Below are 576716 nucleotides of genomic sequence, written 5' to 3' on the forward strand. Positions count from 1 at the left end.
ATAATAACTTTGCTCCTGATATAATAACTCTGTGCTGTGAGATAATATCTGTCCTCCTAATATAATAAGTCTGTGCTGTGAGATAATAACTCTGCTCCGGATATAATAACTCTGTGCTGTGAGATAATAACTCTGCTCTGGATATAATAACTCTGTGCTGTGATAATAACTTTGCTCCTGATATAATAACTCTGCGCTGTGAGATAATATCTGTGCTCCTAATATAATAACTCTGTGCTGTGAGATAATAACTTTGCTCCTGATATAATAACTTTGTGCTGTGAGACAATAACTGTGCTCCTGATATAATAACCCTGTGCTGTGAGACAATAACTGTGCTCCTGACATAATAACCCTGTGCTGTGAGATAATAACTGTGCTCCTGATAGAATAACTCTGTGCTGTGAGACAATAACTCTGCTCCGGATATAATAACTCTGTGCTGTGAGATAATAACTCTGTGCTGTGAGATAATAACTCTGCTCTGGATATAATAACTCTGTGCTGTGAGATAATAACTCTGCTCTGGATATAATAACTCTGTGCTCTGAGATAATAACTCTGCTCCGGATATAATAACTCTGTGCTGTGAGATAATAACTCTGCTGTGGATATAATAACTCTGTGCTGTGAGATAATAACTCTGCTCCGGATATAATAACTCTGTGCTGTGAGATAATAACTGTTTTCCGGATATAATAACTCTGCTCTGAAAGATAATAGCCGTGAGATGATAACTCTGCACCGAGATCTAATAATAACTCATACAGAGTTAGTAGTATTGGATTGGTCGTGAAATACATAAAAGGGGTTTGATGTCGCGGCGGGTGCTGGGCTCATTGATGCGGCCTCGTGCTCAGTGACCTCCCCTTTAATAACTGAGTGAGACATTGTCACATCAATCACAAGCTGCTACTTACAGGTGGTCTCCAGACTGATACATTGTAACAAGCTATCAGGACAGGAGATTCTGCTGCTGCTGAGGTTACATCACCAAGGACCATACAGACCGGATACAAGTGTAACAAACCCTCAGCAGTTAGAGGTCAGCAGGGTTAAGCAGCCAGTATTCTGTGGACCTGCCGGATGTGCGGTGTTACATTTGTATCCTGCCGTGTTTGACACTAGATCTGCAGACTCAGCGCCGCCGCCTCACACTTCGCAGCTGGCGACATTATTCCGTGCTCCGCATTTGCGCCATTTGTCTGAGTGGCGCTGACAGCTGGGGATGATTACACATACAAGGTGTCTGCACTCATAAAACCCGGAAAGTGCGGAAAGAGCCGACGCGTCTACTGACGTAAATTATCCTCAAGCGCTCACCGCGGTTTTTTTTTTATTGTTTACCATTAAATTTAAGATCAAATGCGCCATTAAATTTAATGGAGTCGAGCGAGTAAAATCCGGACGGAATTATCAACGCAATTTAGTTTTGTGATCCTCGTAATGACAAACCCTCAAAAAGTGTGGACGAATATTTAACTGTTCATGTGCTGGACGGATCTAAGATGTGAGCGGTAATGTGCATGAGATCCCCACCAAAAAAATAGACGTTGTCACAGCCCCACCCCCTGCTACTGACATCCTGTCTGTATATTGTGTGTGGAAGGTTGTCAGCCCCGCCCCTTGGTGATGACATCACTGATTTAATGACAACAGGCCACACCCCTTATAATACAGCACCAGCTCCTCATCTATTACTGCTGACAACCCGCCTTTATATCCTGTGTGAGAGGTTGTCTCAGTCGTATAACGTGGGGGTAAGGAGATGTTTGGTTTCCCCAGGTACCAAATTTGAAGGGGCCCCGGCCTCCACTGCCACGTCTGGGAACAGTGCAGGGGTGCAGTGGGTGGCTGTTCAGGTTACTGTGCAGATCGCAGCAGACAAGAGGAGGTTGTCCTCTCCAGGAGCGCAGCAGACAAGAGGAGGTTGTCATCTCCAGAAGCGCAGCAGACGAGAGGAGGTTGTCATTTCCAGGATTGCAGCAGACAAGAGGAGGTTGTCATCTCCAGGAGTGCAGCAGACAGAAGGAGGTTGTCATCTCCAGGAGCACAGCAGACAAGATGAGGTTGTCCTCTCCAGAAGCGCAGCAGACAAGAGGAGGTTTTCCTCTCCAGGGGCGCAGCAGACAAGAGGAGGTTGTCCTCTCCAGGAGCGCAGCAGATGAAAGGAGGTTGTCATCTCCAGGAGCGCAGCAGGCAAGAGGAGGTTGTCCTCTCCAGGAGTGCAGCAGACGAAAGAAGGTTGTCATCTCCAGGAGTGCAGCAGACAAGAGGAGGTTGTCCTCTCCAGAAGCGCAGCAGACAAGAGGAGGTTGTCATCGCCAGGAGCGCAGCAGACAAGAGGAGGTTGTCATCTCCAGAAGCGTAGCAGACGAGAGGAGGTTGTCATTTCCAGGATTGCAGCAGACAAGAGGAGGTTGCCATCTCCAGGAGTGCAGCAGACAGAAGGAGGTTGTCATCTCCAGGAGCACAGCAGACAAGATGAGGTTGTCCTCTCCAAAAGCGCAGCAGACAAGAGGAGGTTGTCATCTCCAGGAGCGCAGCAGACAGAAGGAGTTTGTCATCTCCAGGAGCACAGCAGACAAGATGAGGTTGTCCTCTCTAGGAGCGCAGCAGACAAGAGGAGGTTGTCCTCTCTAGGAGCGCAGCAGACAAGAGGAGGTTGTCCTCTCTAGGAGCGCAGCAGACAAGAGGAGGTTGTCCTCTCTAGGAGCGCAGCAGACAAGAGGAGGTTGTCCTCTCCAGGAGCGCAGCAGACAAGAGGAGGTTGTCCTCTCTAGGAGCGCAGCAGACAAGAGGAGGTTGTCCTCTCTAGGAGCGCAGCAGACAAGAGGAGGTTGTCCTCTCCAGGAGCGCAGCAGACAAGAGGAGGTTGTCCTCTCCAGGAGCGCAGCAGACAAGAGGAGGTTGTCCTCTCCAGGAGCGCAGCAGACAAGAGGAGGTTGTCATTTCCAGGATTGCAGCAGACAAGAGGAGGTTGTCATCTCCAGGAGTGCAGCAGACAGAAGGAGGTTGTCATCTCCAGGAGCACAGCAGACAGAAGGAGTTTGTCATCTCCAGGAGCACAGCAGACAAGATGAGGTTGTCCTCTCCAAAAGCGCAGCAGACAAGAGGAGGTTGTCATCTCCAGGAGCGCAGCAGACAGAAGGAGTTTGTCATCTCCAGGAGCACAGCAGACAAGATGAGGTTGTCCTCTCCAAAAGCGCAGCAGACAAGAGGAGGTTGTCCTCTCTAGGAGCGCAGCAGACAAGAGGAGGTTGTCCTCTCTAGGAGCGCAGCAGACAAGAGGAGGTTGTCCTCTCCAGGAGCGCAGCAGACAAGAGGAGGTTGTCCTCTCCAGGAGCGCAGCAGACAAGAGGAGGTTGTCCTCTCCAGGAGCGCAGCAGACAAGAGGAGGTTGTCATTTCCAGGAGCGCAGCAGACAAGAGGAGGTTGTCATTTCCAGGATTGCAGCAGACAAGAGGAGGTTGTCATCTCCAGGAGTGCAGCAGACAGAAGGAGGTTGTCATCTCCAGGAGCACAGCAGACAAGATGAGGTTGTCCTCTCCAAAAGCGCAGCAGACAAGAGGAGGTTGTCATCTCCAGGAGCGCAGCAGACAGAAGGAGTTTGTCATCTCCAGGAGCACAGCAGACAAGATGAGGTTGTCCTCTCTAGGAGTGCAGCAGACAAGAGGAGGTTGTCCTCTCTAGGAGCGCAGCAGACAAGAGGAGGTTGTCCTCTCTAGGAGCGCAGCAGACAAGAGGAGGTTGTCCTCTCCAAAAGCGCAGCAGACAAGAGGAGGTTGTCATCTCCAGGAGCGCCGCAGACAGAAGGAGTTTGTCATCTCCAGGAGCACAGCAGACAAGATGAGGTTGTCCTCTCTAGGAGCGCAGCAGACAAGAGGAGGTTGTCCTCTCTAGAAGCGCAGCAGACAAGAGGAGGTTGTCCTCTCTAGGAGCGCAGCAGACAAGAGGAGGTTGTCCTCTCCAGGAGCGCAGCAGACAAGATGAGGTTGTCCTCTCCAAAAGCGCAGCAGACAAGAGGAGGTTGTCATCTCCAGTAGTGCAGCAGACAAGAGGAGGTTGTCCTCTCCAGGAGCGCAGCAGACAAGAGGAGGTTGTCCTCTCCAGGAGCGCAGCAGACAAGAGGAGGTTGTCCTCTCTAAGAGGGCAGCAGACAAGAGGAGGTTGTCCTTTCTAGGAGTGCAGCAGACAAGAGGAGGTTGTCCTCTCTAGGAGCGCAGCAGACAAGAGGAGGTTTTCCTCTCCAGGAGAGCAGCAGACAAGAGCAGGTTGTCCTCTTCAGGAGCGCAGCAGACAAGAGGAGGTTGCCCTCTCCAAGAGCAGCAAACAAGAGGAGGTTGTCCTCTCCAGGAGCGCAGCAGACAAGAGGAGGCTGTCCTCTCCAGGAGCGCAGCAGACAAGAGGAGGTTGTCCTCTCCAGGAGCGCAGCAGACAAGACGAGGATGCCCTCTCCAAGAGCAGCAAACAAGAGGAGGTTGTCCTCTCCAGGAGCGCAGCAGACAAGAGGAGGTTGTCCTCTCCAGGAGCGCAGCAGACAAGAGGAGGTTGTCATTTCCAGGATTGCAGCAGACAAGAGGAGGTTGTCATCTCCAGGAGTGCAGCAGACAGAAGGAGGTTGTCATCTCCAGGAGCACAGCAGACAAGATGAGGTTGTCCTTTCCAGGAGCGCAGCAGACAAGAGGAGGTTGTCCTCTCCAGGAGCGCAGCAGACAAGACGAGGTTGTCCTCTCAAGGAGCGCAGCAGACAAGAGGAGGTTGTCCTCTCTAAGAGGGCAGCAGACAAGAGGAGGTTGTCCTCTCTAAGAGGGCAGCAGACAAGAGGAGGTTGTCCTTTCTAGGAGTGCAGCAGACAAGAGGAGGTTGTCCTCTCTAGGAGCGCAGCAGACAAGAGGAGGTTGTCCTCTCCAGGAGCGCAGCAGACAAGAGGAGGTTGTCCTCTCCAAGAGCAGTAAACAAGAGGAGGTTGTCCTCTCCAGGAGCGCAGCAGACAAGAGGAGGTTGTCCTCTCCAGGAGTGCAGCAGACAAGAGGAGGTTGTCCTCTCCAGGAGTGCAGCAGACAAGAGGAGGTTGTCCTCTCCAGGAGTGCAGCAGACAAGAGGAGGTTGTCCTCTCCAGGAGCGCAGCAGACAAGAGAAGGTTGTCCTCTCCAGGGGCGCAGCAGACAAGAGGAGGTTGTCATCTCCAGGGGCGCAGCAGACAAGAGGAGGTTGTCATCTCCAGGAGCGCAGTAAACAAGAGGAGGTTGTCCTCTCTAGGAGCGCAGTAGACAAGAGGAGGTTGTCCTCTCCAGGGGCGCAGTAGACAAGAGGAGGTTGTCATCTCCAGGAGCGCAGTAAACAAGAGGAGGTTGTCCTCTCTAGGAGCGCAGTAGACAAGAGGAGGTTGTCCTCTCCAGGGGCGCAGTAGACAAGAGGAGGTTGTCATCTCCAGGAGCGCAGTAAACAAGAGGAGGTTGTCCTCTCCAGGGGTGCAGCAGACAAGAGGAGGTTGTCCTCTCCAGGGGCACATCAGTCAAGGACAAAGGCTGCACTGCGTTCTCCCACAATTCTCTGCTCTCCTCTCCTAAATGTAAAAAAGGTATCACCCGTAAAAAAAAAAAAAAACACTAGGTTTCTAATAAACTTTACTTTTTTACGTTTTCTAACCCTAACCAGGACGAGGACTAGGGTTAGGGCTAGAGAAAAAAAATTACATAAAATAAACAGAACAAGCTCCACTGTCCCATTGTGACCCCGTTACTGATGTAATGTGTGAACCTGTCTGATACTTTCCTCTCGGACGGTTTTCTCCTCCGTTTCGCGCTCCATCGTTTTTGCTCCTCTATGGGTAACATAATCCTCTGTGTTCCCGGAGGCCGCGGCGCTCGAGTCCTTGAATCTAAATGAAGTTCAGGAGAAGCTAATGTTTCTTTATATCTTAATTTAAAAGTCGCTGTTCGTTTGCGCAGCGCCGGGTCCCCGGTCTCAACGTCTCCGGTGAATAATTTCCTTGTTTCCGGTGGTTAATATTCGCGGCTGTCGCTGACCCTTCTTGTCAGGAAATCGTAAAAGAGCCGCAAACACTTTCAACTCCGACAAAAAGCTGTTCTGGGAATATTCGGAGCTGGCTGACGGCTGCCGGGCTCGCTGTCGCCCCGGGGCGGTCGCTGCACCATCCCTGTAATTACTTACCATAAGGCAATCATTTTTCCAGTAGGGCCCATAGGTGCATACAAATCGCTCGCTAGAACCGAGCGCGGCGAGGGTCCGGGACGTCAGAACGCGAAATAACACAGACGGCTGGGTAAGGAGGACTGTAGAAATGTGTCCTATTTGCTTCCAGGAAAGCTGGGTGACAACCTGCATTCCCTCAATATATCTGCTCATGGGAAAGACTGGTGACATAGTGCATCTCATCATTATATCTGCTCCCGGGAAAGTTGGGTGACAACCTGCATCTCATCATTATATCTGCTCATGGGAAAGATGGCTGACAACCTGCATCTCGTCATTATGTCTGTTCCTGGGAAAGCTGGGTGACAGCCTGCATCCAGTCATTATATCTGCTCCTGGGAAAGCTGGGTGACAGCCTGCATCTCGTCATTATATCTGCTCATGGGAAAACTGGGAGACAACCTGCATCCGGTCATTATATCTGCTCCTGGGAAAGTTGGGTGACAACCTGCATGCCGTCATTATATCTGCTCACATGAAAGACTGGTGACCATAGTGCATCTCGTCATTATATCTGCTCATGGGAAAGCTGGGTCACAATCTGCATCTCGTCATTATATCTGCTCCTGGGAAAGCCGAGTGACAACCTGCATCTCGTCATTATATCTGCTCCTGGGAAAGCCGAGTGACAACCTGCATCTCATTATATCTGCTCCTGGGAAAGCCGAGTGACAACCTGCATCTCGTCATTATATCTGTTCCTGGGAAAGTTGGGTGACAGCCTGCATCCTGTCATATCTGCTCCCTGGAAAAGCTGGGTGTCATTAATACCCATACAATATATGGAATATATTGGGAGTTTGCCATTCAGAGTCTAGGTAAGCTGGGTGTCAGCCTGCGTGAAAACTGCAGCAGCAGCCATGTTGTCAAGTCAGCTTTTCTGGACCCCAAAGAGCAGAAGGACGAGAGTGATGGCTGCTAATGATCCCATTTTCTGGAGCAGGGAGTAGCTGTCTGGCCGCTGCCATCATGTCAGACACATGATCTCTCATGGACCCTCTGTTAGTTCTCCCTGGCAGCCAATCACAGAGCGGCCCTCCATCCTGTGCCCTGAGAAGTGCAGATGATTGAGGGAAGGAAGTAGCTAACTTCTCCTCACAATCCACAGAAATCTCTAGAACCGTCGCCTGGGACACAATGGAAGAATTATGACCCAAGCAGCAGTTTTATCACCCGTCTCATCCTCCCGCCCAGCGGAGACATTTTTCCTTCATTCCGCAGCGCAGGTTTTATCCTATAAATGTGATCGCTCCCCGGCGTCAGATACGACATAACGAAGCGTCCTCCTCGCTGCCATAAATTTACATAATTAATCAGCCGCGAGCAGCGCAGAAAACCGTCCTGAAAAAACATTGCACCCAGCAGAGCGACGGCTGGTACACGGACCGGGGCAGCGGCACCGGGGCACCGAGCTTTCCCAGACCCCGGAATGGCGAATCAGCTGTGAAATGTGGCGTCCTGTAATCAGGAGCGCTGCAGTCCGAGGGGACAAGCTGCGACCACAACCGGGGGGGGGAGAGCGGCCACGCTGGCCATAGTGGTTGTCACCGCAGCCTGCAGGCGGCTGACGGAAGGATTTCTACATTTATTTCTCGTCCCGTCGCTCATTTTCTCCGGATTCTCCGCATCCCGTTATAATCAGGTGATTACGTTTCCGTCTAACGAGACGTTTGAAGTTTCCATCTTTGCTATTTCTCAGTTCGGATTAAGGAGTCTTTGATGTGCTTGAGCGTCCGACTCCTCGAAAAATGGATTCCTCCGCTCGACGCACAACGGCGCGGATTATAAAGTGTTTGCCTGTCCGCGGTTATAATCTCCGGTGCCGACACTCCCATGGCGGCAGCACTGAACCGTAATCACATCATCTATGTATCTGATCACATCGCTCGGACTGTAGAGACTCCGCACCGCGTATGTGAGGTTGTCAGCCCCGCCCCCTAGTGATGACATCACTGATATGATGACATATGATCAGACATGAGACCTTATACTACGGCACCAGCTCCTCATCTATTACTGCTGACCACCCGCCTGTATATCGTGTTGTCAGATACACATGTAAGGATAACTTTCCCCGGAAGGTAACACTGTATGTATAAATATTGTATGTAGCTCTGTATATAATGTATATATCTCCGCGTAGACATCGTATATATCTATGTATACACAGTGTATGTCTCTACAGTGGCTTGCGAAAGTATTCACCCCCCTTGGCTTTTTCCCTATTTAGTTACATTACAACCTGTGTGTAAATATTTTTGTAATCCGCCGTGTGTGATGCATCAGCGCTGAATAGTCTAAGTTGGTGAAGTGAGAAAAATCTAGGAATAAATTAAATTTATGGGATCAAATAGTTAAAAATTGTCATGTGCATATGTATTCACCCCTTTTGCTATGAAGCCCCTAAAAATTTCTGGTGCAATCTATTCCCTTCATAAGTTCCATGCTTAGTGACAGGACGTCCCCCTGTGTGCAATCTGTCGGTCAGTATATACACTTTACCTTTTCTGAAAGGCTACCGAGGCTGCAACACCATTAACAAGAGGCGCCCACAAAACACCATGAAGACCAAGGAGATCTCCAAACAACACCATGAAGACTAAGGAGATCTCCAAACAACACCATGAAGACCAAGGAGCTCTCCAAACACCACGAAGACCAAGGAGATCTCCAAACACCACGAAGACCAAGGAGATCTCCAAACACCACGAAGACCAAGGAAATCTCCAAACACCACAAAGACCAAGGAGATCTCCAAACACCACAAAGACCAAGGAGATCTCCAAAAACACCCTGAAGACCAAGGATATCTCCAAACAACACCCTGAAGACCAAGGAGATCTCCAAATAACACCAAGAAGACCAAGGAGATCTCCAAATAACACCATGAAGACCAAGAAGATCTCCAAACAACACCATGAAGACCAAGGAGATCTCCAAACAACACCAAAAAGACAAAGGAGATCTCCAAACAACACCATGAAGACCAAGGAGATCTCCAAACAACACCATGAAGACCAAGGAGATCTCCAAACAACACCATGAAGACCAAGGAGATCTCCAAACACCTTGAAGACCAAGGAGATCTCCAAACACCTTGAAGACCAAGGAGATCTCCAAACACCTTGAAGACCAAGGAGATCTCCAAACACCTTGAAGACCAAGGAGATCTCCAAACACCTTGAAGACCAAGGAGATCTCCAAACACCTTGAAGACCAAGGAGATCTCCAAACAACACCCTGAAGACCAAGGAGATCTCCAAATACCACAAAGACCAAGGAGATCTCCAAACTACACCATGAAGACCAAGGAGATCTCCAAACAACACCCTGAAGACCAAGGAGATCTCCAAACACCACAAAGACCAAGGAGATCTCCAAACTACACCATGAAGACCAAGGAGATCTCCAAACAACACCATGAAGACCAAGGAGATCTCCAAGCTACACCATGAAGACCAAGGAGATCTCCAAACTACACCATGAAGACCAAGGAGATCTCCAAACAACATCATGAAGACCAAGGAGATCTCCAAACAACACCATGAAGACCAATGAGATCTCCAAACAACAACATGAAGACCAAGGAGATCTCCAAACAACACCCTGAAGACCATGAAGATCTACAAACACCACAAAGACCAAGGAGATCTCCAAACACCAAAAAGAGCAAGGAGATCTCCAAACTACACCATGAAGACCAAGGAGATCTCCAAACAACACCATAAAGACCAAGGAGATCTCCAAACTACACCATGAAGACCAAGGAGATCTCCAAACTACACCATGAAGACCAAGGAGATCTCCAAACAACATCATGAAGACCAAGGAGATCTCCAAACAACATCATGAAGACCAAGGACATCTCCAAACAACATCATGAAGACCAAGGACATCTCCAAACAACACCATGCAGACCAAGGAGATCTCCAAACAACATCATGAAGACCAAGGACATCTCCAAACAACACCATGCAGACCAAGAAGATCTCAAAACAACAACATGAAGACCAAGGAGATCTCCAAACAAGTCAGGGAGAAAGTTGTTGAGGAGTACAAGTCAGGGTTGGGTTATAAAAAAAATCTCCCAATCTTTGATGATACCCAGAGCACCATCAAATCCATTATCATCAAATGGAAAGAACATGGTAACACAAGAAATCTGCCATGAGAGGGCGCCCACCAAAAACTTTCAGCCCGGTCAAGGAGGGCATTAATTAGAGAGGCAGCACAAAAACTAAAGGTAACCCTGAAAGAGATGCAGAGTTCCCAAGCGGAGACTGGAGTATCTGTCCATATGACCACAGTAAGCCGTACACTCCATAGAGGTGGTCTTTATGGAAGAGTGGGCAGAAAAAAAGCCTTCACTTACACACAAAAATTGTAAGGCTCGTTTGAGATTGCCAAAACACATGTGGGAGACTCCACAAATGTATGGAGGAAGGTTCTGCAATCAAATGAGACCAAAATTTAACTTTTTGGCAACCAAGGTAAATGCTATGTCTGGTTCAAAACCAACATAGCTCATCACCTGAAAAACACCATCCCCACAGTGAAACATGGTGATGGCAACATCATGCTGTGGGGATGTTTTTTCGGCAGCTGGGGCAGGGAAAATGGTCTGAGTCGAGGGGAAGATGGATGGTGTGAAATGCAGGGATATTCTTGAGCAAATCCTGTTTGTTAGTGATTTGAGGCTGGGACGGAGGTTTACCTTCCAACGTTCCCTCCTGTTGGCAGCTCCTGGTGATGGTAAGATGCAAATAGCATCCTGTTCTGTGAGAGAGTGACTTGGGCATGCCACCCTGTGGGCTGCAGGGTATGTGACCATGGGGAGCCGCAAGGTATATGACCATGGGTGGGCCACAGGGTATGTGACCATGGGGGGCTGCAAGGTATATGACCGTGGGGGGGCCACAGGGTATGTGACCATGGGGGGCTGCAAGGTATGTGACCATGGGGGGCAGCAGGGTTTGTGACCATGGGGGCGGCCACAGGGTATGTGACCATGGGGGGGGCTGCAGGGTATGTGACCATGGGAGGCTGAAAGGTATGTGACCATGGGGCAGCAGGGTATGTGACCATGGGAGCGGCCACAGGGTATGTGACCATGGGGGGGGGCTGCAGGGTATGTGACCAAGGGGGGTCCACAGGGTATGTGATCATGGAGGGCCGCAGGGTATGTGACCATGGAGGGCCGCAGGGTATGTGATCAAAGGGGGGCCGCAGGGTATGTGACCAAGGGGGGGCCGCAGGGTATGTGACCATGGGGGGGCCGCAGGGTATGTGACCATGGGGGGGCCGCAGGGTATGTGACCATGGAGGACTGCAGGGTATGTGACCATGGGGGGGCCACAGGGTATGTGACCATGGAGGGCTGCAGGGTATGTGACCATGGAGAGCTGCAGGGTATGTGACCATGGAGGACTGCAGGGTATGTGACCATGGGGGGGTCGCAGGGTATGTGACCATGGGGGACCGCAGGGTATGTTGCTAGTGGCTGCATAGTATATTATCTTGGGGACTACAGATTAATGTTATCCTGTAGGTTTGGGGGCTGCAAGGAGCTATGTGGGGGCTTATACTATATATTGTGAGCTACAGTTGTGCTCAAAAGTTTACATACCCTGGCAGAATATTTCCTTTCTTGGCCTTGTTTCAGAGAATATGAATGATAACAAAAACACTTTTCCTCCACTCATGGTTATTGGTTGGGTGAAGCCATTTATTGTCAATCTACTGTGTTTTCTTTTTTTTAAATCTTAATGACAACCAAAAACATCCAAATGACCTGATCAAAAGTTCACATACCCTGGTGATTTTGGCCTGATAACATGCACAGAATTTGACACAAATGGGTTTGAATGGCTACTAAAGGTAACATCCTCACCTGTGACCTGTTTGCTTGTAATCAGTGTGTGTGCATAAAAGCTGAGTGAGTTTCTGGGATCCAGACAGACTCTTGCATCTTTTATCTGACGTTTTTGGATCGTGAGTCATGAGGAAAGCAAAAGAATTGACAACGGATCTACGGGAAAAGGTAGTTGAATTGTATAACGCAGGAAAGGGATCCAAAAAAATATCCAAGGAATTGATAATGCCAGTCAGCAGCGTTCAAACTGTGATTAACAAATGGAAAATCAGGGGCTCTGTAAAAACCAAACCACAGTCAGGTAGACCAACAAGATACCCGGATAACACCCGAGCTTGCTGGGATAACAAATTAGCACGTTCGCTCATCACTAATGTCTTTATGTGTTGAGTTTTTAAAATAAAGAGAGAATTTTTTTTTTTTATGGTTTACATGTATGAAGGCCCAATAGGTTGATTGCTTTGGTTGTTGATTGAGGGGGCTATGTGTGGGCTCGTACTGTATATAGGGTATGTCAGCATATTAATTCTGCTCAATATTAAGTGATACAAATAATATAAAAAATAATTATAATTAATATGTTAACCACTTTACAGCCCAGGGCGTATTAATACATACCTGCGCCCTGGGCTTTAAGAGCCAGGTACGTATTAATACGCCCTGGCGATTGTGCCCGCACACAAGCTGTCTCACAGCTGAAACCCGATACTATGTGCTGGGAGCAGTGCCGCATCGCTCCAGGCACATTAACCCCCGCAATGCTGCAATCGAAGTCGATCGCAGCATTCCGGAGGTAAGCGCCGATACTCACCTCTTCCCCGGCGTCCCATGCTGTCTAAGGCCGGGTCCCATGGTTGTCATGGTGACCCGGATGTCGTCATAACAACATCCGGGTCACCAGACAGCAGGAAGATACTTTGATCATGCGCAGTGCACGATCAAAGTATCTTCTGCCTCTGCAGAGCTGACTGCCTGTATAGCACAGTGATGGTGCTCCATCCCTATGCTATACAGGCGATCAGAATAAAAAAAAGTGAAAGTCCCATAGTGGGACAAAGTATAAAAGTAAAAAAAGTGTTAGAAAAGGAAAAAAATAAATAAAAAATTGTAAAATTATTAAAAAAATAATCCCCCAAAAATAAAAATATAATGTACCCATCAATAAATATTATTATGAAAAAACAAACAAAAAAACAATAAAAGTACACATATTTGGTATCGCCGCGTCCGGAACGACCTGATCTACAAAACTGTCCCACTAGTTAACCCTTTAGTGAACACAGTAAAAAAATAAAATAAACAGCGAAGCAAAAAACGATGCTTTATCATCATACTGCCAAACAACAAATGGAATAAAATGCGATCAAATGGACGAATATAAATAAAAATGGTACCGCTGAAAACGTCATCTTGTCCCGCAAAAAACAAGCCATCATACAGCTCCATCAGCTGAAGAATAAAAAAGTTACAGCTCTCAGAATAAAGCGATGTAAAAAATATATATTTTTTCTATAAAATAGCTTTTATTGTGTAAATGCGCCAAAAAATAGAAAAACGATATAAATGCGGTACCGCTGTAAACGTACTGACCCGAAGAATAAAGCTACTTTATCAATTTTGCCACACGCGGAACGGCATAAAAAAAAATAAAAAAAAACAATTCCTGAATTGTTGGTTTTTGTTTATTCTTCCTTTATTCTGAAAATGGTACTAATAAAAAACGTCAACTTGTCCCGCAAAAAAACAAGCCGTGACATGACTGTCGGCCGAAATATGGAAAAATTATACCTCTCAAAATATGGTGATGCAAAAACTAGTCTTTGCAAAAAAAGCGTCTTTTAGTGTGTGACAGCTGTCAATCATAAAAACCCGATATGAATCTGGTATCTCTGTAATCGCACCGACCCGAAGAATAAGGTCGTCTAATCACTTATACCGCACGAGGAACGGCATAAAAAATAAACGCTAGGGTTAGGGTTGTGCTAGGGTTAGGGTGGTAACATAGTAACATAGTTTTTAAGGTTGAAGGAAGACTAAGTCCATCTAGTTCAACCCATAGCCTAACATGTTGATCCAGAGGAAGGCAAAAAAAAACCATGTGGCAAACACTAAGCTCCACATTGGGGAAAAAAATTCCTTCCCGACTCCATACGACAATCAGACTAGTTCCCTGGATCAACGCCCTATCAAGGAATCCAGTATATATAACCTGTAATATTATACTTTCCAAGAAAGGCGTCCAGGCCCTTCTTAAATGTTAGTAGTGAATCCCTCATTACAACATCATGCGGCAGAGAGCTCCATAGTCTCACTGCTCTTACAGTAAAGAATCCGCGTCTGTGATTATGATTAAACCTTCTTTCCTCCAGACGTAGAAGATGCCCCCTTGTCCCCGTCTCAGGCCTCAGAGTAAAAAGATCAGTAGAAAGGTCTTTGTACTGTCCCCTCATATACTTGTACATAGTAATAAGATCCCCCCTAAGCCTTCGTTTTTCCACAGTTAATAACCCCAAGTGTAATTGACGCGCCCCTGGGCCTGTGTCGCGCTGCGTTGCGCACGCGGGAGCTTACCCGGAGCCGGATCTCTTGAGGGTTGTAGTCTCGTGGCGGTGACCCGGTCCGTGCCCAGGGAGTCAAACTGGACGGCAGTAGATGTAGTACGACTACGCCACCCGTTGAATGCAGCTTATGGAGCTGCCGCTGCAGGACAGTCCGCTGAGGCCGGTGGATGGATGGTGCAGCGGGGATGGTATAACCCCCAACGGGAGGGGTATGGCCTCAGGGCAGCCGACGTGGATGATGGGGGTAGCAGGAACCACTCAGAGACGGTGCGGTGTAATTCAGGGTCTTTACTGGTAACAACGATAGACCCTCCCGGAGTACTTGCTAGCGAACGGGGCCTGGTCAGTCCTTGAGCAGATGGGATCTCCCCTGGCCAGGCGGAGTTGTAGGCCTCCCAAACTGACTGTACTCTTCTGGCTACCTTGCTAGAAGCGGATATAAGTAGCCCACGTCCCTGAGTGTACCGTGTGGTGCTCACCCGTATGGCCGGTGACTCGGGGCCTTCTAATGGCTTCCGCTCCACGATGGCGGTGCTGGTCCCACGCGTGTGACCGTGCCTTCGGGCTTCTGGGCCAGGGGACCTGAAATCCCCTGCCTGACGGATTCTGCTGCTGGGTAGAAGTTAGTCCCCACAGCCTCGGACTCCGGGTCCGGTAAAGAATCTTCTTAGTCAGGGCGAACTCTTTAGCTGCCAGCCCCTGACTCCTTGTGACTCTGCTGCTTCCTATGCTGCTCTTGTCTCTACTCTTCCTGGACTCCAGGCTCAGGCCCCTGGACAGGGCCTGCCTGTGGAGCAGAGCCCATAGAGCAGCTCTGCTCCCTGTCTTCTCCTCTCAGAACTCCCTACCCTGCCTCAGCCCCAGGTTTATATAGGGGAAGTCCTTCCCCTCCCAAGACTGGGCAGGAGGTGTGGCATGCACAGGATCCCTGACCAAAGGACCTCCCACCTGCTCTCAGACGTAATATCTCTATCACTGTGACAACCAGACCCCTGAGGTGTCACACTCCCCCCCTAGTGAAATTTAGTACTCCGGGACTAAACACTTTTTAGAAAAATATAACAAGGCAAAAACATTAATAATACAATAAGAAAACATATAAAGATGGTTACGGCGTGTCCGCAACCGGGTGCAGTCTCTGAAGGAAGCAAGGTGTCCATTTCACCAACACAGGGAGACGTAACCAGGTAGGGGTCTGTCCTACCCCGAGTCCTTAACAGTCTCTTAGTCCATCCTGGGTTACGCTCCACTAACTGTACAAAGGATTCCCGGTAAATCCACCAAGGACTCCTATAAATAACTGGAAACACATAATATTTACAAGATATGGCCGCTCTCAGTCCTTGGCCAGTGGGGATAAGGATTGGCTGCTCACAGTCCTCAGCCTGTGGGGAGATGGGATGGCTGCTCACAGTCCTCAGCCTGGTTAAGGATAGGGGACACACGGGAACAGTTCACACTTGTCCCAACGGGGACCATATTTTAATTAGCAACACAAGTACCCCTACGGGTAACTATGTACAGTTCCACTTTACCGTACTTCAGTAACGGCATCCTCCTGCTCCTTCTTGTGTGTAGGCTTCAGACCCGTCCGGGTCCTCTTGGCTTTCCTCATATTGGTAGTACTGCAGCTCCTCCTTGGTTAACGTGGAGGGCGTACAGTCCTTTTGCACCTGGGGAGTTCAGGCCTTGCGACCAGGCGTGGAGAGGGTCGCCGTTGATGACGCCCGGGGTCAGAGGGTGCAACTTTGGGCCTGGGCGCGGGCTGGTGGTGGTAGTGCCCAGGGCTGGAGGGCTTGGCCGCAGGGCTTGTTGCGGGGGCTGGAGCAGGTCGGTGTCTGCAGCGCCCGGAATCGGCGGCTCCACCAGGGGGCCCGGGAGCAGGCTGACGCTGGCAGCGTCCGGGACAGGGAGACTCCTCTTACCTGCTCCCGCGACCGCTCCTGCGTCACGCGTCTTCTCCCGGCGCTGGTCGGGGCCGGCGACGACTGGGGCACTGCCGATGCTGGGCAGCTTAGTCTGCTGCCGGTCCGCCATCTTGCTGTCCGTTCCTGGTGTCCTCCTCCCCCCTAGTGGACCGTGGCCTACCTTCCGGAGATCCTCTTCCGTAGGCCGCGGCTCCGCAGTCAATCGTCGGGGTAGAGGACCTGGCATCGCGCTCCTGTGACGTCGGCGTCTGCTGGGCTCCTTCCAGGACCTTACGCAACGTCCGGACGTGAGGCGGGGCTTCAGTTCTCGCGCGCTTTCGGAGTCCACGCCCCTCTTCTTCCCGCGCGGCGTCTCCAAGATGGCGCCGGATGGCGGGAAAACTCCTCGGATGGCGGGAAGAAGGCAGAAGATGGCGCCGGATGGCGGGAAAACTCCTCGGATGGCGGGAAGAAGGCAGAAGATGGCGCCGGATGGCGGGAAAACTCCACGGATGGCGGGAATCTTCACAGATGGCGGGAATCTTCACCACTGGTAAGTTTGAAAAGTCTCTTTTTCAGGCACGCAGTACCCGGTGGTTGCGGGCACGTGATCCTGCCGACTACGCCAAAGTTGACGCGCCCCTGGGCCTGTGTCGCGCTGCGTTGCGCACGCGGGAGCTTACCCGGAGCCGGATCTCTTGAGGGTTGTAGTCTCGTGGCGGTGACCCGGTCCGTGCCCAGGGAGTCAAACTGGACGGCAGTAGATGTAGTACGACTACGCCACCCGTTGAATGCAGCTTATGGAGCTGCCGCTGCAGGACAGTCCGCTGAGGCCGGTGGATGGATGGTGCAGCGGGGATGGTATAACCCCCAACGGGAGGGGTATGGCCTCAGGGCAGCCGACGTGGATGATGGGGGTAGCAGGAACCACTCAGAGACGGTGCGGTGTAATTCAGGGTCTTTACTGGTAACAACGATAGACCCTCCCGGAGTACTTGCTAGCGAACGGGGCCTGGTCAGTCCTTGAGCAGATGGGATCTCCCCTGGCCAGGCGGAGTTGTAGGCCTCCCAAACTGACTGTACTCTTCTGGCTACCTTGCTAGAAGCGGATATAAGTAGCCCACGTCCCTGAGTGTACCGTGTGGTGCTCACCCGTATGGCCGGTGACTCGGGGCCTTCTAATGGCTTCCGCTCCACGATGGCGGTGCTGGTCCCACGCGTGTGACCGTGCCTTCGGGCTTCTGGGCCAGGGGACCTGAAATCCCCTGCCTGACGGATTCTGCTGCTGGGTAGAAGTTAGTCCCCACAGCCTCGGACTCCGGGTCCGGTAAAGAATCTTCTTAGTCAGGGCGAACTCTTTAGCTGCCAGCCCCTGACTCCTTGTGACTCTGCTGCTTCCTATGCTGCTCTTGTCTCTACTCTTCCTGGACTCCAGGCTCAGGCCCCTGGACAGGGCCTGCCTGTGGAGCAGAGCCCATAGAGCAGCTCTGCTCCCTGTCTTCTCCTCTCAGAACTCCCTACCCTGCCTCAGCCCCAGGTTTATATAGGGGAAGTCCTTCCCCTCCCAAGACTGGGCAGGAGGTGTGGCATGCACAGGATCCCTGACCAAAGGACCTCCCACCTGCTCTCAGACGTAATATCTCTATCACTGTGACAACCAGACCCCTGGGGTGTCACATAATAACCTGTCTTGGTATTGCAGACCCCCCAGTCCTCTAATAACCTGTCTTGGCATTGCAGACCCCCCAGTCCTCTAATAACCTGTCTTGGTATTGCAGACCCCCCAGTCCTCTAATAACCTGTCTTGGTATTGCAGACCCCCCAGTCCTCTAATAACCTGTCTTGGTATTGCAGACCCCCCAGTCCTCTAATAACCTGTCTTGGTATTGCAGACCCCCCAGTCCTCTAATAACCTGTCTTGGTATTGCAGACCCCACAGTCCTCTAATAACCTGTCTTGGTATTGCAGACCCCCCAGTCCTCTAATAACCTGTCTTGGTATTGCAGACCCCCCAGTCCTCTAATAACCTGTCTTGGTATTGCAGACCCCCCAGTCCTCTAATAACCTTGGTCGCTCTTCTCTGCACCCGCTCTAGTTCAGCTATGTCTTTCTTATACACCGGAGACCAGAACTGTACACAGTATTCTAAGTGTGGTCGCACTAGTGACTTGTATAGAGGTAAAATTATCTTCTCCTCATCAGCATCTATGCCTCTTTTAATGCATCCCATTATTTTATTTGCCTTTGCAGCAGCTGCCTGACACTGGCCACTAAACGTGAGCTTGTCGTCCACCAATACACCCAGGTCTTTTTCAGTGACAGTTTTGCCCATTGTTTTACAATTAAGCATATAATTATACATTTTATTTCTTCTGCCCAAGTGCATTACCTTACATTTATCCCCATTAAAGCTCATTTGACATTTATCAGCCCAAGCTTCTAGTTTACATAGATCCTCCTGTAATATAAAATTGTCCTCCTCTGTATTGATTACCCTGCAGAGTTTAGTGTCATCTGCAAATATTGAAATATTACTCTGTATGCCCCCTACAAGGTCATTAATAAATATGTTAAAAAGAAGTGGGCCCAATACTGACCCCTGTGGTACCCAGGGCCGGCACCAGCACCCGGCGCACCTGGGCAAGAGCCGGGGCCCTGAGCAGGCGGAGGGGCCCACTCACTGTCTGGGACCCCTGCTCGCTATGACACCCCTGAGCGGTGCAGTGCCAGCGCCCGCTCCCCCCCCCCGCTTGCTCAGGGCCCCGGCACAATACTACAATACTTACCTCTCCCCGTGCCTCCGCAGCAGGTCCTCTCTCTTCCGCGGCTGCTGCACTGTGACGTCTCAGGTCACGGGGGGCGGTGACGCCTTTATACCACGCTCTCTCCTGAGCAGTCACAGCGCGGAGCGGGAAGACGTCGGCAACGCTGGAGTCCGGAGCAGCGGCAGCAGGTGAGAAACGAGGTGAGTATTTGTTTTTTTGTATTTTAATATATGGAGGCGTGGGGCATTATAAGGGGGGGGGGATGACATCCTGCATGGGGCATTATAAGTGGGGGTGACATCCTGCATGGGGCATTATAAGAGGGGGTGATATCCTGCATGGGGCATTATAAGAGGGGGTGACATCCTCCATGGGGTATTATAAGAGGGGGTGACATCCTGCATGGGGCATTATATGGGGGGAGGTGACATCCTGCATGGGGCATTATAAGAGGGGGTGACATCCTGCATGGGGCATTATAAGAGGGGGTGACATCCTCCATGGGGTATTATAAGAGGGGGTGACATCCTGCATGGGGCATTATAAGAGGGGGTGACATCCTCCATGGGGTATTATAAGAGGGGGTGACATCCTGCATGGGGCATTATATGGGGGGGAGGTGACATCCTGCATGGGGCATTATAAGAGGGGGTGACATCCTGCATGGGGCATTATAAGAGGGGGTGACATCCTGCATGGGGCATTATATAGGGGGAGAGGTGACATCCTGGATGGGGCATTATATAGGGGGAGAGGTGACATCCTGCATGGGGCATTATATGAGGGGTGACATCCTGCATGGGGCATTATATGGGGGGTGACATCCTGCATGGGGTATTATAAGAGGGGGTGACATCCTGCATGGGGCAATATAAGAGGGGGTGACATCCTGCATGGGAAATTATAAGGGGGGGTGACATCCTGCAAGGGGCATTATGTGGGGGGGAACAGCCTGCATGGGGCATTATAAGGGGAGGGGGTGACATTCTGCATGGGGCATTATAAGGGGGTGACATCCTGCATGGGGCATTATAAGGGAGGGGAGAGGTGACATCCTGCATGGGGCATTATGTGGGGGGGAACAGCCTGCATGGGGCATTATGTGGGGGAACAGACTGCATTGAGCATTATGTGGGGGGAACAGCCTGCATGGGGCATTATGTGGGAGAACAGACTGCATGGAGCATTATGTGGGGGAACAGCCTGCATGGGGCATTATTTTGGGGCCAGTATCCTGTGCATAGCATAATATGGGGGCCAGTATCCTGCATGGAGAATTATTTGGGGGCCAGTATTCTGTATAGAACATTATAAGGGGGCCAGTATCCTGTACAGAGCATCATATGGGGGCCAGTATCCTGCATGGAGAATTATTTTGGGGCCAGTATTCTGTATGGAGCATTATAAGGGGGCCAGTGTCCTGTACAGAGCGTAATATGGGGGCCAGTATCCTGCATGGGGCATTATTTTGGGGCCAGTATTCTGTATGGAGCATTATAAGGGGGCCAGTATCCTGTACTGAGCGTAATATGGGGGCCAGTATCCTGCATGGAGAATTATTTGGGGGTCAGTTTTCTGTATGGAGCATTATAAGGGGGGCGGTGTTCTGTAAAGAGCGTAATATGGGGGTCAGTATCCTGCATGGAGCATTATTTGGGGGCCAGTATTCTGTATGGAGCATTATAAGGGGGCAAGTATCCTGTACAGAGCGTAATATGGGAGCCAGTGTCCTGTATAGAGCATTTTATGGGGGCCATTATTCTGTATGGAGCGATTCACCGGTTTCTGAGCTGTTGTGGAATTTACAATAGATATCGGTCATATAATGTAAGAAGTGAAATCTTCGGCATTGTACTATATATATTTTTCTCTGCTGTATCTGTGCATCATGAATCGTGGTATGTGTTAAAGGGGCCACTGAGACTCTTTCGCCCGGGGCCCACAAAAGCCTGGAGCCAGCCCTGGTGGTACCCCACTGTTAACTGAGACCCAGTCTGAGTGTTTTCCATTAATAACCACCCTTTGTTTCCTATCACTGAGCCAATTCTTAACCCACATACATATATTTTCCCCTATCCCCATTGTTCTCATTTTATGTATCAACCTCTTGTGTGGAACCGGATCAAAAGCTTTTGAAAAGTCCATATACACAACATCCACTGCATTTCCTTGGTCCAGTCCAGAACTTGCCTCCTCATAAAAACTGATCAGATTAGTCTGACAGGAACAGTCCCTCGTAAACCCATGTTGATATTGGGTCATGAGGTTCTTCTTCTTCAGATACTCTAGTATAGCATCTCTTAGGAAACCCTCCAGGATTTTACCCACAGTAGAGGTTAAGCTTACCGGCCTATAATTTCCAAGTTCGGTTTTTGTCCCCTTTTTGAATATTGGCACCACATTTGCTATACGCCAGTCCTGTGGTACAGACCCTGTTATTATGGAATCTTTAAAGATTAATAACAATGGTCTATCTATGACGTTACTTAATTCCTGCAGTACTCGCGGGTGTATCCCATCCGGGCTCGGGGATTTGTCAACTTTAGTGATTTTTAGACGCCGCCGTACTTCCTGCTGGGTTAAGCAAGTGACATTTAATGGAGAATTTTTGTCATGTTTTCTGTCATGAAATTTTATTGTATAAATACTGTTGAAAAAAAAATCATTTAGCATATTAGCTTTTTCCTCATCCTTATCCACCCAGACTATTTTTAAGGGGCCAACACTATCATTTTTTATTTTTTTACTATTTACGTAGTTAAAGAATATTTTGGGGTTATTTTTACTTTCTCTGGCAATGAGTCTCTCTGCCTCAATCTTTGCTCCCTTGATTTGGTTTTTACAGAATTTATGTAATTTTCTATATTTATTTAATGCCTCATCACTACCTACTTGCTTTAGTTCTCTAAATGCTTTGTGTCACTTATTGCGCCCCTTACAGCTCTATTTGGCCATAGTTGTTTCCTCCTATTTCTAGCATGTTTATTCCCATAGGGTATATATTGTGCACAGGTCCTATTCAGGATGCTAATAAATGTCTCCCATTTGCTTTGTGTAGCTTTATGTCTCAGGATATCGTCCCAGTTTATTGCACTAAGATCATCTCTCAACCGTTGGAAATTTGTCTTCCTAAAGTCTAGTGTCCTTGTAACTCCTCTACTACACATCTTATTAAAGGATACATGAAAACTTATTATTTTGTGATCACTATTACCCAAGTGACCCCCAACTCGTATATTTGATATGCGGTCTGGCCTATTGGTTAATATTAGGTATAGCAGTGCCCCCCTTCTTGTTGGGTCCTGAACCAGTTGTGAAAGGTAATTGTCTCTCATAGTTGTCAAAAACCTATTACCTTTGCTTGAACTGCAGGGTTAGGGTAGGGTTAGGGTTATGCTAGGGTTAGGGTTGTGTTAGGGTTGGAGTTGTGCTAGGGTTGGGGTTGTGCTAGGGTTGGGGTTGCGCTAGGGTTGGGGTTGCGCTAGGGTTGGGGTTGCGCTAGGGTTGGGGTTGCGCTAGGGTTGGGGTTGCTCTAGGGTTGGGGTTGCGCTAGGGTTGGGATTGCGCTAGGGTTAGGGTTGCGTTAGGGTTAGGGTTGCGTTAGGGTTGGAGTTGCGCTAGGGTTGGAGTTGCGCTAGGGTTATGGTTGTGTTAGGGTTGGAGTTGTGCTAGGGTTGGGGTTGTGATGAGGTTGGGATTTTTTCAAAAGCAAAGAAAAAAAAATGATGACGATATGACGACTAGTGTTGAGCACAAGTGCTCGCTACTTGAGTTTGGATCGGGTGCTTGGGTATGCACCGAGTATCCCGGGTGCTGGAGTGACATGCTCGAGTCTCCGCCCCATATGCTTCGCGGCCAAAAAAACCTTGCGGGGATTGCCTGCCATGCACGAGCGATCCCCGCATGTTTTTTTTGGGTGTCTAACAACCGTGAAACATGTGGGCGGGGACTCGAGCATGTCACTTGAGCACCCAAGATACATGGTGCAAACCCGAGTACCCGATGCAAACTCAAGTAGCGAGCACTTGCGCTCAAGACTAATGACAACTTATTCAATATGATGACCTAATGTCATCAAATTCTGTGTCGTACCTCTGGGTTCAAAATGTTCACTATACTACCCCTTGATAAAATCCTTGAGGGGTGTAGTTTCCAAAACGGGGTCACTTGTGGGGGGTTTCCACTATTTAGGTGCATCAGGGGCTCTCCAAAGGCGACATGGCGTCCGCTCTCAATTCCAGCCAATTTTGCGTTCAAAAAATCACACAGTGCTCCTTCCCTTCTGAACCCTGCTGTGCGCGGAACAGTGTATTTTCCTCACATATGGGGTATCGGCATACTCAGGAGAAATTGCACAAAAGTTTTTGGGGTCCATTTTCTCCTTTTACCGTTTGGGCTAAAACATAATTTTTGTGTAAAAAGTTAGATTTTTTTATTTTCACGGCTCCAGGTTATAAACTTCTGTGAAGCACCTGGGGGTTCAGGGTGCTCACCACACATCTAGATAAGTTCCCTGAGGGGTCTAGTTTCCAAAATGGTGTCACTTGTGGGGGGTTTCCACTATTTAGGAACATCAGGGGCTCTCCAAACGCAACATGGCGTCAGATAATTATTCAAGCAAATTTTACATTCAAAAAGTCAAATGGCGCTCCTTCCCTTCCGAACCCTGCTGTGCGCCCAAACAGTGGTTTTCCCCCACATATGGGGTATCTGCAAATTGCCCAACAAATTTTGGGGTTAATTTTTTAATGATACTCTTGCAAAAATATAAAAATTGGGGTCTAAAGTAACATTTTTGTGAAAAAAAATAAATGTTAATTTTTTTTCTTCCACATTCCAAAAATTCCTGTGAAGCACCTGAAGGGTTAATAAAGTTCTTGAATGTGGTTTTGAGCACCTTGAGGGGTGCAGTTTTTAGAATGGTGTCACTTTTGGGTATTTTCTGTCATATAGACCCCTCAAAGTGACTTCAAATGTGATGTGGTCCCTAAAAAAAATGGTTTTGTAAATTTTGTTGTAAAAATGAGAAATCGCTGGTCAACTTTTAACCCTTATAGCTCCCTAACAAAAAAAAATGTTAGTTCCAAAATTGTGCTGATGTAAAGTAGACATGTGGGAAATGTTATTTATTAACTCTTTTGTGTGACATATCACTCTGATTTAAGGGCATGGAAATTCAAAGTTTGAAAATTGGTAAATTTGCTAAATTTTTGCCAAATTTCCATTTTTTCACAAATAAATGCAAGTGATATCGAACAAATTTTACCACTATGATGAAGTACAATATGTCACGAAAAAACAGTCTCAGAATCAGGGGGATCCGTTGAAGCGTTCCAGAGTAATTACCTGATAAAGTGACAGTGGTGAGAACTGTAAAAATTGACCGGGTCATTAACGTGCAAACCACCCTCGGGGATAAAGGGGTTAATATGGAGCAGAATTAATTTCAGCCTATTGTTCGGCCTCCACAACAGTCACGGTCTCTCATGTGGCCCCTTCTGAAAATTAATCTCCCACCCCTGCCCTATTATGTATGGCGCTATGTTATATATACCGTACTGTAGTTCGGTACATAAGGGAAATATGTGCGCGCCGCGATACGCTCACCGCTATTCTGTCAGCAGGGGGGTGGGGGGCCGCACCTTCTAAACTGCCCGGGGCCCTGGCTACTCTTAATCTACACATGGCATGTATGTGTATATGAATCTCTGTATATACGCAATGCACTATCTCTGTGTATACGCGGTGTATGTATCTCTGTATATGGTGCATGCATCTCTGTGTTAGGTGTACAGTGGCTATGGAAAGTATTCAGACCCTTTTACATTTTTCACTCTTTGTTTCATTGCAGCCATTTGGTAAATTCTAAAAAGTTCATTTTTTTCTCATTAAAGTCCACTCTGCACCCCATCTGGACTGAAAAAAAAAACAGAAATGTAGAAATTTTTGCAAATATTTCAGACCCTTTGCTCAGACACTCATATTTAAGTCACTTGCTGTCCATTTCCTTGTGATCCTCCTTCAGATGGTTCTACTCCTTCATTGGAGTCCAGCTGTGTTTAATTAAACTGATAGGACTTGATTTGTAAAGGCACACACCTGTCTATATAAGACCTCACAGCTCACAGAGCATGTCAGACCAAATGAGAATCATGAGCTCAAAGGAACTGCCCAAGGAGCTCAGAGACAGAATTGTGGCAAGGCACAGATCTGGCCAAGGTTACAAAAGAATTTCTGCTTTACTCAAGGTTCCTAAGAGCACAGTGGCCTCCATAATCCTTAACTGGAAGAAGTTTGGGACCACCAGAAGTCTTCCTAGACCTGGCCGTCCAGCCAAACTGAGCAATCGTGGGAGAAGAGCCTTGGTGAGGGAGGTAAAGAAGAACCCCAAGATCACTGTGGCTGAGCTCCAGAGATGCAGTAGGGAGATGGGAGAAAGTTCCACAAAGTCAACTATCACTGCAGCACTCCACCAGTCGGGCCATTATGGCAGAGTGACCCGACGGAAGCCTCTCCTCAGTGCAAGACATATGAAAACCCGCAAATGTGACACCCCAGGGGTCTGGTTGCCACAGTGATAGAGATATTACGTCTGAGAGCAGGTGGGAGGTCCTTTGGTCAGGGATCCTGTGCATGCCACACCTCCTGCCCAGTCTTGGGAGGGGAAGGACTTCCCCTATATAAACCCGGGGCTGAAGCAGGGTTAGGAGTCAAGGAGAGTAGAGACAAGAGACAGTCATAGGAAGAAACAGCTGGAGCTCAGTGGGAGCAATACTACTACGAGTCAGGGGCTGGCAGCTGCAGAGCTCGCCCTGACTGAGAAGCTTTCTTACCGGACCCGGCGTCCGAGGCTGTGGGGACTAACTCTTACCCAGCAGCAGAAGCCGACCGGCAGGGGATTTCAGGTCCTCAGGCCCAGAAACCCGAAGGCACGGTCACACGCGTGGGACCAGCACCGCCATCGTGGAGCGGAAGCCAATAGAAGGCCCCGAGTCACCGGCCATACGGGTGAGCACCACACGGTACACTCAGGGACGTGGGCTACTTATATCCGCTTCTAGCAAGGTAGCCAGAAGAGTACAGTCAGTTTGGGAGGCCTACAACTCCGCCTGGCCAGGGGAGATCCCATCTGCTCAAGGACTGACCAGGCCCCGTTCGCTAGCAAGTACTCCGGGAGGGTCTATCGTTGTTACCAGTAAAGACCCTGAATTACACCGCACCGTCTCTGAGTGGTTCCTGCTACCCCCATCTTCCACGTCGGCTGCCCTGAGGCCATACCCCTCCCGTTGGGGGTTATACTATCACGCTGCACAATTCTACACCGGCCTCAGCGGTCTGCCCTGCAGCGGCAGCTCCATAGCTGCAAATCAACGGGTGGCGTAGTCGACACTCAAATAACATCTATCAAGACTGCCACACACTGAGTCTGACCCCCTGGGCACGGACCGGGTCCCCGCCACTCGGAGACTACAACCCTCATCTGATCCGGTTCCGGGTAAGCCCCCGTGCGCGAGACGCTGCGCGACACAGCAGGCCCAGGGGCGCGTCACATAGAGTTTGTTCAAAAACACATGAAGGACTCACAGACTATGAGAAATAAGATCCTCTTGTCGGATGAGATGAAGATAGTACTTTTTGGTGATAATTCTAAGCGGTATGTGTGGAGAAAACCAGGCACTGCTCATCACTTGCCCAATACAATCCCAACAGTGAAACATGGTGGTGGCAGCATCATGCTATGGGGGTGTTTTTCAGCTGCAGGGACAGGACGACTGGTTGTAATTGAAGGAAACAGGAATGCGGCCAAGTACAGAGATATCCTGGATGAAAACCTCTTCCAGAGTGCTCGGGACCTCAGACTTGGCTGAAGGTTCACCTTCCAACAAGACAATGACCCTAAGCACACAGCTAAAATAACAAAGGAGTGGCTTCAGAACAACTCTGTGACCATTCTTGACTGGCCCAGCCAGAGCCCTGACCTCAACCCAATTGAGCATCTCTGGAGAGACCTGAAAATGGCTGTCCACCAACGTTCACCATCCAACCTGACGGAACTGGAGAGGATCTGCCAGGAAGAATGGCAGAGGACCCCCAAATCCAGGTGTGAAAAACTTGTTGCATCATTCCCATGAAGACTCATGGCTGTACTAGCTCAAAAGGGTGCTTCTACTCAATACTGAGCAAAGGGTCTGAATACTTATGACCATGTGATATTTCAGTTTTTCTTTTTTAATAAATTTGCAAAAATTTCTACATTTCTGTTTTTTTTCAGTCCAGATGGGGTGCGGAGTGCACTTTAATGAGAAAAAAAATTAACTTTTTAGAATTTACCAAATGGCTGCAATGAAACAAAGAGTGAAAAATTTAAAGGGGTCTGAATACTTTCCGCACCCACTGTATATATCTCTATATGCGGTGCATGTATCTCTGTATATATCTTGGTGCATGTATCTCTGTATACGGTGTATATATATCTCTGTATACACGGTGTATGTATCTGTATACAGTGCATGCATGTCTCTGTATACACTGTGTAAATATCTCTGTATACACGGTGTATGTATCTGTATACAGTGCATGCATGTCTCTGTATACGCGGTGTATATATCTCTGTATACATGGTGTATGTCTCTGTATACAGTGCATGCATGTCTCTGTATACGCGTGTATATATCTCTGTATAAACGGTGTATGTCTCTGTATACAGTGCATGCATGTCTCTGTATACGCGGTGTATATATCTCTGTATACGCGGTGTATGTCTCTGTATACGCGGTGTATATATCTCTGTATACGCGGTGTATGTATCTGTATACAGTGCATGCATGTCTCTGTATACGCGGTGTATATATCTCTGTATACACGGTGTATATATCTCTGTATAAACGGTGTATGTATCTGTATACAGTGCATGCATGTCTCTGTAAAAGCGGTGTATATATCTCTGTATACACGGTGTATGTATCTGTATACAGTGCATGCATGTCTCTGTATACGCGGTGTATATATCTCTGTATACATGGTGTATGTATCTGTATACAGTGCATGCATGTCTCTGTATACGCGGTGTATATATCTCTGTGTACACGGTGTATGTATCTGTATACAGTGCATGCATGTCTCTGTATACGCGGTGTATATATCTCTGTATACACGGTGTATGTATCTGTATACAGTGCATGCATGTCTCTGTATACGCGGTGTATATATCTCTGTACACGCGGTGTATATATCTCTGTATACACGGTGTATGTATCTGTATACAGTGCATGCATGTCTCTGTATACGCGGTGTATATATCTCTGTATACACGGTGTATGTATCTGTATACAGTGCATGCATGTCTCTGTATACGCGGTGTATATATCTCTGTATACACGGTGTATGTATCTGTATACAGTGCATGTATGTCTCTGTATACGCGGTGTATATATCTCTGTATACACGGTGTATATATCTGTATACAGTGCATGTATGTCTCTGTATACGCGGTGTATATATCTGTATACAGTGCATGTATGTCTCTGTATACGCGGTGTATATATCTCTGTATACACGGTGTATGTGTCTGTATACAGTGCATGCGTGTCTCTGTATACACGGTGTATGTATCTGTATACAGTGCATGCATGTCTCTGTATACGCGGTGTATATATCTCTGTATAAACGGTGTATGTATCTGTATACAGTGCATGCGTGTCTCTGTATACACGGTGTATGTATCTGTATACACGGTGTATGTCTCTGTATACAGTGCATGCATGTCTCTGTATACGCGGTGTATATATCTCTGTATACACGGTGTATGTATCTGTATACAGTGCATGCATGTCTCTGTATACGCGGTGTATATATCTCTGTGTACACGGTGTATGTATCTGTATACAGTGCATGCATGTCTCTGTATACGCGGTGTATATATCTCTGTACACGCGGTGTATATATCTCTGTATACACGGTGTATGTATCTGTATACAGTGCATGCATGTCTCTGTATACGCGGTGTATATATCTCTGTATACATGGTGTATGTATCTGTATACAGTGCATGCATGTCTCTGTATACGCGGTGTATATATCTCTGTGTACACGGTGTATGTATCTGTATACAGTGCATGCATGTCTCTGTATACGCGGTGTATATATCTCTGTATACAGTGCATGCATGTCTCTGTATACGCGGTGTATATATCTCTGTATACACGGTGTATGTATCTGTATACAGTGCATGCATGTCTCTGTATACGCGGTGTATATATCTCTGTATACACGGTGTATGTATCTGTATACAGTGCATGCATGTCTCTGTATGCGCGGTGTATATATCTCTGTATACATGGTGTATGTATCTGTATACAGTGCATGCATGTCTCTGTATACGCGGTGTATATATCTCTGTGTACACGGTGTATGTATCTGTATACAGTGCATGTATGTCTCTGTATACGCGGTGTATATATCTCTGTATACAGTGCATGCATGTCTCTGTATACGCGGTGTATATATCTCTGTATACACGGTGTATGTATCTGTATACAGTGCATGCATGTCTCTGTATACGCGGTGTATATATCTCTGTATACACGGTGTATGTATCTGTATACAGTGCATGCATGTCTCTGTATACGCGGTGTATATATCTCTGTATACACGGTGTATGTATCTGTATACAGTGCATGTATGTCTCTGTATACGCGGTGTATATATCTGTATACAGTGCATGTATGTCTCTGTATACGCGGTGTATATATCTCTGTATACACGGTGTATGTGTCTGTATACAGTGCATGTATGTCTCTGTATACACGGTGTATATATCTCTGTATAAACGGTGTATGTATCTGTATACAGTGCATGCGTGTCTCTGTATACACGGTGTATGTATCTGTATACACGGTGTATGTCTCTGTATACAGTGCATGCATGTCTCTGTATACGCGGTGTATATATCTCTGTATACACGGTGTATGTATCTGTATACAGTGCATGCATGTCTCTGTATACGCGGTGTATATATCTCTGTATACACGGTGTATGTATCTGTATACAGTGCATGCGTGTCTCTGTATACACGGTGTATATATCTCTGTATACACGGTGTATGTATCTGTATACAGTGCATGCATGTCTCTGTATACGCGGTGTATATATCTCTGTATACACGGTGTATGTATCTGTATACAGTGCATGCATGTCTCTGTACACGCGGTATATATATCTCTGTATACACGGTGTATGTATCTGTATACAGTGCATGCATGTCTCTGTATACGCGGTGTATATATCTCTGTATACACGGTGTATGTATCTGTATACAGTGCATGCATGTCTCTGTATACGCGGTGTATATATCTCTGTGTACACGGTGTATGTATCTGTATACAGTGCATGCATGTCTCTGTATACGCGGTGTATATATCTCTGTGTACACGGTGTATGTATCTGTATACAGTGCATGCATGTCTCTGTACACGCGGTGTATATATCTCTGTATACACGGTGTATGTATCTGTATACAGTGCATGCATGTCTCTGTATACGCGGTGTATATATCTCTGTATACACGGTGTATGTATCTGTATACAGTGCATGCATGTCTCTGTATACGCGGTGTATATATCTCTGTATACACGGTGTATGTATCTGTATACAGTGCATGCATGTCTCTGTATACGCGGTGTATATATCTCTGTATACACGGTGTATGTATCTGTATACAGTGCATGCATGTCTCTGTATACGCTGTATATATCTCTGTGTACACGGTGTATGTATCTGTATACAGTGCATGCATGTCTCTGTATACGCGGTGTATATATCTCTGTATACATGGTGTATGTATCTGTATACAGTGCATGCATGTCTCTGTATATGCGGTGTATATATCTCTGTATACACGGTGTATGTATATGTATACAGTGCATGCATGTCTCTGTATACGCGGTGTATATATCTCTGTATACACGGTGTATGTATCTGTATACAGTGCATGCATGTCTCTGTATACGCGGTGTATATATCTCTGTATACACGGTGTATGTATCTGTATACAGTGCATGCATGTCTCTGTATACGCGATGTATATATCTCTGTATACACGGTGTATATATCTCTGTATACACGGTGTATGTATCTGTATACAGTGCATGTATGTCTCTGTATACGCGGTGTATATATCTCTGTATATGCGGTGTATATATCTCTGTATACATGGTGTATGTATCTGTATACAGTGCATGTATGTCTCTGTATACGCGGTGTATATATCTCTGTATACACGGTGTATATATCTGTATACAGTGCATGTATGTCTCTGTATACGCGGTGTATATATCTCTGTATACACGGTGTATATATCTGTATACAGTGCATGTATGTCTCTGTATTCGCGGTGTATATATCTCTGTATACACGGTGTATATATCTGTATACAGTGCATGCATGTCTCTGTATACGCGGTGTATATATCTCTGTATACACGGTGTATGTATCTGTATACAGTGCATGCGTGTCTCTGTATACGCGGTGTATATATCTCTGTATACACGGTGTATGTATCTGTATACAGTGCATGCATGTCTCTGTATACGCAGTGTATATATCTCTGTACGCACGGTGTATGTATCTGTATACAGTGCATGCATGTCTCTGTACACGCGGTGTATATATCTCTGTATACATGGTGTATGTATCTGTATACAGTGCATGCATGTCTCTGTACACGCGGTGTATATATCTCTGTATACATGGTGTATGTATCTGTATACAGTGCATGCATGTCTCTGTATACGCAGTGTATATATCTCTGTATACACGGTGTATGTATCTGTATACAGTGCATGCGTGTCTCTGTATACGCGGTGTATATATCTCTGTATACACGGTGTATGTATCTGTATACAGTGCATGCATGTCTCTGTATACGTGGTGTATATATCTCTGTATACATGGTGTATGTATCTGTATACAGTGCATGCATGTCTCTGTATACGCAGTGTATATATCTCTGTATACACGGTGTATGTATCTGTATACAGTGCATGCGTGTCTCTGTATACGCGGTGTATATATCTCTGTATACACGGTGTATGTATCTGTATACAGTGCATGCATGTCTCTGTATACGCAGTGTATATATCTCTGTATGCACGGTGTATGTATCTGTATACAGTGCATGCATGTCTCTGTATACGCGGTGTATATATCTCTGTATACACGGTGTATGTATCTGTATACAGTGCATGCATGTCTCTGTATACGCGGTGTATATATCTCTGTATACGCGGTGTATATATCTCTGTATACACGGTGTATGTATCTGTATACAATGCATGCATGTCTCTGTATACGTGGTGTATATATCTCTGTATACATGGTGTATGTATCTGTATACAGTGCATGTATGTCTCTGTATACGCGGTGTATATATCTCTGTATACACGGTGTATATATCTGTATACAGTGCATGTATGTCTCTGTATACGCGGTGTATATATCTCTGTATACACGGTGTATATATCTGTATACAGTGCATGTATGTCTCTGTATACGCGGTGTATATATCTCTGTATACACGGTGTATATATCTGTATACAGTGCATGTATGTCTCTGTATACGCGGTGTATATATCTCTGTATACACGGTGTATGTATCTGTATACAGTGCATGCGTGTCTCTGTATACGCGGTGTATATATCTCTGTATACACGGTGTATGTATCTGTATACAGTGCATGCATGTCTCTGTATACGCGGTGTATATATCTCTGTGTACACGGTGTATGTATCTCTGTATACACGGTGTATGTATCTGTATACAGTGCATGCGTGTCTCTGTATACGCGGTGTATATATCTCTGTATACACGGTGTATGTATCTGTATACAGTGCATGCATGTCTCTGTACACGCGGTGTATATATCTCTGTATACACGGTGTATATATCTCTGTATACACGGTGTATGTATCTGTATACAGTGCATGCATGTCTCTGTATACGCGGTGTATATATCTCTGTATACACGGTGTATGTATCTGTATACAGTGCATGCATGTCTCTGTATACGCGGTGTATATATCTCTGTATACACGGTGTATGTATCTGTATACAGTGCATGCATGTCTCTGTACACGCGGTGTATATATCTCTGTATACACGGTGTATGTATCTGTATACAGTGCATGCATGTCTCTGTATACGCGGTGTATATATCTCTGTATACACGGTGTATGTATCTGTATACAGTGCATGCATGTCTCTGTACACGCGGTGTATATATCTCTGTATACACGGTGTATGTATCTGTATACAGTGCATGCATGTCTCTGTATACGCGGTGTATATATCTCTGTATACACGGTGTATGTATCTGTATACAGTGCATGCATGTCTCTGTATACGCGGTGTATATATCTCTGTATACACGGTGTATATATCTCTGTATACACGGTGTATGTATCTGTATACAGTGCATGCATGTCTCTGTATACGTGGTGTATATATCTCTGTATACGCGGTGTATGTATCTGTATACAGTGCATGCGTGTCTCTGTATATGCGGTGTATATATCTCTGTATACGCGGTGTATATATCTCTGTATACACGGTGTATGTATCTGTATACAGTGCATGCATGTCTCTGTATACGCGGTGTATGTATCTCTGTATACACGGTGTATGTATCTTTATACAGTGCATGCATGTCTCTGTATACGCGGTGTATATATCTCTGTATACACGGTGTATGTATCTGTATACAGTGCATGCATGTCTCTGTACACGCGGTGTATATATCTCTGTATACACGGTGTATGTATCTGTATACAGTGCATGCATGTCTCTGTATACGCGGTGTATATATCTCTGTATACACGGTGTATGTATCTGTATACAGTGCATGCATGTCTCTGTATACGCGGTGTATATATCTCTGTATACGCGGTGTATATATCTCTGTATACACGGTATATGTATCTGTATACAGTGCATGCATGTCTCTGTACACGCGGTGTATATATCTCTGTATACACGGTGTATGTATCTGTATACAGTGCATGCATGTCTCTGTATACGCGGTGTATATATCTCTGTATACACGGTATATGTATCTGTATACAGTGCATGCATGTCTCTGTATACGCGGTGTATATATCTCTGTATACACGGTGTATGTATCTGTATACAGTGCATGCATGTCTCTGTACACGCGGTGTATATATCTCTGTATACATGGTGTATGTATCTGTATACAGTGCATGCATGTCTCTGTACACGCGGTGTATATATCTCTGTATACACGTTGTATGTATCTGTATTCAGTGCATGCATGTCTCTGTATACGCGGTGTATATATCTCTGTATACACGGTGTATGTATCTGTATACAGTGCATGTATGTCTCTGTATACGCGGTGTATATATCTCTGTATACACGGTGTATGTATCTGTATACAGTGCATGCTTGTCTCTGTATACGCGGTGTATATATCTCTGTATACACGGTGTATGTATCTGTATACAGTGCATGTATGTCTCTGTATACGCGGTGTATATATCTCTGTATACACGGTGTATGTATCTGTATACAGTGCATGCATGTCTCTGTATACGCGGTGTATATATCTCTGTATACACGGTGTATGTATCTGTATACAGTGCATGCATGTCTCTGTATACACTGTGTATATATCTCTGTATACACGGTGTATGTATCTGTATACAGTGCATGTATGTCTCTGTATACGCGGTGTATATATCTCTGTATACACGGTGTATGTATCTGTATACAGTGCATGTATGTCTCTGTATACGCGGTGTATATATCTCTGTATACACGGTGTATGTATCTGTATACAGTGCATGCATGTCTCTGTATACGCGGTGTATATATCTCTGTATACATGGTGTATGTATCTGTATACACGGTGTATGTCTCTGTATATGCGGTGTATATATCTCTGTATACACGGTGTATGTATTTGTATACAGTGCATGCATGTCTCTGTATACGCGGTGTATATATCTCTGTATACACGGTGTATGTATCTGTATACAGTGCATGCATGTCTCTGTATACGCGGTGTATATATCTCTGTATACATGGTGTATGTATCTGTATACACGGTGTATGTCTCTGTATATGCGGTGTATATATCTCTGTATACACGGTGTATGTATCTGTATACAGTGCATGCATGTCTCTGTATACGCGGTGTATATATCTCTGTATACACGGTGTATGTATCTGTATACAGTGCATGTATGTCTCTGTATACGCGGTGTATATATCTCTGTATACACGGTGTATGTATCTGTATACAGTGCATGCATGTCTCTGTATACGCGGTGTATATATCTCTGTATACACGGTGTATGTATCTGTATACAGTGCATGCATGTCTCTGTATACGCGGTGTATATATCTCTGTATACACGGTGTATGTATCTGTATACAGTGCATGCATGTCTCTGTATACGCGGTGTATATATCTCTGTATACACGGTGTATGTATCTGTATACAGTGCATGCATGTCTCTGTACACGCGGTGTATATATCTCTGTATACACGGTGTATGTATCTGTATACAGTGCATGCATGTCTCTGTATACGCGGTGTATATATCTCTGTATACGCGGTGTATGTATCTGTATACAGTGCATGCATGTCTCTGTATACGCGGTGTATATATCTCTGTATACGCGGTGTATATATCTCTGTATACGCGGTGTATGTATCTGTATACAGTGCATGCATGTCTCTGTATACGCGGTGTATATATCTCTGTATACACGGTGTATGTATCTGTATACAGTGCATGCATGTCTCTGTACACGCGGTGTATATATCTCTGTATACACGGTGTATGTATCTGTATACAGTGCATGCATGTCTCTGTACACGCGGTGTATATATCTCTGTATACACGGTGTATGTATCTGTATACAGTGCATGCATGTCTCTGTATACGCGGTGTATATATCTCTGTATACACGGTGTATGTATCTGTATACAGTGCATGCTTGTCTCTGTATACGCGGTGTATATATCTCTGTATACACGGTGTATGTATCTGTATACAGTGCATGCGTGTCTCTGTATACGCGGTGTATATATCTCTGTATACACGGTGTATGTATCTGTATACAGTGCATGTATGTCTCTGTATACGCGGTGTATATATCTCTGTATACACGGTGTATGTATCTGTATACAGTGCATGCATGTCTCTGTATACGCGGTGTATATATCTCTGTATACACGGTGTATGTATCTGTATACAGTGCATGTATGTCTCTGTATACGCGGTGTATATATCTCTGTATACACGGTGTATGTATCTGTATACAGTGCATGCATGTCTCTGTATACACGGTGGATGTATCTGTATACAGTGCATGCATGTCTCTGTATACACGGTGGATGTATCTGTATACAGTGCATGCATGTCTCTGTATACGCGGTGTATATATCTCTGTATACACGGTGTATGTATCTGTATACAGTGCATGCATGTCTCTGTATACGCGGTGTATATATCTCTGTATACACGGTGTATGTATCTGTATACAGTGCATGCATGTCTCTGTATACGCGGTGTATATATCTCTGTATACACGGTGTATGTATCTGTATACAGTGCATGTATGTCTCTGTATACGCGGTGTATATATCTCTGTATACACGGTGTATGTATCTGTATACAGTGCATGCATGTCTCTGTACACGCGGTGTATATATCTCTGTATACACGGTGTATGTATCTGTATACAGTGCATGCATGTCTCTGTATACGCGGTGTATATATCTCTGTATACATGGTGTATGTATCTGTATACACGGTGTATGTCTCTGTATATGCGGTGTATATATCTCTGTATACACGGTGTATGTATCTGTATACAGTGCATGCATGTCTCTGTATACGCGGTGTATATATCTCTGTATACACGGTGTATGTATCTGTATACAGTGCATGCATGTCTCTGTATACGCGGTGTATATATCTCTGTATACACGGTGTATGTATCTGTATACAGTGCATGCATGTCTCTGTATACACTGTGTATATATCTCTGTATACACGGTGTATGTATCTGTATACAGTGCATGCATGTCTCTGTATACGCGGTGTATATATCTCTGTATACACGGTGTATGTATCTGTATACAGTGCATGCATGTCTCTGTATATGCGGTGTATATATCTCTGTATACACGGTGTATGTATATGTATACAGTGCATGCATGTCTCTGTATACGCGGTGTATATATCTCTGTATACACGGTGTATGTATCTGTATACAGTGCATGCATGTCTCTGTATACGCGGTGTATATATCTCTGTATACACGGTGTATGTATCTGTATACAATGCATGCATGTCTCTGTATACGCGGTGTATATATCTCTGTATACACGGTGTATGTATCTGTATACAGTGCATGCATGTCTCTGTATACGCGGTGTATATATCTCTGTATACATGGTGTATGTATCTGTATACATTGCATGCATGTCTCTGTATACGCGGTGTATGTATCTGTATACAGTGCATGCATATCTTTGTATACGCGGTGTATATATCTCTGTATACGCGGTGTATATATCTCTGTATACACGGTGTATGTATCTGTATACAGTGCATGCATGTCTCTGTATACGCGGTGTATATATCTCTGTATACGCGGTGTATGTATCTGTATACAGTGCATGCATATCTCTGTATACGCGGTGTATATATCTCTGTATACGCGGTGTATATATCTCTGTATACATGGTGTATGTATCTGTATACAGTGCATGCATGTCTCTGTATACGCGGTGTATATATCTCTGTATACGCGGTGTATGTATCTGTATACAGTGCATGCATATCTCTGTATACGCGGTGTATATATCTCTGTATACACGGTGTATATATCTCTGTATACGCGGTGTATGTATCTGTATACAGTGCATGCATGTCTCTGTATACGCGGTGTATATATCTCTGTATACGCGGTGTATGTATCTGTATACAGTGCATGCATATCTCTCTATACGCGGTGTATATATCTCTGTATACACGGTGTATGTATCTGTATACAGTGCATGCATATCTCTGTATACGCGGTGTATATATCTCTGTATACGCGGTGTATGTATCTGTATACAGTGCATGCATATCTCTCTATACGCGGTGTATATATCTCTGTATACACGGTGTATGTATCTGTATACAGTGCATGCATATCTCTGTATACGCGGTGTATATATCTCTGTATACGCGGTGTATATATCTCTGTATACGCGGTGTATGTATCTGTATACAGTGCATGCATGTCTCTGTACACGCGGTGTATATATCTCTGTATACATGGTGTATGTATCTGTATACAGTGCATGCATGTCTCTGTATACGCGGTGTATATATCTCTGTATACGCGGTGTATGTATCTGTATACAGTGCATGCATGTCTCTGTACACGCGGTGTATATATCTCTGTATACATGGTGTATGTATCTGTATACAGTGCATGCATGTCTCTGTATACGCGGTGTATATATCTCTGTATACGCGGTGTATGTATCTGTATACAGTGCATGCATGTCTCTGTACACGCGGTGTATATATCTCTGTATACACGGTGTATGTATCTGTATACAGTGCATGCATGTCTCTGTATACGCGGTGTATATATCTCTGTATACACGGTGTATATATCTGTATACAGTGCATGCATGTCTCTGTACACGCGGTGTATATATCTCTGTATACACGGTGTATGTATCTGTATACAGTGCATGCATATCTCTGTATACGCGGTGTATATATCTCTGTATACACGGTGTATATATCTCTGCATACGGGGTGTATGTATCTGTATACAGTGCATGCATATCTCTGTATACGCGGTGTATATATCTCTGTATACGCGGTGTATATATCTCTGTATACGCGGTGTATGTATCTGTATACAGTGCATGCATGTCTCTGTACACGCGGTGTATATATCTCTGTATACACGGTGTATGTATCTGTATACAGTGCATGCATGTCTCTGTACACGCGGTGTATATATCTCTGTATACGCGGTGTATGTATCTGTATACAGTGCATGCATGTCTCTGTATATGCGGTGTATATATCTCTGTATACACGGTGTATGTATCTGTATACAGTGCATGCATGTCTCTGTATACGCGGTGTATATATCTCTGTATACGCGGTGTATGTATCTGTATACAGTGCATGCATGTCTCTGTATACGCGGTGTATATATCTCTGTATACGCGGTGTATGTATCTGTATACAGTGCATGCATGTCTCTGTATACGCGGTGTATATATCTCTGTATACACGGTGTATGTATCTGTATACAGTGCATGCATGTCTCTGTATACGCGGTGTATATATCTCTGTATACACGGTGTATGTATCTGTATACAGTGCATGCATGTCTCTGTATACGCGGTGTATATATCTCTGTATACATGGTGTATGTATCTGTATACAGTGCATGCATGTCTCTGTACACGCGGTGTATATATCTCTGTATACGCGGTGTATGTATCTGTATACAGTGCATGCATGTCTCTGTATACGCGGTGTATATATCTCTGTATACGCGGTGTATATATCTCTGTATACGCGGTGTATATATCTCTGTATACACGGTGTATGTATCTGTATACAGTGCATGCATGTCTCTGTATACACTGTGTATATATCTCTGTATACGCGGTGTATATATCTCTGTATACACGGTGTATGTATCTGTATACAGTGCATGCATGTCTCTGTATACGCGGTGTATATATCTCTGTATACACGGTGTATATATCTGTATACAGTGCATGCATGTCTCTGTATACGCGGTGTATATATCTCTGTATACGCGGTGTATATATCTCTGTATACACGGTATATGTATCTGTATACAGTGCATGCATGTCTCTGTACACGCGGTGTACATATCTCTGTATACACGGTGTATGTATCTGTATACAGTGCATGCGTGTCTCTGTATACGCGGTGTATATATCTCTGTATACACGGTGTATGTATCTGTATACAGTGCATGCATGTCTCTGTATACGCGGTGTATATATCTCTGTATACACGGTGTATGTATCTGTATACAGTGCATGCATGTCTCTGTATACGCGGTGTATATATCTCTGTATACACGGTGTATGTATCTGTATACAGTGCATGCATGTCTCTGTATACGCGGTGTATATATCTCTGTATAAACGGTGTATGTATCTGTATACAGTGCATGCATGTCTCTGTACACGCGGTGTATATATCTCTGTATACACGGTGTATGTATCTGTATACAGTGCATGTATATCTCTGTATACACGGTGTATGTATCTGTATACAGTGCATGCATGTCTCTGTATACGCGGTGTATATATCTCTGTATACACGGTGTATGTATCTGTATACAGTGCATGCATGTCTCTGTATACGCGGTGTATATATCTCTGTATACACGGTGTATGTATCTGTATACAGTGCATGCATGTCTCTGTATACGCGGTGTATATATCTCTGTATACACGGTGTATGTATCTGTATACAGTGCATGCATGTCTCTGTATACGCGGTGTATATATCTCTGTATACACGGTGTATGTATCTGTATACAGTGCATGCATGTCTCTGTATACGCGGTGTATATATCTCTGTATACACGGTGTATGTATCTGTATACAGTGCATGTATATCTCTGTATACACGGTGTATGTATCTGTATACAGTGCATGCATGTCTCTGTATACGCGGTGTATATATCTCTGTATACACGGTGTATGTATCTGTATACAGTGCATGTATGTCTCTGTATACGCGGTGTATATATCTCTGTATACACGGTGTATATATCTGTATACAGTGCATGTATGTCTCTGTATACGCGGTGTATATATCTCTGTATACACGGTGTATGTATCTGTATACAGTACATGCATGTCTCTGTATACGCGGTGTATATATCTCTGTATACACGGTGTATGTATCTGTATACAGTGCATGCATGTCTCTGTATACGCGGTGTATATATCTCTGTATACACGGTGTATGTATCTGTATACAGTGCATGCATGTCTCTGTATACGCGGTGTATATATCTCTGTATACACGGTGTATGTATCTGTATACAGTGCATGCATGTCTCTGTATATATCTTGGTGTATATATCTCTGTATACACGGTGTATATATCTCTGTATACAGTGCATGCATGTCTCTGTATGCGCGGTGTATATATCTCTGTATACGCGGTGTATATATCTCTGTATACACGGTGTATGTATCTGTATACAGTGCATGCATGTCTCTGTATACGCGGTGTATATATCTCTGTATACACGGTGTATGTATCTGTATACAGTGCATGCGTGTCTCTGTATACGCGGTGTATATATCTCTGTATACACGGTGTATGTATCTGTATACAGTGCATGCGTGTCTCTGTATACGCGGTGGATATATCTCTGTATACATGGTGTATGTATCTGTATACAGTGCATGTATGTCTCTGTATACGCGGTGTATATATCTCTGTATACACGGTGTATGTATCTGTATACAGTGCATGCATGTCTCTGTATACGCGGTGTATATATCTCTGTATACACGGTGTATATATCTGTATACAGTGCATGTATGTCTCTGTATACGCGGTGTATATATCTCTGTATACACGGTGTATATATCTGTATACAGTGCATGCATGTCTCTGTATACGCGGTGTATATATCTCTGTATACACGGTGTATGTATCTGTATACAGTGCATGCATGTCTCTGTATACGCGGTGTATATATCTCTGTATACACGGTGTATGTATCTGTATACAGTGCATGCATGTCTCTGTATACGCGGTGTATATATCTCTGTATACACGGTGTATGTATCTGTATACAGTGCATGCGTGTCTCTGTATACGCGGTGTATATATCTCTGTATACACGGTGTATATATCTGTATACAGTGCATGCATGTCTCTGTATACGCGGTGTATATATCTCTGTATACACGGTGTATGTATCTGTATACAGTGCATGCATGTCTCTGTATACGCGGTGTATATATCTCTGTGTACACGGTGTATGTATCTGTATACAGTGCATGCATGTCTCTGTATGCGCGGTGTATATATCTCTGTATACATGTTGTATGTATCTGTATACAGTGCATGTATGTCTCTGTATACGCGGTGTATATATCTCTGTATACACGGTGTATGTATCTGTATACAGTGCATGCATGTCTCTGTATGCGCGGTGTATATATCTCTGTATACATGTTGTATGTATCTGTATACAGTGCATGTATGTCTCTGTATACGTGGTGTATATATCTCTGTATACACGGTGTATGTATCTGTATACAGTGCATGCATGTCTCTGTATACGCGGTGTATATATCTCTGTATACACGGTGTATGTATATGTATACAGTGCATGCGTGTCTCTGTATACGCGGTGTATATATCTCTGTGTACACGGTGTATGTATATGTATACAGTGCATGCATGTCTCTGTATACGCGGTGTATATATCTCTGTATACACGGTGTATGTATCTGTATACAGTGCATGCATGTCTCTGTATACGCGGTGTATATATCTCTGTGTACACGGTGTATGTATCTGTATACAGTGCATGTATGTCTCTGTATACGCGATGTATATATCTCTGTATACACGGTGTATGTATCTGTATACAGTGCATGCATGTCTCTGTATACGCGGTGTATATATCTCTGTATACACGGTGTATGTATCTGTATACAGTGCATGCATGTCTCTGTACACGCGGTGTATATATCTCTGTATACATGGTGTATGTATCTGTATACAGTGCATGCATGTCTCTGTATACGCTGTATATATCTCTGTATACGCGGTGTATATATCTCTGTATACACGGTGTATGTATCTGTATACAGTGCATGTATGTCTCTGTATACGCGGTGTATATATCTCTGTATACACGGTGTATGTATCTGTATACAGTGCATGCATGTCTCTGTACACGCGGTGTATATATCTCTGTATACACGGTGTATGTATCTGTATACAGTGCATGCGTGTCTCTGTACACGCGGTGTATATATCTCTGTATACACGGTGTATGTATCTGTATACAGTGCATGCATGTCTCTGTATACGCGGTGTATATATCTCTGTTTACACGGTGTATGTATCTGTATACAGTGCATGCATGTCTCTGTACACGCGGTGTATATATCTCTGTATACACGGTGTATGTATCTGTATACAGTGCATGCATATCTCTGTATACGCGGTGTATATATCTCTGTGTACACGGTGTATGTATCTGTATACAGTGCATGCGTGTCTCTGTACACGCGGTGTATATATCTCTGTATACACGGTGTATATATCTCTGTATACACGGTGTATGTATCTGTATACAGTGCATGCGTGTCTCTGTACACGCGGTGTATATATCTCTGTATACGCGGTGTATATATCTCTGTGTACACGGTGTATGTATCTGTATACAGTGCATGCATGTCTCTGTACACGCGGTGTATATATCTCTGTATACACGGTGTATATATCTCTGTATACACGGTGTATGTATCTGTATACAGTGCATGCGTGTCTCTGTACACGCGGTGTATATATCTCTGTATACACGGTGTATGTATCTGTATACAGTGCATGCGTGTCTCTGTACACGCGGTGTATATATCTCTGTATACACGGTGTATGTATCTGTATACAGTGCATGCATGTCTCTGTATACGCGGTGTATATATCTCTGTTTACACGGTGTATGTATCTGTATACAGTGCATGCGTGTCTCTGTATACGCGGTGTATATATCTCTGTATACACGGTGTATGTATCTGTATACAGTGCATGCATATCTCTGTATTCGCGGTGTATATATCTCTGTGTACACGGTGTATGTATCTGTATACAGTGCATGCATGTCTCTGTACACGCGGTGTATATATCTCTGTATACACGGTGTATGTATCTGTATACAGTGCATGCATGTCTCTGTACACGCGGTGTATATATCTCTGTATACACGGTGTATGTATCTGTATACAGTGCATGCATGTCTCTGTATACGCGGTGTATATATCTCTGTGTACACGGTGTATGTATCTGTATACAGTGCATGCATGTCTCTGTATACGCGGTGTATATATCTCTGTGTACACGGTGTATGTATCTGTATACAGTGCATGCGTGTCTCTGTACACGCGGTGTATATATCTCTGTATACACGGTGTATATATCTCTGTATACACGGTGTATATATCTCTGTATACACGGTGTATGTATCTGTATACAGTGCATGCGTGTCTCTGTATACGCGGTGTATATATCTCTGTATACACGGTGTATGTATCTGTATACAGTGCATGCGTGTCTCTGTACACGCGGTGTATATATCTCTGTATACACGGTGTATGTATCTGTATACAGTGCATGCATGTCTCTGTATACGCGGTGTATATATCTCTGTTTACACGGTGTATGTATCTGTATACAGTGCATGCGTGTCTCTGTATACGCGGTGTATATATCTCTGTTTACACGGTGTATGTATCTGTATACAGTGCATGCATATCTCTGTATACGCGGTGTATATATCTCTGTGTACACGGTGTATGTATCTGTATACAGTGCATGCGTGTCTCTGTACACGCGGTGTATATATCTCTGTATACACGGTGTATATATCTCTGTATACACGGTGTATGTATCTGTATACAGTGCATGCGTGTCTCTGTATACGCGGTGTATATATCTCTGTATACACGGTGTATGTATCTGTATACAGTGCATGCGTGTCTCTGTACACGCGGTGTATATATCTCTGTATACACGGTGTATGTATCTGTATACAGTGCATGCATGTCTCTGTATACGCGGTGTATATATCTCTGTTTACACGGTGTATGTATCTGTATACAGTGCATGCGTGTCTCTGTATACGCGGTGTATATATCTCTGTATACACGGTGTATGTATCTGTATACAGTGCATGCATATCTCTGTATACGCGGTGTATATATCTCTGTGTACACGGTGTATGTATCTGTATACAGTGCATGCATGTCTCTGTACACGCGGTGTATATATCTCTGTATACACGGTGTATGTATCTGTATACAGTGCATGCATGTCTCTGTACACGCGGTGTATATATCTCTGTATACACGGTGTATGTATCTGTATACAGTGCATGCATGTCTCTGTATACGCGGTGTATATATCTCTGTGTACACGGTGTATGTATCTGTATACAGTGCATGCATGTCTCTGTATACGCGGTGTATATATCTCTGTATACGCGGTGTATATATCTCTGTATACACGGTGTATGTATCTGTATACAGTGCATGCATGTCTCTGTACACGCGGTGTATATATCTCTGTATACACGGTGTATGTATCTGTATACAGTGCATGTATGTCTCTGTATACGCGGTGTATATATCTCTGTATACGCGGTGTATATATCTCTGTATACACGGTGTATGTATCTGTATACAGTGCATGCATGTCTCTGTATACGCGGTGTATATATCTCTGTATACGCGGTGTATATATCTCTGTATACACGGTGTATGTATCTGTATACAGTGCATGCATGTCTCTGTATACGTGGTGTATATATCTCTGTATACACGGTGTATGTATCTGTATACAGTGCATGCATGTCTCTGTATACGCGGTGTATATATCTCTGTATACACGGTGTATGTATCTGTATACAGTGCATGTATGTCTCTGTACACGCGGTGTATATATCTCTGTATACACGGTGTATGTATCTGTATACAGTGCATGTATGTCTCTGTACACGCGGTGTATATATCTCTGTATACACGGTGTATGTATCTGTATACAGTGCATGCATGTCTCTGTACACGCGGTGTATATATCTCTGTATACACAGTGTATGTATCTGTATACAGTGCATGCATGTCTCTGTACACGCGGTGTATATATCTCTGTATACACGGTGTATGTATATGTATACAGTGCATGCTTGTCTCTGTATACGCGGTGTATATATCTCTGTATACACGGTGTATGTATCTGTATACAGTGCATGTATATCTCTGTACACGCGGTGTATATATCTCTGTATACACGGTGTATGTATATGTATACAGTGCATGCATGTCTCTGTATACGCGGTGTATATATCTCTGTATACACGGTGTATGTATCTGTATACAGTGCATGCATGTCTCTGTATACACTGTGTATATATCTCTGTATACACGGTGTATGTATCTGTATACAGTGCATGCATGTCTCTGTACACGCGGTGTATATATCTCTGTATACACGGTGTATGTATCTGTATACAGTGCATGCTTGTCTCTGTATACGCGGTGTATATATCTCTGTATACACGGTGTATATATATCTCTGTACACGCGGTGTATATATCTCTGTATACACGGTGTATGTATATGTATACAGTGCATGCTTGTCTCTGTATACGCGGTGTATATATCTCTGTATACGCCGTGTATATATCTCTGTATACGCGGTGTATATATCTCTGTATACACGGTGTATGTATCTGTATACAGTGCATGTATATCTCTGTATACACTGTGTATATATCTCTGTATACACGGTGTATGTATCTGTATACAGTGCATGCATGTCTCTGTATACGCGGTGTATATATCTCTGTATACACGGTGTATGTATCTGTATACAGTGCATGTATGTCTCGTATACGCGGTGTATGTATCTGTATACAGTGCATGCATGTCTCTGTATACGTGGTGTATGTATCTGTATACAGTGCATGCATGTCTCTGTATACGCGGAGTATATATCTCTGTATACATGGTGTATGTATCTGTATACACGGTGTATGTCTCTGTATATGCGGTGTATATATCTCTGTATACACGGTGTATGTATCTGTATACAGTGCATGCATGTCTCTGTATACGCGGTGTATATATCTCTGTATACACGGTGTATGTATCTGTATACAGTGCATGCATGTCTCTGTATATGCGGTGTATATATCTCTGTATACACGGTGTATGTATATGTATACAGTGCATGCATGTCTCTGTATACGCGGTGTATATATCTCTGTATACATGGTGTATGTATCTGTATACAGTGCATGCATGTCTCTGTATATGCGGTGTATATATCTCTGTATACACGGTGTATGTATATGTATACAGTGCATGCATGTCTCTGTATACGCGGTGTATATATCTCTGTATACACGGTGTATGTATCTGTATACAGTGCATGCATGTCTCTGTATATGCGGTGTATATATCTCTGTATACACGGTGTATGTATATGTATACAGTGCATGCATGTCTCTGTATACGCGGTATATATATCTCTGTATACACGGTGTATGTATATGTATACAGTGCATGCATGTCACTGTATACGCGGTGTATATATTTCTGTATACACGGTGTATGTATCTGTATACAGTGCATGCGTGTCTCTGTATACGCGGTATATATATCTCTGTATACACGGTGTATGTATATGTATACAGTGCATGCATGTCTCTGTATACGCGGTATATATATCTCTGTATACACGGTGTATGTATATGTATACAGTGCATGCATGTCTCTGTATACGCGGTGTATATATCTCTGTATACACGGTGTATGTATATGTATACAGTGCATGCATGTCTCTGTATACGCGGTATATATATCTCTGTATACACGGTGTATGTATCTGTATACAGTGCATGCATGTCTCTGTATACGCGGTATATATATCTCTGTATACACGGTGTATGTATCTGTATACAGTGCATGCATGTCTCTGTATACGCGGTATATATATATCTCTGTATACACGGTGTATGTATCTGTATACAGTGCATGCATGTCTCTGTATACGCGGTGTATATATCTCTGTATACACGGTGTATGTATCTGTATACAGTGCATGCATGTCTCTGTATACGCGGTGTATATATCTCTGTATACACGGTGTATGTATCTGTATACAGTGCATGTATGTCTCTGTATACGCGGTGTATATATCTCTGTATACACGGTGTATGTATATGTATACAGTGCATGCATGTCTCTGTATACGCGGTGTATATATCTCTGTATACACGGTGTATGTATCTGTATACAGTGCATGCATGTCTCTGTACACGCGGTGTATATATCTCTGTATACACGGTGTATGTATATGTATACAGTGCATGCATGTCTCTGTATACGCGGTGTATATATCTCTGTATACACGGTGTATGTATCTGTATACAGTGCATGCATGTCTCTGTATACGCGGTGTATATATCTCTGTATACACGGTGTATGTATCTGTATACAGTGCATGCATGTCTCTGTATACGCGGTGTATATATCTCTGTATACATGGTGTATGTATCTGTATACAGTGCATGCATGTCTCTGTATACGCGGTGTATATATCTCTGTATACACGGTGTATGTATCTGTATACAGTGCATGCATGTCTCTGTATACGCGGTGTATATATCTCTGTATACACGGTGTATGTATCTGTATACAGTGCATGCATGTCTCTGTATACGCGGTGTATATATCTCTGTATACACGGTGTATGTATCTGTATACAGTGCATGCATGTCTCTGTATACGCGGTATATATATCTCTGTATACACGGTGTATGTATCTGTACACAATGCATGCATGTCTCTGTATACGCGGTATATATATCTCTGTATACACGGTGTATGTATCTGTATACAGTGCATGCATGTCTCTGTATACGCGGTGTATATATCTCTGTATACACGGTGTATGTATCTGTATACAGTGCATGCATGTCTCTGTATACGCGGTGTATATATCTCTGTATACACGGTGTATGTATCTGTATACAGTGCATGCATGTCTCTGTATACGCGGTGTATATATCTCTGTATACACGGTGTATGTATCTGTATACAGTGCATGCATGTCTCTGTATACGCGGTGTATATATCTCTGTATACACGGTGTATGTATCTGTATACAGTGCATGCGTGTCTCTGTATACGCGGTATATATATCTCTGTATACACGGTGTATGTATCTGTATACAGTGCATGCGTGTCTCTGTATACGCGGTGTATATATCTCTGTATACACGGTGTATGTATCTGTATACAGTGCATGCATGTCTCTGTAGACGCGGTGTATATATCTCTGTATACACGGTGTATGTATCTGTATACAGTGCATGTATGTCTCTGTATACGCGGTGTATATATCTCTGTATACGCGGTGTATGTATCTGTATACAGTGCATGTATGTCTCTGTATACGCGGTGTATATATCTCTGTATACGCGGTGTATGTATCTGTATACAGTGCATGCATGTCTCTGTATACGCGGTGTATATATCTCTGTATACACGGTGTATGTATCTGTATACAGTGCATGCATGTCTCTGTATACGCGGTGTATATATCTCTGTATACACGGTGTATGTATCTGTATACAGTGCATGCATGTCTCTGTATACACTGTGTATATATCTCTGTATACACGGTGTATGTATCTGTATACAGTGCATGTATGTTTCTGTATACGCGGTGTATATATCTCTGTATACACGGTGTATGTATCTGTATACAGTGCATGCATGTCTCTGTATACGCGGTGTATATATCTCTGTATACACGGTGTATGTATCTGTATACAGTGCATGCATGTCTCTGTATATGCGGTGTATATATCTCTGTATACATGGTGTATGTATATGTATACAGTGCATGCATGTCTCTGTATACGCGGTGTATATATCTCTGTATACACGGTGTATGTATCTGTATACAGTGCATGCATGTCTCTGTATACGCGGTGTATATATCTCTGTATACACGGTGTATGTATCTGTATACAGTGCATGCATGTCTCTGTATACGCGGTGTATATATCTCTGTATACACGGTGTATGTATCTGTATACAGTGCATGCATGTCTCTGTATACGCGGTGTATATATCTGTATACAGTGCATGCATGTCTCTGTATACGCGGTGTATATATCTCTGTATACACGGTGTATGTATCTGTATACAGTGCATGCATGTCTCTGTACACGCGGTGTATATATCTCTGTATACATGGTGTATGTATCTGTATACAGTGCATGCATGTCTCTGTATACACTGTGTATATATCTCTGTATATACGGTGTATGTATCTGTATACAGTGCATGTATGTATCTGTATACGCGGTGTATATATCTCTGTATACACGGTGTATGTATCTGTATACAGTGCATGCATGTCTCTGTACACGCGGTGTATATATCTCTGTATACATGGTGTATGTATCTGTATACAGTGCATGCATGTCTCTGTATACACTGTGTATATATCTCTGTATATACGGTGTATGTATCTGTATACAGTGCATGCATGTCTCTGTATACGCGGTGTATATATCTCTGTATACAGTGCATGCATGTCTCTGTACACGCGGTGTATATATCTCTGTATACACGGTGTATGTATCTGTATACAGTGCATGCATGTCTCTGTACACGCGGTGTATATATCTCTGTATACACGGTGTATGTATCTGTATACAGTGCATGCATGTCTCTGTACACGCGGTGTATATATCTCTGTATACACGGTGTATGTATCTGTATACAGTGCATGCATGTCTCTGTATACGCTGTGTATATATCTCTGTATACATGGTGTATGTATCTGTATACAGTGCATGCATGTCTCTGTATACGCGGTGTATATATCTCTGTATACACGGTGTATGTATCTGTATACAGTGCATGCATGTCTCTGTATACGCTGTGTATATATCTCTGTATACATGGTGTATGTATCTGTATACAGTGCATGCATGTCTCTGTATACGCGGTGTATATATCTCTGTATACACGGTGTATGTCTCTGTATACGCGGTGTATATATCTCTGTATACACGGTGTATGTATCTGTATACAGTGCATGCGTGTCTCTGTATACGCGGTGTATATATCTCTGTATACACGGTGTATGTATCTGTATACAGTGCATGCATGTCTCTGTATACGCGGTGTATATATCTCTGTATACACGGTGTATATATCTCTGTATACAGTGCATGCATGTCTCTGTATACGCGGTGTATATATCTCTGTATACGCGGTGTATATATCTCTGTATACACGGTGTATGTATCTGTATACAGTGCATGTATGTCTCTGTATACACTGTGTATATATCTCTGTATATACGGTGTATGTATCTGTATACAGTGCATGCATGTCTCAGTATACGCTGTGTATATATCTCTGTATACATGGTGTATGTATCTGTATACAGTGCATGCATGTCTTTGTATACGCGGTGTATATATCTCTGTATACACGGTGTATGTCTCTGTATACGCGGTGTATATATCTCTGTATACACGGTGTATGTATCTGTATACAGTGCATGCATGTCTCTGTATACACGGTGTATATATCTCTGTATACACGGTGTATGTATCTGTATACAGTGCATGCATGTCTCTGTATACACGGTGTATATATCTCTGTATACACGGTGTATGTATCTGTATACAGTGCATGCATGTCTCTGTATACACTGTGTATATATCTCTGTATACACGGTGTATGTATCTGTATACAGTGCATGCATGTCTCTGTATACGCGGTGTATATATCTCTGTATACACGGTGTATGTATCTGTATACAGTGCATGAATGTCTCTGTATACGCGGTGTATATATCTCTGTATACACGGTGTATGTATCTGTATACAGTGCATGCATGTCTCTGTATACGCGGTGTATATATCTCTGTATACACGGTGTATGTATCTGTATACAGTGCATGAATGTCTCTGTATACGCGGTGTATATATCTCTGTACACGCGGTGTATATATCTCTGTATACACGGTGTATGTATCTGTATACAGTGCATGTATGTCTCTGTATACGCGGTGTATATATCTCTGTATACACGGTGTATGTATCTGTATACAGTGCATGCATGTCTCTGTATACGCGGTGTATATATCTCTGTATACACGGTGTATGTATCTGTATACAGTGCATGCATGTCTCTGTATATGCGGTGTATATATCTCTGTATACATGGTGTATGTATATGTATACAGTGCATGCATGTCTCTGTATACGCGGTGTATATATCTCTGTATACACGGTGTATGTATCTGTATACAGTGCATGCATGTCTCTGTATACGCGGTGTATATATCTCTGTATACACGGTGTATGTATCTGTATACAGTGCATGCATGTCTCTGTATACGCGGTGTATATATCTCTGTATACACGGTGTATGTATCTGTATACAGTGCATGCATGTCTCTGTATACGCGGTGTATATATCTCTGTATACACGGTGTATGTATCTGTATACAGTGCATGCATGTCTCTGTATACGCGGTGTATATATCTCTGTATACATGGTGTATGTATCTGTATACAGTGCATGCATGTCTCTGTATACGCGGTGTATATATCTCTGTATACACGGTGTATGTATCTGTATACAGTGCATGCATGTCTCTGTATACACTGTGTATATATCTCTGTATACACGGTGTATGTATCTGTATACAGTGCATGCATGTCTCTGTATACACTGTGTATATATCTCTGTATATACGGTGTATGTATCTGTATACAGTGCATGCATGTCTCTGTACACGCGGTGTATATATCTCTGTATACACGGTGTATGTATCTGTATACAGTGCATGCGTGTCTCTGTATACGCGGTGTATATATCTCTGTATACACGGTGTATGTCTCTGTATACGCGGTGTATATATCTCTGTATACATGGTGTATGTATCTGTATACAGTGCATGCATGTCTCTGTATACGCGGTGTATATATCTCTGTATACACGGTGTATGTCTCTGTATACGCGGTGTATATATCTCTGTATACACGGTGTATGTATCTGTATACAGTGCATGCATGTCTCTGTACACGCGGTGTATATATCTCTGTATACATGGTGTATGTATCTGTATACAGTGCATGTATGTCTCTGTATACACTGTGTATATATCTCTGTATATACGGTGTATGTATCTGTATACAGTGCATGCATGTCTCTGTATACGCGGTGTATATATCTCTGTATACACAGTGTATGTATCTGTATACAGTGCATGCATGTCTCTGTATACGCGGTGTATATATCTCTGTATACACGGTGTATGTATCTGTATACAGTGCATGCATGTCTCTGTATACACTGTGTATATATCTCTGTATATACGGTGTATGTATCTGTATACAGTGCATGCATGTCTCTGTATACGCGGTGTATATATCTCTGTATACATGGTGTATGTATTTGTATACACTGCATGCATGTCTCTGTACACGCGGTGTATATATCTCTGTATACACGGTGTATGTATCTGTATACAGTGCATGCATGTCTCTGTATACGCTGTGTATATATCTCTGTATACATGGTGTATGTATCTGTATACAGTGCATGCATGTCTTTGTATACGCGGTGTATATATCTCTGTATACACGGTGTATGTCTCTGTATACGCGGTGTATATATCTCTGTATACACGGTGTATGTATCTGTATACAGTGCATGCATGTCTCTGTATACACGGTGTATGTCTCTGTATACGCGGTGTATATATCTCTGTATACACGGTGTATGTATCTGTATACAGTGCATGCATGTCTCTGTATACGCGGTGTATATATCTCTGTATACACGGTGTATGTATCTGTATACAGTGCATGCATGTCTCTGTATACGCGGTGTATATATCTCTGTATACACGGTGTATGTATCTGTATACAGTGCATGCATGTCTCTGTATACGCGGTGTATATATCTCTGTGTACACGGTGTATGTATCTGTATACAGTGCATGCATGTCTCTGTATACGCGGTGTATATATCTCTGTATACACGGTGTATGTATCTGTATACAGTGCATGCAAGTCTCTGTATACGCGGTGTATATATCTCTGTATACACGGTGTATGTATCTGTATACAGTGCATGCATGTCTCTGTATACGCGGTGTATATATCTCTGTGTACACGGTGTATGTATCTGTATACAGTGCATGCATGTCTCTGTATACGCGGTGTATATATCTCTGTATACACGGTGTATGTATCTGTATACAGTGCATGCATGTCTCTGTATACGCGGTGTATATATCTCTGTATATACGGTGTATGTATCTGTATACAGTGCATGCATGTCTCTGTATACGCGGTGTATATATCTCTGTATACACGGTGTATGTATCTTTATACAGTGCATGCAAGTCTCTGTATACGCGGTGTATATATCTCTGTATACACGGTGTATGTATCTGTATACAGTGCATGCATGTCTCTGTATACGCGGTGTATATATCTCTGTATACACGGTGTATGTATCTGTATACAGTGCATGCATGTCTCTGTATACGCGGTGTATATATCTCTGTATATACGGTGTATGTATCTGTATACAGTGCATGCATGTCTCTGTATACGCGGTGTATATATCTCTGTATACACGGTGTATGTATCTTTATACAGTGCATGCAAGTCTCTGTATACGCGGTGTATATATCTCTGTATACACGGTGTATATCTGTATACAGTGCATGCATGTCTCTGTATACGCGGTGTATATATCTCTGTATACACGGTGTATGTATCTGTATACAATGCATGCATGTCTCTGTATACGCGGTGTATATATCTCTGTATACGCGGTGTATGTATCTGTATACAGTGCATGCATATCTCTGTATACGCGGTGTATATATCTGTATACACGGTGTATGTCTCTGTCTACGCGGTGTATATATCTCTGTATACATGGTGTATGTATCTGTATACAGTGCATGCATGTCTCTGTATACGCGGTGTATATATCTCTGTATACATGGTGTATGTATCTGTATACAGTGCATGCATGTCTCTGTATACGCGGTGTATATATCTCTGTATACACGGTGTATGTCTCTGTATACAGTGCATGCATGTCTCTGTATACGCGGTGTATATATCTCTGTATACACGGTGTATGTCTCTGTATACAGTGCATGCATGTCTCTGTATACGCGGTGTATATATCTCTGTATACATGGTGTATGTATATGTATACAGTGCATGCATGTCTCTGTATACGCGGTGTATATATCTCTGTATACACGGTGTATGTATCTGTATACAGTGCATGCATGTCTCTGTATACGCGGTGTATATATCTCTGTATACACGGTGTATGTATCTGTATACAGTGCATGCATGTCTCTGTATACGCGGTGTATATATCTCTGTATACACGGTGTATGTATCTGTATACAGTGCATGCATGTCTCTGTATACGCGGTGTATATATCTCTATATACACGGTGTATGTATCTGTATACAGTGCATGCATGTCTCTGTATACGCGGTGTATATATCTCTGTATACGCGGTGTATGTATCTGTATACAGTGCATGCATGTCTCTGTACACGAGGTGTATATATCTCTGTATACATGGTGTATGTATCTGTATACAGTGCATGCATGTCTCTGTATACACTGTGTATATATCTCTGTATATACGGTGTATGTATCTGTATACAGTGCATGCATGTCTCTGTACACGCGGTGTATATATCTCTGTATACACGGTGTATGTATCTGTATACAGTGCATGCATGTCTCTGTACACGCGGTGTATATATCTCTGTATACACGGTGTATGTATCTGTATACAGTGCATGCGTGTCTCTGTATACGCGGTGTATATATCTCTGTATACACGGTGTATGTCTCTGTATACGCGGTGTATATATCTCTGTATACATGGTGTATGTATCTGTATACAGTGCATGCATGTCTCTGTATACGCGGTGTATATATCTCTGTATACACGGTGTATGTATCTGTATACAGTGCATGCATGTCTCTGTACACGCGGTGTATATATCTCTGTATACATGGTGTATGTATCTGTATACAGTGCATGTATGTCTCTGTATACACTGTGTATATATCTCTGTATATACGGTGTATGTATCTGTATACAGTGCATGCATGTCTCTGTATACGCGGTGTATATATCTCTGTATACACAGTGTATGTATCTGTATACAGTGCATGCATGTCTCTGTATACGCGGTGTATATATCTCTGTATACACGGTGTATGTATCTGTATACAGTGCATGCATGTCTCTGTATACACTGTGTATATATCTCTGTATACACGGTGTATATCTGTATACAGTGCATGCATGTCTCTGTATACGCGGTGTATATATCTCTGTATACATGGTGTATGTATTTGTATACACTGCATGCATGTCTCTGTACACGCGGTGTATATATCTCTGTATACACGGTGTATGTATCTGTATACAGTGCATGCATGTCTCTGTATACGCTGTGTATATATCTCTGTATACATGGTGTATGTATCTGTATACAGTGCATGCATGTCTTTGTATACGCGGTGTATATATCTCTGTATACACGGTGTATGTCTCTGTATACGCGGTGTATATATCTCTGTATACACGGTGTATGTATCTGTATACAGTGCATGCATGTCTCTGTATACACGGTGTATGTCTCTGTATACGCGGTGTATATATCTCTGTATACACGGTGTATGTATCTGTATACAGTGCATGCATGTCTCTGTATACGCGGTGTATATATCTCTGTATACACGGTGTATGTATCTGTATACAGTGCATGCATGTCTCTGTATACGCGGTGTATATATCTCTGTATACACGGTGTATGTATCTGTATACAGTGCATGCATGTCTCTGTATACGCGGTGTATATATCTCTGTGTACACGGTGTATGTATCTGTATACAGTGCATGCATGTCTCTGTATACGCGGTGTATATATCTCTGTATACACGGTGTATGTATCTGTATACAGTGCATGCAAGTCTCTGTATACGCGGTGTATATATCTCTGTATACACGGTGTATGTATCTGTATACAGTGCATGCATGTCTCTGTATACGCGGTGTATATATCTCTGTGTACACGGTGTATGTATCTGTATACAGTGCATGCATGTCTCTGTATACGCGGTGTATATATCTCTGTATACACGGTGTATGTATCTGTATACAGTGCATGCATGTCTCTGTATACACGGTGTATATATCTCTGTGTACGCGGTGTATATATCTCTGTATACACGGTGTATGTATCTGTATACAATGCATGCATGTCTCTGTATACGCAGTGTATATATCTCTGTATACACGGTGTATATATCTCTGTATACATGGTGTATGTATCTGTATACAGTGCATGCATGTCTCTGTATACGCGGTGTATATATCTCTGTATACACGGTGTATGTATCTGTATACAGTGCATGCAAGTCTCTGTATACGCGGTGTATATATCTCTGTATACACGGTGTATGTATCTGTATACAGTGCATGCGTGTCCCTGTATACACGGTGTATATATCTCTGTATACACGGTGTATGTATCTGTATACAGTGCATGCATGTCTCTGTATACGCGGTGTATATATCTCTGTATACACGGTGTATGTATCTGTATACAGTGCATGCATGTCTCTGTATACGCGGTGTATATATCTCTGTATATACGGTGTATGTATCTGTATACAGTGCATGCATGTCTCTGTATACGCGGTGTATATATCTCTGTATACACGGTGTATGTATCTTTATACAGTGCATGCAAGTCTCTGTATACGCGGTGTATATATCTCTGTATACACGGTGTATATCTGTATACAGTGCATGCATGTCTCTGTATACGCGGTGTATATATCTCTGTATACACGGTGTATGTATCTGTATACAAGGCATGCATGTCTCTGTATACGCGGTGTATATATCTCTGTATACGCGGTGTATGTATCTGTATACAGTGCATGCATATCTCTGTATACGCGGTGTATATATCTGTATACACGGTGTATGTCTCTGTCTACGCGGTGTATATATCTCTGTATACATGGTGTATGTATCTGTATACAGTGCATGCATGTCTCTGTATACGCGGTGTATATATCTCTGTATACATGGTGTATGTATCTGTATACAGTGCATGCATGTCTCTGTATACGCGGTGTATATATCTCTGTATACACGGTGTATGTCTCTGTATACAGTGCATGCATGTCTCTGTATACGCGGTGTATATATCTCTGTATACACGGTGTATGTCTCTGTATACAGTGCATGCATGTCTCTGTATACGCGGTGTATATATCTCTGTATACACGGTGTATGTATCTGTATGCAGTGCATGTATGTCTCTGTATACGCGGTGTATGTCTCTGTATACACGGTGTATGTATCTGTATACAGTGCATGCATGTCTCTGTATACGCGGTGTATATATCTCTGTATACATGGTGTATGTATCTGTATACAGTGCATGCATGTCTCTGTATACGCGGTGTATATATCTCTGTATACACGGTGTATGTATCTGTATACAGTGCATGCATGTCTCTGTATACGCGGTGTATATATCTCTGTATACACGGTGTATGTATCTGTATACAGTGCATGCATGTCTCTGTATACGCGGTGTATATATCTCTGTATACACGGTGTATGTATCTGTATAAAGTGCATGCGTGTCTCTGTATACGCGGTGTATATATCTCTGTATACGCGGTGTATATATCTCTGTATACGCGGTGTATATATCTCTGTATACACGGTGTATGTATCTGTATACACGGTGTATGTCTCTGTATACGCGGTGTATATATCTCTGTATACACGGTGTATGTATCTGTATACAGTGCATGCATGTCTCTGTATACGCGGTGTATATATCTCTGTATACACGGTGTATATATCTGTATAAAGTGCATGCGTGTCTCTGTATACGCGGTGTATATATCTCTGTATACGCGGTGTATATATCTGTATACACGGTGTATGTCTCTGTATACGCGGTGTATATATCTCTGTATACACGGTGTATGTATCTGTATAAAGTGCATGCGTGTCTCTGTATACGCGGTGTATATATCTCTGTATACGCGGTGTATATATCTGTATACACGGTGTATGTCTCTGTATACGCGGTGTATATATCTCTGTATACACGGTGTATGTATCTGTATACAGTGCATGCATGTCTCTGTATACGCGGTGTATATATCTCTGTATACACGGTGTATATATCTGTATAAAGTGCATGCGTGTCTCTGTATACGCGGTGTATATATCTCTGTATACGCGGTGTATATATCTCTGTATACGCGGTGTATATATCTGTATACACGGTGTATGTCTCTGTATACGCGGTGTATATATCTCTGTATACACGGTGTATGTATCTGTATACAGTGCATGCATGTCTCTGTATACGCGGTGTATATATCTCTGTATACACGGTGTATATATCTGTATAAAGTGCATGCGTGTCTCTGTATACGCGGTGTATATATCTCTGTATACGCGGTGTATATATCTGTATACACGGTGTATGTCTCTGTATACGCGGTGTATATATCTCTGTATACACGGTGTATGTATCTGTATAAAGTGCATGCGTGTCTCTGTATACGCGGTGTATATATCTCTGTATACGCGGTGTATATATCTGTATACACGGTGTATGTCTCTGTATACGCGGTGTATATATCTCTGTATACACGGTGTATGTATCTGTATACAGTGCATGCATGTCTCTGTATACGCGGTGTATATATCTCTGTATACACGGTGTATGTATCTGTATAAAGTGCATGCGTGTCTCTGTATACGCGGTGTATATATCTCTGTATACGCGGTGTATATATCTGTATACGCGGTGTATATATCTGTATACACGGTGTATGTCTCTGTATACGCGGTGTATGTATCTGTATACAGTGCATGCATGTCTCTGTATACGCGGTGTATATATCTCTGTATACGCGGTGTATATATCTCTGTATACATGGTGTATGTATCTGTATACAGTGCATGCATGTCTCTGTATACGCGGTGTATATATCTCTGTATACGCGGTGTATATATCTCTGTATACATGGTGTATGTATCTGTATACAGTGCATGCATGTCTCTGTATACGCGGTGTATATATCTCTGTATACACGGTGTATGTATCTGTATACAGTGCATGCATGTCTCTGTATACGCGGTGTATATATCTCTGTATACACGGTGTATGTATCTGTATAAAGTGCATGCGTGTCTCTGTATACGCGGTGTATATATCTCTGTATACGCGGTGTATATATCTGTATACGCGGTGTATATATCTGTATACACGGTGTATGTCTCTGTATACGCGGTGTATGTATCTGTATACAGTGCATGCATGTCTCTGTATACGCGGTGTATATATCTCTGTATACACGGTGTATGTCTCTGTATACGCGGTGTATGTATCTGTATACAGTGCATGCATGTCTCTGTATACGCGGTGTATATATCTCTGTATACATGGTGTATGTATCTGTATACAGTGCATGCATGTTTCTGTATACGCGGTGTATATATCTCTGTATACATGGTGTATGTATCTGTATACAGTGCATGCATGTCTCTGTATACGCGGTGTATATATCTCTGTATACACGGTGTATGTATCTGTATACAGTGCATGCATGTCTCTGTATACGCGGTGTATATATCTCTGTATACGCGGTGTATGTATCTGTATACAGTGCATGCATATCTCTGTATACGCGGTGTATATATCTGTATACATGGTGTATGTCTCTGTATACGCGGTGTATATATCTCTGTATACACGGTGTATGTATCTGTATACAGTGCATGCATGTCTCTGTATATGCGGTGTATATATCTCTGTATACGCGGTGTATGTATCTGTATACAGTGCATGCATATCTCTGTATACGCGGTGTATATATCTGTATACATGGTGTATGTCTCTGTATACGCGGTGTATATATCTCTGTATACACGGTGTATGTATCTGTATACAGTGCATGCATGTCTCTGTATATGCGGTGTATATATCTCTGTATACACGGTGTATGTATCTGTATACAGTGCATGCATGTCTCTGTATACGCGGTGTATATATCTCTGTGTACACGGTGTATGTATCTGTATACAGTGCATGCATGTCTCTGTATACGCGGTGTATATATCTCTGTATACACGGTGTATGTATCTGTATACAGTGCATGCATGTCTCTGTATACGCGGTGTATATATCTCTGTATACGCGGTGTATATATCTCTGTATAAACGGTGTATGTATCTGTATACAGTGCATGCATGTCTCTGTATACGCGGTGTATATATCTCTGTATACACGGTGTATGTATCTGTATACAGTGCATGCATGTCTCTGTATACGCGGTGTATATATCTCTGTATACACGGTGTATGTATCTGTATACAGTGCATGCATGTCTCTGTATACGCGGTGTATATATCTCTGTATACACGGTGTATGTATCTGTATACAGTGCATGCATGTCTCTGTATACGCGGTGTATATATCTCTGTATACACGGTGTATGTATCTGTATACAGTGCATGCATGTCTCTGTATACGCGGTGTATATATCTCTGTATACACGGTGCATGTATCTGTATACAGTGCATGCATGTCTCTGTATACGCGGTGTATATATCTCTGTATACACGGTGTATGTATCTGTATACAGTGCATGCATGTCTCTGTATACGCGGTGTATATATCTCTGTATACACGGTGTATGTATCTGTATACAGTGCATGCATGTCTCTGTATACGCGGTGTATATATCTCTGTGTACACGGTGTATGTATCTGTATACAGTGCATGCATGTCTCTGTATACGCGGTGTATATATCTCTGTATACACGGTGTATGTATCTGTATACAGTGCATGCATGTCTCTGTATACGCGGTGTATATATCTCTGTATACACGGTGTATGTATCTGTATACAGTGCATGCATGTCTCTGTATACGCGGTGTATATATCTCTGTATACACTGTGTATGTCTCTGTATACGCGGTGTATATATCTGTATACAGTGCATGCATGTCTCTGTATACGCGGTGTATATATCTCTGTATACACGGTGTATGTATCTGTATACAGTGCATGCATGTCTCTGTATACGCGGTGTATATATCTCTGTGTACACGGTGTATGTATCTGTATACAGTGCATGCATGTCTCTGTATACGCGGTGTATATATCTCTGTATACACGGTGTATGTATCTGTATACAGTGCATGCATGTCTCTGTATACGCGGTGTATATATCTCTGTATACCCGGTGTATGTATCTGTATACAGTGCATGCATGTCTCTGTATACGCGGTGTATATATCTCTGTATACACGGTGTATGTATCTGTATACAGTGCATGCATGTCTCTGTATACGCGGTGTATATATCTCTGTATACGCGGTGTATATATCTCTGTATACGCGGTGTATATATCTCTGTATACGCGGTGTATATATCTCTGTATACACGGTGTATGTATCTGTATACAGTGCATGCATGTTTCTGTATACGCGGTGTATATATCTCTGTATACACGGTGTATGTATCTGTATACAGTGCATGCATGTCTCTGTATACGCGGTGTATATATCTCTGTATACACGGTGTATGTATCTGTATACAGTGCATGCATGTCTCTGTATACGCGGTGTATATATCTCTGTATACGCGGTGTATATATCTCTGTATACGCGGTGTATATATCTCTGTATACACGGTGTATGTATCTGTATACAGTGCATGCATGTCTCTGTATACGCGGTGTATATATCTCTGTATACGCGGTGTATATATCTCTGTATACGCGGTGTATATATCTCTGTATACACGGTGTATGTATCTGTATACAGTGCATGCATGTCTCTGTATACGCGGTGCATATATCTCTGTGTACACGGTGTATGTATCTGTATACAGTGCATGCGTGTCTCTGTATACGTGGTGTATATATCTCTGTATACACGGTGTATGTATCTGTATACAGTGCATGCATGTCTCTGTATACGCGGTGTATATATCTCTGTATACACGGTGTATGTATCTGTATACAGTGCATGCATGTCTCTGTATACGTGGTGTATTTATCTCTGTATACACGGTGTATGTATCTGTATACAGTGCATGCATGTCTCTGTATACGCGGTGTATATATCTCTGTATACATGGTGTATGTATCTGTATACAGTGCATGCATGTCTCTGTATACGCGGTGTATATATCTCTGTATATACGGTGTATGTATCTGTATACAGTGCATGCATGTCTCTGTGTACGCGGTGTATATATCTCTGTATACACGGTGTATGTATCTGTATACAGTGCATGCATGTCTCTGTATACGCGGTGTATATATCTCTGTATACGCGGTGTATATATCTCTGTATACGCGGTGTATATATCTCTGTATACACGGTGTATGTATCTGTATACAGTGCATGCATGTCTCTGTATACGCGGTGTATATATCTCTGTATACACGGTGTATGTATCTGTATACAGTGCATGCATGTCTCTGTATACGCGGTGTATATATCTCTGTATACACGGTGTATGTATCTGTATACAGTGCATGCATGTCTCTGTATACGCGGTGTATATATCTCTGTATACGCGGTGTATGTATCTGTATACAGTGCATGCATGTCTCTGTATACGCGGTGTATATATCTCTGTGTACACGGTGTATGTATCTGTATACAGTGCATGCATGTCTCTGTATACGCGGTGTATATATCTCTGTATACACGGTGTATGTATCTGTATACAGTGCATGCATGTCTCTGTATACGCGGTGTATATATCTCTGTATACACGGTGTATGTCTCTGTATACGCGGTGTATATATCTCTGTATACACGGTGTATGTATCTGTATACAGTGCATGCATGTCTCTGTATACGCGGTGTATATATCTCTGTATACGCGGTGTATGTATCTGTATACAGTGCATGCATATCTCTGTATACGCGGTGTATATATCTCTGTATACATGGTGTATGTATCTGTATACAGTGCATGCATGTCTCTGTATACGCGGTGTATATATCTCTGTGTATACGGTGTATGTATCTGTATACAGTGCATGCATGTCTCTGTATACGTGGTGTATATATATCTCTGTATACACGGTGTATGTATCTGTATACAGTGCATGCATGTCTCTGTATACGCGGTGTATATATCTCTGTATATACGGTGTATGTATCTGTATACAGTGCATGCATATCTCTGTATACGCTGTATATATCTCTGTGTACACGGTGTATGTATCTGTATACAGTGCATGCATGTCTCTGTATATGCGGTGTATATATCTCTGTATACGCGGTGTATATATCTCTGTATACACGGTGTATGTATCTGTATACAGTGCATGCATGTCTCTGTATACGCGGTGTATATATCTCTGTATACATGGTGTATGTATCTGTATACAGTGCATGCATGTCTCTGTATACGCGGTGTATATATCTCTGTATACACGGTGTATGTATCTGTATACAGTGCATGCATGTCTCTGTATACGCGGTGTATATATCTCTGTATACGTGGTGTATATATCTCTGTATACACGGTGTATGTATCTGTATACAGTGCATGCATGTCTCTGTATACGCGGTGTATATATCTCTGTATACACGGTGTATGTATCTGTATACAGTGCATGCATGTCTCTGTATATGCGGTGTATATATCTCTGTATACGCGGTGTATATATCTCTGTATACACGGTGTATGTATCTGTATACAGTGCATGCATGTCTCTGTATACGCTGTGTATATATCTCTGTATACATGGTGTATGTATCTGTATACAGTGCATGCATGTCTCTGTATACGCGGTGTATATATCTCTGTATACACGGTGTATGTATCTGTATACAGTGCATGCATGTCTCTGTACACGCGGTGTATATATCTCTGTATACACGGTGTACGTATCTGTATACAGTGCATGCATGTCTCTGTATATGCGGTGTATATATCTCTGTATACACGGTGTATGTATCTGTATACAGTGCATGCATGTCTCTGTATACGCGGTGTATATATCTCTGTATACACGGTGTATGTATCTGTATACAGTGCATGCATATCTCTGTATACGCTGTATATATCTCTGTGTACACGGTGTATGTATCTGTATACAGTGCATGCATGTCTCTGTATACGCGGTGTATATATCTCTGTATACACGGTGTATGTATCTGTATACAGTGCATGCATGTCTCTGTATACACTGTGTATATATCTCTGTATACACGGTGTATGTATCTGTATACAGTGCATGCATGTCTCTGTATACGCGGTGTATATATCTCTGTATACACGGTGTATGTATCTGTATACAATGCATGCATGTCTCTGTATACGCGGTGTATATATCTCTGTATACATGGTGTATGTATTTGTATACAGTGCATGCATGTCTCTGTACACGCGGTGTATATATCTCTGTATACACGGTGTATGTATCTGTATACAGTGAATGCATGTCTCAGTATACGCTGTGTATATATCTCTGTATACATGGTGTATGTATCTGTATACAGTGCATGCATGTCTTTGTATACGCGGTGTATATATCTCTGTATACACGGTGTATGTCTCTGTATACGCGGTGTATATATCTCTGTATACACGGTGTATGTATCTGTATACAGTGCATGCATGTCTCTGTATACACGGTGTATGTCTCTGTATACGCGGTGTATATATCTCTGTATACACGGTGTATGTATCTGTATACAGTGCTTGCATGTCTCTGTATACACTGTGTATATATCTCTGTATACACGGTGTATGTATCTGTATACAGTGCATGCATGTCTCTGTATACGCGGTGTATATATCTCTGTATACACGGTGTATGTATCTGTATACAGTGCATGTATGTCTCTGTATACGCGGTGTATATATCTCTGTATACACGGTGTATGTATCTGTATACAGTGCATGCATGTCTCTGTATACGCGGTGTATATATCTCTGTATACACGGTGTATGTATCTGTATACAGTGCATGCATGTCTCTGTATACGCGGTGTATATATCTCTGTATACACGGTGTATGTATCTGTATACAGTGCATGCATGTCTCTGTATATGCGGTGTATATATCTCTGTATACATGGTGTATGTATATGTATACAGTGCATGCATGTCTCTGTATACGCGGTGTATATATCTCTGTATACACGGTGTATGTATCTGTATACAGTGCATGCATGTCTCTGTATACGCGGTGTATATATCTCTGTATACACGGTGTATGTATCTGTATACAGTGCATGCATGTCTCTGTATACGCGGTGTATATATCTCTGTATACACGGTGTATGTATCTGTATACAGTGCATGCATGTCTCTGTATACGCGGTGTATATATCTCTGTATACGCGGTGTATGTATCTGTATACAGTGCATGCATGTCTCTGTACACGCGGTGTATATATCTCTGTATACATGGTGTATGTATCTGTATACAGTGCATGCATGTCTCTGTATACACTGTGTATATATCTCTGTATATACGGTGTATGTATCTGTATACAGTGCATGCATGTCTCTGTACACGCGGTGTATATATCTCTGTATACACTGTGTATGTATCTGTATACAGTGCATGCATGTCTCTGTACACGCGGTGTATATATCTCTGTATACACGGTGTATGTCTCTGTATACGCGGTGTATATATCTCTGTATACATGGTGTATGTATCTGTATACAGTGCATGCATGTCTCTGTATACGCGGTGTATATATCTCTGTATACGCGGTGTATGTATCTGTATACAGTGCATGCATGTCTCTGTACACGCGGTGTATATATCTCTGTATACATGGTGTATGTATCTGTATACAGTGCATGTATGTCTCTGTATACACTGTGTATATATCTCTGTATATACGGTGTATGTATCTGTATACAGTGCATGCATGTCTCTGTACACGCGGTGTATATATCTCTGTATACATGGTGTATGTATCTGTATACAGTGCATGTATGTCTCTGTATGCACTGTGTATATATCTCTGTATATACGGTGTATGTATCTGTATACAGTGCATGCATGTCTCTGTATACACTGTGTATATATCTCTGTATATACGGTGTATGTATCTGTATACAGTGCATGCATGTCTCTGTATACGCGGTGTATATATCTCTGTATACACGGTGTATGTATCTGTATACAGTGCATGCATGTCTCTGTATACACTGTGTATATATCTCTGTATATACGGTGTATGTATCTGTATACAGTGCATGTATGTCTCTGTATACGCGGTGTATATATCTCTGTATACACGGTGTATGTATCTGTATACAGTGCATGCATGTCTCTGTATACACTGTGTATATATCTCTGTATATACGGTGTATGTATCTGTATACAGTGCATGCATGTCTCTGTATACGCGGTGTATATATCTCTGTATATACGGTGTATGTATCTGTATACAGTGCATGTATGTCTCTGTATACGCGGTGTATATATCTCTGTATACACGGTGTATGTATCTGTATACAGTGCATGCATGTCTCTGTATACACTGTGTATATATCTCTGTATATACGGTGTATGTATCTGTATACAGTGCATGCATGTCTCTGTATACGCGGTGTATATATCTCTGTATATACGGTGTATGTATCTGTATACAGTGCATGTATGTCTCTGTATACGCGGTGTATATATCTCTGTATATACGGTGTATGTATCTGTATACAGTGCATGCATGTCTCTGTATACACTGTGTATATATCTCTGTATATACGGTGTATGTATCTGTATACAGTGCATGTATGTCTCTGTATACGCGGTGTATATATCTCTGTATACACGGTGTATGTATCTGTATACAGTGCATGCATGTCTCTGTATACACTGTGTATATATCTCTGTATATACGGTGTATGTATCTGTATACAGTGCATGCGTGTCTCTGTATACTCGGTGTATATATCTCTGTATACGCGGTGTATATATCTCTGTGTACACGGTGTATGTATCTGTATACAGTGCATGCATGTCTCTGTATACGCGGTGTATATATCTCTGTATACATGGTGTATGTATTTGTATACAGTGCATGCATGTCTCTGTACACGCGGTGTATATATCTCTGTATACACGGTGTATGTATCTGTATACAGTGCATGCATGTCTCTGTATACGCTGTGTATATATCTCTGTATACACGGTGTATGTCTCTGTATACGCGGTGTATATATCTCTGTATACACGGTGTATATATCTGTATACAGTGCATGCATGTCTCTGTATACACGGTGTATGTCTCTGTATACGCGGTGTATATATCTCTGTATACACGGTGTATGTATCTGTATACAGTGCATGCATGTCTCTGTATACGCGGTGTATATATCTCTGTATACACGGTGTATGTATCTGTATACAGTGCATGCATGTCTCTGTATACGCGGTGTATATATCTCTGTATACACGGTGTATGTATCTGTATACAGTGCATGCATGTCTCTGTATACGCGGTGTATATATCTCTGTATATACGGTGTATGTATCTGTATACAGTGCATGCATGTCTCTGTATACGCGGTGTATATATCTCTGTATACACGGTGTATGTATCTTTATACAGTGCATGCAAGTCTCTGTATACGCGGTGTATATATCTCTGTATACACGGTGTATGTATCTGTATACAGTGCATGCATGTCTCTGTATACGCGGTGTATATATCTCTGTATACACGGTGTATGTATCTGTATACAGTGCATGCATGTCTCTGTATACGCGGTGTATATATCTCTGTATATACGGTGTATGTATCTGTATACAGTGCATGCATGTCTCTGTATACGCGGTGTATATATCTCTGTATACACGGTGTATGTATCTTTATACAGTGCATGCAAGTCTCTGTATACGCGGTGTATATATCTCTGTATACACGGTGTATGTATCTGTATACAGTGCATGCATATCTCTGTATACGCGGTGTATATATCTGTATACACGGTGTATGTCTCTGTCTACGCGGTGTATATATCTCTGTATACATGGTGTATGTATCTGTATACAGTGCATGCATGTCTCTGTATACGCGGTGTATATATCTCTGTATACATGGTGTATGTATCTGTATACAGTGCATGCATGTCTCTGTATACGCGGTGTATATATCTCTGTATACACGGTGTATGTCTCTGTATACAGTGCATGAATGTCTCTGTATACGCGGTGTATATATCTCTGTATACACGGTGTATGTCTCTGTATACAGTGCATGCATGTCTCTGTATACGCGGTGTATATATCTCTGTATACACGGTGTATGTATCTGTATACAGTGCATGTATGTCTCTGTATACGCGGTGTATATATCTCTGTATACATGGTGTATGTATCTGTATACAGTTCATGCATGTCTCTGTATACGCGGTGTATATATCTCTGTATACACGGTGTATGTATCTGTATACAGTGCATGCATGTCTCTGTATACGCGGTGTATATATCTCTGTATACACGGTGTATGTATCTGTATACAGTGCATGCATGTCTCTGTATACGCGGTGTATATATCTCTGTATACACGGTGTATGTATCTGTATAAAGTGCATGCGTGTCTCTGTATACGCGGTGTATATATCTCTGTATACGCGGTGTATATATCTCTGTATACGCGGTGTATATATCTCTGTATACACGGTGTATGTATCTGTATAAAGTGCATGCGTGTCTCTGTATACGCGGTGTATATATCTCTGTATACGCGGTGTATATATCTGTATACACGGTGTATGTCTCTGTATACGCGGTGTATATATCTCTGTATACACGGTGTATGTATCTGTATACAGTGCATGCATGTCTCTGTATACGCGGTGTATATATCTCTGTATACACGGTGTATATATCTGTATAAAGTGCATGCGTGTCTCTGTATACGCGGTGTATATATCTCTGTATACGCGGTGTATATATCTGTATACACGGTGTATGTCTCTGTATACGCGGTGTATATATCTCTGTATACACGGTGTATGTATCTGTATACAGTGCATGCATGTCTCTGTATACGCGGTGTATATATCTCTGTATACACGGTGTATGTATCTGTATAAAGTGCATGCGTGTCTCTGTATACGCGGTGTATATATCTCTGTATACGCGGTGTATATATCTGTATACGCGGTGTATATATCTGTATACACGGTGTATGTCTCTGTATACGCGGTGTATGTATCTGTATACAGTGCATGCATGTCTCTGTATACGCGGTGTATATATCTCTGTATACATGGTGTATGTATCTGTATACAGTGCATGCATGTCTCTGTATACGCGGTGTATATATATCTGTATACACGGTGTATGTATCTGTATACAGTGCATGCATGTCTCTGTATACGCGGTGTATATATCTCTGTATACGCGGTGTATGTATCTGTATACAGTGCATGCATATCTCTGTATACGCGGTGTATATATCTGTATACACGGTGTATGTCTCTGTATACGCGGTGTATATATCTGTATACACGGTGTATGTCTCTGTCTACGCGGTGTATATATCTCTGTATACATGGTGTATGTATCTGTATACAGTGCATGCATGTCTCTGTATACGCGGTGTATATATCTCTGTATACATGGTGTATGTATCTGTATACAGTGCATGCATGTCTCTGTATACGCGGTGTATATATCTCTGTATACACGGTGTATGTCTCTGTATACAGTGCATGCATGTCTCTGTATACGCGGTGTATATATCTCTGTATACACGGTGTATGTATCTGTATACAGTGCATGCATGTCTCTGTATACGCGGTGTATATATATCTGTATACACGGTGTATGTATCTGTATACAGTGCATGCATGTCTCTGTATACGCGGTGTATATATCTCTGTATACGCGGTGTATGTATCTGTATACAGTGCATGCATATCTCTGTATACGCGGTGTATATATCTGTATACACGGTGTATGTCTCTGTATACGCGGTGTATATATCTGTATACACGGTGTATGTCTCTGTCTACGCGGTGTATATATCTCTGTATACACGGTGTATGTATCTGTATACAGTGCATGCATGTCTCTGTATACGCGGTGTATATATCTCTGTATACATGGTGTATGTATCTGTATACAGTGCATGCATGTCTCTGTATACGCGGTGTATATATCTCTGTATACACGGTGTATGTCTCTGTATACAGTGCATGCATGTCTCTGTATACGCGGTGTATATATCTCTGTATACACGGTGTATGTCTCTGTATACAGTGCATGCATGTCTCTGTATACGCGGTGTATATATCTCTGTATACACGGTGTATGTATCTGTATACAGTGCATGTATGTCTCTGTATACGCGGTGTATATATCTCTGTATACATGGTGTATGTATCTGTATACAGTGCATGCGTGTCTCTGTATACGCGGTGTATATATCTCTGTATACACGGTGTATGTATCTGTATACAGTGCATGCATGTCTCTGTATACGCGGTGTATATATCTCTGTATACACGGTGTATGTATCTGTATACAGTGCATGCATGTCTCTGTATACGCGGTGTATATATCTCTGTATACACGGTGTATGTATCTGTATAAAGTGCATGCGTGTCTCTGTATACGCGGTGTATATATCTCTGTATACGCGGTGTATATATCTCTGTATACGCGGTGTATATATCTCTGTATACGCGGTGTATGTATCTGTATAAAGTGCATGCGTGTCTCTGTATACGCGGTGTATATATCTCTGTATACGCGGTGTATATATCTGTATACACGGTGTATGTCTCTGTATACGCGGTGTATATATCTCTGTATACACGGTGTATGTATCTGTATACAGTGCATGCATGTCTCTGTATACGCGGTGTATATATCTCTGTATATGCGGTGTATATATCTCTGTATACGCGGTGTATATATCTCTGTATACGCGGTGTATGTATCTGTATAAAGTGCATGCGTGTCTCTGTATACGCGGTGTATATATCTCTGTATACGCGGTGTATATATCTCTGTATACACGGTGTATGTATCTGTATACAGTGCATGCATGTCTCTGTATACGCGGTGTATATATCTCTGTATATGCGGTGTATATATCTCTGTATACGCGGTGTATATATCTCTGTATACGCGGTGTATGTATCTGTATAAAGTGCATGCGTGTCTCTGTATATGCGGTGTATATATCTCTGTATACGCGGTGTATATATCTCTGTATACACGGTGTATGTATCTGTATACAGTGCATGCATGTCTCTGTATACGCGGTGTATATATCTCTGTATATGCGGTGTATATATCTCTGTATACGGGGTGTATATATCTCTGTATACGCGGTGTATGTATCTGTATAAAGTGCATGCGTGTCTCTGTATACGCGGTGTATATATCTCTGTATACGCGGTGTATATATCTGTATACACGGTGTATGTCTCTGTATACGCGGTGTATATATCTCTGTATACACGGTGTATGTATCTGTATACAGTGCATGCATGTCTCTGTATACGCGGTGTATATATCTCTGTATACACGGTGTATATATCTGTATAAAGTGCATGCGTGTCTCTGTATACGCGGTGTATATATCTCTGTATACGCGGTGTATATATCTGTATACACGGTGTATGTCTCTGTATACGCGGTGTATATATCTCTGTATACACGGTGTATGTATCTGTATACAGTGCATGCGTGTCTCTGTATACGCGGTGTATATATCTGTATACACGGTGTATGTCTCTGTATACGCGGTGTATGTATCTGTATACAGTGCATGCATGTCTCTGTATACGCGGTGTATATATCTCTGTATACACGGTGTATGTATCTGTATAAAGTGCATGCGTGTCTCTGTATACGCGGTGTATATATCTGTATACACGGTGTATGTCTCTGTATACGCGGTGTATGTATCTGTATACAGTGCATGCATGTCTCTGTATACGCGGTGTATATATATCTGTATACACGGTGTATGTATCTGTATACAGTGCATGCATGTCTCTGTATACGCGGTGTATATATCTCTGTATACGCGGTGTATGTATCTGTATACAGTGCATGCATATCTCTGTATACGCGGTGTATATATCTGTATACACGGTGTATGTCTCTGTATACGCGGTGTATATATCTCTGTATACACGGTGTATGTATCTGTATACAGTGCATGCATGGCTCTGTATACGCGGTGTATATATCTCTGTATACACGGTGTATGTATCTGTATACAGTGCATGCATGTCTCTGTATATGCGGTGTATATATCTCTGTATACACGGTGTATGTATCTGTATACAGTGCATGCATGTCTCTGTATACGCGGTGTATATATCTCTGTATACACGGTGTATGTATCTGTATACAGTGCATGCATGTCTCTGTATACGCGGTGTATATATCTCTGTATACGCGGTGTATATATCTCTGTATACACGGTGTATGTATCTGTATACAGTGCATGCATGTCTCTGTATACGCGGTGTATATATATCTGTATACACGGTGTATGTATCTGTATACAGTGCATGCATGTCTCTGTATACGCGGTGTATATATCTCTGTATACACGGTGTATGTATCTGTATACAGTGCATGCATGTCTCTGTATACGCGGTGTATATATCTCTGTATACACGGTGTATGTATCTGTATACAGTGCATGCATGTCTCTGTATACGCGGTGTATATATCTCTGTATACACGGTGTATGTATCTGTATACAGTGCATGCATGTCTCTGTATACGCGGTGTATATATCTCTGTATACACGGTGTATGTATCTGTATACAGTGCATGCATGTCTCTGTATACGCGGTGTATATATCTCTGTGTACACGGTGTATGTATCTGTATACAGTGCATGCATGTCTCTGTATACGCGGTGTATATATCTCTGTATACACGGTGTATGTCTCTGTATACGCGGTGTATATATCTGTATACAGTGCATGCATGTCTCTGTATACGCGGTGTATATATCTCTGTATACACGGTGTATGTATCTGTATACAGTGCATGCATGTCTCTGTATACGCGGTGTATATATCTCGGTATACACGGTGTATATATCTCTGTATACACGGTGTATGTATCTGTATACAGTGCATGCATGTCTCTGTATACGCGGTGTATATATCTCTGTATACACGGTGTATGTATCTGTATACAGTGCATGCATGTCTCTGTATACGCGGTGTATATATCTCTGTATACACGGTGTATGTATCTGTATACAGTGCATGCATGTCTCTGTATACGCGGTGTATATATCTCTGTATACGCGGTGTATATATCTCTGTATACACGGTGTATGTATCTGTATACAGTGCATGCATGTCTCTGTATACGCGGTGTATATATCTCTGTATACACGGTGTATGTATCTGTATACAGTGCATGCATGTCTCTGTATACGCGGTGTATATATCTCTGTATACACGGTGTATGTATCTGTATACAGTGCATGCATGTCTCTGTATACGCGGTGTATATATCTCTGTATACACGGTGTATGTATCTGTATACAGTGCATGCATGTCTCTGTATACGCGGTGTATATATCTCTGTATACACGGTGTATGTATCTGTATACAGTGCATGCATGTCTCTGTATACGCGGTGTATATATCTCTGTATACACGGTGTATGTATCTGTATACAGTGCATGCATGTCTCTGTATACGCGGTGTATATATCTCTGTGTACACGGTGTATGTATCTGTATACAGTGCATGCATGTCTCTGTACACGCGGTGTATATATCTCTGTATACACGGTGTATGTATCTGTATACAGTGCATGCATGTCTCTGTATACGCGGTGTATATATCTCTGTATACACGGTGTATGTATCTGTATACAGTGCATGCATGTCTCTGTATACGCGGTGTATATATCTCTGTATACACGGTGTATGTATCTGTATACAGTGCATGCATGTCTCTGTATACGCGGTGTATATATCTCTGTGTACACGGTGTATGTATCTGTATACAGTGCATGCATGTCTCTGTATACGCGGTGTATATATCTCTGTATACACGGTGTATGTCTCTGTATACGCGGTGTATATATCTGTATACAGTGCATGCATGTCTCTGTATACGCGGTGTATATATCTCTGTATACACGGTGTATGTATCTGTATACAGTGCATGCATGTCTCTGTATACGCGGTGTATATATCTCTGTATACACGGTGTATGTATCTGTATACAGTGCATGCATGTCTCTGTATACGCGGTGTATATATCTCTGTGTACACGGTGTATGTATCTGTATACAGTGCATGCATGTCTCTGTATACGCGGTGTATATATCTCTGTATACACGGTGTATGTATCTGTATACAGTGCATGCATGTCTCTGTATACGCGGTGTATATATCTCTGTATACACGGTGTATGTATCTGTATACAGTGCATGCATGTCTCTGTATACGCGGTGTATATATCTCTGTATACACGGTGTATGTATCTGTATACAGTGCATGCATGTCTCTGTATACGCGGTGTATATATCTCTGTATACGCGGTGTATATATCTCTGTATACACGGTGTATGTATCTGTATACAGTGCATGCATGTCTCTGTATACGCGGTGTATATATCTCTGTATACACGGTGTATGTATCTGTATACAGTGCATGCATGTCTCTGTATACGCGGTGTATATATCTCTGTATACACGGTGTATGTATCTGTATACAGTGCATGCATGTCTCTGTATACGCGGTGCATATATCTCTGTGTACACGGTGTATGTATCTGTATACAGTGCATGCGTGTCTCTGTATACGTGGTGTATATATCTCTGTATACACGGTGTATGTATCTGTGTACAGTGCATGCATGTCTCTGTATACGCGGTGTATATATCTCTGTATACACGGTGTATGTATCTGTATACAGTGCATGCATGTCTCTGTATACGCGGTGTATATATCTCTGTATACACGGTGTATGTATCTGTATACAGTGCATGCATGTCTCTGTATACGTGGTGTATATATCTCTGTATACACGGTGTATGTATCTGTATACAGTGCATGCATGTCTCTGTATACGCGGTGTATATATCTCTATATACACGGTGTATGTATCTGTATACAGTGCATGCATGTCTCTGTATACGCGGTGTATATATCTCTGTATACACGGTGTATGTATCTGTATACAGTGCATGCATGTCTCTGTATACGCGGTGTATATATCTCTATATACACGGTGTATGTATCTGTATACAGTGCATGCATGTCTCTGTATACGCGGTGTATATATCTCTGTATACACGGTGTATGTATCTGTATACAGTGCATGCATGTCTCTGTATACGCGGTGTATATATCTCTATATACACGGTGTATGTATCTGTATACAGTGCATGCATGTCTCTGTATACGCGGTGTATATATCTCTGTATACACGGTGTATGTATCTGCATACAGTGCATGCATGTCTCTGTATACGCAGTGTATATATCTCTGTATACGCAGTGTATATATCTCTGTATACGCAGTGTATATATCTCTGTATACACGGTGTATGTATCTGTATACAGTGCATGCATGTCTCTGTATACGCGGTGTATATATCTCTGTATATACGGTGTATGTATCTGTATACAGTGCATGCATGTCTCTGTGTACGCGGTGTATATATCTCTGTATACACGGTGTATGTATCTGTATACAGTGCATGCATGTCTCTGTATACGCGGTGTATATATCTCTGTATACGCGGTGTATATATCTCTGTATACGCGGTGTATATATCTCTGTATACACGGTGTATGTATCTGTATACAGTGCATGCATGTCTCTGTATACGCGGTGTATATATCTCTGTATACACGGTGTATGTATCTGTATACAGTGCATGCATGTCTCTGTATACGCGGTGTATATATCTCTGTATACACGGTGTATGTATCTGTATACAGTGCATGCATGTCTCTGTATACGCGGTGTATATATCTCTGTATACACGGTGTATGTATCTGTATACAGTGCATGCATGTCTCTGTATACGCGGTGTATATATCTCTGTATACACGGTGTATGTATCTGTATACAGTGCATGCATGTCTCTGTATACGCGGTGTATATATCTCTGTATACGCGGTGTATGTATCTGTATACAGTGCATGCATGTCTCTGTATACGCGGTGTATATATCTCTGTGTACACGGTGTATGTATCTGTATACAGTGCATGCATGTCTCTGTATACGCGGTGTATATATCTCTGTATACACGGTGTATGTATCTGTATACAGTGCATGCATGTCTCTGTATACGCGGTGTATATATCTCTGTATACACGGTGTATGTCTCTGTATACGCGGTGTATATATCTCTGTATACACGGTGTATGTATCTGTATACAGTGCATGCATGTCTCTGTATACGCGGTGTATATATCTCTGTATACGCGGTGTATGTATCTGTATACAGTGCATGCATATCTCTGTATACGCGGTGTATATATCTCTGTATACATGGTGTATGTATCTGTATACAGTGCATGCATGTCTCTGTATACGCGGTGTATATATCTCTGTGTATACGGTGTATGTATCTGTATACAGTGCATGCATGTCTCTGTATACGTGGTGTATATATATCTCTGTATACACGGTGTATGTATCTGTATACAGTGCATGCATGTCTCTGTATACGCGGTGTATATATCTCTGTATATACGGTGTATGTATCTGTATACAGTGCATGCATATCTCTGTATACGCTGTATATATCTCTGTGTACACGGTGTATGTATCTGTATACAGTGCATGCATGTCTCTGTACACGCGGTGTATATATCTCTGTATACACGGTGTATGTATCTGTATACAGTGCCTGCATGTCTCTGTATACGCGGTGTATATATCTCTGTATACGTGGTGTATATATCTCTGTATACACGGTGTATGTATCTGTATACAGTGCATGCATGTCTCTGTATACGCGGTGTATATATCTCTATATACACGGTGTATGTATCTGTATACAGTGCATGCATGTCTCTGTATATGCGGTGTATATATCTCTGTATACGCGGTGTATATATCTCTGTATACACGGTGTATGTATCTGTATACAGTGCATGCATGTCTCTGTATATGCGGTGTATATATCTCTGTATACACGGTGTATGTATCTGTATACAGTGCATGTATGTCTCTGTATACGCGGTGTATATATCTCTGTATGCACGGTGTATGTATCTGTATACAGTGCTTGCATGTCTCTGTATACGCGGTGTATATATCTCTGTATACACGGTGTATGTATCTGTATACAGTGCATGCATGTCTCTGTATACGCGGTGTATATATCTCTGTATACACGGTGTATGTATCTGTATACAGTGCATGCATGTCTCTGTATACGCGGTGTATATATCTCTGTATACACGGTGTATGTATCTGTATACAGTGCATGCATGTCTCTGTATACGCGGTGTATATATCTCTGTATACACGGTGTATGTATCTGTATACAGTGCATGCATGTCTCTGTGTACGCGGTGTATATATCTCTGTATACACGGTGTATGTATCTGTATACAGTGCATGCATGTCTCTGTATACGCGGTGTATATATCTCTGTATACACGGTGTATGTATCTGTATACAGTGCATGCATGTCTCTGTGTACGCGGTGTATATATCTCTGTATACACGGTGTATGTATCTGTATACAGTGCATGCAAGTCTCTGTATACGCGGTGTATATATCTCTGTATACACGGTGTATGTATCTGTATACAGTGCATGCATGTCTCTGTATACGCGGTGTATATATCTCTGTATACACGGTGTATGTATCTGTATACAGTGCATGCATGTCTCTGTACACGCGGTGTATATATGTCTGTATACACGGTGTATGTATCTGTATACAGTGCATGCATGTCTCTGTATACGCGGTGTATATATCTCTGTATACACGGTGTATGTATCTGTATACAGTGCATGTATGTCTCTGTATACGCGGTGTATATATCTCTGTATACACGGTGTATGTATCTGTATACAGTGCATGCATGTCTCTGTATACGCGGTGTATATATCTCTGTATACACGGTGTATGTATCTGTATACAGTGCATGCATGTCTCTGTACACGCGGTGTATATATCTCTGTATACATGGTGTATGTATCTGTATACAGTGCATGCATGTCTCTGTATACGCGGTGTATATATCTCTGTATACACGGTGTATGTATCTGTATACAGTGCATGCATGTCTCTGTATACGCGGTGTATATATCTCTGTATACACGGTGTATGTATCTGTATACAGTGCATGCATGTCTCTGTATACGCGGTGTATATATCTCTGTATACACGGTGTATGTATCTGTATACAGTGCATGCATGTCTCTGTGTACGCGGTGTATATATCTCTGTATACACGGTGTATGTATCTGTATACAGTGCATGCATATCTCTGTATACGCGGTGTATATATCTCTGTATACGCGGTGTATGTATCTGTATACAGTGCATGCATATCTCTGTATACGCGGTGTATATATCTGTATACACGGTGTATGTCTCTGTATACGCGGTGTATATATCTCTGTATACACGGTGTATGTATCTGTATACAGTGCATGCATGGCTCTGTATACGCGGTGTATATATCTCTGTATACACGGTGTATGTATCTGTATACAGTGCATGCATGTCTCTGTATATGCGGTGTATATATCTCTGTATACACGGTGTATGTATCTGTATACAGTGCATGCATGTCTCTGTATACGCGGTGTATATATCTCTGTATACACGGTGTATGTATCTGTATACAGTGCATGCATGTCTCTGTATACGCGGTGTATATATCTCTGTATACGCGGTGTATATATCTCTGTATACGCGGTGTATATATCTCTGTGTACACGGTGTATGTATCTGTATACAGTGCATGCATGTCTCTGTATACGCGGTGTATATATCTCTGTATACACGGTGTATGTATCTGTATACAGTGCATGCATGTCTCTGTATACGCGGTGTATATATCTCTGTATACACGGTGTATGTATCTGTATACAGTGCATGCATGTCTCTGTATACGCGGTGTATATATCTCTGTATACACGGTGTATGTATCTGTATACAGTGCATGCATGTCTCTGTATACGCGGTGTATATATCTCTGTATACACGGTGTATGTATCTGTATACAGTGCATGCATGTCTCTGTATACGCGGTGTATATATCTCTGTATACACGGTGTATGTATCTGTATACAGTGCATGCATGTCTCTGTATACGCGGTGTATATATCTCTGTATACACGGTGTATGTCTCTGTATACGCGGTGTATATATCTGTATACAGTGCATGCATGTCTCTGTATACGCGGTGTATATATCTTTGTATACACGGTGTATGTATCTGTATACAGTGCATGCATGTCTCTGTATACGCGGTGTATATATCTCTGTATACACGGTGTATGTATCTGTATACAGTGCATGCATGTCTCTGTATACGCGGTGTATATATCTCTGTATACACGGTGTATGTATCTGTATACAGTGCATGCATGTCTCTGTATACGCGGTGTATATATCTCTGTGTACACGGTGTATGTATCTGTATACAGTGCATGCATGTCTCTGTATACGCGGTGTATATATCTCTGTATACACGGTGTATGTATCTGTATACAGTGCATGCATGTCTCTGTATACGCGGTGTATATATCTCTGTGTACACGGTGTATGTATCTGTATACAGTGCATGCATGTCTCTGTATACGCGGTGTATATATCTCTGTATACACGGTGTATGTCTCTGTATACGCGGTGTATATATCTGTATACAGTGCATGCATGTCTCTGTATACGCGGTGTATATATCTCTGTATATACGGTGTATGTATCTGTATACAGTGCATGCATGTCTCTGTATACGCGGTGTATATATCTCTGTGTACACGGTGTATGTATCTGTATACAGTGCATGCATGTCTCTGTATACGCGGTGTATATATCTCTGTATACACGGTGTATGTATCTGTATACAGTGCATGCATGTCTCTGTATACGCGGTGCATATATCTCTGTGTACACGGTGTATGTATCTGTATACAGTGCATGCGTGTCTCTGTATACGTGGTGTATATATCTCTGTATACACGGTGTATGTATCTGTATACAGTGCATGCATGTCTCTGTATACGCGGTGTATATATCTCTGTATACACGGTGTATGTATCTGTATACAGTGCATGCATGTCTCTGTATACGCGGTGTATATATCTCTGTATACACGGTGTATGTATCTGTATACAGTGCATGCATGTCTCTGTATACGTGGTGTATATATCTCTGTATACACGGTGTATGTATCTGTATACAGTGCATGCATGTCTCTGTATACGCGGTGTATATATCTCTGTATACACGGTGTATGTATCTGTATACAGTGCATGCATGTCTCTGTATACGCGGTGTATATATCTCTGTATACGCGGTGTATGTATCTGTATACAGTGAATGCATGTCTCTGTATACGCGGTGTATATATCTCTATATACACGGTGTATGTATCTGTATACAGTGCATGCATGTCTCTGTATACGCGGTGTATATATCTCTGTATACACGGTGTATGTATCTGTATACAGTGCATGCATGTCTCTGTATACACGGTGCATGTCTCTGTATACGCGGTGTATATATCTCTGTATATACGGTGTATGTATCTGTATACAGTGCATGCATGTCTCTGTGTACGCGGTGTATATATCTCTGTATACGCGGTGTATATATCTCTGTATACGCGGTGTATATATCTCTGTATACGCGGTGTATATATCTCTGTATACACGGTGTATGTATCTGTATACAGTGCATGCATGTCTCTGTATACGCGGTGTATATATCTCTGTATACACGGTGTATGTATCTGTATACAGTGCATGCATGTCTCTGTATACGCGGTGTATATATCTCTGTATACACGGTGTATGTATCTGTATACAGTGCATGCATGTCTCTGTATACGCGGTGTATATATCTCTGTATACACGGTGTATGTATCTGTATACAGTGCATGCATGTCTCTGTATACGCGGTGTATATATCTCTGTATACACGGTGTATGTATCTGTATACAGTGCATGCATGTCTCTGTATACGCGGTGTATATATCTCTGTGTACACGGTGTATGTATCTGTATACAGTGCATGCATGTCTCTGTATACGCGGTGTATATATCTCTGTATACACGGTGTATGTATCTGTATACAGTGCATGCATGTCTCTGTATACGCGGTGTATATATCTCTGTATACACGGTGTATGTATCTGTATACAGTGCATGCATGTCTCTGTATACGCGGTGTATATATCTCTGTATACACGGTGTATGTCTCTGTATACGCGGTGTATATATCTCTGTATACACGGTGTATGTATCTGTATACAGTGCATGCATGTCTCTGTATACGCGGTGTATATATCTCTGTATACACGGTGTATGTCTCTGTATACGCGGTGTATATATCTCTGTATACGCGGTGTATGTATCTGTATACAGTGCATGCATATCTCTGTATACGCGGTGTATATATCTCTGTATACATGGTGTATGTATCTGTATACAGTGCATGCATGTCTCTGTATACGCGGTGTATATATCTCTGTGTATACGGTGTATGTATCTGTATACAGTGCATGCATGTCTCTGTATACGTGGTGTATATATATCTCTGTATACACGGTGTATGTATCTGTATACAGTGCATGCATGTCTCTGTATACGCGGTGTATATATCTCTGTATATACGGTGTATGTATCTGTATACAGTGCATGCATATCTCTGTATACGCTGTATATATCTCTGTGTACACGGTGTATGTATCTGTATACAGTGCATGCATGTCTCTGTATACGCGGTGTATATATCTCTGTATACGTGGTGTATATATCTCTGTATACACGGTGTATGTATCTGTATACAGTGCATCCATGTCTCTGTATACGCGGTGTATATATCTCTATATACACGGTGTATGTATCTGTATACAGTGCATGCATGTCTCTGTATATGCGGTGTATATATCTCTGTATACGCGGTGTATATATCTCTGTATACACGGTGTATGTATCTGTATACAGTGCATGCATGTCTCTGTACACGCGGTGTATATATCTCTGTATACGCTGTATATATCTCTGTGTACACGGTGTATGTATCTGTATACAGTGCATGCATGTCTCTGTATACGCGGTGTATATATCTCTGTATACGTGGTGTATATATCTCTGTATACACGGTGTATGTATCTGTATACAGTGCATGCATGTCTCTGTATACGCGGTGTATAGATCTCTATATACACGGTGTATGTATCTGTATACAGTGCATGCATGTCTCTGTATATGCGGTGTATATATCTCTGTATACGCGGTGTATATATCTCTGTATACACGGTGTATGTATCTGTATACAGTGCATGTATGTCTCTGTACACGCGGTGTATATATCTCTGTATACACGGTGTATGTATCTGTATACAGTGCATGCATGTCTCTGTATACGCGGTGTATATATCTCTGTATACACGGTGTATGTATCTGTATACAGTGCATGCATGTCTCTGTATACGCGGTGCATATATCTCTGTGTACACGGTGTATGTATCTGTATACAGTGCATGCGTGTCTCTGTATACGTGGTGTATATATCTCTGTATACACGGTGTATGTATCTGTATACAGTGCATGCATGTCTCTGTATACGCGGTGTATATATCTCTGTGTACACGGTGTATGTATCTGTATACAGTGCATGCATGTCTCTGTATACGCGGTGTATATATCTCTGTATACACGGTGTATGTATCTGTATACAGTGCATGCATGTCTCTGTATACGCGGTGTATATATCTCTGTATACACGGTGTATGTATCTGTATACAGTGCATGCATGTCTCTGTATACGTGGTGTATATATCTCTGTATACACGGTGTATGTATCTGTATACAGTGCATGCATGTCTCTGTATACGCGGTGTATATATCTCTGTATACACGGTGTATGTATCTGTATACAGTGCATGCATGTCTCTGTATACGCGGTGTATATATCTCTGTATACGCGGTGTATGTATCTGTATACAGTGAATGCATGTCTCTGTATACGCGGTGTATATATCTCTATATACACGGTGTATGTATCTGTATACAGTGCATGCATGTCTCTGTATACGCAGTGTATATATCTCTGTATACACGGTGTATGTATCTGCATACAGTGCATGCATGTCTCTGTATACGCAGTGTATATATCTCTGTATACGCAGTGTATATATCTCTGTATACGCAGTGTATATATCTCTGTATACACGGTGTATGTATCTGTATACAGTGCATGCATGTCTCTGTATACACGGTGCATGTCTCTGTATACGCGGTGTATATATCTCTGTATATACGGTGTATGTATCTGTATACAGTGCATGCATGTCTCTGTGTACGCGGTGTATATATCTCTGTATACGCGGTGTATATATCTCTGTATACGCGGTGTATATATCTCTGTATACGCGGTGTATATATCTCTGTATACACGGTGTATGTATCTGTATACAGTGCATGCATGTCTCTGTATACGCGGTGTATATATCTCTGTATACACGGTGTATGTATCTGTATACAGTGCATGCATGTCTCTGTATACGCGGTGTATATATCTCTGTATACACGGTGTATGTATCTGTATACAGTGCATGCATGTCTCTGTATACGCGGTGTATATATCTCTGTATACACGGTGTATGTATCTGTATACAGTGCATGCATGTCTCTGTATACGCGGTGTATATATCTCTGTATACGCGGTGTATGTATCTGTATACAGTGCATGCATGTCTCTGTATACGCGGTGTATATATCTCTGTGTACACGGTGTATGTATCTGTATACAGTGCATGCATGTCTCTGTATACGCGGTGTATATATCTCTGTATACACGGTGTATGTATCTGTATACAGTGCATGCATGTCTCTGTATACGCGGTGTATATATCTCTGTATACACGGTGTATGTATCTGTATACAGTGCATGCATGTCTCTGTATACGCGGTGTATATATCTCTGTATACACGGTGTATGTCTCTGTATACGCGGTGTATATATCTCTGTATACACGGTGTATGTCTCTGTATACGCGGTGTATATATCTCTGTATACACGGTGTATGTATCTGTATACAGTGCATGCATATCTCTGTATATGCGGTGTATATATCTCTGTATACATGGTGTATGTATCTGTATACAGTGCATGCATGTCTCTGTATACGCGGTGTATATATCTCTGTGTATACGGTGTATGTATCTGTATACAGTGCATGCATGTCTCTGTATACGTGGTGTATATATATCTCTGTATACACGGTGTATGTATCTGTATACAGTGCATGCATGTCTCTGTATACGCGGTGTATATATCTCTGTATATACGGTGTATGTATCTGTATACAGTGCATGTATGTCTCTGTATACGCGGTGTATATATCTCTGTATACGTGGTGTATATATCTCTGTGTACACGGTGTATGTATCTGTATACAGTGCATGCATGTCTCTGTATACGCGGTGTATATATCTCTGTATACGTGGTGTATATATCTCTGTATACACGGTGTATGTATCTGTATACAGTGCATCCATGTCTCTGTATACGCGGTGTATATATCTCTATATACACGGTGTATGTATCTGTATACAGTGCATGCATGTCTCTGTATATGCGGTGTATATATCTCTGTATACGCGGTGTATATATCTCTGTATACACGGTGTATGTATCTGTATACAGTGCATGCATGTCTCTGTACACGCGGTGTATATATCTCTGTATACGCTGTATATATCTCTGTGTACACGGTGTATGTATCTGTATACAGTGCATGCATGTCTCTGTATACGCGGTGTATATATCTCTGTATACGTGGTGTATATATCTCTGTATACACGGTGTATGTATCTGTATACAGTGCATGCATGTCTCTGTATACGCGGTGTATATATCTCTATATACACGGTGTATGTATCTGTATACAGTGCATGCATGTCTCTGTATATGCGGTGTATATATCTCTGTATACGCGGTGTATATATCTCTGTATACACGGTGTATGTATCTGTATACAGTGCATGTATGTCTCTGTACACGCGGTGTATATATCTCTGTATACACGGTGTATGTATCTGTATACAGTGCATGCATGTCTCTGTATACGCGGTGTATATATCTCTGTATACGTGGTGTATATATCTCTGTATACACGGTGTATGTATCTGTATACAGTGCATGCATGTCTCTGTATACGCGGTGTATATATCTCTATATACACGGTGTATGTATCTGTATACAGTGCATGCATGTCTCTGTATATGCGGTGTATATATCTCTGTATACGCGGTGTATATATCTCTGTATACACGGTGTATGTATCTGTATACAGTGCATGCATGTCTCTGTATATGCGGTGTATATATCTCTGTATACACGGTGTATGTATCTGTATACAGTGCATGCATGTCTCTGTATACGCGGTGTATATATCTCTGTATGCACGGTGTATGTATCTGTATACAGTGCATGCATGTCTCTGTATACGCGGTGTATATATCTCTGTATACACGGTGTATGTATCTGTATACAGTGCATGCATGTCTCTGTATACGCGGTGTATATATCTCTGTATGCACGGTGTATGTATCTGTATACAGTGCATGCATGTCTCTGTATACGCGGTGTATATATCTCTGTATACACGGTGTATGTATCTGTATACAGTGCATGCATGTCTCTGTATACGCGGTATATATATCTCTGTATACACGGTGTATGTATCTGTATACAGTGCATGCATGTCTCTGTATACGCGGTGTATATATCTCTGTATACACGGTGTATGTATCTGTATACAGTGCATGCATGTCTCTGTATACGCGGTGTATATATCTCTGTATACACGGTGTATGTATCTGTATACAGTGCATGCATGTCTCTGTGTACGCGGTGTATATATCTCTGTATACACGGTGTATGTATCTGTATACAGTGCATGCATGTCTCTGTATACGCGGTGTATATATCTCTGTATACACGGTGTATGTATCTGTATACAGTGCATGCATGTCTCTGTGTACGCGGTGTATATATCTCTGTATACACGGTGTATGTATCTGTATACAGTGCATGCATGTCTCTGTATACGCGGTGTATATATCTCTGTATACACGGTGTATGTATCTGTATACAGTGCATGCATGTCTCTGTATACGCGGTGTATATATCTCTGTATACACGGTGTATGTATCTGTATACAGTGCATGCATGTCTCTGTACACGCGGTGTATATATGTCTGTATACACGGTGTATGTATCTGTATACAGTGCATGCATGTCTCTGTATACGCGGTGTATATATCTCTGTATACACGGTGTATGTATCTGTATACAGTGCATGTATGTCTCTGTATACGCGGTGTATATATCTCTGTATACACAGTGTATGTATCTGTATACAGTGCATGCATGTCTCTGTATACGCGGTGTATATATCTCTGTATACACGGTGTATGTATCTGTATACAGTGCATGCATGTCTCTGTACACGCGGTGTATATATCTCTGTATACATGGTGTATGTATCTGTATACAGTGCATGCATGTCTCTGTATACGCGGTGTATATATCTCTGTATACACGGTGTATGTATCTGTATACAGTGCATGCATGTCTCTGTATACGCGGTGTATATATCTCTGTATACACGGTGTATGTATCTGTATACAGTGCATGCATGTCTCTGTATACGCGGTGTATATATCTCTGTATACGCGGTGTATGTATCTGTATACAGTGCATGCATGTCTCTGTACACGCGGTGTATATATCTCTGTATACATGGTGTATGTATCTGTATACAGTGCATGCATGTCTCTGTATACACTGTGTATATATCTCTGTATATACGGTGTATGTATCTGTATACAGTGCATGCATATCTCTGTATACGCGGTGTATATATCTCTGTATACAGTGCATGCATGTCTCTGTACACGCGGTGTATATATCTCTGTATACACGGTGTATGTATCTGTATACAGTGCATGCATGTCTCTGTACACGCGGTGTATATATCTCTGTATACACGGTGTATGTATCTGTATACAGTGCATGCATGTCTCTGTATACGCGGTGTATATATCTCTGTATACACGGTGTATGTATCTGTATACAGTGCATGCATGTCTCTGTATACGCTGTGTATATATCTCTGTATACATGGTGTATGTATCTGTATACAGTGCATGCATGTCTCTGTATACGCGGTGTATATATCTCTGTATACGCGGTGTATATATCTCTGTATACGCGGTGTATATATCTCTGTATACGCGGTGTATATATCTCTGTATACACGGTGTATGTATCTGTATACAGTGCATGCATGTCTCTGTATACGCGGTGTATATATCTCTGTATACACGGTGTATGTATCTGTATACAGTGCATGCATGTCTCTGTATACGCGGTGTATATATCTCTGTATACACGGTGTATGTATCTGTATACAGTGCATGCATGTCTCTGTATACGCGGTGTATATATCTCTGTATACACGGTGTATGTATCTGTATACAGTGCATGCATGTCTCTGTATACGCGGTGCATATATCTCTGTGTACACGGTGTATGTATCTGTATACAGTGCATGCGTGTCTCTGTATACGTGGTGTATATATCTCTGTATACACGGTGTATGTATCTGTATACAGTGCATGCATGTCTCTGTATACGCGGTGTATATATCTCTGTATACACGGTGTATGTATCTGTATACAGTGCATGCATGTCTCTGTATACGCGGTGTATATATCTCTGTATACACGGTGTATGTATCTGTATACAGTGCATGCATGTCTCTGTATACGTGGTGTATATATCTCTGTATACACGGTGTATGTATCTGTATACAGTGCATGCATGTCTCTGTATACGCGGTGTATATATCTCTGTATACACGGTGTATGTATCTGTATACAGTGCATGCATGTCTCTGTATACGCGGTGTATATATCTCTATATACACGGTGTATGTATCTGTATACAGTGCATGCATGTCTCTGTATACGCGGTGTATATATCTCTGTATACACGGTGTATGTATCTGCATACAGTGCATGCATGTCTCTGTATACGCAGTGTATATATCTCTGTATACGCAGTGTATATATCTCTGTATACGCAGTGTATATATCTCTGTATACACGGTGTATGTATCTGTATACAGTGCATGCATGTCTCTGTATACACGGTGCATGTCTCTGTATACGCGGTGTATATATCTCTGTATATACGGTGTATGTATCTGTATACAGTGCATGCATGTCTCTGTGTACGCGGTGTATATATCTCTGTATACGCGGTGTATATATCTCTGTATACGCGGTGTATATATCTCTGTATACGCGGTGTATATATCTCTGTATACACGGTGTATGTATCTGTATACAGTGCATGCATGTCTCTGTATACGCGGTGTATATATCTCTGTATACACGGTGTATGTATCTGTATACAGTGCATGCATGTCTCTGTATACGCGGTGTATATATCTCTGTATACACGGTGTATGTATCTGTATACAGTGCATGCATGTCTCTGTATACGCGGTGTATATATCTCTGTATACACGGTGTATGTATCTGTATACAGTGCATGCATGTCTCTGTATACGCGGTGTATATATCTCTGTATACACGGTGTATGTATCTGTATACAGTGCATGCATGTCTCTGTATACGCGGTGTATATATCTCTGTATACGCGGTGTATGTATCTGTATACAGTGCATGCATGTCTCTGTATACGCGGTGTATATATCTCTGTGTACACGGTGTATGTATCTGTATACAGTGCATGCATGTCTCTGTATACGCGGTGTATATATCTCTGTATACACGGTGTATGTATCTGTATACAGTGCATGCATGTCTCTGTATACGCGGTGTATATATCTCTGTATACACGGTGTATGTCTCTGTATACGCGGTGTATATATCTCTGTATACACGGTGTATGTATCTGTATACAGTGCATGCATGTCTCTGTATACGCGGTGTATATATCTCTGTATACGCGGTGTATATATCTCTGTATACGCGGTGTATATATCTCTGTATACATGGTGTATGTATCTGTATACAGTGCATGCATGTCTCTGTATACGCGGTGTATATATCTCTGTATACGCGGTGTATGTATCTGTATACAGTGCATGCATATCTCTGTATACGCGGTGTATATATCTCTGTATACATGGTGTATGTATCTGTATACAGTGCATGCATGTCTCTGTATACGCGGTGTATATATCTCTGTGTATACGGTGTATGTATCTGTATACAGTGCATGCATGTCTCTGTATACGTGGTGTATATATATCTCTGTATACACGGTGTATGTATCTGTATACAGTGCATGCATGTCTCTGTATACGCGGTGTATATATCTCTGTATATACGGTGTATGTATCTGTATACAGTGCATGCATATCTCTGTATACGCTGTATATATCTCTGTGTACACGGTGTATGTATCTGTATACAGTGCATGCATGTCTCTGTATACGCGGTGTATATATCTCTGTATACGTGGTGTATATATCTCTGTATACACGGTGTATGTATCTGTATACAGTGCATGCATGTCTCTGTATACGCGGTGTATATATCTCTATATACACGGTGTATGTATCTGTATACAGTGCATGCATGTCTCTGTATACGCGGTGTATATATCTCTGTATACGTGGTGTATATATCTCTGTATACACGGTGTATGTATCTGTATACAGTGCATGCATGTCTCTGTATACGCGGTGTATATATCTCTATATACACGGTGTATGTATCTGTATACAGTGCATGCATGTCTCTGTATATGCGGTGTATATATCTCTGTATACGCGGTGTATATATCTCTGTATACACGGTGTATGTATCTGTATACAGTGCATGCATGTCTCTGTACACGCGGTGTATATATCTCTGTATACGCTGTATATATCTCTGTGTACACGGTGTATGTATCTGTATACAGTGCATGCATGTCTCTGTATATGCGGTGTATATATCTCTGTATACGTGGTGTATATATCTCTGTATACACGGTGTATGTATCTGTATACAGTGCATGCATGTCTCTGTATACGCGGTGTATATATCTCTATATACACGGTGTATGTATCTGTATACAGTGCATGCATGTCTCTGTATATGCGGTGTATATATCTCTGTATACGCGGTGTATATATCTCTGTATACACGGTGTATGTATCTGTATACAGTGCATGTATGTCTCTGTACACGCGGTGTATATATCTCTGTATACACGGTGTATGTATCTGTATACAGTGCATGCATGTCTCTGTATACGCGGTGTATATATCTCTGTATACGTGGTGTATATATCTCTGTATACACGGTGTATGTATCTGTATACAGTGCATGCATGTCTCTGTATACGCGGTGTATATATCTCTATATACACGGTGTATGTATCTGTATACAGTGCATGCATGTCTCTGTATATGCGGTGTATATATCTCTGTATACGCGGTGTATATATCTCTGTATACACGGTGTATGTATCTGTATACAGTGCATGCATGTCTCTGTATATGCGGTGTATATATCTCTGTATACACGGTGTATGTATCTGTATACAGTGCATGCATGTCTCTGTATACGCGGTGTATATATCTCTGTATGCACGGTGTATGTATCTGTATACAGTGCATGCATGTCTCTGTATACGCGGTGTATATATCTCTGTATACACGGTGTATGTATCTGTATACAGTGCATGCATGTCTCTGTATACGCGGTGTATATATCTCTGTATACACGGTGTATGTATCTGTATACAGTGCATGCATGTCTCTGTATACGCGGTGTATATATCTCTGTATACACGGTGTATGTATCTGTATACAGTGCATGCATGTCTCTGTATACGCGGTGTATATATCTCTGTATACACGGTGTATGTATCTGTATACAGTGCATGCATGTCTCTGTGTACGCGGTGTATATATCTCTGTATACACGGTGTATGTATCTGTATACAGTGCATGCATGTCTCTGTATACGCGGTGTATATATCTCTGTATACACGGTGTATGTATCTGTATACAGTGCATGCATGTCTCTGTGTACGCGGTGTATATATCTCTGTATACACGGTGTATGTATCTGTATACAGTGCATGCATGTCTCTGTATACGCGGTGTATATATCTCTGTATACACGGTGTATGTATCTGTATACAGTGCATGCATGTCTCTGTATACGCGGTGTATATATCTCTGTATACACGGTGTATGTATCTGTATACAGTGCATGCATGTCTCTGTACACGCGGTGTATATATGTCTGTATACACGGTGTATGTATCTGTATACAGTGCATGCATGTCTCTGTATACGCGGTGTATATATCTCTGTATACACGGTGTATGTATCTGTATACAGTGCATGTATGTCTCTGTATACGCGGTGTATATATCTCTGTATACACAGTGTATGTATCTGTATACAGTGCATGCATGTCTCTGTATACGCGGTGTATATATCTCTGTATACACGGTGTATGTATCTGTATACAGTGCATGCATGTCTCTGTATACGCGGTGTATATATCTCTGTGTACACGGTGTATGTATCTGTATACAGTGCATGCATGTCTCTGTACACGCGGTGTATATATCTCTGTATACATGGTGTATGTATCTGTATACAGTGCATGCATGTCTCTGTATACGGGGTGTATATATCTCTGTATACACGGTGTATGTATCTGTATACAGTGCATGCATGTCTCTGTATACGCGGTGTATATATCTCTGTATACACGGTGTATGTATCTGTATACAGTGCATGCATGTCTCTGTATACGCGGTGTATATATCTCTGTATACACGGTGTATGTATCTGTATACAGTGCATGCATGTCTCTGTATACGCGGTGTATATATCTCTGTATACGCGGTGTATGTATCTGTATACAGTGCATGCATGTCTCTGTACACGCGGTGTATATATCTCTGTATACATGGTGTATGTATCTGTATACAGTGCATGCATGTCTCTGTATACACTGTGTATATATCTCTGTATATACGGTGTATGTATCTGTATACAGTGCATGCATGTCTCTGTATACGCGGTGTATATATCTCTGTATACAGTGCATGCATGTCTCTGTACACGCGGTGTATATATCTCTGTATACACGGTGTATGTATCTGTATACAGTGCATGCATGTCTCTGTATACGCGGTGTATATATCTCTGTATACACGGTGTATGTATCTGTATACAGTGCATGCATGTCTCTGTATACGCTGTGTATATATCTCTGTATACATGGTGTATGTATCTGTATACAGTGCATGCATGTCTCTGTATACGCGGTGTATATATCTCTGTATACACGGTGTATGTATCTGTATACAGTGCATGCATGTCTCTGTACACGCGGTGTATATATCTCTGTATACACGGTGTATGTATCTGTATACAGTGCATGCGTGTCTCTGTATACGCGGTGTATATATCTCTGTATACACGGTGTATGTCTCTGTATACGCGGTGTATATATCTCTGTATACACGGTGTATGTATCTGTATACAGTGCATGCATGTCTCTGTATACGCGGTGTATATATCTCTGTATACACGGTGTATGTATCTGTATACAGTGCATGCATGTCTCTGTATACGCGGTGTATATATCTCTGTATACATGGTGTATGTATCTGTATACAGTGCATGCATGTCTCTGTATACGCGGTGTATATATCTCTGTATACACAGTGTATGTATCTGTATACAGTGCATGCATGTCTCTGTATACGCGGTGTATATATCTCTGTATACACGGTGTATGTATCTGTATACAGTGCATGCATGTCTCTGTATACGCGGTGTATATATCTCTGTATACACGGTGTATGTATCTGTATACAGTGCATGCATGTCTCTGTATACGCGGTGTATATATCTCTGTATACACGGTGTATGTATCTGTATACAGTGCATGCATGTCTCTGTATACGCGGTGTATATATCTCTGTATACATGGTGTATGTATCTGTATACAGTGCATGCATGTCTCTGTATACGCGGTGTATATATCTCTGTATACACGGTGTATGTATCTGTATACAGTGCATGCATGTCTCTGTATACGCGGTGTATATATCTCTGTATACACGGTGTATGTATCTGTATACAGTGCATGCATGTCTCTGTATACGCGGTGTATATATCTCTGTATACAAGGTGTATGTATCTGTATACAGTGCATGCATGTCTCTGTATACGCGGTGTATATATCTCTGTATACATGGTGTATGTATCTGTATACAGTGCATGTATGTCTCTGTATACACTGTGTATATATCTCTGTATACACGGTGTATGTATCTGTATACAGTGCATGCATGTCTCTGTACACGCGGTGTATATATCTCTGTATACACGGTGTATGTATCTGTATACAGTGCATGCATGTCTCTGTATACGCGGTGTATATATCTCTGTATACACGGTGTATGTATCTGTATACAGTGCATGCATGTCTCTGTATACGCGGTGTATATATCTCTGTATACACGGTGTATGTATCTGTATACAGTGCATGCATGTCTCTGTATACGCGGTGTATATATCTCTGTATACATGGTGTATGTATTTGTATACAGTGCATGCATGTCTCTGTACACGCGGTGTATATATCTCTGTATACACGGTGTATGTATCTGTATACAGTGCATGCATGTCTCTGTATACGCGGTGTATATATCTCTGTATACACGGTGTATGTATCTGTATACAGTGCATGCATGTCTCTGTATACACTGTGTATATATCTCTGTATATACGGTGTATGTATCTGTATACAGTGCATGCATGTCTCTGTATACGCGGTGTATATATCTCTGTATATACGGTGTATGTATCTGTATACAGTGCATGCATGTCTCTGTACACGCGGTGTATATATCTCTGTATACACGGTGTATGTATCTGTATACAGTGCATGCATGTCTCTGTATACGCTGTGTATATATCTCTGTATACATGGTGTATGTATCTGTATACAGTGCATGCATGTCTTTGTATACACGGTGTATGTCTCTGTATACGCGGTGTATATATCTCTGTATACACGGTGTATGTATCTGTATACAGTGCATGCATGTCTCTGTATACGCGGTGTATGTCTCTGTATACGCGGTGTATATATCTCTGTATACACGGTGTATGTCTCTGTATACGCGGTGTATATATCTCTGTATACACGGTGTATGTATCTGTATACAGTGCATGCATGTCTCTGTATACACGGTGTATGTCTCTGTATACGCGGTGTATATATCTCTGTATACACGGTGTATGTATCTGTATACAGTGCATGCATGTCTCTGTATACGCGGTGTATATATCTCTGTATACACGGTGTATGTATCTGTATACAGTGCATGCATGTCTCTGTATACGCGGTGTATATATCTCTGTATACACGGTGTATGTATCTGTATACAGTGCATGCATGTCTCTGTATACGCGGTGTATATATCTCTGTGTACACGGTGTATGTATCTGTATACAGTGCATGCATGTCTCTGTATACGCGGTGTATATATCTCTGTATACACGGTGTATGTATCTGTATACAGTGCATGCATGTCTCTGTATACGCGGTGTATATATCTCTGTATACACGGTGTATGTATCTGTATACAGTGCATGCATGTCTCTGTATACGCGGTGTATATATCTCTGTATATACGGTGTATGTATCTGTATACAGTGCATGCGTGTCTCTGTATACGCGGTGTATATATCTCTGTATACACGGTGTATGTATCTGTATACAGTGCATGCATGTCTCTGTATACGCGGTGTATATATCTCTGTATACACGGTGTATGTATCTGTATACAGTGCATGCATGTCTCTGTATACGCGGTGTATATATCTCTGTATACACGGTGTATGTATCTTTATACAGTGCATGCAAGTCTCTGTATACGCGGTGTATATATCTCTGTATACACGGTGTATGTATCTGTATACAGTGCATGCATGTCTCTGTATACGCGGTGTATATATCTCTGTATACGCGGTGTATATATCTCTGTATATACGGTGTATGTATCTGTATACAGTGCATGCATGTCTCTGTATACACGGTGTATATATCTCTGTATACACGGTGTATGTATCTGTATACAGTGCATGCATGTCTCTGTATACGCGGTGTATATATCTCTGTATACACGGTGTATGTATCTGTATACAGTGCATGCATGTCTCTGTATACGCGGTGTATATATCTCTGTATACACGGTGTATGTATCTGTATACAGTGCATGCATGTCTCTGTATACGCGGTGTATATATCTCTGTATACACGGTGTATGTATCTGTATACAGTGCATGCATGTCTCTGTATACGCGGTGTATATATCTCTATATACACGGTGTATGTATCTGTATACAGTGCATGCATGTCTCTGTATATGCGGTGTATATATCTCTGTATACGCGGTGTATATATCTCTGTATACACGGTGTATGTATCTGTATACAGTGCATGCATGTCTCTGTATATGCGGTGTATATATCTCTGTATACACGGTGTATGTATCTGTATACAGTGCATGCATGTCTCTGTATACGCGGTGTATATATCTCTGTATGCACGGTGTATGTATCTGTATACAGTGCATGCATGTCTCTGTATACGCGGTGTATATATCTCTGTATACACGGTGTATGTATCTGTATACAGTGCATGCATGTCTCTGTATACGCGGTGTATATATCTCTGTATACACGGTGTATGTATCTGTATACAGTGCATGCATGTCTCTGTATACGCGGTGTATATATCTCTGTATACACGGTGTATGTATCTGTATACAGTGCATGCATGTCTCTGTATACGCGGTGTATATATCTCTGTATACACGGTGTATGTATCTGTATACAGTGCATGCATGTCTCTGTGTACGCGGTGTATATATCTCTGTATACACGGTGTATGTATCTGTATACAGTGCATGCATGTCTCTGTATACGCGGTGTATATATCTCTGTATACACGGTGTATGTATCTGTATACAGTGCATGCATGTCTCTGTGTACGCGGTGTATATATCTCTGTATACACGGTGTATGTATCTGTATACAGTGCATGCATGTCTCTGTATACGCGGTGTATATATCTCTGTATACACGGTGTATGTATCTGTATACAGTGCATGCATGTCTCTGTATACGCGGTGTATATATCTCTGTATACACGGTGTATGTATCTGTATACAGTGCATGCATGTCTCTGTACACGCGGTGTATATATGTCTGTATACACGGTGTATGTATCTGTATACAGTGCATGCATGTCTCTGTATACGCGGTGTATATATCTCTGTATACACGGTGTATGTATCTGTATACAGTGCATGTATGTCTCTGTATACGCGGTGTATATATCTCTGTATACACAGTGTATGTATCTGTATACAGTGCATGCATGTCTCTGTATACGCGGTGTATATATCTCTGTATACACGGTGTATGTATCTGTATACAGTGCATGCATGTCTCTGTACACGCGGTGTATATATCTCTGTATACATGGTGTATGTATCTGTATACAGTGCATGCATGTCTCTGTATACGGGGTGTATATATCTCTGTATACACGGTGTATGTATCTGTATACAGTGCATGCATGTCTCTGTATACGCGGTGTATATATCTCTGTATACACGGTGTATGTATCTGTATACAGTGCATGCATGTCTCTGTATACGCGGTGTATATATCTCTGTATACACGGTGTATGTATCTGTATACAGTGCATGCATGTCTCTGTATACGCGGTGTATATATCTCTGTATACGCGGTGTATGTATCTGTATACAGTGCATGCATGTCTCTGTACACGCGGTGTATATATCTCTGTATACATGGTGTATGTATCTGTATACAGTGCATGCATGTCTCTGTATACACTGTGTATATATCTCTGTATATACGGTGTATGTATCTGTATACAGTGCATGCATGTCTCTGTATACGCGGTGTATATATCTCTGTATACAGTGCATGCATGTCTCTGTACACGCGGTGTATATATCTCTGTATACACGGTGTATGTATCTGTATACAGTGCATGCATGTCTCTGTATACGCGGTGTATATATCTCTGTATACACGGTGTATGTATCTGTATACAGTGCATGCATGTCTCTGTATACGCTGTGTATATATCTCTGTATACATGGTGTATGTATCTGTATACAGTGCATGCATGTCTCTGTATACGCGGTGTATATATCTCTGTATACACGGTGTATGTATCTGTATACAGTGCATGCATGTCTCTGTACACGCGGTGTATATATCTCTGTATACACGGTGTATGTATCTGTATACAGTGCATGCGTGTCTCTGTATACGCGGTGTATATATCTCTGTATACACGGTGTATGTCTCTGTATACGCGGTGTATATATCTCTGTATACACGGTGTATGTATCTGTATACAGTGCATGCATGTCTCTGTATACGCGGTGTATATATCTCTGTATACACGGTGTATGTATCTGTATACAGTGCATGCATGTCTCTGTATACGCGGTGTATATATCTCTGTATACATGGTGTATGTATCTGTATACAGTGCATGCATGTCTCTGTATACGCGGTGTATATATCTCTGTATACACAGTGTATGTATCTGTATACAGTGCATGCATGTCTCTGTATACGCGGTGTATATATCTCTGTATACACGGTGTATGTATCTGTATACAGTGCATGCATGTCTCTGTATACGCGGTGTATATATCTCTGTATACACGGTGTATGTATCTGTATACAGTGCATGCATGTCTCTGTATACGCGGTGTATATATCTCTGTATACACGGTGTATGTATCTGTATACAGTGCATGCATGTCTCTGTATACGCGGTGTATATATCTCTGTATACATGGTGTATGTATCTGTATACAGTGCATGCATGTCTCTGTATACGCGGTGTATATATCTCTGTATACACGGTGTATGTATCTGTATACAGTGCATGCATGTCTCTGTATACGCGGTGTATATATCTCTGTATACAAGGTGTATGTATCTGTATACAGTGCATGCATGTCTCTGTATACGCGGTGTATATATCTCTGTATACATGGTGTATGTATCTGTATACAGTGCATGTATGTCTCTGTATACACTGTGTATATATCTCTGTATACACGGTGTATGTATCTGTATACAGTGCATGCATGTCTCTGTACACGCGGTGTATATATCTCTGTATACACGGTGTATGTATCTGTATACAGTGCATGCATGTCTCTGTATACGCGGTGTATATATCTCTGTATACACGGTGTATGTATCTGTATACAGTGCATGCATGACTCTGTATACGCGGTGTATATATCTCTGTATACACGGTGTATGTATCTGTATACAGTGCATGCATGTCTCTGTATACGCGGTGTATATATCTCTGTATACACGGTGTATGTATCTGTATACAGTGCATGCATGTCTCTGTACACGCGGTGTATATATCTCTGTATACACGGTGTATGTATCTGTATACAGTGCATGCATGTCTCTGTATACGCGGTGTATATATCTCTGTATACACGGTGTATGTATCTGTATACAGTGCATGCATGTCTCTGTATACGCGGTGTATATATCTCTGTATACACGGTGTATGTATCTGTATACAGTGCATGCATGTCTCTGTATACGCGGTGTATATATCTCTGTATACATGGTGTATGTATTTGTATACAGTGCATGCATGTCTCTGTACACGCGGTGTATATATCTCTGTATACACGGTGTATGTATCTGTATACAGTGCATGCATGTCTCTGTATACGCGGTGTATATATCTCTGTATACACGGTGTATGTATCTGTATACAGTGCATGCATGTCTCTGTATACACTGTGTATATATCTCTGTATATACGGTGTATGTATCTGTATACAGTGCATGCATGTCTCTGTATACGCGGTGTATATATCTCTGTATATACGGTGTATGTATCTGTATACAGTGCATGCATGTCTCTGTACACGCGGTGTATATATCTCTGTATACACGGTGTATGTATCTGTATACAGTGCATGCATGTCTCTGTATACGCTGTGTATATATCTCTGTATACATGGTGTATGTATCTGTATACAGTGCATGCATGTCTTTGTATACACGGTGTATGTCTCTGTATACGCGGTGTATATATCTCTGTATACACGGTGTATGTATCTGTATACAGTGCATGCATGTCTCTGTATACGCGGTGTATGTCTCTGTATACGCGGTGTATATATCTCTGTATACACGGTGTATGTCTCTGTATACGCGGTGTATATATCTCTGTATACACGGTGTATGTATCTGTATACAGTGCATGCATGTCTCTGTATACACGGTGTATGTCTCTGTATACGCGGTGTATATATCTCTGTATACACGGTGTATGTATCTGTATACAGTGCATGCATGTCTCTGTATACGCGGTGTATATATCTCTGTATACACGGTGTATGTATCTGTATACAGTGCATGCATGTCTCTGTATACGCGGTGTATATATCTCTGTATACACGGTGTATGTATCTGTATACAGTGCATGCATGTCTCTGTATACGCGGTGTATATATCTCTGTGTACACGGTGTATGTATCTGTATACAGTGCATGCATGTCTCTGTATACGCGGTGTATATATATCTGTATACACGGTGTATGTATCTGTATACAGTGCATGCATGTCTCTGTATACGCGGTGTATATATCTCTGTATACACGGTGTATGTATCTGTATACAGTGCATGCATGTCTCTGTATACGCGGTGTATATATCTCTGTATATACGGTGTATGTATCTGTATACAGTGCATGCGTGTCTCTGTATACGCGGTGTATATATCTCTGTATACACGGTGTATGTATCTGTATACAGTGCATGCATGTCTCTGTATACGCGGTGTATATATCTCTGTATACACGGTGTATGTATCTGTATACAGTGCATGCATGTCTCTGTATACGCGGTGTATATATCTCTGTATACACGGTGTATGTATCTGTATACAGTGCATGCATGTCTCTGTATACGCGGTGTATATATCTCTGTATACACGGTGTATGTATCTTTATACAGTGCATGCAAGTCTCTGTATACGCGGTGTATATATCTCTGTATACACGGTGTATGTATCTGTATACAGTGCATGCATGTCTCTGTATACGCGGTGTATATATCTCTGTATACGCGGTGTATATATCTCTGTATATACGGTGTATGTATCTGTATACAGTGCATGCATGTCTCTGTATACACGGTGTATATATCTCTGTATACACGGTGTATGTATCTGTATACAGTGCATGCATGTCTCTGTATACGCGGTGTATATATCTCTGTATACACGGTGTATGTATCTGTATACAGTGCATGCATGTCTCTGTATACGCGGTGTATATATCTCTGTATACACGGTGTATGTATCTGTATACAGTGCATGCATGTCTCTGTATACGCGGTGTATATATCTCTGTATACACGGTGTATGTATCTGTATACAGTGCATGCATGTCTCTGTATACGCGGTGTATATATCTCTGTATACACGGTGTATGTATCTTTATACAGTGCATGCAAGTCTCTGTATACGCGGTGTATATATCTCTGTATACACGGTGTATGTATCTGTATACAGTGCATGCATGTCTCTGTATACGCGGTGTATATATCTCTGTATACGCGGTGTATATATCTCTGTATATACGGTGTATGTATCTGTATACAGTGCATGCATGTCTCTGTATACGCGGTGTATATATCTCTGTATACACGGTGTATGTATCTTTATACAGTGCATGCATGTCTCTGTATACGCGGTGTATATATCTCTGTATACACGGTGTATGTATCTGTATACAGTGCATGCATGTCTCTGTATACGCGGTGTATATATCTCTGTATACACGGTGTATGTATCTGTATACAGTGCATGCATGTCTCTGTATACGCGGTGTATATATCTCTGTATACGCGGTGTATGTATCTGTATACAGTGCATGCATATCTCTGTATACGCGGTGTATATATCTGTATACACGGTGTATGTCTCTGTATACGCGGTGTATATATCTCTGTATACATGGTGTATGTATCTGTATACAGTGCATGCATGTCTCTGTATACGCGGTGTATATATCTCTGTATACATGGTGTATGTCTCTGTATACAGTGCATGCATGTCTCTGTATACGCGGTGTATATATCTCTGTATACACGGTGTATGTCTCTGTATACAGTGCATGCATGTCTCTGTATACGCGGTGTATATATCTCTGTATACGCGGTGTATATATCTCTGTATACACGGTGTATGTATCTGTATACAGTGCATGCATGTCTCTGTATACGCGGTGTATATATCTCTGTATACACGGTGTATGTATCTGTATACAGTGCATGCATGTCTCTGTATACGCGGTGTATATACCTCTGTATACACTGTGTATGTATCTGTATACAGTGCATGCATGTCTCTGTATACGCGGTGTATATATCTCTGTATACACGGTGTATGTATCTGTATACAGTGCATGCATGTCTCTGTATACGCGGTGTATATATCTCTGTATACACGGTGTATGTATCTGTATACAGTGCATGCATGTCTCTGTATACGCGGTGTATATATCTCTGTATACACGGTGCATGTATCTGTATACAGTGCATGCATGTCTCTGTATACGCGGTGTATATATCTCTGTATACACGGTGTATGTATCTGTATACAGTGCATGCATGTCTCTGTATACGCGGTGTATATATCTCTGTATACACGGTGTATGTATCTGTATACAGTGCATGCATGTCTCTGTATACGTGGTGTATATATCTCTGTGTACACGGTGTATGTATCTGTATACAGTGCATGCATGTCTCTGTATACGCGGTGTATATATCTGTATACAGTGCATGCATGTCTCTGTATACGCGGTGTATATATCTCTGTATACATGGTGTATGTATTTGTATACAGTGCATGCATGTCTCTGTACACGCGGTGTATATATCTCTGTATACACGGTGTATGTATCTGTATACAGTGCATGCATGTCTCTGTATACGCGGTGTATATATCTCTGTATACACGGTGTATGTATCTGTATACAGTGCATGCATGTCTCTGTATACACTGTGTATATATCTCTGTATATACGGTGTATGTATCTGTATACAGTGCATGCATGTCTCTGTATACGCGGTGTATATATCTCTGTATATACGGTGTATGTATCTGTATACAGTGCATGCATGTCTCTGTACACGCGGTGTATATATCTCTGTATACACGGTGTATGTATCTGTATACAGTGCATGCATGTCTCTGTATACGCTGTGTATATATCTCTGTATACATGGTGTATGTATCTGTATACAGTGCATGCATGTCTTTGTATACACGGTGTATGTCTCTGTATACGCGGTGTATATATCTCTGTATACACGGTGTATGTATCTGTATACAGTGCATGCATGTCTCTGTATACGCGGTGTATGTCTCTGTATACGCGGTGTATATATCTCTGTATACACGGTGTATGTCTCTGTATACGCGGTGTATATATCTCTGTATACACGGTGTATGTATCTGTATACAGTGCATGCATGTCTCTGTATACACGGTGTATGTCTCTGTATACGCGGTGTATATATCTCTGTATACACGGTGTATGTATCTGTATACAGTGCATGCATGTCTCTGTATACGCGGTGTATATATCTCTGTATACACGGTGTATGTATCTGTATACAGTGCATGCATGTCTCTGTATACGCGGTGTATATATCTCTGTATACACGGTGTATGTATCTGTATACAGTGCATGCATGTCTCTGTATACGCGGTGTATATATCTCTGTGTACACGGTGTATGTATCTGTATACAGTGCATGCATGTCTCTGTATACGCGGTGTATATATCTCTGTATACACGGTGTATGTATCTGTATACAGTGCATGCATGTCTCTGTATACGCGGTGTATATATCTCTGTATACACGGTGTATGTATCTGTATACAGTGCATGCATGTCTCTGTATACGCGGTGTATATATCTCTGTATATACGGTGTATGTATCTGTATACAGTGCATGCGTGTCTCTGTATACGCGGTGTATATATCTCTGTATACACGGTGTATGTATCTGTATACAGTGCATGCATGTCTCTGTATACGCGGTGTATATATCTCTGTATACACGGTGTATGTATCTGTATACAGTGCATGCATGTCTCTGTATACGCGGTGTATATATCTCTGTATACACGGTGTATGTATCTGTATACAGTGCATGCATGTCTCTGTATACGCGGTGTATATATCTCTGTATACACGGTGTATGTATCTTTATACAGTGCATGCAAGTCTCTGTATACGCGGTGTATATATCTCTGTATACACGGTGTATGTATCTGTATACAGTGCATGCATGTCTCTGTATACGCGGTGTATATATCTCTGTATACGCGGTGTATATATCTCTGTATATACGGTGTATGTATCTGTATACAGTGCATGCATGTCTCTGTATACACGGTGTATATATCTCTGTATACACGGTGTATGTATCTGTATACAGTGCATGCATGTCTCTGTATACGCGGTGTATATATCTCTGTATACACGGTGTATGTATCTGTATACAGTGCATGCATGTCTCTGTATACGCGGTGTATATATCTCTGTATACACGGTGTATGTATCTGTATACAGTGCATGCATGTCTCTGTATACGCGGTGTATATATCTCTGTATACACGGTGTATGTATCTGTATACAGTGCATGCATGTCTCTGTATACGCGGTGTATATATCTCTGTATACACGGTGTATGTATCTTTATACAGTGCATGCAAGTCTCTGTATACGCGGTGTATATATCTCTGTATACACGGTGTATGTATCTGTATACAGTGCATGCATGTCTCTGTATACGCGGTGTATATATCTCTGTATACGCGGTGTATATATCTCTGTATATACGGTGTATGTATCTGTATACAGTGCATGCATGTCTCTGTATACGCGGTGTATATATCTCTGTATACACGGTGTATGTATCTTTATACAGTGCATGCATGTCTCTGTATACGCGGTGTATATATCTCTGTATACACGGTGTATGTATCTTTATACAGTGCATGCATGTCTCTGTATACGCGGTGTATATATCTCTGTATACACGGTGTATGTATCTGTATACAGTGCATGCATGTCTCTGTATACGCGGTGTATATATCTCTGTATACACGGTGTATGTATCTGTATACAATGCATGCATGTCTCTGTATACGCGGTGTATATATCTCTGTATACGCGGTGTATGTATCTGTATACAGTGCATGCATATCTCTGTATACGCGGTGTATATATCTGTATACACGGTGTATGTCTCTGTATACGCGGTGTATATATCTCTGTATACATGGTGTATGTATCTGTATACAGTGCATGCATGTCTCTGTATACGCGGTGTATATATCTCTGTATACATGGTGTATGTCTCTGTATACAGTGCATGCATGTCTCTGTATACGCGGTGTATATATCTCTGTATACACGGTGTATGTCTCTGTATACAGTGCATGCATGTCTCTGTATACGCGGTGTATATATCTCTGTATACACGGTGTATATATCTCTGTATACACGGTGTATATATCTCTGTATACACGGTGTATGTATCTGTATACAGTGCATGCATGTCTCTGTATACGCGGTGTATATATCTCTGTATACACGGTGTATGTATCTGTATACAGTGCATGCATGTCTCTGTATACGCGGTGTATATACCTCTGTATACACTGTGTATGTATCTGTATACAGTGCATGCATGTCTCTGTATACGCGGTGTATATATCTCTGTATACACGGTGTATGTATCTGTATACAGTGCATGCATGTCTCTGTATACGCGGTGTATATATCTCTGTATACACGGTGTATGTATCTGTATACAGTGCATGCATGTCTCTGTATACGCGGTGTATATATCTCTGTATACACGGTGCATGTATCTGTATACAGTGCATGCATGTCTCTGTATACGCGGTGTATATATCTCTGTATACACGGTGTATGTATCTGTATACAGTGCATGCATGTCTCTGTATACGCGGTGTATATATCTCTGTATACACGGTGTATGTATCTGTATACAGTGCATGCATGTCTCTGTATACGTGGTGTATATATCTCTGTGTACACGGTGTATGTATCTGTATACAGTGCATGCATGTCTCTGTATACGCGGTGTATATATCTGTATACAGTGCATGCATGTCTCTGTATACGCGGTGTATATATCTCTGTATACACGGTGTATGTCTCTGTATACGCGGTGTATATATCTGTATACAGTGCATGCATGTCTCTGTATACGCGGTGTATATATCTCTGTATACACGGTGTATGTATCTGTATACAGTGCATGCATGTCTCTGTATACGCGGTGTATATATCTGTATACAGTGCATGCATGTCTCTGTATACGCGGTGTATATATCTCTGTATACACGGTGTATGTATCTGTATACAGTGCATGCATGTCTCTGTATACGCGGTGTATATATCTCTGTATACACGGTGTATGTATCTGTATACAGTGCATGCATGTCTCTGTATACGCGGTGTATATATCTCTGTATACACGGTGTATATATCTCTGTATATACGGTGTATGTATCTGTATACAGTGCATGCATGTCTCTGTATACGCGGGGTATATATCTCTGTATACGCGGTGTATATATCTCTGTATATACGGTGTATGTATCTGTATACAGTGCATGCATGTCTCTGTATACGCGGTGTATATATCTCTGTATACCCGGTGTATGTATCTGTATACAGTGCATGCATGACTCTGTATACGCGGTGTATATATCTCTGTATACACGGTGTATGTATCTGTATACAGTGCATGCATGTCTCTGTATACGCGGTGTATATATCTCTGTATACGCGGTGTATATATCTCTGTATACGCGGTGTATATATCTCTGTATACGCGGTGTATATATCTCTGTATACACGGTGTATGTATCTGTATACAGTGCATGCATGTCTCTGTATACGCGGTGTATATATCTCTGTATACACGGTGTATGTATCTGTATACAGTGCATGCATGTCTCTGTATACGCGGTGTATATATCTCTGTATACACGGTGTATGTATCTGTATACAGTGCATGCATGTCTCTGTATACGCGGTGCATATATCTCTGTGTACACGGTGTATGTATCTGTATACAGTGCATGCGTGTCTCTGTATACGTGGTGTATATATCTCTGTATACACGGTGTATGTATCTGTATACAGTGCATGCATGTCTCTGTATACGCGGTGTATATATCTCTGTATACACGGTGTATGTATCTGTATACAGTGCATGCATGTCTCTGTATACGCGGTGTATATATCTCTGTATACACGGTGTATGTATCTGTATACAGTGCATGCATGTCTCTGTATACGTGGTGTATATATCTCTGTATACACGGTGTATGTATCTGTATACAGTGCATGCATGTCTCTGTATACGCGGTGTATATATCTCTGTATACACGGTGTATGTATCTGTATACAGTGCATGCATGTCTCTGTATACGCGGTGTATATATCTCTGTATACACGGTGTATGTATCTGTATACAGTGCATGCATGTCTCTGTATACGCGGTGTATATATCTCTGTATACACGGTGTATGTATCTGTATACAGTGCATGCATGTCTCTGTATACGCAGTGTATATATCTCTGTATACGCAGTGTATATATCTCTGTGTACACGGTGTATATATCTCTGTATACGCAGTGTATATATCTCTGTATACACGGTGTATGTATCTGTATACAGTGCATGCATGTATCTGTATACACGGTGCATGTCTCTGTATACGCGGTGTATATATCTCTGTATACACGGTGTATGTATCTGTATACAGTGCATGCATGTCTCTGTATACGCGGTGTATATATCTCTGTATATACGGTGTATGTATCTGTATACAGTGCATGCATGTCTCTGTGTACGCGGTGTATATATCTCTGTATACACGGTGTATGTATCTGTATACAGTGCATGCATGTCTCTGTATACGCGGTGTATATATCTCTGTATACGCGGTGTATATATCTCTGTATACGCGGTGTATATATCTCTGTATACACGGTGTACGTATCTGTATACAGTGCATGCATGTCTCTGTATACGCGGTGTATATATCTCTGTATACACGGTGTATGTATCTGTATACAGTGCATGGATGTCTCTGTATACGCGGTGTATATATCTCTGTATACACGGTGTATGTATCTGTATACAGTGCATGCATGTCTCTGTATACGCGGTGTATATATCTCTGTATACACGGTGTATGTATCTGTATACAGTGCATGCGTGTCTCTGTATACGCGGTGTATATATCTCTGTATACACGGTGTATGTATCTGTATACAGTGCATGCATGTCTCTGTATACGCGGTGTATATATCTCTGTATACGCGGTGTATGTATCTGTATACAGTGCATGCATGTCTCTGTATACGCGGTGTATATATCTCTGTGTACACGGTGTATGTATCTGTATACAGTGCATGCATGTCTCTGTATACGCGGTGTATATATCTCTGTATACACGGTGTATGTATCTGTATACAGTGCATGCATGTCTCTGTATACGCGGTGTATATATCTCTGTATACGCGGTGTATGTATCTGTATACAGTGCATGCATATCTCTGTATACGCGGTGTATATATCTCTGTGTATACGGTGTATGTATCTGTATACAGTGCATGCATGTCTCTGTATACGTGGTGTATATATATCTCTGTATACACGGTGTATGTATCTGTATACAGTGCATGCATGTCTCTGTATACGCGGTGTATATATCTCTGTATATACGGTGTATGTATCTGTATACAGTGCATGCATATCTCTGTATACGCTGTATATATCTCTGTATACATGGTGTATGTATCTGTATACAGTGCATGCATGTCTCTGTATACGCGGTGTATATATCTCTGTGTATACGGTGTATGTATCTGTATACAGTGCATGCATGTCTCTGTATACGTGGTGTATATATATCTCTGTATACACGGTGTATGTATCTGTATACAGTGCATGCATGTCTCTGTATACGCGGTGTATATATCTCTGTATATACGGTGTATGTATCTGTATACAGTGCATGCATATCTCTGTATACGCGGTGTATATATCTCTGTATACATGGTGTATGTATCTGTATACAGTGCATGCATGTCTCTGTATACGCGGTGTATATATCTCTGTGTATACGGTGTATGTATCTGTATACAGTGCATGCATGTCTCTGTATACGTGGTGTATATATATCTCTGTATACACGGTGTATGTATCTGTATACAGTGCATGCATGTCTCTGTATACGCGGTGTATATATCTCTGTATATACGGTGTATGTATCTGTATACAGTGCATGCATATCTCTGTATACGCTGTATATATCTCTGTGTACACGGTGTATGTATCTGTATACAGTGCATGCATGTCTCTGTATACGCGGTGTATATATCTCTGTATACGTGGTGTATATATCTCTGTATACGCGGTGTATATATCTCTGTATACACGGTGTATGTATCTGTATACAGTGCATGCATGTCTCTGTATACGCGGTGTATATATCTCTGTATACACGGTGTATGTATCTGTATACAGTGCATGCATGTCTCTGTATACGCGGTGTATATATCTCTGTATACACGGTGTATGTATCTGTATACAGTGCATGCATGTCTCTGTATTCGCGGTGTATATATCTCTGTATACACGGTGTATGTATCTGTATACAGTGCATGCATGTCTCTGTATACGCGGTGTATATATCTCTGTATACACGGTGTATGTATCTGTATACAGTGCATGCATGTCTCTGTATACGCGGTGTATATATCTCTGTATACACGGTGTATGTATCTGTATACAGTGCATGCATGTCTCTGTATACGCGGTGTATATATCTCTGTATACACGGTGTATGTATCTGTATACAGTGCATGCATGTCTCTGTATACGCGGTGTATATATCTCTGTATACACGGTGTATGTATCTGTATACAGTGCATGTATGTCTCTGTATACGCGGTGTATATATCTCTGTATACGCGGTGTATATATCTGTATACATGGTGTATGTATCTGTATACAGTGCATGCATGTCTCTGTATACGCGGTGTATATATCTCTGTATACACGGTGTATGTATCTGTATACAGTGCATGCATGTCTCTGTATATGCGGTGTATATATCTCTGTATACACGGTGTATGTATCTGTATACAGTGCATGCATGTCTCTGTATACGCGGTGTATATATCTCTGTATACACGGTGTATGTATCTGTATACAGTGCATGCATGTCTCTGTATACGCGGTGTATATATCTCTGTATACACGGTGTATGTATCTGTATACAGTGCATGCATGTCTCTGTATACGCGGTGTATATATCTCTGTATACATGGTGTATGTATCTGTATACAGTGCATGCATGTCTCTGTATACGCGGTGTATATATCTCTGTATACACGTTGTATGTATCTGTATACAGTGCATGCATGTCTCTGTATACGCGGTGTATATATCTCTGTATACACGGTGTATGTATCTGTATACAGTGCATGCATGTCTCTGTATACGCGGTGTATATATCTCTGTATACACGGTGTATGTATCTGTATACAGTGCATGCATGTCTCTGTGTACGCGGTGTATATATCTCTGTATACACGGTGTATGTATCTGTATACAGTGCATGCATGTCTCTGTATACGCGGTGTATATATCTCTGTATACACGGTGTATGTATCTGTATACAGTGCATGCATGTCTCTGTATACGCGGTGTATATATCTCTGTATACACGGTGTATGTATCTGTATACAGTGCATGCATGTCTCTGTACACGCGGTGTATATATGTCTGTATACACGGTGTATGTATCTGTATACAGTGCATGCATGTCTCTGTATACGCGGTGTATATATCTCTGTATACACGGTGTATGTATCTGTATACAGTGCATGTATGTCTCTGTATACACTGTGTATATATCTCTGTATACACAGTGTATGTATCTGTATACAGTGCATGCATGTCTCTGTATACGCGGTGTATATATCTCTGTATACACGGTGTATGTATCTGTATACAGTGCATGCATGTCTCTGTGTACGCGGTGTATATATCTCTGTATACACGGTGTATGTATCTGTATACAGTGCATGCATGTCTCTGTATACGCGGTGTATATATCTCTGTATACACGGTGTATGTATCTGTATACAGTGCATGCATGTCTCTGTATACGCGGTGTATATATCTCTGTATACACGGTGTATGTATCTGTATACAGTGCATGCATGTCTCTGTACACGCGGTGTATATATGTCTGTATACACGGTGTATGTATCTGTATACAGTGCATGCATGTCTCTGTATACGCGGTGTATATATCTCTGTATACACGGTGTATGTATCTGTATACAGTGCATGTATGTCTCTGTATACGCGGTGTATATATCTCTGTATACACGGTGTATGTATCTGTATACAGTGCATGTATGTCTCTGTACACGCGGTGTATATATCTCTGTATACACGGTGTATGTATCTGTATACAGTGCATGTATGTCTCTGTATACGCGGTGTATATATCTCTGTATACACAGTGTATGTATCTGTATACAGTGCATGCATGTCTCTGTACACGCGGTGTATATATCTCTGTATACACGGTGTATGTATCTGTATACAGTGCATGTATGTCTCTGTATACGCGGTGTATATATCTCTGTATACACAGTGTATGTATCTGTATACAGTGCATGCATGTCTCTGTATACGCGGTGTATATATCTCTGTATACACGGTGTATGTATCTGTATACAGTGCATGCATGTCTCTGTACACGCGGTGTATATATCTCTGTATACACGGTGTATGTATCTGTATACAGTGCATGCATGTCTCTGTATATGCGGTGTATATATCTCTGTATACATGGTGTATGTATCTGTATACAGTGCATGCATGTCTCTGTATACGCGGTGTATATATCTCTGTATACACGGTGTATGTATCTGTATACAGTGCATGCATGTCTCTGTATACGCGGTGTATATATCTCTGTATACACGGTGTATGTATCTGTATACAGTGCATGCATGTCTCTGTATACGCGGTGTATATATCTCTGTATACACGGTGTATGTATCTGTATACAGTGCATGCATGTCTCTGTACACGCGGTGTATATATCTCTGTATACACGGTGTATGTATCTGTATACAGTGCATGCATGTCTCTGTATACACTGTGTATATATCTCTGTATATACGGTGTATGTATCTGTATACAGTGCATGCATGTCTCTGTATACGCGGTGTATATATCTCTGTATACAGTGCATGCATGTCTCTGTACACGCGGTGTATATATCTCTGTATACACGGTGTATGTATCTGTATACAGTGCATGCATGTCTCTGTACACGCGGTGTATATATCTCTGTATACACGGTGTATGTATCTGTATACAGTGCATGCATGTCTCTGTATACGCGGTGTATATATCTCTGTATACACGGTGTATGTATCTGTATACAGTGCATGCATGTCTCTGTACACGCGGTGTATATATCTCTGTATACACGGTGTATGTATCTGTATACAGTGCATGCGTGTCTCTGTATACGCGGTGTATATATCTCTGTATACACGGTGTATGTCTCTGTATACGCGGTGTATATATCTCTGTATACACGGTGTATGTCTCTGTATACGCGGTGTATATATCTCTGTATACACGGTGTATGTATCTGTATACAGTGCATGCATGTCTCTGTATACACGGTGTATATATCTCTGTATACACGGTGTATGTATCTGTATACAGTGCATGCATGTCTCTGTATACGCGGTGTATATATCTCTGTATACACGGTGTATGTCTCTGTATACGCGGTGTATATATCTCTGTATACACGGTGTATGTCTCTGTATACGCGGTGTATATATCTCTGTATACACGGTGTATGTATCTGTATACAGTGCATGCATGTCTCTGTATACACGGTGTATATATCTCTGTATACACGGTGTATGTATCTGTATACAGTGCATGCATGTCTCTGTATACGCGGTGCATATATCTCTGTATACACGGTGTATGTATCTGTATACAGTGCATGCATGTCTCTGTATACGCGGTGTATATATCTCTGTATACGCGGTGTATGTATCTGTATACAGTGCATGCATGTCTCTGTACACGCGGTGTATATATCTCTGTATACATGGTGTATGTATCTATATACAGTGCATGCATGTCTCTGTATACACTGTGTATATATCTCTGTATATACGGTGTATGTATCTGTATACAGTGCATGCATGTCTCTGTATACGCGGTGTATATATCTCTGTATACACGGTGTATGTCTCTGTATACGCGGTGTATATATCTCTGTATACACGGTGTATGTCTCTGTATACGCGGTGTATATATCTCTGTATACACGGTGTATGTATCTGTATACAGTGCATGCATGTCTCTGTATACGCGGTGTATATATCTCTGTATACACGGTGTATGTCTCTGTATACGCGGTGTATATATCTCTGTATACACGGTGTATGTCTCTGTATACGCGGTGTATATATCTCTGTATACACGGTGTATGTATCTGTATACAGTGCATGCATGTCTCTGTATACACGGTGTATATATCTCTGTATACACGGTGTATGTATCTGTATACAGTGCATGCATGTCTCTGTATACGCGGTGTATATATCTCTGTATACACGGTGTATGTATCTGTATACAGTGCATGCATGTCTCTGTATACGCGGTGTATATATCTCTGTATACGCGGTGTATGTATCTGTATACAGTGCATGCATGTCTCTGTACACGCGGTGTATATATCTCTGTATACATGGTGTATGTATCTATATACAGTGCATGCATGTCTCTGTATACACTGTGTATATATCTCTGTATATACGGTGTATGTCTCTGTATACGCGGTGTATATATCTCTGTATACAGTGCATGCATGTCTCTGTACACGCGGTGTATATATCTCTGTATACACGGTGTATGTATCTGTATACAGTGCATGCATGTCTCTGTACACGCGGTGTATATATCTCTGTATACACGGTGTATGTATCTGTATACAGTGCATGCATGTCTCTGTATACGCGGTGTATATATCTCTGTATACACGGTGTATGTATCTGTATACAGTGCATGCATGTCTCTGTACACGCTGTGTATATATCTCTGCATACATGGTGTATGTATCTGTATACAGTGCATGCATGTCTCTGTATACGCGGTGTATATATCTCTGTATACACGGTGTATGTATCTGTATACAGTGCATGCGTGTCTCTGTATACGCGGTGTATATATCTCTGTATACACGGTGTATGTCTCTGTATACGCGGTGTATATATCTCTGTATACACGGTGTATGTATCTGTATACAGTGCATGCATGTCTCTGTATACGCGGTATATATATCTCTGTATACACGGTGTATGTATCTGTATACAGTGCATGCATGTCTCTGTACACGCGGTGTATATATCTCTGTATACATGGTGTATGTATCTGTATACAGTGCATGTATGTCTCTGTATACACTGTGTATATATCTCTGTATATACGGTGTATGTATCTGTATACAGTGCATGCATGTCTCTGTATACGCGGTGTATATATCTCTGTATACACGGTGTATGTATCTGTATACAGTGCATGCATGTCTCTGTATACGCGGTGTATATATCTCTGTATACGCGGTGTATATATCTGTATACAGTGCATGCATGTCTCTGTATACGCGGTGTATATATCTCTGTATACGCGGTGTATATATCTGTATACAGTGCATGCATGTCTCTGTACACGCGGTGTATATATCTCTGTATACACGGTGTATGTATCTGTATACAGTGCATGTATGTCTCTGTATACACTGTGTATATATCTCTGTATACACGGTGTATGTATCTGTATACAGTGCATGCATGTCTCTGTATACGCGGTGTATATATCTCTGTATACACGGTGTATGTATCTGTATACAGTGCATGCATGTCTCTGTATACACTGTGTATATATCTCTGTATATACGGTGTATGTATCTGTATACAGTGCATGCATGTCTCTGTATACGCGGTGTATATATCTCTGTATACACGGTGTATGTATCTGTATACAGTGCATGTATGTCTCTGTATACACTGTGTATATATCTCTGTATATACGGTGTATGTATCTGTATACAGTGCATGCATGTCTCTGTATACGTGGTGTATATATCTCTGTATATACGGTGTATGTATCTGTATACAGTGCATGCATGTCTCTGTATACGTGGTGTATATATCTCTGTATACATGGTGTATGTATTTGTATACAGTGCATGCATGTCTCTGTACACGCGGTGTATATATCTCTGTATACACGGTGTATGTATCTGTATACAGTGCATGCATGTCTCTGTATACGCTGTGTATATATCTCTGTATACATGGTGTATGTATCTGTATACAGTGCATGCATGTCTTTGTATACGCGGTGTATATATCTCTGTATACACGGTGTATGTCTCTGTATACAGTGCATGCATGTCTTTGTATACGCGGTGTATATATCTCTGTATACGCCGTGTATATATCTCTGTATACGCGGTGTATATATCTCTGTATACATGGTGTATGTATCTGTATACAGTGCATGCATGTCTTTGTATACGCGGTGTATATATCTCTGTATACGCCGTGTATATATCTCTGTATACGCGGTGTATATATCTCTGTATACACGGTGTATGTATCTGTATACAGTGCATGCATGTCTCTGTATACACGGTGTATGTCTCTGTATACGCGGTGTATATATCTCTGTATACACGGTGTATGTATCTGTATACAGTGCATGCATGTCTCTGTATACGCGGTGTATATATCTCTGTATACACGGTGTATGTATCTGTATACAGTGCATGCATGTCTCTGTATACGCGGTGTATATATCTCTGTATACACGGTGTATGTATCTGTATACAGTGCATGCATGTCTCTGTATACGCGGTGTATATATCTCTGTGTACACGGTGTATGTATCTGTATACAGTGCATGCATGTCTCTGTATACGCGGTGTATATATCTCTGTATACACGGTGTATGTATCTGTATACAGTGCATGCAAGTCTCTGTATACGCGGTGTATATATCTCTGTATACACGGTGTATGTATCTGTATACAGTGCATGCATGTCTCTGTATACGCGGTGTATATATCTCTGTGTACACGGTGTATGTATCTGTATACAGTGCATGCATGTCTCTGTATACGCGGTGTATATATCTCTGTGTACACGGTGTATATCTGTATACAGTGCATGCATGTCTCTGTATACGCGGTGTATATATCTCTGTATACACGGTGTATGTATCTGTATACAGTGCATGCATGTCTCTGTATACGCGGTGTATATATCTCTGTGTACACGGTGTATGTATCTGTATACAGTGCATGCATGTCTCTGTATACGCGGTGTATATATCTCTGTATACACGGTGTATGTATCTGTATACAGTGCATGCATGTCTCTGTATACGCGGTGTATATATCTCTGTGTACACGGTGTATGTATCTGTATACAGTGCATGCATGTCTCTGTATACGCGGTGTATATATCTCTGTATACACGGTGTATGTATCTGTATACAGTGCATGCATGTCTCTGTATACGCGGTGTATATATCTCTGTATACACGGTGTATGTATCTGTATACAGTGCATGCATGTCTCTGTATACGCGGTGTATATATCTCTGTATACACGGTGTATGTATCTGTATACAGTGCATGCATGTCTCTGTATACGCGGTGTATATATCTCTGTATACACGGTGTATGTATCTGTATACAGTGCATGCATGTCTCTGTATACGCGGTGTATATATCTCTGTATACACGGTGTATGTATCTGTATACAGTGCATGCATGTCTCTGTATACGCGGTGTATATATCTCTGTATACACGGTGTATGTATCTGTATACAGTGCATGCATGTCTCTGTATACGCGGTGTATATATCTCTGTATACACGGTGTATGTATCTGTATACAGTGCATGCATGTCTCTGTATACGCGGTGTATATATCTCTGTATACATGGTGTATGTATCTGTATACAGTGCATGCATATCTCTGTATACGCGGTGTATATATCTCTGTATACATGGTGTATGTATCTGTATACAGTGCATGCATGTCTCTGTATACGCGGTGTATATATCTCTGTATACACGGTGTATGTATCTGTATACAGTGCATGCATGTCTCTGTATACGCGGTGTATATATCTCTGTATACACGGTGTATGTATCTGTATAAAGTGCATGCGTGTCTCTGTATATGCGGTGTATATATCTCTGTATACGCGGTGTATATATCTCTGTATACGCGGTGTATATATCTCTGTATACACGGTGTATGTATCTGTATAAAGTACATGCATGTCTCTGTACACGCGGTGTATATATCTCTGTATACACGGTGTATGTATCTGTATAAAGTGCATGCGTGTCTCTGTATACGCGGTGTATATATCTCTGTATACGCGGTGTATATATCTCTGTATACGCGGTGTATATATCTCTGTATACACGGTGTATGTATCTGTATAAAGTACATGCATGTCTCTGTACACGCGGTGTATATATCTCTGTATACGCGGTGTATGTATCTGTATACAGTGCATGCATGTATCTGTATACGCGGTGTATATATCTCTGTATACACGGTGTATGTATCTGTATACAGTGCATGCATGTCTCTGTATACGTGGTGTATATATATCTCTGTATACACGGTGTATGTATCTGTATACAGTGCATGCATGTCTCTGTATACGCGGTGTATATATCTCTGTATACACGGTGTATGTATCTGTATACAGTGCATGCATGTCTCTGTATACGCGGTGTATATATCTCTGTATACACGGTGTATGTCTCTGTATACGCGGTGTATATATCTCTGTATACACGGTGTATGTATCTGTATACAGTGCATGCATGTCTCTGTATACGCGGTGTATATATCTCTGTATACGCGGTGTATGTATCTGTATACAGTGCATGCATATCTCTGTATACGCGGTGTATATATCTCTGTATACATGGTGTATGTATCTGTATACAGTGCATGCATGTCTCTGTATACGCGGTGTATATATCTCTGTGTATACGGTGTATGTATCTGTATACAGTGCATGCATGTCTCTGTATACGTGGTGTATATATATCTCTGTATACACGGTGTATGTATCTGTATACAGTGCATGCATGTCTCTGTATACGCGGTGTATATATCTCTGTATATACGGTGTATGTATCTGTATACAGTGCATGCATGTCTCTGTATACGCGGTGTATATATCTCTGTATACACGGTGTATGTATCTGTATACAGTGCATGCATATCTCTGTATACGCTGTATATATCTCTGTGTACACGGTGTATGTATCTGTATACAGTGCATGCATGTCTCTGTATACGCGGTGTATATATCTCTGTATACGTGGTGTATATATCTCTGTATACACGGTGTATGTATCTGTATACAGTGCATGCATGTCTCTGTATACGCGGTGTATATATCTCTGTATACACGGTGTATGTATCTGTATACAGTGCATGCATGTCTCTGTATACGCGGTGTATATATCTCTGTATACACGGTGTATGTATCTGTATACAGTGCATGCATGTCTCTGTATACGCGGTGTATATATCTCTGTATACACGGTGTATGTATCTGTATACAGTGCATGCATGTCTCTGTATACGCGGTGTATATATCTCTGTATACACGGTGTATGTATCTGTATACAGTGCATGCATGTCTCTGTATACGCGGTGTATATATCTCTGTATACACGGTGTATGTATCTGTATACAGTGCATGCATGTCTCTGTATACGCGGTGTATATATCTCTGTATACACGGTGTATGTATCTGTATACAGTGCATGCATGTCTCTGTATACGCGGTGTATATATCTCTGTATACACGGTGTATGTATCTGTATACAGTGCATGCATGTCTCTGTATACGCGGTGTATATATCTCTGTATACACGGTGTATGTATCTGTATACAGTGCATGCATGTCTCTGTATACGCGGTGTATATATCTCTGTATACACGGTGTATGTATCTGTATACAGTGCATGCATGTCTCTGTATACGCGGTGTATATATCTCTGTATACACGGTGTATGTATCTGTATACAGTGCATGCATGTCTCTGTATACGCGGTGTATATATCTCTGTATACACGGTGTATGTATCTGTATACAGTGCATGCATGTCTCTGTATACGCGGTGTATATATCTCTGTATACACGGTGTATGTATCTGTATACAGTGCATGCATGTCTCTGTATACGCGGTGTATATATCTCTGTATACACGGTGTATGTATCTGTATATGTAGCACCCTGAGGATTCGGCTGCTACAGGGGTATTGCACCTCAACCCAGAGGTGTGATATTCCACTCCCGGGTAAGGATGGAGTGTGGATCTGAGCTCGGTAGGCTGCATGCACTACACACATCCCATTTCAGAGGAGCAGGCCGACGGTACTCCCACTTAGAAATGTGCAGGTACAACCGAGCCTGTTCCTGGCTGGAGTGGGAGGGGGGTGGTACATCCCATGTAGTGTAGGGGCAGATAGGGGGAGCAGCCTGGGTAAAGATAGGAGCTCATTGGGTGCTGGTCACCTGAGCTCACACATAGAGGGATATATAAGGTGGGCACCAACAAAGATCAGGGTCAGTCTGTCAGAATCAGGAAGAGGAGCAGAGCAGAGCCCTAGAGAGAGAGAGATTGTAGCAGAGAAAGAGAGACCCAGAGGGGGAAGCAGAAGAGAGGACTCCAAGATCCCAAATTAAAACAACGGGTGAAGAGCCGGCATCAGGGTACCGGAACCCAAGCTGGTGGGGGCAGAAACACACCCCAGCCAGAGACCGGAGGCCGTGGGCAGCGTCTGCCACGGCCACCCACCACATCCACCCCGAAGGCATACCACGTGGAGGGTCAGGGAACCCAAGGCCAAGGGTCACCCAACAGAAGGCCCGAGGGAGCTGGACCTGGGTGGATCACTAGTGGGGACGGCCAGAGAAAGGACAGAAGGAGAGCTCAGGGTCACGCTCTGGACTCGCTTGGGGGTTGGCTGGATCCAGGACCTGGTGGACGCAGCACGGCTCGGGTGGTCACTTGAAGCTGGAGTGACCGGAACATCAGCAGTGAGTAAATACCCTAAACTGCACAACCCGACTCTGTCTTCCTTTAACATCTATGCTGCACCACCACAACCCCCATCCTCTGCACCTGACCCCCTGAGGCTATACCCCACCCGTTGGGGGTTATACCATCAAAAGCTGCACCTACACCATCAGCCTCAGCGGACCCTGCTGCAGCGGCGGCCATAGTGACCGCAATACAACGGGTGGCGTAGTCGACACAAAAGAACTTTAGTAACATCTGTAGAACTGCCACATCACACTGAGCTTGACGCCCTGGGCACGGGACCGGGTCACAGCCGCTCGGAGACTACAACCCCCCATCTGATCCGGTGCCGGGTATTCCCCTCAAAAAGGAATATGTCCCAGGGGGCGCGTCAACTTTGGCGTAGTCGGCAGGATTACGTGCCCGCAACACCCGGGTACTGCGTGCCTGAAGAAAAGTGCAAGTTTACCTCAGAAAGAAGTCTCCCGCCGGTTCCGGAGGGTCCACACCATCGGACCCCATCACAGGTCGTGTCCCGCCGATTGTCCGCCATTTCCAGCTTGTTCCCGCCATCTGCAGAGTTTCCCGCCACTGGGCGACGCTTCCCGCCAAATCCGAAGATTTCCCGCCTTGGAAGAGCAGCGGACGCCATTATGGGCGTGCCAAAGGAGGGCAAGAGGCTGCCTCCCATCGTGGGCCGGGACAGAAAATGGCGCCAAAAGTGGAAACCGCCCCCACCAACAGAGACTGTGATGCTGGAGGTGTCTGTCAGCGTGAAAGAACTACCCCTGGAGCTGACAGTCACCGAGTTGCCCCGGGACCGCCCTCGAAGTGGGAGGAGACGAAAGGAGAGAACAAAGATGGGTGCCGCCTGGAGCAGTCTAGAGCGAGCGCACCCGGAGGCAAGAAGCCTGGAGAAGAGTATCGGAGGAGCTTACCCGGAGATGGCGAGAAAGCAGAGCAGCACCGGCCCGCTGGCCAGGAGCCTGCTGGAGACGACTGTAGGAGAGCAGAGCAGCACCGACCCGTTGGTCAGGAGCCTGCTAGAAACCACGACCCCACTAGGCCTAGTGGAGGTCCTTGCACAGCTCCCCCGAGACCGGGAGTGTGCACAGACTGCCCTGGAGGGCCTCGCACGGAGGATGGCCCGGGTACAGCGCGAGATATTGGCGGAATGGAGCCGTGAGATGGCCCAGCAGACCGAGACCTGTCAGCGGAGCACGCCACCCGAGACGAGGAGACAGACCGCCTCTGAGGATGGCGCGGGAGGACCAAAGGCCGGAGACGGCGCCGAGAAGGGAGCCGGACGCAAGGAGGCAGGTAAAGGGGACGCCTATACCCCAAGCCGGGAAACCGCCCACCTGCCCCCGCTCCCCGTCGCAGAGCCCGAAAGTCCCCCTGCTGTGCCCGTAGCCGCCATGTCACCGCTATGGACTAGGCCCCGACCGGAAGCCGCCGCAGCGACCCCTGTGACGTCACGCGCCTCGACCCGGAGCGTGACAAAGCAGGAAATACCACCAGCCTGGTCGCAAGGCCTAGTACCCCCGGGCGCCGCAATACCAACAGCGCCCCCTACCTCCGCGGAGCCCCCGGCCTGGCCGCAAGGCCAGGTAGCCCAGGGCGCCGCCGTCCTAACGGTGCCCTTCACCTTCCAGGTGCCCCAGGCCTGGCCGCAAGGCCTGGGCAACCCGGGCGCCACCACCACCGCGCCCGCGCCCGTAAAACCAAGGGTGCCACACCTGGGGGAGAACTTGTTCAGCCAGCTCACATGGCCGGACGGGCGGCCCTTCATCTGGCCCGAAGAATACCATGAGCTGGAACGGCAGCAGAGACTAAGACCCCTGGATGAACCCCTGATTCCGGCTCCGAAGCCCGTGGCACGGATCTCGCCCCCGCTAGCGGAAGCACAGTTTGAGTGGGACCCCACCGGAGAAGATCTAATGGGGTTCACTCAGGAAACCAGGGCAGCTGCAGCAGAGCGCGCTGAGTGTTGCCGACAGCAGCTCGAAGAGTTTGCTAGGGAGCGGAGAGAGAGGCGGGTCCGGGAACAGCAGGCCCAAGTACGGAGTGCCGAGCAGAAGAGCCGGACCAGGAGGGACCCCCGTGCAGCGCATTGTCCCCGCACCATCGGGACAGTGATCAAGTTCAACCAGCAGCATGGGTGGGGCTTCATTAGAGACAACAACACCCCCGGCGACGTCTTTGTCACGCGCAGAGACGTGGAGTCCCATCTGCCGGAGGGGCACAGAGGTCGTGACCTCTACATCGGAGACGAGGTCACCTTTACCCGGCACAAGTGTGCCAAAGGACCTTACGCCCTCCACGTACACCGCCTGACGGAGGAGGAGTTGCGGTGCGAGGAGGAGGAGCAAGAGGACCCGGACGGGTCTGAAGTTACAACCAGCTATAAGCAAAGAGCAGGAGGAAGACGCCGTTGAGTGCGGCAGAGCAGTGGATGTAAATAGTTACCCGACCGGGGTATAAAGAAACTGTTGCTAAATATATATAGTCCCCGTTGGGACCAGTATGAGTGAACTTTTTACCCGTTATTCCGTATCCATACCAGGCTGAGGACTGTGAGCAGCCATTCCCTTCCCTTTACCTGGCCGAGGACTGAGAGCGGCCAACTTCCCCTGTATATAGTTGCGCTTCCTAAAGCGTCCCCTACTGGTTTTATAGGAAAAACCATTTTTCCAGAGAGACTGTCGCACTTTACCCGGTCACACGTTGCACAGTGACCGGAGGAGGAGCCAGAGGCGACGAGAATGTTTTATTTGCTAATATATGTTGTTTTATATGTTCATGAAAAAAAAAAAATGTATGTTTTTGGTGTTATTTATGTCTTACAGCCCGAGGACGTGCTGTGATTTATCAGGGGGGAATGTAGCACCCTGAGGATTCGGCTGCTACAGGGGTATTGCACCTCAACCCAGAGGTGTGATATTCCACTCCCGGGCAAGGATGGAGAGTGGATCTGAGCTCGGTAGGCTGCATGCACTACATACATCCCATTTCCGAGGAACAGGCCGACGGTACTCCCACTTAGAAATGTGCAGGTACGACCGAGTCTGTTCCTGGCTGGAGTGGGAGGGGGGTGGAACATCCCATGTAGTGTAGGGGCAGATAGGGGGAGCAGCCTGGGTAAAGATAGGAGCTCATTGGGTGCTGGTCACCTGAGCTCACACATAGAGGGTGTATATAAGGTGGGCACCAACAAAGATCAGGGTCAGTCTGTCAGAATCAGGAAGAGGAGCAGAGCAGAGCCCTAGAGAGAGAGAGAGAGTGGAGCAGAGAAAGAGAGACCCAGAGGGGGAAGCAGAAGAGAGGACTCCAAGATCCCAAATTAAAACAACGGGTGAAGAGCCGGCATCAGGGTACCGGAACCCAAGCTGGTGGGGGCAGAAACACACCCCAGCCAGAGACCGGAGGCCGTGGGCAGCGTCTGCCACGGCCACCCACCACATCCACCCCGAAGGCATACCACGCGGAGGGTCAGGGAACCCAAGGCCAAGGGTCACCCAACAGAAGGCCCGAGGGAGCTGGACCTGGGTGGATCACTAGTGGGGACGGCCAGAGAAAGGACAGAAGGAGAGCTCAGGGTCACGCTCCGGACTCGCTTGGGGGTTGGCTGGATCCAGGACCTGGTGGACGCAGCACGGCTCGGGTGGTCACTAGCAGCTGGAGTGACCGGAACATCAGCAGTGAGTAAATACCCTTAACTGCATAACCCGACTCTGTCTTCCTTTAACATCTATGCTGCACCACCACAACCCCCATCCTCTGCACTTGACCCCCTGAGGCTATTCCCCACCCGTTGGGGGTTATACCATCAAAAGCTGCACCTACACCATCAGCCTCAGCGGACCCTGCTGCAGCGGCGGCCATAGTGACCGCAATACAACGGGTGGCGTAGTCGACACAAAAGAACTTTAGTAACATCTGTAGAACTGCCACATCACACTGAGCTTGACGCCCTGGGCACGGGACCGGGTCACAGCCGCTCGGAGACTACAACCCCCCATCTGTGCCGGGTATTCCCCTCAAAAAGGAATATGTCCCAGGGGGCGCGTCATATACAGTGCATGCATGTCTCTGTATACGCGGTGTATATATCTCTGTATACACGGTGTATGTATCTGTATACAGTGCATGTATGTCTCTGTATACGCGGTGTATATATCTCTGTATACACGGTGTATATATCTCTGTATACATGGTGTATGTATCTGTATACAGTGCATGCATGTCTCTGTATACGCGGTGTATATATCTCTGTATACACGGTGTATGTATCTGTATACAGTGCATGCATGTCTCTGTATACGCGGTGTATATATCTCTGTATACACGGTGTATGTATCTGTATACAGTGCATGCATGTCTCTGTATACGCGGTGTATATATCTCTGTATACACGGTGTATGTATCTGTATACAGTGCATGTATGTCTCTGTATGCGCGGTGTATATATCTCTGTATACGCGATGTATATATCTCTGTATACACGGTGTATGTATCTGTATACAGTGCATGCATGTCTCTGTACACGCGGTGTATATATCTCTGTATACACGGTGTATGTATCTGTATACAGTGCATGCATGTCTCTGTATACGCGGTGTATATATCTCTGTATACACGATGTATATATCTCTGTATACACGGTGTATGTATCTGTATACAGTGCATGCATGTCTCTGTACACGCGGTGTATATATCTCTGTATACACGGTGTATGTATCTGTATACAGTGCATGCATGTCTCTGTATACGCGGTGTATATATCTCTGTATACACGGTGTATGTATCTGTATACAGTGCATGCATGTCTCTGTATACGCTGTGTATATATCTCTGTATACACGGTGTATGTATCTGTATACAGTGCATGTATGTCTCTGTATACGCGGTGTATATATCTCTCTATACGCGGTGTATATATCTCTGTATACACGGTGTATGTATCTGTATACAGTGCATGTATGTCTCTGTATACGCGGTGTATATATCTCTGTATACACGGTGTATGTATCTGTATACAGTGCATGCATGTCTCTGTATACGCGGTGTATATATCTCTGTATACGCGGTGTATATATCTCTGTATACACGGTGTATGTATCTGTATACGCGGTGTATATATCTCTGTATACACGGTGTATGTCTCTGTATACGCGGTGTATATATCTGTATACAGTGCATGCATGTCTCTGTATACGCGGTGTATATATCTCTGTATACACGGTGTATGTATCTGTATACGCGGTGTATGTATCTCTGTATACACGGTGTATGTCTCTGTATACGCGGTGTATATATCTGTATACAGTGCATGCATGTCTCTGTATACGCGGTGTATATATCTCTGTATACACGGTGTATGTATCTGTATACAGTGCATGCATGTCTCTGTATACGCGGTGTATATATCTCTGTATACACGGTGTATGTATCTGTATACAGTGCATGCATGTCTCTGTATACGCGGTGTATATATCTCTGTATACACGGTGTATGTATCTGTATACAGTGCATGCATGTCTCTGTATACGCGGTGTATATATCTCTGTATACACGGTGTATGTATCTGTATACAGTGCATGCATGTCTCTGTATACGCGGTGTATATATCTCTGTATACACGGTGTATATATCTGTATACAGTGCATGTATGTCTCTGTATACGCGGTGTATATATCTCTGTATACACGGTGTATGTATTTGTATACAGTGCATGTATGTCTCTGTATACGCGGTGTATATATCTCTGTATACACGGTGTATATATCTGTATACAGTGCATGTATGTCTCTGTATACGCGGTGTATATATCTCTGTATACACGGTGTATATATCTGTATACAGTGCATGCATGTCTCTGTATACGCGGTGTATATATCTCTGTATACGCGGTGTATATATCTGTATACAGTGCATGCATGTCTCTGTACACGCGGTGTATATATCTCTGTATACGCGGTGTATATATCTCTGTATACACGGTGTATATATCTGTATACAGTGCATGCATGTCTCTGTATACGCGGTGTATATATCTCTGTATACGCGGTGTATATATCTCTGTATACACGGTGTATATATCTGTATACAGTGCATGCGTGTCTCTGTATACGCGGTGTATATATCTCTGTATACACGGTGTATGTCTCTGTATACGCGGTGTATATATCTCTGTATACACGGTGTATGTATCTGTATACAGTGCATGCAAGTCTCTGTATACGCGGTGTATATATCTCTGTATACACGGTGTATGTATCTGTATACAGTGCATGCATGTCTCTGTATACGCGGTGTATATATCTCTGTATACACGGTGTATGTATCTGTATACAGTGCATGCATGTCTCTGTATACGCGGTGTATAAATCTCTGTATACACGGTGTATGTATCTGTATACAGTGCATGCATGTCTCTGTATACGCGGTGTATATATCTCTGTATACGCGGTGTATATATCTCTGTGTACACGGTGTATGTATCTGTATACAGTGCATGTATGTCTCTGTATACGCGGTGTATATATCTCTGTACACGCGGTGTATATATCTCTGTGTACACGGTGTATGTATCTGTATACAGTGCATGCATGTCTCTGTACACGCGGTGTATATATCTCTGTATACACGGTGTATGTATCTGTATACAGTGCATGCATGTCTCTGTATACGCGGTGTATATATCTCTGTATACACGGTGTATGTATCTGTATACAGTGCATGCATGTCTCTGTATACGCGGTGTATATATCTCTGTATACACGGTGTATGTATCTGTATACAGTGCATGCATGTCTCTGTATACGCGGTGTATAAATCTCTGTATACACGGTGTATGTATCTGTATACAGTGCATGCATGTCTCTGTATACGCGGTGTATATATCTCTGTATACACGGTGTATGTATCTGTATACAGTGCATGCATGTCTCTGTATACGCGGTGTATATATCTCTGTATACACGGTGTATGTATCTGTATACAGTGCATGCATGTCTCTGTATACGCGGTGTATATATCTCTGTATACACGGTGTATGTATCTGTATACAGTGCATGCATGTCTCTGTATACGCGGTGTATAAATCTCTGTATACACGGTGTATGTATCTGTATACAGTGCATGTATGTCTCTGTATACGCGGTGTATATATCTCTGTATACGCGGTGTATATATCTCTGTGTACACGGTGTATGTATCTGTATACAGTGCATGTATGTCTCTGTATACACGGTGTATATATCTCTGTATACGCGGTGTATATATCTCTGTGTACACGGTGTATGTATCTGTATACAGTGCATGTATGTCTCTGTATACGCGGTGTATATATCTCTGTATACGCGGTGTATATATCTCTGTGTACACGGTGTATGTATCTGTATACAGTGCATGTATGTCTCTGTATACGCGGTGTATATATCTCTGTATACACGGTGTATGTATCTGTATACAGTGCATGCATGTCTCTGTATACGCGGTGTATATATCTCTGTATACACGGTGTATGTATCTGTATACAGTGCATGCATGTCTCTGTATACGCGGTGTATATATCTCTGTATACACGGTGTATATATCTGTATACAGTGCATGTATGTCTCTGTATACGCGGTGTATATATCTCTGTATACACGGTGTATGTATCTGTATACAGTGCATGTATGTCTCTGTATACGCGGTGTATATATCTCTGTATACACGGTGTATATATCTGTATACAGTGCATGTATGTCTCTGTATACGCGGTGTATATATCTCTGTATACACGGTGTATATATCTGTATACAGTGCATGCATGTCTCTGTATACGCGGTGTATATATCTCTGTATACGCGGTGTATATATCTCTGTATACACGGTGTATGTATCTGTATACAGTGCATGCATGTCTCTGTATACGCGGTGTATATATCTCTGTATACACGGTGTATATATCTGTATACAGTGCATGCATGTCTCTGTATACGCGGTGTATATATCTCTGTATACGCGGTGTATATATCTCTGTATACACGGTGTATGTATCTGTATACAGTGCATGTATGTCTCTGTATACGCGGTGTATATATCTCTGTATACACGGTGTATATATCTGTATACAGTGCATGCATGTCTCTGTACACGCGGTGTATATATCTCTGTATACGCGGTGTATATATCTCTGTATACACGGTGTATATATCTGTATACAGTGCATGCATGTCTCTGTATACGCGGTGTATATATCTCTGTATACGCGGTGTATATATCTCTGTATACACGGTGTATATATCTGTATACAGTGCATGCGTGTCTCTGTATACGCGGTGTATATATCTCTGTATACACGGTGTATGTCTCTGTATACGCGGTGTATATATCTCTGTATACACGGTGTATGTATCTGTATACAGTGCATGCAAGTCTCTGTATACGCGGTGTATATATCTCTGTATACACGGTGTATGTATCTGTATACAGTGCATGCATGTCTCTGTATACGCGGTGTATATATCTCTGTATACACGGTGTATGTATCTGTATACAGTGCATGCATGTCTCTGTATACGCGGTGTATAAATCTCTGTATACACGGTGTATGTATCTGTATACAGTGCATGCATGTCTCTGTATACGCGGTGTATATATCTCTGTATACGCGGTGTATATATCTCTGTGTACACGGTGTATGTATCTGTATGCAGTGCATGTATGTCTCTGTATACGCGGTGTATATATCTCTGTACACGCGGTGTATATATCTCTGTGTACACGGTGTATGTATCTGTATACAGTGCATGCATGTCTCTGTACACGCGGTGTATATATCTCTGTATACACGGTGTATGTATCTGTATACAGTGCATGCATGTCTCTGTATACGCGGTGTATATATCTCTGTATACACGGTGTATGTATCTGTATACAGTGCATGCATGTCTCTGTATACGCGGTGTATATATCTCTGTATACACGGTGTATGTATCTGTATACAGTGCATGCATGTCTCTGTATACGCGGTGTATAAATCTCTGTATACACGGTGTATGTATCTGTATACAGTGCATGCATGTCTCTGTATACGCGGTGTATATATCTCTGTATACACGGTGTATGTATCTGTATACAGTGCATGCATGTCTCTGTATACGCGGTGTATATATCTCTGTATACACGGTGTATGTATCTGTATACAGTGCATGCATGTCTCTGTATACGCGGTGTATATATCTCTGTATACGTGGTGTATATATCTCTGTATACACGGTGTATGTATCTGTATACAGTGCATGCATGTCTCTGTATACGCGGTGTATATATCTCTGTATACACGGTGTATGTATCTGTATACAGTGCATGCATGTCTCTGTATACGCGGTGTATATATCTCTGTATACACGGTGTATGTATCTGTATACAGTGCATGCATGTCTCTGTATACGCGGTGTATAAATCTCTGTATACACGGTGTATGTATCTGTATTCAGTGCATGTATGTCTCTGTATACGCGGTGTATATATCTCTGTATACGCGGTGTATATATCTCTGTGTACACGGTGTATGTATCTGTATACAGTGCATGTATGTCTCTGTATACACGGTGTATATATCTCTGTATACGCGGTGTATATATCTCTGTGTACACGGTGTATGTATCTGTATACAGTGCATGTATGTCTCTGTATACGCGGTGTATATATCTCTGTATACGCGGTGTATATATCTCTGTGTACACGGTGTATGTATCTGTATACAGTGCATGTATGTCTCTGTATACGCGGTGTATATATCTCTGTATACACGGTGTATGTATCTGTATACAGTGCATGCATGTCTCTGTATACGCGGTGTATATATCTCTGTATACGCGGTGTATATATCTCTGTGTACACGGTGTATGTATCTGTATACAGTGCATGTATGTCTCTGTATACACGGTGTATATATCTCTGTATACACGGTGTATATATCTCTGTATACACGGTGTATGTATCTGTATACAGTGCATGTATGTCTCTGTATACACGGTGTATATATCTCTGTATACGCGGTGTATATATCTCTGTATACACGGTGTATGTATCTGTATACAGTGCATGCATGTCTCTGTATACGCGGTGTATATATCTCTGTATACGCGGTGTATATATCTCTGTGTACACGGTGTATGTATCTATATACAGTGCATGCATGTCTCTGTATACACGGTGTATATATCTCTGTATACACGGTGTATGTATCTGTATACAGTGCATGTATGTCTCTGTATACACGGTGTATATATCTCTGTATACGCGGTGTATATATCTCTGTATAAATGGTGTATGTATCTGTATACAGTGCATGCATGTCTCTGTATACACGGTGTATATATCTCTGTATACACGGTGTATGTATCTGTATACAGTGCATGCATGTCTCTGTATACGCGGTGTATATATATCTCTGTATACACGGTGTATGTATCTGTATACAGTGCATGCATGTCTCTGTATACGCGGTGTATATATCTCTGTATACACGGTGTATGTATCTGTATACAGTGCATGCGTGTCTCTGTATACGCGGTGTATATATCTCTGTATACACGGTGTATATATCTCTGTATACACGGTGTATGTATCTGTATACAGTGCATGCATGTCTCTGTATACGCGGTGTATATATATCTCTGTATACATGGTGTATGTATCTGTATACAGTGCATGCATGTCTCTGTATACGCGGTGTATATATATCTCTGTATACACGGTGTATGTATCTGTATACAGTGCATGTATGTCTCTGTATACGCGGTGTATATATCTCTGTATACACGGTGTATGTATCTGTATACAGTGCATGCGTGTCTCTGTATACGCGGTGTATATATCTCTGTATACACGGTGTATGTATCTGTATCCAGTGCATGCATGTCTCTGTATACGCGGTGTATATATCTCTGTATACACGGTGTATGTATCTGTATCCAGTGCATGCATGTCTCTGTATACACGGTGTATGTATCTGTATACAGTGCATGCATGTCTCTGTATACGCGGTGTATATATCTCTGTATACACGGTGTATGTATCTGTATACAGTGCATGCATGTCTCTGTATACGCGGTGTATATATCTCTGTATACACGGTGTATGTATCTGTATCCAGTGCATGCATGTCTCTGTATACGCGGTGTATATATCTCTGTATACACGGTGTATGTATCTGTATCCAGTGCATGCATGTCTCTGTATACGCGGTGTATATATCTCTGTATACACGGTGTATGTATCTGTATACAGTGCATGCATGTCTCTGTATACGCGGTGTATATATCTCTGTATACACGGTGTATGTATCTGTATCCAGTGCATGCATGTCTCTGTATACGCGGTGTATATATCTCTGTATACACGGTGTATGTATCTGTATCCAGTGCATGCATGTCTCTGTATACACGGTGTATGTATCTGTATACAGTGCATGCATGTCTCTGTATACGCGGTGTATATATATCTCTGTATACGCGGTGTATATATCTCTGTATACACGGTGTATGTATCTGTCTACAGTGCATGTATGTCTCTGTATACGCGGTGTATATATCTCTGTATACACGGTGTATGTATCTGTCTACAGTGCATGCATGTCTCTGTACACGCGGTGTATATATCTCTGTATACACGGTGTATGTATCTGTCTACAGTGCATGTATGTCTCTGTATACGCGGTGTATATATCTCTGTATACACGGTGTATGTATCTGTATACAGTGCATGCGTGTCTCTGTATACACGGTGTATATATCTCTGTATACACGGTGTATGTATCTGTATACAGTGCATGCGTGTCTCTGTATACGCGGTGTATATATCTCTGTATACACGGTGTATGTATCTGTATACAGTGCATGTATGTCTCTGTATACGCGGTGTATATATCTCTGTGTACATGGTGTATGTATCTGTATACAGTGCATGCATGTCTCTGTATACGGTGTATATATCTCTGTATACACGGTGTATATATCTCTGTATACACGGTGTATGTATCTGTATACAGTGCATGCATGTCTCTGTATACGCGGTGTATATATCTCTGTATACACGGTGTATGTATCTGTATACAGTGCATGTATGTCTCTGTATACGCGGTGTATATATATCTCTGTATACACGGTGTATGTATCTGTATACAGTGCATGTATGTCTCTGTATACGCGGTGTATATATATCTCTGTATACACGGTGTATATATCTCTGTATACATGGTGTATGTATCTGTATACAGTGCATGCATGTCTCTGTATACGCGGTGTATATATATCTCTGTATACACGGTGTATGTATCTGTATACAGTGCATGTATGTCTCTGTATACGCGGTGTATGTATCTGTATACAGTGCATGCATGTCTCTGTATACGCGGTGTATATATCTCTGTATACACGGTGTATGTATCTGTATACAGTGCATGCATGTCTCTGTATACGCGGTGTATATATATCTCTGTATACACGGTGTATGTATCTGTATACAGTGCATGTATGTCTCTGTATACGCGGTGTATATATATCTCTGTATACACGGTGTATGTATCTGTATACAGTGCATGCATGTCTCTGTATACGCGGTGTATATATCTCTGTATACACGGTGTATGTATCTGTATACAGTGCATGCATGTCTCTGTATACGCGGTGTATATATCTCTGTATATACGGTGTATGTATCTGTATACAGTGCATGCATGTCTCTGTATACGCGGTGTATATATCTCTGTATACACGGTGTACGTATCTGTATACAGTGCATGCATGTCTCTGTATACGCGGTGTATATATATCTCTGTATACATGGTGTATGTATCTGTATACAGTGCATGCATGTCTCTGTATACGCGGTGTATATATATCTCTGTATACACGGTGTATGTATCTGTATACAGTGCATGTATGTCTCTGTATACGCGGTGTATATATCTCTGTATACACGGTGTATGTATCTGTATACAGTGCATGCATGTCTCTGTATACGCGGTGTATACATCTCTGTATACACGGTGTATGTATCTGTATATGACGCGCCCCTGGGCCTGTGTCGCGCTGCGGTGCGCACGCGGGAGCTTACCCGGAGCCGGATCCGTGGAGGGTTGTAGTCTCGTGGCGGTGACCCGGTCCGTGCCCAGGGAGTCAAACTGGACGGCAGTCTACTAGTAGTAAATAGTTGATGACTACGCCACCCGTTGAGTGCAGCCAGGGAGCTGCTGCTGCGGGGCAGACCGCTGAGGCCGATGGTAGGATTATGCAGCGTGATAGTATAACCCCCAACGGGAGGGGTATGGTCTCAGGGCAGCCGACGTGGATGATGGGGGTAGCAGGGACCACTCAGAGACGGTACGGTGTAGTTCAGGGTCTTTACTGGTGACAATGATAGACCCTCCCGGAGTACTTGCTAGCGAACGGGGCCTGGTCAGTCCTTGAGCAGATGGGATCTCCCCTGGCCAGGCGTAGTTGTAGGCCTCCCAAACTGACTGTACTCTTCTGGCTACCTTGCTAGAAGCTGATGTAAGTAGCCCACGTCCCTGAGTGTACCGTGTGGTGCTCACCCGTATGGCCGGTGACTCGGGGCCTTCTAATGGCTTCCGCTCCACGATGGCGGTGCTGGTCCCACGCGTGTGACCGTGCCTTCGGGCTTCTGGGCCAGAGGACCTGAAATCCCCTGCCTGACGGATTCTGCTGCTGGGTAGGAGTTAGTCCCCACAGCCTCGGACTCCGGGTCCGGAAAGAAGTCTTCTTAGTCAGGGCGAGCTCTGCGGCTGCCAGCCCCTGACTCCTTGTAACTCTGCTGTTTCCTATGCTGCTTCTTGTCTCTACTCCACTTGTCTCACTCACCCTGCCTCAGCCCCGGGTTTATACAGGGGAAGTTCTTCCCCTCCCAAGACTGGGCAGGAGGTGTGGCATGCACAGGATCCCTGACCAAAGGACCTCCCACCTGCTCTCAGACATAACATTACATTACTGTGGAAAACCAGACCCCTGGGGTGCCACATTCCCCCCTAGTGAAATTTAGTACTCCGGGACTAAACACATTTAGAAAAACATAACAAGGCAAAAACATTAATAATACCATAAGAAAACATATAAAGATGGTTACGGCGTGTCCGCAACCGGGTGCAGTCTCTGAAGAGAGCAAGGTGTCCATTTCACCAACACAGGGAGACGTAACCAGGTAGGGGTCTGTCCTACCCCGAGTCCTTAACAGTCTCTAGTCCATCCTGGGTTACGCTCCAACTATGTACAACGATTCCCGGTAAATCCACCAAGGATTCCTAAAAATAACTAGAAACACAAAATTATACACAAGCAACAAGACACAGAAAAACATAAATAAAACAATTTATACACTTTAAATTCTCCAGCGTGCGGGTAACTGGCCTCTAGTGGCCCGAGTGGACCTACGGAGCTGACTGTCTGGCCCTGAACTACAGGGTGTAGGAGCTGTCAAGGGTAAACTGGGCAGCTGTCTACCGGCTCTTTGTCTCACTAGGGGTACGGCAGGCTCACTATAAGCAGAGGGTTGATTCTCCTGTTCTGCTTGTGTGGAGTCTTCTGCCTCCTGGACCGGCTGTTCTTCCAGCTCTACCCGTTGCTCCGTAGGTTCTTGGGATGATGGTTGGAGGAAGGTGAGTACGGGTACCACAACTGCACCATTGACTTGAGTCCAAGACTGAGGGAAGTCCCCGAGCACGGTACTAACCATATCTTCCCTTTCTTCCACGGGTCGATGGTCTTCTTGTTCCTCTTCAGGGTTCCTCAGTTGTTCGGGACACTTCTTCAGGTGGTCCCGGGATACAATGGCTGTGGTTTCCCCTCCGTCTTTACTGATGGTACAGACCTTCGGGTTCTCGTGGCTTGAGGGCAGTACGGTGTACGGGTCCTTCTCCCACTGGTCGTCCAACTTGTGGAGCCGTCTCTTCCTCTTCAAGACCTGCTCTCCGGGTACCAGGGGAACAGCGGGAGCATACTGGTTGTAAGTTTTCTCTTGTCTTTCCCTAGCCTGACAGAGACTTCGCTCCACGCTCTCCTGTACTCTCCGGTACTGCTGCTGCCTCTCTGTGTCCCAGTCTGTTTCTGGTGAAGTGTCCTCGGGGGTCAGGACTCCCATTTCCAGGTCAACAGGTAACTTACCAGGTCTTGCCCTCATTAGGTAAGCCGGGGTACAGTTGGTGGAACCTACCGGGATGTGGTTGTATAGGTCCACCAGATCGGGCAACTTTTCAGGCCACAGACTGCGTTCTTCCAGGGGCAACGTTTTTAGAAGATCCATTACCACCTGGTTCATTTTTTCACAAAGTCCATTAGTCTGCGGATGGTAGGGTGTCGTCCTTATCTTCCGGCAGCCATACAGATTGCAGAATTCCTGAAAGACCTCCGCTTCAAAGGCAGGTCCCTGGTCCGTCAGCACTTGGTCCGGGTACCCGTGTGGACGGCAGAAGTGCTGCTGGAAGGCTCTAGCTGCTGTTTGAGCCGTTAAGTCCTTGACGGGGACGACAACTAAGAACCGGGAGTAATGATCCACGATGGTTAACGCGTAGACGTAGCCACTTCTGCTTGGGGTCAGTTTTACATGATCCAAGGCTACCAGTTCCAACGGTTGCCGGGTGACGATGGACTGCAGGGGAGTCTTCTGGCTGGCTCGGTCCTTCCTTCTCAGGTTGCACGGGCCACAATCTCTGCACCACTTCTCGATGGTTCCCCTCATGCCTACCCAGTGGAACCGCTCGCGCAGCAGGAACTCCAGCTTTTTCCACCCAAAGTGTCCAGCTCCATCGTGGTATGCCTCCATCACCATGGCTGCGTCTCTTCGTGGCACCACTACTTGCCAGAGTAATTCATGCGTCCGGGAGTTAACCATTCTGCGGCACAACTTCCCTTTGTAAAGGAACAGTCGACTCTTCTCTGCCCATAGTTGTTTGGCTTCCTCCGGAGCGTCTGGTTCAAGGCGAGCCTCCGGCCGAGTCAGCATCTCCTTCACCAGTCGGACGGCAGGGTCGCTGTCTTGCGTTTCCGCCCAGTTGTAGTGGGGTAAGGGGTTCAACGTAGCAGCCTGCTTACTCCTTACCCGGTGGGAATACTGAATAGTCCCATGACGGTGGAACGCAGGGAGTTCAACTTCTTCCAGTCCCTCCGGATCTTCTCCTCCGTCCGGCAGGTTGGGCATCCTGGACAGGGCGTCCGCGTTGGTATTGGAGCGTCCTGCCCGGTATTTAATTGTGAACTCGTAGTTGGACAGACGGGCCATCCACCTCTGCTCCAGGGCACCGAGTCTTGCCGTGTCCAGGTGTGTCAGCGGGTTGTTATCCGTGTACACGGTGAACCGGGAAGAAGCGAGGTAATGCTTAAAGCGCTCAGTGATTGCCCATACTACGGCCAGGAACTCTAACTTAAATGAGCTGTAATTCTCGGGGTTCCTTTCGGTGGGTCGCAGTTTTCGGCTGGCGTAGGCGATTACTCGTTCCTTCCCCTGCTGGATCTGGGACAGTACGGCTCCTAGCCCGATGTTACTGGCGTCGGTGTAGAGGATAAAGGGCTGGCTATAATCCGGGTACGCCAGGATTTCGTCCCCCGTGAGGGCCATCTTCAGCTGGCGGAAGGACTCTTCTTCCAGCTCTTCCCATTTGAAGGGCGGCTTCTGGTTCTTGGCCTTCCGGGACTGGCCTATCAGGAGGTCCTGCATAGGTGCTGCCTTTTTGGTGAAACCGGGAATAAACCTTCGGTAGTAGCCTACCAACCTGAGGAACTGCCGCACTTCTTTTACGCTGGAGGGGCTTGGCCATTCCTTAATTGCGGTGATTTTATCAGGGTCGGGAGCCACTCCGTCAGCGCTCACTACGTGTCCCAGGTACTGCACCTTTGGTTTCAGGAGGTGACACTTGGAGGGTTTCACCTTTAGGCCGTAACTCGCCAGAGCCTCGAACACTTCCGCCAGGTGTTTCAGGTGGTCCTCATACGTCTTGGAATATACGATGACATCGTCCAGGTACAACAGGACCGTCTCGAAGTTTCTGTGGCCCAGACAACACTCCATTAGGCGTTGGAAGGTTCCTGGTGCGTTGCAGAGTCCGAACGGCATGCAGGTGAACTCGCTAAGTCCCATCGGGGTGGTGAATGCGGTCTTCTCCCGGTCCGCCTCTGCTACAGGAACCTGCCAGTACCCGCTAGTGAGATCCAAGGTAGAGAAGAAGTTAGCAGATCTTAAAGCAGCCAATGACTCCTCTATCCTTGGTAAGGGGTACGCATCCTTGTGTGTGATACGGTTGATTTTCCGGTAATCTACACACATCCTCATGGTGTTGTCTTTCTTTTTGACTAAAACTAATGGGGCTGCCCAGGGGCTACAACTATCCCGGATTACCCCAGCCTCCTTCATGTCTCTAAGCATCCCCTTGGCGTGTTGGTAATGTGCAGGGGGTACGGGTCGATACCTCTCTTTTATGGGAGGATGATCTCCCGTGGGGATGCGATGTTCTACCCCCTTGACTCGCCCGAAGTCTAACGGGTGTTTACTAAACACTCTCTCATACTCTTGAACCACCCGATAGACTCCTTGTTTCTGATGTGAGGGAGTGGAGTCAGTACCCAGATGTAGTTGCTGACACCAGTCCTCCATGTCTTTCTTAGAGCCGTTACCTTCCTCCGGGTGAGATGGAGGCAAGGGTTCCACAGATTGTATAGAATTTTGATTAGTGATATATAATTTGGCTAGCGTGGCATACCGGGGCAGGTACACTTCCCTCTCCCCGATATTTATTATGCGAACGGGCACCCTCCCATGGCGTACATTGACGACCCCCCGTGCTGTCAAAATGGTGGGCCTACTGTCTGAGTAAACTGGTTCTACCATTGCCTGGTAATCTCTACCTCTCAGACCAATAGCTGCCCGGCACCAAATCATCATTTCACTTTTTGGGGGCATGGCAATAGGAAAAGGGTCACACATTCTTACGCTACCAATCTCACCGCCGGAGAGTTCCACTTGTTGCCGTTGCATCAGTGCCCGGATCTCTTTCTGGAGCACCCGCTGCTCGCCGGAGCTGGCATTCTTGGCAACCTGCTGTAAAAGGAAAATCACCTCTGCAAGACAATTTTCAATTACATTAGTTCCTAGAGTTATTTTTGGGTGACTCTCATGTTTATCAATATCTACAATGATCAGTCCCTGTGCGGCCAGTTCGACTCTACCAATTTTGATGGTCACCTCTTTAAATCCGATCTGTGGCACGGGCTGGCCATTGCTGGCGATGATACTCAAGTCGTCGTCGGGGTAGCGGGTAATATCCGAGTCATTCCAGTACTGCTTGAAGAGCACGTACGGGATGGTGGTGACCTGTGACCCGGTGTCCAGTAGGGCACTCATGGGAATGCCATCCAGTACCACAGGCAAGACTGGACGTCCTCCCACATATCTGTCGCGCCAGTTCGATGGGCCTGGTGATCTTTTTCCTGGGGGTTGGCCCTCTACCCCAGGTTGTGCCCGTTTAAAGAACAGTACCTTGCCATATGTCCGGGTTGATTGCAGCGGCGGCAGATGGGTCGTCCGTCCTCACTGTATCGGTCACTGGGTCTTCCTCTGGCCGGTGGGGTCCTCCTTGGTCGACGCCACGGGATGTCCTCCGGTCCGGATGCCAGCTGGATCTTCCCTGGGGTGGAAACCTGTAAAGACTGCACAGTTCGGGTTAGCGCAGCAACGCTCTTAGCTAGCTCTTGGACCTGATGGTGTAGGTCTGGAGCCGGGTCATTGTCCAAAGCCTGCGCATCAGCTCCCACAGGCCCTGCTGACAAGGGCGCCGCCTCCTGGTAGTAAGTGGTAGTGGGGCGTCTGTGGGTCACAACGCCACCTGGTGCCGGTTCTCGGAGCACCCGGATGGCTCTGTCCTTGAACTGTGCAAAGTCCAGATGGGGATCCTGTAAGGCCATTGCCCGCAACTGGGTTCGGTGGGCATTGCAATATAAACCCTCTATAAATTGTTCAGTCAACAGCCTGTCCTCGTTTCCCACCCCATCAGGGTCTTTCTGCTTTATGGCCCTCAGGGCCTCTTGTAGGTTTAGTGCATAGTCCCTTATACTCTCATGCGCTCGCTGCTTGCACCCGTAGAATCTAAGCTTAATCTCGGCTGAGGTGCGGGTATCAAAGGTGTCCTTCAGCCGGGTTAGTATCCCTGCGACAGTCTTCCTCCCAGGTGGCCAGGATTTTACTTCCCTTTTGGCTGCCCCTGTTAGTTGGGCCACCAGGATGCTCACTTTTTGCTCTTCTGTGAGGGGGTACACCTGGAAGAGGCTATCCAGCTTTTCTCTAAAGTCATGCAGGGTATGTGACTCCCCTGAGTACTGGGGTAGCCAAGCTGCTCCCGGGATATAGGGCATGGTGAAGGGCATAACTGCAGCAGCGGTAGCGCTGGCGGGGGTTGAGGCAGTGAAGCTCTCCTCCGTATCCGACATCTTCCTCCCCCCTAGTGGACCGTGGCCTACCTTGCGATGATCCTCTTCCGTAGGCCGCGGCTCCGCAGTGGATCGTCAGGGTTGAGGACCTTCCGTCGCGCTCCTGTGACGTCGGCGTCTGCTGGGCTCCTTCCAGGACCTTACGCAACGTCCGGACGTGAGGCGGGGCTTCAGTTCTCGCGCGCTTTCGGAGTCCACGCCCCTCTTCTTCCCGCGCGGCGTCCTCAAGATGGCGTCCAATGGCGGGAAAACTCCACGGATGGCGGGAAGAAGGTCGAAGATGGCGCCGGATGGCGGGAAAACTTCGCGGATGGCGGGAAGAAGGTAGAAGATGGCGCCGGATGGCGGGAAACCTCCACGGATAGCGGGAATCTTCACCACTGGTAAGTTTGAACAGTCTTTGCTTTTCAGGCACGCAGTACCCGGTGGTTGCGGGCACGAAATCCTGCCGACTACGCCAAAGTTGACGCGCCCCTGGGCCTGTGTCGCGCTGCGGTGCGCACGCGGGAGCTTACCCGGAGCCGGATCCGTGGAGGGTTGTAGTCTCGTGGCGGTGACCCGGTCCGTGCCCAGGGAGTCAAACTGGACGGCAGTCTACTAGTAGTAAATAGTTGATGACTACGCCACCCGTTGAGTGCAGCCAGGGAGCTGCTGCTGCGGGGCAGACCGCTGAGGCCGATGGTAGGATTATGCAGCGTGATAGTATAACCCCCAACGGGAGGGGTATGGTCTCAGGGCAGCCGACGTGGATGATGGGGGTAGCAGGGACCACTCAGAGACGGTACGGTGTAGTTCAGGGTCTTTACTGGTGACAATGATAGACCCTCCCGGAGTACTTGCTAGCGAACGGGGCCTGGTCAGTCCTTGAGCAGATGGGATCTCCCCTGGCCAGGCGTAGTTGTAGGCCTCCCAAACTGACTGTACTCTTCTGGCTACCTTGCTAGAAGCTGATGTAAGTAGCCCACGTCCCTGAGTGTACCGTGTGGTGCTCACCCGTATGGCCGGTGACTCGGGGCCTTCTAATGGCTTCCGCTCCACGATGGCGGTGCTGGTCCCACGCGTGTGACCGTGCCTTCGGGCTTCTGGGCCAGAGGACCTGAAATCCCCTGCCTGACGGATTCTGCTGCTGGGTAGGAGTTAGTCCCCACAGCCTCGGACTCCGGGTCCGGAAAGAAGTCTTCTTAGTCAGGGCGAGCTCTGCGGCTGCCAGCCCCTGACTCCTTGTAACTCTGCTGTTTCCTATGCTGCTTCTTGTCTCTACTCCACTTGTCTCACTCACCCTGCCTCAGCCCCGGGTTTATACAGGGGAAGTTCTTCCCCTCCCAAGACTGGGCAGGAGGTGTGGCATGCACAGGATCCCTGACCAAAGGACCTCCCACCTGCTCTCAGACGTAATATCTCTATCACTGTGACAACCAGACCCCTGGGGTGCCACATATACAGTGCATGCATGTCTCTGTATACGCGGTGTATATATCTCTGTATACACGGTGTATGTATCTGTATACAGTGCATGCATGTCTCTGTATACGCAGTGTATATATCTCTGTATACACGGTGTACGTATCTGTATACAGTGCATGCATGTCTCTGTATACGCGGTGTATATATCTCTGTATACACGGTTTATGTATCTGTATACAGTGCATGCATGTCTCTGTATACGCGGTGTATATATCTCTGTATACACGGTGTATGTATCTGTATACAGTGCATGCATGTCTCTGTATACGCGGTGTATATATCTCTGTATACATGGTGTATGTATCTGTATACAGTGCATGCGTGTCTCTGTATACACGGTGTATATATCTCTGTATACACGATGTATGTATCTGTATACAGTGCATGCATGTCTCTGTATACGCGGTGTATATATCTCTGTATACACGGTGTATGTATCTGTATACAGTGCATGCATGTCTCTGTATACGCGGTGTATGTATCTCTGTATACACGGTGTATGTATCTGTATACAGTGCATGCGTGTCTCTGTATACGCGGTGTATATATCTCTGTATACACGGTGTATGTATCTGTATACAGTGCATGTATGTCTCTGTATACGCGGTGTATATATCTCTGTGTACACGGTGTATGTATCTGTATACAGTGCATGCATGTCTCTGTATACGCGGTGTATATATATCTCTGTATACATGGTGTATGTATCTGTATACAGTGCATGCATGTCTCTGTATACGCAGTGTATATATATCTCTGTATACACGGTGTATGTATCTGTATACAGTGCATGTATGTCTCTGTATACGGTGTATATATCTCTGTATACACGGTGTATATATCTCTGTATACACGGTGTATGTATCTCTATACAGTGCATGCATGTCTCTGTATACGCGGTGTATATATATCTCTGTATACATGGTGTATGTATCTGTATACAGTGCATGCATGTCTCTGTATACGCAGTGTATATATATCTCTGTATACACGGTGTATGTATCTGTATACAGTGCATGTATGTCTCTGTATACGCGGTGTATATATATCTCTGTATACACGGTGTATGTATCTGTATACAGTGCATGCGTGTCTCTGTATACGCGGTGTATATATCTCTGTATACACGGTGTATGTATCTGTATACAGTGCATGCATGTCTCTGTATACGCGGTGTATATATCTCTGTATACACGGTGTATGTATCTGTATACAGTGCATGCATGTCTCTGTATACGCGGTGTATATATCTCTGTATACACGGTGTATGTATCTGTATACAGTGCATGCATGTCTCTGTATACGCGGTGTATATATATCTCTGTATACATGGTGTATGTATCTGTATACAGTGCATGCATGTCTCTGTATACGCGGTGTATATATATCTCTGTATACACGGTGTATGTATCTGTATACAGTGCATGTATGTCTCTGTATACGCGGTGTATATATCTCTGTATACACGGTGTATGTATCTGTATACAGTGCATGCATGTCTCTGTATACGCGGTGTATATATCTCTGTATACACGGTGTATGTATCTGTATACAGTGCATGCATGTCTCTGTATACGCGGTGTATATATCTCTGTATACACGGTGTATGTATCTGTATACAGTGCATGCATGTCTCTGTATACGCGGTGTATATATCTCTGTATACACGGTGTACGTATCTGTATACAGTGCATGCATGTCTCTGTATACGCGGTGTATATATATCTCTGTATACATGGTGTATGTATCTGTATACAGTGCATGCATGTCTCTGTATACGCGGTGTATATATATCTCTGTATACACGGTGTATGTATCTGTATACAGTGCATGCATGTCTCTGTACACGCGGTGTATATATCTCTGTATACACGGTGTATGTATCTGTATACAGTGCATGCATGTCTCTGTACACGCGGTGTATATATCTCTGTATACACGGTGTATGTATCTGTATACAGTGCATGCATGTCTCTGTATACGCGGTGTATATATCTCTGTATACACGGTGTATGTATCTGTATACAGTGCATGTATGTCTCTGTATACGCGGTGTATATATCTCTGTATACGCGGTGTATATATCTCTGTATACACGGTGTATGTATCTGTATACAGTGCATGCATGTCTCTGTATACGCGGTGTATATATCTCTGTGTACACGGTGTATGTATCTGTATACAGTGCATGCATGTCTCTGTACACGCGGTGTATATATCTCTGTATACACGGTGTATGTATCTGTATACAGTGCATGCATGTCTCTGTATACGCTGTATATATCTCTGTATACACGGTGTATGTATCTGTATACAGTGCATGCGTGTCTCTGTATACGCGGTGTATATATCTCTGTATACACGGTGTATGTCTCTGTATTCAGTGCATGCATGTCTCTGTATACGCGGTGTATATATCTCTGTATACGCGGTGTATGTATCTGTATACAGTGCATGCATGTCTCTGTATACACGGTGTATATATCTCTGTATACGCGGTGTATATATCTCTGTATACGCGGTGTATATATCTCTGTATACACGGTGTATGTATCTGTATACAGTGCATGCATGTCTCTGTATACGCGGTGTATATATCTCTGTATACGCGGTGTATGTATCTGTATACAGTGCATGCATGTCTCTGTATACGCGGTGTATATATCTCTGTATACGCGGTGTATGTATCTGTATACAGTGCATGCATGTCTCTGTATACACGGTGTATATATCTCTGTATACGCGGTGTATATATCTCTGTATACGCGGTGTATATATCTCTGTATACACGGTGTATGTATCTGTATACAGTGCATGCATGTCTCTGTATACGCGGTGTATATATCTCTGTATACACGGTGTATGTATCTGTATACAGTGCATGCATGTCTCTGTATACACTGTGTATATATCTCTGTGTACATGGTGTATGTATCTGTATACAGTGCATGCGTGTCTCTGTATACACTGTGTATATATCTCTGTATACATGGTGTATGTATCTGTATACAGTGCATGTATGTCTCTGTATACACTGTGTATATATCTCTGTATACACGGTGTATGTATCTGTATACAGTGCATGCATGTCTCTGTATACACTGTGTATATATCTCTGTATACACGGTGTATGTATCTGTATACAGTGCATGCATGTCTCTGTATACACTGTGTATATATCTCTGTGTACACGGTGTATGTATATGTATACAGTGCATGCATGTCTCTGTATACGCGGTGTATATATCTCTGTATACACGGTGTATGTATCTGTATACAGTGCTTGCATGTCTCTGTACACGCGGTGTATATATCTCTGTATACACGGTGTATGTATCTGTATACAGTGCATGCATGTCTCTGTATACACTGTGTATATATCTCTGTATACACGGTGTATGTATCTGTATACAGTGCATGCGTGTCTCTGTATACGCGGTGTATATATCTCTGTATACGCGGTGTATATATATCTGTATAAATGGTGTATGTATCTGTATACAGTGCATGCATGTCTCTGTATACACTGTGTATATATCTCTGTATACGCGGTGTATATATCTCTGTATACGCGGTGTATATATCTCTGTATACACGGTGTATGTATCTGTATACAGTGCATGCATGTCTCTGTATACACTGTGTATATATCTCTGTATACATGGTGTATGTATCTGTATACAGTGCATGTATGTCTCTGTATACACTGTGTATATATCTCTGTATACACGGTGTATGTATCTGTATACAGTGCATGCGTGTCTCTGTATACTCGGTGTATATATCTCTGTATACGCGGTGTATGTATCTGTATACAGTGCATGCGTGTCTCTGTATACGCGGTGTATATATCTCTGTATACGCGGTGTATATATCTCTGTATACGCCGTGTATATATCTCTGTATACGCGGTGTATATATCTCTGTGTACACGGTGTATGTATCTGTATACAGTGCATGCATGTCCCTGTATACGCGGTGTATATATCTCTGTATACATGGTGTATGTATCTGTATACAGTGCATGCATGTCTCTGTATACGCGGTGTATATATCTCTGTATACACGGTGTATGTATCTGTATACAGTGCATGCATGTCTCTGTATACGCGGTGTATATATCTCTGTATACACGGTGTATGTATCTGTATACAGTGCATGCGTGTCTCTGTATACGCGGTGTATATATCTCTGTATACGCGGTGTATATATCTCTGTATACGCCGTGTATATATCTCTGTATACGCGGTGTATATATCTCTGTGTACACGGTGTATGTATCTGTATACAGTGCATGCATGTCTCTGTATACGCGGTGTATATATCTCTGTATACATGGTGTATGTATCTGTATACAGTGCATGCATGTCTCTGTATACGCGGTGTATATATCTCTGTATACACGGTGTATGTATCTCTGTATACACGGTGTATGTATCTGTATACAGTGCATGCATGTCTCTGTATACGCGGTGTATATATCTCTGTATACACGGTGTATGTATCTGTATACAGTGCATGCATGTCTCTGTATACGCGGTGTATATATCTCTGTATAAATGGTGTATGTATCTGTATACAGTGCATGCATGTATCTGTATACACTGTGTATATATCTCTGTGTACACGGTGTTTGTATCTGTATACAGTGCATGCATGTCTCTGTATACACTGTGTATATATCTCTGTATACACGGTGTATGTATCTGTATACAGTGCATGCATGTCTCTGTATACGCGGTGTATATATCTCTGTATACACGGTGTATGTATCTGTATACAGTGCATGCATGTCTCTGTATACGCGGTGTATATATCTCTGTATACACGGTGTATGTATCTGTATACAGTGCATGCATGTCTCTGTATACGCGGTGTATATATCTCTGTATACGCGGTGTATGTATCTGTATACAGTGCATGCATGTCTCTGTATACGCGGTGTATATATCTCTGTATACACGGTGTATGTATCTGTATACAGTGCATGCATGTCTCTGTATACGCGGTGTATATATCTCTGTATAAATGGTGTATGTATCTGTATACAGTGCATGCATGTCTCTGTATACACGGTGTATATATCTCTGTATACATGGTGTATGTATCTGTATATAGTGCATGCATGTCTCTGTATACGCGGTGTATATATCTCTGTATACACGGTGTATGTATCTGTATACAGTGCATGCATGTCTCTGTATACGCGGTGTATATATCTCTGTATAAATGGTGTATGTATCTGTATACAGTGCATGCATGTCTCTGTATACACTGTGTATATATCTCTGTGTACACGGTGTATGTATCTGTATACAGTGCATGCATGTCTCTGTATACACTGTGTATATATCTCTGTATACACGGTGTATGTATCTGTATACAGTGCATGCATGTCTCTGTATACACTGTGTATATATCTCTGTATACACGGTGTATGTATCTGTATACAGTGCATGCATGTCTCTGTACACGCGGTGTATATATCTCTGTATACACGGTGTATGTATCTGTATACAGTGCATGCATGTCTCTGTATACGCGGTGTATATATCTCTGTATACACGGTGTATATCTCTGTATACGCGGTGTATATATCTCTGTATACACGGTGTATGTATCTGTATACAGTGCATGCATGTCTCTGTATACGCGGTGTATATATCTCTGTATACGCGGTGTATGTATCTGTATACAGTGCATGCATATCTCTGTATACGCGGTGTATATATCTCTGTATACACGGTGTATGTATCTGTATACAGTGCATGCATGTCTCTGTATACGCGGTGTATATATCTCTGTGTATACGGTGTATGTATCTGTATACAGTGCATGCATGTCTCTGTATACGTGGTGTATATATATCTCTGTATACACGGTGTATGTATCTGTATACAGTGCATGCATGTCTCTGTATACGCGGTGTATATATCTCTGTATATACGGTGTATGTATCTGTATACAGTGCATGCATGTCTCTGTATACGCGGTGTATATATCTCTGTATACACGGTGTATGTATCTGTATACAGTGCATGCATATCTCTGTATACGCTGTATATATCTCTGTGTACACGGTGTATGTATCTGTATACAGTGCATGCATGTCTCTGTATACGCGGTGTATATATCTCTGTATACGTGGTGTATATATCTCTGTATACACGGTGTATGTATCTGTATACAGTGCATGCATGTCTCTGTATACGCGGTGTATATATCTCTGTATACACGGTGTATGTATCTGTATACAGTGCATGCATGTCTCTGTATACGCGGTGTATATATCTCTGTATACACGGTGTATGTATCTGTATACAGTGCATGCATGTCTCTGTATACGCGGTGTATATATCTCTGTATACACGGTGTATGTATCTGTATACAGTGCATGCATGTCTCTGTATACGCGGTGTATATATCTCTGTATACACGGTGTATGTATCTGTATACAGTGCATGCATGTCTCTGTATACGCGGTGTATATATCTCTGTATACACGGTGTATGTATCTGTATACAGTGCATGCATGTCTCTGTATACGCGGTGTATATATCTCTGTATACACGGTGTATGTATCTGTATATGTAGCACCCTGAGGATTCGGCTGCTACAGGGGTATTGCACCTCAACCCAGAGGTGTGATATTCCACTCCCGGGTAAGGATGGAGTGTGGATCTGAGCTCGGTAGGCTGCATGCACTACACACATCCCATTTCCGAGGAACAGGCCGACGGTACTCCCACTTAGAAATGTGCAGGTACGACCGAGTCTGTTCCTGGCTGGAGTGGGAGGGGGGTGGTACATCCCATGTAGTGTAGGGGCAGATAGGGGGAGCAGCCTGGGTAAAGATAGGAGCTCATTGGGTGCTGGTCACCTGAGCTCACACATAGAGGGATATATAAGGTGGGCACCAACAAAGATCAGGGTCAGTCTGTCAGAATCAGGAAGAGGAGCAGAGCAGAGCCCTAGAGAGAGAGAGATTGTAGCAGAGAAAGAGAGACCCAGAGGGGGAAGCAGAAGAGAGGACTCCAAGATCCCAAATTAAAACAACGGGTGAAGAGCCGGCATCAGGGTACCGGAACCCAAGCTGGTGGGGGCAGAAACACACCCCAGCCAGAGACCGGAGGCCGTGGGCAGCGTCTGCCACGGCCACCCACCACATCCACCCCGAAGGCATACCACGTGGAGGGTCAGGGAACCCAAGGCCAAGGGTCACCCAACAGAAGGCCCGAGGGAGCTGGACCTGGGTGGATCACTAGTGGGGACGGCCAGAGAAAGGACAGAAGGAGAGCTCAGGGTCACGCTCCGGACTCGCTTGGGGGTTGGCTGGATCCAGGACCTGGTGGACGCAGCACGGCTCGGGTGGTCACTAGCAGCTGGAGTGACCGGAACATCAGCAGTGAGTAAATACCCTAAACTGCACAACCCGACTCTGTCTTCCTTTAACATCTATGCTGCACCACCACAACCCCCATCCTCTGCACCTGACCCCCTGAGGCTATACCCCACCCGTTGGGGGTTATACCATCAAAAGCTGCACCTACACCATCAGCCTCAGCGGACCCTGCTGCAGCGGCGGCCATAGTGACCGCAATACAACGGGTGGCGTAGTCGACACAAAAGAACTTTAGTAACATCTGTAGAACTGCCACATCACACTGAGCTTGACGCCCTGGGCACGGGCCGGGTCACAGCCGCTCGGAGACTACAACCCCCCATCTGATCCGGTGCCGGGTATTCCCCTCAAAAAGGAATATGTCCCAGGGGGCGCGTCAACTTTGGCGTAGTCGGCAGGATTACGTGCCCGCAACACCCGGGTACTGCGTGCCTGAAGAAAAGTGCAAGTTTACCTCAGAAAGAAGTCTCCCGCCGGTTCCGGAGGGTCCACACCATCGGACCCCATCACAGGTCGTGTCCCGCCGATTGTCCGCCATTTCCAGCTTGTTCCCGCCATCTGCAGAGTTTCCCGCCACTGGGCGACGCTTCCCGCCAAATCCGAAGATTTCCCGCCTTGGAAGAGCAGCGGACGCCATTATGGGCGTGCCAAAGGAGGGCAAGAGGCTGCCTCCCATCGTGGGCCGGGACAGAAAATGGCGCCAAAAGTGGAAACCGCCCCCACCAACAGAGACTGTGATGCTGGAGGTGTCTGTCAGCGTGAAAGAACTACCCCTGGAGCTGACAGTCACCGAGTTGCCCCGGGACCGCCCTCGAAGTGGGAGGAGACGAAAGGAGAGAACAAAGATGGGTGCCGCCTGGAGCAGTCTAGAGCGAGCGCACCCGGAGGCAAGAAGCCTGGAGAAGAGTATCGGAGGAGCTTACCCGGAGATGGCGAGAAAGCAGAGCAGCACCGGCCCGCTGGCCAGGAGCCTGCTGGAGACGACTGTAGGAGAGCAGAGCAGCACCGACCCGTTGGTCAGGAGCCTGCTAGAAACCACGACCCCACTAGGCCTAGTGGAGGTCCTTGCACAGCTCCCCCGAGACCGGGAGTGTGCACAGACTGCCCTGGAGGGCCTCGCACGGAGGATGGCCCGGGTACAGCGCGAGATATTGGCGGAATGGAGCCGTGAGATGGCCCAGCAGACCGAGACCTGTCAGCGGAGCACGCCACCCGAGACGAGGAGACAGACCGCCTCTGAGGATGGCGCGGGAGGACCAAAGGCCGGAGACGGCGCCGAGAAGGGAGCCGGACGCAAGGAGGCAGGTAAAGGGGACGCCTATACCCCAAGCCGGGAAACCGCCCACCTGCCCCCGCTCCCCGTCGCAGAGCCCGAAAGTCCCCCTGCTGTGCCCGTAGCCGCCATGTCACCGCTATGGACTAGGCCCCGACCGGAAGCCGCCGCAGCGACCCCTGTGACGTCACGCGCCTCGACCCGGAGCGTGACAAAGCAGGAAATACCACCAGCCTGGTCGCAAGGCCTAGTACCCCCGGGCGCCGCAATACCAACAGCGCCCCCTACCTCCGCGGAGCCCCCGGCCTGGCCGCAAGGCCAGGTAGCCCAGGGCGCCGCCGTCCTAACGGTGCCCTTCACCTTCCAGGTGCCCCAGGCCTGGCCGCAAGGCCTGGGCAACCCGGGCGCCACCACCACCGCGCCCGCGCCCGTAATACCAAGAGTGCCGCATCTGGGAGGAGTCAGAGGACCCGGACGGGTCTGAAGAAACATCATATCAAGAAAGAGCAGGAGGAAGACGCCGTTGAGTGCGGCAGAGCAGGAGCTGTAAATAGTTACCCAATCGGGGTATATAGAAACTGAAACTGTTGCTGCTAAAATAGTCCCCGTTGGGACCAGGGAACTGTTTACCCGTTAACCCCTTCATCCTACAGGCTGAGGACTGTGAGCAGCCATTCCCTACCCTCTACCTGGCCGAGGACGGAGAGCGGCCAACTTCCAACTTTCCCTGTATATAGTTGCGCTTCTTAAAGCGCCCCCTACCGGTTTTATAGAAAACCAGTTTTTCTAAGAGACTGTCGCACTTTTCCCGGACACACGTTGCACAGTGTCCGGAGGAGGAACCAGAGACAAGAGAAGTCTACGAGAATGTTTATATAAAAAAGTTTTATATATATATAATGTTTATATGTTTTATATGTTCATATAAAAATTTTGTATGTTTTGGTGTTTTATGTCTTACAGCCCGAGGACGTGCTGTGATTTACCAGGGGGGAATGTAGCACCCTGAGGATTCGGCTGCTACAGGGGTATTGCACCTCAACCCAGAGGTGTGATATTCCACTCCCGGGTAAGGAAGGAGTGTGGAACTGAGCTCAGATAGACTGCATGCACTACATACATCCCATTCCAGAGGAGCAGGCCGACGGTACTCCCACTTAGAAATGTGCAGGTACAACCGAGCCTGTTCCTGGCTGGAGTGGGAGGGGGGTGGTACATCCCATGTAGTGTAGGGGCAGATAGGGGGAGCAGTCTGGGTAGTGATAGGAGCTCATTGGGTGCTGGTCACCTGAGCTCACACATAGAGGGATATATAAGGAGGGCATCAACTTAGATCAGGGTCAGACGCTGAGAACAAGTCAGTTGGAGAGGAGAGAGAAGGAAACAGCAGCCCTGGAGAGAGAGAGAGTGGAGCAGAGAAAGACCCAGAGGGGGAAGACTGAAGGGACCCAAGAACCCAAATTAGAGCACCGGGTGAGGAGTCAGCAAGAGGGTACCGGAACCCAAGCTGGTGGGGGCAAAGACATTCCCCAGCCAGAGACCGGAGACCGTGGGCAGTGTCTGTCACGGTCACCCACCACATTCACCCCGAAGGCACACCACATGAAGGGTCAGGGAACCCAGGGCCAAGGGTGTCCCAAAAGAAGGCCCGAGGGAGCTGGACCTAGGTGAATCACTGGTGGGGACGGCTGAAGAAAGGACAGAGGGAGAGCTCAGGGCCACGCTCTGGACTTGTTTGGGGGTTGACCGGATCCAGGACCTGGTGGACGCAGCACGGCTCGGGTGGTCACTAGCAGCTGGAGTGACCAGTACAACATCAGCAGTAAGTAAACACCCTTAACTGCACAACCCGAGTCTGTCTTCATTGCCGGCTGCATCGCACCACCACAACCCCCATCCTCTGCGCCTGTCCCCTCTGAGGCTATACCCCTCCCGTTGGGGGTTATCTCACCAAGCTGCGCACCCACCATCAGCCTCAGCGGACCCTGCAGCAGCGGCGGCCACAGTGACCGCATCACAACGGGTGGCGTAGTCGACACAAAAGAACTTTAGTAACATCTGTAAAGCTGCCACATAACACTTAGCTTGACGCCCTGGGCACGGGACCGGGTCACAGCCGCTCGGAGACTACAACCCCCCATCTGATCCGGTGCCGGGTATTCCCCTCAAAAAGGAATATGTCCCAGGGGGCGCGTCAACTTTGGCGTAGTCGGCAGGATTACGTGCCCGCAACACCCGGGTACTGCGTGCCTGAAGAAAAGTGCAAGATTACCTCAGAAAGAAGTCTCCCGCCGGTTCCGGGGGGTCCACGCCATCGGACTCCATCACCAGTCGTTTCCCGCCGATTGTCCGCCATTTCCAACTTGTTCCCGCCATCTGCAGAGTTTCCCGCCACTGGGCGACGCTTCCCGCCAAAACCGCAGATTTCCCGCCTTGGAAGAGCAGCGGACGCCATTATGGGCGTGCCAAAGGAGAGCAAGAGGCCACCTCCCATCGTGGGCCAGGACAGAAAATGGCGCCAAAAGTGGAAACCGCCCCCACCAACAGAGACTGTGATGCTGGAGGTGTCTGTCAGCGTGAAAGAACTCCCCCTGGAGCTGACAGTCACCGAGTTGCCCCGGGACCGCCCTCGAAGTGGGAGGAGACGAAAGAGAAGAGAAAAGATGGGTGTCGCTTGGAGCAGTCTGGAGCGAGCGCACCCGGAGGCAAGAGGTCTAACAAGGAGTAGCGGAGAAGCTCACCCGGAGATGGAAAGAAAGCAGAACAGCACCGGCCCGCTGGCCAGGAGTCTGCTAGAGACCGAGGAAGGAGGGCAGAGCAGCACCGGCCCGCTGGCCAGGAGCCTGCCGGAAGCCGAGCAGAGCAGCACCGACCCGATGGTCAGGAGCCTGCTAGAGTCCACAACCCCGCTAGGTCTAGCGGAGATCCTAGCGCAGCTCCCCCGAGACCGGGAGTGTGCACAAACTGCCCTGGAGGGCCTCGCAAGGAGAATGGCCCGGGTACAGCGCGAGATACTGGCGGAGTGGGGCCGGGAGATGACCCAGCAAGCAGAGACCAGTCAACGGAGCACGCTACCCTGGAAGAGGAAGCAGACCGCCTCTGAGGATGGCGCAGGAGGACCCAAGGCCGGAGACGGCGCCGAGGAGGGAGCCGAACGCATGGAGGCAGGTAAAGGGGACGCCTATACCCCAAGCCGTGACACCGCTTACCTGCCCCAGCTCCCCGTCGCAGAGCCCGAAAGTCCCCCTGCTGTGCCCGTAGCCGCCAGGTCACCGCCATGGACTAGGCCCCGACCGGAAGCCGCCGCAGCGACCCCTGTGACGTCACGCGCCCCGACCCGGAGCGTGACAAAGCAGGAATTACCACCAGCCTGGTCGCAAGGCCTAGTACCCCCGGGCGCCGCATCACCAACAGCGCCCCCTACCTCCGCGGAGCCTCTGGCCTGGCCGCAAGGCCAGGTAGCCCAGGGCGCCGCCGTATTAACGGTGCCCTTCACCTTCCAGGTGCCCCAGGCCTGGCCGCAAGGCCTGGGCAACCCGGGCGCCACCACCACCGCGCCCGCGCCCGTAATACCAAGAGTGCCGCATCTGGGAGGAGTCAGAGGACCCGGACGGGTCTGAAGAAACATCATATCAAGAAAGAGCAGGAGGAAGACGCCGTTGAGTGCGGCAGAGCAGGAGCTGTAAATAGTTACCCAATCGGGGTATATAGAAACTGAAACTGTTGCTGCTAAAATAGTCCCCGTTGGGACCAGGGAACTGTTTACCCGTTAACCCCTTCATCCTACAGGCTGAGGACTGTGAGCAGCCATTCCCTACCCTCTACCTGGCCGAGGACGGAGAGCGGCCAACTTCCAACTTTCCCTGTATATAGTTGCGCTTCTTAAAGCGCCCCCTACCGGTTTTATAGAAAACCAGTTTTTCTAAGAGACTGTCGCACTTTTCCCGGACACACGTTGCACAGTGTCCGGAGGAGGAACCAGAGACAAGAGAAGTCTACGAGAATGTTTATATAAAAAAGTTTTATATATATATAATGTTTATATGTTTTATATGTTCATATAAAAATTTTGTATGTTTTGGTGTTTTATGTCTTACAGCCCGAGGACGTGCTGTGATTTACCAGGGGGGAATGTAGCACCCTGAGGATTCGGCTGCTACAGGGGTATTGCACCTCAACCCAGAGGTGTGATATTCCACTCCCGGGTAAGGAAGGAGTGTGGAACTGAGCTCAGATAGACTGCATGCACTACATACATCCCATTCCAGAGGAGCAGGCCGACGGTACTCCCACTTAGAAATGTGCAGGTACAACCGAGCCTGTTCCTGGCTGGAGTGGGAGGGGGGTGGTACATCCCATGTAGTGTAGGGGCAGATAGGGGGAGCAGTCTGGGTAGTGATAGGAGCTCATTGGGTGCTGGTCACCTGAGCTCACACATAGAGGGATATATAAGGAGGGCATCAACTTAGATCAGGGTCAGACGCTGAGAACAAGTCAGTTGGAGAGGAGAGAGAAGGAAACAGCAGCCCTGGAGAGAGAGAGAGTGGAGCAGAGAAAGACCCAGAGGGGGAAGACTGAAGGGACCCAAGAACCCAAATTAGAGCACCGGGTGAGGAGTCAGCAAGAGGGTACCGGAACCCAAGCTGGTGGGGGCAAAGACATTCCCCAGCCAGAGACCGGAGACCGTGGGCAGTGTCTGTCACGGTCACCCACCACATTCACCCCGAAGGCACACCACATGAAGGGTCAGGGAACCCAGGGCCAAGGGTGTCCCAACAGAAGGCCCGAGGGAGCTGGACCTAGGTGAATCACTGGTGGGGACGGCTGAAGAAAGGACAGAGGGAGAGCTCAGGGCCACGCTCTGGACTTGTTTGGGGGTTGACCGGATCCAGGACCTGGTGGACGCAGCACGGCTCGGGTGGTCACTAGCAGCTGGAGTGACCAGTACAACATCAGCAGTAAGTAAACACCCTTAACTGCACAACCCGAGTCTGTCTTCATTGCCGGCTGCATCGCACCACCACAACCCCCATCCTCTGCGCCTGTCCCCTCTGAGGCTATACCCCTCCCGTTGGGGGTTATCTCACCAAGCTGCGCACCCACCATCAGCCTCAGCGGACCCTGCAGCAGCGGCGGCCACATTGACCGCATCACAACGGGTGGCGTAGTCGACACAAAAGAACTTTAGTAACATCTGTAAAGCTGCCACATAACACTTAGCTTGACGCCCTGGGCACGGGACCGGGTCACAGCCGCTCGGAGACTACAACCCCCCATCTGATCCGGTGCCGGGTATTCCCCTCAAAAAGGAATATGTCCCAGGGGGCGCGTCACATGTATGTCTCTGTATACACTGTGTATATATCTCTGTATACACGGTGTATGTATCTGTATACAGTGCATGCGTGTCTCTGTATACGCGGTGTATATATCTCTGTATACGCGGTGTATATATCTCTGTATACGCCGTGTATATATCTCTGTATACGCGGTGTATATATCTCTGTATACACGGTGTATGTATCTGTATACAGTGCATGCGTGTCTCTGTATACGCGGTATATATATCTCTGTATACACGGTGTATGTCTCTGTATACAGTGCATGCGTGTCTCTGTATACGTGGTGTATATATCTCTGTATACGCGGTGTATATATCTCTGTATACGCCGTGTATATATCTCTGTATACGCGGTGTATATATCTCTGTGTACACGGTGTATGTATCTGTATACAGTGCATGCATGTCTCTGTATACGCGGTGTATATATCTCTGTATACACGGTGTATGTATCTGTATACAGTGCATGCGTGTCTCTGTATACGCGGTGTATATATCTCTGTATACGCGGTGTATATATCTCTGTATACGCCGTGTATATATCTCTGTATACGCGGTGTATATATCTCTGTGTACACGGTGTATGTATCTGTATACAGTGCATGCATGTCTCTGTATACGCGGTGTATATATCTCTGTATACATGGTGTATGTATCTGTATACAGTGCATGCATGTCTCTGTATACGCGGTGTATATATCTCTGTATACACGGTGTATGTATCTGTATAGAGTGCATGCATGTCTCTGTATACGCGGTGTATATATCTCTGTATACATGGTGTATGTATCTGTATACAGTGCATGCATGTCTCTGTATACGCGGTGCATATATCTCTGTATACACGGTGTATGTATCTGTATACAGTGCATGCATGTCTCTGTATACGCGGTGTATATATCTCTGTGTACACGGTGTATGTATCTCTGTATACACGGTGTATGTATCTGTATACAGTGCATGCGTGTCTCTGTATACGCGGTGTATATATCTCTGTATACACGGTGTATGTATCTCTGTATACACGGTGTATGTATCTGTATACAGTGCATGCGTGTCTCTGTATACGCGGTGTATATATCTCTGTATACACGGTGTATGTATCTCTGTATACACGGTGTATGTATCTGTATACAGTGCATGCATGTCTCTGTATACGCGGTGTATATATCTCTGTGTACACGGTGTATGTATCTGTATACAGTGCATGCATGTCTCTGTATACGGTGTATATATCTCTGTATACACGGTGTATGTATCTGTATACAGTGCATGCGTGTCTCTGTATACGCGGTGTATATATCTCTGTATACACGGTGTATATATCTCTGTATACACGGTGTATGTATCTGTCTACAGTGCATGTATGTCTCTGTATACGCGGTGTATATATCTCTGTATACACGGTGTATGTATCTGTATACAGTGCATGCATGTCTCTGTACACGCGGTGTATATATCTCTGTATACACGGTGTATGTATCTGTATACAGTGCATGCGTGTCTCTGTATACGCGGTGTATATATCTCTGTATACACGGTGTATGTATCTGTATACAGTGCATGTATGTCTCTGTATACGCGGTGTATATATCTCTGTATACATGGTGTATGTATCTGTATACAGTGCATGCATGTCTCTGTATACGCGGTGTATATATCTCTGTATACATGGTGTATGTATCTGTATACAGTGCATGCATGTCTCTGTATACACTGTGTATATATCTCTGTATACGCGGTGTATATATCTCTGTATACGCGGTGTATATATCTCTGTATACACGGTGTATGTATCTGTATACAGTGCATGCATGTCTCTGTATACACTGTGTATATATCTCTGTATACATGGTGTATGTATCTGTATACAGTGCATGTATGTCTCTGTATACACTGTGTATATATCTCTGTATACACGGTGTATGTATCTGTATACAGTGCATGCGTGTCTCTGTATACTCGGTGTATATATCTCTGTATACACGGTGTATGTATCTGTATACAGTGCATGCATGTCTCTGTATACGCGGTGTATATATCTCTGTATACACGGTGTATGTATCTGTATACAGTGCATGCGTGTCTCTGTATACGCGGTGTATATATCTCTGTATACGCCGTGTATATATCTCTGTATACGCGGTGTATATATCTCTGTATACACGGTGTATGTATCTGTATACAGTGCATGCGTGTCTCTGTATACGCGGTATATATATCTCTGTATACACGGTGTATGTCTCTGTATACAGTGCATGCGTGTCTCTGTATACGCGGTGTATATATCTCTGTATACGCGGTGTATATATCTCTGTATACGCCGTGTATATATCTCTGTATACGCGGTGTATATATCTCTGTGTACACGGTGTATGTATCTGTATACAGTGCATGCATGTCTCTGTATACGCGGTGTATATATCTCTGTATACATGGTGTATGTATCTGTATACAGTGCATGCATGTCTCTGTATACGCGGTGTATATATCTCTGTATACACGGTGTATGTATCTCTGTATACACGGTGTATGTATCTGTATACAGTGCATGCATGTCTCTGTATACGCGGTGTATATATCTCTGTATACACGGTGTATGTATCTGTATACAGTGCATGCATGTCTCTGTATACGCGGTGTATATATCTCTGTATAAATGGTGTATGTATCTGTATACAGTGCATGCATGTATCTGTATACACTGTGTATATATCTCTGTGTACACGGTGTATGTATCTGTATACAGTGCATCCATGTCTCTGTATACGCGGTGTATATATCTCTGTATACGCGGTGTATGTATCTGTATACAGTGCATGCATGTCTCTGTATACGCGGTGTATATATCTCTGTATACACGGTGTATGTATCTGTATACGCGGTGTATGTATCTGTATACAGTGCATGCATGTCTCTGTATACGCGGTGTATATATCTCTGTATACGCGGTGTATGTATCTGTATACAGTGCATGCATGTCTCTGTATACGCGGTGTATATATCTCTGTATACACGGTGTATGTATATGTATACAGTGCATGCATGTCTCTGTATACGCGGTGTATATATCTCTGTATAAATGGTGTATGTATCTGTATACAGTGCATGCATGTCTCTGTATACGCGGTGTATATATCTCTGTATACACGGTGTATGTATCTGTATACAGTGCATGCATGTCTCTGTATACGCGGTGTATATATCTCTGTATACGCGGTGTATATATCTCTGTATACACGGTGTATGTATCTGTATACAGTGCATGCATGTCTCTGTATACGCGGTGTATATATCTCTGTATACGCGGTGTATATATCTCTGTATACACGGTGTATGTATCTGTATACAGTGCATGCATGTCTCTGTATACGCGGTGTATATATCTCTGTATACACGGTGTATGTATCTGTATACAGTGCATGCATGTCTCTGTATACGCGGTGTATATATCTCTGTGTACACGGTGTATGTATCTGTATACAGTGCATGCATGTCTCTGTATACACGGTGTATATATCTCTGTATACATGGTGTATGTATCTGTATATAGTGCATGCATGTCTCTGTATACGCGGTGTATATATCTCTGTATAAATGGTGTATGTATCTGTATACAGTGCATGCATGTCTCTGTATACACTGTGTATATATCTCTGTGTACACGGTGTATGTATCTGTATACAGTGCATGCATGTCTCTGTATACACTGTGTATATATCTCTGTATACACGGTGTATGTATCTGTATACAGTGCATGCATGTCTCTGTATACACTGTGTATATATCTCTGTATACACGGTGTATGTATCTGTATACAGTGCATGCATGTCTCTGTACACGCGGTGTATATATCTCTGTATACACGGTGTATGTATCTGTATACAGTGCATGCATGTCTCTGTATACACTGTGTATATATCTCTGTATACATGGTGTATGTATCTGTATACAGTGCATGTATGTCTCTGTATACACTGTGTATATATCTCTGTATACACGGTGTATGTATCTGTATACAGTGCATGCATGTCTCTGTATACGCGGTGTATATATCTCTGTATACGCGGTGTATATATCTCTGTATACGCCGTGTATATATCTCTGTATACGCGGTGTATATATCTCTGTATACACGGTGTATGTATCTGTATACAGTGCATGCGTGTCTCTGTATACGCGGTATATATATCTCTGTATACACGGTGTATGTCTCTGTATACAGTGCATGCGTGTCTCTGTATACGCGGTGTATATATCTCTGTATACGCGGTGTATATATCTCTGTATACGCCGTGTATATATCTCTGTATACGCGGTGTATATATCTCTGTGTACACGGTGTATGTATCTGTATACAGTGCATGCATGTCTCTGTATACGCGGTGTATATATCTCTGTATACACGGTGTATGTATCTGTATACAGTGCATGCGTGTCTCTGTATACGCGGTGTATATATCTCTGTATACGCGGTGTATATATCTCTGTATACGCCCTGTATATATCTCTGTATACGCGGTGTATATATCTCTGTGTACACGGTGTATGTATCTGTATACAGTGCATGCATGTCTCTGTATACGCGGTGTATATATCTCTGTATACATGGTGTATGTATCTGTATACAGTGCATGCATGTCTCTGTATACGCGGTGTATATATCTCTGTATACACGGTGTATGTATCTGTATACAGTGCATGCATGTCTCTGTATACGCGGTGTATATATCTCTGTATACATGGTGTATGTATCTGTATACAGTGCATGCATGTCTCTGTATACGCGGTGTATATATCTCTGTGTACACGGTGTATGTATCTCTGTATACACGGTGTATGTATCTGTATACAGTGCATGCATGTCTCTGTATACGCGGTGTATATATCTCTGTATACACGGTGTATGTATCTCTGTATACACGGTGTATGTATCTGTATACAGTGCATGCATGTCTCTGTATACGCGGTGTATATATCTCTGTATACACGGTGTATGTATCTGTATACAGTGCATGCATGTCTCTGTATACGCGGTGTATATATCTCTGTATACACGGTGTATGTATCTGTATACAGTGCATGCATGTCTCTGTACACGCGGTGTATATATCTCTGTATACACGGTGTATGTATCTGTATACAGTGCATGCGTGTCTCTGTATACGCGGTGTATATATATCTCTGTATACATGGTGTATGTATCTGTATACAGTGCATGCATGTCTCTGTATACGCGGTGTATATATATCTCTGTATACACGGTGTATGTATATGTATACAGTGCATGTATGTCTCTGTATACGCGGTGTATATATATCTCTGTATACACGGTGTATGTATCTGTATACAGTGCATGCATGTCTCTGTATACACGGTGTATATATCTCTGTATACACGGTGTATGTATCTGTATACAGTGCATGCATGTCTCTGTATACGCGGTGTATATATATCTCTGTATACATGGTGTATGTATCTGTATACAGTGCATGCGTGTCTCTGTATACACTGTATATATATCTCTGTATACACGGTGTATGTATCTGTATACAGTGCATGCATGTCTCTGTATACGCGGTGTATATATCTCTGTATACACGGTGTATGTATCTGTATACAGTGCATGCATGTCTCTGTATACGCGGTGTATATATCTCTGTGTACACGGTGTATGTATCTGTACACAGTGCATGCATGTCTCTGTATACGCGGTGTATATATCTCTGTATACGCGGTGTATGTATCTGTATACAGTGCATGCATGTCTCTGTATACACGGTGTATATATCTCTGTATACACGGTGTATGTATCTGTATACAGTGCATGCATGTCTCTGTATACGCGGTGTATATATCTCTGTATACACGGTGTATGTATCTGTATACAGTGCATGCATGTCTCTGTATACGCGGTGTATATATCTCTGTATACACGGTGTATGTATCTGTATACAGTGCATGCATGTCTCTGTATACACTGTGTATATATGTCTGTATACATGGTGTATGTATCTGTATACAGTGCATGCATGTCTCTGTATACGCGGTGTATATATCTCTGTATACACGGTGTATGTATCTGTATACAGTGCATGCATGTCTCTGTATACGCGGTGTATATCTCTGTATACACGGTGTATGTATCTGTATACAGTGCATGCATGTCTCTGTATACACTGTGTATATATGTCTGTATACATGGTGTATGTATCTGTATACAGTGCATGCATGTCTCTGTATACGCGGTGTATATATCTCTGTATACGCGGTGTATGTATCTGTATACAGTGCATGCATGTCTCTGTATACACGGTGTATATATCTCTGTATACACGGTGTATGTATCTGTATACAGTGCATGCATGTCTCTGTATACGCGGTGTATATATCTCTGTATACACGGTGTATGTATCTGTATACAGTGCATGCATGTCTCTGTATACGCGGTGTATATATCTCTGTATACACGGTGTATGTATCTGTATACAGTGCATGCATGTCTCTGTATACACTGTGTATATATGTCTGTATACATGGTGTATGTATCTGTATACAGTGCATGCATGTCTCTGTATACGCGGTGTATATATGTCTGTATACATGGTGTATGTATCTGTATACAGTGCATGCATGTCTCTGTATACGCTGTATATATCTCTGTATACACGGTGTATGTATATGTATACAGTGCATGCATGTCTCTGTATACGCGGTGTATATATCTCTGTATAAATGGTGTATGTATCTGTATACAGTGCATGCATGTCTCTGTATACACTGTGTATATATCTCTGTGTACACGGTGTATGTATCTGTATACAGTGCATGTATGTCTCTGTATACACTGTGTATATATCTCTGTATACATGGTGTATGTATCTGTATACAGTGCATGTATGTCTCTGTATACACTGTGTATATGTCTCTGTATACACTGTGTATATATCTCTGTATACATGGTGTATGTATCTGTATACAGTGCATGCGTGTGTCTGTATACGCGGTGTATATATCTCTGTATACGCCGTGTATATATCTCTGTATACGCGGTGTATATATCTCTGTATACACGGTGTATGTATCTGTATACAGTGCATGCGTGTCTCTGTATACGCGGTGTATATATCTCTGTATACACGGTGTATGTATCTGTATACAGTGCATGCATGTCTCTGTATACGCGGTGTATATATCTCTGTATACACGGTGTATGTATCTGTATACAGTGCATGCATGTCTCTGTATACGCGGTATATATATCTCTGTATACACGGTGTATATATCTCTGTATACAAGGTGTATGTATCTGTATACAGTGCATGCATGTCTCTGTATACGCGGTGTATATATCTCTGTATACACGGTGTATGTATCTGTATACAGTGCATGCATGTCTCTGTATACGCGGTGTATATATCTCTGTATACGCGGTGTATATATCTCTGTATACATGGTGTATGTATCTGTATACAGTGCATGCATGTCTCTGTATACGCGGTGTATATATCTCTGTATACACGGTGTATGTATCTGTATACAGTGCATGCATGTCTCTGTATACGCGGTGTATATATCTCTGTATACAAGGTGTATGTATCTGTATACAGTGCATGCATGTCTCTGTATACGCGGTGTATATATCTCTGTATACACGGTGTATGTATCTGTATACAGTGCATGCATGTCTCTGTATACACGGTGTATATATCTCTGTATACATGGTGTATGTATCTGTATACAGTGCATGTATGTCTCTGTATACGCGGTGTATATATCTCTGTATACACGGTGTATGTATCTGTATACAGTGCATGCATGTCTCTGTATACGCGGTGTATATATCTCTGTATACACGGTGTATGTCTCTGTATACAGTGCATGCATGTCTCTGTATACGCGGTGTATATATCTCTGTATACACGGTGTATGTATCTGTATACAGTGCATGCATGTCTCTGTACGCGGTGTATATATCTCTGTATACACGGTGTATATATCTGTATACAGTGCATGTAGGTCTCTGTACACGCGGTGTATATATCTCTGTATACACGGTGTATGTATCTGTATACAGTGCATGTATGTCTCTGTATACGCGGTGTATATATCTCTGTATACACGGTGTATGTATCTGTATACAGTGCATGTATGTCTCTGTATACGCGGTGTATATATCTCTGTATACACGGTGTATGTATCTGTATACAGTGCATGCGTGTCTCTGTATGCGCGGTGTATATATCTCTGTATACGCGGTGTATATATCTCTGTATACGCGGTGTATATGTGGCACCCCAGGGGTCTGGTTTCCACAGTAACAGCAATGTTATGTCTGAGAGCAGGTGGGAGGTCTCCTGGGCAGGAATCCTATGCATGCCACACCTCCTGCCCAGTCCTGGGAGGGGAAGAACTTCCCCTACATAAACTGGGGCTGAGACAGGGTTAGGAGAGAGGAGTTCCAGACAGAGACGGAGTCTGGTCTGGACATGCAGAAACAGGGACAGATAGACATCAGGAGCTCTGTAGGAGCCAAGGAGAAGCGCCAGGGGCTGGAGCTGTGCAGAGCTCGCCCTGGGAGAAGGTACAAAAACCGGACACAGGAGTCCGAGGCTGTGGGGACTAAGATATACCCAGCAGCAGAATCCATCCGGCAGGGGATTCCAGGTCCTCTGGCCATAAAAGCCCGGAGGCTCAGTCACAACGAAGGGACCAGCACCGCCATCCCGGAGCGGAGGCTAACAGGAGGCCCCAGGTCACCAGCCATACGGGTGAGCACCACACGGTATACCCAGGGACATGGGCTACTTGTAACCGCCGAAAGCAGGGTAGCCAGGAAGGGTACAGACTAACGGGAAGGCCTACAACTCCACCTGGCCAGGGGAACTCCGGCTTACTCGCAGACTAACCAGGCCCCAACTACTAGCCAGTACTCCCGGGGGAATTTGCCTTGTACCATCAGTAAAGACCCTGAACTGTACCCTCGCGTTTCCGTGCTTCCTTGTCGCACCGTTAGTGCTGGGACATCCACACCATCACTCCCAACATCATCCACATCCGCTGCCCTGAGGCCATACCTCTCCCGTTGGGGGTTATATCAACATTGCTGCACACCTATACCACCGGCCTCAGCGGTCTGCCCTGCAGCGGCGGTTTCATAACCGCATTCAACGGGTGGCGTAGTCGGACACTAACACCATCATACCAATAACCGCCACTTAGTTTGACCACCCTGGGCGCGGACCGGGTCACCGCCACACGAAGACTACTACCCCCATCGGATCCGGCTCCGGGTATCCCCCACGCGCACGCGCGCCGCACTACAGCACTGGCCCAGGGGGTGAGTCAATTTTGGCGTAGTCGGCAGGATTACGTGCCTGCAACCACCGGGTACTGCGTGCCTGAAAAAAGAGACTTTTATACTTACCTGTGGTGAAGTTTCCCGCCGTCCGGAGTCGTTTCCCGCCATCTGGAGCCGATTCCCGCCATCCGACGCCATCTTCTGCCTTCTTCCCGCCATCCGTGGAGTTTTCCCGCCATTGGACGCCATCTTGAGGGCGCCGCGCGGGAAGAAGAGGGGCGTGGACTCCGAAAGCCCGCGAGAACTGAAGCCCCGCCTCACGTCCGGACGTTGCTTAAGGTCCTGGAAGGAGCCCAGCAGACGCCGACGTCACAGGAGCGCGACGGAAGGTCCTCAACCCTGACGATCCACTGCGGAGCCGCGGCCTACGGAAGAGGATCATCGCAAGGTAGGCCACGGTCCACTAGGGGGGAGGAGGATGTCGGATACGGAGGAGAGCTTCACCACCACAGCTGCTGCGGTCATGCCTTTCACCATGCCCTATATCCCGGGAGCAGCCTGGCTACCCCAGTACTCAGGGGAGTCACATACCCTAAATGACTTCAGAGAAAGGCTGGATAGCCTCTTCCAGGTGTATCCCCTCACGGAGGCGCAAAAAGTGAGCATCCTGGTGGCCCAATTAATCGGGGCAGCCCAAAGGGAGGTAAAGTCCTGGCCACCTGGGAGGAAGAGGACTGTCAGAGACATACTAACCCGGCTGAAAGACACATTTGACACCCGCACCTCAGCCGAAATAAAACTAAGATTTTATGGGTGCAAACAACGGGCACATGAGAGTATAAGAGACTATGCTCTAAACCTACAAGAGGCCCTGAGAGCCATTAAGCAGGCAGACCCTGACAGCGTGGGAAATGAAGATAAGCTGTTGACTGAACAATTCATTGAGGGTCTACTGTGCAATGCCCACCGGACCCAGTTGCGGGCAATGGCCTTACAGGACCCTGACCTGGACTTTGCACAGTTCAAGGACAGAGCCATCCGGGTGCTCCGAGAACCGGCACCAGGTGGCGCTGTGACCCACAGGCGCCCTGCTATCACTTATCACCAGGAGACGGCGCCCTTGTCTGCAGGGCCTGTGGGAGCTGATGCGCAGGCTTTAAACAGTGACCCGGCTACAGACCTGCACCATCAGGTCCAAGAGCTAACTAAAAGCGTTGCCGCGCTAACCCGAACTGTGCAGTCTTTACAGGTTTCTACTGCAGGGAAGATCGAGCTGGCATCCGGACCGGAGGACATCCCGTGGCGCCGACCAAGGAGGACCCCACCGGCCAGAGGAAGACCCAGCGATCGATACAACGAGGACGGACGACCTATTTGCCGCCGCTGCAATCAACCCGGACATGTGGCAAGGTACTGTCATTTAAACGGGCACAACCTGGGGTAGAGGGCCAACCCCCAGGCATAAGACCATCAGGCCCATCAAACTGGCGTGATAAATACGTAGGGGGACGTCCAATCTTGCCTGTGGTACTGGATGGCATTCCTATGAGTGCCCTACTAGACACTGGGTCACAGGTCACCACCATCCCGTACGTGCTCTTCAAGCAGTACTGGAATGATTCGGACATAACCCGCTACCCAGACGACGACCTGAGTATCATTGCCAGCAATGGTCAGCCCGTGCCGCAGGTGGGATTCAAGGAGGTGACCATTAAAATCGGTAAAGTCAAACTGGCGGCACAAGGACTGATTATAGTGGACATAGACCGTCATGAGAGTCACCCTAGAATCACCCTGGGAACCAATGTAATTGAAAATTGTCTTGCAGAGGTGATTCTCATTTTACAGCAGGTTGCCAAGAACGCCAGTTCCGGCCAGCAGCGAGTGCTCCAGAAAGAGATCCGGGCACTGATGAAGCGGCAACAGGTGGAACTATCTGGTGATGAGATAGGTAGCGTGAGAATGTGTGACCCGTTCCCTATTGCCATGCCCCCAAAAAGTGAGATGATGATTTGGTGCCGGGCAGCTATTGGTCTAAGAGGTAGAGATTACCAAGCAATGGTAGAACCCGTCTACTCAGACAGTAGGCCCACCATTTTGACAGCACGGGGGGTGGTCGATGTACGCCATGGGAGGGTGCCCGTTCGCATCATAAATATCGGTGAGAGAGAAGTACACCTGCCCCGGTATGCCACGCTAGCTAAATTGTTCACCATAAACCAGAATTCTGTACAGGCCGTGGAACCCTTGCCTCCATCTCAACCAGAGGAAGGTAACGGCTCTAAGAAACCAGTGGGGGACTGGTGTCAGTAACTACATCTGGGTACCGACTCCACTCCCTCACACCAGAAACAAGGAGTCTATCGGGTGGTTCAAGAGTACGAGAGAGTGTTTAGTAAACACCCGTTAGACTTCGGGCGAGTAAAGGGGGTAGAACACCACATCCCCACGGGAGACCATCCTCCCATAAAGGAGAGATACCGACCCGTACCCCCTGCACACTACCAACACGCCAAGGGGATGCTTAGAGACATGAAGGAGGCTGGGGTAATCAGAGACAGCTGTAGCCCCTGGGCAGCTCCACTAGTCTTAGTGAAAAAGAAGGACAACACCATGAGAATGTGTGTAGACTACAGGAAGGTCAACCGTATCACACACAAAGATGCGTACCCGTTACCAAGGATAGAAGAGTCCTTAGCTGCATTAAAATCTGCTAACTTCTTCTCTACTTTGGATCTCACTAGCGGGTACTGGCAGGTTCCTGTAGCAGAGGCAGAACGGGAGAAGACCGCATTCACCACCCCGATGGGTCTCAGCGAATTTAACTGCATGCCGTTCGGGCTCTGCAACGCACCAGGAACCTTCCAACGGCTGATGGAATGCTGTCTGGGACACCGGAACTTCGAGACAGTCCTGTTATACCTGGACGATGTCATCGTCTATTCCAAGACCTACGAGGACCACCTGAAACACCTGGCAGAAGTGTTCGAAGCTCTGGCAAACTACGGCCTAAAGGTGAAACCCTCCAAGTGTCATCTCCTGAAACCAAAGGTGCAATACCTGGGATACGTGGTGAGTGCTGACGGAGTGGCTCCTGACCCTGATAAGATCACCGTGATTAAGGACTGGCCAAGACCCTCCAGCATAAAGGAAGTGCGGCAGTTCCTCGGGTTGGTAGGCTACTACCGAAGATTCATTCCCGGTTTCACCAAAATGGCAGCCCCTATGCAGGACTTCCTGATAGGTCAATCTCGGAAAGCCAAAAACCAGAAGCCGCCCTTCAGGTGGGAAAAGCTGGAAGAGGAGTCCTTCTGCCAGCTGAAGATGGCCCTCACGGGGGATGAAATCCTGGCATATCCAGACTACAGCCAGCCCTTTATCCTCCACACGGACGCAAGCAACATCGGGCTAGGAGCCGTACTGTCCCAGATCCAGCAGGGGAAAGAACGGGTAATCGCTTACGCCAGCCGAAAGCTACGGCCCACGGAGAGGAACCCTGAGAATTATAGCTCATTTAAGCTGGAGTTCCTGGTAGTAGTGTGGGCAGTGACCGAACGTTTCAAGCATTACCTTGCCTCCTCCAAATTCACTGTGTACACGGATAACAACCCGTTGACACACCTGGACACTGCAAGGCTCGGTGCCCTGGAACAGAGATGGATGGCCCGCCTGTCCAACTTTGAATTCACCATCAAATACCGGGCAGGACGCTCAAATGCCAACGCGGATGCCCTGTCTAGAATGCCGAACTTACCAGATGTAGGGGAAGATCCAGAAGATCTGGAAGAAGTTGAGCTCCCTGCGTTCCACAGTCATGGGATTACCCTGTATTCCAGCCGTGTGAAGGACAGGCGCTCCGCGACGTTCAATCCCTTGCCCCACTACAACTGGGCGGAGACGCAAGACAGTGATCCTGCAGTCCGCCTGGTGAAGGAAATGCTGACCCAAGCCGATGCCAGTCTGGACCCAGACGCCCCAGAGGAGACTAAGCAACTGTGGAAGGAGAAAAGTAGGCTGTTCCTCTACAGGGAGAAGTTGTGCCGGAGAATGGTTAACTCTCGAACGCATGAGTTGACCTGGCAGGTAGTGGTCCCCAGATGAGACGTGGCTATGATTCTGGAGGCGTACCACAACGGAGCAGGACATTTCGGGTGGAAGAAGCTGGAGTTCTTATTGCGTGAACGGTTCTACTGGGTAGGCATGAGAGGAGCCATAGAGAGGTGGTGCAGAGACTGTGGACCGTGCCACCTAAGAAGGAAGGACCGTGCCAGCCAGAAGACTCCCTTGCAGCCCATCATCACCCGACAGCCACTGGAACTGGTAGCCCTGGACCAAGTGAAACTGGCTCCAAGCAGATCTGGGTATGTCTACGCCCTCACAATCGTAGATCATTACTCCCGGTTCCTGGTGGTGGTCCCGGTCAAGGACTTAACGGCTCAAACAGCAGCTAGAGCCTTCCAGCAGCACTTCTGCCGTCCACACGGGTACCCGGACCAAGTGCTGACAGACCAAGGTCCAGCCTTCGAAGCGGAAGTCTTCCAGGAGTTCTGCAACCTGTATGGCTGCACGAAGATAAGAACAACGCCCTATCACCCTCAAACCAATGGACTCTGTGAGAAGATGAACCAGGTGGTGATAGACCTCCTGAAAACATTGCCCCTGGAAGAACGCAGTATGTGGCCTGAGAAGCTGCCTGATCTGGTGGACCTATACAACCACATCCCTGTAGGTTCTACCAACTGTACCCCGGCTTACCTAATGAGAGCGAGACCTGGTAAGCTGCCTATCGACCTGGATATGGGAGTCCTGACGCCCGAGGACACCTCGCCAGAGGCAGATTGGGATACAGGGCGGCGGCAGCAGTATCGGAAAGTGCAGGAGAGCGTGGAGCGAAGTCTGTCTCAAGCTAGAGAAAGGCAAGAGAGGGCTTATAATCAGTATGCTCCCACTGTTCCCCTGGTACCTGGAGAGCAGGTCTTGAAGAGGAAAAGACGGCTCCACAAGTTGGACGACCAGTGGGAGAAGGACCCGTACACAGTACTGCCATCAAGCCATGAGAGCCCAAAGATTTGCGTGATCAGTAAGGATGGAGGAGAAACCACAGCCGTTGTCTCCAGAGACCACCTGAAGAAGTGTCCCGAGCAGCTGCAAAGCCCTGAAGAAGAAGATCAAGAAAACCCTTGACCCGCAGAGGAAAGGGAAGAAATGATCAGGACTGTACTCGGAGACTTCCCCCGGTCTTGGACACAAGTAAACGGTGCTGTCATGGTACCCGTCCTCACCTTTCTCCAGCCAGCCCCGCAAGTGCCTACAGAAGAACCAGTAGAGCTGGAAGAGCAGCCGGCCCAAGAGGCAGAAGAGTCCACACCAGCAGTACAGGAGGATCAACCCTCTGCTAGTAGTGAGCCTGCCGTGCCCCTAGTGAGCCAAAGAGTGCGCAGAAAGCTGCCCAGCCTGCCCATAACACCTCCTACACCCTGTAGTGCAGGACCAGTTAGTGAGCTCCGTAGGTCCACTAGGGTTACCAGAGGCCAGATGCCCGTACGTTGGAGAATCTAAGTTGGCTAGTTGCTTTAACTATTTTATGTTTACCTGTTTTGTTGTAGCCGTTGCTAATTATGTTTTTCAGTTACAGGTTTCTTTATATGGACTGACAGGTTATGGACAGTGAGTAACCGGAACTCTGTTGTAAATATGTTTGGAGCGTAACCCAGGAATGGACTACAGACTGTTAAAGACTCGGGGCAGGACAGACCCCTACCTGGTTACGGCTCCCTGTTCTTTGGTGAAATGGACACCCTTTTTGCTTCCCGGTTACGGACACGCAGTGACCATCTCATGTATTTAATTGTTATTGTTTATACCCTGTTATGTTTAGTTCGGGAGTACTAAATTTCACTAGGGGGGAATGTGGCACCCCAGGGGTCTGGTTTCCACAGTAATAGCAGTATTACATCTGTGAGCAGGTGGGAGGTCTCCTGGGCAGGAATCCTAAGCATGCCACACCTCCTGCCCAGTCCTGGGAGGGGAAGAACTTCCCCTATATAAACTGAGGCTGAGGCAGGGTTAGAGAGAGGAGTTCCAGACAGAGACGGAGTCTGGTCTGGACACGCAGAAACAGGGACAGATAGACCTCAGGAGCTCTGTAGGAGCCAAGGAGAAGCGCCAGGGGCTGGAGCTGTGCAGAGCTCGCCCTGGAAGAAGGTACTAAAACCGGACACAGGAGTCCGAGGCTGTGGGGACTAAGATATACCCAGCAGCAGAATCCATCCGGCAGGGGATTCCAGGTCCTCTGGCCATAAAAGCCCGGAGGCTCAGTCACAACGAAGGGACCAGCACCACCATCCCGGAGCGGAGGCTAACAGGAGGCCCCAGGTCACCAGCCATACGGGTGAGCACCACACGATATACCCAGGGACGTGGGCTACTTGTAACCGCCGAAAGCAGGGTAGCCAGGAAGGGTACAGACTAACGGCAAGGCCTACAACTCCACCTGGCCAGGGGAACTCCGGCTTACTCGCAGACTAACCAGGCCCCAACTACTAGCCAGTACTCCCGGGGGAATTTGCCTTGTACCATCAGTAAAGACCCTGAACTGTACCCTCGCGTTTCCTTGCTTCCTTGTCGCACCGTTAGTGCTGGGACATCCACACCATCACTCCCAACATCATCCACATCCGCTGCCCTGAGGCCATACCTCTCCCGTTGGGGGTTATATCAACATTGCTGCACACCTATACCACCGGCCTCAGCGGTCTGCCCTGCAGCGGCGGTTTCATAACCGCATTCAACGGGTGGCGTAGTCGGACACTAACACCATCATACCAATAACCGCCACTTAGTTTGACCACCCTGGGCGCGGACCGGGTCACCGCCACACGAAGACTACTACCCCCATCGGATCCGGCTCCGGGTATCCCCCGCGCGCACGCGCGCCGCACTACAGCACTGGCCCAGGGGGTGAGTCATATATATCTCTGTATACACGGTGTATGTATATGTATACAGTGCATGCATGTCTCTGTATACGCGGTGTATATATCTCTGTATATACGGTGTATGTATCTGTATACAGTGCATGCATGTCTCTGTATACGCGGTGTATATATCTCTGTATACACGGTGTATGTATCTGTATACAGTGCATGTATGTCTCTGTATGCGCGGTGTATATATCTCTGTATACGGAGTGTATATATCTCTGTATACGCGGTGTATGTATCTGTATACAGTGCATGCATGTCTCTGTATACGCGGTGTATATATCTCTGTATACACGGTGTATGTCTCTGTACAGTCATGGCCAAAAGTTTTGAGAATGACACCAAAATTATATTTTCACATGATCTGCTGGCCTCTGGTTTTTATTAGTGTTTGTCTGATGTTTATATCACATACAGAAATATAATTGCAATCATATTATGAGGACCAATAGGTTATATTGACAGTTAGAATGAGTTAATGCAGCAAGTCAATATTTGCAGTGTTGCCCCTTCTTCTTCAAGACCTCTGTAATTCTCCCTGGCTGCTCTCAATCAACTTTTGGACCAAATCCTGACTGATAGCAGTCCATTCTTGCATAATCAAAGCTTGCATTTTGCCAGAATTTGTCGGTTTTTGTTTGTCCACCCGTCTCTTGATGATTGACCACAAGTTCTCAATGGGATTAAGATCTGGGGAGTTTCCAGGCCATGGACCCAAAATCTATGTTTTGTTCCATGAGGCATTTAGTTATCACCTTTGCTTTATGGCAAGGTGCTCCATCATGCTGGAAAAGGCATTGTTGGGCGCCAAACTGCTCTTGGACGGTTGGGAGAAGTTGCTCTTGGAGGACATTCTGGTACCATTCTTTATTCATGGCTGTGTTTTTAGGTAAGACTGTGAGTGAGCCGATTCCCTTGGCTGAGAAGCAACCCCACACATGAATGGTTTCAGGATGCTTTACAGTTGGCATGAGACAAGACTGGTGGTAGCGCTCACCTCTTCTTCTCCGAATAAGCTGTTTTCCAGATGTCCCAAACAATCGAAAAGGGGATTCATCAGAGAAAATGACTTTGCCCCAGTCCTCAGCAGTCCACTCCCTGTACCTTTTGCAGAATATCAGTCGGTCCCTGATGTTTTTTCTGGAGAGAAGTGGCTTCTTTGCTGCCCTCCTTGAAACCAGCCCTTGCTCTAAGAGTCTCTGCCTCACAGTGCGTGCAGAAGCACTCACACCAGCCTGCTGCCATTCCTGAGCAAGCTCGGCACTGCTGGTAGTCCGATCCCGCAGCTGAAACAGTTTTAAGATACGGTCCTGGCGCTTGCTGGTCTTTCTTGGGCGCCCTGGAGCCTTTTTGACAACAATGGAAGCTCTCTCCTTGAAGTTCTTGATGATGCGATAGATTGTTGACTGAGGTGCAATCTTTGTAGCTGCGATACTCTTCCCTGTTAGGCCATTTTTGTGCAGTGCAATGATGGCTGCACGTGTTTCTTTAGAGATAACCATGGTTAACTGAAGAGAAACAATAATACCAAGAACCAGCCTCCTTTTAAAGTGTCCAGTGATGTCATTCTTACTTAATTATGACTGATTGATCGCCAGCCCTGTCCTCCTCAACACCCACACCTGTGTTAATGGATCAATCACTAAAACGATGTTAGCTGCTCCTTTTAAGGCAGGACTGCAATGATGTTGAAATGTGTTTTGGGGGTTAAAGTTCATTTTCTTTGCAAGTACAGTAATTGCTGTTAAGCTGATCACTCAAAGACATTCAGGAGTATATGCAAAATTGCCATTACAAAAAATGAAGCAGTAAACTTTGGAAAAATTACTATTTGTCTCATTCTCAATACTTTTGGCCATGACTGTATACAGTGCATGCATGTCTCTGTATACGCGGTGTATATATCTCTGTATACACGGTGTATATATCTCTGTATACACGGTGTATATATCTCTGTATACACGGTGTATATATCTCTGTATACACGGTGTATGTATCTGTATACAGTGCATGCATGTCTCTGTATACGCGGTGTATATATCTCTGTATACGCGGTGTATATATCTCTGTATACGCGGTGTATATATCTCTGTATACACGGTGTATATATCTGTATACAGTGCATGTATGTCTCTGTATATGTGGTGTATATATCTCTGTATACACGGTGTATGTATCTGTATACAGTGCATGTATGTCTCTGTATACGCGGTGTATATATCTCTGTATACGCGGTGTATGTATCTGTATACAGTGCATGCATGTCTCTGTATACGCGGTGTATATATCTCTGTATACACGGTGTATGTATCTGTATACAGTGCATGCATGTCTCTGTATACGCGGTGTATATATCTCTGTATACACGGTGTATGTATCTGTATACAGTGCATGCGTGTCTCTGTATGCGCGGTGTATAGATCTCTGTATACGCGGTGTATGTATCTCTGTATACGCAGTGTATATATCTCTGTATACGCGGTGTATATATCTCTGTATACACGGTGTATGTATCTGTATACAGTGCATGCATGTCTCTGTATACGCGGTGTATAGATCTCTGTATACGCGGTGTATGTATCTCTGTATACGCAGTGTATATATCTCTGTATACGCGGTGTATATATCTCTGTATACACGGTGTATGTATCTGTATACAGTGCATGCATGTCTCTGTATACGCGGTGTATATATCTCTGTATACGCGGTGTATATATCTCTGTATACACGGTGTATATATCTGTATACAGTGCATGTATGTCTCTGTATACGTGGTGTATATATCTCTGTATACGTGGTGTATATATCTCTGTATACGCGGTGTATGTATCTGTATACAGTGCATGCATGTCTCTGTATGCGCGGTGTATATATCTCTGTGTACACGGTGTATGTATCTCTGTATACACGGTGTATGTATCTGTATACAGTGCATGCATGTCTCTGTATGCGCGGTGTATATATCTCTGTATGCGCGGTGTATATATCTCTGTATACGCGGTGTATATATCTCTGTATGCGCGGTGTATATATCTCTGTATACGCGGTGTATATATCTCTGTATACGCGGTGTATATATCTCTGTATACACGGTGTATGTATCTGTATACAGTGCATGCATGTCTCTGTATGCGCGGTGTATATATCTCTGTATACACGGTGTATGTATCTGTATACAGTGCATGCGTGTCTCTGTATACGCGGTGTATATATCTCTGTATACACGGTGTATGTATCTGTATACAGTGCATGCATGTCTCTGTATACGCGGTGTATATATCTCTGTATACACGGTGTATGTATCTGTATACAGTGCATGCATGTCTCTGTATACGCGGTGTATATATCTCTGTATACACGGTGTATATATCTCTGTATACACGGTGTATGTATCTGTATACAGTGCATGCGTGTCTCTGTATACGCGGTATATATATCTCTGTATACACGGTGTATGTATCTGTATACAGTGCATGCATGTCTCTGTATGCGCGGTGTATATATCTCTGTATACACGGTGTATGTATCTGTATACAGTGCATGCATGTCTCTGTATGCGCGGTGTATATATCTCTGTATACACGGTGTATGTATCTGTATACAGTGCATGCATGTCTCTGTATACGCGGTGTATATATCTCTGTATACACGGTGTATGTATCTGTATACAGTGCATGCATGTCTCTGTATGCGCGGTGTATATATCTCTGTATACGCGGTGTATATATCTCTGTATGCGCGGTGTATATATCTCTGTATACGCGGTGTATATATCTCTGTATACGCGGTGTATATATCTCTGTATACACGGTGTATGTATCTGTATACAGTGCATGCATGTCTCTGTATGCGCGGTGTATATATCTCTGTATACACGGTGTATGTATCTGTATACAGTGCATGCGTGTCTCTGTATACGCGGTGTATATATCTCTGTATACACGGTGTATGTATCTGTATACAGTGCATGCATGTCTCTGTATGCGCGGTGTATATATCTCTGTATACACGGTGTATGTATCTGTATACAGTGCATGCGTGTCTCTGTATGCGCGGTGTATATATCTCTGTATACACGGTGTATGTATCTGTATACAGTGCATGCATGTCTCTGTATACGCGGTGTATATATCTCTGTATACACGGTGTATATATCTCTGTATACACGGTGTATGTATCTGTATACAGTGCATGCATGTCTCTGTATACGCGGTGTATATATCTCTGTATACACTGTGTATGTATCTGTATACAGTGCATGCATGTCTCTGTATACGCGGTGTATATATCTCTGTATACACTGTGTATGTATCTGTATACAGTGCATGCGTGTCTCTGTATACGCGGTGTATATATCTCTGTATACACTGTGTATGTATCTGTATACAGTGCATGCGTGTCTCTGTATACGCGGTGTATATATCTCTGTATACACGGTGTATGTATCTGTATACAGTGCATGCATGTCTCTGTATACGCGGTGTATATATATCTCTGTATACACGGTGTATGTATCTGTATACAGTGCATGCGTGTCTCTGTATACGCGGTGTATATATCTCTGTATACGCGGTGTATGTATCTGTATACAGTGCATGTATGTCTCTGTATACGCGGTGTATATATCTCTGTATACGCGGTGTATATATCTCTGTATACACGGTGTATGTATCTGTATACAGTGCATGCATGTCTCTGTATACGCGGTGTATATATCTCTGTATACACGGTGTATGTATCTGTATACAGTGCATGCGTGTCTCTGTATACGCGGTGTATATATCTCTGTATACATGATGTATGTCTCTGTATACGCGGTGTATATATCTCTGTATACACGGTGTATGTATCTGTATACAGTGCATGTGTGTCTCTGTATACGCGGTGTATATATTTCTGTATACATGGTGTATGTATCTGTATACAGTGCATGCATGTCTCTGTATACGCGGTGTATATATTTCTGTATACATGGTGTATGTATCTGTATACAGTGCATGCATGTCTCTGTATACGCGGTGTATATATCTCTGTGTACACGGTGTATGTATCTGTATACAGTGCATGCGTGTCTCTGTATACGCGGTGTATATATCTCTGTATACACGATGTATGTCTCTGTATACGCGGTGTATATATCTCTGTATACACGGTGTATGTATCTGTATACAGTGCATGTGTGTCTCTGTATACGCGGTGTATATATCTCTGTATACACGGTGTATGTATCTGTATACAGTGCATGCATGTCTCTGTATACGCGGTGTATATATCTCTGTGTACACGGTGTATGTATCTGTATACAGTGCATGCATGTCTCTGTATACGCTGTATATATCTCTGTATACACGGTGTATGTATCTGTATACAGTGCATGCGTGTCTCTGTATACGCGGTGTATATATCTCTGTATACGCGGTGTATATATCTCTGTATACGCGGTGTATATATCTCTGTGTACACGGTGTATGTATCTGTATACAGTGCATGCATGTCTCTGTATACGCGGTGTATATATCTCTGTATACGCTGTATATATCTCTGTATACACGGTGTATGTATCTGTATACAGTGCATGCATGTCTCTGTATACGCGGTGTATATATCTCTGTATACACGGTGTATGTATCTGTATACAGTGCATGCATGTCTCTGTATACGCGGTGTATATATCTCTGTATACACGGTGTATTTATCTGTATACAGTGCATGCATGTCTCTGTATACGCGGTGTATATGTCTCTGTATACACGGTGTATGTATCTGTATACAGTGCATGCATGTCTCTGTATACGCGGTGTATTGATATGTATACAGTGCATGTATGTCTCTGTATACGCGGTGTATATATCTCTGTATACACGGTGTATGTATCTGTATACAGTGCATGCATGTCTCTGTATACGCGGTGTATATATCTCTGTATACACGGTGTATGTATCTGTATACAGTGCATGCATGTCTCTGTATACGCGGTGTATATATCTCTGTATACAAGGTGTATGTATCTGTATACAGTGCATGCATGTCTCTGTATACGCGGTGTATATATCTCTGTATACGCGGTGTATGTCTCCGTATACGCGGTGTATATATCTCTGTATACACGGTGTATGTATCTGTATACAGTGCATGCATGTCTCTGTATACGCGGTGTATATATCTCTGTATACACGGTGTATGTATCTGTATACAATGCATGCATGTCTCTGTATACGCGGTGTATATATCTCTGTATACACGGTGTATGTATCTGTATACAGTGCATGCATGTCTCTGTATACGCGGTGTATATATCTCTGTATACACGGTGTATGTATCTGTATACAGTGCATGCGTGTCTCTGTATGCGCGGTGTATATATCTCTGTATACACGGTGTATGTATCTGTATACAGTGCATGCATGTCTCTGTATACGCGGTGTATATATCTCTGTATACACTGTGTATGTATCTGTATACAGTGCATGCGTGTCTCTGTATACGCGGTGTATATATATCTGTATACACTGTGTATGTATCTGTATACAGTGCATGCGTGTCTCTGTATACGCGGTGTATATATCTCTGTATACACGGTGTATGTATCTGTATACGGTGCATGCGTGTCTCTGTATACGCGGTGTATATATATCTCTGTATACACGGTGTATGTATCTCTGTATACACGGTGTATGTATCTGTATACAGTGCATGCGTGTCTCTGTATACGCGGTGTATATATCTCTGTATACGCGGTGTATGTATCTGTATACAGTGCATGCGTGTCTCTGTATACGCGGTGTATATATCTCTGTATACATGGTGTATGTATCTGTATACAGTGCATGTATGTCTCTGTATACGCGGTGTATATATCTCTGTATACGCGGTGTATATATCTCTGTATACACGGTGTATGTATCTGTATACAGTGCATGTATGTCTCTGTATACGCGGTGTATATATCTCTGTATACACGGTGTATGTATCTGTATACAGTGCATGCATGTCTCTGTATACGCGGTGTATATATCTCTGTATACACGGTGTATGTATCTGTATACAGTGCATGCATCTGTATACAGTGCATGCATGTCTCTGTATACGCGGTGTATATATCTCTGTATACACGGTGTATGTATCTGTATACAGTGCATGCATGTCTCTGTATACGCGGTGTATATATCTCTGTATACATGGTGTATGTATCTGTATACTGTGTATGTATGTCTCTGTATACGCGGTATATATATCTCTGTATACACGGTGTATGTATCTGTATACAGTGCATGCATGTCTCTGTATACGCGGTGTATATATCTCTGTATACACGGTGTATGTATCTGTATACAGTGCATGCGTGTCTCTGTATACGCGGTGTATATATCTCTGTATACATGATGTATGTCTCTGTATACGCGGTGTATATATCTCTGTATACACGGTGTATGTATCTGTATACAGTGCATGCGTGTCTCTGTATACGCGGTGTATATATCTCTGTATACATGATGTATGTCTCTGTATACGCGGTGTATATATCTCTGTATACACGGTGTATGTATCTGTATACAGTGCATGCATGTCTCTGTATACGCGGTGTATATATTTCTGTATACACGGTGTATGTATCTGTATACAGTGCATGCATGTCTCTGTACACGCGGTGTATATATCTCTGTATACACGGTGTATGTATCTGTATACAGTGCATGCATGTCTCTGTACACGCGGTGTATATATCTCTGTATACATGGTGTATGTATCTGTATACAGTGCATGCATGTCTCTGTACACGCGGTGTATATATCTCTGTATACACGGTGTATGTATCTGTATACAGTGCATGCATGTCTCTGTACACGCGGTGTATATATCTCTGTATACACGGTGTATGTATCTGTATACAGTGCATGCATGTCTCTGTACACGCGGTGTATATATCTCTGTATACATGGTGTATGTATCTGTATACAGTGCATGTATGTCTCTGTATACACTGTGTATATATCTCTGTATATACGGTGTATGTATCTGTATACAGTGCATGCATGTCTCTGTATACGCTGTATATATCTCTGTATACACGGTGTATGTATCTGTATACAGTGCATGCGTGTCTCTGTATACGCGGTGTATATATCTCTGTATACATGATGTATGTCTCTGTATACGCGGTGTATATATCTCTGTATACACGGTGTATGTATCTGTATACAGTGCATGTGTGTCTCTGTATACGCGGTGTATATATTTCTGTATACATGGTGTATGTATCTGTATACAGTGCATGCATGTCTCTGTATACGCGGTGTATATATTTCTGTATACACGGTGTATGTATCTGTATACAGTGCATGCATGTCTCTGTACACGCGGTGTATATATCTCTGTATACACGGTGTATGTATCTGTATACAGTGCATGCATGTCTCTGTATACGCTGTATATATCTCTGTATATACGGTGTATGTCTCTGTACACGCGGTGTATATATCTCTGTATACATGGTGTATGTATCTGTATACAGTGCATGTATGTCTCTGTATACACTGTGTATATATCTCTGTATATACGGTGTATGTATCTGTATACAGTGCATGCATGTCTCTGTACACGCGGTGTATATATCTCTGTATACATGGTGTATGTATCTGTATACAGTGCATGCATGTCTCTGTACACGCGGTGTATATATCTCTGTATACATGGTGTATGTATCTGTATACAGTGCATGTATGTCTCTGTATACACTGTGTATATATCTCTGTATATACGGTGTATGTATCTGTATACAGTGCATGCATGTCTCTGTATACGCTGTATATATCTCTGTATATACGGTGTATGTATCTGTATACAGTGCATGCATGTCTCTGTACACGCGGTGTATATATCTCTGTATACATGGTGTATGTATCTGTATACAGTGCATGTATGTCTCTGTATACACTGTGTATATATCTCTGTATACACGGTGTATGTATCTGTATACAGTGCATGCATGTCTCTGTACACGCGGTGTATATATCTCTGTATACGCGGTGTATATATCTCTGTATACACGGTGTATTTATCTGTATACAGTGCATGCATGTCTCTGTATACGCGGTGTATATATCTCTGTATACACGGTGTATGTATCTGTATATAGTGCATGCATGTCTCTGTATACGCGGTGTATTGATCTGTATACAGTGCATGTATGTCTCTGTATACGCGGTGTATATATCTCTGTATACACGGTGTATGTATCTGTATACAGTGCATGCATGTCTCTGTATACGCGGTGTATATATCTCTGTATACACGGTGTATGTATCTGTATACAGTGCATGCATGTCTCTGTATACGCGGTGTATATATCTCTGTATACGCGGTGTATGTCTCTGTATACGCGGTGTATATATCTCTGTATACACGGTGTATGTATCTGTATACAATGCATGCATGTCTCTGTATACGCGGTGTATATTTCTCTGTATACACGGTGTATGTATCTGTATACGCGGTGTATATATCTCTGTATACACGGTGTATGTATCTGTATACGCGGTGTATATATCTCTGTATACACGGTGTATGTATCTGAATACAGTGCATGCATGTCTCTGTATACGCGGTGTATATATCTCTGTATACACGGTGTATGTATCTGTATACAGTGCATGTGTGTCTCTGTATACGCGGTGTATATATCTCTGTATACACGGTGTATGTATCTGTATACAGTGCATGCATGGCTCTGTATACGCGGTGTATATATCTCTGTATACACGGTGTATGTATCTGTATACAATGCATGCATGTCTCTGTATACGCGGTGTATATATCTCTGTATACGCGGTGTATATATCTCTGTATACAGTGCATGCATGTCTCTGTATACGCGGTGTATATATCTCTGTATACACGGTGTATATATCTCTGTATACACTGTGTATGTATCTGTATACAGTGCATGCGTGTCTCTGTATACGCGGTGTATATATCTCTGTATATACGGTGTATATATCTCTGTATACACTGTGTATGTATCTGTATACAGTGCATGCGTGTCTCTGTATACGCGGTGTATATATCTCTGTATACACTGTGTATGTATCTGTATACAGTGCATGCGTGTCTCTGTATACGCGGTGTATATATCTCTGTATACATGGTGTATGTATCTGTATACAGTGCATGTATGTCTCTGTATACACTGTGTATATATCTCTGTATACATGGTGTATGTATCTGTATACAGTGCATGCATGTCTCTGTATACGCGGTGTATATATATCTCTGTATACATGGTGTATGTATCTGTATACAGTGCATGTATGTCTCTGTATACACTGTGTATATATCTCTGTATACATGGTGTATGTATCTGTATACAGTGCATGCATGTCTCTGTATACGCGGTGTATATATATCTCTGTATACACGGTGTATGTATCTGTATACAGTGCATGCGTGTCTCTGTATACGCGGTGTATATATCTCTGTATACACGGTGTATGTATCTGTATACAGTGCATGCATGTCTCTGTATACGCGGTGTATATATCTCTGTATACACGGTGTATGTATCTGTATACAGTGCATGCATGTCTCTGTATACGCGGTGTATATATCTCTGTATACACGGTGTATGTATCTGTATACAGTGCATGCGTGTCTCTGTATACGCGGTGTATATATCTCTGTATACACTGTGTATGTATCTGTATACAGTGCATGCATGTCTCTGTATACGCGGTGTATATATCTCTGTATACACGGTGTATGTATCTGTATACAGTGCATGCATGTCTCTGTACACGCGGTGTATATATCTCTGTATACATGGTGTATGTATCTGTATACAGTGCATGTATGTCTCTGTATACGCGGTGTATATATCTCTGTATACGCGGTGTATATATCTCTGTATACATGGTGTATGTATCTGTATACAGTGCATGCATGTCTCTGTATACGCGGTGTATATATCTCTGTATACATGGTGTATGTATCTGTATACTGTGCATGTATGTCTCTGTATACGCGGTATATATATCTCTGTATACACGGTGTATGTATCTGTATACAGTGCATGCATGTCTCTGTATACGCGGTGTATATATCTCTGTATACACGGTGTATGTATCTGTATACAGTGCATGCGTGTCTCTGTATACGCGGTGTATATATCTCTGTATACATGATGTATGTCTCTGTATACGCGGTGTATATATCTCTGTATACACGGTGTATGTATCTGTATACAGTGCATGTGTGTCTCTGTATACGCGGTGTATATATTTCTGTATACATGGTGTATGTATCTGTATACAGTGCATGCATGTCTCTGTATACGCTGTATATATCTCTGTATACACGGTGTATGTATCTGTATACAGTGCATGCGTGTCTCTGTATACGCGGTGTATATATCTCTGTATACGCGGTGTATATATCTCTGTATACACGGTGTATATATCTCTGTGTACACGGTGTATGTATCTGTATACAGTGCATGCATGTCTCTGTATACGCGGTGTATATATCTCTGTATACGCTGTATATATCTCTGTATACACGGTGTATGTATCTGTATACAGTGCATGCATGTCTCTGTATACGCGGTGTATATATCTCTGTATACACGGTGTATGTATCTGTATACAGTGCATGCATGTCTCTGTATACGCGGTGTATATATCTCTGTATACACGGTGTATTTATCTGTATACAGTGCATGCATGTCTCTGTATACGCGGTGTATATATCTCTGTATACACGGTGTATGTATCTGTATACAGTGCATGCATGTCTCTGTATACGCGGTGTATATATCTCTGTATACACGGTGTATGTATCTGTATACAGTGCATGCATGTCTCTGTATACGCGGTGTATATATCTCTGTATACAAGGTGTATGTATCTGTATACAGTGCATGCATGTCTCTGTATACGCGGTGTATATATCTCTGTATACACGGTGTATGTATCTGTATACAGTGCATGCATGTCTCTGTATACGCGGTGTATTGATCTGTATACAGTGCATGTATGTCTCTGTATACGCGGTGTATATATCTCTGTATACACGGTGTATGTATCTGTATACAGTGCATGCATGTCTCTGTATACGCGGTGTATATATCTCTGTATACACGGTGTATGTATCTGTATACAGTGCATGCATGTCTCTGTATACGCGGTGTATATATCTCTGTATACACGGTGTATGTATCTGTATACAGTGCATGCATGTCTCTGTATACGCGGTGTATATATCTCTGTATACAAGGTGTATGTATCTGTATACAGTGCATGCATGTCTCTGTATACGCGGTGTATATATCTCTGTATACGCGGTGTATGTCTCCGTATACGCGGTGTATATATCTCTGTATACACGGTGTATGTATCTGTATACAGTGCATGCATGTCTCTGTATACGCGGTGTATATATCTCTGTATACACGGTGTATGTATCTGTATACAATGCATGCATGTCTCTGTATACGCGGTGTATATATCTCTGTATACACGGTGTATGTATCTGTATACAGTGCATGCATGTCTCTGTATACGCGGTGTATATATCTCTGTATACACGGTGTATGTATCTGTATACAGTGCATGCGTGTCTCTGTATACGCGGTGTATATATCTCTGTATACACGGTGTATGTATCTGTATACAGTGCATGCGTGTCTCTGTATACGCGGTGTATATATCTCTGTATACACGGTGTATGTATCTGTATACAGTGCATGCATGTCTCTGTATACGCGGTGTATATATCTCTGTATACACGGTGTATGTATCTGTATACAGTGCATGCGTGTCTCTGTATACGCGGTGTATATATCTCTGTATACACGGTGTATGTATCTGTATACAGTGCATGCGTGTCTCTGTATGCGCGGTGTATATATCTCTGTATACACGGTGTATGTATCTGTATACAGTGCATGCGTGTCTCTGTATACGCGGTGTATATATCTCTGTATACACGATGTATATATCTCTGTATACACGGTGTATGTATCTGTATACAGTGCATGCATGTCTCTGTACACGCGGTGTATATATCTCTGTATACACGGTGTATGTATCTGTATACAGTGCATGCATGTCTCTGTATACGCGGTGTATATATCTCTGTATACACGGTGTATGTATCTGTATACAGTGCATGCGTGTCTCTGTATACGCGGTGTATATATCTCTGTATACACGGTGTATGTATCTGTATACAGTGCATGCGTGTCTCTGTATGCGCGGTGTATATATCTCTGTATACACGGTGTATGTATCTGTATACAGTGCATGCATGTCTCTGTATACGCGGTGTATATATCTCTGTATACACGGTGTATGTATCTGTATACAGTGCATGCGTGTCTCTGTATGCGCGGTGTATATATCTCTGTATACACGGTGTATGTATCTGTATACAGTGCATGCATGTCTCTGTATACGCGGTGTATATATCTCTGTATACATGGTGTATGTATCTGTATACAGTGCATGTATGTCTCTGTATACGCGGTGTATATATCTCTGTATACGCGGTGTATATATCTCTGTATACACGGTGTATGTATCTGTATACAGTGCATGCATGTCTCTGTATACGCGGTGTATATATCTCTGTATACACGGTGTATGTATCTGTATACAGTGCATGCATGTCTCTGTATACGCGGTGTATATATCTCTGTATACACTGTGTATGTATCTGTATACAGTGCATGCATGTCTCTGTATACGCGGTGTATATATCTCTGTATACACTGTGTATGTATCTGTATACAGTGCATGCGTGTCTCTGTATACGCGGTGTATATATCTCTGTATACACGGTGTATGTATCTGTATACAGTGCATGCATGTCTCTGTATACGCGGTGTATATATCTCTGTATACACGGTGTATGTATCTGTATACAGTGCATGCGTGTCTCTGTATACGCGGTGTATATATCTCTGTATACACGATGTATATATCTCTGTATACCCGGTGTATGTATCTGTATACAGTGCATGCATGTCTCCGTACACGCGGTGTATATATCTCTGTATACACGGTGTACGTATCTGTATACAGTGCATGCATGTCTCTGTATACGCGGTGTATATATCTCTGTATACACGATGTATATATCTCTGTATACACGGTGTATGTATCTGTATACAGTGCATGCATGTCTCTGTATACGCGGTGTATATATCTCTGTATACACGGTGTATGTATCTGTATACAGTGCATGCGTGTCTCTGTATACGCGGTGTATATATCTCTGTATACACTGTGTATGTATCTGTATACAGTGCATGCGTGTCTCTGTATACGCGGTGTATATATCTCTGTATACACTGTGTATGTATCTGTATACAGTGCATGCGTGTCTCTGTATACGCGGTGTATATATCTCTGTATACACGGTGTATGTATCTGTATACAGTGCATGCATGTCTCTGTATACGCGGTGTATATATCTCTGTATACACTGTGTATGTATCTGTATACAGTGCATGCGTGTCTCTGTATACGCGGTGTATATATCTCTGTATACACGGTGTATGTATCTGTATACGGTGCATGCGTGTCTCTGTATACGCGGTGTATATATATCTCTGTATACACGGTGTATGTATCTCTGTATACACTGTGTATGTATCTGTATACAGTGCATGCGTGTCTCTGTATACGCGGTGTATATATCTCTGTATACACGGTGTATGTATCTGTATACGGTGCATGCGTGTCTCTGTATACGCGGTGTATATATATCTCTGTATACACGGTGTATGTATCTCTGTATACACGGTGTATGTATCTGTATACAGTGCATGCGTGTCTCTGTATACGCGGTGTATATATCTCTGTATACGCGGTGTATGTATCTGTATACAGTGCATGCGTGTCTCTGTATACGCGGTGTATATATCTCTGTATACATGGTGTATGTATCTGTATACAGTGCATGTATGTCTCTGTATACGCGGTGTATATATCTCTGTATACGCGGTGTATATATCTCTGTATACACGGTGTATGTATCTGTATACAGTGCATGCATGTCTCTGTATACGCGGTGTATATATCTCTGTATACACGGTGTATGTATCTGTATACAGTGCATGCATCTGTATACAGTGCATGCATGTCTCTGTATACGCGGTGTATATATCTCTGTATACACGGTGTATGTATCTGTATACAGTGCATGCATGTCTCTGTATACGCGGTGTATATATCTCTGTATACACGGTGTATGTATCTGTATACAGTGCATGCATCTGTATACAGTGCATGCATGTCTCTGTATACGCGGTGTATATATCTCTGTATACACGGTGTATGTATCTGTATACAGTGCATGCATGTCTCTGTATACGCGGTGTATATATCTCTGTATACACGGTGTATGTATCTGTATACAGTGCATGCGTGTCTCTGTATACGCGGTGTATATATCTCTGTATACATGATGTATGTCTCTGTATACACGGTGTATATATCTCTGTATACACGGTGTATGTATCTGTATACAGTGCATGTGTGTCTCTGTATACGCGGTGTATATATTTCTGTATACATGGTGTATGTATCTGTATACAGTGCATGCATGTCTCTGTATACGCGGTGTATATATTTCTGTATACATGGTGTATGTATCTGTATACAGTGCATGCATGTCTCTGTATACGCGGTGTATATATCTCTGTGTACACGGTGTATGTATCTGTATACAGTGCATGCATGTCTCTGTATACGCTGTATATATCTCTGTATACACGGTGTATGTATCTGTATACAGTGCATGCGTGTCTCTGTATACGCGGTGTATATATCTCTGTATACGCGGTGTATATATCTCTGTGTACACGGTGTATGTATCTGTATACAGTGCATGCATGTCTCTGTATACGCGGTGTATATATCTCTGTATACGCTGTATATATCTCTGTATACACGGTGTATGTATCTGTATACAGTGCATGCATGTCTCTGTATACGCGGTGTATATATCTCTGTATACACGGTGTATGTATCTGTATACAGTGCATGCATGTCTCTGTATACGCGGTGTATATATCTCTGTATACGCGGTGTATATATCTCTGTATACACGGTGTATTTATCTGTATACAGTGCATGCATGTCTCTGTATACGCGGTGTATATATCTCTGTATACACGGTGTATGTATCTGTATACAGTGCATGCATGTCTCTGTATACGCGGTGTATTGATCTGTATACAGTGCATGTATGTCTCTGTATACGCGGTGTATATATCTCTGTATACACGGTGTATGTATCTGTATACAGTGCATGCATGTCTCTGTATACGCGGTGTATATATCTCTGTATACACGGTGTATGTATCTGTATACAGTGCATGCATGTCTCTGTATACGCGGTGTATATATCTCTGTATACACGGTGTATGTATCTGTATACAGTGCATGCGTGTCTCTGTATACGCGGTGTATATATCTCTGTATACACGGTGTATGTATCTGTATACAGTGCATGCATGTCTCTGTATACGCGGTGTATTGATCTGTATACAGTGCATGTATGTCTCTGTATACGCGGTGTATATATCTCTGTATACACGGTGTATGTATCTGTATACAGTGCATGCATGTCTCTGTATACGCGGTGTATATATCTCTGTATACACGGTGTATGTATCTGTATACAGTGCATGCATGTCTCTGTATACGCGGTGTATTGATCTGTATACAGTGCATGTATGTCTCTGTATACGCGGTGTATATATCTCTGTATACACGGTGTATGTATCTGTATACAGTGCATGCATGTCTCTGTATACGCGGTGTATATATCTCTGTATACACGGTGTATGTATCTGTATACAGTGCATGCATGTCTCTGTATACGCGGTGTATATATCTCTGTATACACGGTGTATGTATCTGTATACAGTGCATGCGTGTCTCTGTATACGCGGTGTATATATCTCTGTATAAACGGTGTATGTATCTGTATAAAGTGCATGCATGTCTCTGTATACGCGGTGTATATATCTCTGTATACACGGTGTATGTATCTGTATACAGTGCATGCATGTCTCTGTATACGCGGTGTATATATCTCTGTATACGCGGTGTATGTCTCTGTATACACGGTGTATATATCTCTGTATACACGGTGTATGTATCTGTATACAGTGCATGCATGTCTCTGTATACGCGGTGTATATATCTCTGTATACACGGTGTATGTATCTGTATACAATGCATGCATGTCTCTGTATACGCGGTGTATATATCTCTGTATACACGGTGTATGTATCTGTATACGCGGTGTATATATCTCTGTATACGCGGTGTATGTATCTGTATACGCGGTGTATATATCTCTGTATACACGGTGTATGTATCTGTATACAGTGCATGCGTGTCTCTGTATACGCGGTGTATATATCTCTGTATACACGGTGTATGTATCTGTATACGCGGTGTATATATCTCTGTATACACGGTGTATGTATCTGAATACAGTGCATGCATGTCTCTGTATACGCTGTATATATCTCTGTATACACGGTGTATGTATCTGTATACAGTGCATGCGTGTCTCTGTATACGCGGTGTATATATCTCTGTATACGCGGTGTATATATCTCTGTGTACACGGTGTATGTATCTGTATACAGTGCATGCATGTCTCTGTATACGCGGTGTATATATCTCTGTATACGCTGTATATATCTCTGTATACACGGTGTATGTATCTGTATACAGTGCATGCATGTCTCTGTATACGCGGTGTATATATCTCTGTATACACGGTGTATGTATCTGTATACAGTGCATGCATGTCTCTGTATACGCGGTGTATATATCTCTGTATACGCGGTGTATATATCTCTGTATACACGGTGTATTTATCTGTATACAGTGCATGCATGTCTCTGTATAGGCGGTGTATATATCTCTGTATACACGGTGTATGTATCTGTATACAGTGCATGCATGTCTCTGTATACGCGGTGTATATATCTCTGTATACACGGTGTATGTATCTGTATACAGTGCATGCATGTCTCTGTATACGCGGTGTATATATCTCTGTATACACGGTGTATGTATCTGTATACAGTGCATGCATGTCTCTGTATACGCGGTGTATATATCTCTGTATACAGTGCATGCATGTCTCTGTATACGCGGTGTATATATCTCTGTATACACGGTGTATGTATCTGTATACGCGGTGTATATATCTCTGTATACACGGTGTATGTATCTGTATACAGTGCATGCGTGTCTCTGTATACGCGGTGTATATATCTCTGTATAAACGGTGTATGTATCTGTATACAGTGCATGCATGTCTCTGTATACGCGGTGTATATATCTCTGTATACACGGTGTATGTATCTGTATACAGTGCATGCATGTCTCTGTATACGCGGTGTATATATCTCTGTATACGCGGTGTATGTCTCTGTATACGCGGTGTATATATCTCTGTATACACGGTGTATGTATCTGTATACAGTGCATGCATGTCTCTGTATACGCGGTGTATATATCTCTGTATACACGGTGTATGTATCTGTATACAATGCATGCATGTCTCTGTATACGCGGTGTATATATCTCTGTATACACGGTGTATGTATCTGTATACGCGGTGTATATATCTCTGTATACGCGGTGTATGTATCTGTATACGCGGTGTATATATCTCTGTATACACGGTGTATGTATCTGTATACAGTGCATGCGTGTCTCTGTATACGCGGTGTATATATCTCTGTATACACGGTGTATGTATCTGTATACGCGGTGTATATATCTCTGTATACACGGTGTATGTATCTGAATACAGTGCATGCATGTCTCTGTATACGCGGTGTATATATCTCTGTATACACGGTGTATGTATCTGTATACAGTGCATGCATGTCTCTGTATACGCGGTGTATATATCTCTGTGTACACGGTGTATGTATCTGTATACAGTGCATGTGTGTCTCTGTGTACGCGGTGTATATATCTCTGTATACACGGTGTATGTATCTGTATACAGTGCATGCATGGCTCTGTATACGCGGTGTATATATCTCTGTATACACGGTGTATGTATCTGTATACAATGCATGCATGTCTCTGTATACGCGGTGTATATATCTCTGTGTACACGGTGTATGTATCTGTATACAGTGCATGCATGTCTCTGTATACGCGGTGTATATATCTCTGTGTACACGGTGTATGTATCTGTATACAGTGCATGCATGTCTCTGTATACGCTGTATATATCTCTGTATACACGGTGTATGTATCTGTATACAGTGCATGCGTGTCCCTGTATACGCGGTGTATATATCTCTGTATACATGGTGTATGTATCTGTATACAGTGCATGCATGTCTCTGTATACGCGGTGTATATCTCTGTATACACAGTGTATGTATCTGTATACAGTGCATGCATGTCTCTGTATACGCGGTGTATATATCTCTGTATACATGATGTATGTCTCTGTATACGCGGTGTATATATCTCTGTATACACGGTGTATGTATCTGTATACAGTGCATGCGTGTCTCTGTATACGCGGTGTATATATCTCTGTATACATGATGTATGTCTCTGTATACGCGGTGTATATATCTCTGTATACACGGTGTATGTATCTGTATACAGTGCATGCATGTCTCTGTACACACGGTGTATATATCTCTGTATACACGGTGTATGTATCTGTATACAGTGCATGCGTGTCTCTGTATACGCGGTGTATATATCTCTGTATACACGGTGTATGTATCTGTATACAGTGCATGCGTGTCTCTGTATACGCGGTGTATATATCTCTGTATACACGGTGTATGTATCTGTATACAGTGCATGCATGTCTCTGTATACGCGGTGTATATATCTCTGTATACACGGTGTATGTATCTGTATACAGTGCATGCGTGTCTCTGTATACGCGGTGTATATATCTCTGTATACACGGTGTATGTATATGTATACAGTGCATGCGTGTCTCTGTATATGCGGTGTATATATCTCTGTATACGCGGTGTATATATCTCTGTATACAGTGCATGCATGTCTCTGTATACGCGGTGTATATATCTCTGTATACACGGTGTATGTATCTGTATACAGTGCATGCATGTCTCTGTATACGCGGTGTATATATCTCTGTGTACACGGTGTATGTATCTGTATACAGTGCATGCATGTCTCTGTATACGCGGTGTATATATCTCTGTGTACACGGTGTATGTATCTGTATACAGTGCATGCATGTCTCTGTATACGCGGTGTATATATCTCTGTGTACACGGTGTATGTATCTGTATACAGTGCATGCATGTCTCTGTACACGCGGTGTATATATCTCTGTATACACGGTGTATGTATCTGTATACAGTGCATGCATGTCTCTGTACACGCGGTGTATATATCTCTGTATACACGGTGTATATATCTGTATACAGTGCATGCGTGTCTCTGTACACGCGGTGTATATATCTCTGTATACACGGTGTATGTATCTGTATACAGTGCATGCATGTCTCTGTATACGCGGTGTATATATCTCTGTATACACGGTGTATGTATCTGTATACAGTGCATGCGTGTCTCTGTATACGCGGTGTATATATCTCTGTATACACGGTGTATGTATCTGTATACAGTGCATGCATGTCTCTGTATACGCGGTGTATATATCTCTGTATACACGGTGTATGTATCTGTATACAGTGCATGCATGTCTCTGTATACGCGGTGTATATATCTCTGTATACACGGTGTATGTATCTGTATACAGTGCATGCATGTCTCTGTATACGCGGTGTATATATCTCTGTATACACGGTGTATGTATCTGTATACAGTGCATGCATGTCTCTGTACACGCGGTGTATATATCTCTGTATACACGGTGTATGTATCTGTATACAGTGCATGCATGTGTCTGTACACGCGGTGTATATATCTCTGTATACACGGTGTATGTATCTGTATACAGTGCATGCGTGTCTCTGTATACGCGGTGTATATATCTCTGTATACACGGTGTATGTATCTGTATACGCGGTGTATATATCTCTGTATACGCGGTGTATATATCTCTGTATACACGGTGTATGTATCTGCATACACGGTGTATGTATCTGTATACAGTGCATGCGTGTCTCTGTATACGCGGTGTATATATCTCTGTATACGCGGTGTATATATCTCTGTATACACGGTGTATGTATCTGTATACAGTGCATGCGTGTCTCTGTATACGCGGTGTATATATCTCTGTATACGCGGTGTATATATCTCTGTATACGCGGTGTATATATCTCTGTATACGCGGTGTATATATCTCTGTATACGCGGTGTATATATCTCTGTATACACGGTGTATGTATCTGTATACAGTGCATGCGTGTCTCTGTATACGCGGTGTATATATCTCTGTATACACGGTGTATGTATCTGTATACAGTGCATGCGTGTCTCTGTATACGCGGTGTATATATCTCTGTATACACGGTGTATGTATCTGTATACAGTGCATGCATATCTCTGTATACGCTGTATATATCTCTGTATACCCGGTGTATGTATCTGTATACAGTGCATGCATGTCTCTGTATACGCGGTGTATATATCTCTGTATACACGGTGTATGTCTCTGTATACAGTGCATGCGTGTCTCTGTATACGCGGTGTATATATCTCTGTATACACGGTGTATGTCTCTGTATACAGTGCATGCGTGTCCCTGTATACGCGGTGTATATATCTCTGTATACACGGTGTATGTATATGTATACAGTGCATGCGTGTCTCTGTATACGCGGTGTATATATCTCTGTATACACGGTGTATGTATCTGTATACAGTGCATGCGTGTCTCTGTATACGCGGTGTATATATCTCTGTATACACGGTGTATGTATCTGTATACAGTGCATGCGTGTCTCTGTATACGCGGTGTATATATCTCTGTATACACGGTGTATGTATCTGTATACAGTGCATGCGTGTCCCTGTATACGCGGTGTATATATCTCTGTATACATGGTGTATGTATCTGTATACAGTGCATGCATGTCTCTGTATACGCGGTGTATATATCTCTGTATACACGGTGTATATATCTCTGTATACAGTGCATGCATGTCTCTGTATACGCGGTGTATATATCTCTGTATACACGGTGTATGTATCTGTATACAGTGCATGCAAGTCTCTGTATACGCGGTGTATATATCTCTGTATACACGGTGTATGTATCTGTATACAGTGCATGCGTGTCTCTGTATACGCGGTGTATATATCTCTGTATACACGGTGTATGTATCTGTATACGCGGTGTATATATCTCTGTATACACGGTGTATGTATCTGTATACGCGGTGTATATATCTCTGTATACGCGGTGTATATATCTCTGTATACACGGTGTATGTATCTGCATACACGGTGTATGTATCTGTATACAGTGCATGCGTGTCTCTGTATACGCGGTGTATATATCTCTGTATACGCGGTGTATATATCTCTGTATACACGGTGTATGTATCTGTATACAGTGCATGCGTGTCTCTGTATACGCGGTGTATATATCTCTGTATACGCTGTGTATATATCTCTGTATACGCGGTGTATATATCTCTGTATACGCGGTGTATATATCTCTGTATACGCGGTGTATATATCTCTGTATACATGGTGTATGTATCTGTATACAGTGCATGCGTGTCTCTGTATACGCGGTGTATATATCTCTGTATACACGGTGTATGTATCTGTATACAGTGCATGCGTGTCTCTGTATACGCGGTGTATATATCTCTGTATACACGGTGTATGTATCTGTATACAGTGCATGCATATCTCTGTATACGCTGTATATATCTCTGTATACCCGGTGTATGTATCTGTATACAGTGCATGCGTGTCTCTGTATACGCGGTGTATATATCTCTGTATACACGGTGTATGTATCTGTATACAGTGCATGCATGTCTCTGTATACGCTGTGTATATATCTCTGTATACATGGTGTATGTATCTGTATACAGTGCATGCATGTCTCTGTATACGCGGTGTATATATCTCTGTATACACGGTGTATATATCTCTGTATACAGTGCATGCATGTCTCTGTATACGCGGTGTATATATCTCTGTATACGCGGTGTATATATCTCTGTATACACGGTGTATGTATCTGTATACAGTGCATGCAAGTCTCTGTATACGCGGTGTATATATCTCTGTATACACGGTGTATGTATCTGTATACAGTGCATGCATATCTCTGTATACGCTGTATATATCTCTGTATACACGGTGTATGTATCTGTATACAGTGCATGCATGTCTCTGTATACGCGGTGTATATATCTCTGTATACACGGTGTATGTATCTGTATACAGTGCATGCATGTCTCTGTATACGCGGTGTATATATCTCTGTATACACGGTGTATGTATCTGTATACAGTGCATGCGTGTCTCTGTATACGCGGTGTATATATCTCTGTATACACGGTGTATGTATCTGTATACAGTGCATGCATGTCTCTGTATACGCGGTGTATATATCTCTGTATACGCGGTGTATATATCTCTGTATACACGGTGTATGTATCTGTATACAGTGCATGCAAGTCTCTGTATACGCGGTGTATATATCTCTGTATACACGGTGTATGTATCTGTATACAGTGCATGCAAGTCTCTGTATACGCGGTGTATATATCTCTGTATACACGGGGTATGTATCTGTATACAGTGCATGCATGTCTCTGTATACGCAGTGTATATATCTCTGTATACACGGTGTATGTATATGTATACAGTGCATGCGTGTCTCTGTATACGCGGTGTATATATCTCTGTATACACGGTGTATGTATCTGTATACAGTGCATGTATGTCTCTGTATACGCGGTGTATATATCTCTGTATACACGGTGTATGTATCTGTATACAGTGCATGCATGTCTCTGTATACGCGGTGTATATATCTCTGTATACGCGGTGTATGTATCTGTATACAGTGCATGCATGTCTCTGTATACGCGGTGTATATATCTCTGTATACACGGTGTATGTATCTGTATACACGGTGTATGTATCTGTATACAGTGCATGTATGTCTCTGTATACACGGTGTATATATCTCTGTATACACGGTGTATGTATCTGTATACAGTGCATGCATGTCTCTGTATACACGGTGTATATATCTCTGTATACGCGGTGTATGTATCTGTATACAGTGCATGCATGTCTCTGTATACGCGGTGTATATATCTCTGTATATGCGGTGTATGTCTCTGTATACAGTGCATGTATGTCTCTGTATACACGGTGTATATATCTCTGTATACACGGTGTATGTATCTGTATACAGTGCATGCATGTCTCTGTATACGCGGTGTATATATCTCTGTATACGCGGTGTATGTCTCTGTATACAGTGCATGCGTGTCTCTGTATACGCGGTGTATATATCTCTGTATACGCGATGTATATATCTCTGTATACACGGTGTATGTATCTGTATACAGTGCATGTATGTCTCTGTATACGCGGTGTATATATCTCTGTATACGCGGTGTATATATCTCTGTATACGCGGTGTATGTCTGTATACAGTGCATGCATGTCTCTGTATACGCGGTGTATATATCTCTGTATACGCGGTGTATATATCTCTGTATACACGGTGTATGTATCTGTATACAGTGCATGTATGTCTCTGTATACGCGGTGTATATATCTCTGTATACGCGGTGTATATATCTCTGTATACACGGTGTATGTATCTGTATACAGTGCATGTATGTCTCTGTATACGCGGTGTATATATCTCTGTATACGCGGTGTATGTCTCTGTATACGCGGTGTATATATCTCTGTATACACGGTGTATGTATCTGTATACAGTGCATGCATGTCTCTGTATACGCGGTGTATATATCTCTGTGTACACGGTGTATGTATCTGTATACAGTGCATGCGTGTCTCTGTATACGCGGTGTATATATCTCTGTATACACGGTGTATGTCTCTGTATACGCGGTGTATATATCTCTGTATACACGGTGTATGTATCTGTATACGCGGTGTATATATCTCTGTGTACACGGTGTATGTATCTGTATACAATGCATGCATGTCTCTGTATACGCGGTGTATATATCTCTGTATACACGGTGTATGTATCTGTATACAGTGCATGCATGTCTCTGTATACGCGGTGTATATATCTCTGTGTACACGGTGTATGTATCTGTATACAGTGCATGCGTGTCTCTGTATACGCGGTGTATATATCTCTGTATACACGGTGTATGTCTCTGTATACGCGGTGTATATATCTCTGTATACACGGTGTATGTATCTGTATACGCGGTGTATATATCTCTGTATACGAGGTGTATATATCTCTGTGTACACGGTGTATGTATCTGTATACAGTGCATGCGTGTCTCTGTATACGCGGTGTATATATCTCTGTATACACGGTGTATGTATCTGTATACGCGGTGTATGTATCTGTATACGCGGTGTATATATCTCTGTATACACGGTGTATGTATCTGTATACGTGGTGTATATATCTCTGTATACGCGGTGTATATATCTCTGTATACACGGTGTATGTATCTGTATACGCGGTGTATATATCTCTGTATACGCGGTGTATATATCTCTGTATACACGGTGTATGTATCTGTATACAGTGCATGCGTGTCTCTGTATACGCGGTGTATATATCTCTGTATACACGGTGTATGTATCTGTATACAGTGCATGCGTGTCTCTGTATACGCGGTGTATATATCTCTGTATACACGGTGTATGTATCTGTATACGCGGTGTATATATCTCTGTATACGCGGTGTATATATCTCTGTATACACGGTGTATGTATCTGTATACGCGGTGTATATATCTCTGTATACGCGGTGTATATATCTCTGTATACACGGTGTATGTATCTGTATACGCGGTGTATATATCTCTGTATACGCGGTGTATATATCTCTGTATACACGGTGTATGTATCTGTATACAGTGCATGAATGTCTCTGTACACGCGGTGTATATATCTCTGTATACACGGTGTATGTATCTGTATACGCGGTGTATATATCTCTGTATACGCGGTGTATATATCTCTGTATACACGGTGTATGTATCTGTATACGCGGTGTATATATCTCTGTATACGCGGTGTATATATCTCTGTATACACGGTGTATGTATCTGTATACGCGGTGTATATATCTCTGTATACGCGGTGTATATATCTCTGTATACACGGTGTATGTATCTGTATACATCTCTGTATACGCGGTGTATATATCTCTGTATACACGGTGTATGTATCTGTATACGCGGTGTATATATCTCTGTATACACGGTATATGTATCTGTATACGCGGTGTATATATCTCTGTATACACGGTATATGTATCTGTATACGCGGTGTATATATCTCTGTATACGCGGTGTATATATCTCTGTATACACGGTGTATGTATCTGTATACGCGGTGTATATATCTCTGTATACGCGGTGTATATATCTCTGTATACACGGTGTATGTATCTGTATACAGTGCATGCATGTCTCTGTATACACTGTGTATATATCTCTGTATACATGGTGTATGTATCTGTATACAGTGCATGCATGTCTCTGTATACACTGTGTATATATCTCTGTATATACGGTGTATGTATCTGTATACAGTGCATGCATGTCTCTGTATACGCGGTGTATATATCTCTGTATACACGGTGTATGTCTCTGTATACAGTGCATGCATGTCCCTGTATACGCGGTGTATATATCTCTGTATACGCGGTATATGTATCTGTATACAGTGCATGCATGTCTCTGTATACGCGGTGTATATATCTCTGTATACACGGTGTATGTATCTGTATACAGTGCATGCGTGTCTCTGTATACGCGGTGTATATATCTCTGTATACACGGTGTATGTATCTGTATACAGTGCATGCATGTCCCTGTATACGCGGTGTATATATCTCTGTATACGCGGTATATGTATCTGTATACAGTGCATGCATGTCCCTGTATACGCGGTGTATATATCTCTGTATACGCGGTATATGTATCTGTATACAGTGCATGCATGTCTCTGTATACGCGGTGTATATATCTCTGTATACACGGTGTATGTATCTGTATACAGTGCATGCATGTCTCTGTATACGCGGTGTATATATCTCTGTATACACGGTGTATGTCTCTGTATACAGTGCATGCATGTCCCTGTATACGCGGTGTATATATCTCTGTATACGCGGTATATGTATCTGTATACAGTGCATGCATGTCTCTGTATACGCGGTGTATATATCTCTGTATACACGGTGTATGTATCTGTATACAGTGCATGCGTGTCTCTGTATACGCGGTGTATATATCTCTGTATACACGGTGTATGTATCTGTATACAGTGCATGCATGTCTCTGTATACGCGGTGTATATATCTCTGTATACGCGGTGTATGTATCTGTATACAGTGCATGCATGTCTCTGTATACGCGGTGTATATATATCTCTGTATACACGGTGTATGTATCTGTATACAGTGCATGCATGTCTCTGTATACGCGGTGTATATATCTCTGTATATACGGTGTATGTATCTGTATACAGTGCATGCGTGTCTCTGTATACGCGGTGTATATATCTCTGTATACACGGTGTATGTATCTGTATACAGTGCATGCATGTCTCTGTATACGCGGTGTATATATATCTCTGTATACACGGTGTATGTATCTGTATACAGTGCATGCATGTCTCTGTATACGCGGTGTATATATCTCTGTATACACGGTATATGTATCTGTATACAGTGCATGTATGTCTCTGTATACGCGGTGTATATATCTCTGTATACACGGTGTATGTATCTGTATACAGTGCATGCATGTCTCTGTATACGCGGTGTATATATCTCTGTGTACACGGTGTATGTATCTGTATACAGTGCATGCATGTCTCTGTATACGCGCTGTATATATCTCTGTATACACGGTGTATTTATCTGTATACGCGGTGTATATATCTCTGTATACACGGTGTATGTATCTGTATACAGTGCATGCATGTCTCTGTATACGCGGTGTATATATCTCTGTGTACACGGTGTATGTATCTGTATACAGTGCATGCGTGTCTCTGTATACGCGGTGTATATATCTCTGTATACACGGTGTATGTATCTGTATACAGTGCATGCATATCTCTGTATACGCTGTATATATCTCTGTATACACGGTGTATGTATCTGTATACAGTGCATGCGTGTCTCTGTATACACGGTGTATGTATCTGTATACAGTGCATGCATGTCTCTGTATACGCGGTGTATATATCTCTGTATACACGGTGTATGTATCTGTATACAGTGCATGCATGTCTCTGTATACGCGGTGTATATCTCTGTATACACGGTGTATGTATCTGTATACAGTGCATGCATGTCTCTGTATACGCGGTGTATATATCTCTGTATACACGGTGTATGTATCTGTATACAGTGCATGCATGTCTCTGTATACGCGGTGTATATATCTCTGTATACATGGTGTATGTATCTGTATACAGTGCATGCATGTCTCTGTATACGCGGTGTATATATCTCTGTATACACGGTGTATGTATCTGTATACAGTGCATGCATGTCTCTGTATACGCGGTGTATATATCTCTGTATACATGGTGTATGTATCTGTATACAGTGCATGCATGTCTCTGTATACGCGGTGTATATCTCTGTATACACGGTGTATGTATCTGTATACAGTGCATGCATGTCTCTGTATACGCGGTGTATATATCTCTGTATACACGGTGTATGTATCTGTATACAGTACATGCGTGTCTCTGTATACGCGGTGTATATATCTCTGTATACACGGTGTATGTATCTGTATACAGTGCATGCGTGTCTCTGTATACGCGGTGTATATATCTCTGTATACACGGTGTATGTATCTGTATACAGTGCATGCGTGTCTCTGTATACGCGGTGTATATATCTCTGTATACACGGTGTATGTATCTGTATACAGTGCATGCATGTCTCTGTATACGCGGTGTATATATCTCTGTATACACGGTGTATGTATCTGTATACAGTGCATGCATGTCTCTGTATACGCGGTGTATATATCTCTGTATACACGGTGTATGTATCTGTATACAGTGCATGCGTGTCTCTGTATACGCGGTGTATATATCTCTGTATACACGGTGTATGTATCTGTATACAGTGCATGCGTGTCTCTGTATACGCGGTGTATATATCTCTGTATACACGGTGTATGTATCTGTATACAGTGCATGCGTGTCTCTGTATACGCGGTGTATATATCTCTGTATACACGGTGTATGTATCTGTATACAGTGCATGCGTGTCTCTGTATACGCGGTGTATATATCTCTGTATACACGGTGTATGTATCTGTATACAGTGCATGTATGTCTCTGTATACGCGGTGTATATATCTCTGTATACACGGTGTATGTATCTGTATACAGTGCATGCATGTCTCTGTATACGCGGTGTATATATCTCTGTATACACGGTGTATGTATCTGTATACAGTGCATGCATGTCTCTGTATACGCGGTGTATATATCTCTGTATACACGGTGTATGTATCTGTATACAGTGCATGCATGTCTCTGTATACGCGGTGTATATATCTCTGTATACACGGTGTATGTATCTGTATACAGTGCATGCATGTCTCTGTATACGCGGTGTATATATCTCTGTATACACGGTGTATGTATCTGTATACAGTGCATGCATGTCTCTGTATACGCGGTGTATATATCTCTGTATACACGGTGTATGTATCTGTATACAGTGCATGCATGTCTCTGTATACGCGGTGTATATATCTCTGTATACACGGTGTATGTAGCTGTATACAGTGCATGCGTGTCTCTGTATACGCGGTGTATATATCTCTGTATATACGGTGTATGTATCTGTATACAGTGCATGCATGTCTCTGTATACGCGGTGTATGTATCTGTATACAGTGCATGCGTGTCTCTGTATACGCGGTGTATATATCTCTGTATACACGGTGTATGTATCTGTATACAGTGCATGTATGTCTCTGTATACGCGGTGTATATATCTCTGTATACACGGTGTATGTATCTGTATACAGTGCATGCATGTCTCTGTATACACGGTGTATATATCTCTGTATACGCGGTGTATGTATCTGTATACAGTGCATGCATGTCTCTGTACACGCGGTGTATATATCTCTGTATAAACGGTGTATGTATCTGTATACGCGGTGTATATATCTCTGTATACGCGGTGTATGTCTCTGTATACGCGGTGTATATATCTCTGTATAAACGGTGTATGTATCTGTATACGCGGTGTATATATCTCTGTATACGCGGTGTATGTCTCTGTATACGCGGTGTATATATCTCTGTATACACGGTGTATGTATCTGTATACAGTGCATGCGTGTCTCTGTATACGCGGTGTATATATCTCTGTATACGCGGTGTATATATCTCTGTATACACGGTGTATGTATCTGTATACGCGGTGTATATATCTCTGTATACGCGGTGTATGTCTCTGTATACGCGGTGTATATATCTCTGTGTACACGGTGTATGTATCTGTATACAGTGCATGCGTGTCTCTGTATACGCGGTGTATATATCTCTGTATACGCGGTGTATATATCTCTGTATACACGGTGTATGTATCTGTATACAGTGCATGCGTGTCTCTGTATACGCGGTGTATATATCTCTGTATACACGGTGTATGTATCTGTATACAGTGCATGCATGTCTCTGTATACGCGGTGTATATATCTCTGTATACACGGTGTATGTATATGTATACAGTGCATGCGTGTCTCTGTATACACGGTGTATATATCTCTGTATACACGGTGTATATATCTCTGTATACACGGTGTATGTATCTGTATACAGTGCATGCGTGTCTCTGTATACGCGGTGTATATATCTCTGTATACACGGTGTATGTATCTGTATACAGTGCATGCATGTCTCTGTATACGCGGTGTATATATCTCTGTATACACGGTGTATGTATCTGTATACAGTGCATGCATGTCTCTGTATACGCGGTGTATATATCTCTATATACACGGTGTATGTATCTGTATACAGTGCATGCATGTCTCTGTATACGCGGTGTATATATCTCTGTATACACGGTGTATGTATCTGTATACAGTGCATGCGTGTCTCTGTACACGCGGTGTATATATCTCTGTATACACGGTGTATGTCTCTGTATACACGGTGTATGTATCTGTATACAGTGCATGCATGTCTCTGTACACGCGGTGTATATATCTCTGTATACACGGTGTATGTATCTGTATACAGTGCATGCGTGTCTCTGTACACGCGGTGTATATATCTCTGTATACACGGTGTATGTATCTGTATACAGTGCATGCATGTCTCTGTATACGCGGTGTATTTATCTCTGTATACACGGTGTATGTCTCTGTATACAGTGCATGCGTGTCTCTGTCTACGCGGTGTATATATCTCTGTATACACGGTGTATGTATCTGTATACAGTGCATGCGTGTCTCTGTCTACGCGGTGTATATATCTCTGTATACACGGTGTATGTATCTGTATACAGTGCATGCATGTCTCTGTATACGCGGTGTATATATCTCTGTATACACGGTGTATGTATCTGTATACAGTGCATGCGTGTCTCTGTATACGCGGTTTATATATCTCTGTATATACGGTGTATGTCTCTGTATACAGTGCATGCGTGTCTCTGTATACGCGGTGTATGTCTCTGTATACGCGGTGTATATATCTCTGTATACAGTGCATGCATGTCTCTGTATATACGGTGTATGTCTCTGTATACAGTGCATGCGTGTCTCTGTATATACGGTGTATGTCTCTGTATACAGTGCATGCGTGTCTCTGTATACGCGGTGTATATATCTCTGTATACAGTGCATGCATGTCTCTGTATATACGGTGTATGTCTCTGTATACAGTGCATGCGTGTCTCTGTATATACGGTGTATGTCTCTGTATACAGTGCATGCATGTCTCTGTATACGCGGTGTATATATCTCTGTATACACGGTGTATGTATCTGTATACAGTGCATGCATGTCTCTGTATACGCGGTGTATGTCTCTGTATACGCGGTGTATATATCTCTGTATACACGGTGTATGTCTCTGTATACAGTGCATGCGTGTCTCTGTATACGCGGTGTATATATCTCTGTATACACGGTGTATGTCTCTGTATACAGTGCATGCATATCTCTGTATACGCGGTGTATATATCTCTGTATACACGGTGTATGTATCTGTATACAGTGCATGCATGTCTCTGTATACGCGGTGTATATATCTCTGTATACACGGTGTATGTCTCTGTATACAGTGCATGCATGTCTCTGTATACGCGGTGTATATATCTCTGTATACACAGTGTATGTATCTGTATACAGTGCATGCGTGTCTCTGTATACGCGGTGTATATATCTCTGTATACACGGTGTATGTATCTGTATACAGTGCATGCATGTCTCTGTATACGCGGTGTATATATCTCTGTATACACGGTGTATGTATCTGTATACAGTGCATGCATGTCTCTGTATACGCGGTGTATATATCTCTGTATACACGGTGTATGTATCTGTATACAGTGCATGCGTGTCTCTGTATACGCGGTGTATATATCTCTGTATACGCGGTGTATATATCTCTATATACACGGTGTATGTATCTGTATACAGTGCATGCGTGTCTCTGTATACGCGGTGTATATATCTCTATATACACGGTGTATGCATCTGTATACAGTGCATGCGTGTCTCTGTATACGCGGTGTATATATCTCTGTATACACGGTGTATGTATATGTATACAGTGCATGCGTGTCTCTGTATACGCGGTGTATATATCTCTGTATACACGGTGTATGTATCTGTATACAGTGCATGCATGTCTCTGTATACGCGGTGTATATATCTCTGTATACACGGTGTATGTATCTGTATACAGTGCATGCGTGTCTCTGTATACGCGGTGTATATATCTCTGTATACACGGTGTATGTATCTGTATACAGTGCATGCATGTCTCTGTATACGCGGTGTATATATCTCTGTATACACGGTGTATGTATCTGTATACAGTGCATGCATGTCTCTGTATACGCGGTGTATATATATCTCTGTATACAGTGCATGCATGTCTCTGTATACGCGGTGTATATATCTCTGTATACACGGTGTATGTATCTGTATACAGTGCATGCGTGTCTCTGTATACGCGGTGTATATATCTCTGTATACACGGTGTATGTATATGTATACAGTGCATGCGTGTCTCTGTATACGTGGTGTATATATCTCTATATACACGGTGTATGTATCTGTATACAGTGCATGCGTGTCTCTGTATACGCGGTGTATATATCTCTGTATACACGGTGTATGTATCTGTATACAGTGCATGCGTGTCTGTATACGCGGTGTATATATCTCTGTATACACGGTGTATGTATATGTATACAGTGCATGCGTGTCTCTGTATACGCGGTGTATATATCTCTGTATACACGGTGTATGTATCTGTATACAGTGCATGCATGTCTCTGTATACGCGGTGTATATATCTCTGTATACACGGTGTATGTATCTGTATACAGTGCATGCATGTCTCTGTATACGCGGTGTATATATCTCTGTATATACGGTGTATGTATCTGTATACAGTGCATGCGTGTCTCTGTATACGCGGTGTATATATCTCTATATACACGGTGTATGTATCTGTATACAGTGCATGCGTGTCTCTGTATACGCGGTGTATATATCTCTGTATACACGGTGTATGTATCTGTATACAGTGCATGCATGTCTCTGTATACGCGGTGTATATATCTCTGTGTACAGTGCATGCATGTCTCTGTATACGCGGTGTATATATCTCTGTATGCACGGTGTATGTCTCTGTATACAGTGCATGCATGTCTCTGTATACGCGGTGTATATATCTCTGTGTACACGGTGTATGTATCTGTATACAGTGCATGCATGTCTCTGTATACGCGGTGTATATATCTCTGTATACACGGTGTATGTCTCTGTATACAGTGCATGCATGTCTCTGTACACGCGGTGTATATATATCTCTGTATACATGGTGTATGTATCTGTATACAGTGCATGCATGTCTCTGTATACGCGGTGTATATATCTCTGTATACATGGTGTATGTATCTGTATACAGTGCATGCATGTCTCTGTATACACTGTGTATATATCTCTGTATACACGGTGTATGTCTCTGTATACGCGGTGTATATATCTCTGTATACACGGTGTATGTATCTGTATACAGTGCATGCATGTCTCTGTATACACTGTGTATATATCTCTGTATACACGGTGTATGTCTCTGTATACGCGGTGTATAAATCTCTGTATACACGGTGTATGTATCTGTATACAGTGCATGCATGTCTCTGTATACACTGTGTATATATCTCTGTATACACGGTGTATGTCTCTGTATACGCGGTGTATATATCTCTGTATACACGGTGTATGTATCTGTATACAGTGCATGCATGTCTCTGTATACGCGGTGTATATATCTCTGTATACACGGTGTATGTATCTGTATACAGTGCATGCGTGTCTCTGTATACGCGGTGTATATATCTCTGTATACGCGGTGTATATATCTCTATATACACGGTGTATGTATCTGTATACAGTGCATGCATGTCTCTGTATACGCGGTGTATATATCTCTGTATACACGGTGTATGTATCTGTATACAGTGCATGCATGTCTCTGTATACGCGGTGTATATATATCTCTGTATACAGTGCATGCATGTCTCTGTATACGCGGTGTATATATCTCTGTATACACGGTGTATGTATCTGTATACAGTGCATGCGTGTCTCTGTATACGCGGTGTATATATCTCTGTATACACGGTGTATGTATATGTATACAGTGCATGCGTGTCTCTGTATACGCGGTGTATATATCTCTGTATACACGGTGTATGTATCTGTATACAGTGCATGCATGTCTCTGTATACGCGGTGTATATATCTCTGTATACACGGTGTATGTATCTGTATACAGTGCATGCATGTCTCTGTATACGCGGTGTATATATCTCTGTATACACGGTGTATGTATCTGTATACAGTGCATGCGTGTCTCTGTATACGCGGTGTATATATCTCTGTATACACGGTGTATGTATCTGTATACAGTGCATGCATGTCTCTGTATACGCGGTGTATATATCTGTATACAGTGCATGCATGTCTCTGTATACGCGGTGTATATATCTCTGTATACACGGTGTATGTATCTGTATACAGTGCATGCATGTCTCTGTATACGCGGTGTATATATATCTCTGTATACAGTGCATGCATGTCTCTGTATACGCGGTGTATATATCTCTGTATACACGGTGTATGTATCTGTATACAGTGCATGCGTGTCTCTGTATACGCGGTGTATATATCTCTGTATACACGGTGTATGTATATGTATACAGTGCATGCGTGTCTCTGTATACGTGGTGTATATATCTCTATATACACGGTGTATGTATCTGTATACAGTGCATGCGTGTCTCTGTATACGCGGTGTATATATCTCTGTATACACGGTGTATGTATCTGTATACAGTGCATGCGTGTCTCTGTATACGCGGTGTATATATCTCTGTATACACGGTGTATGTATATGTATACAGTGCATGCGTGTCTCTGTATACGCGGTGTATATATCTCTGTATACACGGTGTATGTATCTGTATACAGTGCATGCATGTCTCTGTATACGCGGTGTATATATCTCTGTATACACGGTGTATGTATCTGTATACAGTGCATGCATGTCTCTGTATACGCGGTGTATATATCTCTGTATACACGGTGTATGTATCTGTATACAGTGCATGCGTGTCTCTGTATACGCGGTGTATATATCTCTATATACACGGTGTATGTATCTGTATACAGTGCATGCGTGTCTCTGTATACGCGGTGTATATATCTCTGTATACACGGTGTATGTATCTGTATACAGTGCATGCATGTCTCTGTATACGCGGTGTATATATCTCTGTATACACGGTGTATGTATCTGTATACAGTGCATGCATGTCTCTGTATACGCGGTGTATATATATCTCTGTATACAGTGCATGCATGTCTCTGTATACGCGGTGTATATATCTCTGTATACACGGTGTATGTCTCTGTATACAGTGCATGCATGTCTCTGTATACGCGGTGTATATATCTCTGTGTACACGGTGTATGTATCTGTATACAGTGCATGCATGTCTCTGTATACGCGGTGTATATATCTCTGTATACACGGTGTATGTCTCTGTATACAGTGCATGCATGTCTCTGTACACGCGGTGTATATATATCTCTGTATACATGGTGTATGTATCTGTATACAGTGCATGCATGTCTCTGTATACGCGGTGTATATATCTCTGTATACATGGTGTATGTATCTGTATACAGTGCATGCATGTCTCTGTATACACTGTGTATATATCTCTGTATACACGGTGTATGTCTCTGTATACGCGGTGTATATATCTCTGTATACACGGTGTATGTATCTGTATACAGTGCATGCATGTCTCTGTATACACTGTGTATATATCTCTGTATACACGGTGTATGTCTCTGTATACGCGGTGTATAAATCTCTGTATACACGGTGTATGTATCTGTATACAGTGCATGCATGTCTCTGTATACACTGTGTATATATCTCTGTATACACGGTGTATGTCTCTGTATACGCGGTGTATATATCTCTGTATACACGGTGTATGTATCTGTATACAGTGCATGCATGTCTCTGTATACGCGGTGTATATATCTCTGTATACACGGTGTATGTATCTGTATACAGTGCATGCATGTCTCTGTATACGCGGTGTATATATCTCTGTATACACGGTGTATATATCTCTGTATACAGTGCATGCATGTCTCTGTATACGCGGTGTATATATCTCTGTATATATCTTGGTGCATGTCTCTGTATACGCGGTGTATATATCTCTGTATACACCGTGTATCCTTCGTGCTGTGACAGTTGCGGAGTTATACGACATATTAATCTCGTTCTCTCCGTATTTCGCTGCATAAATAGATTTGTATAAATGTGAAATCTGTGAATATGGAAATTGCATTTAGTTTATGAATAAATATTTATCTCGGCGACGTGAAGTGACACCGATTACATTCCATTATGCAGATAGGACAGGAGTGATTGTCACACGGCGCGATCTCCGAATCCATTCTATATCACAGCTGACGCCTGGTGCATGCGGGACTATGACAACTCTGATGTACGTGACGCCGAACAGCGATGTCAGGGTCATACACAGGCGTCACAGCTCTAACACTATATATTGTCTATTAGAAGACATGGGGGGTGGACGACACTTGCATGATCCCGTAAGTCCACGCTGTAGACTCATCACACTGTGCGAATCACAAGCCAGTAACGATGTGGGATCATGTGACAGATGTATGAATCACACGAGATGACGAACGATTATGTATGAAACACCTCAGACATCGTATAATATTATAGAAGCCATTGGATTATGAATGAGAGATCTATAATGTACAAGTATCCTACAAGGTGCAGTAAAATGACTATAAGAAGACACGGGCTAATGTACGACCTCCATACACTCACAGTACGCTGCACCTACGGCGAGGTATGATTAACACTAGAAGTTGTGCAATGGCTACTAGAATATATGAGATGACGCACGACGGCATATGATAATGTATGAATCGCATAAAACACTGTATACATCCTAAGACATTGGATGACGTATGAATCCCGTATACCGCCCGTTACAAGACATGGGGCGAAGTGTGATGATGTATGAATCCCGTATACCGCCCGTTACAAGACATGGGACAAGGAATGATGATGTATGAATACCGTATACCGCCCGTTACAAGACATGGGGCGAGGAATGATGATGTATGAATCTCATATACCGCCCGTTACAAGACATGGGGCGAGGAATGATGATGTATGAATCCCGTATACCGCCCGTTACAAGATATGGAGTGAGGTATGAATCCCGTATGCCGCTCGTTACAAGACATGGGGCGAGGTATGATGATGTATGAATCCCGTATACCGCCCGTTACAAGACATGGGGCGAGGAATGATGATGTATGAATCTCATATACCGCCCGTTACAAGACATGGGGCGAGGTATGATGATGTATGAATCCCGTATACCGCCCGTTACAAGACATGGGGCGAGGTAGGATGATGTATAAATCCTGTTCGTTACAAGATATGGGGCGATGCATGATGATGCATGAATCCCGTATAAGGCCCATTACAAGCCATGGGGCGAGGTATGAATTCCGTATACTGCCCGTTACAAGACATGGGGCGAGGTATGATGATGTATGAATCCCGTATGCTGCCCGTTACAAGACATGGGGCGAGGTATGATGATGTGTGAATCCCGTATACCGCCCGATACTAGACATGGGGTGAGGTATGATGATGTATGAATCCAGTATACTGCCAGTTACAAGACATGGGGTGAGGTATGATGATGTATGAATCCAAAATACCGCCCATTACAAGACATGGGGTGAGGTATGAGGATGTATGAATCCTGTATACCGCCCGGTACAAGACATGGGACAGTGTGATAATGTATGAATCCCATATACCGCCTGTTACAAGACATGGGGCAAGGTGTGATAATGTATGAATCCCGTATACCGCCCGTTACGAGACATGGGGCGAGGTATGATGTATGAATCCCGTATACCACCCGTTACGAGACATGGGGCGAGGTATGATGTATGAATCCAGTATACAGCCCGTTACAAGACATGGGGCGAGGTATGATGATGTATGAATCACGTATACCGCCCGTTACAAGACATGGGGTGAGGTATGATGATATATGAATCCCGTATACTCCCCGTTACAAGACATGGGGTGAGGTGTGATGATGTATGAATCTCGTATACCGCCCGTTACAAGACATGGGGCGAGGTATGATGATGTATTAATCCCGTATACCGCCTGTTACAAGACATGGGGTGAGGTATTATGATATATGAATCCCGTACACTCCCCGTTACAAGACATGGGGCGAGGTGTGATGATGTATGAATCCCGTATACCGCCCGATACAGGACATGGGGCGAGGTATGATGATGTATGAATCCCGTATACCGCCCGATACAGAACATGGGGCGAGGTATGATGATGTATGAATCCCAAATACCGCCCGTTACAAGACATGGGGTGAGGTATGATGATGTATGAATCCCGTATACCGCCCGTTAGAAGACATGGGGCGAGGTATGATGTATGAATCCCGTATACCGCCCGTTACAAGACATGGAGCAAGGTATGATGTACGAATCCCGTATACCGCCCGCTACAAGACGTGGGGTGAGGTATGATGATGTATGAATCCCGTATACCGCCCAAGACATGGGGCGAGGTGTGATGATGTATGAATCCCGTATACCGCCCGTTACAAGACATGGGGCGAGGTGTGATGATGTATGAATCCCGTATGCCGCCCGTTACAAGACATGGGGTGAGGTATGATTATGTATGAATCCCGTATACCGCCCGTTACAAGACGTGGTGAGGTATGATGATGTATGAATTCCGTATACTGCCTGTTACAAGACATGGGGCGAGGTATGATGATGTATGAATCCCAAATACCGCCCGTTACAAGACATGGGGCGAGGTGTGATAATGTATGAATCCCACATACCGCCTGTTACAAGACATGGGGCAAGGTGTGATAACGTATGAATCCCGTATACCGCCCGTTACAAGACATGGGGCGAGGTATGATGTATGAATCCCGTATACCGCCCGTTACAAGACATGGGGTGAGGTATGATGATGTATGAATCCCGTATACCACCCGTTACAAGACATGGGGCGAAGTATAATGTATGAATTCCGTATACCGCCCGTTACAAGACATGGGGCGAGGTGTGATGATGTATGAATCCCGTATACCACCCGTTACAAGACATGGGGCGAGGTGTGATGATGTATGAATCCCATATGCCGCCCATTACAAGACATGTGGTGAGGTATGATGATGTATGAATCCTGTATACCGCCCGTTACAAGACATGGGGCGAGGTGTGATGATGTATGAATCCCGTATACCGCCCGTTACAAGACACGGGGCGAGGTATGACGATGTATGAATCCCGTATGCCGCCCGTTACAAGACATGTGCTGAGGTGTGATGATGTATGAATCCCGTATACCGCCCATTACAAGACATGGGGCGAGGTATGATGTATGAATCCCGTATGCCGCCCGTTACAAGACATGGGGTGAGGTATGATGATGTATGAATCCCGTATACCGCCCATTACAAGACATGGGGCGAGGTATGTATGAATCCCGTATGCCGCCCGTTACAAGACATGGGGTGAGGTATGATGATGTATGAATCCCGTATACCGCCCATTACAAGACATGGGGCGAGGTATGATGTATGAATCCCGTATGCCGCCCGTTACAAGACATGGGGTGAGGTATGATGATGTATGAATCCCGTATACCGCCCGTTACAAGACATGGGGTGAGGTGTGATGATGTATGAATCCCAAGTACCGCCCGTTACAAGACATGGGGCGAGGTATGATGTATGAATCCCGTATGCCGCCCGTTACAAGACATGAGGTGAGGTATGATGATGTATGAATCCCGTATACCGCCCGTTACAAGACATGGGGCGAGGTATGATGATGTATGAATCCCGTATACCGCCCGTTACAAGACATGGGGTGAGGTGTGATGATGTATGAATCCCAAGTACCGCCCGTTACAAGACATGGGGCGAGGTATGATGTATGAATCCCGTATGCCGCCCGTTACAAGACATGAGGTGAGGTATGATGATGTATGAATCCCGTATACCGCCCGTTACAAGACATGGGGCGAGGTATGATGATGTATGAATCCCGTATACCACCCGGTACAAGACATGGGGTGATGTATGAATCCAGTATACCGCCCATTACAAGACATGGGGCGAAGTATGATGATGCATGAATCCCGTATACTGCCCGTTACAAGAGATGGGGCGAGGTATAATGATGTATGAATCCCATATACCGCACGGTACAAGACATGGGGGGAGGTATGAATCCCGTATACCGCCCGTTACAAGACATGGGGCGAGGCATGAAGATGTATGAATCCCAAATACCGCCCGTTACAAGACATGGGGCGAGGTATGATGATGTATGAATCCCGTATACAGTCCTGTACAAGACATGGGGTGATGTATGAATCCAGTATACCGCCCGTTACAAGACATGGGGCGAGGTATGATGATGTATGAATCCCAAGTACCGCCCGTTACAAGACACGGGGCGAGGTATGATGTTGTATGAATCCCGTATACCACCCGGTACAAGACATGGGGTGATGTATGAATCCAGTATACCGCCCATTACAAGACATGGGGCGAAGTATGATGATGCATGAGTCCCGTATACTGCCCGTTACAAGACATGGGGCGAGGTATGATGATGTATGAATCCCATATACCGCCTGTTACAAGACATGGGGCGAGGTATGATGATGTATGAATCCCGTATACCGCCCGATACAGGACATGGGGCGAGGTATGATGATGTATGAATCCCAAATACCGCCCGTTACAAGACATGGGGTGAGGTATGATGATGTATGAATCCCAAATACCGCCCGTTACAAGACATGGGGTGAGAAATGATGATGTATGAATCCCATATACCGCCCGTTACAAGACATGGGGCGAGGTATGAATCCCGTATACCGCCCGTTACAAGACATGTGGTGAGGTGTGATGATGTATGAATCCCGTATACTGCCCGTTACAAGACATGTGGTGAGGTATGAATCCCGTATACCGCCCGTTACAAGACATGTGGTGAGGTGTGATGATGCATGAGTCCCGTATACTGCCCATTACAAGACATGGGGCGAGGTATGATGATGTATGAATCCCATATACTGCCTGTTACAAGACATGGGGCGAGGTATGATGATGTATGAATCCCGTATACCGCCCGATACAGGACATGGGGCGAGGTATGATGATGTATGAATCCCAAATACCGCCCGTTACAAGACATGGGATGAGGTATGATGATGTATGAATCCCAAATACCGCCCGTTACAAGACATGGGATGAGGTATGATGTATGAATCCCATATACCGCCCGTTACAAGACATGGGGCGAGGTATGAATCCCGTATACTGCCCGTTACAAGACATGTGGTGAGGTATGAATCCCGTATACCGCCCGTTACAAGACATGTGGTGAGGTATGATGATGTATGAATCCCGTATACTGCCTGTTATAAGACATGGGGCGAGGTGTGATGACGTATGAATCCCGTATACCGCCCGTTACAAGACATGGGGCGAGGTATGATGATGTATGAATCCCGTATACTGCCAGTTACAAGACATGGGGTGATGTATGAATCCCATATACCGCCCGTTACAAGATATGGGGCGAGGTATGATGATGTATGAATCCCGTATACCGCCCGTTACTAGACATGGAGTGAGGTGTGATGATGTATGAATCCCGTATACAGCCCATTACAAGACATGGGGCGAGGTATGATGATGTATGAATCCCGTATACCGCCCGTTACAAGACATGGGGTGAGGTGTGATGATGTATGAATCCCGTATACTGCCCGTTACAAGACATGGGGAGAGGTGTGATGATGTATGAATCCCGTATACCGCCCGTTACAAGACATGGGGCGAGGTGTGATGATGTATGAATGCCGTATACCGCCCGTTACAAGACATGGGGCGAGGTATGATGATGTATGAATCCCGTATACCGCCCGTTACTAGACATGGGGTGAGGTGTGATGATGTATGAATCCCGTATACAGCCCATTACAAGACATGGGGCGAGGTATGATGATGTATGAATCCCGTATACCGCCCGTTACTAGACATGGGGTGAGGTGTGATGATGTATGAATCCCGTATACAGCCCATTACAAGACATGGGGCGAGGTATGATGATGTATGAATCCCGTATACAGCCCATTACAAGACATGGGGCGAGGTATGATGATGTATGAATCCCGTATACTGCCCGTTACAAGACATGGGGTGAGGTATGATGTATGAATCCCGTATACCGCCCGTTACAAGACATGGGGCGAGGTGTGATGATGTATGAATCCCGTATACCGCCCGTTACAAGACATGGGGTGAGGTATGATGATGTATGAATCCCGTATACCGCCCGTTACTAGACATGGGGTGAGGTGTGATGATGTATGAATCCCGTATACCGCCCGTTACTAGACATGGGGTGAGGTGTGATGATGTATGAATCCCGTATACCGCCCGTTACTAGACATGGGGCGAGGTGTGATGATGTATGAATCCCGTATACCGCCCGTTACTAGACATGGGGCGAGGTGTGATGATGTATGAATCCCGTATACCGCCCGTTACTAGACATGGGGTGAGGTGTGATGATGTATGAATCCCGTATACCGTCTGTTACAAGACATGGGGTGAGGTGTGATGATGTATGAATCCCGTATACCGCCCGTTACAAGACATGGGGTGAGGTATGATGATGTATGAATCCCGTATACCGCCCGTTACTAGACATGGGGTGAGGTGTGATGATGTATGAATCCCGTATACCGCCCGTTACTAGACATGGGGTGAGGTGTGATGATGTATGAATCCCGTACACTCCCCGTTACAAGACATGGGGCGAGGTGTGATGATGTATGAATCCCGTATACCGCCCGATACAGGACATGGGGCGAGGTATGATGATGTATGAATCCCGTATACCGCCCGATACAGAACATGGGGCGAGGTATGATGATGTATGAATCCCAAATACCGCCCGTTACAAGACATGGGGTGAGGTATGATGATGTATGAATCCCGTATACCGCCCGTTAGAAGACATGGGGCGAGGTATGATGTATGAATCCCGTATACCGCCCGTTACAAGACATGGAGCAAGGTATGATGTACGAATCCCGTATACCGCCCGCTACAAGACGTGGGGTGAGGTATGATGATGTATGAATCCCGTATACCGCCCAAGACATGGGGCGAGGTGTGATGATGTATGAATCCCGTATACCGCCCGTTACTAGACATGGGGCGAGGTGTGATGATGTATGAATCCCGTATACTTCTAGTAGCAGGCGCAGGACTCTGCGGGGATGTCGTTCTGGGCTCGGCTCACTCCTGGCTTATAATTGATGTCTGGGCTGATGAGCGGTGACCGGGGCGGCTCGTTGTCAGGACAATTGATTGCAGCAGGGAAGTGAATGGCGGCTCTCACTCATCATCCCGCTGTAGCAATCACACAGGGCACAGACGGTGCTGGACCCTCAGCTGTCAATCACACACCCGACACCCCCTGTGCAGCCGCCCGCAGCAGTGACGGCCAAGATGAAGTGTCTTCTTCTCGGGGGTATCTGGGGTCAGTGAGCTGGTCCACACCTCACAGTATGAGGCTGGACCTGCGGTCAATGTGGGGCACCTGCCATTAGGTTGGGTAGATGGAGGTGTGAAGTGCCCCCCCGAGAGAGGACCAGGTTGGGGGCACTTGCACTTCATTCCCAGCGATCTACTTAAGAAATGTGGCTGTGAGCTCTGGGGGAAGCATGGAAGGAGACCCCAGAGGACAGAGGGTCTCGCCCTGATCTTTGTGAGGCCGCTCGCCCCCGACTTCCAGGACCGCGACTGTGGAAAGGGCTGGGGGCGCCGAAACTTTAAAGAGGTGATGGGAGGGATCGCTTCCTTAGGATTTATATAAATCAAAGTGCTGGGGGTCTCCACTGTGAATAATCTGCAGCTACTCACCACCTGGGGCAATGTTCATCCTGAGCATTCTGGTACACGAATAGAAGGACAGAGCTATAATCACACTGTACAAGTGCAGAAAAAGGAGAGAAGAGGCTAAGGAAATGGAGAGATCGAGGGAGGAAGAGAAAAGAAAGGGAAAGACATGAGAGGAAGAAGCAGAGGAATGGGGGAACGAGGAAGAGCAAAAAAGTGGAAAGAAGCAGTGAGAAGAACGAGGAAGGACAAAGGCAGAAGCAAAGGAATGAAAGTATGAAGAGGAGGAGAGGAAAGAAAGGGGAAAACAAGCGAGGAAGAAGCAGAGGAATGGGGGAACGAGGCAGAGGAAAAAAATGGGAAAAAATCAAGTGAGGAAGAAGACAAAGGAAGCAGAGAGCAGAACGAGGAAGGATGAAGGCAGAAGCGAACGAACAAAGAGGAATAAGGAACAAGGAAAAAGAGGAGAGATCAATTGAGGAAGGGGAAAGAAATGAAAGACGTGAAGAATAAACAGAAGTATGAAAACGAGGAAAGATTAAGTGAGGAAGACGAGCAAAGCTAGAAGTGGAGAACCGAAAGGAGGAACGAGGAAGAAAGGAAAGAGATGCGAGGAAGAAGTGGAGAAAAGAAAGGGGAAAGGAGCAAGAGGGAAGAAAGGGAAAGACATGCGAGGAAGAAGTGGAGAAAAGAAAGGGGAAAGGAGGAGAGGGAAGAAAGGGAAAGACATGCGAGGAAGAAGTGGAGAAAAGAAAGGGGAAAGGAGAAGAGGGAAGAAAGGGAAAGACATGCGAGGAAGAAGCGGAGAAAAGAAAGGGGAAGAAAGGGAAAGAAATGCGAGGAAGAAGCAGAGAAAAGAAAGGGGAGAGGAGGAACGAGGAAGAAAGGGAAAGAGATGTGAGGAAGAAGTGGAGAAAAGAAAGGGAAAGAAAGGGAAAGAAATGCGAGGAAGAAGCAGAGAAAAGAAAGGGGAAAGGGAAAGACATGCGAGGAACAAGCAGAGAAAAGGGGAAAGGAGGAACGAGGAAGAAAGGGAAAGATGTGAGGAGGAAGCGGAGAAAAGAAAGGGGAAAGGGAAAGAGATGTGAGGAAGAAGCCGAGAAAAGAAAGGGGAAAGGAGGAACGAGGAAGAAAGGGAATGTGATACAAGGAAGAAGCGGAGAAAAGAAAGGGGAAAGGAGGAAGAGGGAAGAAAGGGAAAGACATGCGAGGAACAAGCGGAGAAAAGAAAGAGGGGAAAGGAGGAAGAGGGAAAAATCAAGTGAGGATGACAGAAGAAGCGGGAAGGATGTAACAGGTATTAGTAATGGCTGCCATTAGTGCTCCTCTCCCGCTGCTGAGAACATTGACTCCCCGTGGATGGACGGCTCCGGGGCCGAGGTTAGGGAAGCCGCCCCTACTGCTGTCCCTCGCCCCATCTCCACGAGGACCAGGAGACGAGATGTATAAAGTCTTCTTTATAATGTAACATCAGGTTCACAATATAACTTACATCATTTACAACCGCAATATAACACAAAGGAAAACATCTGCTATACAAGGCCAATTATATACAAAGAGGACCCAAAGTGGGCACCTAACTGACGCCCAGGGCCCCTGTGGGCGAACCATTTGCAGCAGAACAGCTGCTTGTACTTATACTCTGCTCATCCTGAGCCTCCTGCTTCATGGATGGATTGCCAGGCTCATCCCCACATATATTTGCACTGTACCATTCTCCTTTTTGAGAGGTTTTTTCATTGTGAGGTTCATAACCCCAGTGATACCCTTCTTCTGTGCAGTGCTGCACGCCTCTATTCTGGAGGAACATGGAGCACTGCTCATCCTGATCTCCCGGGTTCATGAAGAGTATTCCAGGCCTGCCCTGTTTTGCTGCAGATCTGCTCATCCTGAGCCTCCTGGTTCATAAACAGCATGACCCTGCTCATACATTGCCCCAATCAATAGACATCCCATAGGATTAGAGACAGGTGGTGACACTCAGGAGTCTGGGAAAGCGGGATGATCACCTATGTAAGGGTCACCCGGCTGTCCCACATACAGACATCGGTAAAAGGGCTGAATCTGTAACCGTTTACCATATGACTACATCTGTTAGTGGGTTTCTTTACGTTGTAGTATACCGGACCACTAAGAAGACGCGGTCGTACGCCGGTCCGGCTCTGCTGTGCAGCAATTTAAGGTTTAGTGCAATAAACAGCCCTCGTCGTTCCGTCCATCGACCTCCAATCTGTGTCCAAGGTCGGCCTGCGCCTCTGCAGTGTGTATCCAGGATGGCGGTCACGATGGTAGCGCGCGCGAACACACACGCATCGGCAGGCAGCGCGCGAACACACACATGCACCGGCAGGCAGCAGCGCACACACACGCCGGCAGGCAGCAGCGCACACACACGCCGGCAGGCAGCAGAACACACACACGCCGGCAGGCAGCAGCGCACACACACACGCCGGCAGGCAGCAGCGCACACACACACGCCGGCAGGCAGCAGCGCACACACACACGCCGGCAGGCAGCAGCGCACACACACACGCCGGCAGGCAGCAGCGCACACACACACGCCGGCAGGCAGCAGCGCACACACACACGCCGGCAGGCAGCAGCGCACACACACGCCGGCAGGCAGCAGCGCACACACACGCCGGCAGGCAGCAGCGCACACACACGCCGGCAGAGCGCCAGTCGCGGCCCTGCACCTTCCCGTCTCCAGCAGGTTTAGCTCCTTTCCGCCGCTTGCATTAAGTGCAGGCTTCTGCTCCGGCCCGTTAGCCGCTATTTTTATCTCTGTCCTCGCGGTGGGTGGTTTGTGTTCGGAGGCTTCTGTACACGGCGGTGCATGCGACGCACGTCAGGCTGGTAAAACAATCTGTGCAATAACTGGCGAGCGAGAGGAGTCGCTGCGGAGAGTCTGACGACTTATGTGACACCGGGGGGAAAAAAAAAATAAATAAAAAATCAATAAAGAGGAAAATCCAACTTCACGAGGCCAGAAGCTAATACAGATCTCAATTAGCGGCGGTCCGCGGTGGCGGCAGCACTGAAATCTGGTCAATTAGGGGCTGACGTTCCTATGGACACAGTGCGATGGGGGAACGCGCGCTAATAAGGGGCTTGATGAAGATTGAACAGCAATTTTCTCTCCCGGGAGCCAAACAGATTCATCGGAGGTCGGCGGTGTCCTCGAGAATACAGAGGAGGGTGAGAACGAGGTTACAAACGTGACACCGCCATAAGTCCGGCCACCGTGGGCTCAGGGGGGCTTGGCTGCGACCGATGCCGCCATATATCCGGCCACCGTGGGCTCAGGGGGCTTGGCTGCGACCGCTCAGACCGGCCCCCGAGAGCAGCGAGTTGGCGCTGGATGCCCGCAGCATTATCGAGACCGTCTGATCACTCGATGAGCCCTCCTCGCTACTCTCCTCCTTGTGGCTGATGGTCGGCGCCGGACACTCGAAATGTACGCAGTGGAAAACCTGGAAACAGAAGCAAAAGAAAGGGGTTAAAGGGGCCGGAAGGAGTCTGATCCCGTTAAAGACAAGAGCCAACCAACAAAACTACCATTAGAAAGACCCCAGAGACTGGGGGAGGAGTGATAGATCGCGGACCCCTGCCTCCGCAACGCAAATTATGGCCGTTCTGACCGCGCCACTGCGTGATCGCACCCACCGTTATTTTCATCTTCGCCATCCGCTGCGTCACCCGTCGGAAATAACAGTCTTGTGTGAACGAGACCATGCAACATTCCTAAACTCCAGGACTGCTCCTTACACAGGCATGTCAAGGATTAACGGGTTTTATCCCATCCCCCCTTTTGATACGAGCAAGGCTGCTATAATGAAAAGCGAACGTCAGGGGCAGACGGACACGGTCCCACCACCCCCAAAGACAGCATAAGCCATGAAATGCTACAAGTAGGAGACGATGTGACGGATCCTGCAGTGGACGCTCGGCCGCGGATCGCACGGGTAATAACGGTCTGAAAATGTGTTTTGTCTGCGGCTTTAATAAAAGCAGAACCGTAAGGAAAACCAGGAAAATGAAACATTAATGAGCGTCTGATACATTCACGTTACCGTGCCTTTAAATACGGCACCGCCGTCTGGAGCGCGGACTGGTAATTACTCGGCGTCGCACATCTGGATATTATCATACAGATTGCAGTCATTATGGCGACCAATCTCCCGACCGCTCAGAGAATAATCACACGGCTGGTGGTGAAAGAGACCCGTCGTTCCTCCGGTATCAGGAACGTGAGACACCTGTAACCAGTGGTGACCGCCGGGTACGTGCCCCTATCATCAGTGCTGCATCACAGGAACGTGAGACACCTGTAACCAGTGGTGACCGCCAGGGTACGTGCCCCTATTATCAGTGCTGCATCACAGGAACGTAAGGCACCTGTAACCAGTGGTGACCGCCAGGGTACGTGCCCCTATCATCAGTGCTGCATCACAGGAACGTGAGACACCTGTAACCAGTGGTGACCGCAGCGCGGGTGACCGTACACAGATGACACGCAGCACGGCTGCCACAGATAAGACCACGGCGCGTCCTGCACACCACCGGCAGTCTGAGGAGCATTTGTGCCTTTCTCCTGTTCTACTCCAGTCACATCTAGAGCTGCAGAACAATTCCAGTGTACACCTGCTGGTGCAGCGTCTGTGCTCTGCATACTGGGAGTTGTAGTGTTCAGGCCTGCGACCATATACACGAGTCACACACAGTATCTACAACTCCCCTAATGCAATGCAACAAGAATACAGGAGCTTAGATATTGCAATGCAAAAAGCATTGTGCACGCAGCTCTGGATGTGACTGGAGCACCAGAAAAGCTATGAGTGCAACTCTGGAGGTGGCTGGAGCACCAAACAAGCTATGAGTGCAGCTCTGGATGTGACTAGAGCAGCAGAAAAGCTATGAGTGCAGCTCTGGATGTGACTAGAGCAGCGGAAAAGCTATGAGTGCAGCTCTGGATGTGACTAGAGCAGCAGACAAGCTATGAGTGTAGCTCTGGATGTGACTAGAGCAGCAGACAAGCTATGAGTGCAGCTCTGGATGTGACTAGAGCAGGAGAAAAGCTATGAGTGCAGCTCTGGATGTGACTAGAGCAGCGGAAAAGCTATGAGTGCAACTCTGGATGTGACTGGAGCACCAGACAAGCTATGAGTGTAGCTCTGGATGTGACTAGAGCAGCAGACAAGCTATGAGTGCAGCTCTGGATGTGCCTAGAGCAGCAGAAAAGCTATGAGTGCAGCTCTGGATGTGACTAGAGCAGCAGACAAGCTATGAGTGCAGCTCTGGAGGTGGCAGGAGCGACAGACAAGCTATGAGAGCAGCTCTGGAGGTGGCTGGAGCAGCAGACAAGCTATGAGTGCAGCTCTGGATGTGACTAGAGCAGGAGAAAAGCTATGAGTGCAGCTCTGGATGTGACTAGAGCAGCGGAAAAGCTATGAGTGCAACTCTGGATGTGACTGGAGCACCAGACAAGCTATGAGTGTAGCTCTGGATGTGACTAGAGCAGCAGACAAGCTATGAGTGCAGCTCTGGATGTGCCTAGAGCAGCAGAAAAGCTATGAGTGCAGCTCTGGATGTGACTAGAGCAGCAGACAAGCTATGAGTGCAGCTCTGGAGGTGGCAGGAGCGATAGACAAGCTATGAGAGCAGCTCTGGAGGTGGCTGGAGCACCAGCCATGATATGAGTGCAGCTCTGGAGGTGGCAGGAGCACCAGACAAGATATGAGTGCAGCTCTGGAGGTGGCTGGAGCACCAGACAAGATATGAGTGCAGCTCTGGAGGTGGCTGGAGCACCAGACAAGATATGAGTGCAGCTCTGGAGGTGGCTGGAGCACCAGATAAGATATGAGTGCAGCTCTGGAGGTGACTGTAGAAGCAGATGAGCTATGAGTACAGCTCTGAGTCTAACTATATACAATAGCTCTTATTCTCCCCATGAGGGGCTACGATGGGGTCTGAAGGTCTCACCTCGTTTGCAGTGTTGTGGGTCCCTACGATCCTGATGAAACATGTCGGCTGTCTGTCAAATGTGATGTTCTGCCACGACCTGAAAGACAAAGCAGCAAATTAGGAGATAATGCTGCTCTACAGTTTATACAGTGCGGCTACATCCAATGTGGAGATCATACATTATTTCACAAGAATTTAAGTTATCTCCTTCGGAGCAGCGCTCACAATTCTGCTTCCTCTGTCAATGCTGACCTCTGCTGGATGGGTGCTTGACGGCACAACAGCATCAGTATGAAGAATAACTTCCACCCACAGTGCAATTAATCACAGGCCAAACCAGATAAGTGATCGCAGATCATTAAAGATTTCTGCAGCGTTAGATGTAACTGGAGGATGAGACAAATCATCCAGCTTTATACACAAACTTAAACTATGGGACTGTACAACAAACCCTGAAAGGCAAAGAAAGTAAGAAAGTTCCCATCCACTGACAGCAAGCACAGATCTGCAATAACTTCAGCAACAAGTGAAAGTGGTGGATGAGGCGAAAGTTATTACAGAAAGAATATTGGGATCCACAAAACCCCGAGATCGACACCAATAAGAAACTCACAGGACAAGTGAGATCACCGCAGTCTCCTCAGTCCTCCCCCGACAATGTAATACCGCCAGACTGTGACCGGCAAAGAATACGGAGGAGTGAGGAGCATCTGATGGCACAAATAACTGAGGAAGAGTCTCCTCACTAATAGTCGTCACAATGTATCAAAAGGAAGAAGAGAAACAAACGAGACAGAAATGTCACAGATGAACAGTGTCACCATCCTGTACCCCAAGTGTCAGTATTATAGTAGTTACTAGATGGTGGCCCGATTCTAACGCATCGGGTATTCTAGAATAGGTATGCGGCCGACCGGGCGCAATCAGCAGAGCGGCGTTTAAATTTTGCGCCAAAATCGCTGATTGGTCGAGGCCGGCAACCGCGACCAATTAGCAAAGCCGTGTTTAAATTTGGCGCCTAAATCGCAGATTGGTCACGGCCGGCGGTCGCGACTAATCAGCAGAGCGGGGTTTAAATTTGGCGTCAATAATGCTGATTGGTCACGTTCGCTGGCCGCGACCAATCAACAGAGCGGTGTTTAAATTTGGCGCCAATTTCTCTGCTTGGTCGCGGCCGGCCACTGCGACCAATCAGCGAAGCGGTGTTTAAATTTGGCGCCAATATGGCAGATTGGTAACGGCCGGTGGTTGCGACTAATTAGCAGAGTGAGATTTAAATTTGGCGCCAATGCTGCTTGTTGGTCGCGGCCGGCGACCGCGACGAATCAGCAGAGCGGGGTTTACATTTGGCGCCAAAATTGCTGATTGGCGCGTCCGCCAGGTGCGAACAATTAGCAGAGCGGGGTTTCAATACTGCTGATTTGTCGCGGCCGGCGACCGCGACCAATCAGCAGAGCGTTGTTTAAATTTGACACAAAAAACGCATATTGGTCGCGGCCGGTGGTTGCGACCAATCAGCAGAGTGAGGTTTAAATTTGGCGCCAATACTGCTGATTGGTCACGGCCGACAACCGCGACCAATCAGCAGAGCGGTGTTGAAATTTTGCGCCAATACTGCTGATTGATCTCGGCCAGCAACCGCGATCAGTCAGCAGAGCGGTGTTTAAATTTGGCGGCAAAATCGCTGATTGGTCGCAGCCGGCGGCCTCAACCAATCAGCAGAGCGTTATTTAAATTTGACGCCAATCTCGCTGATTGGTTGAGGCCGCCAGCCGCGACCAATCAGCAGAGCGTTATTTAAATTTGACGCCAATCTCGCTGATTGGTCGAGGCCGCCAGCCGCGAACAATCAGCAGAGCGTTATTTAAATTTAGCGCCAATCTCGCTGATTGGACACGTCTGGCGTCCTCGACCAATGAGCAGAGCGTTGGTTAAATTTGGCGCCAAGCTCGCTGATTGGTCGCGGCTGGCGTCCGCGACCAATTAGCACAGCAGTGTTTAAATGTGGCGGCAAGATCGGTGATTGGTCGCGGCCGCTATTTAAATGTGGCGCCCAAATCGGTGATTGGTCGCAGCCGTTGCCCGCGACCAATCAGCAGAGCGGTGTTTAACTTTAGCGCCAAGATCACTGATTGGTCGCGTGCGGAGAACGCGACCAATCAGCGAATCGTATTGGTGAGGAGCGGGGAGCGGAATCGTATTAGTGAGGACCGGGGAGCGCCGCTGCCTGTGCGGGTACTTCCGCTGCGAGAAGCCGGGACCTGAGCGACTGCTCGCAGCAGAAGTATCCCGACCCGCAGCGCCGCTCCCCGGTCCTCCCTTCCCACCCTAGCCGCTGATGTCCCCACAGTATCCGCATGGTGTTACAAAGGGCCGGACATTTGTGTCAAAAATCGCTGATTGGTCGCTGGCGCTGCGGGCGACCAATTACCGATTTGGGCGCCAAATTTAAATATCGGCCGCGACCAATCACCGATCTTGGCTCCACATTTAAACACCGCTGTGCTGATTGGTCGCCGACGCAGGCCGCGACCAATCACCGATTTTGGCGCCACATTTAAATAGCGTCCGCGACCAATCCGCACAGCGGTGTTTAAATGTGGAGCCAAGATCGGTGATTGGTCGCGGCCGATATTTGAATGTGGCGCCCAAATCGGTGATTGGTCGCGGGCAGCGTCCACGACCAATCAGCACCGTAGTGTTTAACTTTTGCAGCAAGATCCGTGATTGGTCGTGGGCCAAGATTGCGACCAATCACCGATTTGTGCGGCACTTTTAAATAGAATCCGCGACCAATTGGGTGTCAGCGGCGCTGCCTGTGCGGATACTTCCGCTGCAAGAACCAGGGACATGAGCGGGCGCTCGCAGCAGAAGTATCCCGACCCGCAGCGCCGCTCCCCAGTCCTCCCTTCACACCCTAGCCGCTGATGTCCCCACAGTATCCGCATGGTGTTACAAAGATCCGGACATTTGTGTTAAAAATCGCTGATTGGTCGCTGGCGCTGCCCGCGACCAATCACCGATTTGGGCGCCAAATTTAAATATCGGCCGCGACCAATTACAGATTGGGGCGCCAAATTTAAATATCGGCCGCGACCAATCACCGATCTTGGCTTCACATTTAAACACCGCTGTGGTGATTGGTCGCAGCCGATATTTAAATTTGGCGCCCAAATCGGTGATTGGTCGCGGGCAGCGTCGGCGACCAATCAGCACAGCGGTGTTTAAGTTTTGCGCTAAGATCAGTGATTGGTCGCGGTCTTCGGACCCGACCAATCATTGAATCGTCTTGGTGAGGACCGGGGAGCGGCGCTGCCTGTGCGGCTACTTAAGCTGCGAGAACCCGGGACATGAGCGGGCTCTCGCAGGAGAAGTATCCCGACCTGCAGCGCCGCTCCCCGGTCCTCCCTTCCGCATGGAGGTCAGCGGCGCCGGCGGTCCTTCCGCTGATACCTGCCGGGAGATGAGCGCCTCGCGCCGCTCATCTCCCGGCTGCATCTCCGTCCCGCAGCTGGGTCCGGCGGTCGGGTTCCTTCTGCTGTTGCCGGCCGGGAGATGAGCGCCTCGCGCAGGTCATCTCCCGGCTGCATCGCCGCTGAGCTACGTCCCGCAGATGAGCCGATAACGGCCGCCATCTTTTTTTAGAAATCCCCCGGCGCTGATTGGCCGCTGCCGGACCAATGAGCGATGCAGGATTTCCTGGACAGACAGACAGACGGTATAAGACGATTATATATATAGATATTCTTGTACATAGGAGCAGTATTATAGTAGTTATATTCTTGTACATAGGGAGCAGTATTATAGTAGTTATATTCTTGTACATAGAGGGCAGTATTATAGTAGTTATATTCTTGTACATAGGGGCAGTATTATAGTAGTTATATTCTTGTACATAGGAGCAGTATTATATTAGTTATTCTTTTACATAGGGGGCAGTATTATAGTAGTTATATTCATGTACATAGGAGCAGTATTATAGTAGTTATATTCTTGTACATAAGAGCAGTATTATAGTAGTTATATTCTTGTACATAAGAGCAGTATTATAGTAGTTATATTCTTGTACATAGGAGCAGTATTATAGTAGTTATATTCTTGTACATAGGAGCAGTATTATAGTAGTTATATTCTTGTACATAGGGGCCGTATTATAGTAGTTATATTCTTGTACATAGGGGGCAGTATTATAGTAGTTATATTCTTGTACATAGGAGGCAGTATTACAGTAGTTATATTCTTGTACATAGGGGGCAGCATTATAGTAGTTATATTCTTGTACATAGGAGGCAGTATTATAGTAGTTATATTCTTGTACATAGGGGGCAGCATTATAGTAGTTATATTCTTGTACATAGGGGGCAGCATTATAGTAGTTATATTCTTGTACATAGGGGCAGTATTATAGTAGTTATATTCTTGTACATAGGGGCATTATTATAGTAGTTATATTCTTGTACATAGGAGGCAGTATTATAGTAGTTATATTCTTCTACATAGGAGCAGTATTATAGTAGTTATATTCTTGTACATAGGAGCAGTATTATAGTAGTTATATTCTTGTACATAGGGGGCAGTATTATAGTAGTTATATTCTTGTACATAGGGGGCAGTATTATAGTAGTTATATTCTTCTACATAGGAGCAGTATTATAGTAGTTATATTCTTGTACATAGGAGGCAGTATTATAGTAGTTATATTCTTCTACATAGGAGCAGTATTATAGTAGTTATATTCTTGTACATAGGAGCAGTATTATAGTAGTTATATTCTTGTACATAGGGGGCAGCATTATAGTAGTTATATTCTTGTACATAGGGGCAGTATTATAGTAGTTATATTCTTGTACATAGGGGCATTATTATAGTAGTTATATTCTTGTACATAGGAGGCAGTATTATAGTAGTTATATTCTTCTACATAGGAGCAGTATTATAGTAGTTATATTCTTGTACATAGGAGCAGTATTATAGTAGTTATATTCTTGTACATAGGGGGCAGTATTATAGTAGTTATATTCTTCTACATAGGGGCAGTATTATAGTAGTTATATTCTTGTACATAGGGGCATTATTATAGTAGTTATATTCTTGTACATAGGAGGCAGTATTATAGTAGTTATATTCTTCTACATAGGAGCAGTATTATAGTAGTTATATTCTTGTACATAGGAGCAGTATTATAGTAGTTATATTCTTGTACATAGGGGCAGTATTATAGTAGTTATATTCTTGTACATAGGGGCATTATTATAGTAGTTATATTCTTGTACATAGGGGGCAGTATTATAGTAGTTATATTCTTCTACATAGGAGCAGTATTATAGTAGTTATATTCTTGTACATAGGAGCAGTATTATAGTAGTTATATTCTTGTACATAGGGGGCAGTATTATAGTAGTTATATTCTTGTACATAGGGGACAGTATTATAGTAGTTATATTCTTGTACATAGGAGGCAGTATTATAGTAGTTATATTCTTGTACATAGGGGGCAGCATTATAGTAGTTATATTCTTGTACATAGGGGGCAGCATTATAGTAGTTATATTCTTGTACATAGGGGCAGTATTATAGTAGTTATATTCTTGTACATAGGGGCATTATTATAGTAGTTATATTCTTGTACATAGGAGGCAGTATTATAGTAGTTATATTCTTGTACATAGGGGGCAGCATTATAGTAGTTATATTCTTGTACATAGGGGGCAGCATTATAGTAGTTATATTCTTGTACATAGGGGCAGTATTATAGTAGTTATATTCTTGTACATAGGGGCAGTATTATAGTAGTTATATTCTTGTACATAGGGGGCAATAATATAGTAGGTCTGAATACGCCGGTAGTATAATATATGTTGTAATTGAGAATCAGCAGAAGATGAGTGTTTATAATTCAAGGTTCCCCTTTAAGACGCAGATACAAGTCTCAGGTAAACCAATTCCCTGGAGGAAAAATATTCCATTAAATGTGATAATTCTTCTCCAATACAACAGAAACCAACTGCCAAGTGCCGACTTTGTAACAGCGACCAAAGAAAGTGCGTCCTCATTACCGCATAATACCGGGGAGCGGAGAGGATTCTAAGACTCTGTCAGAATATTTCAGCAGCACTCGAGGATATTTGTGATAGGAGAGAGAACAATGGTAATGGAGATTGACTATGAGAAGCCGGCGGCGGTGGGTGAGAGGGGCGCGCTGTGCAATAGACGCTCGCTGCTCTTCTATTCCATCCAGTAAAAAGATTCGCAGACAATGAGCCGCGAACAGACACCAATATGCAAACAATCTCAGATCCAATATACAGCGGAGAACACAGGCTCAATATCCGGCGCGCCATTGTACTGTCACCCATGACACATTCACAGTTCTTAGCTGACACTCACAAAGACGAAAGAACACAAAACACTGTCATGAAAGAGAAGCAACGCACAATGGGCCCCGCTCCCCCAACAATAAAGGGACACACTGTGCCAGCACGAAAGCCACAGTATCCACTGCATTATGTACCCGCTTATTACTAAATGTACTGAGCACAGGAGTAATCCAGAGAAAAGCCAGAGCGAGCCGGAAAAAGAATAGAGAACGAATACAAGGGGATATCCATTCATAAATAAGACAAATCCGGCGGATCAAAAATACACTGCCCCCTACTATAATACTGCCCCTATGAACAAGAATATTACTACTATAATACTGCCCCCTATGTACAAGAATATAACTACTATAATACTGCCCCTATGTACAAGAATATAACTACTATAATACGGCCCCTATGTACAAGAATATATCTACTGTAATACTGCCCATATATACAAGAATATAACTACTATAATACTGCCCCTATGTACAAGAATACAACTACTATAATACTGCCCCTATGTACAAGAATACAACTACTATAATACTGCCCCTATGTACAAGAATATAACTACTATAATACTGTACCTATGTACAAGAATATAACTACTATAATACTGCCCCTATGTACAAGAATATAACTACTATAATACTGCTCCTATGTACAAGAATATAACTACTATAATACTGCCCCTATATACAAGAATATAACTACTATAATACTGCCCCTATGTACAAGAATACAACTACTATAATACTGCCCCTATGTACAAGAATACAACTACTATAATACTGCCCCTATGTACAAGAATATATCTACTATAATACTGCCCCCTATGTACAAGAATATAACTACTATAATACTGCCCCTATGTACAAGAATATAACTACTATATTACTGCTCCTATGTACAAGAATATAACTACTATAATACTGCCCCTATGTACAAGAATATAACTACTATAATACTGCCCCTATGTACAAGAATATAACTACTATAATACTGCACCTATGTACAAGAATATAACTACTATAATACTGCCCCTATGTACAAGAATATAACTACTATTATACTGCCCCTATGTACAAGAATATAACTACTATAATACTGCTCCTATGTACAAGAATATAACTACTATAATACTGCCCCTATGTACAAGAATATAACTACTATAATACTGCCCCTATGTACAAGAATATATCTACTATAATACTGCCCCTATGTACAAGAATATAACTACTATAATACTGCCCCTATGTACAAGAATATAACTAATATAATACTGCCCCCTATGTACAAGAATATATCTACTATAATACTGCTCCTATGTACAAGAATATAACTACTATAATACTGCCCCCTATGTACAAGAATATAACTACTATAATACTGCCCCCTATGTACAAGAATATAACTACTATAATACTGCCCCTATGTACAAGAATATAACTACTATAATACTGCCCCCTATGTACAAGAATATAACTACTATAATACTGCCCCTATGTACAAGAATATAACTACTATAATACGGCCCCTATGTACAAGAATATATCTACTGTAATACTGCCCCTATATACAAGAATATAACTACTATAATACTGCCCCTATGTACAAGAATACAACTACTATAATACTGCCCCTATGTACAAGAATATAACTACTATAATACTGCTCCCTATATACAAGAATATAACTACTATAATACTGCTCCTATGTACAAGAATATATCTACTGTAATACTGCCCCTATATACAAGAATATAACTACTATAACACTGCCCCTATGAACAAGAATATAACTACTATAATACTGCCCCCTATGTACAAGAATATAACTACTATAATACTGCTCCTATGTACAAGAATATAACTACTATAATACTGCTCATATGTACAAGAATATAACTACTATAATACTGCTCCTGTGTACAAGAATATAACTACTATAATACTGCTCCTATGTACAAGAATATAACTACTATAATACTGCTCATATGTACAAGAATATAACTACTATAATACTGCCCCCTATGTACAAGAATATAACTACTATAATACTGCCCCTATGTACAAGAATATAACTACTATAATACTGCCCCTATGTACAAGAATATATCTACTGTAATACTGCCCCTATATACAAGAATATAACTACTATAATACTGCCCCTATGTACAAGACTATAACTACTATAATACTGCCCCCTATGTACAAGAATATAACTACTATAATACTGATCCTGTGTACAAGAATATAACTACTATAATACTGCCACCTATGTACAAGAATATAACTACTATAATACTGCTCCTATGTACAAGAATATAACTGCTATAATACTGCCCCCTATGTACAAGCATATAACTACTATAATACTGTTCCTATGTATCAGAATATAACTACTATAATACTGCCCCTATGTACAAGAATATAACTACTATAATACTGCCCCTATGTACAAGAATATAACTACTATAATACTGCCCCCTATGTACAAGAATATAACTGCTATAATACTGCCCCTATGTACAAGAATATAACTGCTATAATACTGCTCCTATGTATCAGAATATAACTACTATAATACTTCCCCCTATGTACAAGAATATAACTACTATAATACTGCTCCTATGTACAAGAATATATCTACTATAATACTGCTCCAATGTACAAAAATATATCTACTATAATACTGCCCCTATGAACAAGAATATAACTACTATAATACTGCCCCCTATGTACAAGAATATAACTACTATAATACTGCTCCTATGTATCAGAATATAACTACTATAATACTGCCCCTATGTACAAGACTATAACTACTATAATACTGCCCCTATGTACAATATAACTACTATAATACTGCTGCTATGTACAAGAATATAACTACTATAATACTGCCCCTATGTACAAGAATATAACTACTATAATACTGCTCCCTATGTACAAGAATATAACTACTATAATACTGCCCCTATGTACAAGAATATAACTACTATAATACTGCCCCCTATGTACAAGAATATAACTACTATAATACTGCCCCTATGTACAAGAATAGAACTGCTATAATACTGCTCCTAAGTATCAGAATATAACTACTATAATACTGCCCCCTATGTACAAGAATATAACTACTATAATACTGCCCCTATGTACAAGACTATAACTACTATAATACTGCCCCTATGTACAAGAATATAACTACTATAATACTGCTCCTATGTACAAGAATATAACTACTATAATACTGCCCCTATGTACAAGAATATAACTACTATAATACTGCCCCTATGTACAAGAATATATCTACTATAATACTGCCCCTATGTACAAGAATATAACTACTATAATACTGCCCCTATGTACAAGAATATAACTACTATAATACTGCCCCCTATGTACAAGAATATAACTACTATAATACTGCCCCTATGTACAAGAATAGAACTGCTATAATACTGCTCCTATGTATCAGAATATAACTACTATAATACTGCCCCCTATGTACAAGAATATAACTACTATAATACTGCCCCTATGTACAAGACTATAACTACTATAATACTGCCCCTATGTACAAGAATATAACTACTATAATACTGCTCCTATGTACAAGAATATAACTACTATAATACTGCCCCTATGTACAAGAATATAACTACTATAATACTGCCCCTATGTACAAGAATATATCTACTATAATACTGCCCCTATGTACAAGAATATAACTACTATAATACTGCCCCCTATGTACAAGAATATATCTACTATAATACTGCTCCCTATGTACAAGAATATAACTACTATAATACTGCCCCTATGTACAAGAATATAACTACTATATTACTGCTCCTATGTACAAGAATATAACTACTATAATACTGCCCCCTATGTACAAGAATATAACTACTATAATACTGCCCCTATGTACAAGAATATAACTACTATAATACTGCCCCCTATGTACAAGAATATAACTACTATTATACTGCCCCTATGTACAAGAATATAACTACTATAATACTGCTCCTATGTACAAGAATATAACTACTATAATACTGCCCCTATGTACAAGAATATAACTACTATAATACTGCCCCTATGTACAAGAATATATCTACTATAATACTGCCCCTATGTACAAGAATATAACTACTATAATACTGCCCCTATGTACAAGAATATAACTAATATAATACTGCCCCCTATGTACAAGAATATATCTACTATAATACTGCTCCTATGTACAAGAATATAACTACTATAATACTGCCCCTATGTACAAGAATATAACTACTATAATACTGCCCCCTATGTACAAGAATATAACTACTATAATACTGCCCCTATGTACAAGAATATAACTACTATAATACTGCCCCCTATGTACAAGAATATAACTACTATAATACTGCCCCTATGTACAAGAATATAACTACTATAATACGGCCCCTATGTACAAGAATATATCTACTGTAATACTGCCCCTATATACAAGAATATAACTACTATAATACTGCCCCTATGTACAAGAATACAACTACTATAATACTGCCCCTATGTACAAGAATATAACTACTATAATACTGCTCCCTATATACAAGAATATAACTACTATAATACTGCTCCTATGTACAAGAATATATCTACTGTAATACTGCCCCTATATACAAGAATATAACTACTATAATACTGCCACTATGAACAAGAATATAACTACTATAATACTGCCCCTATGTACAAGAATATAACTACTATAATACTGCTCCTATGTACAAGAATATAACTACTATAATACTGCTCATATGTACAAGAATATAACTACTATAATACTGCTCCTGTGTACAAGAATATAACTACTATAATACTGCTCCTATGTACAAGAATATAACTACTATAATACTGCTCATATGTACAAGAATATAACTACTATAATACTGCCCCCTATGTACAAGAATATAACTACTATAATACTGCCCCTATGTACAAGAATATAACTACTATAATACTGCCCCTATGTACAAGAATATATCTACTGTAATACTGCCCCTATATACAAGAATATAACTACTATAATACTGCCCCTATGTACAAGACTATAACTACTATAATACTGCCCCCTATGTACAAGAATATAACTACTATAATACTGCTCCTGTGTACAAGAATATAACTACTATAATACTGCCACCTATGTACAAGAATATAACTACTATAATACTGCTCCTATGTACAAGAATATAACTGCTATAATACTGCCCCCTATGTACAAGAATATAACTACTATAATACTGCTCCCTATGTACAAGAATATAACTACTATAATACTGCCCCTATGTACAAGAATATAACTACTATAATACTGCCCTCTATGTACAAGAATATAACTGCTATAATACTGCCCCTATGTACAAGAATATAACTGCTATAATACTGCTCCTATGTATCAGAATATAACTACTATAATACTGCCCCCTATGTACAAGAATATAACTACTATAATACTGCTCCTATGTACAAGAATATATCTACTATAATACTGCTCCAATGTACAAAAATATATCTACTATAATACTGCCCCTATGAACAAGAATATAACTACTATAATACTGCCCCCTATGTACAAGAATATAACTACTATAATACTGCTCCTATGTATCAGAATATAACTACTATAATACTGCCCCTATGTACAAGACTATAACTACTATAATACTGCCCCTATGTACAATATAACTACTATAATACTGCTGCTATGTACAAGAATATAACTACTATAATACTGCCCCTATGTACAAGAATATAACTACTATAATACTGCTCCCTATGTACAAGAATATAACTACTATAATATTGCCCCTATGTACAAGAATATAACTACTATAATACTGCCCCCTATGTACAAGAATATAACTACTATAATACTGCCCCTATGTACAAGAATAGAACTGCTATAATACTGCTCCTATGTATCAGAATATAACTACTATAATACTGCCCCCTATGTACAAGAATATAACTACTATAATACTGCTCCTATGTACAAGAATATATCTACTATAATACTGCTCCAATGTACAAAAATATATCTACTATAATACTGCCCCTATGTACAAGACTATAACTACTATAATACTGCCCCTATGTACAAGAATATAACTACTATAATACTGCTCCTATGTACAAGAATATAACTACTATAATACTGCCCCTATGTACAAGAATATAACTACTATAATACTGCCCCTATGTACAAGAATATATCTACTATAATACTGCCCCTATGTACAAGAATATAACTACTATAATACTGCCCCCTATGTACAAGAATATATCTACTATAATACTGCCCCCTATGTACAAGAATATAACTACTATAATACTGCCCCTATGTACAAGAATATAACTACTATATTACTGCTCCTATGTACAAGAATATAACTACTATAATACTGCCCCTATGTACAAGAATATAACTACTATAATACTGCCCCTATGTACAAGAATATAACTACTATAATACTGCTCCTATGTACAAGAATATAACTACTATAATACTGCCCCTATGCACAAGAATATAACTACTATTATACTGCCCCTATGTACAAGAATATAACTACTATAATACTGCCCCTATGTACAAGAATATATCTACTATAATACTGCCCCTATGTACAAGAATATAACTACTATAATACTGCCCCTATGTACAAGAATATAACGAATATAATACTGCCCCCTATGTACAAGAATATAACTACTATAATACTGCCCCCTATGTACAAGAATATAACTACTATAATACTGCCCCTATGTACAAGAATATAACTACTATAATACTGCCCCTATGTACAAGAATATAACTACTATAATACTGCTCCTATGTACAAGAATATAACTACTATAATACTGCCCCTATGTACAAGAATATAACTACTATTATACTGCCCCTATGTACAAGAATATAACTACTATAATACTGCCCCTATGTACAAGAATATATCTACTATAATACTGCCCCTATGTAGAAGAATATAACTACTATAATACTGCCCCTATGTACAAGAATATAACTAATATAATACTGCCCCCTATGTACAAGAATATAACTACTATAATACTGCCCCCTATGTACAAGAATATAACTACTATAATACTGCCCCCTATGTACAAGAATATAACTACTATAATATTGCTCCCTATGTAGTGTACAATGTTATATTCTTGTACATAGGAGCAGTATTATAGTAGTAATAATCTTGTATATAAGGGGCAGTATTATAGTAGTTATATTGTTGTACATAGGGGGCAGTATTATAGTAGTTATATTCTTGTACATAGGGGGCAGTATTATAGTAGTTATATTCTTGTACATAGGAGAAGTATTATAGTAGTTATATTCTTGTACATAGGGGCAGCATTATAGTAGTTATATTGTTGTACATAGTAGCAGTATTACAGTAATTATATTCTTGTACATAGGGGGCAGTATTATAGCAGTTATATTCTTGTACATAGGAGCAGTATTATAGTAATTATATTCTTGTACATAGGGAGCAGTATTATAGCAGTTAAATTCTTGTACATAGGAGCAGTATTATAGTAGTTATATTCTTGTACATAGGAGCAGTATTACAGTAGTTATATTCTTGTACATAGGAGCAGTATTATAGTAGATATATTCTTGTACATAGGGGCAGTATTATAGTAGTTATATTCTTGTACATAGGAGCAGCATTATAGTAGTTATATTCTTGTACATAGGGGGTCAGTATTATAGTAGTTATATTCTTGTACATAGGAGCAGTATTATAGTAGTTATATTCTTGTACATAGGAGCAGTATTATAGTAGTTATATTCTTGTACATAGGAGCAGTATTATAGTAGTTATATTCTTGTACATAGGGGCAGTATTATAGCAGTTATATTCTTGTACATAGGGGGCAGTATTATATTAGTTATATTCTTGTACATAGTAGCAGTATTATAGTAGTTATATTCTTGTACATAGGGGGCAGTATTATAGTAGTTATATTCTTGTACATAGGGGGCAGTATTATAGTAGTTATATTCTTGTACATAGGAGCAGTATTATAGTAGTTATATTCTTGTACATAGGGGGCAGTATTATAGTAGTTATATTCTTGTACATAGGGGGCAGTATTATAGTAGTTATATTCTTGTACATAAGGGGCAGTATTATAGTAGTTATAATCTTGTACATAGGGGGCAGTATTATAGTAGTTATATTCTTGTACATAGGAGCAGTATTATAGTAGTTATATTCTTGTACATAGGAGCAGTATTATAGTAGTTATATTCTTGTACATAGGGGGCAGTATTATAGTAGTTATATTCTTGTACATAGTAGCAGTATTATAGTAGTTATATTCTTGTACATAGGGGGCAGTATTATAGTAGTTATATTTTTGTACATAGGAGCAGTATTATAGTAGTTATATTCTTGTACATAGGGGCAGCATTATAGTAGCTATATTCTTGTACATAAGAGCAGCATTATAGTAGTTATATTCTTGTACATAAGAGCAGCATTATGGTAGTTATATTCTTGTACATAGGAGCAGTATTATAGTAGTTATATTCTTGTACATAGGAGCAGTATTATAGTAGTTATATTCTTGTACATAGGAGCAGTATTATAGTAGTTATACTCTTGTACATAGGAGCAGTATTATAGTAGTTATATTCTTGTACATAGGAGCAGTATTATAGTAGTTATATTCTTGCACATAGGGAGCAGTATTATAGCAGTTATATTCTTGTACATAGGAGCAGTATTATAGTAGTTATATTCTTGTGCATAGGGGCAGTATTATAGTTATATTCTTGTACATAGTGAGCAGTATTATAGTAGTTATATTCTTGTACATAGTAGCAGTATTACAGTAGCTATATTCTTGTACATAGGGGGCAGTATTATATTAGTTATATTCTTGTACATAGGGGGCAGTATTATAGTAGTTATATTCTTGTACATAGGGTGCAGTATTATAGTAGTTATATTCTTGTACATAGGGGGCAGTATTATAGTAGTTATATTCTTGTACATAGGAGCAGCATTATAGTAGCTATATTCTTGTACATAAGAGCAGTATTATAGTAGTTATATTCTTGTCCATAGGGGCAGTATTATAGTAGTTATATTCTTGTATATAGGGGACAGTATTATAGTAGTTATATTCTTGTACATAGGGGGCAGTATTATAGTAGTTATATTCTTTTACATAGGGGGCAGTATTATAGTAGTTATACTCTTGTACATAGGGGACAGTATTATAGTAGTTATATTCTTGTACATAGGGGGCCGTATTATCGTAGTCATTCTTGTATATAGGAGCAGTATTATCGTAGTCATATTCTTGTACATAGTGGCAGTATTATAGTAGTTATATTCTTGTACATAGAGGGCAGTATTATAGTAGTTATATTCTTGTACATAGTAGCAGTATTACAGTAGTTATATTCTTGTACATAGGGGGCAGTATTATAGTAGTTATATTCTTGTACATAGTAGCAGTATTACAGTAGTTATATTCTTGTACATAGGGGGCAGTATTATCGTAGTTATATTCTTGTACATAGTAGCAGTATTATAGTAGTTATATTCTTGTACATAGGGGGCAGTATTATAGTAGTTATATTCTTGTACATAGGGGGCAGTATTATAGTAGTTATATTCTTGTACATAGGGGGCAGTATTACAGTAGTTATATTCTTGTACATAGGGGGCAGTATTATAGCAGTTATATTCTTGTACATAGGGGGCAGTATTATAGTAGTTATATTCTTGTACATAGGGGCAGTATTATAGTAGTTATATTCTTGTACATAGGAGCAGTATTATAGTAGTTATATTCTTGTACATAGGGGCAGTATTATAGTAGTTATATTCTTGTACATAGGGGCAGTATTATAGTAGTTATATTTTTGTACATAGGAGCAGTATTATATTAGTTATATTCTTGTACATAGTAGCAGTATTATAGTAGTTATATTCTTGTACATAGGAGCAGTATTATAGCAGTTATATTCTTGTACATAGGGGGCAGTATTACAGTAGTTATATTCTTGTACATAGTAGCAGTATTATAGTAGTTAAATTCTTGTACATAGGGGGCAGTATTATAGTAGTTATATTCTTGTACATAGGGGGCAGTATTATAGTAGTTATATTCTTGCACATAGGGAGCAGTATTATAGCAGTTATATTCTTGTACATAAGAGCAGTATTATAGTAGTTATATTCTTGTGCATAGGGGCAGTATTATAGTTATATTCTTGTACATAGTGAGCAGTATTATAGTAGTTATATTCTTGTACATAGTAGCAGTATTACAGTAGCTATATTCTTGTACATAGGGGGCAGTATTATATTAGTTATATTCTTGTACATAGGGGGCAGTATTATAGTAGTTATATTCTTGTACATAGGGGGCAGTATTATAGTAGTTATATTCTTGTACATAGGGGGCAGTATTATAGTAGTTATATTCTTGTACATAGGAGCAGCATTATAGTAGCTATATTCTTGTACATAAGAGCAGTATTATAGTAGTTATATTCTTGTACATAGGAGCAGTATTATAGTAGTTATATTCTTGTATATAGGGGACAGTATTATAGTAGTTATATTCTTGTACATAGGGGGCAGTATTATAGTAGTTATATTCTTTTACATAGGGGGCAGTATTATAGTAGTTATACTCTTGTACATAGGGGACAGTATTATAGTAGTTATATTCTTGTACATAGGGGGCCGTATTATCGTAGTCATTCTTGTACATAGGAGCAGTATTATCGTAGTCATATTCTTGTACATAGTGGCAGTATTATTGTAGTCATATTCTTGTACATAGGGGGCAGTATTATAGTAGTTATATTCTTGTACATAGGGGGCAGAATTATAGTAGTTATATTCTTGTACATAGGGGGCAGTATTATAGTAGTTATATTCCTGCACATAGGAGCAGTATTATAGTAGTTATATTCTTGCACATAGGAGCAGTATTATAGTAGTTATATTCTTGTACATAGGGGGCAGTATTATAGTAGTTATATTCTTGTACATAGTAGCAGTATTACAGTAGTTATATTCTTGTACATAGGGGGCAGTATTATAGTAGTTATATTCTTGTACATAGGAGCAGTATTATAGTAGTTATATTCTTGTACATAGGGGGCAGTATTATAGTAGTTATATTCTTGTACATAGGAGCAGCATTATAGTAGCTATATTCTTGTACATAAGAGCAGTATTATAGTAGTTATATTCTTGTACATAGGGGCAGTATTATAGTAGTTATATTCTTGTATATAGGGGACAGTATTATAGTAGTTATATTCTTGTACATAGGGGGCAGTATTATAGTAGTTATATTCTTTTACATAGGGGGCAGTATTATAGTAGTTATACTCTTGTACATAGGGGACAGTATTATAGTAGTTATATTCTTGTACATAGGGGGCCGTATTATCGTAGTCATTCTTGTACATAGGAGCAGTATTATCGTAGTCATATTCTTGTACATAGTGGCAGTATTATTGTAGTCATATTCTTGTACATAGGGGGCAGTATTATAGTAGTTATATTCTTGTACATAGGGGGCAGAATTATAGTAGTTATATTCTTGTACATAGAGGGCAGTATTATAGTTATATTCTTGCACATAGGAGCAGTATTATAGTAGTTATATTCTTGCACATAGGAGCAGTATTATAGTAGTTATATTCTTGTACATAGGGGGCAGTATTATAGTAGTTATATTCTTGTACATAGTAGCAGTATTACAGTAGTTATATTCTTGTACATAGGGGGCAGTATTATAGTAGTTATATTCTTGTACATAGGAGCAGTATTATAGTAGTTATATTCTTGTACATAGGGGGCAGTATTACAGTAGTTATATTCTTGTACATAGTAGCAGTATTATAGTAGTTATATTCTTGTACATAGGGGGCAGTATTATAGCAGTTATATTCTTGTACATAGGGGGCAGTATTATAGTAGTTATATTCTTGTACATAGGGGCAGTATTATAGTAGTTATATACTTGTACATAGGAGCAGTATTATAGTAGTTATATTCTTGTACATAGGGGCAGTATTATAGTAGTTATATTTTTGTACATAGGAGCAGTATTATAGTAGTTATATTCTTGTACATAGGGGGCAGTATTACAGTAGTTATATTCTTGTACATAGCAGTATTATAGTAGTTAAATTCTTGTACATAGGGGGCAGTATTATAGTAGTTATATTCTTGTACATAGGGGGCAGTATTATAGTAGTTATATTCTTGCACATAGGGAGCAGTATTATAGCAGTTATATTCTTGTACATAGGAGCAGTATTATAGTAGTTATATTCTTGTGCATAGGGGCAGTATTATAGTTATATTCTTGTACATAGTGAGCAGTATTATAGTAGTTATATTCTTGTACATAGTAGCAGTATTACAGTAGCTATATTCTTGTACATAGGGGGCAGTATTATATTAGTTATATTCTTGTACATAGGGGGCAGTATTATAGTAGTTATATTCTTGTACATAGGGGGCAGTATTATAGTAGTTATATTCTTGTACATAGGGGGCAGTATTATAGTAGTTATATTCTTGTACATAGGAGCAGCATTATAGTAGCTATATTCTTGTACATAAGAGCAGTATTATAGTAGTTATATTCTTGTACATAGGAGCAGTATTATAGTAGTTATATTCTTGTATATAGGGGACAGTATTATAGTAGTTATATTCTTGTACATAGGGGGCAGTATTATAGTAGTTATATTCTTTTACATAGGGGGCAGTATTATAGTAGTTATACTCTTGTACATAGGGGACAGTATTATAGTAGTTATATTCTTGTACATAGGGGGCCGTATTATCGTAGTCATTCTTGTACATAGGAGCAGTATTATCGTAGTCATATTCTTGTACATAGTGGCAGTATTACAGTAGTTATATTCTTGTACATAGGGGGCAGTATTATAGTAGTTATATTCTTGTACATAGGAGCAGTATTATAGTAGTTATATTCTTGTACATAGGGGGCAGTATTATAGTAGTTATATTCTTGTACATAGGGGGCAGTATTATAGTAGTTATATTCTTGTACATAGTAGCAGTATTATAGTAGTTATATTCTTGTACATAGGGGGCAGTATTACAGTAGTTATATTCTTGTACATAGTAGCAGTATTATAGTAGTTATATTCTTGTACATAGGGGGCAGTATTATAGCAGTTATATTCTTGTACATAGGGGGCAGAATTATAGTAGTTATATTCTTGTACATAGGGGCAGTATTATAGTAGTTATATTCTTGTACATAGGAGCAGTATTATAGTAGTTATATTCTTGTACATAGGGGCAGTATTATAGTAGTTATATTTTTGTACATAAGAGCAGTATTATATTAGTTATATTCTTGTACATAGTAGCAGTATTATAGTAGTTATATTCTTGTACATAGGAGCAGTATTATAGTAGTTATATTCTTGTACATAGGGGGCAGTATTATATTAGTTATATTCTTGTACATAGTAGCAGTATTATAGTAGTTATATTCTTGTACGTACATAGGGGGCAGTATTATAGTAGTTATATTCTTGTACATAGGGGGCAGTATTATAGTAGTTATATTCTTGTACATAGGAGCAGTATTATAGTAGGTATATTCTTGTACATAGGAGCAGTATTATAGTAGTTATATTCTTGTACATAGGAGCAGTATTATAGTAGTTATATTCTTGTACATAGGGGGCAGTATTATAGTAGTTATATTTTTGTACATAGTAGCAGTATTATAGTAGTTATATTCTTGTACATAGGAGCAGTATTATAGTAGTTATATTCTTGTACATAGGGGGCAGTATTACAGTAGTTATATTCTTGTACATAGTAGCAGTATTATAGTAGTTATATTCTTGTACATAGGGGGCAGTATTATAGTAGTTATATTCTTGTACATAGGGGGCAGTATTATAGTAGTTATATTCTTGTACATAGGGGGCAGTATTATAGTAGTTATATTCTTGTACATAGGAGCAGCATTATAGTAGCTATATTCTTGTACATAAGAGCAGTATTATAGTAGTTATATTCTTGTACATAGGAGCAGTATTATAGTAGTTATATTCTTGTATATAGGGGACAGTATTATAGTAGTTATATTCTTGTACATAGGGGGCAGTATTATAGTAGTTATATTCTTTTACATAGGGGGCAGTATTATAGTAGTTATACTCTTGTACATAGGGGACAGTATTATAGTAGTTATATTCTTATACATAGGGGGCCGTATTATCGTAGTCATTCTTGTACATAGGAGCAGTATTATCGTAGTCATATTCTTGTACATAGTGGCAGTATTACAGTAGTTATATTCTTGTACATAGGGGGCAGTATTATAGTAGTTATATTCTTGTACATAGGAGCAGTATTATAGTAGTTATATTCTTGTACATAGGGGGCAGTATTATAGTAGTTATATTCTTGTACATAGGGGGCAGTATTATAGTAGTTATATTCTTGTACATAGTAGCAGTATTATAGTAGTTATATTCTTGTACATAGGGGGCAGTATTACAGTAGTTATATTCTTGTACATAGTAGCAGTATTATAGTAGTTATATTCTTGTACATAGGGGGCAGTATTATAGCAGTTATATTCTTGTACATAGGGGGCAGAATTATAGTAGCTATATTCTTGTACATAGGGGCAGTATTATAGTAGTTATATTCTTGTACATAGGAGCAGTATTATAGTAGTTATATTCTTGTACATAGGGGCAGTATTATAGTAGTTATATTTTTGTACATAGGAGCAGTATTATATTAGTTATATTCTTGTACATAGTAGCAGTATTATAGTAGTTATATTCTTGTACATAGGAGCAGTATTATAGTAGTTATATTCTTGTACATAGGGGGCAGTATTATATTAGTTATATTCTTGTACATAGTAGCAGTATTATAGTAGTTATATTCTTGTACGTACATAGGGGGCAGTATTATAGTAGTTATATTCTTGTACATAGGGGGCAGTATTATAGTAGTTATATTCTTGTACATAGGAGCAGTATTATAGTAGGTATATTCTTGTACATAGGAGCAGTATTATAGTAGTTATATTCTTGTACATAGGAGCAGTATTATAGTAGTTATATTCTTGTACATAGGGGGCAGTATTATAGTAGTTATATTTTTGTACATAGTAGCAGTATTATAGTAGTTATATTCTTGTACATAGGAGCAGTATTATAGTAGTTATATTCTTGTACATAGGGGGCAGTATTACAGTAGTTATATTCTTGTACATAGTAGCAGTATTATAGTAGTTATATTCTTGTACATAGGGGGCAGTATTATAGTAGTTATATTCTTGTACATAGGGGCAGCATTATAGTAGCTATATTCTTGTACATAAGAGCAGTATTATAGTAGTTATATTCTTGTACATAAGAGCAGTATTATAGTAGTTATATTCTTGTACATAAGAGCAGCATTATGGTAGTTATATTCTTGTACATAAGAGCAGTATTATAGTAGTTATATTCTTGTACATAGGAGCAGTATTATAGTAGTTATATTCTTGTACATAGGAGCAGTATTATAGTAGTTATATTCTTGTACATAGGAGCAGTATTATAGTAGTTATATTCTTGCACATAGGGAGCAGTATTATAGCAGTTATATTCTTGTACATAGGAGCAGTATTATAGTAGTTATATTCTTGTGCATAGGGGCAGTATTATAGTTATATTCTTGTACATAGTGAGCAGTATTATAGTAGTTATATTCTTGTACATAGTAGCAGTATTACAGTAGCTATATTCTTGTACATAGGGTGCACTATTATAGTAGTTATATTCTTGTACATAGGGGGCAGTATTATAGTAGTTATATTCTTGTACATAGGGTGCACTATTATAGTAGCTATATTCTTGTACATAAGAGCAGTATTATAGTAGTTATATTCTTGTACATAGGGGCAGTATTATAGTAGTTATATTCTTGTACATAGGGGACAGTATTATAGTAGCTGTATTCTTGTACATAGGGGGCAGTATTATAGTAGTTATATTCCTGTACATAGGGGGCAGTATTATAGTAGTTATACTCTTGTACATAGGGGACAGTATTATAGTAGTTATATTCTTGTACATAGGGGGCAGTATTATCGTAGTCATATTCTTGTACATAGTGGCAGTATTATTGTAGTCATATTCTTGTACATGAAGGCAGTATTATAGTAGTTATATTCTTGTACATAGGGGGCAGTATTATAGTAGTTATATTCTTGTACATAGGGGGCAGTATTATAGTAGTTATATTCTTGTACATAGGAGCAGTACTATAGTAGTTATATTCTTGCACATAGGAGCAGTATTATAGTAGTTATATTCTTGTACATAGGGGGCAGTATTATAGTAGTTATATTCTTGTACATAGTAGCAGTATTACAGTAGTTATATTCTTGTACATAGGGGGCAGTATTATAGTAGTTATATTCTTGCACATAGGAGCAGTATTATAGTAGTTATATTCTTGTACATAGGGGGCAGTATTATAGTAGTTATATTCCTGTACATAGGGGGCAGTATTATAGTAGTTATATTCTTGTACATAGTAGCAGTATTATAGTAGTTATATTCTTGTACATAGGGGGCAATATTACAGTAGTTATATTCTTGTACATAGTAGCAGTATTATAGTAGTTATATTCTTGTACATAGGGGGCAGTATTATAGTAGTTATATTCTTGTACATAGTAGCAGTATTATAGTAGTTATATTCTTGTACATAGGGGGCAGTATTATAGTAGTTATATTCTTGTACATAGGGGGCAGTATTATCGTAGTTATATTCTTGTACATAGGGGGCAGTATTATAGTAGTTATATTCTTGTACATAGGGGGCAGTATTATAGTAGTTATATTCTTGTACATAGGGGCAGTATTATAGTAGTTATATTCTTGTACATAGGAGCAGTATTAAAGTAGTTATATTCTTGTACATAGGGGCAGTATTATAGTAGTTATATTCTTGTACATAGGAGCAGTATTATATTAGTTATATTCTTGTACATAGTAGCAGTATTATAGTAGTTATATTCTTGTACATAGGGGGCAGTATTATAGTAGTTATATTCTTGTACATAGGGGGCAGTATTATAGTAGTTATATTCTTGTACATAGGAGCAGTATTATAGTAGTTATATTCTTGTACATAGGGGGCAGTATTATAGTAGTTATATTCTTGTACATAGTAGCAGTATTACAGTAGTTATATTCTTGTACATAGGGGGCAGTATTATAGTAGTTATATTCTTGTACATAGGAGCAGTATTATAGTAGTTATATTCTTGTACATAGGGGGCAGTATTATAGTAGTTATATTCTTGTACATAGGGGGCAGTATTATAGTAGTATTCTTGTACATAGTAGCAGTATTATAGTAGTTATATTCTTGTACATAGGGGGCAGTACTACAGTAGTTATATTCTTGTACATAGTAGCAGTATTATAGTAGTTATATTCTTGTACATAGGGGGCAGTATTATAGTAGTTATATTCTTGTACATAGGGGGCAGTATTATAGTAGTTATATTCTTGTACATAGGGGGCAGTATTATAGTAGTTATATTCTTGTACATAGGGGCAGTATTATAGTAGTTATATTCTTGTACATAGGGGCAGTATTATAGTAGTTATATTCTTGTACATAGGAGCAGTATTATAGTAGTTATATTCTTGTACATAGGGGCAGTATTATAGTAGTTATATTCTTGTACATAGGAGCAGTATTATAGTAGTTATATTCTTGTACATAGGGGGCAGTATTATATTAGTTATATTCTTGTACATAGGGGGCAGTATTATAGTAGTTATATTCTTGTACATAGGGGGCAGTATTATAGTAGTTATATTCTTGTACATAGGGGGCAGTATTATAGTAGTTATATTCTTGTACATAGGAGCAGTATTATAGTAGTTATATTCTTGTACATAGGGGGCAGTATTATAGTAGTTATATTCTTGTACATAGGAGCAGTATTATAGTAGTTATATTCTTGTACATAGGGGGCAGTATTATAGTAGTTATATTCTTGTACATAGGGGGCAGTATTATAGTAGTTATATTCTTGTACATAGGGGGCAGTATTATAGTAGTTATATTCTTGTACATAGGGGGCAGTATTACAGTAGTTATATTCTTGTACATAGTAGCAGTATTATAGTAGTTATATTCTTGTACATAGGGGGCAGTATTATAGTAGTTATATTCTTGTACATAGGGAGCAGTATTATAGTAGTTATATTCTTGTACATAGGGGCAGTATTATAGTAGTTATATTCTTGTACATAGTAGCAGTATTATAGTAGTTATATTCTTGTACATAGGGGGCAGTATTATATTAGTTATATTCTTGTACATAGGGGGCAGTATTATAGTAGTTATATTCTTGTACATAGGGGGCAGTATTATAGTAGTTATATTCTTGTACATAGGGGGCAGTATTATAGTAGTTATATTCTTGTACATAGGAGCAGTATTATAGTAGTTATATTCTTGTACATAGGGGGCAGTATTATAGTAGTTATATTCTTGTACATAGTAGCAGTATTATAGTAGTTATATTCTTGTACATAGGGGCAGTATTATAGTAGTTATATTCTTGTACATAGGGGCAGCATTATAGTAGTTATATTCTAGTACATAGGAGCAGTATTATAGTAGTTATATTCTTGTACATAGGGGCAGTATTATAGTAGTTATATTCTTGCACATAGGAGCAGTATTATAGTAGTTATATTCTTGTACATAGGGGGCAGTATTATAGTAAGTATATTCTTGTACATAGTAGCAGTATTATAGTAGTTATATTCTTGTACATAGGGGGGCAGTATTATAGTAGTTATATTCTTGTACATAGGGGGCAGTATTATAGTAGTTATATTCTTGTACATAGGGGGCAGTATTATAGTAGTTATATTCTTGTACATAGTAGCAGTATTACAGTAGTTATATTCTTGTACATAGTAGCAGTATTATAGTAGTTATATTCTTGTACATAGGGGGCAGTATTATAGTAGTTATATTCTTGTACATAGGGGGCAGTATTATAGTAGTTATATTCTTGTACATAGGAGCAGTATTATAGTAGTTATATTCTTGTACATAGGGGGCAGTATTATAGTAGTTATATTGTACATAGGGGGCAGTATTATAGTAGTTATATTCTTGTACATAGTAGCAGTATTATAGTAGTTATATTCTTGTACATAGGGGGCAGTATTACAGTAGTTATATTCTTGTACATAGTAGCAGTATTATAGTAGTTATATTCTTGTACATAGGGGGCAGTATTATAGTAGTTATATTCTTGTACATAGGGGGCAGTATTATAGTAGTTATATTCTTGTACATAGGGGGCAGTATTATAGTAGTTATATTCTTGTACATAGGGGCAGTATTATAGTAGTTATATTCTTGTACATAGGAGCAGTATTATAGTAGTTATATTCTTGTACATAGGGGGCAGTATTATAGTAGTTATATTCTTGTACATAGGGGCAGTATTATAGTAGTTATATTCTTGTACATAGGGGGCAGTATTATAGTAGTTATATTCTTGTACATAGGGGGCAGTATTACAGTAGTTATATTCTTGTACATAGTAGCAGTATTATAGTAGTTATATTCTTGTACATAGGGGGCAGTATTATAGTAGTTATATTCTTGTACATAGGGGGCAGTATTATAGTAGTTATATTCTTGTACATAGGAGCAGTATTATAGTAGTTATATTCTTGTACATAGGGGGCAGTATTATAGTAGTTATATTGTACATAGGGGGCAGTATTATAGTAGTTATATTCTTGTACATAGTAGCAGTATTATAGTAGTTATATTCTTGTACATAGGGGGCAGTATTACAGTAGTTATATTCTTGTACATAGTAGCAGTATTATAGTAGTTATATTCTTGTACATAGGGGGCAGTATTATAGTAGTTATATTCTTGTACATAGGGGCAGTATTATAGTAGTTATATTCTTGTACATAGGAGCAGTATTATAGTAGTTATATTCTTGTACATAGGGGGCAGTATTATATTAGTTATATTCTTGTACATAGGGGGCAGTATTATAGTAGTTATATTCTTGTACATAGGGGGCAGTATTATAGTAGTTATATTCTTGTACATAGGGGGCAGTATTATAGTAGTTATATTCTTGTACATAGGGGGCAGTATTATAGTAGTTATATTCTTGTACATAGGAGCAGTATTATAGTAGTTATATTCTTGTACATAGGGGGCAGTATTATAGTAGTTATATTCTTGTACATAGGGGGCAGTATTATAGTAGTTATATTCTTGTACATAGGGGGCAGTATTACAGTAGTTATATTCTTGTACATAGTAGCAGTATTATAGTAGTTATATTCTTGTACATAGGGGGCAGTATTATAGTAGTTATATTCTTGTACATAGGGAGCAGTATTATAGTAGTTATATTCTTGTACATAGGGGCAGTATTATAGTAGTTATATTCTTGTACATAGTAGCAGTATTATAGTAGTTATATTCTTGTACATAGGGGGCAGTATTATATTAGTTATATTCTTGTACATAGGGGGCAGTATTATAGTAGTTATATTCTTGTACATAGGGGGCAGTATTATAGTAGTTATATTCTTGTACATAGGGGGCAGTATTATAGTAGTTATATTCTTGTACATAGGAGCAGTATTATAGTAGTTATATTCTTGTACATAGGGGGCAGTATTATAGTAGTTATATTCTTGTACATAGTAGCAGTATTATAGTAGTTATATTCTTGTACATAGGGGCAGTATTATAGTAGTTATATTCTTGTACATAGGGGCAGCATTATAGTAGTTATATTCTAGTACATAGGAGCAGTATTATAGTAGTTATATTCTTGTACATAGGGGCAGTATTATAGTAGTTATATTCTTGCACATAGGAGCAGTATTATAGTAGTTATATTCTTGTACATAGGGGGCAGTATTATAGTAAGTATATTCTTGTACATAGTAGCAGTATTATAGTAGTTATATTCTTGTACATAGGGGGGCAGTATTATAGTAGTTATATTCTTGTACATAGGGGGCAGTATTATAGTAGTTATATTCTTGTACATAGGGGGCAGTATTATAGTAGTTATATTCTTGTACATAGTAGCAGTATTACAGTAGTTATATTCTTGTACATAGTAGCAGTATTATAGTAGTTATATTCTTGTACATAGGGGGCAGTATTATAGTAGTTATATTCTTGTACATAGGGGGCAGTATTATAGTAGTTATATTCTTGTACATAGGAGCAGTATTATAGTAGTTATATTCTTGTACATAGGGGGCAGTATTATAGTAGTTATATTGTACATAGGGGGCAGTATTATAGTAGTTATATTCTTGTACATAGTAGCAGTATTATAGTAGTTATATTCTTGTACATAGGGGGCAGTATTACAGTAGTTATATTCTTGTACATAGTAGCAGTATTATAGTAGTTATATTCTTGTACATAGGGGGCAGTATTATAGTAGTTATATTCTTGTACATAGGGGGCAGTATTATAGTAGTTATATTCTTGTACATAGGGGGCAGTATTATAGTAGTTATATTCTTGTACATAGGGGCAGTATTATAGTAGTTATATTCTTGTACATAGGAGCAGTATTATAGTAGTTATATTCTTGTACATAGGGGGCAGTATTATAGTAGTTATATTCTTGTACATAGGGGCAGTATTATAGTAGTTATATTCTTGTACATAGGGGGCAGTATTATAGTAGTTATATTCTTGTACATAGGGGGCAGTATTACAGTAGTTATATTCTTGTACATAGTAGCAGTATTATAGTAGTTATATTCTTGTACATAGGGGGCAGTATTATAGTAGTTATATTCTTGTACATAGGGGGCAGTATTATAGTAGTTATATTCTTGTACATAGGAGCAGTATTATAGTAGTTATATTCTTGTACATAGGGGGCAGTATTATAGTAGTTATATTGTACATAGGGGGCAGTATTATAGTAGTTATATTCTTGTACATAGTAGCAGTATTATAGTAGTTATATTCTTGTACATAGGGGGCAGTATTACAGTAGTTATATTCTTGTACATAGTAGCAGTATTATAGTAGTTATATTCTTGTACATAGGGGGCAGTATTATAGTAGTTATATTCTTGTACATAGGGGGCAGTATTATAGTAGTTATATTCTTGTACATAGGGGGCAGTATTATAGTAGTTATATTCTTGTACATAGGGGCAGTATTATAGTAGTTATATTCTTGTACATAGGAGCAGTATTATAGTAGTTATATTCTTGTACATAGGGGCAGTATTATAGTAGTTATATTCTTGTACATAGTAGCAGTATTATAGTAGTTATATTCTTGTACATAGGGGGCAGTATTATATTAGTTATATTCTTGTACATAGGGGGCAGTATTATAGTAGTTATATTCTTGTACATAGGGGGCAGTATTATAGTAGTTATATTCTTGTACATAGGGGGCAGTATTATAGTAGTTATATTCTTGTACATAGGGGGCAGTATTATAGTAGTTATATTCTTGTACATAGGGGGCAGTATTACAGTAGTTATATTCTTGTACATAGTAGCAGTATTATAGTAGTTATATTCTTGTACATAGGGGGCAGTATTATAGTAGTTATATTCTTGTACATAGTAGCAGTATTATAGTAGTTATATTCTTGTACATAGGGGGCAGTATTATAGTAGTTATATTCTTGTACATAGGGGGCAGTATTATAGTAGTTATATTCTTGTACATAGGAGCAGTATTATAGTAGTTATATTCTTGTACATAGGGGGCAGTATTATAGTAGTTATATTGTACATAGGGGGCAGTATTATAGTAGTTATATTCTTGTACATAGTAGCAGTATTATAGTAGTTATATTCTTGTACATAGGGGGCAGTATTACAGTAGTTATATTCTTGTACATAGTAGCAGTATTACAGTAGTTATATTCTTGTACATAGGGGGCAGTATTATAGTAGTTATATTCTTGTACATAGGGGGCAGTATTATATTAGTTATATTCTTGTACATAGGGGGCAGTATTATAGTAGTTATATTCTTGTACATAGGGGGCAGTATTATAGTAGTTATATTCTTGTACATAGGGGGCAGTATTATAGTAGTTATATTCTTGTACATAGGGGGCAGTATTATAGTAGTTATATTCTTGTACATAGGGGGCAGTATTACAGTAGTTATATTCTTGTACATAGTAGCAGTATTATAGTAGTTATATTCTTGTACATAGGGGGCAGTATTATAGTAGTTATATTCTTGTACATAGTAGCAGTATTATAGTAGTTATATTCTTGTACATAGGGGGCAGTATTATAGTAGTTATATTCTTGTACATAGGGGGCAGTATTATAGTAGTTATATTCTTGTACATAGGAGCAGTATTATAGTAGTTATATTCTTGTACATAGGGGGCAGTATTATAGTAGTTATATTGTACATAGGGGGCAGTATTATAGTAGTTATATTCTTGTACATAGTAGCAGTATTATAGTAGTTATATTCTTGTACATAGGGGGCAGTATTACAGTAGTTATATTCTTGTACATAGTAGCAGTATTACAGTAGTTATATTCTTGTACATAGGGGGCAGTATTATAGTAGTTATATTCTTGTACATAGGGGGCAGTATTATAGTAGTTATATTCTTGTACATAGGGGGCAGTATTATAGTAGTTATATTCTTGTACATAGGGGGCAGTATTATAGTAGTTATATTCTTGTACATAGGGGCAGTATTATAGTAGTTATATTCTTGTACATAGGAGCAGTATTATAGTAGTTATATTCTTGTACATAGGGGCAGTATTATAGTAGTTATATTCTTGTACATAGGAGCAGTATTATAGTAGTTATATTCTTGTACATAGGGGGCAGTATTATATTAGTTATATTCTTGTACATAGGGGGCAGTATTATAGTAGTTATATTCTTGTACATAGGGGGCAGTATTATAGTAGTTATATTCTTGTACATAGGGGGCAGTATTATAGTAGTTATATTCTTGTACATAGGAGCAGTATTATAGTAGTTATATTCTTGTACATAGGGGGCAGTATTATAGTAGTTATATTCTTGTACATAGTAGCAGTATTACAGTAGTTATATTCTTGTACATAGGGGGCAGTATTATAGTAGTTATATTCTTGTACATAGGAGCAGTATTATAGTAGTTATATTCTTGTACATAGGGGGCAGTATTATAGTAGTTATATTCTTGTACATAGGGGGCAGTATTATAGTAGTTATATTCTTGTACATAGGGGGCAGTATTATAGTAGTTATATTCTTGTACATAGGGGGCAGTATTACAGTAGTTATATTCTTGTACATAGTAGCAGTATTATAGTAGTTATATTCTTGTACATAGGGGGCAGTATTATAGTAGTTATATTCTTGTACATAGGGGGCAGTATTATAGTAGTTATATTCTTGTACATAGGAGCAGTATTATAGTAGTTATATTCTTGTACATAGGGGGCAGTATTATAGTAGTTATATTGTACATAGGGGGCAGTATTATAGTAGTTATATTCTTGTACATAGTAGCAGTATTATAGTAGTTATATTCTTGTACATAGGGGCAGTATTATAGTAGTTATATTCTTGTACATAGGGGGCAGTATTATATTAGTTATATGCTTGTACATAGTAGCAGTATTATAGTAGTTATATTCTTGTACATAGGAGCAGTATTATAGTAGTTATATTCTTGTACATAGGGGGCAGTATTACAGTAGTTATATTCTTGTACATAGTAGCAGTATTATAGTAGTTATATTCTTGTACATAGGGGGCAGTATTATAGTAGTTATATTCTTGTACATAGGGGGCAGTATTATAGTAGTTATATTCTTGTACATAGGGGCAGTATTATAGTAGTTATATTCTTGTACATAGGGGCAGTATTATAGTAGTTATATTCTTGTACATAGGAGCAGTATTATAGTAGTTATATTCTTGTACATAGGGGGCAGTATTATATTAGTTATATTCTTGTACATAGGGGGCAGTATTATAGTAGTTATATTCTTGTACATAGGGGGCAGTATTATAGTAGTTATATTCTTGTACATAGGGGGCAATTTTATAGTAGTTATATTCTTGTACATAGGAGCAGTATTATAGTAGTTATATTCTTGTACATAGGAGCAGTATTATAGTAGTTATATTCTTGTACATAGGAGCAGTATTATAGTAGTTATATTCTTGCACATAGGAGTAGTATTATAGTAGTTATATTCTTGCACATAGGAGTAGTATTATAGTAGTTATATTCTTGTACATAGGGGGCAGTATTATAGTAGTTATATTCTTGTACATAGTAGCAGTATTATAGTAGTTATATTCTTGTACATAGGGGGCAGTATTATAGTAGTTATATTCTTGTACATAGGGGGCAGTATTATAGTAGTTATATTCTTGTACATAGGGGGCAGTATTATAGTAGTTATATTCTTGTACATAGGGGGCAGTATTACAGTAGTTATATTCTTGTACATAGTAGCAGTATTATAGTAGTTATATTCTTGTACATAGGGGGCAGTATTATAGTAGTTATATTCTTGTACATAGGAGCAGTATTATAGTAGTTATATTCTTGTACATAGGGGGCAGTATTATAGTAGTTATATTGTACATAGGGGGCAGTATTATAGTAGTTATATTCTTGTACATAGTAGCAGTATTATAGTAGTTATATTCTTGTACATAGGGGGCAGTATTATAGTAGTTATATTCTTGTACATAGGGGCAGTATTATAGTAGTTATATTCTTGTACATAGGGGGCAGTATTATAGTAGTTATATTCTTGTACATAGGGGGCAGTATTATAGTATATTCTTGTACATAGGGGGCAGTATTATAGTAGTTATATTCTTGTACATAGGAGCAGTATTATAGTAGTTATATTCTTGTACATAGGGGGCAGTATTACAGTAGTTATATTCTTGTACATAGGGGGCAGTATTACAGTAGTTATATTCTTGTACATAGGAGCAGTATTACAGTAGTTATATTCTTGTACATAGGGGCAGTATTGTAGTTGTTATATTCTTGTACATAGGAGCAGTATTATAGTAGTTATATTCTTGTACATAGGAGCAGTATTACAGTAGTTATATTCTTGTACATAGGAGCAGTATTACAGTAGTTATATTCTTGTACATAGGGGCAGTATTGTAGTTGTTATATTCTTGTACATAGGAGCAGTATTATAGTAGTTATATTCTTGTACATAGTAGCAGTATTATAGTAGTTATATTCTTGTACATAGGGGCAGTATTATAGTAGTTATATTCTTGTACATAGGAGCAGTATTATAGTAGTTATATTCTTGTACATAGGGGCAGTATTATAGTAGCTATATTCTTGCACATAGGAGCAGTATTACAGTAGTTATATTCTTGTACATAGGGGGCAGTATTATAGTAGTTATATTCTTGTACATAGTAGCAGTATTACAGTAGTTATATTCTTGTACATAGGGGGCAGTATTATAGTAGTTATATTCTTGTACATAGGAGCAGTATTATAGTAGTTATATTCTTGTACATAGGGGGCAGTATTATAGTAGTTATATTCTTGTACATAGGGGGCAGTATTATATTAGCTATATTCTTGTACATAGGAGGCAGTATTATAGTAGTTATATTCTTGTACATAGGGGGCAGTATTATAGTAGTTATATTCTTGTACATAGGGGGCAGTATTATAGTAGTTATATTCTTGTACATAGAAGCAGTATTATAGTAGTTATATTCTTGTACATAGGGGGCAGTATTATAGTAGTTATATTCTTGTACATAGGGGACAGTATTATAGTAGTTATATTCTTGTACATAGGGGGCAGTATTATAGTAGTTATATTCTTGTACATAGGGGGCAGTATTATAGTAGTTATACTCTTGTACATAGGGGACAGTATTATAGTAGTTATATTCTTGTACATAGGGGGCAGTATTATAGTAGTTATATTCTTGTACATAGGGGGCAGTATTATAGTAGTTATATTCTTTTACATAGGAGCAGTATTATAGTAGTTATATTCTTGTACATAGGGGGCAGTATTATAGTAGTTATATTCTTGTACATAGTAGCAGTATTACAGTAGTTATATTCTTGTACATAGGGGGCAGTATTATTGTAGTTATATTCTTGTACATAGGAGCAGTATTATAGTAGTTATATTCTTGTACATAGGAGCAGTATTATAGTAGTTATATTCTTGTACATAGGGGCCTTATTATAGTAGTCATATTCTTGTACATAGGGGCAGTATTATAGTAGTTATATTCTTGTACATAGGGGCAGTATTATAGTAGTTATACTGTTGTACATAGGAGCAGTATTATCGTAGTCATATTCTTGTACATAGGGGGCAGTATTATCGTAGTCATATTCTTGTACATAGGTGGTAGTATTATCGTAGTCAGATTCTAGGATAATTATGATATATGACACTATTGGGTGCAGTGGGAAACTTTCATATTCGTTCTCTCTGCAGCTGCACATAGTGAATGTAATTACTCTTACTCTTATTCTGTATATGGCCGCTGGCTCCTGGCGTCGTCGTTGGCTCAGTATCGGTGTCTCTCGCCATCTCTGGTGCACTCAGGCACCATTGGTTATCGGATGTTATCACCGATTACAGCATTTTCCATGTCACAAGGATTGGTCTCGTCTCCCCTCAGTCCGGGCTCGGAGGTGTCACCTTTAAGGACCCCCATACTCGCTGTTAGTGGACTACAATAACTTCTCCTTCCTCTTCTCAGAGCTGATGGTTTGTTACAATTGAATCCGCTATTCTGTAAACGGTCTTGGTACAAGGAGAGAGATACAATGTTGCGGTGTGTCCACAATGTGGCGGATGTCCCGCCACTCGCGCCCCTTTCTGTAAGCGGCAGGGGAGCTGCGTACCTCCAGCGCTCGCCCTGCAGACGTGTATCCGCCAGCTCTCCGGGGTGATGCCTTACAATGGAGGCTGTTATTTGCTACAAGGTAAAGGTTATCGGTCCGAGCGGTCGGTGTAATTACCGCCGGCCTCTCGCCATTTACAGCTCAGACGCTTCATTTTAATAACGGATATTAGTGCGATACGGGCGGCGACGGCGCCAAAGGGAAGAAAACATATCCGCATTTGCCCTTTAAGAAGAAGAAAAGGAAAAGACGTCTTCTGAACTGTCATCGCAGGTGAAGGCGAGGAATAAATCTCCGCTCCGCATTTACAGGGATGACAGCGACATCGGCGCCGGTCGCTAATTGGCTTCTATTGAGGAGCTAGAGAGCCGGTAATGAACGGCGTGACGGCTTCTGCAGCCGACGTAGGACGGGCTGTCCGGGAGAGACGGGCGCTGGTTACAGTACAGGAAGACAGCGATCCGAATAACAAGTCTCCGCGTCCACCCGCGGCTTGACGAGCGGCTTTACTGTCATGGCGGCGTCAGCCGGAATCCATCACATCCGGTGTAACCTTTATCAGCCGATGCCTGGAATTAGACGCCGTCTAATAGGCGCTAAGTTCGGCCAGGGCACCAACTACGAGCGGTGAGAGGTACATGACACCTGCGAAAAGGCCGACCGTGTCACCCGACAGCGCGAGGGCCAACGGGAAAGGCTGCGAAATGCTAAAAATCATCATCAAATGGTACAGAGGCGATGTTACTGCGAGAAATGGGGGTCACCGAACCCCAGGACTCCCGAGGGGTCGCATCCCCAACACGGAGCCCTACCAATTGGCCATTAGGTGGGTGCGCCCCTTTAATTCATGGCTGTATATAAAAGCACCACAACACTGTCACCTGCAGTCTCATGGGGGGTACTGCACCCACAAAAGTATTCAGAACATAACATATAATAAAGTGAAGAGTAATTAATAATGACACAAAGATTAACCCCTTCACACACCAACCGCTATGGTGCCAGGACTGACCGCGCATCTCCCGTCCTGTGCCTCCAGCAGTACCGGCACATATAAGGCTGGAAATTCAGGTCTGGAGCCCTGGGGTCCGTTCTTATACAGACCACAAAATATTCCTTGTCTGAACCCGGCCTTATACAGTACCGACCGGAGCCAAGATTACAAGTTTAACTCCAAAGGGGAATAAAAAAAAAATAATGTTTTTAAAAATAATAAAATTTGGACCCGTTCCCTATTCGCTGCTTACTAATAAAAAGGAAAATGACCATAATACGGAAACGATAATGGGAAAATAAAGTTACGTTTCTTGGAAGAAAGAAAGATAAAAAAAAAAAAAGAGGAAAACTGCACAGTAACCAGCAATCCTGTAGGAGGCAATGATAGCGATACCAATAATCCGGCGTACTTGGCGAATTACCTGCAGGGAACCTTCGTGCGGTCCGCCACCATCGTCCACTGCTGTTGGTTTGTCGACACCTCGATGTAGTAGCTGTAACTTCGGTCGTCACAATCCCACAGTAACAATCTATGAAATAAAGATGGCAGCTGATTAGTCAGTGAGCGGTCGGGAGCCTGGAGACGTCGGCGTGGTTTATTGTATGACATGAGATGGCGGTATTACATTGCGTTCTATTATATGACACGATCACATTATCTTAGATTCTCTCCTGTCCGTGGAGGGGAGACCGGAGCTGTGTCTATTGCTGCAGTTGTGGCTAATGGCGTTATCACTACAAGACCAGGATCCGGCAGTAGCAGTAGTGGACGCCGGTGATTTCTGGAGCGCTCGGTAGAAGGGATCCAATACAGCAAACAGTTATCATAAATCGATAAGACATCAGCCAATCTGCTTGTATACATCGCGGGATCTTCAGACAAATTCCCATGGATAAAGTATATGGTGCCTGACACTTTCAGACTATGGACTCCAGTACGTGCCCTTCGCTGTACCCTATTCCTAGCAGATCGGCATGTATGGCAGCGGATGGCCAGACACCAGGACTAACTGCCCCGGCTTTACCAGGACAAGAGGGTTGTTTCCAGGCTGTGAGCTCCGCTAATGTCCATGTACAGCCCTGCCAGGACCTTACTGCTCAGAGGCACAGGTATAGCACACATCAGTCGCCTGCAGACAGCGCACAGATGTTCACAACAGCACGTCACTCTTAGTTACCATATTCCTGGGTAGTTTCCACCAACACACACATTACCTGTAGTAGCAGCACCCCCCCCCATTACAACCCCTGATATGACGGAAACCAGTGATGCAACCAGTGGTACAACTGGAAACCAGTGATGCAAGAGGCTCCACATTCAGCAGCTGCACCAGTTACAACCAGCGACCGCTGATACAACCGGCACTACCTGCTAACACTACCCCTTCCTAAAGTAACTGGCACCTACTGTTACAACCGACAACCCCTGAAAATAACACCACTACCTCCTGTAACAACGTCACCTTTTAAAGCCCTCTTACAAGTGGCGGCTCCTGGTGCACCGATGCCGTCTATTGCACCATAATCTCGCATACACCATAATCTCGCAACACCACCGCTGCCGCCTGCAATGCTGCTGTCACATACAACACCGCTGCCGCCTACATAACGCCGCTGCCGCCTGCAACAATGCCGCTGTCGACTGCAGCACCGCCGCTGCCGCCTACAGCAATGCCGCTGCCGCCTACAGCAACGCCGATGCCGCCTACAGCAACGCCGATGCCGCCTACAACAACGCCGATGCCGCCTACAACAACGCCATTGTCGCCTACAACGCCGCTGCCGCCTACAACAACGCCATCGTCGCATACAACGCCGCCGTCGCATACAACACCGCTGTCGCATACAACACCGCCGTCGCATACAACAACACCGCCGACTGCAACACCGCTGCCGCCTACAACAACACCGCTGCCGCCTGCAACAACACCGCTGCCGCCTGCAAATACACCGCTGCCGCCTGCAACACCGCTGTCGCATGCATCAACACCGCTGCCGCCTACAACAACACCGCTGCCGCATACAACAACGCTGTCGCATGCAACAACACAGCTACCGCCGACAAAGCCGCTGCCGCCGACAACGCCGCTGCCGCCTACAAAGCCGCCATCTAATAAGGTATGTACAGGGAATATCTTAGATATTAATACATTGTTAGTGAATCTGTCATCTTTCCCTGGTCCACCACTGCCGTCTCCGGTAATACTGGGACTCTACTTCGGACCACCTCATTATATTCTTACCCCCTCGATGGTGCCTGTATCCAGGCGGACAGGTCCCATCGGTGTACACACGTATTAGGCAGTGACCCCGCAGTTCTCGGTGATGACCCCCTCCACTGATATCGGCGCTATGTGACGTCTCCCACCTGCCATCATGTCCCCGTCGATCCCATCAATCACATCCATCAGCCGTTTCCTGACTCCTTCCATAATCTGAGCCGGTAACGAGGCATAAAGACGAGGACGGGATAATATGTAAATGACGTTGCGGCTAAATACTCTTGTTGATGAGATTCCTTTGATCATCGGATCAACTGTACGGCGTCAGACTCCGGTCTTAAAAGGAAAAAATGGGGGGAAAGTAAAGCAGCAGATGCACAATGCGCCGGTCGGGGCTTCAGATGTGGCGAGGACGCAGCTTCACGTCGTATGATTAGAAGGAAAACGCTCGTCGGACCGCACTGACGAGATCGCTGCCAAAGTAGCATTAAAGCCGCTTTGTAAATCGTTCAGTCCGGGCTCTGATCTCACATTAAAGGCAGCAGCTTGTCTCACCAGCACGGGGCCGCGACAACAACGGAGGCTATTGAGCCGCCCGAGGAGCCGCAGGAACGCAGAAACTAACACTCCGTATGTATCTTCAATATTAATCTGGAAACTCTAGGGGGGGCTACAAAACACGTGAAGGAAGCTTCATAGACAGCCGTGAAGTTCCTCACTTCATGAGACGGTAAATATGGCACAAATCCTGCCCAATTTAATCACTGGTGTCTGTGGAAACTCTGAATGTGGGGGGAACCAGCGTCACATCACTGTGGGCCAGGTTTTTAGAGCAGAAAATTAATTTAGAGCACAAAAATTACTGACTCTTCTCTCCAAGTGACAGGTTTAAAATGTGCAGTGTAGCTGTGTATCCAGCTCTGGGGTGAAATAAAACACTTACTACAAAAAAAGCAACAGCAAGGAATACATTATTCAGCAGTGCTTAGCAGTGTGGCTGTGAATCTAAGGTGAGATAAAATACGGTAAAGAAGCTTAAACAGCATGAACAATATTACACAGCAGTACTGCTGAACAGTGTAGCTGTGAATCTAGCTCTGGGGTGAAATAAAACACTTACTACAAAAAAAAAGCAACAGCAAGGAATACATTATTCAGCAGTGTGGCTGTGTATCTAAGGTGAGATAAAATACGATAAAGAAGCTTAAACAGCATGAACAATATTAGACAGCAGTTCTGCTGAACAGTGTAGCTGTGAATCTAGCTCTGGGGTGAAATAAAACACTTACTACAAAAAAAGCAACAGCAAGGAATACATTATTCAGCAATGCTGAGCAGTGTGGCTGTTAATCTAAGGTGAGAAAACACTATAAAGAAGCAGCAGCAGCATGAACAATATTACACAGCAGTACTGCTGAACAGTGTAGCTGTGAATCTAGCTCTGGGGTGAAATAAAACACTTACTACAAAAAAAGCAACAGCAAGGAATACATTATTCAGCAATGCTGAGCAGTGTGGCTGTTAATCTAAGGTGAGAAAACACTATAAAGAAGCAGCAGCAGCATGAACAATATTACACAGCAGTACTGCTGAACAGTGTAGCTGTGATTCCAGCTCCGATACAAGGATAGAACACTGAAAAGCAGAAGCAGCATGGGGGACATTTTGCAGCAGTATGGCTGTGAATATGGGGTGAGATAAAACACTTACTAGAAAGCAGCAGTGTGGAGGCTAGACCTTAGCCATACTGAGCAATGTAGCTGTGAATCCAGCTCTGATGTTTAAGAATACTAGAAAGGAGCAGCAACATAAAAGACGTTAAACAGCAGTATTAAGCAGTGTAGCTGTGAATCCAGCTCCATGACCTGCCTCATTGTATGTTTCACCGACTCTCCCTCCTACTCCAGAGGCTTCAATAGGCAGCAAGATTTACATCTCTTTCAGCTGGGGGAAGTAGAAGTGGTTCATAAGTAGAGCAAGAGAAATTTCTCTGGTAAGATATATTACACATATTCACTTGTATTACGGATTTATTTTTAAGTTTGTTGCGATCATTTAAGAGCGCTACATAGTCTTCTACGTACAGTGACAGACCAGAGAAGAAGCTCACTGACTGATCACTGGTAACTCTGTCGTCTTCTACGTACAGTGCGGAGAAGAAGCTCACTGACCGATCACTGGTAACTCTGTCGTCTTCTACGTACAGTGACAGACCAGAGAAGAAGCTCACTGACTGATCACTGGTAACTCTGTCGTCTTCCATGTACAGTGCGGAAAAGAAGCTCACTGACTGATCACTGGTAACTCTGTTGTCTTCTATGTACAGTGCGGAGAAGAAGCTCACTGACTGATCACTAGTAATTCTGTCGTCTTCTACGTACAGTGACAGACCAGAGAAGAAGCTCACTGACTGATCACTGGTAACTCTGTCGTCTTCTACGTACAGTGACAGACCAGAGAAGAAGCTCACTGACTGATCACTGGTAACTCTGTCGTCTTCTACGTACAGTGCGGAGAAGAAGCTCACTGACTGATCACTGGTAACTCTGTCGTCTTCCATGTACAGTGCGGAGAAGAAGCTCACTGACTGATCACTGGTAACTCTGTCGTCTTCCATGTACAGTGACAGAGCAGAGAAGAAGCTCACTGACTGATCACTGGTAACTCTGTCGTCTTCTATGTACAGTGCGGAGAAGAAGCTCACTGACTGATCACTGGTAACTCTGTCGTCTTCTATGTACAGTGCGGAGAAGAAGCTCACTGACCGATCACTGGTAACTCTGTCGTCTTCTACGTACAGTGACAGAGCAGAGAAGAAGCTCACTGACTGATCACTGGTAACTCTGTCGTCTTCTACGTACAGTGACAGAGCAGAGAAGAAGCTCACTGACTGATCACTGGTAACTCTGTCGTCTTCTACGTACAGTGACAGAGCAGAGAAGAAGCTCACTGACTGATCACTGGTAACTCTGTCGTCTTCTACGTACAGTGACAGAGCAGAGAAGAAGCTCACTGACCGATCACTGGTAACTCAGTCGTCTTCTATGTACAGTGCAGAGAAGAAGCTCACTGACTGATCACTGGTAACTCTGTCGTCTTCTATGTACAGTGCGGAGAAGAAGCTCACTGACTGATCACTGGTAACTCTGTCGTCTTCCATGTACAGTGCGGAGAAGAAGCTCACTGACTGATCACTGGTAACTCTGTCGTCTTCCATGTACAGTGTGGAGAAGAAGCTCACTGACTGATCACTGGTAACTCTGTAGTCTTCTATGTACAGTACAGACCAGAGAAGAAGCTCACTGACTGATCACTGGTAACTCTGTCGTCTTTCCCGAGCCTAACACTCAACACAAAGCAACGCGCGTCGGGTGCAGGAGGTTTCCTCTCTGTAAACTTTAGTGTAAAACTTTGTGTTTTTGCTGTTTTAGTCCGTATGAGGCGAAATATGAAGGTCTGAGGGGAGAGACATGTTTAACTGCCGAGCGAATTTATTCCGCGTAAGCTTCACCCCGGCCAAGATTCTGCCAGTTATCTCCATGAATATTCAGAAACTCACATTAGACAGAAGGGCCAAGTGCTGCGGTGCGATCTCTAATCCTTCACAATATATTCAGAACAAGCGCAAGACTGGAGGGAATTGATGAGCAACTTCACTTACAAATAAAGCGCCCATCGGAAGATGCATATATTGGTGTGTGGGGGACCCAGAGCCCAGAACCAGTGTCTGCCTCCATATTTATTACATATACAGTGATATAAGACGTTGTCACAGAACCACCCATGTTACTAAAGTTACTTAGTAAAGGTGGAGGAGTTGTTAAAGTTCCCACTATGTAATTAATGACAAGGCTTCACAACTCCACCAATGAGACTAAAACTCCAACCATGTTGTTGGGGTCAATAATTAGGAATACAAAAAGTTGTTCGTTTTCCACCCACATCATTAAAGTTACTGGGTAGAGATACTGAGTAGTAATCAGTAATGAGTAATATGAGAGGCAGTCACTGCTCCACCCATGTTATTAAAGTTACTTAGTACAGGATAAAGAGTTATCAAACCCTTGCCCATGTAATTAAATGTAATACTGAGTAATATGAAAGGTTTTCACAGCCCCACCAATGTCAATAAGTAATGGAACTAAAGCTTTGCCCATTTTGCTAGCGTTAATAATTAGGAATACTGAGATGTTGTTACTTTTGCACCCACATTACTAAAGTTACTGGGTAGAGATTCTAAATAGTCAAAGCCCTAACCATGTAATCAATAATGAGTAGTATGAGAGGCTATCACAGCCCCACCCATATTATTAAAATTACTTAGTAGAGGTTAAAGAGTTATCAAACCCTTGCCCATGCAATTAAATTTAATACCAAGTAATATGAAAGGTTTTCACAGACCCACCCATGTTACTAAGGTTATTTAGTAGAGATGGAAGAGGCGTCAAAGCCACAGTCCCATACATGCTTCGAAGGTTACTCAGTAAAGATGCAACAGCTGCCATACACACTAGGTTCTATAAGTCGTGATATGATAGGTTACTACAATCCCACCTACAATATGTTCTCAAAGTCACTGAGCAGAGGTGAGATGAGCCCTTCTTATGTAATTAGTCAATAGTGAACAATATGAGAGGTTGTCACAGTCCAACTCGGGATACTAAAGTTATTGAGTAAAGATACTGAGTTCTCAAAGTACTGCCTGTGGTATGAGGTTCACTTATACTGTTATAAAAGGGTATCACAGTCCCTCTTAGGTTTGTAAAATCACCGAGTAGAGATAAGAAAGCCATGGCAAAGAATGTAGGATCAACCATGAATAAAAGAAATAGGTTGTCACAGCTCCACCCAATTTATTAAAGTTACTTAGTAGGGGTTTAAGAGTTATCAAAGCCTTGTGCATGTAATTAGATTTAATACTAAATTATATGAAAGGTTTTCACAACCCCACCAATGTTACTAAAGCCCCAATCTTGCTACTAGGGTCAATAAGTAATAGTATGTTGTCACAGCCCCACCTATTTTATTTAAGTTACTTAGTAGAGTTGTAAAAATTGTCAAAGCCCTGACCTTTCATTAGGTGCAAAACAATAGTAACATGACAGGTAGTTACATTTACTTGTATGTTATTGAAGTCACTGACAAGAGAGTGTCCATGTAATTCCAGTCAATATTGAACAACATGACCAGATGTCGCACCCATTATACTCAGGTTACTAAGTACTGATTCAAAAGTTTTTGTGATTAGGAGCAGTTCTTACAGCCCGGCTATTGTTACTAGGAGCAATGGGTAGCCATGTGAGCTTGTTATAGCCCCCCCATGTTATTAGCATTACTGGGTGGTCATTAGAGGTGAGGGGGGGGATGGTAGTCACAACTTCAACCATATTAGAAAAAAATCTGAAAACTCACTACGTCTGACAATCTGGCACTTTTTCAGTATGGATCTATTATTGATACCAGATAGGGTAAAAGGTAATTTACTGCATAAAAATAATGAGAATAAAAATACAACAGAAAAGAACACAAACAATAAAATAAAATGAGATAAATGATGATTGATTTCTGCATCTTGTCGGACTGCGGTCTCCAGAGACATCATTTTATACAATCCGCTCCACGTCTCCAGGGCGGGCAGGGGGCGTCTATACAATTATGTAACGAGCCGGGAGGTACTGGAGCAGAACCTTTCCATATGCATCAGGATGGAGCAGAGCCGAGCGCCCCCGCACACCCTGATGTTTACACCGTGACACCGTCTCTGGCCTGGCTAATGAGACCGCCAATTACAATGACAGTGGCCACAGAGAACAGGGGCCTATCGGGGGATGCGAGGAGGGGAGCGCCGTACACCCGAGTAACAACAGGACAAACCCCACACTCGCGGAATAAAGTCAGCAAGATAACGTTACTGATCCGAGATACAAACACCACGACTCCAGACACTAATCACCACACTCTACTTAGCTCTAAAAGTGTAGTAGATGTCACCTGCAGTCCTATGTAACACCACAGATAACGGAGCGACAACTCCCTGAGTACAGATAATGTAGTAGATGTCACCTGCAGTCCTATGTAACACCACAGATAACAGTGATAACTCTCTGAGTACAGATAATGTAGTAGATGTCACCTGCAGTCCTATGTAACACCACAGATAACACAGTGATAACTCTCTGAGCACAGATAATGTAGTAGATGTCACCTGCAGTCCTATGTAACACCACAGATAACACAATGATAACTCTCTGAGTACAGATAATGTAGTAGATGTCACCTGCAGTCCTATGTAACACCACAGATAACACAGTGATAACTCTCTGAGTACAGATAATGTAGTAGATGTCACCTGCAGTCCTATGTAACACCACAGATAACACAGTGATAACTCTCTGAGTACAGATAATGTAGTAGATGTCACCTGCAGTCCTATGTAACACCACAGATAACACAGTGATAACTCTCTGAGCACAGATAATGTAGTAGATGTCACCTGCAGTCCTATGTAACACCACAGATAACACAATAACTCTCTGAGTACAGATAATGTAGTAGATGCCACCTGCAGTCCTATGTAACACCACAGATAACACAGTGATATGTCTGAGTACAGATAATGTAGTAGATGACACCTGCAGTCCTATGTAACACCACAGATAACACAGTGATAACTCCCTGAGTACAGATAATGTAGTAGATGACACCTGCAGTCCTATGTAACACCACAGATAACACAGTGATAACTCTCTGAGTACAGATAATGTAGTAGATGTCACCTGCAGTCCTATGTAACACCACAGATAACACAGTGATATGTCTGAGTACAGATAATGTAGTAGATGACACCTGCAGTCCTATGTAACACCACAGATAACACAGTGATAACTCTCTGAGTGCAGATAATGTAGTAGATGTCACCTGCAGTCCTATGTAACACCCCAGATAACACAGTGATAACTCTCTGAGTACAGATAATGTAGTAGATGTCACCTGCAGTCCTATGTAACACCACAGATAACAGTGATAACTCTCTGACTACAGATAATGTAGTAGATGTCACCTGCAGTCCTATGTAACACCACAGATAACTGAGAGAACTCCCTGAGTACAGATAATGTAGCAGATGTCACCTGCAGTCCTATGTAACACCACAGATAACGGAGAGATAACTCCCTGAGTACAGATAATGTAGTAGATGTCACCTGCAGTCCTATGTAACACCACAGATAACGGAGAGATAACTCCCTGAGTACAGATAATGTAGTAGATGTCACCTGCAGTCCTATGTAACAACACAGATAACGGAGAGATAACTCCCTGAGTACAGATAATGTAGTAGATGTCACCTGCAGTCCTATGTAAGACCACCGATAACACAGTGATATCTCTCTGAGTACAGATAATGGAGTAGATTTTACCTGCAGTCCTATGTAACACCACAGATAACACAGTGATAACTCTCTGAGTACAGATAATGTAGTAGATGTCACCTGCAGTCCTATGTAACACCACAGATAACACAGTGATATGTCTGAGTACAGATAATGTAGTAGATGTCACCTGCAGTCCTATGTAACACCACAGATATCACAGTGATATGTCTGAGTACAGGTACTGTGGAGGTTAATGACACACTCAGCTCTGCACCATCCTTGTGGTGTCCGGCGGTTGGTGTAGCTCTCCGCCATTATCTGCAGGAAGCTGGAACGTTCCACAACGTTGAGCTATAAAGTGCCGGTCCGATATAAATCCCGCTATTTACATTCATTACTATCGCACTTTTATCTCTGGGACTCGCGGAGTCGGAGCAGCGTTTTATGCGGCCACTTATCCCGGGGAGAAGCTTTCTCTGAGTGTTTGATGTCCGCCGGCCGCTGAGCTGCGGATAATGGACACGTCCGGCACTAAATCTCCGGCAAAAGGGGAGTTTAGAAATGCGGTAACCTCACCTGGCGTGGCAGCGGCGGTTGTACGCGGCGGCCTGAAGTCACATGACCAGCGGCCATTATTATTACAGGCCGGGGATTAGGAGGTTATTATAACATGATTATGGTATATGGGGCGCACGTCACTATATTATAATTACCGGTTAGTGATTATAGATGAACTGTATATTATATCATCACCATACGGTGCATTAACCCTTTCCTGCCGCAGACAATTGGCATTTTTGTGACTCTTGTATTTTTCCTCTTCTATTTCCAGGAGCCAGAACTGCTTATGTTTTCCGTAGACCCCCACGTGCACGTTTGGGGTACACATATGGCACTTTGATCACTTTTTAGAGCATTTTCTTGCGGAATTGCAGCAATTCTGGAGATTCAATATTTTTTTTATACTGAAGTCGTTTACCGGCCCGGGTAATATTTTACCTTATGTTTATTTTGTTTATGTCAATTATTAATGGGGGGGGGGGGGGGGGCGATGATTAATTTTTTTATATATAATATATATATACTTTTTTAATGAGGTTTTTCTTTTACTATTTGGATACATGTTGTTTCAGTCCCGTAGAACCTGTGATCGTCTGATCCTCAGTTCTGCAGTAAGTGGCTCACATGACCGGGGGGTAATCACGGGAGTACCAACACTGCAGCCAATCGGCTGCCAGCGATCGCATCGTGGGGCATGAGGAAGTGGTTACCCAACCCCCATCACCTTATATCAGACCCCACAGCAGGCTTTATACACGTTATGGCGGCGGTGAGATGCTCTGCAGTCCCATGGCTACAGCAGCAGATGGCGGTGAGATTGCTCTGCAGTCCCATGGCTACAGCAGCAGATGGCGGTGAGATGCTCTGCAGTCCCATGGCTACAGCAGCAGATGGCAGTGAAATGCTCTGCAGTCCCATGGCTACAGCAGCAGATGGCGGTGAGATGCTCTGCAGCCCCATGGCTACAGCAGCAGATGGCGGTGAGATGCTCTGCAGTCCCATGGCTACAGCAGCAGATGGCGGTGAGATTGCTCTGCAGTCCCATGGCTACAGCAGCAGATGGCGGTGAGATGCTCTGCAGTCCCATGGCTACAGCAGCAGATGGCGGTGAGATGCTCTGCAGCCCCATGGCTACATCAGCAGATGGCGGTGAGATGCTCTGCAGTCCCATGGCTACAGCAGCAGATGGCGGTGAGATTGCGCTGCAGTCCCATGGCTACAGCGGCAGATGGCGGTGAGATTGCTCTGCAGTCCCATGGCTACAGCAGCAGATGGCGGTGAGATGCTCTGCAGTCCCATGGCTACAGCGGCAGATGGCGGTGAGATGCTCTGCAGCCCCATGGCTACAGCAGCAGATGGCGGTGAGATTGCTCTGCAGTCCCATGGCTACAGCAGCAGATGGCGGTGAGATGCTCTGCAGTCCCATGGCTACAGCAGCAGATGGCGGTGAGATTGCTCTGCAGTCCCATGGCTACAGCAGCAGATGGCGGTGAGATTGCTCTGCAGTCCCATGGCTACAGCAGCAGACGGCAGTGATGTTCTGCAGTCCTGTTACTATAGTAGAAGGTGGTGGTGAGATGCTCTGCAGTCCTATTACTATAGCAGCAGATAGCTGTAAGATGCTCTGCAGTCCTGTGACTATAGCGACAGGCGATGGCGAGATGCTCTGCAGTCCTGTTTCTATAACACCAGATGGTGTGATGTTCTGCAGGAATTTACCTGATGGAGCCGATCATGTAGGGCTGCGCCAGCTGCACGACGATGGCGCCGCTACCCAGCTGGTGGCAGGTGTACCCCGAGTCCCAGTCGTAATTCTTTGTATCACCGTTCAGCAGAGCATTGCGGCTGCGGCTCACGCCCTCGATGACGCTGGCACATTCTGAGATGGTGGCGACGTTCTCAGCGGGGACTAGAAGACACAGAAGAAGTAATGCATTATATAGGACAGGCACACACCGCCATGACTGCGCCCCCTGTGGTCACTGCTACACCTTGCATTCTACATTGTAGCAACTGGTGCTCATCTCCATGACAACCATTGAACACATCCATCACATCCACTTATCCAGAGCTCTGCTCCATTACCGCAGTGATGATCAATGACTCCAACTTTGCTGCACTGTCTATTGGAGTCTGATGTAGTCAGAAATCCGCCCCCTGCTTCATCACACGCTGCATCACAAGACGCTGCATCACACGACGCTGCTGCTTCATCACATGACGCTGCTTCATCACACGCTGCATCACACGACGCTGCTGCTTCATCACATGACGCTGCTTCATCACACGCTGCTGCCGCTTCATCACACGCTGCATCACAAGAAGCTGCATCACACGACGCTGCTGCTTCATCACATGACGCTGCATCACACACTGCATCACAAGACGCTGCATCACACGACGCTGCTGCTTCATCACATGACGCTGCTTCATCACACGCTGCTGCCGCTTCATCACACGCTGCATCACAAGACGCTGCATCACACGACGCTGCTGCTTCATCACATGACGCTGCATCACACACTGCATCACAAGAAGCTGCATCACACGACGCTGCTGCTTCATCACATGACGCTGCTGCTTCATCACAAGACGCTGCATCATCACATGACGCTGCTGCTTCATCACACGCTGCATCACAAGACGCTGCATCACAAGACGCTGCTGCTTCATCACATGACGCTGCTTCATCACACGCTGCTGCCGCTTCATCACACGCTGCATCACAAGAAGCTGCATCACACGACGCTGCTGCTTCATCACACGACGCTGCATCACACACTGCCGCTGCATCACAAGACGCTGCTGCTTCATCACACGACGCTGCATCACACACTGCATCACAAGAAGCTGCATCACACGACGCTGCATCACACACTGCATCACAAGAAGCTGCATCACACGACGCTGCTGCTTCATCACATGACGCTGCTGCTTCATCACACGCTGCATCACAAGAAGCTGCATCATCACATGACGCTGCTGCTTCATCACACGCTGCATCACAAGACGCTGCATCACAAGACGCTGCTGCTTCATCACATGACGCCGCTTCATCACACGCTGCTGCCGCTTCATCACACGCTGCATCACAAGAAGCTGCATCACACGACGCTGCTGCTTCATCACACGACGCTGCTGCTTCATCACAAGACGCTGCATCACACACTGCCGCTGCATCACAAGACGCTGCTGCTTCATCACACGACGCTGCTGCTTCATCACACGACGCTGCATCACACACTGCCGCTGCATCACACGCTGCATCACACGACGCTGCTTCATCACACGCTGCTGCCGCTTCATCACACGCTGCATCACAAGAAGCTGCATCACACGACGCTGCATCACATGCTGCATCACATGACGCTGCTTCATCACACGCTGCTGCCGCTTCATCACACGCTGCATCACAAGAAGCTGCATCACACGACGCTGCTGCTTCATCACACGCTGCATCACAAGACGCTGCATCACACGACGCTGCTGCTTCATCACATGACGCTGCTTCATCACACGACGCTGCTGCTTCATCACACGACGCTGCATCACAAGACGCTGCTTCATCACACGACGCTGCTTCATCACAAGCTATCGCTTCATCACATGACGCTGCATCACAAGACGCTGCATCACACGACGCTGCTTCATCACACGACGCTGCATCACACACTGCCGCTGCATCACACGACGCTGCTTCATCACACGCTTCATCACACGACGCTGCATCACACACTGCCGCTGCATCACACGACGCTGCTTCATCACACACTGCATCACACGACGCTGCTTCATCACACGCTGCATCACACGACGCTGCTTCATCACACGCTGCATCACACGACGCTGCATCACACGACGCTGCCGCTTCATCACACGACGCTGTATCACACGACGCTGCCGCTTCATCACACGACGCTGTATCACACGACGCTGCCGCTTCATCACACGACGCTGTATCATCAGACGCTGCATCACACACTGCATCACACGACGCTGCCGCTTCATCACACGACGCTGCCGCTTCATCACACGACGCTGCATCATCAGACGCTGCATCACACACTGCATCACACGACGCTGCCGCTTCATCACACGACGCTGCCGCTTCATCACACGACGCTGCCGCTTCATCACACGACGCTGCAGCTTCATCACACGACGCTGCCGCTTCATCACATGACGCTGCATCAGACAACGCTGCCGCTTCATCACACGACGCTGTATCACACACTGCATCACAAGACGCTGCCGCTTCATCACACGACGCTGCCGCTTCATCACACGACGCTGTATCATCAGACGCTGCCGCTTCATCAGACGACGCTGCCGCTTCATCACACGACGCTGCATCACACACTGCATCACACGACGCTGCATCATCAGACGCTGCGGCTTCATCACACGACGCTGCATCATCAGACGACGCTGCCGCTTCATCACACGACGCTGCATCACAAGACGCTGCCGCTTCATCACACGACGCTGCATCACAAGACGCTGCCGCTTCATCACACGACGCTGCCGCTTCATCACACGACGCTGCCGCTTCATCACACGACGCTGCATCATCAGACGACGCTGCATCACAAGACGCTGCCGCTTCATCAGACGACGCTGCCGCTTCATCACACGACACTGCATCACAAGACGCTGCCGCTTCATCAGACGCTGCCGCTTCATCAGACGACGCTGCCGCTTCATCAGACGACGCTGCATCACAAGACGCTGCCGCTTCATCACATGACGCTGCTTCATCACACGACGCTGCATCATCAGACGACGCTGCCGCTTCATCACACGACGCTTATCATCAGACGACGCTGCCGCTTCATCACACGCTGCATCACAAGAAGCTGCCACTTCATCACATGACGCCGCTTCATCAGAAGACGCTGCCACTTCATCACACGACGCTGTATCATCAGACGACGCTGCCGCTTCATCACACGACGCTGCATCACAAGACGCTGCCGCTTCATCACACGACGCTGCATCACACGACACTGCTGCTTCATCACATGACGCTGCTTCATCACACGACGCTGCATCACACACTGCATCACAAGAAGCTGCATCACACGACGCTGCTGCTTCATCACACGACGCTGCATCACACACTGCATCACAAGAAGCTGCATCACACGACGCTGCTTCATCACACGCTGCTGCCGCTTCATCACACACTGCATCACAAGAAGCTGCATCACACGACGCTGCTGCTTCATCACATGACGCTGCTTCATCACACGCTGCATCACAAGAAGCTGCATCATCACATGACGCTGCTGCTTCATCACACGCTGCATCACAAGACGCTGCTGCTTCATCACATGACGCTGCTTCATCACACGCTGCTGCCGCTTCATCACACGCTGCATCACAAGAAGCTGCATCACACGACGCTGCTGCTTCATCACAAGACGCTGCATCACACACTGCCGCTGCATCACAAGACGCTGCTTCATCACACGACGCTGCATCACACACTGCCGCTGCATCACATGCTGCATCACACGACGCTGCTTCATCACACGCTGCTGCCGCTTCATCACACGCTGCTGCCGCTTCATCACACGCTGCATCACAAGAAGCTGCATCACACGACGCTGCATCACACACTGCCGCTGCATCACATGACGCTGCTTCATCACACGCTGCTGCCGCTTCATCACACGCTGCATCACAAGAAGCTGCATCACACGACGCTGCTGCTTCACCACACGCTGCATCACAAGACGCTGCATCACATGACGCTGCTTCATCACACGACGCTGCTGCTTCATCACACGACGCTGCATCACACACTGCCGCTGCATCACACACTGCCGCTGCATCACAAGACGCTGCTTCATCACACGACGCTGCTTCATCACAAGCTATCGCTTCATCACATGACGCTGCATCACACGATGCTGCTTCATCACACGCTTCATCACACGACGCTGCATCACACACTGCCGCTGCATCACACGACGCTGCTTCATCACACACTGCATCACACGACGCTGCATCACACGACGCTACCGCTTCATCACACGACGCTGCCGCTTCATCACACGACGCTGTATCATCAGACGCTGCATCACACACTGCATCACACGACGCTGCCGCTTCATCACACGACGCTGCATCACACACTGCATCACACGACGCTGCCGCTTCATCACACGACGCTGCAACTTCATCACACGACGCTGCCGCTTCATCACATGACGCTGCATCATCAGACGACGCTGCCGCTTCATCACACGACGCTGTATCACACACTGCATCACAAGACGCTGCCGCTTCATCACACGACGCTGCCGCTTCATCACACGACGCTGCCGCTTCATCACACGACGCTGCATCATCAGACGACGCTGCCGCTTCATCATACGACGCTGCCGCTTCATCACACGACAATGCCGCTTCATCAGACGACGCTGCAGCTTCATCACACGACGCTGCCGCTTCATCATCACATGACGCTGCTTCATCATACGACGCTGCCGCTTCATCAGACGCTGCATCACAAGACGCTGCCGCTTCATCACACGACGCTGCCGCTTCATCACAAGACGCTGCCGCTTCATCACACGACGCTGCCGCTTCATCATACGACGCTGCCGCTTCATCACACGACGCTGCCGCTTCATCACACGACGCTGCATCATCAGACGACGCTGCCGCTTCATCAGACGACGCTGCCGCTTCATCACACGACGCTGCATCATCAGACGACGCTGCCGCTTCATCATACGACGCTGCCGCTTCATCACACGACAATGCCGCTTCATCAGACGACGCTGCAGCTTCATCACACGACGCTGCCGCTTCATCATCACATGACGCTGCTTCATCATACGACGCTGCCGCTTCATCAGACGCTGCATCACAAGACGCTGCCGCTTCATCACACGACGCTGCCGCTTCATCACAAGACGCTGCCGCTTCATCACACGACAATGCCGCTTCATCAGACGACGCTGCCGCTTCATCACACGACGCTGCCGCTTCATCACACGACAATGCCGCTTCATCAGACGATGCTGCATCATCAGACGACGCTGCCGCTTCATCACACGACGCTGCATCACAAGACGCTGCCGCTTCATCACACGACGCTGCATCATCAGACAACGCTGCCGCTTCATCACACGACGCTGCATCACAAGACGCTGCCGCTTCATCACACGACGCTGCATCATCAGACGACGCTGCCGCTTCATCACACGACGCTGCATCATCAGACGACGCTGCCGCTTCATCACACGACGCTGTATCATCAGACGCTGCCGCTTCATCAGACGACGCTGCATCAGACGACGCTGCCGCTGTATCATCAGACGACGCTGCCGCTTCATCACACGACGCTGCATCATCAGACGACGCTGCCGCTTCATCAGACGACGCTGCATCTTCATCAGACGACGCTGCCGCTTCATCACACGACGCTGCATCACAAGACGCTGCCGCTTCATCAGACGACGCTGCATCATCAGACAACGCTGCCGCTTCATCACACGACGCTGCATCACAAGACGCTGCCGCTTCATCACACGACGCTGCATCATCAGACAACGCTGCCGCTTCATCACACGACGCTGCATCACAAGACGCTGCCGCTTCATCACACGACGCTGCATCACAAGACGCTGCCGCTTCATCAGACGACGCTGCCGCTTCATCACACGACGCTGCATCACACACTGCATCACACGACGCTGCCGCTTCATCACACGACGCTGTATCATCAGACGACGCTGCCGCTTCATCACACGACGCTGCATCATCAGACGACGCTGCCGCTTCATCACACGACGCTGCATCACACGACGCTGCTGCGTCTTCACACGACGCTGCATCACAAGACGCTGCCGCTTCATCAGACGACGCTGCATCACAAGACGCTGCCGCTTCATCACATGACGCTGCATCACAAGACGCTGCCGCTTCATCACATGACGCTGCCGCTTCATCACATGACGCTGCATCACAAGACGCTGCCGCTTCATCACATGACGCTGCATCACAAGACGCTGCCGCTTCATCAGACGACGCTGCCGCTTCATCACACGCTGCATCACAAGAAGCTGCCACTTCATCACATGACGCCGCTTCATCACACGACGCTGCATCACAAGACGCTGCCACTTCATCACACGACGCTGTATCATCAGACGACGCTCCCGCTTAATCACACGACGCTGCATCAGAAGACGCTGCCGCTTCATCACACGACGCTGCATCACAAGACGCTGCCGCTTCATCAGACGACGCTGCCGCTTCATCAGACGACGCTGCATCACAAGACGCTGCCGCTTCATCACACGACGCTGCATCATCAGACGACGCTGCCGCTTCATCACACGACGCTTATCATCAGACGACGCTGCCGCTTCATCACACGCTGCATCACAAGAAGCTGCCACTTCATCACATGACGCCGCTTCATCAAACGACGCTGCATCACAAGACGCTGCCGCTTCATCACACGACGCTGCATCACAAGACGCTGCCGCTTCATCACACGACGCTGCATCATCAGACGACGCTGCCGCTTCATCACACGACGCTGCATCACAAGACGCTGCCGCTTCATCACACGACGCTGCATCAGACGACGCTGCCGCTTCATCAGACGACGTTGCCGCTTCATCACACGATGCTGCCGCTTCATCACACGACGCTGCCGCTTCATCACACGACGCTGCAGCTTCATCACACGACAATGCCGCTTCATCAGACGACGCTGCCGCTTCATCACACGACGCTGCCGCTTCATCACACGACAATGCCGCTTCATCAGACGACGCTGCCGCTTCATCACACGACGCTGCCGCTTCATCACACGACAATGCCGCTTCATCAGACGACGCTGCAGCTTCATCACACGACGCTGCCGCTTCATCATCACATGACGCTGCTTCATCATACGACGCTGCATCATCAGATGCTGCATCACAAGACGCTGCCGCTTCATCACACGACGCTGCATCACAAGACGCTGCCGCTTCATCACACGACGCTGCATCAGACGACGCTGCCGCTTCATCAGACGACGTTGCCGCTTCATCACACGATGCTGCCGCTTCATCACACGACGCTGCCGCTTCATCACACGACGCTGCCGCTTCATCACACGACAATGCCGCTTCATCAGACGACGCTGCCGCTTCATCACACGACGCTGCCGCTTCATCACACGACAATGCCGCTTCATCAGACGACGCTGCCGCTTCATCACACGACGCTGCCGCTTCATCACACAACAATGCCGCTTCATCAGACGACGCTGCAGCTTCATCACACGACGCTGCCGCTTCATCATCACATGACGCTGCTTCATCATACGACGCTGCTTCATCAGACGCTGCATCACAAGACGCTGCCGCTTCATCACACGACGCTGCCGCTTCATCACAAGACGCTGCCGCTTCATCACACGACGCTGCCGCTTCATCATACGACGCTGCCGCTTCATCACACGACGCTGCCGCTTCATCACACGACGCTGCATCATCAGACGACGCTGCCGCTTCATCAGACGACGCTGCCGCTTCATCACACGACGCTGCATCATCAGACGACGCTGCCGCTTCATCATACGACGCTGCCGCTTCATCACACGACAATGCCGCTTCATCAGACGACGCTGCAGCTTCATCACACGACGCTGCCGCTTCATCATCACATGACGCTGCTTCATCATACGACGCTGCCGCTTCATCAGACGCTGCATCACAAGACGCTGCCGCTTCATCACACGACGCTGCCGCTTCATCACAAGACGCTGCCGCTTCATCACACGACGCTGCCACTTCATCACACGACGCTGCCGCTTCATCACACGACGCTGCCGCTTCATCACACGACGCTGCATCATCAGACGACGCTGCCGCTTCATCAGACGACGCTGCCGCTTCATCAGACGACGCTGCTGCTTCATCAGACGACGCTGCCGCTTCATCAGACGACGCTGCATCATCAGACGACGCTGCCGCTTCATCAGACGACGCTGCATCACAAGACGCTGCCGCTTCATCACACGACGCTGCATCATCAGACAACGCTGACGCTGCATCACAAGACGCTGCCGCTTCATCACATGACGCTGCATCATCAGACGACGCTGCCGCTTCATCACACGACGCTGTATCATCAGACGCTGCCGCTTCATCACACGACGCTGCATCATCAGACAACGCTGCCGCTTCATCACACGACGCTGCATCACAAGACGCTGCCGCTTCATCAGACGACGCTGCATCATCAGACGACGCTGCCGCTTCATCACACGACGCTGCATCATCAGACGACGCTGCCGCTTCATCACACGACGCTGCATCACAAGACGCTGCCGCTTCATCACACGACGTTGCATCATCAGACGACGCTGCCGCTTCATCACACGACGCTGCATCACAAGACGCTGCCGCTTTATCACACGACGCTGCATCATCAGACGACGCTGCCGCTTCATCACACGACGCTGCATCACAAGACGCTGCCGCTTCATCACATGACGCTGCATCATCAGACGACGCTCCCGCTTCATCACTCCAATGCTTTAGTCTGTGGGGCATGGAGTGACCAAACCCCGGATTTATATATAATACAGACCCTATATGCATATAGGAGACCCCGATTATTTCTTACCCATCAGACCCCGCTCAAGAATGAAGCTCTTGTGGGTGAACATGCACTCGAAGGCCACCAGATGGAACACTTTATTGACGGTGTTGTGGGTGCCCACGATCCGGATGTATCTGAAAGACATGGGGGGGACGGGACATTAGAGAGGGCTGACAATGGCGCTCGTATTAACCCTTATACCACATTGTGACCTCTATATCTGCCAAAATAAGTGAGATGGAACAGGAAGGGATAAACGTCAGTAACCATCACATTTCTAAATGCAGCTCCGGATGTGACTCGAGAACAGTGAAATGACGATATTTATCAATATTTATAATGAAGTGAAATGATGAAATCCAACAGCTCCGGAGCAAAAATCTCCCAGCACCCCCTGCTTGTTCAGTGTTTGTACACAGCTTGCTTTGGTGATTTGCATTCTGTGAAGTGTCATATTTACATCTGGCTCTATGTGGGAAAAACTAAGTGCCCCTGTATTACAGGAGCAATCAGGTTGGATGAGGGCTGACAACAATCCTGCAGCACAAGATGAGTGAGGGGTCACCTTGGCCGCCCTATGATGAAAGGCAGAGCATCACTCTGCTGTCCCAATCTCTGCTCCACCTGCGCACGTCTCCTCTAATAAACCCAAGACTAAGCTTTAAATTAATCCGGGACGCAGAGACAAGACGAAGGAGAGCAATTGACCTGACTGCGCCTCAATATGTGACACCGGAGAGGAAGGTGACCCCCAGGACGGAGATCTCAATGAGGTGCAGATGGAAAGTGACAAGCCAAGGCATCGCTCCCTCACCGCCGCTTTCCTCCTCTCTGCCCCTCTCCATCCCCTCCCTCTCACCGCCCCTCTCCATCCCCTCCCTCTCACCGCCCCTCTCCATCCCCTCCCTCTCCACCCCCCCTCCTCAACGCCCCTCTCCACCCCAACCTCCACCCCCCCTCCTCACCGCCCCTCTCCACCCCAACCTCCACCCCCCCTCCTCACCGCCCCTCTCCACCTCTCTGACCCTCTCCATCCCCTCTCCTCTCTGACCCTCTCCTCTCTGACCCTCTCCATCCCTCTCCACCCCCCCTCCTCACCGCCCCACTTCACCCCCCCTCCTCACCGCCCCTCTCCATCCCCTCCTCTGTCCCTCCTCTCACCACCCCTCTCCATCCCCTCCTCTCACCACCCCTCTCCATCCCCTCCTCTCACCACCCCTCTCCATCCCCTCCTCTGACCCTCTCCATCCCCTCCTCTCACCACCCCTCTCCATCCCCTCCTCTCACCACCCCTCTCCATCCCCTCCTTTCACCACCCCTCTCCATCCCCTCCTCTCTGACCCTCTCCATCCCCTCCTCTCTGACCCTCTCCATCCCCTCCTCTCACCACCCCTCTCCATCCCCTCCTCTCACCACCCCTCTCCATCCCCTCCTCTCACCACCCCTCCTCTCTGACCCTCTCCATCCCCTCCGCTCTGACCCTCTACATCCCCTCCTCTCACCACCCCTCTCCATCCCCTCCTCTCACCACCCCTCTCCATCCCCTCCTCTCACCACCCCTCTCCATCCCCTCCTCTCACCACCCCTCTCCATTCCCTCCTCTCACCACCCCTCTCCATCCCCTCCTCTCCATCCCCTCCTCATACCACCCCTCTCCATCCCCTCCTCTCTGACCCCCTCCATCCCCTCCGCTCTGACCCTCTCCATCTCCTCCTCTCACCACCCCTCTCCATCCCCTCCTCTCACCACCCCTCTCCATTCCCTCCTCTCACCACCCCTCTCCATCCCCTCCTCTCACCACCCCTCTCCATCCCCTCCTCTGACCCTCTCCATCCCCTCCTCTCACCACCCCTCTCCATCCCCTCCTCTCACCACCCCTCTCCATCCCCTCCTCTCACCACCCCTCTCCATCCCCTCCTCTCACCACCCCTCTCCATCCCCTCCTTTCACCACCCCTCTCCATCCCCTCCTCTCTGACCCTCTCCATCCCCTCCTCTCTGACCCTCTCCATCCCCTCCTCTCTGACCCTCTCCATCCCCTCCTCTCACCACCCCTCTCCATCCCCTCCTCTCACCACCCCTCTCCATCCCCTCCTCATCCCCTCCTCTCACCACCCCTCCTCTCTGACCCTCTCCATCCCCTCCGCTCTGACCCTCTACATCCCCTCCTTTCACCACCCCTCTCCATCCCCTCCTCTCTGACCCTCTCCATCCCCTCCTCTCTGACCCTCTCCATCCCCTCCTCTCACCACCCCTCTCCATCCCCTCCTCTCACCACCCCTCTCCATCCCCTCCTCATCCCCTCCTCTCACCACCCCTCCTCTCTGACCCTCTCCATCCCCTCCGCTCTGACCCTCTACATCCCCTCCTCTCACCACCCCTCTCCATCCCCTCCTCTCACCACCCCTCTCCATTCCCTCCTCTCACCACCCCTCTCCATCCCCTCCTCTCCATCCCCTCCTCATCCCCTCCTCTCACCACCCCTCTCCATCCCCTCCGCTCTGACCCTCTCCATCCCCTCCTCTCTGACCCTCTCCATCTCCTCCTCTCACCACCCCTCTCCATCTCCTCCTCTCACCACCCCTCTCCATCTCCTCCTCTCACCACCCCTCTCCATCCCCTCCTCTCACCACCCCTCTCCATCCCCTCCTCTCACCACCCCTCTCCATCCCCTCCTCTCACCACCCCTCTCCATCCCCTCCTCTCACCACCCCTCTCCATCCCCTCCTCTCACCACCCCTCTCCATCCCCTCCTCTCACCACCCCTCTCCATCCCCTCCTCTCACCACCCCTCTCCATCCCTTCCTCTCACCACCCCTCTCCATCCCTTCCTCTCACCACCCCTCTCCACTCTCCCTCCATTCTCCTCTCCACCCTTCTCTCCCCCGATCACACTCTCCTATTCTAATCCCCCGTGAGGCGGAGGGTCCAGACACCGCGTCCGCTCTCACTCAAGTCCCACGGGTCATTTTGCAACATTTTCCGTGGCGTTATCTCGGGTCTTTTACGGCACTTCTTGGGTGCAGACTTTAATATCCATAGTAAAATACTGAAGTCTTCAAGGAGTTTTGTATTGATTTTTTTCGCCATTGCTGAATGCGCGGAGCATTGTGGGGGGTTTTTATCTGGCATTTTTTCCATAGTCACCTACGTGGGACAACAAAAAACAATGCCCCAAAAAATGCACCGATATGAATATTATAAATTAAAAATCAGCATAAAAAATGGCTGAAACACAAAATAAAAATAAGAAAAGAGACTGGAAAACTAGGTGCAGTCGGAGGTCGTATCAGCTGTGCGATAATTTACAGGGGCTGCCGTCAGATGGCAGCGATTCCTGAGGACACGGACATATCTCATCCGCCGCGGACCTTCACCTCCGCTATATATCACCGCGCCGGAAACCTTGAACGAGAGACCGGACGGCAGCGAGATGATTGGACAACGAGGGAGGAACATAAACAGCGGAGGAGAACGGCTTCATCATCGCTGACCTGTAAGAGCCACGCCAAACAGGACACAGGCCCGGAGGATCAAATGTCACCCCCGGAAATATCGCTCCTCCTGTCACTGTCTGTGCGGCCTATTCTTCATTGTATCTGTTCCTGGGAAAGCTGGGTGACAAGCCGCAGAGTCCACAAGTGGTGTGTAGGGGCTGCCCCGCGTCTGCTGGCGGTCGTCACCCCGTGCTCAGTGATACATCGGCACTCACGCAGTGATACATCGGCACTCACGCAGTGATACATCGGCACTCACGCAGTGATACATTGTTACCACTAATGCAGAGATAAGTCAATTTACCATTCAGGAGTCTGGAAAAGCTGAGGCGCTGAGATGAGCCAGGACTTCTCTTACGGGGGGCTTTGTCGCTTGTCATCAATATATAATGGGGCAGAAGTGGAATTATGGGGCGAGAACCCGACAGGGGCTGTAATACTGGTCCGAGCAGCCGCTCTGTGCTTTCCCAAACTCCTGACTGTCCGTGTTCTTTACTTTCCCATCACTAGGCAGACTAATCATTCCGGAGCCCAGGAAAGCTGTGTACTGTCACTCTTCCACCCAGCTTTCCCAGGAGCAGACGAGGATGACTCAAGGACTTGTAGCTTCTGAGGATTTCTCAAGACTCATCCGAGCAGCTCCAGACTGCGCAGGTGACAGAGAATTACAGGTGAAAATGAGAACTAATACGGCGGAGCGTCTGTCTGCGCCTCCATTATAATAAATGAATCTTCCGCCGCCGTACAATAATATTCACAGATTCCACCGAGGAAAAAGACAAAACACCGGAGAATTATCCCACTCGCTGCGCCGGAGCAACAGTGCCCCCAAGTGGAGGCAGCAGGGCATGACGAGTGTCAGCTCCGCCATCAATAATTCAGCGCAGGGAATGCAGGCCGCGTCCTCGGATGGGATGTGTTTTAGCACTTCACCAGGCAGCGGTGTAACATTTATTATTGAACAGTGCAGAATGTTCCAGTAGAATCCCCCCGCGACGCGGAATATGACCCTGCTCCGGCCCCCCCATAGTGACGGCAACATACGAGTCATCCGCTGTCACTCTAACATGATAATTACAGAGCAGATGCGGACCCCTGATCATTCCAGCCCGAGACCCTAAATAAAGACCCTAGGCCCCCAAATATAAATCACAGAGACCACTAAATAAAATCACAGAGGAGACCCCCCAAACACAAATCACAGACGAGACCCCCAAACACAGATCATAGACGAGACCACCAAACACAGATCACAGAGACCACCAAACAGATCACAGAGGAGACCCCCCAAACAGAGATCGCAGAGGAGAGCCCCCAAACAGAGATCGCAGAGGAGAGCCCCCAAACAGAGATCGCAGAGGAGAGCCCCCAAACACAGATCAAAGAGGGGACCCCCAAATACAGATCACAGAGGAGACCCCAAATGCAGACCCTAGACATGCACCCCTATATACACACCCCAGACCAGAAACTCTATATGTAGACCCCAGACCAGACTCAAGCAAACAGACTATAGACTCCGGAAAAAAAAAAACAGACCCCAAACCAGAACCCCTAAACACAAACCAAAGATAAGAACCCGGAGGAAATACAGACCCCCCATCAGAACAACTTTAAACAAGCACCAGACCAAATCCTCAAGAACAGAGCTGAGGCAAGAACCCCTGTATGCAGCTCTCCGACCATAAACCCCTAAAAAAAAAAAAGACCCTAAAGCAGATCCTCTAAATAAAAATTTAAGTTTCAAAATTCTAAAACAGACTACAGACCAGACCACCGAAATACAGACCCCAAGCTAAACCCCTAAACATAGATCCAGAACCATCCCCCCTAAATACAGACTAAGCCCCCCATCCAGAGACCATCCTGCAGTTATATTTAGGTTGTCCCAGTGATGGATTCACATTTCACAGCTACTTTGCTCAGAGCGGCTTTATAAAACCATCCCTGGTTTTTTCACCCCAGACCTGGATTCACAGCTACAATGCTCAGTATTGATGAAAAATGTCCTACATTCTGTCTTCACTTTCTAGTCTCACACTCCTGACCTGGGTTCACAGCTACACTGCTGAGTGCTGCTGCTTCTAATTATCACCCCAGAGCTGAATTCACAGCTACACTGCTGAGTGCTGTTGCTTCTAATTATCACCCCAGAGCTGAATTCACAGCTACACTGCTTCTGTGACTACTCTAATAACAGAACTGTTGCGATTAAAGTACGAGCGGAGGAGGTCGGCTGTGACTACTGGAGTAACAGGGGGGGCTTCTGTGACTAACAAAGATGTAGGACGGCTGAGGAGAAGGATGAACCACCAACAATAGGCTCTTGATTGTAACGATTAGGGCGTAAAGCCTCCAATATTGCGTACAGTCCAGCCGCGATGGGTCGGGTGCGCTGCGCTTCTCCATACAGTACTGCAATCTGCCGGATTCTGGGATGATATCTCCTTACTTCATCATGGCGACTGCCGGACATGTGGCGGGGGTCCCTGCCCCTCCCCCAGCCCAGTAATTACTGTAATCACAGCCGCATTGTCCGGGAAACAGATCACTTGTGAGATAAATAAGATGCGTTGCGATGAGTCGGGTTTGCGGCGCTCCATCCTCTGCGTGGTGTGCGTCCGAGCCTATTACACTTTATCCCGCACGTCGCATCCTTCCAGCGATGGCAGAAGCTGCAGGACACAAGATGACAGAACGGTCGGCCATCGGCTCCACAAAGAAGTCCAGCCGGATAATGAAGGCTTCAAGGGCCGGCGCCGACCAATGGCGGGAGCGCAACGTGCTGCCACGTAATGGAAACAGACGTGTCCTTCACTGAAGACGCCACCAGCAGCGAATCCCCAAACACTGCGCTCCGCGAGAGCAGCACACCTCAAAGGCAACCGAATCCGCTCAGTATTCCTGACAGCTCCAAACACAGCACAAGCTGCAGCGAGCACATCGCCTGTGGTACCGCGGCGCAGGAATAAGAGTGCAGTGCACGAAGTATAGTGTACAGTCCATACAGGAGACCAGCTAAAGGCCGAGAAGGTTCTCCACGAGCAAAGACAGGATCCAGCTGTGCTGCGAAAACAGCGACCGGACACAGCGCCAATGTATATCCTAGAGAGAAATGTATAGAGCAGTATATACTCAGAGCAGCACAATACAGAGCGTAGACCGAGACACACAGCACAACAACCCACCAAGTGCACACACTGACCCCGAGCTACATCCTGCATTATACTCCAGAGCTGCACTCACTATGCTCCAGAGCTGCACTCACTATTCTCACTATACTCCAGAGCTGCACTCACTATTCTGCTGGTGCAGTCACTGTGTACATACATTACATTACTGATCCTGAGTTACATCCTGTATTATACTCCAGAGCTGCGCTCACTATTCTGCTGGTGCAGTCACTGTGTACATACATTACATTACTGATCCTGAGTTACCTCCTGAATTATACTCCAGAGCTGCACTCACTATTCTGCTGGTGCAGTCACTGTGTACATACATTACATTACTGATCCTGAGTTACATCCTGTATTATACTCCAGAGCTGAACTCACTATTCTGCTGGTGCAGTCACTGTGTACATACATTACATTACTGATCCTGAGTTATCTCCTGTATTATACTCCAGAGCTGCACTCCCTATTCTGCTGGTGCAGTCACTGTGTACATACATTACATTACTGATCCTGAGTTACATCCTGTATTATACCCCAGAGCTGCACTCACTATTCTGCTGGTGCAGTCACTGTGTACATACATTACAGTACTGATCCTGAGTTACATCCTGTATTATACCCCAGAGCTGCGCTCACTATTCTGCTGGGGAAGTCACTGTGTACATACAGTATAGACCAAAAGTTTGGACACACCTTCTCATTTAAAGATTTTTCTGTATTTTCATGACTATGAAAATTGTACATTCACACTGAAGGCATCAAAACTATGAATTACCACATGTGGAATTATATACTTAACAAAAAAGTGTGAAACAACTGAAAATATGTCTTATATTCTAGATTCTTCAAAGTAGCCACCTTTTGCTTTGATGACTGCTTTGCACACTCTTGGCATTCTCTTGATGAGCTTCAAGAGGTAGTCACCGGAAATGGTCTTCACTTCACAGGTGTGCCCTGTCAGGTTTAATAAGTGGGATTTCTTGCCTTATAAATGGGGTTGGGACCATCAGTTGTGTTGTGCAGAAATCTGGTGGATACACAGCTGATAGTCCTACTGAATAGACTGTTAGAATTTGTATTATGGCAAGAAAAAAGCAGCTAAATAAAGAAAAGCGAGTGGCCATCATTACTTTAAGAAATGAAGGTCAGACAGTGCGAAAAATTGGGAAAACTTTGAAAGTGTCCCCAAGTGCAGTTGCAAAAACCATCAAGCGCTACAAAGAAACTGGCTCACATGAGGACCGCACCAGGAAAGGAAGACCAAGAGTCACCTCTGCTTCTGAGGATAAGTTTATCCGAGTCACCAGCCTCAGAAATCGCAGGTTATCAGCAGCTCAGATTAGAGACCAGGTCAATGCCACACAGAGTTCTAGCAGCAGACACATCTCTACAACAACTGTTAAGAGGAGACTTTGTGCGGCAGGCCTTCATGGTAAAATAGCTGATAGGAAACCACTGCTAAGGACAGGCAACAAGCAGAAGAGACTTGTTTGGGCTAAAGAACACAAGGAATGGACATTAGACCAGTGGAAATCTGTGCTTTGGTCTGATGAGTCCAAATTTGAGATCTTTGGTTCCAACCACCGTGTCTTTGTGCGACGCAGAAAAGGTGAACGGATGGACTCTACATGCCTGGTTCCCACCGTGAAGCATGGAGGAGGAGGTGTGATGGTGTGGGGGGGCTTTACTGGTGACACTGTTGGGGATTTATTCAAAATTGAAGGCATACTGAACCAGCATGGCTACCACAGCATCTTGCAGCGGCATGCTATTCCATCCGGTTTGCGTTTAGTTGGACCATCATTTATTTTTCAACAGGACAATGACCCCAAACACCTCCAGGCTGTGTAAGGGCTATTTGACCAAGAAGGAGAGTGATGGGGGGCTACGCCAGATGACCTGGCCTCCACAGACACCAGACCTGAACCCAATCGAGATGGTTTGGGGTGAGCTGGACCGCAGAGTGAAGGCAAAAGGGCCAACAAGTGCTAAGCATCTCTGGGAACTCCTTCAAGATTGTTGGAAGACCATTTCCGGTGACTACCTCTTGAAGCTCATCAAGAGAATGCCAAGAGTGTGCAAAGCCGTCATCAAAGCAAAAGGTGGCTACTGTGAAGAACCTAGAATATAAGACATATTTTCAGTTGTTTCACACTTTTTTGTTAAGTATATAATTCCACATGTGTTAATTCATAGTTTTGATGCCTTCAGTGTGAATGTACAATTTTCATAGTCATGAAAATACAGAAAAATCTTTAAATGAGAAGGTGTGTCCAAACTTTTGGTCTGTACTGTACATTACATTACTGATCCTGAGTTACCTCCTGAATTATACTCCAGAGCTGCACTCACTATTCTGCTGGTGCAGTCACTGTGTACATACATTACATTACTGATCCTGAGTTACATCCTGTATTATACTCCAGAGCTGCACTCACTATTCTGCTGGGGAAGTCACTGTGTACATACATTACATTACTGATCCTGAGTTACATCCTGTATTATACTCCAGAGCTGCACTCACTATTCTGCTGGTGCAGTCACTGTGTACATACATTACATTATTGATCCTGAGTTACATCCTGTATTATACTCCAGAGCTGCACTCACTATTCTGCTGGTGCAGTCACTGTGTACATACATTACATTACTGATCCTGAGTTACATCTTGTATTATACTCCAGAGCTGCACTCACTATTCTGCTGGTGCAGTCACTGTGTACATACATTACATTACTGATCCTGAGTTACATCCTGTTTTATACTCCAGAGCTGCACTCACTATTCTGCTGGGGAAGTCACTGTGTACATACATTACATTACTGATCCTGAGTTACATCCTGTATTATACTCCAGAGCTGCACTCACTATTCTGCTGGTGCAGTCACTGTGTACATACATTACATTATTGATCCTGAGTTACATCCTGTATTATACTCCAGAGCTGCACTCACTATTCTGCTGGTGCAGTCACTGTGTACATACATTACATTACTGATCCTGAGTTACATCTTGTATTATACTCCAGAGCTGCACTCACTATTCTGCTGGTGCAGTCACTGTGTACATACATTACATTACTGATCCTGAGTTACATCCTGCATTATCCTCCAGAGCTGCACTCACTATTCTGCTGGTGCAGTCACTGTGTACATACATTACATTACTGATCCTGAGTTACATCCTGCATTATTCTCCAGAGCTGCACTCACTATTCTGCTGGTGCAGTCACTGTGTACATACATTACTAATCCTGAGTTACATCCTGTATTATACTCCAGAGCTGCACTCACTATTCTGCTGGTGCAGTCACTGTGTACATACATTACTAATCCTGAGTTACATCTTGTATTATACTCCAGAGCTGCACTCACTATTCTGCTGGTGCAGTCACTGTGTACATACATTACATTACTGATCCTGAGTTACATCCTGTATTATACTCCAGAGCTGCACTCACTATTCTGCTGGTGCAGTCACTGTGTACATACATTACATTACTGATCCTGAGTTACATCCTGCATTATCCTCCAGAGCTGAACGCACCATTCTGCTGGTGCAGTCACTGTGTACATACATTACATTACTGATCCTGAGTTACATCCTGTATTATACTTCAGAGCTGCACTCACTATTCTGCTGGTGCAGTCACTGTGTACATACATTACATTACTGATCCTGAGTTACATCCTGTATTATACTCCAGAGCTGCACTCACTATTCTGCTGGTGCAGTCACTATGTACATACATTACATTACTGATCCTGAGTTACATCCTGTATTATCCTCCAGAGCTGCACTCACTATTCTGCTGGTGCAGTCACTGTGTACATACATTACATTACTGATCCTTGGTTACATCCTGTATTATACTCCAGAGCTGCACTCACTGTTCTGCTGGTGCAGTCACTATGTACATACATTACATTACTGATCCTGAGTTACATCCTGTATTATACTCCAGAGCTGCACTCACTATTCTGCTGGTGGAGTCACTGTGTACATACATTACATTACTGATCCTGAGTTACATCCTGTATTATACTCCAGAGCTGCACTCACTATTCTGCTGGTGCAGTCACTGTGTACATACATTACATTACTGATCCTGAGTTACATCCTGTATTATACTCCAGAGCTGCACTCACTATTCTGCTGGTGCAGTCACTGTGTACATACATTACATTACTGATCCGGAGTTACATCCTGTATTATACTCCAGAGCTGCACTCACTATTCTGCTGGTGCAGTCACTGTGTACATACATTACATTACTGATCCTGAGTTACATCCTGTATTATACTTCAGAGTTGCACTCACTGTTCTGCTGGTACAGTCACTGTGTACATACATTACATTACTGATCCTGAGTTACATCCTGTATTATACTTCAGAGCTGCACTCACTATTCTGCTGGTGCAGTCACTGTGTACATACATTACATTAGTGATCCCGAGTTACCTCCTGTATTATACTCCAGAGCTGCACTCACTATTCTGCTGGTGCAGTCACTGTGTACATACATTACATTACTGATCCTGAGTTACATCCTGTATTATACCCCAGAGCTGCACGCACTATTCTGCTGGTGCAGTCACTGTGTACATACATTACATTACTGATCCTGAGTTCCATCCTGTATTATTCTCCAGAGCTGCACTCACTATTCTGCTGGTGCACTCACTGTGTACATACATTACATTACTGATCCTGGGTTACATCATGTATTATACTCCAGAGCTGCACTCACTATTCTGCTGCTGGTGCAGTCACTGTGTACATACATTACATTACTGATCCTGAGTTACCTCCTGTATTATACTCCAGAGCTGCACTCACTATTCTGCTGGTGCAGTCACTGTGTACATACATTACATTAGTGATCCTGAGTTACCTCCTGTATTATACTCCAGAGCTGCACTCACTATTCTGCTGGTGCAGTCACTGTGTACATACATTACATTACTGATCCTGAGTTACATCCTGTATTATACTCCAGAGCTGCACTCACTATTCTGCTGGTGCAGTCACTGTGTACATACATTACATTACTGATCCTGAGTTACCTCCTGTATTATACTCCAGAGCTGCACTCACTATTCTGCTGGTGCAGTCGCTGTGTACATACATTACATTACTGATCCTGAGTTACCTCCTGTACTATACTCCAGAGCTGCACTCACTATTCTGCTGGGGAAGTCACTGTGTACATACATTACATTACTGATCCTGAGTTACATCCTGTATTTTACTCCAGAGCTGCACTCACTATTCTGCTGGTGCAGTCACTGTGTACATACATTACATTACTGATCCTGAGTTACATCCTGTATTATACCCCAGAGCTGCACTCACTGTTCTGCTGGTGCAGTCACTGTGTACATACATTATATTACTGATCCTGAGTTACATCCTGTATTATACTCCAGAGCTGCACTCACTGTTCTGCTGGTGCAGTCACTGTGTACATACATTACATTACTGATCCTGAGTTACATCCTGTATTATACTCCAGAGCTGCACTCACTATTCTGCTGGTGCAGTCACTGTGTACATACATTACATTACTGATCCTGAGTTACATCCTGTATTATACTCCAGAGCTGCTCTCACTATTCTACTGGTGCAGTCACTGTGTACATACATTACATTACTGATCCTGAGTTACATCCTGTATTATACTCCAGAGCTGCACTCACTATTCTGCTGGTGTAGTCACTGTGTACATACATTAGATTACTGATCCTGAGTTACATCCTGTATTATACTCCAGAGCTGCACTCACTATTCTGCTGGTGCAGTCACTGTGTACATACATTACATTACTGATCCTGAGTTACATCCTGTATTATACTCCAGAGCTGCACTCACTATTCTGCTGGTGCAGTCACTGTGTACATACATTACTGATCCTGAGTTACATCCTGTATTATACTCCAGAGCTGCACTCACTATTCCGCTGGTGCAGTCACTGTGTACATACATTACATTACTGATCCTGAGTTACATCCTGTATTATACTCCAGAGCTGCACTCACTATTCTGCTGGTGCAGTCACTGTGTACATTATATCAGGGCTCTTCCTGGCGATGTGTCGGGGTGATGCTATGTAATTCTTCCCTGCAGTGAGGATTGAGGACTGCAGCTCTTGGCGCGGAGACTCTTTACATATAATGGATGTAATCCATCGGAGCCGGGGCCGCTGTTTAGCGACATGTGCGTGTGCGGCCGTCGCCCGTCAATCTCGGGGGTTTATGGCGCTCAGTAAATGTTATGTGAGCCGGAGATCTTCTCTCACCGTCCGTCCATCCATCGCAGATCAGCCGGTGATGGTGCAGAGCGCCGCGGTCTCCCTGATCTGCTGATGATGGATATCGGGGGAGCGCAGGCCGCGGATCAGGAAGAAATACAGCGCGCCGCCCGCTGCTTTATGTCCGTCACCTGTGAACAACGAGCCGCCGCAGCGCATAGATTATCATAACGGCCGCGACGCTGAGGAAGCCTGACACCAGAATGGATGAGGGTCTATTAGGAGACAGGAGAGGACTGGAGAGACGCCTAAACTGCAGCGCTCCCCGCGCCACCGTCAGGTCACACAGGAGCCTTAAAGGGGAACTCCAGCCAACTCAGCGGCCATAGTACTGACTGCTACATTGTAACGGATTGTGGCAGCCTGACAACCGTCTTCCCACATCAGCAATTAAATGTCAGACCCCACCATTTCCCAGACTATGGCAGGCATAAAGTCATGTGATCATTACACTCCGCCTCAATCACCCCACTCACCCACCCTGTACCTGGACCAGGATGGAAGACCATGAAGCCGCCCCTTTAAGGATCTACCGCAAAACAACAGAATTCCAAGTGCAAATGGTAACTAGGAGCAGAATGTGGCTGCCAGAGCTGCACTCACTATTCTGCTGTTTTCCTGTTACCTCTCAGGACCGTACACGTATCTGTGCAAAGCATTAATGTGCAGTAGTGCATTATAGGAGCCGGGACACTGCAGCGCCACACACTGCATATTGGCTGTTCTTCGGTACTGCAGCCCAGCTACTATATTAGTCAGAGGAAACTGAGCTGCAGCAACCAAGACCGGCACTAAATTTAGGGAGTGGTGCGGCTCTGAGCGCTGGGTACACCGGGCAGGGGCCGAGCGGACAAGTCAGTGGTGTGGTGTCAGACCCCAACTGCTTATACTGAGGACCTAACCAGAGGCCATCAATGGGCCTGCACTTCGCCTTTATATGAGACACAGGACGCAACAGACACTATTCATCACAGAGAGAGCATCCACGTCACCTCCACAACACCTCTACAATCGGCACAGAGCGCCTCCAGAGTCGACATATAAAGCCTCCACGTCGCCTCCACAGACGGCACAAAGTGTTCTCGTTTCCTTCCAAGTCAGTGCCGTCCAGCTGCCTGCAAGTTTCCTCCACAGTCGGCGCCGTCCACAGCCGCCTCGTTTCCTCCACAGTCGGCGCCGTCCACAGCCGCCTCGTTTCCTCCACAGTCGGCGCCGTCCACAGCCGCCTCGTTTCCTCCACAGTCGGCGCCGTCCACAGCCGCCTCGTTTCCTCCACAGTCGGCGCCGTCCACAGCCGCCTCGTTTCCTCCACAGTCGGCGCCGTCCACAGCCGCCTCGTTTCCTCCACAGTCGGCGCCGTCCACAGCCGCCTCGTTTCCTCCACAGTGGGCGCCGTCCACAGCCGCCTCGTTTCCTCCACAGTCGGCGCCGTCCACAGCCGCCTCGTTTCCTCCACAGTCGGCGCCGTCCACAGCCGCCTCGTTTCCTCCACAGTCGGCGCCGTCCACAGCCGCCTCGTTTCCTCCACAGTCGGCGCCGTCCACAGCCGCCTCGTTTCCTCCACAGTCGGCGCCGTCCACAGCCGCCTCGTTTCCTCCACAGCCTGTGCCGTCCACAGGAGCCTCGTTTCCTCCACAGCCGGCGCCGTCCACAGCCGCCTCGTTTCCTCCACAGTCGGTGTTGTCCACAGCCGCCTCGTTTCCTCCACAGTCAGTGTTGTCCATAGCCGCCTCGTTTCCTCCACAGCCGGCGCCGTCCACAGCAGCCTCGTTTCCTCCACAGCCGGCGCCGTCCACAGGAGCCTCGTTTCCTCCACAGTCGGTGTCGTCCACAGCAGCCTCGTTTCCTCCACAGCCGGCGCCGTCCACAGCCGCCTCGTTTCCTCCACAGTCGGCGTCGTCCACAGCCGCCTCGTTTCCTCCACAGTCGGCGTCGTCCACAGCCGCCTCGTTTCCTCCACAGTCGGTGTCGTCCACAGCCGCCTCGTTTCCTCCACAGTCGGTGTCGTCCACAGCCGCCTCGTTTCCTCCACAGTCGGTGTCGTCCACAGCCGCCTCGTTTCCTCCACAGTCGGTGTCGTCCACAGCAGCCTCGTTTCCTCCACAGTCGGTGTCGTCCACAGCCGCCTCGTTTCCTCCACAGTCGGTGTCGTCCACAGCCGCCTCGTTTCCTCCACAGTCGGTGTCGTCCACAGCCGCCTCGTTTCCTCCACAGTCGGTGTCGTCCATAGCCGCCTCGTTTCCTCCACAGTCGGTGTCGTCCACAGCCGCCTCGTTTCCTCCACAGTCGGTGTCGTCCACAGCCGCCTCGTTTCCTCCACAGTCTGTGTCGTCCACAGCAGCCTCGTTTCCTCCACAGTCGGTGTCGTCCACAGCCGCCTCGTTTCCTCCACAGTCTGTGTCGTCCACAGCAGCCTCGTTTCCTCCACAGTCGGTGTCGTCCACAGCCGCCTCGTTTCCTCCACAGTCGGTGTCGTCCATAGCCGCCTCGTTTCCTCCACAGTCGCCTTGTTTCCTCCACAGCCGGCGCCATCTACCATCGCACCGTTATTTACTTCTGTGCGTCCGATATTAAAGTCATTTTTAACCCCCGGTGGCAATTATAAACTTTCCGTTTGTTTATTCGCTGACGCGGCGGCGTTTCTTCGCAGACATTTCCCAATACAAACTGTTCTGTCTCCTACAGGAATAATTGGGACTTAATTGCTGCGGCAAACGGCTTTGATGGAGAGAGCAGAGCGCAGATCAGTCTCACTCTGTTCTCCGGCTCAGGATCACCGGAGGGACGGAAAACCAGGTTTGAAATCTAGAGAAGCGATTAGACGAGGAGGAAATGTGGTTACAGTCCGATCTCCCCCGACCGGCGAGCAGGGGAGGTGCTCATATCAGACAGATATTACACTCAGCTCAAAGAGGGGGATAAAGTAAAAGTCTTAAATATAAAGTGTGAGGGTCATCTGCTAAGACTGGAGAGGTTAGCACCGGAGTCCCTGCTGGTTAGCACCCGCGTCCCTGCCGGTTAGCACCGGAGTCCCTGCTGGTTAGCACCCGCGTCCCTGCTGGTTAGCACCCGCGTCCCTGCTGGTTAGCACCCGCGTCCCTGCTGGTTAGCACCCGCGTCCCTGCTGGTTAGCACCCGCGTCCCTGCTGGTTAGCACCCGCGTCCCTGCTGGTTAGCACCCGCGTCCCTGCTGGTTAGCACCCGCGTCCCTGCTGGTTAGCACCCGCGTCCCTGCTGGTTAGCACCCGCGTCCCTGCTGGTTAGCACCCGCGTCCCTGGGCTGCCTGCTGTAGTTTCAATAAAATCAGTGTTTTATCATCAGGAGATCATCACTACAGGACTAGGTGTCACCTGCTATGTAGTCCCCCTTCTGTGTAGCCACTCCCCCACCTCTGATTGGCAGCTTTCTGCCAGTGTGCACAGAAAGCAGCCAATCAGTGCTTTGGGCGGAGCTATTCAGAGCTCAGCATTCTGAGCATTGGGAGATCGGCAGCAGAGAAAACTGAAAACTGTGATTGTATCAAAATTCCAGCAGCAGCCCAGTAAGTGACATCACTGGAATCTGGAATCAGGGTCTCAGCCCCTACATCATGCTGCTCTCAGATTACATAGCAAATCCTTCTGACGTATTCCCTTTAGGTGATTTAAAGCACTGTATACCATAGACCACCATGGATGCAGGCATTAGCACAATAATATTAACCACTGAATGCCTGGTGGTCTAGGGTACTGAGTGACTTAAAGGGGTATTCCTATCTCAAAGACCCTATCCCAATACTTAGTAGGTGTAATAATAATAATAATAATAATATTAGCAAATATCTCCAATTAGAAATGTAGTATAGTATTTTTGATTCGCTATGTCTCTTTCCTCATGTGCAGGCATTGCAGGACCTTAGGTATCCATGGTTCCGTGCGTATGCTCATCCTCCCTATTCAGTACAAAGCACGTGCGTATGCTCATCCTCTCTATTCAGTACAAAGCACATGCGTATGTTCATCCTCTATTCAGTACAAAGCACGTGCGTATGCTCCTCTCTATTCAGTACAAAGCACGTGCGTATGCTCATCCTCCATATTCAGTACAAAACATGTGCGTACGCTAACCCTCCCTATTCAGTACAAAGCACGTGCGTATGTTCAGCCTCCCTCAGTACAAAGCAAGTGCTTATGCTCACCCTCCATATTCAGTACAAAGTACATGCGTATGCTCATCCTCCCCATTCAGTACAATGCACGTGCGTATGCTCAATTGTCTAATTCTGTATCATCCGCATAGAAAGATTGCACCAAATCTTCTCATCCTATAAGAGACGACTACAGAACAGAACCCGGTGGCAGCAATTCTCCTTCTGAACAAAACCCATTTGAGGATACATGTAAATTACTAATTATCGTTCCTAATTTGGGGCACAAATGTCATTATGGGAATACTCCTACAGTGTTGGGGCTAATTTGTTCCCTGGTGGTCTAGGGGAATGAGGGTAAGGCTGTGCCCACACGATTATCATGGCTTTCATTTATAACTTTCCTGGTCGTGCTCTGTTCTCTGCTCCAAACCAAACGCTTGAGCCGTCATTCACATGCAGTCACCTCCCCACAATCGGAGGCGATCGCTCTGCCAGACAAAAGCAATCAATGGTCTTAGAAAGCCGCCTGGGCAGAGGGTCCTGATAACGCCTGGGGAGAGCGCCCTAATAAAGCCTGGGGAGAGCGCCCTAAAAAGGCCTGGGGAGAGCGCCCTAAAAAGGCCTGGGGATAGCGCCCTAAAAAGGCCTGGGGAGAGCGCCCGAAAAAAGCCTGGGGAGAGCCCCCTAATAAAGCCTGGGGAGAGCGCCCTGATATAGCCTGGGGAGAGCGCCCTAATATAGCCTGGGGAGAGCGCCCTAATATAGCCCGGGGAGAGCGCCCTAATATAGCCCGGGGAGAGCGCCCTAATAAAGCCCGGGGAGAGCGCCCTAATAAAGCCCGGGGAGAGCGCCCTAATAAAGCCCGGGGAGAGCGCCCTAATATAGCCCGGGGAGAGCGCCCTAATATAGCCCGGGGAGAGCGCCCTAATAAAGCCCGGGGAGAGCGCCCTAATAAAGCCCGGGGAGAGCGCCCTAATAAAGCCCGGGGAGAGCGCCCTAATAAAGCCTGGGGAGAGCGCCGTACTCGGCAATTTCTAACATTTGCATAATGAAGCAGGGGAGGATAGAGGATGTGAGACCGCGCCCAGGAGGAAGAATTCACTACCGGGTCTTGGAGCATGAAGGGGGAAAATAACAAATCACAGGTTCTCAAAACACAAATACAAAATCCGATTTGTGGGAAATATCACGGCTCGGACTGATCCTAATCAGCGAGCGCTGTCTGCCGTTATTACAGTCGGTGTCGGGAGTCGCGATGCCTCCCCTCCCCCGCCATCACTGGCAGCCACGTCTGGAAGCTTTATCTTCATATCCAGATAGGAGGTGATAAAACGCCGGCTCCTCGTCCGCGCCGCCCGCTGCTTTTAAGAGTCTTTTGAGCTCCACGGACGGAGAGTTTAATCGAAAACTGCAAAGCTAACGAAAACAAGCGTGCAATATTTCTCTGCTGAGTTGTCGGCGGCGAATCTGTCCCCCGTGCGCGGTGCCTGATTACTCATCCAGAAGGAGCAGTAAGGCACAAGCAAGAGAAAAAAAACAAAAATAACAAAAAAAAAAACCAACCAAAATATGTCGTTCCGACTATTTATAGTGAGTGACAAATCCAGGCGTCACCGGAGAACTGATTAGCATCGCCCGAAGCCGGAGTTACCATAAAGCACCAGCGCACGTGGCAATAAAAAAAGAATAAAGTGTCAACTATTAAAAATAAAAAGCGCTGAAAAATTGCTTTCTAAATCATGCCCATGTTGTTAAGATTCACGTACAGGATCGGAGGAAGGATCTGCTGGATTTCTGCGACGTCGCTTTACAAAGTTATTGTTTTGCAAAGGTCGGCGTGACTGATTACAGAAGAGGGGGGGGCGCTGTTGTATTGGTGTCTATGGAAAGTAGGTTTCAAAAGCGGTGGTAAAAGAGTGGTACTGCAGGTGAGAGATGTAAAATAGGACTCTAAGCTCCAATAATGAGCGTGAATACCGTTCAAATGAGTTTTATAGCACTGTATATTTATATTATATAGATTTTCATAAGACAGGGCATAACCCCCTTTAAATCATTTTATTTTCCTCAAAAATGTTATTATTGGATTCATAAAGGACCGTGATGTGGCTGAATGAGACAGAAGCTATTATTACAGTCAGGGGGCGCTGTGGTGCTGGTGTGTTTGGGAAATAACTGCCCCAAGTGGTGAAAATTGGTATCGCAAGTAAATCTAATAATGTCAGTCCCCTCGGGATATTGTCTGAAGGGGTGACTTATCCTCCGCAAATATTAAAAAAAAAGAGCCTATAAATATCATTAAATATAGATTTATCTCTCTTAAAGCAAATCTTAGCAGTTCAAAGATTATGTTTTAACTATATAAAATTAAGAGGGCGCTGTTGCATTGATTTCTGGGGAAAAATCGTCTCAAGCAGTGGTGAAAAAGTGGTACTGCAAGTCAAAGAAAAAAAAGTTATAATAAATTGCTACAAAATTTAAATTCACAGAAATGCAAGACCAGTAAGAGGAGGTCTGCAACATCACAGAAACCAGTAAGAGGAGGTCTGCAACATCACAGAAACCAGTAAGAGGAGGTGTGCAACATCACAGAAACCAGTAAGAGGAGGTCTGCAACATCACAGAAACCAGTAAGAGGGGGTCTGCAACATCACAGAAACCAGTAAGAGGAGGTGTGCAACATCACAGAAACCAGTAAGAGGAGGTCTGCAACATCACAGAAACCAGTAAGAGGGGGTCTGCAACATCACAGAAACCAGTAAGAGGAGGTCTGCAACATCACAGAAACCAGTAAGAGGAGGTCTGCAACATCACAGAAACCAGTAAGAGGGGGTCTGCAACATCACAGAAACCAGTAAGAGGAGGTCTGCAACATCACAGAAACCAGTAAGAGGAGGTGTGCAACATCACAGAAACCAGTAAGAGGAGGTGTGCAACATCACAGAAACCAGTAAGAGGAGGTGTGCAACATCACAGAAACCAGTAAGAGGAGGTCTGCAACATCACAGAAACCAGTAAGAGGAGGTGTGCAACATCACAGAAACCAGTAAGAGGAGGTGTGCAACATCACAGAAACCAGTAAGAGGTGGTGTGCAACATCACAGAAACCAGTAAGAGGAGGTCTGCAACATCACAGAAACCAGTAAGAGGAGGTTTGCAACATCACAGAAACCAGTAAGAGGAGGTCTGCAACATCACAGAAACCAGTAAGAGGAGGTGTGCAACATCACAGAAACCAGTAAGAGGAGGTGTGCAACATCACAGAAACCAGTAAGAGGAGGTGTGCAACATCACAGAAACCAGTAAGAGGAGGTGTGCAACATCACAGAAACCAGTAAGAGGAGGTGTGCAACATCACAGAAACCAGTAAGAGGAGGTCTGCAACATCACAGAAACCAGTAAGAGGAGGTCTGCAACATCACAGAAACCAGTAAGAGGGGGTCTGCAACATCACAGAAACCAGTAAGAGGAGGTCTGCAACATCACAGAAACCAGTAAGAGGAGGTCTGCAACATCACAGAAACCAGTAAGAGGAGGTTTGCAACATCACAGAAACCAGTAAGAGGAGGTGTACAACATCACAGAAACCAGTAAGAGGAGGTCAGCAACAACATAGAAACCAGTAAGAGGAGGTCTGCAACATCACAGAAACCAGTAAGAGGAGGTGTGCAACATCACAGAAACCAGTAAGAGGAGGTGTGCAACATCACAGAAACCAGTAAGAGGAGGTGTGCAACATCACAGAAACCAGTAAGAGGAGGTGTGCAACATCACAGAAACCAGTAAGAGGAGGTGTGCAACATCACAGAAACCAGTAAGAGGAGGTGTGCAACATCACAGAAACCAGTAAGAGGAGGTGTGCAACATCACAGAAACCAGTAAGAGGAGGTGTGCAACATCACAGAAACCAGTAAGAGGAGGTCTGCAACATCACAGAAACCAGTAAGAGGAGGTCTGCAACATCACAGAAACCAGTAAGAGGAGGTCTGCAACATCACAGAAACCAGTAAGAGGAGGAGTGCAACATCACAGAAACCAGTAAGAGGAGGTGTGCAACATCACAGAAACCAGTAAGAGGAGGTGTGCAACATCACAGAAACCAGTAAGAGGAGGTGTGCAACATCACAGAAACCAGTAAGAGGAGGTGTGCAACATCACAGAAACCAGTAAGAGGAGGTCTGCAACATCACAGAAACCAGTAAGAGGAGGTCTGCAACATCACAGAAACCAGTAAGAGGAGGAGTGCAACATCACAGAAACCAGTAAGAGGAGGAGTGCAACATCACAGAAACCAGTAAGAGGAGGTCTGCAACATCACAGAAACCAGTAAGAGGAGGTGTGCAACATCACAGAAACCAGTAAGAGGAGGAGTGCAACATGACAGAAACCAGTAAGAGGAGGTCTGCAACATCACAGAAACCAGTAAGAGGAGGTCTACAACATCACAGAATTTAATCTGGAAACTTTGCCAAAAAGTCGTCATACTCTCTAAAAATATCACATCATTGGGTGATTAGATATTCGCTTCCTGCATGAAAGGGAAGATCAAGTTTTAATAAGTTCAGTTCCATGAGGCTGCGAGCAGTGGTAACTGTCTGACACTTATCTCTGCTGCTGATCCCGGTTATTTCCTCGCCGGCCCGCGCCGCTCCGTGCTCTTCGCTGATATGTCCATCACTCAGCGTTCTGATTCCGCCATTAATTATTGAAAACATGGCAGCAAATGATTCTATTAGAAGCCGCAGAAATAACTGCGATAGTTCAAGAGCAGATTTAATGGACTTGTCTATCTACCCGGGGAGAAGCCGCATTAATTAGTTTGCAATCAGAGCGATGTAAGTAATTGAGCTCCGAGCTCGACGTCATCATTGTGAGATGGGAAATATGATGTGAAGGGTGTTTTGGATTCACGGACCGCAGCAGAGATGAGGAGAATGGCGAGGAAAGGGTCAAAAAGTTCTATTAAAGTTTATAAAGAGAGTGGATGTCGCTGGAGGTTCCGGTGGTGGACGGGGCAGATCGGTCATGGCGGCAGGTACGCAGCCATTAGGTAGTCAGATACGAGTCTCATCGCTTTTATTGATTCTTCCACCTCCGGGACTATTGTTCCACATCATTTTCTATAGAATATTCCAGTCCACACTTCTGGAGTCACGGTAGGCTGAGCGGAGCGCGTTGAGTGCCGCAGTGCTCCAGCCTCGTGCAGTTCTTTTCCCTCGCAGGGATGGATTGAAGTTGTAATCTATATTCAATTCTCAAAAATCACCAAGGGTGTAAATGCAAGAAATTGAAAAAGAAGTGACCGGGGGCAAAACATACAGATATAAACTAGGGTGGAGCATGCAGATCCCTAACCCTAGAATGAGAGGTTTGCCATTGGTAGGAAGAGCAGGGAAATGAAGTGGTCAGTCTTAATGGGATAGTCTCATGTTTACAAATCATCACCAATCTATAGAATAGGTAATCAAGTGATCGGTGGTGGTCCTACCTGTCAGAAGACCAGGGACCAGCAAATTATCACCTAACCTATGGACTGGAAACTAGTAAACATGGGCATAGCCCTTTAAATTAGGTGGAAACCTTTTGAAATTAACATTTTCTTGATTGTTCATTTGCTTTCTAAATCCCAAAATATGCAGCACTAATTAAGAGTCTTCATAAATGTCCTCCATTCTGCTACAATATAGACTAACTCCTGCACACAGCTGTCTTTTACTGTAGGGTTTATAATTGATGAACAAAGCTGGCTGTGGTGTTGTAGAATCTGTATAACTCCTGCACATAGCTGGCTGTGCCGCTATGGAGTCTGTGTAATTTATGCACATAGTTGGCTGTTCTGCTACAGAATCGGTATATCTTGCATATACCAACTGTGCTGCTGTAGAGTCTGTATATCTTGTACATGGTTGGCTGTGCTGCTGTAGAATCTGTATAACTCCTGCACATAGCTGGCTGTGCTGCTATGGAGTGTGTAATTTATGCACATAGTTGGCTGTTCTGCTACAGAATTGGTATATCTTGCATATAGCCAACTGTGCTGCTGTTGAGTCTGTATATCTACATGGTTGGCTGTGCTGCTGTAGAATCTGTATAACTCCTGCACATAGCTGGCTGTGATGCTATGGAGACTGTGTAATTTATGCACATAGTTGGCTGTTCTGCTACAGAATTGGTATATCCTGCATAAAGCCAACTGTGCTGCTGTAGAGTCTGTATATCTTGTACATGGTTGGCTGTGCTGCTGTAGAATCTGTATAACTCCTGCACATAGTTGGCTGTGCTGATGTAGAGTCTGTAAATCCTGTACATAACTGGCAATGCTGCTGTAGGTTCTGAGTAATTCATGCACATAGCTGGCTGTACTGATGTAGAGTCTAATTAATTCATGCACATAGCCGGCTGTGCTGTTGTAGAATCTGTATAACTCCTATACATGACTGACTGCACTGCTGTAGTCTGCTTACTTCATGCACTTAGCTGTTGTAGAATCTGTATAACTTCTGTACATAGCAGGCTGTGCTGCTCTAGAGTGTGTAATTCATGCACATATGTGGCTGTACTTCTGTAAAGTTTGCATAAATCATGCACATAGCTGGCTGTACTGCTGTAGAGTCTGCTTAATTCATGCACTTAGTTGCAGTAGAATCTGTTTAACTCCTGTACATAGACGGCTGTGCTGATGTTGGGTCTGGGTAATTCATGCACACAGCTGACTGTGCTTCCCCCTATTAGTCATGTAATGCTTCATTCACAGTTGGCATTGGCTTCTCCAATATTAGCTGATCCCAGGGATGTCAAAGAACTCTGATAGCAATCTCCTCTTTAAATAAATATGCAGTTCCCCTTTAAGTGAATCTTCCACAAAAATTTTCCATTAAACAATAGTAAAAGAAGAGTTTTGCTGCAGTTTTCTGAAATTTTGGTAAATCGATGCAAAAAAACCTCAATTGTGAGCCTTCGCAGAGTAGCTGTTACATGACGTAATGCATCCGTCACTAAACCTTACAAGAAATGAGGCCACCAGGAGCTTAGGAGTTAACTCTGCACTGGCAACAGCCAGGTCACACAACACACTGCCCTCCACCTGCGCCAATATGGCCGCTAATGAGAGGCATCTCATTGCTGAGCTGCACTTCTCCCCACGGGCTGCGGAGCTGCCGAGCTTCCCGCTAATTAATGATGAAAACTTTCAAGGTGGACGAGGCACTAAAATACGTCTCCGGCTATTCTGCAGCCATGTTTGGGAGGCCATTAATAAAGCCGCGGCGGTGGCCGGCACCTGACTCATCTAATTGGTTTCAGCTGGCGCAGCATTTTCCCGGGGACGGAGGACAGTATCTCTGGTTGAGGTGACAGCGGCAGAGACCTGCAGACGTGACCCCCGCATGTGTGACCGCTGCTCATGTGTGACATGTCCCAGAGAAGCTGCGAGTGCGAGGCCGGCGGCATCACCGCCACATCACTCAGCATGTCCAGATACAGTCTGCACATGACCCAATGTCTTACATCATGTCTTACTCCAGTCACATCCAGAGCTGCATCAAGAATCCTGATGGTTTCCAGTTATTTCCCGGAGCTGAAGAACATTGGACCTCACTGCTGCCCCCTGCAGCATTATAACAAACAGTCACATCCAGAGCTGCATCAAGAATCCTGATGGTTTCCAGTTAGTTCCCGGAGCTGAAGAACATTGGACCTCACTGCTGCCCCCTGCAGCATAGTACTGGCGGCGGGCGACTCCGGCAGCACCGGCGGCGGGCGACTCCGGCAGCACCGGCGGCGGGCGACTCCGGCAGCACCGGCGGCGGGCGACTCCGGCAGCACCGGCGGCGGGCGACTCCGGCAGCACCGGCGGCGGGCGACTCCGGCAGCACCGGCGGCGGGCGACTCCGGCAGCACCGGCGGCGGGCGACTCCGGCAGCACCGGCGGCGGGCGACTCCGGCAGCACCGGCGGCGGGCGACTCCGGCAGCACCGGCGGCGGGCGACTCCGGCAGCACCGGCGGCGGGCGACTCCGGCAGCACCGGCGGCGGGCGACTCCGGCAGCACCGGCGGCGGGCGACTCCGGCAGCACCGGCGGCGGGCGACTCCGGCAGCACCGGCGGCGGGCGACTCCGGCAGCACCGGCGGCGGGCGACTCCGGCAGCACCGGCGGCGGGCGACTCCGGCAGCACCGGCGGCGGGCGACTCCGGCAGCACCGGCGGCGGGCGACTCCGGCAGCACCGGCGGCGGGCGACTCCGGCAGCACCGGCGGCGGGCGACTCCGGCAGCACCGGCGGCGGGCGACTCCGGCAGCACCGGCGGCGGGCGACTCCGGCAGCACCGGCGGCGGGCGACTCCGGCAGCAATAAGTGTCCTCTACACAGCTAATTACTCATCAGGAGGAAAGTTACAGATTATTGTTTGTTTCACTGATAAAATGAAGTCCGGGGTCCGGGGAGGGGCGGCGGCGCCCGGCGGGGTCTTCAAAAAGAATACTCAGAATGCAACAGGAGGCGACGCATTAATTATTCAGAAGTGCAGAAAATTAGAATAATGAATATTAATACAGTAATATATAACCCGGAGGTTACTAACAATTACATGTACCATTGTGCCTCACACTCCAGTCACATCCAGAGCAGCAATTACTAGTCTTATGCTCCAGTCACATTGGGATCTGCAATCACAAGTCCTATACTCCAGTCACAACCAGGGCTGCAATCACTAGTCTTATACTCCACTCAGATCCAGAGCTGCAATCACTAGTCTTATACACCACTCAGATACAGAGCTGCAATCACTAGTCTTATACACCACTCAGATACAGAGCTGCAATCACTAGTCTTATACTCCGCTCAGATGCAGAGCTGCAATCACTAGTCTTGTACTCCACTCAGATGCAGAGCTGCAATCACTAGTCTTATACTCCACTCAGATGCAGAGCTGCAATCACTAGTCTTATACTCCACTCAGATGCAGAGCTGCAATCACTAGTCTTATACTCCACTCAGATGCAGGGCTGCAATCACTAGTCTTATACTCCACTCAGATGCAGAGCTGCAATCACTAGTCTTGTACTCCACTCAGATCCAGAGCTGCAATCACTAGTCTTATACTCCACTCAGATGCAGAGCTGCAATCACTAGTCTTGTACTCCACTCAGATGCAGAGCTGCAATCACTAGTCTTATTCTCCAGTCACATCCAGAGCTGCAATCACTAGTCTTATTCTCCAGTCACATCTAGAGCTGCAATCACTAGTCTTATACTCCTCAGATCCAGAGCTGCAATCACTAGTCTTGTACTCCACTCAGATCCAGAACTACAATCACTAGTCATTCTCCAGTCACATCTAGAGCTGCAATCACTAGTCTTATACTCTACTCACATCCAGGGCTGCAATCGCAAGTCCTATACTCCAGTTACAACCAGAGCTGCATTCACAATTCCGTGGTTACTGCTCATGTGCTGTCACTCTTATGCGCTCTGCTGTATTGCATTCTGGGGCATCTGACGATATGCCGTCAGACTACGGAGTGCAGTATGTGGTGTGAACAGTGCATCTGCCATGATGCTATACAGCACAACATACTCTATACAGAAACCGACCCAGAAAGGACCAGTGGGAGATGTGCAGTGCGATACTTCACTGGAGACGGCAGCTCTGGTTGTGACTAGAGTCTAACACTGCAATTCAAGATAAAAAGACAAATGGAAAATGTTTAGAAAGTTGCATCTCCCACAATGCAGTGAATGCAGCTCTGGCTGTCACTGGAGTATAGGAATAGCGCATGCAGCTCTGGATGTGACACGAGTATAGAACTGGTGAATTCAGCTCTGGATGTGACATGAGTAAAAAAAAAAGTGAATGCAGCTTTGGATGCGACTCAGCCTAAAAATAGTAAATGCAGCTCTGGATTTGATTGGAGAATACAAATATTTAATGCAGCAGTAGATGTTACTGGTTGAATAAAAAACAGTGACTGCAGCTCTGGATGTGTCTGGAGCATAAAAACAGTGACTGCAGCTCTAGATGTGTCTGGAGCATAAAAACGGTGACTGCAGCGCTGGATGCTACTGGAGTAGTAAAAAAGTGACTGCAGCTCTGGATGCTACTGGAGTAGTAAAAAAGTGACTGCAGCTCTGGATGAATTATAGGTCATGAAATGCTCCAAGACCGTTATAAAGTGACCTGAAGAAAACCCACAGCGGGTCCATCTCACCGGGGGCTTCGCTCCGATGGTCGCAGCGCAGAGCAGTTTAGCTTCTGTTCGGACTGTGATCCCACCACCTGCGCCAGCACAGACCCCCCAGCACAGACCCCACTATGCACATCTATAACAGGAGTCCTAAAGGCATCTGCACCCTGGACTTTTTTTCCTGAAGAGTCTAATGATTCTTAAAATGACCGATACCGCAGAGTAATTGGTGTAATAAAGCCGCGTCTGTGTGCCGCCAACCCGCGGCATCATTGCCTTCTGCTATCTCTGCGCCCAGCGCCGTCCTGCAGGTTGAGGTAGATTAGCTCCGGCGTGGAGGGAAGCGACAGATTTCCCATCATTTTTGCACAATTGAAAAGTCAACGACAATCAGTGTCCCCGTGTAATAGCAGAGCGGGGTTAGTGGGTATACAGCGCCCCCGTGTAATAGCAGAGCGGGGTTAGTGGGTATACAGCGCCCCCGTGTAATAGCAGAGAGGGGTTAGTGGGTATACAGCGCCCCCGTGTAATAGCAGAGCGGGGTTAGTGGGTATACAGGGTCCCCGTGTAATAGCAGAGCGGGGTTAGTGGGTATACAGCGCCCCCGTGTAATAGCAGAGAGGGGTTAGTGGGTATACAGCGCCCCCGTGTAATAGCAGAGAGGGGTTAGTGGGTATACAGCGCCCCCGTGTAATAGCAGAGCGGGGTTAGTGGGTATACAGGGTCCCCGTGTAATAGCAGAGCGGGGTTAGTGGGTATACAGGGTCCCCGTGTAATAGCAGAGCGGGGTTAGTGGGTATACAGCGCCCCCGTGTGATAGCAGAGCGGGGTTAGTAGGTATACAGCGCCCCCGTGTAATAGCAGAGAGGGGTTAGTGGGTATACAGCGCCCCCGTGTAATAGCAGAGCGGGGTTAGTGGGTATACAGCGCCCCCATGTAATAGCAGAGCGGGGTTAGTGGGTATACAGCGTCCCCATGTAATAGCAGAGCGGGGTTAGTGGGTATACAGCGTCCCCGTGTAATAGCAGAGCGGGGTTAGTGGGTATACAGCGCCCCCGTGTAATAGCAGAGCGGGATTAGTGGGTATACAGCGTCCCCGTGTAATAGCAGAGTGGGGTTAGTGGGTATACAGGGTCCCCGTGTAATAGCAGAGCGGGGTTAGTGGGTATACAGGGTCCCCGTGTAATAGCAGAGCGGGGTTAGTGGGTATACAGCGCCCCCGTGTGATAGCAGAGCGGGGTTAGTAGGTATACAGCGCCCCCGTGTAATAGCAGAGAGGGGTTAGTGGGTATACAGCGCCCCCGTGTAATAGCAGAGCGGGGTTAGTGGGTATACAGCGTCCCCATGTAATAGCAGAGCGGGGTTAGTGGGTATACAGCGCCCCCGTGTAATAGCAGAGCGGGATTAGTGGGTATACAGCGTCCCCGTGTAATAGCAGAGTGGGGTTAGTGGGTATACAGGGTCCCCGTGTAATAGCAGAGCGGGGTTAGTGGGTATACAGGGTCCCCGTGTAATAGCAGAGCGGGGTTAGTGGGTATACAGCGCCCCCGTGTGATAGCAGAGCGGGGTTAGTAGGTATACAGCGCCCCCGTGTAATAGCAGAGAGGGGTTAGTGGGTATACAGCGCCCCCGTGTAATAGCAGAGCGGGGTTAGTGGGTATACAGCGCCCCCATGTAATAGCAGAGCGGGGTTAGTGGGTATACAGCGTCCCCATGTAATAGCAGAGCGGGGTTAGTGGGTATACAGCGTCCCCGTGTAATAGCAGAGCGGGGTTAGTGGGTATACAGCGCCCCCGTGTAATAGCAGAGCGGGGTTAGTGGGTATACAGCATCCCCGTGTAATAGCAGAATGGGGTTAGTCGGTATACAGCGTCCTCGTGTAATAGCAGAGCGGGGTTAGTGGGTATACAGCGTCCCCGTGTAATAGCAGAGCGGGGTTAGCGGGTATACAGCGTCCCCGTGTAATAGCAGTGCGGGGTTAGCGGGTATACAGCGTCCCCGTGTAATAGCAGAGCAGGGTTAGTGGGTATACAGCGTCCCCGTGTAATAGCAGAGAGGGGTTAGTGGGTATACAGCGCCCCCGTGTAATAGCAGAGAGGGGTTAGTGGGTATACAGCGCCCCCGTGTAATAGCAGAGAGGGGTTAGTGGGTATACAGCGCCCCCGTGTAATAGCAGAGAGGGGTTAGTGGGTATACAGCGCCCCCGTGTAATAGCAGAGAGGGGTTAGTGGGTATACAGCGTCCCCGTGTAATAGCAGAGCGGGGTTAGTGGGTATACAGCGTCCCCGTGTAATAGCAGAGCGGGGTTAGTGGGTATACAGCGCCCCCGTGTAATAGCAGAGCGGGGTTAGTGGGTATACAGCATCCCCGTGTAATAGCAGAGCGGGGTTAGTGGGTATACAGCGCCCCCGTGTAATAGCAGAATGGGGTTAGTCGGTATACAGCGTCCTCGTGTAATAGCAGAGCGGGGTTAGTGGGTATACAGCGTCCCCGTGTAATAGCAGAGCGGGGTTAGTGGGTATACAGGGTCCCCGTGTAATAGCAGAGCGGGGTTAGTGGGTATACAGCGTCCCCGTGTAATAGCAGAGCGGGGTTAGTGGGTATACAGCGTCCCCGTGTAATAGCAGAGCGGGGTTAGTGGGTATACAGGGTCCCCGTGTAATAGCAGAGTGGGGATAGTGGGTATACAGCGCCCCCGTGTAATAGCAGAGCGGGGTTAGTGGGTATACAGCGCCCCCGTGTAATAGCAGAGAGGGGTTAGCGGGTATACAGCGCCCCGTGTGATAGCAGAGCGGGGTTAGTGGGTATACAGCGCCCCCGTGCAATAGCAGAGCGGGGTTAGTGGGTATACAGCACCCCCGTGCAATAGCAGAGCGGGGTTAGTGGGTATACAGCGCCCCGTGTAATAGCAGAGAGGGGTTAGTGGGTATACAGGGTCCCCGTGTAATAGCAGAGCGGGGTTAGTGGGTATACAGCGCCCCGTGTATTAGCAGAGAGGGGTTAGTGGGTATACAGGGTCCCCGTGTAATAGCAGAGAGGGGTTAGTGGGTATACAGGGTCCCCGTGTAATAGCAGAGCGGGGTTAGTGGGTATACAGCGCCCCGTGTAATAGCAGAGCGGGGTTAGTGGGTATACAGCGCCCCGTGTAATAGCAGAGCGGGGTTAGTGGGTATACAGCGCCCCGTGTAATAGCAGAGCGGGGTTAGTGGGTATACAGCGCCCCGTGTAATAGCAGAGAGGGGTTAGTGGGTATACAGCGTCCCCGTGTAATAGCAGAGCGGGGTTAGTGGGTATACAGCGCCCCGTGTAATAGCAGAGCGGGGTTAGTGGGTATACAGCGCCCCGTGTAATAGCAGAGCGGGGTTAGTGGGTATACAGCGCCCCGTGTGATAGCAGAGCGGGGTTAGTGGGTATACAGCGTCCCCGTGTAATAGCAGAGCGGGGTTAGTGGGTATACAGCGCCCCGTGTAATAGCAGAGAGGGGTTAGTGGGTATACAGCGCCCCGTGTAATAGCAGAGCGGGGTTAGTGGGTATACAGCGCCCCCGTGTGCTAGCAGAGCGGGGTTAGTGGGTATACAGCGCCCCGTGTAATAGCAGAGCGGTGTTAGTGGGTATACAGCGTCCCGTGTAATAGCAGAGCGGTGTTAGTGGGTATACAGCGCCCCGTGTGATAGCAGAGCGGGGTTAGTGGGTATACAGCGCCCCCGTGTAATAGCAGAGCAGGGTTAGTGGGTATACAGCGCCCCAGTGTAATAGCAGAGCAGGGTTAGCGGGTATACAGCGCCCCGTGTGATAGCAGAGAGGGGTTAGTGGGTATACAGCGCCCCCGTGTAATAGCAGAGCAGGGTTAGTGGGTATACAGCGCCCCAGTGTAATAGCAGAGCGGGGTTAGTGGGTATACAGCGCCCCGTGTGATAGCAGAGAGGGGTTAGTGGGTATACAGCGCCCCGTGTAATAGCAGAGCGGGGTTAGTGGGTATACAGCGCCCCCGTGTAATAGCAGAGCGGTGTTAGTGGGTATACAGCGCCCCCGTGTGATAGCAGAGAGGGGTTAGTGGGTATACAGCGCCCCCGTGTAATAGCAGAGCAGGGTTAGTGGGTATACAGCGCCCCAGTGTAATAGCAGAGCGGGGTTAGTGGGTATACAGCGCCCCGTGTAATAGCAGAGCGGGGTTAGTGGGTATACAGCGCCCCGTGTGCTAGCAGAGCGGGGTTAGTGGGTATACAGCGCCCCCGTGTAATAGCAGAGCAGGGTTAGTGGGTATACAGCGCCCCAGTGTAATAGCAGAGCGGTGTTAGTGGGTATACAGCGTCCCGTGTAATAGCAGAGCGGTGTTAGTGGGTATACAGCGCCCCGTGTGATAGCAGAGCGGGGTTAGTGGGTATACAGCGCCCCCGTGTAATAGCAGAGCAGGGTTAGTGGGTATACAGCGCCCCAGTGTAATAGCAGAGCAGGGTTAGCGGGTATACAGCGCCCCGTGTGATAGCAGAGCGGGGTTAGTGGGTAGCGGCACACTGTGCGGTTGTTTGTGCTGCTCGGTGATGTCGGTTATTGCAGCGGTCAGGTCGGGTTTTGTTTGTGCACCGTGGAGTAATACATCACTTACTGCCACCACGCCGACTCCACTCTGCTCAACCGTGAAAATCCACTGCCGTCCTCCGCCTGAAAAATTGCTGAATATTTCCAGTGTGAAATCTCCGGATAATTCTGCAGTCAGGTGAAAGCAGATGATGGCGGATCATGCATTATCTGACAACTGCACAGTAATGATGGGGGTGATGATAGCGGAGAAGGAAAGCCGAGACCCCGGGCTCCAGGGACCTGTGCACCGTCTGGTGTCTTATCAGACATCCAGGAACAAGGAGGGCGGCGAGTGGTCGGCCCCTAAGGGTCTCCACTTCCTGTGTGATGTGGCTGGGAAAGTAGACTCTCAGTGCAACCAGCGTCCAAAGACGCAGAGGGGGGCACCACCGGGGGGCCAAAAGACGCAGACGGGGGCCACCACCGGGGGGGCCAAAATACGCAGACGGGGGCACGAGCGGGAGCCCAAAAGACGCAGACGGGGGCCACCACCGGGGGCCCAAAAGACGCAGACGGGGGCACGAGCGGGGGCCCAAAAGACGCAGACGGGGGCACGAGCGGGGGCCCAAAAGACGCAGACGGGGGCACGAGCGGGGGCCCAAAAGACGCAGACGGGGGCACGAGCGGGGGCCCAAAAGACGCAGACGGGGGCACGAGCGGGGGCCCAAAAGACGCAGACGGGGGCACGAGCGGGGGGCCCAAAAGACGCAGACGGGGGCACGAGCGGGGGGCCAAAAGACGCAGACGGGGCACGAGCGGGGGGCCAAAAGACGCAGACGGGGCACCACCGGGGGGGCCAAAAGACGCAGACGGGGCACGAGCGGGGGGCCAAAAGACGCAGACGGGGCACGAGCGGGGGGCCAAAAGACGCAGACGGGGCACGAGCGGGGGGCCAAAAGACGCAGACGAGGCACGAGCGAGGGGCCAAAAGACGCAGGCGGGGGCACCACCAAGGAGGGGCCAAAAGACGCAGGCGGGGGCACCACCAAGGAGGGGCCAAAAGACGCAGACGGGGGCACCACCAAAGGGGGGCCAAAAGACGCAGACGGGGGCACCACCAAGGAGGGGCCAAAAGACGCAGACGGGGGCACCACCAAGGAGGGGCCAAAAGACGCAGGCGGGGGCACCACCAAGGAGGGGCCAAAAGACGCAGGCGGGGGCACCACCAAGGAGGGGCCAAAAGACGCAGACGGGGGCACCACCAAGGAGGGGCCAAAAGACGTAGACGGGGGCACCACCAAGGAGGGGCCAAAAGACGCAGAGGGGGGCACCACCGGGGGGGCCAAAAGACGCAGGCGGGGGCACCACCAAGGAGGGGCCAAAAGACACAGGCGGGGGCACCACCGGGGGGCCAAAAGACGCAGGCGCGGGCACCACCGGGGGGCCAAAAGACGCAGGCGCGGGCACCACCGGGGGGCCAAAAGACGCAGGCGGGGGCACCACCGGGGGGCCAAAAGACGCAGGCGGGGGCACCACCAAGGAGGGGCCAAAAGACGCAGACGGGGGCACCACCAAGGAGGGGCCAAAAGACGCAGACGGGGGCACCACCAAGGAGGGGCCAAAAGACGCAGACGGGGGCACCACCAAGGAGGGGCCAAAAGACGCAGGCGGGGGCACCACCAAGGAGGGGCCAAAAGACGCAGACGGGGGCACCACCAAGGAGGGGCCAAAAGACGCAGACGGGGGCACCACCAAGGAGGGGCCAAAAGACGCAGACGGGGGCACCACCAAGGAGGGGCCAAAAGACGCAGACGGGGGCACCACCAAGGAGGGGCCAAAAGACGCAGACGGGGGCACCACCAAGGAGGGGCCAAAAGACGCAGACGGGGGCACCACCAAGGAGGGGCCAAAAGACGCAGACGGGGGCACCACCAAGGAGGGGCCAAAAGACGCAGACGGGGGCACCACCGGGGGACCAAAAGACGCAGGCGCGGGCACCACCGGGGGGCCAAAAGACGCAGGCGCGGGCACCACCGGGGGGCCAAAAGACGCAGGCGGGGGCACCACCAAGGAGGGGCCAAAAGACGCAGACGGGGGCACCACCAAGGAGGGGCCAAAAGACGCAGACGGGGGCACCACCAAGGAGGGGCCAAAAGACGCAGAGGGGGGCACCACCGGGGGGGCCAAAAGACGCAGGCGGGGGCACCACCAAGGAGGGGCCAAAAGACGCAGGCGGGGGCACCACCAAGGAGGGGCCAAAAGACGCAGGCGGGGGCACCACCGGGGGGCCAAAAGACGCAGGCGGGGGCACCACCAAGGAGGGGCCAAAAGACGCAGACGGGGGCACCACCAAGGAGGGGCCAAAAGACGCAGACGGGGGCACCACCAAGGAGGGGCCAAAAGACGCAGACGGGGGCACCACCAAGGAGGGGCCAAAAGACGCAGGCGGGGGCACCACCAAGGAGGGGCCAAAAGACGCAGGCGGGGGCACCACCAAGGAGGGGCCAAAAGACGCAGACGGGGGCACCACCAAGGAGGGGCCAAAAGACGCAGACGGGGGCACCACCAAGGAGGGGCCAAAAGACGCAGACGGGGGCACCACCAAGGAGGGGCCAAAAGACGCAGACGGGGGCACCACCAAGGAGGGGCCAAAAGACGCAGACGGGGGCACCACCGGGGGACCAAAAGACGCAGGCGCGGGCACCACCGGGGGGGCCAAAAGACGCAGGCGGGGGCACCACCAAGGAGGGGCCAAAAGACGCAGGCGGGGGCACCACCAAGGAGGGGCCAAAAGACGCAGGCGGGGGCACCACCAAGGAGGGGCCAAAAGACGCAGGCGGGGGCACCACCGGGGGGCCAAAAGACGCAGGCGGGGGCACCACCGGGGGGCCAAAAGACGCAGGCGGGGGCACCACCGGGGGGCCAAAAGACACAGGCGGGGGCACCACCAAGGAGGGGCCAAAAGACGCAGGCGGGGGCACCACCAAGGAGGGGCCAAAAGACGCAGACGGGGGCACCACCAAGGAGGGGCCAAAAGACGCAGACGGGGGCACCACCAAGGAGGGGCCAAAAGACGCAGACGGGGGCACCACCAAGGAGGACCAAAAGACGCAGACGGGGGCACCACCAAGGAGGGGCCAAAAGACGCAGACGGGGGCACCACCAAGGAGGGGCCAAAAGACGCAGAGGGGGGCACCACCAAGGAGGGGCCAAAAGACGCAGAGGGGGGCACCACCGGGGGGCCAAAAGACTCAGACGGGGGCACCACCGGGGGGCCAAAAGACGCAGACGGGGGCACCACCGGGGGGCCAAAAGACGCAGACGGGGGCACCACCGGGGGCCAAAAGACGCAGACGGGGGCACCACCGGGGGGCCAAAAGACGCAGACGGGGGCACCACCGGGAGGCCAAAAGACGCAGACGGGGGCACCACCGGGGGGCCAAAAGACGCAGACGGGGGCATCACCGGGAGGCCAAAAGACGCAGACGGGGGCACCACCGGGGGGCCAAAAGACGCAGACGGAGGCACCACCGGGGGGCCAAAAGACGCAGATGGGGGCACCACCGGGGGGCCAAAAGACGCAGACGGGGGCATCACCGGGAGGCCAAAAGACGCAGACGGGGGCACCACCGGGGGGCCAAAAGACGCAGACGGGGGCATCACCGGGAGGCCAAAAGACGCAGACGGGGGCACCACCGGGGGGCCAAAAGACGCAGACGGGGGCACCACCGGGGGGCCAAAAGACGCAGCCGGGGGCACCACCAAGGAGGGGCCAAAAGAAGCAGAGGGGGGCACCACCAAGGAGGGGCCAAAAGACGCAGACGGGGGCACCACCAAGGAGGGGCCAAAAGACGCAGAGGGGGGCACCACCGGGGGGGCCAAAAGAGGCAGAGGGGGGCACCACCGGGGGGCCAAAAGACGCAGGCGGGGGCACCACCGGGGGGGCCAAAAGAGGCAGAAAATACACATTATACACCCAATAAAGACACAGAGTACAACTATCAGAAGATAAACAGGTGTTCCAGCAGCAGAAGATACACGGCACAACCGGCGGCAAAGAATACACAGCACATCATACGTCTTCGGTCCAAGCCGCGGCCTCGCACTTTGCAGACGTCTCACACTTCTCCCTCTGTAAGAACCTTCTTACATCAGTTTCCTTATTTCCAGCCTCAGAGCTGTTTTCCAATTATCCTGTATATCAGGGACGGTGTCACATTGTCACGTTGGTTGTTGATTCAATTCTGTGCAGTTTTGTAAGATGGGGAAACTTGATGAATCTGTAGGCGCAGGAGGCACAAACTGGAAGGAGCGCGGGGGGCGCCGGGCAGACGGAATTACAGCCGGTTATGTCTGGTGAATGTGCCGGGAAGAACAGAACTGGCAAGGCTCATCATACCCCGCCGCGTATTGTAAGAGGCACGTTTCGCCTTGCGGAGAGTGACATGTTGAGCATGTCAAGGTGTGGAGAATTTTAAAGCTGCAATGCTCCTCTGGGAAATATGTAAATTGTCTTCAGAAAGGAAGAGAACTAGAACTCTAGTGCCACCTATAGGAAGTAGCAATCCTAAAAGTCAATATCGACCCTTTAAGGAGCTTAAAATGAGGGGCAGTACCCCGAAACACGGTGTCTGCAAATTGAGTTTCTGGTTCTGGCTTTTTATCCTAAGTCATGTGACAAGGCTCGTTAAAGGGTCGATATTGACTTTTAGGATTGCTATTCATTTTCTATTCTGAACATATGCTTGAGAAGCTTTCCGTCCTTTTGCCCTGGGTGGGATGTAATTAAACAAGTCTGTGCACCATGGAAAAGCAGCCTGCTGTGCAACATATAATACAAGTATATGCACCATAGAAAGGTAGCCTGCTGTGCAGCATATAATACAAGTCTGTGCACCATAGAAAGGTAGCCTGCTGTGCAGCATATAATACAAGTCTGTGCACCATAGAAAGGCAGCCTGCTGTGCAGCATATAACACAAGTCTGTGCACCATAGAAAGGCAGCCTGCTGTGCAGCATATAATACAAGTCTGTGCACCATAGAGAGGCAGCCTGCTGTGCAGCATATAATACAAGTATGTGCACCATAGAGAGGCAGCCTGCTGTGCAACATATAATACAAGTATATGCACCATAGGGAGGCAGCCTGCTGTGCAGCATATAGTACAAGTCTGTGCACCATAGAGAGGCAGCCTGCTGTGCAGAATATAATACAAGCATGTGCACCATAGAGAGGCAGCCTGCTGTGCAGCATATAACACAAGTCTGTGCACCATAGAAAGGCAGCCTGCTGTGCAGCATATAATACAAGTCTGTGCACCATAGAGAGGCAGCCTGCTGTGCAGCATATAATACAAGTATGTGCACCATAGAGAGGCAGCCTGCTGTGCAACATATAATACAAGTATATGCACCATAGGGAGGCAGCCTGCTGTGCAGCATATAGTACAAGTCTGTGCACCATAGAGAGGCAGCCTGCTGTGCAGCATATAATACAAGTATGTGCACCATAGAGAGGCAGCCTGCTGTGCAGCATATAACACAAGTCTGTGCACCATAGAAAGGCAGCCTGCTGTGCAGCATATAATACAAGTCTGTGCACCACAGAGAGGCAGCCTGCTGTGCAGCATATAATACAAGTCTGTGCACCATAGAGAGGCAGCCTGCTGTGCAACATATAATACAAGTATATGCACCATAGGGAGGCAGCCTGCTGTGCAGCATATAGTACAAGTCTGTGCACCATAGAGAGGCAGCCTGCTGTGCAGCATATAATACAAGTATGTGCACCATAGAGAGGCAGCCTGCTGTGCAGCATATAATACAAGTCTGTGCACCACAGGGAGGCAGCCTGCTGTGCAGCATATAATACAAGTCTGTGCACCATAGAGAGGCAGCCTGCTGTGCAGCATATAATACAAGTCTGTGCACCATAGAGAGGCAGCCTGCTGTGCAGAATATAATACAATTCTGTGCACCATGGGGAGGCAGCCTGCTGTGCAGCATATAATACAAGTCTGTGCACCATAGAGAGGCAGCCTGCTGTGCAGAATATAATACAAGCATGTGCACCATAGAGAGGCAGTCTGCTGTGCAGCATATAATACAAGTCTGTGCACCATAGAGAGGCAGCCTGCTGTGCGGCATATAATACAAGTCTGTGCACCATAGAGAGGCAGCCTGCTGTGCAGCATATAATACATAGTTACATAGTTTATAAGGCCGAAAAAAGACAAGCGTCCATCCAGTTCAGCCTATTTCTTGTGCACTGCAGCTATTCCACAGCGTTGATCCAGGGGAAGGCAAAAAAAAAACATGCGGTATAGGCCAATTTACATCACTGAGGAAAAATTCACTTCCCGACACCAATCTGGATTAATTAACTATCACTAAGCATAAGATGTAATTTTATTGTGCTCAAGAAAGGCGTCCAGGCCTCTCTTGAACTCGTTAAGTGAGTTGGACATCACCACTTCCTCTCCCAGAGAGTTCCAGAGTCTCACGGCTCTGACCGTAAAGAATCCCCTTCTATGCTGGTGCAGGAACCTCCTTTCCTCCAGACGCATAGTGTGCCCCCTCGTCTTTGTCACCATCCTTGGTATAAACAGGTCATGGGAGAGATCTCTGTACTGCCCCCTGATGTATTTATACATGTTTATGAGGTCTCCCCTAAGCCTTCTCTTTTCCAATGTAAATAGGCCTAATTTTGACAACCTCTCTGGGTATTCTAGTCCCTCCATTCCCTTTATTACCTTAGTCGCCCTCCTTTGTACCCTCTCTAGCTCCAATATGTCTTTCCTGAGCACCGGAGCCCAGAACTGTGCACAATATTCTAAGTGCGGCCTTACCAGCGCTTTATACAGAGGAAGAACAATGTTCTCATCATATGCCCCTATTCCTCTTCTGATGCATGCCATGACTCTATTTGCCTTCGCAGCTGCTGCCTGACACTGGGCACTCCAATTTAATTTGCTATTAACCAAGACGCCCAGGTCCTTCTCCATGTCAGATTTCCCCAACGGTTTCCCATTTAATATGTATGGGTGACTGCTGTTTTTCTTTCCCATGTGCATGACCTTACATTTATCGGCATTGAACCCCATTTGCCATTTTTTGGCCCAACTCCCCAATTTATCTAAATCCTCCTGTAGCTGTGCCCTATCCTCATCTGTATTAACTACTTTACAAAGTTTAGTATCATCTGCAAATATTGCTATTTTACTATGCAACCCTTCCACTAGATCATTAATAAATATATTAAATAATATAGGGCCCAAGACAGACCCTTGAGGCCCCCCGCTAGTAACCCTGACACCCCCTGAGCTTACTCCATTGATAACCACCCTCTGCTTTCTATCACTCAGTCAGCTATTCACCCACTTGCACACATTATCCCCCAGACCAAGCATTCTCATTTTATAGACCAACCCCCCGTGTGGCGCGGTATCAAACGCTTTGGAGAAGTCAAGGTCTACAACCTCCACTGCCTCTCCCCGGTCCAGCTGTGAGCTCACCTCCTCGTAGAAGGCCATCAGGAGCGATCCCTCATGAATCCATGTTGATATGGAGTTAGATAGTTATTATCATTAAGATATTCTACAATAGCATCTCTAAGAAATCCTTCAAACAATTTACCCACAACAGACGTTAAGCTGACTGCTCTATAGTTCCCAGGGTCACTTTTAGACCCCTTTTTGAATATTGGTACCACATTTGCTTGGCGCCAGTCTAGTGGGACAGTCCCTGTCCATAAAGAGTGCTTGAATATAAGATACAGCGGTCTGTCTATCACATTACTTAATTCTTTTAGTACCCGGGGGTGTATGTCATCTGGGCCTGGTGACTTGTCTATTTTGATATTATTTAGGCGTTTCTGCACTTCCTCCTGGGTTAGGTGGGTGATATTTAGCGGAGGGTTTACTTTATCACTCTGCATTTCCTCCGATAAATTGTTTTCTTTTGTGAAACCAGTGGAGAAGAAGCTATTGAGTAGGTTCGCTTTACCCTCATCGCCCTCTAGGATTTTACCCAGGTTATTTTTCAATGGACCAACTCCATCAGTTTTACTCCTTTTACTGTTTATAGAGTTAAAGAACAGTTTGGGATTGGTTTTACTTTCCTTGGCGATTAGTCTCTCTGTCTCCTCTTTTGCTATTCTTATTTGTTTCTTACAGATTTTGTTTTTTTCCCTATAAGATATTAGCGCTTCCTCGCTGCCTTCTTGTTTAAGTTTACAGAAAGCCCTTTTTTTGCTTTTCATTGCCCTCTTGACCTCCTTATTTAGCCACATTGGCTTCCTCCTATTCCTCGCCCTTTTATTCCCATAAGGTATGGACCTTCTACAGTGACTATGTAGGACTGTTTTGAAAATTTCCCATTTTCTATCCGTGCTCCTATTACTGAAGATACTATCCCAGTCTATAAGGTGAAGGGCATCTCTTAGCTGAAGTTCAGTGTTTTTGTGACCTCCTTGCTGGGCACCTACTGAAGCACATATGGAATTGTATAATGTTGGGGTCACTAATTCCCAGGTGCCCCCCGACCTGCACCTCAGTTATTCTGTCTGGCCTGTTAGTTAATATTAAGTCTAAAAGGGCCGTCCCTCTAGTTGGTTCCTGCACAAGTTGTGACAAATAATTGTCTTTGATAATTGACAGAATACAAGTCTGTGCACCATAGAGAGGCAGCCTGCTGTGCAGCATATAATACAAGCATGTGCACCATAGAGAGGCAGCCTGCTGTGCAGCATATAATACAAGCATGTGCACCATAGAGAGGCAGCCTGCTGTGCAGAATATAATACAAGTATGTGCACCATAGAGAGGCAGCCTGCTGTGCAGCATATAATACAAGCATGTGCACCATAGAGAGGCAGCCTGCTGTGCAGCATATAATACAAGCATGTGCACCATAGAGAGGCAGCCTGCTGTGCAGAATATAATACAAGCATGTGCACCATAGAGCGGCAGCCTGCTGTGCAGAATATAATACAAGCATGTGCACCATAGAGAGGCAGCCTGCTGTGCAGCATATAATACAAGCATGTGCACCATAGAGAGGCAGCCTGCTGTGCAGCATATAATACAAGTATGTGCACCATAGAGAGGCAGCCTGCTGTGCAGCATATAATACAAGTATGTGCACCATAGAGAGGCAGCCTGCTGTGCAGAATATAATACAAGTATGTGCACCATAGAGAGGCAGCCTGCTGTGCAGCATATAATACAAGCATGTGCACCATAGAGAGGCAGCCTGCTGCGCAGCATATAATACAAGTCTGTGCACCATAGAGAGGCAGCCTGCTGCGCAGAATATAATACAAGCATGTGCACCATAGAGAGGCAGCCTGCTGTGCAGCATATAATACAAGCATGTGCACCATAGAGAGGCAGCCTGCTGTGCAGAATATAATACAAGCATGTGCACCATAGAGAGGCAGCCTGCTGTGCAGAATATAATACAAGCATGTGCACCATAGAGAGGCAGCCTGCTGTGCAGCATATAATACAAGCATGTGCACCATAGAGAGGCAGCCTGCTGTGCAGCATATAATACAAGTCTGTGCACCATAGAGAGGCAGCCTGCTGTGCAGAATATAATACAAGTCTGTGCACCATAGAGAGGCAGCCTGCTGTGCAGCATATAATACAAGCATGTGCACCATAGAGAGGCAGCCTGCTGTGCAGAATATAATACAAGCATGGTGCACCATAGAGAGGCAGCCTGCTGTGCAGCATATAATACAAGCATGTGCACCATAGAGAGGCAGCCTGCTGTGCAGCATATAATACAAGCATGTGCACCATAGAGAGGCAGCCTGCTGTGCAGCATATAATACAAGCATGTGCACCATAGAGAGGCAGCCTGCTGTGCAGCATATAATACAAGTCTGTGCACCATAGAGAGGCAGCCTGCTGTGCAGCATATAATACAAGCATGTGCACCATAGAGAGGCAGCCTGCTGTGCAGCATATAATACAAGTCTGTGCACCATAGAGAGGCAGCCTGCTGTGCAGCATATAATACAAGCATGTGCACCATAGAGAGGCAGCGTGCTGTGCAGAATATAATACAAGTCTGTGCACCATAGAGAGGCAGCCTGCTGTGCAGCATATAATACAAGCTGTGCACCATAGAGAGGCAGCCTGCTGTGCAGCATATAATACAAGTCTGTGCACCATAGAGAGGCAGCCTGGCTGTGCAGCATATAATACAAGTCATGTGCACCATAGAGAGGCAGCCTGCTGTGCAGCATATAATACAAGTCATGTGCACCATAGAGAGGCAGCCTGCTGTGCAGCATATAATACAAGTCATGTGCACCATAGAGAGGCAGCCTGCTGTGCAGCATATAATACAAGTCTGTGCACCATAGAGAGGCAGCCTGCTGTGCAGCATATAATACAAGCATGTGCACCATAGGGAGGCAGTCTGCTGTGCAGCATATAATACAAGTATGTGCACCATAGAGAGCTGCTGTGCAGCATATAATACAAGCTGTGCACCATAGAGAGGCAGCCTGCTGTGCAGCATATAATAACAAGTCTGTGCACCATAGAGAGGCAGCCTGCTGTGCAGCATATAATACAAGTCTGTGCACCATAGAGAGGGCAGCCTGACTGTGCTGCATATAATACAAGTCTGTGCACCATAGAGAGGCCAGCCTGCTGTGCAGCATATAATATCCCCCCCCCCTATAGAGAGGCCAGCCTGCTGTGCAGCATATAATACAAGTCTGTGCACCACAGGGAGGCAGCCTGCTGTGCAGCATATAATCCAAGTCTGTGCACCATAGAGAGACAGCCTGCTGTGCAGCATATAATACAAGTCTGTGCACCATAGAGAGGCAGCCTGCTGTGCAGCATATAATACAAGTCTGTGCACCATGGAGAGGCAGCCTGCTGTGCAGCATATAATACAAGTCTGTGCACCATAGAGAGGCAGCCTGCTGTGCAGCATATAATACAAGTCTGTGCACCATAGAGAGGCAGCCTGCTGTGCAGCATATAATACAAGTATGTGCACCATAGAGAGGCAGCCTGCTGTGCAGCATATAATACAAGTCTGTGCACCATGGGGAGGTAGTGCTCAGTACAGGACACAGAGCTTCCAGAGACCTCAGCGGAGCATGTTACTACTCACACATGAAGTAATAGATACAATAGAGTATGGGAACGTGCAGACCCCAGAGATGGCGGCAGGTAGCAGTGCCCCCCCCCCCCCCCCCCCCGTGTCTGGGGTAGCAGTGCCCCCCATGTGTCTGCTCTAGGGGTGGCCGGTCCCCCTTTGATTGAGGCTTTTACAATGCTGTACAGCGTCTAATGTAATAACAGCGGATGACAATAAGGATCCTGCTCCGTCCACGCCACAGACTATTACTCCCAGCGTCAGGGAGAACGGTGGGGGAGGGGACCTCGGATTCTGTGTCAATGTCATTTTTATTGAAAATTGGTGCTGAATAAAGAAACAAGCAGCGAGAATATAAAGCCCTACACGTTGTCTAATCCCGGGCACCACGGGGGGCAGCGCACAAGCAATCTGAGCTTCACGCCTCAATAATGGGGTAGGAAACAAGCTGCATGGGGGAGGGGCAGCGGTAAAGCATGGACAGCGCCGAGCACCAGCACAAGGACATGTGCGACGGCGGATGATCAGGAACCGCTCATAGGAACCATTATTTCCCCATAATCGTAGGCTGAACCAACAATCACCAAACTAATTAGCAAAACGCTCGTTAGTCAGGTGAAATACTTTGTACAGCTGTTTATATCATCGTCAGCAGCACATCGTCCTGTGCAACCAGAATGTGCTGCCGAGAACATCCTAGAAGTATCCAACTTTATGTGCACAGAGCGATCTATTACTGATCACTCTCAACACAGAAGTACGGGCCGAACCCTGGACAGGATATTAAATGATTGCCGACCGACATTCAGAGACAATACACGAGCATTTACCAGGCACAGCCGGCGAGGCCAAGTGCAGCGCCACTCTCCACGCAGCGCCACTCTCCACGCAGCTGCAGCTCTGTCATTAATAGTTTCATTACTTGAGCTTGCTTTACATAATTTTCATTTATTTCTAGAGCTGCATTCACAGTTCTTCATAAAATAGAGGAGTCCGGAGGAGGGACAGAAAGGGAGGGAAAAGGGACAGAGGAGCCCAGAAAGGGAGGGAAAAGGGACAGAGGAGCCCCGAGAGGGAGGGAGGGAAGAGGGACAGAGGAGCCCCGAGAGGGAGGGAAGGAGAGAAGGAAGAGGGACGGAGGAGCCTCGAGAGGGAGGGAGAGAAGGAAGAGGGAGAGAAGGAAGAGGGACAGAGGAGCCTCGAGAGGGAGGGAGGGAGAGAAGGAAGAGGGACAGAGGAGCCTCGAGAGGGAGGGAGAGAAGGAAGAGGGACAGAGGAGCCTCGAGAGGGAGGGAGGGAGGGAGAGAAGGAAGAGGGACAGAGGAGCCCCGAGAAGGAGGGAGGGAGAGAAGGAAGAGGGACAGAGGAGCCCCGAGAAGGAGGGAGGGAGAGAAGGAAGAGGGACAGAGGAGCCCCGAGAAGGAGGGAGGGAGAGAAGGAAGAGGGACAGAGGAGCCCCGAAAGGGAGGGAGGGAGAGAAGGAAGAGGGACAGAGGAGCCTCGAGAAGGAGGAAGGGAGAGAAGGAAGAGGGACAGAGGAGCCTCAAGAAGGAGGGAGGGAGAGAAGGAAGAGGGACAGAGGAGCCTCGAGAAGGAGGGAGGGAGAGAAGGAAGAGGGACAGAGGAGCCCCGAGAAGGAGGGAGGGAGAGAAGGAAGAGGGACAGAGGAGCCTCGAGAGGGAGGGAGAGAAGGAAGAGGGACAGAGGAGCCTTGAGAGGGAGGGAGGGAGGGAGAGAAGGAAGAGGGACAGAGGAGCCCCGAGAAGGAGGGAGGGAGAGAAGGAAGAGGGACAGAGGAGCCCCGAGAAGGAGGGAGGGAGAGAAGGAAGAGGGACAGAGGAGCCCCGAGAAGGAGGGAGGGAGAGAAGGAAGAGGGACAGAGGAGCCCCGAAAGGGAGGGAGGGAGAGAAGGAAGAGGGACAGAGGAGCCTCGAGAAGGAGGAAGGGAGAGAAGGAAGAGGGACAGAGGAGCCTCAAGAAGGAGGGAGGGAGAGAAGGAAGAGGGACAGAGGAGCCTCGAGAAGGAGGGAGGGAGAGAAGGAAGAGGGACAGAGGAGCCTCGAGAAGGAGGGAGGGAGAGAAGGAAGAGGGACAGAGGAGCCTCGAGAAGGAGGGAGGGAGAGAAGGAAGAGGGACAGAGGAGCCCCGAGAAGGAGGGAGGGAGAGAAGGAAGAGGGACAGAGGAGCCCCAGAAGGAGGGAGGGAGAGAAGGAAGAGGGACAGAGGAGCCCCGAGAAGGAGGGAGGGAGAGAAGGAAGAGGGACAGAGGAGCCCCGAGAAGGAGGGAGGGAGAGAAGGAAAAGGGACAGAGGAGCCCCGAGAAGGAGGGAGGGAGAGAAGGAAGAGGGACAGAGGAGCCTCGAGAGGGAGGGAGGGAGAGAAGGAAGAGGGACAGAGGAGCCTCGAGAGGGAGGGAGGGAGAGAAGGAAGAGGGACAGAGGTGCCTCGAGAGGGAGGGAGGGAGAGAAGGAAGAGGGACAGAGGTGCCTCGAGAGGGAGGGAGGGAGAGAAGGAAGAGGGACAGAGGAGCCCCGAGAAGGAGGGAGGGAGAGAAGGGAGAGGGACAGAGAAGCCTCGAGAGGGAGGGAGGGAGAGAAGGGAGAGGGACAGAGAAGCCTCGAGAGGGAGGGAGAGAGAGAAGGAAGAGGGATAGAGGAGCCCCGAGAGGGAGGGAGGCAAGAGGGACAGAGGAGCCCGAGAGGGAGGGAGGCAAGAGGGACAGAGGAGCCCCGAGAGGGAGGCAAGAGGGACAGAGGAGCCCCGAGAGGGAGGCAAGAGGGACAGAGGAGCCCCGAGAGGGAGGCAAGAGGGGCAGAGGAGCCCCGAGAGGGAGGCAAGAGGGGCAGAGGAGCCCCGAGAGGGAGGCAAGAGGGGCAGAGGAGCCCCGAGAGGGAGGCAAGAGGGGCAGAGGAGCCCCGAGAGGGAGGCAAGAGGGGCAGAGGAGCCCCGAGAGGGAGGCAAGAGGGGCAGAGGAGCCCCGAGAGGGAGGCAAGAGGGGCAGAGGAGCCCCGAGAGGGAGGCAAGAGGGGCAGAGGAGCCCCGAGAGGGAGGCAAGAGGGACAGAGGAGCCCCGAGAGGGAGGCAAGAGGGACAGAGGAGCCCCGAGAAGGAGGCAAGAGGGACAGAGGAGCCCCGAGAGGGAGGCAAGAGGGACAGAGGAGCCCCGAGAGGGAGGCAAGAGGGACAGAGGAGCCCCGAGAGGGAGGCAAGAGGGACAGAGGAGCCCCGAGAGGGAGGCAAGAGGGACAGAGGAGCCCCGAGAGGGGGGCAACAGGGACAGAGGAGCCCCGAGAGGGGGGCGAGAGGGACAGAGGAGCCCCGAGAGGGAAGCAAGAGGGACAGAAGAGCCCGGAGGAGCGTGATGGGTGAGGGGCAAAGAGGTCCGGAGGAGAGGGGGAAACAGAAAAGCCTGGAGGAGCAGGGGGAAGGGGGGGCAGAGGAATCTGGCAGTGGCTTAGTTTCTACATTTAGCAGCACCCAGAGTACATTTATATGGGGGAGTCAGAAGAAACGGTTAGGTCCAGAAATATTTGGACAGTGACAACTTTTGGCACTTTCACTGTTTACCAAGACTTATTGAAGATCCAGATCTATACTCAATCTGGGCTTAAAGTGTCGACTCTCAGCTTTAGGCCACGGCCCCACTATCAGTATTTGGTCAGTATTCAGTCAGTATTTTTTCTCAGGAGTGGGAGCCAAAACCAGGAGTGGGTGATAAATGCAGAATTGGTGACGTGTTTCTATTATACCTTTTCTCTGATTGTTGCTCACCTGGTTTTGGCTCCCACTCCTGAGAAAAAATACTGACCGAATACTGATAGTGGGGCCGTGGCCTTACTCTGAGGGGATTTATATCCTGATTGAGAAAAAGGTTTAGGAATTACAGCTCTTTAATATGGAGCTGTCTCTTTTTCAAGAGACCAAAAGTAATTAGACAATTATCTCAAAAGCTCTTTAATGCGCTGCATTGGTTTTTCCCTCATTAATCCATCATCAATTAAGCTGTTAAAGGGTCTGGAGCTGATTCCAGGTGCGGCATTTGGATTTGAAAGCTGCTGCTGTGAACCCACAACATGCGATCAAAGCAGCTCTCAGTGGAAGAGAAACAGAGCATCATTAGGCTGAAAAAAAAAAAAGAAATCCATCAGGGAGCAGAAATGTTAAAAGTCAAATCAACAGTTTGGTACATTCTGCAAAAGAAAGAGCGAGTGGTGAGCTGTGAACTCAAAAAGGCCTGGACGTCCCTGGGAGATACCAGTGGTGGATGACTGCAGAATCCTTTCCATGGTGAAGAAAATCCCCTCACAACATTCCCCCAAGTGAAGACTCTCCAGGAGGGCGGGATCTCATTATCTAAGTCCACCATAAAGAGAAGACGTCATGAGAGCAAATACCGAAGGACCACCACAAGTGCAAACAATTAATCAGCCGGAAAATAGAAAGGCCGGATTAGACTTTACCAAAAAAAACATCTGAAGAAGCCGCCAGTGCTGGAAAAGCAAAACTAAGATCAACCTGCCCCAGAATGATGGGAGAAGAAAGTCTGGAGAAGGCTTGCAGCAGCTCCTGATCCTCGGCACATCCTCTGTAACACATGGTGAAGGCGGTGTGATGGTCGGGCATGCATCGCTTCCAATGGCACCAGGTCACTGGTGGTTATGGATTATGTGACTGAAGACAGAAGCAGCCGGGTGAATCCTGTGTGTACAGGGCGATACTTTCTGCTCAGATTCACCCAAATGCAGAAAGGATGATAGGACGGCGCTTCACAGGACAGACGGACAATGACCCAAAACATCCTGCGAAAGCAAAGAAGAGGAATATTCTGCAATGGCCGAGTCCTCACCAGATCTCAGCCCATCGAGCCACATTTCACAGGCTGAAGACAAAAGGCAGAAAGAGCCACAAACAAGAAACACTGAAGTCACTGCAGTAAAGACGGCAAAGCCTCACACCGGAGGAGACCAGTGATGGTGACCTCAATGGCCTCCAGACTTCAGGCCGTCCCTACTGCAAAGCCTCACACCGGAGGAGACCAGTGATGGTGACCTCAATGGCCTCCAGACTTCAGACAGTCACTACTGCAAAGCCTCACACCGGAGGAGACCAGTGATGGTGACGGCCATGGCCTCCAGACTTCAGACAGTCACTACTGCAAAGCCTCACACCGGAGGAGACCAGTGATGGTGACGGCCATGGCCTCCAGACTTCAGGCAGTCACTACTGCAAAGCCTCACACCGGAGGAGACCAGTGATGGTGACGGCCATGGCCTCCAGACTTCAGGCAGTCACTACTGCAAAGCCTCACACCGGAGGAGACCAGTGATGGTGACGGCCATGGCCTCCAGACTTCAGACAGTCACTACTGCAAAGCCTCACACCGGAGGAGACCAGTGATGGTGACGGCCATGGCCTCCAGACTTCAGGCAATCACTGCTGCAAAGCCTCACACCGGAGGAGACCAGTGATGGTGACGGCCATGGCCTCCAGACTTCAGGCTGTCATTGCTGCAAAGCATCACACTGGAGGAGACCAGTGATGGTGACAGCCATGGCCTCCAGACTTCAGACTGTCATTGCTGCAAAGCATCACACTGGAGGAGACCAGTGATGGTGACGGCCATGGCCTCCAGACTTCAGACTGTCATTGCTGCAAAGCATCACACTGGAGGAGACCAGTGATGGTGACAGCCATGGCCTCCAGACTTCAGACTGTCATTGCTGCAAAGCATCACACTGGAGGAGACCAGTGATGGTGACGGCCATGGCCTCCAGACTAAAGCCCGTCATTGCTGCAAAGCCTCACACTGGAGGAGACCAGTGATGGTGACAGCCATGGCCTCCAGACTTCAGACAGTCACTACTGCAAAGCCTCACACCTGAGTATACCAGTGATGGTGACGGCCATGGCCTCCAGACTTCAGGCAGTCACTACTGCAAAGCCTCACACCGGAGGAGACCAGTGATGGTGACGGCCATGGCCTCCAGACTTCAGGCAGTCACTACTGCAAAGCCTCACACCGGAGGAGACCAGTGATGGTGACGGCCATGGCCTCCAGACTTCAGGCAGTCACTACTGCAAAGCCTCACACCGGAGGAGACCAGTGATGGTGACGGCCATGGCCTCCAGACTTCAGGCAATCACTGCTGCAAAGCCTCACACCGGAGGAGACCAGTGATGGTGACGGCCATGGCCTCCAGACTTCAGGCAGTCACTACTGCAAAGCCTCACACCGGAGGAGACCAGTGATGGTGACGGCCATGGCCTCCAGACTTCAGGCAGTCACTACTGCAAAGCCTCACACCGGAGGACACCAGTGATGGTGACGGCCATGGCCTCCAGACTTCAGACAGTCACTACTGCAAAGCCTCACACCGGAGGAGACCAGTGATGGTGACGGCCATGGCCTCCAGACTTCAGACTGTCATTGCTGCAAAGCATCACACTGGAGGAGACCAGTGATGGTGACAGCCATGGCCTCCAGACTTCAGACTGTCATTGCTGCAAAGCATCACACTGGAGGAGACCAGTGATGGTGACGGCCATGGCCTCCAGACTAAAGCCCGTCATTGCTGCAAAGCCTCACACTGGAGGAGACCAGTGATGGTGACAGCCATGGCCTCCAGACTTCAGACAGTCACTACTGCAAAGCCTCACACCGAAGGAGACCAGTGATGGTGACAGCCATGGCCTCCAGACTTCAGACAGTCACTACTGCAAAGCCTCACACCTGAGTATACCAGTGATGGTGACGGCCATGGCCTCCAGACTTCAGGCAAAGGATTCTCTACATAGTGTTAAACATGGACATTTTATTCATGGGAAAGTGAATTTGTCCAATTACTTCTGAGCCCCTGAAACGAGGAGGATTTGTAGGAAAATGGCTGCAATTCCTAAACATTTCTGTTCAACTCCTTTAATTAAACCTGAAACTCTCTATTTCAATTGCAAGAAAACAAAATAGCGGACCTGCAGAGCTGAAATCACGAGGATTCGTCACTGGCCAAAGATTTCTGGACCTCACTGTATATGGGTCATACACTGTATATACCATGTACCGACCACCGTTTCTGCTGACTGAAGTTCATGGATCGCAGCCTCGCACCTGTCGCCAGTTTACAATTCCCCAGTTACAGTCTGTTGAGACTCCCGTTATCCGGCATTATAAGTGACGATCTATTTAACGCCAGACTAATGCATCTCGCAGCTTCCCGCTTTTATTGCAGATCCTCCCGCCATAGTGATCGGCACCGGGAGCTGCGCGCTCAGTCCTGGTCACACGCTGCCACCAAGTGGTCAATGGCTGCAAACACCATAGAAATCACTTTAAAAAGAAACATTTATCCCAAAATGCAAAAAAAATAAAAAAATAAATAAATCATAAAATCCTAAAATATTCCATGATACTAAAGCAGCAGTTATCAGTCATTACAGAGTGAACAGGACCCGGCTGCTTACCCTCGATCTGACCGGGATATCTGTTGAGAGGGCAAGCACCCGAGGTAGCATTCAGAGGGCAAGCACCCGAGGCAGCATTCAGAGGGCAAGCACCCGAGGCAGCATTCAGAGGGCAAGCACCCGAGGCAGCATTCAGAGGGCAAGCACCCGAGGCAGCATTCAGAGGGCAAGCACCCGAGGCAGCATTCAGAGGGCAAGCACCCGAGGCAGCATTCAGAGGGCAAGCACCCGAGGCGGCATTCAGAGGGCAAGCAGCGGAGGTAGCAGGAGTCTGGGAGCTCCTGTCCATCAGTGAAATCATGGAGACCCCATATTTCATGCAGCTCTGGATGTGACCAGAGGATACATTAATGAATTTTCCACAATCCTTCTCTAGGCCTCAGGCTTCCATCACTGACAGGCAGAGGGTCCGGTGAGCAGGATAATTCCACGTATAATGAAATACCGCGAGCCGCACATATCTCACTATGGTTAATTAAAAATAATATCTACCGCGCGGCCGCTAATTAAAGAGCCGTCTCTCATGGACGCCACTGATAAAGAGAAAGCCGAGGAGAAGAGCGAGGAGCGCACCAATACAGAGGATAGGGGATCAGGGGGCAACAGAGCAGAGCCGGGGGGAGGGAGACACTACCGGGGGTGAGATAACAAACACAACCACCAGGGGGAGTAGGCGAGCGCCAGTGGGGCAACTACCAACACCACTGGGGGAGGAAGGGAAACAAACACAAACACCACTGGGGAAGGGGAGGAAAGGAAACAAACACAAACACCACCGGGGGAGGGGAAGGCTGGACAACAAACACCACTGATGGGAGGTGGAGGAGTGAAACAAACACCACCAGGGGAGGGGAGAGGGAGGGACAACAAGCACCACTGGAGGCGGCAAGGTACATGGGGGGGGGGGGGTTTGAGGGGGAAATAACTTCTGCATTATCTGTACTCAGAGTTATCACTATGTTATCGGTGGTCTTACATAGGACTGCAGGTGACATCTACTACATTATCTGTACTCAGAGTTATCACTGTGTTATCTGTGGTGTTACATAGGACTGCAGGTGACATCTACTACATTATCTGTACTCAGAGAGATATCACTGTGTTATCTGTGGTGTTACATAGGACTGCAGGTGACGTCTACTACATTATCTGTACTCAGAGAGTTATCACTGTGTTATCTGTGGTGTTACATAGGACTGCAGGTGACATCTACTACATTATCTGTACTCAGAGAGTTATCACTGAGTTATCTGTGGTGTTACATAGAACTGCAGGTGACATCTACTACATTATCTGTACTCAGAGTTATCACTGTGTTATCTGTGGTGTTACATAGGACTGCAGGTGACATCTACTACATTATCTGTACTCAGAGAGTTATCACTGTGTTATCTGTGGTGTTACATAGGACTGCAGGTGACATCTACTACATTATCTGTACTCAGGGAGTTATCACTGTGTTATCTGTGGTGTTACATAGGACTGCAGGTGACATCTACTACATTATCTGTACTCAGAGAGTTATCACTGTGTTATCTGTGGTGTTACATAGGACTGCAGGTGACATCTACTACATTATCTGTACTCAGGGAGTTATCACTGTGTTATCTGTGGTGTTACATAGGACTGCAGGTGACATCTACTACATTATCTGTACTCAGAGAGTTATCACTGAGTTATCTGTGGTGTTACATAGGACTGCAGGTGACATCTACTACATTATCTGTACTCAGGGAGTTATCACTGTGTTATCTGTGGTGTTACATAGGACTGCAGGTGACATCTACTACATTATCTGTACTCAGAGAGTTATCACTGAGTTATCTGTGGTGTTACATAGGACTGCAGGTGACATCTACTACATTATCTGTACTCAGGGAGTTATCACTGTGTTATCTGTGGTGTTACATAGGACTGCAGGTGACATCTACTACATTATCTGCACTCAGAGAGTTATCACTGTGTTATCTGTGGTGTTACATAGGACTGCAGGTGGCATCTACTACATTATCTGCACTCAGAGAGTTATCACTGTGTTATCTGTGGTGTTACATAGAACTGCAGGTGACATCTACTACATTATCTGCACTCAGAGAGTTATCACTGTGTTATCTGTGGTGTTACATAGGACTGCAGGTGGCATCTACTACATTATCTGCACTCAGAGAGTTATCACTGTGTTATCTGTGGTGTTACATAGGACTGCAGGTGACATCTACTACATTATCTGTACTCAGGGAGTTATCACTGTGTTATCTGTAGTGTTACATAGGACTGCAGGTCACATCTACTACATTATCTTTACTCAGAGAGATATCACTGTGTTATCTGTGGTGTTACATAGGACTGCAGGTGACATCTACTACATTATCTGTACTCAGAGAGTTATCACTGTGTTATCTGTGGTGTTACATAGGACTGCAGGTGACTACTACATTATCTGTACTCAGGGAGTTATCACTGTGTTATCCGTGGTGTTACATAGGACTGCAGGTGACATCTACTACATTATCTGTACTCAGAGAGTTATCACTGTGTTATCTGTGGTGTTACATAGGACTGCAGGTGACATCTACTACATTATCTGTACTCAGGGAGTTATCACTGTGTTATCTGTGGTGTTACATAGGACTGCGGGTGACGTCTACTACATTATCTGTACTCAGAGAGTTATCACTGTGTTATCTGTGGTGTTACATAGGACTGCAGGTGATATATGTTTTTTGTAATGATGGGTCAGGTTTACATTATATATCTTAGTACTGAAGGGTTAATGCCGCCCGTCCTGGGGGTAGAGGTTGGTCCCCACTACAGGCCACCGGGTTGTGCTCAGCACATTGGGACGGGTCCAGGCTTTACGGCGCGCACATGGTGAACACTCCACCTGGCCCCGGTCCAGCCGCTGAGCTCAGAGGAGAGGTAACCTCCTCCTCCCGGAGCAGCGCTCCAAGCTGCTGCCGTGAATCATCTTGTTTTGCTTTTTAAGCTCTTTTCATTTAGTTTGAAATGTTTCCAAGTGAAGCAGATCAGGAGAGTTTATCGCTGTCATGGCGCCCCCACAAGGCGAGGTCGGGCGGCACTACTACAATGAGCTGATGGAGCCGACAACAGAATTTATTACATAAAGTGACGGCGGCAGATTTATTATCACCTCCGAAACAGCGCGATACGGGGAGCTGCGCGATAGGATGAAGACGGAGCGCAGCGGACCCCGACATGAGGACCCCAATATATGTGCAGCTGCGGGATTAATGGAGAGACTGGGTGAGAATCCCACACCTGCTCTTTTATGGCCCAAGTCATCATTTGGGGTTTTTAAGTCACTTCTCGTTATGCCTCGCCGTATTCTTTCACATTTTTTTTGCACCAAACATTTTAAGATGGCGCACAGGGCTCACGAATAAAGCACCAAGGAAAAATGCTTCTTTTTTATTTTTGTCTTTAACCTTTTTTTGCAACAAAAGACGTATGTTACATCCAGAGCTGCACTCACTATTCCGCTGTTACATCACGTCTTATCCTCCAGAGCTGCACTCACTATTCCGCTGTTACATCACGTCTTATCCTCCAGAGCTGCACTCACTATTCCGTTGTTACATCACGTCTTATCCTCCAGAGCTGCACTCACTATTCCGTTGTTACATCACGTCTTATCCTCCAGAGCTGCACTCACTATTCCATTGTTACATCACGTCTTATCCTCCAGAGCTGCACTCACTATTCCGTTGTTACATCACGTCTTATCCTCCAGAGCTGCACTCACTATTCCGTTGTTACATCACGTCTTATCCTCCAGAGCTGCAGTCACTATTCTGCTGTTACATCATGTCTTACCCTCCACTCACCTCAAGAGCTGCAGTCACTATTCGGCTGTTACATCGTGTCTTATTCTCCAGTCACCTCCAGAGCTGCAGTCACTATTCTGATGTTACATCGTGTCTTATCCTCCAGTCACCTGCAGAGCTGAAGCACTATTCTGCTATTACACTGTCTTATCCTCCAGTCACTTCCAGAGCTGCAGTCACTATTCTGCTGTTACATCATGTCTTACCCTCCACTCACCTCAAGAGCTGCAGTCACTATTCTGCTGTAACATCGTGTCTTATCCTCCAGTCACTTCCAGAGCTGCAGTCACTATTCTGCTGTTACATCATGTCTTACCCTCCACTCACCTCAAGAGCTGCAGTCACTATTCTGCTGTAACATCGTGTCTTATCCTCCAGTCACTTCCAGAGCTGCAGTCACTATTCTGCTGTTACATCATGTCTTACCCTCCACTCACCTCAAGAGCTGCAGTCACTATTCGGCTGTTACATCGTGTCTTATCCTCCAGTCACCTCCAGAGCTGCAGTCACTATTCTGCTATTACACTCTTATCCTCCAGTCACCTCCAGAGCAGCAGTCACTATTCTGCTCTTACATCGTGTCTTATCCTCCAGTCACCTCCAGAGCTGCAGTCACTATTCTGCTATTACACTGTCTTATGATCCAGTCACCTCCAGAGCTGCAGTGGCTATTCTGCTCTTACATTGTCTTCTACTCCGGTCACCTCCAGAGCTGCAGTCACTATTCTGCTATTACACTCTTATCCTCCAGTCACCTCCAGAGCTGCAGTCACTATTCTGCTGTTACACTGTGTCTTATCCTCCAGTCACCTCCAGAGCTGCAGTGGCTATTCTGCTCTTACATTGTCTTCTACTCCGGTCACCTCCAGAGCTGCGGTCACAATGCTGTTAGCTGTAGATTATAATCTGTCAGCATTAGTAGATTTTGAATGCGCACTCCAAGCTAGGATTCAGCAGTCTGCAGTGCATTCTGGGGTTTTCTTCACCACCAGCGATACATGACCCCATAATGCAGAGGACGGGCACCATGCTGCCGCTTCATACACCCACCAGGTGGGGGCAATAACATGTGACGGAGAGGAGAAAGAAAACCAACAATATTGTGAATGCAGCTCTGGATGTGACCAGAGGATAATACAAGCCTAGTCACTGCCAGGTCCAGGAATGAGGTGAGATCTGGGCAGAGGGTCAGATCTGCAGATTTCTCAATGATCAGTGCTGGGACGTCCTCTTGTTCTGTCGCTGTGAGCTATTGCCTTCTGATGTCAGCCAGTAACGTCCGGCTGTTGCCTTCGTCAGTCGTGGACTGGTCACTGAGTCGCCCAGTCTTCATACAGCCCCTGCTGGCTCCGCCCCTTCCCTCTGTGGCTCCTCCCATTATTTAACAGTGCCTGTATTATAATATTCCGGTATGTTACAGTCAATGGTGACGACCCCAATAATCTGTCAGGCTGGCGACCCTGCAGAGACCCTGATATATCATGTTATAGAAGTGCAGGAAAGGCGGAGCTGGGGGGCCCAAGCTCCGCCTCCCTAATGACCCGAAGACCACCGTACCAAGCCTCACTCTGGCCTTAAAGGGATTGTCCAGTCCTCCACTGGCTTTTAGTCAACGTTACGCCTGAACTCGTCACCATTTATGCTGTCGGTGAGGTTTAATGCGTCTCACATCGGTGAATGGCCGGGATCAGAGGACGGAGCCCCCCGGTCTACATCGGTCCATTCACTGACAGCAGAGATGAAAATGGCGAACGGCTACAACATAACGGGAATTTGTGAAATTTTTGTATTTAACTTGAGGTCTAAGGTTTCTCCTTGTGGAGAGTGATATATCGGCCAGGCAGGACAGTGTGAGGAGGCTTATCTGCCATGCAGCCCAGGGCCGCCCCACCCCCGGGTCGCTCGTCTCCAAATCGCCCAATTCCATGGGCTGCTCATCTCCATGCACCTCCATCCCCGGGCCGCTCATCTCCAGGTCGCCCCATCCCACGGGCCGCTCGTCTCCAGGTCGCCCCATCCCAGGGGCCGCTCGTCTCCAGGTCGCCCCATCCCACGGGCCGCTCGTCTCCAGGTCGCCCCATCCCACGGGCCGCTCGTCTCCAGGTCGCCCCATCCCACGGGCCGCTCGTCTCCAGGTCGCCCCATCCCACGGGCCGCTCGTCTCCAGGTCGCCCCATCCCACGGGCCGCTCGTCTCCAGGTCGCCCCATCCCACGGGCCGCTCGTCTCAAGGTCGCCCGATCCCCGGGCCGCTCGTCTCCAGGTCGCCCCATCCCACGGGCCGCTCGTCTCCAGGTCGCCCCATCCCACGGGCCGCTCGTCTCCAGATGCTTCACCTGAGACATCAGTGGCACTTCTTTGCTGCAGACAATAATCTATGGAAATAACAGTGTGACTGCTGGGACTTGTAGTCCTTCAGTATGAGGATGGTAAAAGCAGAATGTGCTGGATGCCAGCGTCCGCCCTGCGACCAGGCGAGGCTGCCATATCCGCAGATCACTGCAGCAGAAGCGTCTCAGGTTAATACTCTCACAGAGAAGTGAAGAGAAAAGAGGCTTAAGTGCACGACGGCCGCTAACAGCGAGGTCAGAGGATTAAATCCCACCGGGAAGGGGTACACCACAGGAATGAAGGGTCCGCACCTACAATATGAGAGCTCTCGGCATTAGTTCTGCCCCGGGGGAGGGCGGACAGGACTAGAATGCTCGTGGCCTCAACACAAGCTTCACAGGGTCACTGTCACTTTAAAATCAACAAACTGTTACATTGTAGCAAGCGGCGAGATTTAAAGGAGAAGAATAAAAAAAAAACAACTCTGGTCAAATGTGAAAATGCTACAGATTCCACCAAACATCCATTACACTCCAGTCACATCCAAAGCTGCTGGCTTACAGTCAACAGATCTAACTGGCTGTCCATCAGACACAGCACCAGTCACCTCCAGAGCTGCGTTCACACATGGTTGGGTCCTGGACTGTTTCTTCCGCTTCCTGCAGCACATTGCACCGCGGGGGAGTCAAGTAGAAGCTGCCACTTCATGGTAGAAAGAAGAACTGCAGCTTTAGATGTGACTAGTGGCCTCAGAACTACTTCCCCTAGCTCCCGACGTCCGTCCCGCAGGCTGCTGTACTGTACCAGAGGTGAAGAGTTTCCTCCATGACAGTGTCAGGTACAAGGACTACAACTCCCACCATCCAACAGAGCAGAGCGAAACCAGCAAAGACGGAAAGCGAAATATGAACCCAGCAGTATGCAGCTCTGGATGTGAGTGTAGAACAAAGACGAAACCAACAGTTGACAGCAGAGATCATCATACAACACGAACGGGAATTATGGATGCAGCTTGGGATGTGACTGGAGTACAAAGGAGATGGGATACACCACAGCAATAAGAATAGTGGCTGCAGCTCTGGCAGGGACTGGAGCATAGCAGGCTGCAGGTGGAGGTTTACACTGTGGCGGTGCGCTATCTGCTGACAGCGGCTATGAGCGGTGCGGTCCGGGGAGCGGCGGCGGCGGCTGCATTACACCGCGCTTAATGTGACAACGCAAACAACCTGAATTCAGCAGAAAATACCCAACAATCTGACGGCCCCTAATGAGGTCCCCGGAGCCCCCGATAACAAACTGGACAGAAATAAAGAGACGTAAAGAGAAGCGCTCCAAACCTCACACAGAATTACCTGAACCGACCCAAGAAAAGCTGGAAACCAGCCGCCCCTCCCCCGCCACAAAGAGAGAAAACGTATATGGCGGCAAGTAACCCCGGATCTCAGAACCGCTGGCGGAGCGTCTGCAGCACAAGTCCCAGCGCGGCCCTAACCCAAGGAAGAAGCCGGAGGAGCCACAACGACCTGCTCCAAACTACAAGTCATAGGAAAGGACGCATCCGCAACAATCAACTGACCTCCACCAGCAGAATAGTGAGCGCAGCTCTGGAGGATAATACAGGATGTAACTCAGGATCAGTAATGTAATGTATGTACACAGTGACTGCACCAGCAGAATAGTGAGTGCAGCTCTGGAGTATAATACAGGAGGTAACTCAGGATCAGTAATGTAATGTATGTACACAGTGACTGCACCAGCAGAATAGTGAGTGCAGCTCTGGAGTATAATACAGGAGGTAACTCAGGATCAGTAATGTATGTATGTACACAGTGACTGCACCAGCAGAATAGTGAGTGCAGCTCTGGAGTATAATACAGGATGTAACTCAGGATCAGTAATGTAATGTATGTACACAGTGACTGCACCAGCAGAATAGTGAGTGCAGCTCTGGAGTATAATACAGGAGGTAACTCAGGATCAGTAATGTAATGTATGTACACAGTGACTGCACCAGCAGAATAGTGAGTGCAGCTCTGGAGTATAATACAGGATGTAACTCAGGATCAGTAATGTAATGTATGTACACAGTGACTGCACCAGCAGAATAGTGAGTGCAGCTCTGGAGTATAATACAGGAGGTAACTCAAGATCAGTAATGTAATGTATGTACACAGTGACTGCACCAGCAGAATAGTGAGTGCAGCTCTGGAGTATAATACAGGATGTAACTCAGGATCAGTAATGTAATCTATGTACACAGTGACTGCACCAGCAGAATAGTGAGTGCAGCTCTGGAGTATAATACAGGATGTAACTCAGGATCAGTGATGTAATGTATGTACACACTGACTGCACCAGCAGAATAGTGAGTGCAGCTCTGGAGTATAATACAGGAGGTAACTCAAGATCAGTAATGTAATGTATGTACACAGTGACTGCACCAGCAGAATAGTGAGTGCAGCTCTGGAGTATAATACAGGATGTAACTCAGGATCAGTAATGTAATGTATGTACACAGTGACTGCACCAGCAGAATAGTGAGTGCAGCTCTGGAGTATAATACAGGATGTAACTCAAGATCAGTAATGTAATGTATGTACACAGTGACTGCACCAGCAGAATAGTGAGTGCAGCTCTGGAGTATAATACAGGATGTAACTCAGGATCAGTGATGTAATGTATGTGCACAGTGACTGCACCAGCAGAATAGTGAGCGCAGCTCTGGAGTATAATACAGGATGTAACTCAGGATCAGTAATGTAATGTATGTACACAGTGACTGCACCAGCAGAATAGTGAGTGCAGCTCTGGAGTAGAATACAGGATATAACTCAGGATCAGTAATGTAATGTATGTGCACAGTGACTGCACCAGCAGAATAGTGAGTGCAGCTCTGGAGTATAATACAGGATGTAACTCAGGATCAGTAATGTAATGTATGTACACAGTGACTGCAGCAGCAGAATAGTGAGTGCAGCTCTGGGGTATAATACAGGATGTAACTCAGGATCAGTAATGTAATGTATGTGCACAGTGACTCCACCAGCAGAATAGTGAGTGCAGCTCTGGGGTATAATACAGGATGTAACTCAGGATCAGTAATGTAATGTATGTGCACAGTGACTGCACAAGCAGAATAGTGAGGGCAGCTCTGGAGTATAATACAGCTATATATAGCTACACTCATCAGATAATACTCTGGTGAGGGTACTGTTATGAGCTGCATATATCAGGTCAGTGTCTTGCTGGGATCCTCTCACCAGGTTTTCCCTATAAAATATATATCTACCACCTTTACGTCGTCTTATTCCGTCCTCCACCAGCCTGTTTATAAGCCCCGGCTCATCAGCAAATCTAAGAAAACACCTTCTATAATCCTCCAGCACGTATACTAATCAGCATGGGCGGTAAGACGGGTGTAGCTGCTCGCCCCCTCCTCTCCCCACCTTCGCCTCCTCCCGTCACCCCCACCTTCGCCGGCTCCCGTCCCCCCCACCTTCGCCTCCTCCCGTCCCCCCCACCTTCGCCTCCTCCCCTTGCCCCCTCCCATCCCCCCCACCTTCGCCTCCTCCCGTCCCCCCCACCTTCACCTCCTCCAGTCCCCCCCACCTTCGCCTGCTCCCGTCCCCCCCACCTTCGCCTCCTCCAGTCCCCCCACCTTTGCCTCCCCCCCACCTTCGCCTCCTCCCCACCTTCGCCTGCTCCCGTCCCCCCAACCTTCACCCCCTCCCGTCCCCCCCCCTTCGCCTCCTCCCGTCCCCCCCCACCTTAGCCTCCTACCGTCCCCCCCCACCTTAGCCTCCTACCGTCCCCCCCCCACCTTAGCCTCCTCCCGTCCTCCTCCACATTCGCCTCCTACCGTCCCCCCCACCTTCGCCTCCTACCGTCCCCCCCACCTTCGCCTCCTCCCGTCCCCCCCCACCTTCGCCTCCTCCCGTCCCCCCCCACCTTCGCCTCCTCCCGTCCCCCCCCACCTTCGCCTCCTCCCGTCCCCCCCCACCTTCGCCTGCTCCCGTCCCCCCCCACCTTCGCCTGCTCCCGTCCCCCCCCACCTTCGCCTGCTCCCGTCCCCCCCCACCTTCGCCTCCTTCTTGACTTGATGTCCTCGTCCACAGATTCGGTTGAGTCCGCGCAGCTTCTGTTTTTTCTGTGCAGAATCGAGTTTTACAGACAGTGGAGACATCGGAGGCCACGACAATCCCGGCAGGAGGACGGCAATGATGGGGACAGAGCAGGCGCCGAGCACAGACCAGCGACATCGGGCCGCGCTGCGCTGATTACCGTCCGGCGCATGAGAATTATAGAAAGTATATTCTTTTCTATGCAGATAGCGGGCGCCGAGTATCAGGCTGGTGGAGGGCGGAACAGGACGACTCAAGGGTAGTAGATCGTATAAGGAAACCTGGTGACAGGATCCCTTTAAGTCACCAGCCAGAGATAAAATGAGAGTATCCTGGCTGACAGATCAGCGATGACAGATAAGCGGTGACAGATCAGCGGCTGTCGGCTCCTCCATCTATTCTACTCCTTTATCTATAAAAAACAGAAACAAGAAAGCAAATATCAGAGAGCGGCACGACAGGGCCGACACTGCCCCCAAGTGGACGCTCTGCAGACTGCAGCTGTGTTATTAGCTGCTACATCCCAATTAGCGGAGACAGTTTACAGCACAAGAAGCTTCTTATAATGAAGTGAAAGGCCGGCGTGTGAAAATCACATCATGTAACCGTGCAAACAAGAGATCGGATTACCAGATCCTCCAGTGAAAACAGGAGGCGGACGGCGAGAGCAGAAACCCGGACCGAGGAGCAAAGACACAGACGACGCGCGCAGAAACCCGGACCGAGGAGCAAAAACACAGACGACGCGCACAGAAACCCGGACCGAGGAGCAAAGACACAGACGACGCGCACAGAAACCCGGACCTATGAGCAAAAACACAGACGACGCACACAGAAAACCGGACCTAGGAGCAAAAACACAGACGACGAGCGCAGAAAACCGGACCTAGGAGCAAAAACACAGACGACGAGCGCAGAAAACCAGACCTAGGAGCAAAAACACAGACGACGAGCGCAGAAACCCGGACCGAGGAGCAAAGACACAGACGACGCGCGCAGAAACCCGGACCGAGGAACAAAAACACAGACGACAAGCACAGAAACCCGGACCTAGGAGCAAAAACACAGACGACGAGCGCAGAAAACCAGACCTAGGAGCAAAAACACAGACGACGAGCGCAGAAAACCGGACCTAGGAGCAAAAACACAGACGACGAGCGCAGAAAACCAGACCTAGGAGCAAAAACACAGACGACGAGCGCAGAAACCCGGACCGAGGAGCAAAGACACAGACGACGCGCGCAGAAACCCGGACCGAGGAGCAAAAACACAGACGACAAGCACAGAAACCCGGACCTAGGAGCAAAAACACAGACGACGCGCACAGAAACCCGGACCTAGGAGCAAAAACACAGACGACGCGCACAGAAAACCGGACCGAGGAGCAAAAACACAGACGACGAGCGCAGAAAACCGGACCTAGGAGCAAAAACACAGACGACGAGCGCAGAAAACCGGACCGAGGAGCAAAAACACAGACGACGCGCACAGAAAACCGGACCGAGGAGCAAAGACACAGACGACGCGCGCAGAAACCCGGACCGAGGAGCAAAAACACAGACGACGCGCACAGAAACCCGGACCTAGGAGCAAAAACACAGACGACGAGCGCAGAAAACCGGACCGAGGAGCAAAAACACAGACGACGCGCGCAGAAACCCGGACCGGGGAGCAAAAACACAGACGACGAGCGCAGAAAACCGGACCGAGGAGCAAAAACACAGACGACGCGCGCAGAAACCCGGACCGAGGAGCAAAGACACAGACGACGAGCGCAGAAACCCGTACCGAGGAGCAAAGACACAGACGACGACCGCAGAAACCCGGACCGGGGAGCAAAAACACAGACGACGCACGCAGAAACCCGGACCGAGGAGCAAAAACAAAGACGACGAGCGCAGAAAACCGGACCGAGGAGCAAAAACACAGACGACGAGCGCAGAAAACCGGACCGAGGAGCAAAAACACAGACGACGCGCGCAGAAAACCGGACCGAGGAGCAAAAACACAGACGACGCGCACAGAAACCCGGACCGAGGAGCAAAAACACAGACGACGAGCGCAGAAAACCGGACCGAGGAGCAAAAACACAGACGACGCGCGCAGAAACCGGGACCGGGGAGCAAAAACACAGACGACGCGCACAGAAACCCGGACCGAGGAGCAAAAACACAGACGACGCGCGCAGAAACCCGGACCGAGGAGCAAAGACACAGACGACGCGCGCAGAAACCCGGACCAGGGAGCAAAAACACAGACGACGCGCGCAGAAACCCGGACCGAGGAGCAAAAACACAGACGACGCGCGCAGAAACCCGGACCGAGGAGCAAAAACACAGACGACGCGCACAGAAACCCGGACCGAGGAGTAAAGACACAGACGACGAGCGCAGAAACCCGGACCGAGGAGTAAAGACACAGACGACGAGCGCAGAAACCCGGACAGAGGAGCAAAGACACAGACGACGCATGCAGAAACCCGGACCGAGTAGCAAAAACACAGACGACGCGCGCAGAAACCCTGACCGAGGAGCAAAAACACAGACGACGAGCGCAGAAACCCGGACCGAGGAGCAAAGACACAGACGACGCACGGGCAGAAACCCGGACCGAGGAGCAAAGACACAGACGACGTGCGGGCAGAAGAAAATACTATATATAATCCGAAACATCGGGAAACATTCAGCTCACACCATCCCCATAAAGAGAGTGCAGCAGAATAGTGAGTGCAGCTCTGGAGTACAATACAGGAGGTAACTCAGGATCAGTAATGTAATGTATGTACACAGTGACTGCACCAGCAGAATAGTGAGTGCAGCTCTGGAGTATATTACAGGATGTAATTCAGGATCAGTAATGTAATGTATATACACAGTGACTGCACCAGCAGAATAGTGAGTGCAGCTCTGGAGTATAATACAGGATGTAACTCAGGATCAGTAATGTAATGTATGTACACAGTGACTGCACCAGCAGAATAGTGAGTGCAGCTCTGGAGTATAATACAGGATGTAACTCAGGATCAGTAATGTAATGTATGTACACAGTGACTGCACCAGCAGAATAGTGAGTGCAGCTCTGGAGTATAATACAGGATGTAACTCAGGATCAGCAATGTAATGTATGTACACAGTGACTGCACCAGCAGAATAGTGAGTGCAGCTCTGGGGTATAATACAGGATGTAACTCAGGATCAGTAATGTAATGTATGTACACAGTGACTGCACCAGCAGAATAGTGAGTGCAGCTCTGGAGTATAATACAGGATGTAACACAGGATCAGTAATGTATGTACACAGTGACTGCACCAGCAGAATAGTGAGTGCAGCTCTGGAGTATAATACAGGATGTAACTCATGATCAGTAATGTAATGTATGTACACAGTGACTGCACCAGCAGAATAGTGAGTGCAGCTCTGGAGTATAATACAGGAGGTAACTCAGGATCAGTAATGTAATGTATGTACACAGTGACTGCACCAGCAGAATAGTGAGTACAGCTCTGGAGTATAATACAGGAGGTAATTCAGGATCAGTAATGTAATGTATGTACACAGTGACTGCACCAGCAGAATAGTGAGTGCATCTCTGGAGTATAGGACAGGATAAGTAATATAATGTATGTACTCAGTAACTCAGTGTATGAAGATTATGGCTACGATTAATTAAGAATGGCATTGTACACCCCAGTTTTAACCCCTTCACGACCTTGCGATTTTTTATTTTTTCCTCCCCTTCTTCCAAGAGCCATAACTTATTTTTTCCTGCATATAGCCATGTGAGGGCTTGTTTTTAGTTGTACTTTTGATTGTCACCTTTCCTTCTACCACATAGTGTACCGGCGATACGATTCTCCAGATCACTACGATTACTCAGATATGAAACATGTATAGTTTTAGGATTTTTTTTTTTTTTTAAACTGGGGAAATTTTTAAGTAAAAAAAGTTTCAGTTGTGTCGCCATTTTTTTCAGAGACCAGTAACGTTTTCATTTTTCGGGATAAGGGGCTGGGTGACGGCTTATTTTAGCATTTGTATTGATACCATGTTGGGGTAGATATGATTCTTTTTTGATCGCCTCTTATTACGTTGCTTAAAAAATCCCCATAATTCCGGTGTTTTGATCTTTTTTTCTCATTATGTCACTTACCGATCAGATTAATTTACTATATATTTTGATATTTTGTGTGCCTTTTATTTATTTTTAATGAGGCAAAAGGGGGGGGGGAGTGATTTGAACTTTTGTTTTTATTTTTTCTATGTTTTTAAAAACTTTTTATGTACTTTTCGCTGTATTCAGTAGTCCCCCTTATGGTCCGATCGCCTGTGTTTACATATCGGCGCTATGGCACTGCAACGTATAGAGAAAATCACCATTTTCTATGAACGCCGGCCAGGGGCTAAGCGTCACGTGAGCGCCGATGGGAGCGTGGAATGATGCGCCCCCTGCTGGCCAGAAATATTACTCCATTTTGGCGCTGGTGGACGGAATTGGTGCAGAAATTCCAGAAGTTGCTATTTTTTTTTTTTTTGCAGACTTTTCTATATGTTTTATGCCAGAATGAAAACTTTCTGATGCATCGGTCCCGTGTGTGAACGCTGGTTACATGCACAGGCCCAGGAGAGCCGGACAGACCTGCACACCCGAGCCGGGAAGTAGAGCTTCTGCCAGGAGCGACAGTAGAACTGCGAATGATCGGTGACGCGGATCCAGTCCAGCTCATCCATGGAGACCTCAATGTAGTAGGAGTACGACCTGCGGACAACACACGGCGGGATTACAGCTCTGCCATCACGGCATTTATCTGCGCTCCACTACACAGCTCGCTGATCAGCTTCGTCTACTCTCCTCCTTGTGTGTCAGTCTTTACTGAATGTCTGGCATTGCATTTATGGACCATAAAGCCACAAAGAGCAACTGTTATCGGAGTCAATCCACGTCTAGGATAAGCAATAACAATGCAATATTAAGGAATTGCACAGCAAGCGATTGTCTAATATTCAGCAGGTCTACGGCCCCCACCCCGAGATTAGTGACGGCACCGATGGGCAGAGGGGGTCCCCTTGTAACGGACGTACCTGCTGTCCCGATCCCAGAGGAGGAGGCGGATGTGGTTGATGATGGACGGCTGCCCCAGCTTCACCTGCAGACCGGAGCGACAGTCGTCCTCGATCGGGTGCCGAGAGAAGCCGTGATCCAAGTCATAGTTCTGAGTGTCGCCGTCCAGCAGGGCCGACTTCAGCTCCCCCTTCACCACCTGCGCTCCGTACTTCATGGTGGCGATGTTCTCCTCCGGGACTGGGGGAGGGGAGAAAAGGTGTCAGAAAAGGCGAAGAATACGCGACAAGTCAGGGGGACGGCGGAAAATGTGCTGCCCTGTTATACCTGCAGGGGGCTCCCTGTATATCTGGACCACCATTCTCTGCTAGCACCCTCTGCACATATCCTATTTATACTCCGGTCACCCCCAGAGCGGAGCTCACACCTCGGACGCTATCCTTACTTGCACTCGTCATTGGTTCAGGTCATATGCTGCAGTGCATCGTGGCTTAACACAAAGCTGAATTATAAATGCAGCTCCGGATGTAACAATTCTAGATGTGTGATTGGAGTATTACATGTGTGAATGCAGCTCTGAGGCTTTGGCCTATGCTTATATTGTGAAGTAAGATTGTAGATGCAGCTCTGGATGTGGCCGGAGCATTGCAGCATGTCTGCAGCTCTGGATGTGGCCGGAGCATTGCAGCATGTCTGCAGCTCTGGATGTAACAATTCTAGATGATTGGAGTATTACATGTGTGAATGCAGCTCTGACGCTTTGGCGTATGCTTATATTGTGAAGTAAGATTGTAGATGCAGCTCTGGATGTGGCCGGAGCATTGCAGCATGTCTGCAGCTCTGGATGTGGCCGGAGCATTGCAACATGTCTGCAGCTCTGGATGTGACCGGCAGCCTCCCACCCGCAGCCTCCCACCGCCAGCCTCCCACCGCCAGCCTCGTACTTAGCATCCCGCGGTAGTTCAGGTCCATGTCGCGGCTCTCCGATCGCACTTTTATGGCGTCCAGGATGGCGTCGGGGGTGAGCAGCGCGGACGGCCGCACCACGTTCAGCAGCTCGGTGAGGCTCATGAGTGGGAGGCGCACGGCGGCCATGATCTCCGAGTGATTCTCCTTCGTGTTGTGTCGGCACCAGCGCATCAGAGACTGGAAAACCTCCTTCTCCGGAGCCGCGAATGAGTCTCTGCGCACAATGTCCAGGAGCGCGGCCTGTGAACAGAGCGGCAGAGTGACCACAGGAGGCGCACAAGGGGCTCATCATACTGCACCTGCGTACAGAGAGACTACAGGGGGCGCACAAGGGGTTCATCATACCGCACCTGTGTACAGAGAGACTACAGGGGGCGCACAAGGGGTTCATCATACCGCACCTGTGTACAGAGCAACTACAGGGGGCGCACAAGGGGCTCATCATACCGCACCTGTGTACAGAGCAACTACAGGGGGTGCACAAGGGGCTCATCATACCGCACCTGTGTACAGAGCAACTACAGGGGGCGCACAAGGGGCTCATCATACCGCACCTGTGTACAGAGCAACTACAGGGGGTGCACAAGGGGTTCATCATACCGCACCTGTGTACAGAGCAACTACAGGGGGCGCACAAGGGGCTCATCATACCGCACCTGTGTACAGAGCAACTACAGGGGGCGCACAAGGGGCTCATCATACCGCACCTGTGTACAGAGCAACTACAGGGGGCGCACAAGGGGCTCATCATACTGCACCTGTGTACAGAGCGACTACAGGGGGCACACAAGGGGCTCATCATACCGCACCTGTGTACAGAGCGACTACAGGGGGCACACAAGGGGCTCATAATACCGCACCTGTGTACACAGCGACTACAGGGGGCGCACAAGGGGCTCATCATACCGCACCTGTGTACAGAGCAACTACAGGGGGCGCACAAGGGGCTCATCATACCGCACCTGTGTACAGAGCAACTACAGGGGGCGCACAAGGGGCTCATCATACCGCACCTGTGTACAGAGGGACTACAGGGGGCGCACAAGGGGCTCATCATACCGCACCTGTGTACAGAGGGACTACAGGGGTCGCACAAGGGGCTCATCATACCGCACCTGTGTACAGAGCAACTACAGGGGGCGCACAAGGGGCTCATCATACCGCACCTGTGTACACAGCGACTACAGGGGGCGCACAAGGGGCTCATCATACCGCACCTGTGTATAGAGCGACTACAGGGGGCGCACAAGGGGCTCATCATACCGCACCTGTGTACAGAGGGACTACAGGGGTCGCACAAGGGGCTCATCATACCGCACCTGTGTACAGAGCAACTACAGGGGGCGCACAAGGGGCTCATCATACCGCACCTGTGTACAGAGCGACTACAAGGGGCTCATCATACCGCATCTGTGTACAGAGCAACTACAGAGGGCGCACAAGGGGCTCATCATACCGCACCTGTGTACACAGCGACTACAGGGGGCGCACAAGGGGCTCATCATACCGCACCTGTGTATAGAGCGACTACAGGGGGCGCACAAGGGGCTCATCATACCGCACCTGTGTACAGAGGGACTACAGGGGTCGCACAAGGGGCTCATCATACCGCACCTGTGTACAGAGCAACTACAGGGGGCGCACAAGGGGCTCATCATACCGCACCTGTGTACAGAGCGACTACAAGGGGCTCATCATACCGCATCTGTGTACAGAGCAACTACAGGGGGCGCACAAGGGGCTCATCATACCGCACCTGTGTACACAGCGACTACAGGGGGCGCACAAGAGGCTCATCATACCGCACCTGTGTACACAGCGACTACAGGGGGCGCACAAGGGGCTCATCATACCGCACCTGTGTATAGAGCGACTACAGGGGGCGCACAAGAGGCTCATCATACCGCACCTGTGTACACAGCGACTACAGGGGGCGCACAAGGGGCTCATCATACCGCACCTGTGTATAGAGCGACTACAGGGGGCGCACAAGGGGCTCATCATACCGCACCTGTGTATAGAGCGACTACAGGGGGCGCACAAGGGGCTCATCATACCGCACCTGTGTACAGAGGGACTATAGGGGGCGCACAAGGGGCTCATCATACCGCACCTGTGTACAGAGCGACTACAGGGGGCGCACAAGGGGCTCATCATACCGCACCTGTGTACTGACGGACTACAGGGGTCGCACAAGGGGCTCATCATACCGCACCTGTGTACAGAGCGACTACAGGGGGCGCACAAGGGGCTCATCATACCGCATCTGTGTACAGAGCAACTACAGGGGGCGCACAAGGGGCTCATCATACCGCACCTGTGTACAGAGGGACTACAGGGGGCGCACAAGGGGCTCATCATACAGCACCTGTGTACAGAGGGACTACAGGGGGCGCACAAGAGGCTCATCATACCGCATCTGTGTACAGAGGGACTACAGGGGGCGCACAAGAGGCTCATCATACCGCACCTGTGTACAGAGGGACTACAGGGGGCGCACAAGAGGCTCATCATACCGCACCTGTGTACAGAGCAACTACAGGGGGCGCACAAGGGGCTCATCATACCGCACCTGTGTACAAAGGGACTACAGGGGGCGCACAAGGGGCTCATCATACCGCACCTGTGTACAGAGCAACTACAGGGGGCGCACAAGGGGCTCATCATACCGCACCTGTGTACAGAGCGACTACAGGGGGCGCACAAGGGGCTCATCATACCGCACCTGTGTACAGAGCAACTACAGGGGGCACACAAGGGGCTCATCATACCGCACCTGTGTACAGAGCGACTACAGGGGGCGCACAAGAGGCTCATCATACCGACCTGTGTACAGAGGGACTACAGGGGGCGCACAAGGGGCTCATCATACAGCACCTGTGTACAGAGCGACTACAGGGGGCGCACAAGGGGCTCATCATACCGCACCTGTGTACAGAGCGACTACAGGGGGCGCACAAGGGGCTCATCATACCGCACCTGTGTACAGAGCGACTACAGGGGGCGCACAAGAGGCTCATAATACTGCACCTGCGTACAGAACTACAGGGGGCGCACAAGGGGCTCATCATACCGCACCTGTGTACAGAGCAACTACAGGGGGCGCACAAGAGGCTCATCATACCGCACCTGTGTACAGAGGGACTACAGGGGGCGCACAAGGGGCTCATCATACCGCACCTGTGTACAGAGGGACTACAGGGGGCTCACAAGGGGCTCATCATACCGCACCTGTGTACAGAGCAACTACAGGGGGAACAAAAGAGGCTCATCATACCGCACCTGTGTACAGAGCGACTACAGGGGGCGCACAAGGGGCTCATCATACCGCACCTGTGTACAGAGCGACTACAGGGGGCGCACAAGGGGCTCATCATACCGCACTGTAGCACCCTGAGGAATCGGCTGCTACAGGGGTATTGCACCTCAACCCAGAGGTGTGATATTCCACTCCCGGGTAAGGAAGGAGTGTGGAACTGAGCTCAGATAGACTGCATGCACTACACACATCCCATTCCAGAGGAGCAGGCCGACGGTACTCCCACTTAGAAATGTGCAGGTACAACCGAGCCTGTTCCTGGCTGGAGTGGGAGGGGGGTGGTACATCCCATGTAGTGTAGGGGCAGATAGGGGGAGCAGTCTGGGTAGTGATAGGAGCTCATTGGGTGCTGGTCACCTGAGCTCACACATAGAGGGATATATAAGGAGGGCACCAACTTAGATCAGGGTCAGACGCTGAGAACAAGTCAGTTGGAGAGAGAGAAGGAAACAGCAGCCCTGGAGAGAGAGAGAGGAGAAAGAAAGAGAAAGACCCAGAGGGGGAAGACTGAAGGGACCCAAGAACCCAAATTAGAGCACCGGGTGAGGAGTCAGCAAGAGGGTACCGGAACCCAAGCTGGTGGGGGCAAAGACATTCCCCAGCCAGAGACCGGAGACCGTGGGCAGTGTCTGTCACGGTCACCCACCACATTCACCCCGAAGGCACACCACGTGAAGGGTCAGGGAACCCAGGGCCAAGGGTGTCCCAAAAGAAGGCCCGAGGGAGCTGGACCTAGGTGAATCCCTGGTGGGGACGGCTGAAGAAAGGACAGAGGGAGAGCTCAGGGCCACGCTCCGGACTTGTTTGGGGGTTGGCTGGATCCAGGACCTGGTGGACGCAGCACGGCTCGGGTGGTCACTAGCAGCTGGAGTGACCGAAACATCAGCAGTAAGTAAACTCCCTTAACTGCACAACCCGAGTCTGTCTTCATTGCCGGCTGCACCACACCACCACAACCCCCATCCTCTGCGCCTGTCCCCTCTGAGGCTATACCCCTCCCGTTGGGGGTTATCTCACCAAGCTGCGCACCCACCATCAGCCTCAGCGGACCCTGCTGCAGCGGCGGCCACAGTGACCGCATCACAACGGGTGGCGTAGTCGACACAAAAGAACTTTAGTAACATCTGTAAAGCTGCCACATAACACTGAGCTTGACGCCCTGGGCACGGGGCCGGGTCACAGCCGCTCGGAGACTACAACCCCCCATCTGATCCGGTGCCGGGTATTCCCCTCAAAAAGGAATATGTCCCAGGGGGCGCGTCAACTTTGGCGTAGTCGGCAGGATTACGTGCCCGCAACACCCGGGTACTGCGTGCCTGAAGAAAAGTGCAAGTTTACCTCAGAAAGAAGTCTCCCGCCGGTTCCGGAGGGTCCACGCCATCGGACTCCATCACCAGTCGTTTCCCGCCGATTGTCCGCCATTTCCAGCTTGTTCCCGCCATCTGCAGAGTTTCCCGCCACTGGGAAGCGATTCCCGCCAAAACCGCAGATTTCCCGCCTTGGAAGAGCAGCGGACGCCATTATGGGCGTGCCAAAGGAGGGCAGGAGGCCACCTCCCATCGTGGGCCAGGACAGAAAATGGCGCCAAAAGTGGAAACCGCCCCCACCAACAGAGACTGTGATGCTGGAGGTGTCTGTCAGCGTGAAAGAACTCCCCCTGGAGCTGACAGTCACCGAGTTGCCCCGGGACCGCCCTCGAAGTGGGAGGAGACGAAAGAAAAGAGAAAAGATGGGTGTCGCTTGGAGCAGTCTGGAGCGAGCGCACCCGGAGGCAGGAAGCCTGGAAAGGAGCAGCAGAAAAGCTCACCCGGAGATGGAAAGAGAGCAGAACAGCACCGGCCCGCTGGCCAGGAGTCTGCTAGAGACCGAGGAAGGAGGGCAGAGCAGCACCGGCCCGCTGGCCAGGAGCCTGCCGGAAGCAGAGCAGAGCAGCACCGACCCGATGGTCAGGAGCCTGCTAGAGTCCACAACCCCGCTAGGTCTAGCGGAGATCCTAGCGCAGCTCCCCCGAGACCGGGAGTGTGCACAAACAGCCCTGGAGGGCCTCGCACGGAGGATGGCCCGGGTACAGCGGGAGATACTGGCGGAGTGGAGCCGGGAGATGGCCCAGCAACCAGAGACTAGTCAACGGAGCACGCTACCCTGGAAGAGGAAGCAGACCGCCTCTGAGGATGGCGCGGGAGGACCTAAGGCCGGAGACGGCGCCGAGGAGGGAGCCGAACGCATGGAGGCAGGTAAAGGGGACGCCTATACCCCAAGCCGTGACACCGCTTACCTGCCCCAGCTCCCCGTCGCAGAGCCCGAAAGTCCCCCTGCTGTGCCCGTAGCCGCCAGGTCACCGCCATGGACTAGGCCCCGACCGGAAGCCGCCGCCGCGACCCCTGTGACGTCACACGCACCGACCCGGAGCGTGACAAAGCAGGAAGTACCACCAGCCTGGTCGCAAGGCCTAGTACCTCCGGGCGCCGCACCACCAACAGCGCCCCCTACCTCCGCGGAGCCTCCGGCCTGGCCGCAAGGCCAGGTAGCCCAGGGCGCCGCCGTCCTAACGGTGCCCTTCACCTTCCAGGTGCCCCAGGCCTGGCCGCAAGGCCTGGGCAACCCGGGCGCCACCACCACTGCGCCCGCGCCCGCAATACCTAGGGTGCCACACCTGGGGGAGGACCTTTTCGGCCAGCTCACATGGCCGGACGGGCGGCCCTTCATCTGGCCCGAAGGGTACCCTGAGCTGGAGCGGCAGCAAAGACTAGGGCCCTTGTGTGAGCCCCTAATCCCGGCTCCGAAGCCCGTGGCTCGGGTCTCGCCTCCTCTAGCAGAAGCCCAATTCGTGTGGGACCCCACGGGAGAAGATTTGATGGGGTTCACCGGAGAAACTCGGGCAGCCGCAGCTGAACGTACAGAGTGTTGCCGTCAACAGCTGGCAGAGTTTAAGAGAGAACGGGAGGAGAGGCGGGTCAGAGAACAACAGGCCCAAATCCAGAGCGCGGAGCAGAAGAGCCGGACTAGGAGGAACCCCCGTGCAGCGCATTGTCCCCGCACCATCGGGACAGTGATAAAGTTCAACCCGCAGCATGGGTGGGGCTTTATTCGGGACCGTAACAACCGCGGTGACGTTTTTGTGACTCGCAGAGACGTCGAGTCCCACCTGCCGGAAGGTCACAAAGGCCGTGACCTCTACGTCGGAGACGAGGTCACTTTCACCCGGCACAAGTGTGCCAAAGGACCTTACGCCCTCCACGTACACCGCCTGACGGAGGAGGAGTTGCGGTGCGAGGAGGAGGAGCAAGAGGACCCGGACGGGTCTGAAGTAACAACCAGCTATAAGCAAAGAGCAGGAGGAAGACGCCGTTGAGTGCGGCAGAGCAGGTGTTGTAAATAGTTACCCAATCAGGGTATAAAGGAACTGGAACTGTTGTTGCTGCTAAAATAGTCCCCGTTGGGACCAGTGAACTGTTACCCGTTAACCCCTTCATCCTACAGGCTGAGGACTGTGAGCAGCCATTCCCTTTCCCTCCTTACCTGGCCGAGGACTGAGAGCGGCCAACTTCCAACTTCCCCTGTATATAGTTGCGCGTCCTAAAGCGCCCCCTACCGGTTTTATAAGAAAACCAGATTTTTCTAAGAGACTGTCGCACTTTTCCCGGACACACGTTGCACAGTGTCCGGAGGAGGAACCAGAGACAAGAGAAGTCTACGAGAAAGTTTTATCTGATAAGATATGTTATATATATAATGTCTTATATGTTTTATATGTTCATATAAAAATTTTGTATGTTTTGGTGTTTTATGTCTTACAGCCCGAGGACGTGCTGTGATTTACCAGGGGGGAATGTAGCACCCTGAGGATTCGGCTGCTACAGGGGTATTGCACCTCAACCCAGAGGTGTGATATTCCACTCCCGGGTAAGGAAGGAGTGTGGAACTGAGCTCAGATAGACTGCATGCACTACATACATCCCATTCCAGAGGAGCAGGCCGACGGTACTCCCACTTAGAAATGTGCAGGTACAACCGAGCCTGTTCCTGGCTGGAGTGGGAGGGGGGTGGTACATCCCATGTAGTGTAGGGGCAGATAGGGGGAGCAGTCTGGGTAGTGATAGGAGCTCATTGGGTGCTGGTCACCTGAGCTCACACATAGAGGGATATATAAGGAGGGCACCAACTTAGATCAGGGTCAGACGCTGAGAACAAGTCAGTTGGAGAGAGAGAAGGAAACAGCAGCCCTGGAGAGAGAGAGAGGAGAAAGAAAGAGAAAGACCCAGAGGGGGAAGACTGAAGGGACCCAAGAACCCAAATTAGAGCACCGGGTGAGGAGTCAGCAAGAGGGTACCGGAACCCAAGCTGGTGGGGGTAAAGACATTCCCCAGCCAGAGACCGGAGACCGTGGGCAGTGTCTGTCACGGTCACCCACCACATTCACCCCGAAGGCACACCACGTGAAGGGTCAGGGAACCCAGGGCCAAGGGTGTCCCAAAAGAAGGCCCGAGGGAGCTGGACCTAGGTGAATCCCTGGTGGGGACGGCTGAAGAAAGGACAGAGGGAGAGCTCAGGGCCACGCTCCGGACTTGTTTGGGGGTTGGCTGGATCCAGGACCTGGTGGACGCAGCACGGCTCGGGTGGTCACTAGCAGCTGGAGTGACCGAAACATCAGCAGTAAGTAAACTCCCTTAACTGCACAACCCGAGTCTGTCTTCATTGCCGGCTGCACCACACCACCACAACCCCCATCCTCTGCGCCTGTCCCCTCTGAGGCTATACCCCTCCCGTTGGGGGTTATCCCACCAAGCTGCGCATCCACCATCAGCCTCAGCGGACCCTGCTGCAGCGGCGGCCACAGTGACCGCATCACAACGGGTGGCGTAGTCGACACAAAAGAACTTTAGTAACATCTGTAAAGCTGCCACATAACACTGAGCTTGACGCCCTGGGCACGGGGCCGGGTCACAGCCGCTCGGAGACTACAACCCCCCATCTGATCCGGTGCCGGGTATTCCCCTCAAAAAGGAATATGTCCCAGGGGGCGCGTCAGCACCTGTGTACAGAGCGACTACAGGGGGCGCACAAGAGGCTCATCATACCGCACCTGTGTACAGAGCAACTACAGGGGGCGCACAAGGGGCTCATCATACCGCACCTGTGTACACAGCGACTACAGGGGGCGCACAAGAGGCTCATCATACCGCACCTGTGTACAGAGCAACTACAGGGGCCGCACAAGGGGCTCATCATATTGCACCTGTGTACAGAGGGACTACAGGGGGCGCACAAGGGGCTCATAATACAGCACCTGTGTAAAGAGCGACTACAGGGGGCGCACAAGAGGCTCATCATACCGCACCTGTGTACAGAGGGACTACAGGGGGCGCACAAGAGGCTCATCATACCGCACCTGTGTACAGAGGGACTACAGGGGGCGCACAAGAGGCTCATCATACCGCACCTGTGTACAGAGCAACTACAGGGGGAGCACAAGGGGCTCATCATACCGCACCTGTGTACAGAGGGACTACAGGGGGCGCACAAGGGGCTCATCATACCGCACCTGTGTACAGAGCAACTACAGGGGGCGCACAAGGGGCTCATCATACCGCACCTGTGTACAGAGCGACTACAGGGGGCGCACAAGGGGCTCATCATACCGCACCTGTGTACAGAGCAACTACAGGGGGCGCACAAGAGGCTCATCATACCGCACCTGTGTACAGAGCGACTACAGGGGGCGCACAAGAGGCTCATCATACCGCACCTGTGTACAGAGGGACTACAGGGGGCGCACAAGGGGCTCATCATACAGCACCTGTGTACAGAGCGACTACAGGGGGCGCACAAGGGGCTCATCATACCGCACCTGTGTACAGAGCGACTACAGGGGGCGCACAAGGGGCTCATCATACCGCATCTGTGTACAGAGCGACTACAGGGGGCGCACAAGAGGCTCATAATACTGCACCTGCGTACAGAACTACAGGGGGCGCACACGGGGCTCATCATACCGCACCTGTGTACAGAGCAACTACAGGGGGCGCACAAGAGGCTCATCATACCGCACCTGTGTATAGAGTGACTACAGGGGGAACAAAAGGGGCTCATCATACCGCACCTGTGTATAGAGTGACTACAGGGGGCGCACAAGGGGCTCATCATACCGCACCTGTGTACAGAGCAACTACAGGGGGAACAAAAGGGGCTCATCATACCGCACATGTGTACAGAGAGACTACAGGGGGCGCACAAGGGGCTCATCATACCGCACCTGTGTACAGAGGGACTACAGGGGGCACACAAGGGGCTCATCATACCGCACCTGTGTATAGAGCGACTACAGGGGGCGCACAAGGGGCTCATCATACCGCACCTGTGTACAGAGGGACTACAGGGGGCGCACAAGGGGCTCATCATACCGCACCTGTGTACAGAGGGACTACAGGGGGCGCACAAGGGGCTCATCATACCGCACCTGTGTACAGAGCAACTACAGGGGGAACAAAAGAGGCTCATCATACCGCACCTGTGTACAGAGCAACTACAGGGGGCGCACAAGGGGCTCATCATACCGCACCTGTGTACAGAGCAACTACAGGGGGCGCACAAGGGGCTCATCATACCGCACCTGTGTACAGAGCAACTACAGGGGGAACAAAAGAGGCTCATCATACCGCACCTGTGTACACAGCGACTACAAGGGGCGCACAAGGGGCTCATCATACCGCACCTGTGTACAGAGCGACTACAGGGGGCGCACAAGGGGCTCATCATACCGCACCTGTGTACAGAGCGACTACAGGGGGCGCACAAGGGGCTCATCATACCGCACCTGTGTACAGAGCGACTACAGGGGGCGCACAAGAGGCTCATCATACTGCACCTGCGTACAGAACTACAGGGGGCGCACAAGGGGCTCATCATACCGCACCTGTGTACAGAGCAACTACAGGGGGCGCACAAGGGGCTCATCATACCGCACCTGTGTACAGAGCGACTACAGGGGGCGCACAAGGGGCTCATCATACCGCACCTGTGTACAGAGCAACTACAGGGGGCGCACAAGGGGCTCATCATACCGCACCTGTGTACAGAGCAACTACAGGGGGCGCAGAAGGGGCTCATCATACCGCACCTGTGTACACAGCGACTACAGGGGGCGCACAAGAGGCTCATCATACCGCACCTGTGTACAGAGCGACTACAGGGGGCGCACAAGGGGCTCATCATACCGCACCTGTGTACAGAGCGACTACATGGGGCGCACAAGGGGCTCATCATACCGCACCTGTGTACAGAGGGACTACAGGGGGCGCACAAGGGGCTCATCATACAGCACCTGTGTATAGAGCGACTACAGGGGGCGCACAAGGGGCTCATCATACCGCACCTGTGTACAGAGGGACTACAGGGGGCGCACAAGGGGCTCATCATACCGCACCTGTGTACACAGCGACTACAGGGGGCGCACAAGGGGCTCATCATACCGCACCTGTGTACAGAGGGACTACAGGGGGCGCACAAGGGGCTCATCATACCGCACCTGTGTACAGAGGGACTACAGGGGGCGCACAAGGGGCTCATCATACCGCACCTGTGTACAGAGGGACTACAGGGGGCGCACAAGGGGCTCATCATACCGCACCTGTGTACACAGCGACTACAGGGGGCGCACAAGGGGCTCATCATACTGCACCTGTGTACAGAGGAGGCAGAGCGACCACAGGGGGCGCACAAGGGGCTCATCATACCGCACCTGTGTACACAGCGACTACAGGGGGCGCACAAGGGGCTCATCATACCGCACCTGTGTACACAGCGACTACAGGGGGCGCACAAGGGGCTCATCATACCGCACCTGTGTACAGAGGGACTACAGGGGGAACAAAAGGGGCTCATCATACCGCACCTGTGTACAGAGGGACTACAGGGGGCACACAAGAGGCTCATCATACCGAACCTGTGTACAGAGCGACTACAGGGGGCTCACAAGAGGCTCATCAAACCGCACCTGTGTACAGAGCAACTACAGGGGGCGCACAAGGGGCTCATCATACTGCACCTGTGTACAGAGGGACTACAGGGGGAACAAAAGGGGCTCATCATACCGCACCTGTGTACAGAGGGACTACAGGGGGCACACAAGGGGCTCATCATACCGCACCTGTGTACAGAGGGACTACAGGGGGCTCACAAGAGGCTCATCAAACCGCACCTGTGTACAGAGCAACTACAGGGGGCGCACAAGGGGCTCATCATACCGCACCTGTGTACAGAGCGACTACAGGGGGCGCACAAGGGGCTCATCATACCGCACCTGTGTACAGAGGGACTACAGGGGGCGCACAAGGGGCTCATCATACCGCACCTGTGTACAGAGGGACTACAGGGGGCGCACAAGAGGCTCATCATACTGCACCTCTGTACACAGCGACTACAGGGGGCGCACAAGGAGCTCATCATACCGCACCTGTGTACAGAGGGACTACAGGGGGAACAAAAGGGGCTCATCATACCGCACCTGTGTACAGAGGGACTACAGGGGGCGCACAAGGGGCTCATCATACTGCACCTGTGTACAGAGGAGGCAGAGCGACCACAGGGGGCGCACAAGGGGCTCATCATACCGCACCTGTGTACACAGCGACTACAGGGGGCGCACAAGGGGCTCATCATACCGCACCTGTGTACACAGCGACTACAGGGGGCGCACAAGGGGCTCATCATACAGCACCTGTGTACAGAGGGACTACAGGGGGAACAAAAGGGGCTCATCATACCGCACCTGTGTACAGAGGGACTACAGGGGGCACACAAGAGGCTCATCATACCGCACCTGTGTACAGAGCAACTACAGGGGGCGCACAAGGGGCTCATCAAACCGCACCTGTGTACAGAGCAACTACAGGGGGCGCACAAGGGGCTCATCATACCGCACCTGTGTACAGAGCGACTACAGGGGGCGCACAAGGGGCTCATCATACCGCACCTGTGTACAGAGGGACTACAGGGGGCGCACAAGGGGCTCATCATACCGCACCTGTGTACAGAGGGACTACAGGGGGCGCACAAGAGGCTCATCATACTGCACCTGTGTACACAGCGACTACAGGGGGCGCACAAGGGGCTCATCATACCGCACCTGTGTACAGAGGGACTACAGGGGGAACAAAAGGGGCTCATCATACCGCACCTGTGTACAGAGGGACTACAGGGGGCGCACAAGGGGCTCATCATACTGCACCTGTGTACAGAGGGACTACAGGGGGCGCACAAGGGGCTCATCATACTGCACCTGCGTACAGAGACTACAGGGGGCGCACAAGGGGCTCATCATACAGCACCTGCGTACAGAGACTACAGGGGGCTCACAAGAGGCTCATCATACCGCACCTGTGTACAGAGCGACTACAGGGGGGGCGCACAAGGGGCTCATCATACCGCACCTGTGTACAGAGTGACTACAGGGGGCGCACAAGGGGCTCATCATACCGCACCTGTGTACAGAGGGACTACAGGGGGCGCACAAGGGGCTCATCATACCGCACCTGTGTACAGAGGGACTACAGGGGGCGCACAAGGGGCTCATCATACCGCACCTGTGTACAGAGGGACTACAGGGGGCGCACAAGGGGCTCATCATACCGCACCTGTGTACACAGCGACTACAGGGGGCGCACAAGGGGCTCATCATACCGCACCTGTGTACAGAGCAACTACAGGGGGCGCACAAGGGGCTCATCATACCGCACCTGTGTACAGAGGGACTACAGGGGGCGCACAAGGGGCTCATCATAACGCACCTGTGTACAGAGGGACTACAGGGGGCGCACAAGGGGCTCATCATACTGCACCTGTGTACAGAGGAGGCAGAGCGACCACAGGGGGCGCACAAGGGGCTCATCATACCGCACCTGTGTACACAGCGACTACAGGGGGCGCACAAGGGGCTCATCATACCGCACCTGTGTACACAGCGACTACAGGGGGCGCACAAGGGGCTCATCATACTGCACCTGTGTACAGAGGGACTACAGGGGGAACAAAAGGGGCTCATCATACCGCACCTGTGTACAGAGGGACTACAGGGGGCACACAAGAGGCTCATCATACTGCACCTGTGTACAGAGGGACTACAGGGGGAACAAAAGGGGCTCATCATACCGCACCTGTGTACAGAGGGACTACAGGGGGAACAAAAGGGGCTCATCATACTGCACCTGTGTACAGAGGGACTACAGGGGGAACAAAAGGGGCTCATCATACCGCACCTGTGTACAGAGGGACTACAGGGGGCTCACAAGAGGCTCATCAAACCGCACCTGTGTACAGAGCAACTACAGGGGGCGCACAAGGGGCTCATCATACCGCACCTGTGTACAGAGCGACTACAGGGGGCGCACAAGGGGATCATCATACCGCACCTGTGTACAGAGGGACTACAGGGGGCGCACAAGGGGCTCATCATATCGCACCTGTGTACAGAGGGACTACAGGGGGCGCACAAGAGGCTCATCATACAGCACCTGTGTACACAGCGACTACAGGGGGCGCACAAGGGGCTCATCATACCGCACCTGTGTACAGAGGGACTACAGGGGGAACAAAAGGGGCTCATCATACCGCACCTGTGTACAGAGGGACTACAGGGGGCGCACAAGGGGCTCATCATACTGCACCTGTGTACAGAGGGACTACAGGGGGCGCACAAGGGGCTCATCATACTGCACCTGCGTACAGAGACTACAGGGGGCACACAAGGGGCTCATCATACAGCACCTGCGTACAGAGACTACAGGGGGCGCACAAGAGGCTCATCATACCGCACCTGTGTACAGAGCGACTACAGGGGGGGCGCACAAGGGGCTCATCATACCGCACCTGTGTACAGAGCGACTACAGGGGGCGCACAAGGGGCTCATCATACCGCACCTGTGTACAGAGCAAATACAGGGGGCGCACAAGGGGCTCATCATACCGCATCTGTGTATAGAGTGACTACAGGGGGCGCACAAGAGGCTCATCATACCGCACCTGTGTACAGAGCAACTACAGGGGGCGCACAAGGGACTCATCATACATCACCTGTGTACAGAGCGACTACAGGGGGCGCACAAGGGGCTCATCATACCGCACCTGTGTACAGAGCAACTACAGGGGGCGCACAAGGGGCTCATCATACCGCGCCTGTGTACAGAGCGACTACAGGGGGCGCACAAGAGGCTCATCATACCGCACCTGTGTACAGAGGGACTACAGGGGGCGCACAAGGGGCTCATCATACCGCACCTGTGTACAGAGCGACTACAGGGGGAACAAAAGGGGCTCATCATACCGCACCTGTGTACAGAGCAACTACAGGGGGCGCACAAGGGGCTCGTCATACCGCACCTGTGTACAGAGCAACTACAGGGGGCGCACAAGGGGCTCATCATACCGCACCTGTGTACAGAGCAAATACAGGGGGCGCACAAGGGGCTCGTCATACCGCACCTGTGTACAGAGCAACTACAGGGGGCGCACAAGGGGCTCATCATACCGCACCTGTGTACAGAGCAACTACAGGGGGCGCACAAGGGGCTCATCATACCGCACCTGTGTACAGAGCAAATACAGGGGGCGCACAAGGGGCTCGTCATACCGCACCTGTGTACAGAGCAACTACAGGGGGCGCACAAGGGGCTCATCATACCGCACCTGTGTACAGAGCAAATACAGGGGGCGCACAAGGGGCTCGTCATACCGCACCTGTGTACAGAGCAAATACAGGGGGCGCACAAGGGACTCATCATACCGCACCTGTGTACAGAGCAACTACAGGGGGAACAAAAGGGGCTCATCATACCGCACCTGTGTACACAGCGACTACTGGGGGCGCACAAGGGGCTCATCATAGCGCACCTGTGTACAGAGGGACTACAGGGGGCGCACAAGGGGCTCATCATACCGCACCTGTGTACAGAGGGACTACAGGGGGCGTACAAGAGGCTCATCATACCGCACCTGTGTACAGAGCGACTACAGGGGGCGCACAAGAGGCTCATCATACCGCACCTGTGTACAGAGCAACTACAGGGGGCGCACAAGGGGCTCATCATACCGCACCTGTGTACAGAGCAACTACAGGGGGCGCACAAGGGGCTCATCATACCGCACCTGTGTACAGAGCAAATACAGGGGGCGCACAAGGGGCTCATCATACCGCACCTGTGTACAGAGGGACTACAGGGGGCGCACAAGAGGCTAACATACCGCACCTGTGTACAGAGGGACTACAGGGGGCGCACAAGAGGCTAACATACCGCACCTGTGTACAGAGGGACTACAGGGGGCGCACAAGGGGCTCATCATACCGCACCTGTGTACAGAGCGACTACAGGGGGCGCACAAGAGGCTCATCATACCGCACCTGTGTACAGAGTAACTACAGGGGGCGCACAAGAGGCTCATCATACCGCACCTGTGTACAGAGGGACTACAGGGGGCGCACAAGAGGCTCCTCATACCGCACCTGTGTACAGAGAGACTACAGGGGGCACACAAGTGGCTCATCATACAGCACCTGTGTACAGAGCAACTACAGGGGGCGCACAAGGGGCTCATCATACCGCACCTGTGTACAGAGCGACTACAGGGGGCGCACAAGGGGCTCATCATACCGCACCTGTGTACAGAGCGACTACATGGGGCGCACAAGGGGCTCATCATACCGCACCTGTGTACAGAGGGAATACAGGGGGCTCACAAGAGTCTCATCATACCGCACCTGTGTACAGAGGGACTACAGGGGGCGCACAAGGGGCTCATCATACCGCACCTGTGTACAGAGGGACTACAGGGGGCGCACAAGGGGCTCATCATACCGCACCTGTGTACACAGCGACTACAGGGGGCGCACAAGGGGCTCATCATACCGCACCTGTGTACAGAGTGACTACAGGGGGCGCACAAGGGGCTCATCATACCGCACCTGTGTACAGAGGGACTACAGGGGGCGCACAAGGGGCTCATCATACCGCACCTGTGTACAGAGGGACTACAGGGGGCGCACAAGGGGCTCATCATACCGCACCTGTGTACAGAGGGACTACAGGGGGCGCACAAGGGGCTCATCATACCGCACCTGTGTACACAGCGACTACAGGGGGCGCACAAGGGGCTCATCATACTGCACCTGTGTACAGAGGAGGCAGAGCGACCACAGGGGGCGCACAAGGGGCTCATCATACCGCACCTGTGTACACAGCGACTACAGGGGGCGCACAAGGGGCTCATCATACCGCACCTGTGTACACAGCGACTACAGGGGGCGCACAAGGGGCTCATCATACCGCACCTGTGTACAGAGGGACTACAGGGGGCACACAAGAGGCTCATCATACCGAACCTGTGTACAGAGGGACTACAGGGGGCTCACAAGAGGCTCATCAAACCGCACCTGTGTACAGAGCAACTACAGGGGGCGCACAAGGGGCTCATCATACCGCACCTGTGTACAGAGCGACTACAGGGGGCGCACAAGGGGCTCATCATACCGCACCTGTGTACAGAGGGACTACAGGGGGCGCACAAGGGGCTCATCATACCGCACCTGTGTACAGAGGGACTACAGGGGGCGCACAAGAGGCTCATCATACTGCACCTGTGTACACAGCGACTACAGGGGGCGCACAAGGGGCTCATCATACAGCACCTGTGTACAGAGGGACTACAGGGGGAACAAAAGGGGCTCATCATACCGCACCTGTGTACAGAGGGACTACAGGGGGCGCACAAGGGGCTCATCATACCGCACCTGTGTACAGAGGGACTACAGGGATCGCACAAGGGGCTCATCATACAGCACCTGCGTACAGAGACTACAGGGGGCGCACAAGAGGCTCATCATACCGCACCTGTGTACAGAGCGACTACAGGGGGGGCGCACAAGGGGCTCATCATACCGCACCTGTGTACAGAGCAAATACAGGGGGCGCACAAAGGGCTCATCATACCGCATCTGTGTATAGAGTGACTACAGGGGGCGCACAAGAGGCTCATCATACCGCACCTGTGTACAGAGCAACTACAGGGGGCGCACAAGGGACTCATCATACCGCACCTGTGTACAGAGCGACTACAGGGGGCGCACAAGGGGCTCATCATACCGCACCTGTGTACAGAGCAACTACAGGGGGCGCACAAGGGGCTCATCATACCGCACCTGTGTACAGAGCAACTACAGGGGGCGCACAAGAGGCTCATCATACCGCACCTGTGTACAGAGGGACTACAGGGGGCGCACAAGGGGCTCATCATACAGCACCTGTGTACAGAGCGACTACAGGGGGAACAAAAGGGGCTCATCATACCGCACCTGTGTACAGAGCAACTACAGGGGGCGCACAAGGGGCTCGTCATACCGCACCTGTGTACAGAGCGACTACAGGGGGAACAAAAGGGGCTCATCATACCGCACCTGTGTACAGAGCGACTACTGGGGGCGCACAAGGGGCTCATCATAGCGCACCTGTGTACAGAGGGACTACAGGGGGCGCACAAGGGGCTCATCATACAGTACCTGTGTACAGAGGGACTACAGGGGGCGCACAAGAGGCTCATCATACCGCACCTGTGTACAGAGCGACTACAGGGGGCGCACAAGAGGCTCATCATACCGCACCTGTGTACAGAGCGACTACAGGGGGCGCACAAGGGGCTCATCATACCGCACCTGTGTACAGAGCAACTACAGGGGGCGCACAAGGGGCTCATCATACCGCACCTGTGTACAGAGCAAATACAGGGGGCGCACAAGGGGCTCATCATACCGCACCTGTGTACAGAGGGACTACAGGGGGCGCACAAGAGGCTCATCATACCGCACCTGTGTACAGAGCGACTACAGGGGGCGCACAAGAGGCTCATCATACCGCACCTGTGTACAGAGCGACTACAGGGGGCGCACAAGAGGCTCATCATACCGCACCTGTGTACAGAGCGACTACAGGGGGCGCACAAGGGGCTCATCATACCGCACCTGTGTACAGAGCAACTACAGGGGGCGCACAAGGGGCTCATCATACCGCACCTGTGTACAGAGCAAATACAGGGGGCGCACAAGGGGCTCATCATAACGCACCTGTGTACAGAGGGACTACAGGGGGCGCACAAGGGGCTCATCATACCGCACCTGTGTACAGAGCGACTACAGGGGGCGCACAAGAGGCTCATCATACCGCACCTGTGTACAGAGTAACTACAGGGGGCGCACAAGAGGCTCATCATACCGCACCTGTGTACAGAGGGACTACAGGGGGCGCACAAGAGGCTCCTCATACCGCACCTGTGTACAGAGAGACTACAGGGGGCGCACAAGTGGCTCATCGTACAGCACCTGTGTACAGAGCAACTACAGGGGGCGCACAAGGGGCTCATCATACCGCACCTGCGTACAGAGCAACTACAGGGGGCGCACAAGGGGCTCATCATACCGCACCTGCGTACAGAGCAACTCCTGGGGGCGCACAAGGGGCTCATCATACAGCACCTGTGTACAGAGGGACTACAGGGGGCTCACAAGAGGCTCATCATACCGCACCTGTGTACAGAGAAACTACAGGGGGCGCACAAGGGGCTCATCAAACAGCAACTGTGTACAGAGGGACTACAGGGGGCGCACAAGAGGCTCATCATACCGCACCTGTGTACAGAGCGACTACAGGGGGCGCACAAGGGGCTCATCATACCGCACCTGTGTACAGAGCGACTACAGGGGGCGCACAAGGGGCTCATCATACCGCACCTGTGTACAGAGCGACTACAGGGGGCGCACAAGAGGCTCATCATACCGCACCTGTGTACAGAGCGACTACAGGGGGCGCACAAGAGGCTCATCATACCGCACCTGTGTACAGAGCGACTACAGGGGTCGCACAAGGGGCTCATCATACCGCACCTGTGTACAGAGCGACTACAGGGGGCGCACAAGAGGCTCATCATACCGCACCTGTGTACAGAGGGACTACAGGGGGCGCACAAGAGGCTCATCATACCGCACCTGTGTACAGAGCGACTACAGGGGGCGCACAAGGGGCTCATCATACCGCACCTGTGTACAGAGCAACTACAGGGGGCGCACAAGAGGCTCATCATACCGCACCTGTGTACAGAGCAACTACAGGGGGCGCACAAGGGGCTCATCATACTGCACCTGTGTACAGAGCAACTACAGGGGGCGCACAAGGGGCTCATCATACCGCACCTGTGTACAGAGGGACTACAGGGGGCGCACAAGGGGCTCATCATACCGCACCTGTGTACAGAGGGACTACAGGGGGCGCACAAGAGGCTCATCATACTGCACCTGTGTACACAGCGACTACAGGGGGCGCACAAGGGGCTCATCATACCGCACCTGTGTACAGAGGGACTACAGGGGGAACAAAAGGGGCTCATCATACCGCACCTGTGTACAGAGGGACTACAGGGGGCGCACAAGGGGCTCATCATACTGCACCTGCGTACAGAGACTACAGGGATCGCACAAGGGGCTCATCATACCGCACCTGCGTACAGAGACTACAGGGGGCGCACAAGAGGCTCATCATACTGCACCTGCGTACAGAGACTACAGGGATCGCACAAGGGGCTCATCATACAGCACCTGCGTACAGAGACTACAGGGGGCGCACAAGAGGCTCATCATACCGCACCTGTGTACAGAGCGACTACAGGGGGGGCGCACAAGGGGCTCATCATACCGCACCTGTGTACAGAGCAAATACAGGGGGCGCACAAGGGACTCATCATACCGCACCTGTGTACAGAGCGACTACAGGGGGCGCACAAGGGGCTCATCATACCGCACCTGTGTACAGAGCAACTACAGGGGGCGCACAAGGGGCTCATCATACCGCACCTGTGTACAGAGCGACTACAGGGGGCGCACAAGAGGCTCATCATACCGCACCTGTGTACAGAGGGACTACAGGGGGCGCACAAGGGGCTCATCATACAGCACCTGTGTACAGAGCGACTACAGGGGGAACAAAAGGGGCTCATCATACCGCACCTGTGTACAGAGCAACTACAGGGGGCGCACAAGGGGCTCGTCATACCGCACCTGTGTACAGAGCAACTACAGGGGGCGCACAAGGGGCTCATCATACCGCACCTGTGTACAGAGGGACTACAGGGGGCGCACAAGGGGCTCATCATACAGTACCTGTGTACAGAGGGACTACAGGGGGCGCACAAGGGGCTCATCATACCGCACCTGTGTACAGAGGGACTACAGGGGGCGCACAAGGGGCTCATCATACAGTACCTGTGTACAGAGCGACTACAGGGGGAACAAAAGGGGCACATCATACCGCACCTGTGTACAGAGCGACTACTGGGGGCGCACAAGGGGCTCATCATAGCGCACCTGTGTACAGAGGGACTACAGGGGGCGCACAAGGGGCTCATCATACAGTACCTGTGTACAGAGGGACTACAGGGGGCGCACAAGAGGCTCATCATACCGCACCTGTGTACAGAGCGACTACAGGGGGCGCACAAGAGGCTCATCATACCGCACCTGTGTACAGAGCGACTACAGGGGGCGCACAAGGGGCTCATCATACCGCACCTGTGTACAGAGCAACTACAGGGGGCGCACAAGGGGCTCATCATACCGCACCTGTGTACAGAGCAAATACAGGGGGCGCACAAGGGGCTCATCATACCGCACCTGTGTACAGAGGGACTACAGGGGGCGCACAAGAGGCTAACATACCGCACCTGTGTACAGAGGGACTACAGGGGGCGCACAAGGGGCTCATCATACCGCACCTGTGTACAGAGCGACTACAGGGGGCGCACAAGAGGCTCATCATACCGCACCTGTGTACAGAGTAACTACAGGGGGCGCACAAGAGGCTCATCATACCGCACCTGTGTACAGAGCAACTACAGGGGGCGCACAAGGGGCTCATCATACCGCACCTGTGTACAGAGCAACTACAGGGGGCGCACAAGTGGCTCATCATACCGCACCTGTGTACAGAGAGACTACAGGGGGCGCACAAGTGGCTCATCATACAGCACATGTGTACAGAGCAACTACAGGGGGCGCACAAGGGGCTCATCATACCGCACCTGTGTACAGAGAGACTACAGGGGGCGCACAAGTGGCTCATCATACAGCACCTGTGTACAGAGCAACTACAGGGGGCGCACAAGGGGCTCATCATACCGCACCTGTGTACAGAGCAACTACAGGGGGCGCACAAGGGGCTCATCATACCGCACCTGCGTACAGAGCAACTCCTGGGGGCGCACAAGGGGCTCATCATACAGCACCTGTGTACAGAGGGACTACAGGGGGCTCACAAGAGGCTCATCATACCGCACCTGTGTACAGAGAAACTACAGGGGGCGCACAAGGGGCTCATCATACAGCAACTGTGTACAGAGCAACTACAGGGGGCGCACAAGGGGCTCATCATACTGCACCTGTGTACAGAGGGACTACAGGGGGCGCACAAGAGGCTCATCATACCGCACCTGTGTACAGAGCGACTACAGGGGGCGCACAAGGGGCTCATCATACCGCACCTGTGTACAGAGCGACTACAGGGGGCGCACAAGGGGCTCATCATACCGCACCTGTGTACAGAGCGACTACAGGGGGCGCACAAGAGGCTCATCATACCGCACCTGTGTACAGAGCGACTACAGGGGGCGCACAAGAGGCTCATCATACCGCACCTGTGTACAGAGCGACTACAGGGGTCGCACAAGGGGCTCATCATACCGCACCTGTGTACAGAGCGACTACAGGGGGCGCACAAGAGGCTCATCATACCGCACCTGTGTACAGAGCGACTACAGGGGGCGCACAAGAGGCTCATCATACCGCACCTGTGTACAGAGCGACTACAGGGGGCGCACAAGGGGCTCATCATACCGCACCTGTGTACAGAGGGACTATAGGGGGCGCACAAGGGGCTCATCATACCGCACCTGTGTACAGAGGGACTACAGGGGGCGCACAAGGGGCTCATCATACCGCACCTGTGTACTGACGGACTACAGGGGTCGCACAAGGGGCTCATCATACCGCACCTGTGTACAGAGCGACTACAGGGGGCGCACAAGGGGCTCATCATACCGCATCTGTGTACAGAGCAACTACAGGGGGCGCACAAGGGGCTCATCATACCGCACCTGTGTATAGAGGGACTACAGGGGGCGCACAAGGGGCTCATAATACAGCACCTGTGTACAGAGCGACTACAGGGGGCGCACAAGAGGCTCATCATACCGCACCTGTGTACAGAGGGACTACAGGGGGCGCACAAGAGGCTCATCATACCGCACCTGTGTACAGAGCGACTACAGGGGGCGCACAAGGGGCTCATCATACCGCACCTGTGTACAGAGCAACTACAGGGGGCGCACAAGAGGCTCATCATACCGCACCTGTGTACAGAGCAACTACAGGGGGCGCACAAGGGGCTCATCATACAGCACCTGTGTACAGAGCAACTACAGGGGGCGCACAAGGGGCTCATCATACCGCACCTGTGTACAGAGGGACTACAGGGGGCTCACAAGAGTCTCATCATACCGCACCTGTGTACAGAGCGACTACAGGGGGCGCACAAGGGGCTCATCATACCGCACCTGTGTACAGAGAGACTACAGGGGGCACACAAGGGGCTCATCATACTGCACCTGTGTACAGAGGGACTACAGGGGGCTCACAAGAGTCTCATCATACCGCACCTGTGTACAGAGCGACTACAGGGGGCGCACAAGAGGCTCATCATACCGCACCTGTGTACAGAGGGACTACAGGGGGCTCACAAGAGGCTCATCATACCGCACCTGTGTACAGAGCAACTACAGGGGGCGCACAAGGGGCTCATCATACAGCAACTGTGTACAGAGCAACTACAGGGGGCGCACAAGGGGCTCATCATACCGCACCTGTGTACAGAGGGACTACAGGGGGCGCACAAGAGGCTCATCATACCGCACCTGTGTACAGAGAGACTACAGGGGGCGCACAAGAGGCTAACATACCGCACCTGTGTACAGAGGGACTACAGGGGGCTCACAAGAGGCTCATCATACCGCACCTGTGTACAGAGCAACTACAGGGGGAGCACAAGGGGCTCATCATACCGCACCTGTGTACAGAGCAACTACAGGGGGCGCACAAGGGGCTCATCATACCGCACCTGTGTACAGAGCAACTACAGGAGGCGCACAAGGGGCTCATCATACCGCACTTGTGTACAGAGGAGGCAGAGCGACTATAGGGGGCGCACAAGGGGCTCATCATACAGCACATGTGTACAGAGGGACTACAGGGGGCGCACAAGGGGCTCATCATACCGCACCTGTGTACAGAGGGACTACAGGAGGCGCACAAGGGGCTCATCATACCGCACCTGTGTACAGAGGAGGCAGAGCGACTATAGGGGGCGCACAAGGGGCTCATCATACCGCACCTGTGTACAGAGCGACTACAGGGGGAACAAAAGGGGCTCATCATACTGCACCTGCGCACAGAGAGACTACAGGGGGCGCACAAGGGGCTCATCATACCGCATCTGTGTATAGAGTGACTACAGGGGGCGCACAAGGGGCTCATCATACCGCACCTGTGTACAGAGCAACTACAGGAGGCGCACAAGGGGCTCATCATACCGCACTTGTGTACAGAGGAGGCAGAGCGACTATAGGGGGCGCACAAGGGGCTCATCATACAGCACATGTGTACAGAGCGACTACAGGGGGAACAAAAGGGGCTCATCATACCGCACCTGTGTACAGAGGGACTACAGGGGGCGCACAAGGGGCTCATCATACCGCACCTGTGTACAGAGGGACTACAGGAGGCGCACAAGGGGCTCATCATACCGCACCTGTGTACAGAGGAGGCAGAGCGACTATAGGGGGCGCACAAGGGGCTCATCATACCGCACCTGTGTACAGAGCGACTACAGGGGGAACAAAAGGGGCTCATCATACTGCACCTGCGCACAGAGAGACTACAGGGGGCGCACAAGGGGCTCATCATACAGCACATGTGTACAGAGCGACTACAGGGGGAACAAAAGGGGCTCATCATACCGCACCTGTGTACAGAGGGACTACAGGGGGCGCACAAGGGGCTCATCATACTGCACCTGCGTACAGAGACTACAGGGATCGCACAAGGGGCTCATCATACAGCACCTGCGTACAGAGACTACAGGGGGCGCACAAGAGGCTCATCATACCGCACCTGTGTACAGAGCGACTACAGGGGGGGCGCACAAGGGACTCATCATACCGCACCTGTGTACAGAGCGACTACAGGGGGCGCACAAGGGGCTCATCATACCGCACCTGTGTACAGAGCAACTACAGGGGGCGCACAAGGGGCTCATCATACCGCACCTGTGTACAGAGCGACTACAGGGGGCGCACAAGAGGCTCATCATACCGCACCTGTGTACAGAGGGACTACAGGGGGCGCACAAGGGGCTCATCATACAGCACCTGTGTACAGAGCGACTACAGGGGGAACAAAAGGGGCTCATCATACCGCACCTGTGTACAGAGCAACTACAGGGGGCGCACAAGGGGCTCGTCATACCGCACCTGTGTACAGAGCGACTACAGGGGGAACAAAAGGGGCACATCATACCGCACCTGTGTACAGAGCGACTACTGGGGGCGCACAAGGGGCTCATCATAGCGCACCTGTGTACAGAGGGACTACAGGGGGCGCACAAGGGGCTCATCATACAGTACCTGTGTACAGAGGGACTACAGGGGGCGCACAAGAGGCTCATCATACCGCACCTGTGTACAGAGCGACTACAGAGGGCGCACAAGAGGCTCATCATACCGCACCTGTGTACAGAGCGACTACAGGGGGCGCACAAGGGGCTCATCATACCGCACCTGTGTACAGAGCAACTACAGGGGGCGCACAAGGGGCTCATCATAACGCACCTGTGTACAGAGCAAATACAGGGGGCGCACAAGGGGCTCATCATACCGCACCTGTGTACAGAGGGACTACAGGGGGCGCACAAGAGGCTAACATACCGCACCTGTGTACAGAGGGACTACAGGGGGCGCACAAGGGGCTCATCATACCGCACCTGTGTACAGAGCGACTACAGGGGGCGCACAAGAGGCTCATCATACCGCACCTGTGTACAGAGTAACTACAGGGGGCGCACAAGAGGCTCATCATACCGCACATGTGTACAGAGCAACTACAGGGGGCGCACAAGGGGCTCATCATACCGCACCTGTGTACAGAGCAACTACAGGGGGCGCACAAGTGGCTCATCATACCGCACCTGTGTACAGAGAGACTACAGGGGGCGCACAAGTGGCTCATCATACAGCACCTGTGTACAGAGCAACTACAGGGGGCGCACAAGGGGCTCATCATACCGCACCTGTGTACAGAGAGACTACAGGGGGCGCACAAGTGGCTCATCATACAGCACCTGTGTACAGAGCAACTACAGGGGGCGCACAAGGGGCTCATCATACCGCACCTGTGTACAGAGCAACTACAGGGGGCGCACAAGGGGCTCATCATACCGCACCTGCGTACAGAGCAACTCCTGGGGGCGCACAAGGGGCTCATCATACAGCACCTGTGTACAGAGGGACTACAGGGGGCTCACAAGAGGCTCATCATACCGCACCTGTGTACAGAGAAACTACAGGGGGCGCACAAGGGGCTCATCATACAGCAACTGTGTACAGAGCAACTACAGGGGGCGCACAAGGGGCTCATCATACTGCACCTGTGTACAGAGGGACTACAGGGGGCGCACAAGAGGCTCATCATACCGCACCTGTGTACAGAGCGACTACAGGGGGCGCACAAGGGGCTCATCATACCGCACCTGTGTACAGAGCGACTACAGGGGGCGCACAAGGGGCTCATCATACCGCACCTGTGTACAGAGCGACTACAGGGGGCGCACAAGAGGCTCATCATACCGCACCTGTTTACAGAGCGACTACAGGGGGCGCACAAGAGGCTCATCATACCGCACCTGTGTACAGAGGGACTACAGGGGGCGCACAAGGGGCTCATCATACCGCACCTGTGTACAGAGGGACTATAGGGGGCGCACAAGGGGCTCATCATACCGCACCTGTGTACAGAGGGACTACAGGGGGCGCACAAGGGGCTCATCATACCGCACCTGTGTACTGACGGACTACAGGGGTCGCACAAGGGGCTCATCATACCGCACCTGTGTACAGAGCGACTACAGGGGGCGCACAAGGGGCTCATCATACCGCATCTGTGTACAGAGCAACTACAGGGGGCGCACAAGGGGCTCATCATACCGCACCTGTGTACAGAGGGACTACAGGGGGCGCACAAGGGGCTCATAATACAGCACCTGTGTACAGAGCGACTACAGGGGGCGCACAAGAGGCTCATCATACCGCACCTGTGTACAGAGGGACTACAGGGGGCGCACAAGAGGCTCATCATACCGCACCTGTGTACAGAGCGACTACAGGGGGCGCACAAGGGGCTCATCATACCGCACCTGTGTACAGAGCAACTACAGGGGGCGCACAAGAGGCTCATCATACCGCACCTGTGTACAGAGCAACTACAGGGGGCGCACAAGGGGCTCATCATACAGCACCTGTGTACAGAGCAACTACAGGGGGCGCACAAGGGGCTCATCATACCGCACCTGTGTACAGAGGGACTACAGGGGGCGCACAAGAGTCTCATCATACCGCACCTGTGTACAGAGCGACTACAGGGGGCGCACAAGAGGCTCATCATACCGCACCTGTGTACAGAGGGACTACAGGGGGCTCACAAGAGGCTCATCATACCGCACCTGTGTACAGAGCAACTACAGGGGGCGCACAAGGGGCTCATCATACAGCAACTGTGTACAGAGCAACTACAGGGGGCGCACAAGGGGCTCATCATACCGCACCTGTGTACAGAGGGATTACAGGGGGCGCACAAGAGGCTCATCATACCGCACCTGTGTACAGAGAGACTACAGGGGGCGCACAAGAGGCTAACATACCGCACCTGTGTACAGAGGGACTACAGGGGGCTCACAAGAGGCTCATCATACCGCACCTGTGTACAGAGCAACTACAGGGGGAGCACAAGGGGCTCATCATACCGCACCTGTGTACAGAGCAACTACAGGGGGCGCACAAGGGGCTCATCATACCGCACCTGTGTACAGAGCAACTACAGGAGGCGCACAAGGGGCTCATCATACCGCACTTGTGTACAGAGGAGGCAGAGCGACTATAGGGGGCGCACAAGGGGCTCATCATACAGCACATGTGTACAGAGGGACTACAGGGGGCGCACAAGGGGCTCATCATACCGCACCTGTGTACAGAGGGACTACAGGAGGCGCACAAGGGGCTCATCATACCGCACCTGTGTACAGAGGAGGCAGAGCGACTATAGGGGGCGCACAAGGGGCTCATCATACCGCACCTGTGTACAGAGCGACTACAGGGGGAACAAAAGGGGCTCATCATACTGCACCTGCGCACAGAGAGACTACAGGGGGCGCACAAGGGGCTCATCATACCGCATCTGTGTATAGAGTGACTACAGGGGGCGCACAAGGGGCTCATCATACCGCACCTGTGTACAGAGCAACTACAGGAGGCGCACAAGGGGCTCATCATACCGCACTTGTGTACAGAGGAGGCAGAGCGACTATAGGGGGCGCACAAGGGGCTCATCATACAGCACATGTGTACAGAGCGTCTACAGGGGGAACAAAAGGGGCTCATCATACCGCACCTGTGTACAGAGGGACTACAGGGGGCGCACAAGGGGCTCATCATACCGCACCTGTGTACAGAGGGACTACAGGAGGCGCACAAGGGGCTCATCATACCGCACCTGTGTACAGAGGAGGCAGAGCGACTATAGGGGGCGCACAAGGGGCTCATCATACCGCACCTGTGTACAGAGCGACTACAGGGGGAACAAAAGGGGCTCATCATACTGCACCTGCGCACAGAGAGACTACAGGGGGCGCACAAGGGGCTCATCATACAGCACATGTGTACAGAGCGACTACAGGGGGAACAAAAGGGGCTCATCATACCGCACCTGTGTACAGAGGGACTACAGGGGGCGCACAAGGGGCTCATCATACCGCACCTGTGTACAGAGGGACTACAGGAGGCGCACAAGGGGCTCATCATACCGCACCTGTGTACAGAGGAGGCAGAGCGACTATAGGGGGCGCACAAGGGGCTCATCATACCGCACCTGTGTACAGAGCGACTACAGGGGGAACAAAAGGGGCTCATCATACTGCACCTGCGCACAGAGAGACTACAGGGGGCGCACAAGGGGCTCATCATACCGCATCTGTGTATAGAGTGACTACAGGGGGCGCACAAGGGGCTCATCATACCGCACCTGTGTACAGAGCAACTACAGGGGGCGCACAAGAGGCTCATCATACCGCACCTGTGTATAGAGCAACTACAGGGGGCGCACAAGGGGCTCATCATACAGCACCTGTGTACAGAGGGACTACAGGGGGAACAAAAGGGGCTCATCATACCGCACCTGTGTACAGAGGGACTACAGGGGGCGCACAAGGGGCTCATCATACCGCACCTGTGTACAGAGGGACTACAGGGGGCGCACAAGGGGCTCATCATACCGCACCTGTGTACAGAGCGACTACAGGGGGCGCACAAGAGGCTCATCATACCGCACCTGTGTACAGAGCAACTACAGGGGGTGCACAAGGGGCTCATCATACAGCAACTGTGTACAGAGCAACTACAGGGGGCGCACAAGAGGCTCATCATACCGCACCTGTGTGCAGAGCAAATACAGGGGGCGCACAAGGGGCTCATCATACCGCACCTGTGTACAGAGCAACTACAGGGGGCGCACAAGAGGCTCATCATACCGCACCTGTGTACAGAGCAACTACAGGGGGCGCACAAGAGGCTCATCATACCGCACCTGTGTACAGAGCAACTACAGGGGGCGCACAAGGGGCTCATCATACCGCACCTGTGTACAGAGCAACTACAGGGGGCGCACAAGAGGCTCATCATACCGCACCTGTGTACAGAGGGACTACAGGGGGCTCACAAGAGTCTCATCATACCGCACCTGTGTACAGAGGGACTACAGGGGGCGCACAAGGGGCTCATCATACCGCACCTGTGTACAGAGGGACTACAGGGGGCGCACAAGGGGCTCATCATACCGCACCTGTGTACAGAGGGACTACAGGGGGCGCACAAGAGGCTCATCATACCGCACCTGTGTACACAGCGACTACAGGGGGCGCACAAGGGGCTCATCATACTGCACCTGTGTACAGAGCAACTACAGGGGGCGCACAAGGGGCTCATCATACTGCACCTGTGTACAGAGGAGGCAGAGCGACCACAGGGGGCGCACAAGGGGCTCATCATACCGCACCTGTGTACACAGCGACTAAAGGGGGCGCACAAGGGGCTCATCATACTGCACCTGTGTACAGAGGGACTACAGGGGGAACAAAAGGGGCTCATCATACCGAACCTGTGTACAGAGGGACTACAGGGGGCTCACAAGAGGCTCATCAAACCGCACCTGTGTACAGAGCAACTACAGGGGGCGCACAAGGGGCTCATCATACCGCACCTGTATACAGAGCAACTACAGGGGGCGCACAAGGGGCTCATCATACCGCACCTGTGTACAGAGCGACTACAGGGGGCGCACAAGGGGCTCATCATACAGCACCTGTGTACAGAGGGACTACAGGGGGAACAAAAGGGGCTCATCATACCGCACCTGTGTACAGAGGGACTACAGGCGGCGCACAAGGGGCTCATCATACCGCACCTGTGTACAGAGAGACTACAGGGGGCGCACAAGAGGCTCATCATACCGCACCTGTGTACAGAGCATCTACAGGGGGCGCACAAGGGGCTCATCATACCGCACCTGTGTACAGAGGGACTACAGGGGGCGCACAAGGGGCTCATCATACTGCACCTGTGTACAGAGGGACTACAGGGGGAACAAAAGGGGCTCATCATACCGCACCTGTGTACAGAGGGACTACAGGGGGAACAAAAGGGGCTCATCATACCGCACCTGTGTACAGAGGGACTACAGGGGGCGCACAAGGGGCTCATCATACTGCACCTGTGTACAGAGGGACTACAGGGGGCGCACAAGGGGCTCATCATACTGCACCTGTGTACAGAGGGACTACAGGGGGAACAAAAGGGGCTCATCATACTGCACCTGCGTACAGAGAGACTACAGGGGGCGCACAAGAGGCTCATCATACAGCACCTGTGTACAGAGCGACTACAGGGGGCGCACAAGGGGCTCATCATACCGCACCTGTGTACAGAGCAACTACAGGGGGCGCACAAGAGGCTCATCATACCGCACCTGTGTACAGAGCAACTACAGGGGGCGCACAAGGGGCTCATCTTACCGCACCTGTGTACAGAGCGACTACAGGGGGCGCACAAGGGGCTCATCATACCGCACCTGTGTACAGAGCGACTACAGGGGGCGCACAAGGGGCTCATCATACCGCATCTGTGTACAGAGAGACTACAGGGGGCGCACAAGGGGCTCATCATACCGCACCTGTGTACAGAGCAACTACAGGGGGCTCACAAGAGGCTCATCATACAGCACCTGTGTACAGAGCGACTATAGGGGGCGCACAAGGGGCTCATCATACCGCACCTGTGTACAGAGGGACTACAGGGGGCACACAAGGGGCTCATCATACCGCACCTGTGTATAGAGTGACTACAGGGGGCGCACAAGGGGCTCATCATACCGCACCTGTGTACAGAGCGACTACAGGGGTCGCACAAGGGGCTCATCATACAGCACCAGTGTACAGAGCAACTACAGGGGGCGCACAAGGGGCTCATCATACCGCACCAGTGTACAGAGCAACTACAGGGGGCGCACAAGGGGCTCATCATACCGCACCTATGTACAGAGCAACTACAGGGGGCGCACAAGGGGCTCATCATACCGCACCTGTGTACAGAGCGACTACAGGGGGCGCACAAGGGGCTCATCATACCGCACCTGTGTACAGAGCGACTACAGGGGGCGCACAAGGGGCTCATCATACTGCACCTGTGTACAGAGGGACTACAGGGGGCGCACAAGGGGCTCATCATACTGCACCTGTGTACAGAGGGACTACAGGGGGCGCACAAGGGGCTCATCATACAGCACCTGTGTACAGAGCGACTACAGGGGGCACACAAGGGGCTCATCATACCGCACCTGTGTACAGAGGGACTACAGGGGGCGCACAAGGGGCTCATCATACCGCACCTGTGTACAGAGCGACTACAGGGGGCGCACAAGGGGCTCATCATACCGCACCTGTGTACAGAGCGACTACAGGGGGCGCACAAGGGGCTCATCATACCGCACCTGTGTACAGAGGGACTACAGGGGGCGCACAAGGGGCTCATCATACCGCACCTGTGTACAGAGGGACTACAGGGGGCGCACAAGAGGCTCATCATATCGCACCTGTGTACAGAGCAACTACAGGGGGCGCACAAGGGGCTCATCATACAGCACCTGTGTACAGAGCAACTACAGGGGGCGCACAAGGGGCTCATCATACCGCACCTGTGTACAGAGCGACTACAGGGGGCGCACAAGGGGCTCATCATACCGCACCAGTGTACAGAGCAACTACAGGGGGCGCACAAGGGGCTCATCATACCGCACCTGTGTACAGAGCAACTACAGGGGGCGCACAAGGGGCTCATCATACCGCACCTATGTACAGAGCAACTACAGGGGGCGCACAAGGGGCTCATCATACCGCACCTGTGTACAGAGCGACTACAGGGGGCGCACAAGGGGCTCATCATACTGCACCTGTGTACAGAGCGACTACAGGGGGCGCACAAGGGGCTCATCATACTGCACCTGTGTACAGAGGGACTACAGGGGGCGCACAAGGGGCTCATCATACAGCACCTGTGTACAGAGCGACTACAGGGGGCGCACAAGGGGCTCATCATACTGCACCTGTGTACAGAGGGACTACAGGGGGCGCACAAGGGGCTCATCATACAGCACCTGTGTACAGAGCGACTACAGGGGGCGCACAAGGGGCTCATCATACCGCACCTGTGTACAGAGCGACTACAGGGGGCGCACAAGGGGCTCATCATACCGCACCTGTGTACAGAGGGACTACAGGGGGCGCACAAGGGGCTCATCATACCGCACCTGTGTACAGAGGGACTACAGGGGGCGCACAAGGGGCTCATCATACCGCACCTGTGTACAGAGGGACTACAGGGGGCGCACAAGGGGCTCATCATACCGCACCTGTGTACAGAGCGACTACAGGGGGCGCACAAGGGGCTCATCATACCGCACCTGTGTACAGAGGGACTACAGGGGGCGCACAAGGGGCTCATCATACCGCACCTGTGTACAGAGGGACTACAGGGGGCGCACAAGGGGCTCATCATACTGCACCTGTGTACAGAGCGACTACAGGGGGCGCACAAGGGGCTCATCATACCGCACCTGTGTACAGAGGGACTACAGGGGGCACACAAGGGGCTCATCATACCGCACCTGTGTACAGAGCGACTACAGGGGGCGCACAAGGGGCTCATCATACCGCACCTGTGTACAGAGCAACTACAGGGGTCGCACAAGGGGCTCATCATACCGCACCTGAGTACAGAGGGACTACAGGGGTCGCACAAGGGGCTCATCATACCGCACCTGAGTACAGAGGGACTACAGGGGGCGCACAAGGGGCTCATCATACCGCACCTGTGTACAGAGCGACTACAGGGGTCGCACAAGGGGCTCATCATACCGCACCTGTGTACAGAGCAACTACAGGGGGCGCACAAGGGGCTCATCATACCGCACCAGTGTACAGAGCGACTACAGGGGTCGCACAAGGGGCTCATCATACAGCACCAGTGTACAGAGCAACTACAGGGGGCGCACAAGGGGCTCATCATACCGCACCTGTGTACAGAGCGACTACAGGGGTCGCACAAGGGGCTCATCATACCGCACCTGTGTACAGAGCAACTACAGGGGGCGCACAAGGGGCTCATCATACCGCACCAGTGTACAGAGCAACTACAGGGGGCGCACAAGGGGCTCATCATACCGCACCAGTGTACAGAGCAACTACAGGGGTCGCACAAGGGGCTCATCATACCGCACCTGTGTACAGAGCGACTACAGGGGTCGCACAAGGGGCTCATCATACCGCACCTGTGTACAGAGCAACTACAGGGGGCGCACAAGGGGCTCATCATACCGCACCAGTGTACAGAGCAACTACAGGGGGCGCACAAGGGGCTCATCATACCGCACCTGTGTACAGAGCAACTACAGGGGGCGCACAAGAGGCTCATCATACCGCACCAGTGTACAGAGCAACTACAGGGGGCGCACAAGGGGCTCATCATACCGCACCTGTGTACAGAGCAACTACAGGGGGCGCACAAGGGGCTCATCATACCGCACCTGTGTACAGAGCAACTACAGGGGGCGCACAAGGGGCTCATCATACCGCACCTGTGTACAGAGCAACTACAGGGGGCGCACAAGGGGCTCATCATACCGCACCTGTGTACAGAGCAACTACAGGGGGCGCACAAGGGGCTCATCATACCGCACCTGTGTACAGAGCAACTACATGGGGCGCACAAGAGGCTCATCATACCGCACCTGTGTACAGAGCGACTACAGGGGGCGCACAAGGGGCTCATCTTACCGCACCTGTGTACAGAGCGACTACAGGGGGCGCACAAGGGGCTCATCTTACCGGACCTGTGTACAGAGCGACTACAGGGGGCGCACAAGGGGCTCATCTTACCGCACCTGTGTACAGAGCGACTACAGGGGGCGCACAAGAGGCTCATCATACCGCACCTGTGTAAAGAGCAACTACAGGGGGCGCACAAGGGGCTCATCATACTGCACCTGTGTACAGAGCGACTACAGGGGGCGCACAAGGGGCTCATCATACCGCACCTGTGTACAGAGCGACTACAGGGGGCGCACAAGGGGCTCATCATACCGCACCTGTGCACAGAGCGACTACAGGGGGCGCACAAGGGGCTTATCATACAGCACCTGTGTACAGAGCGACTACAGGGGGCGCACAAGAGGCTCATCATACCGCACCTGTGTACAGAGGAGGCAGAGCGACTACAGGGGGCGCACAAGGGGCTCATCATACCGCACCTGTGTACAGAGAAACTACAGGGGGTGCACAAGGGGCTCATCATACCGCACCTGTGTACAGAGCGACTACAGGGGGCGCACAAGGGGCTCATCATTCCGCACCTGTGTACAGAGCAACTACAGGGGGCGCACAAGGGGCTCATCATACCGCACCTGTGTACAGAGCAACTACAGGGGGCGCACAAGGGGCTCATCATACCGCACCTGTGTACAGAGGGACTACAGGGGGCGCACAAGGGGTCATCATACCGCACCTGTGTACAGAGCGACTACAGGGGGCGCACAAGAGGCTAACATACCGCACCTGTGTACAGAGCAACTACAGGGGGCGCACAAGGGGCTCATCATACCGCACCTGTGTACAGAGCAACTACAGGGGGCGCACAAGGGGCTCATCATACAGCACCTGTGTACAGAGGAGGCAGAGCGACTACAGGGGGCGCACAAGGGGCTCATCATACCGCACCTGTGTACAGAGCAACTACAGGGGGCGCACAAGAGGCTCATCATACCGCACCTGTGTACAGAGCAACTACAGGGGGCGCACAAGGGGCTCATCATACCGCACCTGTGTACACAGCGACTACAGGGGGCGCACAAGGGGCTCATCATACCGCACCTGTGTACACAGCGACTACAGGGGGCGCACAAGGGGCTCATCATACCGCACCTGTGTACACAGCGACTACAGGGGGCGCACAAGAGGCTCATCATACCGCACCTGTGTACACAGCGACTACAGGGGGCGCACAAGAGGCTCATCATACCGCACCTGTGTACACAGCGACTACAGGGGGCGCACAAGAGGCTCATCATACCGCACCTGTGTACACAGCGACTACAGGGGGCGCACAAGGGGCTCATCATACCGCACCTGTGTACAGAGCAACTACAGGGGGCGCACAAGGGGCTCATCATACCGCACCTGTGTACAGAGCGACTACAGGGGGCGCACAAGGGGCTCATCATACCGCACCTGTGTACAGAGTGACTACAGGGGGCGCTCAAGGGGCTCATCATACCGCACCTGTGTACAGAGCAACTACAGGGGGCGCACAAGGGGCTCATCATACCGCACCTGTGTACAGAGCAACTACAGGGGGCGCACAAGGGGCTCATCATACCGCACCTGTGTACAGAGGAGGCAGAGCGACTATAGGGGGCGCACAAGGGGCTCATCATACCGCACCTGCGCACAGAGAGACTACAGGGGGAACAAAAGGGGCTCATCATACTGCACCTGCGCACAGAGAGACTACAGGGGGCGCACAAGGGGCTCATCATACAGCATCTGTGTATAGAGTGACTACAGGGGGCGCACAAGAGGCTAACATACCGCACCTGTGTACAGAGCGACTACAGGGGGCGCACAAGGGGCTCATCATACCGCACCTGTGTACAGAGCGACTACAGGGGGCGCACAAGGGGCTCATCATACCGCACCTGTGTACAGAGCAACTACAGGGGGCGCAGAAGGGGCTCATCATACAGCACCTGTGTACAGAGGGACTACAGGGGGAACAAAAGGGGCTCATCATACCGCACCTGTGTACAGAGGGACTACAGGGGGCGCACAAGGGGCTCATCATACCGCACCTGTGTACAAAGGGACTACAGGGGGCGCACAAGGGGCTCATCATACCGCACCTGTGTACAGAGTGACTACAGGGGGCGCACAAGGGGCTCATCATACCGCACCTGTGTACAGAGCAACTACAGGGGGCTCACAAGAGGCTCATCATACCGCACCTGTGTACAGAGCAACTACAGGGGGCGCACAAGGGGCTCATCATACCGCACCTGTGTACAGAGCAACTACAGGGGGCGCACAAGGGGCTCATCATACCGCACCTGTGTACAGAGGAGGCAGAGCGACTATAGGGGGCGCACAAGGGGCTCATCATACCGCACCTGTGTACAGAGCGACTACAGGGGGAACAAAAGGGGCTCATCATACTGCACCTGCGCACAGAGAGACTACAGGGGGCGCACAAGGGGCTCATCATACCGCATCTGTGTATAGAGTGACTACAGGGGGCGCACAAGAGGCTAACATACCGCACCTGTGTACAGAGCGACTACAGGGGGCGCACAAGGGGCTCATCATACCGCACCTGTGTACAGAGCGACTACAGGGGGCGCACAAGGGGCTCATCATATCGCACCTGTGTACAGAGCAACTACAGGGGGCGCACAAGAGGCTCATCATACCGCACCTGTGTATAGAGCAACTACAGGGGGCGCACAAGGGGCTCATCATACCGCACCTGTGTACAGAGGGACTACAGGGGGCGCACAAGGGGTCATCATACCGCACCTGTGTGCAGGGCGACTACAAGGGGCGCACAAGAGGCTAACATACCGCACCTGTGTACAGAGCGACTACAGGGGGCGCACAAGAGGCTAACATACCGCACCTGTGTACAGAGCAACTACAGGGGGCGCACAAGGGGCTCATCATACCGCACCTGTGTACAGAGCAACTACAGGGGGCGCACAAGGGGCTCATCATACAGCACCTGTGTACAGAGGAGGCAGAGCGACTAAAGGGGGCGCACAAGGGGCTCATCATACCGCACCTGTGTACAGAGCAACTACAGGGGGCGCACAAGAGGCTCATCATACCGCACCTGTGTACAGAGCAACTACAGGGGGCGCACAAGGGGCTCATCATACCGCACCTGTGTACAGAGCGACTACAGGGGGCGCACAAGGGGCTCATCATACCGCACCTGTGTACACAGCGACTACAGGGGGCGCACAAGAGGCTCATCATACCGCACCTGTGTACAGAGCGACTACAGGGGGCGCACAAGAGGCTCATCATACCGCACCTGTGTACAGAGCAACTACAGGGGGCGCACAAGGGGCTCATCATACCGCACCTGTGTACAGAGCGACTACAGGGGGCGCACAAGGGGCTCATCATACCGCACCTGTGTACAGAGCGACTACAGGGGGCGCACAAGGGGCTCATCATACCGCACCTGTGTACAGAGTGACTACAGGGGGCGCTCAAGGGGCTCATCATACCGCACCTGTGTACAGAGCAACTACAGGGGGCTCACAAGAGGCTCATCATACCGCACCTGTGTACAGAGCAACTACAGGGGGCGCACAAGGGGCTCATCATACCGCACCTGTGTACAGAGCAACTACAGGGGGCGCACAAGGGGCTCATCATACCGCACCTGTGTACAGAGGAGGCAGAGCGACTATAGGGGGCGCACAAGGGGCTCATCATACCGCACCTGCGCACAGAGAGACTACAGGGGGAACAAAAGGGGCTCATCATACTGCACCTGCGCACAGAGAGACTACAGGGGGCGCACAAGGGGCTCATCATACCGCATCTGTGCATAGAGTGACTACAGGGGGCGCACAAGAGGCTAACATACCGCACCTGTGTACAGAGCGACTACAGGGGGCGCACAAGGGGCTCATCATACCGCACCTGTGTACAGAGCGACTACAGGGGGCGCACAAGGGGCTCATCATACCGCACCTGTGTACAGAGCAACTACAGGGGGCGCACAAGGGGCTCATCATACAGCACCTGTGTACAGAGGGACTACAGGGGGAACAAAAGGGGCTCATCATACCGCACCTGTGTACAGAGGGACTACAGGGGGCGCACAAGGGGCTCATCATACCGCACCTGTGTACAGAGGGACTACAGGGGGCGCACAAGGAGCTCATCATACCGCACCTGTGTACAGAGTGACTACAGGGGGCGCACAAGGGGCTCATCATACCGCACCTGTGTACAGAGCAACTACAGGGGGCTCACAAGAGGCTCATCATACCGCACCTGTGTACAGAGCAACTACAGGGGGCGCACAAGGGGCTCATCATACAGCACCTGTGTACAGAGGGACTACAGGGGGAACAAAAGGGGCTCATCATACCGCACCTGTGTACAGAGGGACTACAGGGGGCGCACAAGGGGCTCATCATACCGCACCTGTGTACAGAGGGACTACAGGGGGCACACAAGGGGCTCATCATACCGCACCTGTGTACAGAGCAACTACAGGGGGCGCACAAGGGGCTCATCATACCGCACCTGTGTACAGAGGAGGCAGAGCGACTATAGGGGGCGCACAAGGGGCTCATCATACCGCACCTATGTACAGACCGACTACAGGGGGAACAAAAGGGGCTCATCATACTGCACCTGTGTACAGAGCGACTACAGGGGGCGCACAAGAGGCTAACATACCGCACCTGTGTACAGAGCGACTACAGGGGGCGCACAAGGGGCTCATCATACCGCACCTGTGTATAGAGTGACTACAGGGGGCGCACAAGGGGCTCATCATACCGCACCTGTGTACAGAGCGACTACAGGGGGCGCACAAGAGGCTAACATACCGCACCTGTGTACAGAGCGACTACAGGGGGCGCACAAGGGGCTCATCATACCGCACCTGTGTACAGAGCGACTACAGGGGGCGCACAAGGGGCTCATCATACCGCACCTGTGTACAGAGCAACTACAGGGGGCGCACAAGAGGCTCATCATACCGCACCTGTGTATAGAGCAACTACAGGGGGCGCACAAGGGGCTCATCATACAGCACCTGTGTACAGAGGGACTACAGGGGGAATAAAAGGGGCTCATCATACCGCACCTTTGTACAGAGGGACTACAGGGGGCGCACAAGGGGCTCATCATACCGCACCTGTGTACAGAGGGACTACAGGGGGTGCACAAGGGGCTCATCATACAGCAACTGTGTACAGAGCAACTACAGGGGGCGCACAAGGGGCTCATCATACCGCACCAGTGTAAGGAGCAAATACAGGGGGCGCACAAGGGGCTCATCATACCGCACCTGTGTACAGAGCAACTACAGGGGGCGCACAAGAGGCTCATCATACCGCACCTGTGTACAGAGCAACTACAGGGGGCGCACAAGAGGCTCATCATACCGCACCTGTGTACAGAGCAACTACAGGGGGCGCACAAGGGGCTCATCATACCGCACCTGTGTACAGAGCAACTACAGGGGGCGCACAAGAGGCTCATCATACCGCACCTGTGTACAGAGGGACTACAGGGGGCGCACAAGGGGCTCATCATACCGCACCTGTGTACAGAGGGACTACAGGGGGCGCACAAGAGGCTCATCATACCGCACCTGTGTACACAGCGACTACAGGGGGCGCACAAGGGGCTCATCATACTGCACCTGTGTACAGAGCAACTACAGGGGGCGCACAAGGGGCTCATCATACTGCACCTGTGTACAGAGGAGGCAGAGCGACCACAGGGGGCGCACAAGGGGCTCATCATACCGCACCTGTGTACACAGCGACTAAAGGGGGCGCACAAGGGGCTCATCATACTGCAGCTGTGTACAGAGGGACTACAGGGGGAACAAAAGGGGCTCATCATACTGCACCTGTGTAGAGGAGGCAGAGCGACTACAGGGGGCGCACAAGGGGCTCATCATACAGCACCTGTGTACAGAGCGACTACAGGGGGCGCACAAGGGGCTCATCATACTGCACCTGTGTACAGAGCGACTACAGGGGGCGCACAAGGGGCTCATCATACTGCACCTGTGTACAAAGGAACTACAGGGGGCGCACAAGAGGCTCATCATACCGCACCTGTGTACAAAGCAACTACAGGGGGCGCACAAGGGGCTCATCATACCGCACCTGTGTACAGAGAGACTACAGGGGGCGCACAAGAGGCTCATCATACCGCACCTGTGTACAGAGCAACTACAGGGGGCGCACAAGGGGCTCATCATACCGCACCTGTGTACAGAGGGACTACAGGGGGCGCACAAGGGGCTCATCATACCGCACCTGTGTACAGAGCAACTACAGGGGGCGCACAAGGGGCTCATCATACAGCACCTGTGTACAGAGCAACTACAGGGGGCGCACAAGGGGCTCATCATACCGCACCAGTGTACAGAGCGACTACAGGGGGCGCACAAGGGGCTCATCATACCGCACCTGTGTACAGAGCGACTACAGGGGGCGCACAAGAGGCTAACATACCGCACCTGTGTACAGAGCGACTACAGGGGGCGCACAAGGGGCTCATCATACAGCACCTGTGTACAGAGGGACTACAGGGGGCGCACAAGGGGCTCATCATACCGCACCTGTGTACAGAGCGACTACAGGGGGCGCACAAGAGGCTCATCATACCGCACCTGTGTACAGAGAGACTACAGGGGGCGCACAAGAGGCTCATCATACCGCACCTGTGTACAGAGAGACTACAGGGGGCGCACAAGAGGCTCATCATACAGCACCTGTGTACAGAGCAACTACAGGGGGCGCACAAGGGGCTCATCATACAGCACCTGTGTACAGAGGGACTACAGGGGGCTCACAAGAGGCTCATCATACCGCACCTGTGTACAAAGCAACTACAGGGGGCGCACAAGGGGCTCATCATACCGCACCTGTGTACAGAGAGACTACAGGGGGCGCACAAGGGGCTCATCATACTGCACCTGTGTACAGAGCAACTACAGGGGGCGCACAAGGGGCTCATCATACCGCACCTGTGTACAGAGAGACTACAGGGGGCGCACAAGGGGCTCATCATACCGCACCTGTGTACAGAGCAACTACAGGGGGCTCACAAGAGGCTCATCATACAGCACCTGTGTACAGAGCGACTACAGGGGGCGCACAAGGGGCTCATCATACCGCACCTGTGTACAGAGGGACTACAGGGGGCACACAAGGGGCTCATCATACCGCACCTGTGTACAGAGCAACTACAGGGGGCGCACAAGGGGCTCATCATACCGCACCTGTGTACAGAGGGACTACAGGGGCACACAAGGGGCTCATCATACAGCACCTGTGTACAGAGCAACTACAGGGGGCGCACAAGGGGCTCATCATACCGCACCAGTGTACAGAGCAACTACAGGGGGCGCACAAGGGGCTCATCATACCGCACCTGTGTACAGAGAGACTACAGGGGGCGCACAAGGGGCTCATCATACCGCACCTGTGTACAGAGCAACTACAGGGGGCTCACAAGAGGCTCATCATACAGCACCTGTGTACAGAGCGACTACAGGGGGCGCACAAGGGGCTCATCATACCGCACCTGTGTACAGAGGGACTACAGGGGGCACACAAGGGGCTCATCATACCGCACCTGTGTATAGAGCGACTACAGGGGGCGCACAAGGGGCTCATCATACCGCACCTGTGTACAGAGCAACTACAGGGGGCGCACAAGGGGCTCATCATACCGCACCTGTGTACAGAGCAACTACAGGGGGCGCACAAGGGGCTCATCATACCGCACCTGTGTACAGAGCAACTACAGGGGGCGCACAAGGGGCTCATCATACCGCACCTGTGTAGAGGAGGCAGAGCGACTACAGGGGGCGCACAAGGGGCTCATCATACAGCACCTGTGTACAGAGCGACTACAGGGGGCGCACAAGGGGCTCATCATACTGCACCTGTGTACAGAGGGACTACAGGGGGCGCACAAGGGGCTCATCATACAGCACCTGTGTACAGAGCGACTACAGGGGGCGCACAAGGGGCTCATCATACCGCACCTGTGTACAGAGCGACTACAGGGGGCGCACAAGGGGCTCATCATACCGCACCTGTGTACAGAGGGACTACAGGGGCACACAAGGGGCTCATCATACAGCACCTGTGTACAGAGCAACTACAGGGGGCGCACAAGGGGCTCATCATACCGCACCTGTGTACAGAGGGACTACAGGGGCGCACAAGGGGCTCATCATACCGCACCTGTGTACAGAGGGACTACAGGGGGCGCACAAGGGGCTCATCATACCGCACCTGTGTACAGAGGGACTACAGGGGCACACAAGAGGCTCATCATACCGCACCTGTGTACAGAGCAACTACAGGGGGCGCACAAGGGGCTCATCATACCGCACCTGTGTACAGAGGGACTACAGGGGCACACAAGAGGCTCATCATACAGCACCTGTGTACAGAGCAACTACAGGGGGCGCACAAGGGGCTCATCATACCGCACCAGTGTACAGAGCAACTACAGGGGGCGCACAAGGGGCTCATCATACCGCACCAGTGTACAGAGCAACTACAGGGGGCGCACAAGGGGCTCATCATACCGCACCTGTGTACAGAGCAACTACAGGGGGCGCACAAGGGGCTCATCATACCGCACCTGTGTAAAGAGGGACTACAGGGGGCGCACAAGGGGCTCATCATACCGCACCTGTGTACAGAGCAACTACATGGGGCGCACAAGAGGCTCATCATACCGCACCTGTGTACAGAGCAACTACATGGGGCGCACAAGAGGCTCATCATACCGCACCTGTGTACAGAGCAACTACATGGGGCGCACAAGAGGCTCATCATACCGCACCTGTGTACAGAGCAACTACATGGGGCGCACAAGAGGCTCATCATACCGCACCTGTGTACAGAGCAACCACATGGGGCGCACAAGAGGCTCATCATACCGCACCCGTGTACAGAGCGACTACAGGGGGAACACAAGAGGCTCATCATACCGCACCTGTGTACAGAGCGACTACAGGGGGCGCACAAGGGGCTCATCTTACCGCACCTGTGTACAGAGCGACTACAGGGGGCGCACAAGGGGCTCATCTTACCGCACCTGTGTACAGAGCGACTACAGGGGGCGCACAAGAGGCTCATCATACCGCACCTGTGTAAAGAGCAACTACAGGGGGCGCACAAGGGGCTCATCATACTGCACCTGTGTACAGAGCGACTACAGGGGGCGCACAAGGGGCTCATCATACCGCACCTGTGTACAGAGCGACTACAGGGGGCGCACAAGGGGCTCATCATACCGCACCTGTGTACAGAGCGACTACAGGGGGCGCACAAGGGGCTTATCATACAGCACCTGTGTACAGAGCGACTACAGGGGGCGCACAAGAGGCTCATCATACCGCACCTGTGTACAGATCGACTACAGGGGGAAGACAAGAGGCTCATCATACCGCACCTGTGTACAGAGCGACTACAGGGGGCGCACAAGGGGCTCATCTTACCGCACCTGTGTACAGAGCGACTACAGGGGGCGCACAAGGGGCTCATCTTACCGCACCTGTGTACAGAGCGACTACAGGGGGCGCACAAGGGGCTCATCATACCGCACCTGTGTACAGAGCAACTACAGGGGGCGCAAAAGGGGCTCATCATACAGCACCTGTGTACAGAGCGACTACAGGGGGCGCACAAGAGGCTCATCATACCGCACCTGTGTACAGAGGAGGCAGAGCGACTACAGGGGGCGCACAAGGGGCTCATCATACCGCACCTGTGTACAGAGCGACTACAGGGGGCGCACAAGAGGCTCATCATACCGCACCTGAGTACAGAGCAACTACAGGGGGCGCACAAGAGGCTCATCATACCGCACCTGTGTACAGAGCAACTATAGGGGGCGCACAAGGGGCTCATCATACCGCACCTGTGTACAGAGCGACTACAGGGGGCGCACAAGGGGCTCATCATACCGCACCTGTGTACACAGCGACTACAGGGGGCGCACAAGAGGCTCATCATACCGCACCTGTGTACACAGCGACTACAGGGGGCGCACAAGAGGCTCATCTTACCGCACCTGTGTACAGAGCAACTACAGGGGGCGCACAAGGGGCTCATCATACCGCACCTGTGTACAGAGCGACTACAGGGGGCGCACAAGGGGCTCATCATACCGCACCTGTGTACAGAGCGACTACAGGGGGCGCACAAGAGGCTCATCATACCGCATCTGTGTACAGAGCAACTACAGGGGGCGCACAAGGGGCTCATCATACCGCACCTGTGTACAGAGCAACTACAGGAGGCGCACAAGGGGCTCATCATACCGCACCTGTGTACAGAGCGACTACAGGGGGCGCACAAGGGGCTCATCATACCGCACCTGTGTACAGAGCGACTACAGGGGGCGCACAAGAGGCTCATCATACCGCATCTGTGTACAGAGCAACTACAGGGGGCGCACAAGGGGCTCATCATACCGCACCTGTGTACAGAGCAACTACAGGAGGCGCACAAGGGGCTCATCATACCGCACCTGTGTACACAGCGACTACAGGGGGCGCACAAGAGGCTCATCATACCGCACCTGTGTACACAGCGACTACAGGGGGCGCACAAGGGGCTCATCATACCGCACCTGTGTACAGAGCGACTACATGGGGCGCACAAGGGGCTCATCATACCGCACCTGTGTACACAGCGACTACAGGGGGTGCACAAGGGGCTCATCATACCGCACCTGTGTACAGAGCGACTACAGGGGGCGCACAAGAGGCTCCTCATTCCGCACCTGTGTACAGAGCAACTACAGGGGGCGCACAAGGGGCTCATCATACCGCACCTGTGTACAGAGCAACTACAGGGGGCGCACAAGGGGCTCATCATACCGCACCTGTGTACAGAGGGACTACAGGGGGCGCACAAGGGGCTCATCATACCGCACCTGTGTACAGAGCGACTACAGGGGGCGCACAAGAGGCTAACATACCGCACCTGTGTACAGAGCGACTACAGGGGGCGCACAAGGGGCTCATCATACCGCACCTGTGTACAGAGCAACTACAGGGGGCGCACAAGGGGCTCATCATACCGCACCTGTGTACAGAGGAGGCAGAGCGACTACAGGGGGCGCACAAGGGGCTCATCATACCGCACCTGTGTACAGAGCGACTACAGGGGGCGCACAAGAGGCTCATCATACCGCACCTGTGTACAGAGCGACTACAGGGGGCGCACAAGGGGCTCATCATACCGCACCTGTGTACAGAGCAACTATAGGGGGCGCACAAGGGGCTCATCATACCGCACCTGTGTACAGAGCGACTACAGGGGGCGCACAAGAGGCTAACATACCGCACCTGTGTACAGAGCGACTACAGGGGGCGCACAAGAGGCTCATCATACTGCACCTGTGTACAGAGGAGGCAGAGCGACTACAGGGGGCGCACAAGGGGCTCATCATACCGCACCTGTGTACAGAGCGACTACAGGGGGCGCACAAGAGGCTCATCATACCGCACCTGTGTACAGAGCGACTACAGGGGGCGCACAAGGGGCTCATCATACCGCACCTGTGTACAGAGCAACTATAGGGGGCGCACAAGGGGCTCATCATACCGCACCTGTGTACAGAGCGACTACAGGGGGCGCACAAGAGGCTAACATACCGCACCTGTGTACAGAGCGACTACAGGGGGCGCACAAGAGGCTCATCATACCGCACCTGTGTACACAGCGACTACAGGGGGCGCACAAGAGGCTCATCTTACCGCACCTGTGTACAGAGCAACTACAGGGGGCGCACAAGGGGCTCATCATACCGCACCTGTGTACAGAGCGACTACAGGGGGCGCACAAGGGGCTCATCATACCGCACCTGTGTACAGAGCGACTACAGGGGGCGCACAAGGGGCTCATCATACCGCACCTGTGTACAGAGCGACTACAGGGGGCGCACAAGGGGCTCATCATACCGCACCTGTGTACAGAGCGACTACAGGGGGCGCACAAGAGGCTCATCATACCGCATCTGTGTACAGAGCAACTACAGGGGGCGCACAAGGGGCTCATCATACCGCACCTGTGTACAGAGCAACTACAGGGGGCGCACAAGGGGCTCATCATACCGCACCTGTGTACACAGCGACTACAGGGGGCGCACAAGAGGCTCATCATACTGCACCTGTGTACACAGCGACTACAGGGGGCGCACAAGAGGCTCATCTTACCGCACCTGTGTACAGAGTGACTACAGGGGGCGCACAAGGGGCTCATCATACCGCACCTGTGTACAGAGTGACTACAGGGGGCGCACAAGGGGCTCATCATACCGCACCTGTGTACAGAGCGACTACAGGGGGCGCACAAGAGGCTCATCATACCACACCTGTGTACAGAGCAACTACAGGGGGCGCACAAGGGGCTCATCATACAGCACCTGTGTACAGAGCAACTACAGGGGGCGCACAACGGGCTCATCATACCGCACCTGTGTACAGAGCGACTACAGGGGGCGCACAAGGGGCTCATCATACCGCACCTGTGTACAGAGCGACTACAGGGGGCACACAAGAGGCTCATCATACCGCACCTGTGTACAGAGGGACTACAGGGGGCGCACAAGAGGCTCATCATACCGCACCTGTGTACAGAGCGACTACAGGGGGCGCACAAGAGGCTCATCATACCGCACCTGTGTACAGAGCGACTACAGGGGGCGCACAAGAGGCTCATCATACCGCACCTGTGTACAGAGGGACTACAGGGGGCGCACAAGAGGCTCATCATACCGCACCTGTGTACAGAGCGACTACAGGGGGCGCACAAGAGGCTCATCATACCGCATCTGTGTACAGAGCAACTACAGGGGGCGCACAAGGGGCTCATCATACCGCACCTGTGTACAGAGCGACTACAGGGGGCGCACAAGGGGCTCATCATACAGCACCTGTGTACAGAGCGACTACAGGGGGCACACAAGAGGCTCATCATACCGCACCTGTGTACAGAGCGACTACAGGGGGCGCACAAGAGGCTCATCATACCGCACCTGTGTACAGAGGGACTACAGGGGGCGCACAAGAGGCTCATCATACCGCACCTGTGTACAGAGCGACTACAGGGGGCGCACAAGGGGCTCATCATACAGCACCTGTGTACAGAGCAACTACAGGGGGCGCACAAGGGGCTCATCATACCGCACCTGTGTACAGAGCAACTACAGGGGGCGCACAAGGGGCTCATCATACCGCACCTGTGTACAGAGGGACTACAGGGGGCGCACAAGGGGCTCATCATACTGCACCTGTGTACAGAGGGACTACAGGGGGCACACAAGGGGCTCATCATACCGCACCTGTGTACAGAGCGACTACAGGGGGCGCACAAGGGGCTCATCATACTGCAACTGTGTACAGAGCAACTACAGGGGGCGCACAAGAGGCTCATCATACCGCACCTGTGTACAGAGCAACTACAGGGGGCGCACAAGAGGCTCATCATACCGCACCTGTGTACAGAGCAACTACAGGGGGCGCACAAGGGGCTCATCATACCGCACCTGTGTACAGAGGAGGCAGAGCGACTACAGGGGGCGCACAAGGGGCTCATCAAACCGCACCTGTGTACAGAGGGACTACAGGGGGCGCACAAGAGGCTAACATACCGCACCTGTGTACAGAGCAACTACAGTGGGCGCACAAGGGGCTCATCATACCGCACCTGTGTACAGAGGAGGCAGAGCGACTACAGGGGGCGCACAAGGGGCTCATCATACCGCACCTGTGTACAGAGCGACTACAGGGGGCGCACAAGGGGCTCATCATACCGCACCTGTGTACAGAGCAACTACAGGGGGCACACAAGGGGCTCATCATACCGCACCTGTGTACAGAGCAACTACAGGGGGCGCACAAGGGGCTCATCATACCGCACCTGTGTACAGAGGAGGCAGAGCGACTACAGGGGGCGCACAAGGGGCTCATCATACCGCACCTGTGTACAGAGCGACTACAGGGGGCACACAAGAGGCTCATCATACCGCACCTGTGTACAGAGCGACTACAGGGGGAGCACAAGGGGCTCATCATACCGCACCTGTGTACAGAGCAACTACAGGGGGCGCACAAGGGGCTCATCATACCGCACCTGTGTACAGAGGGACTACAGGGGGAGCACAAGGGGCTCATCATACCGCACCTGTGTACAGAGCAACTACAGGGGGCGCACAAGGGGCTCATCATACTGCACCTGTGTACAGAGGGACTACAGGGGGCGCACAAGGGGCTCATCATACCGCACCTGTGTACAGAGCGACTACAGGGGGCGCACAAGAGGCTAACATACCGCACCTGTGTACAGAGCGACTACAGGGGGCGCACAAGAGGCTCATCATACCGCACCTGTGTACAGAGCGACTACAGGGGGCGCACAAGAGGCTCATCATACCGCACCTGTGTACAGAGCAACTACAGGGGGCGCACAAGGGGCTCATCATACCGCACCTGTGTACAGAGCAACTACAGGGGGCGCAGAAGGGGCTCATCATACCGCACCTGAGTACAGAGCGACTACAGGGGGCGCACAAGGGGCTCATCATACCGCACCTGTGTACAGAGGGACTACAGGGGGCGCACAAGGGGCTCATCATACCGCACCTGTGTACAGAGGGAGTACAGGGGGCGCACAAGAGGCTAACATACCGCACCTGTGTACAGAGCAACTACAGGGGGCGCACAAGGGGCTCATCATATCGCACCTGTGTACAGAGCGACTACAGGGGGCGCACAAGGGGCTCATCATACCGCATCTGTGTATAGAGTGACTACAGGGGGCGCACAAGGGGCTCATCATACAGCACCTGTGTACACAGCGACTACAGGGGGCGCACAAGAGGCTCATCATACCGCACCTGTGTACAGAGCGACTACAGGGGGCGCACAAGGGGCTCATCATACCGCACCTGTGTACAGAGCAACTACAGGGGGCGCACAAGGGGCTCATCATACCGCACCTGTGTACAGAGCAACTACAGGGGGCGCACAAGGGGCTCATCATACCGCACCTGTGTACAGAGCAACTACAGGGGGCGCACAAGGGGCTCATCATACCGCACCTGTGTACAGAGCAACTACAGGGGGCGCACAAGAGGCTCATCATACCACACCTGTGTACAGAGGGACTACAGGGGGCGCACAAGGGGCTCATCATACCGCACCTGTGTACAGAGCGACTACAGGGGGCGCACAAGAGGCTAACATACCGCACCTGTGTACAGAGCGACTACAGGGGGCGCACAAGAGGCTAACATATCGCACCTGTGTACAGAGCGACTACAGGGGGCGCACAAGAGGCTCATCATACCGCACCTGTGTACAGAGCAACTACAGGGGGCACACAAGGGGCTCATCATACCGCACCTGTGTACAGAGCGACTACAGGGGGCGCACAAGAGGCTCATCATACCGCACCTGTGTACAGAGCGACTACAGGGGGCGCACAAGGGGCTCATCATACCGCACCTGTGTACAGAGCGACTACAGGGGGCGCACAAGAGGCTAATATACCGCACCTGTGTACAGAGCGACTACAGGGGGCGCACAAGAGGCTCATCATACCGCACCTGTGTACAGAGCGACTACAGGGGGCGCACAAGAGGCTCATCATACCGCACCTGTGTACAGAGCGACTACAGGGGGCGCACAAGGGGCTCATCATACCGCACCTGTGTACAGAGCGACTACAGGGGGCGCACAAGGGGCTCATCATACCGCACCTGTGTACAGAGCGACTACAGGGGGCGCACAAGAGGCTAACATACCGCAACTGTGTACAGAGCGACAACAGGGGGCGCACAAGAGGCTCATCATACCGCATCTGTGTATAGAGTGACTACAGGGGGCGCACAAGGGGAGCATGTAATCTGAACCCTGTGCAGCAATATTAGGGGTCGGCACCTTGGACAGGGCCAGGAAGCCGTCACTGGCGAGGACGTCCTGCGCGTTGCGGTCCATGAACATGCAGCAGGTGGAGCAGAGCTTGGGCAGCGAGTACAGGCTGGCCACGTCGTACACCATGCACACGTTCTGGATCTTCAGGATGGTGCACAGGTACTCGGACGTGGAGTCCTCCAGCTCCGGGAAGCCATACTTGTGCGCCAGGCTCAGGAAGTCCAGCAGCACCTCCTCCCGCTCCTCCCGCAGGCTGGCCCGACCCGTGTACATGTACTTCATCAGCATGGAGAAGGCCTCGGGCCCGGTGTCCTGCAGGGCGATCTCTGCCTCCGGGCGAGACTCCCGCATCCCTCCGTATAACAGCGCCCTGTGCAGGGCGACACACAGCGACAAATGAGTATATATCACAGACAGCAGCCCATACATACCGCCCTACACCCCACACAGACAGCAGCCCATACATACCGCCCTACGCCCCACACACACACCGCCCTACGCCCCACACACACACCGCCCTACGCCCCACACACACACCGCCCTACACACCGCCCTACGCCCCACACACACACCGCCCTACACACCGCCCTACGCCCCACACACACACCGCCCTACACACCGCCCTACGCCCCACACACACACCGCCCTACGCCCCACACACACACCGCCCTACGCCCCCCACACACACCGCCCTACACACCGCCCTACGCCCCACACACACACCGCCCTACGCCCCACACACACACCGCCCTACACACCGCCCTACGCCCCACACACACACCGCCCTACGCCCCACACACACACCGCCCTACGCCCCACACACACACCGCCATACACACCGCCCTACGCCCCACACACACACCGCCCTACACACCGTCCTACGCCCCACACACACACACCGCCCTACACAAAGCCCTACGCCCCACACACACACACACCGCCCTACACGCTGCCCTACGCCCCACACACACACACCGCCCTACACGCTGCCCTACGCCCCACACACACACACCGCCCTACACGCTGCCCTACGCCCCACACACACACACCGCCATACACGCTGCCCTACGCCCCACACACACACACCGCCATACACGCTGCCCTACGCCCCACACACACACACCGCCATACACGCTGCCCTACGCCCCACACACACACACCGCCATACACGCTGCCCTACGCCCCACACACACACACCGCCATACACGCTGCCCTACGCCCCACACACACACACCGCCATACACGCTGCCCTACGCCCCACACACACACACCGCCATACACGCTGCCCTACGCCCCACACACACACACCGCCATACACGCTGCCCTACGCCCCACACACACACACCGCCATACACGCTGCCCTACGCCCCACACACACACACCGCCATACACGCTGCCCTACGCCCCACACACACACACCGCCATACACGCTGCCCTACGCCCCACACACACACACCGCCATACACGCTGCCCTACGCCCCACACACACACACCGCCATACACGCTGCCCTACGCCCCACACACACACACCGCCATACACGCTGCCCTACGCCCCACACACACACACCGCCATACACGCTGCCCTACGCCCCACACACACACACACCGCCATACACGCTGCCCTACGCCCCACACACACACACCGCCATACACGCTGCCCTACGCCACACACACCGCCATACACGCTGCCCTACGCCCCACACACACACACACACCGCCATACACACTGCCCTACGCCCCACACACACACACACCGCCATACACACTGCCCTACGCCCCACACACACACACCGCCATACACACTGCCCTACGCCCCACACACACACCGCCATACACACTGCCCTACGCCCCACACACACACCGCCATACACACTGCCCTACGCCCCACACACACACCGCCATACACACTGCCCTACGCCCCACACACACACCGCCATACACACTGCCCTACGCCCCACACACACACCGCCATACACACTGCCCTACGCCCCACACACACACCGCCATACACACTGCCCTACGCCCCACACACACACCGCCATACACACTGCCCTACGCCCCACACACACACACCGCCATACACACTGCCCTACGCCCCACACACACACACCGCCATACACACTGCCCTACGCCCCACACACACACACCGCCATACACACTGCCCTACGCCCCACACACACACACCGCCATACACACTGCCCTACGCCCCACACACACACCGCCATACACACTGCCCTACGCCCCACACACACACCGCCATACACACTGCCCTACGCCCCACACACACACCGCCATACACACTGCCCTACGCCCCACACACACACCGCCATACACACTGCCCTACGCCCCACACACACACCGCCATACACACTGCCCTACGCCCCACACACACACCGCCATACACACTGCCCTACGCCCCACACACACACCGCCATACACACTGCCCTACGCCCCACACACACACCGCCATACACACTGCCCTACGCCCCACACACACACCGCCATACACACTGCCCTACGCCCCACACACACACCGCCATACACACTGCCCTACGCCCCACACACACACCGCCATACACACTGCCCTACGCCCCACACACACACCGCCATACACACTGCCCTACGCCCCACACACACACCGCCATACACACTGCCCTACGCCCCACACACACACCGCCATACACACTGCCCTACGCCCCACACACACACCGCCATACACACTGCCCTACGCCCCACACACACACCGCCATACACACTGCCCTACGCCCCACACACACACCGCCATACACACTGCCCTACGCCCCACACACACACCGCCATACACACTGCCCTACGCCCCACACACACACCGCCATACACACTGCCCTACGCCCCACACACACACCGCCATACACACTGCCCTACGCCCCACACACACACCGCCATACACACTGCCCTACGCCCCACACACACACCGCCATACACACTGCCCTACGCCCCACACACACACCGCCATACACACTGCCCTACGCCCCACACACACACCGCCATACACACTGCCCTACGCCCCACACACACACCGCCATACACACTGCCCTACGCCCCACACACACACCGCCATACACACTGCCCTACGCCCCACACACACACCGCCATACACACTGCCCTACGCCCCACACACACACCGCCATACACACTGCCCTACGCCCCACACACACACCGCCATACACACTGCCCTACGCCCCACACACACACCGCCATACACACTGCCCTACGCCCCACACACACACCGCCATACACACTGCCCTACGCCCCACACACACACCGCCATACACACTGCCCTACGCCCCACACACACACCGCCATACACACTGCCCTACGCCCCACACACACACCGCCATACACACTGCCCTACGCCCCACACACACACCGCCATACACACTGCCCTACGCCCCACACACACACCGCCATACACACTGCCCTACGCCCCACACACACACCGCCATACACACTGCCCTACGCCCCACACACACACCGCCATACACACTGCCCTACGCCCCACACACACACCGCCATACACACTGCCCTACGCCCCACACACACACCGCCATACACACTGCCCTACGCCCCACACACACACCGCCATACACACTGCCCTACGCCCCACACACACACCGCCATACACACTGCCCTACGCCCCACACACACACCGCCATACACACTGCCCTACGCCCCACACACACACCGCCATACACACTGCCCTACGCCCCACACACACACCGCCATACACACTGCCCTACGCCCCACACACACACCGCCATACACACTGCCCTACGCCCCACACACACACCGCCATACACACTGCCCTACGCCCCACACACACACCGCCATACACACTGCCCTACGCCCCACACACACACCGCCATACACACTGCCCTACGCCCCACACACACACCGCCATACACACTGCCCTACGCCCCACACACACACCGCCATACACACTGCCCTACGCCCCACACACACACCGCCATACACACTGCCCTACGCCCCACACACACACCGCCATACACACTGCCCTACGCCCCACACACACACCGCCATACACACTGCCCTACGCCCCACACACACACCGCCATACACACTGCCCTACGCCCCACACACACACCGCCATACACACTGCCCTACGCCCCACACACACACCGCCATACACACTGCCCTACGCCCCACACACACACCGCCATACACACTGCCCTACGCCCCACACACACACCGCCATACACACTGCCCTACGCCCCACACACACACCGCCATACACACTGCCCTACGCCCCACACACACACCGCCATACACACTGCCCTACGCCCCACACACACACCGCCATACACACTGCCCTACGCCCCACACACACACCGCCATACACACTGCCCTACGCCCCACACACACACCGCCATACACACTGCCCTACGCCCCACACACACACCGCCATACACACTGCCCTACGCCCCACACACACACCGCCATACACACTGCCCTACGCCCCACACACACACCGCCATACACACTGCCCTACGCCCCACACACACACCGCCATACACACTGCCCTACGCCCCACACACACACCGCCATACACACTGCCCTACGCCCCACACACACACCGCCATACACACTGCCCTACGCCCCACACACACACCGCCATACACACTGCCCTACGCCCCACACACACCGCCATACACACTGCCCTACGCCCCACACACACCGCCATACACACTGCCCTACGCCCCACACACACCGCCCTACACACTGCCCTACGCCCCACACACACCGCCCTACACACTGCCCTACGCCCCACACACACCGCCCTACGCCCTACACACACCGCCCTACGCCCCACACACACCGCCATACACACTGCCCTACGCCCCACACACACCGCCATACACACTGCCCTACGCCCCACACACACCGCCATACACACTGCCCTACGCCCCACACACACCGCCATACACACTGCCCTACGCCCCACACACACCGCCATACACACTGCCCTACGCCCCACACACACCGCCATACACACTGCCCTACGCCCCACACACACCGCCATACACACCGCCATACACACTGCCCTACGCCCCACACACACCGCCATACACACTGCCCTACGCCCCACACACACCGCCATACACACTGCCCTACGCCCCACACACACCGCCATACACACTGCCCTACGCCCCACACACACCGCCATACACACTGCCCTACGCCCCACACACACCGCCATACACACTGCCCTACGCCCCACACACACCGCCATACACACTGCCCTACGCCCCACACACACCGCCATACACACTGCCCTACGCCCCACACACACCGCCATACACACTGCCCTACGCCCCACACACACTGCCCTACGCCCCACACACACCGCCCCACGCATACCACTACGCCCCATACACATACCGCCATACACGGTCTGCAGCTTTCAGAAATACTTTATGAATGGACTATTGTTCTCTTACAATCACACATAGCATATTAACACCAGCACCGTCCTCGTCTCGTTCGCACAGCTGAGGATTTGGTACATTTGGTTGATGAGGAAAGATTCCACCCACTGACAACAAGCAGAGATCTGGCACTGGAGATGGAGCTTTATACCTGAAGTACTGGCAGCGGGCGGCGAGGATCACCCGGTGCGCAGGAAACCTCATCTTGTCCACGACGAAGGTGACGTCGCTGTACTCCTCGCCGCTGATCAGGGCGCCCACGTGCTCCGACAGGATGTGCACATGGTCGATCTCTCCGATGGTCGTATACGGACGCAGGGGGTGACTGTTACTCATCCTGGAGCCCAACTGCAGCCCTGGAAAAAAAGGACATACGGGTGATGAGGGGCGAGGAGAAGGAATAGACAAAGACACGAGGGTAAAGCCTGTACTATGGGGGGGGAGAATAATACGCAAGGGGGAATAGGGGGCCATCAGTATCACAAGCAAAGTATAGCTAACGCGCGGGAAGGGGGGGGGGGATACCTAACGCACGGGGGGGGGGATACCTAACGCACGGGGGGGGGATACCTAACGCACGGGGGGGGGATACCTAACGCACGGGGGGGGGGGGATACCTAACGCACGGGGGGGGGGGGGATACCTAACGCACGGGGGGGGGGGGATACCTAACGCACGGGGGGGGGGGGGATACCTAACGCACAGGGGGGGGGATACCTAACGCACGGGGGGGGGGATACCTAACGCACGGGGGGGGGGGATACCTAACGCACGGGGGGGGGGATACCTAACGCACGGGGGGGGGATACCTAACGCACGGGGGGGGGGGGATACCTAACGCACGGGGGGGGGGATACCTAACGCACGGGGGGGGGGGGATACCTAACGCACGGGGGGGGGGATACCTAACGCACGGGGGGGGGGGATACCTAACGCACGGGGGGGGGGGGATACCTAACGCACGGGGGGGGGGGATACCTAACGCACGGGGGGGGGGGATACCTAACGCACGGGGGGGGGGATACCTAACGCACGGGGGGGGATACCTAACGCACGGGGGGGGGGGGATACCTAACGCACGGGGGGGGGGATACCTAACGCACGGGGGGGGGGATACCTAACGCACGGGGGGGGATACCTAACGCACGGGGGGGGGATAGCTAACGCACGGGGGGGGGGATACATAACGCACAGGGGGGGGATACATAACGCACAGGGGGGGGATACATAACGCACAGGGGGGGGATACATAACGCACAGGGGGGGGATACATAACGTACAGGGGGGGGATACATAACGCACGGGGGGGGGGGTAATATGACACAAGGTACATGTCAGTCCCTATAATACGCCGGGCAGTACACGGACCCACGCATGGACACGCAGCGGCTGCAGGACGCGTCTCGTCCGTTTCTGGGGGGTCGCACTTGCGGGGGGCTGTGACTCTCAGGCTCCGGGGCCGCACATGACACAGAGGTGTCACTCACCGGCCGCACTGACAGCTTCTTCCTGCGCCTCAGAAGGCCCCGCCCACCTAACGTCTACCTGCGCCGTGACGTCAGACGTACCTGTGCGGGCGGCCATGTTTACTCCTGGCACGTCCTGCCCTCACACATTCAGCAGAGCCACATTGTGTGTTCGGATTTCCTCCCGCGGCTGCACAGGCCTCCGGGATAATACTTGCTTATACTGTACCTAGACTTCAAGAAAATGGCGGCCTCTCTGAACACGTGACCAGCTGTCAGGAGAGGAATCGTGTGACCCAAACATCAAAGTCATGTGATCACACAAGAAAGTCTCTTAAGCCCTTAAAGGGGTTGTCCACTACTCTGTCCAGTGTTCACCGTATGAGCGTTATTGTAAAATGGGGAACACGGGATCGAGCCCTGATTGTGAGTCTGTTTCTCCGGGACGCCTTGTGCTTTATGTTAGTGGTAAATTTAGGTCGATGTGATTTGCGTTTATTTATTAAACTTTCTAAAATTGTGAAAAATGTAGAATTTTTGAACTTGTAATTTTTATGCTCTTATAAGGGACAGTCAGGCCGCACAATATAGATAACAAGTGACACTTTCCATCTTCTGCTTTATGTCGGCTTCGTTCTTCCAATTAACATTTTAACCCTTCTAACAATTAAAAAAAAAAAGTAGCAGCAATTTTTCATTTTTTTTCAATGAAATTTACAAAACTTGTATTTTTCGGGACCAGTTCACTTTTAAAATGACTTTGAGGGGCCCAAATGTCAGAAAACTGACAAACGAGACCCCATTGTAAAATCTGCGCCCCTCAAACTATTGAAAACCACATTCAAAAAAAGTGCGTTAACCCTTTAGGAGCTTCACAGGAATTAATGTAACCTGGAAAATAGAAATGAAAAATTTTTTTTTTTTACTAAAATCCCACTTTAGCCCCACATTTTTCATTTTTACAAGAGTAAAAGGTGAAAATGGACACGACAATGCATTGTGCGATTTCTCCTGAGTACTCCGATACCCCACACGTGGTCAGAAGCTCTTGTTTGGGCGCACGGTGGGGGAGGGGGCGCCACCTGACTCTCCGAGCACAATTTCTGCTAGAAGAGATTGCAGACGCCACGTCACAATGGCAGAGCCCCCGAGGGGCCAAAACAGCAGAAACCCCCCACAACTGACTCCATTATGGAAACTAGACCCATCAAGGAATTTATCTAGTGGTGTAAGGAGCATTATAAACCCACAGGTATTTCACAGATTTGTATAACATTGGGCTGTGAAAATAAAAAATTACTTTTTTTTCCACTAAAATGTTGTTTTAGCCCCAAGTTTTTATTTTCCACAAGGGCTAATAGGAGAAAATGGATCACAAAATGTGTTACACCACTGCGTGCAGCAATGCCACATATGGGATCAGAAACTATAATTTATATATATATATATATATATATATATTTTAGGGGGACAATGCGTTCTATAGAAAAAATAAAAATTACTTTTATTCTAAGTCTCACCCAGGCCCTGGGCGAAAGAGTCTCAATGGCCCCTTTAACACATACCACGATTCATGAAGCACAGATACCGCAGAGATATATATAGTACACAGGGCCCAGCCTGCCACCTCATCCTTCACATATGCAGACATGCACACAGTACGCAGATATACACACAATACGCAGACACGCACAGATACACACACATGCACATGGTACACAGATATACACACATACAATATGCAGACACGCACAGATACATACACATACACACATGCACATGGTACATAGATCAGGGGCGGATCTACCGACTGTGCAGCCCGTTCATTGAACGGGGGCCCCGAGGGAGAGGGGGCCCCTCCAGCCTCCAGCAGGGCCGCCATCAGGGCATGACTGTCCTGACTCCAGTATGGAGCCCGACTGTCCTGACTCCAGTATGGGGCCCGGCTGGTCGTTGGGGCCCCCCTCTTGTGCGTCTCCTCATGGGGCCCCCGCAGGGCCGGCGTCAGCACCCGGCGCACCCAGGCAAATGCCGGGGCCCTGAGCAGACGGGGGGGGGGCCCTCACCGACGGGCACCCCACGCGCTATGGGACCCGTGAGCGGAGGAGAGCAGTGCCAGCGCCCGCCCCCCCCCCCCCCCCCGCTTGCTCAGGGCCCCGGCACCCAGCACAATACTTACCCCTCCCCGTGCCTTCTCAGCAGCTCCTGCATCCTCCGCGGCTGCTGCACTGTGACGTCTCAGGTCAGAGGGCGCGGTGACGTCTTTACACCACACTCTCTCCTGAGCAGTCACAGCGCAGAGCGGGATGAGGCCGGCGACGCTGGAGTCCGGAGCAGCGGCAGCAGGTGAGACATGAGGTGAGTATTTGATTTTTTATTGTATGGAGGCCTGTGGCAATATAAGGGAGGGGGCTGAGGTGGGGGTGTGTGACATCCTGCATGGGGCATTATAAGGGGGGGGGGAGACATCCTGCATGGGGCATTATAAGTCGGGGGGGTGACATCCTGCGTGGGGCATTATGTGGGGGGAACAGCCTGCATGGAGAGTTATATGGGGGCCAGTATCCTGCATGGAGCGTTATATGGGGGCCAGTATCCTGCATGGAGCGTTATATGGGGGCCAGTATTCTGTATGGAGCGTTATATGGGGGCCAGTATCCTGTATGGAGCGTTATACGGGGGCCAGTATTCCGTATGGAGCGTTATATGGGGGGCCAGTATCCTGTATGGAGTGTTATATGGGGGCCAGTACTCCGTATGGAGCGTTATATGGGGGCCAGTATGTATAGAGCATTTTATGGGGGCCAGTATTCTGTATGGAGCATTACATGGGGGCCAGTATCCTGTATGGAGCGTTATATGGGGGCCAGTATTCTGTATGGAGCATTTTATGGGGGCCAGTCTCCTGTATGGAGCATTTTATGGGGGCCAGTATTCTGTAAGCAGCATTTTATGGGGGCCAGTCTCCTGTATGGAGCATTTTATGGGGGCCAGTATACTGTGTGGAGCGATGCGCCGGTTTCTGAGCTATTGTGGAATTTACAATAGATATCACTCATGTAATGTAAGAAGTGAAATCTTTGCATTGTACTATATATATATATTTCTGTGCATCATGAATCGTGGTATGTGTTAAAGGGGTCCACTGAGACTCTTTTGCCCGGGGCCCACAAAAACCTGGAGCCGGTCCTGGGCCCCCGGCCCCATGCTGAGCGCTAAGCGCCGGGACATCTCAGCGCTGCTTTCCTCTGTGTAGCAGCGCAGCGCTGCTGCGGCAGCGCCTTCATGATTCCCCTGACTTCCGGTCATGTGACGGCTCCGTCACATGGCCGGAAGTCAGGAGAACCTGGTGGCAGCGACGTGGACGAGCGCCAGGATTCTGCAGGGATCGCATGGGGGTAAGTATAACAAGTTTTATTTTTTTTAAATACAATTAATTAACTAGGAGTGGGGGGAATCAGAGATGCACGGGGGGGATGAGATGCACATGGGGGGGATGAGAGCTGCACATGGGGGGGGATGAGAGATGCACGGGGGAGGGGGGGTGAGATGCACGGGGCGGATGAGATATGCACGGGGTGGGGGGGGGTGAGAGATGCACATGGGTGGGTTATGTTTACATAACTTTGTTGCCCTATGAAGGGCAGGGGGGGCAAAAAACTGCTTGCACAGGGGCCCACTACAGTCTGTGTCCACCCCTGACATAGATATACACACATACAATACGCAGACACGCACAGATACCCACACACACATACGCACGCACATTGTACACAGATACATACACACATACACACGGTACACAGATACATACACACACACGGTACACAGATACATACACATACACATTTGAACACATTCTTAAAAACACATAAAACAGATATAAATATATATACACACACTGACATACACAGATATACACGCACGCACACACACACACACTAAAAATATTTTTAACATGGGGATTGGGGAAGCCTCACTCTCCTGCCCCTGGTCTGTGTCCCGTCCAGCTCCTCAGTCATGTGGCAGTGCAGGGCCTCCAGCGTGTCACATGGCCCTGGACCATCAGGGGGGCCCACTCGCCGTCGGGGCCCTGGCCGCTTCCCCGGCATCTGTGCAGGACCGCCGGTGCTGTCTGAGCTCTGCTTCATGCAGCAGCAGTCAGTGTGTGGTCAGTGTGCGGTCAATGTGCTGCTGCTCCACCAACCAGGCATGGTGCTGTCACTTTCCAGACATGGCCGCGTACTGTGCGCTGTGCGGCTGTGTCTGGTAGTAATGACGCGGCAGGGGCGACACACAAGCACAATTAAAGGCGCAGGGTCGTGTCATTACTAGCAGATACAGCTGCACAGTGCACGGCCATGTCTGGAAAGTGACAGCACTGGGCCTGATTGGTGGAGCAGCAGCACACTGACCGCACACTGACCACACACTGACTGCTGCTGCATGAAGCAGAGCTCAGACAGCACCGGCGGTCCTCCTGCACAGATGCTGGGGAAGCGGCCCGGGCCCCGACAGCGAGTTGGCCCCCCTGATGGTCCAGGGCCCCAGCACTTGCCCGGGTGCTGACGCCGGCCCTGGTTTCACCTCCTATAATTGTTACACATAATGATCTGTAATATCCTTTAAAAAAAAATAGTTTATTTTGGTTGTGTTTAAAATTTGACTCATTGTCCTCAATGTCGGCCCTTGAACACTTAATAGCCATTAAAATAGGATTTGGGTAGTTTTAATGTAGAGCAGCAATAAGGGCCGCACCGCTCCTGGAAACTCTGTACAATTCACTTATTTGTAATAAATATTTAATATTATTAATATTAGTTTCTATTTCCTGTTTGCAGATTACAGACACATTCAGTATTATTCACTGCTTTAGTCTAATCTCTCTATATTCCCGCAGCCGCCTGCACCGCTGCCATTGTGTCTGACATTCACTTACTTTAATTGATAATAGTAATTTGCAAGTGTTGATGAGTGATATAAAGGCCACGGCCCCACTATCAGTATTCGGTCAGTATTTGGTCAGTATTTTTTCCCAGGAGTGGGTGATAAATGCAGAATTGGTGACTTGTTTCTATTAGACCTTTTCTCGGATTGTTCCTCATCTGGTTTTGGCTCCGACTCCTGAGAAAAAATACTGACCGAATACTGACCAAATACTGATAGCGGGGCCGTGGCCTTAGGGTGATTGGCGGCTCTTGGGTAAAGTGAAGCTTCTGTCATTGGACACGAGCAGCAGTCACGCTGGTGCACTGGCCGGGGCGTGCTACTCCTGCCACACAAACTGCAGACAGAACCCCCAAGTGCCGCGTGGCTCCAAATTCACCGGATAATTATTACAAGCATGTTTGATAAATTGTGTCCGGCGTCAACAGGTCCATTATAAGGTTATTGGAGAGATTATCGGCTGCCTGGAAGCAGCTGGATAAAACCAAGCTTTCGGCTGGAATGGAAGATGACAGTGTCACCCGAGCTCGGTCCAATTAAGGAGCCTCTAGATGAATTCTGCACCACCCAGCTCGCACAATGCCGTCCAAGAGATGGTTACAAGGAACTGTTCACACTGGCACTCCTGTTCCTTGGTTTGCCAGATGTCCACATCAACACTCCAGGCGTCGACCATCGGGCTGATGGATGGTCACAGTGATATACTCTCTGAAGATCTTCACGTTTCGTCACCAATTTAGTTTAACTTTAAACAGAATTAAAAAAATCTCTGTGAATTTTGCACTTTTACTGTCCGCTTATACTTGAAGGTTTGGTACCGCTGTCAGATCCCCGTCACATCGCTGTGAAATGACCTGACGTTACTGCCAAAACTCGTAGCAGACAAAGGAATCAACGCGCCCGTTGCTGAGGCAGCAACAAAAATTTTCACCGGACATTTGCGGTTCCTCAGTGAGATTATAGGGGGATCCGTTTTTTTTGACAGTGATGTTCCAATGGCAGAAGTGGTTGAGATGGTTCTGGCTCTGCAGAAGGAAGGCAGCAATGTCTGCCCAACGCGCGTGCAGCTGCCGGAGACCTCGCGTCACACGAGAAGCTTCATCACTTCATGTCGCCCCAACACAAAAAAAAACTGTTTGTTGCACTGGAAATAAACCAAGATTTTCTTCATCAAGATCCTTGTCTGTGGCCCTAATACAAGTGACATCGATGTATCCTTAAAAGTCACCAGATTGAAAATGGTGAATGATGCCGGCGAACATTGCACTCATGAGTACATTCAATTCATCATTGAGCACAAACAAGACCAGAAACAGCTTATTACTATAAAGACTTTTCGATCATAGCAAGGACCTTGACCAGCAGCTCTGCATACAACGAATGAACAAACGTATTAAGTACAGTGACCATATACTAAAAATATAAAGAAATGCGGCTGGTATATGCTGGGTGGTCTCCAAAACAGACACCCAAGGGCATATGACGAGATGGACCACAAAGCTGGAGAATTCTTTGATGGGGTCCAGCTTTTACCAGTGCGAGGGGGATGTATCCCCGAGAATGTTATTACATTGGTGACAATATAAGTAAAGGAACGTACGCAACAATCGTCTAGAATCTCTCTCCGATGAGCAGACGTCTGCTCGGACCAATCTGTCCTTCACAATACGAGAACGTCTGACGCACGGCCGGAGCGGTCCTCTGCACTCAGAACCCACCAATCTATTACTGTGCAATATGTATGTGAACCGGTGAAATGTATGGACGAAAGGTAGACGGCCGGGACTGGCTGTGCGAATGACTGGAGTCTCAGAAGGCTGAGCTGTATCTATAAGTCCATTCTGCATTTCATCAACACGTCTGGAGCAGAGTCATCCATTACCGTGCGTCTAACGCGCTGGAGCTGACGAACCAGGATGAGGGATAAAACGATAAGTTGTTTTATTATACTGATCAGCGGTGAGACGCCCTGTATGGGGAATCTTCCGTCTGAATCACGTATTTCAGAGATTTACACGGAAACCCCGGAGTAAGCGATCAGCGCAGGATAAATGTGAGCCGAGCCTTACTGCGATCTTGGGGAGGCAGAATGAACAAAGCAGCAGCAGGTGAAGACTTGGTTTTATTTTTTACGCCGTTCCTCGTGCGGTGTGATTAAACGACTTTATTCTTCGGGTCAGTACGATTATAGTGATATCACATTTATGTAAGTTTTGATGCTTTTACACAATAACAATTTTATATAACACGAGCGATCGCTGTTTTCCTGCTGGTGGAGCGGAGGCGTTTGTTGTAAGACAATGTGACATTTTCAGGGAACTATTCCTATTCACATACGACTTTTTGATCGCGTTTTATTCCACTTTTTTATTAGCGGGATGATGCAAAAAAACATTGGTGCTTCATTTTTTTGGGTGTTTTACTTGAAGGGATTAAAAAAGTGAGTCATATAGATCAAGTTGTTCTGGATACGGTGATACCAGATCTGTGCAGTTTGTTTTTACATAAATGTTAATATATATATTGGTATTAGTTGTTTATTTTGTGGTGGGGGTTAATAATTTTTGCAATTTTTTTTTTTTTTTTTAACTCTTTTTACTTAGTCTCTCTATGGGACTTGAACTTTTGTCTGATCACTGATCTCACGCACTCCATCACCGCACCGCTACCCTCGCTGGAGGTCAGCTGCCGACATGATCCCGTCCCTGTGAGTTTGCGCGACAGTTCATGGTCTTGATGGGTAAAGTACACCATAATGCACTGACACCCACTTATGGTGTACTTATACCAGTCATTACGGTGTTGTCCAGCCGTGGGGTACAAGTCTGCAGTTTCTCTATGTGCTTGTGCGCTGTCAGGATTCTCCGTTACCAGCAGTGGGAGTGAGCAATTTGCATTCATGTGGTCACACGCCGACTAGACTTGCCCGGCTTTGCTCTATGCGAGTGAATTGAGCGAGACTGGATACAGTCTAGTTGAAATGTGGCCGGAGTGTGCAGATCACTTACATGTTGTCACGGGACAGCCCACGCGCTGCAGATAATCCTCACAGCACACAGTACGGGCAGTGTGAGGATTCACAAGGCTGCAGTCACAGTAACAGCAGACCCAGAGTCTGGACAGCCGCTTTAAAACAGGGTACTTAGTTTGACCAGTCGTTCTGTGCTGACAAAGTCCCACGGCTCAGTGCATCACAGCCAAACAATTAAATGCACCATCCCACCTCCCTGTGATTGACAGATCTGACTTCATAGAGTGAGGGAAGAACAGCGATCGAGAGAAAGCAGGTGGGAAGGTGTACTTATTTGTTTGGCCGCACCATCGAATGCCCGTGCTGTGCCATTTGTAATGAAATAAAGACTACAACTCCCAGCAGACAATCTCTCACCAAGAATTTCCAGTTTATTAGAAGATCTGAGCGCTTTGATCATTCGAGCGCGGTGACAGCGTTCGACATTGGCGCGCTCCAGTTAAGGCACTAAATCTGGGGTAACACTGATGATGGCGGATCTGGAGTGGGGGAGTCACATGACCGACACTACAATGGACGGCGCAGTCTCAGGGACGTAGTGCGACGCTCTGCAGGGAGACCGCCGCCTGCAACTTCTGCAGTAAAAACACGGAAAGTTCCCACAAGAAACCGAAGCGTCGGGCGCGATCCGTGGCAGTTATACGATGGACACCATGTTGTTGGGGCTGAGAATCTCGATCCAGTAACCATCAGGATCCTGAACAAACGCCAACCCCTTCATCTTACCTGGAAAATAAAGATCATAAAGCTCAAAAATTCACCTGCTCCCGTCTCATGCTCCAGTCACAGCCAAAGCTGCAAGACAATAACCGTCCTCTGCGCAGAGCTCTGCTGTGCAGCATTATGTGACCCGTACATCCTTCAGTCACATCCAGAGCTGTAATCAAGATTCTGCTGCTCTCAGACTCCATCCCCTCCTCATGTCAGATGTGTCTTGTGGCAGCTCCGGCTGTGACCGGAGCATGGGCAGGTCACAGCTCACTTTCCCTACATCCCGCAGCCCTCGGCCGAGCAGATACGAGCCTTATTTACCATCGTCCGGTTTCTTCACGAAGGTGACGCCGAGCTCCTCGAACCTTTTACAAGCCGCGTAGACATCTGGGACCGCGATGCCGATGTGACCTGGAGGATAAAGCAGAGTGGACGGATGAGCTCGGCGACTGAAAGGGCCAGTCACCAGCAGCATTGTGCCAGGATGGCTGATAACAGGGGACAATAGCCTGACAGGCAGCCTGTCCCTGCTCATTTCATCAGATCTGGGGACAACTTACCAAACCCTCGGGGGTCCGAGTTCCCGTTGTGATACGGCTTCTCGTCGTTCTCTGTTCCCCAGTTACTGCAGGAAATGACACCACTGAGGTCAGAGGGGGCAGGGAAGACTCCTCATCGCTGAGCAGACCCCGTGTACTAATGGAGCCAAGCTGTGGTGTAAAGCATGGGGAGTGACAGCACAGCAGCCTTGGCTTGTCATTAGACTATTGACCTCGGCATATGTTATAGTGCAGACGATGCAGCCAAGCAGGAGTCACAGATCACAGCTGCAGGGTAAAGTATGGGGAACAGCAAAGCTTTAAAAAAAAAAAAAGTCAGCTGACCTCAGGGAGAGTGAACCTTACTGTGTGAGCTCCAGGGTGGCCTTGCGGGAGAAGGTCCAGGCCGTCCGCTCCTTTATGTCCTCGGGGATGTCCTTCTTGTCCTCGTAGCCCACGAAATATAAGGAGAACTTCATAGAGGGGAAGTCAAGCTTCTGGAGGAGCCTGAGGGGAGCAAACAGGCGTGATGCCGACCTCACCCCACAACAACCCCGGGGACGTGGCCCAATGACCTGCAATAATCCAAGGACACAGCCCAATGACCCCACAACAACCCCAGGACATGGCCCAATGACCCGCAATAATCCAAGGACACGGCCCAATGACCCCACAACAACCCCGGGACATGGCCCAATGACCCGCAATAATCCAAGGACGTGGCCTGATCAATCACAATAACCCCATGAAGATGCTCCGCATGTGACTAGTCACACGGTAATAACCCTGTGAGGACGCGGCCGTTTACAATGGTGCCAATATGGGAAGTAAAGTGGAAAAATAGAAGTCACGGGGGAGGGGAACACGGTTATAACGGAGGAGTAATTTGGGGGAGGGGAGGTTTCTCCAGTCTCACGTCATGCCGAGGCACTGGGTGTAGAACGGCAGCGATTTCTGCGGGTCTTTGATCCGGAGCATAGTCTGCTGCATCATGAAATCCTGAAAGGGAAAAAAAAAAAAAAAAAAAGAGAAAAGAAGAGCAATGAAAAACACAAGCAAAAGACGGAACAGCTACACGCCCCATCCCCCCTCCCGCCGTGCAGCGCCGCACAGCGCCCTGACGCCCCCTCCCGCCGTGCAGCGCCGCACAACGCCCTGACGCCCCCTCCCGCCGTGCAGCGCCGCACAACGCCCTGACGCCCCCTCCCGCCGTGCAGCGCCGCACAACGCCCTGACGCCCCCTCCCGCCGTGCAGCGCCGCACAACGCCCTGACGCCCCCTCCCGCCGTGCAGCGCCGCACAACGCCCTGACGCCCCCTCCCGCCGTGCAGCGCCGCACAACGCCCTGACGCCCCCTCCCGCCGGGCAGCGCCGCACAGCGCCCTGACGCCCCCTCCCGCCGGGCAGCGCCGCACAGCGCCCTGACGCCCCCTCCCGCCGGGCAGCGCTGCACAACGCCCTGACGCCCCCTCCCGCCGTGCAGCGCCGCACAACGCCCTGACGCCCCCTCCCGCCGTGCAGGGCCCTGACGCCCAGTACAGATACTAAACCAGTGGTAACATGAGGAGGACAGGCTGAAAGTGCTCAGAGAAACGGTCACAATAGTGGAGGCCAGCGGGGTGAGAACAGTGATCACTTGTGACTATGGCTGCGCAGCGATGTCCTTTGGGAATGAAGGACGAATGTTGTGAGGAGGCGATGACTGCGCCTGAAACTCCATCAAATCTTTACAAGACTCATAAACCAGAGGCCGAGACAGAGAGACTGCGCGCCGCCCGGTGCTCCCTGCAGGTCTCATGTCCTAGGAAAGCTGGGTGACAACCAATATGTCTGCCCATAGGTTTATCAGCTCTGCAGGGTCCTGAGGCTGCGGCCCCCGATCAGGAGTAGGATTATCGCTGCTGCGTCCAAAACGTGGAGTTCCACATTACAAGCAGAAAAGATGTATGGAAATCCCGGCACGCTGTGCTTCTATGTGACGCTGCGTGAACTCAATGGCCGAGGCGGCGCGGGACGGGCGAGCGTCGAGGCCGAGGCGGTGCGGGTGAGGGGGTTTACGAGCTGCAGCATGTCGGTTTCTGTCTCGGTTCCGCAGCCTCACCCGTTCATTAGATGCGGATTTTTACCTGTGATTAGAACACTGCAATAATACGCTGCGTCCAAAACCTGCAATACCTGACGGTGGGAACAGGGGCAGAAGCGGAGAGACCTTCACTGCGGAGTAATATCCCGGAATAATGGGGAGGGGGCGGTGACCTGTTATACCGAGAGAGGCCTCCTGTACCGGGGCAGGGGGGGGCGGACATGTGACCCCCTATATCAGTGCAGGGGAGGGGGGCGAAGTCTCCGGATTAGTCCGGCGGGCTCTGGTACCTTGGTCTCCGGCCCCGGGTCCTTGCAGGCCGCGGCGGCCGCCTCATCGCTCAGACCGCGCAGCTCCTGCACCTCCGCCGTCATGGTGTCAGCGACTAACCCTGACCACAGCCCGCTGACGTCACCAGGCCAAGTCCCACCTGTAACCAATCACCGATAAGTGGGCGTGACTACCGTCACCTGGCTCCTAGACGTCGCCTAATTGGGAAGAGAACTCCGCCCAGTTTCCGCCCCCTTATTATGATTGGTTTATGATCTGTCAAACTTCAAATACGTCATGAGAGGGCGGAGCTATGAGTAGTGGGAATCTAGGTCACCGGGAAGGAGGCGCGGAAACCACCGGGGACTGCGGGAGAGCGGAGATGACAGCGGCCTCCAGCGTCACCGCACAGATCGCAGCGATATCCGCACCTATCGTCAGCCACACAACCCTACATGAAAGGAGCAGCAGCAGCAGCAGCACATCCGCAGCGGATCCGCCTGTCTCAGACATTTTGCTGCTGATTTCTGCAGATCCGCGTAAAAGTGAACGAGCCGGAAAGCAGTGGCAGAGATTTGATGTCACCGGACAATGTGGAATCAGGGGAGCGACGATCACCGGACGGTGCGGTGGTGACTGGTGAGATCCGCGCTCCTTTTTCTGTCGTTCGTGTTTCCGTCTCATCTGATTGTTATTTCAGAGTTTTCTAAATAAAAATATTTGTTTTGTCGCTGTTTTCTGAGATCCGTATCCTTTCTCTCTTCCCGTGGACGGGGCCGTGTGAGGCCGGAGACTTTACTGATATTATCATGCGACGCTTCTGCAGCGACTGGAAATCAACTTTGGGATTTTATTTATTTTTTCTTTACAATTACTTTATAGATTAAATAATTTCATATTTTGATTGGATTTTTTTGCCCTTTCTTTCTTGAAATTTGATTTGTTGTTAGTTGGAATATATAACGATATAAAAGCTCGCCGTCTGGACCCGGCCCATTTTCTGTTTTCCATATTCTGTATTGCCACAATTACTATTCACATGATTCTAGCTTTGATGATTAGTGCGGAGACGAGATTTATACAGAAAGGTCAGTAGATCGGACGGTCAGATTGTGGAGAAAGCTATTGAGGAGTAGAGATGAGCGAATCTGCTGGGATTTGTTTCGGGCCCAGGCCCTTCTTATTACCATTTCTTATGCCCCGAAGTCTATTGTCAGGAATCACCAGAGGGACGACTCTGGGGAGATCACGCAATACCTCACCGTGCCATCACACCGTCAGTCAGGGCCAGCTCCAGGTTTTTATGGGCCCCGGGTGAAAGAGTCTCAGTGCGCCCCTTTAACACCTACCGCGATTCATGATGCAGAGATACGGCGGAGAAATATATATATATATATATTACAATGCAAAGATTTCACTTCTTACATTACATGAGTGATATCTATTGTAAATTCCACAATAGCTCAGAAACCGGTGAATCGCTCCACACAGAATACTGGCCCCCATATAAGGCTCCATACAGAATACTGGCCCCCATATAACGCTTCATACGGAATACTGGCCCCCATATAAGGCTCCATACAGAATACTGGCCCCCATATAAGGCTCCATACAGGATACTGGCCCCCATATAAGGCTCCATACAGGATACTGGCCCCCATATTAGGCCCCATAAGGAATACTGGCCCCCATATTAGGCCCCATAAGGAATACTGGCCCCCATATTAGGCCCCATAAGGAATACTGGCCCCCATATTAGGCCCCATAAGGAATACTGGCCCCCATACGGAATACTGGCCCCCATATAAGGCCCCATGCGGAATACTGACCCCCATATAAGGCCCCATAAGGAATACTGGCCCCCATATAAGGCCCCATACGGAATACTGGCCCCCATATAAGGCTCCATGCGGAATACTGGCCCCCATATAAAGCTCCATACAGGATACTGGTCCCCTTATAAAACTCCATACAGAATACTGGCCCCCATATAACGCTCCATACAGGATACTGGTCCCCTTATAAAGCTCCATACAGGATACTGGCCCCCATATAAAGCTCCATACAGGATACTGGTCCCCTTATAAAACTCCATACAGGATACTGGTCCCCATATAACGCTCCATACAGGATACCGGTCCCCATATAATGCTGCATGCAGGCTGTTACCCCCCACATAATGCCCCATACAGGCTGTCCCCCCCTTATAATGCTCCATGCCGGCTGTTACCCCCCACATAATGCCCCATACAGGCTGCCCCCACCCTTTATAATGCCCCATGCAGGCTGTTCCCCACCTTATAATGCCCCATGCAGGATGTCCCCCCCCCTCTTTATAATGCCCCATGCAGGATGTCCCCCCCCCCCTCTTTATAATGCCCCATGCAGGATGTCCCCCCCCCTCTCTTTATACTGCCCCATGCCTCCATACATTAAAAAAAAAAAAATCAAATACTCACCTCCCTTCTCCTCACCTGCTACCCGCTGCCCGGGTCCGAACTCCAGCGTTGTCGGTGTCTTCCCGCTCAGCGCTCCCTGTGACGGCTCAGGGGAGGGCGCGGTGTAAAGACGTCACCGCGCCCTCTGACCTGAGACGTCACAGGGAGCGCAGAGCAGGAAGAAAGCTGATCTGCGGAGGCACGGGGAGAGGTAAGTATCCGGCTGCCGGGGCCCTGAGCAAGCGGGGGGAAGGGCGGGCGCTGACACCGCTCTCCTCTGCCCATAGCCCAGCGGGGTGCGCGACCGCCAGTGGGCCCCTCTGCCTGCTCAGGGCCCCGGCATTTGCCCGGGTGCTGACGCCAGCCCTGCCGTCAGTATTTCATCCAGAATCGCGAGCACAAGATCCAGACTACTCACTACGTGGATATCGGAAAGCGACCAGTGAGCGTATGGCGTCACACCTCTGGGTTCCAAAGCCTGGAATCCGTGTTTAACGCCCTCCGTACCGTCACTGTCAGCTTCACGATAGCCTGATTATTAATATTGTTCGCTGCCACCACCGGCCGAGTTTGAAATATAATACAGGTCTGGCCGGACGCCTGCGTTTTCGTAGCGTATATGGCTTTGGGGGAAGGGAACGATTACAGAGCTAAAGAAACAGGACTATTAAATTTTATATTTAATCCAAAAGGGAGGCAGTGTTTAGGAAAAATATATACAAGGATGTTACAAAGGAGACATTAAAAATACATAAGCAGTTACATAAAATAAACAGGATAAAAGAAGAGAAACTTACACTATACGATCGCGGAAACAATTCAATATAGGTGGAGGAGGGGCTCCACAGTTTGATTATGCTGTTATCGAATGCGACCCACTGCGTATAATCCTTATACCCCCCTGGCAATGAGTGCTCTTCTAATGGGTTCTCTTATACCTAAGGGGAGATTTACCTACACGCCCCTTGTGGTGACATCATGGGGGCCGGTCTCCAGCCTGTACATTTTTATTAAAACCGCTAACTTCTACGATAACTCATCGCTCGTTGGTCGCAGAAGCTTGCAAACGACGCCATTTTTTCCCGTTATGATTTTACCTTCATTTAGAGACCACACATCACATAGTTGCAGCCTGCTATTCTGGGGTTTTTGCGCTACAGCTCTCCAGAGGGGCCTACGACTATGAAAAACTAAGCATCTAGTTTCTTAGCTGCCCAGCCACCCAAAATATGGGTCCCATTATTGTCAGAATTACGGAACATCAGTTATTCCATATTTCATATTGAAATCAATGTGGCTGGAGATCTCTTTAAGCTCAGCAAAGCAAACCTTCCCAGTTACAGACAAAATATTGCAATCCTGCTACTAATTACCCCCTGCGTCTTTCAGGGACAAGATGTTCGTGTTCTGAGTAGCTTGGTGGCACCTCTTGGCTGCCATTTGTTTGTGTAAGCTCTTACTCATGGCTGTGTTAATTGGGGCTTTGTGCTGGGATTTTTATGGAGACAGCTTGGTACTGACAAAAGGGAGAAATGGTTAATATCCATGTCAGGGAAATATGGAAGACTATTTTCCTGACATCAGTATCTCCCTGACATCTATCTAGACCCCAAAGCATAATAAACGGAGGGCCAGGAAGGGGTTAAAATAAGGTCATACTCACCCATCCTGTTGCTACAGATCCCTGACTGACTAGGCCTCATGTCACGTGGCGGTGTGGACCCAATCTGCTCCCGAAGACAAGGCAGGGGAGCTGCGGGAATGATCTATTATTATGCTTTAACCCTTTTCTGTAACATGGTAGCATGTTGACTGCCAAAAATCAAATCCTAAAAAAGTCCAGTTGTGGCAAATCCAATTTTTGGGGGGAAATTTGTAACCGATTTGATTCATAATGTATCAATTCAGTCATCTCTATTATTGAGTCTGAAGGGCCTGATGCTCATTACATAAAAGTCTCCTGACCCCGGCAGATCTCCTTGGGATTGGACAGACATTAAATGGGGGATCTCCCAACAGTCCCAGACTAGGACAGAGGACATAAGGGTCAGGTGACTACAAGACAATTGCCCAATTCTTTTGTTCAGGAGCGATTGGCCAAGCGTTCTCATGTATGGAGGAGTTGGGAGAGATGTCAGTCAGCCTGCAGTATCAGACTTTCCTTCAACTACAATTTTCAACCAGATCAGTTCAGCATTAAAAATATTGATTAAACAGAACAAACTGCTGAGTGTGAACGTGATGTAAAAGACTTCTCCATAATTCCAAAGAAGTGGATAATGCCCGGAGGTGAGAAACTAACAGGAATATAAATTCTCACTTTTCCCCTCCGGGCAGTCTGTGTAGTGGATGATCACTCGGGTCCTGATCTGGTGTATTTTTGGTGCCTCTGACCCCAGTTGAGCGGCCGCCGGTGTAATTATAAAATGTCTGCGGGGTTTATGGGCTGAAGTGACTCAGAAGATAAGGACTGGTAAAGCCGGCAGGGAGGAGGCCGGCAGTGCTATCCAGACGCTGCGGTGTCCGCTGTCATTGTACTGCGGGACTGGAGGTCTGACCAATCTAATGGGAATGTGCTACAGATGGGCCATTACTGATTAAAGGGGTTGTCCACTTATTTTTTTTTTTAAAGGGATAAAATGGCATTAAAAGTAATGAAGTAGCATCTCGCTTATCCCCCTGATGCTCTGAATCCGGACATGACTGATTAGCCGATGACTTACAGCGGGGGTCACCGCTGCAGCAGTCATCCCTCTGCAGGAAGTAGAGACCAACAGGAAAAGGTCAAACCAGGAGCATCGGACTGTGGACAGGGCTGACATGTAAAATAATCTTCACATATATTAGTAGTTACTTTTAGTTAATAAAATTGTGCCAAATGTCAGTCTGCATTCATGTTCAGACCCCCTGACATGCAGTTTGCTGCCCAATCCAAGTTTCATTTTTTTTTATCTCTTATGGGATTGTCTCTCTCAGTAATACAGGCTGTATGTGATGTCTGTGTGTTTCCAGGGTTCTGCAGTCTTCACTAGCTCTCATGTTTCTGCACAGCTTCTATCCAGCACTTATTTCCTCTTCATACACTTTGCTCCTTATCTATATCTTGTTTTCTCCCCATAAGCCTTTAGATACTTACCCCTCTCTCTCCACGGGCAGAGCTGCGTACACCCAATCCACCGCCCTCCTGCTATCTCTAACATTGAGTGAAGGGGGAGAGGAGTAGAGAGCAATCAAATAACAGCAGGACGGATCTGTAACATTTTCGCAGAGCATTCGCCTCCATACAGGACTTACATATTCTCTGCTGCAGCAAAATGGTAGAAAAAAAAATGTAAGGAATAGAAAGTTGTCTAACTTTGTATTTAAACTAATGAGAAATAAAAATTCAGTGCAAAGGTTTAATAACACATTACTATATCCTTACACCCGCCTGTGTAATAATTGTTTCATAAAGGAAATCAAAGCGCTAAATAAAAATCCTCAATAAACAAACAAAATATATATAAAATAGGTAAAAAAACACATGCAATTAAAATAATTTATTAGATAAAGTCTGTCATAGCGATCAATAATCTGCACAGATTTGCTATTTTTGTGACAGTCACAACCCAAACGTTATCGATTGCCCCGTGGGAAACCTGAGCAGAAATCTGCACGCTTTTCTTGCTTTAGTGTCAACAGTAAAAGAGCAGGAAAAATGTCCTCAAAGGATGGATGTGGCCCGTCATCCTGAGGAAGGAGGACGGCTCTCACCATCAGCAACAGATGGGGGTTGTTGTTCATCTTCACCTCTGCGGTCAGAAAGCAGCGGCTTGTAGGCCGTTTGTCAGGACGGACGCCATGTTGTCAGGAGAGAAGATCTCAACCCAATAACCGTCGGGGTCTTCAATAAAGGTCAGCCCCTTCCTCCTCACTGAAAAAAAATGCAAAAGGGTAAAAAAAAAGGTATTTATACCGGATGGTTAATTATACAGAAGCGTCAGCGGGAGCCGGGATCACGTGAGTCACCGTCCATCACGCTCACAGCTCGCATTACTTTTTGCAGTTTATAGTGATATATGTCCTGTTTATAAGGGCCGGTGCACTCGACCGTCTTCTCTCCATCCCAGAAAAATGGTCCGATTAGGTCGGTAACAGTTGGATCAGTTTTTCTCGGAGGTGGACAGAAAAATAAAAAATAAAAAGTTACCCCACCATCTCCATTATGTCAGTCCGTGATCTCATCCAACTGTGGTCCGAATTTTTCCACGGACCTATAGACTTGCATCGACGATTTTGATCCACACTTTATACCCCAGCAGCACTCAGAGCTGCATTCATAATTCTGCTAGTTTCTGCAGTCTGCTGCACTATACACATCTGCGGTGTGGTACGGAAGACGTGGCCTTTACACAAGGCCGGCACAGTAATTTGTCATGAGAAGTCGATGCCCATGTGAGGATGTTTCAGCCATCTTCCTGACTTGGTATTACTTTCTTACCTTGCAGACACATTTGTGCTATGTACCTCATCTCCAGCACATTTATTTCTTCCTATTCAACACGATGCACTTTATTAATACATTAGGCTGTATGAGAATTGACTTTTGTAGATCTGAATATATACAGCGGGTGAAATAAGTGTTGAACACGTCAACAATTTTCTAAGTAAATCTATTTCTAAAGGTGCTATTGACATGAAATTCTCCCCAGATGTCGGTAAAAACCCGTCCAAACCACAGAGGAAAGAAATCATCATAGATGGCCATAAATTATGGATGATTTCTTTCCTGTGTGGATTGGATGGGTTTTTACCAACATCTGGTGAGAATTTCATGTCAATAGCACCTTTAGAAAATTGATGAAGTGTTCAATACTTGCTGTATATACAGGTGCTTCTCTCTAAATTAGAATATCAAAAAGTTAATTTCAGTTCTTCAATACAAAAAGTGAAGCTCCTATATTATATAGAGTCATTACACGTAGAGGGATCTATTATATAGTCATTACACGCAGAGGGATCTATTATATAGAGTCATTACACACAGGGATCTATTATATAGAGTCATTACACACAGAGGGATCTGTTATATAGAGTCATTACACACAGAGGGATCTATTATATGGAGTCATTACACACAGAGGGATCTATTATATAGAGTCATTACACACAGAGGGATCTATTATATAGAGTCATTACACACAGAGGGATCTATTATATAGAGTAATTACACGCAGAGGGATCTATTATATAGAGTCATTACACACAGAGGGATCTATTATATAGAATCATTACACAGAGGGATCTATTATATAGAGTCATTACACGCAGAGGGATCTATTATATAGAGTCATTACACGCAGAGGGATCTATTATATAGAGTCATTACACACAGAGGGATCTATTATATAGAGTCATTACACACAGAGGGATCTATTATATAGAGTCATTACAGACAGAGGGATCTATTATATAGAGTCATTATGACTCGCCCCCTGGGCCGTGGGGCACTCGGATCCGGGCAGTAGGGGAACGATGGGAGTAGTAGTGGCAACCCGTTTCCGTGGCTCAGGGTGGTCAGACCAGTGGTAGTCCGTTATGCGCTGTTGATAATGTCCGACTACGCCACCCGTGGATTGCGGTCATTAGGAACCGCCGCTGCATGCAGACCGCTGGGGCTGATGAGGTGTGCAGCTAGGGTAGTGTGACTCCCCACGGGAAGAGTGCGGCCCCAGGGCAGTATAGTGGATGTTGGGAGTGATGGTAGTGAGAGTCCCAGTGCTGATAGTGCTGGAGGAGCAAGGATCACGCAGACAACAGGTTGCAGTCCAGGGTCTTTACTAGAACAGGTAAACTGACCCATAAACAGTCCCAGCTAGGAGGGGACCTGGATGTCTGAGAGCAACGGGGAAATTGGCCCTGGTCAGGGTGAGGGTGTAGGCCTACCGTGCTTTCTGCGCTCCTTCTGGCTATCTCCTCGTTATAGGGTAACAGCCCACGTTTCCGAGCTTTCCGTGTATTCTCGCCTGTATGGCCTGCGACGTTGGTTCCTTTCTGCTCCCAGCCTTGTACGGCTTTACTGGTCCCTTCGGTTGTGGCAGGGCCTCCAGGCTTCTTAGGCCAAGGAATATACAGTCCCTTGCGAACTGGTTATCTGCTGTAGGATGTGGAATCCTTCCAGCCTCAGACACCAAAGTCTGGTAAATGAAGTCCTCTATCTGCCAAGACAGGCTCTCTTCGCCTCTTGTCTCTGGCTTGTGGCTCTCCTCCTGCCACACTTCCTCTTAGGTGCAATACAACTTTCTGTCCCTGCTCTGCTCTGGGACAAGTCTCAGTGCTGAGACAGGCCATCAAGTTCTCCCTAACCCTGCCCCCAGCACCAGCTTTTATAGGGGCAGCCAGCTCCCCCTACTGGCCTGAGACAGGAGGCATTGCATGCTAATGTTCCCCTGACTAGAGAACCTCCCCCTTGCTCTCAGACACAGCTTTAATTACACTTGTGGCATCCAGGCCAGGGTGACACAATTACATGCAGAGGGATCTATTATATAGAGTCATTACACGCAGAGGGATCTATTATATAGAGTCATTACACGCAGAGGGATCTATTATATAGTCATTACACACAGAGGGATCTATTATATAGTCATTACACACAGAGGCAACTATTATATAGAGTCATTACACACAGAGGGAACTATTATATAGAGTCATTACACACAGAGGGATCTATTATATAGAGTCATTACACGCAGAGGGATCTATTATATAGAGTCATTACACACAGAGGGATCTATTATATAGAGTCATTACACACAGAGGGATCTGTTATATAGAGTCATTACACACAGAGGGATCTATTATATGGAGTCATTACACACAGAGGGATCTATTATATAGAGTCATTACACACAGGGATCTATTATATAGAGTCATTACACGTAGAGGGATCTATTACATAGAGTAATTACACGCAGAGGGATCTATTATATAGAGTCATTACACACAGAGGGATCTATTATATAGAGTCATTACACAGAGGGATCTATTATATAGAGTCATTACACGTAGAGGGATCTATTATATAGAGTCATTACAGGCAGAGGGATCTATTATATAGAGTCATTACAGACAGAGGGATCTATTATATAGTCATTACAGACAGAGGGATCTATTATATAGAGTCATTACACACAGAGGGATCTATTATATAGAGTCATTACACACAGAGGGATCTATTATATAGAGTCATTATGACTCGCCCCCTGGGCCGTGGGGCACTCGGATCCGGGCAGTAGGGGAACGATGGGAGTAGTAGTGGCAACCCGTTTCCGTGGCTCAGGGTGGTCAGACCAGTGGTAGTCCGTTATGCGCTGTTGATAATGTCCGACTAAGCCACCCGTGGATTGCGGTCATTAGGAACCGCCGCTGCATGCAGACCGCTGGGGCTGATGAGGTGTGCAGCTAGGGTAGTGTGACTCCCCACGGGAAGAGTGCGGCCCCAGGGCAGTATAGTGGATGTTGGGAGTGATGGTAGTGAGAGTCCAAGTGCTGATAGTGCTGGAGGAGCAAGGAGCACACAGACAACAGGTTGCAGTCCAGGGTCTTTACTAAAACAGGTAAACTGACCCATAAACAGTCCCAGCTAGGAGGGGACCTGGATGTCTGAGAGCAACGGGGAAATTGGCCCTGGTCAGGGTGAGGGTGTAGGCCTACCGTGCTTTCTGCGCTCCTTCTGGCTATCTCCTCGTTATAGGGTAACAGCCCACGTTTCCGAGCTTTCCGTGTATTCTCGCCTGTATGGTCTGCAACGTTGGTTCCTTTCTGCTCCCAGCCTTGTACGACTTTACTGGTCCCTTCGGTTGTGGCAGGGCCTCCAGGCTTCTTAGGCCAAGGAATATACAGTCCCTTGCGAACTGGTTATCTGCTGTAGGATGTGGAATCCTTCCAGCCTCAGACACCAAAGTCTGGTAAATGAAGTCCTCTATCTGCCAAGACAGGCTCTCTTCGCCTCTTGTCTCTGGCTTGTGGCTCTCCTCCTGCCACACTTCCTCTTAGGTGCAATACAACTTTCTGTCCCTGCTCTGCTCTGGGACAAGTCTCAGTGCTGAGACAGGCCATCAAGTTCTCCCTAACCCTGCCCCCAGCACCAGCTTTTATAGGGGCAGCCAGCTCCCCCTACTGGCCTGAGACAGGAGGCATTGCATGCTAATGTTCCCCTGACTAGAGAACCTCCCCCTTGCTCTCAGACACAGCTTTAATTACACTTGTGGCATCCAGGCCAGGGTGACACAATTACATGCAGAGGGATCTATTATATAGAGTCATTACACGCAGAGGGATCTATTATATAGAGTCATTACACGCAGAGGGATCTATTATATAGAGTCATTACACGCAGAGGGATCTATTATATAGTCATTACACACAGAGGGATCTATTATATAGTCATTACACACAGAGGGAACTATTATATAGAGTCATTACAGACAGAGGGATCTATTATATAGAGTCATTACAGACAGAGGGATCTATTATATAGAGTCATTACACACAGAGGGATCTATTATATAGAGTCATTACACACAGGGGGATCTATCATATAGAGTCATTACACACAGAAGGATCTATTATATAGAGTCATTACACACAGAAGGATCTATTATATAGAGTCATTACACACAGGGGGATCTATTATATAGAGTCATTACACACAGGGGGATCTATTATATAGAGTCATTACACACAGAGCGATCTATTATATAGAGTCATTACACACAAAGCGATCTATTATATAGAGTCATTACACACAGAGGGATCTATTATATAGAGTCATTACACACAGAGGGATCTATTATATAGAGTCATTACACACAGAGGGATCTATTATATAGAGTCATTACACACAGAGGGATCTATTATATAGAGTCATTACACACAGGGGGATCTATTATATAGAGTCATTACACACAGAAGGATCTATCATATAGAGTCATTACACGCAGGGGGATCTATTATATAGAGTCATTACACGCAGAGGGATCTATTATATAGAGTCATTATACGCAGAGGGATCTATTATATAGTCATTACACGCAGAGGGATCTATTATATAGAGTCATTACAGACAGAGGGATCTATTATATAGAGTCATTACAGACAGAGGGATCTATTATATAGAGTCATTCCAGACAGAGGGATCTATTATATAGAGTCATTCCACACAGAGCGATCTATTATATAGAGTCATTCCACACAGAGCGATCTATTAGAGTCATTCCACACAGAGCGATCTATTATATAGAGTCATTCCACACAGAGCGATCTATTATATAGAGTCATTCCACACAGAGCGATCTATTATATAGAATCATTACACACAGAGCGATCTATTATATACAGTCATTCCACACAGAGCGATCTATTATATACAGTCATTCCACACAGAGCGATCTATTATATAGAGTCATTCCTCACAGAGCGATCTATTATATAGAGTCATTACACACAGAGGGATCTATTATATAGAGTCATTACACACAGAGGTATCTATTATATAGAATCATTACACACAGAGGGATCTATTATATAGAATCATTACACACAGAGGGATCTATTATATAGAGTCATTACACACAGAGGGATCTATTATATAGAGTCATTACACACAGAGGGATCTATTATATAGAGTCATTACACACAGAGCGATCTATTATATAGAATCATTCCACACAGAGGGATCTATTATATAGAATCATTCCACACAGAGGGATCTATTATATAGAATCATTCCACACAGAGGGATCTATTATATAGAATCATTCCACACAGAGGGATCTATTATATAGAGTCATTCCACACAGAGGGATCTATTATATAGAATCATTCCACACAGAGGGATCTATTATATAGAGTCATTCCACACAGAGGGATCTATTATAAAGAGTCATTCCACACAGAGGGATCTATTATATAGAGTCATTCCACACAGAGGGATCTATTATATAGTCATTCCACACAGAGGGATCTATTATATAGAGTCATTACAGACAGAGGGATCTATTATATAGAGTCATTACACACAGAGGGATCTATTATATAGAGTCATTACACACAGGGGGATCTATTATATAGAGTCATTACACACAGAAGGATCTATCATATAGAGTCATTACACACAGAGGGATCTATTATATAGAGTCATTACACACAGAGGGATCTATTATATAGAGTCATTACACACAGAAGGATCTATTATATAGAGTCATTACACGCAGGGGGATCTATTATATAGAGTCATTACACGCAGAGGGATCTATTATATAGAGTCATTATACGCAGAGGGATCTATTATATAGAGTCATTACACGCAGAGAGATCTATTCTATAGAGTCATTACACACAGAGAGATCTATTCTATAGAGTCATTACACACAGAGGGATCTATTATATAGAGTCGTTACACACAGAGGGATCTATTATATAGAGTCGTTACACACAGAGGGATCTATTATATAGAGTCGTTACCCGCAGAGGGATCTATTATATAGAGTCGTTACCCGCAGAGGGATCTATTATATAGAGTCGTTACACGCAGAGGGATCTATTATATAGAGTCGTTATACGCAGAGGGATCTATTATATAGAGTCGTTACACGCAGAGTGATCTATTATATAGAGTCATTACACACAGAGTGATCTATTATATAGAGTCATTACACACAGATTGATCTATTATATAGAGTCATTACACACAGATTGATCTATTATATAGAGTCATTACACACAGATTGATCTATTCTATAGAGTCATTACACACAGAGGGATCTATTCTATAGAGTCATTACACACAGAGGGATCTATTCTATAGAGTCATTACACACAGAGCGATCTATTCTATAGTCATTACACTCAGAGCGATCTATTATATAGAGTCATTACACACAGAGGGATCTATTATATAGAGTCATTACACACAGAGGGATCTATTATATAGAATCATTACACACAGATAGATCTATTATATAGAGTCATTACACACAGAGCGATCTATTATATAGAATCATTATACACAGAGGGATCTATTATATAGAGTCATTACACACAGATGGATCTATTATATAGAGTCATTACACACAGAGCAATCTATTATATAGAGTCATTACACACAGAGCGATCTATTATATAGAATTATTACACACAGAGGGATCTATTATATAGAGTCATTACACACAGAGGGATCTATTATATAGAGTCATTACACACAGAGGGATCTATTATATAGAGTCATTCCACACAGAGGGATCTATTATATAGAGTCATTCCACACAGAGGGATCTATTATATAGAGTCATTCCACACAGAGGGATCTATTATATAGAGTCTGTCAGGCAAAAGGTATTTTTGCCCGAGTTTTAAAAATGAGAGATGTTTTTAAAAAAGAAAACCCCCCACCCCCTATCCGTTTGTAAGAAGACAGAGAACTGCAGTGCTGGCCCCCACCCTAAGAATTTTTATTAGCGTCGTAAACTCTCAGTGTAGCACAGCTTCTAGCTCAAACTAGATTATTCCCTCCAAAATTGCCATTGTTTAAAAGCTTGTACAGTTAATGTAGAATTTAAAAAACGCACATGACGGTTACTAATCCAGGGAACACATTTTTGGAATGTTCACATCTGCCTGGTTACAATGATATATTTTTCATAACTGAGATACCCCCAGAAATCGAGGAATTGGTTTCTTAGCTTCTGAGCATCATAGAGAGGTCCTGTTTAATATCCATCTGCATGAAAATTAGTGACGGCCAACATGATGTCTCTATCTTGGATGTGGGACCCCCCCCACACCAAGATATGAAATCTGAAGGTTTCTATGTTCTATGCAGCTGGGCGGTTTCACAAAACCGAGCCCCCGTGTGAGGTAGACAAAATGGGCGGTTCCTAATAATTTGGCCCTGTTACTAAAAAGCAAATCGGCCATTTTCAGGTCATTCTTCTTAGGGACGTCGAACGCACGCACATCACGCGGCGTAAGAAGAATCACCTCTAATTTCCGGGGAGCCGTCCCCCCCACAGAATCTAAGACCATCACCTTGTGAAGCAGGTTTTGCTATTACTTATCCCTTTTATTTTAATAACTGTTGATGCATACATGTAAATTGTCTCCTTTATAATATCTTGTATATATTTTGTAAACACTGCCCCCCTTTGGGAGTAAATCACAATTATTTACCAGTTTCTTTCTTCTTGTCCTATGTCGAGTAAACATGTTCCTCACCCGCTAATTCACGTTACCTAACGGGTACCCGATCCACCTGTTAAGCGATCGGTGGTGGCAGTATACCAGTATTTATGTGATATTGTGGTTTGAGGGTGGCTGGTCGGAGGTATATATACGTTCCTGGAAGGAACTGGTGGTATTTAAACGTCCTGTCACATCACGTGCCGCAATAGTCGACATAAATTAGAGCAGCTGCACCCGGGCTTATCCTCGGTCAATACAGTGTTTGACCAGCAGGATAAGGGGGCGTCAGAGAGCTGCAAGGTCTGACCCAAGTGGGCGTCGTTTTCATGACAAATTGGTGGCAGCGGTGGGATCATAGGACATTAGTGATCTGGTTTGAGCAATCATTCCTCTCAATAAAAACTTGCACAAAAGTTTTGAAGATCGAACTCAGTGTTTATTAGATCTGAGACAATACTGTATGTGTAGCAGTTACCCCTACCCTTCTTCGTTTTTTCTTTTCTATTTTTATTTTGGTGATCATGGTCGTAGTTGGGGAGTCCTGGTATCACCAGCAGAAAAAGGACACTCTTATTGGAATATGTATACTCAAAGGCATTGACCCCCACGGCAAAAGCAAAGAACAAATGATTTCTGAACTGTTACAAGATGCTGCAGAGCCCGTCCGACCGCAGAGCCCTGATGAGGGGGCGGCCAGCCAAGGCCCGGATGGCGCTGCTGCCGTGGTCCAACCGGTGATTGCCAGCCATACCCGCAACCAGGGTAGTGTGGACCCCCACCTGCAGATGGCCTTGGAGGAGCTCGCCGCAGACGATCGTGATGGACGACTGCAGCTGATCCTGAAATTCCAGGAGCGGGCTGAGCGACAAGCTGACCGAGAGGCTGCTGAGCGACAAGCTGACCGAGAGGCTGCTGAGCGACAAGCCCAAGCTGACCGACAACACCAGCTGGAGCTAGCCCGGATTCAGAAGGAGTCGCCCTCTACGCAGACCCGTGAGTCCAACAATGCCAGCTGCTTTAAACCTCGTCCTGAGCACTTCCCTGTGATGGAAAAGGATGGGGACTTGGACACATTTCTGCAAGGCTTTGAAAAGGCCTGCAGGCAGTATCAGCTGCCCATCGACCAATGGGCAAGATATTTGACTCCAGGGCTCCGAGGAAAAGCTTTAGAGGTGTTTGCTTCCCTCCCTCGAGAGCAGGATGGAGACTATGGGGCCGTCAAGCAGGCCCTGATAAAAAAAGTACCAGCTGACTCCGGAGGTTTACCGGAAAAAATTCAGAACCCTCCAACGTGGACCACATGACACCTACAGCGATGTGTTAGACGGGCTCAGAACCAACTTTGAGCAGTGGATCCAAGGACTGTCAGCGACCACCTTTGAGCAGCTAAAGGATCTGATGGTGAAAGACCAGTTCCTGCATCTGTGCCCGACTGAGGTACGGCAGTTCGTGATGGATCGGGAGCCACCTGATGCCAATAAAGCAGCGCAGATCGCAGACACCTACGAGGCTAACCGGAGACCGGAGGTGCGGAAGCCGGTCGTCACCAGCTGGAAAGGGGGTAAGCCAGCAACCACTATCCCTGCCCCTGCCAGCCGACCTTCCGGAGGCCTTTTTCCCGTTGCCAAGGCCCTGCCTGCATCTGATGCCCGCAGGTGTTATTCCTGCAACCAGACTGGTCATCTCAGCGCCACTTGCCCAGAGAAGCAGAGGAAGAACCCCCCATCCAAGGTCCCAGGGCCTAATGCCTCAGTTCTTTTGGTGGGAGGGCCGGTTGGGAGGGCCTGTGAAAACTTTCAGTCTGTCAGGGTGGGGGACACTCTCACTGTAGGCCTCAAGGACACTGGGGCCGAACGAACCCTCATCCGACCCGAACTGGTGTCCCCTGAAGCGCTTATTCCAGGAAAGACCCTGACTGTCACCGGGATTGGGGGCGTCCGATGCCCCTTGCCCATGGCCCGGGTTTTTATTGATTGGGGTGCGGGGAGTGGGGTGAAGGAAGTGGGAGTATCCAAAAACCTACCTGCAAATGTTTTGTTGGGAACTGATTTGGGGAGGATGCTTGCTTATTATGTCCCTAACACCCCTCCCCGATCTGATACGGTTGGTAAGGTTAATACTGATACTGTGAATGTCAATGCTTTACCTGATGATGCTGATGCTGATGATGATGATGATGTTGTCTTGGAAGGTACAGGAGAACTCAGCCATGTCACTCTGCGGGGTGATGTTGCTGAGGATCCCCTAGCCGGAGCAAAGGTCAGTGCCAAGGGTAATGGGGAGAGGCACGAGGACCATGAAGCAGGTGGTGCTGTGCCAGTGACCAGTGTCACAACAGATGGAGACCTGGCTGATGGTAGCTGCCCCATACGTAGCACTGTGCCTGAGGTAATGGAGGATGATGGAGAAGTAGTTCTCATGGCCTCTCAGGCTAAAGAGACGGTGTTATTCCCCGGGAAGACGGCCTATATAGCCGCTGTTACCCGCAGTCAGAGTGCCCAGAACGCAAGTAACGCCCTGCCTTCTGGACCCTCCTCGGACAGAGGAATAACAGGATCAGGTATGGACCCAGAGCCGGTCCCAGAGGGTCCCAGTGAGGACGTGGCCTTAACCTCACTTCTGGCTTCCTCCAGCCAGGAGTTTCAGGCAGCTCTGCACTCAGATGCTAGCCGGGAGACGTTAAGGAGCCTCGCGGAGAAACCCACCTCCGAGTCGGATAAGGAGAGGGTATTCTGGGACCAAGGGAGGTTGTACCGGGAAACACTTCCCTGTACACCCCAACAGGAGTGGCTGAGGGAAAGACAGCTGGTCGTCACCTACCAATTCAGGGACGAGTTGTTGCGGATCGCCCATGAAATTCCACTCGCTGGACACTTGGGGGTCAGCAAAACCAAGGCCCGGCTGTCTCATCACTTTTATTGGCCCAAAATGAGGACAGATGTGGTGAACTACTGTCGCTCCTGTACCACGTGTCAAAGAGTGGGAAAGTCAGGGCCGGCCCCCAAAGCCCCCCTGATCTCTTTGCCAGTGATAGAGGAGCCTTTCCAGAGGATTGCTGTGGACATTGTGGGACCACTGGCCATGCCCAGCAGCTCTGGAAAACGTTTCATCCTTACCGTGGTAGACTATGCTACCCGGTATCCGGAGGCAGTAGCCCTGTCCTCAATTAGGGCGGATAAGGTGGCGGACGCCCTCTTGGCCATCTTTTCTCGAGTAGGATTTCCCAGGGAGATGCTTACCGACCAGGGGACTCAGTTCATGTCACGCTTAATGGAGGCTCTATGTAAGAAAATGCAGGTGCAGCATTTGGTATCGAGCGCGTATCACCCACAGACCAATGGTTTGTGTGAGCGATTCAACGGTACCCTCAAACAGATGTTAAAAATGCTGGTTGAAACCCAGGGTCGCGACTGGGAGCTTTAACTCCCACACCTGTTATTTGCTTACAGAGAGGTTTCACAGGCCTCGACGGGGTTCTCCCCCTTTGAGCTCCTGTATGGCAGACGTGTCCGAGGACCCCTTGGGTTGATAAGGGAATTCTGGGAAGAAGAGCCGAGCTCCCCAGGAGTGTCCATCGTGGAGTATGTCATGCGCTTCCGTGACAAGATGCAGACCTTGACGCAGTTGGTGCATGACAACATGGCGCAAGCCCAGGCTGACCAGAAGCATTGGTACGACCAGAACGCCCGAGAACGGACCTACCAGGTAGGTCAGAAGGTGTGGGTGCTGGTCCCCGTACCAAAGGACAAGCTTCAGGCGGCCTGGGAAGGCCCGTACGTCATTCACCAACAGCTCAACCCGGTCACCTACGTGATCACACTTGACCCCGAGCGGGGTAGGCGGAAGGCGTTTCACGTTAATATGATGAAGGCTCATCAAGAACGTGGAACCAGCGTCCTACCGGTCTGCAACCTGCCCGAGGATGGGGAGGATGATCCCCTCTTGGACATGCTCGCCCAAGCGAAGGCCAGCGGGTCCCTAGAGGATGTAGAGCTAAGCGACTTGCTATCCGCAGACCAGAGGTCTCAGATGCAAGCAGTGCTGAAACCCTTCCAAGCAGTGTTCACCAACCTGCCTGGCAGGACTGAAGTGGCGGTCCATGAAGTGGACACCGGGAATCATGCCCCACTCCGGCGGACAGCCTATCGAATCTCCGACGAGGTGCAGCATGTCATGCGCCAGGAGGTCGAGGAGATGCTGCAGTTGGGGGTGATTAAGCGGTCCAAGAGCGCGTGGGCCTCACCTGTAGTCCTGGTGCCTAAGAAGGACCGGACCACCCGGTTCTGTGTGGACTACAGGGGGCTCAACGCTATCACCGCCTCTGACGCACAACCAATGCCACGCATTGAGGAGCTGCTGGAGCGGTTAGCCAGCGCGAGCTATCTCTCCATTATGGATTTGAGTCGGGGATATTGGCAGATTCCCTTGAGCCCCGGGGCCCAGGAGAAGTCCGCCTTTATCACCCCCTTCGGATTGTATGAATCCACGGTCATGCCCTTCGGCATGAAAAATGCCCCTGCCACGTTCCAGCGAATGGTTAACCACCTGCTCCAGGGACTGGAGAGGTACGCAGTGGCGTACCTGGATGACATTGCCATCTTCAGTCCCACCTGGGAGGATCACCTCGAGCATCTGCAGCAGGTGCTCAGGCGCATTCACCAGGCGGGCTTGACCATCAAGCCGGGAAAGTGCCAGATGGGCATGAACGAGGTCCACTACCTGGGGCACCGGGTAGGTGGGGGTACTCTGAAGCCAGAGCCTGGGAAGGTGGACGCTATCGTGTCCTGGCCCACCCCCAGGACCAAGAAGCAGGTGCAGTCCTTCTTGGGCACCGCAGGGTACTATAGACGCTTTGTGCAGGACTATAGTAGCCTTGCGAAGCCCTTGACAGACCTCACCAGGAAGAGCCTACCCCATTCCGTCAAATGGACGGATGAATGCGAGGTGGCCTTTAGGGCTTTGAAGACTGCCCTGAGCAGCTCTCCTGTACTAAAGGCAGTCGACGGCACACGGCCACTCTTAGTACAGACCGACGCCAGTGAGTTTGGCCTCGGTGCTGTACTCAGCCAGGTCGACTCGGGGAACCAAGAACACCCCGTGTTGTACCTAAGCCGGAAACTGCTGCCGAGGGAAGTGGCCTATTCCACCATAGAGAAGGAGTGCCTGGCCATTGTATGGGCCCTCAACCGCTTACAGCCTTACTTGTACGGGCGCCCCTTCACTGTCGTGACTGACCACAACCCCCTGAGTTGGCTGCACACCATGTCAGGTGCCAACGGAAGGTTGTTACGCTGGAGCCTCACCCTCCAGCAGTACGACTTTACCGTTCAACACCGCAAGGGCAGCGAGCATGGCAATGCCGATGGGTTGTCCCGGCGAGGGGAGCCTCCAGACATACGCTTGGAGGAGTACCAGAAGGTCCTACCTCCATAGCGCAGTCTAAAAGGGGGAGGTGTCAGGCAAAAGGTATTTTTGCCCGAGTTTTAAAAATGAGAGATGTTTTTAAAAAAGAAAACCCCCCACCCCCTATCCGTTTGTAAGAAGACAGAGAACTGCAGTGCTGGCCCCCACCCTAAGAATTTTTATTAGCGTCGTAAACTCTCAGTGTAGCACAGCTTCTAGCTCAAACTAGATTATTCCCTCCAAAATTGCCATTGTTTAAAAGCTTGTACAGTTAATGTAGAATTTAAAAAACGCACATGACGGTTACTAATCCAGGGAACACATTTTTGGAATGTTCACATCTGCCTGGTTACAATGATATATTTTTCATAACTGAGATACCCCCAGAAATCGAGGAATTGGTTTCTTAGCTTCTGAGCATCATAGAGAGGTCCTGTTTAATATCCATCTGCATGAAAATTAGTGACGGCCAACATGATGTCTCCATCTTGGATGTGGGACCCCCCCCACACCAAGATATGAAATCTGAAGGTTTCTATGTTCTATGCAGCTGGGCGGTTTCACAAAACCGAGCCCCCGTGTGAGGTAGACAAAATGGGCGGTTCCTAATAATTTGGCCCTGTTACTAAAAAGCAAATCGGCCATTTTCAGGTCATTCTTCTTAGGGACGTCGAACGCACGCACATCACGCGGCGTAAGAAGAATCACCTCTAATTTCCGGGGAGCCGTCCCTCCCACAGAATCTGAGACCATCACCTTGTGAAGCAGGTTTTGCTATTACTTATCCCTTTTATTTTAATAACTGTTGATGCATACATGTAAATTGTCTCCTTTATAACATCTTGTATATATTTTGTAAACACTGCCCCCCTTTGGGAGTAAATCACAATTATTTACCAGTTTCTTTCTTCTTGTCCTATGTCGAGCAAACATGTTCCTCACCCGCTAATTCACGTTACCTAACGGGTACCCGATCCACCTGTTAAGCGATCGGTGGTGGCAGTATACCAGTATTTATGTGATATTGTGGTTTGAGGGTGGCTGGTCGGAGGTATATATACGTTCCTGGAAGGAACTGGTGGTATTTATACGTCCTGTCACATCACGTGCCGCAATAGTCGACATAAATTAGAGCAGCTGCACCCGGGCTTATCCTCAGTCAATACCGTGTTTGACCAGCAGGATAAGGGGGCGCCAGAGAGCTGCAAGGTCTGACCCAAGTGGGTGTCGTTTTCATGACAGAGTCATTACAGACAGAGGGATCTATTATATAGAGTCATTACACACAGGGGGATCTATTATATAGAGTCATTACACACAGGGGGATCTATTATAAAGAGTCATTACACACAGAAGGATCTATCATATAGAGTCATTACACACAGAGGGATCTATTATATAGAGTCATTACACAGAAGGATCTATTATATAGAGTCATTACACACAGGGGGATCTATTATATAGAGTCATTACACACAGAGGGATTTATTATATAGAGTCATTACACACAGAGCGATCTATTATATAGAGTCATTACACACAGAGCGATCTATTATATAGAGTCATTACACACAGAGGGATCTATTATATAGAGTCATTACACACAGAGGGATCTATTCTATAGAGTCATTACACACAGAGGGATCTATTATATAGAGTCATTACACAGACTGATCTATTCTATAGAGTCATTACACAGAGGGATCTATTCTATAGAGTCATTACACACAGAGGGATCTATTATATAGAATCATTACACGCAGAGGGATCTATTATATAGAGTCGTTACACACAGAGGGATCTATTATATAGAGTCGTTACACACAGAGGGATCTATTATATAGTCGTTACACACAGAGGGATCTATTATATAGAGTCGTTACACGCAGAGGGATCTATTATATAGAGTCGTTACACGCAGAGGGATCTATTATATAGAGTCGTTACACGCAGAGGGATCTATTATATAGTCGTTACACACAGAGTGATCTATTATATAGAGTCATTACACACAGAGGGATCTATTATATAGAGTCATTACACACAGAGGGATCTATTATAGAGTCATTACACACAGAGCGATCTATTCTATAGAGTCATTACACACAGAGCGATCTATTCTATAGAGTCATTACACACAGTGATCTATTCTATAGAGTCATTACACACAGTGATCTATTCTATAGAGTCATTACACACAGAGGGATCTATTATATAGAGTCGTTACACACAGAGGGATCTATTATATAGAGTCGTTACACACAGAGGGATCTATTATATAGAGTCGTTACACACAGAGGGATCTATTCTATAGAGTCGTTACACACAGAGGGATCTATTCTATAGAGTCGTTACACACAGAGGGATCTATTCTATAGAGTCATTACACACAGAGGGATCTATTCTATAGAGTCATTACACAGAGGGATCTATTATATAGAGTCGTTATACACAGAGGGATCTATTATATAGAGTCGTTACACGCAGAGGGATCTATTATATAGAGTCGTTACACGCAGAGGGATCTATTATATAGAGTCATTACACACAGAGGGATCTATTATATAGAGTCATTACACACAGAGGGATCTATTATCTAGAATCATTACACACAGAGGGATCTATTATATAGTCATTACACACAGAGGGATCTATTATATAGAATCATTACACACAGAGGGATCTATTATATAGAGTCATTACACACAGAGCGATCTATTATATAGAATCATTACACACAGAGGGATCTATTATATAGAGTCATTACACACAGAGGGATCTATTATATAGAGTCATTACACACAGAGGGATCTATTATATAGAGTCATTACACACAGAGGGATCTATTATATAGTCATTACACACAGAGGGATCTATTATATAGTCATTACACACAGAGGGATCTATTATACAGAGTCATTCCACACAGAGGGATCTATTATATAGAGTCATTCCACACAGAAGGATCTATTACATAGTCATTCCACACAGAGCGATCTATTATATAGTCATTCCACACAGAGGGATCTATTCTATAGAGTCATTACACAGACTGATCTATTCTATAGAGTCATTACACACAGAGGGATCTATTCTATAGAGTCATTACACACAGAGGGATCTATTCTATAGAGTCGTTACACACAGAGGGATCTATTATATAGAGTCGTTACACACAGAGGGATCTATTATATAGAGTCGTTACACACAGAGGGATCTATTATATAGAGTCGTTACACACAGAGGGATCTATTATATAGAGTCGTTACACACAGAGGGATCTATTATAGAGTCATTACACACAGAGGGATCTATTATATAGAGTCATTCCACACAGAGGGATCTATTATATAGAGTCATTCCACACAGAAGGATCTATTACATAGTCATTCCACACAGAGCGATCTATTATATAGTCATTCCACACAGAGGGATCTATTCTATAGAGTCATTACACAGAGAGATCTATTCTATAGAGTCATTACACACAGAGGGATCTATTCTATAGAGTCATTACACACAGAGGGATCTATTCTATAGAGTCGTTACACACAGAGGGATCTATTCTATAGAGTCGTTACACACAGAGGGATCTATTATATAGAGTCGTTACACACAGAGGGATCTATTATATAGAGTCGTTACACACAGAGGGATCTATTATATAGAGTCGTTACACGCAGAGGGATCTATTATATAGAGTCGTTACACGCAGAGGGATCTATTATATAGAGTCGTTACACGCAGAGGGATCTATTATATAGAGTCGTTACTCGCAGAGGGATCTATCATATAGTCGTTACACACAGAGTGATCTATTATATAGAGTCATTACACACAGAGGGATCTATTATATAGAGTCATTACACACAGAGGGATCTATTATAGAGTCATTGCACACAGAGTGATCTATTCTATAGAGTCATTACACACAGAGGGATCTATTCTATAGAGTCATTACACACAGAGGGATCTATTCTATAGAGTCATTACACACAGAGGGATCTATTCTATAGAGTCATTACACACAGAGGGATCTATTCTATAGAGTCATTACACACAGAGGGATCTATTCTATAGTCATTACACACAGAGGGATCTATTCTATAGAGTCATTACAGACAGAGGGATCTATTATATAGAGTCATTACAGACAGAGGGATCTATTATATAGAGTCATTACAGACAGAGGGATCTATTATATAGAGTCATTACAGACAGAGGGATCTATTATATAGAGTCATTACAGACAGAGGGATCTATTATATAGAGTCATTACACACAGAGCGATCTATTATATAGAGTCATTACACACAGAGGGATCTATTATATAGAATCATTACACACAGAGGGATCTATTATATAGAGTCATTACACACAGAGCGATCTATTATATAGAGTCATTACACACAGAGGGATCTATTATATAGAGTCATTACACACAGAGGGATCTATTATATAGAGTCATTACACACAGAGGGATCTATTATATAGAGTCATTACACACAGAGGGATCTATTATATAGAGTCATTACACACAGAGGGATCTATTATATAGTCATTACACACAGAGGGATCTATTATAGAGTCATTACACACAGAGGGATCTATTATAGAGTCATTCCACACAGAGGGATCTATTATATAGAGTCATTACACACAGAGCGATCTATTATATAGAGTCATTACAGAGGGATCTATTTCACGTGATTATTTCTGTTAATGTTGATGATTATGGCTTACACCAATGAAAACACTAAAGTCATTATCTCAGAAAATTAGAATAGTTTATAACAACAGCTTGAAAAATGATTTTATAATCCGATATGTTGTCCTACTGAAATGTTCAGTAAATGCCTCAATACTTGGTCGGCTCCTTGTGCATCAATTACTGCATCAATTCGGCAATGTGGCATGGAGGGATCAGCCTGTGGCATGGAGGGATCAGCCTGTGGCATGGAGGCGATCAGCCTGTGGTATGGAGGGATCAGCCTGTGGCATGGAGGCGATCAGCCTGTGGCATGGAGGCGATCAGCCTGTGGCATGGAGGCGATCAGCCTGTGGCATGGAGGCGATCAGCCTGTGGCATGGAGGCGATCAGCCTGTGGCATGGAGGCGATCAGCCTGTGGCATGGAGGCGATCAGCCTGTGGCTGCTGAGGGGTTATGGAAGCCCAGGTGGCTTTGATAGCAGCCTTCAGCTCGTCTGCATTGTTGGCTCTGGGATCCCTCATCTTCCTCTTGACAATACCCCATAGATTCTAATAGATTCTCTATGGGGTTAAGGTCAGGCGAGTTTGCTGCCAATCAAGCACAGTGATACTGTTGTGTGTAAACCAGGTATTGGTACTTATGACCGTGTGGACAGGGGCCAAGTCCTGCTGGAGAATGACGTTTCCATCTCCATAAAGCTTGTCGGCAGAGGGAAGCATGAAGTGCTGTAAAATGTCCTGGTAGACGGCTGCGCTGACTTTGGTCTTGATAAAACACAGTGGACCTACACCAGCAGATGACATGGCCCCCCAAACCATCACTGATTGTGGAGACTTCACACTAGACCTCCAGCAGCTTGGATTGTGGCCTCTCCACTCTTCCTCCAGACTCTGGGACCTTGTGGAGTGTGTCAGTGACTGCCTTCTGGACATCTGTCAAGTCAGCAGTCTTCCCCATGGTTGTGGAGCCTACTGAAACAGACTAAAGGACCTTTTTAAACGCTTAGGAAGCTTTTGCAGGTGTTCTTTGTTAATTTTTCTAATTTACTGAGATAATGACTTTTGTGTTTTCATTGGCTGTAAGCCATAATCCTGAACATTAACAGAAATAAACACTTGAAATAAATCCCTCTGTGTGTAGTGACTCTATATAATAGATCCCTCTGTGTGTAATGACTCTATATAATAGATCCCTCTGTGTGTAATGACTCTATATAATAGATCCCTCTGTGTGTAATGACTCTATATAATAGATCGCTCTGTGTGTAATGACTCTATATAATAGATCCCTCTGTGTGTAATGACTCTATATAATAGATCCCTCTGTGTGTAATGACTCTATAGAATAGATCCCTCTGTGTGTAATGACTCTATAGAATAGATCCCTCTGTGTGTAATGACTCTATATAATAGATCCCTCTGTGTGTAATGACTCTATATAATATAGGAGCTTCACTTTTAGTATTGAAGAACTGAAATAAATACATTTTTTGATGATATTGTAATTTAGTGAGATGCACCTGCATATATGAAATGACATGGATTGCCCAGAATGATGCACTTTTTCTTTGATACTATTGCTTTTATATATGTCATAGGTATTTACATCAGTATCATACATAGCGAATCCTATGAAATGTCAGATATTGTGCAACATAATCTATGGAAATTATAAATGTCTGCGGTTAGTTTTATACTTCATGGCTCTTAACATATCAATTAAATATCCCTCTACTAATCAATGTTTCTTACACTATTTTGTAACAGTCGTATGATTTAATGAAACAACATCTTCTATAGCATCTTTTTTTGCATTGTGTAATATTCATGACTGCAAATTAATATATAACTATTTGCATTTATGTGACCTAATGACATGTCGCCAATGATTGTAGGTTGTGTTATCATATTTCATCCAAAACTGAAGCTGCGCGAAAAGTCAGGGAGATCAGTTACTGTATTGTGCCATAATCATTGTTTTACCTTCATCGTGTGTCTTCAGGACCGTCACTCCGAGCTGCTCAAACCTCCGGCAGGCAGCAGAGACATCGGGGACAGCAATGCCGATATGACCTGTAATCAGGAGGGAGCAGACGTTACAGGGACTGCAGGATGTGGCCAACGTCTCAGTCTGGGTCTGCAAATAATGACTTTGTTTTTATAGAAATAAGAAAACGTAGAAACCAGCGAGTAAAGAGAACAGTGTCAATGGCTGCGAGCTTGTGGGGGCACCCCAACTACATACTACTACTCCAAATGAAGACTACATGGGAAACAATCGGTGTCTTAGTGGAGAGGCCTATGGTTTTCTATCTAGATTTCCATCCTATTAAGAGGCGCTTTGGAATGAGAAAGCTTCTTTCCTACCTGCTCGCAGCTACCCGTGTCCTTTTCTTACTTAGGTTCATGGTGTCAGGCATCTCTAGACTCTGACCCTGGCCCGGCCTGCCCCTGATCCGGCCTGCCCCTGACCCGGAGATAGATTTACTAGATGTAAACGTGCAGCACATAGTGAATCCCATGCGCCAATAATCCTTGTCCCCTTCCCCATCTAATGTGACTCTGCTGCCTGAACCTTCGGTGGTCGATATATTCCTGCGGTATTTGTGAATGTGTTACACCCGTTTCTTGAGCTTGCTATTCTCCCTTAGGCTATGTTCAGACTGAAATTTTGCAGGAGGTCAAAAACGACAAGTGTGTTTTTTTTTAAGCAGAAACCACATCGGAAACTGCTCCTTATTTGGGGAGTTTTTGGAGAAGTGTTTAATTCCATGTTTGAGTTAGGAAGCGTTTTTGAAGCAGTTTTTCTTCTAGACATGTGTTCTGCAGCCTTCTGATGGGATCCGCTGCAAACCAGGCACTGTCCAATCAGGAGACGCCTCAATGACATGATCTGCACTTTCTTTTCTTCCCACCAAAGGTTTTCAAAACCTGAAGGGGAGAAAACTTCTACATATGAACAGTAAAGTGGATTAATATTGATAAGAATCAGAAGTGTCTTTCAAGTGTTTTTTAGTTCAATTCTGTTGCATTTTTTTGGAAACTATCTGCTTAAAAAAAAAAAGCCTGAGCATTTATCCAATACCACGGTCCCACTATCAGTATTTGGTCAGTGTTTTTTATCATATAAATGCAGAATTGGTGACTTGTTTCTATTATACCTTTTCTCTGATTGTTCCTCACCTGGTTTTGGCTCCCTAATACTGACCGAATACTGACCGAATACTGACCGAATACTGACCGAATACTGATAGTGGGGCCGTGGCCTTATAGCTCTGATCTAAATCCATTTTTAATTTAATGCTATATCCTTATTTAACCATGACCAGGGCAGCACAGTGGCTCAGTGGTTAGCACTGTACAGTGGCTCAGTGGTTAGCACTGCAGCCTTGAAAGCGCTGGGTTCAAATCCCACCAAGGACAACATCTGAAAGGAGCTTGTATGTTCTCCCCGTGTTTGCGTGGGTTTCCTCCGGGTTCTCCGATTTCCTCCCACACTCCAAAGACTGATAGGGAATCTAGATTGTGAGCCCCAATGGGGACAGCGATGATCATGTATGTAAATTGTTGCGGAATATGTTGGTGCTATATAAATAAAAAGATTATTATTATGACCACTCCAGACAACTCTGGGGATTTCCTACAGCAAATGAATACTGCACGTGTGCAATACCCAGCGGCCATTATGATGGGTCTTGCAGATGAAACAGACATTTTTCTGCCGCATTATGTGTTCATGCAGAGAAACAGTGCAGCATGACCGCTGTGTGTGAACGCAGTCTAAGACATTACCTGTAGACGCCCTGAGTGAAATGCAACAAGAAGATGCTGCTCCAGATTGTGCTCTCCTCTCTATACTGATGTGTATATAATGTGTGAGAAATATAGCATAGTGATACTGCAAACACCACCAAAAAATGATGATTTATTCCCTGTAGAATATTTGCACGTGTAACGTCATACAGTGGATATGGAAAGTATTCAGACCCCTTTAAGTTTTTCACTCTTTGCTTCATTGCAGCCATTTGGTAAATTCTAAAAAGTTATTTTTGTTCTCATTAAAGTACACTCTGCCCCCATCTGGACTGAAAAAAACAGAAATGTAGAAATTTTTGTAAATTTATTAAAAAAGAAAAACTGAAATCACATGGTCATAAGTATTCAGACCCTTTGCTCATATTTAAGTCACATGCTGTGCATTTCCTTGTGATCCTCCTTGAGATGGTTCTACTCCTTCATTGGAGTCCAGCTGTGTTTAATTAAACTGATAGGACTTGATTTGGAAAGGCGCACACCTGTCTATATAAGACCTCACAGCTCACAGTGCATGTCAGACCAAATGAGAATCATGAGCTCAAAGGAACTGCCCAAGGAGCTCAGAGACAGAATTGTGGCAAGGCACAGATCTGGCCAAGGTTATAAAAGAATTTCTGCATTACTCAAAGTTCCTAAGAGCACAGTGGCCTCCATAATCCTTAAATGGAAGAAGTTTGGGACCACCGGAAGTCTTCCTAGACCTGGCCGTCCAGCCAAACTGAGCAAATGTGGGAGAAGAGCCTTGGTGAGAGAGGTAAAGAAGAACCCCAAGATCACTGTGGCTGAGCTCCAGAGATGCAGTAGGGAGATGGGAGAAAGTTCCACAAAGTCAACTATCAAGCTTTGTGCCCACGATGCAGAAATGCTGCATATTTTTTACGCTTCTCCCTGGCAGGAAAAACGCATGCGTTTTTTGCGCCAGGTAGAAGCGTTTGTCAAGCGTCTTTGCAAGCATTTCTGCATATCAAGCGCTTTTCCAAGCGATTTTGGCATCACTTGGAGAAGTGCTTGACAACTTGTTCACACTATATAAATCCATGCAACCGGCATGGATTTATAGTAGTGTGACCAAGTTAGTTAAAAAAAAAAAAAAAAAAAAAGAATAAGAATGGTAAAAAATAAAAAAATAAAGTTTATACTCCCCTTCCGTTGTCCTCCCGGTGTTATCTCCGCTGCATCCGGTGTGTTGGGCGGCTCACGCTGTTGTGAAGGGCCTGCGGTGATGTCATTCAGTCATGTGTCAGGTCACATGACTCAGTGACGTCATGGCAGGTCCTTCACAACAGCGCGAGCATTGCAAGAGACCGGACGGAGCAGACAAAACACCGGGAGGACATCAGAAGGCGAGTATAAGCTTTATTTTTTATTTTAATTTTTTTTACAGCTTCTATGTTACCCAGGTCTGGATGAAAGTCGTCTCTTCTCCAGACTTGGGTACCATACGCACATAAAAAGCATAATATCCGTGTGTACAAATGTACTGACACGGATATTATGCATTTCAATGCAAGTCAATGGCGGTGATTACGCTGCGTGTCCGCAAAATGAATGGACATGCTGCGGATTTTTGAGCACAGCATAAACGCTGCGGAAAAACCCGCAGCATGGGCATTGACATTGCGGCTCGTCACTGGGGACCATGGGGGGCGGACTACCAAGCGTTTATGCTGCGGAAATTCCGCAGCATAAACGCTTGGAAAACACATAGTGGGCACACAGCCTCAATGCAGCCCTCCACCAGTCGGGCCTTTATGGCAGAGTGGCCCGACGGAAGCCTCTCCTCAGTGCAAGACATATGAAAGCCCGTATAGAGTTTGATCAAAAACACAAGAAGGACTCCCAGACTATGAGAAATAAGATTCTCTGGTCTGATGAGACGAAGATAGAACTTTTTGGTGATAATTCTAAGCGGTATGTGTGGAGAAAACCAGGCACTGCTCATAACCTGCCCAATACAATCCCAACAGTGAAACATGGTGGTGGCAGGATAATGTTATGGGGGTGTTTTTCAGCTGCAGGGACAGGACGACTGGTTGGAAATGAAGGAAACATGAATGCGGCCAAGTACAGAGATATCCTGGATGAAAACCTCTTCCAGAGTGCTGTGGACCAAAGACTTGGCCGAAGGTTCACCTTCCAACAAGACAATGACCCTAAGCACACAGCTAAAATAACAAAGGAGTGGCTTCAGAACAACTCTGTGACCATTCTTGACTGGCCCAGCCAGAGCCCTGACCTAAACCCAATTGAGCATCTCTGGAGAGACCTGAAAATGGCTGTCCACCAACGTTCACCATCCAACCTGACGGAACTGCAGAGGATCTGCCAGGAAGAATGGCAGAGGACCCCCAAATCCAAGGGTGAAAAACTTGTCACATCATTCCCAAGAAGACTCATATCTGAACTAGCTCAAAAGGGTGCTTTTCCTCAATACTGAGCAAAGGGTCTGAATACTTATGACCATGTGATATTTCAGTTTTTCTTTTTTAATAAATTTGCAAAAACTTCTACATTTCTGTATTTTTTTCAGTCAAGATGGGGGCAGAGTGGACTTTAATGAGAAAAAAATGAACTTTATAGAATTTACCAAATGGCTGCAATGAAACAAAGTGAAAAATGTAAAGGGGTCTGAATACTTTCCGTACCCACTGTAGACTGAGGTGAAGAAACACAAAAGTCCTAACAGGACAGAACTCACCGAAGCCAAGCGGGTCAGAGTTGCCGTTGTGGAAGGGTTTATCATCTTTCTTCCTGCCCCAGTTGCTGCAGGGAATAGAGACGTGTACACATTACCTTGTGACAGAGGAGAGGAATGGGTCATTCACAAGGCCGTATTTATGTTGCTCGCCCGACTGTGTGGTCTCTTGACCTGAACTATGAGGCTGCTCGCCCAGATCTGGAGACCGTAGTCCGGCCGGACACAATGTCCTGAACAAGGAGCATGAACACAGACTGGTGAATGCCCCAAAATCACTAACAAAAAGTTACTTCAATTACAGGAACCTCATCTGTTGTGACCTTAAAGGAAATCACCCAGATTTGCCACTTAAGACCATGCACCCACGACCACGAGAAACTGTGCCCGTCACAGTCTCTACATAATGTGCCACTTCAGTTGGGCCATGGTTGGGGTTGCCGTCAATGGTAAAGACTCAGAAATCCCTTTAAAAGATGCCATTAGTTTCAGCGAGGACGGTCTGAGTCCATCTTTGGCTTCTACAGACAATATCCTTACGAGAACTTACTGTGTCAGCACGACGGTGGCTTTGCAGGAATAGGCCCAGGCCTCCCTCTCCTTCATGTCTTCCGGGATGTCCTTACAATCCTCATAACCCATGACGTATTGGGAGAACTTCATAGAGGGGAAATCACGTTTCAGGAGGAGACTAAGGAAAAACGCAAACAAACCATGAGCTTCTGCTGCATTAATAAGTACAAATGATGGCGATATTGCCCGATCTACTATGTTTCAATCAGAGTCACTTTGGGAAAACCTCTCACAAGGGACGAGAATTTGGCGACCGAGCGCTCATTCCTGTGTAAACAGGGCGCTGATCAGCCAAGAAACGAGCAAGTAGCTGGTTCATAGGGACATGAGCTTCTACAGCCGTTGCCAGCAGCCGACCTCCTCTTGTGACAGAGAACGAAGTGGTGACAATATGTCCTGTATGGGGACAGCATAGTCCGGTCATTGATCGCTCAGTCCCCGTACAGTTTTTATCAGCGCCGATCTACACTACTTGTCTGTCCATGTCATCATTGTTCTCTGGTCACATCCAAAGCTGCATTTACATTGAAGTGATAACATGTCAGCTTAAGGCTGTGTGCCCACTATGCGTTTTTTAAGCAATTCCGCTGCAGAAACACTTAAAAAAACGCTTGGTAGAAGGCCTGCCATGTTCCCCAATGATAATCCTTATGTGCTGTGCACATGCTGCGGAAATTTCAGCTGCGGATTATCATTGCGGAAAAATCCGCAGCACTACCAATTATTTTGCGTAAACGAGGCGTTTTCGTCGCCATTGACTTGCATTGGAACGCATGGAATCCGCATCACTGTATCTGTACATGCGGAATCCATGCGTTTCAATGTGCGGATGGTACCTGGGTGTGGAGGACAGGAGACTCTCCTCCGGACCCGGGTACCATAGTACCTTGAAAAAAAAGAATAAAATAAAAAATAAATATATACTTACCTTTTGATGGCCCCCGAAATCCTTGTATCGGCTTGCCGGCAGCTCGCGGTAGATTAAAGGACCTGCGGTGACATCATTTAGTCATGTGATGGGTCACGCGACCGCTGACGTCGGCAGGTCCTTAAAAATCTACCGCGAGCTGCCGGCAAGCCAAGACAAGGACACCGGGGGCCATCATAAGGTAAGTATATATTTATTTTTTACCATTCTTTCGGTCACACTATATATGCTGGTTGCATGGATTTATATAGTGTGACCAAGTTGTCAAGCACTTTCCAAGTGATGCTAAAATCGCTTGGAAAGCGCTTGTCACCCCGCATGCGGAAATGCATGTGAAGAACGCTTCACTTCCGCATGTCCCTGGCAGGAAACAATCCGCATGGACAATCCGCATGCGTTTTTTCTGCCAGGGAGATGCAGAAACGCTCAGGAAATAATCCAGAGCATTTCTGCATCATGGGCACATAGCCTTAGAGACCCTCCTGGTGGTCCCATCCTAGATATAGATGGTCTAAAGGGGACGTATCGGTCGCTTTATGCTGCCTAAATCAGGTCCTGACTGCACAATTGCAGGGTTTTCTCTGACACGCTCCGGCATTTAGAGGGAACCTGTCACCAGGAATATGCTGTCCAATCTGCTGGCATCTATTCCTATGGTCGCCGGCACCAGATCATTAAGGGTTTGATGAAGGACCATAGGAATAGACGTGACTAGTCTGACATCTCCCTGCACTGCTCTGGGCGATTGACAGGTCTCTTCCTATGTACACACATGCGTGAAACACGTCAATCACTTAGATAGGAACGGGAAATTATGGATGTGACTGGCAGGGCTGTAGAGTCGGTAAGCCAAACCTCCGACTCTGACTCCCCAATTTCCATGACACCAACTCCACGACTCCCTCATGCACGGCTCATGTTCAAGTGATAAATTTACTGTAGCACAGATTCATCTCAGCTAAAAGTCTAGACCCTTAGATCAGGACTAGGACAGACATTTATAGGACATTTCATAAGCACAGGCACGCAGGCCGACACTGGCCCGTGTGCACAGGCACGCAGGCCGACACTGGCCCGTGTGCACAGGCACGCAGGCCGACACTGGCCCGTGTGCACAGGCACGCTGTGCAAAAAGACCAACATTATTCCCATGTGAACGGAGCTTTAGTAAAATTACATGACGACAAATTTTGGATCCCACTGACTGTGTGCAGCGGCGTGTGCCCATCTACAAAATAGAAGAGCGGAGTAGCTGCCTGCTATTTATATGCAGACTAATGCGTGCGGTCATTCTTTCCCCACACAGTCCAGTATCTCATGTGAACTGACACATAGAATCAATGTTATCCTGTCTGAATTCAACACGGACCGAAAATACCATAATCTGAACGTATCCAAATGCAGAGACGTCTTGAACGTCAATCAAGAACAAGCGAGCTTTTGCCCTTCTTCTCACTTGTAACATTGAACAGGTCACCACTGTCTAACACTTACTTCATTCCAAGACATTTATTGTAAAATTTCAGGGATTTCTGGGGATCTTTAATCCGGAGCATGGTCTGCTGGAATATGAAGTCCTAAAATGGCCATAAAGAAAAACAACAAAAAAAACACATACGTTTAATGTCACCATAGTTATTTGAAAAAAGAAACATGAGACATTGCTTCAACCCTTGGATTACAGTCAGACCTGGGGTGAGTATATTGGTTAATTTAAATGATTAAATAATGTGTCTGTTGTATTTCAAATAAAGTGCTTACTATGTGTCTGTGTGTTTATTCACATAGTCTTCACTTTACTTTAATTAGCTTTTAGTAATGATAGGGCCTGATTTGCACCTTGTCATCACCATACAAAAGAGCTAGGTGTCAGCTAATCAAATACACCCAATCTCATTATCATTTCCATTCATGCAATTTCCGTGGCAGCAGTGAGCTGCTATTTTTAGCCTAGGAAGTTGCCATTAGGCAAACATGTTACCTGGCCAATAATAACAGCTCATATCTGTTTCGTTAGCCGCTACATCCCCATGAACAGCAACAAGCAGCGCTTTTGACGCAGCTGCGTCCAAAACGCTGTGTTCGAATGCTGTACTTTTGTTGTCAATACTTCCAGATCCACTGCATATAATGACATTTCAATCAGTCAAAATCTGCAGCGGAGACTAGCGTGTCCGCTACAGAAATTAACATGCTGCGGGTGAGTTTGGGTACGGGGCCACGATCAGGAACCACTGCAGGTTTGACGCTGCATGTTTATACAGCGTTAAACCCGCAGTGGCCAGATGTTACAGCATAGTGGATGGGATTTCTAGAAATACCTGGACCTGAGGCTGCGGATCACCCACGCATGTCAAATTCTCTTGCAGAGTCGCTAGTCTCCACAACAGAAATTTGACCACCAGAATGTATTGAATGAGGTAAATCCACATGGTTAAGAGAACACATGTGGATTTACCTGCATTCAATAGAACGCGGCAAAAATATGCTGTGTTCAAAGCGCTGCTACATCTAGATCATGGGCAGGGCCTAAATTTTTTATTTTTTTTTAAATGGCGTGGGCTTCCGCATCATTTTTATAACCAGCAGAGGGAAAGCCGGCCGCTGGGGTCTGATATTAGTAGCCGGGGAAGGGGTCATTAGCCAAAAATGTTCCCTGGCTATTAATATCAGCTCACAGCTCTTTGCTTACACTTTACTGGCTAGATTACAGGGAGACCCCAGAAAAAAAAATTGGCATAGGCTCCCCCTATAAAATCTAACCAGAAAAGGCTAAACAGACAGCTGCGGGCAGATATTAATAGCCAAGGAAAAGGCCATGGATACTAGCTAGTTTATCAACGGGAGCGGTGGTCAGATGATGGGAATAGTCTTCTTCCCCAGCCCGGGTACCATTGTTTGAGAGTTTTTGCGCTGCAGAAACGCTACAAAAGAAAACATGCTGCGTATTTTAACGCAATGACAATCCTGAGCGGAAAATTACGCATCATGTGCACAGCACAAAAGGATTATCATTGCATTGGCTGGCAGACGGATTACCTAGCGTTTTTGGTGTATTTCCAAGCAGAAAAGACGCCGCGGAAGTGCATAAAAAATTACCAGTGTGCACTTAACCTTATGTAAAAATGTTTTGCAAAAGTCCTGCCACTGATCAGGGGCCACACACACATATTTCCAAGATTATAAATACTTATCACATTTAGGGCTACGTTCAGACCTGGCAGACAAATTAGGAATTTCCAAAGCAGGAACCTTCAACAAGTTCCATGTTCAAAAAAGTCAGACATTCTCAGCTCTATTCAAATAAAGCAGATTTTAATGATTTAGCTATGAGGGCACAATTCAGCTATTTTAACAAATCTGCAGCATGTCTGTTATGTTGCAAATCTTCCCACATTTTAATTCCACCTCTGGGGGCTTCTCTGTTGTCATCTTTATCTATAGATATTAATATTGAGAAAAGTATGTGCCCCCCACATCCACCCCCATAGACGTTAATATGGAGAAAAGTATGTGCCCCCCACATCCACCTCCAGGGGCTTCTCTGTCCTCATCTACATCCATAGACATTAATATGGAGAAAAGTATGTGCCCCCCACATCCACCCCCAGGGGCTTCTCTGTCCTCCATCTACATCCATAGACATTAATATGGAGAAAGTATGTGCCCCCCACATCCACCTCCAGGGACTTCTCTGTCCTCATCTACATCTATAGACATTAATATGGAGAAAGTATGTGCCCCCCACATCCACCTCCAGGGGCTTCTCTGTCCTCATCTACATCCATAGACATTAATATGGAGAAAATGTGCCCCCCACATCCACCTCCGGGGGCTTCTCTGTCCTCCATCTATATCCATAGATATTAATATGTAGTCGTCTCCTTTGCAGATATAATGACTCTGTTCTTCTGGGATTTCTATAAGATTTTCGAGGCGTTTGTGGGAGTTTTTGTGCCTTCATCCAGAAGATCATTTGTGGTGTCAGACCCTGATGTTGGGGGGAGGCTGAGCTCACAATCTACATTATAAGATTAGGCTGAGGTCCGGGCTCTGTGCGGCCGCTCATGTTCTCCTCCATGTCTGTATGGGGCTCTGTGCGGCCGCTCATGTTCTCTCCACCATGTCTGTATGGGGCTCTGTGCGGCCGCTCATGTTCTCCTCCATGTCTGTATGGGGCTCTGTGTGGACGCTCATGTTCTCCTCCATGTCTGTATGAGGCTCTGTGCGGCCGCTAATGTTCTCTCCTCCATGTCTGTATGGGGCTCTGTGCGGCCGCTCATGTTCTCTTTCATGTCTGTATGGGGCTCTGTGCGGCCGCTCATGTTCTCCCCCCATGTCTGTATGGGGCTCTGTGCGGCCGCTCATGTTCTCCTCCATGTCTGTATGGGGCTCTGTGCGGCCGCTCATGTTCTCCTCCATGTCTGTATGGGGCTCTGTGCGGCCGCTCATGTTCTCTCCTCCATGTCTGTATGGGGCTCTGTGCGGCCGCTCATGTTCTCCCCCCATGTCTGTATGGGGCTCTGTGCAGCCGCTCATGTTCTCTCCTCCATGTCTGTATGGGTCTCTGTGCGGCCCCTCATGTTCTCCTCCATGTCTGTATGGGGCTCTGTGCGGCCGCTCATGTTCTCCTCCATGTCTGTATGGGGCTCTGTGCGGCTGCTCATGTTCTCCTCCATGTCTGTATGGAGCTCTGTGCGGCCGCTCATGTTCTCCTCCATGTCTGTATGGGGCTCTGTGCGGCCGCTCATGTTCTCCTCCATGTCTGTATGGGGCTCTGTGCGGCCGCTCATGTTCTCTCCTCCATGTCTGTATAGGGCTCTGTGCGGCCGCTCATGTTCTCCTCCATGTCTGTATGGGGCTCTGTGCGGCCGCTCATGTTCTCCTCCATGTCTGTATGGGGCTCTGTGCGGCCGCTCATGTTCCCCCCCCACCCCATGTCTGTATGGGACTCTGTGCAGCTGCTCATGCTCTCCCCCCCCATGTCTGTATGGGGCTCTGCATAGCTCCCAACCATTCTGTTTTCAGCGGGACTGTCCCGCTTTGAGGGTTCAGTCCTGCGTCCCGTCCTGGCTCAGCTGTTCTCCCAGCTATGGAGGGTGGGGGAAGGGGATTGCGGCGGTGGAGCAGCGGGCACAGGTAGTAGCCGGCAGCTGCAGCTACCACCTGTGCCCGCTACTAAAGAAAATTAAATATTCTCTTTTCTCCACGCTCATGGGAGTGGAGAGGAGTGAATATTCATTCATTCTCCTTAATAGCACACACTGTCAATCGCAGCCGCCGGCTTCCCACTGCAGCTCCGCGATCCTGTGTGCACGCTATTAGAGAGAATGAATATTCACTCTTCTCCACTCCCATGGGCAAGAGTGAATATTCACTCTCTTTAGTAGCGGGCACAGAGGATAGCTGACAGTGTGCGCTATTAAGTTGAATGACTATTCACACCTCCCCACGCCCACAGTCCTGGCGTGGAGAGGAGTGAATATCCCTGCAGCGCACCTCGGCATCTGAGGGCGCATGGCAGTGATGTTATGCGCTGTTCAGATGCACTGCTCTTAAACTGTTGTGCAACTACAGTCGGCAGCAGCTTAAGATGCTGAGATCAGCTACTGACCAACAGGACGCAGCGCTGGAGCAAAGGGGAGAAAGTAAGGGGAGCATTTTTTTCATGTGTGCAGTGATAGGAGAATACCAGGATGAGGGGGCCACGCATAACACCAGGATTGGGGATGAGGGGGCCACGCATACCACCAGGATTGGGGATGAGGGGGCCACGCATACCACCAGGATTAGGACTGAGGGGGCCACGCATACCACCATACCAGGAATGGGGGGGTCACACATACCAGGAATGGGGATGAGGGGGCCATACATACCAGGATTGGGGGATGAGGGGGGCCATGCATACCAGGATTGAAATATCTATTATATGGAAGGAGCAGGATAAAAATGAATACAGAAGTAAAAATGTGTATTATCACGCAACTTGCGGCTCTTAAACTGTTGTGCAACTACAGCCGGCAGCAGCTTAAGATGCGGAGATCAGCTACTGACAGACAGGACGCAGCACTGGAGCAAAGGGGAGAAAGGAAGTTGAGTAGAGTATTTTTTCATGCGTGCAGTGATGGGAGGGCTTGAGGGATGAGGGGGGCCAAGCATACCAGGATTGAGGGATGAGGGGGGCCATGCATACCAGGATTGAGGGATGAGGGGGGCCATGCATACCAGGATTGAGGGATTAGGGGGACCACGCATACCAGGATTGAGGGATTAGGGGGACCACGCATACCAGGATTGAGGGATTAGGGGGGCCACGCATACCAGGATTGAGGGGGGCCACGCATACCAGGAATGGGGGAGGAGGGGTGCCATACATACCAGGAATGGGGGAGAAGGGGGCCATGCATACCAGGAATGGGGATGCAGGGTGCCATGCATACCAGGAATGGGGGTGCAGGGTGCCATGCATACCAGGAATGGGGGTGCAGGGTGCCATGCATACCAGGAATGGGGGTGCAGGGTGCCATGCATACCAGGAATGGGGATGAGGGGACCATGCATACCAGGATTGGGGATGAGGGGGGCCATGCATACCAGGAATGGGTCTGAGGGGCCATGCATACCAGGAATGGGTCTGAGGGGCCATGCATACCAGGAATGGGTCTGAGGGGGCCAAGCATACCAGGAATGGGTCTGAGGGGGCCAAGCATACCAGGATTGGGGATGAGGGGGCCATGCATACCAGGATTGGGGATGAGGGGGCCATGCATACCAGGATTGGGGATGAGAGCAGTTTGCTGAATGCCCCTCATTACCAGCGACCCTCTGACAACTCCTCCTGCCAGGGGAGAAAGGGGGCCCCGGGTCCTCAGTAGGCCCCTGCCGGTAACAGTGATCTTTCTGACCATGGGCCTATTAGAGGCTGCCGCTTGCCTAGAGCGCTGCTTAACCTCCTCCTGATGATGGCGGTGGCCTCCGCCGCCACCGGGAACATCGGCTGTCTTTTGCTCTGCGCTGTGCACAGACGGCGCATAGCAGTGACGTTCAAAGGCCGCCGGCCAAAGTCGCGTGCATCAGCGTTCGGCCTCTGATAGGCCAGTGGACATTGAATGTCTCTGCTATACGCCGGGCGCTGACGTCAGTGTGCAGCGCATAGCAGTGATCTGAAGAGGCCTCCAGCCGGCGGGCTGGTGAGAGCCACACCGACATGAAGCTGCAGAGGACGCCGCCGGGGGAGCGCAGGAAGGTAAGAAGATTTTTTTCTTCTTTTATGAATGGGCAGGGTAGTGAGTGAATAGAGAGGGGGAGGGAGATGATGCTACGTAGGGGCACATGATAGGGAGGGAGATGATGCTACGTAGGGGCACATGATGGGGAGGGAGATGATGCTACGTAGGGGCACATGATGGGGAGGGAGATGATGCTACGTAGGGGCACATGATGGGGAGGGAGATGATGCTACGTAGGGGCACATGATGGGGAGGGAGATGATGCTACGTAGGGGCACAAAATGGGGAAGGAGATGATGCTATACAGGGGCACATAATGGGGAGGGAGATGATGCTATACAGGGGCACGAGGGAGATGATGCTATACAGGGGCACATGAGGGAGATGATGCTACACAGGGGCCCATGATGGGGGGGGGATACTACGTAGGGGTGCTACATAGGTGCCTATGATGGAGAGGGAGAGAATGATACATAGGGGCCCATGATGGGGGGGGGTAGATACATACAGGCCCAAGATGGGTGGGGGAGATGCATGGGAACCTAGGATGGGGAATATTATTAAATAAAGGGGGCCAGGATGGGTGACAATTACAGTATGGGGGCCAGAATGAGGTATTAGTTTATGGTGTCAAGTGGGGACATAATTACTATAGGGGACATTACTGCTGTAATATCATTTATTTTTGAGGATACTGTTCTCCATGGGGGAGTAACAAAAGTGAGGTCCTGTTACTGTGCAGGGCGGCACTATGTCGCTTTTTTTCTTCATCTGCTGTAGTGTAGAAATCAGGGAATATGTGGGAATGTGCTGTAGAAGTGATCAGCTATTGATAACTGTGTTATTTTCTGCAGCGACAAGTCCTGGATGGAAGAAGTGATGGCAGTCTGTGCCGGACGAAGAAGAAAAGCGAAGGACTTCAACTAGAGACGTCACTAGTGAGTCAGTGGGTTACATGTAAATGCACACTATACACTGTATACAGAGCTCCTGTGCATTAGTATTGTGTTTTTTATTCATGATCCTTATGGTAGTATTATTCGGTGACTATGTAATGGTAACGTGTGGTCTGGTCATTGTATCGTGTTATTTGTCCAATGCACAGGACACACCTTCTCATTTGAAGATTTTTCTGTATTTTCCTGACTATGAAAATTGTACATTCACACTGAAGGCATCAAAACTATGAATTACCACATGTGGAATTATATACTTAACAAAAAAGTGTGAAACAACTGAAAATATGTCTTATATTCTAGGTTCTTCACAGTAGCCACCTTTTGCTTTGATGACTGCTTTGCACACTCTTGGCATTCTCTTGATGAGCTTCAAGAGGTAGACACCGGAAATGGTCTTCCAACAATCTTGAAGGAGTTCCCAGAGATGCTTAGCACTTGTTGGCCCTTTTGCCTTCACTCTGCGGTCCAGCTCACCCCAAACCATCTCGATTGGGTTCAGGTCTGGTGTCTGTGGAGGTCAGGTCATCTGGCGTAGCACCCCATCACTCTCCTTCTTGGTCAAATAGCCCTTACACAGCCTGGAGGTGTGTTTGGGGTCATTGTCCTGTTGTAAATAAATGATGGTCCAACTAAACGCAAACCGGATGGAATAGCATGCCGCTGCAAGATGCTGTGGTAGCCATGCTGGTTCAGTATGCCTTCAATTTTGAATAAATCCCCAACAGTGTCACCAGCAAAGCCCCCCCACACCATCACACCTCCTCCTCCATGCTTCACGGTGGGAACCAGGCATGTAGAGTCCATCCGTTCACCTTTTTCTGCGTCGCACAAAGACACGGTGGTTGGAACCAAAGATCTCAAATTTGGACTCCTCAGACCAAAGCACAGATTTCCACTGGTCTAATGTCCATTCCTTGTATTCTTTAGCCCAAACAAGTCTCTTCTGCTTGTTGCCTGTCCTTAGCAGTGGTTTCCTATCAGCTATTTTACCATGAAGGCCTGCTGCACAAAGTCTCCTCTTACCAGTTGTTGTAAGAGATGTGTCTGCTGCTAGAACTCTGTGTGGCATTGACCTGGTCTCTAATCTGAGCTGCTGATAACCTGCGATTTCTGAGGCTGGTGATAAACTTATCCTCAGAAGCAGAGGTGACTCTTGGTCTTCCTTTCCTGGGGCGGTCCTCATGTGAGCCAGTTTCTTTGTTAAGCTTGATGGTTTTTCCAACTGCACTTGAGGACACTTTCAAAGTTTTTTCTTTCCATAATACAAATTCTAACAGTCTATTCAGTAGGACTATCAGCTGTGTATCCACCAGATTTCTGCACAACACAACTGATGGTCCCAACCCCATTTATAAGGCAAGAAATCCCACTTATTAAACCTGACAGGGCACACCTGTGAAGTGAAAACCATTTCCGGTGACTACCTCTTGAAGCTCATCAAGAGAATGCCAAGAGTGTGCAAAGCAGTCATCAAAGCAAAAGGTGGCTACTTTGAAGAACCTAGAATATAAGGCATATTTTCAGTTGTTTCACACTTTTTTGTTAAGTATATAATTCTACATGTGTTAATTCATAGTTTTGATGCCTTCAGTGTGAATGTACAATTTTCATAGTCATGAAAATACAGAAAAATCTTTAAATGAGGCGTTTCCAAACTTTTGGTCTGTACTGTATGTGGTATTATTTGGTCACTATGTGGTGGTAATATGTGGTCTGGTCATAGTGTGGGGGTATTTCTCCTTTGTATGTGGCATTATTCAGTCACTATATCGTGGTAATATGTTGTCGGGCCATGTTGTGTTGGTATTTGTCCCTTCTATGTGGTATTATTCGGTCACTTTGTGGTGGTAAAATGTGGTCTGGTCATAGTGTAACAATATTTGTCCCTTTTATGTGGTATTTTTGGTCTTGGTATAGGAGATTACGTTGGGTATGGAGGATTCACTTGTTCTCACTGATCTCAATAAGTAGAAGATTCTTTATTTCCAATAGATTAATTACTTTGACATTTAACCCCTCCCTGTCCTGTGTCTATTACACAATAGCAAATATGCACTTAGAGAGGTTCTCCGGTGAAAACAAGTAATCGCTTATCCTAAGACCACATTCACACGTTCAGTATTTGGTCAGGATTTTACATCATTATTTGTAAACCAAAACCAGGAGTGGGTGATAAATAGAGAAGTGGTGACCTGTTTCTATTATACTTTTCATCCTTTTGCTCCTCTTCTGGTTTTGGCTTACAAATAAGTGATGTAAAATTCTGACCAAATACCGAATGTGTGAACGTGACCTAAGGATAAGTTATTGATTGGTGGTGGTCTGACCGGTGGGACCTGCACCTATCTGCAGAATGTGGAGCTTTTCTCCCCATTAGACTGGAGCTCATGTGCACTTGACCACTGATCCATTTATTTCCTCAGTGGCTTGTTTTTTTTTCTGGAAGCCCCCAAAGAGAATGAATGAGGCTACGGTCAGAGGTCCCACCTGCAGCTCCATTTTAAAATGGGGATAAAAGTGTCCTGTCAGGGATAAAGGTTCCCCATTCTTCTGATCGGTGAGGTTTCCAATGGTCGGATTCCACCGATCAATATGATATCTCCTACCTAACCTGTGGGTCGGTGATAAATTGTTTTCATCAAAGAACCCCTGTAAGGCAGTAATTGTACATCCTAGTTATAGTGGTGCACAGTAGATGTGCAAGAGCCCCCTGTGTTTTATAGGCGACGCTCCACTATAACAGGGCTAACAGGTATGTGCATATGGCTGAAGGGTGGGCCCTTAGAGTTAATTTCCCCTGTGGGCTCCAGACACCCCAGTCTGGCCCTGGTCATGGAGGACACATAAGGGTCTTCCCCAAACTGTTCCCACAAAGCTAAAGCTACAATTGTCCACAATGCCTTGTGCTGAAGATTTCCCATCACTGGAGCCGGGGGGACTTCTGACATTAAACACACTTCCATATAGATCGGATGGCCACGGGCTCCATGTTTCTCCCTCCCGGTCTTCCTTAGTTGTAACCTGACACATCACAGTATTATGTATGAAGCTGTCGCTGTGATCTGTTGTGACTGAAGGCGTGTTCTGAATTAAATGTAATTGAATCTGGGTCAGATCATGAGCGTCCCGTGCGATTATAAGTGCGGGGATGGAGCAGAGCTGGGCTTCCTGTTGGACCAGTGTCAGCCCGTGGGAACCTGCCAGCATTTTACCACTGGTCTCACTGCAACGCTGTCATTTACCTCAGTGTGTGCAGCATTATAATAATAAATATGCAAGCCCAATAAAAGTTTTGACACTTTTGTGATTCTCCATCTATACCTGTGTATATTATACCTATTATATGGAAGGAGCAGGATAAAAATCAATATAAAAGTAAAAATGTGTTTTACTATCACGCAACTTGCGGCTCTTAAACTGTTGTGCAACTACAGCCAGCAGCAGCTTAACCTGCTTGTTGTTTTTTTTTTGTTTCACAGCAGTTGTCCATCCACAGGCCGCCCGCCAGCGCTTGTGTTGAGCCTGTCACACCGAGCCGTGCCTGCAGTGTACATATAAGTGTACAGGGTGCGTACTGTCAGTACCTGGGTTGCTGGATCCACATCGCTGAGCTCCGGCATCTCCTCCATGTCTATCGCCAGCACTGATGTCCCTGACGCCTGAGTCACGCCCGTCATGGGTTACACACTGCAGTTCTGTACACGCCCGCTTATGACGATTGCTCACGGCTCGTCACTTCATTCACTGATTCATTGCGAAGGAGAAAGAAGAATTCATCATAAAGGAGGATGACCTGATTTGCCCCAAAGATGTCTCTATACAGTGGAGGTGGCCGGTGCCGGACTTAGCTGAAAGTATAGGACAGGTGCTTTATGCTGAGGCTGCGCAGAGACAAATATAGCTTTACATGGCTGCAACATTGCAGAGCAATGCAACGAGGTCAGGTGGATTCTCTAAGCCTCAGGTCCAGGTGGGCACATGGACCCCGGGCATTGATGCAGCAGGCAGGATGGCACGTGGGCAGTGAGGACATGGCACACAGGAATCTCAGGAGCAGCAGGACAGATGCATGCAAGCACAAATACAGAAAGCACAGATGGCGGCACCCACCAAACACAGGACCAGAGTCTCAATCCCAAGATACAGGTGTTGGTGTCTTAATGGGCCTTAATTAGGTAGTGAGGGCATTGATCCACACAGAGCAACTTGCATAACCTGACGTGGAGCACAACAGAGGGCAGCGAACCCAGAGGAAGGAAGCGGAGCACAGGATAACACAGCTGTTCACAACCAGTTATGATTTTATGCAACTTAGTTGTCACAAGTTGCGGGTCGCAATGCCACCCAATATACCTGCATTACATACACTATGATGTAGCAGCGGCTCAGAGTGAGTTTTTTCAGTGCAGCCCAAGTCATGGCCAATTCTTACCTCTGATGAAGCTGTATCCTTATTGGCGTTACATGTTGGGCATTCCCCATCTGTCTTTCATTACTCACAGGTTACCTACAGATGCCTTACACTTTGCATGGCTGTGCTAGCAGTATGCTATGGTGCACCTGCTAATTGATGCTTTTTCACATTTAGAGCATTTAGGCTGTGTGCCCACTATGTGTTTTTTAAGCGTTTCCGCAGCGGCAATTCCGGTTGCATGGATTTTTTACAGTGTGACCAAGTTGTCAAGCACTTGGAAAGTGCTTGACAACCCGCATGTGGAAATGCATGTGAAAAACGCTTCACTTACGCTTGTCCCTGGCAAGAAAAACGCATGTAAAATCCACATGTACAATCGGCATGCGTTTTTTCTGCCAGGGAGATGCAGAAACGCTCAGGAAAAATCCAGAGCATTTCTGCATCGTGGGCACTTAGCCTTATTGGTCAAGATTTATTAGTCTTGCACCAGATTCTAGACATTGACAAGGTTAGAAAACCGGAATTAGTCTTAACGGTAATGATGTTTTCAGGACATGACAGCACCATAGGAGGAGTAATCCCATATCCTGTGTTGAAGCTCTCCCACCACCAACCTCCTCAGTGAATTTCCAAAGAACCACATTGGCTGGGTACAACAAAATTTTATTTTAGACTACTTAGACATATGTTAGAGTCACATACAGTAGCAATATAGGGATGGAAATAAGGGTGCTGTCATGTGGACTCCTGGAAACATCATTACCAGTAAGACTAATTCTGGTTTTCCAGTACGTCCCCATGACAGCACCATAGGAGTATACCCAAGAACTCATAGCTTAGGGTGGGATAACTGCCTGAAGTACCTTCCTACCAAAGGAAGATCTCTGCTGTGAGAGAACATCTAGCTTGTAGTGTTTGCAGAAAGTATTATGTCCTGACCATGTGGCTGTGGTACATGTTTGTTCAATGGTAACCCCTGCTCTAGTTGCTCATGAGGTGGAAACTGCTCTGGTAGAATGGGCTTTGATAATTTCGGGGGGAGGCTGTCCTTCTGAAACGTACGCTAGATTAATCATGGATGTGACCCATCTAGCTAAGGATGGTTTTGAAGCCTTCCTGTCTCTATTTTTTTCCCCAAACTGTATAAAAAGATAAGAGTCCAATCTCCAGTTCAGAGTGGCTTCCAAACAGGCCAACACTGCTCTACGAACATCAAGCTGGTGGAACTCTTTCTCCCTCCGATTCCTAGGATTCTTGCAGAATGATGGAAGAACCACTTCTTGGTTTAAGGTCATCGATGACACCACCTTCGGGGAGAAACTTGGATCCAGCTTGAGAATGATGCAATCACCCCAAATCTGCATATATGGCTCGACAACCGATAGAGCCTGGATTTCACCCAACCGTTTAGCCATGGTGATTGCCACCAAGAAGACTGTTTTCAGAGTCAAGTTCTTTATTCCTAATTCATTAACTGGGCCGAAGGCAGGTTTACAAAAGGACTCTCAGGGCAAGATTCAGATCCCACGGAGGGGAAGAAATTCTCTGTGTAGGCCTAAGTCTCTGGATCGCCTTGACAAACCAGATTATCCAGGGATGCAAGGACAATGATGTGTCGAAGAAAGCACCTAGTGCCGCAATCTGCACCTTCAAGGTACTTGGTCGTATTCGGAAGTTGAGGTGGACTGCCAGGAAGATATGTGATGTACTTGGGACAAGATTGGATTTTTCTTTGTTCACAATCAAACCCAGGCTGGTTAATGTCCGTAGGACAAATTCCAGATGTTGCATCATACCTAGAGGAGATCCTGCCACCAACAGGAAGTTGTCCAAGTACAGAATAATGGTAATATCCCTGAGTCGGATATAGGCCACCACCTCTGCCATGATCTTTGTAAAGATTCTGGGAGCAGATGACAGGCCAAAGGGAAGACATCGGAACTGGTAGTGTAGAATCTGACTGCCTGATGGTAGTGCAAACCTCAGATACTGCCGACTTGAAGAATGTATTGGCAGGTGGTAGTATGCATCCCTGAGGTCCAGGGTGCACATTACTGCATCTGCATCTATTAGAGGAATGGCTGACCTTACTGATTCCATGCGGAATTTTTTGTAGCGGACCCATCGGTTTAGGGGTTTCAGGTTGATAATTGTACGGAACTCCCCTGACGGTTTCTTTATTGAAAACAAGAGAGGAGTAATGGCCCCGATGTTGTCCGTGTTCTGGAACTGGCACAATAACCCTCTGATGTAGCAGCTTCTCTATGTCGGTCCGTACAAGGGAAAGAGGTAGGGGAACCTCTTGTCAGGCAGAATTTTTGAAGGGGATTTTAAGAAAATTCTATCCTGTAACCCTGCGCTATATGTGTTAGTATCCAGGGATTTTGAGTTACCCGATGCCAACTGTTTCTGAAAAACTTTAATCGGCCCCCTACATAGTCATTGTCGTTTTGGACAAGAACTAGTACTGGGCAGGTATTTCTTATATTTGTTCCCCTTATTAAAACTCAAGCTTGTGGACCCCCCTTTGTTCTTCATGTTATATTTACGGGAGGGGAAAGGTTTACGAAAGGGCTGCTCCTTTTTCTCCTCAGGGAAGCCCTTCTTTTTATCAGACGCTTTTTCTAGAATGTCATCTAATACTGGTCCGAATACTCGGAGCCCTGAAAATGGAATGGAGCACAGATTGTTCTTAGAAGCTGTATCTCCAGACCATGTTTTTTAAGCAAACAGCTCTACGGGCGCATTATTTCTGGCCGCAAATCAGACCGATTCCACCGAAGCATCGGCCATAAAATTTGTTGCCGTTTTTTAATAGGGGCAATGATTGAAGGAGAGATTCCCTCGGGGTGCCATCTCGTAGGCGACTCTCTAGCTCTTCTAGCCAGACTCATGGATCTGGCAATAGATGTAGCAGCGATATTAGATTTAATAATTGCCACCGAATCTTCCCAGGCTTTTTTCAAAAGTCCATCCGCCTTCCTATCCATAGGATCTTTAAGTCCTGACGAGTCCTCAAAGGGGATAGAGGTTTTCTTGACCACCTTAGCCACTGGGACGTCAATTTTAGGAAGTGTCCCACACATTGGTGTCCTCTGGGTCAAAAAGATAGTCGGGCGCGAAAGTCTCGTGTTATAGAGAGTCTCTTCTCCGCATCCTCCCATTCCTCAATGCTTATGTGAAGGACATGATACTAAACAGGAAAAAACATGGATCTCTGGGTTCTAAGACCACCAAACATCTCATCCTGAATGTTACTGCTCTTCTCCGTTTCCTCTACCTGCATCGTGCTTCGGACTGCTCGTAGAAGAATATCCATACCATCTGAGTGGAACATTATCTTTTCCATTCCTTACCCTGAGGTGGACTAATGGTCTCACTGTCAGTCGCCAGATGGGTCGATTTCATCCTCAGAAGATGGTGCTATATCTTCTCTGGGTCTTTTGGGTCCCTTGACATCCTGGACTCCTGAACCTGGGGGCTACAGAGATGTAATAGAAGCCTGAACTTCTTCTTTGATTATACTATGCATCTCGTTTAATAAAGCCCCATGCTCCTCCTTTAGCATGGAGGCTCTACATTTCGCACATAGACGTTTTGTATATGAGTCGGGAAGTCTGATGTTACAATCCAGGCACCTCTTGGATTTTACTGTGGCCTTTTTCCCTGTATAATTTTTTTCTCATAAGGCGGTGGTAATTGCCCAGATATATCCTATAAAAAAATATGGATGGCCTGGTAAGAGCAAGCTCCATTAACCATATAAGAGGTAATGGTACACTTACATGACTGTGGGGCGATCCAAGGTAGGGTATTGGGGTGAGACATTTCTGCCATTTTACTGTCAGGGGTGTCCAAGCTGTAAGCCTGCCTTTTATGTTCCCCAGCCCCCATTCTTATACCTTACCTGGCCGTCCTGTCATTTTTTTTCTCTGCTCCCTGACGTCTGGTCGAACCGCGATTTGAATTTCCCGCGTGACCACCACCGGAAGTAGTCATCTCCGAACTTCCGGTTTGGACGTCGGGCGGTCCTGAAGCCGGACCCGCCCAGAGCAGGACGCAGAGAGCCCCAGCGATGGGGAAGCGGCACCCTGAGGCTCCAGCACACCGGAGGGCTGAGGGACTCCCGACAGGGAGTGTCGGCCCAGGGCCCGCTTGGCGGCAGGAAGGAGAGGGCCGCAGCCCTCCCGATACCCAGGGGTCCCCTGAGATATATCCATCTTCGCACCAGTGCTCCTCCTGTACTCCCTGTCCTGTGTAGGGACAGGAAAAACACTGAGGTTGGGGGTGGGAGGGCTTTTAACCTCTTGTGCTTCCTGTCCCTACACAGGATATGGGATTACTCCTCCTATGGTGCTGTCATGGGGACGTACTGGAAATAATGATTTTTATCTGAAAGAATAAATTTCCTCCTTCAAACTTTGCTTTCGTCAAAGAATGCTCCCTTTGCAGCAATTCCAGACCATTGGCATTCTAGCTGTTAATTTGCTGAGGTAATCTTGAGACATTTCACCCCTTGCTTCCTCCCACAAGTTGGATTGGCTTGAGGGGCACTTTTGCGTACCATGCGATCAAGCTGCTCCCACAACAGCTCAATGGGGTTGAGATCTGGTCACTGAGCTGCCGACTCCATTACAGATAGAACACCAGCTGCCTGCTTCTTCCCTAAATAGCTCATGCATAATTTGGAGGTGTTCTTCGGGTCATTGTCCTGTTGTAGGATGAAATTGGCTCCTATCAAGCGCTGTCCACAGGGTATGGCATTGCAAAATGGAGTGATAGCTTTCTTTATTCAAAATCCCATTTACCTTGTAGAAATCTCCCACGTTACCAGCACCAAAGCAACCCCAGACCATCACATTACCTCCACCATGCTTGACAGATGTGTCGGGCACTCTTCCAGCATCTTTTCAGTTGTTCTGCGTCTCACAAATGTTCTTCTGTGTGATCCAAAAACCTCAAACTTTGATTTGTCTGTCCATAAAACTTTTTTTCCAATCTTCCTCTGTCCAATGTCTGTGTTCTTTTGCCCATATTAATCTTTTCCTTTTATTAGCCAGTCTCAGATATGGCTTTTTCTTTGCCACTTTGCCCTGAAGGCCAGCATCCCGGAGTCGCCTTTTCACTGTAGACGTTGACACTGGCGTTTTGCGTGTACTATTTAATGAAGCTGCCAGTTGAGGATCTGTGAGGCGTCGATTTCTCAAACTAGAGACTCTAATGTCCTTGTCTTGTTGCTCAGTTGTGCAGCGGGGCCTCCCACTTCTCTTTCTACTCTGGTTAGAGCCTGTTTGTGCACTCCTCTGAAGGGACTAGTACACACCGTTGTAGGAAATCTACAGTGTCTTGGCAATTTCTCCCATGGAATAGCCTTCATTTCTAAGAACAAGAATAGACTGTCGAGTTTTACATGAAAGTTCTCTTTTTCTGGCCATTTTGAGAGTTTCATAGAACAAACAAATGTAATGCTCCAGATTCTCAACTAGCTCAAAGGAAGGTCAATGTTCTAGATTCTCAAATCAGCCAAACCGTTTTCAGCTGGGCTAACATACTTGTGCAAGGGTTTTCTAAACATCCATTAGCCTTCTTACACAGTTAGCAAACACAATGTACCATTAAAACACTGGAGTGGTGGTTGTTGGAAATGGGCCTCTATACACCTATGTAGATATCGCAATAAAAACAAGACGTTTGCAGCTAGAATAGTCATTTACCACATTAACCATGTATAGAGTGTATTTCTGATTCATTTAATGTTAGCTTCATTGAAAAAAAAATGTGCTTTTCTTTCAAAAATAATGAAATTTCTAAATGACCCCAAACTTTTGAACGGTAGTGTATATTGTGTATAATATATATATATATATATATATTTCTGAGCATATATTCATCCTTGCTGACAAGTTATTTTTTGTTTCCTATGTAGACATGGGATAGACAGAAGTTTCATTTAGCTTGGTTTCATGGTTTTATAGCCATTTATGTGCTTGTTGTTGTTTTTCAATAAATATTTCATTTTAAGATGATCCCTTTTGTCTGCATAACTCTTCCTTCTATGTAATTTGCATTTATTTGGTATCCTGTAGGCTGATCCCTTAATATATTTGGTGTCTTCTACAATTTGTTTCTCCGAGTCATGGCCAAATACACCGTATAGCTCCAGCCTTAAAGGGGGCGTCTGGTCTTCTAATGAAAGTCTGCTGTCACTATGTGAATCTTTAAACTGCACACCTCAAACACAGTCAGGATCCTCGAGTATTGCTGGTAAAAATACCCGGTTGTAATCGGACTGTAATTATGGAAATTGTATACCTTTTGTCATGTGACCGCCCACTCCCGGCAGCGTGTTGTGGGTGAACTATAAGGATTCACACGTCTTGAGGCCCATAGGGTAACTGCAGACTCTCATGAGACCAGACAAGCCTTTTAATGTCATTACTGGCCCTCATTCACCAGACAGAGGCCATCAGTGTCAGTGTGCTCTACGAGCCTTGTGTGGCCAGTATGCACCAGCACACAGACCATCTTATATGTTATTACAATGGCTCTCCATGCTGGATTGACTAGGTCAAGAGTGTAGCCACCGAGCGTAACCCCACGGCAGTGTTGTTCTGCGGCTCTTCAAATACATTTGTCTATTTACCTTAGGAGGGGAAAAAAAAAAAAAAGTGATTTATTCCTCTACATTTTTAAATATTTCTCACACTTAATTATAGATCGCTCGATTACTTCTTCTAGGCTCTGTAACAGTGACGATCTCTCGCGAAGCCCCCAATGGCTCAGACCAGAGGGGTCTCAGCAGACTCCCTGCTGCCAGAAAAGTAACAGCTGCTATTTTATAGCCATGTGAATGTGTTTAATGACGACATAATGGAGGGTAAACGGCTGCGGTCGCACCTCGCTCCGGTCAGTCGGGTGCTGACATAAATCCCAGCACCATATTGTGAGGCCGCAGTAGGGTGAAAGTAATAATCATTATCGCTGCTTGACCCCTTGAAATTGGCTGTGACCTTTTCTTAGGATTGGCGGTGGTCCGATCCCCATCATAAAATACAAGACACCTTACATGTAGATTTCACCCCTTCCCCACTGCGGCATGTTCACATGTGACAGATTTGTTGTGGTTTTTCCATGCAGATTTGTGTGTGGAATATTCCCAGTGTAATGTCACCTCATCTGGTGGAGAACTCTGTGGCCATCTTGTAGGTGTCATGTGTAAGGTGTGAGGTAACCGCCACCCCAGTATCGTCTCCAGCTGTATGTATCACTCTGGACTTCAGTAAATACAATCTGCACACGTTGTCTCCGTGGGGATTTCCTTGTGTCTGACAGCAGAGGCTGCACGCGTGTCTGCCGCGGGTCTGCGGTCGGGCGGGTGTCAGCTCCTCTCCGGCTGCCGCATCTCCCCGCGCTCACCGTTACCTCACACTCCGGCCGCGTCTCCCCGCTCTCACCGTTACCTCACACTCCGGCAGCGTCTCCCCGCTCTCACCGTTACCTCACACTCCGGCCGCGTCTCCCCGCGTTGACAGTTACCTCACACTCCGGCAGCGTCTCCCCCGCGCTCACCGTTACCTCACACTCCGGCCGCGTCTCCCCCGCGCTCACCGTTACCTCACACTCCGGCCGCGTCTCCCCCGCGCTCACCGTTACCTCACACTCCGGCCGCGTCTCCCCGCGCTCACCGTTACCTCACACTCCGGCAGCGTCTCCCCGCGCTGACCGTTACCACACACTCCGGCAGCGTCTCCCCGCGCTGACCGTTACCTCACACTCCGGCCGCGTCTCCCCGCTCTCACCGTTGCCTCACACTCCGGCCGCGTCTCCCCGCGCTGACAGTTACCTCACACTCCGGCCGCGTCTCCCCGCGCTCACCGTTACCTCACACTCCGGCCGCGTCTCCCCGCGCTCACCGTTACCTCACACTCCGGCAGCGTCTCCCGGCGCTCACCGTTACCTCACACTCCGGCAGCGTCTCCCCGCGCTCACCGTTACCTCACACTCCGGCCGCGTCTCCCCGCGCTCACCGTTACCTCACACTCCGGCCGCGTCTCCCCGCTCTCAGCTGACCGTTACCTCACACTCCGGCCGCGTCTCCCCGCGCTCACCGTTACCTCACACTCCGGCCGCGTCTCCCCGCGCTCACCGTTACCTCACACTCCGGCAGCGTCTCCCCTGCGCTCACCGTTACCTCACACTCCGGCCGCGTCTCCCCGCGCTCACCGTTACCTCACACTCTGGCCGCGTCTCCCCGCTCTCAGCTGACCGTTACCTCACACTCCGGCCGCGTCTCCCCGCGCTCACCGTTACCTCACACTCCGGCAGCGTCTCCCCGCTCTCAGCTGACCGTTACCTCACACTCCGGCCGCGTCTCCCGGCGCTCACCGTTACCTCACACTCCGGCCGCGTCTCCCGGCGCTCACCGTTACCTCACACTCCGGCCGCGTCTCCCCGCGCTCACCGTTACCTCACACTCCGGCCACGTCTCCCCGCGCTCACCGTTACCTCACACTCCGGCCGCGTCTCCCCGCGCTCACCGTTACCTCACACTCCGGCCGCGTCTCCCCGCGCTCACCGTTACCTCACACTCCGGCCGCGTCTCCCGGCGCTCACCGTTACCTCACACTCCGGCCGCGTCTCCCCGCGCTCACCGTTACCTCACACTCCGGCCGCGTCTCCCGGCGCTCACCGTTACCTCACACTCCGGCCGCGTCTCCCCCGCGCTCACCGTTACCTCACACTCCGGCCGCGTCTCCCGGCGCTCACCGTTACCTCACACTCCGGCCGCATCTCCCCGCGCTCACCGTTACCTCACACTCCGGCCGCGTCTCCCGGCGCTCACCGTTACCTCACACTCCGGCCGCGTCTCCCCCGCGCTCACCGTTACCTCACACTCCGGCCGCGTCTCCCCCGCGCTCACAGTTACCTCACACTCCGGCCGCGTCTCCCCGCTCTCAGCTGACCGTTACCTCACACTCCGGCCGCGTCTCCCCGCGCTCACCGTTACCTCACACTCCGGCCGCGTCTCCCGGCGCTCACCGTTACCTCACACTCCGGCCGCGTCTCCCCGCTCTCAGCTGACCGTTACCTCACACTCCGGCCGCGTCTCCCGGCGCTCACCGTTACCTCACACTCCGGCCGCGTCTCCCCGCTCTCAGCTGACCGTTACCTCACACTCCGGCCGCGTCTCCCCGCTCTCAGCTGACCGTTACCTTACACTCCGGCCGCGCGCAATTCGACGTTTTTTATTTAAATTCTTCGAACACATCAATCAGTCTTCCTCCGCAGAATATAGTTCCTCAGATTACTCAAAATTTCCCATCTCAAGGTGCCGATTACAGCCGGATAGTCATGTCTGCTTGTTTGTAATAACGAGGACAGATTTTAACAAAACCATATTCCCATCACATAAATTTTTACATGAAATTCCTCCGCCAGTGTTGGTGATGAGGTTTTTACCTCAGTGCGCAGAGGCTGTCCTGTGAGGTGAGTAACTGTGACAGTGTGTCCGGGTGTATCACCCCACTGGTGACCCGTGCCCGGGTGTATCACCTCACTGGTGACCCGTGCCCGGGTGTATCACCCCATTGGTGACCTGTGCCCGGGTGTATCACCCCACTGGTGACCCGTGCCCTGGTGTATCACCCCACTGGTGACCCGTGCCCTGGTGTATCACCCCACTGGTGACCCGTGCCCGGGTGTATCACCCCACTGGTGACCTGTGCCCGGGTGTATCACCCCACTGGTGACCTGTGCCCGGGTGTATCACCCCACTGGTGACCTGTGCCCGGGTGTATCACCCCACTGGTGACCTGTGCCCGGTTGTATCACTCCACTGGTGACATGTCTCTGGGTGTATCATCACCACTGGTGACCCGTGCCTGGGTTTATCACCCCACTGGTGACCCGTGCCCGAGTTTATCACCCCACTGGTGACCCGTGCCCTGGTGTATCACCCCACTGGTGACCTGTGCCCGGGTGTATCACCCCACTGGTGACCTGTGCCCGGGTGTATCACCCCACTGGTGACCTGTGCCCGGGTGTATCACCCCACTGGTGACCTGTGCCCGGTTGTATCACTCCACTGGTGACATGTCTCTGGGTGTATCATCACCACTGGTGACCCGTGCCTGGGTTTATCACCCCACTGGTGACCCGTGCCCGAGTTTATCACCCCACTGGTGACCGGGTGTATCACCCCAATGGTGACCTGTCTCTGGGTGTATCATCACCACTGGTGACCCGTGCCCTGGTGTATCACCCCACTTGTGACCCGTGCCCTGGTGTATCACCCCACTGATGACCCGTGTCCGGGTGTTTCGTTACCGGTGACTCTCTGCCCGGGTGTATCATTACTTATGACCTCTGCCCAGGTGTATCGTTATCGGTGACCCTCTGCCCAGGTGTATCATTACCGGTGACTCTCTTGCCGGGTGTATCATTACTGGTGACCTCTGCCCGGGTGTATCGTTACCGGTGACCCTCTGCCCAGGTGTATCATTACCGGTGACTCTCTGCCCAGGTGTATCATTACCGGTGACCTGTGCCCGGGTGTATTGTTACCGGTGACCTGTGCCCAGGTGTATGGGTACTAGGTGTGAGCCAGTGGGTCCAGCGTGATCTCCCTTTCTGATATCCCACCGCTGCACATTACTGTTGGTTGTGCCTCTGTTGCTTTCTTGGTATAGAACATTTATTCGTCTGATGGGCTGCAGAAAGTGTTCGTCCCTGAAGTGACCAAAAGGGGATGCATTCTTGAGGTACTCTGGGCCTAGTTTCAAGAAAAAAAAAACTCTTGGACAATCCTTTTGAGTTTTGATAAATTGTTCAAAAATTAAGTTTTAGTCTTGTTTGCCATATATTTACTACCAACTAGTCATCTGGGTCAAGTGGTCCCTCAATCTAGTCCATAGTCCAGGCTGAAGCCATTTGTTCTAGGCATGCATAATGAAGGGAGGTGGACTTGTCTGGGCTTCATCTGCATATGTTCCCTGTGCTACAAAACTGAGTGAAAGACATTGGCGTATGCCCCGTGATGATGGTTGAGAAACTAGATGCCATGTTCTATTTTAATCACTTGTGTGCTTTTCAGGGTTTTTTGTTTTCTTGAGGATGGATCAGCCAACTAATACAAAAGTCCTCGAAGATCCAGAAGAGGACACAGCACCTACAGCTGATGTTACCACTGCTGCTCCACAGCCTCCTCCTTTACAACCGTCACAAAGAGGGTCTCCTAAGATTAGAAAAAGAGTATCTGAAAGAATTTCTGAATCCTCCAAAACAGCTAAGACAGATGGGAGAGGAAAAGGGACATCAGTCGGCAGCAGTGTCAGCATCACTTCTGTTACAAGTGCACATTTTGATCTGGACTCTATCAAACATCGACGCAGCATAAGCCACGTGCAAAGGCTGCAGGAGAATTTAAGACAAAAACAGGTGTGCTTATGTACTCATCAAAACACTAGGTATAATAATCGTTAGGCCATGTTCACATATGGCATAGCTGGTTAAAATATGATGTAATTAAGAAATGCAACAGCAAAAATCACAATGATGTGTTTTTTGTTAATGTATTTGAAGGATTATTTTAGCTTAAAATGGTTAAAAAAAAAAATTAGCAAAGTATTAAAAAAGGCTCCTTTCTTCCTAAAACGTTGCCACTCTGTTTACAGGTTGTGTCCGGTATCGCAGGTCAGCTCCATTGAATGAATGGAGCAGAGCTTCAAAACCAGGCACAGTCTGGAAATAGGCGTGCCACTGTCTTTGGTAAAAGGCAGACATATTTTATTAACCCTGGATAATCCATATAAACCACTTGAGAAATGCTCCTAAAATTGCTTTTATTGAGAGTTGATCCTGTGAACCCTTTGTGGATTCTTCACTGCACAATTAGGGGAAATATATCCAGACTATAGCGTCCCTTAGGAAAATGAAGAGTGACTTGTTTTTGGCTCTTTTCAGACAGCTGTAATGTCGTGGCATTTTAGCTTAGAACCAGTCGGTGTCTGTGTATGGCCGTATTCATACTTACGGTAATTTGTGCTTGCGTTTACACCAGGAAATTACCAGACCCTAAGAAACCTATTTTCTTAAAGTGTGGGTTCTTCAGGTTCGGTCCTGTGGTATCTCATTGTGATAGGACGAGTCATGTTGCATGTTTTAAGGCCCCGTCACACATAACGAGATCGCTAGCGAGATCGTTATTACGTCACGGTTTTGGGATCGCTGGAGAGTCATTTTGTGATCGCTGGGGAGCTGTCAAACATGCAGAACTTCCCAACGATTTCGGCCGCCCCAGCGATCTAACTAACAATCTCGGCGGTTGTTGAGACGCTTTCACACAGCAGCTATTTCAACGATCCACACCTTGATAGGGACTGTACTGTGTCACAAAGGCGTGCATAAAATTACTTTTCCGCGCCCCCTCATCGCCGATTGGTGGACGCTACTGCGTCAGGAACAAGACCAGATGTACTGTCAGTCACAGCCGGAGAACGCTACAACGATCCGCAAAATCAGGACTCAGTCGTATGAACGGATATCAACAGCCCGGAGAATTCTGCTAGGATCTGCAACCAGCACGAGGTCAGAAACAAAGGATGGAATCACTATTCTGTTGCCTTCTTTGTGCACGGCGGAAAATGAGAACGCTGTAGCGACCACCAATCGGGGACGAGGGGCGCGGAACAGTCCAATTTATGCACGCCTACGTGTCTCAGTTCTGAATCGCTAACGAGGTCGTTGATAAGGTGTCAAATACAGCGATGCACACTGCCCAGCGGGAGCGCAACGACCCAGGAATGGTCCAGGAAGCTTTGTAACGATCAGCGATCTCACAGCAGGGGCCTGATCGTTGCTACCTGTCAGACATAACGAGATCGCTATTGCGTGACGTATGACCGTGACGTATCAACGATCTCGCTAGCAATCTCGTTATAAGTGACAGGGTCTTTACTGTTCTTCTTATCAAATATTGTGGAATTTGCAATGAAGTCTCCTAAATTAGCACCTAAAGCAAATGTGAGCAGAGCTTTAGGGCTCATGCAGACATCTGTTGATCTCTATCCGATCTCAGCGGCTCTTCCCACCTGAGCGTGACAGCTTCATATATTTCTGAGTCTGTCACGCTCTGTTGGGGAGAGCCGCGTCCATTCATTGCAGTTTTAGATCAGACCGAAATCTACGGACGTCTGCATAAGTCCTTACAGTTTGCACTATTTTTTTTTTTGCTTATGTCTTTGTTAATAATTTTATTTCTTTATCGCTTCATTGGGGGACACAGGACCATGGGTGTATGCTGCTGTTGCTAGTAGCTTGACACTAGGCAAAAAAGAAATAGCTCCTCCCCCGCAGTATGTACCCACCTACAGGCCACCAAGCTCGCCAGTTTAAGCTTAGTGTCTGTAGGAAGTAGACTGGATCCTAACTGATCCAACCCTGTTGTGTTTTATTAATCCTTGTTCTTTATTTTTCAGATACATCTCTTCAGGGTTAACAGGTAACACTGCGTCCCCTGTTAACTCATTTCACAAGCGACCGAGAGAGCAGTGTGGCAACCCCCACATAGCCCACTCTCGGACCCGCTAGGCAGGACCTATCCCCTGTCACCTCTCTGTGTCTCAGGGTGATTCCTGGTGGCCAGTCCTTGCCTATTCCCCACCCCAGCCCCATCCTCGGAGCGGTCTGGGAGGGAGACGGTGGTCTCTGCGGTGACCTTCCCCAAGATTCTGGGGTTGACACCGTCTCCTGCACTGTCCAGGACCGGACAGTGCGGGAAGGAGGAAAAGCCAGGATTCCCCCTTATCCACGGAGGACCTCCTGTGACCATCCTCAGAAGGGGAGAGGAAGAAGCCGTATCGGGACCTTAAAAAAGGGACAGAAAGGTACATCTCCTGCTGTTTCACAACCGCAGGGCTCAGTCCCCCAGCGCTGCCTGCCACCTCTCCCCCTCACATCAAACATGGCATTTACTTCAGCAGCACTTCCCGGGCCACACCCCGTCTCCTCGTATCTTCAGCGTCCCTCATTCCCACCTCCTTCTTCCCCATTATGCGCAGCAAAACTGCCTGCGCTTTCTCCGTCGGGGGGGCGTCTCTGGTGGGCCGTCCCTTTTACCGGCGGGTATACGCCCCCTCCGGCAATCGACCAGTCAGGGCCGAGGAGCATTGTGACGCTTCCGCCACGCCCTCAAGCCCTCCCGCGGACCTATCAGCAGCCGGGTCCTTTAAGCCCACCCCCTTTCCTTCCACCTATCAGAGCCTCGGCGCCCCTCGTCATCAGGGCAGCGTGCTCTGCTCCTGCCCCGCCACTCTGCGCCAACACCATCACTCTGCCTGGCTGCTTCATCACTGCAGCTCTGCAACTCCGGCAGCACCACTCTGCCTGGCAACAGCGGCCCGCTCCAGCCTCACCTCCGGAGTTCCGACGGGGGACACAGAACCGTGCTTACTTCAGGATCGAGTAGGCTCTGCCCTGGCACCGACCCACACCCTTTCCTGCCCATAGATTCCCTCTTCTGCAGTATCCCTGGTCAGGCACATATGCTCAAACCCAGGGAGCTCTCTGTCCGTCCATCTCATATAGTCACATACTACGCCTGTGCTCTTTACGGTACTAAGTGGCCCTCGGGTCTCACAACAGCTTTCTGCTCGATCTGCAAACCTCCCGCCATGCTGGCACCCCAAGATCCCCCCGCCACCCAGGACGAAGGAACTCCCTCTCCTCCGGAGTGGGCTGTTGCTATGTCCCAGTCTGTCTCTAACCTCACCAAGGTATCTCAATCTCTGGTGCAGGTCCTAGAACGCTTGCCTATGTTATCCACGGCCACCAGTGCTCCGAACGTTCCCACGGACGGTTCACAGGCACCCCTGCCCCCTCCTCCCAAGGGCAGACTGAGAGCACGTTCTCAGAAACGGACTCGCACAAGCTCATCCTCAAGCTCTCCAGACTCCAAGATGCTCCCTGCATCTCACATCTCTTCCCCGGAGGTCGCCCTGGGTTCTAACTCGGCATCAGATTCAGACTCTGGTTCCGACACGGACCAATATTCCAATATCCAGGACATGATTGACAGCCTTATATCGGCCGTCAATCAGACTCTGCACGTTAAAGAGGATGAGAGCCCTTCTCAGGACTACTCCGTTTCCGCCAAGAGAATTAAGCGCCCAGCACACACTTTTTCTAACCAAACAGAATTTGACGGTGTCTTTCAGAAACAGTGGGAGCATCCAGAAAAGCGCTTCTCTGGAAAGAAACAGTTAGACATGCTATACCCATTTAACCATGACCTTCGAGGCTGCTGGCGCCTCCCTTTGTCCTTCCTTTGCCTCTACTTGTGTATCAAAAGAAGTGTCCGCATGGGCCAAACAGCTTAGGCAGGGCATCTTAACGGTGGCTTCCCACGACGATCTGGCTGACCTAGTGGATCAGATAACCCATGCAGGGAAATATCTGCTCACGGCGTCCCTCGACGCCGCTGCCTGCTCTGCCCGTGTCTTAAGCAATCTTATTGCCTTACGTAGAATTCTTTGGCTGAAGGCTTGGAACGCCGACCCGGCTTCCAAAAAATCTCTAACAAATCTTCCTTTTCAAGGCTCCAGGCTGTTTGGGTCTAAGTTAGACCAAATCATTTCTAATGCCACTTGGGGCAAGAGCACCTCCCTTCCCCAACCCAGACCTAAACGCCCCTTTCCTAGGAGATGTTTGTGACGCCTCTACTTGAAAAGCCCTTTTATTTTACCCTGGGTGATGGGGGACTCGGAGTCGGGTCCTGTGATGTAGAGATGGGGTGCAGCCGTGGCCCGGACCCGACCCGTGCTCAGGGCCGTCACATTAAAAGGAGATGGTGTGGGCTTATCCGGGTTGAGTGGTTGATTTACGACTACGCCACCTGTGGCACCTGGTGAAGGCCACCAGCGCCGCCGCAGTCCGCTGAGGCATGGTGTTATGGCGGCCAAAGTTCTTACTATTCCCCACAGGCGGAGCAGGGCCTCAGGGCAGAGGGACAGGATGGAGGGAGTAGTAGTAGAGGGAGACGAGCGCCGCGTCTCGCGGTGTGGCGCAGAAATAACAGTCCGGAGGCCATAGGGGTGAACTTCCAAGGCTTTACTCACTTTAGAGATGGCAGAAGGAAGGCGACTCCCTGCTCCCCGCGGAGTCCTGCGGTCACCAGAGACGGGGGTCCGACAACCTCCGAGTAAGTCCAGCATTCAGTCGGGACCCTACACCAGAGTGTTCCTGAACTACATACCGAATCCTTTCCTGTCCGTGTGTGTGCAAATAGGCCGGGTCTCCCTCTGAGCTCCTCTCAGAACAAGGGCACGGGTAGCAGCTCCGCTCCGTCCGATGCCCGGTGGGATCCTCAGGGCCTACCGGGCTTTCCCAACCAGGACATAGAGTAGCAAGGTCGGGGGCCGGTACCCCTCTTGCAGCCGGACTCCCTCTGAATATATCAGGTAGGCAAGGACAGGTGGCATACACCGCTCCATCTGCATCCTCCCTGGGATCCATTTGCTATGGAGCCAGACTCTAGAGCTCCGGGCCTTCTTGGTCATGGTCCTCGACCGGGCTGAGATATTCCTTATCTCCCGCCTGCCCATCATCCCAAGGCCTAGGGACTAGGGCCGTGTCTCCATCCGCTGCAGGCCCACACAGGATCCACTTTCAGGGTAGGAGATCACGTTCTGACACCAGTCAGGGTACACCCATAGTACAGCCGAGTACTGTCAGGAAACAGTCAAGAACCAGGAGCCAAGATGGCTTTCTATTAAACATAAAATTTGAAGTGTAACTAACTTATGAGTCCTCCACCCTCACCCACTAACTGGTTCCCCTAACTCTTGGTTCCCCAGTCTCCCTGTAAGCAGGAGGGCAGCACCTAGTGCATACTAGCCCCCTCTGGTGGAGAAGTGTGGTGTTGGATGCAAAGGTTGGGTCACGACTATCACACTGTTCTTACCTCAGAGGAGGAACACTACAGCTCCATTAGAGAAGTGCAGCATTCCTTTGGCGGTCGAACCCTCAGGGGCGCCACATGTTCCCTTCAGTTTTGGTCCTTTCGTCAGTTCGCTCAACCGAGCCCCTCCTCTCAACAGGACCGTACCCCAGCACAGCGAGAGACTTAAGCCTTCCTTTAGGCCCACTCCCAACTTTCGAGCAAAGGGTCGCTCCTCCAAGTCCTCTGGATCCCGTTCACAATCCAACAGATTTTCCCCAGCATGACGGGTCACTCCCACCTGGGACTTCTCCCAGGGTGGGTGGCTGCTTGCTTCTGTTCCGAGACTCTTGGGTCTCGTCAATAGAAGATGCCTGGGTCAAGGAGATTGTGACCTCCGGCTACAAAATCAAATTCAACGGCAGGCCAGGAGCACAATTTCTCAAGTCCTGCCCCCCACAATCATCTCTGCTTCCCGGCTTCCTTCAGGCCATCGCCTCCTTTCTGCGCTCAGGAGTCATAGTTCCCGTCCCCTTTCAGGAAAGGTTTTCCGGTTTTTACTCCAATCTTTTCGTTGTCCCAAAAAAGAACGGCTCAGTACGTCCGATCTTGGATCTCAAACCACTAAACCGACAAGTACACACTTGGCACTTCAGAATGGAGTCCCTCAAGTCGGTATTCGCCTCAATGGAAGCCGAGGAATATCTATGTTCAGTGGACATTCAGGACGCGTATCTTCACATCCCACTCTGCGCATCACATCAGAAGTTCCTTCTCTTTTCCTTCCAGAACGCACATTACCAGTTCACTTCCCTCCCCTTCGGCCTCGCCTCTGCCCCGAGGGTTTTCACAAAGGTAATGGCGACGGTCATGGCCATCCTACGAGCCAGGGGGATTGTAATTATCCCCTACCTCAACGATGTTACGGGTCCGGTAGGTGGAACCTCTGTGCTACGGTGCAAGGAGGGACCCAGAGGGGTGTAACTAAGTATCAACTCGGACCGACCCTGGTCGTACGGCGGCTAACGACTCCGTGACCAGGGAGGGACCGAGCCGAGGGATCAGGTGCTACTCTGGGGATGACCTTGTAAGGGAGCAGGTGACTCCCACAGTACAGATGGCAGGGACTGACCGGAATAGCTGGTAGACACAGCAGGCAGGCTGGTGAGCAGAAGCCTCCAGGTAGGCTATCAGGTAGACACGGCAAGTGACGACAGGAGTCTCTAGGTGGGCTGGCAGGTGGTCACGGCAAGTGACGGCAGGAGTCTCTAGGTAGGCACGGAAGGTAACAGGCAAGTGCTCTCAGGTGAGCGGGCTGGCAGGCACGGCAGGTAACAGGCTGGTGGGCAAGACTGGTAGTCAGGCTAGCAGCGGGACCTGAGGGCTGAAGCAGAGGTCAGAAACACTGTGCAACAACTTTTGCTCGGGCACCTCCATTTTGGAGGAGGTGCCTTATATATGGGAGGATCCTCAGCTATTGGCCGGGACTCCTCCGGACGGCGCGAGGCCCCTTTAAGAGGGAGGCAGCAGGAAGAGGAGCGCTGGAGAACGCAGAGCGGGGAGCGAGGAGGTGAGTGGGACAGCATCTCTTCCTAGCAGGGGGCAGAGACTCGATGCTACAGTACCCCCCCTTTACGCTCCCTCTTTTTTAGGCCAGAAAGGAATTTTTCAAGGAGAAGCGGGGCAAGAATGTTCTCCCTGGGTTCCCAAGTTCTCTCCTCTAGGCCAAACCCCTTCCAATCCACCAGAAAAAAGGTTTTTCCTCTTACCCTCTTAGTGACCAGAATGTTCTGTACCTCAAAAACGTCCTCAGCGGAAACCGGAGCAGGGGGAGTACCTGGATTGTTGGAAAAAGAGTTAAACACAACTGGTTTGAGGAGAGATACATGGAAGGAGTTGGGAATCCGTAAGGTGGCTGGGAGTTTTAACTTGTAGGCCACTGGGTTGATTTGTTTGAGAACTTCAAATGGACCGATGAACCGAGGACCCAACTTATAGGAGGGTATTTTGAGTCGGATATGCTTGGAAGAGAGCCAGACTTTATCTCCCGGGCGGAATTGAGGCGGATCTAGACGTCTCTTGTCAGCATGTTTCTTCATCTGCTCGGAGGACTGAAGAAGTGCGGACCTGGTATTTTCCCAAATGGTGGAGAATTCGCTGACCAGAGCCTCTGCGGCAGGGTTGTCCACCGAGGCGGAGATGGGAAACGGAATCCGAGGAAGTTGACCGTAGACCACGAAGAACGGGGATTTAGAAGTAGATTCGCTCTCATTGTTGTTGTAGGAGAATTCGGCCCATGGTAGGAGCTCCACCCAATCGGTATGGTGAGCGTTAACAAAGTGCCGGAGGTAGCTGGTAAGGATTTGGTTAATACATTCCACTTGGCCATTGGACTGTGGATGGTAGGCGGAGGAGAAATCCAGGGTGACATCCAGTAGCTTACAGGTAGCTCTCCAGAAACGTGAGGTGAACTGAACCCCTCGATCCGACACAATGTGGAGGGGTAGGCCATGGAGACGAAAGATATGATGGAAGAAACCCTTGGCCAGCTCCAATGCAGACGGGAGACCAGGCAGAGGGATGAAGTGGGCCATCTTAGAGAAGCGGTCGGCGACCACCCAAATGACTGTACAACCGGCAGAAACAGGAAGGTCAGTAATAAAGTCCATGGCAATGTGCTGCCACGGGGCAGCAGGTGCGGGAAGAGGCAGGAGGCGACCAGCTGGAAGATGTCTGGGAACTTTGTTGCGGGCACAGGACGAACAGGCCGAGACGAAGTCTACCACATCCTTACGCAGGGTAGGCCACCAGTAATGCCGGGTAATGAGTAGGAAGGTCTTCTTTTGGCCAGCATGGTCGGCTAGTTTAGATGAATGACCCCAGTGAAGAACCTTCTCACGATCTGGTACCACTACAAACGTCTTACCGGGTGGAAGACGAGTCAGATCCAAGGGGGCCACATTCATCACTTTGGAGAGGTCGATGATGTGCATAGGCTTCTCCTCTTGATCGGAGGACAGGAAGGATCGGGACAAGGCGTCGGCTTTGACATTCTTGTCCGCCGGGCGGAAATGTAGGACGAAGTCGAAGCGGGCGAAGAACAAAGACCAGCGGGCGAAGAACAAAGACCACCGGATTGAGTTTTTGGGCACTCTGGAGATATGCCAGGTTTTTGTGATCCTTATAGATGATCACCGGGCCCCTTCAAGCAGGTAACACCACTCCTCCAGCACCAATTTAACGGCTAACAGTTCTCGGTCTCCTATGGAGTAGTTGCGCTCAGACGAGGAGAAGAGTTTGGAGAAGAAGCCGCAGGTTACCATTCTCCCGGATGAAGACTTTTGGGTGAGCACCGCTCCGACTACGGAGGAGGAAGCATCAACCTCCAGGTAGAACTGTTTGTTGCAGTCCGGACGGTGCAGCACTGGGGCAGAGGAGAATTCTTGCTTTAAGGAAAGGAAGGCCTCTTCAGCTTCGGGCGACCATTCCTTGGGATTTGCTCCTTTACGGGTGAGCGCAGATATGGGAGCAGTCCGGGAAGAGAAGTGCGGGATGAAGAGACAATAGCCCAGGAATCGCTGAATCGCTTTCAACCCCTCAGGACGGGGCCACTTTAGGACAGCAGAGAGCTTCTCGGGATCCATCCGTAGGCCTGTCTGGGAGATAACATAGCCCAGGAATGGAAGAGAGGTCTGCTCAAAGAGGCACTTCTCGAATTTTGCATAGAAGTGATTCTGCCTGAGCCTAAGCAGGACCTGACGAACATCCCTCCGGTGTGTGGGAAGATCCGGAGAGAAGACCAGGATATCGTCCAGGTACACCACCACGCAAGAGTAAAGAAGATCACGGAAGATGTCGTTGACCAATTCTTGGAAGACGGCGGGAGCATTGCAGAGACCGAAGGGCATCACACGGTATTCATAGTGAATGTCCCGGGTTTTGAATGCCGTCTTCCACTCGTCTCCTTGACGGATTCGGACCAGATTATACGCCCCACGTAGATCTAGCTTGGTAAAGATCCTAGCTCCCTTAAGACGGTCAAACAACTCGGAGATTAGCGGCAGGGGGAATTTGTTTTTTACCGTGATTTGGTTGAGACCTCTATAGTCAATACAGGGGCGTAAAGAACCATCTTTCTTCTTAACGAAGAAAAATCCGGCTCCAGCCGGGGAGGTAGATTTCCGGATGAATCCCCTGACCAGATTCTCCTCGATGTACTCTGAGATTGCCCGGGTTTCGGCCGACGACAACGGCTAAATACGCCCACGGGATGGAGTGGCTCCGGGTACCAGGTCGATTGGACAGTCATATGGCCTATGAGGTGGCAGTGTCTCTGCTTCCTTTTTACCGAAGACATCTGCATAGGACCAGTAAGGTGCCGGTAGACTGGGTAAATTAGCTGGGGTAGGTGGAGGACGAGCCGGGCGAACCGGAACCAGGCAGGTCCTATGGCAATCCTGCCCCCACCGGAGTACTTCACCGGATTGCCAGTTCAGCACGGGTTCTTGTGTCTGGAGCCAGGGTAGACCTAGCAATAGTGAGTGAGAGAGTCCGGAAAGCACATGGAAGGAGATCCTCTCAAAGTGCAGCATTCCCACCTGCAGGGTTATGGGTTCAGTGACGAGCAGGATGTTCACCGGAAGGAGTCTTCCATCCACGGAGGCGACAGACAATGGTTCAGCCAGAGGTTTGGTGGGAATCCGGTATCTCTCTACCAGGGACTGGGAAATGAGGTTTCCAGCAGCTCCAGAATCCAGATGAGCAATTTCAAATTGACGGTTCTCTCCCCAGGAGATAGAGACAGACAAAGTCAGGGACGGAGAGGGCTTACTTTTGCCTAGGACGACCTCTCCGAACGGTCCTAGACACTGGAGTTTCCCGGCTTCTCCGGGCAGGAATGAAGTGCTCCTTACTGCCACAATAGAAACAGCTCCCCTCAGCTCGCCGTGACTCTTGGCAAGATTTGACCATCTTGGTCTGGTCGATCTGCATAGGTTCGGGCGAGTGCGCCCGGGGAGTGACTGGTTGAGAGGCAGGTCTCTAGAAAGTAGGAGCAAGGCGAGGAAACTTTCTCTCCCGGGTAGTCTCTTTGGTACATTCTTGGAAACGGATGTCAATCCGGGTAGCTAGTGACACCAGGTCATCCAGGGTGGTAGGAATGTCCCGACCGGCGAACTCGTCCTTAATCCGACCGGAAAGACCCTCCCAGAAGACTTACACCAGAGCCTCGTTGTCCCAGGCAAGCTCAGAAGCGAGGGTACGGAACCGTATGGCATATTGGCCCACGGTGAGACTCTCTTGGCGGAGACGTAGCAGAGAGGAGGCTGAAGAGGATTTTCGTCCTGGTTCATCGAAGACTCTCCGGAAAGCAGCGAGGGAAGATGATAGGTTGGACACCAGGGGATCCCCTCTCTCCCACAGGGGATTTAGTCATGCCAGTGCTTCCCCAGTGAGATGGGACATGATGAATGCCGCCTTGGCCCGGTCGGAGATGAACAGATGTGCCAAGAGTTCAAAGTGCCACGTGCACTGGTTCAGAAAACCCCGACATGAGACGGGGTCACCTCCAAAACGAGGAAGTGCAGAAAGCCGGGGACCTGGGCTGGATGCCGTGGTATTGGTGGGCAGCAGTGCTGCCGGAGCGGAAGTCCCACGACTCGAGGTGGATACAGGTGGGACAGACAGCGTGTCCAGACGGGAGTTGACATTCCGCAGGTAGTTCAGAATGGTTTTCTGTTGGGATCTCTGACGAGAAACCTCCTGGTATAGGTCCGTAAGTGAGGGGGCTTGGGGGCCACCGGGTTCCATGGCCCGAGCAAACTGTTACGGGTCCGGGAGGTGGAACCTCTGTGCTACGGTGCAAGGAGGGACCCAGAGGGGTGTAACTAAGTATCAACTGGGACCGACCCTGGTCGTACGGCGGCTAACGACTCCGTGACCAGGGAGGGACCGAGCCGGGGGACCAGGTGCTACTCTGGGGTCGACCTTGTAAGGGAGCAGGTGACTCCCACAGTACAGATGGCAGGGACTGACCGGAATAGCAGGTAGACACAGCAGGCAGTCTGGTGAGCAGAAGACTCCAGGTAGGCTATCAGGTAGACACGGCAAGTGACAACAGGAGTCTCTAGGTGGGCTGGCAGGTGGTCACGGCTGCCCGCAGTCTGACCTAGTCTGTGACTATCTTGTGTTCTCCCACCCAAGGGACTGCTTTAGGATGTCCCATGGTCCTGTGTCCCCCAATGAAGCGATAAAGAAAGAGGGATTTTTGGTACTCACCGTGAAATCTTTCTTGGAGCCTTCATTGGGGGACCCAGCACCCTCCTTGATTTTGGGCATATGTCCAGTTGGCCCTGTTGGGCATCTCATTTAGTTTTCACGGTTGTGCCCCGTTGGGCATTGCACAGTTGGTTATTTTATGTTTCTCCTACTTCTTTAGCCACTAATTGGTGAGCTTGGTGCCTGTAGGCGGGTGTATACTGTGGAGGAGGAGCGATTTCTTTTTTGCCTAGTGTCAACCTCCTAGCGACAGCAGCATACACCCATGGTCCTGTGTCCCCCCAATGAAGGCTCCAAGAAAGAGATTTTACAGTGAGTACCAAAAATTCCTCTTTTCTGTCTTTTCAGGCTAAATACAAAGATGCAAGAGAAAGGAGAAAATCAAAAATTAATTCTTTATATGAGTATATATTTGGGATATTATCACATAGACTTGATTTGGAATGTGATGCTATTGAAGAGTTTGTATTAGACGCTTCATCGGTAAGTTTCCAGGCTCACATTGCGCTCATTTGCCCATAGGTTAAAAAACACAAACGAAACATAGTTACAAATTAATCTGCCTTTTCTTTATTAAAGTTTCAGGAGTTTGATAATTTCTTCTCTGTTGGAGGATGCAGATCACTTTTCTTTTTCTATCAAGAAGCTGAAGTTCCAGGAATAGGTAAATTATTTCCGGTCTCATTTAAAAGTGGTTTATTCAAGAAAACCTTGGCTAGTGTAAATATGATAAAGGGCTCAAGCACTTTACAGTGTTTTTCGGATTTGTAATATATTGATCCTGAATGACGAGCTGGTGTGTTTTATGCCATGTAAAATTGCTGAGGCATACAGAGATTTACATTTTAATCTGTAGTCTAATTTGTTGCATATTTTATTTTACTATATCTTCTTTTCCTCATGAAAGTTAACTTCCGGTACAAGTGAATAATATATATGTTTTCTATGATTACTTACCAATCCAGAATACATACAAAGTAAATTGTGTCTATAATTAGAATGATTGCTACCATTGTTGATGCGGGGAAGCAAAATTTCAACATGATAACTAGTGACATTGATACCATACCTCCCAATCAGGCCCGGACTGGCCATCTGCCCCACCAGTGGGTTGCAGCGCTCAACTGTGCTGGCGGCTCCGGTTTTACTATTGCCGGCCTTTTATTTTATCTTGAGTCACTCTGCGCACACATGCAGTGTTCAGTACACCATGGCAGTGTACAATCAGCAGGATTGAGTGCCATCATCAGTAAGACGTTGTTTATGTGCAGAATTCCACCCTCGGCTATCCTGTCCTGTGTTGGTTGAAACAGCTCCTGCGAGCATCAGGTGGGCACCTTACTGCAGTTTTCACCTCAAGGCTCTGGGTAAGTTAACAAGATGGGGCCATGTGATGTATATACAACAGAGTCTCATTCTTTTCTATGTGATGTACAGTGGGTACGGAAAGTATTCAGACCCCTTTACATTTTTCACTCTTTGTTTCATTGCAGCCATTTGGTAAATTCTAAAAAGTTCATTTTTTCCCTTTAAAGTACACTCTGCACCCCATCTTGACTGAAAAAAAACAGAAATGTAGAAATTTTTGCAAATTTATTAAAAAAGAAAAACTGAAATATCACATGGTCTTAAGTATTCAGACCCTTTGCTCAGTATTGAGTAGAAGCCCCCCTTTGAGCTAGTACAGCCATGAGTCTTCTTGGGAATGATGCAACAAGTTTTTCACACCTGGATTTTGGGATCCTCTGCCATTCTTCCTTGCAGATCCTCTCCAGTTCCGTCAGGTTGGATGGTGAACGTTGGTGGACAGCCATTTTCAGGTTTCTCCAGAGATGTTCAATTGGGTTTAGGTCAGGGCTCTGGCTGGGCCAGTCACGAATGGTCACAGAGTTGTTCTGAAGCCACTCCTTTGTTATTTTAGGGTTATTGTCTTGTTGGAAGGTGAACCTTCGGCCAAGTCTGAGGTCCAGAGCACTCTGGAAGAGGTTTTCATTCAGGATATCTCTGTACTTAGCCGCATTCATGTTTACTTCAATTGCAACCAGTCGTCCTGTCCCTGCAGCTGAAAAACATCCCCATAGAATGATGCTGCCACCACCATGTTTCACTGTTGGAATTGTATTGGGTAGGTGATGAGCAGTGCCTGGTTTTCTCCACCCTTACCGCTTAGAATTATCACCAAAAAGTTCTATCTTCGTCTCATCAGACCAGAGAATCTTATTTCTCATAGTCTGGGTGTCCTTCATGTGTTTTTGTGCAAACTCTATGCGGGCTTTCATATGTCTTGCACTGAGGAGAGGCTTCCGTCGGGCCACTCTACCATAAAGGCCCAACTGGTGGAGAGCTGCAGTGATAGTTGACTTTGTGTAACTTTCTTCCATCTCCCTACTGCATCTCTGGAGCTCAGCCACAGTGATCTTGGGGTTCTTCTTTACCTCTCTCAAGGCTCTTCTCCCACGATTGCTCAGTTTGGTTGGTCGGCCAGGTCTAGGAAGACTTCTGATGGTCCCAAACTTCTTCCATTTAAGGATTATGGAGGCCACTGTGCTCTTAGGCACCTTGAGTACTGCAGAAATGCTTTTGTAACCTTGGCCAGACGTGTGCCTTGCAACAATTCTGTCTCTGAGCTCCATGGGCAGTTCCTTTGAGCTCATGATTCTCATTTGGTCTGACATGCACTGTGAGCTCTGAGGTCTTACATAGGACTTGATTTGGAAAGGCACACACCTGTCTATCAGTTTAATTAAGCACAGCTGGACACCAATGAAGGAGTAGAACCATCTCAGGGAGGATCACAAGGAAATGGACAGCATGTGACTTAAATATGAGCAAAGGGTCTGAATACTTATGACCATGTGATTTCAGTTTTTCTTTTTTCATAAATTTGCAAAAATTTCTACATTTTTGGTTTTTTTTCAGTCAAGATGGGGTGCAGAGTGTACTTTAAAGGGTTATTCCCATCTCCAAGATCCTATCCCAATATGTAGTAGGTGTAATAATAATAATAATATTAGCAAATAACTCCAATTAGAAATGTAGTATAGTATTTTTGATTCACTATCTGTCTTTCCTCTTGTGCAGGCATCGCAGGACCTTAAGTATCCATGGTTACGACCACAAGCAACTAGCTAACTAACTGTGACTTTATCAGTGGATACCTAAGGTCCTGCAATGCCTGCACATGAGGAAAGAGACGTAGCGAATCAAAAATACTGTACTACATTTCTAATTGGAGATATTTGCTAATATTATTATTATTATTATTATTATTACACCTACTACATATTGGGATAGGATCTTGGAGATGGGAATACCCCTTTAATGAGAAAAAAAAAATTAACTCTTTAGAATTTGCCAAATGGCTGCAATAAAACAAAGAGTGAAACATTTAAAGGGGTCTGAATACTTACCTACTGTATATACAGCAGTCTCTGCTTCCCATGTGATGTATATACAGCAGTCTCGGTGTTTCGACTTGTAAAAAAAATTAAAAAGTATTGGATTTCAAGTGTTTTTCACTGAGTTTTATTAATTTGTCACAATTGCATCTGCAGTGAGATCAGAACTAACATTACAGCAGGAGTGAACTTTCTGGTAACAAACATTTATAGCAGCAGTTGTCCTCTCATTCTGCAGTCAGCTTTACTGCAGAGCTATGCCTGGTTATAACCAGCACAGTACAGCAGAGTTGTACCTTGTCTTATTGCAAACACAACAATCACATTTGCAGTTTTCACAGTGTCAGCTCTGCTGTACTGCACTTCCCCCATCCAATATAATTCACGTTGCAACACTTTTCCTTTATTGGCTGTGATATCCTGAATATTATTTACTTACTGCCAACGAAGTTCATTTCTATTATTATAAGGCTGCCTGCCTACTATGCAGTTTTCAAGAGTTTTTGCCTTGGAATTTCTGCAATGAAAATGCTTAAAAAACGCTTGGTAATACGTGCCCCATGGTCCCCAATGATAATCCGCATGTTCTGTGCACATACTGCGGAAATTTCCGCTGCGGATTATCATTGCGGAAAAATCCGCAGCATGTCCATTATTTTTGCGGAAACGCAGCGTAATTGCCGCCATTGACTTGCATTGAATTGCATAATATCCGCATGACTACATGGGCACATGCAGATATTAAGCGATTCAATGTGCGGATGTTACCCGGGTCTGGAGAAGACGAGAGTCTCCGTCAGACCTGGGTACCATAGTACCTGTTAAAAAAAAAAAAGTAAAATAAAAAATAAACATTATAGTCACCTTCTGATGGCCCACGGTCTTCTCTCCGGTGCGTCCTGCGTCCCCGGTGGCTCGCGGTGGTGTAAAAGGACCTTCCATGACGTCATATAGTGAGTATAATGTTTATTTTTTACCATTTTTATTCTTTTTTTTAACTATTAACTTGTTCACAATTTATAAATCCATGCCGGCAGCATGGATTTATATAGTGTGATTAAGTTGTCAAGCACTTTTCCAAGTGATGCTAAAATTGCTTGGAAAAGCGCTTGATAACCCGCATGCGAAAGTGCATGCAAAAACACTTCACAAACACTTCTACCTGGCGGGAAAACGCATGTAAAATCCGCATGTGTTTTTCCTGCCAGGAAGAAGCGGAAAAAATATGCAGCATTTCTGCATCATGGGCACATAGCCTAAGGGTATGTGCACACGATGCAGAAATGCTCAGGATTTTTTCCTGAGCGTTTCTGCATCTCTCTGGCAGGAAAAAACGCATGTGGATTGTACATGCGGTTTCCTGCCAGGGACATGCGGAAATGAAGCGGTCTTCACTTTCATTTCCGCATGCGGGTTGACAAGCGCTTCCCAAGCGATTTTAGCATCACTTGGAAAGTGCTTGTCAACTTCACACTATATAAATCCATGCAGCCGGCATGGATTTATATAGTGTGTGATGTCAAAAAATAAAAAATAAATCTATACGTTACCATCTGATGGCCCCCGGTGTCCTGCTTCATCGGTCCCGGCTGCCGGCAGTGAAGACTGTAGGACCTTCCGACGTCAGCGTCACGTGACCCGTCACATGACTCTGACGTCAGCGAAGGTCCTTCATTCAACCGCGAAGTGCGCGGGAAGCCGGCAGGACGCAGCGCGGGCCGTCAGAAGGTGAGAATATATATATTTTTTATTTTATTCTTTTTTTTTTAATGGTACCTGGGTCTGGATGAGAGTCCTCTCATCCACACCCGGGTACCATCCGCACATTAGACCGCATGAAAAGCGCATCAACATATACAGTGATGCGGATTCCATGCGGTCTAATGCAAGTCAATGGCGGCAAAAGAGCAGCGTTTCCGCAAAATCAATTGACATGCTGCGGATTTTTGACCGCAGCGTTTACGCTGCGGAAAAATCCGCATCATGGGCACAGCACATGCGGATTTCCATTGGGGAACATTGCTGCCCTTCTACCATGCGTTTTTCATGCGTTTCCGCGGCGTTTACGCAACTGCAAAAACGCCGCGGAAACGCATGAAAAACGCATCGTGTGAACTCAGCCTAACTCTCAAAAAAGTTGCTAGCTACAGATGTATCCCCAATTGTGATTACATTGTGACTTATCACTATTCACATCTTCCGTTTTGTAAGATCTAATTCTGGATTTTCATTCACTCAGTCAAATTTTAACAATGACCAACCTAACAACATCCACAAAGGCATTTCAATAAATATATGCAATTTTTTGTACCACATGTAAAGAACCCAGTAACTGCAATTTTATTACTCTTTGTATGGTGTTGTACACTGTGTGCAGAATTATTAGGCAAATGAGTATTTTGCCCACATGATACTTTTTATACATGTTGTCCTACTCCAAGCTGCATAGGTTTGAGAGCCAACTACCAATGAAGTAAATCTGGGGATGTGCATCTCTGTAATGAGGAGGGGTGATGACTAATGACATCACCACCCTATATAAGGTGTGCTTAATTATTAGGCAACTTCCTTTCCTTTGGCAAAATGGGTCAGAAGAGAGATTTGACGGGCTCTGAAAAGTCCACAATTGTGAGATGTCTTGCAGAGGGAGGCAGCAGTCTTGAAATTTCCAAACTTTTGAAGCGTGATCACCGAACAATCAAGCGTTTCATGGCAAATAGCCAACAGGGTCATAAGAAGCGTGTTGGCCAAAAAAGGTGCAAAATAACTGCCCATGAATTGAGGAGAATCAGGTGTGAAGCTGCCAAGATGCCATTCGCCACCAGTTTTACCATATTTCAGAGCTGCAACGTTACTGAAGTATCAAAAAGCTCAAGGTGTGCGATACTCAGGGACATGGCCAAGGTAAGGAAAGCTGAAAAACGACCACCTTTGAACAAGAAACATAAGATAAAACATCAAGAATGAGCCAAGAAATATCTTTAGACTGATTTTTCAAAGGTTTTATGGACTGATGAAATGAGAGTGACTCTTGATGGGCCAGATGGATGGGCCAGAGGCTGGATCAGTAAAGGGCAGAGAGCTCCACTCCGACTCAGACGCCAGCAAGGTGGAGGTGGGGTACTGGTATGGGCTGGGATCATCAAAGATGAACTTGTGTGACCTTTTTGGGTTGAGGATGGAGTGAAGCTCAACTGCCAGACTTACTGCCAGTTTCTGGAAGACAATTTCTTCAAGCAGTGGTACAGGAAGAAGTTGGTATCGCTCAAGAAAAACATGATTTTCATGCAGGACAATGCTCCATCACATGCATCCAACTACTCCACAGCGTGGCCGGCCAGTAAAGGTCTAAAAGAAGAAAAAATAATGACATGGCCAGCCTTGTTCACCTGATCTGAACCCCATAGAGAACCTGTGGTCAATCATAAAATGTGAGATCTACAGGGAGGGAAAACTGTACACCTCTGGGAACAGTGTCTGGGAGGCTGTGGTGGCTGCTGCACGCAATGTTGATCAAAAACAGATCAAGCAACTGACAGAATCTATGGATGGAGGCTGCTGAGCGTCATCATAAAGAAAGGGGGCTATATTCATCGCTAATTTTTGGGGGGTTTTGTTTTTGCATATCAGAAATGTTTATTTCTAAATTGTGTGCACTGATATTGGTTTACCTGATGAAAATAAACAAGTGAGATGGGATTATATTTGGTTTTTATTAAGTTGCCTAATAATTCTGCACAGTAATAGTTACCTGCACAAACAGATATCCTCCTAAGATAGCCAAATCTAAAAAAAAAACACTCCAACTTCCAAAAATATTAAGCTTGGATATTTATGAGTCTTTTGGGTTGATTGAGAACATAGTTGTTGATCAATAATAAAAATAATCCTCTAAAATACAACTTGCCTAATAATTCTGCACACAGTGTATAACATCACCTTTAATGCAGAAGTTACAATGCTAGCAATTAAAGAAGTTGTGCGGTACTTTTTTTAAATTGCCCTATGTATTCAGCATGTGGGTATAAGTATATTTTGTAAATACCTTGTGCTGCTGATAATGCCTGTGAGCGGCTCTATCGGTGGCCGCTCACAGGCATCAAGTGACCCCTGCGCTGACGTCACGACAAGTGAGGCATCACTCAGTGCTAGGGTCCCAGCGGTGTCTGCTGGGTTGTGGGCGGGGTTATTCCCTGCATCACACCCAGCATCCACCGCGTGCTTTCCCAATGAATGGGGAGAGACAGAGCGCGCGGTGGATGCCGGGTGTGACACAGGGGAATAACCTCGCCCACAACCCAGCAGCCACCGGTGGAACACGGAAGAGGGACCCTCACCTGCAGCCTGGACTTTGTCGTGACGTCAGCGGATGTCAGAGCCGGCTGCAGCAGAGGGTCACGTGATGCCTGTAAGCGGCCAGTGATAGCGCCACTCACAGGCATTATCTGCAACACAAGGTATTTACAGAGATACTTATGTCCACATGCTGAATACATTGGGCAACTTAAAAAAAGTACCGGACAACCCCTTTAATGCAAGCAAATGTTCCTCTTTTTTTGGTGAACAAGAAGGTCTGAATAGATTTTTGTTTTATCTTTAACAGCACTTTTAACTAATCTATTGCAATAGACCTCCCTTTACGAAGTGCAAAAATGGGCTTCGTTCAAAACACAACCCCAAATTTGAGTCCTGTTTCAAAATTCCCCAATACTTGGGTATCTTTTTTTTTTAACTAACATAGAAAATTTATCATATTTGGTAGAAAACACGCACTTATCCTGTTTAGATTATTTTTTTGAGAACTCTTAGGAGGAACCCTCCCTATTAAATATATCTGCAAGTTCTTTATTATTTTAATATTCAAGGGATCCCTTAGCCACAAATTTATTTCTTATAGTATCAATTTCAGTATCATATCTCAGCTTACTAGACAAGATCCTACCAACTGTCATGAATTAGCTACGAGGAAGACATTTAACCCCTTCACGACTTTTGTCATACATGTAGTTCAAAAGTCGCGTCCCTTACTTTAATGCGGGCCCGCACACCGAGCCCGCATCTTTCCACGCACATGATGGATGATTTAGTCAGCGATCGCGTGCCTTTAACAGCCACGGGTGGAGCTGTTAACCTGATAAATCCCACAGTTTATCTCTGCCAGCGGCATTTACCATGTGCCGGCAGTGAAAAAAATTCAAAACGCCAGAATTGCGTTTTTTTGGCCTCAATAAAATGCAATAAGAAACAATCAAAACATCGTATCTACTCCAAAATGGTATCAATGAAAATGTCAGCTCAGGGCGCAAAATATAAGCCCTCACCCAGCCCCAGATCACGAAAAATGAAAATATTATGAGCAGGGCTGTGGAATCGGTAAGCCAAACCTCTGACTCCGACTCCACGACTCCGACTCCCTCATACACGGCTCATGTTTAAGTGATAAATTTACTGTAGCACCGATTCATCTCAGCTAAAAGTCCAGACCCTGAGATCAGGAACAGGACCGACATTTATAGGACATTTCATAACTTTCCCAAATTCTTATGAAAAAATATTCCCCACAAACTGCATTGAACGACTGTACCCAATTTATTATATATTTTAGGAGTCAGAAACTGGACCATTTTATATCGACTCCGACTCCACCAAAATGGGCTCCGACTCTGACTCTTATTCCACAGCCCTGGTTACGGGTCTCGGAAAATGGCGACACAAGCAAAAAAAAAAAAAAATTTTAATTGCAAACATCCAAATTTTTTTTTCATCACTTAACCCCTTTGCCCTCGAAGGTTGTTTGTATGTTAATGACAAGATACCAAAGAATGAAGCAAATAATTAACTATATGGCCAAAGTTAAAATTAGCAAATATTTTATTGAATACATGAAACAAACATAAATAAAATCAAGTTAAAAATGAGAACCACCACAGATGGAAAGAACAGGGTGGTTACAACTGGACGTAATAGTATGTATGAAACCAATGACTACATATATTCACAGATAACACATCAGGTAGATATACCCAAGAACAAAAAATCAATGTCACAATGACTGTCAGGGAAAGTCTGGGGTCGAAGCACTGTGAGAAACGCGCGTCGGGTTGGTGGGTGCCCGAAGTCTACACTCCATTAGGTAACGTTCTAACAGTTGTTTTGGCTTTATCATGTTACATTCTACTTCCAGGTGGTCTATCTAAATGGTACTCCAGAAATAATGTTTATACTGGTTTATACTGACTGTAATATACAGTATAATGGTTTACTGATTGTCATACAAGTTTTATTTACTGTGTATGCAGGTTCATGAAGTGTTCATTTAATATACCCTTGTCAATAATACCTATTAATACTTCCATAAGCTTATATCCCACATTATAGAACCAGTAATCTATGTTTGGGCCTTGATGAATATGCATAAACACTGACAGTCGTTGTGACACTGATTTTTTATTCTTTGTCTTGGGTATATCTACCTGCTGTGTTATCTGTGAATATATTTAGTCATTGGTTTCATACATACTATTACGTCCAGGTGTGGTGTTTTCATTTTTAACTTGATTTTATATATGTTCATTTCATGTATTCAATAAAATATTTGCTAATTTTAACTTTAACCATATAGTTACTTGCTTCATTATTTGGTGTCTATATCTTGTTTTTTAGGAAAACTAAGGGAAAAGGATGCACAACCTATATAATAAGTTAGGGTGCGACATTAATGTACCAACTGCAAGTAATCACTAAAGGAGAAAATAAGATGGTACATATACAAATATGCACACAAATAGTATAAAAATGCACATTTTTATTATCTTTTCTTGTATATCTTGTTTTTTGGCCCATCGGATCTAATAATATAGGTGTTTATTATGTTAATGACCAAACCAATTTTTACAATTCTGACCACTGTCACTTTATGAGGTAATTACTCTGGAACGCGTCAACGGATCCCCCTGATTCTGAGATAGTTTTTTCGTGACATATCGTACTTCATGATAGTGGTAAAATTTATTCGATATGACTTGCGTTTATTTGTGAAAAAATGGGAATATTTGGTGAAAATTTTTAAAATTTCGTAGTTTTCAAACTTTGAATTTTCATGCCCTTAAATCAGAGAGATATGTCACACAAAATACTTAATAAATAACATTTCCCACATGTCTACTTTACATCAGCACAATTTTGGAACCAAATTTATTTTTTTTGTTAGTAAGTTATGTGTTCTAAAAGTTCACCAGCGATTTCTCATTTTTCCGACAAGATTTACAATACAATTTTTTTTAAGGACCAAATCACATTTGAAGTGACTTTAGGGACCTTTATGACAGAAAATACCCCAAAGTGACATCATTCTAAAAACTGCACCCCTCAAGGTGCTTAAAACTACATTCAAGAAGTTTATTAACCCTTCAGGTGCTTCACAGGAATTTTTGGAATGTGGAAGAAAGCAATGAACATTTTAAATTTTTTTTCACAAAAACTTTACTTTAGACCCATTTTTTTTTTTTTACTTTCGCAAGGGTAGCAGGAAAAAATGGACCCCACAATTTGTTATGCAATTTCTCCTCAGCATGCCAATACCCCATATGTGGGGGAAAACCACTGTTTGGGCGCACGGCAGGGCTCAGAAGGGAAGGTGCGCCATTTGAATTTTTGAATGTAAAATTTGCTTAAATAATTAGCTTACGCCATGTTACGTTTGGGGAGCCCCTGATGTTCCTAAACAGTGGAAAATCCCCAACAAGTGACCCCATTCTAGAAACTACACCCTTCTAGGATTTTATCAAGGGGTATTGTGAACTTTTGAACCCATCGGTACGACACAGAATTTTATAACATTCGGTCATCATATTAATTATGTTGTCATTAGTCTTGAGTGCAAGTGCTCTCTACTTGAATTTGCATCGGGTACTCGGGTATGCACCATGTATCGCGGGTGCTGGAGTGACATGCTCGAGTCCCCGTCCGGCATATTTCACGGTTATTACACACCCAAAAAAAACCATACGGGAATTGCTCTTATATGGCAGGCAATCCCCGTGTGTTTCTTTTGGCTGTATAACAGCCGCAAAACATGCTGTTCGGTGACTCTAGCATGTCACTCGAGCACCTGCGATACTCAGAGCAAACCTGAGCATTTGCGCTCAACACTAGTCGCCATACCGTCAGCGTTTTTTTTTTCTTTACTTTTGAAAAAATCCTAACGCTAACCCCAACACAACCATACCCATAACACAACCACCCTACTCCTAACACAACCCTACCCCTAATCCTACCCCTAAAACAACCCTAACCCTAACACAACCCTAATTATAACCCTAACATAACCCTAGCCCTATTCCGAGAGATCCATTCACTATAATGAGGGAGCAGAATTACTCTGGACTCCGTCTGGCCTCTGTTTAGGGGTCTCCTTTTTTTCAGAGGTACACAAAACTGTGGCCGACGGCACTTTTATGCACGCCTAATAAAAAGACGGACACCGTGGGATCACAGGCCAGACGGCGTCCACGGTGCCTCCATCTGCCTCATTACAGGGAATCTTACGCCCGGGGGTTCCGTCTGAATCACGTATTTCAGAGATTTACACGGAAACCCCGGTGCAGGGTAATGTGAGCTGAGCCTTACTGCGATCTTTTGGAGGCAGAATGAACAAATCAGCAGCAGGTGAAGAATTGTTTTTATTTTTTACGCCGTTCCTTGTGCGGTGTGAGTGATTAGATGACTTTATTCTTCGGGTCGGTGCGATCACAGCGATACCAAATTCATATCGGGTGTTTATGATTGGCAGCTGTCACACACTAAAAAAACTTTTTTTTTTTTGCATATATACAGTGAAGGAAATAATTATTTGATCCCTTGCTGTTTATGTAAGTTTTCCCACTGACAAAGACATGAACAGTCTATAATTTTAAGGGTAGGTTAATTTTAACATTGAGAGATAGAATATAAAAAAAACAAACAAGAAAATCACATTGTATAAATTAGATAATTTATTTTTCATTTTGCAGTGAGAAATAAGTATTTGATCCCCCACAAACCATTATAAGTTCTGGCTCCTACAGATATATATATATATATATATATATATATATATATATATATATATATATATATGTATTTATTAAAAATTATTTTTACAACTTTTTTTTTTCACTTTTTTACTTAGTCCCACTATGGGACTTTCACTTTCTGCAGTCTGATCGCAGTTATAAGGTATAGCCGTGCAGGATCACTGCTATACATTATAACCTGTCAGTGCTGCAGACACAAATTACTTTGATCATGCACTGCACAGTAACTTGCTGGTGCCTGGTGACCCGGATGTCGTCATGGCAATGATCTGGACCCCGCGCTGTCAGCGGGGTTTTCGATCAAAGAGCTGAGGGGCTTCTGTCCCTCTGCTCTCTCGCTAAATCCTGCGATTGTACCGATCGCAGCATTTAGGGGGTTTAAGTCCCTGGAGCAGTGCAGGCACCGCTTCTGGCACTGAGTGTCGGGTGTCAGCTGTCAGAATCAGCTGACACCCGCATGGTGATTGCGCCCGCACAGCCTGTGTGTGGGTGCGATCGCCTGTGCGTAATAATGAGTACCTGGTCCATAAGGCCCAGGGCACAGGGACGTATTATTACACACAATGCCAGAAAGGGGTTTAATTAGAAAAAAAAAAAAATTATACATGTTTCATATTTGCATAATCGTAGTGATTTGAAGTCTTGCCTTATAATGAACATGGTAAATAAAAAAAAAAAACCTCCAAAAACAATTGTGGAATTGCACTTTATTTTGCAATTTCATCGCACTTGAAAAATGTTTTCCCGTTTCCCGGTACACTATGTGGTAGAATGAAAGGTGGCATTCGAAAGTACAACTTGTCCCGCAATAAACAAGCCCAAATATGGTTATGTGGACGGAAAAATGGAAAAAAGTTGTGCCTCTTGCACTCAGTGAGTGACAGGACACCGCTCCTGAGATGCAGCTCCGGAGCCGCAGATTCTCCCCGGCTTCTCAGCACCAGCGGTCACATGGATTACATGGATTCTTGGGAACAGACTACCACTACCCTCATCATAGTCCCTGCTGGTGCTGATGGCAGCACCGGCAGGGAACCATGATGAGAACAGCATTCAGCACCGGCGCCTGAGAACCGGCGCTACCTGTAGCTCTGATTCCCAGGCGCCCGTCCATGTGATCCTGATGCAGCACACGTGCCGCCCACGGATGCTACATGTAAAACACACACGGACACGGATCTCTCCGGTACCGGTCTTTCCCGTACTGGAAATATCCGGACGTGTGAAACCGGCCTTAAAGTGATCAGGAACATAATACATATAGTACACAATGTGTAGTCGAAAAATGACTAGTCCATCACACATCTTGTAGCTTCACCCGAGATTTATTGATATATAGATTGTTAATATCTAATGTACATAAGTATGTGACCAAAGAAGCATCAAGACTAGTGATGAGCGAGTATGTTCTGTTAACCCATTCGGCAAGTATACTCGGACAAGTACCGATTATCTTCAGCGTATTCGGTGATATGTTTGAATCGCTCCCGTGCGCATGATTTGCGACTGTTTGACAGCTTTAATACATGTGAGGAATGCTTGTTTCTTTCGCATTCCTCACATGTAATAAAGCTGTCAAACCATCGCAAATCAAACATATCACCGTCTACGCTGAAGATACTCGGTACTCGCCCGAGTATACTCGCCAAAAGTGTTAACAGAACATACTCGCCCATCATTAATCAAGACCCTTAACCCTCTCCAAAACATCCTTAAGACATCTATCTTGTTTTTTAACAATTGGCTGCAAGAGTAAATCTAAATGGCCAGTGGTTGTATCAAGGAATGGAAACTAGACACTCTTGGGCTTCCAGGGGGATTTAACCAGGATTTATGAATTTTAGGGAGTAAATATAATATCGGTACTCGAGGACAATTAACACAAAGACATTTTTGGATTTTATCAGAAATTATTCCTTCTGGAACACAATCGGCTATAAACTCATCAGTCTCCTTTTTGAATGATAGGGTAGGATCTGAAGGCGAGATTCCATACATTTTCATCAGATAATTACTTAAATGTTTTAGAGACATAGGCGATGTGATCAAGAACCACAATCACACCACCTTTGTCAGCTTTTTTAATCACAGTAGATGCAAGTGTCCAGTGCCTCCGTTTCTTTCTTAGGCTATGTTCACAAGTATCGTTTTGCTGCTTTTTTTTCTGCAGCTAAAACTTGCTCGTTTTGCAGTAAAAACACTGCCTTTAAAACTCCCCACTTTCGACGCTTTCGCAGCATTTTTTACGGCGTTCTTTTGGTGCGAATTACGTGTGCTTTGTCTACACTACATGTTTAATAAAGTTGGTTTTATTCACCAATGAACGCTGAAAAAACGTTACAAAAAACAGTGAAAACTTTTGGGTTTTAACCACTTCGATTCCTTTTTATGGGTGAAAAAATGTTGCAAAAATGCCGACGGTATTGACAATGCTGCAAATTTAAAAAACACTGCGAAATAAAAAACAAGTGTGCGCATGAGATTTCTTAAATCTTTTGCTGGTACTATAAAAAGCAGCTTCTTAGGCTATGTTCACACTTTGCATTTTTTTTTTTCAGCAGCCAAAACCTGATCTATTGGCAGTAAAAACGCTGTGTTAAAAAAGCCAGTTTTTTAGCATTTTCGCATCATGTTTTTGTCACCTATTTTTTTTATACAGATTCCTTCTGTGATTTGTCTACAATACATGTTTTAATAAAATTTGCTTTATTCGCCAAAAATGCTGCAAAAAACGCAAGTAAGCAATTTTACAGCATTTTTAGACTTTCTCAGTATTTTCTTATGGGTGAAAAAAAAAGCTGAAAGAACTGACATGATGCCGATATTAAAAATGCTGCAGTTTTCAATGCAGTCAGAAAAAACAACAACATAGTTTTCTAACAAATTTGTCTACAAAACTTCTAAAAATCAGTCAAAACTTCAAAGTCAGAAGCACACTCAATAGGGACAAAACCAAGGCCCATATCTAAGGCCACGTGCACATGTTGCGTATTTGGTGAGTTTTTTTACATCAGTATTTGTAACCAGGAGTGGGTGATAAATACAGAAGTGGTGACGTGTTTCTATTATACTTTTCCTCTGATTGTTCCACTCCTGGTTTTGGCTGCAAATACTGATGTAAAATACTGACCAAATACTGAACGTGTGAACGTTGCCTAATGCTTTGTTTTCAATGGGCTTGGAGTTGTATGTCGGCTGTTTTACCATTATTCTCCTGGTGATCTGAACTTTTAGGCCACGTGCACATGTTAAGTATTTGGTGAGTTTTTTTACCTTAGTATTTGTAAGCCAAAAACTATATATCTGTTTGTTTTTTTTTTCACTTTTAGAGAGCGGCCGAACCATTCCAGGAGCTGTAAAAGGAGGCACGATGAAGAGACTCCTCCTAGGAAGAAGTATGGATGAAGTATTCTCAGGACTTTGCCTGTTCTTTATTAGATGTAACAACAATATAATGATAACCGAGAAAAACATGCATGAGGTAAGGATTGTGCCAAGGGGTGGAAGTTCCAAGAGATTTTATACAGATAGTAATATAGTATAGAGATAGTAAAACATCAGCATAAATTGTTGTCTTCAGTGTGTTATACAAAGTCCCTTATTTTGGACGCAAACTAGGACGACTATAATAGAGAGGCAATTATCTGGTTTATAAAGTAAAAGGAAACTCGCATAGCATAGGGAAAATTATGCGAAGCCTGTGAAGATTAGATATCCAAAGTATGTCCAGATAGATTATTATTTTTTTTTTTCAACTGTAATTTTTATTGAAGTTTATAAATCTACATAAATAAGAGGATAAATTATTCCTAGTATACAGTCATTGTCATATGTATAGAAATTCACAATCTGTCATATATCATATACCATCTAATCAATACTACTGTAAATACAATCGGAGTAGGTAAGAAAGGAACCAGGTGAGGAGGGAAGATCATGGATGGAAATCTTGTCTCATCTACGACCCAGCCACAATTGACTGGACAAGATGTATCAGAATTGGAAGCAAGAGATCCGTTGTCTCTCGTCCATCATTCTAATGTTATAAAATAATTCTCAGTTTACAATCATGTACAGTTACTGGGTTTTGATAACATCGTTACCTCTACAATAACAAGACTTTAATATGGTACTCATGGGATCAGCATATTACTAAGATGTTATCAAATAGTGGTGAAATACCGAACTAGTTCTGCTCTAGACATCATCACTCAAATTATTCTTTGAGTCTCCTGAAGTCAAATACTCTGTATTATTCTGTATAGATGCAGAACTCACTGGGGGTTACAGTATCATACAGCCTTTGTCCTGAATCACATACAATTTGACACGTATTGTCTGTGAGAAGAAAAGCATGGATTACTGGAAATATAGCAAAATGTGGAGACTGTATCGCATGACATGGTCATTTTGTAGCTCGCTACACCGGTGTTCTGTACACCAGTATTTTGTGCCCGGAAGCTTAGTTGATAAATTTGCCGTTTATTACAACTCAACTTAACCACACTCCTATATCCAGATAAGTTTCACAATTGTTGGGAAGGGTGCAATTAAATTGGTAAACAGTTTTATTGCACTTTATTGCTATAGTTTCTGCCTCATCTTATCGCCGCAAATGCAGTGGTAATACCATTCATCTTACCTATTTGTAAGGCCTGATTCAAATGTCCATGTGTCACATACATGTACTACTTGTGTCTGTTTGTCACTTTTTTTGTTTTTATTGTCTATTCCTTTTTGTGAGAGTTTCTCGACATGTATCATGTGTTATTTTAAATGTGATCCTACATCTTCAGATTCCATATTGTACATGTAGGAGCTGCACTTCTCAGTGTTGGATGCCACAGAAGGATTGTTTTCTGAAGTTAGTGATTTACTGCGGAAGGTGTTTCTGCCGGCAATGAATGCTTTAGACAAATGGGGAGAGTTAACGCAGACGAGGCTCGGACACCGCGAGATACAGCGATTTAAAGACACTATTGAGCATTACTTGGCTCGTTTATTAGGTGAGTTATATCATAAGCCATTTATTGGTTGTTTTTCATGTATTATCTGATTTGCTAAACTTTTTCTTTACTGTAAGAATATTTGATATAAACGTAACCACGCGATATCTATAAAGGTGTGATACGTGTGGGAGTGCTGTCACTGAGTTACAATCATCAACCGGATGGTTGCATTTAGAAAACAGTTTTATAACGTATGTCAGTGATAGATGTTTTGGAGGATAATTACTGTAATATATTTACTGCAATGGGGAATATATAATAAAAAATTGTAAAATGTTCATATGGCCTGTTAACATAGGGAAGCTTGTTTAAAAGCCAAAAAACTTGTCTGGATCCTACAGCAAAGACATATATAAAGGGGATACTGAGGAAAAGTACTGGTGCAGATATTCTACTGATTGTCTGGGTGCAAAATACATAGCATATTACGTTATCTAGACTATATCTCAGCCACATATTGTGCACAAAATATCTGCAGAAACAACACAAAAATTTACCTGTGGTAAAATCTATTTTTTTTGTGATTCTAAACCTGCAGTATGTCAGTTTATATTGCGGATTTTCATCCCCAATTTCAGTTAAAATCTGTGGTTAAATGTACAACAGATTTTCTTTTTGTCCATTGCAAGTTATGTCCCTTCAGGAATCTTCACATCTGACATATTCACTGTGATTTTTTGTGTGATTTTTTTTTTTTTGGGTGCAGAAAATCTGCAGCGTCATGCAGTATCAAAGACGAGATTTTCTCCAATCTCCTTCATACATTGCAGAAAATTAATTTTAAATCTGCAATAATAAATTCTTACTTTGGAGAAAGGTAGAGAATTACAAATAATTTATAGTACCAATTGCCTGAAGGAAAATGGTTCTCATATTTAAAATAATAAAGTAAAACATTCTGTATATATCTATTAATGGTCTAAATCGTATTGACACTTCCAAAAATATCACAACATTAGCTTCCCTCTTTTGTTGGGTAAGGCCATATAAAATCAAAATATATCTTTATTCATACACAGATAATCCATCAACAGAATATTAAAAACAGGGGGAGACAGATGCTGAGATTACTACACTCACTGGGGGTCCCACAGCCTTTCCCAGAGGGAAAATACATTTGTATAAATATCTACAGTTGATATATATCTACAGGGTGGGACATTTATATGGATACACCTAAATTAAATGGGAATGGTTGGTAATATCAACTTCCTGTTTGTGGCACATTAGTATATGGGAGGGGGAAAACTTTTCCAGATGAGTGGTGACCATGGCGGCCATTTTGAAGTCGGCCATTTTGGATCCAATTTTATTTTTTTCAATGGGGAGAGGGTCATGTGACACATCAGGCTTATTGAGAATTTCATAAGAAACACAATGGCGTGCTTGGTTTTAACGTAACTTTATTCTTTCATGAGTTTTTTACAAGTTTATGACCACTTATAAAATGTGTTCAAAGTGCTGCCCATTGTGTTGGATTGTAAATGCCGCCCTCTTCTCCCACTCTTGACACACTGATAGCAACACCGCAGAAGAAATGCTGGCACAGGCTTCCAGTATCCGTTGTTTCAGACGCTGCACATCTCTTATCTGATGGTATGGTGTGGTATATAGGGTACAAAGATAGTGGGGCCATTCTTCATCAATGGAAACCTCAATGCCACTGGATATCTGAAATTGCTCCATGATGATGTGTTGCCCTCTTTATGCACTGAAGATGGCACGTTCCCTGAGTTTTTCCAACAAGATGGTCACCACGACATTATGGGTGTCAGGTCCGAGCATTCCTACATGAACAGTTTCCTGGAAAGTGAATTGGTCGTCGTGGGCCAGTTGAATGACCACCAAGGTCTCACAATCTGACCCCCTTAGACTTTTATCTTTGGGGTCATCTGAAGGCAATTGTCTATGCTGTGAAGATACGAGATGTGCAGCATCTGAAACACCAGATACTGGAAGCCTGTGCTAGCATTTCTTCTGCGGTGTTGCTATCAGTGGGTCAAGAGTGGGAGAAGAGGGTTGCATTGACAATCCAACACAATGGGCAGCACTTTGAACACATTTTATAAGTGGTCATGAACTTGTAAAAAATCATGAAAGAATAAAGTTATGTTAAAACCAAGCACACCATTGTTTTTCTTATGAAATTCTCAATAAGTTTGTGTCACATGACCCTCTTCCCATTGAAAAAAATAAAATTGGATCCAAAATGGCCGACTTCAAAATGGCCGCCATGGTCACCACCCATCTGGAAAAATTTTCCCCCTCCCATATACTAATGTGCCACAAACAGGAAATTGATATCACCAATAGTGTTGAGCATTCCGATACTGAAATATCGGGTATCGGCCGATATTCGCAGTATCGGAATTCCGATACTTAATTCCGATACTTTTACAATATCGAATACCGGAATCGGAAGTTCCCATAATGCCTGCGCTCTGCAGTGTCTGTGAAGGATGACAAGCTGGATGGCAGCGCTCAGCTGAGATCCAGCCTGTCATCAGAATGCCATCCCAGCGGGGGAGAATTCTCCGGATTGTTTAAAAGCCGGCGGGCGGTAAAAAGCCGCCGGCTTTTAAACAATCACACAGCCCCATACTGCTTCCCCGCAGCCTCCCACCCCGATCCTCCGCTCCCCTCGCCACCTCCAATCCCAATCGTAAGTTAGGACCGGGCGGGGAGCTAGCAGCACCAAGGAGCGGGGAGCGAAGGACCAGGGCGGGGAAGCCGGCAGTGAAAAGACTTCACCGCCGGCTTTCCCGTTCTGTGCTGCGCTTTCCCGCCGGTTATTTCAAATGAACAGCTGAGGTATCAGCTGATGCCGATCAGCTGTTCATTTGAAGTAGCCGCGGTGCCCTCAGAGGGTTCATGTGAGTTCATGCTTGACTGTGTCCGGCCAGGTACAAATAGGCAGCTGGTGGTTGGGGGCAGCCCGTTCCTGCCTGCTGTACCTGGCTGGACACAAATATAGTGCGAAGCCCCACGTCAATTTTTTTTTTATTTTTTCAGGAAATTCATGAAATAATTAAAAAAAATTTATGTGGGGCTTCGCCATATTTTTGTGTCCAGCCAGGTACAGCAGGCGGGAACGGGCTGCCCCCAACCACCAGCAGCCTATTTGTACCTAGCCGGACACAACAATATAGGGAAGCCCACGTTATTTTAATAGCTAGTAAAGGCTATGTATTCAGCTGGGGGCTGATATTAGTAGCCTGGGAAGCTCCGTGGGTATTACCCCCTTCCCAGGCTTCAAACATTTGCCCCAGCTGTCTGCTTAACCTCCGCTAGAGCCTAAAATTAAGGGGAACCCCACGCCAATTTTTTTTTAAATAAATCCTTTATTTTAACACTAAATGACAAGTACAGTAATCAACACCGTCACTGTACTTCTTATAGATGTGACTGACATGTTTCTATCTATCTAATCTATGTGTGATTCTCTATTCTTTCTATTCTAAATTGTCGGGTACAGATGCTGAATTGCCGGCCGGCTTTTTTAAAGAGATGGTGCATGAAAACACTATTATTTTTTTAAATAAATTCTTTACACTAAATGACAAGTTCTGTAAGCAACACTGTCACTGTACTTCATATATATGTGACTGACATGTTTCTATCTATCTAATCTATGTGTGAAGCTCTATTCTGTCTGTTATAAATTGTCGGGTACCGCTGCTGAATTGCCGGCCGGCTTTTTTAAAGAGACGGTGCACGAAAACACTAATATTTTTTTAAATAAATCCTTTACACTAAATGACAAGTTCTGTAAGCAACACTGTCACTGTACTTCATATATATATGTGACTGACATGGTTCTATCTACCTAATCTATGTGTGAAGCTCTATTCTTTCTGTTGTAAATTGTCGGGTACCGGTGAATGCCGCTGATGAATTGCCGGCTTTTCATGTCATTCTACATTATTCTTAGTTGTTTTCCTTCATGTAGAATTAACCTACAAGGAAAGAAAGGGTTTATTTTCATTCCGATATTTGTGTCCCATTGACTTGCATTGGTTTCCGGTATCGGAATCGGCGATATCCGATACTTTTTGGGTATCGGTCCGATCCAATCCGATACGATATTTCCTGATATCGGAGGGTATCGCTCAACACTAATCACCAACCATTCCCATTTAATTTAGGTTTATCCATATAAATGGCCCGCCCTGTATATTCAAATAGGACATAATCCTAAAATTGTATCCACTATCAAAATAGATTTTGCAGGTATCAGATAATCAGAGAAATACTTAAACATAACTCAGAAATAATTTCAGGATGCCACATGTTCAAACAATAAAGCGGACCAATAGTTCTGCAAATTGTCAAATGGTAGCAACAAAGGTGCAATTATTCAATCATAGGTAACTTATTCATATGATCAGCAATTAAATATAGTTTTCAAATACTGTCACGCAAGGTGTGGGAAAGACTTAGTGCAACACAAAGGGAAGAGGGAAAGGGAGCCCAGACTCTAAGGAAAGGGGGGGAAGTGGAGCCCTCCTAGGTTGATCTAGCGTTACCCTGTTTCCCCTAACGTCCCTGTATTGGCTTTTAACCAATCGCTGCATGTGTACCTGTCTTTCCCTGGCATTTGGCTCAAGATAGGGAAGGGAGGAGATGAGCACTAGTCGATCTCCACTAAACACTATATACAACAAGGGAGGACAAACAGGGGAAAAGTGCTTAGCTTTAGATGACTCCAGACAAATGCACAAACACATCCTCAAGCTCCAAAGAGGAAAAGGTACTGTACTTGCTAAGCCACAAGGAATAATGATAATCGCCGGCACCTCCCTTTAGAAAACACCAGGTATTTATACACCCAGGCCAGGGAGTTAATTAGCCAGAGGGAGGTAGCTGCTGGGTCCTAGAAACAGCCTCTAAGAAGATGTCTGTAATGCCAAACGTAGAGATCGCCTACAACTAACTGCAACTAACCTCCGGACACTCAGGACTGGGTTTCCCAGGATAAGATGTGTGGAATGAGCGAACCAATCTGGGAGCGTTCACCTCTGACGCTGAAACCCACATCTTCTCCTCTGGACCATAGCCTTTACAATGCACCAAGTACAAGTATTGTAGAGAACGACGTTGGAGACGAGAATCTACAATCCTCGAAATCTGGAACTCCAGATTACCATCAACCATTACTGGTGGCGGTGGTAGAGGCGAGGGCTCAAGAGGTTCCACATACTTTTGAATAAGGACCTATAGAACACGTTGTGGACCTTAAGGGCCTGAGGAAGTTCAAGACGAAATGCTTCTGGGTTAATGACGGCGGTTATTTTATAGGGACCAATAAACCTAGGTCCCAGCTTCCAAGAAGAAACTTTTAATCTTATATTCCTGGTAGACAACCACACAAAGTCATTCACATTCAGGTCCAGACCTGGCAAGCGTTTTCTGTCAGCCATTTGTTTATACCTGTCTCCCATGATCTTTAAATTACTCAGAACACTCTGCCATACCGAGGAGAGCGACGAAGAAAACCGTTCCTCCTCAGGAACTCCTGAAGCTTCTCCCCCACTAAAGGTACCAAACTGTGGATGATAACCGTATGCACCGAAGAACGGTGACCTGCCACTGGATTCTTGACGATGATTAATAATGGCAAATTCAGCCAGCGGTAGGTAGGATGCCTAATCCTCCTGATTTTCGGAAACTAAACACCTAAGGTAGGTCTCCAAATTCTGATTGACACGCTCGGTCTGTCCATTCGACTGAGGGTGGAAGGCAGAGGAAAAGGACAGCTGCAACCCCAGTCGAGAGCAGGATGCCTTCCAGAACTTGGAAACAAACTGGGCCCCGATCTGACGCCACATCAGAGGGAACCCCGTGAAGCTTCACAATCTCATTTATGAACACCTGAGCAAGTGTCTTGGCATTTGGAAGTGCAGGCAATGCAATGAAATTAACCATTTTACTGAACCTATCTACTACCACCAAAACCACCGTTTGCCTGCAGAAACTGGTAGGTCAGTATTAAAATCCATGGACAAGTGTGTTCATGGCCTACTAGGGATAGGTAGCGGAAGAAGAGTACCAGACGGACAGGTATGCGAAACCTTAGAACGCGCGCAAATACTACAAGCAGCTACATGCTCAATCACATCCCAATGCAACCCCAGTCACCAAAATCGACGAGAGAGGAGGTTCGCGGTTGCCTTACCATCTGGATGCCCAGCAAGCACAGAGTTATGATGTTCCTTAATTACTTTGCGGCGCAGATCAGATGGCACAAATAACCTTCCTGAAAGGCAGGAGGCAGGGGCGTCTCCTTGAGCCTCCAACACCTCACCCTCCAGTTCAGGATACAGTGGCGAAATGACTACTCCTTTTTGTAATATCGGGGCAGGGTTCTCATGGTCATCACCACCAGGGAAGCTCCCGGACAAAGCATCAGCCTTGACATTTTTGACCCCTGGACGAAAAGTGACAACAAAATTGAACCTAGTAAAAAAACAGGGACCATCTGGCTTGCCTAGGGTTGAGACATTTAGCTGACTGGAGGTATGACAGGTTCTTATGGTCAGTAATAACAGTAATAGGATGGACAGCCCCCCTCCAACCAATGTCGCTATTACTCGAACGCCAATTTGATCGTCAAAAATTCCCTATTACCCACGTCATAATTTCTCTCAGCCGAACACAATTTTTTAGAAAACAAGGCGCATGGACACCATTTACCAGGGGACGAACACTGAGACAACACAGCCTAAACCCGGACATCGGACGCATCAACCTCCACAATAAAGGGTTGGGAAACATCGGGTTGACTGAGTATAGGTGCAGTGGCAAAATGATTCTTTAAGGAAGAAAAAGCCTGGAGGGAAGCATCTAACCATTTGGAAAAATCAGACCCCTACTTCTTAGTCATGTTAGTAAGGGGTTTCACAATAGCAGAGTAATTTTGGATGAATTTCTGGTAAAAATTAGTAAATCCCAGAAAATGTTGTAGCGCCTTCAGGTTGTCAGGACGTTCCCAATCAAGGACTGCACGGATCTTCTCCGAATCCATGCGAAAACCTGAAGATAACAACAAGTACCCCAAAAACTGCACCTCTTGAACAGCCAAAACACATTTTCTCAAAAACGCCTTCCACGACAGCATTGGAGGATGTCGTCCACACCCTATTGGGGGACAGGAACACAGAGAGGTTAAAAGCCCCTCCCCACCATCAATCACCAGTGTTTTCCTGTCCCCCTTGGGGCATGGAGAGGTCCTGCAGTGCTGTCTGGCTGGCGGGGCAGCATTGGGTAAAGAAGTCATACGTGCCTGGCAGCGGTCTGTCGAGGTGCTCCTCCTCCCTCCATGCTGCTCCCGTTTGGGATGGCCCCGGTCTTCCTTCCACCCACAGAGGGTAAAGCAGGCCGGGGATCTTCATGCCGGAGGTCTGATTCAGCTCTCCGTTATCTCCCCCTTCCGGCTGTCTGGGCGCACACGCACAGGAAGTGACGTCACCGCAGGTCCTTGTCACTTCCGGCGTTTTGCGCTCCACGCTGGAACGCATGAGGATTGAGCACATTCCGGAGCCGACAGAGACCGGGAGTTGACCGGAAGGGGGAGGGAGCCGAGGTTCCTTGCTGGGGGCACGTTTCTTACCTATAAAAACCCGCCATGATGACGTCAGCAGTTAAGGCTATCTCCACCATGGAGGGTGACAGACCTAGTATCCCTGCATCTGCAGAGCCCAGCACGCCCCTGGCTACAGTAAGTAGTACCAGGGTTGGTCCCTAAGGGGTTAACTTAGTCTCTCTTCCTTTTAAGTTGACACTAGTTCCCCTCTGTCTAGTTACATGGGTATCCCTTCTCTTCCTCTCTCTTAGTAAGACAAGGCCCCCGCTCCTAAGACGGATAAGCGCCAACCCCGTAGATGTGGCATCTGCGCAAATAAGCTGCACTCATCCCATAGGAAGAAGTTATGCCAATCCTGTACGGACAGAATAGTCAAGGAAGAAAGCCCCTCATTAATTGAGGAGCTTAGGTCTCTTGTTAGACAAGAGGTCCAGGTCGTCAGACAGGAGGTCCAGGCTTCTATTTCGGCCTTGCCCATCTACTCCTCCTCCTCTAGGCCCTCTCACCCTAAGAAGAGGAAGATTCAGGAGTTTGACTCAGTGTTTTTTTCCATAGAGGCCAGTAACTCCGACTCTGTTGATCTTGAAGACAGAGAATCATTAAGCTCTGCCACAAAGATGGAGACTGGAAAATATTATTTCTCCTCGGACAATTTAGTAGAGTAGATTGACTCTGTCAGGGGTACTATGGGAATAGAGGAAGTTGAAGTTCCCTATTCCCTTCAAGATGAGATGTTTAGGGGTCTTAAATCTAAGAAGCAGACTGGATTCCCGGTTCATGAGGTCATTAGAGATCTCATTAAACAGGAATGGGAAACCCCAGAAAGCCATCTCTCCACCCCCCCCGGAATTAAAACATAGATTTCTGCTGGAGGCTGATGAGTTTACATGGGACATTCCTAAAGTAGACCTCCAGGTGGCAAGGGTGGTGAGGAAAACCACTCTCCCCTTTGAAGGATCCCTGGGATCGGAAAATGGAAAGTGTCCTCAAAAAATCTTGGTAAACTTCCTCCGCATCCCTTAAGGTCAACATCTCGTCAACCTGTGTTGCCAGATCCCTTTTCAAGTTTCTGGCCCAACTAGAAGACCATCTGTCACGAGGCACATCTAGAGAAGATCTATTAGACTCCAATCCCCTCCTTCAAAAAGCCACGGGCTTCTTGGCGGATGCCTCGGCTGAGTCAGTCCGGATTGCGGCTAGAGCTGCAGTTCTATCCAATACTGCTCACCGCTCTGTGGCTTAAAACATGGAGTGGGGATGTTACCTCCAAGGTGAAGCTCTGCTCCATCCCCTTTCAAGGAAAATATGTGTTTGGGCCAGCCCTGGATGATATCCTGGAAAAAAGGCCTTGGATAGGAAGAAAATCCTTCCTGAGCAAAAACAAGCTAGGAAACGTTTCTTTCCACTTTCTCAGAATCCCCCCTCCCAGTATAAAGGGAAAATCTGGGAGCTGGGACTATCCCAAAGGAGGCAAAGGACGCAACATCCTCGTGCCCCAACAACAGCACCAGCAGCAGGGGAAACAATGACTTGACCGGTGTCGGGGGTCGTCTCTCGGATTTCTTTCCTCAGCGGCAGGCAGTATCTTCCTGCCAGTGGATCCTCGATACTATCAAGGAGTGTCTCATGTTGGAATTCGAGACGCGTCCCCCTCAAGTCCTGAGGGTTACTACCCTTCCATCTCAGGGAGCTCAGGACCTGTTATCATTCGGTCTACAGGACCTTCTATACTCCCTAGTAATATCTCCAGTCCCCCCAGGCTGGGAGGGGACTGGTCATTACTCAAAGCTCTTCCTAATACGGAAACCTTCGAGTACCCCACGCATCATAATCAATTTAAAGTCCCTGAACCATCGTATCAATTACAGAAGATTCAAGATGGAATCCATAAGATCAACTATCCCATTAATAGGAAAAAAATATGTGATGGCAACAATAGATTTGATGGATGCATACTACCATGTACCGATTCATCCGTTACACAGGAAGTTCCTGCGCTTCGCAATCTCCTGGGACAATATAATAAATCACTACCAGTACAATGTACTACTATTCGGCATCTCCTCAGCACCCAGAGTGTTTACAAAGATTATGGCAGAAGTAATCGTGCTCATACAAAAGCAGGGTGTCTGTATAATCCCATACCTGGACGACATGTTGATCATCGCCCCTTCAGTGGAGACCCTCAATCTTCATGTATCCATGACCTTAGACACTCTCCGCTTGCGAGGCTGGATTATAAACCTCAAAAAATCGGAACTCCTTCCTTCGTCAAGGAGAAAATTCCTGGGTGTCATGCTAGATTCCATCAAACAAACCTCTTTTGTTCCGTTGGAGCATCAAATAGCCCTAAGAAACGATGTCTCAAATTTCAGACACCGGGAGAACCCAACTTATGAGAACAGCAATGTCCTTGTTGGGGTCACTGACAGCATGTATCCAGTCGGTATCATGGGCCCAGGCCCACTTGAGATTCCTCCAGGACATTATCCTGAAATCCTGTAACAGACAGAGGGACTCATTAAACAAATGGACCAGAACCCCTTGTCGGGTGAGAGCTTCTCTTGCTTGGTGGCTAAGCTCCAGGAATCTTCGGAAGGGGATCTCTTGGACCCAAGACCCTCTAATGACAGTCACTACCGACGCCAGCATACGACGTTGGGGGGCCAGGGTGGCCCAGACTCGGTTTCAAGGCAAATGGAGTCACGAGACAAGTGTCAAATCCTCCAACTTTAGGGAGTTGAAGGCAGTAGAGGAAACACTCATAGCCGCAGCCAACTTGGTCCAAGGGTCTCACATCAAAGTGTTCTTGGACAATGTGACTACAGTCGCCTTCCTTTGTCATCAGGGAGGCACGAAGGTAGACAGTCTGAAACAAGTTGCGGGTCAAATATTTTCTTGGGCAGAACAACATCTCCTATCGCTTTCAGCAACTCACCTGAAGGGCTCAAACAATACTCAGGCAGACTTTCTAAGCAGAAAGGACATCCAGCCAGGAGAATGGAGCCTGAATCATCAGGTGTTCCAGTCACTAGTAACAAAGTTGGGCCTTCCCGAGATGGACCTGTTTGCCAGTCGGATGAACTCAAAGGTTCCTCTCTTCTTTTCTCTGGACAGAAAAGACAATGTCATGGAACTGGACGCATTAGCTCATCCCTGGCATTTCAATCTGGTTTAAGCATTTCCTCCGATCCCACTACTATCAAGAACTATCCAGAAGACCCGGTTAGAGAAAGTTACCGCAATTCTAGTGGCCCCTCTATGACCCAAAAGGCCTTGGTTCGGAGCCATCACAGATCTTTGCCTGGAAGGTCCGGAAATACTTCCTCAACTCAACAACCTTCTCTCACAGGGCCCCCTATTCCACCCAAACCCTCAGTGGCTGAACCTTGCAGCCTGGTTACTGAAGCCGAGATCCTAAAATCCAAAGGTCTCTCAGAAAAGGTGGTAAGGACTCCTCAACAGAGTAGAAAACCAGTAACCAATGCAATATACGGCAAGCTATGGAAAACATTTCTATCTTGGTATACTCTGGAGGCTCCTGATCCCTTGTACCCTAACATCGCTCAAATCCTTGATTTTCTTTAGAATGGATTAGAGTTGGGACTTAAACCTAGTACCCTTAAAGTCCAGATCTCAGCCCTAAGTGCGGTGTTAGATCAAGATCTGGCCTCTCACAGATAGGTCAAGAGAGTCATGACATTGGCACTAAGACTTCAACCAAGAATTAAGATTCATGTCCCAACCTGGGATTTAAATGTAGTTCTTAAGGGTATAACTCTCTCTCTCCCTTCGAACCTCTATCCTCTAGCACCATACAGTCTCTCTCTGTCACAAGACTGCCTTTTTAGTGGCCATCACCTCAGCTTGAAGAGTGGGAGAACTGCAGGCTCTCTCCATCAGAGAACCTTACATGATTGTGACCGAGGATAGAATTACACTTCGTCTGGACCCTTCTTATCTCCCAAAGGTGGTTTCGGATTTTCGTCTTTCCCAGGAAATCATCCTTCCCTCCTTCTGCCAGAACCCTTCTAATTCAAAGGAAGCCGAGTTCCATCTTCTAGATGTCCCTTAATCATTCTTCATTATCTTCAACAAACTGAAGCATGGAGATTAGATCATAACCTATTTATCCAGCATTCAGGGCATAACAGAGGAAAGAAGGCAGCCAAATCCGCTATAGCTAACTGGATCAAGAAAGCCATCAGCGGAGCCTACATCAAGCAACAGCTAGATCCTCCGATAGTCCGAAGGCCCATTCAACCAGGTCCACATCATCTTCATGGGCCGAGAAAGCGGGCACATCCTCAGAGCAGATTTGCAGGGCAGCTACATGGTCTTCCTTTCACACGTTATCCAAACATTATAGATTAGATCTACCATCCAATAGGGATTTAGCCTTTGGTAGGAAAGTCCTCCAAGCTATTGTCCCTCCCTAATGAACTATCGTTGGTATTCCTCCAATGCTGTCGTGTGAGGACATTTCAAGAGTCTGGAATATGCCTTTTGGTTTGACCAATGCACCTGTGGTATTCCAGCATTTCATAAATAATATTTTCCATCATTTGGTGGGGAGGTTTGTGGTGGTCTATCTGGACAATATTTTGGTTTACTCACCTGATTTTGAGACACATCAGGGGCATGTTAAGCAGGTGCTCCAGATATTAAGGGATAACAAACTTTATGCCAAACTGGAAAAATAGAATTAGTCCTTACCGGTAATTCGTTTTTTAGGAGCCTTCCATGACAGCACGAATTTCCCTCCCTATGTGATTCTTGGATTTCCATATAAACTGTCAGGTAACCATTTTCCAGGTGATCTTGGTAAACACTGGTAATTGACAGTGGGGAGGGGCTTTTAACCTCTCTGTGTTCCTGTTCCCCAATAGGGTGTGGGCGACATCCTCCAATGCTGTAGGGAAAGGCTTTGGTCAAACCAAAAGGCATAACCAGACTCTCGAAATGTCCTTCCGGGGTATTGAACGCGGTTTTCGATTCGTCCCTCTCTCTGATTCTAACCACGTTGTAGGCTCCCCTTAAATCCAACTTGGAGAATAAATTAGCTCCGACAACCTGGGTGAACAAATCAGGAATCAGAGGAAGAGGGTGTGGATTACGGATGGTAATTTGATTTAATTCCCGGAAATCTAAACAGGGACGTAGACCGCCATCTTTTTTCTTCACAAAGAAGAACCCTGCCGCCACTGCGAAAATGAGGGTCTGATATGTCCCTTCTCCACACTCTCCGGGGGTCAGGATAATAGGACAGTCATAAGCACAATGAGGAGGAAAATCCTGACACCCCCTCTCAGAAAAAACATCTTCAAAACTAGACAGAAAAGCAGGTAATATTTTCATAGAGACAGTAGCAAGGGAAATATTTAAAAAGTTCTCATGGCAGTAATCTCCCCATTCAATAATCTCCCCGCTTGCATATCCACCAACTGATTATGTTTAACAAGCCAAGGAATACCCAAAACAATAGTTGTGGGAAGATTGTCCAGGACATAGCAAGGGATTATTTCACAATGAACTGACTCCTCCTTCAGTTTTACATTATGTACAGTCTGAGTAAATGCTTTCTGTGCAAGTGGCCCGAGTCGATGGCAAAGATGGAAATAGGTTCAGCTAAAGCACAACAGGCAAGACCATGAGTTTTCACAAACTCAGCATCAACCATGCTGACTCCGGCTCCACTGTCAACAAACACAGAAATTTTCTCGGTTTTGCTCTCTAGCACCACCTCTGCTGACAGGACAAAGAGGGAACTGCAGGTTGTTTATCTAACTCCTTATCAGTATCCTTTTGTTTAGGAATTAAAGGACATGTCCCAACAAAATGTCCCTTTTTCCCACAAAGAAAAAATGCACCTTTTTTCCTGCGAACCTCCGGGGTGAAGTATGATGTAGATGTGGCGCCCCTGAGGGTTCAGTCGCATCTCTCAGGACACCACTTCACCACTCAACACTACACTACTCCTGTCCTGAAGGGGGCCTAAATGCACCAGGGTGCTGCCCCGTCCCGGGATAGAGGAGATGGGGGGGAACCAAAGATAGGGGGAACCATGTAGTGGGTGAGGGTGGAGAACACACTTTTAGGAAACACTTAGGCATTCATATTTAATCTACGGCAATCTTAAATTCAAAGTCTTTGATTGTGGTCTTCTGCCAGGGTCCAGCAAAAGTCTTCAGCTGACTGAAGATACACAATCCTCGTACTCTGGCCTTGAGATTAGGAGCGGGTCAGAGTTGACCACTGTCTCTACCCGGTCAGGGTTCTGACCTAAGAAGGCCTAGGAGGGGAGGAGAGGAGATAGGCTCTACAGGCAAAAGGATTCCAGGGGGATACGGACGGAGTGGAGTTGCCACCTGAATTCTTTACTCTGGCCTAGTCAGAGGGATTCCTGCTGCAAGAGGGGTAACCGGCCCCCGATATCTGACTTTGTTACTTCACGTCTCAGTCAGAAAAGCCCGGAGGCTTAGTGGATCCCAAGGGGATACGGACGGAGTGGAGTCGCCACCTGTATCTCTTACACTGCGTTTATCCAGAGGGACCCGGCCTTACACCACGTTCATACCACACACACAGTCAGTAGAAGACTTAGTGGGAGAACTTAACAAGGAGAGGAACACACACCAGAGGGATCTCGACAGGTGCTCCTGATCTACCTGGGAAGTGCTGAACCCCCTTCCCGGTGGCCGCAGTATGCCGTGTGTAGCAGAGGGAAGCATTGCGGCTGAAAGTTCATCTAAAGTGAGTAAAGCCCCGGATGACTTGACACACCGCCTCTGCCTGTTATTTCCTGCGCGGCACTGCACCCACTATTCCTTCTCACACTGCCCTGAGGCCTGCTCCGCCTGAGCCGTCCCATCTTAGCTGCCCGTAACACCAGCCTCAGTGGACTGTCGCAGCGCTGGTGTCCATCACCGGAAACCGCAGGTGGCGTAGTCGAAATACCACTCATCCTTGAAAGCCCATTTAATTTTTAGTGTGACCGCCCTGGGCACGGAACGGGTCTAGGCCACGACTGCATCCCCCTCGACCCCTACACCGACCCGGCTTCGAGTACCTCAAGATCCCAGGGAGGGCGACTGAGGTGTCACACATAGAGACACCCCCAAACTGCATGGGTTCCTGCACCTCCCCCAGTACTGGTTCACCTCCAGACCGTTTCCCCAGCAGAGGTGCACAACCCCAACAAGAAGGCCCCGGAGAAGGTGGTCTCACCTCTCTATCCCGTAGGCTTTTTATCAAGACGTATGGCCAACGACATGGCAGCCTCCAAGGACTGGGGGGTTTCATATACTGCCAAGGCATCTTTCAACCTTTCAGTAAGCCCCTAACAAAATTGACTTCTAAGGGCTGAGTCCTTCCATTTGGAATCCATCGCCCATCTACGGAATTCCGAACTGTAAGTTTCCACTGACCGATTCCCTGCTGAAGGCGACAGTCTACACTCAGCCAAGGTGACTCGGTCAGGGTCATCATAAATGAGAGCCAGAGCCCCGAAAAACCCCTCCACAGACTGGAGACAAACCGAGTCCTGCGGTAAGAGAAACGCCCACGACTGAGGATCTCCCTGCAATAGAGAGATCACAATACCAACCCGTTGCTCCTCATTTCTGGAAGAGTAAGGATGAAATTTTAAATACAGTTTGCAGGCCTCCTTGAATACAAAAAACTTGTCCCTACCTCCTGAAAGCCTGTCCGGGAGGGCAACCTAGGGTTCAGGGTGGACATGCCTACCTGCAGAGACCCCCACATTGACGACCTGTAACCGCTGATGCTGCTGCTGAACCGCACAGCGGAGGTCATTCACCTCCAGAGACAGACGGCGGAACTGCTCTGCGAGCTCTGCAACTTAACCCATATCAAGGGAGAAAGGAAAGAAAAAAAGGTCCTCGCCCAAAAACACACAGAGAAAAAAAAAAACAAAGTGTCAATTTTTTTTTTTCCTTTTCAAAATGTGCTCGGCCGGCGATAATGTCACGCAAGGTGAAGGAAAGACTTAGTGCAACACAAAGGGAAGAGTGAAAGGGAGCCCAGACTCTAGGGAAAGTGGAGACCTCCTAGGTTGATCTAGCGTCACCCTGTCTCCCCTAACGTCCCTGTATAGCCTCAAACCTCGCCCTGTCTTTCCCTGGCTTTGGGCTCAAGCTAGGGAAGGGAGGAGATGAGCACTAGTCGATCTCCACTAAACACTATATACAACAAGGGAGGACAAACAGGGGAAAAGTGCTTAGCTTTAGATGACTCCAGACAAATGCACAAACACGTCCTCAAGCTCCAGAGAGGAAAAGGTACTGTACTTGCTAAGCCTTTACAAGGAATAATGAATATCGCTGGCACCTCCCTCTAGAACACACCAGGTATTGTACACGCAGGCCAGGAAGTTAATTAACCAGAGGGAGGTAGCCGCTGTATCCTAGAGACAGCCTCTAAGAAGATGTCTGTAATGCCAAACATAAAGATCTCCTGCAACCTACTGCAGGGCAACTGTCAGTCACCTTTGACACACCCGTGACAAATACTGACTGATCATGTTAATCCAGATCCAGAAATGAAAGTGCTGTGCAAGGAAAAGTGCTTAGCATAGTGCAATTGAAAATATATAATACACTGCTATCACAAAGTTCAAGTTTATGCATATGTAAAAAAAAACAGATAATAGAGGCAAGGTACGACCTAGTGGTGTAGCACGGGGCCCCAACGCTCTTTTCGCCAGGAGGGAGCTAAGGGAAAAGCCTGGAGGGAAAAGAACTTGTTGGAGGCAGAAAAAAACTTGACATGAGTGTTAAATGTCACACCCAGAAAGTATGTGCTCGGATGTTGTGAGACACGTCTTCTGGATCCAATCTTAAATCTTCAAGGAGACATGATAACTGGACAGTAAAGGGAAAGAATCGCTAGTGTGACCTGGCAGTGAGTGTGGCGATACATGTCACAAATGTTCACAACAGAGAGGAATGGCTCCAGTGACAATGGTTGGAAGAGATCCTATGGGAAATGTTCAAACACACACAAACTGAACCTCTTTAGTGCAAGTTTGAGTCATCCTGCTTGGGTACACAGAACAGGTAGTGGTAATCCTTGGACCATTGTGAATCAGGAATGGGAAAAATGAAACCTATGAGTTGGAGGGTGTAAATGCCTTGGGGGAAAAAGGTGGATAGGCGAGGTAGAGCCCTCAAAGTAGTTGAGAGCAAAAATCTGCTTGGGCACAAGGAGAACTCTTATTCTGCAGTCTACAGATACCTCCCTGACATGGGTATCGTACATGTGAGTAAGCTGAGTCTCTCACTAAAGAGAATTCCTCACCCATTCTATAGGAGGTTCTGGATGAGGGAAGACATTCACAAAGATGGGGTTTTAGAAGTATTCGGCATAGCAGGCTTAAACAGATGTGCCAGTAAGTTTCCACCTAAAATTAAAGCTCCACCAAGACCAGGAGGACTACTTTCAAAGGGAGCGAAACTTCTGCGAGCATGTACTGTTTTTGGGAAGAAATACACTCATTCACCCTGTGGCAACCATGATTATATTTATCTAGCCTGCTCCATATGACAAGAGGCCAGTAAGGGCTTATTAGGAGGAGTAGGTTACCTAAGTCTGAACTAGATTCCTTAGCAGTCTGATGTGCTGACCAAATAAACCATAAAAAATTGAGGCATGCAACAACCTTCGAGGAACTCTGCGGGGCTGCAGTCTGGCTGTGGTGCCACAATGTAGGTCAGACTGTACAAGCCTTACTGACTTAAGAGGTGGCAAAATGAGGATACAGAATGGACCCTGCTGCTGAAAAAATCCACCTTTGAAAGAGTGTTAGTCTTCTCATCAATGCAAGTCACTGCAAGATGGCGTATCAGGTAGATGCAAGGTGGAGGGCTTTGGATAGAAAAGCAATTTCAGGATTTCAACAAGCGTAGGGGGTGACAAGAACTGACTCCAGATACAAGATCTCAAACCTAGAGACGGGCATAAGCTTGATGTAATGTTACGATTCCCTGGTGAGGAGAAGATAAAAGTCCATATGGTCATCAAATGATTATTGTGCCGCTGGTGCCAACTGGAAGAAACTTTCCCAGAAGCCAAAGAGATGGAGCTCGTCTATAATATAGGGAGTGCCACTCACTGACTGAGTGAGGTCCTGCATGTCCGAGACCAGCTTGGCTTTCTGCTCAGACTCAAGAGTTTAGTGAGAAATGTTCTCCAAGGATTCTGGCTGAGCAGGAGGTAAGGCAATCAAGGGGGATGTTTGAAGACGACAAAGGCAGTCTATGGAAGAATATCCTGGCTCCTAATAAGGGAGCTGCGATGGGGGCTGAAAAAGGCCTGTAGTAAAAAAAAAAAAAAGCTAGCATTGGCAGAAATCTGGGATGGTGGACACTCTTGAACTGTATCAAGGACCTAACTGAGGCTCAATACCTGAGACTGATCCCAGACGCAGGGTAAGGCAGTGGACAACGAAGGGGCCAAACTGTCCGCTTGGTAAGTGTAAAAATGGGAATGATTGTACTAAGGGGCGCAGGATGCCATGACACCAGTGAACTAAGAAAAAAGGAACCCAAGAGGAAACTTACCCGAACCATAAGCAGGATTGATGCTGTGTCCATTGGTGGGCAGAGGAGGACCGGGTAGCAGGAGATGACCTCCAGAAATGGGTCTCTGAAGAAGATAGAGCCACAAGACAAACAGCAAAAAGAAAAGGGTTTTCCATTGATCCTCTGACCAAAACAGTGCACGAGGTGCTATTAAGGTTGAAGCACTCTTTCTCCAACACTTCCTGAGCTAATTAGGCTCGTGCTGAGTTAAGGAGAGAAGCTGGGGAGGTGGGATGAAGATTGCGGCCTAGCTGTGGAAAAAGGCAATGACCAAAGGTCCCCCCCCAATGGAACCAGAGCCCCCTGAAAGTGGCACCAACAATGCTAGAAGTGAGGAAATTGTGTCGGAAACGGCAACATAGAAGCATAGAATGCTCCCTCACATCCATGCAGGGGAAGTGTTCAGGTATTTTGTAATAAACTGAAAGGGAAGTAGTTGTCGACCTAAGGAAAAATCAATATATGAGATGCCCCCCGCACAGTTTGTTATAGTAAAAAAAAAATGAACAAATAATTTGTCCTCACCGTCCCCTGGTCCAGCGTTGAGTCTACCTGTGTAGACGGAATGCCCTGCTAAGAGCTCATTGATTGACTGCCGCACTGTCATGTCGTCAGCGCTGCAGTCAATACTTGTCACACTGGGAGCAGCGGTAGAGACTCAGCAATCGGCCCAGAAAAGTGAATAAAGTGCAGTTTGTTTTTTTAATAAGCCATTTCGGACGGGTGACTTGCAATATTGTGGCCCGCAGGGTGGTACTGTACTGTGAAGTGCATGGTGTGTCCTCCCCGGGGTGATGGGAAGAAGGTTGAGAAATTTACGACACCTAAAAGGAATAAATGAAAAAACATGCAGCAGGTCTGGTACGGGTCTGCCTCCTATGGACACTAGACTAAAACTGAGCTGCTTGATGTCCAAAAGGAGGATATGACTAACAAAGCAACGCCAGTACTTTTTTTTTTCTACCCAATTGATTGCTTGGACCCCCAGCAATCCTGAGGATCGCAGCGTGCAGCGATTGGCTAATCCCATAGACAATTAATGGAGAGAGTGCGGAGCATGCACATCTATGATCCATTCAGGACAGGGCAGCAGAGCTCTTGTCTCGGGTTTCTAAGCCCTGAAATCGGGATTCCTCTGGATCCCAGCTCGCAAACCTCCAGCTATGAGCAAATTATCTTTCTTTTGGAGGGGTTGTTGAAGGGGGTGGAGGAGGTGGGATTACCGTTTAACAAGAAAACAACTTCCCTACCTTAATGTTAACAAAATATTGGCTCACAGATCGATCGATTTTCTTTCATTAGGAGTGAAAACAACCATTGAGGGAGCAGTGACGCTCGATACCATTCAATCCATCAACTTTGCTACTTTGCAGTCCTTTGAAGGTGTAAGAGCAGCAGTGTCGGATGAAGCAATGATCGCCAGATGTGAAGGGGCGCTGACGGTGTGGCTCAGCCAGATCCAGAAGGTAATTTCCAGACATACAGCTATTCATGGAAAGTCCGGGGAACATTTCCTTTAGAATATGCTTGTATTCTGTCAGTGGTAGATACTGACCATATTAACCAATTTACAAATATATTTTTTGATTATTTATTGAGAATGATCGGTGTGCGATCCTAAACGTTACTAGAGTCTTGCCTATTAAGATCTCATAGCTCTTGTTCCACGGAGGCTACAGTATATATACATGAATGTCAGGGGATTCACAGTAGACTAAAGCAATAAGGCTGCTCCATCTATACATTAATAAGGGCTACATCTATAGCCAATCCGAAAACAAGACATTGATATGTACACACATGCGACAATTCTAAAGATAAAAGATGCGTTTTTACATGTGGTTTTGGTGCAGATTTTCCCCACTCATTTTTATGAGGGAGATCTGCAGCAAAAACATTGAAAGAATTGACACGCTGCAGATTTAATTAAGGCAAAAAAGGAGCTCACCACGCTTGCCAATCATGCAGATAGCCGAGAACATCGTAACCAGATGGTATTTAAATTAATGAAAACAAACAGTGTCCAGGAAAACTGTTAAAACTGACACTTTTCTGGCGAAAAACATCCTTAAAAAAGTTGGGCACAACTTTTTATTATGCCCCCAATGTATCCCCCCGGGGCCCATACGTGTCTTTGTAATTACCTTATGTTGCAGGTTGCGCCTGTGAGCGGCGCTATCGCTGGCCGCTCACAGGCATCACGTGACCCCCTCGCTGACGTCACGATAAGTGAGGCGTGACTCAGCGCCGGGGTCCCTGCGGTGGCTGCTGGTTTGTGGGCGGGGTTACCCCGCACGTCACACCCAGCATCCACCGCGCGCTTTCCCGATGAATGAGGAGAGGGAGAGCGCACTGTGGATGCCGGGTATGACGTGTGGGGTAACTCCGCCCACAACCTAGCATCCACCGGTTGAACGCGGAAGAGTGACCCTCGGCTGCAGCCTGGACTTGTCGTGACATCAGCGGATGTCGGGGGGGGGGTGTCACATGATGCCTGTGAGCGGCCACCGATAGCGCCACTCACAGGCAGTACCTGCGACAGAAGGTATTTACAAAAACACTTATGGGCCCCAGGGGAATACATTGGGGAGGGGATAATAAGTAGTGGACAACCCCTTTAATCATAGTATATAGAAAGAGTGGAATAAGTCACATTATAAAGCTGCAAGAAACCAATCACAGGAATCGACCAATGCAAAGCCAAAGCAGGTTACCATGTCAGAAACAATGCTAAAGTGTCTCACATACCAAAAAATATTGTCCAACTAATAATTAAAAAAAAAAATCATTTTTGAAATTCATACTGTGGGGATATTTGGTATTTAACCCCTTCATGGCCGATGACGTATAGGTTCGTCATCGGTCGTGTCGCTGTCTTTGATGCGGATTCTGGCGCTTAGTCCGCATCTTTTCCTGCACATGACATGTGATCGGATCAGCTGTCATGTGCTTCTAATATCTATGGGTGAATCCGCAATCCATCCACAGCTGTTAACAAGTTAAATGCAATTGCCAACCTCTAACAGCGGCATTTAACGCACCCTAGCCGGAAACTCGTCACAAGACACGCCCATCTATGCCCCTGTCACATGATCGCGGGGCGCCAATGGGTTATCATGGCAGCCAGGGGTCTGCAGAAGACCACCACGCCTGACATTGTAAATGTCGTATAAATTCCGGCCCATGGCCGGCGTTCATAGGAGATCATGATTTCTGCCACACATAGCAGTGCTGAAGCACAGGCGATCAGGTGATTGCAGCTTCAAGTCTCCTAAGGAGACTATTAAAGCCAGAAAAAAGTAAAAAAAAAAAAACTTTTTAAAAATATAGAAAAACACAAAAGCTCAAATCACCCCCTTTTGCCCCATTCAAAATAAAACAAAAAATTGGTAAAAGGCATAACGAGAAAGAAAATCTAAACTCCAGAATTATGTTTTTTGGTCGCCGCAACATTGCAATAAAATGCAATAACGGGCGATCAAAAGATCGTATCTAACCCAAAAATGGTATCAATATAAACGTCAGCTCGGTGCGCAAAAAATAAGTCGTCACCCAACCCCAGATCCCAAAAAAATGGAGACGCTATGAGTCCCGGAAAATGGCGACATAAGCAATTTTTTTTTCCTTACAAATTTGAGATTTTTTTCACCACTTAAATAAAAATAACCTATACATGTTTGGTATCTGCGTACTCATAATGACCTGGAGAATCATAATGGCAGGTCAGTTTTACCATTTAGTGAACATGATAAATAAAAAACCCAAAAAACAATTGTGGAATTGCACTTTTATTTGCAGTTTCACCACACATGGAATTTTTTTTTCCCGTTTTCCAGTACACTATATGTTAAAATCATCCAAAAGTACAACTCGTCCCACAAAAAACAAGCACTCATACAGCTATATTGATGGAAAGATAAAAAAAAGTTACGGCTCATTGAAGAAGGGGTGGAAAAAACAAACAAAAAAATCGCCTGGAGGAGAAGGGGTTAAAGTGAGACCCCCAAAAGCCTCTCTCATGGTCAGACATTTTTTCCAGCTCTCTTCCCTTTTACGGACATTTAACTTTTTCAATGCCTTGGAGCTTTAAATGTGTAGTGTCACTATTGTGCACATTTAGAAAGAATACCATTCATTTCTATTGCTAATGTGAAAAAGATGTTCTGCAACTGCAATATGTCTCTTTAGTCTCCTAATGATGCAGCCTACACAGCGTATGAGACACACGCTGCATTCAATACAGTCACCACATGATGAGAAAATGATCTATTGCTTGATTTTTACCATGTTGTAAATTGAAAAAATCTTCAACATGTGCACAGCACTTATCAGATCCAGAAATGCTGCAGAGAATATGCAACACCACAACTCCCCATAAGCTCATTGTGGGAACGTAGCGTTACAGGTATTTTTTTTCCTTTTTTTGAGCAGACACATTCTAAAATCCCCCTCAAGCATACATTTAAAACTCTTCCTAATTACCGTATTTTTCGGACTATAAGACGCACCGGACCATAAGACGCACCTAGGTTTTAGAGGAGGAAAATAAAAAAATAAAAATTTAAGCAAAAATGTGGTCATGATGCACTTTTAAGGGGGAGGGGGTCTTCTGCTGACACTGGTATAGGGGTAATGTCCCCCAATTCTGACAATATCCCCCATCCTGGTATATATGCCCCTTCCTTTTATACGTGGTGCCCATCTCCATCCTGGTATGCCTGGCATCCCTCCATCCTGGTATGCATGGCACCCATAATCCTTATCCTGGTATGCATGGCACCCCTCATACCTATCCTGATATGCATGGCACTGCTCATCCCTGTCCTAGTATGCATGGCACCCCTCATCCCTGTCCTGGTATGCATGGCACCCCTCATCCCTGTCCTGGTATGCATGGCACCCATAACCCTATCCTGGTATGCATGGCCCCCCTCATCCCTGTCCTGGTATGCATGGCACCCCTAACCCTATCCTGGTATGCATGGCCCCCCTCATCCCTGTCCTGGTATGCATGGCACCCCTCATCCCTGTCCTGGTATGCATGGCACCCCTCATGCCTGTCCTGGTATGCATGGCACCACTCATCCCTGTCCTGGTATGCATGGAACCCCTAATCCCTGTCCTGGTATGCATGGCACCCATAATCCCTATCCTGGTATGCATGTCACCCCTAATCCCTATCTTGGTATGCACGGCACCCCTAATCCCTATCCTGGTATGCATGGCACCCCTAATCCCTGTCATGGTATGCATGGCACCCCTAATCCCTGTCCTAGTATGCATGGTCCCCCTAATCCCCATCATGCTGCACATTAAAAAAAAATAAACACTCCTACTCGCCTTTCTTCTCTCCTCCAGCGCTGTGTCCGGTCTGCCTGCACTGATCTCTCCATGTGAGCCGCGCATAACGTCACTGCCATGCGCGGCTCACAAGGAGAGATCAGCTGCCGGAAGTCACTGCTCCCTACGCCGGGACTGTGTGCGCGGGGAGCAGTGACTTCACTCTCCTTCATAGCCGGCACACAGTGTAGCCGCGCAGCTGCTGCTGCCGGGCTATCTCCTGTGCCCGCTCATTAAAGGGCATGAATATTCACCCCCTCCCCACGCCCATGGGCATGGAGAGAGGTTGAATATTCATGCCCTTTAACAGTGGGCACAGGAGATGCCGGCAGCAGCAGGAGCCGCAGCGCGGCTACACTGTATACCGCTATTAAGGAGCATGAATATTCAGTGCTCCCCACGCCTATCTTTAGCAGCGGGGACAGTGTAGGCTGCAGCTGGCGGCTGCTGCCTCCTGTGACCCTCTCCTCCACCGCTACCGCTCCCCCCACACTCTACATATATATACACCCCACCCCCAACATTCGGACTATAAAGCGCACCCCCCATTTTCCTCCAAATTTTTGGAGGAAAAAAGTGCGTCTTATAGTCCGAAAAATACGGTATTTATATGAGAAATTCACTTTGCTGTTCCTATGAGAAGTTTTTTTTTTGTTTCCTAAAGAGGTTTTGAAAAACTGTTGGTGAAAAAGAAAATATGCAGTCACTTTATGAAGTAGATCCTGATGGAGCCACAACAAACTACGCACTGTCTTATCAGAAAACGTTTCAGCAAAAAGAGAGCGTTTCCCTGAAGCGATTTCTGTTTTTGAACACCTTGTGTGAACATAGCCTTATCGTGTTGCTTTTCTTTGTGCTTTCCTAAATGCAGGTTATGTCCGAAAGTGAACAAATAAGAAAAGAAGCAGATGATTTGGGTCCTATAAGTGAGCTGGACCACTGGATACGATTGTATGTGAGATTCAGCTTCATTATTGAGCAGGTGAAGGGAGAGAACTTTAAAGCCATCATCGCTGTGTTGGTTGTGGCTAAATCCAAGCTAATAAAGGTAAGATATTAGGTCTGCAGGAAGCCTTAGTGGTATCTAACTAGTTCAGGACTCGGCCATTTTCTCCTGGTGATGACCAGGCACAGTTTAGTTTATAGTATATGATGATTCAAAAAGCTGTAATTCTTTTTTTGTTCAGTTAATCAAAAAAATGTTTGTTTCTATTTCTTAGTGATTCATGGTGCTTTATATTTATAGTGTACGAGTGTCTGTTTTCATGTTTTGTTCTGCTTTCTATCAGTACCGTGCTCATTTTTATATTTTGTCTCCCTTTTGCTACACTCATTCTTATATAAGGGGGGAATAGTTTTGGTCACTTGGGGGCTAGCTGTTGTGGTTTTCCTTTTCTCTTTGGGGGCAGGGATAATAATTGTGTGTTTTTTTTCTCTTCCTTCCACCCACTACTCAGCACCAAGTGATCATTTAATCACAGGGACGTAAATATTAGGGGCAATTCTGCTTCTTTGATTGTATTCACAGTGCGATAGTCTGGGTGGACAATAATTTCCCTTCATATGCAACTGTACATATTTTCTCAGCAATATGATTGGGGGACACAGGACCGTGGGTATATGCCCCACCAACTGGGAGGCTCGACACATGGTGAAAAAAAGTGTGCTGGCTTCGCTTTGTGAGCTATACCTTCTCCTCCGACACAAGACAGTTTTTTGTCAAAAGCCGTAAAAGAGAAACGCATAATCCTACACCCAGGAGGAAGAGAACACATAGGCCACAGGCAACTAGAACAGACCCAGGGACAGGAGAACCAGGAATAGGGTGAGAACTATGTGCCCTATTGTAATCAACTGGAAAGGGATTTTATGTTAAGTACAAAAATCCAATTTTTTCATTAATAGCATTGGAGGACAAAGAACCGATTAGTAGCAAAAAACGAGTGTCCCAGTGTTCGTAGGTGACAGCCATGACACATGTCAAGTCTTCTGCACAGTGTTTATCTTTTTCATTTTTTTCCAGTTGGTTTATGTACCCCACCTTTGGTTCACCACACCAAGGAGTCCACACCACGCACTCCACAATATTGTACCTCCTGGCGGACGCGTTTTGCCGCCGGTCACCCTTTCCCCGATGCTGCTGCTGCTTGTTTTCTTTTTTTTCATTGGTGGGTCAGTGTATAATTGTGGGTGCTGACCTTCATATTTATTCCCCTGGGTTTCGCTCTATTGGAAATTCTCTTTTCAGAGCTTGCCCCTTTGTGGCGTTGACGCCTTTTTGTATGGTGTTTTTTGCACTACTTTGGCGTTTTTCCTATTTTTTTACGGACCCTCTGGTCGTGCTTGGGCCCTTCTACCATTCCTTGGCATTTTCTTTGTTCTGTTCTGCCAACAGTGCCAAGGGTGCACTGCCGATGAGAAGCCTGACCACTTGAGTCCGTTATTTTCCCCTTCTCCCATGACACCACCACCTGAGAGAGTATCCGCCCACCAAGGACAGGAACCTACTGAATAAAAAGGCGGTACCTCTCTTCCGCATCAGTTTTTGGTTCCTGTCCTTGATGGGAGCCTCTCTAGGTGGTGCCTCACCTACCTGTTCATGGGATCTGGAGTTGGATCCCGGGATCGATGCGGCCTGGAGGCCGTGAAGAAGCAGCTGATGGGTCCTCTGTTCCCAGCCCCATCTTGCTGGTACCTGGGTCTGCATGCGGGGGCGCAGCCTTCCGGGGTCCTCTCCCATGTGCACTGGGTCCTGCGGCCGGGTCTGCGAACGCACGGTGGCCGTGGCTGGGCAAGCCGGCAGGCAGGCCTTCCGGGCTACGCACGTGCAGGGTCGCGTCGCGCTCAGTGACGTTGCGCTCCGGAAGTCCGGGCTACGCACGCGCGGGGTCGTGTCGCGCCCTAGTATGAGTGCGCCGGAAGCCCGGGTCTGCGCTTGCGTGGGGTGCGATGTCCAGGGACATCCCCGCTTGCAAGCGCGCCGGGAGCCGCTGGTTCTGTGCACGCGTAGGAGGGATCCTGCGGCGTAGCGCGCCAGCTGGCATGAAGTAAAAAAAAAGAAAAAAAAAAGGAGTATAAGATAAAATTACAGCTCCTACTTTAAGCAAAAAGAGAGAGCACACTGCTGCCGGAAGGGGAGGGGCCCAAAGGAGGTGGAGCCCCCTTATGCTTTAAAAGGATGGGAAGCAGTCAAGATGGTGGTGTCTGCATCCCCGTCATCATGAGTGAGGAGCCGCAGTCACCTCGTCAGCAGCTGTCACCGCCGCAAGAGGAACAGCAGCAGCCACAGCCGCCTAAGCAGCGTAAACAGCTCAAGCAAAATGTGAGACAACCGGAGCATTGGGAGTGTTCCCATCATCAGAGCCACAGCAGTGGGGATCGTACGAGTGCCGGCAGAAGCGGTCAGAAGAAATCTCGTGAAACCTTCATGTGAACGGCAACCACCGCCTCCGGAACCAAAAAAGTGTAGTTCCAAGAATAAGAATAAGGAGTGTGCATTATGTAAAGTTAGCCTTCCCAGCTCCTACGCTAAAAACCTTTGCTCTGTGTAAGGCAGCGCTAGTCATCATAATGGGGGTAACTCGCTTCACCGGGTCAATTAAGCACACGTGCAATGTCTTTACGTTTTTCTCACAATGTTGCAGTTTATTACATCATAAGCCACAGTTCACCGGGTCCAACTCCGTGGCACGCCGACACACATAAACACAATGTTCATGAGCCAAGTGGCACACAGGCCCACTTGCTCCAGGTTACAGCTTATGGCAAGGTAATAAAGTAGCAATGTTCATATCACAATGTCCATATAGCACTGGGTATTACCTTTGCCAGGTTTAGCTGTCTCAGTCCATTACGCTTGCCACCACCGTGGCTTTGTGGCTTCCCAGGTAGGGATCTCTAGCCGTCGTTCCCTCAAAGGCCACTGACATCCACACAGGATCCAGGCTCTGCCTTTCAGGACTCTTACTCATGCCGGCTCTCCCTCAAAGGCCACTGACATCCACACAGGATCCAGGCTCTGCCTTTCAGGGCTCTTACTCATGCCGGCTCTCCCTCAAAGGCCACTGACATCCACACAGGATCCAGGCTCGACCTTCCAGGTACCAGGCTTCACTCCAAAGCCGCTGCCTTCCAAGGCCACTAGCATCCGCACAGGATCCAGTCTTTGCCTTTCAGGCTGCCAGGCTTCACTCGGCCTCACTAGGCCTCTCACAAACGGTGTCCCACACACACAGAGCACAGGCCTCACGCCTCACACCGAACACACCTGTCTCAAATTAAGCAGGGTTTATATATCCTGTGCACACATACACCCATACTGACAGGACCTAACTGTGTGCATCAGGACCTGTGTGATGTCACGGTCATGTGACCAGTCAGTTAAAGGGGAAGGCACATGGTCCGGTAAACACATCCTGGACCATTTACAGTAATGCTAGCAAGCTGCTGCATTACATATCCCCCCCCCTCTGTTCAAACTTGTGGGGTTGAACATATAATATACACAATAACATTATAACCCCCAGCTCACATAGAGACCATGTACTTTACAATTGTGCTACTCAGCCCCTGGAACCTTAGTCAACGACATTAGCCCATTCCTTAGGGACCTACCATTTGTCACTGTCACTGACTTTGTCAGGTCACCTTTCCGGGTCGTAACCTTGTCAGGTCTCCCCCGCTCCCAGCGGTCAGTCATACAGCGGTGTGACTCACATGCCCTGGTATCTAAGGTCCGGTCCGACTCCGTAATGTCCCGTCTTCTATTGGGTCGTTTGTATGGGCTTCTCAAACCTGAGTTACTGGAGGTCTCACTACCTCTAAACCCACGCCCACTACTCTCAGGACATCTTGAAAGGTCCCTAACTCCAGCTGTAGCTGTTCTGGTATTTAGGGGGCCCTTTCTCTGTCGGGTCTCACTATTTCTAGATGGCTTCCATCTTCTGCTGCTCAGATGATGCTGTCTATCTACTCGCAGTCTAGCGAGATTCAATTGTTCTACCTCCTGCAGGTAGGTCACTCGGTATTCAATCAGCATTTGTATATATTCTAGGCTTTCTTCTGTTCCTACAGCGGAGAAGGACACCATGCCGTCTTCGTCTGGTATCCAGTCCTGATGATCACATGGATTGCTTACTTTCACCACACCAGACTTCTTGACCATCATCTGCATGGCTCGACCGCTTCTCCCAATGAGCTTTCTCACCAGAACATGAGGCACCCGGATGACCTCTTCATGCAGACTGTGAGCTTTCCTCATCAGCTCCAGTTGTCTAACGGCTTGTTCCGTCTTCAACCGGAGAAACCGCTTCGTGCGAATACATCGCCAATGCATATCACTTAGGATTGCCACCCTCTTCACTGTGACTTCGGTCATGGACAGAACCACCAGCTGTTTAGCTTCGGAGGTCAAGTACACCTTACAGGCTCCCACAGCCTTCTTAAACTCTTCATGCACTTACTCACGGGTGCATTCTTCCCTCAAATCCTCGGGTACATCTATGAGGCATTTGTACCAAGACGTTTCGGACTCACCAGTAGTTTCCAGACGATTAACCAGCTCAGGGTTCAGGGACAACTGACTTTCAGCTTCTTCCCCCTGTATGCTTACCCTGAGCTGATTCACAGCTACAAATTCACGAATTTTCGTCTTGACCACTTCCACTTGATATTTATCTTCTGTTACCCTGCTCTTAGCTCTCCTCAGGTCCACCTTCTCATGGTATAAGGGAGTGAGTACAACGTGTTCGCCCTTTTCCTTCTCCAAGAAGGCCTCGTTCACTGAGTGATACTTTGTCAGGCGACTTTTGAGCCCGGAAACTTCTTCCTCTAGCTCCGCCACTCGCCTCTCAGCGGCCCGTCTCTGAAGCTCTTCCTGCTTCAACTGCTCTTCCAGCAGCAGAGTTCTCTCAGACCTCTCCACCTCCAATGCGCCCACTCGGCTCTCAATAGCCAGTCTCTCACGCTTCTCTTGCGTCTCCTGGGTTTGTAGCAACTCCTTGAGCTGCTTGAACTCGGCTCCGACATCCACCGAACCCTCCGAGCCCACATCACTCGAGGAGGTATCTGCTTCATACCTCCCATCACCAGCGGTCAACTCCTGGCCCTGGTCTGTGGCTTTTCCGATGGACTCCTCCATCCTCTCTCGCTCAGCTTCCATCTTGCTGACTGTTTCCTTAAGGTACGTCTCCGCCTTCTGGAGAGTATCACAGGACATCTGTAGCTCCTTCACCGGAGCTTCCAGATCTAGGGTCTTTCCCCGGAGACCATCATTCTCCTCACGGGTGTCTTGCAGAGTGGTCTCAACCACTTGGCGCACTTGCTCTGCACCCGCCTTATCCTCCTCTAGTTTTTCCTTCACCTTGAGGAGATCCTCATAATCTCTCTTACTCTGTTGCAGTTCCCTACTGCGTTCACTACACTCCTTCTTGGAGTCACACAGCTCCTGGTTGAGCTGTTTGCGCAGACGTTCTAGGATTTGTTCACGTCCAGAAACACCATCCTGCCGCGCCTCCTTCTCAAGCTTCAACTGCAAAACCTCATCCTTGATTTTGCGGCGGTCCTCCTTAATTGCGTAGAACATTTCCTTCCAATGGTTAATTTCCGCGTTGCTTCCCTCCACGTCTCGCTGCCAGTTCCTCATAACCTGGTATATTTTCTGCTGCTCAGACTCCAGGTTCAGCTAGTCTGAGGACACGTTCCCCAGGTTTTCACATAACTGCTGTATGTCAATCTGACACTGCGACCTGATAGGCTCCAGCTCTTGGTCATGACTGGCCGCCTCCCCTTTCAGGGCTGTCAGATCCTGACTCGTCAGTCTCAGTACCGTACCGGAGGTTGCTACGGGCAACGTCATCTCCTCTTCTACCTCTAAAGGAGGATCCACACTTGAAGCATAGGCACACAGTACTATATTGTCTTTATTTTCATTTTCAGGAAGTACTACCGGAGCAACCTTTTTGTGGCCCTTGCGCCGTCGACGACGAGAGGGGGACTCTCTCCCCTCGTCTAGCCCCTCCTGACTGAACTTACTTTTTACTTTCATAGTGTCACAGTCAGCTACGGGGTCTGTGTCACTCCCCATGGTGTTGTGGACTAACAGGTCACCTCCCACTTTGACGTCACCCCCTTCTACTGGAGTTACCCCGTTATCAACGGTCACATTGTCATTTTTAGGAGGTACCAACCCACAACCAGTAACAATTTTCAGTTTTCTACACTCCACACTCTTGTGAAAATCCGCCCCTTTTTAGACTCCGCCCCCTTTTTAACAACCACACCGGCAGGGTAATTTTTACACAAAAAATCAGCAGTAGTCTTAGGACTCAGTTCACAACATCTCTTACCACCTCCCCGGGCACTCTGGGACAACACTGGCGCCCCCGGAGAGTCCATAGAATGGTCCACTGCCGCCATTCCATATGGTGCCCACAGCTCCTGCGGTTCCTGCACCATGTCCAGTAAAAGTTTCCCAAATACCTGCTCCGGTCCCAACCGGCCCTTCAACCGCTCAATAGCTCCAGACAGATCTGCTGCTTTGCTCACAGCCATCGCGGTACGCTGTTCACACTAGAACTTCACCGCTCTCCCGGAAAAAATATTCGTGGCCCCGCCGAGCCACAGCAAACCAGGTTTGAGTGCGACGCCAATCTTCGCAACCCCGCCGAGTTGCCGCAAGATGCTTTATCCACACTCGTCGTCCTGTGCCGTTGCCCCTAGCAACCGGGTTGTCGTTGCCGTTAGCAACCGGGCTGCAGCTGCCGCATCCTCGAACCATATGTAAGGCAGCGCTAGTCATCATAATGGGGGTAACTCGCTTCACCGGGTCAATTAAGCACACGTGCAATGTCTTTACTTTTTTCTCACAATGTTGCAGTTTATTACATCATAAGCCACAGTTCACCGGGTCCAACTCCGTGGCACGCCGACACACATAAACACAATGTTCATGAGCCAAGTGGCACACAGGCCCACTTGCTCCAGGTTACAGCTTACGGCAAGGTAATAAAGTAGCAATGTTCATATCACAATGTCCATATAGCACTGGGTATTACCTTTGCCGGGTTTAGCTGTCTCAGTCCATTACGCTTGCCACCACCGTGGCTTTGTGGCTTCCCAGGTAGGGATCTCTAGCCGTCGTTCCCTCAAAGGCCACTGACATCCACACAGGATCCAGGCTCTGCCTTTCAGGACTCTTACTCATGCCGGCTCTCCCTCAAAGGCTACTGACATCCACACAGGATCCAGGCTCGACCTTCCAGGTACCAGGCTTCACTCCAAAGCCGCTGCCTTCCAAGGCCACTAGCATCTGCACAGGATCCAGTCTTTGCCTTTCAGGCTGCCAGGCTTCACTCGGCCTCACTAGGCCTCTCACAAACGGTGTCCCACACACACGGAGCACAGGCCTCACGCCTCACACCGAACACACCTGTCTCAAATTAAGCAGGGTTTATATATCCTGTGCACACATACACCCATACTGACAGGACCTAACTGTGTGCATCAGGACCTGTGTGATGTCACGGTCATGTGACCAGTCAGTTAAAGGGGAAGGTACATGGTCCGGTAAACAAATCCTGGACCATTTACAGTAATGCAAGCAAGCTGCTGCATTACATCTGATTGTATCCAGAAAACTGTAGCTGAGGAGTCCCCTAGTTTTTCTATGGATTTAAAAACCTTGATCCAGACGGAGGTCAGGGATTCCTTTAAAAGCTTGACCTCTAGTAAGAGGAGGAAGCAGAAAAGGGTTTCCTCGGACTCAGAGGAATCAGTAGAGTCCCGTTTCATGAGGGAATATCCTTCCAGCTCTGACCTCTCTTCATCGTCTTCATGAGAGTCTTCGGATGATGATGGAGGACGTAGGCCTTGTTTTTCGGCGGACAATACTGAAAGATTAGTCAAGGCTATTAGAGTGACTATGGGTATTGCCGATGCCAAAGCTCCCAGAACAGTTCAGGATGTCATGTTCGGGGGCTTAGATCAGAAGAGGAGACGCACATTCCTAGTTAACAAGAGGATCAAGACTCTTATAGATAGGGAATGGAAAAAAACAGAGAGGAAAGGCCAGCTGCCTTCTTCTTCTAAGCGGAGATACCCTTTTGAAGAGGAGGATGCAGCTAAGTGGGACAAAACCCCTAAAATTGATGTGGCCATCGCAAAGTCCTCGAAAAGATCCACACTGCCTTTTGAGGATTTGGGGACCCTAAAAGATCCTCTTGATAAAATGGCGGAGTCTTTTCTTAAACAGGCCTGGGAGTCATCAGCAGGGGCTCTGAAACCGGCAGTGGCAGCCACCTGCACCCCCAGGTCTATGATGATCTGGCTTCAACAGTTAGAGGACCAGATCAAAGTGAATGTCTCTAGAGAGAAAATTCTGTCAGGTCTTCCTTTTTTGCAGGGGGCGGCTGCATTCCTTGCAGATGCATCGGCAGATTCAGTTAGGCTGGCTGCCAGGTCAGCAAATCTTTCTAATGCAGCCCGTAGGGCATTATGGCTCAAGAGCAGGCCAGGGGATGTGCAGTCAAAATCTAAACTCTGCTCAATCCCTTGTGAGGGGGACTTTCTTTTCGGGAAGGCCTTAGATGACATCCTGGATAAGGCCGCGGACAAGAAACATGGGTTTCCCACTGTGTCTGTTCCCCGATATAAGAGCTCCTTTCGGAAGAGGAAATACAGTCGGAGCAAGTTTCCCAGAGACCAAAGTGGTTGGAGAGACAGGAAGCCGAATAACAGGCTTCATGTTCGGGGGTCCATCCTCCAAGAATAAGAAAGCCCCTAAGTGATGGACCTCCCCAGGTGGGAGGAAGGTTGTCCCACTTCCTTCCCACCTGGGAAAAATCTCGTCCAGTGCTTGGATTTTAGGGATAATCAGGAGGGAGCTGAAGTTGGAGTTCAAAAACATTCCCAGAAACACCGTCAGGATTTCAGCCCCCAGAGGCCTAACGGAGCAGATGGCACTGCAGCAGGAAGTACTCACTCTGGTTGTGAAGGGGTTTCTAGTAGAAACACCTGTACCCGAGCAAGGGAGAGGGTTTTACTCAACTCTCTTCCTGATAAAGAAGCCGGATGGCTCCTTCAGAACCATTGTCAACTTGAAGAAGCTGAACGACCATTTGATTTACTGGCCATTCAAGATGGATTCAATAAAATCGGCCATAAAAATGGTGTTTCCACACTGTTATATGTGCGTCCTCGATTTGAAGGACACTTACTACCACGTCCCAATCTTTCCTGCACACCAACAGTTTCTGAAGGTAGCTGTACGGTTCGGCAAGCACATAAGGCATTTTCAGTTTGCAGCTCTTCCCTTTGGCATCTCCATGGCTCCAAGGGTTTTCACAAAGATTATCCTGGAAGATATCCTAGTCATCCCTTACCTGGACGATTTTTTAGTGATGGGCAGATCAAAACAACTCTGCGCACTGGCTCTGGCAGAAGTCATGGCCAGTCTAAATGGCCTGGGTTGGATGTTAAATTTAGAAAAATCGAGACTAGACCAAAAAAGCTTCAGTCATTTCTGGGTCTCATTTTGGACTCGGAAAACCAGACTTGTCTTCTGCCAGAGGACAAGAAACTGAAGATCAGTTCCCTCATATCACGCGTAATCAGCAATCCATCCATGACCTTGAGAAATGCAATGTCTCTATTGGGTATAATGACATCTTGTATCCCAGCAGTTCAGTGGGCCCAGTTCCATTCCTGATGTCTTCAGCAGGAGATCCTGACAGCAGACAAATGGCTCAGAAGTCGCCTGGATGGAAGAATATCCCTCAAGTTTAGTAATCAACTCGCTGGACTGGTGGATGAATCCGATAGATTTATCTCTGGGGGTTCCTTGGTCTTTCCAGGTGTCAGATACAATTACGACAGATGCAAGCGCAGAAGGCTGGGGAGCTCACCTGAGAGATCATTCAATTCAAGTCCTCTGGTCGGACAGCAAGACTGGTCTCTCCTCCAACATGAGGGAGCTGTTGGCAGTCAGAAATGCGCTAGTAGAGTTCAGTTCTCTTCTTCAGGGTCATCATATCCGGATAATGTCGGACAACCGAACGACAGTCGCCTACATCAATCGTCAGGGGGGTAACAGATCCCTTCCTCTGATGTTAGTAGCGGATCAGATCCTTCGTTTTGCGGAGAGTCATCTATTCACGCTCTCGGCGCTGCATATAAGAGGAGAGGAGAACGTAAAAGCCGATTTTCTAAGTCGACACATCTTGAAACAAGGAGAATGGGAATTGAATCCAGCTGTATTCCAGCAGATTGTCGGCCGATGGGGATAACCTCAGATAGATCTGTTTGCGAACAAACACAATCGGAAAACCAAAATCTTTTGCTCCCTGAATCCAAAGGAGAAGCCGTTTGCGGTGGACGCGATGCAAATTCCTTGGGACTTTACCCTGGCCTATGCCTTTCCCCCTCTAATGCTGATTCCTACTATCCTAAGAAAGATCCGAGAAGAACAGTTTAGGGTTATATTGATCGCCCCGTTTTGGCCCAAGAGACCATGGTTCACTTGGATAAAGAGAATGTCCCAAGCGGATCCATGGGTTCTTCCGGACACCCCAGATCTCCTCAGGCAGGGCCCAGTCTTCCATCCCCAAAGATCGGGCCTGCATTTGACGGCCTGGATTTTGAAAGGTCACTACTAATGCAGGAGGGGTTTTCTCCAGGTCTAGTTGCTACTCTACTGGCGAGTAGGAAGCCGGTGACGACTAGGATCTATGGCAGAACCGGGGCTAAATTTCTGTCTACCTCGGATCAGTCCGCCAAAGGGAGGGTTTCTATTGGGGCCTTCCTGGAATTCCTTCAGAAAGGCTTAAGCATGGGGTTAGCCACCAGTACCCTTAAGGTACAAGTATCAGCTCTGGGGGCACTATATAATTGCGACTTGGCAGTGAATAGGTGGATCATCAGATTCATTAAAGCTTGCAGTAGATCTAGACCCATTCCTACTCTAAGGATGATTCCTTGGGACCTTAATCTGGTTCAAGAAGCGCTAACCAAGCCTCCCCTTGAGCCTTTAGAGGAAGTTTCGGAGAAAATTCTAACCTTAAAAACAGCCATGCTGGTAGCTCTAACGTCAGCTCGTAGGGTTAGTGATCTGCACGCGCTGTCAGTTAACCATCCGTTCAGTCAGGTGTGTATGGATAGAGATTTTACAGAGCCCATGACAGCACCCTATTAATTCCCTCCCCTTTATGACTTATGGTGTGCACTTCTTAGGGTGTTTTATTAAGAAATGTTTAGGTGGTAGTTATGTACTAACCTATTTTTCGGAGGCCCTCTCATGCTCTGAAACAAAAACTGATGCGGAAGAGAGGTACCGCCTTTTTATTCTGTAGGTTCCTGTCCTTGGTGGGCGGATACTCTCTCAGGTGGTGCTGTCATGGGCTCTGTAAAATCCCGTTACCAGTAAGTAACTAGGATCTTTTTCTCACGGTTAGGCCATGGCCCCACTATAAGTATTCGGTCAGTATTTTTTCTCAGGAGTGGGAGCCAAAAGAAGATGAGAAACAATTAGAGAAAAGGTATAATAGAAACAAGTCACCAATTTAGCATGGCTCCCACTCCTGAGAAAAAATACTGACCGAATACTGAGCAAATACTGATAGTGGTTTTAGGTCACTACTTTCTTCCCACCCTCTTGGTAGCCATGTCCCCTCCTGACCACCAGGCCTCGCTCTGTGGGGAAGTCAGACAGTGGTATGCTAATCAGTGCTTTTAGCGCTGTTTATTTTGGGAGCGATTTTTGTGAAATTCAATAAAATCCACTCTATGGCTTCTCTCAATGTCTTCTTGGGTCGCAAGGTAATGCAGTCCACTTTCCGCTAGGCAGTAGGCATGATCAGCTACCTTTACTTTTTTCCCACCCTCCTGGAACTGCTTTAGGACGTCCCTCAGTCCTGTGTCCCTTGAAGGGTACCTGTTCTTCCCAGAGACAACCTCTTCCTGCATGGAGCTTTCATGGACTGCTCCTAGTGGCGATTCTCCTGATTCCTGTGATATCAGTTGGACAGAGCAGTTCCTCCTCTTTGGCTCTGCTCTGGCAGGGAGCAGAGAGCCGTCAGGCAGTGGAGTGCCGGCTTTCTATCTACATGATATCAGCAGTGATCATAGAATCATAGAATCATAGAATGGTAGAGTTGGAAGGGACCTCCTGGGTCATCTGGTCCAACCCCCTGCTCAAAGCAGGATTCACTAGATCATCTCAGACAGATGTCTGTCCAGCCTCTGTTTGAATACGTCCATTGAAGGGGAACTCACCACCTCTCGTGGCAGCCTGTTCCACTCATTAATCACCCTAACTGTCAAAAAGTTTTTTCTAATATCTAATCTGTGTTTCATCCCATTGCTTCTAGTCTTTCCTTGTGCAAATGAGAATAAAGATGATCCTTCTACAATGTGACAGCCCTTGACATATTTGTAGACAGCTATTAAGTCTCCTCTCAGTCTTCTTTTTTGCAAGCTAAACATTCCCAAATCCTGCAACCGTTCCTCATAGGACATGGTTTGCAGACCAGTCACCATTCTGGTCGCTCTTCTCTGAACTTGCTCCAGTTTGTCTATGTCTTTTTTAAAATGTGGTGCCCAAAACTGTACACAGTATTCCAGATGAGGTCTGACCAAAGAGGAGTAAAGACCGATAATGACTTCACGTGATCTAGACTGTATGCTTCTGTTAATACATCCCAGAATTGTATTTGCCTTTTTTGCTGCTGCATCACACTGTTGACTCATGTTCAGTCTATGATCTATTAGTATACCTAAGTCTTTTTCACATGTACTGTTGCTTAGCTCTATTCCTCCCATTCTGTATATGCTTTTTTCATTTTTATTGCCCAGATGTAGTACTTTGCATTTTTCCCTGTTAAAAACCATTCTGTTGGTTGCTGCCCACTGCTCCAGTTTATTTAGGTCTTTTTGAATCCTCTCTCTCTCTTCTCTAGTAATAGCTATCCCTCCTAGCTTTGTGTCATCAGCAAATTTAATCAGTTTACCCTCAATTCCTTCATCTAAATCATTGATAAAGATGTTGAACAATACAGGTCCCAGGACGGAGCCCTGTGGTACCCCACTTGAGACATTCATCCAGCTGGATGTGAAGCCATTTACAACCACCTTTTGAGTCCGATCACTAAGCCAGTTATGAATCCACCTAACAGTTGCCTGGTCCATTGCATACTTGGTCATTTTTTCAATAAGGATGGTGTGAGATACTTTGTCAAATGCTTTGCTGAAGTCAAGATATACTATATCTACAGCATTTCCCTGATCCACCCAGTCAGTGATTCTGTCATAGAAGGAAATTAAGTTAGTCTGACATGACTTGTTAGTTACAAACCCATGCTGACTCTGGTTAATCACTTCATTCTTATCCATGTACTTACATATATGTTGTTTAATAATTTGTTCAAAGATCTTTCCTGGTATAGAAGTCAGACTCACCGGCCTATAGTTCCCTGGGTCCACCTTCTTCCCCTTTTTGAAGATAGGAACAACATTTGCTCTTCTCCAGTCTTCTGGGACTTCTCCTGTTCTCCAAGAATTTTCAAAGATTATGGAGAGTGGTTCTAAAATTTCTTCTATGATCTCCTTCAGTACTCTGGGGTGTAATTCATCTGGACCTGGAGACTTGAACTCATTTATGTTAGCTAAATATTCCCTCACAATCTTTCTGTTTACAGATAACTTGGATTCCTCTATTCCTTTAAAAGGACAGTGAAGATCAGTTGATGTTACATTTTCTTTCTGAGAGAAAACAGATGCAAAATAGGAATTAAAAAGTTTGGCCTTCTCAACATCCTCTCTTACCATTTCTCCATTTTCATCCTGTAAAAATCCTGCATCGCTGACACAGCAGAGCGGAAGTGAAGGAACTGCTTTGTCAACGTGACGTCACAGGGATCAGGAGAATTGCTGCCAGGAGTGGTCCGGAGAGATTGTTGCATAGTAGAACAGGCAGATACAGACTGTGCCTTACTTACCAACTTGATAAGTACTGTAGCTTTGTTCTCAATTTGGACGTGTATGTAAGTTGGAATAGGACCGTGAAAAATAAACCATAAACTAATACTCACCACTGATTTCTGCCGCCGCTCCGCTGTTCGTGGCTCGCTATCTGGTCTTCTTTCCATCGTTGCGCGCAGCATTTCTGGCCTCCTCACTACTGATGAGGACTTCCGGACTTGTCTAGGGCTCAGCGGTTACTGCGCATCATTAGGTCGCAACGTCAATCTTGTGACCTCCGAGGCCTGAATGCAGCCAGAAGTCTTAGAGAAGTGGTGTGCGATGGTGGAAATAGAAGGACCAGATGGCGAGCAGCCTCTCCGGCTGATCCTCTTCTTTCATCATTGGGCGTGCTACATCTCCAGCCTCTTCACTATCATACAATCCTAGAATATTAGCGTTGGAAGGCACCTCCAGGGTCCTGGTGTCCAGCCCCCTGCTCAATGCAGGAGTCACTAAACATCTCAGACAGATGTCTGTCCAGCCCCTGTTTGAAAACTTCTATTGAAGGAGAACTCACCACCTCTCGTAGCAGCCTGTTTCACTCATTTTTTCTAATATCTAATCTGTATCTTCTCCCTTTCAGTTTCATCCCATTGCTTCTCATGTTTCCATGTGCAAACGAGAATAAGGATAATCCCTCTATAGTGTGACAGCCCTTGAGATATTTGTAGACAGCTATTAAGTCTCCTCTTAGTCTTCTCTTTTACAAGCTAAACATTCCCAAATCCTGTAACCGTTCCTCATAGGACATTGTTTTCAGACCAGTTACCATTCTGGTCGCTCTTCTCTGAACTTGCTCCAGTTTTTCAATGTCTTTTTTAAGATGTAGTGCCCAGAACTGGACACAGTATTCCAGATGAGGTCTGACCAAAGAGGAGTAGAGGGGGATAATTACTTCACGTGATCTACACTTTATGCTTCTGCTAATACATCCCAGAATTGTATTTGCCTTTTTTGCTGCTGCATCACACTGTTGACTCATGTTCAGTCTATGATCTATTAGTATACCCAAGTCTTTTTCACACTTGCTGTTGCTTAGCTCTATTCCTCCCATTCTGTATTTGTTTTTTTCATGTTTCTTGCCCAGATGTAGTACTTTGCATTTTATCTTGTTCAAAACCATTCTGTTAGTTGCTGCTCACTGCTCCAGTTTGTTTAGATCTTTTTGAATCCTCTCTCTCTCTTCTTTAGTATTAGCTATCCCTCCTAATTTTGTGTCATCAGCAAATTTAATCAGTTTACCCTCAATTCCTTCATCTAAATCAGTGTTCCCCCAACTCCAGTCCCAAAGGACCACCAACAGGTCATATTTTCAGGATTTCATTAGTATTGCACAGGTGATGGAATTATTGCCTGTGCAGGTGATGCAATTATCACCTGTGCAATACTAAGGAAATCCTGAAAACATGATGTGTTTAAGGACTGGAGTTGGGGAACCCTGATCTAAATCATTGATAAAGATGTTGAACAACACAAGGCCCAGGACAGAGCCTTATAGTACCTCACTTGAGACATTCTTCCAACTGGATGTGCAACTATTTTTGACCACTCTTTGAGTCCAATTACTAAGCCAGTTATGAATCAACCTAACAGTTGCCTTGTCCATTCCATAGTTGGTCATTTTTTCAATAAGTATGGTATGAGATACTAGTACTAGATATACTATATGTACTGTCTTTCCCTGATCCACCCAGTCAGTGATTCTGTCATAGAAGAAAATTAAGTTAGTCTGACTTGATTTATTAATGACAAATCCATGCTGGCTCTGGTTAATCACTTCATTCTCATAAAGGTACTTGCATACATGTTGTTTAATAATTTGTTCAAAGCTCTTTCCTGGTATAGAAGTAAGGCTCACAGGCCTGTAATTCCCTGGGTTCATCTTCATCCCCTTTTTGAAGATGGGGACAACATTCTCTCTTCTCCAGTCTTCTGGGACTTCTCCCACTATAGACCAGGACTTCCAATTGTGACGAGGCGCAGAAGTCACTGCTCGTTATAGGGTCACGACCTTATGATGCGCAGTGATCTTCAGGGTTTGCACGTAGTCAGATGTCTTGAATATGCAGCGTGCTATGGCAGAAAGAAGACTGGACTGTGAGCAGCAGGGTGGCCGAAGAGGTGAGTATTATTTTTATTTTTTAACCAATTCTCACCTTGCCTTAAAGGTCTTTTTTCCGTCGTCTGGTGGAACACATCTCTGGCCTCCTCACTATGGACCAGGACTTCTGGACACATGTAGGCCGGAGCTTACTTCACTTTAGATGCGCCTGGTCTATAGTCAAGAGGCCGGAGAGGTCAGTTTTAGTGTTCCTTCACTTTTATCAGTTCTCCTTGCCTGTGGCCTATGTACGGTTCCTCCCCGTGTTTAGTTCTTGTTGGTTTCCGGTTGTTTTTGTATTTTGGTTCAGGATCTTTCCTACTGCTTTTGCCATTAAACTGAGCTGCCTACTGTTTAAGGAAGGTGGTATTGCCAACCAGGCGGAGCCAACACTTTTTTTTTTTGTGTGGAGACCGTATACCCTCAGTCCTTTGCCCCCAATGTATTCAACCAAAAAGCATTTTACAGTAAGTACAAAAATCCAATTTAATGTATATCTATACTATCAGCAATTTTCTAGAAAATAAACTAAAGTGCTTCTGTGCAGGTTGTTCTGTATTATTATACCTGACTCTGCTTTCATCTGCACAGACGTGGAAAGAGCTAGATCTCAGGATCACAGATGCAGCCAACGAGTCCAAAGACCATGTCAATCTATTGCATGCCCTCGAGCAGGCATGTCAGCCGCTTTATACTCTGGACTTGGTAAGATTTAGGATAATACTCAGAAATGCTGAGCATATCTGGAAATGCCAACTCTACCTAACAAAGTCAAGCTTGCTGTCTAAGTATATTCCAGAAGAATAATAGCTGTGGGCGTTTCAATGCTGATATTTGGAGAGAAGAATATTGAGAGCTCTTTGGTAGCTGTAGGGTTTTTTTTTTGCGCTTATTTTTACTTATTGCAGAAAAATCATTCTGGTCAATGATCTGATTTCACAAAAGAATAGTTTATCCAATCATTGCGATTTATAAATGCTAATCTCGAGTATGTGACCATCCAGAGGCTTTATCATTCAAGATTAAAGCCTGTGTTTTTTGGCTATTGGGTCCAGAAAATGTGTTTTTCTAAAATGGTATTCTACATCATGTCATACAATACTGACCGTCACATTTCTGTACCAAACCACAGAGGAATCCAAGTCTGTCTGCATTATTATAATCACTTAGCTCTACACTGAAATGTTGCGGCATATCAGAGAAGACATTCTTTGAAGCCCCACTATGCTGGTCACGAGGAGTGGGACAAGGACAAGCTACCGGGACCTGCCTACTTGACCAGTCATCTGAGATACGAGGAGTGGGACAAGGACCAGCTGCCGGGACCTGCCTACTTGACCCGTCATCTGAGACACGAGGAGTGGGACAAGGACAAGCTGCCAGGACCTGCCTACTTGACCAGTCATCTGAGACACGAGGAGTGGGGACAAGGACAAGCTGCCGGGACCTGCCTACTTGACCAGTCATCTGAGACACGAGGAGTGGGACAAGGACAAGCTGCCGGAAGCTGCCTACTTGACCAGTCATCTGAGACACGAGGAGTGGGACAAGGACAAGCTGCCGGGACCTGCCTACTTGACCAGTCATCTGAGACACGAGGAGTGGGACAAGGACAAGCTGCCGGAACCTGCCTACTTGACCAGTCATCTGAGACACGAGGAGTGGGGACAAGGACAAGCTGCCGGGACCTGCCTACTTGACCAGTCATCTGAGACACGAGGAGTGGGACAAGTACAAGCTGCCGGGACCTGCCTACTTGACCAGTCATCTGAGACACGAGGAGTGGGGACAAGGACAAGCTGCTGGGACCTGCCTACTTGACTAGTCATCTGAGACACGAGGAGTGGGACAAGGACAAGCTGCCGGAACCTGCCTACTTGACCAGTCATCTGAGACACGAGGAGTGGGACAAGGACAAGCTGCCGGAACCTGTCTACTTGACCAGTCATCTGAGACACGAGGAGTAGGGACAAGGACAAGCTGCCCGGGACCTGCCTACTTGACCAGTCATCTGAGACACGAGGAGTGGGACAAGGACAAGCTGCCGGGACCTGCCTACTTGACCAGTCATCTGAGACACGAGGAGTGGGGACAAGGACAAGCTGCCGGAACCTGCCTACTTGACCAGTCATCTGAGACACGAGGAGTGGGACAAGGACAAGCTGCCGGAACCTGCCTACTTGACCATTCATCTGAGACACGAGGAGTGGGGACAAGGACAAGCTGCCGGGACCTGCCTACTTTACCAGTCATCTGAGACACGAGGAGTGGGGACAAGGACAAGCTGCCGGGACCTGCCTACTTGACCAGTCATCTGAGACACGAGGAGTGGGACAAGGACAAGCTGCCGGGACCTGCCTACTTGACCAGTCATCTGAGACACGAGGAGTGGGACAAGGACAAGCTGCCGGGACCTGCCTACTTGACCAGTCATCTGAGACACGAGGAATGGGGACAAGGACAAGCTGCCGGGACCTGCCTACTTGACCAGTCATCTGAGACACGAGGAGTAGGACAAGGACAAGCTGCCGGGACCTGCCTACTTGACCAGTCATCTGAGACACAGTCCTCGGGCTGCTTTTCAAAGTAGGGTTTCTCTGAAATGCCACACCATTACAGTGTAAAATATCCACAGTTACAATACAGACTCTGATTCAATCTGCCCAGGAAGGAAGTTTCATTTAAAAATGTTAGTGAATGAATCGAGTACATTTAAACTGAAGTCAAGGTAACTTTTTCTGACCCATTTTTCGTGTCTGATAGTATGGAGTTGTCTAATCCCCACATTTCTAGTGTATTCATGCCAGAAACTTAGACCGCAGAGATCGATAAATCTCCCATAATTATCCATTAAAAAGCCACTTTGGAAACACCCTGACTTTATATTTATGTTCTACATCCTCCATAGGGATGTACAGTATATGTTTATTGGGTGTCATGCGATAATTTAGACAAAGTAGAAGTGCTAAGCTGCATTTTTGTACACATGTAGCTTTGTTTTAGTTCATAAAGTTTATTTATAACCATAAAATATATTTTTTTTTGCTGAATATTGTTTTTTAACCTTATAGGCTTCAATGGTTATTGGCGTTCCAAAGCTGCTGAATGTGATGCAGGCCATCTATAGTGTTTCTACATACTACCAAACATCAGAACATATCACAACACTTTTCATGAAGGTAAATTGATTGGTTTTCTAACTTTAAAACTTAAATAGACTGATAGGATACGTTCTGGATTCTGCTCGGAAAAAACACATGAAAAACCACTTCAAAGAAGCACTTCTCCTCCCATCAATATTGTTATCCTCTTAATATATTGCAGTCATTATATTATATAGCACTGTGTACTTACAGTTGCTCATTTTGCTTTTTTGCCCAGTTAATTCTTCTCTTTTCCATCAGGTCTATTAGATCAGTTGATTAAAAACTGAGGAGCTGAATCCGTATTAATAATAATAATAATAATATTATTATAGGCTCTATGTAGAAACAGAAGGTCAGTTTTCCCTGTATGAGTCCTAAGTCACTGCAAAAGTCCCTGCACGAAGAGAGGGAACAGCTGGGTCAGGAGGTGGAGAGAGGAATGATTTCTGCAGGGACTAGAGACTTCCTGTTTCTTCACAGAGCAGAGAAGAATTAGTTTGGTATAAAGTCAAAAAGAGCAATTGTAAGTACCCAATGCTGCATAATATGGTGACTGCACTATATTAAGAGTATAAAAACTTTGATGGGAGGTGGAGTGCTTCTTTAATTGCTCTTTGAATAAGCCTCCATTTAAATGAAAAAGCAAATGTTACTGTGCCCATGGTACTGTGACATCTGTGCCGATTTGTGTCTCCTAAGTTCCTGCTTTGGCTGCTTGGTAGCATGGCGCCTTTATTGCTGACAACACGTGACAGTGACAGCTTTTTCCTGGGCCGCTTAATCAGGACGCTATGTAGTAAATTTTGGTCTGGTTCTGATCACTCCTTCCTGAGAGCTGTGGCTGAGGCTGTCGGATATTTAAACTCCTGAGGCTCTGCCTTCCACTGCCAGTCAATAGTTCTGCTTATCTGGTCTGTAGGTCTGATCTGGGCTCTTGTTGTGTTGTCCTACTTTATCCTGTGCTTTGGCCTCTGCTTGTATTTAGATCACCTGCTTACTTTCTGATTTTGTCTCTGATGTGACCTCTTTGAATCGACCCTTCTTACCACTGGCTCCCTCCAGTGGTGGCAGCTGACTCTGTGACCCCACAGCCCCAGGGGTCCCTGCAAAAGTAAAGATCCCTGTACAGGGGTTAGAGGGTGAAGGTCAGGGCAACCCATGGGATCTGGTAAGCAGAGTGGCTTGCACTAAGCCTGTCCATGGAAGATCTATTAACAGGTTCTAGGCTTCCACGAACAGTGCTATCATGACAGGTACTTCTTTCTTCCAATGTTTTTTTTTTTCCTACTTGTAAAAAAGAAAGTAATATGTAAATTCTTAATGCATTTCTACTTGAAAAAAAACTCTTCACATTTGACTTGTATATGAATTTAAGTAGGAAAAAATGCCGCATCAAAGGAAGCGCTATAAAACTTGGATTTTTAAAGCACTGATTTAATGTGTTTTTTTTCTAGCCAGAAAAATCCATGTCAAAACATTTTTGTGTAAACATATCCTAAGGGTGTGTGCACACAGTGTCTTTTTGTTTAGCGGAAACTCCAAGTTTTTGATGAGTTTTAAGTTTCTGAGGAGGATTTAGAGAGTTTCTTCCCAGTGGGTACGTGCACAAGACGGCTAAGGTGGTTTTGCCGCCATTCTTGTGGTTTCAATATCTGGATGTTTTCTGCTAATTCTTCATTTGCGACTTTTCCAAATTTTTTTTTTTTTGCAATGCTACTTCACAACCCTAGAGGAGTACAAAATCTGTCTTCATTTTTTTTTGTTTTTTTGAAGACTACCATACATGATTTTAAGGCCAACAAGAGAAATTTGTGACATTTTACTCTATAAAAAGTTCCAAAAAATGCAAAGATAAGTATATTTAAATTTGCGCCAAATTCATTGAACTTTGCTTGCCATTTTCATAAATTTGGCACCAAGTCCACCAGGAAAAAAAACAAACAAAAAAAAACCTAAACCGAAACACAACTTAAAATATGAACGTCATGGCCTATCATACAGTTAGTTGTTCTGCAAGTTTCACAAATTCAATGTATGGGGGTGAAATCAGCAGTGATCCTGCCACAAAATGTGCATGCGGCAGGATGAGGACGGCTCCTGTGATGTTCGCGGATAGCAAAGCTTATAAAGGTGATGAGGAATTGAAATACAAAGTACATTACCGTACAAGGGTTTGTAAAGCCAGCTTAAGGTTATGTTCACACATTGCAGATTTTGGCCACATATTTGCATGTGGAAACTTTGCAGAGTAATACAGTACCAGGTAAGTAGATGAGATGTTGGTAAAATCTTATCCACAAGTCATTGGAGAGAGTGAGATCTGCTGTAAACCCTCAATGAAATCTGCATGTAACACCTGTAGAATTTGCTGCAAATTAATCTGCAGATAAGTGACAGAAACACTATTGAAAAATCTGCAACAAATCTGCTATATGTGAATATACCCATACAGGCTGTGTATACTCCGAAGCTGCCCTCATATAATATTGACAATCATTGGAAACAGTCTACAAACTCATTGACAGGCTCTCCCGTAGGCCGGAGTCACACTACTGATAAAACATAACAAAGAACTCGGCTCTGTGTTATTCTATGGGTTAGCTCAGATCAGCGATTATTTTCTCATGCCGATTCGATACGGGTGGTGCCAGTTTTCATGCGTACTGGAGACACTTACACACTGAAAGGGTCTGCGCACATGTCAGTGTTTTTTCACGGACCGTGTGTATGTGGACAAAACACGCTGACATAGTACCATCGTTTTTAAGGAAGACTAAGTCCATCTAGTTCAACCCATAGCCTAACATGTTGATCCAGAGGAAGGCAAAAAAAAACCATGTGGCAAACACTAAGCTCCACATTGGGGAAAAAAATTCCTTCCTGACTCCGATTTTTGCACGCTGCACGGGCTGCAAAACGTCCAGCACACGTGCACACTGATGACACAATGATGCCATCCGTGTGTCATCAGTGTGACCATGTACTAGCGCCTGGGAACCAGCGGTACAGTTAGCGCTGTTCTCAGGCGCCGGGGGCTGAAGGAACCTCTCATCATTGTCCATTGCTTGAGCTGTGATCAGCACCAACAGGGGACAATGTTGAGCGTAGTATTCTGCCCCTGCTGTCTCCAACAAGTATAAAAATGAGAATAAAACAAAAAACTAATTATACTCACCTTTACACCTAAATCCCTGAAGCCATTGTCCCATGTAAACAGACCAAAAATAAAAAAGAACAATATCCCTCACCTGTCCGAGGTTTAAATAATCCAGTGTCCCACGCAGTAATCCATCTGACCGACATTTCTTCATCAGCATGTGCGGTGGCTTGATGCGGCTGAGCATGCTGAGGGGCAGGGGAGAATGACTCGATGCAGCGAGCGCGCCCCTGAACTGCGCTGAGCTCACTGAGCGGTGTCCTGTCACTCAGTGGTTGCCACACGTATGCCACACAGGTACACACGGACACGGATATCTCCAGTACTGGAAATATCAGGACGTGTGAAAGAGCCCTTACATCTGTGTGTTACCGTCTGAGAGAGACTTTAATAGCTACTGTACGTCTGATCTGCAAAACAGATGAGAATGAGAGTTGCTCTGAATCGCACGGATTAGAGACACGGATCCGTGTGTATATGGCTCAACGAAACTTTATAGGTCAGTGTGCTGTCCGAGAACGCACAGCACTAGAATGTGTCACACGGAGGTGTGAATGTAGCCTTAGATGGCTGCACTGTCCCTAGTGCTCTGACTATAAACAAGCATGGGATGCTGGGGGGATTTCAGCTCTGCAGCTTTAAAATGGTGATAAAATGTGGACATACAATAATTTGTTATTCTTATAATTTAAATTGTATTTCTAGGTCACGAATCAAATAATTACTGCCTGTAAAGCATATATTACTGAAAGGGCAAGACTAAACATTTGGGATCAAGATGTAAGAACTGCAATGCTTAAAATCCGTGTAAGTAATGAAATTTTAATGTAATTTATTTCTATACAATGTCCATTTTTCCCGTATGGAAAGATGGAAGTTTCTTGATCTGGTATCAGATCTTCTTTTTTTAATCAGACATCCATTTTTCATTTAGCTGTTCTATCGGTGTATTTCGTAGATTAAGCACCCATGCGGTATAATCTATAGCATGTGAACATGCCCATAAAATGTGTCAGTTCATTGTCCATAAAAAACACTAACGTGTGAATGAGGACTTGACTTACATTCAGCTTCTTTTTGACTTGAGCTGCTTTTTGTCGGCCCTGTTGCTTAGATCCCTATCTGGTTGCTTTCCTCACCTTGGGAAGCTGCCTGCATTTCCTTTAAAACCCGTATGTTTAAGGCTAGGTTCACTTATCTGAGTTTCTAGGTCCTTGGTAGGACTGCGATGCTTGGACTTGCTGCGGGTCTGAACTCTGGAGCCTCTTTTCTCCTCTGCAATGTGGCCGGTGCAGCACAGCCGGGGACTTGTGACGTCGCACTAGAGTGAAAAGTTGAGGCCCTCATTTGCAGTATGCACTACTATTCTTATCCTACGCAAAAGTGAACATGGGCTGACAGTGGAAAATATAAAAATGATTATTTCATTTCTCATTAATACCATTGGGGGACTCAGGAGCTTTGGTATAAGCCCACTAGGAGTCTTGGCACTAGGTAGGAAAAAAGTGCTGCCTCTGCCTGGTGAGCTATATACCCTCTCCACGGACATCAGGCAGCTCAGTTTTAGCCTAGTGTCTGTAGGAGGCAGACATGAGATGTATCAGGTCTTCTGGATGTTTATTTTTTCTGTTAATTTTTCAGGTGGTGCATTTGTCCCCCACCTTAGGTCACCACCCAAGGATGGACACACCATGCACTCCTCAGTAGTGGATGGCTTATGGACCTGAAGAGACTCAGCAGATTTGCATGGAATTCCTGTATCTGTGGCTGCATCACTAGACTGGGTGTATACCTCTCTTTACATATCCCGTATCTTCACATAGTCACCTCTTAGTTCCTCCGGTTATTTTTTTTGCTTTGAGGTCATGCTATTCATTTCCAGCTTGTTGCAATTCCCTTGAGGCTAACAACAGCTCCCAAGGTTCCTCACCAAGGCGCTCGATGCTCTGATGGCACTCTTCTGAGACAGATGGCTTCTGAACTGGGCCAGCGAAGGGAAACCAGACGTAGCCCCCACTTAAAACCTTGTTTGGGATAAATGGGTGGATGAGCTGTATGTACATTATGATGTTGCTTGATACATGATTTCTCTGGGATGGATGTTGTAAATATTTACTTGGGTGAGGAGGAATTTGTACAACTCAGCAGATGAGCATGCACTCTGCTGCTTTATACAGACTCCCTCTCACCGAAGGTGGTCCGTAAAGGAGGAACTCTGGACCCCATGCAGATCAGGGCACTTTTATCCTCTTTAGAATGAAGCAACAATATAACATGCCTAAACCGCCGTGCATCAGTCATGAATTAGGACTGTCACACCATTATAACAAGGATAATATCGTTCCTTCTACGGTTCTCGGCTATCAGATGCCATCTGATTTATACTTTATCACTTATCCTGTGATAGACGATAACTTATCTTCACTGAGCTCCCCCCTTTATGTGACTGTGCCACTTATAAATCTTCTTTCCTGCTGTGATTGAACTACTAGCTGGTTCGCTCATCTGCAATTTTCAGACAGCAAAAAAAACATTTGTCCAACTTGTCTGCAGCTTGCTTTCATGTGACTTTTTTTTAGAGTTGCAGATTTACTGTAAAAACAACATGCAAGTCGCAGTCACATGTGATTGATATTGAAGTCTATGGCAAGTGAGTCTCATGCAGCAAGCGTGTAAAAAAAAAAAAAAAAAAAAAAAAGTCAGATTTTTATCTGTATTGTCATCTGTATTTCTCCCTTGTGTCACTGGCATGTCCTTTTTTAACATCCGTTTTTATACATAAGCAGCTAATAAAATGTACGAGCCCAAATTCCGTTCTATAGGTTAATAATTGCAATGTATATGTATAAAAAAATGAGTGCAGTACAAGTGATCCATAAGGGATCCTTTTTTTTTTTTTTTTTTCCTTTTGTGCACCCATAGATTTTAATGGGTGAGTCTCATCTGTAAAACAGATCTGTGAGAAGACTTTCATCTGAACGGCCCTATAGAATAATATTGGGCAGTGAGGCCTTGGAGGGGTCTCGCTTCTGAAGTATCTCTTTCTCTATTTTTTGATGTAACAGTTTTAGTATTCTGTTTTGTTTTTTTATAGATTTTACATTCGTGTTGTAACTTTTTCTGCAGGAATGCACCTTTCTGATTCAAGAATATCAGGAGTGTTTTAATAGAAAACAAAGAGACAGTAAAATACACAATGAAAAAGCTTTTGATATGTCAGAGATCTGTATATTTGGAAAATTAGACGCTTTCTGTGAGCGGACTGATAAGGTACATAGTAAGAATGACGTGTGTGTGTGTGCCTGGATTACATCTTGTAATAAAATTCACATACTTAGAGATTCAATTAAACACGATACCAGATTCATGTAATGTTCAGATTATAAAGACACGCAGCAGTACTTTCTGCAAGATTATAAAGATTTGATCCGAATTATTTAACAACTGCAGCTTTCCCTATCTGTCATTACCTCTGTTTTACCCTGTTGACTTAAGTGTAACAAAAAAATATTATCCAAAAGTATTCGTGGGTAATACATTTTTAAATCTTAAAAAAAATACTTGTGGTTTTATTGGAGGCATGAAATCATTATTATTCTCTTGGTTTTGCAGGAGAATAACAACATACGGTGTATGCTGGGTGCTGGTATATGCTTATGCATAGTTTCTTCACTGCCAGTATATATGTGTATGGTATCAGGACTGCTGGTATATATTTAAAGGGGTTGTCTTATCTTCTAAAATGGGAAAGATTACAATTTACTTCTTATTAAAAATCCCTCCGTTCCCAAGAATGGAGGGATTCTTAATTCTATAGTTTATTTCTTATTACCTAGGTTACCGGCCACCTCTGCAGTCTATCCTAAATGGCCGCTTTCCTAGACAATCCCCCCAACGTGGACTCCCAGACCTGTTGTCAGCACCTCTTTAGGGTAATTGAGAAGCCGGACCATAGCAGCCATCTGTTTTTTTTTTTCTGTTTTTATAGATTACAAAAATGTTGTCGATTGTGCAGACCTACTCGGCTTTAAGCAAATGTACGATTGACGGAATCAATTGCTTCAATGAAAGGTTTACAATGATCTACCAGGACATTAAAAGAAGGACATGCAACAATCTGGACATGAAGAAACCGGAATTTGATGCTGATTTTACAGAATTCATGGAACAGATGAATGATTTAGAGGTAAATCACAATAAGGCCACTGTCGCCAATGACATTTTTCCAGTTTTTCATGGAAAGATGGTAGAAAATGTCTGATTTCACTGAATTTTGGGTTCTGTCATTTAAGTGGTGTTTTAAGATACCGTTATGTGATCTTGTAAAACTTTTTTTGGCCATAACCTGCTCAGTTCAACTTCAAAAAACTGCATTTAAAGAAAATGGCAAGCATGTATTAAGGAAAAAAAGCAAGTTTAAAACATGTTAAAAAGAAACCATTAAAACTGCTTTATATGACAGACATTTTTCAAAGCAAAACCCTGCGTGAATGAGGTCTTGGGGTGTTTTTCCGACAAGCCATACCCTAAAGCTTGAACTTAGGCTGCATTCACACTTTGTGTCTGAAGTGCATTTTTTTTTGAAGGAGGGAGAAGGATTGGAAATATTTTAAAGCCGCAGCATTTTGCAGCAATTTTTCCATCTCTTTTTTTTTTTTTTATTCACTTTCCTTTTTTTTTATGACCACAAAGGAACCCTAATACAATTTAAACTTTGTTCTTCTATTGGTAACAATAATTTTTAGATATTATACATGTGATTTTTGTTGTTCTTGTTATAGTTGTCAATGCTTTCCTTTTTATTTTCCTGCTTTTATTTATGTTACTTCACATATTTTACCCCAGTAAAGTCACGAAAGATCTTTGGGGGGCATTACAACATTTAGACGTTTTTATTTTTTTCCATCTTCCTTCATCTGTAACCATGGCTGGTAAATTAGCCACACTTAGGCCACGGCCCCACTATCAGTATTTGGTCAGTATTCGGTCAGTATTTTTTCTCAGGAGCGGGAGCCAAAACCAGGTGAGGAACAATCAGAGAAAAGGTATAATAGAAACAAGTCACCAATTCTGCATTTATCACCCACTCCTGATTTTGGCTCCCACTCCTGAGAAAAAAATACTGACCAAATACTGATAGTGGGAGCGTGGCCTTATTATTATGTAGACACAGCTCTTGTTCGAAGCTTTGTATACAGTGATCAGGAAGGCAGAGATGGTAATAAACCATCTCTGCCTTCTCTTTGGAGAGTCCAGCTGCAGAGTAATATAAGGATCACCTGGAAGTTTTACGTCTATAGTCGGTTTGCAAGTAATTATTATTATTTTTTTTTCATTATTATTGTTTTTGCACTTTTATTTTTTTTTAGTTACTTTTAAGCTTTTCTTTTCTTCCACTGCTATTGTATTAAATAGTAACTTGTCATGTTATACTTTATGTTCTTCACTGGAGCTTTAGCTTTCTTGATCACAAACTGTCATAGAACATTGCTTATTGATGATATTCACATGGTTATATAAGAATAACACTAAAATGAATGGAGCGTGTGGTCATGTGTTTATCTGAATGATTAGGAGCTGCTCCGGGACTTTATGATTAATCGCATTGGAAGAATCAGATCCCCACAAGAAGCGATCCAGCTTCTTCACAGGTAGGAATGCAGAACGACTAAAATGAGCATTCATGTGTGATACAATCTGCTGTGTGTCATCCAGTGGTCAGGGTATAATATGCTACAAATAGATGTAGATACTACATTAGCGAGTAGTTTATACCAATGTGCCTTCATGAGCTAAATTGTATATCACAGTCCCCGATCCATCAGGATGTTTTCGACAGTTTTATGGTGTAACACTGCTTGAAATTTTACAATTTTCTGCTCCGTGTAAAGTTGTGCAACAGTTTTGCCACTTTTTGTAGTTCTTACAGTTCTGCCCACTTTTCATGGGCCGAGCTCTGGCATCACAGCTCCTGGCCGAGCACATCCGACTAAGTCCGTCATAATTTACCAGTCGCTGACCACAGTACATTTCTCATTTCTTGCGGTTGGGCACAGCAGTTGTCAGATGCTCCAAAGTAACTAAGAGCCGCACACCTATTAATGAATTTACCCTAACGCACAATTAAAACTGACAAGCAAAATGCTAATCTTGATGAATCGGATATTTTCAGTTTTCAGACTGGGACTATCCTGCCTACACTTGTTTTTTTTTTCTAGCTAAAAGATATGTTTATATAATTACAGGATAATATAAAACTAATATACAGTGGCTTGCGAAAATATTCACCCCCGTTGTTTTTTTTTGGGTTTTGCTTCCTCACAACCTGGAATTTCACAGTTTTTTTGAGGGTTTGCATCAGTTCATGTAAAGATACTGCCGATAACTAACTGTGAACATTTGGTTTTCCTTCTATTGTGAAGCAAACAACAAATAGGACAAAATAACTGAAAACTTCAGTGTGCACAACTATTCACCCCTCTAAAGTCAGTACTTTGTAGAGCCTCCTTTTGTGGCAATTATAGCTGCAAGTCGCTTTGGATACGTCTCTATGATCTTTCCACATCTTGCCACTGGGATTTCTGCACATTCCTCTGCTCCATCTCCTTCATCTTAGATGGTTTCCTCTGTTGAACAGCGATCTTCAAGTCAGACCACAGATTTTCAATTGGATTAAGGTCTGGGCTCTGACTCGGGCGCTCCAGAACATTTACATGTTTCCCCTTAAACCACTCGAGTGTTGATTTTAGCAGTATGCTTTGGGTCATTGTCTTGTTGGAAGGTGAACATCCTTCCCACTCTCAAATCACTGACAGGCTATGTGTACACTGCATTTTTTATGCGTTTTCGTGGTGTTTTTTCCGTACGGAAATGCACCAAAAATGCTAGGTAATCCGTGTGCCAGCTAATGCAATGAGAATCCGCAAGTGCTGTGCACATGATCAGGAATTTTTCTGTCAGGATTGTCATTGCGTTTAAATCTACAGCATGTCAATTCTTTGTGCGTTTCTGCATCGTTTTTCACCCATAGACTTGAATTGAGTCAGTCAAATCCGCAGCAAAAACGCAGGTATAATAATATTTACGGATTTGCTGTGGATGTTTGCTGCGTATTTGACTGACTCAATTCAAGTCAATGAGTCAAAAACGCACAAAGAATTACCCGCGGGAGACTACTCCTCCTATTATCTGACGGCCGCTCCCGCTGACAATAGCGGGAGTAGGCGCGGCTGAGGAAAGAAGTAGTCTCCCCAGCCGGCGTCTGTGACCTGTGTAAAAAAATAAATAAATAAAAAAAATAAATCAATAGTAAAATAAAATCACCTTATATTCACCTGTCCACCGTCATCACGAATGTCCAACGTCGATCCAATCACCTGGCAGCCGGCAATACACTGATGGGAGCGCGATCGCTCCTGGCAGTGTACATCGCTGCGCTGCTGGGGCTGAGTTCACCTGAGTTTATTAGCTGAAGGTCAGCTGACGAGCTCCGGAGACCTCACTTAAGGCACTGGTGCTGTGTGAGAATTTTCCCACGCAACATTGATGCAGTAAGTGAGGTCACCGGAGATCTCAGCTGATCTTCAGCTATACTCTGACAGGAGTGATTTCACTCCTGTCAGTGTATACAGTGCTGTCTTCTACAACAGATGTGGCTGCTGTAGAAGTGACCTGGATCGCCGTGGGACACTGGATTCCGTTATGACGGCGGACAGGTGAGGGATATGGTTGTTTTTTATTTTTGGTTTCTTACAGGAGACGAGGGCTTTAGGGATTAGACGTTAGGTGAGTATACAGTGTTTTTTATTTTTAAATAAAAGATTAAAACTGTGTGGAATTTTATTTAAAATAAAAGACTTTATTCTGGCCATGTCTTTATTTAAAACCCGTCAAAAACCTTACTATTAGGTTAGTAAATGAGGCATCTTATAGATTCCCTCCATTAATAACCTGGGCTTCATGTCTTCCACCAATACAAGGCTGACAAGAACCCCAACCTTATTACCCCACTTGCCACCGCACCAGGGATGCGCCAGTTCTGGGGCCGCTGAGGGCTGATAGTATTAGCCTTGGAGGGGGCTAGTATCTATGGCCCCTTCATTGGCTATAAATATCAGCCCGCAGCTGTCTGCCTAGCCTTTGCTGGTTAGATTTTATAGGGGGACCCTACGTCAATTTTTTTCTGGGGTTCCCCTAAAATCTAGCCACTAAAGGCTAAGCAAACAGCTCTGGGCTGTTATTAATAGCCAGGGAACATTTTTTGGCTAATGGCTCCTTCCCCAGCTACTATTTTCAGCTCCCAGCGGTCGGCTTTACCTCTACTGGTTATGAAAATGACATGGGAACCCATGACATTTTTTTTAATTTATAGGCTATGTGCCCACGATCCGGACATAGCAGAGCTTTGGACACAGCATATTTTGCTGCATCCAAAGCGCTGCGTTCTAGTGAACACAGGTAAATTCCCATGTGTTCACTGAACCATGCTGATTTACCACATTCAATACATTCTAGTGGTCAAATTTCTGTTGCGGACACTAGTGACTCCGCAAGTGAATTTGACATACTGCGGTTCTGAAAGATGCACCGCATGTCAGTGTCCATGGGTGATCCGCAGCCTCAGATGCACGCATAGTGGACATGGGATTTCTAGAAATCCCATCCACTATGCTGTAACATCTGGCCTCTGCTGGTTTGATGCTGCATAAACACGCATCTTCAAACCCGCAGCATTTCCTGATCATGGGCACATGCCCAAACTTACCTGCAGCATGTCAATTTCTGTAGCGAAGACGCTAGTCTCCGCTGCAGATTTTGACCGATTGAAATGTCATTACATCCAGTGGGTCTGCATATATTGACAAAACAAGTGCGGCATTAGAACACAGCGTTTTGGACGCTGCGAAAATACGCTGCGTCCAAAGCGCTGCTGGTTGCTGATCGTGGGGGTGTAGTGGCTAACGATTGTGAGCTGTTATTAATAGCCAGGGAACATGTCCTAATGGGCCCTTCCTAGTTTAAAAATAGCATCTCTCAGCTGCCCCAGAAATGACTTGAATGGGAATTAATGCTAATGAGATTAGGGTTTACGGGATTAAGTGTTGCCGACACCAAACCCTTTGTTGAAGAGGTGTCAACCAAACACCCTCATTACTAAACAAACCTGTAAGAAATGAGTTAAATAAACACACGCCCTGAAAGTAAAACACTTTTATTTGAAATATAACAGACACATTCTTCAGGCTATGTACGCACGATCAGGATTTGAAGCAGAATTTTCCTGAGCATTGGCAGGAAAAACGCTGTGGGAAAAAACACATGTTTTTGATGCGTTTTTTTCAAGCATTTTTTGACGTGTTTTTGTACATCAATGAATGCTTTTTGGAGCTAAATAAAGTTATTTGGTGGGACATTGCTTTAAACCTTGGATTGCCATTAGAACTGGGGTGAGCATATTGATTAATTTAAATGATTTAAGAATGTGTCTGTTGTATTTCAAATAAAGTATTTGCTCTGTGTCTGTGTATTTATTACACTCTTTACTTTAATTAGGTTTGGTCATGAAAGGGTCTGATTGACACCTTGTCATCACCAAACAAAGGAGCTAGGTGTCAGCTAGTCCCATTCACCCAGTCTTCATTAGCATTTCTATTCACGTAATTTGTGCGCCAGCTGTGAGCTGCTATTTTTAGCCTAGGAAGGTGCTATTAGGCAAACATGGTCCCTGGCCATTATTAACAGCTCACAGCTGTTTGGTTTGCCACTACGTCCCCACGAACAGCAAGAAGCAGCACGTTGGACGCAGCATATTTTTGCTGCATCCAAAACACGGTGTTCTAATGCCGCACTTTTTTTGTCGGTACATGTGAATCCACCGCATAAAATGACATTTCAATCAGTCAAAATCTGCAGCGGAGACTAGCGTGTCCGCTACAGAAATTGACATGCTGCGGGAGAGTTTGGGTACGTGGCCAAGGTCAGGAGCCGCTGCAGGTTTGACTCTGTGTGTTTATACAGCGTCAAACCCGCAGCGTCCAGATGTTACCGCATAGTGGATGGGATCTCTAGAAATCCCATGACCACTATGCATGCTTCAGAGGCTGCAAATCACCCGTGGACACTGACATGTGGTGCGTCTTTTAGGACTGCAGCGTGTCAAATTCTCCTGTGGAGTTGCTTGTCTTTGCAACATAAATTTGACCACTAGAAAGTATTGAATTCGATAAATCTGTATGGTTCAGTGAATACATGTGGATTTACCTGCGTCCAATAGAATGCAACGTTTTGGACGCATCAAAAAATATGCGTCCAAAGTGCTACTACGTCCGGATCGTGGGCACAGAGCCTAAAATTAAAAAATAAAATAAAAAATGGCGCAGGCTCCCACGTCGTTTATAACCAGCAGAGGCAAAGGGCCATTAGCCAACAATGTTCCCTGGCTATTAATAACAGCTCAAAGCTGTTTGTTGAGCCTTTACTGGCTAGATTACAGGTGGACCCCAGAAAAAGTATTGATGTAGGGTTCCCCTATAAAATCTAACCAGCAAAGGTTGGGCAGACAGCTGCGGGCTGATATTAATAGCCAGGGAAGGGACCATGAATACTAGCCCCCTCCACGGCTAATAATATCACCCCTCAGCAGTCTCAGAAATAGCGCATCCATAAGATGCGCCAAATCTGGCGCTTAGCCTGCGCTCTTCTCACTGCCCTGTAGCAGTGGCGAGTGGGGTAATGAGGTTGGGGTTCATGTCAGCCTTCTATTGGCGACTGACGTGAAGCCCAGGTTAGTAATGGAGGCCCTCAATTACTAACCTCGTAGTAAAGTTATCGGCGCTTTTTCAATAAATACACGGCCGGAATAAAGTATTTTAATGAAATAAAAAACACGTTTTTTTAAAAAAAAAAAAAATTATTGTACGCTGTCCGCGAATCCCTCGATCTTCTGAAATAAACGTAAAATAACAAACAACCATATCCTTCACCTGTCTGCCGTCACGACGCAGTCCACGATTACCACCGATTGTCCCTGGGTCACTTCTATAGCAGTAACATCAGCAATCACGTATGTCACTGCTGTAGAAACCAGCAATGTATACTGACAGGAGTATAGAATCACAGCTGGCCGCCAGGGAGAGAGCATCGCAAGGGACTGGGGGGCGCCGGACAGGTGAGTATAAGGGGTTTTTTTTTTTACTTTTTTTTCTTATTATTTTACTGTTGTTGGTTCCCGGCTCTGCTGAGGAGAACTACTGCTCTCCTCAGCAGCGCCGCTCTCACTGTTATCAGCGGGAGTGGCGGTCGGATGAGAGGAGTAGTACTCCTCCTCTGCCGACCTGGGTACCACCCGCACCGCGTTTCCTCCGCAACTTCGCGCCTATTGGCTTTAATTGAAACGCATCAAATCCACAGGTATAAATATTATACCTGCAGATTTGATGCGGTTCAATTATAGTCAGTTGCCGCAAATTTGCGGCGGAAACACCCGCACAATGATCATACTGCGGTTTTTACCGCAATGGTAATCCTAAGCGAAAATTTACACATCCTGTGCACAGCACATCAGGATTACCATTGGTATAGCTGATAGACCTATTAACAGGCGTTTTTGTAGCGTTTCCGTGGCAGAAAAACCGCCGTGAAAACGAATCAAAAACGCTTCGTGTGCACTTAGCCTCAGTTATTTAAATTAACCAATATACTCACCTCAGGTCCAACGGTAATCCAAGGGTTAAAGCGATGTCCCAGGTTTTTTTTTTTCCAAATATCTTTGTGACAAAACAGTTTATAATCTTAATCAGCCAGACCTTTAGATTTGTTAATCCAAGATAAATTCACTATTATCTTTGTGTTGACTTGTAAATGTATGTGTATTTCTATGTCCAGTCAAGAAGGACCGAAGGACCGACCAGTATTTGTATAACCCTGATTGTTGTCTTCTCTTTGTTGTGAAAACAATAATGTTTGTTACTATGCTAATTGCATATTATACTAAAGCAGCTGAATGTTGATTTAAAGAGCCCCCCCCCGCTATGCCAACTATGTAAATTGATTAGCTCAGAGACCTGAGTGAGCCCTGCACCTTTACCTCTGACCTGTGACTGATGACCTTAGCCACATATGTAAATATAGAAAGGGTTTTTCTATCCCGCTGCAAAGAGAATTGAAAGAGACTTTACAAGGAAAAAAAAAAGTTCAGAGTCTCTCAGACCATCAGCTTAGAAGTATGGCTTTATCCAAAGAGACACAGATTTGGATTCTACATGATTCTAGCCTAAGGGTATATGGCCCTGACTGGGAAGATTGGGATCTGCTCCATTGACCATCAGAGAACCCATGGATACATTTAGGGAGACCAGGTTGGGACGATGAATATTGATATGTTGTTTGGGGTTGCCAGGTGGGACCCTCCGGCACCTGGAACCTATGGAGACATTCGGAGAAGCCAGATTGGTACCAGCCGGTCATCTGGCCTCATGGAAACTCTTGGAGAGGCCAAGGTGGGACCTTCTAGTCTCCTTGCCTTGTACCTCGATGGACTGTCAGCTTCCTAAGCTTGCCGTTACCTCCTCTCTTTGGGGGCCGGCCAAAAGCGGGGGACCACTGGTAGAGGTAGTTGATCCTGGAAGTCTCAAAGTCGCAGCTGTTCTATTCCCAGGCAGGCAGAGAAGGAAGGGTGAAACTGTGTAATGTTGTACCATCTTGGGCGTTAGCTGGAACTGTTCTATCTGCTTATTGTCCGTTTTGTGGTTCAATAAAATATTACGCCAGCGGAAGACCCCGGGTCTTCAGTCTTTATTTAAATCCAAAAAGCATTCTTAGCTGTACAAAAACGCATAAAAAAGTCTCAAAACACACTCAAAATCACGGCAAAACACGCTTTTTTCCTGCAGCAGTTTTGCTGCCAAGAGATGCAGAAACCTTGTAGAAATTTCTACAATCAATTACTGAACGTGCACATATACCCACAGACTGAAACAGGTTTTCCTCAAGAATATCCCTGTATATCGCACCATCCATCTTCCCCTCGACTCGGACCATTTTTCCTGTCCCTGCTGCCAAAAAAACATTCTCTCTTTCGACAATTTTTTTTTTTTTTTTTAAACCTTGTTTTTAATGAAAATAAAGTTTTGATACATTAACGCGAAGATGACTTGAAATATACACGACAAGGCTGTTATAAGATGGCAAATGCAATTTTTAGTTATTTGATCCCATAAGTTTAATTAATGTCTATATTTTTCTCACTTCACCAACTTACAGTCATGGCCAAAAGTATTGAGAATGAGACAAATAGTAATTTTTCCAAAGTTTACTGCTTCATTTTTTGTAATGGCAATTTGCATATACTCCTGAATGTCAAAGAGTGATCAGCTTAACAGCAATTACTGTACTTGCAAAGTCAATATTTGCCCAGAAAATGAACTTTAACCCCCAAAACACATTTCAACATCATTGCAGTCCTGCCTTAAAAGGAGCAGCTAACATCGTTTTAGTGATTGATCCATTAACACAGGTGTGGGTGTTGATGAGGACCGGGCTGGCGATCAATCAGTCATGATTAAGTAAGAATGACATCATTGGACACTTTAAAAGGAGGCTGGTTCTTGGTATCATTGTTTCTCTTCAGTTAACCATGGTTATCTCTAAAGAAACACGTGCAGCCATCATTGCACTGCACAAAAATGGCCTAACAGGGAAGAGTATCGCAGCTACAAAGATTGCACCTCAGTCAACAATCTATCGCATCATCAAGAACTTCAAGGAGAGAGCTTCCATTGTTGTCAAAAAGGCTCCAGGGCGCCCAAGAAAGACCAGCAAGCGCCAGGACCGTATCTTAAAACTGTTTCAGCTGCGGGATCGGACTACCAGCAGTGCCAAGCTTGCTCAGGAATGGCAGCAGGCTGGTCTGAGTGCTTCTGCACGCACTGTGAGGCGGAGACTCTTTGAGCAAGGGCTGGTTTCAAGGAGGGCAGCAAAGAAGCCACTTCTCTCCAGAAAAAACATCAGGGACCGACTGATATTCTGCAAAAGGTACAGGGAGTGGACTGCTGAGGACTGGGGCAAAGTCATTTTCTCTGATGAACCCCCTTTTCGATTGTTTGGGACATCTGGAAAACAGCTTATTCGGAGAAGAAGAGGTGAGCGCTACCACCAGTCTTGTCTCATGTCAACTGTAAAGCATCCTGAAACCATTCATGTGTGGGGTTGCTTCTCAGCCAAGGGAATCGGCTCACTCACAGTCTTGCCTAAAAACACAGCCATGAATAAAGAATGGTACCAGAATGTCCTCCAAGAGCAACTTCTCCCAACCGTCCTAGAGCAGTTTGGCGCCCAACAATACCTTTTCCAGCATGATGGAGCACCTTGCCATAAAGCAAAGGTGATAACTAAATGGCTCATGGAACAAAACATAGAGATTTTGGGTCCATGGCCTGGAAACTCCCCAGATCTTAATCCATTGAGAACTTGTGGTCAATCATCAAGAGACGGGTGGACAAACAAAAACCAACAAATTCTGGCAAAATGCAAGCATTGATTATGCAAGAATGGACTGCTATCAGTCAGGATTTGGTCCAAAAGTTGATTGAGAGCATGCCAGGGAGAATTACAGAGGTCTTGAAGAAGAAGGGGCAACACTGCAAATATTGACTTTCTGCATTAACTCATTCTAACTGTCAATATAACCTATTGGTACTCATAATATGATTGCAATTATATTTCTGTATGTGATATATACATCAGACAAACACTAATAAAAACCAGAGGCCAGCAGATCATGTGAAAATATAATTTTGGTGTCATTCTCAAAACTTTTGGCCATGACTGTAGACTATTCAGCGCTGATGTATCACACACCAACCGGATGACAAAAATATTTACACACAGGTTGTAATGTAACTAGATAGGGAAAAGCCAAGGGGGGGGGGGGGGGGGGGGGGGTGAATACTTTTGCAAGACATTGTAATCCAAATTTGTAAATGACAATAAACACTTATTAACATTTTCCATTTTTGTATATTGTCAGCCAATATTTACAGACTATGATGGAAATCATATATTGTATTATTAGAGCACATCTACACTGAATGTGAGAGCCTCTGTACCCGCCTAATATTGTGCAGCTATCCCATCTCCCACCTGTTTAGGCCTGCTCGCCACATTTGCTATGAAGGTGTTCTGTGGTATCTGGCACCAAGACTGGTGCAGCAGATTCTGGTAGAACTTGTGCACACGGGATTATTTTTTTAGGGCATTTTTTTTTTAGTGGAAACCACTTCAGGAATGACTGCTTCTTTGAGGAGTTTTTCGTTTCTTGAAGCAGTTTTAAAGACGTTGTCCACTACTATAGAACATGCCCCCCATCGATGTAAACGGTGGAAATAAGACTTTTAGCAAATGCACTGTCAATATTGCCTGTGAGCCGCACAATCGCTGGCCGCTCACAGGCATCACGTGGCCCCCCGGCTGCAGCCTCCTCTGGCACCGGCTGATGTCGCGTCAACTTGACATCAACATCACACATCTTAATTTGGAGCGTCTAATTCTAGCGGACTCTCCATCAGTACCAGGAAGCAAAACACCAGTCTTTATAAATTGGGGCCTAATGTATCTATGTGGTTCATTTATCATAATATTGTAATCCATGAGACTGGAAAAATATTCTGCGCCTAAACCTGATGGACTGATCATATGGCAGCGCTGCATGATGTGGAATACCACGGATCACAACATCACATCTGACACTGGAACCTGATTGTGGCATCAGCGTCATAGCTAGAAAAGATGGCAGATTGTCAGGGGATCAGACCTGTTTACTATAGTGTGAATATTGATTACATAGTTGAGATCTATCAGCTTCGGTGATAAATGATTAAAGTGAGATGAGATCCGTCAACAGCAGCATGTGCAATGCTGGTGAAGTGAGATGAGATCCGTCAGCAGCAGCATGTGCAGTGCTGGTGAAGTGAGATGAGATCCGTCAGCAGCAGCATGTGCAGTGCTGGTGAAGTGAGATGAGATCCGTCAGCAGCAGCATGTGCAGTGCTGGTGAAGTGAGATGAGATCCGTCAGCAGCAGCATGTGCAGTGCTGGTGAAGTGAGATGAGATCCGTCAGCAGCAGCATGTGCAGTGCTGGTGAAGTGAGATGAGATCCGTCAGCAGCAGCAGCATGTGCAGTGCTGGTGAAGTGAGATGAGATCCGTCAGCAGCTGCATGTGCAGTGCTGGTGAAGTGAGATGAGATCCGTCAGCAGCTGCATGTGCAGTGCTGGTGAAGTGAGATGAGATCCGTCAGCAGCTGCATGTGCAGTGCTGGTGAAGTGAGATGAGATCCGTCAGCAGCTGCATGTGCAGTGCTGGTGAAGTGAGATGAGATCCGTCAGCAGCAGCATGTGCAGTGCTGGTGAAGTGAGATGAGATCCGTCAGCAGCAGCATGTGCAGTGCTGGTGAAGTGAGATGAGATCCGTCAGCAGCAGCATGTGCAGTGCTGGTGAAGTGAGATGAGATCCGTCAGCAGCAGCATGTGCAGTGCTGGTGAAGTGAGATGAGATCCGTCAGCAGCAGCATGTGCAGTGCTGGTGAAGTGAGATGAGATCTGTCAGCAGCAGCATGTGCAGTGCTGGTGAAGTGAGATGAGATCCGTCAGCAGCTGCATGTGCAGTGCTGGTGAAGTGAGATGAGATCCATCAGCAGCTGCATGTGCAGTGCTGGTGAAGTGAGATGAGATCCGTCAGCAGCAGCATGTGCAGTGCTGGTGAAGTGAGATGAGATCCGTCAGCAGCAGCATGTGCAGTGCTGGTGCGGCTGTATTATTGCGGTTTACCATACTGATGCAATGCACAGTACGGTACAAAAATCAGTTTTTCACATTTTATCTTTAGGTTTCAGGGGTTGAAGATCCCGGCCCTGGATTCCCAAGTTCCTAATATCATTCAGTGTATTCTCCAGAACTACATGGAGATGCTTCAGGCCACGAAACACGTGAGTCATGTAATATAAGTATTCCCACTGTCGTGATGTGGGGTGTTCGCCGCACCTTCACTGCCACTTCTCACAGGCTTGTTTGGATTTCGGTTTCCTTCATATTTCATTGTTTTGATAAAAAGGAGGAACAAGGAGCAAAATGGTAAAGAGCAATAGAAATTTTAATAATTAAGTTCAATAAATAAACATCATCACATAGGCAATATAGTCATAGCATGGAACGACAGAAAAGTGCATACTATCCGGAACACCCAGTACTCATAAGCTCATAACCCCCAGACCATTGCATTGGGTAAAGGCAAAGCCTCTTGAGAAAGCCAACAAACTGCTAGGCGAAACGTACGTTGGGGCTCTTTCTTACCACGGTTTACCACCTTCCCAGCGCTCTCCATCTATCCCTTGGTAAGGCATTTGTTACTTACTGACCAGGGCTACATGTTATTATGGCAGACTCCTGCCTTAAATGGATATTGTGTGTACCCCTGGTTATATTTGATTTCTTCTTTTTTGCCTGCCGTCCTCTTTCCCATCTTCCTTGCCTTTACCCAATGCAATGGTCTGGAGGTTATGAGCTTATGAGTACTGGGTGTTCCGGATAGTATGCACTTTTCTGTCGTTCCATGCTATGACTATATTGCCTATGTGATGATGTTTATTTATTGAACTTAATTATTAAAATTTCTATTGCTCTTTACCATTTTGCTCCTTGTTCCTCCTTTTTATCATGTTCTTTGGAGTTGGTATATTTAGGCTGATTCTGGCACTGTCCAACTGCATCAGCCATGTTTCTTTCTGCCTTTTTTACACATAGGGCCGTTCTGTATGTTCTATATTTCATTGTTTTGCAGTGTTTTTCAAAGCTTTTAAGATTAATTGGAAACTGGTAGCAAAGCGTGACATTTTTTTATTTTTTTATTATTTCAGACGTGCTATTTTCATGTGTGCTTTTTGTCATAGAGAAGCTGGGAATCCTGCCCCATCTAGGAAAAAAAATCCCTGTTTGTAGTGCTGTTTATACCGTACAGACTGTTCTTTTTTTTTACCTTTTATAAACAATACATCAAATTGGCTTTTTTTTTTTAAATAAAGAAAACACCATTTGGTTGGTTTCACACTTCAGTATGAGCCAGTTGGAGTCGGGTCCAAAAACACACAACCTTTTCATGCATCTCAGTCCTACTTACTTACTTGGACTACGAAACTCCTCAAATGTGTGAAACCGGCCTGCCTGCTGTGTTTTTTTTTTAATCTCAGAAATCACCAGCGGCCCTCCTGCAGTGCTGCCCACTGTGACACCACCACCCCCACTTATCACCAGCGGCCCTCCTGCATTGCTGCCCGCTGTGACACCACCACCCCTGATTATCACCAGCGGCCCTCCTGCATTGCTGCCCGCTGTGACACCACCACCCCCACTTATCACCAGCGGCCCTCCTGCAGTGCTGCCCACTGTGACACCACCACCCCCACTTATCACCAGCGGCCCTCCTGCATTGCTGCCCGCTGTGACACCACCACCCCTGATTATCACCAGCGGCCCTCCTGCAGTGCTGCCCGCTGTGACACCACCACCCCCACTTATTACCAGCGGCCCTCCTGCAGTGCTGCCTGCTGTGACACCACCACCCCTGATTATCACCAGCAGCCCTCCTGCAGTGCTGCCCGCTGTGACACCACCACCCCCACTTATTACCAGCGGCCCTCCTGCAGTGCTGCCCGCTGTGACACCACCACCCCCACTTATCACCAGCGGCCCTCCTGCATTGCTGTCCGCTGTGACACCACCACCCCTGATTATCACCAGCGGCCCTCCTGCAGTGCTGCCCACTGTGACACCACCACCCCTACTTATCACCAGCGGCCCTCCTGCATTGCTGCCCGCTGTGACACCACCACCCCTGATTATCACCAGCGGCCCTCCTGCAGTGCTGCCCGCTGTGACACCACCACCCCCACTTATCACCAGCGGCCCTCCTGCAGTTCTGCCCACTGTGACACCACCACCCCCACTTATCACCAGCGGCCCTCCTGCATTGCTGCCCGCTGTGACACCACCACCCCTGATTATCACCAGCGGCCCTCCTGCAGTGCTGCCCACTGTGACACCACCACCCCCACTTATCACCAGCAGCCCTCCTGCAGTTCTGCCCGCTGTGACACCACCACCCCCATTTATCACCAGCAGCCCTCCTGCAGTTCTGCCCGCTGTGACACCACCACCCCCACTTATCACCAGCAGCCCTCCTGCAGTTCTGCCCGCTGTGACACCACCACCCCCACTTATCACCAGCGGCCCTCTTGCATTGCTGTCCGCTGTGACAACACCACCCCCACTTATGACCAGCGGCCCTCCTGCAGTGCTGCCCGCTGTGACACCACCACCCCCACTTATTACCAGCGGCCCTCCTGCAGTGCTGCCTGCTGTGACACCACCACCCCTGATTATCACCAGCAGCCCTCCTGCAGTGCTGCCCGCTGTGACACCACCACCCCCACTTATTACCAGCGGCCCTCCTGCAGTGCTGCCCGCTGTGACACCACCACCCCCACTTATTACCAGCGGCCCTCCTGCAGTGCTGCCCGCTGTGACACCACCACCCCCACTTATTACCAGCGGCCCTCCTGCAGTGCTGCCCGCTGTGACACCACCTCCCCCACTTATCACCAGCGGCCCTCTTGCATTGCTGCCCGCTGTGACACCACCACCCCCACTTATTACCAGCGGCCCTCTTGCATTGCTGTCCGCTGTGACACCACCACCCCTGATTATCATCAGCGGCCCTCTTGCATTGCTGTCCACTGTGACACCACCACCCCCACTTATCACCAGCGGCCCTCTTGCATTGCTGTCCACTGTGACACCACCACCCCCACTTATCACCAGCGGCCCTCTTGCATTGCTGTCCACTGTGACACCACCACCCCCACTTATCACCAACGGCCTTCTTGCATTGCTGTCCACTGTGACACCACCACCCCCACTTATCACCAGCGGCCCTCTTGCATTGCTGTCCACTGTGACACCACCACCTCTGCTCATCACTACCAGCCCTCCTGCAGTGCTGTCCTGAGTGACACCACCACACCCGCTCATCACCAGCGGCCCTCTTGCATTGCTGCCCACTGTGACATCTCCACCCCCCTCTTCACCAGCGGCCCTCTTGCATTGCTGTCCAATGTTACACCACCACCCCCACTTATCACCAGCAGCCCTCCTCCAGTGCCGCCCTGAGTGACACCACCACCCCTGCTCATCACCACCAGCCCTCCTCCAGTGCTGCCCTGAGTGACACCACCACTCCCGCTCATCACCACCAGCCCTCCTCCAGTGCTGCCCTGAGTCACACCACCACTCCCGCTCATCACCACCAGCCCTCCTCCAGTGCTGCCCTGAGTCACACCACCACTCCCGCTCATCACCACCAGCCCTCCTCCAGTGCTGCCCTGAGTCACACCACCACTCCCGCTCATCACCACCAGCCCTCCTCCAGTGCTGCCCTGAGTCACACCACCACTCCTGCTCATCACCAGAGACCCTCTTGCATTGCTTCCCACTGTAACACCACCACCCCCACTTATCACCAGCAGCCCTCCTGCAGTGCTGCCCAGGCATGGATAGCAGGTGGTGGTGATGTGCATGCTTTTGTTCTTTTTTCCTTCTGATTTCAACAATTTGTAACTTTTGAAAAAAAAAAACAGCTACATTTTTGCACAAATGTACTTCTATTTACTCCTCCCAAACTGATTTTTTTGCCCTCTGAAATTTGGCAATATTTTAGCATAACATGCAATTATTTTATTCCAAAAAGGCAAAAGACAAAAATATACAGCATTTTTTTTTTTTGCACAAAATCCACGAACCACCTGCACAATTTTGAAGCACACAAATGATGAATCGGTCATTTTGTCTGTTCACCATTTGCAACTTTTCAAATGTTGCAACATTTTTGCTCGGTTGTAGTCCAGTAGCCTCCTTAAAAACAAAATCTGGCTAATTCTGTTTTTGCGCAGTGTGACGTTGTAAAATATAGTGCAATTTTTTGCTCTGAAAGGGCACAAAAAGATTAAGCTGCAAAGAGCATGTTTGAGTTTGCACAAAATTTATCAACCCATGCGCGCCATTTTGAGGAATTTGGTACAAAAACCGCAAGGAATGCCGCAAAAGAAAAAAGAAAAGTCATTTAAAAAAAACAAACAAATAAGATAATGAATCGGGGCCTATATGGTTACAATGTAATAAGCTCTGTGTTACTTTCTTCAGCACTATGAACATTACAAGAAGGATCCCCCTACTGTCAGGAGCATGCCCCCTGTGGCTGGACGGATCCAATGGTCGAGACAGCTGTTCAGAAAGATAAATGAGCCCATCACCTATCTGAAGGTGGGATTCACATTCAATATTTCATTATGCTCTCAGCTGCATATGGAGCCATAACCAGGTTCCAGTGCTAATGATTAGGTTATGATCTGCACCCCTGCATGCCTCTGTAGCAGACCTGGGCAAAGTGCGGCCCACGGGCCACATCCGGCCCTCTGTCTGTTCCAGTTCGGCCCGCGGACCGAGACAGACGAAGGGCTGAAGCAGTGGCCCACGGGTCGCACCGTGCCCTCCCCCTCGCTGTCGCCGCCGCCTGACCCTGTCTCCATGTGCACACCGCTGACTGCATTGGTAGAGGAGGCCTCCAGCCCCTTCCTCCGCCAATCAGCTTGTGAAGCAGTTGACACGATGACGTCATTGCGTCAGTTCATCGGAGACAGGAGCAGAGGCACAGCACCGGGGAAACGGGAGCAAGGTGAATATGTGTGTTTTTTTTTTTTAATGTGTATGGGACTTTTGGCTGGACATGGGGAGACTATAGGGGTCTGTTGCAGGACCTGGGGAGACTATAAGGGTCTATTACAAGACCTGGGGAGACTATAGGGGTCTATTGCAGGACATGGGGGGGACTATAGGGGTCTATTGCAGGACCTGGGGAGACTATAGGGGTCTATTGCAGGACAGGGGGAGGCTATAGGGGTCTATTGCAGGACATGGGGAGGCTATCGGGTCTATTGCAGGACATGGGGAGACTATAGGGGTTTATTGCAGTACATGGGGAGGCTATAGGGGTCTATTGCAGGACATGGGGAGGCTATAGGGGTCTATTGTAGGACATGGGGAGGCTATAGGGGTCTATTGCAGGACATGGGAGGCTATAAGGGTCTATTGCAGGACATGGGGAGGCTATAGGGGTCTATTGTAGGACATGGGGAGGCTATAGGGGTCTATTGCAGGACATGGGAGGCTATAGGGGTCTATTGCAGGACATGGGGAGGCTATAGGGGTCTATTGCAGGACATGGGGAGGCTATAGGGGTCTATTGCAGGACATGGGGAGGCTATAGGGGTCTATTGCAGGACATGGGGAGGCTATAGGGGTCTATTGCAGGACATGGGGAGGCTATAGGTGTCTATTGCAGGACATGGGGAGGCTATAGGGGTCTATTGCAGGACATGGGGAGACTATAGAGATCTATTGCAGGACATGGGCAGGCTATAGGGGTCTGTTGCTGGGCATGGTCAGGCTATAGGGGTCTGTTGCTGGACAAGGCAAGGCTAGGGGGGTCTGTTGGACGTGGGGAGGCTGGGGCTCTCATACTGGACATGGGGAGGCTGTGTGGGGCTTTCATGCTGGACGTACGGAGGCTATTTCGGGCTCTCATGCTGGACGTACGGAGGCTATTTCGGGCTCTCATGCTGGACGTATGGAGGCTGTTTGGGGCTCTCATGCTGGACGTATGGAGGCTGTTTGGGGCTCTCATGCTGGACGTATGGAGGCTGTTTGGGGCTCTCATGCTGGACGTATGGAGGCTGTTTGGGGCTCTCATGCTGGACGTATGGAGGCTGTTTGGGGCTCTCATGCTGAACATGGGGAGACTGTGTGAGGCTCTCATGCTGAACATGGGGAGGCTGTGTGAGGCTCTCATGCTGGACGTACGGAGGCTGTGTGGGGCTCTCATGCTGAACATGGGGAGGCTATGGGGCTCTCATGCTGAACATGGGGAGGCTATGGGGCTCTCATGCTGGACGTACGGAGGCTGTTTGGGGCTCTCATGCTGAACATGGGGAGGCTGTGGGGGTGTCATGCTGGACATGGGGAGGCTGTGTGAGGCTCTCATGCTGGACGTACGGAGGCTGTGTGGGGCTCTCATGCTGAACATGGGGAGGCTATGGGGGTGTCATGCTGGACGTACGGAGGCTGTGTGGGGCTCTCATGCTGAACATGGGGAGGCTATGGGGGTGTCATGCTGGACGTGGGGAGGCTGTGTGAGGCTCTCATGCTGGACGTACGGAGGCTGTGTGGGGCTCTCATGCTGAACATGGGGAGGCTATGGGGGTGTCATGCTGGACGTACGGAGGCTGTGTGGGGCTCTCATGCTGAACATGGGGAGGCTATGGGGGTGTCATGCTGGACGTACGGAGGCTGTTTGGGGCTCTCATGCTGTTCGTGGGGAGGCTGTTTGGGGCTCTCATGTTAGATGTGGGGAGGCTATGGAGCGCATACAGAATATAGAAGGGGCTATATTCGGGTTCAAACGGTATATAGGGGGATGTCAGCATACTTCTGCTCAATATTAAATCATGCAATTAATATAATAATTATAATTAATATATTGATATAAATATGGAGCAGAATTAATTTCAGCTTATTGGTTCGGCCCTCCACAACTATCAGTCTCTCATGTGGCCCCTCGGGAAAATTAATTGCCCACCCCTGCTCTATAGTCATTGCTGTTATAGGGGTTATCTAAATCGGCAGAGCCACTGAGCTCAGCGATTGGCTGCAGAGCTGTCGTCATGACTGCATCCGATCAACAAAGACCAGCGCAGCGGCAGGGAGGCAGTGCTGGACCTAGGGAGGGTAAGAAAGACTCAGTATGTTAATTTTACACATCACTGTTCTTACGGGCTAAAACTAGCTGAAAAAGGATGACCCTTAACCTTCTATACCAATTATAGCTGTACACAAAATATGAAAAAGATTTTACACCTGTAAACTTGTATTAAAAATAAAGTAATAATTTGTTGTGGTGCTGAAAATGTTCCTAATGCAGATTGTTTTGTTAATATTTTCCCCTTTCTAGAATAATTCTGACATGTTGACAAGTCCCGAGGGTAAAGCCGCGGTGCAGCTGCATAATAACATCGGTTATGTATTGGTGGAGTTTGAGGTCTTGCACCACAGAGCTTGGTATGAGGACATCTTCAGCGACCTTCAAGTTGGTAATTCAGCTTATTACAGGAGTCCGCGCTGCTTGTAGGCAGAAGACATTTATTTTTCCAGTTATTCAATACATGTCTAATGTCTTTTATTTTGTACAGCCCTTCAGGCAAAGCTATTGGTTCGCCATCCCGACACCAAGCAGGTCTTCATTAATTTTGATCCTAAGTTTCTAGAGATTTTCCAAGAAATAAAGTGCATGATAAAGATGGGTTTAGATGTTCCAGAGGAAGCGGAAGTATTTCTGAAAATAGAAGCGGAACTGAACTCAAATCATCTCCAGCTGGAAGTAAGTGATGTAAATGATACAGTTATATGAAAAAGTTTGGGCACCCCTATTAATCTTAAGCTTAATGTTTTATAAAAATTGGTGTTTTTGCAACAGCTATTTCAGTTTGATATATGTAATAACTGTTGGACACAGTAATGTTTCTGCCTTGAAATGAGGTTTATTGTACTAACAGAAAATGTGCAATCTGCATTCAAACAATATTTGACAGGTGCATAAGTATGGGCACCCTTATCATTTTCTTGTTTTAAATACTCCTACCTACTTTTTACTGACTTACTAAAGCACTTTTTTGGGTTTTGTAACCTCATTGAGCTTTGAACTTCATAGCCAGGTGTATGCAATCATGAGAAAAGCTACTTAAAGTGGCCACTTGCAAGTTTTTCTCCTGTTTGAATCTCCTCTGAAGAGTGGCATCATGGGCTCCTCAAAACGACTGTCAAATGATCTGAAAACAAAGATTATTCAACATAGTTGTTCAGGGGAAGGATACAAAAAGCTGTCTCAGAGATTTAACCTGTCAGTTTCCACTGTGAGGAACATAGTAAGGAAATGGAAGAACACAGGGACAGTTCTTGTTAAGGCCAGAAGTGGCAGGCCAAGAAAAACATCAGAAAGGCAGAGAAGAAGAATGGTGAGATCAGTCAAGGACAATCCTCAGACCACCTCCAGAGAGCTGCAGCATCAACTTGCTGCAGATGGTGTCACTGTGCATCGGTCAACTATACAACGCACTTTGCACAAGGAGAAGCTGTATGGGAGAGTGATGCGAAAGAAGCCGTTTCTGCAAGCATGCCACAAACAGAGTCGGCTGAGGTATGCAAAAGCACATTTGGAGATGCCAATTTCCTTTTGGAAGAAGGTCCTGTGGACTGATGAAACCAAGATTGAGTTGTTTGGTCATACAAAAAGGCGTTATGCATGGCGGCAAAAAAACACAGCATTCCAAGAAAAACACTTGCTACCCACAGTAAAATTTTGTGGAGGTTCCATCATGCTTTGGGGCTGTGTGGCCAATGCCGGCACCGGGAATCTTGTTAAAGTTGAGGGACGCATGGATTCCACTCAGTATCAGCAGATTCTTGACAATAATGTTCAAGAATCAGTGATAAAGTTGAAGTTACGCAGGGGATGGATCTTTCAGCAAGACAATGATCCAAAACACCGCTCCAAATCTACTCAGGCATTCATGCAGAGGAGCAATTACAATGTTCTGGAATCGCCATCCCAGTCCCCAGACATGAATATCATTGAACATCTGGGGGATCATTTGAAGAGGGCTGTCCATGCTCGGCGACCATCAAACTTAACTGAACTGGAATTGTTTTGTAAAGAGGAATGGTCAAAAATACCTTCATCCAGGATCCAGGAACTCATTAAAAGCTACAGGAAGCGACTAGAGGCTGTTATTTTTGCAAAAGGAGGATCTACTAAATATTAATGTCACTTTTCTGGTGAGGTGCCCATACTTATGCACCTGTCAAATTTTGTTTGAATGCAGATTGCACATTTTCTGTTAGTACAATAAACCTCATTTCAAGGCAGAAACATTACTGTGTCCAACAGTTATTACATATATCAAACTGAAATAGCTGTTGCAAAAACACCAATTTTTATAAAACATTAAGCTTAAGATTAATAGGGGTGCCCAAACTTTTTCATATAACTGTATATAATTGGTTGTACTCACCTGTAGTGAAACCTTCTGCCTAAAGACAAGACGAGAAGGTGCAACCATGAAACCAAAAATGCATGTAATTAGATGCAAGGGAATTTGGAATATTTTATTCATTTATTTTATTCGCTTATTTAGCTCCATTAATTCTATCTGCAAAGAGTTTCCACATTCTGGTTTTTTTTTTTTATGCAGTTTTTAAAAGCAAAGCCAGAAATGGATTGTAAAGAACAGACTGAAGGGCAGATTTATCACGACTGGCATCTTGTATTCCGCTCTTGATGTGTGAAATTCATCAAGATGCACCGCCATGGTCTGGAGTAAATTTCTGCTGTAATTACTCCAGTTTTGTGGTGTGAATTATAAAAAGGTTGATCATGTCATACAAGTCCATGCACCCCTCCCCAAGATGATCTGTTCACCTTTCAAAAAGTTGGCGTAAAAATGAGAAAAATCAAAGTTGCTACATTTTTTTTTTTTTTTAACATTTGCATCAGTCTCATGTTAGTTTTCTGACGCAAACTGCTTAAATCAGGCCCTGACACTTTTTTCTTTTTTGAACTTACCATTGTCTTTGGCTTCAAAAAAACCTGATAGCCTAAAGAAAAAAAAAATCACACAGGGAATGTAATGGTAAAATCATTTGTGATTGCATGCAGGTTTTGACAGGTTGGGCTGATTGAGCAGTTCACTGACCCATGAGTTCAGTGTCAGGTATGCAACAAAACAATTATTAAAGCCTATGATCACCATTGACATGCAAAAAGTGATTTCTCGGTCACTTCATTGGGGTTTCCTTTAATTAATAACATTGCATTGTTATTAATTGCAACATTGTTTCAGCCTGCCGTAGTCTTTATTCATTCATTCATTTTAGATCCCCTGATACATAGTGTGCAGTCTGATCCAGCTTTGAGATGCTTCTCTTATGGGAGTGTCCCTCCCTGTAATACATGCTGGATGTGAGGTCAGGATGCTGCTATCTGCACTTGCTGCCCTATAGTACTTTTCTTTTCATGTCTGTTTTCTATGCCCGTCTGAGATACTTTCACCCCTGGCAACTGCAGAATCTGTGCCCAACCCCTCCTGCTTTTTCTAGTGGAGAGAAGAGCAAAAAGCAGGAGGTCTGACGGATTCTGAACATTTTTCCAAATCACTCATCTTCATAAAGGTTTTGCAAACTCACCTGTAGTAGCGAAATGTTAGAATTATTTTAATGAAGAGTATATTGAAAGTTGCATTTAGGAGGAAAATAAAAGAAAAAAAATTGTGTGGTAAGGTGTCCATAGCCTTTAACCCCATACCGCCCAAGGCAATTTACACCTTCCAGACTCGGCCAATCTTTTCGATTCTGATGTGTCACCTAGTTTTAATATCTTTGGGAAGCTTCTACATAGATGACTTTGAGATTTGTTTTCTTTACACTTTGTACTTTATTAGTGGTAAATTTAGGTTGTAAAATTTGATACTATTTATGAGTGTCTGAAAATTCAGAATAATTCTCGTTTTTCACATGTTGAGCCCTTGAAACAGATAGTTAGGTCCTCATTCCCATATGATACTTTTCCTATGAGCCGGATTACAGTGGGGAAAATAAGTATTTGATCCATTGCCAATTTTTCAAGTTTTCCCACCTACAAAGAATGGAGAAGTCTGGATTTTTTTTTAAATTTACACTAGGACACTTTTTCTGCCCATTAGAGACCTGGACATTTTGGATTCTACATGTTATCCCTATTCTTACAAGTACACTGCCCTGATGAATTCTCCTTAGGGAGAAGGAAACGTGTCGGGAGGGATTTTTGTGGGGTAACAATATTGGTACTACACTTGGGTACTGCCCGTGTTAGGGCGGGAGTCTATACAAGGGGCACGACAGGGTAGATTACTTGATCCCTTGAGAATATGGCTCCAGTGCGTTGAAGAATGGGTGAGATCCATACATGTCTTGTTTATGTTGCACCATGACACTTTTTTGTATTTAGGGAGTTTCTTGTGGGATTCTTCAGTTAACATGATAAACTGAAACTGGGAGAATCCTTATTGATTTATGTCAAATGTATTAAATGTTCACGTTGGCCTCGGTAAGGTTTGTGTCTATATTATAACCATTGTTGTATTAGAGCGCAAAGATTTATTGGAACAAAATAGCGGTATCCCTAGCGCCATTTGGAGAATTGGATTCATTTTAATTATCTTTAGAAATGAAAAGTTACATTTTATGAGTTCCCTAATGCTTTTTGTATCATACTTCTAAGGGTATATATCTGGTTTCTATATGGACTGTGGTGCTTTTTACTATACATGGCACCTATCGCAATCCTGGTATACATGGCCCCCCCCCCCCATCCTGGTATATATGACCCCCCCATCCTGGTATATATGCCCCCCCCATCCTGGTATATATGCCCCCCCCCATCCTGGTATACATGGCCCCCCCCCATCCTGGTATACATGGCCCCCCCCCCCATCCTGGTATATATGGCCCCCATCACGCTCCACAAATTAAAAAAACAAAACAATTCTACTCCCCTTCCTTCCCTCTGCTCCATCGCTGCAGTATTTGATCACCGACCAACCAGCAGGAATTCTGGCTCTCACAGACCTGTTAGTTTTTCTTTAAGAAACCCTCCTACTCTGCACTCATTACCTGTATTAATTGCACCTGTTTGAACTCGTTACCTGTATAAAATTCTTTGTAGGTGGGAAAACTTGCATGGCACTTTTTTTTTGCAGTGTTACTGC

At 46.7% G+C, this 576716-nt stretch overlaps 5 protein-coding genes across 7 annotated transcripts in view; 2 read left to right on the plus strand and 3 right to left on the minus strand.

The window, feature by feature from the left end:
* Nucleotides 1–219712: 219712 nt before the first annotated feature.
* On the minus strand, nucleotides 219713–403256 carry BTBD9 (BTB domain containing 9). 3 transcript variants are annotated; one of them, XM_073671698.1, is made up of 11 exons: nucleotides 403186–403256; nucleotides 401850–402054; nucleotides 396219–396582; nucleotides 346135–346399; nucleotides 345211–345430; nucleotides 344768–344887; nucleotides 279457–279566; nucleotides 270532–270721; nucleotides 259079–259186; nucleotides 223261–223339; nucleotides 219713–220751 (listed from the first exon to the last, which is right to left on the minus strand). In XM_073671698.1, the coding sequence occupies exons 2-11, from the start codon at nucleotides 402032–402034 to the stop codon at nucleotides 220581–220583; spliced, it is 1812 nt and encodes a 603-aa protein (XP_073527799.1). In that variant the 5' UTR covers nucleotides 402035–402054; nucleotides 403186–403256; the 3' UTR covers nucleotides 219713–220580. The 3 variants fall into 3 exon arrangements, with proteins under 3 accessions (XP_073527799.1, XP_073527800.1, XP_073527801.1); XM_073671699.1 differs by having other exon boundaries at nucleotides 403067–403198; XM_073671700.1 differs by lacking the exons at nucleotides 270532–270721; nucleotides 279457–279566.
* An 8237-nt stretch (nucleotides 403257–411493) lies between these two features.
* On the minus strand, nucleotides 411494–414925 carry LOC141258266 (lactoylglutathione lyase-like). Its single transcript, XM_073673288.1, has 6 exons — nucleotides 414766–414925; nucleotides 413309–413391; nucleotides 412759–412899; nucleotides 412414–412478; nucleotides 412175–412264; nucleotides 411494–411868 (listed from the first exon to the last, which is right to left on the minus strand). The coding sequence occupies exons 1-6, from the start codon at nucleotides 414847–414849 to the stop codon at nucleotides 411780–411782; spliced, it is 552 nt and encodes a 183-aa protein (XP_073529389.1). The 5' UTR covers nucleotides 414850–414925; the 3' UTR covers nucleotides 411494–411779.
* Nucleotides 414926–417848: 2923 nt separating this feature from the next.
* Nucleotides 417849–459454, minus strand: LOC141257295 (lactoylglutathione lyase-like). Its single transcript, XM_073671701.1, has 6 exons — nucleotides 459304–459454; nucleotides 449026–449108; nucleotides 446581–446721; nucleotides 446034–446098; nucleotides 441503–441592; nucleotides 417849–421096 (listed from the first exon to the last, which is right to left on the minus strand). The coding sequence occupies exons 1-6, from the start codon at nucleotides 459394–459396 to the stop codon at nucleotides 420981–420983; spliced, it is 588 nt and encodes a 195-aa protein (XP_073527802.1). The 5' UTR covers nucleotides 459397–459454; the 3' UTR covers nucleotides 417849–420980.
* A 39698-nt stretch (nucleotides 459455–499152) lies between these two features.
* Nucleotides 499153–525566, plus strand: LOC141258593 (dynein axonemal heavy chain 8-like). The gene is made up of 5 exons (XM_073673562.1): nucleotides 499153–499295; nucleotides 500631–500820; nucleotides 520309–520472; nucleotides 525218–525394; nucleotides 525534–525566. Exons 1-5 carry the CDS (start codon nucleotides 499185–499187, stop codon nucleotides 525564–525566), a joined length of 675 nt encoding a protein of 224 aa, XP_073529663.1. The 5' UTR covers nucleotides 499153–499184.
* Nucleotides 525567–536308: 10742 nt separating this feature from the next.
* The window catches only part of LOC141258594 (dynein axonemal heavy chain 8-like), a 415976-nt gene continuing 375568 nt past the window's right edge, over nucleotides 536309–576716 (plus strand). The window contains exons 1-11 of the mRNA XM_073673563.1: nucleotides 536309–536485; nucleotides 542051–542164; nucleotides 544531–544638; nucleotides 548468–548569; nucleotides 550889–551032; nucleotides 551751–552008; nucleotides 553337–553413; nucleotides 564644–564743; nucleotides 569008–569127; nucleotides 571871–572009; nucleotides 572109–572296. Of these exons, the coding sequence (XP_073529664.1) occupies nucleotides 536309–536485; nucleotides 542051–542164; nucleotides 544531–544638; nucleotides 548468–548569; nucleotides 550889–551032; nucleotides 551751–552008; nucleotides 553337–553413; nucleotides 564644–564743; nucleotides 569008–569127; nucleotides 571871–572009; nucleotides 572109–572296 (1527 nt within the window). The remainder of the gene's footprint in view (nucleotides 536486–542050; nucleotides 542165–544530; nucleotides 544639–548467; nucleotides 548570–550888; nucleotides 551033–551750; nucleotides 552009–553336; nucleotides 553414–564643; nucleotides 564744–569007; nucleotides 569128–571870; nucleotides 572010–572108; nucleotides 572297–576716) is intronic.

This window comes from Phyllobates terribilis, unplaced genomic scaffold, assembly GCF_046119375.1.
Source record: "Phyllobates terribilis strain yellow unplaced genomic scaffold, ASM4611937v1 Scaffold_3__8_contigs__length_932513732, whole genome shotgun sequence".
NCBI classification, from domain to species: domain Eukaryota; kingdom Metazoa; phylum Chordata; class Amphibia; order Anura; family Dendrobatidae; genus Phyllobates; species Phyllobates terribilis.

Excerpts from the sequence above, each read along its gene's own strand:
- LOC141258266 (XM_073673288.1), bottom strand. The coding sequence starts at position 414,849 with ATGACGGCGGAGGTGCAGGAGCTGCGCGGTCTGAGCGATGAGGCGGCC. Across the intron at positions 412,265-412,413 it reads CTCGGACCCCCGAGGGTTTG|GTCACATCGGCATCGCGGTC; the intron begins GTAAGTTGTCCC and ends TTTATCCTCCAG. Across the intron at positions 411,869-412,174 it reads CGTGAAGAAACCGGACGATG|GTAAGATGAAGGGGTTGGCG; the intron begins GTAAATAAGGCT and ends TTTATTTTCCAG.
- BTBD9 (XM_073671698.1), bottom strand. The coding sequence starts at position 402,034 with ATGAGTAACAGTCACCCCCTGCGTCCGTATACGACCATCGGAGAGATC. Across the intron at positions 259,187-270,531 it reads TACATGATCGGCTCCATCAG|ATTGTTACTGTGGGATTGTG; the intron begins GTAAATTCCTGC and ends TTTATTTCATAG. Across the intron at positions 223,340-259,078 it reads CGCACGAAGGTTCCCTGCAG|GTCGTGGCAGAACATCACAT; the intron begins GTAATTCGCCAA and ends TTTGTCTTTCAG.
- LOC141257295 (XM_073671701.1), bottom strand. The coding sequence starts at position 459,396 with ATGACGGGCGTGACTCAGGCGTCAGGGACATCAGTGCTGGCGATAGAC. Across the intron at positions 449,109-459,303 it reads ATGTGGATCCAGCAACCCAG|GACTTCATATTCCAGCAGAC; the intron begins GTACTGACAGTA and ends TGGCCATTTTAG. Across the intron at positions 421,097-441,502 it reads CCTGAAGACACACGATGAAG|TGAGGAGGAAGGGGCTGACC; the intron begins GTAAAACAATGA and ends ATTTTTTTTCAG.
- LOC141258593 (XM_073673562.1), top strand. The coding sequence starts at position 499,185 with ATGAAGAGACTCCTCCTAGGAAGAAGTATGGATGAAGTATTCTCAGGA. Across the intron at positions 500,821-520,308 it reads TTACTTGGCTCGTTTATTAG|GAGTGAAAACAACCATTGAG; the intron begins GTGAGTTATATC and ends TTCTTTCATTAG. Across the intron at positions 520,473-525,217 it reads GGCTCAGCCAGATCCAGAAG|GTTATGTCCGAAAGTGAACA; the intron begins GTAATTTCCAGA and ends TCCTAAATGCAG.